Raw genomic sequence first — 576,716 nt, forward strand, 5'->3', positions numbered from 1 at the left:
CTGAGCCTGAGCCTGTTAGTGGGACCTGTTCCCAGTGACTGAGCCTGAGCATGTTAGTGGGGCCTGTTCCCAGTGACTGAGCCTGAGCCTGTTAGTGGGGCCTGCTCCCAGTGACTGAGCCTCAGGCTGTTAGTGGGGCCTGTTCCCAGTGACTGAGCCTGAGCATGTTAGTGGGGCCTGTTCCCAGTGACTGAGCCTCAGGCTGTTAGTGGGGTCTGTTCCCAGTGACACTGAGCCTCAGGCTGTTCGTGGGGCCTGTTCCCAGTGACACTGAGCCTGTTAGTGGGGCCTGTTCCCAGTGACATCTGAGCCTTAGGCTGTTAGTGGGGCCTGTTTCCAGTGACAGAGCCTCAGGCTGTTAGTGGGGCCTGTTCCCACTGACACTGAGCCTGAGCCAGTTTGTTACTGGTGTCCATTCCCAGTCCCAATACACTCAATGTCATGCATTCAAGGCAGCAGTCCCAACTGTACAAGTTTCTGAGAGGCAATGAGCTGTTTTTCTAAAGTTATTGAATCTACAGACCTTTATGTCCTAAACACTCTGATAATTAAACCTTGGTGTTTGCAGAATCCAGTTCCATTCTGAAGTTAATGTGCATGAAATAAAACTTTCAGAAACTTACTGGAACTTTATTGCTGAAAAGTGACAAAAGCGAAGAACACTAGCTAGGGCTAAAAATTCGCTGACCTTGCAATCGGTTTTTCGGCGATATTTTGCGTTTTTTGCCGAAAAACAGCGAACCAGGAAATTCAGAGAAGTCTTGAGCTTTTCAGATACCGCTGAAGAGAGGAGCACCGCTGTGCAAGATTCGAAATATCGCTTTCGTCAGAAATTTGGCTCTGACCGCACCCGCGTATTTAGTACGAAAAAAACGCCAAGGAATAAGCTGCATTGAAGGCCTTGGATCAATGGTAAGTATGAAGACCTGCAAAAAGGTAAGTTACATTTTTTATTTTTTTATTCTTTTGCAGTAATTTGCTAGTTAGTTGTCTTTTGAATGTTTTGTGATATTTTATTTTTTGATTTTTGCTATTTTTTTTTTAAGGTGTTTCCCCCCTCCCTGGTCCCAACTCGCAGCGGATTCGGCCTTGGAGTAAAGTTGCTCAAAATTCGCAGTTTGCGTCACAAATCCTCGTGCAACACTGATTTTTACTGCTGCGCAAATTGAAGTTCGAATTTACTGCCTCATAGCCATAGGTTGCCATAACGATAATTTGGCCGAAAAAATACATTTATAGCTGAGAACCGAATTTCTAGCCCAGCTGGTGTACAAGCTTCTTAGTTGGTAAATAATTCAATAACCTTTTAATTTCAAAACCGCTACATTAGAATAAAAATAATTATTTAAAACAGATCTCCTGTGTAAGTTGGTTGGTCTCAGGTTTCTTGGGCTGGGAGAGGGCTTGAAATTAGCCTAAATTCCTGCTCCTGATTGGATAGCGAATGCTTGTTGGAAAGTATGTGTGTGCTTGGACATAGAACAGAATAAGGCTCTACTGTGATGGCCCAGTAATCAAATAGCCTGCTAACGTTCACTGAGAGTTAAATTAGTCTTGGGCAGTAGCGCAGAATGGGCGAGAATGAATCAACGATTTTAAAGAAAAGAAAGACTTGCCTTTATATAGCGCCTTTTACAAACACTAGATGTTTCAAAGCACTTTACAGCCACTCAAGTACTTTTGAAGTGTAGTAATGGTTTAATGTGGGAAATGCAGCAGCCAATCTGCACACACCAAGCTCCCACAAACAGCAATGTGATAATGACCAGATAATTTTTGTGATGTTGATTGAGGAACAAATTTTGGCCAGGACACTGGGGCTAACTCCCCTGCTCTTCTTCGAAATAGTGCCATGGAATCTTTTACATCCACCTGAGATGGCAGACGTGACCTCGGTTTAATGTCTGATCCGAAAGACTGCACCTTCGACAGTGCAGCACTCCCTCAGCACTGCACTGGAGCGTCAGCCTAGATTTATGTGCTCAAGTCCCTCGAGTGGGACTTGAACCCACAACCATCTGACGCAGAGGCGAGTGTGCTACCCATTGAGCCACAGCTGACAGCTCCGGCTTTGCTGATTCGCCATTGCCCGTTTTGCGGTGTTGCCCAACACCGATATAACCCCCACTGCCCTAGATTATTACACAAACAAGATTAGCCACTTGGGTAAAATTTTGGATGATTGCCTGTGCAACAGTTGGGGTGAGGCAGGGGGAGGAGTGCTGAACAGCAGCTTGCAAGTGTTGAGATCGGGGTGTGTGTGGGTGGGTGGGGGAATTACAGGTAGAAATGCACATCTAACCAACCTGCGGTGTAGCAGCTAAAGCGTTTTCAATCAACGTTCAGGGAAAGACAACAAATGCAATTCATTACTCGAGTAAACATGACATCGTCTTCCGTAATTGCACATGAATAGAATTTTGGGACAAATAGCTTATTCACTTCCAGGAACTGACTGCATGAGCTCCCTTTGAATGAGAACAGTCGTGCATTTATGTGATTTATTTCTTCATACAGACACAACAGGAAATTTGTTCAAACTCTTGCCCGTGCCCTTTGTTGAGTGATTCTGCTGGAGGGAGAGATGGTGAATCTGTTGATGTCGCTTGTACACACTGGCCTCTCCTAGGGGTGAGGGCAGCGTCGGAATTAAGAGAAAGGAACAGAGCTCTTCCTTGTAAAATTGCTGAAAGGTTCTGAACTTTGCACAACATTATTGAGAAGGGCAAATTCCTTGCATACTTTCAAGACAGACAACAAAGCTCCCTCTGGGTTTCTCACTACTCTTGATGATCATCCACTCAAAAGGACAGTGCATTTCGTTCAATAGCATCACAAACACAGAGCAATCACAGAACTACTAAATGCCAGGATTCAGATGAGAAGAGATGGTTCATCAAACCCAGAATCCCTCAAAAAAAGTTTAAAGGTTAGATGCTGTAAATGTTGGTTCAGATTAATGCAACCCAATGTTCCCGAATTTGTAGAAGAAGGTTGCTAGGATTACAACGTGTATTTATATCAGAGTAACTATTTGTACTTACCGCTTCTGCACATGCGTCCTCTCGACTCTGCTACCCCTGATGCCTCATACCCGGAACCTGGGGCCCCGAACAAGTTCATTCCCAAGCCGCCGAGCCCCGAGCCTCTGACTGAGCCCCGGGCCCCAGTAGGGGGGAGGGAGAGCGGCGGCGATTGGAGAGAGAGAGAGCACGCCTGGTTGGGGGGAGGGAGGGGGGAAGAGGGAGCCTTGGGGGGAGGGATGGGAAGGGAAGAGAAAGAGCGAGCCTGGGGGTGGGGAGGGGAAGAGAGGGAACTCAGGGAAGACAGATCACGTTCTTTCAACCCCCTTTACACCCACAACCGATTTCTCGGAAAGCTTGGTGTGTGTGTTACGAGGAACATAGTTGGAGTGGATGAAATCCAGAAGTCACGACACTGTCACTATTCACTTCATAACCAATAAACCTGTTAACAATCGGCACACAATGCCCCATCTATGGTGGGGTGCGGGGGGGAGGGGGTGGTGGTAAGGTCATGCACACGCTGGGGTAAGGGACTTCAGCTGGGGGAGGGAGCAGTTGCACTGGGGTAAGGGACTTTGGCTGGCGGAGGCAGCACTTGCGCTGGGATAAGGAACTTTAGCTGGGGGATGTGTCCTCTCTGACTTCTGAAGTCAAATGGATCATGTTACAATGTGCAAAGTTAGGCTGGGCGGTTCCAGTTACACATTCCAGAGAAACTTCAGGGTGTGGCTTATCCTCCAAGGGGACCAATCAGCAATAGGTTATGTGATAATGGAGAGCCAATCGGAGAAACGGCTGCCATTCAGTTAGTACAAATAGTTGCATCCTATTTATATAGCACTTTCCCAAGGCACTTCACAAAGGCATAAGGAGAAGCTGAGCATTGGGAGAATTCAGGGAGGTGACCAATCACGCAAAGAGGTTTTCACGTGTAGAATCATAAAAGTTTACAGCATGGAAACAGGCCATTTCGGCCCATCGTGTCCAGACTGGTCAACAAGAAGTTATCCAGCCTAACCCCACTTTCCAGCTCTATGTCCGTAACCCTGCAGGTTACGGCACTTCACGTGCATATCCAAGTACATTTTAAATGTGGTGAGGGTTTCTGCCTCTACCACCTTTTCAGGCAGTGAGTTCCAGACCCCCCACAATCCTCTGCGTGAAGAAATTTCCCCTCAAATTCCCTCTAAACCTTCTACCAAATATTTTAAATTTATGCCCCCTGGTCGTTGACCCTCTGCTAAGGAAAATATACACTTTCTATTCACTGTACCCTCTCTAGTGCAATCACGTCCTTCCTGTAATGCGGTGACCAGAACTGCACGCAACACTCCAGCTGTGGCCGAACCAGTGTTTTATACAGTTTAAGCATAACCCTCCTGCTCTAGTATTCTATGCCTCGGCTAATAAAGGCAAGCATTCCATGTGCCTTCTTACCAACCTTATCCACTTGGCCTGCTACTTTGAGGGATCTGTGGACATGCACTCCAAGGTGCCTTTGTTCCTCTACACTTCTCAGTATCCTACCATTTAATGTGTATTCCCTTTCCTTGTTAGCCTTCATACTTCTCTGGATTAAATTTGATTTGCTACTATTCTGCCCACCTGACCAGTTGATTGATATCTTCCTGCAGTTCGCAGCTTTCTTCTTCATTATCAACCACAGCCGACTTTGGTATCATCTGCAAACTTCTTAATCATAACCCCTATAATCAAGTCTAGATCATTGATGTATATCACAAAAAGCAAGGGCATGCGGAACCCCACTGGAAACATCCTTCCAGTCGCAAAAACACCCATCAACCATTACCCTTTGCTTCCTGCCTCTGAGTCAATTTTAAGAACATAAAATATAGGAGCAGGAGGAGGCCATACGGCCCCTTGAGCCTGCTCCGCCATTTAATACGATCATGGCTGATCCGATCATGGACTCAGGTCCACTTCCCTGTCTGCTCCCCATAACCCCTTATTCCCTTATCGGTTAAGAAACTGTCTATCTCCGTCTTAAATTTATTCAATGTCCCAGCTTCAGCATCTCTCTGTGGCCGCGAATTCCACAGATTTACAACCCTCCGAGAGGAAAAATTCCTCATCAGTTTTAAATTTATTTTAAGATTATGCCCCCTATTTACAGTCTCCCATATCAGTGGAAACATCATCTCTGCATCCACCTTGTCAAACCCTCTCATAATCCTATATGTTTCGATAAGATCACCTCTCATTCTTCTGAAGTCCAATAAATAAAGGCACAACTTCCTCAACCTTTCCTCATAAGTCAACCCCCTCATCTCCAGAATCAACCGAGAGAACCTTATCTGAATTGCCTCCAAAGCATAAATATCCTTTCATAAATATGGAAACCAAAACTGCACGCAGTATTCCAGGTGTGGCCTCATCAATACCCTGTATAGCTGTAGCAAGACTGCCCTGCATTTATACTCCATCCCCTTTACAATAAAGGCCAAGATTCCTTTGGCCTTCCTGATCACTTGCTGAACCTGCATACTATCCTTTTGTGTTTCATGCACAAGTACCCCCAGGTCCCGCTGTACTGCAGCACTTTGCAATCTTTCTCCATTTAAATAATAACTTGCTCTTTGATTTTTTTCTGCCAAAGTGCATGATCTCACACTTTCCGACATTATACTCCATCTGCCAAATTTTTGCCCACTCACTTCGCCTATCTGTGTCCTTTTGCAGATTTTTTGTGTCTTCACACATTGCTTTTCCTCCCACCTTTGTATTGTCAGCAAACTTGGCTACGTTACACGCAATTCCTTCTTCCAAGTCGTTAATATAGATTGTAAGTAGTTGGGGTCCCAGCACTGATCCCTGCGGCACCCCACTAGTTACTGGTCGCCAACCAGAGAATGAACCATTTATCCCGACTCTCTGTTTTCTGTTAGTTAGCCAATCCTCTATCCATGCTAATATATTACCCCCAACCCAGTGAACTTTTATCTTGTGCAGTAACCTTTTATGTGGCACCTTCTCAAATGCCTTCTGGAAGTCCAAATACACATCCACTGGTTCCCCTTTATCCACCCTGTTCGTTACATCCTCAAAGAATTCCAGCAAATTTGTCAAACATGACTTCTCCTTCATAAATCCATGCCGATTCTGCCTGACCGAATTATGCTTTTCCAAATGTTTTGTTACTGCTTCTTTAATAATGGACTCCAACATTTTCCCAACCACAGATGTTAGGCTAACTGGTATATAGTTTCCCGGACCAACTTGCCACCTTACCCTGGATCCCATGGGCTTTTACTTTCGTGATCTGTCTGCCATGTGGGAATATAATGCTGAGGCTGTCACTGATGGTGGAACATTGTGGGGAGATACAAAAGGGGGCCAGTGTTGGAAGAGCGCACAGGTTGGAGGGGATTTGTTTTTATGGGATGGAGAGAGGGAATTATAAATAAGGACAAGGATTTTAAATTCAAACACTTTGGCGATTGGCAAGGTCAGGGCAATGGAGAAGGACGTAGTGCAGGATAGGATTCAGACAGAGGAGTTTTAGACAACTTGGAGTTTTTGTAGGGTGGAGTACGGGAGGCTGGCGAGGTGCACCTGGAGAAGCCAAGCCTCAAAGTGGCAAAGGCATTGATGAAAGTTCCAGTGGCAGTGCGGGTGTGGTAAGGGACATCTTGGTGATGGGTAGGATAGGAGGTTTGAAGCTCAGTTCAAACAGAAGCTAGGGAGGTGACCGGAATTGGGGAGGGAGAGATTTGTGGCATGGAGCCCAAGGATGGCATCAGTCTTTGTTACGTTGGGAGTCATCCAGGAAGCAATGTCAGAGATGCAGTCAGGCAGTATAATGGTGGTCATGGAATCAAGGGGATTGGTGGAGAGGTAGAGCTGAGTGCCAACAGTTGATGGATGATGCCACTGAGGAGGAATAAGACAGAATCTTGGAGAACCCCCGAGATGCTATGTGGCAACAGGAGAAGCTATTAGTTTGTGCGCTCTCTCTGTTGGGACAGGGAAGAATGAAACCAAGTGAGAGCCAACCATGGATAAGAGACAGTGGAGGAGGATGGAGTGGTAGACCATGACAAACACTAGAGTGGTGGAGTTAAACAAGAAGGGATAGTGCAGTGTTGAAGTCATGTTATTAGTGATTTTAGTCAGGGCGGTGTCAGTGAGCACAGGATAGAAGACAGGCTGAAGGAATGTCAACAAGGTATGTTGGGATGGGAGAGCAGGGAGCTAGGTAGCAACAATACTTGGAGAGAAAGGGGAGGTTAGAAACTGGAATGTAGTTGGAGAGGAAGGGTTGATAAAGATTGGTTTGAAGTGTGGAGGAAACAGAATTTTGGAAAAGGGAGCCATTGATGAGGACAGCTAGCACTTCAAAACACTTCTGGTGACTAAAATCTGAAAGCTACATTTATATTAGAGTTGCACAGAGTATTTGTTCAATGTTATTTGCCTACCTGAATTTTCAGCCGAGGGGTGGGGGAGAGAAGACAGGTGGGAACAATGTTCTGTTGAAATAACACAATGCTACATTTTACTTGTACAGTTGTGCCTCTTACTCTTCCTTCACTGGTGCCACAATTGGATCCTGGGTGTGATTAATGGGATGAACAGCTTCTCCCTATATTAGGCTTAAGTATATGAAGTGAGTCTGAGCAGTCTCAGTGAAGGTCCTGTGTGCAGGTTTAGAGTAAAACTATCTGTAATCAGATATTGAATAGCAATCTCACTCAGGGAGGCCAGAAGGATGGCTGGGGTGGGAAATGGGAATGTCACATTGGTGCGGTAGTGCGTGCACAAGTCTGGGGCAAAACACAGCTTTACGGATTATGGTACGAGTGCCTCTGGAGTATTTAAATTTTACATTGGATGACAAAAACAGAAAGTCTTTCCATTCCGCAGACAGCGACATATATTGGTAAAGTGAACGCAAATCATAAACAGTCCCTTGAAATCGAGGAAGACTTGCTTCCACTCTAAAAGTGAGTTCTTAGGTGACTGAACAGTCCAATACGGGAATTAGTCTCTGTCACAGGTGGGACAGACAGCCGTTGAGGGAAAGGGTGGGTGGGAAGACTGGTTTGCCGCATGTTCCTTCCGCTGCCTGCGCTTGCTTTCTGCATGCTCTCGGCGACGAGTCTTGAGGTTCTCAGTGTCCTCCCGGATGCTCTTCTTCTACTTAGGGCGATCTTTGGCCAGGGACTCCCAGGTGTTGGTGGGGAGTTGCATTTTATCAAGGAAGAGCTTTGAGAGTGTCCTTGAAATGTTTCCTCTGCCCACTTGGGCGCTTGCCGTGTACGAGTTCTGAGAAGAACGTTTGCTTTGGGAGTCTCGTGTCAGGCATGCGAACAATGTGGCCCGCCCAAAGGAGCTGGTTGAGTGTGGTCAGTGCTTCGATGCTGGGGATGTTGGACTGATCGAGGGCGCTAATGTTGGTGCATCTGTCCTCCCAAGGGATTTGCAGGATCTTGTGGAGACATCATTGGTGGTATTTCTCCAGCGATTTGAGGTGTCTGCTGTATATGGTCCACATCTCTGAGCCATACAGAAGGGCGGGTATCATTACAGCCCTATAGACCATGAGCTTGGTGCCAGATTTAAGGGCCTGATCTTCGAACACACTCTTCCTCAGGCGGCCGATGACTGCACTGCCGCACTGGAGACGGTATTGAACCTCGTCGTCGATACCTGCCCTTGCTGATAATAGGCTCCCGAGGTATGAAAAGTGGTCCACGTTGTCCAGGGCCGTGCCGTGGATCTTGATGATTGGGGGGCAGTGCTCTGTGGCAGGGTCAGGTTGGTGGAGGACCTTTGTCTTACGGATGTTTAGTGTAAGGCCCATGCTTTCGTACGCCTCAGTGAAGATGTTGACTATGACTTGGAGTTCAGTCTCTGAATGTGTGCAGACGCAAGCGTACTGTAGCTCGATGACAGAGGTTGTGATAGTCTTGGATCTGGCCTGGAGAGGACGAAGGTTGAAAAGGTTCCCACTGGTTCTGTAGTTTAGTTCCACTCCAGTGGGGAGCTTGTTGAGTGTGAGGTGGAGCATTGCAGCGAACAAGATCGAAAAGAGGGTTGGTGTGATAACGCAGCCCTGCTTGACCCTGGTCCGGACGTGGATTGGGTCTGTGATGGATCCGTTGGTCAGGATCACGGCCTGCATGTCGTCGTGGAGCAGGTGGAGGATGGCGACAAACTTTTGGGGGCAGCCAAGATGGAGGAGGGCGCTCCATAGTCCCTCGCGGTTGACAGTCTCAAAGGCCTTTGTAAGGTCAAAGAAGGCCAAGTACAAGGGTTGGTGCTGTTCCCTGCATTTCTCTTGCAGTTATCGCGCCATAAAGATCATGTCCATTGTACCCCATGGTGAACGAAATCCACACTGTGACTCCGGGAGGAGCTCCTCAGCCACAGGGAGAAGATGGTTGAGGAGGATTCCAATGATGACTTTCCCAGTGGACGACAATGAAGATTCATAGAAACATAGAAAATAGGTGCAGGAGTAGGCCATTCGGCCCTTCGAGCCTGCACCACCATTCAATAAGATCATGGCTGATCATTCACCTCAGTACCCCTTTCCTGCTTTCTCTCCATACCCCTTGATCCCCTTAACCGTAAGGGCCATATCTAACTCCCTCTTGAATATATCCAATGAACTGGCATCAACAACTCTGCGGCAGGGAATTCCACAGGTTAACAACTCTCTGAGTGAAGAAGTTTCTCCTCATCTCAGTCCTAAATGGCCTACCCCTTATCCTAAGACTGTGTCCCCTGGTTCTGGACTTCCCCAACATCGGGAACAATCTACCCGCATATAATCTGTCCCGTCCCGTTAGAATCTTGTATGTTTCTATGAGATCCACTCTCATCCTTCTAAACGCCAGTGTATAAAGGCTCATTTGATCCAGTCTCTCCTCATATGTCAGTCCAGCCATCCCGGGAATCAGTCTGGTGAACCTTCGCTGCACTTCCTCAATAGCAAGAGCGTCCTTCCTCAGATTAAGGAGACCAAAACTGAACACAATATTCCAGGTGAGGTCTCACCAAGGCCCTGTACAACCGCAGTAAGACCTCCCTGCTCCTATACTCAAATCCCCTAGCTGTGAAGGCCAACATACCATTTGCCTTCTTTACCGCCTGCTGTACCTGTATGCCAACTTTCAATGACTGATGAACCATGACACCCAGGTCTCGTTGCACTTCCCCTTTTCCTAATCTGCCACCATACAGATAATATTCTGTATTTGCGTTTTTTCCCTCAAAGTGGATAACCTGACATTTATCCACATTATACTGCATCTGCTATGCATTTGCCCACTTACCTAACCTGTCCAAGTCACCCTGCAGCCTCTTAGCGTTCCCCTCACAGCTCACACCGCCACCCAGTTTAGTGTCATCTGCAAATGTGAAGATATTACACTCAATTCCTTCATCCAAATCATTAATGTATATTGTAGAGAACTGGGGTCCCAGCACTGAGCCCTGCGGCACTCCACTAGTCACTGCCTGCCATTCTGAAAAGGACGCGACTCTCTGCTTCCTGTCTGCCAACCAGTTCTCTATCCACGTCAGTATATTACCCCCATTACCATGTGCTTTGATTTTGCACACCAATCTCTTGTGTGGGACCTTGTCAAAAGCCTATTGAAAGTCCAAATACACCACATCCACTGGTTCTCCCTTGTCCATTCTACTCATTACATTTTCAAAAAATTCCAGAAGATTTGTCAAGTATGATTTCCCCTTCATAAATTCATGCTGACTTGGACCGATCCTGTCACTGATTTCCAAATGCACTGCTATTTCATCCTTAATAATTGAATCCAACATTTTCCCCACCACTGATGTCAGGCTAACCGGTTTATAATTACCAGCTTTCTCTCTCCTTCCCTTTTTAAAAAATGGTGTTACATTAGCTACCCTCCAGTCCATAGGAACTGAACCCGAGTCGATAGACTGTTGGAAAATGATCACCAATGCATCCACTATTTCTAGGGCCACTTCCTTAAGTACTCTGGGATGCAGACCATCAGGCCCCGGGGATTTATCGGCCGTCAATCCCATCAATTTCCCTAACATAATTTCCCACCTAATAAGGAGATCCTCCTTCTCACGAGACCCTCGGCCCCCTAGTACTTCCAGAAGGTTACTTGCGTCTTCCTTCGTGAAGACAGAACCAAAGTATTTGTTCAATTGGTCTGCCATTTCTTTGTTCCATAGAAACATAGAAACATAGAAAATAGGTGCAGGAGTAGGCCATTCGGCCCTTCTAGCCTGCACCGCCATTCAATGAGTTCATGGCTGAACATGCAACTTCAGTACCCCATTCCTGCTTTCTCACCATACACCTTGATTCCCCTAGTAGTAAGGACTTCATCTAACTCCTTTTTGAATATATTTAGTGAATTGGCCTCAACAACTTTCTGTGGTAGAGAATTCCACAGGTTCACCACTCTCTGGGTGAAGAAATTCCTCCTCATCTCGGTCCTAAATGGCTTCCCCCTTATCCTTAGACTGTGTCCCCTGGTTCTGGACTTCCCCAACATTGGGAACATTCTTCCTGCATCTAACCTGTCTAAACCCATCAGAACTTTAAACGTTTCTATGAGGTCCCCTCTCATTCTTCTGAACTCCAGTGAATACAAGCCCAGTTGATCCAGTCTTTCTTGATAGGTCAGTCCCGCCATCCCGGGAATCAGTCTGGTGAACCTTCGCTGCACTCCCTGAATAGCAAGAATGTCCTTCCTCAGGTTAGGAGACCAAAACTGTACACAATACTCCAGGTGTGGCCTCACCAAGGCCCTGTACAATTGTAGCAACACCTCCCTGCCCTTGTACTCAAATCCCCTCGCTATGAAGGCCAACATGCCATTTGCTTTCTTAACCGCCTGCTGTACCTGCATGCCAACCTTCAATGACTGATGTACCATGACACCCAGGTCTCTTTGCACCTGCCCTTTTCCTAATCTGTCACCATTCAGATAATAGTCTGTCTCTCTGTTTTTACCACCAAAGTGGATAACCTCACATTTATCCACATTATACTTCATCTGCCATGCATTTGCCCAATCACCTAACCTATCCAAGTCGCTCTGCAGCCTCATAGAATCCTCCTTGCAGCTCACACTGCCACCCAACTTAGTGTCATCCGCAAATTTGGAGATACTACATTTAATCCCCTCGTCTAAATCGTTAATGTACAGTGTAAACAGCTGGGGCCCCAGCACAGAACCTTGCGGTACCCCACTAGTCACTGCCTGCCATTCTGAAAAGTCCCCATTTACTCCTACTCTTTGCTTCCTGTCTGACAACCAGTTCTCAATCCATGTCAGCACACTACCCCCAATCCCATGTGCTTTAACTTTGCACATTAATCTCTTGTGTGGGACCTTGTCGAAAGCCTTCTGAAAGTCCAAATATACCACATCAAATGGTTCTCCCTTGTCCACTCTACTGGAAACATCCTCAAAAAATTCCAGAAGATTTGTCAAGCATGATTTCCCTTTCACAAATCCATGCTGACTTGGACCTATCATATTACCTCTTTCCAAATGCACTGCGATGACATCCTTAATAATTGATTCCATCATTTTACCCACTACCGATGTCAGGCTGACCGGTCTGTAATTCCCTGTTTTCTCTCTCCCTCCTTTTTTAAAAAGTGGGGTTACATTGGCTACCCTCCACTCCATAGGAACTGATCCAGAGTCAATGGAATGTTGGAAAATGACTGTCAATGCATCCACTATTTCCAAGGCCACTTCCTTAAGTACTCTGGGATGCAGTCCATCAGGCCCTGGGGATTTATCGGCCTTCAATCCCATCAATTTCCCCAACACAATTTCCCGACTAATAAGGATTTCCCTCAGTTCCTCCTCCTTACTAGACCCTCCGACCCCTTTTATATCCGGAAGGTTGTTTGTGTCCTCCTCAGTGAATACCGAACCAAAGTACTTGTTCAATTGGTCCGCCATTTCTTTGTTCCCCGTTATGACTTCCCCTGATTCTGACTGCAGGGGACCTACGTTTGTCTTTACTAACCTTTTTCTCTTTACATATCTATAGAAACTTTTGCAATCCGTCTTAATGTTCCCTGCAAGCTTCATCTCATACTCCATTTTCCCTGCCCTAATCAAACCCTTTGTCCTCCTCTGCTGAGTTCTAAATTTCTCCCAGTCCCCGGGTTCTCTGCTATTTCTGGCCAATTTGTATGCCACTTCCTTGGCTTTAATGCTATCCCTGATTTCCCTTGATAGCCACGGTTGAGCCACCTTCCCTTTTTTATTTTTACGACATACAGGAATTTACAATTGTTGTAGTTCATCCATGCGGTCTCTAAATGTCTGCCATTGCCCATCCACAGTCAACCCCTTCAGTATCATTCGCCAATCTATCCTAGCCAATTCATGCCTCATACCTTCAAAGTTACCCTTCTTTAAGTTCTGGACCATGGTCTCTGAATTAACTGTTTCATTCTCCATCCTATTGCAGAATTCCACCATATTATGGTCACTCTTCCCCAAGGGGCCTCGCACAACGAGATTGCTAATTAATCCTCTCTCATTACACAACACCCAGTCTAAGATGGCCTCCCCCCTAGTTGGTTCCTCGACATATTGGTCTAAAAAACCATCCCTTATGCACTCCAGGAAATCCTCCTCTACCGTATTGGTTCCAGTTTGGTTAACCCAATCTATGTGCATATTAAAGTCACCCATTATAACTGCTGCACCTTTATTGCACGCACCCCTAATTTCATGTTTGATGCCCTCCCCAACATCACTACTACTGTTTGGAGGTCTGTACACAACTCCCACTAACGTTTTTTGTCCTTTGGTATTCTGCAGCTCTACCCATATAGATTCCACATCATCCAAGCTAATGTCCTTCCGAACTATTGCCTTAATTTGCTCCTTAACCAGCAATGCTACCCCACCTCCTTTTCCTTTTATTCTATCTTTCCTGAATGTTGAATACCCCTGGATGTTGAGTTCCCAGCCCTGATCATCCTGGAGCCACGTCTCCGTAATCCCAATCACATCATATTTGTTAACATCTATTTGCACAGTTAATTCATCCACTTTATTGCGGATACTCCTTGCATTAAGACACAAAGCCTTCAGGCTTGTTCTTTTAAAACCCTTTGTCCTTTTAGAATTTTGCTGTACAGTGCCCTTTTTGTTCTCTGCCCTCCACTTTTCCTCATCTCCTTTCTGTCTTTTGCTTTTGCCTCCTTTTTGTTTCCCTCTGTCTCCCTGCATTGGTTCCCATCCCCCTGCCATATCAGTTTAAATCCTCCCCAACAGCACTAGCAAACACTCCCCCTCGGACATTGGTTCTGGTCCTGCCCAGGTGCAGACCGTCCGGTTTGTACTGGTCCCACCTCCCCCAGAACCGGTTCCAATGCCCCAGGAATTTGAATCCCTCCCTGTTGCACCCCATTATAAATTCACCTGAATCCGACTGCAAGGGACCTACGTTTGTCTTCAGTAATCGTTTTCTCTTCACATAGCTATAGAAGCTTTTGCAGTCAGTTTTTATGTTCCCGGCAAGCTTCTTCTCGTACTTTATTTTCCCCCCTCTTAATTAAACCCTTTGTCCTCCTCTGCTGAATTTTAAATTACTCCCAGTCCTCATGTTTGCTGCTTTTTCTGGCCAATTTATATGCCTCTTCCTTGGATTTAACACTATCCTTAATTTCCCTTGTTAGCCACGGTTGAGCCACCTCCCCCCCTTTATTTTTTACTCCAGACAGGGATGTACAATTGCTGAAGTTCATCCATGTGATCTTTAAAGGTTTGTCATTGCCTATCCACCGTCAACCCTTTAAGTATCATTTGCCAGTAGTTGCTGCAGTCGGACTTGTCCCCTCTTTTAAAGATGGTCACGATTACTGCATCTCAGATCTCCCGGCATGCTCTTCTCCTGCCAGATGAGAGAGATGAGGTCATGCATTCGTGCCAACAGTGCCTCTCCACCATACTGCAGTGCCTCAGCGGGGATTCCATCCGCTCCCGTTGTCTTGTTGTTTTTGAGCTGGCGGATGGCCTTTTCTACCTCATGCAAAGCTGGGGTTTTGCTGAGATGGTAGTGGGTAGCATGCTGTAAGATGAAGTCGAGGACACTTGAGTCAAAGGCAGAGTCTCAGTTAAGGAGATCTTCGAAGTGCTCCTTCCAGCAGGTCCTGACTGCCTCGGTGTCCTTGACAAGTCACAAGGGAGGATTTTCAAAATATGGTGTACTGATGATACAGCCAAAGCCTACTATCGTCTCAAGTCTTCGCTGGAGATGAAGTCCACATGCGACTGATGGCAGAAATCTGTACAGAAAGTCTGCCACTCTGTAGCTGCTCACCAGCACTATGAAATCATGAGACATAGGAACAAAGACAAGGGGACAGCAGCAGTAATAGATGTAGCTCCTATTACAATGTAAGAGGTTCCGCACCCAGCTGATTCCACCGTGGTGGTGACGGATGCACTATGATTGGCTTTAATTCCCCTACTGGAAAGTGGCCCCTTTGTGGATGTTGGGTCAGACATGGCCATTGTCGAATAGCCTGCCGACGCTACAGTGCACGTCTCCTGGCTCTTAACGACTGGTTTATGTTGAGTACACCCATCTCTTCAGTGTCTGAGCTCTCACATGAAGAATTGCACATGGCCAAGGTATTAAGCAGATGGCAACATGGAACCCTAGAGGGGTCTGATTCAGTGCCTTCAGGTTACAATTAGAGGATTTAAAAAAATGCACAGGGCTGTGAGGCAACTCATCGTGTACAATTTCCCTTTAATAAACAGCAGAAAGCCAACAGGGTACACCATGGCTACACTGAAACTCCCACCCATTTCCTTAGATTGTGAGCAGATGGGAGGCACAACAGGCAACTGAGTGAATACACAGATGTTCATAAAAATTGAAACGTCTGATCGAGTGTCAGACCATTGTAGTATTAAAATATATTATTAATTACTCATCTGAAATTTCTGGCCACACCTTAAAGAAAAATACAGTGTGTTGCGCTGGGTTCCAACAGCTGAAGGGCATGTTTATGTTGAGTACACTCCTTCCTTCTGATCATTGCGAACTGTTATTTCTGTAGGGGGCTGAAATTTCCCCCTACATCTATTTCAGTAGCTGATAACGTGCAATTACATAAATAACCCTGTCAGCAGTCTATTCTTTGATCTGTTCACTGACTCGATCGATTGTACGGCCAACAAGGAAGGCTACATCCATTGGGAATGGAAAGCATGCCTCAGTCCACACCAATTGCCTGCTTGATTGCTGCATGAGTTCCTACGAGTGGAATGAATTTCTCTCGTCAGTACCCCAGGGAAGAAAGGATATTTTAAGTTATTTTTCTCCCTTTTTGATTCTTTTAATCTCTTCATGCCATTGCACCATTCCTGACTGAGGGGCAGCCAGGCCTGGTCCAGCCGCATAAATACTGTGGCTACAAGAGCAGGTCAGAGGCTGGGTATTCTGCGGTGAGTGTCTCATCTCCTGACTCCACAAAGCCTTTCCACCATCTACAAGGCACAAGTCAGGAGTGTGCTGGAATACTCTGCACTTGCCTGGATGAGTGCAGCTCCAACAACACTCAAGAAGCTCGACACCATCCAGGACAAAGCAGCCCGCTTGACTGGCACCCCATCCACCACCTTCAACATTCACTCCCTCCACCACCTGTGCACCATGGCTTCAGTGTGTACCATCTACAAGATGCACCGCAGCAATCGCCATGGTTTCTTCGGTATCACCTCCCAAACCCACGACCTCTACCACCTAGAAGGACAAGGGCAACAGGCGCATGGGAATACCACCACCTGCATGTTCCCCTCCAAGTCACACAGCATCTTGACTTTGAAATATATCGCCTTTCCTTCTTCGTCGCTGGATCAAAATCCTGGAACTCCTTCCCTAACAGCACTGTGGGAGTACCTTCACCGCAAGGACTGCAGCGGTTCAAGGCGGCGGCGGCTCACCACCACCTTCTCAAGGGCAATAAATGCTGGCCTTGCCAGCCAAGCCCACATCCCAGAACGATTAAAAAAAAACTATTGCCAGGCTTCACTCAGGAATGCTTGTAATGTATTTGCTTCATAGGTTCTTTGCTTATGAATTCATAGCAACACATTGCTATTAAGAACTAGTTGATTTATTAGCAAAAGGTTAACAATCACATTACCAGTTCATTCACCAGGCTCACAACCACCTGCCTCATTGTGGATCCACTGAACCCAACTGGCTGGGGTTTTATTGGGTCTTGTGAATATCACGTGACTGGCTAAGCCGCTCCCAACTCAACAGTTCTACAACTCTTTTGTTGCAAAAACAAGAAACAATTAATCCAAGTGCCCCCTTATTAAAGGGGGGGGGGCGGGGAAACACTCCAAACATTTTTCAAGTGCCCTTTTTTTGTTTTTTTCAACAGCTCGATTTAATTTTTGATTTAACAGCTCCACAACTCTTTTGATAGGAGACAAAATTAACCAGTCAAGTCAAGTGCCCCCCCCAATCTGGGGGACACTCCAAATATTTTTCGAGGCCCTATTTTGTGCTTTTTTTGGGGGGTTTTTTTGAATTTTTTTTTGTTTTGTTTTGTTTTTTTTGGGCATTAAATCATATTTTTTCAAGTGCCCCCTATAAAAGGGGAGAGGGACACTAAAACCCGGCAATTAAAACAAATTAAACTTTAAAAGAAATAAAATCAAATTAAAATTTGGTTGCCGGGGGTGATGATGCACTCCAGTCCCTCCGGCGCCCACCTCTCGCGGAAGGCCGCGAGCGTACCGGTGGACACCGCGTGCTCCATCTCTAAGGACACCCTGGCCCGGATGTAGGCGCAGAAGAGAGGCAGGCAGTCAGGCTGAATGACCCCCTCGACCACCCGCTGCCTGGACCGGCTGATGGCACCCTTGGCCGTGCCCAGGAGCAGTCCTACAAGGAGGCCCTCGGACCTACCCGCTCCCCTCCGCACAGGGTGCCCAAAGATCAGGACTGTGGGACTGAAGTGCAACCAGAATTTCAGGAGCAGCCCCTTTAAATAGTGGAACAGGGGCTCAACAGCTCTACAACTCTTTTGGGGGCAAACATAAACATTAAATCACGTGCCCCCCGATCTGGGGATCAGTCCAAACATTTCCCAAGGCCCTTTTTTTTTGTTTTTTGGGGGGTTTTTTGTATTTTTTTGTAGGTTTTTTTTTGTGTTTTTTTTTTAGGGCATTAAAATTCCATATTTTACAAGTGCCCCCTATAAAAGTGGAGGGGGACACTAAAACCCCGGCAACTAAAACAAATTAAACTTTAAATCATAAAATCAAATTAAAATTTGGTTGCCGAGGCTGATGATGCACTCCAGTCCCTCCGGCGCCCACCTCTCGCGGAAAGCCGCGAGCGTACCGGTGGACACCGCGTGCTCCATCTCTAGGGATACCCTGGCCCGGATGTAGGCACGGAAGAGAGGCAGGCAGTCAGGCCGAACGACTCCCTCGACCGCCCGCTGCCTGGACCGGCTGATGGCACCTTTGCCCGTGCCCAGGAGCAGTCCTACGAGGAGGCCCTCGGACCTACCCGCTCCCCTCCGCACAGTGTGCCCAAAGATCAGGAGTGTGGGACTGAAGTGCAGCCAGAAATTGAGGAGCAGCCCCTTTAAATAGTGGAACAGGGGCTCAACAGCTCTACAAACCTGTGAGTGTACTCACAGGTGCATACATTACAATGCTGTTCTATCTAGAGGAGATGCACTAGAGCAGCTCCGGGTGAGTCACCCTTTGACTAGCCCTCTCTCTCTCCACTGAAAAAGTGCCCTGCCTTTAGCAAGCAAAGATCATGAACCTACAATGCTGAGAGCAAATCTGTGTCCTACCACTTGGTGACAATGTGCTCCAGGTTTTTGGCTTCAGCGAAGAGGTGGTGAGAATATTTGGAAGCTGACTTCTCTGCAATGGGCAGACGGGACAAAGGGACATAGCACAGCCTCCAGGCCTGTTCTGAAGCAATCAACAATTTAGCAATTAGATAAAATAAACAGCAGATCCATCAATGAGAATCATCCAGAGTGAATGTCAGTTGCAGCTGGGATTCAGACTGGTCCCAATTCTATTGAGAACCCCAGGTGATTGGCCAATGTCCATAGTGTAGGGCATGATGAATGTTCAAAGAGAAGATAAGGCTAATCAAAAAGAGGTTGTTAGGGGACACCAAACTTGAGTTTAAAAAGATTACTACTTATTAAACGCAAAACCTACTCCACTGAACTGCCTCACAATCTTGACAGTCAAACTGAGGGAAGCTAAGTAGCTCCAGTGTTGTGAGAACCTGAAAGGGTGAAAGAATGCGGTGCAGTAGGAGATGGTGTGCTGAGTCTCAATTTCAACACCGAGGATACAAGGAGAAGGAAGTGTGTGCATGTCAATGTATTTGGAGCTTAAAAGGAACATGGAAGGACATTTGAAATGAACACTGATTGTAGTGGTACGTTGATAAAAAAAGTCAAAGCTGAAAATAGTTGAGAGGAAAAGAGACTCACACGGATTGGACAAAGGAAGCATTATTTTTGATTGTACCTTGTTCATTCTTATTCTGTAGAACTCAAATAAATAGAAGAGTGGGGAGGATAAAAAGGGCAGACGTGCTAGTCTATTAACAGAAGAACTGGTGGAACCATCAGGCATCTTGCAACAAAACATTTCGAGACCAACCTGCAAACATTGAAACAAGTTTTATTGTGAGATGTTTAGAATGTACCTTTTCTGATTAAATACAGGACACGATAAATCAGAAATCTTCTTAAGTACAATAAATAGGCAGGCTTTAGTTCCAACTCTTTACCAAGGGGGGAAAAAATTGAACAAGCAAATACCTCTTGAAACCTTATTGACGCCTGCCATAATTGCCATTTGTATTAACAATACACTACAAGGTATAATACATCTCCTTCATACAAGGCCATATTAAACTAAAAAAATCCAGAACTTTAAAACTTACCAGAACCTTACAAAATATTCCGAAAAGTTCAGTTCCAATTTATTTACAAAAGTATCAGTTATTTTCTACTATTTTGGAAAAAAAATGTCCATTTTGAAGGGGAATGGGGGGGTGGGGAGGCGGGGATGGGAATACAAAAAATGTACATGAACCTCTGCACTCAATGCAACTGCGACTGTCAGTGGGCAAACTGAAGTCACCCTCATGGGAACCATAACCAACAACGTCCCTACTGAACCAACATTGCATCCTAAGCAGGTCACGTTATCAATGCAATTCAAAACCCACCACTTTCTTTTGAATGAACCATCTTTAAACAAACAATGAGTTTCTCCACAATTCATGATCTGAAAATAGGTTAAAACATGAAATGAAATGAGTTTCTTAGTAACAAAATAATGATCTACATTTTAAGACTTTCTAGTTAGGATGCCAGAGGTTCCTTAATTTTATTTATTTTTTTTTGGTCACCATTTGTGCTGTAATCTGAACCTATACCACAAGGGAGGTGCAAAAAGCATTTCACATGCATTTTTAGAAGTGTTTCTGTGAAGAAGAAAGCCTTAGAGCACAGCATTCCTCAAACTGTACCTGCACGGTGATCTTTCCTTCTGTTTTTTTGTTAAATCAATTTCAAATAAAGATGCTCACACCGCATGTTATTTAAACTTTAAAAAAAATGAAGAATTTATTTTTTAATACCAAACAAAAACCCAAAGGATTCCCATGATTAAAGAAATACCACCTCCGATTATTAACGCACGAATCAAAACTTCTGAAATACAAAATCCTTTTTTGCTTTTAAGACTCTTGAAAGTTTCTGGCATGTAGCTGACTGACCTCTCCCTCTGAAACACATTATTTTAATATTAAATGAAGTAAATGGGAAAGCATCAAGTGTTTGTCATGGTAACAAAAATCTGAAAAATTAAAGCCACGGAAGTGGATCAAAATAGTAAAATGAGCTTTACAAACAAAAAATATATATATATACTGTGCAAAACCTGACTTTCACATTTTAACAATTCCAGATGCTAACGTAAGGCAAGCAAAAATGTATCTGGTGCGCATTGAGAACAATCATTCATTCAGCTTGTGATGAAAGTGCTCGGGTTTTTTGAAAGTGGAACTCCTCGCAAACGAGAGATCACATCAAGACTGTTTTCTTAACAAGAGTTTGTGTTTTGTTTTCCAGCAAAAGTCATTTCATGTCGATTGTGTTGAAGACCCATTCGGTGAATTTCTTCAGCTGTGCAGACGCAGTTTGGGACTCCTCCTGCAACCGCAAGTTATCCTCCCGTAGGTGCTGCACCTCTTCCTGCAGCACAGCTCTGTCCTCCTTTGCCTAACGGAGAAACGTACACGGGTAAATTGAGGCCACATATGGGATACAGAGCCGTGCCTGAGCAAGGAATTCAGGCAGAAAGCAGTCTCGGACAGTAATTACTGCACAGTAATCACATCAAGAGTTAAACAGAATGATACCCAGCGTTACTACTAAAACGTAGTAATCAGAATTGTACACAGAATTCTGCCTGGGAGTAATGTCACTGTAGTAATCTGAACCTCTCAAGCATACTTATACAGCGACGGATACCTGGCAGTGATTACAATACACTAATTTGACCAAGTCCAAAACATATAAAAGATGGTAGCTAGGAGTGATTTCAGTGTAGTAATCTGATTGAAGGGTTTTGATGGGTTGATACAGAGTACCTGGTCTGCCCTCTCAGGTGGATGTAAAAGATCCTATGGCAATATTTCAAATAAGAGCAGAGGGGAGTTCTCCCCCACGTCCTAGCCAATATTTATCCCTCAAAGAAACATCACTAAAAACAGGCTATCTGATCATTATTAAATTGCTGTTTGTGGGAGCTTGCTGTGTGCAAATTGGTTGCTGCGTTTCCCACATTACAGCAGTGACTACACTCCAAAAGTACTTCATTGATCGTAAAGCACTTTGGGACATCCTGAGGTCGTGAAAGCCGCTACATAAATGTAAGTCCTTCTTCTAATAGGTACCGGGGATGGTGATAAGGAGTCAGCTCATTTAAAATGCAAAATAATAAAACACTTGAAAGCAATCACAATTCACACGGAAAAGTGATGTTGGGAGTCACTACACTACAGTCATTTTATTGAGGAGTCCAGCGGGCAACTGACAATGAACATAAAACTCAAAGCTGTTTATAGTCCCGATGTGAGCTGTTCAGATTCCAGTACTGAAATCATTGTTTCCCCCTCTTCCCTCTGTAGCATTGACTCATGCAGGCATATCCTCTGGCAGCTTAATTAGGTGGGATTCTTATTGTGTGAGCTTCGACAGTGTCAACAGGCTACAGGACCATGCTGGGCATGGAAAACAAGCTCGTTGCTGTTCCTCTGCAAACAAACTTTTGGGGTCAGTAACGGTGGTTAACGCTGCTTAGCCAAGGAGCTGGGTACATTCAAAGAAGTGTGAAAAAAGTGAGTTAGGTTTCAGTTATTAAGTGCAAGGCATGTGCTTTGGATTTGACAGGCAAAGAAAGGCTAATTAAAGGCAAACCTTGCGCTATATATGTGGGCACTTCCTGTGTTCTGTTCATTAGGCACATCAGTGTTGTGTTGTGGTTGGATATGTTGACAAACCCATTATGAACAGGCAGATAACTGCACAGCTGCTTTCAAATCATCTCCGGTAGGTATTGTAAAATTGCAATCAGGTTATTTATATGTGAGTTCACGACTTCCCTATAAATAATTAGCAGCTAAATTCTTCCCCCAATGTGTCTCAGCCCCTACCTCAGAAGATGACCCTCACTGCACTGGTGTGACATTTTTCCATTTTGCTCACTGACCACATTTGGGTGATCTGAGTGTGATCAACAACTACTCTTGGATTTAGCAGCAGTTCTGTGCTGTGGACCCATTCTGGGAGTCAGCGTAAGAAGACTTTCATCCCATCAATCTGGGTTTGGTTTGAACTCAGGTTTCAGAGGTGAAAGGCCAGTGTAAAAAGAAAAGACTTGGATTTATATGGTATCTTTCACGCTATTCCAAAGCACTTCAGAGCCAATTAAGTACTTTTGAAGTGTAGTCACTGTTGTAATGTAGGAAACGCGGCAGCCAATTTGCGCTCAGCAAGGTCCCACAAACAGTAATGTAATAATGACCAGGTAATCTGTTTTTAGTGATGCTGGTTGAGGGATAAACATTTGCCAGGATATCAGGGAGAACAACCCTGCTCTTCTTCGAATGGTGCTGTGGATCTTCAACATCTACTTGAGGGGGCAGACAGGGTTTAACGCCTCATCCGAAAGACGGCATCTCCCTCAGCACTACACTGGTGTGTCAGTCTAGATATTGTGCTCAAGTCCCTGGAGTGGGAATGGTTTTCTTAAAATCCTCATATATAAAAAAAAAAGATTTATATTGTCAAGTTATTTCTAAAATGAAACAGCATTTTGCATCTGTGCTTTATTTAGGCCACCTTCCACCTCTAGCACCCATATCTCAGACTAACATGAGATAAAATGAAGGGTACAAGTGGTTTGTTCCAGACTGAGCAGTGAATCATGAGGCAACAAGAATGAGGTTTATTAATGATATGATTTTCACTTGGGCAGAGTTTCTTTATTTCCCAGTGTGAGAAGGATGCTGAGATTTTTAATACCAATTTGCTGGTTACACAGATGTGCACTTTAGCTCTTACCCTCCTCAAATCCTCCCGAAGCTCCTTCAGCAACATTTCCAGTTCAATCACCTTGTCAGACAGCGTGGTAGGAGATTCCTCTCTGAAAGGAAAAGTCCAACCAGTCAGAAGAGAATCCCGTCAAGCTAAAGCAAGTGGCTCTTTTTATGTTGTAAAACTCGGCCATGTCGCTGTTTCCACCCATTCTCATTGAGTGGGGGGGGGGCACATCAGGTGCTGACCGACGAGCAGGACTTATGTGATCGAGAATCCCACTAAATGAGGTGGTTCCACAAATGGTGAACGGGCAAGAGAAGGAACGAGTTATCCCCTGCCTCTCTTCCAATTTTCATCCTCCTGTCCTGCAGGTACCAACTCCTGATTTCCCTCTGGTACCTCACCCAGGAGGCTATTATTCAAGCGTGAGCCTGGACAGTGAATGTCGGCACAATTCCATCAGTTTTGCTGAATACCACTACCCAGAATTTTAACAGATTTTTTTATTTTCAGTTTATGATGGGCTACAGTGCATTTCCAGCATTTTCTGGTTTTATTTTGGATTTACAGTGTTAACAAAATCGTGAACCAGTTATAGTTTTGACCTGGAACTGAAATGCTACTGTGCTCCTGAACATTAAAAGGAGAGCTTTGGATGATGCATGTTAACAGTTATCCTGTTCACGGCCACTTGCAATAAATGACAATTCATCTTTTTCATTCTACTAGTGGATAGCCTGTGGCACAGCTTATAGCAGCAACAACAACAACTTGTATTTATATAGTGCCTTTAACGTGGTGAAACATCCTAAGGCGCTTCACAGGAGTGTTGATATATAAAAGATTTGACACCAAGCCACAGGAGGAGAAATTAAGGCAGGTGGTCAAAGAGTTGGGTTTAAGGAGCATCTTAAAGGAGTAAAGAGAGGTAGAGAGGTGCAGAGGTTTAGACAGGGAGTTCCAGAGCTTAGGGCCAAGGTAACAGAAGGCATGGCCACCAATGGTTAAGCGATTATATTCAGGGATGCTCAAGAGGGCAGAATTAGAGGAGCGCAGCCATCTCGGGGGTTGTTGGGGGGGATGTGGAACTGGAGTAGATTACAGAGATAGGGAGGGGCGAGGCCATGGAGGGATTTGAAAACAAGGATGAGAATTTTGAAATCGAGGCGTTGCTAAGCCGTTGGGCCAATGTAGGTCAGCGAGCACAGGGGTGATGGGTGAGCGGGACTTGGTGCGAATTAGGACATGGGCAGCCAAGTTTTGGATCACCTCTAGTTTACTGGATGTTGGACAAGCAATCTGACAATTTAGAGACCGAGGAGGGGTCGAGAGAAGTGGTAGTCAGGGAGAGCTGGGTGTCGTCAGCGCACAGATGGAAACTGACACTGTGTTTTCGGATGATGTCACCAAGGGGCAACATGTAGATGAGAAATAGGAAGGGGCCAAGGATAGATCCTTGGGGGACACCAGAGGTAACGGTGTGGGAGTGCAAAGAGAAACCGTTGCAAGTTGAAGGTTGCCTTGGAGAGTTATATCATGTAATGTACAATTTATTGGGCCGAATCTTGCTGGAAAAATAATGGCATGTTAACGATGCACGGCGTTATTAATGCACAAAATCGACCAGCAGGTTCAGAGGATAAAGGGATACACCCAGAGTTGCTCATCTCCAGAACTTGCTGGTTGATTTACGCTGTTCTGCCATTTGCTTTGCACAAACAGTATTTCACCCTTAGCGTCCCTATTATTTTTAAGAACTTGCTGGATTTGCACATGAATTGCCCATGTGTAATATATGTGTGTGCATTATAGTAGGGTGATTGAACCACGAGTAAGGGTATGGCCCTTTAAGAAACCTCACCATTAAGTGGAAGGGTGTGGCCCTTTAAGAGCCTCATCTTTAAAAGGTAATTGCAACTGGAGTGGGGGTAGACTTTCCCCAGCCAGCTGAGCATAAAAGGGTGAGGATCAAGAGAAGTAAGAAAATCTGAATGATGTACTGTGTGGTCTTGTTTTGTGTTGTGTGAATTATAAAAAGTGTTTGAAACTTGGCTTGTTCGAGGACCACTATTATAGGTGAAAGGAGGTTGCGAGATGGTAGGACTGTGTAACACCGTATATATATACACTGCTGGTGTGGTTTTATGGGCCAGTAGATAAATAAATACAAACACACAGACAAAGTACAGCTGAACAAAAAACCCAAACTGGGATATAATTTCATGGGCTGGCAAGACAGGATAACTCACCTTCTGGATACAGCCTGAGGTGATGGGTGTCTGTCTGCCTGATTGTTGCTGTCAAGGGATAAGCTGGCAGGCCTGTGGTCTGAGTCATGAACACTATATAAAGAAGCTGTTTGGACTGGAAAATGAAGAAAAACAGGTTAAGGTTACTCTTGTCCACATTTTTTGATATAAATGAATGGACATTTCTTGCCCATGTTGTTAAATGCTCTCTCCCAGTTGTGCAGATTGTATGGACTACTGGTTTGTCTGTAGCTATCGATGCCATGCTGTGATCAACTGTCAGGAGGCGTGAATGCGTGAGATCAATATACTCCCACCCACCCCCCCATCCCTTCTTTAACCATTACTGACAACTGATTTCCCTTCTCTAAGGCAATTGTACGTTTCTGAATTGGGTTGCTACATGAGACATCTTGCCTCTGACAATCGCATTCCACTGTGGAGACAAGGGACAGAGGATGGAGGAACAAGCAGCAACAGTTCGTATAAAAACGCAATACCTAGTGGTTTGGCACAGAATGAAAAGTTTGCAGCCCAGACCAATGTGGCCTCCCAGCTGAAGAATAAGGCAGAGAGTTGGGCAACAGCGGTCAGGGACTTTAAAAAAAAAGTCACACCAACCGTATTTTTAAAAGTACTTAAGTATGTTTTTAAATAGCAGTGTTAACTTCAGTAAAGTGTAATGGTGGGTGTAAGAATGTTTCTTCTGAATACCACCCGGCAGTACAATTATAAACATGATATATTTTTCCCCTCCAGGTTTGAGCTGTGTCTGGGGAGAACATTTTTGAGTTGCGTAACACAAGGGCGAAATACTGGTGGTTGGAATCAGTCATTAGAAGTGGGAGAAATTTGAGGGAACCAATTAAGGGAAGTATGCAACAACAAACTGGTTAGCACAATTATGATTTTTCATATGGCGTATTCACACGAAGACGCTGCAGAGCATACGTCAACCATGGCTCAGTGGTAGCACTCTTCCGAGTCTGCTGTATTTGTCCACGTCTCTGAGCCATATAGGAGAGCGGGTATCTGCCCTGTAGACCATAGCTATACAGCAGACAAAGCGCTGGATAAGTACCACCAGCGCTGCCTCCTCAAGATCCTGCAAATCCACTGGGAGGATGGATGCACCAATGTCAGTGTTCTTGCTCAGGCCAACATCCCCAGCATCGAATCACTGACCACGCTCGACCAGCTCCGTTGGGCGGGCCACATCATCTGCATGCCCGACACGAGACTCCGTAAGCAAACGCTCTACTTGGAGCTCCGACACAGCAAGCGAGCCCCAGGTGGGCAGGAGAAACGTTTCAAGGACACTCTCAAAGCCTCCTTGTAACAACCCCACCGGCACCTGGGAAGCCCTGGCCCAAGACCGCCCTAAGTGGAGGAAGAGCATCCGGGCGGGCGCTGAGCACCTTCAATATCATCGCCGAGAGCATACAGAAAACAAGCACAGGCAGCGGAAGGAGCGTGTGGCAAACCAAAGACTTCCCGCCCGCCCTTTCCTTCAACCACCTGTGACAGAGACAGTAATTCCCGCATTGGACTGTACAGCCGCCTGAGAACTCACTGAGTGGAAGCAAGTATTCCTCGATTTTGAGGGACTGCCTATGATGATGATGATGATCTTCCAAGTCAGAAAGTTGTAGGTTCAAGAGACTAGAGTACAAAGTCTAGGCTGACACTTCAGTGCAGTACTGAGGGAAAGACCCCAGACTGAGGGAAAGACCCCATACGGAGGCTTCAGTGCAGTACTGATGGGAAGACCCCATACTGAGGTTTCAGTGCAGTACTGATGGGAAGACCCCATACTGAGGCTTCAGTGCAGTACTGAGAGAAAGACCCCATACTAAGGTTTCAGTGCAGTACTGATGGAAAGACCCCATACTGAGGCTTCAGTGCAGTACTGAGCGAAAGACCCCATACTGAGGTTTCAGTGCAGTGCTGATGGGAAGACCCCATACTGAGGTTTCAGTGCAGTACTGATGGGAAGACCCCATACTGAGGCTTCAGTGCAGTACTGAGAGAAAGACCCCATACTGAGGCTTCAGTGCAGTACTGAGGGAAAGACCCCATACTAAGGCCTGGTGACACAGTGGTTGTAATAACATTAACTCCATGCCTTGAGGCAACAGGAAGAAATGTATTAACATTCCCCATGCTGCAAGAACCCCAGCCTAGGCAATTTATCAGGGAAGATTCTCTCCGGCAAGCATGGAGGGAAAAACTGTGCACACTCAACTGGGAAGCAATACAGAGAATTACCAACTCCCACCTCAAAGTTTGAGAAGTAAAGAAAAACAAAACACACCATTGCGTTTTGTATCTTTATATAATTAGCGCAAGTACCACTTTTGTTATGCTGCATTAGTTCTAGTAAAAACCACAGAACATAGGCATGCTTACAGTATGAAAGGGACGGCTTACTCCACTTGGATGAAATAATGGACCCAAGTTTCCACGTGATTCGCGCCTGATTTTTAGGAGCAACTGGTGGAGAACGGACTATTTTAGAAATCTCAATTCTCCACATTTTTTTTTCTGCAGTTCTAGTCAGGTAGAACAGTTCTAGTTTAGAACAGAATTTTTTTCTTCAAAAGGGGGCGTGTCCGGCCACTGACGCCTGATTTGAAAGTTTCCACAGTGAAAACGTACTCCAAACTAAAGTAGAATGGAGCCAGTGAAGATTTTTGTAGAACTGAAAAAACCTGTTCTACACATTAAAAAATCAGGCGCAGGTTACAAATTAGGCGTCCAGAACGAGGTGGGGGGGTGGGAACTCATTAAATTCGACAATAAATCCTTATTTATACTTCTACAAATATTATACAAATAAATCCAACCTGAATAAACATTTATAAGCCAAGAAAAGATTAAATAAACCATCTTCCTACCTGTGTGAAAGTGCTTCAGCCAAGGAGAATTCTGCAGCCGTTCGTGCCGCTGAGCGGGAGGGGGAGAGAGAGAGAGAGAGAGAGGGGGAGAGAGAGAGAGAGAGAGAGGGGGGGAGGGAGAGAGAGAGAGGGGGGGCGTCGGGTCGGGGAATAGGAGCACGGGTCGGGTCAGTCGGGGGGGGGGAGGAGCGGGTCGGGGTCGGGTCTCGGAGCGGGCGTCGGGTCGGGGGAGGGGAGCGGGTGTCGCGTCTCGGGTCGGTGCCGGGGGGGGGGGGGGGGAGCGGGTGTCGGGTCTGGTCGGCGGGGGGTGGGGGGGGAGAGCGAGTGTCGGGTCTGGTCGGGCGGGGAGCAGGAGCTGGCCGTGGGAGGAGCCTCATTCACGCAGCCCCAGTGAGGCCATTGGGCCAGGGCTAGAGGCTGCGTGCTTCGGGCCCCTCCCACACAGTTCGGCGCCTGGAGCTACTGCACTTGCGTGCCGACTGTAGCGCGCATGTGCAGAGGTCCCGGCACTTTTTTCAGCGCAGGGACCTGGCTCCGCCCCCCCCCCACAGCTCGTGCTGGCTGCGCCGAGGGCCACAGGATCTGTAAGTAGGTGGAGAATACCGAGGATTTTTTTAGGCGCCGTTTTAGGCGCGAAAAACGGGCGCCCAGCTCGGAGGGGCGCCCGTTTTTTTTCTTGTGGAAACTTGGGCCCATAGTGAGGGAGCACTGGGTTGCCAAAACACTGCTACAGATTAGTAAAATGTCAGGTGATGAATGCAATCCCTTTCATGGCCAGCTCCTGATCTCTACTGTGCTATTACGGGTGGGGGGGCAAACAACCAGCAGAGTTTGATATCGATCCCAATCACTACTTAGATCTATTGACCCACTGATGCTCGGTACGGTGGAACTTCTGGGCCCTCAAAAATTATGGGAAATGCTGCTGATTTCTGCACGTTTCCTGAGCGCAGACAGATTATCATATAATTTCTTATTATCGGGGTTTTACTATAAAAAGCGCATGTGGGTCCTATTAAACCATCAACAATGTAAGAATTGTAATGAAACCCATAAAAACTCCTAAGAAATATAAAGATTCTGACTCGTGCATCAGATGCCTTATTCATTGTGTAACACTCTCCCTCCATATGCTAAGCCTTCAAACTATATCCTGTTAATGAGTCTGCTTCGGTCATCTCTTGTGGCGGGTACAAAAGATTTTCAGAAGGCACTAATCCGCTGCACCGAGGGTTAGCCGAGATCAGATAAGCCTGTCAAATCACGGAATCACCACTAATCCAAGCTTTCACTATCTGAAAATGTGACCAGCTTCTAAATGACAGACCCAATTTCCCATAAGCCTCAGGCTCACAAACAAGATGCAAGCACAATCTCTCAAGATGTTGTGGTAACAGATCTACGATCGCTGAGGGCCTCGCGGAATTTAATACACCCAGGAGGATAAGGGAGAATTGTTTGAAATTCCAGTTCTCAGAGTTCTAAATATCAAGCCATGCCATAATAATTCAGTCTCTCTCTCAGTCTGTTGATAAAACATGAGACTACACAGTACAAATCTACAGAACTAACTTGTAGCACAATCAACTGGCAAACACACAGGTAATCAGATAGCACTCGGAAAAAAACTGCTGCTCTGAATCAGTCATGGCTGGTGTCATAATGTACCTGCACTGGATGTTAGTCGCCAAGTTCCCATCTGAGCTACACGATCGAAAACTGTAGGACCACAAGGCAACTTCACTATGGGGAGAAACAGCAACGAGACTGCCCTACGAAAGCACATCCCACATTGGTAATGGTGGGGAGTGATACTGGTAACAGTCTTGTTTGAGGGGGGGGGGAGGAGGGCACGGGGAAGTAGCAATGATGGGAGTAGATTGGAAAGGAAGATATTAAGAATGTGTGCATTGTGGTTGGGTGGGGGGCGGTGAAGAAAGAGACAAACATTAATTAATTTTTTTAACTAGGTTTTGGGTCATAAAGTTCTTGGTTTCTTCCACAGATTTGGGCTCATATGCAGGGCAGCTTGCGGAGGTGTTTTACACGAGAAGATTAAGCTCTGTCTGCTTGTTCAGATGGGCCGAGTGGATGATAAAGATCCCAAGAACCTGGTTTCCTGGTCAACATTTCTCCCTGAGCCAATATCCCCAAAACACAGTTTAACTGATCACCCATTTCATGGCTGTTTGTGGGATATTACTGATGCAGCACAGCTGCCTCATTTGCCTACATAATAAGTCAGTATGGAATACCCTGAGCTGATTAAATATGAAAGCATTAGACAAGTTCAAGTACAGCTGAGTAATTACCTTTCAATGTGCATGTACAAAGTATTCAAAAGAGGGGATTTATCTCGAAACACCAGTGTTTAATATAACTAAAATAGAGATACTGGAGAGGGTGCAGAGAAGATTTGCAAGGATTATACCAGAAATACGAGAGTTTACCCAGCAGGAAAGGATGAACAGGCTGGGTCTCTTTTCGCTTCAAAAGAGAAGGCTGAGGGGTGACCTAATACGGGTCTTTAAAATCATGAAATGTTTTGATAGAGTAGATACAGAGAGAGTGTTTCCACATGTGGGAAAGATCAAAACTAGAGGCCATTGATATAAGATAGTCACCAAGAAATTAAATAGGAAATTCAGAAGAAACTTCTTTACCCAGAGAGTGGTGAGAATGTGGAATCTGCTGCCACAGGGAGTGGTTGAAACGAATAGTATGGATGCATTTAAGGTGCGGTTGGATAAGCCTATGAGGGAGAAGGGAATAGAGGGTTATATTGATAGAGTTAGATGAGGAAAGACAGGAGAAGGCTCGAGTGGAGCATAAATGCTGGCATGGACTGGTTGGGCCTAGCGGCCTGTTTCTGTAATAGTGATTTCCAGCATCTGCAATATTTTGCTTTTATATTGGCCTGTTGAAATCCGATGTAAAATATTGACAGACGTACAAACATATAATTTATGGTTGATGCTACGTGCGTGTGTCGCACATCATCAACAATCCCAGTATCTTTACTGTAGCAGATGATTTCTGCATCAATGGTCAGATTTTCACCCGTCCCACTCCAGTTTGTCCGCTTGAAACTATGTCATTAAAAAAACAAAACCACACAGCAAGGTGGTATTTCTAACTCACATGGTTTATATATTCTTCGAATGATAAATGCCATTTTTGAAATCCTATGTAAAATATTGACAGACATATAAACGTGTAACTTATGGTTGATGCTAACTATCAGCATAACCCTCTATTCCCTTCTCCCTCATATGCTTATCTAACCACCCCTTAAATGCATCCATACTATTCGCTTCAACCACTCCCTGTGGCAGCGAGTTCCACATTCTCATCACTCACTGGGTGAAGTAGTTTCTTCTGAAGTGCCAATTTAGAACACTTGACATTTTCAGTTATTACATTTATCCGCAGTCTCTCGGAAAACTCGAAATCTGCTGGCCTTACAGAAGCTGGGCTCTGGCCATGGCTGATTCTTGGGTTGCAGCTGATAAGTTTCAGTGGCTCTCCTGGTCTACATGTCCTCCTTTACTATGGGGGTGGGAAAGGGAGAGAAGAAGGGGACCACAGGAATAGGATCTACACTGTGCTGTGTTGCTTACAACAGGAGGCTAATAAGCAGTGAAAAGGCTCTGACAAAACAGGGGGGGAAAGGGTGGGAAAGGCCATTTGCAATCAACTGGAGTATAAAACAAAGAAATAGAGGCATCTCGGTACTGAGATACCATCTTTACATATTGATCAGCTGTGACATTTATACAAAGAAGCTGTGCTTGAATGAGGGCTGGCAATTCATGTCATAGTTACTGACCTGAGTGAGACTGCTCATTCTACCTTGTAAACTCCACAACTGGCTTTTTCTTTCAGATTACCTTTTTGCCCAGATGCTGCAGCAAAACCTGCAGTCACCTACACTAATTGTTCAATTCGACTCCAGACAGAGAGTAATAGTTTGTGCCAGCTCCACAGTTCTGTCAATGTGTGGTGACAGTAACAGCACAAATCTACACAGTTTACACAGACTGCATGATGTGGTTTCTATAACCCATTTGCCTGAGGCTGCACCTTTACCTTCCATTTCATTAAACTCTGCTGGCTCTGCGTTATTTGTCGTCACGTGGCCACACGCAATTTCAGCAAAAGTCGAAGTTAGTGCATGTGGATCGCACTTGTTCCTGTAATCTAATTGTCAGCCTGGGAATCTGCATTGGAACTTGTATAGTGATGCACTTCAACTGATGCAAATAGGAATCTACTCTTGGAGGTGGCTTCCTTTACACCAGTACAGAGCAATGGATTCACAACGCACATTTGCACAGTGATCAGTTTCACAACAAGTGTGTAAACCTTGTGCAAGTGGCATTGACTAATGATGTGCGATTCTCCAGTCAGTTGCACACCTTAAACTAAACAACCCAAGCTCTGTATACTTTGTCAGTGCAAACATCCTGTGGCCTGTTAAAAGGGCTGAGCATCAGTGTGCTTGTGTTAGAATAACAGTGTCAATACTCACCATCATAGGCAGTCCCTCGGAATCGAGGAAGACTTGCTTCCACTCCTGAAGTGTGTTCTTTGGCGGCTGAACAGTCCAATACGAGAGCCACAGACTGTCACAGGTGGGACAGATAGTCGTTGAGGGAAGGGGTGGGTGGCACCGATTTGCCGCACGCTCTTTCTGCTGTCTGCGCTTGAATTCTGCATGCTCTCGCCGTTGAGACTCTGGGTGCTCAGCGCCCTCTCGGATGCACTTCATCCACTTAGGGTGGTCTTTGGCCAGGCACTCCCAGGTGTCAGTGGGGATGTTGCACTTTATCAGGGAGGGTTTGAGGGTGTCCTTGTAATGTTTCCACTGCCCACCTTTGGCTCGTTTGCCATGAAGGAGCTCCGAGTAGAGCACTTGCTTTGGGAGTCTCGTGTCTGGCATGCGGACTATGTAGCCTGCCCAGCAGAGCTGATCGAGTGTGATCAGTGCTTCAATGCTGGGGATGTTAGCCTGAATGAGGACGCTGATGTTGGTGCGCCTGTCCTCCCAGGGGATTTGTAGGATCTTGCGCAGACATCGTTGGTGATATTTCTCCAGCAACTTGAGGTGTCTACTGTACATGGTCCATGTCTTTGAGCCATACAGGAGGGCAGGTATTACTACAGCCCTGTAGACCATGAGCTTGGTGGCAGTTTGGAGAGCCTGGTCTTCAAACACTCTTTTCCTCAGGCGACCGAAGGCTGCACTGGCGCACTGGAAGCAGTGTTGGATCTGGTCGTCGATGCCTGCTCTTGTTGATAGGAGGCTCCCGAGATATGGGAAGTGGTCCACTGTGTCCAGGGCCGCGCCGTGGATCTTGATGATTGGGGGAACAGTGCTGTGTGGTGTGGACAGGCTGGTGGAGGACCTTTGTCTTACGGATGTTTAGCATAAGCGTGTCAATACACAAGCATGTTGACACACAGGATCTGTGTCAAAATCCCTAATCACCATTTTGAAAACAAAAACGCCGCCCTTTTACTTCTAGGCTTTGAAGAGTTGCATTGATTTAGCTACAATGAAATCTGCAAGGTGGCCATTTTGGAATCAGGCGGCCATTTTGGAAGTCGCTATCCCAGCATGCATTTGATATAGCACTAAAAAAGTTCCTGATTGGTAGAGCTACTGAAAACCAATCCTGTGGCTGATGAGTAGTAGGGCTGAGTATCCGCCATGACGCATTGGATTAAGAAGACCTATTTCTGTGGCGCGTAGTTGCATTCGAACGTTGATTATCGTCAACAAAAGCTGCTGTTCAAACAGTCCCACGTGAGACCAAACCAAAAAGCTATTTCTTCGTTGTCTACTTATTCTGCTGCTTCTTCCGCACAAAATGATCATTTGCACTTTATCTGATTCCCGCTCTCTCCGCTATGCCCACGGCGAGGGAACCAAATAGACAACCTGGAAGGCCTGACTGGGCTTAATTCATTTCCAAAACCAATTTTCAATGATTCCAACACACACAGACACACCGTGTCGCCATTGGCAACTGGCTGGACTGCTGGCAAAACAGTTATAAACTGAGAATAAACATAATTCCAATGGCAAGATATTGGTAAAATATAACATACATTCACTATACCATTGAAAACAATTCAAGGGTAAATTGAAGGGCACAGGCACGATGGGCCGAATAGTCTCCTCCTGGTGTGCCGAAAGGCCATCGACCTCAAACGTTAACTCTCTTTCTCTCTCCACAGATGCTGCCTGACTGGCTGAGTATTTGCAGCATTTTCTGTTTTTATTTCAGATTTCCAGCATCCGCAGTATTTTGCTTTTGTATTAGTATTCACTGCCACTACAGGTATTGGCAAGGTATTCAGTGTTCCTCGAACCACTGCCCTGCATCGCCACAGGCACAATCTCGACCTCTCTCTTCAGCAGCACCCACTCGCTCTATCTCTAAGCTGTCCTGGGTCCCCAGTTCCATTTCATCCTTCGCCTCATCCGGCTCTTTAACAGAACTTTTTTTTTCTTCCTTTCAGGTGTCAAGGATCGCAAGCTGCAACAACTCTTGGACACCAATGCCCCTCCGCAACCTTCTTCCCCACACTTCCCTCCGATCCCATCCCTTTTTCCAATCTCACCCCCTGCTGGGTTTTCATTAACCTCTCTGGCCTTCCCCTCTCTGACCCCGAACGATCAGTCCTTAGCAAAGGTCTGAGCTTCATCCCCTTACGCCCCCACCTCAATGAATTTCGAGCTCGGCACGATGCTGAGCTCTTTTTCCGCCGCCTTCGCCTCCATGCCCACTTCTTTGACCAGGAGTCTTCCTCCAGCACAGCGGACCCTTTCTCCCGTTTTCAGAATTCTCGTTGCACCTAGACCCCTCCCTCTGACCTCTTACCCTCTCTAGATATTATCATTGCGAACTGCCGGCGTGCCATTGGCCATGTTAATTTCTCTGCTCCCCTCACTCACTCCAACCTCCCTCCCTCGGAACTTGCAGCACTCCATACAGTCAGATCCAACCCCAACATTGTCACTAAGCCACGTGGCTCTTCTCTGCACTGCCTCCAGCACTTGAATGTCTCTTTGTTGTTTGCCGAAATGACCTCTACCTTGCGGAGGATGAACACCAACTCTCAGCACCTCTTCCTACCTCCTCCTGGATCATGACCCCACTACTGAACACCAAGCCATCATTTCCAAGACTGTCACTGACCTAACCTCCTCTGGAGATCTTCCCTCCAGGGCCATTAACCTCATATTCCCCAATCCCGCACAGTCCGCTTCCACCTCCTTCCCAAGATCCACAAACAGGCTTGTCCTGGTAGACCCATCGTTTCAGCCTGTTCTTGCCCCACGGAACGGATTTCTTCCTCTCTCCACTTGTCCAGTCTCTTCCTACCTACATCCGCGACTTTTCCGACACCCCCCGCACAGTTCTGAAGAAAGGTTATCAACCTGAAACATTAACTCTCTTTTTCTCTCCACAGATGCTGCCTGACCTGCTGAGTATTTCCAGCATTTTCTGTTTTTATTTCAGCCTCCTTCTGTACTGTATTATTCTATGAGTTTATGATATATCTAGATAACAGACGCCACCGAGGCCGTTTAACAATGCGACACACCACACAAATGAATCAGTCACCATGTATCCAATTGGAGTTGAAGAGACCAGTGGTAAGTTTCAAATATATAAATGGGAGTTCAATGCAAGGAGGCCATTTAGTATTGTTCTCCCAGGATTCAGACTGAGCTACAATGTGAAAGCGTGTTTAGATTGTCAATGTACCGTGGTAAATAGGATGGTGCGCATTGCTGGAGAACAAGGAATGAGATTCTGCACAGTTACACAAGGATTCAACTGTCACAAATACACACACATTGTTACCTTCATATGCCTTTGCAGCATCCACAAGGTTTGACCATTCCAAGCCCAAGGCAGTGTCTGGCAAGGGCATAAGACCTGGATCTGGTAGTGGCTGGCGTCTCCTTTCATGAATATCGGACAGGGAACCATCAGACGCAGAAAGTTCAACTGAGGAATAAAAAGTAAAATATCAACCAAACATTGCGAGTACACATTACCAGATAATTTAACTCCTGCAAACTCAGGAATTAATTTAAAATAGGATTGAGAAAAGTGGACCAATCCAAGGCAGAAGAATGATCTTCACACTCCATCATTTAGCAGAAAAATTGATTTTTTTTTTTGGTTTCATTATTTTTTTAATTGTCAATTTTCTCCCTCCATTCTCTGCAGGAATTGCTTGCAGTGTTCCTCATCAGAGAACGGCAGGTGAATTCTCCCATTCTTCCCCCTCTCCCACCACCAGCGGGTAAGGTAGAAGATACTTCCATGGAAGACACTTCTAGATGACCTCATATCCTGTCTGAGAACTGATGAAACTCACACCCCGGAGCTTGAACCCAGCAACCATCTTGTCATGAGGCAGGCAATCTACTGTCTGTGTGCTACTCATCCGCTCCTTCATTTCATTAGCTTATTTTATTAGAATTATGCAAGGTAACTGGTTTCTTTCCTCTCAAGCTCATCTCGCCCCAACCCGCCCCCCACTTTTGTGGCCAGATCTTGGGTAAGTGCGAGGCTCATGAGAAACAGTAGAGAATAAAGAGTTAGAGTCTGAGAGCAGATCAGGTGAAAAGCAAAATCAATGCTCATGCGTGTAGTCAGGACAAAATAAGATGTTATGCAGGGCGCGGAGATGGCCAATGCAGGAGCGAAAGCAGCAGTTATGACTGGCCTGGGACACTGCATAGCAGTGAGAAAATCAGTCATAGTTTCGATATATTGAGAGAACAGGACGGGACAGTAAACAATGTCAACTAAAAGCTTGACCCCACATGTCTGCACACTCACGTACTGACTCTATTATATATCAACACAAACACTCTGACTTCAGCAGATAGGTTATCCATTTTTACATCGTTTTTATTAAATCACTCTACTTTAACGAGCTGACGTAACAATGTAATTTAAAATGTCGTGAATTTCTTCCTGCTGATAGTGGATATCATTTTTCATCTTTAAACTACAGAAGGCTTAACTAGACAAACTGGTGACCAGTAAAAACGCGGAAGAATAACAAAAGTTTAAAAGATGGATTTTACTTTCCCTACATAAAAGTAAGACCTTAGTTGAAAGGTACTCGGGTCGGATTACTACCTTGATTTTAACAAAAGGGCCTCTACAGATGGTCTGCATCTTAAATCCAAGGTAGGTAAGCTTTCTCCTCCTGCCCCTTTAACCCAAAAGCTCAGGCTGCAAATCCCAGATTCAATCCTGGTCTGTTCTATAAACTACATTGCTCCCACTGTTTCCTGAACCTTCTCTTTGCATCCTCTTTATCCATCTCCCCACCGCCCCCCCCTCCACACACAATTCCATGTTCCCCCATCCTCTCTCCTCTTACACCCCGCCCCCTCCTCCTCCTGCTCCTCCCTTCAGTGTCTGCTGTGGCTCAGTTGGAACACTCTCACCTCTGAGTCAGAAGGTTGTGGGTTCAAGTCTCATTCCAGAGACTTCAGCACAAAAATCCAGGCTGACATGCCTGTGCAGTGCTGAGGAAGCGTTGCACTGTCTTTCGGATGAGATGTTAAACTGAGGCCCTAACAGCTCTCTCAGGTGGGTGCAAAAAATCCCATGGCACTATTTCGGAATTAACCCTGGTGTCCTGGCCAAATTTATCCCTCAACCAACATAACAAAAACAGATTATCTGGTCATTATCACATTGCTGTTTGTGGGAGTTTTCTGTGTGCAGATTGGCAGCCGTGTTTCCTACATTACAACAGTGACTACACTCCAGAAATACTTAATTGGCTGTAAAGCGCTTTGGGACGTCCAGTGGTCGTGAAAGGCACTATATAAATGTAAGTCTTTAAAAAAAAAATCTTTGCCAGGATGACAATATAGGAGCTATAAGAGCCTCTGGAGTTTTTGGGGGTAGGACAAAAATCAGCGAGGGTTCCTGCTCCTGATCAGAATGAGAGATGATCTTATCGAAGCGTATAAGATTATGAGGGGGCTTGACAAGGTGGATGCAGAGAGGATGTTTGCACTGATGGGGGAGACTAGAACTAGAGGGCACGATCTTTGAATAAGGGGCTGTCCATTTAAAACAGAGATGAGGAGAAATTTCTTCTCTCAGTGGGTTGCAAATCTGTGAAATTCGCTGCCTCAGAGAGCTGTTGAAGCCGGGACATTGACTAAATTTAAGACAGAAATAGACAGTTTCTTAAACGATAAAGGGACAAGGGGTTATGGGCAACGGGCGGGGAAATGGAGCTGAGTCCATGATCAGATCAGCTATGATCTTATTGAATGGCGGAGCAGGCTCGAGGGGCCGTATGACCTACTCCTGTTCCTATTTCTTATGTTCTTATGTAACTACTGCTGCAAAGTGTACGTGTGTAGATCTTGGGCATAGGCCTTGGTGGTTGAATGGTATCCTGACTTTCACTGCATAAGCTCAAACCTGGCAGCAACCATTTTGGAAAGGTACCAGAGGGTGTCTGGCTCCAATAGAACTGCACCCCAAAACATACCTGCGCTTTCAGGGGATGAGGGCAAAATCTGATTAAAAACCCGTTAGACCCAATAAAAGTAGCAAGTGAACCACTAGATTGCTTTACTCAGACAAAACAACAGAGGAGGGGGCCTGTGAGCACTACCCACCATGATGAGATTTTATCGACTTTCCATGCTTACGGCCTGGCAGTGTGTAGTGCAGGGAGGGATAGGTGCTGGAGAAGATGACATCATTAGGTAAGGCTTGGTCCAGGAGTGCTGCGTGAGAGTTGGAGAATGAAGGCTCTCTCTGGCCGCTGTAAATGCTCTCATCAGACAGGGTCCGGTGCAATGGCTTCCTCGCGGTTGGTGTGCCTGGGAGGGAAGGCTAAGGCAAGACAAAAAGAAAACAGGTCAAAATGCAGGTGGATCAGGTCAGAGATAAGGAACAGAAACTTAATCGGTGTGTGTGCCGTGCATCAATGACACAAACTTTGAACTGTCTGAGACATTTTATTTTTAAAAAGGGTTAATTTTTTTTTTCCAGAAGCATATTCTTGTTACATTACGATTTCCTTCACAAGTGTTACAACTTATACCGAACCAAGCTTTTAAAATGGAGTAATTATGTTGAGATGCAGTACTTGCTCTACTAATGCACCTTTTCTCCCTCTCCCTTTCTTGTTCTCATTTATATTTGAACTGTCTCTCGTAGTACAACACTAGACTTTTTACAGATCAAACCTGTTCATATAAAACAAATTATGTAGATGAGCTGGCTCTAGCATAGATGTGATGGGCCAAATGATTTATTTCTATGCTGTAATTTTTATGCAGGGCGAGAGAGAGACAGACATATAAGATAGTGATCGAGAGAAGGAAGCAAAAAAGCTTGCACTTATTTATGCTCCTTTTATGACCACAGGACGTTCCAAAGTGCTTTACAATCAAAGAAGTACTTTTTGAAGTGCAGTCACTGATGTGATGTAGGGAAATGCTAATTTGAGCTCAACAACGTCCCATGAACACTTTACTTGACATAGCTAAAAGTAGCAACACCAATCGATACGGCCATAAAGAGTGCAAACAAAGTAGTGGGGTTTATTTTTAGATGAACAGAATACAAATGCAGGGAGGCAATATTCAATTTATATGGAACCTTGGTTAGACCATACTTGGAGAAATGTGGGTAGTTCTGGCCTCCATACTACAAAATGAATGTTGAAACAGAAAAAGATCTATAAGGATGTTACAAGAATTGAGACGATGCAACTATCAGGGAAGAGAGAGCAGGCTGGGGCTCTTTACTCTAGAAAAGGAAAGACCTATAGAGTAGAATGTGGCAAAACCATTTCCATTTGTTGCCGAGTCCAGAACAAGGGAGTATAAATATAAGATAGCCACTAACACATCAAATAAAGAAATCACGAGGAATTTCTTTACACAAAGAGTGGTGAGAATGTAGAAGTGCCCGTCACATGGAGGGGCTGAAGCAGATAGCACTGATGTATTTAAGGAAGTTTAATGCATACATGAGGGAAGAGGAACTAGAGGGATAAAGGGGAAGGTTGGGAAGATATAATTAGAAGAAGAAAGGCTTGTGTGAAGTATAAACACTGGCATAGAGCAGTTGGGCTGATTAGCCTATTTCCATGCTGTAGATTCTATGTCATTCTATGACTGCATAGTCTGTTTCAGTGGTGTTGGTTGAGGGGATAGATGTTGGACAGGACACTGAAAGATCACCCTTGTCTTCTTCCATTAGTGATGTGGGATCTTTTATATCCACCTGAGAAGGTAGACAGGGCATTGGTTTAATGAAAAATGGCACCTCTAAAAGTGCAGCATTCCTTCAAGTACTGCACTGAAGTGTCAGCCTACATTATGTGCTTAAGTCTCTGTAGTGGCACTTGACCAAGATCACCTATCTGACTCTGAGGTGAAAATGGTACCACTGAGCCAAGGCTGACACAGAGACAGAGAGAAAATGAGAGAGACACAGACATATCTAAGTTGACAATTTAATGCATTACTAAAGCGAGTGCCAACCTTTAGCTGCCAAGTTAAACTGAGGCCAGGTCTGCCTGCGCAGGTGGATGTTAAAGATTCCTTGCACTATTTGAAATTGAACAGGGAGAGAATTCCTCCCTCAAACACCACCACCAAATTCTTCATTCATCTTACTTACCGTTTGTGGGACCTTGTTGTGCATAAATTTCTGCTGCGTTAACCAACATACCAACAATAGTAATTAATTGTTTGTAAAGCACCCTGGAATCTCCGGAGGATGTCTCAAGGTGTTGTCACAAAATTCAAATTCTTTCTTTTTACTCACATGGTCATTCACTGAGTCAGATGTGATGAAACCCACACTGGAAACATGATTGTAATGTTTCGTTTAACCTCGACACATTCCCAACTCTCATTTAATGTGAAGTCATTGAATGCACAATAAAAATATTTTATATACTTGCATACATACATTTACACACAGGGGAAGGATACATCCTTAATACAGGGGCTAATTCTAACATGGAAACCATTTATTCGATTTAAATCTTTGCACACCATTATGGTTATTTATTTTTTGAAGAAAACATCTATGGGTCTGTGTGACTCACTGGTTTAAGCACACAGCAGTTTTGACCTGTGGGATCCAAGTTCAAAATCAGCCCAGACTGAGGAGATCAAAATCTGTTGGCTACAAAGTTCCTGAGTGAATGGACTGTGGGCTGCGACCTTTGTAGGAACAAGCCCACAATACAAAACAAAAGCTAATGGAGCTAGTAATCTTCAATCTTGCTCAGAGAGACTAGCTATGGGGAGCTGGTATGGGGAATAGAAATATTCAAACGTGTGCTTTTCTGTGATAGGAGTTAAGGTACATTGTTGAAACAGTGAAAAGGGAGTTTTATTCTGCAGTCCACTGTGCTTTACCGAATCAGAGAGTGCTTCATGCTGGCACTGGGTGAGGTGTGGGGAAAATAAAACAATGGCTATCTTTCACCTCGAGAAAAATATTCACTAATTTTCTTTTGAATAGAAGTTTCTTGCTGCAAAGAAAATGAATTGTTCCATCAGTCAGGGATGCCTGAATGGAACACTGGCAGTGCGTGCACTGTGCTCTCGACAAAAATGCTTGTAAATGCTTCCTGCCACTTGAGAACTGCATACTCAAACTAGACGGGCATTCTGCGAAGGCAGACATCACCTCACACAGCCCTTCACAGAGAGGCTGTCAGCCCGGAGACGTGCAGTTTGTAGACCCATTGTCTAAATCCTTATTTTACAAGCTCCTTGGAAATGTTGGAAGCATTCACCAGATACTGTGTTTATGCAAATTTCAAAAGGAAGACTGCTAAGATAGGAAGCCTTTGCAACAAATTTCAAAGTCATCAGGTGAAGTTACACGTTGTAAAACCTGGTTCCAAAATAAAAACCTCTAAGTTACTACATTTAAAAGCCATCTCCACTCACATAGCAGGACCCCACTCACCCAATTAACTTCCCGAAGCATAAACTTCTTTCTCTCTCCTCTTGCAGGAAAATTGTAATCCCAGGTTAACAGTATTCTAATAGCACGCTCAGCTTTATAAGTGATGTATAATGAAGTTGGAAGCTATTCTAAATTAATGTTAAGTAAACTTAAAGAAGTTAGCAGCAAGCCGGAATATTTTAAAGGAAAAAAAGTAAGATTCTTAGCAAAGGAATGCAGCAATGACAACAGCTGGGAAGTTTTAACCAGGTCCACCATCCTCACAAACAGAGTATGAAAGCTTAGGATTTGCATACCTTCCCATCTTTTCTGGTGTCCGGGGGAGGGCTGTCAAGATTAATTAGCTTCTTCAAGTCTTCTTCAATTGTTGACTTTGATGACCTCTTAGGAGACCTCAAGTCTCGAACTGACGCTCGGAGCCTCGTCTGCGTGATTTCACAAACATCGCTGTGGTGACGCCTAGTAAACAGAATAAAGGATCAACTACAATCCTTTGTTAAACTTTAAAAATAAAGTTTAGGATTTATAACTTACTATGTTTTATGCAGACACCCACACACACAAAAATAAAATCACTAAGATATATTGTTTAAGGCACATTGGGGGTGATTTTTGACAGCTACTTTAGGGGCTAAAGAGCCTCCGAGGTGTCCAAGTTGGGGTCTTGAGCTGAAACGTCAGTTTACCCCATGTTAGCGCAAGACACCATCTTGGTATAGGAGTTGAAGCTTGGAGGGTCATTAAGATACTGATTGCCATTTAAATTGCCTGTTAGCATCATATTAAGAGGGTGCACGACATTTTGGCGGCTAGTGCTTGACCCAATGCCCTCGCTCAACAGCGACCAGCTGAATAGGAGTAAACAAGTCTTTGCTGAGGATTTCGAGCACCACTTAAATGCATCCTCACCTTTTACTGTTCAATTGCTGCTGGTGGTTTAAATAGAACTTTTGAAACACATCGGGAGACTTTCTGGGACTGTTTGTCAAGACTTCACCAACACTACCAACATTTATTCTGGAAATTCTGAGGACTTCACCTATAGGAGTCACCAGGAGGAAGAGTGTGCTTGGTTATGGACATTTGCTAGGGGTCCCTCTGGCTTTGCAGGAGGAATGGAAGGAAGACACAAGGCCAGGCAGGAGGGCGAGGTGGGCTCCTTCCCCGTGGGCACAGACATGTGCCTCCTCTAGAATTCGCCCACCAGCATCTCCAGTGCCGCGTCCGGGAATCTGTGCGCCCTCTCCCTCAGTCCCTGAGCTATCCCGAAATCTGCCATTGTATGTCAGCCGGTGCACTCCACACCTTCAGTGGAACTGGGTGCGTGGAGCCCACTTATACTTCTCCACAACAATTGCATCTGATCAGCACTTGAGTGCTAAACCTGCAGGTGTCTGTTTTAGTGCCTCTAAGCAAGTTCAAATTTTGGCTTTCAGCAATTAGGACCAAAATTGCATGCTAAACCAGGCTTTCAATCAAATGTGCCTTATTGGCACTGCACCCATTTAGCGCCTGTTTTCACCAAAATAACCCCCACTTACTTTTTCAAGATATGCTTTAAAATAGGCTAAAAGTTGTGGGTGAGCTGTAGTTGTACTGGCCATTCAATCAAAACAGTGTTGTTAAGAGAGGAATAAAAACAGAACATACTGGAAATACTCAGCAGGTCAGGCAGCATCTGTCGAGGGTGAAACAGAGTCAATGTTTCAGGTTGATGACCTTTTATCCGAACTCCCTCTCCACAGATGCTGCCTGATCTTCTGAGCAATTCCAGCATTTTCTGTTTTCATTTCAGATTTCCAGCATCCGCAGTATGTTGCTTTAGTTAGAGGTGCTGCTCTATCGAGGCTTGTCCCTGATGAAGTCAATGCAGTAGAAACTGAATAAGCTGCTGCCCAATGCATGCCAATTATTAAGACAGTCATGGTTGCCATTGAAGGTGGCTCTTCCACAATATACGGGTTTTACTTTCACCAGACAGACCAATTACAGGTATGTTCACAATTAGAAATAACCACAACAGGAATATCTGTTCATGATTCTTCTGTCGCACATTACCTTACAATTTTTTCTTGTAGCGATCATCTTGCTCTACCTGTGATGCCATCAGTGTGTCCAGTTGGGCTCATTAACACACAAGCAAAGCATTCAATATCTAGAGGTACACACGAGACAGATTGCCTGGGGAGAGTGCGGGTGATGAGGGGGTGTAGGCAGAGGTAATCTTAACCTATCTCGCAGAGCGGGAAACCAACGGGATCGGGTCGAACACCGGGTTTATATCCCGTCCCAATACTACTCTCCATTGTACTCAATTTCCTGACAGGCAGGTGAGGTTAAAATTGTCCCCCATTTGTCAGAAGATTTATTTGAGGAAAGACTGGAGAAACAATGACTCATCAGCTTTTATTACACAGGATTACATAGGGTATATGGCACAGAAACAGGCCAGTCAGCCCAATCAGTACATGGAGAAGAGATGACAGAGAGGGGACTTTATAGAAGAATTTATAAAACATTAAAAGACAAGGTAATTCTGGAGCACTACTTTGAAGTATGTTATGAAAGTAGAACAAGGGGAGAAATGTTTTAAAAGACTGAAGGCAAATTTAAGACTGATGGCAAGCAGTGCTTTACACAAAATAATGATCAGCACGAGGGCGATGTTAACCTGGGAATTATTAATCCGTTGTATTCTGTGGTGGAGATACAGTAGTTTGATGTAGATGGATGAACCACGGTGGGATGAATGATCTTCCCTATCTGTATCTATCTTAGGGTTGTGAAGGGAACAGGCTGGATTTCACTCTAGAATTATGTGCAAGACTGATTGTAACAGAATGTTTTACAGCGCAAGGGAAGCCCGCTTACCCGGTTTTCATTCATTTTTATAAGGCTTTCATTTTAGTGACTCATGCAGCCCTAATGAAGAAGTTATAGGAGTACATGACCAATTTTGGGATTTTATCTGGGATATGCGCTCCTGCTCCAAGAACCCTCTAAGATTGGAAGAGATTCTCACTGAGCCTATTTGCTTTCGAAAGAATTATGAAGAATTTTACAGCACAGAAACAGACCAATCGGCCCAACTGGTCTATACCGATGTTTATGCTGTACACGAACCTCCTCCCACCCTATTTCATTTAAACCCATCAACATAACCTTCTATTCCTTTCTCTCTCATGCATTTATCTAGCTTCCCCTTGCAAAGTGGTGCAAGATCAGGTTCTCTACTGCCATCGATCATATTTGACGTTGTCCACTGTGATATGTTTGACACATGGTAAACACAACATGCTTGGAGCAACAGGGGACTTTGGGCCTATGCTTCCAAAAGCTTTCTACCACGAGGGATTTTCTCGCCTCATGCCTAGGTCAGCTGTAGACTAATGGATAAGACTGATTTCCATGGTTAATCAACAGCTCCACTATTGCTCCATGCGAACACCAGGATGGTAGAAGTTGAACTAGCTAGACCATGGTCTTTTTTCATCTTGCAGTTCTGAGGTTCCTATTTGACAGCCTCAGATTGTCTTTTCCAGCTGGTTCAGAAAGAATTGTGGTGCTCATTTATTCAGGTGATACTGTGTTGTTGGTGAACTCACCCGAGAACCTAGTGTACTCATTGTGTTCATTGGGCTAGGCACTGCAATATGTCTCTTTCCTAAGTGCAGTACTGCTTTGTATGGATCAAGTGGGGACCTGTAACACATGGATTGGAAAATACATGGGGTACCTCCTCAAGTGTTGATTTATATTGGTAAGTGGCAGGGGGGGGGGCGGTCAGGACTATGGTGAAAAAGGGGTGAAGGACACTAGTCTTTTTTTTAACAAACAACAGCAAATTCCAAGTGCAGGTTAAGCTTGTGGCACAAAAGATGTGTATTCCAACAGCACTTCTTCGTGGTTGGGACTGCTTGGCATTAAATAAAAAGGCACTATTTATATAGCACCTTTCATGACCACCGGACGTCTCACAGTGCTTTACAGCCAATGAAGTACTTTTGGAGTGTAGTCACTGTTGTAATGTGGAAAAGGCGGCAGCCAATTTGAACACAGCAAGCTCCCACAAACAGCAATGTGATAATGACCAGATAATCTGTTTTTGTGATGTTGAATGAGGCATAAATCCCTCCCAGGACACTGGGGATAACTCCCCTGCTCTTCTTCGAAATAGTGCCATGAGATCTTTTAAATGCACCCGAGATACCAGACGGGGCCTTGGTTTAACGTCTCATCCAAAAGATGGCAGTGCAGCACTCCCTTAGTACTGTACTGGAGTGTCAGCCCAGATTATATGCTCAAATCCCTGGAGTAGGACTTGAACCCACAACCTTCTGACTGAGAGGCACTGAGTCACAGCTGGCACCCATGAGAAGTTCAGGACTAAGCTGTGAGCTTAATTTGGGGAATAAGGGCAGACAGTTGCAGTCCTATATGCCAACCTGTTCCTGATCACCTTGGAAGGACAATCAACCTCTCAGTAGCCATGTCTCTTTGCCAAAGTCCCTCACATGAAGACCTGGTCTAAATAGTTGCTGTAGGTAACATGGTATGCAGAACTGGATTTGGATATTTAAATCGAAGTAACTGGAACATCACAAGCTGCATAGGTTCTCCCATCATGCTGAAGTCAGATGTGCATTGTACAGCTGGTGAAGAAACCAGTGCCTTGGAAAGATAGCTACTAAAAGGTTTCGCTGCAGGTTGGCTATGATGCCATTCATTCATATATCAAGGATTTGGTGCTGACATCATCGGGTCCAGAAAGGCAAGCAGTTGTTGCTGAAGCTCCACAATTCCAACTAGTGGAACCACTGTTCAATAGGGTATGGTGTGTGTCCATGCTGTAATTCTGCTGCTCACTATGCAGTTTGTGAGGAGCTCCTGGTATCGGCTGTCCACTTAGCAAGGGCTCAAAATCTGCTCTCGTTAGTTGTCATGCTAAACTAGCGAACATCTTGATTGGTTGCGGGGGTAGGGGGGGACAGAATTTGGATCAGCAGTACCCCTTTAGGGTCGAGTTGATTCCAAGATGATACAACTAAACGATAGTGGATTGGATCTGAGTCATTGAGACCTACATTGGCTCCTGGTTAAGCAACGCCTCAGTTTCAAAATTCTCATCCTGGTTTACAAATATCTCCATGGCCTCAGCCCCTCCCTAGCTCTCTAATCTCTTTCAGCCTCACAACTCCACAAGATGTCTGTGCTCCTCAAATTCTACCCTCGAGGATTCCTGATTATAACTGCTCAACCATTGGTGGCCGTGCTTTCAAGTGTCTGGGCCCTTTCCTCCTTTAAGATGCTCCTTAAAATCTACCTTTTTAACCAAGCTTTTGGTCATCTGCCATCATTTCTTCTTATGTGGCTCGGTGTCAAATTTATCCGTTTTGTCTTATAACACTGCTGTGAAGCGCCTTGGGACATTTTACCATGTTAAAGGCACTATATAAATCATAGTTGTTGTTGTATGTATGGTTGCCAATCCTCTTGGATTGTCCTGGAGTCTCCTGGAATTGAGGATTGATCTCCTGGGCAGTGCTGTGAGCAACCTGAGGAAAGACCAGGAAGTACAATAGATGGGCAGTGTCAGTGAACCAATGAGGCGAGGTGGAACTTTGATGAGCAGGTGCAGAGGCCAGTCAGCAGCAGCTCTGATTCACTACACATGAATGGACCAGCGAGTTGCTCAAGGGTGGCAGATATCCAGCGATAATGGAATTTAACCTAATCAAGTAGAGCGGCCCCATTATTCACCATGTGGTGATGGATAGGGAGGAGGAGGCGGATACCTACCGACTGTGAAAGATCCGTGAAACTAGCTTTCTTCCATAAACGGCAGCTGATGCTAGTTTAATTGTTCATTTTAAATCGGAGATTGATAGGTTTTTGTTAACCAAAAGTATTAAAGGAGAGAGGGAGATGGGGCAAAGGCAGGCAACTAGATCAGCAATTAACTCATTGAATGATGGCCATTTAGCTCCTCGAGCCTGTTCCATCAACTGTTCCTATGCAGGTGGGTAATGGTGCCAGTACTGCAGCCTGGTTTGAAGGATTGCAACATGGTCGGATTATATGGATGTGTACAGGGGTTGGGGATAAGGCCTGGCTGGTTATTGGCTCAAGGATTTGCAGCGCACTGCGCAGGGGTGGGTTTACGATAGCGAGTTAGGCTGCGCTGGAGCACTTCCAAGCACTATAGGCAGCAACATTCCCAAATAATAGCTGTTTATATTTTGGCAGTTGCCAGTTTCCGCTTGCTTTTTTCCTCACCTTTGCTGCATCTTTTCCTGAATCTGTATCCTTCCGGTTAGGGAATTATCAGGTCAGCTTGGAAATTAAGTGTTTTAAAACAAGTGCTGGACTTTGTTTGCCGCTCGAAACAATTCACATCTCCCCGCTCCCCCCCCATCATTTTTCATTGAAGTGGAAGGTGAAATGGCATTTAAATTCTTATCCTTCAGCCCCCAGTGTCTGTACGTGTGGCATGCTTGCTAACCCTCCCAAATTAGCGATTCTACCATTTTTTGTGTGGGGGATGTCAGAGAGCACAACTCTCAGGGGTGGCGGGGGTAAGGGGGCAAAGCAACGTGATAGAGAACCATTCGTGGGGCACTTGGGAAATTTCCTGGTAATCTGTCTGCCCCTGCCAGTTTGCAAATACCTTTTTTCTTAAATAACTAGCTCACGGGGAGTTAAGATAGGCAACTAGACGGGACCAGAATGGGTGAATGTCATGTGATTGAGTGTCAGGTGATCAAACCTGCAGGAACATGTCTAACCAGAGTTGGCATTCCTAACTCAAGACGAACTCTAAACCAGCCAGCCCCACAGTGCTTCAGAGCACTGATGACTGATGAGCCAGTCTGCCTTATTAGTATGAGGTGGGATTCTTTTATTCAGCACCAGATAATGCTCCAAGGCAATGCCTGTATTGGTAGGCTGGTCCGACCTTGATAAGGAGTGGGAAGTTTTACAATGCTGTGTGCTGGTAAGCTGCAAGGTTTCAGCTGATAAATATCAGTAATGCCCTTAAGGACCATGGAATTGAGTAAATGAGGTGTGTCCCTACAGAGAGTGTCCATTACATATTGAGCCGACAAAGCACGACGTGTGAAATTTCTCAGTCGCCTACTTTAGAGACTCTTGTGCATGGTGAATGATTTCTGTATGTATCGACTGACCATGTCAAATACGACTTCTATTTCCACCTGTTACGAAAGGGTGTTAACATCTAAAAATTCCTGAACTGTTCACATGTATGGAGAAAAATGTCATTTGAGTTTGGAGTTTGTTGTTTAAAAAGAAACAAAATTCCAGAAATACACAACAGTTTAGTCAGCATGTATAATGTTACTGATTTATTTTGGATTTCCTACACATGCAGATTTTTTTTTTAAACTCCCTTTTATTATTCCAGTCACCGTCTTTTAAAAACATGTTCTTTTAATATCAAGATTAATATCAACATTTGTCAACTCCATTAAAACATTTTGAAGGCAACTTCAGTCCACATTGAAGGCAACTTCATTTCACAATGAAGGTTCCTACACAGCTCCCCACTCAGTAACTTATCTATCACGATCACAAAGGGAAATCACTACACTTTTATTGCACTTTCTCCAACCTTTTCTCTCCTGAAGGTGCTGACTCATCCAAAGAGACACCAACAGCCTTCCAGTAGCAACATAGGAAGAAAGATTGGAACAGTCATGGCTGATCTGTATCTTAACTCCATCTACCGGCCTTGGTTCCATGTCCCTGAATATTCTTGCCTGACAAAAATCTATCAATCTCAGACTCCAAATCTTAAATTGACCCCACAGCATCAACAGTTTTTTGGGGGAAGTGTGTTCCAGATTTCCAGTAGCCTTTGTGTTAGAAAGCACCTCCTGATATCACCCTGAATGGCCAAGCTCCAACTTTAAGGTCATGCTCCTTGTTCTGGACTCCCCAACCAGGGGAAATAGTTTCTTGCTATCTACCCTATTAAATCCTTCAATCATCTTAAGCACCTCAATTATATCGCCCCTTAGTCTTCTATACTCGAGGTAATACAAGCTGAGGCGATGGAACCATTCCTCATAATTTAACCCTTTTAGTCCCGGTATCATTCTGGTGAATCTGCACTGTACTCCCTTCTATATCCTTCCTGAATTGCAGTGCCAGAACTGAACAGAGTACTCTAAACGAGGTCTAACCAGAGTTTTATACAACTGTAACATGATTTTGTATGCCCACCCTCTTCAGATAAAGGTCAAATTCCATTAATCTTGTTTCATTATTTTTTGTAAGTGCCCACTAGCTTTTAGTGGTTTCTGTACTTGGACCCCAAATCTCTCTGCCCCTCCACAGTTCCTCGCTTCTCACCATTTAGAAAGTATTCTGATCTAACTTTCTTGGGTCCAAAGTGGATGACTTTACACTTTCCCACATTGAACTCCAGTGCATTGTCCAAAGTATCATTCTCCATGCGTGAGCCCAGACAGCAACTTTCAGCGGGTTATTCATGGTATCCTAACACACCCAAAAGGTGCACGTTCCAGGAGGAGATCCCTCTGTAAGTTTTCCAATTGCCATTTCCTCACCAAAAGAGAATGCAAATAGCTTGCCAGTGTGACATAGGGTGACACTCAATCTGACTTGCCTTCTCTGTGGAATACCATCAGTCCTCTGCTAGGCTGCACCTCTCACAGATAGGTGAAGGGAAAGAAGACACAAACTGGTATCCAACCACACAATGTGCAAGTAGGAGACCCTTCCTCTTAGGTAGTCCCTCGGAGTCCACACTAACATGAGTTCTAAGATGGCTGATGAGTCCAATGCAGGATCTACAGACTTTGTCACGGGGGGGGCAGGTGGTGTTTGAAGGGATGGGTGGGTGGGGTGCTTGGTTTGTTGTACACTCCTTCCACTATTTGTACTTGACTTCCGCGTGCTCCCGACGAAGAGACTCAAAATGTTCGGCGCCTTCCCAAATGCTTCTTCTCCACTTTGAATGGTCATGGGCCAGGGATTCCCATGAGTCGGTGGGGATGTTACATTTTTTCCCAGGAGGCTTTGAGGGTGTCCTTGAAGTGTTTTCTTTGCCCTCCTAGGGCTCACTTGCCATGACGGAACTCGAAGTAGAATGCCTGTTTCGGGAGTCTTGTATCAGGCATGCAGATTACGTGGCCTGTCCATCGGAGCTGATTGAGCATGATCAATGCTTACACAATGTGGCTGCATACACAGGTAATGCAAATTTTCAACAAAATGTATACAAAGAGGATGTATTTCAACCCAGTCATCTATCAGTGCGCACATTTACAAATGGGCAAATTCCCTATCTGACCTGCATCCACTACAAAAAAAAGGAGAAATATGTGAATGAGTGGAGACCAGTAAATGAAAATTTTGGTTTAAAAAAATACAAATGAACAATTGATCCCTTACTTGCTGGTGGGTACCTTCTTTCTCTGTATAAATGGAGCAAACTATGTATGGAACTCATTTCAAAATTTAAGATTGCATGCATACTTGCACAATGAGAGCATACACTAAGTCTGTATACCTGAACGTGTGGCTGCTATCCACACTCTTTTTGCAGTGATTTGATAGTGCATGTTTAGGAAGTTGGTTAGGCACTGTATTGCTAAATGTCTTTCGCACATTTTGGAAATGTGTGAGCAAAAACCAAACGTAAGCAAATTCCTGACAGTCTCATAAATTATGTAAATCTCATGCCTCATGTAATTAGCAGTCCTGATATGTTGCAACCTTCAAGTCTGTCCCCACCTATTGCCGAGAACAGGATTCCACTCAAATGAAGTGAACAGGAAACATTAAGGGGACACAGAATGTAGGAAATTTCTGAAATTTCTCTTACAAAACTTTAAAAAAAATGGATATCCAATTTTCTCTGCTCCACTCGTGAAGGTGCTGACTATTGCTAGAGTTTAAAACTCTTAATTAAAAACATAAAAAAAAACAAGAATTAGGATCTTAAATCTGATTTGTCAGTGTACCAGGCATTTAGATAATTCCATTTATTTTAGACTGGCAATGTCTAGGTATGGCAATAAGGGGGATTCCAACTGTAATCGAACAAATGAAGGGTGTATTTAACTTGTTTTTTTAGATTATGTTTCACATTCTTTCCTCTTGGACAATAACATTTTTAAGTATTTAGGTGGTGTGGATTGAACACTTACACATCGTGATACGGAAGACAAAAGTGCCACTATCCAAGTTATGAGCACTAAATATAGCTGCATATTTATGTATAGCGGTGAGGTTAGAATAATCCTTTGTTTCCATTCACCTTCCCTCTCAAAAAGTCCTCCAAGAAATAAACAGATTAAAGGGAATATTTAAAGTAACTGATTATCCTTCGATGGATGGACTGGTTGGGTTGTTTCCTTTGGGCACACTCATAACTGTGCAGTGCAATCCACGAAGCATAGGATTTCCCAGTGCGGGCATCAGAATATCATGATGGTTGATTGTGTTTCCGCAGCAACTGTTTTGCTTGCTGCAGTTGACCGCGCTCCATTTCCAAGTTGGTCCACTGCGTGTCATAGTGCTGAATGCCATTCTCGTCAAACTACCACAAGCATTCCCCAGTTCTTTGAGTCATTTTTTACCATATACAACTAGTAAAGGAATAAGTAGGAGTATCGAACCATCTCCCTCTCAACCAATGCTGAGAAAACACTTCCTGGGACATTTCTCAATCAAAAGTGTTGTGGACAGTATACTTCCAGTGATACAGAATGGCAAAGTGAAGAACAACCAACATGCCTTCTGCTGCATCTCAACTGCAAGAAAAATGTAGATAATAGAACATAATCCTCCAGTCTTTATTGACCCATTTGATACAGTTCAAGATCATATATCTGGAAAAGCGTGAAAAAAAAGTCACAACAATATCTGCACTTCCTTGCACAAGCCTTTCCGATTTCTTAGCAAATTGGGATCAGCCAATGATTCTGAATGTGTACGTTGCTTCTTGTGGCTCTGCATCAGTTCTGTCAACACAATCTCAGTACCTTTTCTTGACAAAATCCATGGTGTCGGCTGCAGCCTATACACAGTTTTATGTCAAATCATCCACTCAGTCTCAACATTAATGTTCTCATTAATGCATGGATCATGTTGCTATACATTTGGATCACGGAGTCAATACGTGATTTGTGTGTTACTTTGTGCTGTTGAAACTGAGCTGCAATTTGGACCTAATCATGCAATGAACAGTCCAATAACGTGAGCCCTAATGATTTTGACTTCTTGTTTAATTAGTTGCCAAACATGGCAGTCAACAAAATTTCAACACTTGAGCATGGATGCATTCAAGATGTCTGATACTTTCAAGTTGGTGAAAGGTTGTGTGTTTGATGGTATGTTTTCAATGAAGACTTTTTCTGAGCAAAATAAGTCCACTGCTATTTATATTTTTAAATATCATGGGCCCAAGTTTCCACATGATTTGCGCCTGATTTTTAGGAGCAACTGGTGGAGAACGGACTATTTTAGAAATCGCAATTCTCCACATTTTTTTTTCTGCCGTTCTACTCAGTTAGAACAGTTTCACTTTGGAACAGAATTTTTTCTTCAAAAGGGGGCGTGTCCGGCCACTGACGCCTGATTTCAAAGTTTCCACAGTGAAAACGTACTCCAAACTAACTTAGAATGGAGCAAGTGAAGATTTTTGTAGAACTGAAAAAACCTTGTCTACACATTAAAAAAATCAGGCACAGGTTACAAATTAGGCGTCCAGAACGAGGTGGGGGGGGGGGGGGGGGAAGGGAAGTCATTAAATTCTATAATAAATCCTTATTTATACTTATACAAATATTATACAAATAAATCCAACCTGAATAAAAATTTATAAGCAAAGAAAAGATTAAATAAACCATCTTCCTACCTGTGTGAAAGTGCTTCAGCCAGGGAGAATGCTGCAGGAAGCCTCACAAGTTGAGGCAGCCGTTCGTTCCTGCGGGGGGGGGGGGGGGAAAGGAGGCAGCCGTTCGTTCCCGCGAGGGGGGGGGGGGGAAAGGAGGCAGCCGTTCGTTCCCGCGGGGGGGGGGGGGGGGGGGAGGAGGAAGCCGTTCGTTCCCGCCAGGAGGGGGGGGGGGGGGGGGAAGAGGCAGCCGTTCGTTCCCGCGGGGGGGGGGGAAAAGGAGGAAGCCATTTCCCGACGGCGGGCGGGGGGGGGGGAGGGAAACGGCTGCCTCAACTTTGAGGCTTCCTGCAGCCTTCTCACTGCTGCAAGAAGCCTCAGTGCTGATAGCAATGTACTTTTATTAAAAAATGTTCAAAAATTAAACAGCTACAAAGAACTACAAAAATGGCCGAGTGCCAATGTTTCCTTCACACTGCGCGTGCGCGAACATTCCAACGCGCACGCGCAGGGTTGCCGGCAGGAAAAAAAACTAATTTAAATGGTACCCTCCCCCTCCCACTTACAAAATCGGCGCGAGTGGTAGGCTCCGCCCCCCTGGGCGCCACGCCAAGCAGACATGGAGCTGCAGGGCGCTCCAGAATCGCGCATTTTTTTTCCGGCTCCGTTTTCGGTGCGAAAAACGGGCGCCCAGCTCGGAGGGGCGCCCATTTTTTATCGTGTGGAAACTTGGGGCCCATGTGCCAGCACTAATTCATAAATTGAAGCTGCCATAAGTTTTGCTTGCAATATTTTAGCAATACAAGTTGTACCACTCCAGTCCGGGACTCTTTAGTCCAGAAACATCCCTGGTCCGGCATCATTCCCGGCAGAGATCGCGACCCGCGCTGTTCATGGAGGTTAGCGGGCCGGACAAGGAAAGGGAAGGGCAGGCTGACGCAGATACCGAGGATTGAAAAAAAAACGGTGATCCCGGCTTCTACGCAGCGCATGTGCAGAACATGCCGGGTCTTTGTCAGAAGCATTGTCAGCAGTACCCAATAAGTCTAGGGTTGGCATGACCTCCCGTGGTCCCGAAAATTCTCTGGTCCGGCACCGGTCAGGTCCCAAGGGTGCCGGACCAGAGAGGTCCAACTGTAGTAGCAAAATAGAACTGTTTCTTCTTCATATTGTCACCAGCCATAGTGGGTGCATAGGCTCGGTTATAGCAATCATATTTTCTTGAAGCTGATCAGGTCTATTAGCTTCAATAATTATGCAATATGTTGAATAGCACAAATTTATTATGGATCATAAAACCCACCCCTATGATGCAACATGTTTAGTAGATATTGCCAGATACATCCAGTTCCAACTTTTGTAACTTTGGCCCTACTGAGAAAACTGGTTTTCCTCAGTGCAATAATATCCACACCAATTATTTGGCAATCAACACTGTTCTTTGCTGAAGGCGATAGGAGTTGGATGTTTGCAGAACTTTCCAATTCTCCATGATGTAAAGGCCAAATATTGTTCCTTTTTACGCTGGCGAATGCTGTTAATTGTGGCCTAATGATCACGATAGACTGTTCAGGCTAATTCCATTAGCTGATATTGAAAATACTAATATAGCAGGTCGGTAGCAACAATGCTAAAGTGTTTTATGCCTGACCAGGGGAACCAGGTTTGAACCCCAGCCACAACTGTTAGCCAAACATTGGATGTCAATTGGAGATCCAGCCAGCAGTTTTTGAAGGGAAGGCAGGCAGAGACAAGGGGCGAAACCATGACTCGTGTTGGGCACATTATTGAATTGACACTTGCCCAATTTGTTTGTTTCTGAATATTAAATTAAGTCATTTTTTTTAAAAACTGGAATTTTAATTAATTACCTGTTAGTCACCAGTATTTTTTTTTAAAAAAGAGTAATTTTATCATAAAATTTGTAATATACGATCACATACATTGTAAAAGGCACTATTGGACATATATATATATATATAAAGATATATAAAGACTATTATACTGGAGTTTATGGTTTCTGTTTACAACTGTTGATATTTACTTATTTGTGTTTCATTCCCTACCCAGAATAGTGTGTGTGTACATGTATGTGTGCGTGTGCGTGTGCGTGTGCGTGTGGTGGGGGGGGAATCATGATAATAAAAATGGTTGAATACTTTTGAGTTGAGTACAGCTTGACGTTGGCATCTTTCCAAGGCACCCTATTTAGACCTAATGTGAGTAGCTCCCAGCCATATGTCAAATGCCTTCATGCCATTCACAATTCATACCATAAAATCCATGCACCAAACTTGTTACACTACAACCAACACATCAAAGAAAATCACACCCATGTCCCAAAGACCAGCAAACACTTTCTGGCACTGCAAAAGCTGGTTATTGTGAGAATATATTTCTTGAAAAAACACTCAACTACCTGACATTCCACCAGATGTAAAAGGTTGTGGGAAATTTCCTTTTAAAGAGAGGAAAAAAAGGGAAGAAAATAAAACACTGAAGCTTCAGGATTTCAAAAAAAAGATTTGATCTAAAGGTTAAGGCGATTTTCCAAACTAGCAATATTCATGCACCGCATGATAATCCTGGAATCCAGTAACTCAAAAGAATATTGCATAACAAAAAGAATAAAGGGTGGCAGATTTAGTCAGAACTCAGCAATTTTTTCTACTCCTCATCCATCAGGGCAACTGTAAACATGAAAAGACTGTGAGCTGGTATGTGGCTGTTTCAGTGCGACATTCTAGTATTGCCAACAAAAACAACGCAGGTGCAGGCAGAAATTCTGTTAATCTGTGATAACAGCAGCTTTAGTCTTTGGGTTGGATTTCAGTGCATTGGAGTGACAACACAGCAGGAAATTTAAAGGAGCAGGAAAGCACAAGAAACAGGCATCTTTTTTCTTATTGCGCATACTGGCGCCTTTTTTTTTTTAATTAAAAATTTATACTGCAAAAAAATGATTTGTCCCTGGATGCCGCCATTAAATTTGGTGACTTTACAACGATTTAGCCAATCACGATGGAGTGAACATGAAAGTTTCTTGCAACAAACTAAAATTGCAACAACAATCTGTTGCCTCTGCTACCACAGGGCAGAAACAGCTGGTTGTCTACATGATTTCAGCTTGTTGCAAGAAAGCATCACACTGGCTTTCCTACGGCAAGGTACACTAAACAAGGTACAACTTAAGGCACCAGGACCAGCAACAAAAGTGAAGCACTACTTCAAGGATTGACGTGAAAGATGACCAGGACAGCAAAGGGAGGAAGATAAATTTAGGACCAATACCAGAACGTTCTTCACACAAAGAGTAATCAATACTTGGAATGGACCTCGACAAAATTATTTCTTGAGAAAGCTGGATCATATGATTGATTGGGGCTAAGAATGAGAAGGGGAAGAAGGGTACGGAATAACTGTAGTCTTTTTTTTTTAAATACAAGGATAAGTGACGTTCATACAGCCAAGTATCCCATCCCTAGGCTTATTTCCCCTTTGAGCATCTTTGCTTCCCAGTATCGTATAGCCTGACCTGGGTTTCAAAATAAAAGGAAGAAAATCTTTCCACAAATAACATATGAAGTTGATTTGCTAACACTCTGGTGAAACAATTTGGTATCAAACTTTTGGTATATAATATTTTACAAGTACACAGTACATGGAGCTCTGTTTTCAGACATGTGTGACTGAATTTATATTGCAAGGTTTACTGAGTCATTGAGCATGACTGTAACAGTAATCCACACATATTATTAGTAATGATTGTTCCTTCTTGCTCTTGGAACAAGTGGGACACAGATGTTCTGAATTAGGTTTCAGAACACAGACACCTTGTGCAGGTGCACTCAAATGAACCAAATTCTCTGCCCATTTGTTGATGCCAGAATTCTTTTAGGAGAACATTAACGGAGAGGTGGATGTTGCCTGGCCTACTGTATTGGGAGAAGGGTGGGGAGAGGGATTCCAATGAGTGCTAGTCTTGCGGTTTATGCACAAAAATTCAACCTGGTTACATTGTATGGGTTAGGAGAAAGAAAATAACACTTCAGGGAGTTAGTGGAAGACTTAGAATCTTACTTTCTTGTATCCACAAATCCAACAGAGTTAATGGTAGTCCCTTCTGGCTTTTTCCAGCCTATAAGATATTTGCTGGTAGCTCCTTGACGAGGGTAAAACGTTCTGGGCCCAGATGCCGATGCTGAGTGGAATGAAGTCTGCGGTGAAGGAGTTGGCCGAATCTCGTCATGAGGTGAACTCCTACTGTGCGAGAAGACCACTGGACTTATGGAATGTCTTGAACTCAGAGTACTAGAGTAAAAATGAAATTAGTTGTTACATGAGTATGCAGCTTAAGGCCAATATTTCAGTCCATTAGTTTGGTCCAACAATACCCAAACTTTATACTATAATTTTCCCTTTGTTAAAATGAACAATTAATTTTCTTCAATTATGGAAAGTTAGCTGAATAAGGTAACTAATCATTTATTTTTGCTGGCTTGGCATTAATATAGAACTGAAAGGATTGGCATGATGTGCAGGCAAAGGTGGAAACTGCTGCAGAGCAGAAGAGAAAAAATTGCAGATGTGTCATCTTCAAATGTCCAATAACTCTTCCTAAAACAGTCTGGTTAAATACGGCAAGGCATGGGGAAGGATTCTTTTTGTTCAAAGGGCTAATCAGATCCTTGGATTTGTACGGATATAAAAAGGAAGATGATGGAAATTCTTTTCCACGTATAAATCTGTATAACATTAGTCGTACCACTAATAAATCACACCTAGTGAAAAGGTGATCAAAGAGGTGGGTTTTCAGGAAGGTCTTAAAAAGGAGAGATGGAGAGGATTCCATGATTTGGAACCCAGGTGCCTTAAGGCACGGCCGCATATGGTGGGGCAAGGAGAGAGGGGATCCACAAGAGACCCTTGGTCAGAGGACTGGAAAGTTCATGTCGGGGTTGTAGGGTTTGAGGAGATAGGGAGGGGCAAGGCTATGAAGGGATATAAACATGAGGATTTAAATTTGAGATGCTGGGGGATCAAGAGCAATGTAGGCCAGCATAGACAAAGGTGATGGGTAAGTGGAACTTCGTGTGGGACATATAGAGAACATCCCTTCTTGGGAACTGTTCCTGACAAAACTATCCTGAAGATTATTAATCTAGCTGCAAGGTTTTACATAAGAAAAGACAGATTTCTGGCAACGGTGCTAAATTTCTGATGCTGGGTTACTAATGAGAGCTTAGGCACATGTAACAATTTCCTCTTCAGGTTCAGACACTTAACACATACTAATCACACTGACATGCTCAAAGCAACATTTTTGCAAAGAATATATAAAAATTGTAATGCAAATCGTATACACACAGCTAAATATCACCAAAATATTCATGAAAAACATCCAACATTTAGGAAGATTGACATGAAAGTGGATGCTCGACTTATTCTGCAACATTATAATTGACAATTTAGGATTAGGATCTTAAACTACAGCCATCTGTTCACCAGCTAATCCGACTCATCAGGGCAGGATACCAGCTACAACAGAGCATCGGCAGTCAATGAGAAGCTTGTCTTCTGTTTCATTTAAAAGTTTTCAAGTATTTACTGTTCTAACTTCATGGGATATTTTCTCTTGGGGAAATAAATTGGTAACCTGTGAAGCTCTTGCGATGGTTTAGTGGACAACATGGCATGGCACAGAGTTATACAGATCAGACAGGCCATGCTTCCTCCTCGGCCCAATGGTGGGTTAGTTGCTCTCAGTCGGACTGGGAATGAGGTGATGCAATTAGCTTCACCATTCTTGGACTAAGGATGGAGGTAGTTTTTAAACGAATATCCCCATGGTTGTTGCTCCTGATTGATATCCATGACCTCAGATAGATGCTCAAGTACAACAGTTTGTAGAGCATCTGGTCAAATGCAAATTTCCGTATTTAAATATGTACGAGTAAATCTGCAATCCCACAATTGCAATAAGTGTGGGTCAGAGATGGGGCTACAATGTTGTATTTTCCAACTCAGCACAGCTCACTGCTGGAAGTACAAAATTACCACTATAAATGATCCGGTGGCAGCCCAATAGTGCTGAAATATACTAAGCCAGTGTGTGATGTATAGTCATTACCAGCTGCCTAGCTGCTGACCTCAGTAGCGCCTTTGAGTGGAGGTGCCAAGCAAAGGCCAGCACTTTCCCAAAAGGGAGCGAGGGAAGGAAAATCATTGGGAGTAAATTGGCAGCACCGCTGTGACTCCCAGCCTTCAAGCAGATTTCCCATTTTCACTTCTCTCACTATTACTCCCAGTCATTCAGGGAGCACGTAGGCAGCAGTCACCTATGGCTATTCTCGCTCACCTCCCAACTACAGTCTCAGCTGCACTTCACACTTTGTAATGGGCTGGGCTGGGTGCCCTCAGCCCAGGTTATGCTCATAAGAGGTTCTAATGGCTGACCAGCGAGTAAATTGACAGACCCCCACCTTAACTAGCGGAGACATTATTGAGACTATATGCACTGCTTTCTCACGCTGAAATGGGATGAGGAGGTGGGCAAATAAGGAAAAGAGAGAAGAAACACACACAAACACACACACACACACACACACAAACACACACACAAAAAAAAAACCCAGAGTTACCTGGACTGGGAGGAGGTATCACTGAGGCTGTATGCACTGCTTTCTCGAACTGGTAGATTGGATGTACTGTGCGCTAATCCTCCGTAAGACTTGCTTTGACTTTCTGTGCTCGGTGCTGGCGATAGTGCTCCCCTCCTTTCGTAACCATGAGCTGCCCGATCTCCTAATCGGCTGCAATGCATGCCCCCCTCACTGGAGCCAGGCCAAGGAGAAGCCGCCTTCTCCTTCAGTGGCACAGACCTCAAAGAACTTGTTGGACAAGCTGGAATTCCCAAAGACAACACGGTGCCATGACATGGCCCGTAAGAGGTTGTGTCAATGCCACTGTCTGCGGACGTGCCCTGAATGTAGTTATATCCGTTCAGTTCAGACTCCGTGCGGTCCCCTGTGTCATACCACTTCTCATCGCTGTGGGCACTTGAAGCATTGCTGGAAAGTGTGTTGCTGCTCGAGTGACTTGAATACTGAGCATCAGTCTGGGAAGAGAGTGGGGGAAGGAAACAGAGTTACATGGGGGGTCTATGCTCTAAACTATTTAACAGCTCCAGCTCTATTAATAAAACTCACAATTCAAAATATATAAATAGTTTACAGCAAAATTCTTGAAAGCAAAATCAGATAAGAAACCTATACATTAAAAAACTTCTAATTGGTTATTGCAAACATGATGTAAACGGATATTATAAATCATAAACCATTTCCATGCTTAGATACAACACCATGATGCCTTTGTCCTATCACAGTGGCATTGTGGACGGCAGCCCTCAACATCAATGGCAATTGAATCTACAGGGTTTAACTGCCTCCGGAAGATTTTAGATCTCTCCTCAGAGGTGGTGTTCCTGGACCCCTCCACAGGCAGAAACCCCAGTGAAGCAAATATAAACCCCCCCTCTCTTCAGACTCCATGTCTACGGCTGAAGGTTGGGAGGGCGTGTTGGTTGATATGGAAGTTGTAGATTGTGCATGCACACTGTTCTCTGTTACTGTTTCAGCTCCACTCTGTTCCTGGCATTTCACCAGCTCCTGGACTGACTATGGAAATCGCTAGTGCACAGGCAGCAAATCTCACTGTATAGTTTTGAAGAGCAGTAATTTGTTGAGAGATGTCGTGCTGCAACACATCTCCTGCCTCTCTTCTTAGACAGTCCCCCGGTGTCGAGGATGACTTGCTGCCACAATAAATGAGTTCTAAGGTGACTGATGCCAGGTCCTGAACTTCATTTTCAAGGGTGGAAGATGCCTGTGCGTGAATTCTTTTAACGCGGCGTGGCCATTGCACACCAGCTACCACACGGACTTAGTCCAATGGCAAGGGGATCCAAGATGATTGGAGACCAGACTCTGTTGCATGGGCCTAACACACACACATATATTCCTACTGACCTCCTTCCTCCCCCAGGTCCTCTCTCCCTGGTTTTCAGAGACTGCAATGTAGGTGAGCGCATTGATCTTGGAGCAGCTTGACCTAGTGTCAACCCTCTCCAGGTATCTGAAAGCCCCATGGTCCTAGTGTCAATCCTCTCCAGATATCTCAAACCCCATGGTCCTAGTGTCAATCCTCTCCAGATATCTCAAACCCCATGGTCCTAGTGTCAACCCTCTCCAGGTATCTTAGGTATCCTGCCATATGGACAGTGCATTGCATTAAGTGTATGTGCACCACAGCTGTAACCTAACTTCATCATTGTGACAAACTGCTCTCCAAAGCAAATGGACTTGTCTTGGTCCATGTGGAAGAGCTGTCAGAACAGAGATTTCAAGTTCATCGGTGCAAAGCAAAATCCAGATGACTAACAATTTGAAAAAGACGCCACAACGCTTCATCTGGAGCAAAAGATACAGTTCACGTGGGATAAGCTGTCATGGGAAACTATCAACAAGTTTGATCAGCAGAGAATGTGCTTCAGATGCTGATTGTAAACACTTCAGTGACCTAACTGGTATATTAATGTGTTCAGGGAATGTTGTAGCAGTATATAAAGCAGCACCTCTCCAGGTATTAGAGATTACACTTCAAGGGAATCTTGAAAACTGGCATTGGAAGATCCCTGATGCCTCAGTGAATCTGTGATGACACAAACCACCATTGCAACGGACCGATTGTGTAGTGACCAGACTCAGTAAAAAGTGCTGGCACAGTGACCATGTGTCACGTTCTACGTACGGAATATGTTCCTCACATTAAAGACGGAGCCGTAAGACGATTCTCTCGGGCCATACCACGTTTACCCTGTGGACAGCACAGGGCTGTGACTATGCAGCTACTAACTGGTTGATGTCAGTAGCACAAGCAAAAGCATTTAAACAATCGCCCCCACGGAAATATTTTAACGGCTGACTCATGCGGCCATGTGAAAACATCAATATTTCATAAACTATCAGTGATCAATGGAGCCTGACTGAGTACATGCCTTTGCTTGGTTTCTCAAATGCTTTTATTTGACATTTCCTGTTATTTAGGCTTAGGAATGGAAGTAGCTACCCAGGTCGTTTCATGGCTTGTATTTTATGGTGGGGTGTGGGGGGTGCGGGAAGAGAGGGAGGAAGAGACTACAATCAAAAACAAAAAATACATTTAATTTCAAAGTATTTATCCCTTTGAAGACTGCTCCACACCAAAATTAGGAGGGCAATTTTCATTTTACTCCCTGAAGATTATGTCTCATCATTCTATATATTCAGTTTTTTTCTTGAGCTCTGCCTTCTAAGTTCACTGAAATTCAATATAATCCCAGTTTGAAAATGCACACATCTTGAAAGATTTATTAGCACTCATGGATTTCATTCTTCCAACCGTGCACCCCGACCCACATCCTCCACTCCTTCGAGTTTGCTCATCTCCAACTGCCCGTGCTCCGTCTTTGATGACGGATCGCTACGCCCTCGCTCTTTAGAACTCTTTCCCAAGACCATTTTTGCCAGCCTCGCTCCTTTCTACCGAAAGGAAAACCATCTCCAAGACTGTGGGTTCAGGGTCACTTTTAATTTTATCCATCTGCTTCTCAGCATCCTCCTCTCCCCATTCGACATTATGCCATGTCAAAGGCTGTAGCAGGATCTGAGCTGAAGATTTTGATTCCCCGAGTTTCTCAATTGTAAATGAGTGCCAAGGACTAGGAGAAAAAACGCATCACCAGAATTTTACTCTTTTTGCAGAGTGATCTATAATTTATATAGTGCCTCAGGTTCAGTTTGAACAGGAGCTCCACTGACGCTGTTTAACAGGGCCGTTTCCTCCTAATATATAGCTCTACCTGTGAATTCCTGTGGCACTACAGCCAGTGCTGTTTATAATAAAGGGAACAGGTCACCTGACTCTGGTGAGTTCCGGTATGTTCTGCCATCTTAAGGCTGGGTGTGTTTCTATGAATTACTGAAAATATAACAATGGCAATGAAGATGGGTTTATCGGAAATAGAAAGCTGAAATTTTTGTTGGTGGAGGATTCAGCCAACCGAGAGACTTTGAGAGCTGCGCCTATGGGAATAATAGGGCGTTTGGGGGAGTTTCAACGCAACCGTGAAAATTTCTGAGCGTATGTGGAGCGGCTGGAAATGTTTTTCACTGCAAACAATATCATCGAAGTCCCCAATGATGAAAACCATAACTGGGTGGTGTTGGAACGACAAAGGGCTATTTTATTAACTGAAGCAGGGCCCAAGGTGTATGAAACCTTGAAAAATTTGCTTGTACCTGTCAAGCCAAAGGACACAACTCTTAAGCAGATTCAGCACTATAGCCCTGAGCCCCTGGAAATTGCTGAAAGTTATAGTTTCGGAATACGAGTTCAGTTAACCAAAGAAAATATCAATGAGTACATTGTAGCATTAAAAAAGCTATTAATTCACTTTCAGGACCGAGCATTGCGTGACCGCTTTGCTTGTGGGATGAAAAATGATGCGATCAGAAAAAAGTTATTGACAACTCCTAACTTGACTTTTGATTTAGCTTGTCAGACAGTTATGTCAATGAACATGGCCGACCAACATTCCCGAGAATTTCATACTATGTTTAGTCATCAGACAACTGAGGTGAATCACCTGCAGTTTAAAAGTAAAAGGCAGTTGGGCCCCAAAGTCTCAGAAACAGGCCATGGTAACAGAGCATTGAAGTCCTGCTATCGGTGCGTGGGACAACACATTGCCTTCACATATGGACAACTTTGAGCAGTGTTTCATCTGTAGGAAAACTGGGCATCTTGCGAAGGCATGCCGACTGAAGGATAAACCAGCTTTCAAAGCTATGAGCAGAAATCCCCAGAGACTACATAGCATGGAAGAAAAACAACAGGACAAGGAGATTTGAGAGTTAAACATTATCAGTAGCACGAGGTTAACGAACAGCGATTCAAAAAGTATCATAATCCATACAGATGTTGCAGGAACCAAGATACCCATGGAAATCGACACTGGTGCATCCGTGAGTGTAGTACCGGAGTCGCTATACCTCGACAAATTGTGTGATTTCCCATTGGAGAAATCCAAGATAGAGCTGCGAGGCTACTCAGGAGAAAACATTCCTGTGGTAGGTCGTATCACCATACCGGTGAAATACAAGGATCAATTTCAGAGCTTGCCTCTATTAGTAGTGGCTGGAGACAAGCCTGCCTTATTTGGAAGAAATTGGTTGGGATCACTGAAGCTGGATTGGAGTGAGATTTTTCGTGTTGAAACGAGATTTGCATCAAAGGATGATGTCATCAAGAATTATCTGAAGGTGTTCTGCGAGATAGGCAGTCCAATCCAAGGGTTCAAGGCAAATGTCAGGGTACAGAAGGATGCGAGATCGGTTTACTGCAAGCCACGTTCCATACCATATGCACTCAAGGAAAAAGTTGAGCAAGAACTCAAAAGACTAGAGACTGAGAACATTATTTCTAAAATAGATCTATGTAATTGGGCTACACCCATTGTTGATGTACCCAAGTCCGATGGTAAGGTAAGATTGTGCGGTGATTATAAAGTAACCGTAAACCAGGTTCTAGCGGGTAATGTCCCCAATACATTGCCAAATGTAGGAGTATTGTTCACAACACTGACAGGTGGTCAGATCTTCACAAAGTTGTATCTTACGAATGCCTACTTACAGCTTGAACTAGATGAAGAATCCAAGTCATGCTTGACTATAAATACTCATCTAGGCCTATATCAATTTAATAGGCTACCGTTTGGAGTGTCTTCCACCCCTGCCATATTCCAAGGGGTGATGAACCAGATTTTGCAAGGTATTGAAGGGGTATTATGTTATTTAGATGACATACTCATTTCAGCACCAAATAGGCAAATTCATAATAACATATTGAATGAAGTCCTCAAACGGCTAGAGAAGCAGAGTACAAGTGTCTGCTTGCAAGTGTGAGTTATTTCAAAACTCAGTGGAGTACTTAGGGCACAGAGTAGACAAAGATGATTTACATCCAACCAAGGAAAAGCTGGATGCAATCAGAAATACACCCACTCCCAAGAATGTCACTGAATTTCGATCATTTTTGGGTCTTTTGAACTATTATGGGAAGTTCCTACCAAATTTGGCTACAGTATTACATCCACTGAATGAACTATTGAAAAAACAGGTCATTGGAAGTGGTCAGAAGAATGTGATACAGCATTCAAGGAGTGTAAAAGCAAATTGGTGGAGAGCAACATTTTAGTTCACTATGACGTATCGAAGGAGATCAAGCTAGCATGTGATGCCTCTCCCTATGGAGTTGGGGCAGTGATCTCTCATGTATTACGTAGTGGGGAGGAGACACCAACTGCTTTTGCTTCACGCACTCTCAGTGCCAGTGAGCATAATTATGCGCAAATCAAAAGGGAAGCTTTGGCATTAATTTTCGGCGTCAAGAAGTTCCATAAATACTTGTATGGTCGTAAGTTTACCATCATTATGGACCATAAGCACCTGACAGCAATCCTCCATCCAAAGTCCCCAGCTCCAACATTAGTTGCAGCACGAATGCAGAGATGGGCTTTGATTTTGTCAGCATATACATATGATATTGAATACAGACAATCAGCTGATCACAGTAATGCTGATGCTATGTCTAGATTGCCTTCCCCATCACAAGTTACACCCGAACTGCCAGTCACAGCTGAAAAGATTGGTAGAGCAACCAAACGTGACGCAGTTATGTCAAAGGTGTATGATTATATTGCAAATGGTTGGCCAAACCAGGTAACGGACAAATATATTCATCCATTCTTCATTCGTAGGAATGAATTATCAGTCGATAAAGATTGTATCATGTGGGGTGCAAGAGCGGTTATACCAAATAAATTCAGGACCAAATTATTAGGAGACCTCCATGACCAGCACCTGGGAATGTGCTTGACCAAGAGTTTTGAACACAGTTACTTATGGTGGCCAGGTCTTGATAAAGATACAGAGTACAGCGTCAGTCAGTGTTCGACATCTCAATTGGTAAGCAAGAACCCACCATCAGTACCATTACAGCCATGGAAATGGCCTCCCAGGTGTGGCAAAGGCTACATATTGATTTTGCTGAGTTAGAAGGACAACAATTGTTCATTGTGATTGATAGCCATTCGAAATGGGTTGAGGTTTTTCCAATGTGGAAAATAAAAGTAAAACATTCGACATTTTACGAAGATTATTTTCTTTATTTGGCCTCCCAGAAGAAATTGTTTCTCATAAATGGACCACAATTTTGTTCAGAAGAATTTGCACAGTTCATGAGCAAAAATGGTGTGAAACATCCCAAGATTCCACCGTACCACCTTGCTTCAAATGGTGCAGCATAGCGCACTGTATAAATTGTAAAGCATGCCCTCATCAAACAGATGTTGGATCCAAATCCAAAGAAACGACAATTGTCATTGGACCACAAATTGGCTAATTTTCTAATTACATATCGTAACACTCCTCATACAACTACTGGTAGAACACCAGCAGAGTTGTTTCTCAAACGACAGCCACAAACCAGATTTTCGTTGTTAAAACCAAACTTGGTACAGTCCGTAGAAAAGAAACAGTTAAGACAGAAAGAGAATCATGATAGAGGTAGAGCAAAAAAGACAGAAGTGTAAAATGAAATCATAGGTGAGAGTGAAGAACCATCACCATAAATGGTTAAAGTGGTTACCAGGAAGAGTGGTGAAGATATGTGGTCCTCGCACATATTTGATCAAGATGTTTGATCATGGACAAGTTAGGTTTGTTCACATTGATCATATTTTACCTACAGACGTGAAAATAGTTGAACGTGGGAATGATTAAATTATTTCTGACTCATCAGATAGTTTTGATACACCAGTAGCATATCCTATATCCAATGTACTGGAAACAATCCAAGAGAAAGTCAGAATTTAAGACTGAGTCCGAGTCAGGCAGACGAACAGTTTGAAGTTAGAGAGAATTTAAATGGAAATCAAGGGCATTCCTTGGAGGAAAACTTTCCTCAGGATCAGCCTCGAATGAGTTTAAATTTGGCACCAAGTTTGGAAGGTTCTGATTGAGAGCGAAGGTATCATCTTCGAAACAGAAAACAAGTGATTAAGCTTGATTTGTAAATATGGCAAAATAAGTCCATATCTTTTGTTATGTATAACCATGCAAGTTATGTATGATGATTATTTTGTTATAATTACTTCTTCATTAAGGAGGGAGAAGTGTAACTCACCTGTGGACTCCTGTGGTACTGCAGCCAATGCTGTTTATAATAAAGGGAAGAAGTCACCTGATTCTGGTGAGTTCCGGTATAGAAGAACATAAGAATTAGGAACAGGAGTAGGCCATCTAGCCCCTCGAGCCTATTCACCCCATTCAATAAGATCATGGCTGATCTGGCCGTGGACTCAGCTCCACTTACCCGCCCGCTCCCCATAACCCATAATTCCCTTATTGGTTAAAAATCTATCTATCTGTGACTTGAATACATTCAATGAGCTAGCCTCAACTGCTTACTTGGGCAGAGAATTCCACAGATTCACAGCCTTCTGCGAGAAGAAATTCCTTCTCAACTCGGTTTTAAATTGGCTCCCCCATATTTTGAGGCTGTGCCCCCTAGTTCTGCCATCTTAAAGCTGGGTGTGTTTCTGTGAGTTACTGAAAATATAACAGCAACTCTGCATTTTTTTTTTAAAAAGGCACTTTTGCATGTCAACACGCCCAATTAAACACGTCACCTTGAAAACCAGTATAAGGCTTTCAATAATTCCCTATCTGCAGGTTAAATTTAGAACATGTTAAGCACACAAACATTGTTCTGGGTATCATGAACATTAAGAAGGAAGAAATAATTCATCGTATGTTGGAAGAGATGCAGAACAAGTATGCAATAGATTTTAACTCATTTACCTGTCCTTGTTTGTTGGGAGAAATGTGGTCTACGACTTCTTGTCTCATTAACCTTCCGTTGGGACTATCTCGAAGTGCAGATGTTACCTTTGATACAGATGGGATGTGCCAGGTTGGTTCTGAAATACATAATTACAATACTTTTTATATAAAATAAAGAGAGGAGGATTTCTCCTTCTGCAGTGCTTATTATTTACAAACAAGACAAATATTAATTACAGAGAGTTTCAACTGACTTCACACTGGCTTAAAATGAAACCTGGAAGAGCTGTAATGTCGACTTTGAAAGTTATACAATTCATTCTAAATTCATGTTGGAAACTGCTGACTGTTGTGGTCCCACGAAGAGCTGTAATTGTAATTTCAGATGTTCTAATTAATGGAATCTTTCGAAAATGCATACAGCACAGCTGTGTAGCATTTGTAAATCTTAGAATGGGAATTCAGGTCAAACTCTCATGTCTCAGAAAAGCACAACAAAGCAATTCTTCAAGCCTCCCGATGCCTACCTTTCCAAAAATATACACACAGTAGAATATTTCAGAATAAAAATGAATGCACATTCTACCCACGAGATTGCAAGATAAAATGTGAATAGATAATGAATGGGGAAAATATTTATTTTCCAACAACAAGGACACCTTTCTGACAGTCCATTCAACTCGTCAATTCCCTGCCAGACAAACCAGAGCAAGTAGACATCCTGCAGCCCAGCCATGCAGCACTAAGGATGAATTCTATGCCTATAGTGCCTGCAGTCAATGTGGGATATGGCTCCCCACCAGCTCAACTTTAGCCTGCCAACAACCAACAGGTGGTGCTGTTCAAATGACCAGACTGGTCAACATAGCTCAGCGTAAGTATCTGCACATATTCTGTGAACTGAAACATGCCCCAACTTCATTTCAAAAAGGAATTCTATTTTGTTTTAAACAGAGGCTTAATTTTCAAAAAAAATTAAAAGTGCTTGCAGCGTGTTACAGCCTTGTAATGCACATACGTCTCCAACCCAGCTTAGAATGACAACCTGATATAGATCAGTTTACTTACTGATATGAAATGCAAAAACTAAGGCAGAATAAAAGACTGCTTACTGCGACATTTAAAGAAAATTCAGTATGCGATGGAGTAATGTAACATACATACATTTTCTAACTTAGGATTCGATACAAGTAATTACAATGTACCAATCTCGTCTTAGCATTTTTTTATTCCAGATTTTTGTCTGTCCGTCAGGGTTGCACTGTCTTTTCCCCCCAGAATTCTGGATTAAAAACATTACTAAATTATTGAGAAAAAAATCTTTGGTTAAAATACTCAGCTGTTTTCATTGACCTCTTTCTTCATCTTTCGGATGAGACATTAAATCGAGGCCCCGTCTGCCCTCAGGTGAACATAAAAGATCCCATGGCACTATTTCAAAGAAGAGCAGGGGAGTTATCCCCAGTATCCTGGCCAATGTTTATCCCTCAATCAAAATAACAAAAACAGATTATATGGTCATTATCACATTGTTGTTTGTGGGAGCTTGCTGTGCGCAAGTTGGCTGCTGCGTTTCCCACATTACAGCCGTGACTACACTCCAAAAGTACTTAATTGGCTGTAAAGCGCTTTGAGACGTCCAGGGGCCGGGATAGGCACTATATAAATGCAAGTCTTTCTTTATTTTTCTTACACAAAAAACCTTAAATTAAAAATGCTTTCTAGTAATATTCCACATCCGTGGAGTTATAAAGCACCCAATTGCACCAACAGATAACAGATGAAATTCAATGTAGAGAATGCAAAGTGCTTCACATGTGAACAAAACATCATGGAAGGGACTATTACATCATGGAAAGAGAATAATGTGCATTGAAAATGAGAGCTCTGGTGGGATGCTGATTGACAATAAATCGAAGCTATCACAACAATGCTCGGTGACAGCGAGTAAAGCAAATCAGATGTTATGATGCATTAGGTGGGCAATATTGAGACAAAAAAGGTGAGGTGATTAGCATCAAGAACTCACAGACCACAATATGATGCAAGGAAAAGCTCTATCTAGTCGGGCCCGATGATGTGCCTTAATCCCAGCCTCAAAAAGACCGTCCTCTATTGGACCAGTGTGGCATTTCCACTTCCCACACGCCAGGAAAAATAGAAAAGCAGAGTATTTTTGAAATAGTGAGAGATTGGGAAGTGTTGATGATGAGAGGGACCAGGGTGTCCATGTACACAAATCACTGAATGTTAACATGCAGGTACAGCAAGCAATTATGACAGCAAATGGAATGTTGGCCTTTATTACAAGAGGATTTGAGTATAAGAGTAAGGCGTCTTACTGCAATTATATGGGACCCTGGGTGAGACCACACCTGTAGTATTGTGTACAGTTTGGTCTCCTTGCCGAAGGAAGGATATATTTGCCATTGAGGGAATGCACCGAAGGTTCACCAGTCTTATTCCTGGGATGGGGGGATTGTCCTATGAGGAGAGATTGAGTAGACTAGGCCTATATTCTCTGGAGTTTAGAAGAATAAGAGGTGATCTCATTGAAACATACAAAATTCTTACAGGGCTTGACAGGGTAGATGCAGGGAGGATGTTTCTTCTGGCTGAGGAGACTAGAACCAGGGATCACAGTCTCAGAATAAGGGGTTAGCCATTTAGGATTGAGATGAGGAGAAACTTCTTCACTCAGAGGGTGGTAAATCTTTGGAATTCTCTACCCCAGAGGGCTGTGGAGGCTCAGTCAGCGTATATTCAAGACAGAGATCAATAGATTTTTGGATATCAAAGGAATCAAAGGATATGGGGATAGTGCAGAAAGGTTGAGTTGAGGGAGACGATCCGCCATGATCTCATTGAGTGGCGGAGCAGGATCGAGGGGCCGAATGGCCTACTCCTACTCCTAATTCTTATGTTCTTTCCATGGCTCATCTGAAGGTGGTTGGTTTTCTTACTTGCAAAACAGCAAAGTTCCCATACCTGTGGGCAGATCTACCTGCCCAACACATTATAAAAATATCATCCAGTTCAACATTTTATTAAAAAAACCTTATGGCATGTCACCCCATCTCTTTAATCGCTCTGATTCCTATATCCCCAACAAGCTCTCTGTTAATGTGTGGAGCACCAAGCTACACTGATTAGTTCTAGCTTTGGAGGGAGGGAGGGAAGATAAACTTGATTTCCAAGCACAGCTTCTACACAGCACAAAACAATGACTAGAATGAGAACTTTCAAGAACGCACAAAAAGTCTGACCACCGTATACAACGCCGCACATCCTTTAACACATAAGAACATAAGAAATAGGAGCAGGAGTAGGCCATACGGCCCCTCGGGCCTGCTCCACCATTCAATAAGATCGTGACTGATCTAATCATGGACTCAGCTCCACTTCCCTGCCCGCTCCCCATGACCCCTTATCCCCTTATCATTTAATAAACTGTCTGTTTCTGTCTTAAATTTAGTCAATGTCCCGGCTTCCACAGCTCTCTGAGGCAGCGAATTCCACAGATTTACAACCCTCAGAGAAGAAATTTCTCCTCATCTCTGTTTTAAATGGGCAGCCCCTTATTCTAAGATCATGCCCTCTAGTTCTAGTCTCCCCCATCAGTGGAAACATCCTCTCTGCATTCACCTTGTCAAGCCCCCTCATAATCTTGTACGTTTCGATAAGATCACCTCTCATTCTTCTGAATTCCAATGAGTAGAGGTCCAACCTACTCAACCTTTCCTCATAAGTCAACCCCCTCATCCCCGGAATCAACCTAGTGAACCTTCTCTGAACTGCCTCCAAAGCAAGTATATCCTTTTGTAAATATGGAAACCAAAACTGCATGCAGTATTCCAGGTGTGGCCTCACCAATACCTTATATAGCTGTAGCAAGACTTCCCTGCTTTTATACTCCACCCCCTTTGCAATAAAGGCCAAGATACCATTGGCCTTCCTGATCACTTGCTGTACCTGCATACTATCCTTTTGTGTTTCATGCACAAGTACCCCCAGGTCCCGCTGTACTGCGGCACTTTGCAATCTTTCTCCATTTAAATAATAACTTGCTCTTCGATTTTTTTCTGCCAAAGTGCATGACCTCACACTTTGACATTATATTCCATCTGCCAAATTTTTGCCCAGTCACTTAGCCTGTCTATGTCCTTTTGCAGATTTTTTGTGTCCTCCTCACACACTGCTTTTCGTCCCATCTTTGTATCATCAGCAAACTTGGCTACGTTACACTCAGTCCCTTCTTCCAAGTTGTTAAAAAGATTGTAAATTATTGGGGTTCCAGCACTGATCCCTGCGGCATCCCACTAGTTACTGGTTGCCAACCAGAGAATGAACCATTTATCCCAACTCTCTGTTCTCGGTTAGTTAGCCAATCCTCTATTCATGCTAATATATTACCCCAACCCCGTGAACTTTTATCTTGTGCTTCCTTTCCCCAGTTTTCACTCTGTGATGAGCATTGCATGTACCAGTAGAAACTTCCAGGTGGGAAACAAAGTCAATATAAGATAATACAAGCTCTTTTTGCTGAAGTACTCTACATTTTGCTGTTGTGTACAAATACTGTGAAGGTGTCCACAGCAGCCATACTGCACCAGGCAAGAACGATTGGGCAATGCCATCTGATGGTGGTGGTGGACAGGTCACCACAGTGGAGCCCCTAGAAAGAGTACACTGAACGTTTGGTGGCTACCACAAGAATAATCTTGGGAGGAGCACCAACCCTAAACATGGAGTATAACAGGTTTATTAATTAAACCATGAGACTACAGAATGACTTGGCGTGTTCTCCAAACAAAGACCATCACTGAGTGTTGGGCTCGGTACAGGATGCATAAAGTTTTGGGATTAGTACATGATGTCCATGCTTTTTGCATTATTATTGTTAGAAAGTTATTCAACATGTTTAATGGTGAATTCTGTAACATTTAGTAATCTCAACACACAAAATTAAAAACAAATTATCAACCCAATGCTGAAAGCACCAGTTCTACTATGAGTCATAACATTATTGTACAATCGTAGTTCTCAAATATTAAAACACTACCAATTAATGAATTAATACAAGACCATGAGTTCTGTTGTACACGGGACACTATTTCCGCACTTTGGCAGAAAAAAAAAATCAAAGAGCAAGTTATTATTTAAATGCAGAAAGATTGAAAAGTGCCGCAATACAGCAGGACCTGGGGGCACTTGTGCATGAAACACAAAAGGATAGTATGCAGATACAGCAAGTGATCAGGAAGGCTAATGGTATCTTGGCCTTTATTGCAAAGGGGATGGAGTATAAAAGTAGGGAAGTCTTGCTACAGCTATATAAGGTATTGGTGAGGCCACACCTGGACTACTGCGTGCAGTTTTGGTTTCCATATTTACGAAAGGATATACTTGCTTTGGAGGCAGTTCAGAGAAGGTTCACGAGGTTGATTCCGGGGATGAGGGGGTTGACTTATGAGGAAAGGTTGAGTAGGTTGGGCCTCTACTCATTAGAATTCAGAAGAATGAGAGGTAATCTTATCAAAACGTATAAGATTATGGAGGGGCTTGACAAGGTGGATGCAGAGAGGTTGTTTCCACTGATGGGGGAGACTAGAACTAGAGGGCATGATCTTAGAATAAGGGGCCGCCCATTTAAAACAGAGATGAGGAGAAATTTCTTCTGAGGGTTGTAAATCTGTGGAATTCGCTGTCTCAGAGAGCTGTGGAAGCTGGGACATAGACAGTTTCTTAAATGATAAGGGGATAAGGGGTTATGGGGAGCAGGCGGGGAAGTGAAGCTGAGTCCATGATCAGATCAGCCATGATCTTGTTGAATGGCGGAGCAGGCTCGAGGGGCCGTATGGCCTACTCCTGTTCCTATTTCTTATGTTCTTATGATCGATTTCCAATTTGTACTATCACGGGGAAGTAGCAAGCAGCCCTTGCTTTCGCCTGGACCAGGTGTTAACCAATAGCTTACCCTAATGGCAAAGTTAGGGCATTTTTCTACTGGTACATGCAATGCTCATCACAAAGTGCAAACTGGAGGAAAGAATACACACCCCAAACACTCCTTTACTCTTTACATATTCTCAAGGGTCAGATTTTTAGAAAGCAAATATGAAACACCAGAAACATAAAGGAAACAAAACTGAAAATGCTGGATCCTTTGCCAGAACAGATCTGAAACATTACTTTCTTTCATAGAAAATGCTTCAGTGTGTCTTGGGTTCAAACCATTGGATCTCCGATAGGCATCTGATTTACCAACCATATTGATGCCCATTTAGCAACTACACTGCAAGGCTCATAATTCACAACTACAGACTGGACTTTGAAGATCAGAGCTAAGTCCAATATATTTAATTACAAAACACTGTTGCTCAGCACTAACGGGCATCAGATGGTTAAAACAGAAATGGCTTTTCTTTTAAAAAAGAAAGCGGATTATTGGATTTCAGTGTCATCAGTGCGAGCTAACCGATGACACTGTTGACTTTGCACAAGTTCACTGATGTTGAGCCCAGTTTAAATAATAAACTTGCGTCATTAGTTCCTGGGTGTTGCAGAGCCACTTATTGATGGCCATGGATATGCAGCAGGGGGATGGGCGGTTTCACATTCATTATTGTCATCACAATTACCATGAATCTTCAGGGCTAAACTATATCCTGTCGAACACACTGCAATTTGATGCACATGATAATGACAGGCTTTTGCAGACAGAGCAGATGGCTGGTCAGGGAAGAGAAAAGGGAAAGAGGAAAAAGAAAGAACACGAGAACGCTGCATGTAACCAGAAACTCATTTATTATGAAAATGAGGACAAGGCCATTTTGGCAACAACAGAGCTCTCTAAATATTTGGAATTAGTTCGGAGTGCTGGTGTGTTTTAGCACTCAGTGCTGTACTGCATTTTCATTTCAAATAAAAGCTCAACCAATGGCCTAACCTTCCATGCTTAGAAATCTCAAGAATCACTGCATAGACTGCGAGACGTTCATCAAAACGCTTCAACTTAAATATGAAGCTTGATGGCAAATAGTCTTTTCCAAAGAGGATCGTTTCATTATAGGTCATAGAAAAGTGAATCAATTAAAATTAATCTCGTCACTTGCAATTAGTTTCTAGATTTTTCTTCAACAAAAAAATTATATTGCTCAAAGATAATACAGACATACGACGAGTTGTGAGCACATTACATTCTTCCCATTTCTAGGACATCTACATTATCTCCTGTGCTTTTCAACCATGGAATTGCCTGGCCTTCAACTTGGGTTTCTCAGTAGCAATCGGCATCCTACAAATGTCAACAATGACAGCTTATAATATGATTGGTGCTTGAGCACTGCAATTTGTAAAAAGAAAAGTTCCCCACAGCCGTGTAAATGCCATTTTTTGGTCGCCCCCATAACAAATGGACAACTTATTCTGGTTAGGATGGGTACACAGCATCAAAACATCTTTAACCCAAATATTAATGACCAGATAAATACAGCGACAGAGTAATTGAACACTTAGGCAAGTATGCACTGTTGGGGAGAGTTGGCATGGATCTCTGATGGGTAGGTCATATCAGACTAACTTAAGTTGAATTTTTTGAGGAGGTCATTACCATGGTGGATAAGAGAGTGACTATGAAAGTTGTCTATGTAGACTTTCAGGTTCTACACAAGGGATTATTAATAAGTATGAAAGCACACGAAATTGGAGGTTATATTCTGACATGGGTTGGTAATTGGTTGGGAGTTAGAAAACGGAAAAGAATAGGGATTAAGAGAACATTCACTGATTGGTAGGATGAGACAAGTGGTGTTCCCAGGGATATGTACTGGAGCGTCAGAGCTTTTCACTAATGACTTGGATGAAGGAATAGAAGGCTGCAAAGCTAAGTTTGCAGACATCAAGTTAGGAGGCATTGTAAGACAGCCAAGAAAGACAAATCTGAATATTTTCTTAATAGTGAGAGACTGAGAGCTGTGGAGGAGCAAAGGGATTTATCCGTCCATGTACATAAATTACTAAAAGCGAGTTCACAGGTACAAAAATAATCAAAAAGGCAAATGGAATGTTAGCTTTTTCCTCAAGGGGGTTGGAATACAAGGTGATGAAGCAATGCTACAGTTGTATAGAGCATTAGGCACATCTAATCTGGTCATATTCAATCTATTTTCGGCATTGACTCTCAGGAAGGATATATTTGTCTTGGAGGGGGTGCATTGCAGATTCACCAGAATGAGACCAGGACTTAAAGGGTTACGTTATGAGGACAGGTTGCATGCATTTGGTTTGTATTCCCTGGAGTTCAGAAAGTTGAGGGTTGATCTAATCAAGGTATTTAAAATGATAAAGGGATTTAATAGGGTAGATATCGATAAACTCCTTCCCTGTGAAACTCCCCACGGAAAATCTAGAACAATGATGCACTAGGCCATTTAGAAGTCAAGTCAGGAAGCACTTCACACAAAGGGTAAGGGAAATTTGGAACTCTCTCCCTCAAAAGGCAGTAAATGCTGTGTCAATTGGAATATTAAAAACCGAGATTTATGTTTTTGGTGAGGGTATCAAAGAATATGGAGCAAAGGTGGATAAGTGGAGTTGAGGTACAGATTAGCCGTGATGGCGGAACAGGTTTGATAGTCCCTATTCACACTATTCAACAATAGCAACTTGCATTTCTATAGCGCCTTTAACACAGTAAAATGTCCCAATGGGAACGTTGAATAAAATTTGACACCGAACCACATGAAATATTAGGACAGATGACCAAAAGCATAGTGAAAGAGGCAGGTTTTAAGGAGTGCCTTAAAGGATAGAGTGGTCGAAAGGAGGAGAGGTTTAGGAAGGGAATTCCAGAGCTCAAGGCCTAGGCAGCTGAAGGCACAGCCACCAATGGTAGAGCAATTCAAATCGGGGATGCACCAAGAAGCCAGAATTGGAGGAGTGCAGAGATATTGAAGGCTTGAGGGCTGGAGGGGGTTACAGAGATAGGTAGGGGTGAGGCCATGAAGAGAAGTAAAACGAGGATAAGGATTTAAAATTGAGGCGTTGCCCGACTAGGAGCTAATGTAGGTCAGCGAGCACTGAGGTGATGGCTGAATGGGACATAATGCGAATTAGGAAACGGGCAACAGAGTTTTGGATGAGCTCAAGTTTATGTAGGGTGGAAGATGGGAAGCCGGCCAGGAGAGCATTGAACAGTCAAGTCTAAAGGTAACAAAGGCATGGATGAGGGTTTCAGCAACAGATGAGCTGAAGCAGGGGCAGAGACGGGCAATGTTATGGAAGTGGAAGTAGGTCGTCTTAGTGATGGAGCAGATATGCGGTCGGTGTAATGCATTTGCTTCATGGGTTCTTTGCTTAAGAATTCCTAGCAACACCTTGCTATTAAGAACTAGTTGGTTTATTAGCAAAGGTATAACAATCATACTAAAAATTGCCAGTTCATCCATCAAGCTCACAACCACCTGCCTCATCATGGACCCCCTGAACCTAACTGGCTGGGATTTTATTGAGTCTTGTGAACATCATGTGATTGGCTAAGTCACTCACAATTCAACCAATCTGAGAGCATACTCACAGGTGCATACATTACAGTCGGAAGTTCATCTTGGGGGTCAAATACGACACCAAGGTTGTGAACAGCCTGGTTCAGTCTCAAACAGTTGCCAGGGAGAGAGATGGAGTTGGTGGCTAGGGAAAGGAGTTTGTGGTGGGGACCAAAGACAATAGCTTCGGTCTTCCCAATATTTAATTGGAGGAAATTTCTGCACATCCACTACTGGATGTCAGATAAGCAGTCTGACAATTTAAAGATAGTGGAGAGATCGAGAGGTGGCAAGGTGTCGTCCACGTACATGTGGAACCTGACCCATGTGTTTTCGGATTCATTTGGTTGTATTCTCGTCAGAGCCTTGAAAATCTGACCCCCCATCAACCTTCACTAGTAAATTTCCCCGATAGAAAAAGTTTCACTGAATTCTAAGCCGAGCAGAAAACAAAGGAAACAAATCTTGTTTCTGTTTTAGGATTGATCTCCAAATGCTTCTGCATTTGCAGTTTTTGTAACCTCCTGTCTAGAAGTCATTGAACTTCAAGCTCCTCCTATTATCCAGTGGAACCATGGTAGATGTTGCTCAAAGTCTGCTTTATTTAACTTTTGAGAATTCAGTTGCCTAAAAAAAAAAACGTCCATTTGTACAGCACCTCGTTACATCGCAATGTCTCAAAGTATTTTATATAATGAAATGTCTTGTAGCCTAAAACCAATTCTAAAAATAGACATCCCAGCGAGGTTAGATGTAGGAACTTTTTCTGGCAATATAATATTAATTATTCACAAAAAGGTAAACACTGGCAATTTTATGTGCATCTCTGATTCAAAGATTTGAATAAAGTCAGCTACGCAAGTGGAGTACGTTGCATGGAAGTATGAATGAAGATGTCCAGTTTGGAGGGCAAACCATAGAAATGTGGTATGCCACATTGTGGGTTATAACATTTCTTTTTGGAAGTCACTGAGGTTGAATGTTATGATTACAGCTGGGACACTCACATACGTTGGGTGAAATTTGAAGGAAATAAATGGGGTTCAGAAAGAAACCAAAACTTGACAGAAATCAAAAAGTAAGGCAGCAGAGGGAGAAAGACTACAGGACAAAAAGCAAACTGAGATCAGGATAACAGGAGCACCAGTGAATTGTGTGGAATTAGGTCAGAAAATAAAAAGCAGAAAGAGATGCTTGATACAAAGGAAAAGGAAATGTGCCTATTCTACTTTTTATTTTCCCCTTCTTTTGGTGATGGTGATTTTTTTGGCAGGCTTTTGAATCCGTGGACTGTGATGCATGAGAACTTGCAGTATAAAAATTAGTGTGTGTGAGAAAGCATGCTCACGTTATATCAAACTTCTTTTACCCAAAAATCCGGTAGCTAAATTAGATGGAAAAGTCCTAACGAGGAACTAATGAATACACAACAAAGAGGCTCCTCACAAGCAGAATAAACTATTCCAACTGCAATTTTTTTTGTGTGTTAAAATACAGTATCTCAATTTTATTGCAGTACTATGACATACTGCAAACGAGCATAACATTTTGGCTGGATTTCACACTCATTGACTGGATCGCTTATCTAGATTTATATCACTTCTGTTGCTTCTAATGGAGCAATTCGCAAAAAGCAAAATGTGATGAAGCATTAAATTCACAGGGCAATTCAGAGCTGAAATATTATTCCCTGGTGGAAATTAGACATAGCTCTGTAACTTCCCCTTGTACTCACCTTTTAACCTACCAGCCTCCACGTTCAACGGATCATCCTCCGTCACTTCCAACGTGATCCCACCACTAAACCCATCTTCTCCTCCCCTCCAGCATCCCAAAGGGACCGTTCCCTCTGCGACACCCTGGCCATTCCTCAATCATCCCAACAGCCCCTCCCCTCAGCACCTTCCCGTGCAAGCTCAGGAGATGCAACACTTGCCCTTTTACCTCCTCCCTTCCCACTGTCCAGGGCCCCAAACACACCTTCCAGGTGAAACAGCGATTTACTTGTACTTTTTGCAATTTAGTATACTGTATTCGCTGCTCACTATGTGGTCTCCTCTACATTGGGGAGACCAAACGCAGATTGGGTGACCGCTTTGCAGAACACCTCCGTTCAGCTCACAAGCATGACCTCGAGCTTCCAGTTGCTGATCACTTTAATTCCCCGCTCACTCCCACTCTGAACTCTCCGTCCTTGGCCTCCTGCACTGTTCCAATAAAGCTCAACGTAAGCTCAAGGTACAGCATCTTATCTTTCGATTAGGCACTTTACAGCCTTCTGGACTCAACATTTTCAGACCAAAACTTCTGCCCCTCTTTTTTCAGGCGGCAGCGGTTTATGATTCTGTCATTCCCATTTGTAACATTTAATCATTGCTCCCCTTCCACCCCATCACAGATGCTCTCTTTTGTTCTTTCCTCCCCCCTCCCACCCACCCGCCCGCCCCTTCCACCCCATAACAGACCGTCCCTTTTGTTCTTTCCTCCCCCCTCCTCCTCCCCTTTCCCTGTCTTCTGTTATATCTCTTACTTTTCCATTTCTGACAAAGAGTCTCAGACCTGAAACGTTAACTGTTTCTCTCTCCACGGATGCTGCCTGGCCTGTTGAGTGTTTCCAGCAGTTCCTGTTTTTTTGTTTCGAATTCCAGCATCCACTGTATTTTGCTATTGCTCTCATTTCCCTATATTTTGGTATTGCACCATCTGGGAAACTCAGAGGCTTCATGTTCTTGCTTTCTGCCTGCACCTTTTCGTGACAGTGGGTGACAAATTAGAAATTGCTAAGAGCCTTTCTATTGCCTTTGCCACTGTAGTTGAACCAGAGAGATTGTGAGGCCAGCTATGCTAAGAATACAATGATGATTAAAGCAAGACTGGAGTGGAGTGTTTTGATTTGAACAAATGATGAACACCATTATAACCTTAAGATAATAATTACTTACATAATTTATGTAGCAATTTAATTTGGAATAATACAGTACAGGTACAAGTCTCAAATCCGACAACCTCGGGACCGAGACTGTGCCGGTTTTCGTATTTTGGAATGGTGGCGTGGGTCAGGTCGGGTCGGGTTGGGGCAAGCGGCATTTGGCAAGACTCAGACTGATCGCACGCCATTTAAAACATCGCAGCGAAGCCGATACCTAATCTGGCCAGTAGGTTTTTGGACGAAATTCCGGATTTTATTTTACTGAATATCAAATGGGATTTTCTCAAAAATGTCCAGTTTACGGACAATTCCGATTTTCGGACAGCCGGATTTGAGACGTTGTGCCTGTAATACAGCTGAATCAACGTGATCCACGTTTACACAAAGCCAGATATCTCAGCATGCCATACTAACCGGTTGTGGTTTTCTCCATGTTGCTTTCCTCACTTCTCTGCCAGATAGGTGTTGATTTACCACTGCCGCCACTCTCATTAAAGCTCAGACGATCAACTGACCCAGGAGAACGCCGATTAATACCAAATCTGACAATTGAAATCAAAAAAGACAAGATTATTACTTACTGAACAAAACAATTCCCTAAGGCTGCTGAGGAGTTCAATCAGTAAACCAATTCAGAGTAATGAAGCAGACTAGTTTTTAGACCAGTCGAAAAAGCTCAACTTCCATCATTGACGGGTGTTTTTTGAGAAGCGTATAAAATGTTTCATTTTTTTTTATTTACCAGATTAATTTATTTACGTTGATAGTTTAACAATAGAACTACCCTCTGGATGAAAAACATTCCCCTCAAATCCCCTCTAAACCTCCTAACCTAACCCTAACCCCCTCGAACCCTAACCCTAACTTTAAACATATGTCCCGTGTTTCTTGACCCCTCTGCTAAGGGAAATAGGTTTGTCGTTTCCACTCTATCTCAGCCCTTCATAATTTTATACTTTAATAAGGTCTCCTCTCAGCCCCCTCTGTTCCAAAGAAAACAAATCCAACCTAACCAATCTTTCCTCATAGCTAAAATTCTCCAGTCCTGGCAACATCCTCGTAAATCTCCTCTGTACCCTCTCTGTGCAATCACATCTTTCCTGTAATGTGGTGACCAGAACTGCATGCAGTACTCTAGCAGTGGCCTAACTAATGTTTTATACAGTTCAAGCATAACCTCCCTGCTCTTGTATTCTATGCCATGTATTCTACAATAAAGGCAAGTATTCCGTATGTCTTCTTAACCACCTTATTTACCTGGCCTGCTACCTTCAGGTATCTGTGGACATGCACTCCAAGGTCCCTTTATTCCCCTACACTTCTCGGTGTCCGACCAGTTAATGTGTATTCCCTTGCCTTGTTAGCCCTCCCCAAATGGTTATGATACTTTCTCCTCTTGTGATCAAATAGTTTGCAACACTCACCGTTAAGTCTCACACATGAAGCTTGGCCACATGGGCAAGGAACTAAAGGCTGCCAAACTTTCCACCTGTGGAACTGTATCCCACACAAGGCAACAATGCTGAAAATAGTGGGCTGGGGAGATGATTGGCGAGAAGACATTTTTTTTTCCACTTTTTGTCCCTGGTGTCGGCATTAAGCACTTCTACAGACAGGCGTTTGCCTATTTTTGCCATGGTCCCTGGAGAGTGACCCTTTCCTTTCATTTAGCTTGCACATCAAGATTTACTTGATTCAACAGAACATTTGAAGACTCAAAAGCAGATTTCTAGGCCCACATTTCAGCGGCTCCATGATGCCATTGGCTTTATGGCGGTTGGGCCGTTTATTCATAGGAGTGCATTTGGTAGAGAGAGAACTGTCTGCTGTCAGCTATACTTTTCTATGCAAAAGCACACAGCATCAGGTACAGCATGGATTAGATACCGAGAAAAGTTCTTTCTCCTCATCCAACAATATACATATTACCAACCCACAAACAGCAACTCTATCCTCTCCAAGCATGTGCCACCAAGTAGGAAGAAAAGTTTCCTGGAAAGCCGAATAATGGAGCCTGGTTCAACCACTACACTACTTACTGGCTAGAAATGCACAAATGCATTCCCCTCTTAAACCGTGGCTATCTTTATAACAAATGTGATCCAACTGATAACAAATGTGATCCAACTGATGAGAGGAAAGTAGGTTGACGGAGCTGGGTGGATCAATGGACTAGTACTCATTTTCTGGTACCTATTCAGCCCAGATATTGCCAAGATCCTTTTGGAAATTAGTCTGACCCAACCGAGACTCTAGTTGATGTCGGTCCCTAACTTGAGCATAAATTAGCAATGTCATTCAGAGGTCACGTTGAAGTCGATGATGGGAAATTGAAATGTCACATGGAGCAGTAGGTTAGTGACAATCCCATAAATTATGCAGCAATTATTGAGATGATAAATTACCATCAACAGTTCCCAGCATGTCCATTTGTACAAGGTCACCAGAGGCTAAAAAAACTGCAATCTTCTTGGATTTTCACCAAACTCGATAAGGTAAGCTACTCAGGCAAAACATTAACATCTACGCTAAAAAAATATGTAACTTTCAGCTGTTTGTGTTTTACCCCATTCCTCACTGGTTGACATTAGGTCAATTCTGATGAGTGCTTTATTTGAATGAAACATTTTGAAGTTATTGAAATAGCTTAACATACATGTTCCATCCAACCCTCCTTCCAAATGTAAAATACACATTTGAAACTGTAGATTGCTAGATGGTTTGCAATTCTCCTACTTGTTTGTGTTTGGTTGGGGCATGAAAAGAACTTAGAACAGCGACAGAGCTTTCTGCCAGCAGATAAAGACCTCACACACCTGATTCGTTGTGTTTTTTGAATGGCTCGTACCATCTAAATTTGAGTAATTTTGCATTGTTGAGGGGTTTCCACCCATTGATTTAGTTTTCAACGTGTCAAATCTGGTATTTATCAACACCTAGCCCAAGCTTTCAGATTGCCTAAACACTCCATTATTAATAGTTCATCTGGACATCATAACAGTTGTGTATCTGTAAAGCATGCGCTCCCATGTTCTGCCACCAGGGAGCGCATCCCCTGAAGTCCCAAGGGATCCCAGCATCCCTTGGGAGCACTGTATATAAGCCGGCCCCTAAGGCCTGTTCCTCACTCTGGGGTGTCTTAATAAAGACTGAGGTCATTGTTACTTCAATATCCCTGTGTGCAGTTTCATCTGTGTTAGGAACACAACAACTGGCGACAAGTATACGAATCCAACGCAAAGATGCAGCAAACTGTGGGCATCCTGGAGAAGTTCTCGGAGGGTGAGGACTGGGAAGCCTATGTCGAACGGCTAGACCAGTACTTTGTAGCCAACGAGCTGGACGGAGAAGGAAGCGCTGCAAAAAGGAGGGCGGTCCTCCTCACGGTCTGCGGGGCACCGACCTACAGCCTCATGAAGAATCTTCTGGCTCTGGTGAAACCCACAGATAAGTCATATGAGGAGCTGTGCGCACTGGTTCGGGAGCATCTTAATACGAGGGAGAGCGTGCTAATGGCGAGGTATCGGTTCTACACGTGCCAGCGATCTGAAGGTCAGGAAGTGGTGAGCTACGTCGCCGAGCGAAGGCAACTTGCAGGACAATGTGAGTTTGATGGCTACCTGGAGCAGATGCTCAGAGACTTTTTTGTACTGGGCATTGGCCACGAGACCATCCTAAGAAAACTTTTGACTGTAGAGACACCGACCCTCAGTAAGGCCATTGCGATAGCACAGGCGTTTATGTCCACCAGTGATAACACCAAACAAATCTCTCAGCACACAAGTGCACACAATGTTCATAAATTAACCGGAACAGTGTTTACAAGCAGAAATGTACAAGGCAGAAACAGCGAGTCTGCAACTGCCAGCAGGCCTCAGGTGACCCAGATGACTCAGAGTCCGCAACAAAGGATGAATGCAAGGCAATTCACACCTTGTTGGCGTTGTGGAGGCTTACATTCAGCCTATTCATGCCGCTTCAAAGGGTATGTTTGCAAGAGCTGTGGAACAATGGGGCACCTCCAACGAGCTTGCAAACGAGCTGCAAGCTCTGCAAAACCTGCTAACCACCACGTGGCAGAGGAAGATCGGTCCATGGTGGATCAAAGCAATTTCGAGCCTCAGAGAGAGGAGGCAGATGCTGAAGTACATGGGGTGTACACATTTTCGACGAAATGTCCACCAATAATGCTAAATGTAAAATTGAATGGCTTACTCGTAGGCATGGAACTGGACACTGGCGCTAGCCAATCCATCATGAGTAAAAAGATGTTTGAGAGACTGTGGTGCAACAAGGCACTCAGACCAGCCCAGAGCCCCATCCACACGAAACGGAGAATATACGCCAAAGAGCTTATCACTGTCCTGGGCAGCGCCATGGACAAGGTCACCTACGAGGGCACGGTGCACGAACTGCCTCTGGATTGTCCCGGGCGATGGCCCCACACTGCTTGGAAGGAGCTGGCTGGGCAATATCCGCTGGAACTGGGATGACATCCGAGCGCTATCACATGTCGATGAGGCTTCATGTATCCAGGTTCTCAAAAAATTTCCTTCCCTTTTTGAGCCAGGCGTTGGAAACTTTTCCGGGGCGAAGTTGCGGATCCACTTGGTGCCAGAGGCACGACCCATTCACCACAAGGCGTGAGCGGTACCTCACATGATGAGGGAGAGAGAGTGGAAATCGAGCTGGACAGGCTGCAATGCGAGGGCATCATCTCCCCAGTGGAATTCAACGCATGGGCCAGCCCGATTGTTCCAGTACTCAAAAGTAATGGCACGGTCAGGATTTGCAGCGATTATAAAGTAACTATTAATCGTTTCTCGCTACAGGACCAATACCCGCTACCTGAGGCAGACGACCTATTTGCGACGCTGGCAGGAGGCAAGATGTTCACCAAGCTCAACCTGACTTCGGCCTACATGACGCAGGAGCTGGAGGATTCTTCGAAGGGCCTCACCTGCATCAACACACACAAGGAACTGTTTATTTACAACAGATGCCCGTTTGGAATTCGGTCGGCTGCAGCGATCTTCCAGAGAAACATGGAGAGCCTACTCAAGTCGGTACCACGCATGGTGGTTTTTCAGGACGATATATTGGTCACGGGTCGGGATGCCGCCGAGCACCTACAAAACCTGGAGGAGGTCCTCCAGCGACTGGATCGCGTAGGCTGCGGCTGAAGAGGTCGAAATGCGTCTTCATGTCAACAGAAGTGGAGTTTTTGGGCAGAAAGATCGCGGCGGACGGCATTCGGCCCACAGACGCCAAGACAGAGGCTATCAGGAATGCGCCCAGGCCACAGAACGTCACGGAGCTGCGGTCGTTCCTGGGACTCAACTATTTTGGTAACTTCCTACCGGGGTTAAGCACCCTCTTAGAGCCCCTACATGTGTTATTGCGTAAAGGTGAGAACTGGGTATGGGGAAAAAACCAAGTAATTGCTTTTGAGAAAGCCAGAAACATTTTATGCTCCAACAAGCTGCTTGTATTGTATAAGCCGTGTAAAAGACTTGTGCTAGCATGTGATGTGTCGTCGTACGGAGTCGGGTGTGTATTACAACAAGCTAACATTGCGAGGAAGTTGCAATCTGTCGCCTATGCCTCCAGGAGTTTGTCTAAGGCCAAGAGGGCCTACAGCAAGATTGAGAAAGAGGCATTAGCGTGTGTGTTCGAGGTAAAGAAAATGCCTCAAATTTGAGCTGGAAACCGATCAGAAGCCCCTCATATTCCTGTTCGCTGAAAACAAGGGGATAAATACTAATGCCTCAGCCCGCATACAAAGGTGGGCACTCGCGCTATCAGTGTATAACTATACCATCCGCCACAGGCCAGGCACCGAGAACTGTGCGGATGCTCTCAGTCGGCTACCATTGCCCACCATGGGGGTGGAAATGGCGCAGCCTGCAAACTTGTTGATGGTGGCGCAGCCCGCAGACTTGTTGATGGTCATGGAAGCGTTTGAAAATGATAAATCACCTGTCATGGCCCACCAGATTAGGACTTGGACCAGCCAAGATCCTCTGCTGTCCCTAGTAAAAAACTGTGTACTGCATGGGAGCTGGGCCAACATCCCCGTTGAAATGCAAGAGCTAATCAAGCTGTTCCAACGGCGAAAGGACGAGCTGTCTATTCAGGCAGACTGCCTGTTGTGGGGTAACCACGTAGTGCTACCCAAAAAGGGCAGGGAGACGTTCATCTCGGATCTCCACAGCACACACCCGGGTATAGTAATGATGAAAGCGATAGCCAGATCCCACGTGTGGTGGCCCGGTATCGACTCTGACTTAAGAGTCCTGTGTACAGCAATGCAGCGTGTGCGCTTAGTTGAGCATCACGCCCAGAGAGGCACTACTAAGTTTGTGGTCCTGGTCCTCCAGACCATGGTCGAGGATATATGTTAACTATGCCGGCCCGTTTCTCAGTAAAATATTCCTGGTGGTGGTGGATGCTTTTTCAAAATGGATTGAATGTGAAATAATGTCGGGAAGCACCGCCACCGCCACCATTGAAAGCCTGAGGGCCATGTTTGCCACCCACGGCCTGCCTGACATACTGGTCAGTGACAACGGGCCATGTTTCACCAGTGCCGAATTTAAAGAATTCATGACCCGCAATGGGATCAAACATGTCACCTCGGCCCCGTTTAAACCAGCCTCCAATGGGCAGGCAGAGCGGGCAGTACAATCAAACAGAGCCTTAAACAAGTCACAGAAGGCTCACTCCAAACCCGCCTGTCCCGAGTACTGCTAAGCTACCGCACGAGACCCCACTTGCTCACAGGGGTGCCCCCGGCTTAACTACTCATGAAAAGGACACTTAAAACCAGACTCTTGCTGGTTCACCCCAACTTGCATGATCAGGTAGAGGGCAGGCGGCAGCAACAAAATGTAAACGATGGTCGCGCCACTGTGTCACGGGAAATTGATTTGAATGACCCTGTGTATGTGCTAAACTATGGACATGGTCCCAAGTGGATCGCGGGCACGGTGATAGCTAAAGAAGGGAGTAGAGTGTTTGTAGTCAAACAAGACAATGGACAAATTTGCAGAAAGCACCTGGACCAAACGAGGCTGCGGTTCACAGACTGCCCTGAACAACCCACAGCAGACACCACCTTTTTCGAGCCCACAACACACACCCAAAGGATAAATGACACCACCCCGGACCAGGAAATCGAACCCATCACTCCCAACAGCCCAGCAAGGCCAGGCTCACCTAGCAGCCCTGCAGGGCCAACACGCCAGCCCAGCGAGGGCACAGCCAACACACCAGAACAGACTTTTGTACCGAGGCGGTCCACCAGGGAAAAAAAGGCTCCCGACCGCCTCACCTTGTAAATAGTTTTCACTTTGGCTTTGGGGGGGGGGGGGCGGCAGGGAGTGATGTTGTGTATCTGTAAAGCATGCACTCCCATGTTCCGCCACCAGGGAGCGCATCCCCTGAAGTCCCAAGCGATCCCAGCATCCCTTGGGAGCACTGTATATAAGCCGGCCCCTAAGGCCTGTTCCTCACTCTGGAGTGTCTTAATAAAGACTGAGGTCACTGTTACTTTAACCTCCCTGTGTGCAGTCTCAACTGTGTTAGGAACACAACAATAACAATATAACCTCACCATACAAACAGAAAGAGAATTAAAGGGCATCTATTTTTCTTTAGAGTTTAAATGTGCTTGTATGGTGTGTTTGTGTGTGTTATTAGAATCGTGTATGTATCCTTTCGAAATGTAACTGTAAAAATAATCTGTAGGAGTAAAATTATTTCCAATGCCCCTGTATACCATGGGACCTGGGGGGATTCCAGGTTAATGTAAGGTTGTGAGACATCTGTATTTTTCTATATTTGTTGACTGACAAGTACACGATTTCTGTTGCTGTATTGTAATAAACATTTGCTGTAATGATAGCACACTTTTCCTTTCGGCAGCCAACACCATTTTTCTGAATTATCGACAGCCACGGACAGGGAATGACAAATCTTTGCAGAGGGTCTTTCACACAGAAAATCTGAAAAATACACTGAATTAACAATTTTGGGAGGAAGGGAGGGGAGGAGGAAATGATCATGAAAAATTGCAATTCCAAATGTTTCTTCCAATATTTTTTTCAAGTTTAATTTGCTTCGCTGTGAATGTATAAAAGTTCAAATTCAAATCATGACCATTAAAAATGTGCACGAAGCAATTACTCGAGTAATGGTATAATCATGTACAACATTCACCAGATTTATTTTAAAAATGGATGGAATTCTGTGTTGTGCAACATGTAGAGTACAACATCTGAACTGATCACTTTTGATTAGTTGAATAGACAAATGGGTTTGAGTATTTCCATTACTAAAATGCAAGACTTGTTTGCAGGACTAATGTGGCTGTTCATGTAAAGAACAAAAATAGCATACATTACATTCATTAGACTAGACTTTTCCCACAGGTTTATGCCTATGTAGCTCATTGACAAATTGCACAATGATCAGTAATGTTTAGACAGTGTTAGTCAACATAAATTTGTCTGATAATAGAAATGGGAGAGAGAATCACGGCTGCATTAGAAACAGAAGAATAATCATCAGAACGACTAGGTTGCTCTGTTACTTTCACCAATGTGCATCTGTCCATTAGACGATTGTGAGAACAGACTGTGTTTGTGTAGAGAGCTTGTTTCAACTAAATAGGCTAGGGAGGACCAGGGGGTCAGAATTTCAAAAATTGCAAGGTCAGAACTGGGTTAGATATCAGGAGGTGGTTCTTTTCCCATAGAACAGCAGGTCTGTGGAACAGGCTGCTGGCTCATGCTGTGAACACTGATTCGTTGAATTCCTTCAAACGAGAGTTGGACCTGTTTCTGGCTGGGATGGAGATCACCTTGTACCTGGTCACGTTAATCAGGACCAGAGTCGTGTCCTGGAGTAGATTTATTAATATTCATTCATGGACGTGGGTGTCGCTAACAAGGCCAGCATTTATTGCCCATCCATAATTGCCCTCGAGAACATAAGAACAAGAACTCCTGCTCAAGGCTACCCTGACCAATTTGATTTGTCCAATCAATATGGAGGTTAAAACCATCCATGATTATTGCTGTTCCCTTTTTACAAGCCCCCACTATTTCCTGGTTTATGCTCCGACCAACGGAGTTGTTATTGTTAGGGGGCCTATAAGCTACGTCCACCAGTGACTTTTTCCTCATTGTTCCTTATCTCCACCCAAACTGTTTCAACACCCTTATCAATTAAAGCCAATATCGTTTTACTATTGCAGTAATTCCATCCTTTATCAATAGAGCTACGCCACCTCCTTTTCCTTTGTCTGTCTGTCCTTCCGGATTGTCAAGTACCCCTGAATATTTAATTCCCAGTCCTGGTCACCTTGCAACCATGTCTCTGTAATGGCTATCAGATCAGACCCATTTGTCTCAATTTGTGCCGTCAACTCATCTATCTTGTTACAAATGCTATATGCATTTAGACAAAGTGCTTTTAAGTTTGTTTTTTTACCCTTTTTTCCTGCTTGTTTCCTCTCTCCTTCAAACTCACTTTCTTTATTTTTGCTTTCTAATTCCAGCTTTACTCCCCTCCCTACTGAATCTATTTTCAGGTTCCCATCTCCCTGCCAAGCTAGTTTAAACCCTCCCGAACAGCACTAGCACACCCCCCCCAACGAGGATATTGGTCCCGGCTCTGTTGAGGTGCAACCCATCTGGCTTGCACAGGTCCCACCTCCCCTACAAGTGGTCCCAATGACTCAGGAAACTAAAGCCCTCCCACCTGCACCATCTTTCCAGCCACGTATTCATCTGCTCTATCCTCCTATTTCTGTACTCACTAGCTCGTGGCACTGGGAGTAATCTGGAGATTACTACCTTTGAGGTCCTGCTTTTTAATCTCTTTCCTAGCTCCTTAAACTCTGCCTGCAGGACCTCATTCCTCTTCCTACCTATGTCATTGGTACCGATGTGGACCACGACCTCTGGCTGTTCACCCTCTCCCCCAGAATGCCCTGCAGCCGCTCAGTGACATCCTTGACCCTGGCACCAGGGAGGCAACATACCATCCTGGAGTCACGTCTGTGGCCACAGAAATGCCTGTCTGCTCCCCTGACTTTTGAATCCCCTACCACTATAGCTCTTCCATTCGTCTTCCTCCCCCCTCATGCAGCTGAGCCACCCGTGGTGCCGTGGACTTGGTTCTGGCTGCACTCCCCAGAGCCACCATCGCCCCCACCGGTACTCAGGACAGAGTACCGGTTGGAGAGCAAGATGGACTCAGTGGACTCCTGCACTACCTGCCTAGTCCTCCTCTTCTGTCTGGCAGTCACCCATTCCCTCTCTGCCTGCACAATCTTAAGCTGCGGGGTGACCGCCTCTAGAAACGTGCTATCCACGTTGCTTTCAGCCTCACGGATGCATCGCAGTGACCCCAGCTACCGCTCAAGCTTCAAAACACGGAGCTCGAGTTGATGCAGCCGGAGACACCTCCCGCACACGTGGTCGCCCCGGCTGCGCAAAGCACCCGGGACTTCCCACATGCCACAGGATGTGCAATCCACGGGACTGAGCTGCCCTGCCATCCCTCTAGTTACACTCGCAATTATCGAGTAGAACTAAATTCTAAACTTTAGCACAACACACCCAGCCACTACTCAGCAAACAGCCGGTTTAATTAACTGGCTCTCCTTAGATAATAAAGATCACATATTTACTGGCAGATGCTACTTACAACAATGCCAAAGGTCCCCTACTGAAAGGAAAAAGAAAAATACTCATCAATCCACCAGCCAATCATTTACCCGCTTGGCTGCGACATTACACTTCAATTTTGATTTTTTAAATACTTTTTGTCCCTGTACCAGCTGGCTCCTCCGACTCTCGGGCCGCTTTTATGGGTCTCTCGATCCTCCCACTCCAGCTCCTGCTCCTGTGGCTCCTCCCGACTCTCAGGCCCCTTTTATGGGTCTCTCGATCCTCCCGCTCCTGAGCTGGTGGTGAGTCGCCTACTTGAATCGCTGCAGTCCATGTGGTGAAGGTACTCCCAGAGTGCTGTTAAGGAGGGAGTTCCAGGATTTTGACCGAGTGACGATGAAGGAACAGCGATATATTTCCAAGTCAGGATGGTGTGTGACTTGGAGGGGAATTTGGAGGTGATGGTGTTCCCATGTGCCTGCTGCCCTTGTCCTTCTAGGTGGTAGAGGTCACAGGTTAGGGAGGTGCTGTCGAACAAGCCTTGGCAAGTTGCTGCAGTGTATCTTGTAGACGGTATACACTGCAGCCACAGTGCACTGATGGCGGAGGGAGTGAATAGTTAAGGTGGTAGATGGGGTGCCAATCAAGCGGGCTGCTTTGTCCTGGATGGTGTTAAGTTTCTTGAGTGTTGCTGGAGCTGCACTCATCCAGGCAAGTGGAGAGTATTGCATCACACTCTTGACTTGTGCCTTGTAGATGGTGGAAAGGCTTTGGGGAGTCAGGTGAGTCACTCGCTGCAAAATATCCAGCCTCTGACCTGCTCTTGTAGCCACAGTATTGATGTGGCTGGTCTAGTTAAGCTTCTGATCAATGGTGACTCCCTGGATGTTGATGGTGTGGGATTTGACGATGGTCATGCTATTGAATGTCAAGGGAAGGTGGTTAGACTCTTGGAGATGGTCATTGCCTGGCACTTGAGTAGCGCAAATGTTACTTGCCACGTATCAGCCTAAGCCTGAACGTTGTCCAGGTCTTGCTGCATGCGGGCATGGACTGCTTCATTATCTGAGGAGTTGCAAATGGAACGGAACACTGTGCAATGATCAGCGAACATCCCCATTTTTGCCCTTATGATGGAGGGAAGGTCATTGATGAAGCAGCTGAAGATGGTTGGGCCGAGGACACTGCCCTGAGGAATTCCTGCAGTGATGTACTTTAGCTGAGTTGACTGACCTCTATCAACCATAACCATCTTCCTTTGTGCTAGGTATGACTCCAGCCAATGCAGAGTTTTCCCCGACTCCCATTGATTTCAATTTTTTTAGGGCTCCTTGATACCACACTTGGTCAAATGCTGCCTTGATGTCAAGGGCAGTCACTCTCTTCTCACCTCACCTCTGGAATTCAGCTCTTTTGCCCATGTTTGGACCAGGGGTCTAGTGAGGCCTGGAGCAAATATGCCCTTAAGCTGCACAATCATGCTGTGGTCTGGAGGTCCCGTGCAGGCTGATCACTGGCTTTACAATGGTAATAACCGCGCATGTGCGAAAAATTGAATGAGCCGTGTTGCCAGCACTATCGACGACCCCTTCCATCACTTTGCTGATGATTCAGGGTATGCTGATGGCAAGGTAATTGGCTGGTTTGGATTTATCCTGCTTTTTATGGACAGGACATACCTGCGCAGTTTTCCACATTCTCAGGTAGATGCCAGTGCTGTAGCTCTACTGGAACAGCTTGGCTAGTTCTGGAGCACAAGTCTTCAGCACAACAGCCGGGATGTTGTCAGGGCCCATAGCCTTTGCTGTTTCTTGATATCTCATGGAACGAATTGACTTGGCTGAAGACTGACTACTGTAATGGTGGGGACCTCAGGAGCAGGCCGTAATGGATCATCCACTCAGTACTTCTGGCTGAAGATAGTTGCAAATGCTTCAGCCTTGTCTTTTGCACTCGCGTGCTGGACTCCAGCAACAATGAGGATGGGGATGTTCACGAAGCCTCCTCCTGCCTTTCAGGTGTTTAATTGTGCACCACCATTCATGACTGGAGAGTGTATATATTGTAATGCACAAGTCATTGCAGTTGTTTGGGACAGGTTGGATGGACCAGAGGGTATTTTGCTGCCTATCACCGTTTGCTTGTATGTATCTTAAAATGAGCAAGGAAATGGGCCTGATCAGTGCAGCAAGTTAGCAGGCTATATTCTGAATTTCTGCCTCTGGGATCTATGTGTAAATTCAGCTCAGGCTGACCAGGTCAAAGGTTTGGCTGTAATAGACTCAGGTGAAATTGACTCTTGGCAGCCCTGGGCCTAGTAGCTGCAGACATGTGTGTGCCGTAGCACAAAACTGCTTACAAGTCGGCACAAAATTGAGGATCTAATTTGGGGGGGGGGGTGGTGATAAACAAGGCCCCAATTTACAGTTTTAATAGAAACATTGACAGAATTTAATTCCAAAAACACCGATCTTTCACAGTGAAAGCACTTCCATCAATGAGTGCTCGTATGCACATGGCCTTTAATCACAGTTTACAAATTAAGCATCGAGTTGCAATTATAATCCAAATAGTTCAACAAGAATATAAAATAGTTTCCCATTAACCCATGTCAAAAGTGAAAGTCGGCTTATGAAGTCGCTGTAAATCAGTAGCTGTGGCCATAAGGATGGCTGGTGAAGATTCCCACTGGTGCAGTGACAAGGGGGTAGAAGAATATCAATACTTTTCTGAGATTGAGGCAAAGGTCTGCACGATATAAATTGATCCATGACTTGATACAGACACTAGGTTCCTACAGGGGAAGTGTGCCAAAGTAACTTAGAATCTCAGATAGACTTCGGGATAGATGTCCAACTTGCTGCCAGCTGTAAAACCAGCAGATTGGCCGCCCATTATAAAAATACACCCAATTTTCATTTCCATGGATGGGCGATCCACAACGCCAGCTTTCTGACTGGTGCAAGGCAGCTTTCATTCTTTCAGAGAAACTGACTGAGATTGGTAGGGCAATACACAGAGTTGTAACCCTCACACCATCATATAGCAAAGCAAGATATGTACATTTAATTAAATTGCAACTGTTTAACAGATTAGGTTCTTGTTAAAGAAAGAAGTAAAGAGAAAAAGGCTTGGATTTCTATAGCGCCTTTTACGACCACTGGACGTCTCAAAGCACTTTACAGCCAATGAAGTAGTTTGGCGTATAGTCACTGCTGTAATGTAGGAAACGCGGCAGCCAATTTGCACACAGCAAGCTCCCACAAACAGCAATGTGATAATGACCTGATCATTTGTTTTAGTGATGTTGATTGAGGGATAAATATTGGCCAGGACACCGGGGATAACTTCTCTGCTCTCCGTTTAAATATTGCCACGAGATCTTTTACATCCACCTGAGAGAGTAGATGGGACCTCGATTTAACGTCTCATTTGAAAGATGGCATCACCGACAATACAGCACTCCCCCCTCAGCACTGCACTGGAGGTGTCAGCCTAGATTTTGTTTTCTGCTCAAGTCCGTGGAGTGGAGCTTAAATCCAAAACCTTCTGACTCAGAGGCGAGTGTGCTATCCACTGAGCCACAGCTGACAATGTGCATTCAGTTTCCATATCACCCCAGAATCTCTGAAAATGCACATGGAATTCTCAAAGGAGATTGGCCTAATTTAATAATCTCAATAATTAAATGGAGCACTAAAACTAGATGATTACAAATATTGCATCAATTTTGCTAGTAGTTAATGGCAGTTACCAATAGAGTGCCAGACAGTTTTTAACACATAATTATGTTGTATTCTTCATATTGACTGTATTTTGACTATAACTGGGGCAAGGCTATCACTTGTTACATGTTGCCAGATATCAAAAGAATATTTGTATATTTATTTTCACTCTCTTCGGGTTCTTTGTAAAGGAAGGGTAAGGGGGGGAAAGAAAGGGGGAGAAAGAGAATACTTTAGATCGGAAAATTGCAAGTCACTCCACTATTTAAGAAAGGCAAGAGGGAGAAACCAGGGAATGATATACCAGTTAGCCTAACGTCTGTTGTCAGGATATTACTAGAGTCTATAATTAAGGATAGACTGAACAGTTTGAAAATTTTCAGCTGACCAGAGAGAGCCAGCATGGATTCTTGAAAGGTAGGTCATGCCAGAAGAACCTGATTGGATTTTGTGACAAGGTGACTAAAGTAACAGACAAGGGAATGTCTATGGATGTTATTTATTTGGACTTGCAGAAGGCATTCGATAAAGTCCCTCATAAGAAACTGTTAGCTAAAGTTGAAGCTTATGGATTTGAAGGCAAATTATTGACCTGGTTAGGAAATTGACTGAGCGGCAGGAGACAGAAAGTAGGGATAATGGGCAGGCACTTAAATTGGCAGGATGTGACTAGTGGTGTCCCACATGGATCTGTGTTGGGATCTCAATATTCACAATATTTGTTAACAAATTAAATGGGATTGAGAGCCACATATCTAAGTTTGCCGAAGATACGAAGATTGGCGGCATAGTAGGCAGTGTAGATGGAAGCATAAAATTACAAAGAGATATTAATAGATTAAGTGAATGAGCAAAACTATGGCAAATGGATTTCATTATAGGCAAATGTGAGGTCATCCACTTTGCACCTAAAAAGGATAGATTAGATAACTTTCTAAATGGTGAAAAGCTAGAAGCAGTGGAGGTCAAAGAGACTTTGGGATTCATGTATATAGATTATTAAAGAGCAATTAGGAAAGCAAATGATACATTAGCCTTAATTACAAAAGGATTGCAGGATAAGAGTGAAGAAATCTTACTGCAATTATATAGGGACTTGGTGAGATTACACCTGAAGTACTGTCACGCAGAGGGGTGAATCTTTGGAATTCTCTAATCCAGAGGGCTGTGGATGCTCAGTCATTGTGTATTCAAGACAAAGATCGATAGATTTTGGGATATTAGGGGATTCAAGGGATATAGGAAGGTGCCGTTGAGGTAGAAGATCAGCCATGATCTTATTGAATGGTGGAGCTGATTCAAGGGGCCGAATGGCCTACTCCTGCTCTTATTTTTTATATTCTTATGTCATGGGCAGGTACAAAAAATAATCAAAAAGGCTAATGGAATGCAGACTTTTATATCCAAAGGACTAGATTACAAGGGGTTAGAAGTCATGCTATAGCTGTACAAAACCCTGTTTAGATCACACCTGGAATACTGTGTTCAGTTCTGGGCACCACACATTAGAAAGGAAATATTGGTCTTGGAGGGAGTGCAACGTAGATTTACTAGAATGATACCTAGACTCCAAGGGTTAAATTATGAGGAGAGATTACACAAACTAAGGTTGTATTCCCTGGAATTTAGAAGATTAAGGGATGATTTGATCAAAGTTCTCAAGATAGTAAGGGGAACTAATAGGGTAGATAGAGGAACTATATCCGCTGGTTGGAGTACCTAGGACTAGGGAACATAGCCTAAAAATTAGAACCAAGCCTTTCAAGAGTGAAGTTAGGAAACACTTCTAGACACAAAGGGTAGAAGAAGTTTGGAACTCTCTTCCACAAACGGCAATTGATGGTGGGCCAATGGTTGATTTTAATCTGAAATTGATAGATTTCTGTTAACCAAAGGCATTAAGGGATATTGGGCAAAGGCGGGTAGTTGGAGTTAGGGCACCTAACAGCCATGATCTCAATGAATTGAGAAACAGGGTCGAGGGGCTAATGGCCTACTCCTGTTCTTATATAAGAAAGGGTAGAAAGTGAGAGTGAGGCAAGAAAGAGAGAGGGAGAGCGAGAGAGTGGGGCAAAAAAGAGAGGGAGAGCGAGAGAGTGGGGGAAAAAAGAGGAGAGAGAGAGTGGGAAGAGAGTGAGAGTGGGGGAAGAAAGAGAATGAGAGAGTGGGGGAAGAGAGAGCGAGAGAGTGGGGCAGAGAGAGAGAGCAAGAGCGAGGGAAAGATGTGGGGAAGAGGTGGTAAGAGAGAAGAGCGAGAACAAAAGAGAGAGGGGAAGAGAGCGAGAGTGAAAGAGCAGGCGAGAGAGAGAAAAGGTGAGAGAAAATGAGGAATGAGCGAGAATACATGCTCATGAGTGTGAGAGAGAAAATGAGAGATTGGATATGAAGAACTGTGCAAAAATTAAAGTTTTTTGAGCACATAGGCCTCTGGTACATGCCCAGCAGAAAACAGCTTGAGCATTGTATTACTTGATGGTAATTGATTTATTAAATTATAAGTGGATAATTACATGGACTAATGAAATATATAAGCACTAGGACGTTTGGAGAGCTCTCTGTAAGGATTTAATGTTTTAACCATTTTACAATAGAACCTGTGTGGGCCACCTCTTTGAAGAAGCCTTTAGCATGTAAACACGTTGCAAGTATCTTGTGCAAGAAGCACGTGGCTTCTTTCTGCCTCGTTTCATACTAATTTCAGAGCCGACAATTAACAGGACATGTTAGCAGATGTCTGTGATATCAGCCTCTCATTTAATTTGCTCAGCAGGACACAGACAGTTCAATTTGTACAAGCTGAACACAGCTCTTTTATCGTGCCCCAAATGGCTCTACCTACAGCAAGCGAACGGATGGGACTTACCCATCAGGGATGGACCTCTGCCTTCGATGGGTGCCACCACCAGATCCCGCGTCACTGGAGGAAGACAGATTGCTGGGTGAATTACGGCTATGCTGGTTTCTTCCGACAGAGACTGATGACACCGAGACATAAGGACTATCCATCGCAGAGATCAACCTGCAGGAGGAGGCAACAATTGCCACTGCTGTTTCTTTACTATGTTTAAATAATAGTAACATTTTCCTCTCTCCCCTGATGTTAATGTGGGATGTTTTCAAATGTTTTTCTGGAGCAAAAACTTTTTTTAAAAAAATGGATATGGGACACATGTACCTGAAAATAAATATTGGGGGGGAAATTGCAGTCGGAGGCTTCTGACCCGAAATTATTGAACGCACGTATGGAAATGCTAGTCACGGGGGCCTGGAGCACCAATCACTATGCAGTATTTTAATTGATAATAATGGGAACTCTGTTTTTATGAGTTCCTATTACTATCAATGCGAAAAACCTCCTAAAATAAGAAACACAGCATAATAAATTTAAAAAACACCTCACATATTTAAAATTAATTCAAATTAAATGTAATTAAATGTTTTAGAATGTATATATATATATTTTTTGGAATTTTTTTAATGTGTTTTAATAGGGTGAAAAATAAACTTACCTTAATGGACAGGGTTTTTAAATATAAAAATGAATGATTAAATTAAATTTTTTTATGTTTTAAAAATGTTATGCTGGTAAAAGTAAGTTATGCACCTGCTTTTACCAGGTGTAAAAGTTTGAAGGACATTCGCTGGGCAAATAGCCCAATCTCTCCTGCGTAGATTCTGTCAGAAGAAATCTTGACAGATCCGAAAAGCCGGTTATCAGCGCATGCGCACTGTGCCCCGAGAACAGGCTTTAGCGCGCACTTTGTACAGACCCGGCGAGGCCGCAATTTTCGGCCTATTGTAGCACAGTACCCTTGTGTTTTTAAAAGTCCTTTTGTCTTACCACCCTCTCCTTAAGGCTTGATTCCTTGCTGGTGTACGGTTCACTGGGCAGTGGGTGCCCTCTGGTACCTCATGCTCATGGGTGAGTGTTGGCAGGCTATTTGATTACAGGAGGCATCACAGATAAGTCTGATCCTGTCCTCCACCAATGCACACATACACACTTCCATCAGGGGTCACTGCTGGGAGGGTGGTGAAATGATAACTGTAACTGGCCATCTCTCTACCCCCGTCCCCCACCCCACCATCCCCTAACCCTCCCCCAGCTAACAGGCACTAAGGTTAGCTGCAGCATTCCGCAATGAGATCAGCTAACTCAGCAGTCAGCCTGGGACCTTTCTGTTGTGTATGGTCAGCTATCCACAGGCGTTGTGTTCACTCTGATCAGCAGCACGGTCAGCGGTTTATTGACCAAACAATTGATCTTTTCACAAAATCTAAAGGTCTTACTGCTCGAATAAATGTAAATGCATCTGACACCATGTTCAGATGTATCGGAACAATCTGAGTTTTGTACTCTCTCATATCTATAATCTAGTCTGACAGCATTACAACATAAGGACATCAAACTGCAGTTTTTTAAAATCCTCATACCCCAATAAGTCATCTCCCTCGGTCCAGTGGTTTGCTTTGGTTTTGACCTCAGAGCTGTGACACTGAAACAAATGTTATTACAATAATAAGGTTGCTCAGGATTTAGAAACGTCTTTATTATTGTTGGCGAACCTTAAAACCAATTCAATATATATTTATTTTGCTGTTAAAAGGGTAAGCTAAACATAACTGTGACGCTCAGCTGCTAAATGCACTGACTGGTGTGCGACTAACTTGGGAAAGTCTGAATTCCATCTATGCTAAGTCACTATGTTCAGTGATGTCACCTGTGGTATTAGTGATGTTACAATTGGCCGTGGCATATTGCGTAAGTGGTGGGGGAACCTGGGTTCTCAACCTCCAACTGTTACCTCGTGGTTGTTGATGGAAAAGGCCTTGTGGTGAGGGTTGGATTGGGAACAGCAGTGGTGCCCCTCAACCCCACCCCCAGCCTCATCCTATGGTTGAACACCACGTCTGGCTCACGAGAACATTAGGTGAGGTGTCAGGGTGTTCCTCGGACCCATGCAATCAATCATTCTCCAACAGGTCAACTTCAGAGAAAGGAGAAAAGAAAGAGACCACACCGGACCAAACCTATTCCTTGCAACAGTATTCAGTTCGAAGCAGATGATCTCATTAGGCAGATCGCAATGCACCAAGTTAGAGCAGAATATTTTTGCCTGATATCATTACAGTTTAATACAGCTTTGGCAGTACTTCCTGAAGTTTGCCAAAGCTGCTTTCCTTTTTTAAATTAAATATAAAGTGGTTTAAGTTTCTGCTTATTAGACGTCAGCGAGGACAAATTTTTTTGAAGTAAGCGAGCTGAGAAGTAAACAATTCTTTAATATCTACGAAAAGTGAGGCATCTAGTTTCTGATCTAAAGGATCAGGAAAAGGCAATGGGCTGCTCATGCTAATCCAAAAAAGTTGGTCTCAAATAGACCAGGCTGTTGTTAGGTTCCCATATTCAAGTTCCCCTTACTAGATAGTCAGCCCCTGTGAAAGATACTCGAACTAAATACAAATCATTCATAAAAACATAATATGCAATAGATTCACAACTACTGTTTTGGCAATGAGACAGCGAACACCTATGACGGACGGGCAACTTTGTATTCCAACCCAAATGTTTGAGTTGGAAACTTGGCCACCAACCTCCTGCACATTAGTTCAAGATGGAATCAGAGGACACAGGGGAGTTACTAGAAGAGGCACTGGCCTACACAAAGGAGGAGCAGAGCAAACCTACTGACCACAAGGCATATGATCAAACCTATTGACCACAGGGCATATGATGATGATGATGATGATGATGATAGGCAGTTCCTCAAAATCAAGGAAGACTTGCTTCCATTCCAAAAGTGAGTTCGCAGGTGACTGTACAGTCCAATACAGGAATTACAGTCTCTGTCACAGGTGGGACAGAAAGTCATTGGAGGAAAAGGTTGGAGGGAATCTGGTTTGCTGCACGCTCCTTCTGCTGCCTGCTCTTGTTTTCTGCATGCTCTCGGCAACGAGGCTCGAGGTGCTCAGCGCCCTCCCGGATGCTCTTCCGCCACCTTGGGCGGTCTTTGGCCAGAGACTCCCAGGTGTTGTTGGGGATATTGCACTTTTATCAAGGAGGCTTTGAGGGTGTCCTTGAAATGTTTCCTCTGCCCACCTGGGGCTCTCGCTTGCCATTAGGAGTTCCGAGTAGAGCGCTTGCTTTGGGAATCTTGTTTCGGGCATGCGGACAATGTGGCCTGCCCAACGGAACTGGTCGAGTGTGGTCAGTGCTTTGATGCTGCGGATGTTGGCCTGATCGAGAACACCAACGTTAGTGCGTCTGTCCTCCCAGGAGATTTGCAGGATCTTGCGGAGAAATCGTTGGTGGTAATGCTCCAATGATTTGAGGTGTCTACTGTATATGGTCCACGTCTCTGAGCCATACAGGAGGGCGGTATCACTACAGCCCTGTAGACCATAAGCTTCGTGCCAGATTTGTGGTCCTGGTCTTCGAACACTCTCTTCCTCAGGCGGCCGAAGGCTGCGCTGGCACACTGGAGGTGGTGTTGAACCTCGTCATCGATGTCTGCCCTTGCAGATAATACGCTCCCGAGGTATGGAAAGTAGTCCACGTTGCACAGGGCCGTGCCATGGATCTTGATGACTGGGGGGCAGTGCTGTGTGGCGGGGTCAGGTTGGTGGAGGACCTTTGTCTTATGGATGTTTAGCATAAGGCCCATGCTTTCGTACGCCTCGGTGAAGATGTTGACGATGACTTGGAATTCAGCCTCTGAATGTGCGCAGGCGCAAGCATTGTCTGCATACTGTAGCTCAACAGAGGATGAGATGGTCTTGGATCTGGCCTGGAGGTTGAACAGGTTCCCACTGGTCCTATAGTTTAGTTCCACTCCAGCATTGAGCATGAGGTGGAGCATTGCGGCGAGGAAGGTTGAGAAGAGGGTTGACACGATGACGCAGTCCCGCTTGACCCCGGTCCGGACGTGGTCACTACTGACCACAAGGCATATGGTCAGTATGGATCCACAGAGCATGCCATCCAACCTATGGATCCACAGGGCATTTCATCAAACCTATGAATCCATGAAAACAATTCAATTTCAACCACTTGAACTCCAGCAGTATCCCTACCACACTTGAACGTTTCCTAATCTATGGCTCTTGCCATCCTGCACCTGAATTTTCTGGGCTTAGGTGGTGAGGTGTGTGCCTTTGTATCAGACAGAGAGAACTCTGTTTACGTGGATTTCTCAGTAATCAGATTTTGAGTCTTAAACACAGTGACAAGTTTCTGTGTGATTAGGACAACCAGCAGCATTCAATGTTTGCCGATTTTAGGTTATCTAACCAGGTTATCCTGAGATAGTGAAGAATGACAAGTTGGTATTCAAGTACAGAGCAATTTACAGATTATTCCCAGTATATGGTTTTCAAAAAGATCCCAGGGAAGTGCAGTCCCAGCTTCTAACTGTGTCGGGGTGGATATTGGTATGCATTGCATCAATTTTTCAATGTAAATAATAAAAGAAGATTCAGAAATAATAAAATTGATTATTGGAGCAATGGCATGAAACAGGCGCGGAACATGCCAGTTTGGCGGTGGGACAGCCCGCTGTCTATGGAGGGGAGGCCAGCGCCGGCAGCTCGTGAGTGTGCAGGCAAGGTCCAAGGGCCAATTTCTAGCCATCCTCGGGCCCTTAGTCTCCACCACACCGAGTCTGGGCCTGCAAATAGGTCCAAATTCATTTCTGGTCTGCAATCCATTCAAAGCATACCCATTTTGATAAGCCAACATTTGATGAGAGAACGTATGAAGCTTAGTTACAATCAGGTGAAGCCTTTTTAAATTAGGTTATGAAGAGAACCGTCAAAACAAATCCCCTACTTCTTTGCTAGGTTATAAGCTTTTTCTATTTTCTATTTTGTTACCGAGGGGTTAAAGCTTTAAAACAGCAGATGGCTCCCATTAAACTCTGTGAAACACTACAGTAGTCCTCTGGGCTTTTGACCAAAAAAAAAAATCACACAGGTCAAGACCTTTTTTAAAAAAAAGCTAAAAAAAATGGTGTCCTCTCACAATAAAAGTCTTCATTGGACATCTTCAGAAAAACATTCCATGCTAGTTAACTAATGGAAAGTGCAGCAGATGATAAGAGTTTTTATACAATGCATAGCAAACAAAAAAGATTTATTTGATGGGATGTCCATTCATAGCAACTCAAGCCATGGCTATTAACGAGTGGCTAACATATCTTTTCCTTTTAAATACCCAAAAATACCTTTAGACTTCCAAATTTGCACAAAGAGTTTTTAGTTTGAACAAAACTAGTAATTAAAAATACTTGTGCAAATCCAATTAGGAAAGCAAATGGTATGTTAGCTTTTGTTATAATGGGATTAGAGTACAAGAGTAAAGAAGTCTTCCTACAATTATGCAGGGTATTAGTGAGGCTACACCTGTGTACAGTTCTGGTCTCCTTACCCAAAGAAACATAGAAACATAGAAAAGAGGTGCAGGAGTAGGCCATTCGGCCCTTCGAGCCTGCACCACCATTCAATATGATCATGGCTGATCATGCAACTTCAGTACCCCATTCCTGCTTTCTCTCTATACCCCTTGATCTCCTTAGCCGTAAGGGCCACATCTAACACCCTTTTGAATATATCTAACGAACTGGCCTCAACAACTTTCTGTGGTAGAGAATTCCACAGGTTCACAATTCTGAGTGAAGAAGTTTCTCTTCATCTCAGTCCTAAATGGCTAACTCCTTATCCTTAGACAGCGACCCCTGGTTCTGGATTTCCCCAACATCTGGAACATTCTTTCTGCATCTAACCTGTCCAATCCTGTCAGAATTTTATATGTTTCCATGAGATCCCCTCTCATTCTTCTAAATTCCAGTGAATATAAGCCTAGTCGATCCAGTCTTTCTTCATATGTCAGGAAATGTTAGGGAAATTGATGGGATTGAGGGCCGGTAAGTCCCCAGGGCCTGATAGTCTGAATCCCAGAGTACTTAAGGAAGTGGCCCTAGAAATAGTGGATGCATTGGTGATCATTTTCCAACATTCTATAGACTCTGGATCAGTTCCTATGGATTGGAGGGTAGTTAATGTAACCCCACTTTTTAAAAAAGGAGGGAGAGAGAAAACAGGGAATTATAGACCATTTAGGCTGACATCGGTGGTGGGGAAAATGTTGGAATCAATTATTAAAGATGAAATAGCAGCACATTTGGAAAGCAGTGATAGGATCGGCCCAAGTCAGCATGGATTTATGAAAGGGAAATCATGCTTGACAAATCTTCTAAAATTTTTTGAGGATGTAACTAGTAGAGTGGACAAGGGAGAACCAGTGGATGTGGTGTATTTGGACTTTCAAAAGGCTTTTGACAAGGTCCCACACAAGAGATTAGCATGCAAAATGAAAGCACATGGTATTGGGGATAATGTATTGATGTGGATAGAGAACTGGTTGGCAGACAGGAACCAAAGAGTAGGAATAAACGGGTCCTTTTCAGAATGGCAGGCAGTGACTAGTGGGGTACCACAAGGTTCAGTGCTGGGACCTTAGCTATTTACAATATACATTAATGATTTAGACAAAGGAATTAAATGTAATATCTCCAAATTCGCAGATGACACTAAGTTGGGTGGCAGTGTGAGCTGTGAGGAGGATGATAAGAGGCTGCAGGGTGACTTGGACAGGTTAGGTGAGTGGGCAAATGCATGGCAGATGCAGTATACTGTAGATAAATGTGAGGTTATCCACTTTGGTGGCAAAAACAGGAAGGCAGAATATTATCTGAATGGTGACAGATTAGGAAAAGGGGAGGTGCAACGAGACCTGGATGTCATGGTACATCAGTCATTGAAAGTTGGCATTCAGGTACAGCAGGCGGTGAAGAAGGCAAATGGCATATTGGTCTTCATAGCGAGAGGATTTGAGTATAGGAGCAGGGAGGTCTTGCTGGAGTTGTACAGGGCCTTGATGAGGCCACATCTTGAATATTGTGTACAGTTTTGGTCTCCTAACCTGAGGAAGGACATTCTTGCTATTGAGGGAGTGCAGCGAAGGTTCACTAGACTGATTCTTGGGGTGGCAGGACTGACATATGAAGAAAGACTGGATTGACTAGGCTTATATTCACTGGAATTTAGAAGAATGAGAGAGGATCTCATGGAAATATATAAAATTCTGACGGGATTGGACAAGTTAGATGCAGGAAGAATGCTCCTGATGTTGGGGAAGTCCAGAATCAGGGGTCAGAGTCTAAGGATAAGAGCTAAGCCATTTAGGACCGAGATGAGGGAAAACATTTTCACTCTGAGAATTGTGAACCCATGGAATTCTCTACCACAGAAAGTTGTTGAGGCTAGTTCATTAGATATATTCAAAAGGGAGTTAGATGTGGCCCTTGCGGCTAAGGGGATCAAGGGGTATGGAGAGAAAGCAGGAATGGGGTACTAAAGTTGCATGATCAGCCATGATCATATTGAATGGTGGTGCAGGCTCAAAGGGCCGAATAACCTACTCCTGCACCTATTTTCTAAGTTTCTATGTCAGTCCTGCCATCCGGGAATCAGTCTGGTGAACCTTCATATTCAAGCTGTGGCCTCACCAAGGCCCTGTACAACTGCAGCAAGACCTCTCTGCTCCTATACTTAAATCCTCTCGGTATGAAGGCCAACATGCCATTCGCCTTCTTCACCGCCTACTGTACCTACATGCCAACTTTCAATGACTGATGTACCATGACACCCAGATCTCGTTGCACCTCCCCTTTTTCTAATCTGTCACCATTCAGATAATATTCTGCCTTCCTGTTTTTGCCACCAAAGTGGATAATCTTACATTTATCTACATTATACTGCATCTGCCATGCATTTGCCCACTCACCAAACGTGTCCAAGTCACCCTGCAGCCTCTTAGCATCCTCCTCACAGCTCACACTGCCACCCAGCTTAGTGTCATCTGCAAACTTGGAGATATTACACTCAATTGCTTTGTCTAAATCATTAATGTATATTGTAAATAGCTGGGGTCCCAGCACTGAACCTTGTGGTACCCCACTAGTCACTGCCTGCCATTCTGAAAAGGACTCGGTTATTCCTACTCTTTGCTTCCTGTCTGCCAACCAGTTCTCGATCCACGTCAATACATTACCCCCAATACTATGTGCTTTAATTTTGCACACTAATCTCTTGTGTGGCACTTTGTCATACTTGCCTTAGAGGGAGTGCAACAAAGGTTCACTAGAGTGGTTCCCAGGATGAGGGGATTGCTCTATGAGGAGGGATTGAGTAGACAAGGCTATATTCCTTAGAATTGAGGAATTTCTTCACTCAAAGGGTTGTGAATCTTTGGAATTCTCTACCCAAGAAAGCTGTGGATGCTCAGTCATTGAGTAAATTCAAGGCAGAGGTCAGTCGATAATTCTTTGGAACTAAGGAATTTAAGGGATATGGGGATAGTATAGGGAGGTGGAATTGAGGTAGATCAGCCATGATCTTATTGAATGGCAGAACAGGCTCGAAGGGTCAAATGGTCTACTCCACCTCCTATTTCTTATGTAAAACAAAACGTGCTTCTAGTTTCATACAAACATTTAAAAGAGTCAAGATTTGAACTAAATAACCCCAAAGGCCATCTTACTGAAGTTGCTGAATAGAGCATTAACCACAGTAAATTCCAGCAAGTCGTGATTTACATCTACTTCAAAATATACCGTTTTTTAAAAAAAACGTTTTTATACTGTATACACTTCCCAGGCACTCCAATTCTAATATCTGTTTCACTGTGTTTTTGATACCTCGCAACAGCCTTTAACTGTACCTTTTCCCAGCCAGCTTTATTTATTAATAAATTCAGTGCGCTCACTTCAATTTGATTATACCAAAACTTCAAATAACCCATGTTAGCCTCATCGATTATACAACCATTTTCAGCATTTACTTCATGTTTTCAAGATTCAGAAATAAAATGATTATTTGAGTGTTCCTTGGAATACTTCTGATTTATTTTTCTGATCCAGTGAGGCAGGCCAACCAATTCAGTGACCACAATTTTGAAGCACTTTATGCTGCCTTTAGCTTTGCCCGACAGCCCAGTTAAGTACGTTTAATATCTACGATGAAATGGAGCTGTCCAGATCCAGAAGGTTCCAGTTTCAATCTTCAGTTTGTGCTGATTTAGCTGATCTCAGCCAGGGGAGAGGTAGTGGTCAGAGAGACTACCAATATCTTCAATGTTCTTGGGCTAGTTATGGAATGCAATAAAATCCGCCAGCGTTTCTGCTCATGATCGCTGTTAGAGAGTTTGTGGATGTTGGAAGAGAACAATATTGGGCTTGGCTTTGATGACCCTTTGTCCTAAAAGCCCATCAACACTTACTATCTAGCCTCACACGAACAGTGGCCACTTGGTTGAGTTAATGGATGAAGCCTGGGGCATTATATCCCAACATGGAGACTTTAGTGTTCCGCATTGCCAGGGTGCTTAACACAGATTAAAGAAATTTATCAGATGTCAAATCTGTACCGCGCCACTATCATAATGATCTTTCTGAAAGCACTAGAATTTCAAACTTCTGAAACCTCTCTGCCACGGTTCAGTATTTGAAAAGAGATGGATTTCTGAGAGAAGAGCCAAAAGACCATCCCAACCTAACCATGCATAAAGGTCCTGACAGCAACGCGCTTTCATTCACGCTTAGATGTCTGCAATTCCGCTGCAAATTACACTGCTACATCAGACTACAAAATAGGCACAAAGAACATTTTTTGAAGTTAATGTTGTGACCAATCTGAACAAATTTATTCAAGAATAATTATCCAGTACTGACCTGAGAATATCTTAGTAGTTTTGCCGGATTAGTATTAAACTTAAGGAAAAAAATGCACACTGCAAGGTGTGGTACCAAACTAATACTAATGTGAATGTTGAATTAAGTTTAGTTTTTGCAGAAAGCTTACATTTTAAGTCAATGAGGCATATTAAGGACAGGTTTCACTTGTAAATTACATTGAGCAATTCACTATGTCATGAGCTTCAGTGAAGGCTTGGTAATCAAAAGGAGGCATTTTCAATAATTCAAAAGTAAATAAAGAGTGTGCTTGCAGCTGACTCGATAATTTCATCTTACCCCACTTCTCTTCTGAAAGGGCCAACTCTTGCTGCAGTCTGATTTTGTGGCTTCTAGCAGAACCGCCCCTCCGCCCCCACCCTTCCCAAACCCAAGTATCATGTCCAAGTGGACATTCTTTATGTGTGTGCCTAACTCTTGAACCAGCAATCAGGAGTGAGAAGCCTGGTAATATTTTTTTTCTCTTCTCCCATACCAGAGGCCAATTGTTGCTTTTGCCAAGATCAGTTCTGACTAAAAATTGAACCAGACATCATCTGGTTTGTATGCCCCAGTTCCGAGGTGCATTTACCAACTAGGCTATCGGAGGAACTCCGCTAGAATGTTAATTAAAAAAAAAAATCTATTCTCTCCCCACAGCCCTATTATTTTAGTTCACTTTCTGCGTATTCCTCAGCTGGGGAAGATTACAGATATCTCTGGTGTCACTTCATGTTCAGACACTAGAGGGAAAACCTGCTTAAGATTGAAACACAAACAGAAAATGTTGGAAAGGCACAGCAGGTCAGCCAGCAACCGTGAAGAAAACAGGCTCAATGTTTCAAGCCATAACCCTGATGCAATTTGAAATGTTAGCCTGTCTGTTTTCTCCACAGTTGTCCATTGACCTGCTGTGTGCTTCTCCAGCAGTTTCTGTTTTGGTTTCAGATTTCCGACACTTGCAGTTTTACTTTTGCTTCACCCCCCCCCCCCCACCCCCCACCCCCTCACTTAAGAAAGATTTGAAGAATTGACAAAGTATCCCAATGTTGCACAGTGACCCTTACTGGCAGGGCAGATTGGGGTGAACATTACATTCAAGGATCTATCAGCATCGATAGACAGAACCATAAGGATATGGCAAGAGCACCTTCGCTTGGTTACGCATTAACACTACTTTATCTATGCAAAACTCTTGTTCAATGAGTGAGGCCTGCTGTAACACAGTCGTAGAGATTGAACCTGTGGCCTTCAATCTGTATGGCTCAGTGCCACAACACTGTGCACTTGCCACTGTCTCCAATGGAGCCTGTTTTACTGTTTAGGTCATCCTTACCTCCCTCAAACACATTACAGCTGTCATATTGGGAGGAATGATTTATTTTTATCCTCTATTACTACAAACTATTTTTTGCTTATTCCTGTTATCTTCTATGGAACTATAGAAACAATTCACCTTTCATGACCTCAGGAAGTCCCAAAGCGCTTCACAGCCAATGAATTAACTTTCTGAAGTGTAGTCATTGTTGCAATGTAGGAAAAGGTGGCACGATCCCATAAACAGGAATGAGCTAAATAACCAGATAGTCTGTTGTTTTTCTTTTAGTGATGTTGGTTGAGGGATAAATATTGGCTAGGACACCAGGGAGAACTTCCCTGCTCTTCTTCGAATAGTGCCACGTGATCTTTTATGGCTTGGTTTCATATCTCATACAAAAGACACGGTCTCCAGGATTGCAGCACTCCCTCAGTACTAAAGTGTCAGCCTACATTATGGGCTCCAGTCTCTGGAATTGGGCTTGAATCCATGACCGTCTGCCTTAGAGGTGACAGTGCTATTACTGAGCTAAGACTGACACCTAAACTCTCAACTTGATGCCTCTTGAACTTTGCTCACATGACCCACAGTACCAATGCTCTTGTAACTAGCCTAAAACGCTCCATTCTGTAAACCTTATTGTGATAAATACTGAAAAGATGCCTGGGTGGGAAGTGAATCAAGACCGTAGGCCTCCTTTCATGAAAAAGGCCCAGCTAGTTTTATCTATTAACTTTAATTCAGCAGCTGTGTGGCAAGTGTGGTGGATATGCCATGAAACTTAAGTGCAACAAACAGAAGGGATTGCAAATACTTTGCCACACATTTGCTGATTGTCCAATTTATCCAAGCCTTTTACCATGTGGTGGCTGAAGGCGCTAGAGTTATAATCGATGTTTCAGCAGGTTCCACACCAGAAGAGGGAACAACAGGTTGATATGATTGAAGCACCGGGTGCAGAGTGAGACTTAATTAACTCAATGTCAGTCTTGAATGAACCAGCATGTTTCTGATAACCACCAGGAAATGGAACATAACCCAATTCTGTTTGTAAAATTCATGGTGCATGGGGCCACTACAAACTCGAGCAACACTGCAGATACTGGATAAGATTACTGTAAAAATGCAGATCCATGGGACGTATGGCATAACTAGAGTCTTTTTTTTTTGTTCCATTTTAGTCCTTTACTCATACTGGGACATCATTCCAGAGGCAGCAGCCACCAACATTCTATACTTGCTTAAATGGCCATTCGTCATCTGTAAACCTAAACAGTGAAATGGTGATGGGCTATTCCACCGATGGGGTCATCACAGTTAGATACAATCCCACCTTCACCATGCACTCACACAAACGTGCTTACTAGCTAACGATCAACAGCAGGAACCCTTGGCTGCTTTTATCTTTTCAGGGCGCAGAAACTAGATTCAGCACCACTACTGTTGCCCTGGCTCAGGTTCCCAGTGCAGATCAAGCACTATTTGTGGGTCTTCATGAACTCTTTGCAAAACCTTTTGGTGATTCATTACCAACAGTGACCTACTTCTACTTAGCCTTACTAAATCTGGGCAAGCAGATTGCAAAGGTATGCAGGATGGAAAAGTACCTTTCCTTTCCTGCATACGCTGGCTAGAGTACATTCTGAGAAACACGCAACACCAGCGTTTCTTCTATTCCTATTGACTTCCTAATAAAACTACATAAAATTCTATAAACTCAACTGGGTATGGATGGCATCATAAACCATGGATCTAAAATTCAAGTGTCACATAGTAATCTGAACCGAGAATGTATGTTGCAGCCTTATTCAGAGCTGTTACTAAGATTTTACAATAGAGGACTAGTGGGCATCACCTAGATTTCAGTATAGAGTAATAGTGAGCATCATGTAAAGTGGTTGCTTTGTCTTGTTTTTTAATCTTGCTTTTAGATAGAAAGGAACATAGGAACAGGAGTAGGTCATTCAGCCCCTTGAGCCTGTTCCGCGATTCAATTATGAATCATGAATGATCTGAATCTTAATTCCATCGCAGCGCCTTGGTTCCGTAACCCCCAATACCCCTGCCTAACAAAAATGTATCTGTCTCAAGTTTTGACATTTTCAATTAGCCCTCAGCCTCAACAGCTCTTTGGGGGAGAGCATTCCAGATTTCCACTACCCTTTGTCTGAAGAAGTGCTTTGTGACATCACCCCTGAATGGCCTAGCTCTAATTTTAAAGTTATGCTCCTTTGTTCTGGACTCCCACACCAGAGAACATATTCTCTATTTACATCATCAACTTCTTTGATCAGCTTCAATACCGCAATTATATCACCCCTTAATCTTCTATATTCAAGGGAAGTCAAGCCTATTCTATGCAACCTGCCCTCATAACTTAAGCCTTAGCTCTGGTGAATCTGAGCTGCACCCCCTCCAAGGTCAATATATCCTCCCTGAGATGTGGTGGTCAAAAGAGCAGCAAAACCTTAGTGAAAATCATTTGAATTTTTTTTACTGCCGTGTGTTTTGGGTGGACACAAGACGATAATTTCAGGTGCCCATCAGTACGCATTTCTGGAAATCTCGTGACAATACTGAACAATGTACTCAAGACAGCCTTGTACACAATTTTAAACATACTGCTAAGTTGCCTCTGACGGGGAAAGAAAGAAAACACAAACCTCTTGGTGTCCAATGGCCGTCCGTCACTGGAAGCGCTGCGCGGCATAGCGGAGTTCCGCTCTTGTGGCTGAGCCCTGCTACCAGATGCGGAGATCATCCTGTTCGCAGGCTGGCTTTGTGCCTGGGGCTGAATGGTACTGTGGGATGGCGGAATTCCCCGCTGCCATTTATTGCTATTTCTGAATGGCAATTTGAACTCGTACGGAATTCCTTCATTGTTCACTTTGTATTCCATTACGGGCATGCGGTACATCTCAGAACAGCCCCTAAATAAAAAAAAAAGGAAAGATTCCTGGTGAAATATTACAAATTCCATAACTGACGCATAATCACTGTGGTACCCAATCTAAACAAAAATATAAAGAACATAATTTCATCTCCAGACTCATTACTGACAAAAAATTATCACAAACTCCCGAACTATTTGTTCAACTGTCTTTGCTCCTTTCCCCCTGTCCACTAATTAAATGTTGCCCCACGTCCTGTACCCACCCTAGTCCAGAGCTCTCCGGAGGTTCTCCAGAATCTCCCACCTCCCCTCCCAAAGCCTATCTCATCTTTGAGACCTAGATCCAGCTCATTTGAGCCCATTCCAACCAAACTTCTGACCATCCAACTTTCTTCTTCAAAAAAACACACCCTTGAACCTCTCTGAACTACCATCTCATCTCTGACCTCCCTTTCCTCTCCAAGATCCTTTTATGTGTTGTGACATGTCAGATACATGCCTACCTCTCCCTAAGCTCCCTGCTTGAACTCCTGCAATCAGATCTCTACTCTCTCCCACAGTACTGAAACAGCCTGAACCAACGTCACAAACTATATTTTCCGTGACAGTAACCATGGTATATTATCCCTCCTCGACTTCTCTGAAACCTTCGACAAGGTTCATCACATGATCCTCCTCCAATGTCTTTCTTCCACTGTCCACTGATTGGGACTGTATTTGTATGGCTTCATTCTTACCTATCCTATCATAGCCAGGGCATCCTTAATAATCGCTTCTCTTCCCACCCCACATCATCCTCTCCAAAGTCCACTGATGATCTATCCGTGGCCCCCTCCTCTTCCTTATCTATTTGGTAATACTATCTTCAAACATAAGGTCAGCTTCCACAAATTTGCTGATGACACACAGCTCTGCCTCTTCGCCAGCTCTCTTGATCTCTCACTGCACTCTGTGCTGTCAGGTGGCTTGTCCAATGGATGAGCCGCAACTTTCTCCAGCTGAACGTTGGGAAGACTAAAGCCGTCGTTTTCAGCCCCCACAATCAACACCATCTCCTCCGAGACACTGCCTGAGGCTGAAGCACTGTTTATAACTTCTTGTTTGAACCCGAGCTGAGGCTCTGTCCTGCACCATATCATAAGTTATTCTGTATTATATTCTCGATAGAATTTTTTTGAAAAGCCATTGGCTGATGTCACTAGAAGTTTTCTGTAATAGAAACTCTCTCCCGACTGTGCAAAATGGGTTGCACGCAAGTTTCCGAGCACCTGTTATTTCTAATTATTGAAAATAATTTTTCTTGTCCGAAAAAAGGCGTGGTGCACATTTAACAAGTCCTGGGAAACAAAGACAGCGAGTGTCAGTGCTCATTGAAATGGAGCGCAACAATCTCCCACCACTGTGCCTTTGATCTGGTTTGTCTGACAGTTCCCCATCCAGTGGCCTGGCGACGGGGCAATATATTTTACACATGATTGAGTGAACTGAAGAAACCAATTTGTTTTCCACATCATACTAAAAAGTGAGAACTCTGTGGGGATAAATACACTCCATGGTAAAGAATTAGTAAACAGTTCAAAAGGTTACTGAAAACGACTGAGAAACAGTTTAAATATCATATTTGCATTTTGCTTCTGGGCATATTTCATTCTTCACTGTGAAGTATGAAATGGATTCTGAAATCAAACTGTGGTGATGTTGTAAATTGCAGCAATTCAATCAATCATTAAACATTGCCACTAGGCAGTAAAGTTTATTTTTGCAGTGAGACTTCATTTCATAAAGCAAAGCTTTAAAATATATAATTAGCTGTGCCATCAATTCATCTGTTATCTGCACCACATCCTAATTCAATTGAATGTGTAGGACAGGTGAAAGAAAGAAGCAATTTGTTTCTACTGTTGATATGAAATCACAGTATCGCCAATGAGCCACGAATCACACCAGAATGGTTCAGTGCATTTACAAAAGTAAATCGAAAACGTGTTAGAACACCGCAACAACAGCTACTATGTACATGGATGCAGCGTCTGAGATTCACAACAATCTGTTGCTCGACCTCATTTGGTATTTAGAAGCACGACTAGTGATCGCCTCAAGCTTTAATCAACTCCTGGTTGCCTAATCCATCAGAGAGCCCATATGTAGAGATTTGTAAATAGTTCAGTAGAACTTAAAACTCTTATCTGCTGGGCAGCAATTACTGCTTCCTGGTGGAGATTTGGATTTGATAAATTCTTTATATTTTTTTAATCAGCAGCAAAGTAAATTTAAATTTCTGAAGAATAAATTCGGAATTCCTGGCAACAGGGAAAATAGCAGAAAATGTTAACCATAATAAATATAAAAAAGGTTAATTCCAAATCAGTACAGTACAGTATATTAAGTACCACTTTGGACTAAGGTGATTAAAGGTCCGAGTTGATTAAAACACACAAACTGCGGTATTTTGCTGGGAGCTGCAGTGCCCCGTAAGTACATTCTTATCTGTAGATACGGGAGAGTAAAGCAGTTTTATTCCAGAAAAAAAAGCACATAACTAACATGCTTAATGATTAAATTATTTAGCAGTCGGAGCTCTATCATAGGAAATGTGGCATTCCATGTATGATTGCTGATCTCTACAATTTGCCTCTGGTGCTGTAAATCATTTCCAAAATTCATGCACCAAAGAGCAGAGGTCAGTGATGCGTGTACACAAAAGCACATACCGCTGGATCCCAGGCATCATCGCAATTGTAATGAATATTTTCAAAATAATCAATATTTTTGGAAGTAAACTGCTCTATTCACCCACAAGAGTGATGCTCCTTTTAAATTGATTCTCTATCCCATGTTGCATTCGAGAGCCTGCTTGCAGATTTGAAAGTTCCTTTGCATGATTTAGTAATCTATCTGGACTTCAAAGTTAATCTTGTTACAATTATTTATTTGTCTCTTCCATATGCTTGCACATATAAAAGTCTAATTGAGAGTAGAGCATTTGAGCACATTTCACACTGGAACGGAACCACAGGGCAATAGCTAAGTGCTACGATAAGCTTCAAATGCCTTGTCTTTCGTAGTTACCAGTTATCGTTTTTAAAAGAAGCACTCCCCTAAAGCCATCTAACCATTATTTTGTGGGGGAGAGCAGGGTAAACAAGGAAAAGTAGATTTTTCATGGCTTTACATGCCAGCTCTTCCTCCCCTTCCGGTAATGTTTCAATAAGAAAATAGTTTCTCCATCTCCCTTCGTCTGTCTGATTTGTGTGTGATTACTCTGAATATTTTTGCAAATCCTGATTTATATTGCTTCCTTCAATGAATAACTGGAACAATTTCAGAAGGAAAATGATATTATTTGACTGCTAGCTAGTCCCGATTGTCTATCTTCTGTACAGTTCAGTACATCGATCATTACTTCGTCAAGGCAGGTCCAGAGGACGGTGGAAAAGCTGATGTGTAGAGAACTGTGTTTAAGGAACAAAGAATACTGCATTTCTTCAACCAACATCATTGTTTGAGGGGAAGGGGAAGTGGAAAGAATGGCAATCCAAAGTAATGTTGCTCAGCAGGATGGAGAATCCATCCATCTGCGAGTTATAGCAGTTCATGCATCCTTGACTGAACTGCAAGTCTTGGCTTGCAGCCAACTTAAAGGAGAAGTGGGGGATTATTCCACAAGACTGCTGAGCAAATATCCTCAAAGGCAAAATGATTTAAGATGAGCTCATATTGTGACTGAAGTTCTTGCGGAATGAGTCTCAACCTTGAGTGTTCATCACTTTTAGAATCGATAGCAATGCCAACTAGTTTCCCTGCGTGTTGTGCCAGGTGGACCGGTCTTGGCCACATAGGAGACAAACAGACGACTTTGGCTCTCAGATCACGCACATATGACCAAACCACCCTGTTTATACCAAACCATGAATGGTAAAAAATAAAATGGTTATATCGGATTAACACCTTCAACAGAAAGCTACATCAATCTATGAGCACTCCTCTACATGCCATGCCAGATAGGGACAGCCTCATAGAAAATTAAGTTCTCCTCCTCTTCTCCAAATTCAGACTAAACTAAAATTGTTATTGAGCTGTCTTTCATGGGAGGAACTTTAATACACAGGCATTGACCACCTTGAAGAGGAGATGCAGATGGTGATGTAACACCCAGTTTGCCATACAAATTACTACATAAATCACAATCTTACAACAGTTGTTATGACTCACACATTAGTGAAGCCATATATTTCCACTTGGTCACCGGCAGTGAAAACCTCAGTTGCAATTTTAATCATAGATACATGCAGCACCGCCCATCAAAGAGCTACCCAACTAGTCCCACTCCCCTGCTCTTTCCCCAGAACCTTGCAATATTTTCCTCTTCAAGTATTTATCCAATTACTTTTTGAAAGTATTGAATCCACCAGGTAGTGCATGCCAGATCATCATAACTTGCTGCATAAAATAAATTTTCATCTCACCTCAGGTTCTTTTGCCAATTATCTTAAATCTGTGTCCTCTGGTTACCAACCCTCCTGTGTGGGGAACACTTTCCCCTTAATTACTCTATCAAAACCTCTCATAATGTTGAGCACCTTGATTAAATCTCTCGTTAACTTTCTCTACTCTAAGGAGAGCAATCCCAGCTTCTTTAATTTCTCCACTCAACTGAAGTCCTTCATCCCTGGTACCATTCTGGTAAATCTCCACTGCACCCTCTCCAACACCTTGACATCCTTTCTAAGGTGTGGTGTCCAGAATTGGCAACAAAACTTCAGTTGAGGCCTAACCAATGATTTATAAAGGTTTAGAATAACTTCCTTGCTTTTGTACTCTATATCCTCAACCCTCCCCGTCCTCTATTTACAAAGCCAATGATCCCATATTTTTTTTTAAACACAGCATTAGCATTTACCACCATCAAAGATTTGTGTACGTAAACAGCAGCGCATTTGGAAAATGGTGACATGATAGGTCCAAGTCAGCATGGATTTGTGAAAGGGAGATCATGCTTGACAAATCTTCTGGAATTTTTTGAGGATGTTTCCAATAAAGTGGACAAAGGAGTACCAGTTGATGTGGTATAGTTGGACTTTCAGAAGGCTTTCGACAAGGTCCCACACAGGAGATTAATGTGCAAAGTTAAAGCACATGGGATTGGGGGTAGTGTGCTGACGTGGATTGAGAACTGGTTGTCAGACAGGAAGCAAAGAGTAGGAGTAAATGGGTAGTTTTCGGAATGGCAGGCAGTGACTAGTGGGGTACCGCAGGGTTCTGTGCTGGGGCCCCAGTTGTTTACATTGTACATTAATGATTTAGACGAGGGGATTAAATGTAGTATCTCCACATTTGCGGATGACACTAAGTTGGGTGGCAGTGTGAGCTGCGAGGAGGATGCTATGAGGCTGCAGAGTGACTTGGATAGGTTAGGTGAGTGGGCAAATGCGTGGCAGATTAAGTATAATGTGGTTAAATGTGAGGTTATCCACTTTGGTGGTAAAAACAGAGAGACAGACTATTATCTGAATGGTGACAGATTAGGAAAAGGGAAGGTGCAACGAGACCTGGGTGTCATGGTACATCAGTCATTGAAGGTTGGCATGCAGGTACAGCAGGCGGTTAAGAAAGCAAATGGCATGTTGGCCTTCATAGCGAGGGGATTTGAGTACAGGGGCAGGGAGGTGTTGCTACAGTTGTACAGGGCCTTGGTGAGGCCACACCTGGAGTATTGTGTACAGTTTTGGTCTCCTAACTTGAGGAAGGACATTCTTGCTATTGAGGGAGTGCAGCGAAGATTCACCAGACTGATTCCCGGGATGGTGGGACTGACCTATCAAGAAAGACTGGATCAACTGGGCTTGTATTCACTGGAGTTCAGAAGAGTGAGAGGGGACCTCATAGAAACGTTTAAAATTCTGACGGGTTTGGACAGGTTGGATGCAGGAAGAATGTTCCCAATGTTGGGGAAGTCCAAAACCAGGGGTCACAGTCTAAGGATAAGGGGTAAGCCATTTAGGACCGAGATAAGGAGAAACTTCTTCACCCAGAGAGTGGTGAACCTGTGGAATTCTCTACCACAGAAAGTAGTTGAGGCCAATTCACTAAATATATTCAAAAGGGAGTTAGATGAAGTCCTTACTACTCGGGGGATCAAGAGGTATGGCGTGAAAGCAGGAAGGGGGTACTGAAGTTTCATGTTCAGCCATGAACTCATTGAATGGCGGTGCAGGCTAGAAGGGCTGAATGGCCTGCTCCTGCACCTATTTTCTATGTTTTTTCTATGTTTCTAAACCTCTTGGTCTCTCAGGATATAAACCTCCAGGTTCCTGCACCCCCTTTAAAATTACTTTATATAATATATACATATAATATTTGCATTATTTTGACATTAGGGCCCCAAGTCTGTAAAGTGTATTTTTTTATCAGCGAGGAAAGCATTGGTAACAAGGTCAACAAAGTGGTAGTTGTTTGAACCGGACAATTTTAAGACCATTAATGCAACATAAGACTACACACTATGAGGCCGAAATTGTCCCGCTCGATAAGGCCTCTGGAAAATGGCGGCCACGGGGCAGCGCAGAATGGCTGCCGATTCTCCGTGGAGGGGCTGCCATTTTAGAAATTGCCCTTCCTCAGGAGCGGAGTGGTGCCTGGGACCGCTGTGCCAGTTTTCCCGTCACAACGTGCACGCGCCGACCCCTTTCTGTCTGGCAGGGACTGCCCTCGTGAAATTGCCCCGCGGGAGAGGCCCCGTCACCGGCCGGTGCCCCCGACAACTTCTGCTGTCGGTGCATTGTGAAATGGTGGCACACCACCTGAGGGCACATTGTTGCGACCGCCATGTTAATTTTTTTGTCGGCCGACTGCCAGGTCAGCCCGACAATTATGCCTCCGGGATCGGCCGGGCCATCAACAGGCAGCTCGGCACCCCCTCTTGGGTGCCAGGCCGTTGGCCCGGCTGAAACTCTTCCTCCTGGCCCAGTGGACCTAACTAAAATATCTGCAGAGTTCGCAGCGGCCCTCCCCTTTAACTGAAGGGGAGAGATTTTGTGACGCATCCGCGTCATGCTGAAAGCATCAATGCAATGCTGATGACTGATCGGGGCGGCAGACCCGCTGAGGTCACTTCCGCTCCGCACTCGACCGAAACACTGCACCACAGAGAAAAAAAACACAAAGTGCTTAATTTCTCCGGTATCTCTGTCCCATGGACTGGGGCAGAGAAAAACTTACAAAAATGGTAGGTGCGCCCCGTTTCAGATGGAAAGCAATTTCTACCCTTATGTCTTTCCTGAAAGGTGGAGGGGAAGATAGGATTGCCATCAACTCAGCTGGAGTGATCCCGCTGAAAGACTGAACTGAGTTACTACAAAATGGCAGTTAACATTAGATGCAAAACTAAAATCCTGTGATTTCCACAGTTTCTGAATTAACAGTAATCATTCCTTTGGTAAGCAGACAAATCCGCCAACAATCTGAAACTTACCCCTGTGAAGCAAAAGGTCGGCAGAAGATTCGGATTTGAGACTTTCCAGGTTTACGTATCCTTCTACATTGGAAAGCTGAGCAATGTTGGTTCCGCTCATCCAGAGAATATATTCTGATCTGTCCATTTTTCAGGCATGGACAGGTCATCCTATTGATACAGGTGGCGCCTCCACCTTTAGGTCATTTGGTAAGTGTTGTGTATCTGTAAAGCATGCACTCCCATGTTCCGTCACCAGGGAGTGTATCCCCTGAAGTCCCAAGGGGTCCCAGCATCCCTTGGGAGCACAGTATATAAGCCGGCCCCTCAGGCCTGTTACACACTTTGGAGTGTCTTAATAAAAACTGAGGTCACTGTTACTTTAACCTCCCTGTGTGCAGTCTCATCTGTGTCAGGAACACAATAACTGGCAACGAGTATACGAATCCAACGCAAAGATGCAGCAAACTGTGGGCATCCTGGAAAAGTTCTCAGAGGGTGAGGACTGGGAACGAATGGCTAGACCAGTACTTTGTAGCCAATGAGCTGGACGGAGAAGGAAGCGCTGCAAAAAGGAGAGCGGTCCTCCTCACGGTCTGTGGGGCACCGACCTACAGCCTCATGAAGAATCTTCTGGCTCCGGTGAAACCCAGAGATAAGTCGTATGAGGATCTGTGTACACTGGTTCGGGAGCATCTTAACCCGAGGGAGAGCGTGCTGATGGCAAGGTATCGGTTCCACACGTGCCGGCGATCTGAAGGTCAGGAAGTGGAGAGCTACGTCGCCGAGCGTAGGCGACTTGCAGGACAATGTGAGTTTGATGACTACCTCCAGCAGATGCTCAGAGACTTTTTTGTACTGGGCATTAGCCACAAGACCATCCTACGAAAACATTTGACTGTAGAAACACCGACCCTCAGTAAGGCCATTGCTATAGCACAGGCGTTTATGTTCACCAGTGACAATACCAAACAAATCTCTCAGCACACAAGTGCTAGCAATGTTCACAAATTGGAACTGTGTTTGCGAGCAGAAATGTACAGGGCAGAAACCACGAGTCTGCAATGGCCAGCAGGCCTCAGGTGAGCCATGTGACTCAGAGTCTGCAACAAAGAATGAATGCAAGGCAATTCACACCTTGTTGGTGTTGTGGAGGCTTCCATTCAGCCGATTCATGCCGCTTCAAAGGGTATGTTTGCAAGAGCTGTGGAACAATGGGGCACCTCCAACGAGCTTGCAGACAGGCTGCAAGCTCTGCAAAACCTGCTAACCACCACGTGGCAGAGGAAGATCGGTCCATGGTGGATCAAAGAAATTTTGAGCCTCAGAGAGGAGGCAGATGCTGAAGTACACGGGGTGCACACATTTTCAATGAAATGTCCACCTATAATGCTAAATGTAAAATTGAATGGCTTACCCGTAGGCATGGAGCCGGACACTGGCGCTAGCCAATCCATCATGAGTCAAAAGATGTTTGAGAGACTGGTGCAACAAGCCACTCAGGCTAGCCCTGAGCCCCATGCACACGAAACTGAGAACGTACACCAAAGAGCTCATCACTGTCCTGGGCAGCGCCATGGTCAAGGTCACCTACGAGGGCACGGTGCATGAACTGCCACTCTGGATTGTCCTGGGTGATGGCCCCACACTGCTTGGAAGGACTGGCTGGGCAAAATCCGCTGGAAGTGGGATGACATCAGAGCACTATCACATGTCGATGAGGCCTCATGTACCCAGGTTCTTAACAAATTTATTTCCCTTTTTGAGCCAGGCATTGGAAACTTTTCCGGGGCGAAGGTGCGGATCCACTTGGTCCCAGAGGCACGACCCATTCACCACAAAGCGCGAGCGGTACTTCACATGATGAGGGAGAGTGGAAATCAAGCTGGACAGGCTGCAATGCGAGGGCATCATCTCCCCAGTGGAATTCAGCGAGTGGGTCAGCCCGATTGTTCCAGTACACAAAAGTGATGGCACGGTCAGGATTTGCAGCGATTATAAAGTAGCTATTATTCGTTTATCCTTACAGGACCAATACCCGCTACCTGAGGCAGACGACCTATTTGCGACGCTGGCAGGAGGCAAGACGTTCACCAAGCTCGACCTGACTTCGGCCTACATGACGCAGAAGCTGGAGGAGTCTTCGAAGGGCCACACCTGCATCAACATGCACAAGGGACTGTTCATCTACATCAGATGCCCATTTGAAATTCGGTCGGCTGCAGCGATCTTCCAGAGAAACATGGAGAGCCTACTCAAGTCGGTACCACACACAGTGGTTTTTCAGGACGACATATTGGTCACGGGTCGGGACACCGTCGAACACCTACAAAACCTGGAGGAGGTCCTCCAGCGACTGGATCGCGCAGGGCTGCGGCTGAAGAGGTCGAAATGCGTCTTCATGTCAACAGAAGTGGAATTTTTGGGGAGAAAGATCGCAGCGGACGGCATTCGGCCCACAGACGCCAAGACAGAGGCTATCAGGAACGCACCCAAGCCACAGAACGTCACGGAGCTGCGGTCGTTCCTGGGACTCCTCAACTAATTTGGTAACTTCTACCGGGGTTAAGCACCTTCTTAGAGCCCCTACATGTGTTATCGCGTAAAGGTGAGAACTGGGTATGGGGAAAAAACCAAGTAATTGCTTTTGAGAAAGCCAGAAACATTATATGCTCCAACAAGCTGCTTGTATTGTATAAGCCGTGTAAAAGACTTGTGCTAGCATGTGATGCGTTGTCGTACGGAGTCGGGTGTGTATTACAACAAGCTAACGTAGCGGGGAAGTTGCAACCTGTCGCCTATGCCTCCAGGAGCTTGTCTAAGGCCGAGAGGGCCTACAGCATGATTGAGAAAGAGGCATTAGCGTGTGTGTTCGGGGTAAAGAAAATGCATCAGTACCTGTTTGGCCTCAAATTTAAGCTGGAAACCGATCACAAGCCCCTCATATCCCTGTTCGCTGAAAACAAGGGGATAAATACGAATATGCCTCAACCTGCATACAAAGGTGGACACTCGCACTATCAGCGTATAACTATACCATCCGCCACAGGCCAGGCACCGAGAAATGTGCGGATGCTGTCAGTCGGCTAACATTGCCCACCACGGGGGTGGAAATGGCGCAGCCTGCAAACTTGTTGATGGTGGCGCAGCCCGCAGACTTGTTGATGGTCATGGAAGCGTTTGAAAATGATAAATCACCTGTCACGGCCCGCCAGAATAGGACTTGGACCAGCCAAGATCCTCTGCTGTCCCTAGTAAAAAACTGTTTACTGCATGGGAGCTGGGCCAGCAGCCCCGTTGAAATGCAAGAGCTAATAAAACTGTTCCAGCGGCAAAAGAACGGGCTGTCCATCCAGGCAGACTGCCTGTCGTGGGGTAACCGTGTAGTGCTACCCAAAAAGGGCAGGGAGACGTTCATCTCGGATCTCCACAGCACACACACGGGTATAGTAATGATGAAAGCGATAGCCAGATCCCACGTGTGGTGGCCCGGTATCGACTCTGACTTAAAGTCCTATGTACGGCAATGCAGCGTCTATGCTCAGTTGAGCAGCGTGCCCAGAGAGGCACCACTAAGTTTGTGGTCCTGGCCCTTCAGACCATGGTTGAGGATTCATGTCGACTATGTGGGCCCGTTTCTCGGTAAAATGTTCCTGGTGGTGGTGGTGATGGATGCTTTTTCAAAATGGATTGAATGTGAAATAATGTCGGGAAGCACCGCCACCATTGAAAGCCTGAGGGCTATGTTTGCCACCCACGGCCTGCCTGACATACTGGCCAGTGACAACGGGCCATGTTTCACCAGTGCCGAATTTAAAGAATTCATGACCTGCAATGGGATCAAACATGTCACCTCGGCCCTGCTTAAACCAGCCTCCAATGGGCAGGCAGAGCGGGCAGTACAAACCATCAAACAGAGCCTTAAACGAGTCACAGAAGGCTCACTTCAAATCCGCCTGTCCAGAGTACTGCTCAGCTACCGCATGAGACCCCACTCACTCACAGGGTTGTCCTCAGCTGAGCTACTCATGAAAAGGACACTTAAAACCAGACTCTCGCTGGTTCACCCCAACCTGCATGATCAGGTAGAGAGCAGGCGGCAGCAACAAAATGTAAATGATGGTCGCACCGCTGCATCACGGGAAATTGATCTGAATGACCCTGTGTATGTGCTAAACTATGGGCGTGGTCCCAAGTGGATTGCAGGCACGGTGATAGCTAAAGAAGGGAGATGGGCGTTTGTAGTCAAACTAGACAATGGACAAATTTGCAGAAAGCACCTGGACCAAACGAGGCTGCAGTTCACAGACTGCCCTGAACAACCCACAGCAGACACCACCTTTTTCGAGCCAACACACACCCAAATGATCAACGACACCACCCCAGACCAGGAAATTGAACCCATCACGCCCAACAGCCCAGGCTCACCCAGCAGCCCTGCAGGGCCAACATTACGCCAGCCCAGCGAGGGCACAGCCAACACACCCAGAACAAACATTTGTGCCGAGGCTGTCCACCAGGGAAAGAAAGGCTCCCAACCGCCTCAACTTGTAAATACTTTTCACTTTGACTTTGTGGGGGGGGGGGGGGGGGGGGAAAGGGGAAGAGTGATGTGTATCTGTAAAGCATGCACTCCCATGTTCCGCCACCAGGGAGCACATCCCCTGAAGTCCCAAGGGATCCCAGCATCCCTTGGGAGCACTGTATATAAGCCGGCCCCTAAGGCCTGTTCCTCACTCTGGAGTGTCTTAATAAAGACTGAGGTCACTGTTACTTTAACCTCCCTGTGTGCAGTCTCATCTATGTTAGGAATACAATAGTAAGATCTTTTGTTGGCTTAAGTTAAGTCAAAGGGAAGCACCGTGAATTGCTAATTGATACATACTGATTTAATGTCTCCTAAAAACTATGAAAATAAGTATCTTTGATATCTGAAGCACAGAGGTAGTCTCCGAGATAGACCACGTGAATGGCATGAACAGCAACAATCTCAAAGAATCTTGTAGAAGTCCCTCGTGAAGCCGTACACTTCAGCCATTAGCTGGTGGTGCAGTGTAAACCATGTCATGCAAAGATTTGAACCAAGATTTTACCACTGGCAATATCATCAGATAAATGCTTAACATTTTTGTATAACATTCCTCGGTATGGGTTAATGCTTACATTAAAATAGTAGACAGGGAGTGCCATATGACCCCATTAACCATTCAGCCTCCATTATTGCCAGTAATTACAGTGATGTCTAGACTTTGGTATTTTGTTTCCTTTATTTAGTTTGCTTCTAGAATCATTAGTTTTAAAATTTAAAGTTAACTGTTTGATTCTAATCTTACGACATAGTAACCACCAGCTAGGCGCTGCACAGCACTGGTATCAGAGGTGACAGTGAGCTGAATTTAGCTTAGAGTGGTAGGGCTGGGCTCAGTGAACCTACCTGCGAGGAGTACTATCTTCATTGGGTGGAATGATGATAACTTTAACAGTTACAGATGTTCTCAGCAGATCAATCATTTGTTCATGGGTCAGAGTTGCCACAGCAACTTTGCAGATCTCCACCAATCGGCTGCCCTGTCGGAGTCCTGCTTGCCATGCATAGCCGTAGGGTTCAACGTCTGCGACAATTCCTTCATAGTTAACGTGGAAACCAAGCTGGCCGAGCCCATTTCTCCGCAATGTCATTTCAACTGTCTCGCAGCCCTTCGTGGTCACCTGAAAAGGATGTAGACAGCGTTAGGATTGTGTGGGGAATGCAGCAATTTATATAGAATGCAAACCGACACGAGGGGCCAAACTGGCCTACTCCTGCTCCTATTTCTTATGTTCTTATTAAAATAGGTACAGCTTCCATTGTCAACACACAGCTTACATTGAGACAGGCGTTTTACATAGTTTACACAGAGTTGATGATGGTGAGCAGCAAGAGCAGTTATGACAGCATGATCGAAAAGACTGGCTTTTAAAGCCAGTGACAGAAGTAGCAAGGTGCAAGGATTGAGGGAGGGAGTTTCAGAGTGTAGTGGCAAGGCAGCTGAAACCGATAGTGAAGCAAAGCAGAAGGCCAGAACTGAAGGACTAAAGAGTACATAGAGATGGATGAGATTGCTGCGGTAGGGTGGGGCAAGTCCATGGAGGGATTTCTAAACAAGAACTTTGAATTTGGTACAATGGGAGGAGGTGGGGGGGCAAGGAGGCAATCCAGATAGATAGATTTTTAACTAATAAGGGAATTAAGGGTTATGGGGAGCGGGCGGGTAAGTGGAGCTGAGTCCACGGCCAGATCAGCCATGATCTTGTTGAATGGCGGAGCAGGCTCGAGGGGCTAGATGGCCTACTCCTGTTCCTAATTCTTATGTTCTTATGTTCTTATGTAGTATTGTACACCAGTACTAAAGTTCATAGTGAACACATTCAACCATCTTCCGCTGAAATGTTATTTGCAGAGAACACACCTCTTGCTCACTTTCCATCTCATGCCATCGCTTGGTTCACCTCGTGAAACAGGCAATCTGCTCTGAAACCTCACATATTACAGAATGGTCATGATTGCCCTGATATTGTCATATGGAAACCAGAATAGCCTTTGCCAACTTCAATCTTTAAGGCAATGCTTTGGATTTATAAAGCACTGGTCAGATTGACGACGACAATTTTTTTTATTTAAAGCACGTTAAGATAGAAAAATGCCTCAAGGCACTCACAGAGGCGTAATTCGACAAAATTCTGCATTGAGCCAAAGGAGGAAATATTAGGCAGGATGACTAAAAGCTTGCTTAAAGAGTTAGGTTTTAAGGAAGGTGCAAAGGAAGAAAGGCGGGTGGAGAGGCAGAAGAGGTTATGGAGAGAATTCCAGGGCTTACGGCCTAGACGGTTAAGGCGCATCTACCAATCGTAGGGTGTAGGGACTTTGAGATGCACAAGAGACCAAGCTTGGAGGAACGCAGAGTTCTCGTGGGTTATAGGGTTAGAGGAGTTTACAGAGACAGGGACAGACGAGGATGAAAATTTAAAATGGAGGTATTAAGGGTCTAGGAGCCAATGTACGTTAGCAATGACAAGGGTGATGGGTGAGTGGGACTTGGTGTGGGTTAGGACACAGACAGCAGAGTTTTAGGTCAGCTGAGGTTTATGGAATGGAGGTTGGGAGGCTGGTCAGGAGAGCATTGAATAGTCAAGTTGAGAAGTGACAAAGGCATGAATGAGGCTTTCGGCAACGGATGGGCTGAGGCAGGGGCAGAGATGGGTCATGTAATGGAGGTGGAAGTATTTGTGACGAAGTTGGAATTGGAAACCCGGCTCAGGGTCAAAAAGGAAGTCAAGATTGTGAATAGTCTACTTCAACTTGAGACAATGGCTGAGGAGTTCGAGGGGTTTTAATAGACTCAGTGGTTCCAATTGCACTCCGCTATTTTGGCTCAGTTCAGTATTCTATTGGAATACTTGCGATGCTCAATTTTCCCCTATCTATAGCATTTTACGCATGTGTTAAATTTCATCTGCTATTGTTCTGCCCACTTGTATATTTTGCTCAACTTATTTTGCATTTCCTGAGCTGCTTCCTCACGTTTAACAAACTCATGCTTGGTGCTCTGCGAATATGACGGGTTTGCACTGAGCTTCCAAATAAATCTTTATCAATTGGAACAATAGACGGCCCAAAACAGATCCCTGGGGCACCAGTCAGCACTTGCCTTCCTCCTGATACAAATTCTCTAATAAGTATGTGCTGCTTCCTATCGTTCAGCGAATTTCTTCTGTATTCGCATGTTTTACCCTGAATCGCCACTGCTTTCAATGTTTATGTAGTAACCTTTGGTGTGAAACTTTGTGAAATGCACCTCATTGTTGCCTTTTCCAGGTCCATTTGGGATGCCGGTTCCTCAAAGGTCAAGAAGGTTGGTCAGATGGCATTTTACCCTTCTGAATCCATGTTAGCTGCTGTTGACTAGGTTATCTTAGAGGCTCTCCTCAACTTTACTCCTGTTAACTTATTCCATTACTTTGCACAGTATTGGTATAAGGCTAATATGCCTGTGGTTGGTTGGGTTGGTTTTGGTTCCCTTTTTAAAAATAGCTCAAAGTACTTCAGGAAAGTAGATCCAGAGGACACGAATGGAAATAAATTAAATTTTGTACTGGCATCAGGAAACTTTGTTTAAATAATGACAAGTGTTTGAAATAATCGGAAGAGTATGAGCCTCAATATATCAAAAAGACTTATTTCATCCCAGCCTTTGTTATGCTTTTATGATAGTATAAACATTAATGAATTGGCCTTTGATTTGTTTTCTTTGCTGCACCATAAAGCATTCCGAGATTTCTTTCCAACATGAGCAGCACTACATAAATGCAGGGAGCTGTTGTTCAATGTATGGACATGGTTAACAGAATGAATAAAATAGCTATTTGTTCTAGACTGCATGACTGCCACTAAAACCATCGGTGGACTCTCAAACTATGGTAAATAACCAAACTGGCAAGCAAATCCCTACCTGGGAAAAGGAGATAGGTGAGAGCAAGGAGACCGAATGAGAGCACTACAAATATGAGTTTATGAAAAACAATGTTTTACCAAAACAAAACAGTACTTTGAGGCATTTAACGTCTTATCTGATGTGATGCCACAACTGATGTTCAAATGTACATGAATTAATACTTTGCCGTTGAAACACACAACACATAATTAACACGAGCTTAATCTCCTGATAGGAAGCTTCACCCAACCATTAAGCAATTAATAAACATAGGGTACCTGGAAAACGATAAAACAGATAGTTTGTTTTGTGTTGAAGATGAAGCATGCTACATAACCATTGACTGTATACAGATTTAGAGGCTAGGTGCCACTCAGACGCAGGTACTTTTTATGCCTGTCTGGAGTAAAAATAAAACGGGGAAGGTGGCTCAAGCGTGGCGAACAAGGGAAATTAAGGATAGTGTTAAATCCATGGAAGAGGCATATAAATTGGCCAGAAAAAGCAGCAAACCTGAGGACTGGGAGAAATTTAGAATTCAGCAGAGGAGGACAAAAGGTTTAATTAGGAGGGAACATAAAAACTGATTGCAAAAGCTTCTATAGATATGTGAAGAGAAAAAGATTAGTGAAGACAAACATAGGTCCCTTGCAGTCAGATTCAGGTGAATTTATAATGGGGAACAAAGAAATGGCAGACCAATTGAACAAATACTTTGGTTCAGTCTTCAGGAAGGAAGACACAAATAACCTTCCGGAAATACTAGGGGACCGAGGATCTAGTGAGAAGAAGGAACTAAAGGAAATCCTTATTAGGCGGGAAATTGTGTTAGGGAAATTGATGGGATTGAAGGCCGATAAATCCCCAGGGCTTGATAGTCTGCATTCCAGAGTACTTAAGGAAGTGGCCCTAGAAATAGTGGATGCATTGGTGATCATTTTCCAATAGTCTATCAACTCTGGATCAGTTCCTATGGACTGGAGGGTAGCTAATGTAACACCACTTTTTTAAAAAGGGAGAGAGAAAATGGGTAATTATAGACCGGTTAGCCTGACATCAGTAGTGGGGTAAATGTTGGAATCAATTATTAAAGATGAAATAGCAGCGCATTTGGAAATCAGTGACAGGATCGGTCCAAGTCAGCATGGATTTATGAAAGGGAAATCAAGCTTGACAAATCTAGAATTTTTTGAGGATGTAACTAGTAGAGTGGACAAGGGAAAACCAGTGGATGTGGTGTATCTGGACTTTCAAAAGGCTTTTGACAAGGTCCCACACAAGAGATCGATGTGCAAAATCAAAGCACATAGCATTGAGGGTAATGTACTGACGTGGATAGGGAACTAGTTGGCAGACAGGAAGCAGAGAGTCGGGATTAACGGGTCCTTTTCAGAATGGCAGCCAGTGACTAGTGGAGTGCCGCAGGGCTGAGTGCTAGGACCCCAGCTATTTACAATATACATCAATGATTTAGATGAAGGAATTGAGTGTAATATCTCCAAATTTGTAGATGACACTAAGCTGGATAGCGCTGTGAGGAGGATGCAAAGAGACTGCAGGGTGACTTGGACAGGTTAGGTGAGTGGGCAAATGCATGGCAGATACAATATAATGTGGATAAATGTGAGGTTATCCACTTTGGTGGCAAAAACACGAAGGCGGCAGATTAGGAAAAGGGGAGGTGCAGCGAGGCCCGGGTGTCATGGTACATCAGTCATTGAAAGTTGGCATGCAGGTACAGCAGGCGGTGAAGGCGGCAAATGGCATGTTGGCCTTCATAGCTAGGGGATTTGAGTATAGGAGCAGGGAGGTCATACTGCAGTTGTACAGGGCCTTAGTGAGGCCTCACCTGGAATATTGTGTTCAGTTTTGGTCTCCTAATCTGAAGGAGGACATTCTTGCTTTTGAGGGAGTGCAGCAAAGGTTCACCAGACTGATTCCCAGGATGGCAGGACTGACATACGAGGAGAGACTGGATCGACTGGGCCTGTATTCACTGGAGTTTAGAATGATGAGAGGGGATCTCATAGAAACATATAAAATTCTGACGACTGGACAGGTTAGATGCAGGAAGAATGTTCCCGATGTTGGGGAAGTCCAGAACCAGGGGACACAGTCTAAAGAAAAGGGGTAAGCCATTTAGGACTTAGATGAGGAGAAAATTCTTCACTCAGAGTTGTTAATCTGTGGAATTCTCTACTGCAGAGAGTTGTTGATGCCAGTTCACTGGATATATTCAAGAGGGAATTAGATATGGCCCTTACAGCTAAAGGGATCAAGGGGTAATGGAGAGAAAGCAGGAAAGGGGTACTGAGGTGAATGATCAGCCATGATCTTATTGAATGGTGGTGCAGGCTCGAAGGGCTGAATGGCCTACTCCTGCACCTATTTTTCTATGTTTCTATGTTTCACTTTTTCATAAATGCAGATTTTTTAAAAAAGTAACTGGGGGAGAAATTGGCTAACCCCAGCAAACGGGTGTGGGCATCATAGTGCGTGATTGACCTGCGCCCGTTCATCGAGTTGCAGGCAGCACGGTAAATACATGGTTGCTGCGTGCAGCCGGCGCTACCCACGCTGATCATTGTCTGCACGCATCAGAAGGGGGCCCAATATCACGAGTGGCCAGCACTACTTAAAATTCAGCCTGCACCTCTTAAGGTGCATTGTGGCTACAAGAAATATAAGAGCATAAGAAATAGGAGCAAGAGTAGGCCATTTGGCCCCTCGAGCCTACTCCACCATTTAATAAGATCATGGCTGATCTGATCATGGACTCAGCTCCACTTCCCTGCCTACTCCCCATAACCCTTTACTCCCTTATCGCTCAAAAATCTGTCTATCTCTGTCTTAAATATATTCAATGACCCAGCCTTCACAGCTCTCTGGAGCAGAGAATTCCACAGATTTACAACCTGCAGAAGAAATTCCTCCTCATCTCAGTTTTAAATGGGCAGCCCCTTATTCTGAGACTATGCCCCCTAGTTTTAGTTTTGCCTATGAGTGGAAATATCCTCTCTGCATCCACCTTGTCAAGCTCCCTCATTATCTTATATGTTTCGATAAGATCACCTCTCATTCTTCTGAACTCCAATGAGTATAGGCCCAACCTGCTCAACCTATCTGCTGGGAGTCATTTGAAAATGGATTCTGTGCTCTGATACTTTGAAAAATTGTTGAACATGCAAGAGAGCATGCACTGGAGGTCTTGGTGGAAGAAGTGCAAAGGAGGAAAGACGTCCTGTATCCACAGGGGAGCAGGAGGCCTTCCAGATAGATGCGCCGGAGGCAGTAGGGAGAAGTAACGGCAGAGGTCAATGCCAGGAGTGTTGCTCCAAGTACATGGATGCCGTGCAGGAAGAAGTTTAATTATCTCATACAAGTTGTTACGGTCAACGAGTTCATCTTCAAATAGCATATCCTACCAACTGCACCACTAGCCTCATCCACAGCTCAATTCACAACACCCCCATCAACTTGTAAGCTCTGCCAATCAGTACTCAACCCTACAATTCATATGCTTTACCACACTTACACACTTAACACTGCTGCAAGCCTGACACTCACAGCTCGCACACACTGGCAGCTATTCAACCATGACAGCCACATCACCCAAACATATTGCAGGACACTCACTGACACACTTCGTGCTTTCTTGCAGGAGAAGGTGGCGCAGAAGAGCAGGCAGCAACAAAGAACTAAGGACAAGCGTGCCCGCATGTTTTAACCTCCATGGAGGAGACAGTGTTGGCCATCATGAGAACAGGCATCACTGAGGCAGTGGCTACTGGCAGGGCTGAAGTGATTGATGATGAGGGTCTTCTTAGAACATAAGAGTGGTAGTAGGCCCCTCGAGCCTGCTCCGCCATTCAATATCATGGCTGATCTGATCATGGGCTCAGCTCCACTTCTCTGCCTGCTCCCCATAACCCTTTACTCACTTATCACTCAAAAATCTGTCTATCTCCATCTTAAATATATTCGAAGATCCAGCCTCCACAGCTCTCCGGGGCAGAAAATTCCACAGATTTACAACCCTCAGAGAATAAATTCCTCCTCATCTCATTTTTAAATGGGCGGCTTCTTATTCTAAAACTATGCCCCCATGAGTGGAAACATCCTCTCTGTATCCACCTTGTCAAGCCCCCTCATAATCTTATATATCTCAATAAGATCACCTCGCATTATTCTGAACTCCAATGAGTACAGGCCTAACCTGCTCAACCCCCTCATCTCAGGAATCAACCTCGTGAACCTTCTCTGAATTGCTTCCAATGCAAGTATATCCCTCCTTAAATAAGGAAGCCAAAACTGTACGCAGTACTCTAGGTGTGGCCTCACCAATACCCTGTACACTTGTAGCAGGACTTCCCTGCTTTTATACTCCATCCCCCTTGCAATAAAGGCTAACATTCCATTTGCCTTCCTGATTACCTTTTGTACCTACATACTAACTTTTTGTGTTTCATGCACAAGGATCCCCAGGCCCCTCTGTATTGCAGCATTTTGTAATTTTTCTCCATTTAAAGGCAGTCCCCCGGAGTTGAGGATGGCTTGCTTTCACACGAAAATGAGTTCTAAGGTGACTGATGAGACCATTGTGGGATCCTGCTGGTCTCTGGTAAGAGGGAATGAGGTGAAGCCATCTCTCTTTGTATAGAGCACCTCAGTGACCTCCTTTTTGCAGCAGTGCACTGCAAACTGTGAGATGTTGCTTAGATCGCCAGCAACAGCCTGGAATGAGCTAGGCACATAAAAATTCAGAGCCACGGTCACCTTGACAGCTACAGGCAATGCATTCCTTGCCCTGCTCTGATATTGCAGTTGTGGCTGCAGCAGCGGCTGATTTCTGTCACAACCTCCTTAGTGAAGTGAAGATGTCTCAGGCATTGGCTATCGCTGAAGTGGAGGTGAGAGAATTGCTTTCTAAAGACCCATGGCAGATATGGCCTCCTGCTGAGAGTCCTTCTCGCCTTCCAGCAGCTTGACTTGCTCTGCATTGCCTCTCTTCATTCTCCCAGTCATGCTCAATCACAAGAGGAGGGCCTACCAGGCCACCCACGTCTGGAAGCAACTGGTTTGAGCACAAGTTTTTAAATCAACAAAGAAGTACTTCAGCACCAGCCAGGCCACTCCCTGTAGACTCTTGAAACTTTAGGCAAGTACTGGAAAGCTCCAAACGTGTGCAATTGCAGCAACAGCCAGAAGAAATAATCTCGCAGCTAACCTGCAAGTAGTTCATGATCCCTTTAAGTAGCGTTGATGGGATACTGATAGACATCATAATCTGCCTGCTCTGCATGCTGCTGGTGGACGTTGGGTGCACACATGCAAACCCCTTTACCAACATGGCATTCGGCGTACTTCCCATCGAAAGTATGCGCGTGTACCTCTGACGCTATTTTCAACCGGTAGGGGTCACGTAGCTGCTAAAAAAACAGGCGCTTCAGACCCAATTTCTCCCCTATTATATTGAGAAATAGAGTGATAGCACCAAATTCAAACACAGTAAAATAGAAGATGAGAAGCAGAAAGGTAGTACTTAGGTGATACAAAGCTTGGTTTTCAAAAAGCATGTCAATTTTATAAAAAGACTGAGGAATGAAGTTCCACATTTCTCAAGTTCATGGAAAGAAAGAGTTAAGAATAGAAGGTGCTGAGATGTATCGAGATTTCAACACTGAGGAATCAGGATGGAGAAAGTGGATATAGGAGAAAGTATTTGGAGTTTAGGAGGAACAAAGAAAAGGAATGACTCTCAGAATATTGTTGACAAAAGACAAGAAGGGTTGCAATAAAGAGAGGTGTTGCAGGCTGGAAGTTGGAATTGAGTGAAGATTCATCTATTTGAAGATGAGCTTTTTCTTGCAGCTTGTTCAGACTCCTTCCCAGATATGGGACCCCACATTACAACAGTGACTACACTCCAAAAGTACTTCATTGGCTTTAAAGCGCTTTGAGACATCTGGTGGTTGTGAAAGGGGCTATATAAATGCAAGTCTTTCTTTATAGAGAGTTTACAGTTGTTGAAGGTAAAAGATGTCGTTGGAATTTTTCAGCTGCTACCTGGCCTCCTAACAGTTGAAAGTGGCATCAGAGATGCACGCGCATACTTCCGATGGGAAGTGCACCGGATGCCATCTTGGTAAAGGAGTTTGCACGTGCACACCCAACAACCGGCAGCAGCATGCAGAGCAGGCAGATGATGATGTCAATCCCACCAGTGCTACTCAAAGGGATCATTTTTGTCTTATAACACTCCTGTGAAGCGCCTTGGGAAGTTTTACTGCGTTAAAGGCGCTATATAAATACAAGTTGTTGTTGTTGGAATGAAAGTGGAAGGGGAGCATCTTGGAGGCAACTTTAGCTATAGAGGAGATGCAGGAGTTTCACTGGTGCTGTGAGGACAAGACTGTTAAGAGGTGAAGGAAGACTAAAGATGGAGCTATGGGTGAGAGATGGCGATGGTTATATGGACAAGGGACACATGAAGAAATTGTCTGCCGTGCTCACAGGTAAACGTGACTAAAATAAATAACTGACACACACACACAGCAGAATCATTAGCTCTGCCACAGAGAGACCACTAAAGTACAATTAGGTAAAATGGAACAAAAAAACTCTACTGCATTACTCAGTTTATAACTGTAGAAAATAACCTCAGACCAGTAACTGAAATCCATGAACTATCAGATACAATAGATATAGGTTATCCTTGCTGAATGATCAATAGAGGAACAAGAAAAAGCACTTAGAAAAAAGCTATTAAAATACTCTCGAGAACAACTGAAAAGCCATAATTTATTGCCTACATTTCAAGAACAGAATTAGTGTCTAATGACTATAAATCTAAAATTCAAAGCTGTTTATATCTTGTTACTTTCTGGTAATCAACTTGTCTGTCACTCTGTACAGCAGCAGTAATTACATCACAACCATTAATCCTTTCGTGAATCATGCATCAATAATATCTGGCCTGGCCAATGTCTGTCACAACAGCCACCAACCGGGTGAGAGTTAGAAATAGCAACAGAACAAAATATATTACTAACTAGATTTCTCTGCAAAAAAAGGAGACTCAAAGCTTCCTAATTGAAGCTTACAAAACTCCAAAGCTAATTGAGACAAATTGTTTTCTATGACAAAGGGTTCCATTACCAGGGAATGCAAGGTGAAAATAAGGAACAAGAAGGGAAGCCAGGCAGACGTGCTCACCCAAAAACCTGTAAAGAACCACTTGGATAAATCGATTCAAGAGACAATTGGACAGGTTGTGGGAGAAAGAGACTGAGGGTGCGAATAACATGGTATTAATTTATAAAAAAAATAAATAGCCTTGTTGAGTCTAATTGGCTTGAACAAAGTCTCATCTGCGCTGATTGTAAAGATCAGCACATAAAAGCCGAGATTGGGGTTGAAGCACATTGCTGGACCACAGTAGCAGGAGCTTTACCTAAAATGAGATTCTCCCTGCTATCAGCCACAGGGAAAGTCGTCGTTAGAGTCCTTCTCAACCATCGCTGAGGTGTGAGTCCGGGGATCAGCAGAGGCCTATAAAAGGCCGCGAGAGGCAGCGGGAGTTCGTGGTCGCTGAGGCGTGAGTCCGGGGATCAGCAGAGGCCTATAAAAGGCCGCGAGAGGCAGCGGGAGTTCGTGGTCGCTGAGGCGTGAGTCCGGGGATCAGCAGAGGCCTATAAAAGGCCGCGAGAGGCAGCGGGAGTTCGTGGTCGCTGAGACGTGAGTCCGGGATCAGCAGAGGCCTATAAAAGGCCACGAGAGGCAGCGGGAGTTCGCGGTCGCTGAGGCGTGAGTCCGGGGATCAGCAGAGGCCTATAAAAGGCCGCGAGAGGCAGCGGGAGTTCGTGGTCGCTGAGGCGTGAGTCCGGGGATCAGCAGAGGCCTATAAAAGGCCGCGAGAGATCGTGGTCGTTGAGGCGTGAGTCCGGGGATCAGCAGAGGCCTATAAAAGGCAGCGGGAGTTCGTGGTCGCTGAGGCGTGAATCCGGGGATCAGCAGTGGCCTATAAAAGGCCGCGAGAGGCAGCAGGAGTTCGTGGTCGCTGAGGCGTGAGTCCGGGGATCAGCAGAGGCCTATGAAAGGCCACGAGAGGCAGCGGGAGTTCGTAGTCGCTGAGGCGCGAGTCCGGGGATCAGCAGAGGCCTATAAAAGGTGTACTTGTGCAGCAACAGGGAGGCAAAAAAGAAGTAGAAAGAAACAGAAAGGTGACGTCACAGCCTAGGGGGTAAGTGATTGGCTGGTGATTGGTGAGTAGTTTTTATTTTTATTTTTTATATTAGTCAGTAACTTTTAACATTGTTGTCACCAATTTAAGTGTATCTAAGGGTTAAGTCATGGCAGGAGAGCTCGGTCGGGTGTTATGCTCCTCCTGTACCATGTGGGAACTCGGACACTTCCGGTGTCCCGGACGACTACGTGTGCGGGAAGTGTATCCACCTCCAGCTCCTGACGGTCCGCGTTGCGGAGTTGGAGCTGAGGGTGGATTCACTCTGGAGCATCCACGATGCTGAGAATGATGTGAGTAGCACGTGTAGCGAGTTGGTCTTACCGCAGGAGAAGGGTCCACAGCCAGATAGGGAATGGAAGACCAGCAGGAAGAGTAGTGCAAGGAAGGTAGTTCAGGGGTCCCCTGTGGTCATCCCCCTGCAAAACAGATACACTGCTTTGAGTGCTGTTGGGGGGGGGATGACTCATCAGGGGAGGGCAGCAGCAGCCAAGTTCATGGCACCGTGGCTGGCTCTGTCGCACAGGAGGGCAGGAAAAAGAGTGGGAGAGCGATAGTGATAGGGGATTCAATGGTGAGGGGAATAGATAGGCGTTTCTGCGGCCGCAACCGAGACTCTAGGATGGTATGTTGCCTCCCTGGTGCAAGGGTCAAGGATGTCTCGGAGCGGGTGCAGGACATTCTAAAAAGGGAGGGAGAACAGCCAGTTGTCGAGGTGCATATTGGTACCAACGACATCGGTAAAAAAAGCGATGAGGTCCTACGAAACGAATTTAAGGAGCTAGGAGCTAAATTAAAAAGTAGGACCTCAAAAGTAGTAATCTCGGGATTGCTACCAGTGCCACGTGCTAGTCAGAGTAGGAATCACAGGATAGCACAGATGAATACGTGGCTTGAGCAGTGGTGCAGCAGGGAGGGATTCAAATTCCTGGGGCATTGGAACCGGTTCTGGGGGAGGTGGGACCAGTACAAACCGGACGGTCTGCACCTGGGCAGGACCGGAACCAATGTCCAAGGGGGAGTGTTTGCTAGTGCTGTTGGGGAGGAGTTAAACTAATATGGCAGGGGGATGGGAACCAATGCAGGGAGACAGAGGGAAACAAAAAGGAGGCAAAAGCAAAAGACAGAAAGGAGATGAGGAAAAGTGGAGGGCAGAGAAACCCAAGGCAAAGAACAAAAAGGGCCACTGTACAGCAAAATTCTAAAAGGACAAAGGGTGTTAAAAAAACAAGCCTAAAGGCTTTGTGTCTTAATGCAAGGAGTATCCGCAATAAGGTGGATGAATTAACTGTGCAAATAGATGTTAACAAATATGATGTGATTGGGATTACGGAGACGTGGCTCCAGGATGATCAGGGCTGGGAACTCAACATCCAGGGGTATTCAACATTCAGGAAGGATAGAATAAAATGAAAAGGAGGTGGGGTAGCATTGCTGGTTAAAGAGGAGATTAATGCACTAGCTAGGAAGGACATTAGCTTGGATGATGTGGAATCTATATGGGTAGAGCTGCAGAACACCAAAGGGCAAAAAACGTTAGTGGGAGTTGTGTACAGACCTCCAAACAGTAGTAGTGATGTTGGGGAGGGCATCAAACAGGAAATTAGGAGTGCATGCAATAAAGGTGCAGCAGTTATAATGGGTGACTTTAATATGCACATAGATTGGGCTAGCCAAACTGGAAGCAATATGGTGGAGGAGGATTTCCTGGAGTGCATAAGGGATGGTTTTCTAGACCAATATGTCGAGGAACCAACTAGGGGGGAGGCCATCATAGACTGGGTGTTGTGTAATGAGAGAGGATTAATTAGCAATCTCATTGTGCGAGGTCCCTTGGGGAAGAGTGACCATAATATGGTGGAATTCTGCGTTAGGATGGAGAATGAAACAGTTAATTCAGAGACCATGGTCCAGAACTTAAAGAAGGGTAACTTTGAAGGTATGAGGCATGAATTGGCTAGGATAGATTGGCGAATGATACTTAAGGAGTTGACTGTGGATGGGCAATGGCAGACATTTAGAGACCGCATGGATGAACTCCAACAATTGTACATTCCTGTCTGGCGTAAAAATAAAAAAGGGAAGGTGGCTCAACCGTGGCTATTAAGCGAAATCAGGGATAGTATTAAAGCCAAGGAAATGGCATACAAATTGGCCAGAAATAGCAGCGAACCCGGGGGCTGGGAGAAATTTAGAACTCAGCAGAGGAGGACAAAGGGTTTGATTAGGGCAGGAAAATGGAGTACGAGAGGAAGCTTGCAGGGAACATTAAGGCGGATTGCAAAAGTTTCGATAGATATGTAAAGAGAAAAAGGTTAGTAAAGACAAATATAGGTCCCCTGCAGTTAGAATCAGGGGAAGTCATAATGGGGAACAAAGAAATGGCAGACCAATTGAACAAGTACTTTGGTTCAGTATTCACTAAGGAGGACACAAACAACCTTCCGGATATAAAAGGGGTCAGAGGGTCTAGTAAGGAGGAGGAACTGAGGGAAATCTTTGTTAGTCGGGAAATTGTGTTGGGGAAATTGATGGGATTGAAGGCCGATAAATCCCCAGGGCCTGATGGACTGCATCCCAGAGTACTTAAGGAGGTGGCCTTGGAAATAGCGGATGCATTGACAGTCATTTTCCAACATTCCATTGACTCTGGATCAGTTCCTATGGAGTGGAGGGTAGCCAATGTCACCCCACTTTTTAAAAAAGGAGAGAGAAAACAGGGAATTATAGACCGGTCAGCCTGACCTCAGTAGTGGGTAAAATGATGGAATCAATTATTAAGGATGTCATAGCAGCGCATTTGGAAAAAGGTGACATGATAGGTCCAAGTCAGCATGGATTTGTGAAAGGGAAATCATGCTTGACAAATCTTCTAGAATTTTTTGACGATGTTTCCAGTAAAGTGGACAAGGGAGAACCAGTTGATGTGGTATATTTGGACTTTCAGAAGGCTTTCGACAAGGTCCCACACAAGAGATTAATGTGTAAAGTTAAAGCACATGGGATTGGGGGTAGTGTGCTGACGTGGATTGAGAACTGGTTGTCAGATAGGAAGCAAAGAGTAGGAGTAAATGGGTACTTTTCAGAATGGCAGGCAGTGACTAGTGGGGTACCGCAAGGTTCTGTGCTGGGGCCCCAGCTGTTTACATTGTACATTAATGATTTAGATAAGGGGATTAAATGTAGTATCTCCAAATTTGCGGATGACACTAAGTTGGGTGGCAGTGTGAGCTGCAAGGAGGATGCTATGAGGCTGCAGAGTGATTTGGATCGGTTAGGTGAGTGGGCAAATGCATGGCAGATGAAGTATAATGTGGATAAATGTGAGGTTATCCACTTTGGTGGTAAAAACAGAGAGACAGACTATTATCTGAATGGTGACAGATTAGGAAAAGGGGAGGTGCAACGAGACCTGGGTGTCATGGTACATCAGTCATTGAAGGTTGGCATGCAGGTACAGCAGGCGGTTAAGAAAGCAAATGGCATGTTGGCCTTCATAGCGAGGGGATTTGAGTACAGGGGCAGGGAGGTGTTGCTACAGTTGTACAGGGCCTTGGTGAGGCCACACCTGGAGTATTGTGTACAGTTTTGGTCTCCTAACTTGAGGAAGGACATTCAAGTTGAGGGAGTGCAGCGAAGACTCACCGGACTGATTCCCGGGATGGTGGGACTGACCTATCAAGAAAGACTGGATCAACTGGGCTTGTATTCACTGGAGTTCAGAAGAATGAGAGGGGACCTCATAGAAACGTTTAAAATTCTGACGGCTTTAGACAGGTTAGATGCAGGAAGAATGTTCCCAATGTTGGGGAAGTCCAGAACCAGGGGTCACAGTCTAAGGATAAGGGGTAAGCCATTTAGGACCGAGATGAGGAGAAACTTCTTCACCCAGAGAGTGGTGAACCTGTGGAATTCTCTACCACAGAAAGTAGTTGAGGCCAATTCGCTAAATATATTCAAAAGGGAGTTAGATGAAGTCCTTACTACTAGGGGGATCAAGGGGTATGGCGAGAAAGCAGGAAGTGGGTACTGAAGTTGCATGTTCAGCCATGAACTCATTGAATGGTGGTGCAGGCTAGAAGGGCTGAATGGCCTACTCCTGCATCTATTTTCTATATTTCTATGTTTCTATGTCTTTTTCCCATGGCCAAGGAACTCCTCTCGGAGTCACAATGCGGATTTCGTCCCCTACGGGGCACAAAGGACATGATTTTTCCAGCGCAACAGTTACAGAAAAAATGCAGGGAACAGCGCCAGCCCTTATACATGGCTTTCTTCGACCTTACAAAGGCCTTTGACACTGTCAACTGCGAGGGTCTATGGAGCGTCCTCCTCCATTTCGGATGCCCCCAAAAGTTCGTCACCATCCTCCGCCTGCTCCACGTCGACATGCAGGCCGTGATTCTTACCAACGGATCCATCACAGGCGCAATCCACGTCCGGACCACGGTCAAACAGGGCTGCGTCATCGCCCCAACCCTCTTCTCAATCTTTCTCGCTGCCATGCTCCACCTCATAATCAACAAACTCCCCGCTGAAGTGGAACTAAACTACAGAACCAGTGGGAACCTGTTCAACCTGCGCTGTCTCCGGGCCAGGTCCAAGACCACCCCAACCTTTGTCGTCGAGCTACAATACGCGGAAGATGCCTGCGTTTGCGCACATAAAAGGCTGATCTCCAGGATATAGTCGACGTATTTACTGAGGCGTACGAAAGCATGGACCTTACACTAAACTTTCGTAAGACAAAGGTCCTCCATCAGCTTGTCCTCCAGTCATCAAGATCCACAGCGTGGCCCTGAACACTGTGGACCACTTCCCATTTCTCGGGAGCCTCCTATCAACAAAAGCAGGCATCGACGACGAGATCCAACACCTGCACCAGTACAGCCTTCGGCTGCCTGAGGAAAAGAGTGTTGAAGACCAGGCTCTCAAAACTGCCACCAAGCTCATGGTCTACAAGGCTGTAGTAATACCCGCCCTCCTGTATGGCTCAGAGACATGGACCATATACAGTAGACATCTAAAGTCGCTGGAAAAATACCAACAATGTCTCTGCAAGATCCTACAAATCCCCTGGGAGGACAGATGCATCAACATCAGTGTCCTTGTCCAGGATAACATCCCCAGCATTGAAGCGTTTGACCACACTCGATCAGCTCTGCTGGGCAGGGCACATAGTTCGAATGCCAGACACGAGGCTCCCAAAGCAAATTCTCTACTCGGAGCTACTTCACGGCATACGAGCCAAAGGTGGGCAGCGGAAACATTACAAGGACAGCCTCAAAGCCTCCTTGGTGAAGTGCGACATCATCCCCACTGACACCTGGGAGTCCCTGGCCAAAGACCACCCTAAGTGGAGGAAGTGCATCCGGGAGGGCGCTGATTACCTCGTGTCTCAACGCCGAGAGTATACAGAAATCAAGTGCAAGCAGCGGAAAGAGCGTGCGGCAAACTAGTCCCACTACCCCTTCCCTCAACGACTATCTGTCCCACCCGTGACAAAGTCTGTGGCTCTTGTACTGGACTGTTCCGCCACCAAAGAATTCACTTCAGGAGTGGAAGCAAGTTTTCCTCGATTCCGAGGGATTGCCTATGATGACCTAAAATGAGAATGTCAGTGTTTACATTGGATATATATTGTGGAAAAATATAGCCATCCCCTAGCACCAATATTTCTCAACCCAAGTGCAAAAATCCACCAAAAAAGATACAACCTTCAATCGCAGCAAATTTGGAGAGTTATCGAAAGAAATCACAAATCGATAGATTTTCTCCTGACACCTAAGCATGGTGGGAAGTGCTGCCGGCTTTGGCTATTGATACCTGAATATCAAAAGCACCAAATACAATTAATCAGACTGCTGCACTTCACCCTGAACTAGAGTTCAGCTTGTAGCCAGATCCACAGAATGACATTATCGGATTTGTGCTGTACTTCGCAATTTATGCTTAAATAATACTTTATATGGGAAAGAATGAAGACAAAAAATAATTGTGGGAATCTCTTTTTCAAACAGGGTACATACTGAATTAATCTGGTTTAAGCCCCGATTCAAACATATTCCAGTTTAGGAAATGGATTTCACTACGGAACGCATTGATTTAAAAGTATTGAAACAATGGCTTACCTCCAGCCTTTTGATTATCTCTTTAATCTCCTCGACGTTATTATTAAAAGTCCTGACAAAAATGCACTCTCCTCGTTCATAGAAGATTTTAATGGTTGTGAGATTTGAAGTCCATCCTATAACATCCCTGCAGGAGCAATTGAACACGACCTGTTTGGAGCTCTCTTCAATGAGCACCACAAACTCATTGGAGATACCCAGTAAACAGTCAATTTCAGCAGCGCAGCTGTAGTCCTCTGCATGGACACTCCATATGATGGTTCCCAGACTGTACATCTCCGCATTGGAGTAAGGTTTCGATTTCTCTTTCTTTTTTGTTGCCAACGAAATAAAAGGAAACTTTCCAGAAGGATCGATTGGTGTGTTGGTAACACAGTTCTCTGCCAGATCTTTCAAATACTCCTGCCGTGTCCTTGTTGCCATGGCACGGAACTTTTCTGACTTGTGAGCTGCATTCTCGGCATTGATCACTTTAGCAAGTAAAAAGTCCCTGAAGACAGTTGACTTGGGGAAGGTGACTCCTTTCGGAATTGGTGGTCCAAACGCAGGCACATCTTTTGACCTTGCCACAGCGACACTACAAAAAAAATATCCGAGTTATTTTTATATGGCAAGACTGAAGAACTGTTCATTGATCAGGTGACAACATTCACGCACCCAATATTTTTGCTGTGAATGCTGGTACTCTTTCTATCTACCTTACTTTCAGAGAAAAGATGTGATTGCACTAAAAAGCGTGCAGAGGAGAGTTACAAGCTTGTTGCCTGGACTGGAGAATTTTGGTTATAAGGATGCTTGGTCTGTTTTCTTTGGAACAGAGGAGGCTGAGGGGAGACCTTACTGAGTTGTATAAAATTATGAGGGGCCTGGATAGAGTGGGTAGGAAGGACCTCTTTTCCTTGGCAGAGGGGTCAACAACCAGGGGGCATAGATTTAAAGTAATTGGGGGGAGATTTAGAGGAGATATGAGGGAAAATTTCTTCACCCAGAGGATGGTGGGGGTCTGGAACTCACTGCCTGAAAGGGTAGTAGAGGTAGAAACCCTCACCACATTTTAAAAATACTTGGATGTGCACCTGAAGTGCTGTAATCTACAGGGCTATGGACCAAGAGCTGGAAAGTGGGAATAGGCTGGATAGCTCTTAGTCAGCCGGCGCAGACATGATGGGTCAAAATGGCCTCCTTCCGTACTGTAAATTTCTATGATTCTATGAAAAGCATTTGGGGTGTGAAATTTCCCAAAGAAAACAAACTTGAGATGCATCAATCACTAATCTTCATACCAAACTGCACGACTTGACAGCCGAAAATGTCACTTTCAAAAATTGTTCTGTACACAAGTCAATAAAAATTGTATATTTAATAGGAACTGGTAACCTGGCATCAAGCCAGAGTGCCAGGAAACATAGGATGTACATTCCCGGCACCTCCCCCCCCCCCCCAACCAAGCTCTCCCCACCTCCTCCAGGTTGGGGATCGGAGCCACCCGCCCGCCGCCATTAGCAGCAGGTGACTTACCTGCGGCCACGGCTTCCTCCAGAGTGTGCTACCCCTGCCCCCCCAATACTCCACAGCATGCGGGGAAACCCGAACTTACGGGTTTCCTTAAAAACTCCATCCCTCCGCCACCCCCCCCAACCTTCCTCCCACCCTGTCAAAATTCAGCCTCATATCTCTGGTTGCAACTCACCGTGCAGAAGACTGCAGCCAATGAACGACACGTTATCACCCACTCATCCCTTTTATAACAACTACAGTACCAATGTAGTATTCCTTCCTCAGTACAAGCCTTATGCATTAATAGTATGTGTGCAGTCTCAGCCTTACTCACCTGTAACAGACACTCTCAGTGCAAGGGTTGTGCACTCTCACGATGACAAACACATGCTGAAAATGGGAGCGAATGTTCTTTGGGGTGAAGGGCATGGCTCCAGGCTCTTGCAATACTATAGTCACAATATCATTCCCAATGTGTCGTTTCCTAAGAAGCTGAAATCAAAAGGAAAAAATACCTCATGGGTTTCCTTTAAATCCAGGTGAAACATTTTGTAAACTCTCATGAATTAATGATTCTCTGTAGGAAAACAGAATTAAAAGAATACTATCCTGATTCGGATATTCTTAATAGAGAAGATCAAGAGGCTGCAGCATTTCCTGTGGAATCACTCTGATCAGCCTTACAGTTGATGTCAGCTGAGTGTCTTCCAATTGATGCGCACAGCCAAAGAATGGCAGCTCTGCAGTTAGGAAAACTAACTAATCTCCTGGGCAAAACTACGGCAGGTGGAGTTCAATGTGGGGAAGTGCGAGGTCATCTACTTTGGATCCGAGAAAGGCAATTCAGAATATATATATATATATATGTTTTTAAATGGTGAATGACGAGGAACTCTGGAGGTGCAAAGGGATATGAGTGTCCAGGCACACAAATCACTAAAAGCTAGTGCACAGGTAGAAAAATTAATCAAAATGTTTAATGGAATGTTGACTTTTATCACAGAAGGGGTTGGAATACAAAAGTGAGGAAGTGATGTTTAATTGTACAGAGCCTTGGTCAGATCCCATCTGATGGTGCCCAAAACTGAACACAAAACCGTAGGAAATATATACTGGCCATGGAATGGGGCGCAGTGCAGATTCACCAGAATGATACCGGGGTTTAAAAGGTTAAATTGGACAGGTTACAACACTTGGTTTGAATTCTGTTAAGTTTAGACAGTTGAGGGGTAATCTAATCAACATTTTTTTTTAATGATAAATGGATTTACTAGGGTAGAGAGAGAGAAACTATTTCTTCTGATGGGGGAAATCGAGAGTAAGGGGGTATAAAATTAGAGCTCAGCTGTTCAGGAGTGAAATCAGGAAGTTCTTTTTCACACAAAGGGTACTGGAAATCTGGAACTCTCTCCCCCAAAAGGCCGTGGATGCTGGGTTAATTGGAATTTTTAAGACTTGAGAGCGACACATTTGTTCGGATATCGAGGGATATGGATTAAAAGCGGCTAAACATAGTTGAGATACAGATCAGCCATGATCTGTTAGAATGGCAGGTGAAGCTATAGATGCTGAATGGGCTACTCCTGTTCTTATGTAAATAGTGACATTTTCTTTGCATTACCTTACTTAGAAGAGACTGTGCCTCAAAATTTAAAGTACTCTTCCCACTATCCATACTTCCCTTTGGTTTTAAAAACACAGCATCCCCAGGAATATCCCTCCACTGTACTGAGATTCTGAGAGCAATGATCACTGAGGGCTCTACATTATCGAGACTTGCTCACAGCTCCCTTATGCTAAAACTGCACACATTGATCAAAATTTATTTTTAAAATCAGCTTTTTGGCTGGTTTTCAATAAAGTCTATTCAATAAATATGTTTGAGGTGCCGAATTTGAGAGATCCACTGCATTTGATCTTGTGAAAATGAATGGAAATGTGACATGCAGAATGAAAGTGTGTCAAGTCCAACAGAAAGCCAACCACAAATTGGCAATTATTACTTCAAGAGGCAGTGAGTTTGTTGGCCTGAAGGGATAAGTTCATATTGGCACACTAAGGGATGCACTGCCAAGGCTGAAGTTAGGGCACACTGTTTGAGCAGAGTGGCCCACATTTAATCTGGTTTATGACTGCCACAAACACAAGTAGTAGCTGCAAAACATGAATTCCACAGAAATTCCCCCAAAAGTACTGATTGCAAAATAATCAAGGACCTTCTCAACCCCCATGTCTCCACTGTCTGCCGTGGAATTGAGGTATATGAACTGTGTAAAGGCATATCAAATGAACATTGCACAATTTCGGAAAACATTTTGGGATACAGTGCATGAGTAATTTAAGACATGACATGTGGCAAGTATAACTAGCATCCTTGCGACAAACAGGTGACTTTAGACCTATGGTTCCCAAAGCTCTCCATCACTGGGGGGTTTCCTTGCCTGTTGTCTGGGTCTGTTCTAGACTAATTGATAGAGATTGATTGCTTTGATTAGTTAACAACTCCATTGTCATATTGTATAACTACCAGGATGGTAGAAGGTGAACTGGCTGGACCTTGGTCCTCTTTTGTCTAGCAATTCGTATGTTTCTTTGTGTAATTTTCTAGTCAAAAATTTGTGTTAGCAACAACTGTAAAGTCACCTGTTTTAACTGGTGTTTTCCGGCTGGGTGTCAACTTGTTTGCAACATGTTGGATTTAACTTTATTCAATCTTCTATAACTGTAAACTTGTGGTATGCAAAAATGTTGGTGCATGATGAAAATATTGAGAATAAAGGACAGCGAATGGATGACAGAATGGGTGAATACACATCTAGAACCTGGGCTAGAATGCAGCCCGAACAGAAAGAATGAACATCTACTTTCTCTGAAGGATGTGACGGATCAGAGGCTTTGTAGGAAATAGAAAGCTCTCTCTTACTGCTGGATCTTAACCTACCTGCTGCTTGTTGTTTGGTGTGTAAGGAAGCAGGGTGGAGACGTGAAACATGATCTCATAATCTTTGTAGGTTGTGTAGAGGGAATGAGTGCCAGTTGAGTCAGCTGAAAACACAGCAATGCAGGATTAGCATAATCAGCGAGAAAAGAACTCGAAAAGTACATTTATGAGAATATATTGAAACCACCACCCAGCATATTGGAAGAATTTATTGACATTTGACTACACACATCACAATAATGGAATCTTCTGCACTGTGCCAACCAATGCTAATATTGCTTACACAATTGGCAGGAACGAATCAGATCCGAAACCATATTCGGTAACAAACACAAAAGGCAACCGTGAGAATTCCTCGTCAAAAGCTGAGCAATTAAGCACACCAGCTGAAATAACTATAACTATTTAATGGTTGAAACTTAAAGTTGAAGTTCTAAGGACAGCCTTCGGGAAGTCTGAAAGAGCTGAGATCTAGAGAGCTGATTAGCTTGGTGCAGCACCATGTAATTATCTCTGATTAATAGAGACTTAGATTGGTCAGAAGTCAGCAATATCAGCTATCAAATATGCAGTTCCAAATTCAATTTAATCAATTCAAATTCTATTTTGTCTGTAGTGCAATGTCAGAAGAGCTCAATTAGTATTCTATTAAAATCTTAGCTGTAACTCAATATCCCCAGGCCTACCAACTCTTGCATGTATGATCTACTATCTTCATGCCTAATGACACCAATCTCCTGTGCATATGGACAGCGCTGCTAATTCCAGGTATTTCTCTTGCCTTGCCTTGTTGGAGATGGAGCTATCACAGTGTGCGTAGCAATAATGAACGGTTTATATGGAACCTATAGGTGCACAACTGAAAAGCTCAAACCTAGGATATATCTATGATGATTTCTGAATATTAATCCTAAATGCAATATTCTAAATGGAATTGAGGGGGTGTGGGGCCAGGGAGGAGAAGATCCTTCTTAGAAACATTATCTAATCTGCCAGGAAGTAGTACAGGATAGTTGCTAGAAGAGAAGCTTTCATCCTTGATTAATAATGATTATCTAGCTAAAAAAGTTACACTCTTATTCATCCAACCTTTTCTTTACAAACATGTGAAAATCTTAAGCTTTCTGAGTGCTGTGATCTTGATTTGTGTACCATTTATTATCTGTTTTTCATTTTCTATCACTTGTTACCTTAAAATCACTCATTGAATTTCTTCTCAATTGGGAATTTCTCTCTCAATGCCAAGTCTACTCGATAGCGCATGTAGTTCACTGAAATGGCTTGGTTAGGCTAAATTTGGCTATCGATAATGAGATATTAATCACCAGCAAAAACTATTGCTTTTTCAAAGACCTTTTATGGACACTCAGATTTGAAAAGCTACTTCAAAAGAAAATCCATATCTACTGAATTTTTTTATTGCGCCGCTGATGTTTACTGTCCAGATGTATATTCTCTGTCTCTTTGGGCTAGCAATCAATAAATGGATACACCTTGGTTGATTACAGTAAGCAGGTGCTGCATTTTATAAGCTTAATGACCTGGCTTCTTACTGAAAAGAAGCATGGATTAAAATTATTAGAACACAAGCACATATTTTAAACTAATGCAAGTTTTACAATCTGTATCTAGTTAAGTATCAGCTCACACAGCTATGCATACCCCTGAATTTTAACAAAGTGGCACGAGTAGATCCCTTGGTCGCCCATTTGTTAAAAGTCACCAACCCGTGTAGAACTGTGCAGTGCAGACCAGGAATATGAAATTCACAGCCAGTATTGAACCAGCTAATCTCAGCTAGGGCAGCTCCTTCAGCACCCCTCCACAAGGGCAAGGCGGGGAGGAGAAGGAGGAGGAATCAGCCAGGGCTATCACTCCGATTTGTGTTCGGCAAGGGTATGGAGGTTTATGGGAAAAAGGGGGGAGATGGAGTTGAGCTGCAGATAAGCCACAACCTAATTGAATGGTATAACAGGCTCGAGGGGCTGAATGGCCAACGCCAGTTCCTATGTTCACTATCCCAGAAACCCATATAAACACACACTGGCGAGAATAGAATCAGGATCAGCTGTGATGCTCCCATGGTCGAAAAGCCAAACACTCAGGCTGAGGGCTGGATTTTCCAGTCCTTTGCGCTCCAGGTCTCGCCACAGAGTGGTGTGAAATGAGGCAGCGAGGTCTCCTGCATCAGGTCGGGAGCTTCGGGTCGGGTTTTGCGGCGGAAGAGCTGCGCCGGATGCGCAATGCCTGTCGTTGCGACACCGGCAGTAGTTTTGACTTGGACCCGACCCATACACCTGGAATCACAACCGCAATGATGGCTTGGGAAAACACAGCGGTCCAGTCATGCCGGCAGCAGTGAGGAAGGTAATGTGCTGTAAAGGTAAGTGCGAGTGTTTGTTCTTTTTAATTTTATTTAGCGATTTGTGTTGTGGTGGGTTGGGCAATGTTTTGCAAATGTTTTTTTTTCAGCTTTCTCTCCCTGCACCTCGCCCCCCCCCCGCCCCTGTCCCCTCAAGCCTTTCTCACACGGCCCGGCACTTTAGTTTGCGAAGTTCCCATTTTTGCACCTCGAAAGTGGTACAATGCCTCCCTTCGCGCTGCGCACCCTGGCGCAGGGCCCAGATGGTGAAAATTCCTTGCTATAGCACAACCTATTCCCGGCCGGTAACTTTCCCACCCCGCCTCTGAAAAGCCTAAAATCCAGTCTTTAGATTTTCAAATCAGAATACCAATAGTAACCAATTCATTTTAATGGGCTACAGTCAGCATTACAATCATAAAATGTCGACCCCACGATCTTGGCTCACACATGCTGGAATGTCCAGTTGGGCACTGGAAGCTACCTGGCATTGCGTAACTGCACTACACAATGATTTGTTTTGTTGCCTCCCAGGTGCTAGGAAAAGGGACATTTCAGAAAGACTGGAAGAGATTATGGAAGGGGAGGGTCAACGCCAGTCACAGTGGTCCACATGCGAGCCCACGATACAAGAAAAGAAAGGCGTGAAGTTCTGCAAAAGGAGTTTAGAAGATTAGGAAGCAAATTTAGCAGCAGGGCATTAAGGTTGGGATATCTGGATTACTGCCGCAGCCACGTGCTAGAATGGAGAAGGACAGGAAGAGTAGAGAGCACAACACATGACTAAAGGGGCGATATCAGGAAGAGGGTTTTCATTTCATCATTGGTATGATTTTTGGGGAACATGAAAGAGAGCTATTCCATAGAGCTGTGCTGCATGTCAACAAGAAAAGAGCTGATGAACTGGCAAAACAGATAACTAGGGAAGGGAAAGGGCATTTAAAGCAGAAAGGAAAGGATGGGGGGGGGGGGGGGGGTGTTATAGAAAATAAAAGCAATCAAAGATCAAATTGAGAAATAAATTAATATATACACAACTTAATTTACATCATGCTTTTAACGTAATAAAACATCCCAAGGCACTTCACAGGAGCATTATCAAAAATAAATAAACATTTACAACCAGAAACAATAGCGTGCAGATGGAATAAAGTGAAGAGGAAAATCAAACTAACTTGTTATTAGCAAGGATATAAAGAAATATGTTACCTTGAACAAAAAAAATAATCAAGTGAAAGGGCGTTGTTTTAATTACCCACTCATTGATTGGGCCAGGAAGGGAGAGAGGAGAATGGAATTCTAAAATGTCTGAATTCCTTCTTCAAGCAATATATTTGTTTTCCTACAAAGGGAGGGGCAATGCTAGATCTAGTTATGGATAATGAAATAAGTAGATGATGCTAAATATGGCTGAACATGTTGGGAGTAGCGCCCATAATATGCTAAGCTTTAAAGCCCAAATAGAGACGGATAAAGTTAGTACAGAAACAAGGGCATCGATTGGAATTGGGTCGATTTTAGAAAGATGAGAAATGAGCTAGGTGACGTGTAAAGCTAAATTGTTACAAAAGATTGTAGATCAACAATGGGATTTTTCTTTAAAAAGAGAATTTGCAAAAGTTGCAGAATATGTACCATTAAAAAAAGACTACTTCACATTTCAAAATGCCGTGGATAAGAAGTTAAAAACAAATTAAAATGTAACAAGTGTATAGCATCGATAAAAGTAAAGCAGAGGAGATTAGGAAAGCGGTTAAGAAAAGGATAAGAAATGCAAGAGGGGATATGAGGAGCGAATCTCAAAAATATTATAAGAGTAAAATATTCTACAAACATATTAGCAAAAAGTGAATTATTAAATGTGAGGTGGGACTAGGGTTGCCAATCCTCCAGGATTGTCCTGGAGTATCCAGGAATTAAATATTCATCTCCTCGACACTGCTGCAAGCAACCCAGGAGAAAAATCATAGGGGCACTAAAAAAGTTTTTTTTTTTCCATTTCTTTGAACACCTTCATTTATTAGTTAAACAAATATTGGAAGTGGGAAATTGACAGTCAAGAATCATCCAATTGGATAATGAAGAGTTTGTTAAAGTTTTGATTGGTGTGTGAAGGTAGTGTGTCGCGAGGATGGGTGTATCGAACAACTGATGGTGGAAGCATGGAGGCGGGGCAGTTGGAGGCAGGAGGTCATTTGATGAAACCCCCCCAGAATATAACCAACCAAACTTGGCAACCACAGATGGGGCTCGAGAGCAGAGGATTGTGAAGCAGTAGAGGATAGGAAATTGGCAGGGTTTTAAAAAAATGTATTTGTTCATGGAATGTGAGCGTCGCTGGCAAGGTCAGCATTTATTGCCCATTCCTAATTGCCCTTCAGAAGATGGTGGTGAGTTGCCTTCTTGAATCGCTGCAGTCCCTGTGGTGAAGGTACTGCAACAGTGCTGTTAGGGAGGGAATTCCAAGATTTTGACCCAGTGACAATGAAGGAACGGCAATATATTTCCAAGTCAGGATGGTATGTAACTTGGAGGGGAACTTGCAGGCGATGGTGCTCTCTTGTCCTTCTAAGTGGTAGAATTCATGGGTTTGGGAGGTGCCAATCAAGTGAGCTGCTTTGCCTTGGATGGTGTCAAGCTTTTTGCGTGTTGATGGAGCTGCACTCATCCAGGCAAGTGGAGAGTATTCCATCAGACTCCTGACTTGTGCCTTGTAGATGGTGGAAAGTCAGGAGGTGAGACACTCACCGCAGAATACCCAGCCTTTGACCTACTTAACAAGTACTTCACTTCAGTGTTTACATGAGTCACTATCTTCAACAGAGTAGAAAAGAAAAGGAAATAAAATTGAGAAAAAGACACAGAGGAGGCAGCACCTTGTGACCATCCCAGGTTGTCTAATCACATATTCTCACCAAACTCTTTAATTCTCTGAAGCCCTTACTTTTGGTGTCAAGCTGGGCTCGATACTTGTCGAAGCCCTTAAGGCGCACTTTGTCTCCCAGCAGTTGGAGAAACTCTTCAAATGCAGAGCCAGCTACTTCGTTGTTGTACATCTCTTCCTCCGTGCTCTGTCCAGCTTTACAATACATTACCCCCACTTTGTGCTGGAAACTAAGCTGTTAGAATAAAGACAAAAATGTGTTACAATTTCATCTGAGATAACAAAGCGCATCAACTGCACAGTAGAACGTATAATGAAATCTTGAGTATATACCACAATAAGCCCCTCTACCCCAGTGGTCATCACAATGAAAGAATACCTCAGTAGATTGGCAGACTCCTCTCTTGCTGTAACATCCATATCACATGATGATCCTTTGTTTGAAAGCAGCCTTAGATTCTCCAGTGAAATACTGGCAGCACAAACTCCAGTAGGCTTCAGTACCTAATGCACTGCATAGCGTTGTTTCCTAACTCAATTCAAGCCCCAATTCATCACATCTCCTGCAAAAATTCTTGCAGAACATTTTTTTTTTTAATTTGTTCTCGGGATCTTGGAACTGCTGGTATGGCCAGCATTTATTGTACATCCCTAGTTGTCCTGAGATGGTAGCGATACAACTGAGTGGCTTGCTAGTTCACTTCAAAGAGCAGTTAAGAGTCAACCACGTTAGTGTGGGGCTGGAGTCACAGAGGCCAGACTGGGTAAGGATGGCAGGTTTGCTTCCCTAAAGGACATTAGTGCATCAGTTGGGGTTTTACAATAATCCATTAGCTTAATTGTCAGTTTTCTTACAAATAAAAATTAAATGGAATTCAAATTCTCAAACGGCATGGTGGGGTTTGAACTCACGTTGCAGGGTGAGAGCAGATGGGTGATTGATGGAGTCAATGGTTTTCTGGAAACATGTGTGAACTGCAGCACTAAAGCAGGCAAATCAGAGACTTTTATATGTTGGAGACTGTTTCATATGCAAAAGCTTTGTTCTACTAAACTGTTTGCCTCATTGCTGGGTCATAACTTCATGTCTCATCATGCAACCAATGTAAACAATATTTACATACAAACATGGAACAGTTAATGGCACCCAATAATGTTCCATCACCTCCGAGCAATATCTACTCTGCAGTCCTTGCATAATAGGGATCTCCATCCTTGCTTGGAGAAGGGCAAGAGACCTTGACATAATTCTCATTAGCAGGATTTTTCTGTTGTTCTCACTTAATAGTAGAAGCTTTCACCATAGTGATCTTTATCAATGCATTCTGCCCATGGTAATTAAAAAACCTGCCTGACTTACACTAGTGCGCAATGGGAAAATGTTTCAATGCAGCAAAGACTCTCTTTCCAATAGTGTATCTGTTTCTCTCCCTTTCCCTGAATTTGGATCATCAGGTTTCTGCTTCAGTGTTTGTTTAGCATTCAAACAGCCCCCTTGGAAGCAGTCAACTTACCCATCAGAATTATTCTGACCATTTTCAGAATCCTAAAAGCTTGAGGCAAAGTACTGATCCAGGCTCACACCAATGGAGCATCATTTTAAGAAATGCACCGGGGATAATTGGCACTGTTCAAGCTGCCACAGAGGTTCCAGCAGGAAGTTGATCAAAGCTCATTAATGTGACTGAGCCCATCTTGCATGGAAGCAGTGCAGTATTTAGTCCAGCAGGCTGCCAAGTTTGGGTTTTACATTACTGACCAACCAGAGCAGTAAACTACTTAGAAAGTGCCTCAACATAAAAATATTTTACATGAACGGAGCTCCTCAATGCCAATTACCTGAATTACAGTTCTGTTGATGACATGATTTTATCAGTATATGCATCAATTCTCTAAGTAACCAGTTTTGTGAAATTGATGCTCTGCAGATCCTCTAATTTTTATTCTACATTAATGAACAAATATGACAGCCAATTCCTGACTTGATCCTTATCATCCTATATCAATCTCAACATGGCCACCAAGTCAGAGACTGAAACATCTGTACCAATCACTAACTTTTTACAGGAGAGTATATGTACAGCATACTAGAAAATAACGCATGCTCTAATTTCTTGGTGTTTCTGTATTTATTCAAACTTTCCCTTCTCTCTCCTACCACCAATAAAATAGTTAGCCAATTTTTTTTTTACCTTGGAAAATACAAAGTAGCTCAAATGCAGAAATAATTCTAGATTATTGAATTCAAACAACATAATCATAACATATATATATACTCTATTACTAAAAACAGACTGTACACTCTGAGCCTTGCCATTGTAGGTCTTTTGAAAATCGAACAAAGAATTATAACTAGCATTAACATTCCTCCACCTACCCCCCGCCCCCCTCCCCATTTATATTTGCTTAAACAGTGACTGTTATTCACGGCATTTGGGAAGATGGTAAAGGAAGCAAGCTGCTTTGAAGAATTGAATGAAAGACAAGACACGTTGTGAAACATGATTCCTCAAACATCTTTGAGCAGCCACCTTTACTGGTCATAATCAGCATATATTTGTCCAACTCATCTGAGCCAAAACCCACTCTTCCATATCATCGATTAAAAAAATAATATTCTAAAGAAAGCAGGATTGAGAAGAACACTCACCCCTTGTTCATCCAGTTTCATAAGCTGCTCTGTGACTTTGAGGGTATTCAGGCCCAGTCTGAGACAATTAACACTGAGCTCTGTTACGGCAAATTCAAGTACTTCTTTCGTGGGTATACCTCTGGCTGTGCCATGTTTAGCTGTTGAAGGAACTGCATCTTCCAATATAGAACCTCTTAAAGTAGTCAGCTGGAAAATATCATCAAAAAAGATTTAATCTTGCTGCCCCCCACAATTGATTCTCAGTCTGTGTTGAGTTGGATGAGCTCGGCCAGCGCCGTACTTGTGCACTATGGTGGGTCTCAGAGACTTATTTTAGGGATAGGAAAAATCAATCAGGGTTCCCACTTGTGATCATTACCGAATGGCTTGTTTTAAATTTCCAGCGTGGATGTCAGGCGAGAATTGGGCTGTGATGTCTCCTCGGTTAATTAACTTGCCAATACTCACTGTCAAGACTCATACAAAAATCCTAGCCACCCGAGTGAGGACCCACACACCACGTAGGAGCAAATGCTTTTGGGATGGGGGGTGGTGGGGGGGGCGGGGGGTGGGAAGAGAAAAGGGAGAAAGTTGGCAAATAAAAAAAATACAGAGATTTAGTGTCCTCACATGATATTATTCAAGATTTTAAAAGCAATGCTTCCACAGCATTGTCAGCTTTGGAGTCTCTGAATTGGAACCAGAGTCTTGCACAAAGGGCTGAGGGGAGTTCAGAATTTGGTTGGTTAGTAAACGAAACACATGGTAAACTTGGGAAAATTCCATTTCCATTTTTTGTAAATTAAGGCAAGGTGATAGGAATGCCTATGAATGGGTTTGAATCAAAACTGCAAATTCAAAACAATGCTTCACTATAAAGGAGCTAAAAGATGGCTTGCACTGGCAGAATAATTTGATCTCCGGACCAGACTGTCTAACTCCAGCGTTTGAGGATTTCAGACAGAACCTGCTGGTCTCAGGTTCCAAAGACAAAGGATGTGCAACACCAATTAACTACTCCTCAAGGGAATACATTAAAAGTACATTTAAAGGTTTAAAAAAAAACTAAACTGTTTAGTGAAGCACGAACCATGATGTCAGGACATCACCATTAAATGACTCACTACAAGGTCACATGAGGTTTTGGAGGTGCCTGTATGAATGGGACCGCGACAGCCAAAGGGAGCTTGTGTATGAATGCACCACACAACAAACGAGGTGAAACTATCTGCCCCAGTAGGTGCTAAGGGAGGGATGCTTTCAATTGTGGATCCTAATCAGTTCAACCAGGCAAAACGCAAGATAGTGTCCATGATAATATCTGCAGACTGAGCAGACATTCTGACTGTGGAGGACACGTGGGCGTAAGGCCATGAATTTATCAGAATCCAAATTCTTGACACTGCGTATGAACCCACTCTTAAACGGCCCAGCTGTTGAGGAACAACCAGCGTTCCCAGATATGTCTCATCGATTCACATCAAAGCAATTGTGTGGTTTTATGAAGAATTTGTTTGCCATTTCTTAAACTATAAACAAAATTCACCACTCAGAAGATTTGTCTCTTTTGCAGAGACTGTGTAAACACAGGTCACATCAACATTCTAAGATGTACCATAACCTTGAAATGTGTTATATTTCACTGGATATATAGGGGCCGAAATTCTGCACCACTCCGTAACCGTTGCAAGAGCTCCGTTGTGCTGATGGGAGCACAGGGCCCTCCCTTTCTGTTAAAGGGGAGGGCACACTCTCAATTCTGCATCAGGGAAAAGGGGCCACACCACTTGGCCACTGGGGAGCAGGGTGTCGTGGCAGCAGCCCAGCACAGAAGCAGAGTGCCAGGCTACAACATTGCGGCACGGACCCTGCAAATTGAACAAGGCAAGGCCGCGATTTGTAAGTCGACCATTTGAAATAAACCGCGCGCCGCACCTTCCCTTTAATTTTTGCCCAGTGAGCTGATTGCGGCTCGGTTTGCGACCCACAAAGCTGGTGCGGGCATTGATTGCAACGGCCGAATTTTAGCTCTGGGGTGAAAATGGGTCTCTGCTCGCGGCGATGGCATTGTCGTTGTCATCACTGGCAGGAGCAGGGTGCTACTGGTTAGAGCCTCCGCTAACTCCCACGGAATTCGGTAGCGGCCCCGCACCAGAAGTCTTTTGCTCCCGGTTAGCGCCCCCAACGGGAGACGCAAACAACGTAAATTTCTCCCCCATAGAAAATTTAATCGCTAATCCCGTTGGTGTCCCCTACCATGCACTGGCCACAGCACAGTGCTTCGAGAAATTATGCTCCCAGGTTTCCATTTATACTACAGCAAGTGCAGCCCGGAGACGGCTTTCCTGCAATTCCCCCTGTTGCTATCGGGATAACCTAAAATTCACCCGGCAACATGTTGATAATTGTAGGGAATCATCAGGTCCTTGGAATAGAACCTGTGGCACCTGCCGCTGGCACCTGAACAGACTGCACCATTACATCTCCTCAGGATCTGCTTTCAAAACTCCAGTATGAAACTAATAACAGATGCACACACTCCATCACGTCAGGTTTTAAACATATACAATCTTGTTTATGTCTTGTTGCTTAATGTTTAGTCTACAATTAAATTAATCCAACAAAAGCACATCTTTACTAAATCCCAACTTGCTCTTGACTTCGGATGTATAGGCAAAGTTTGTCAATGTGTAGTCACGAGAGAGTAACAGATTTAAATTGTTATATAAACCACAAATACCTAACTAAAGCACATAGTCTTATCCAATAGACCAGGTCAACAACTAGAAGGGCAGAATCAACAAAGATGTTGCCTGGAAATGGAGAATCTTAGCTATGAGGACAGATTGGATAGGCTGGGTTTGTTCTCATTGGAACAGAGGAGGTTGAGGACACCTCATTGAGGGGTCTGGACATAGTGGATAGCAAGAGCCTATTTCCATTAGTGGAGGGGTCAATTACAAGGGGGCATAGTTTTAAGGTGGTTGGTGGAAGGTTCAGAAGGGATTTGAGTGGGGGCTTCTTCACGCAGAGGGTTGTGGGGGCCTGGAACTCACTGCCTGGAAGGGTGGTGGATGCAGAAACCCTCACCACATTTAAAAGGTGCTTGGACGGGCACTTAAAGTGCTGTAACCTGCAGGGTTACGGACCTGGAGCTGATAATTGGGATTAGACTGAATAACCTCGGTTGGCGGGTGCAGATACGATGGTAAGTACTGCAGGGAATCGAATACGGCCAGGGTGATCTCCTGGACTAGTTTTGATCGCCTGGATGGGTCGGAGAGGAATTTTCCCAGGTTTTTTTTCCCCCAATTGGCCTGGGTTTTTAATCTGGTTTTTGCCTCTCCCAGGAGATCACATGGCTCCGCCTGGGGTGGAGTGTAGAATGTTTCAGTGGAAGGGGTGTTGCAGTTGTGTGGAGCGGACTGGTTGGGCTGGGTGCTCTTTATCTTTCTGCCATTGTTCATAGGTTTATATGCAACCTTCAGGGCTGCTGACCGAGGGCTGTGCGGCTCTTTGTCGGCCGGCGCGGACACGATGGGCGGAAATGGCCTCCTTCTGCGCTGTAAATTTCTATGTTTCTATGTTCTATGACTGTGTGTCCCCAGGACCACCCTTCAATGGAAATGGAAGCGCCTCTGTCTAAGTGCCAGTCTCCATATCTTGCTACGGTTCCATCTGCAAATTGCATCACTTCATTTTCTCCAACTCCCTAAACTAAAAAATGTCATTTACAAGAATATTTTTCTAGATTTTTGTGATATAGTGCATCATCCCAAATCTGGAATCCTCGGGACTGAGGCCGTTCCGGATTTTGCATTTTTCCGGATTTTGGAATGTCTTTCTGACGTCACGAATCTGGAAACACCCGAGCCCAACTTCGGATATTTCCGGATTTCGGAACGTCGGGGGGGGGGGGGGGGGGGGGGAAGGGGGGAGATTGCTCGCCGAGGAACTGTTCGGGTCGCCGGCCCCATCCAGGAGGTTGTCGGGCAGGGCCCAGCCTCTGTGGTGATGTTCAGGCGGGCCTCGCTGAGTTGGAGGCGTGTGGGCGGGCCCCACCACCAAGGAAGTGTTCGGACCGGCGGGCCCCATCGCAGAGGTGGTGTTGGGGCGGGCCGGTGAGGAGGCCCCGAGGTAAGGGCAGCGGCGGCGAGCGGGTCAAGGCGAGCGGTGGCAGGGTAAGGGCAGCGGCAGCAAGATAAGGCCCGAGGTCAGGCAGCGGTGGGGCCCCAAAGTAAGGGCAGCGGCGGTGAGGCGAGCGGGGCGGGGCGAGGCGAGCGGAGGCGAGGCCCGAGGTCAGTGGGTCCAGATTCCGGAACATTTTACAGATTCTGGACGACCCTGCCACCAATTGGTCTGGTGACCCGATTCCGGAACATTCCAGATTTTGGAGGCTGAACCTGTACACCAATCTTTCAGCCACATTTCAACACACTACAAATCATGGGTGTGCAGTTGTGTGCTAAAGGAAATGCCTGTCCCACCTGTTCTTAACTGTATCTGCAACAGCAATCAAAAGTAGCTTTTAAGACCTCACTTGTGGGAATGATACTTGAAGTGTTTAAATATTTAACAGAAATATTACAAAATGTCAACTTCAAACAATTCAGATTTCCACAAGTTCCCATTAAAACATTACAAACTGTCACACACTACACAAGCATTAACCCAGGATCCAGGGACACAGGGAGTTACCACAAGGACTGCAGCGGTTCAAGGCAGCGGCTCACCACCATCTTTTCAAGGGCAATTAGGGATGGACAATAAATGCTGACCTTTCCAGCAGTGCCCACATCCCATGAACGAATAAAAAAAAGTGAGGTGGTCATTGTTTACTTTGTGACATGTACCAAAGTATGCTAACAGCAAAAGTAAAAAACAATGAATTATAAATAGGAACACAGTGATTTGTCACTGTGCAACACATCATGCAATTTTTCACACTTACTATATGTGTGTAATGCAACTTGCTGCCCAAATATTGCCACTTCGCATGAAAAGTCCCAGAGGCAATGAAAATACTGGCTTCTGAGTGGCAAATAAAAAAATACTTGCCCTAATTATAAAACATCACTGGTTTAATAAATACAAATCAGCACTGGTTATAAAGCACGGGTCGTCTGTTTTAGTGGTAATGGGTTGGGCCCTGAAAAGGTCAGTGATATACTGACAATGCTGAGGAAGTAAGAGAATTTGAACCTTGTTTTCAGCCTCATTTTAAAGAATATCAAAGCCAACTTGTAATATTTGATGAGATCTTGCATTATCGTAGCAGTAGGCCTTTTAAAATGGGCAGTGCAGTGTGCTTCATCTAAATTACTGCATAACCCTAAATGTTATAACAGGAGACATCTGTACACTTACTGCTGTGATTCAAGTCTTCTTTTGTTCTTCTTCTTTGTTTATAATTATTGGTCAGAAGAAGCCTGTGAGAGAGTGTTTTATGTAGAACCGGTTAGCAATACTATGGAGTTGAGTTCCAGATGGATGCTGTCACTTGGAACAGGAGGCTAGTTGCAACATGCTAAAATCACATCACTGTCAGCCTGACTTAGTTGACAGCAGGTCGTAGGCTCAAGCTCCACTCAAGGACTTCAACACATCATCTAGGCCGAAACTGCAAGGATGTAACTGAGGGAATGTTGTATTGCTGAAGGTGCTGTCTTTTAGATGAGACATTATACCAAGTCCCTGTCTGCTTGTTTTGCTACTTTATGTCGACATTAAATATCCTGTAGCACTAACTGAACAAAGAGCAAGGAGGCCTCGGAGTATCTCAGCCAACAATTCTTCTTTCAACCAAAACTACCAACAGATTGATTGGCCACTTTGTTTGATCATGCTGGGAGGAAAATGGGTGCCTTTTATACCTACAGAATGGTTACTGCATGACCAAGACATGACATCCTTCAAGATGTTTGAGATACGCAAGTTGATGTTATATATAAAGATGGAAATCTTTCTTTTTAAAAACACAAAATTCAAGAACAAAGAAACCACCAGTTAAGAATGCAGATCTCTCTCTTTTTTAACATTTGGGATTGTGTTGACGAGTACTTTTAAAACCAATACAACTACATGTTTACTTGAATCAGATACAAGTAGATTCAATGCTCTCACCTCACTTGTTCTAAGGATGATTCGGTAGTTGTACTGAGGTCCATGCTCTTTACTGTCCTCCAGCTTTTCCCGTCTAATGCTCACCGCCACAGGACCCAGATTTTCATCCACCCCAAAGTAGTTTGAGTGTTCTGAGAAAATATAATTTAAAATGAAGGAAAAAAATCCATAAAATGTGAGTTTACTTGCATAGAAGTCATGATGCAGAAGTAGTATTGTCAAATGTCCATGGGGCTACAACTACAATTAAGATTGGAAGGAACTTCTGCACAACCTAATCACCGATCATACAAATATATAAACCAAATTCAGTGACGCAAAATTACATTATCTAAAAGATAATTGTGTTGTATTGATGAATAAAATCATTCGTCCATTCCTGTTTGATCAATTATAGGCACTGATTTATAACATCACAGATTAGAGATGAAGAGATAAATTGCTCCTTAATTATATGCATTTAAAAGAAGCCCTTTAAAATTAGCATTCCCCCCGCTCACGGAGGGGGGGGGGACACTCTCTATTCTCCCTTTCCAATCTCTGATAGTCTCCTTCTGTTGCATACTACTCATGATCAAACTGCTCCTTTCTTCACCAATGCCGTCCTGAAAGAAGCCACTTAGATGTGCACAAAAGTGGACGGAGATGGATTGCCAATCCACCTCCTCGTGAGGATAGAGGGGAGGGAAGGAGCTGAAGATGGAGAAAATGACAACAAAGAAAATGAATGGGGAAGAGTTTGTGACCAGGGACTGTTCCATACTGTGTCTAAGACTGGGAAATCCAACTGGAAACGCATGGAGTATCACCCCATAGCACAGTACGCTGATGCTCTGATGCTCATATGCGAGACTGGGATCTTAAACACAGCGATTCTTGAAATCTACAGCAAAATCTAACACTTCCTTTACCATCACAGTCTGTGCACTGAAGGAGAAGGAAATTATTACTAGCATCCCTCGCCCCTCTCCCATACTCACCTGATGACAATGAATAAAAAATGCTTTTGTTGGGGGGGGGGGGGGCGGGGGGCGAGGAGAGAAGTTGCTGGAAACTACCTTCAGTGGCTCTATAGATACATTTGCTACTACAACAATAACTTGCATTTATATAGTGCCTTTTTAATGTAAAAAACACAAGGCATATGACAAAAAATGAAAACCAGGCCAAAAGAGGAGCTGACCAAAAGTTTGGTCAAAAAGGTGGGTTTTAAGGAGGGTCTTGCACAAGTACTTTTACAACAGGATAACAAAGTTCCTAACCTCCTACTCAACCTTTCTGACATCTATCTCCCTCAAAATAAATTGCCCCCCCGATAGAACACAAAATATACTTAAAAAAATAAATTTGCAGGTGTATGGAGAAAGAGCTGGGGAGTGGGATTAATTGAATAGCTCTTTCAAAGAGCTGGCACTGACATGAGGGGCCGAATGACCTCCTTCTCTATGGTATGATTCTGATTCTAATTCACCTTTTCTTGTCCCCTCCCATCCCAAACATCGTAGAGGCAGTACCCAAGAAGCTAGATGTGAGAATAGTGCACTCTCCATCATAGGAGTGCAATTTATATCCATCAATCTAATTTCTCTGGATGATTTTTTAGATACACACACTTTGAATAATAAGGCAAAACTGAACTGAAGCTATAAATGATCTTAGTTACATTACGGAACTAGGTATGGTTACAGCACAGAAGGAGTCTATTCAGCTAACTGTGTCTCTGCGAGAGCAGAGATATCTCGTCACAGATATCGAGGCGAATTTGAAAATTGCCTTGTCACCTCTAACATCACTGTGTTGGATTCTCACTTAGAGGAATGCATTAGGTTCAAACAATTGTCCTCTACCTGGATCAACTTATCCGGTTGTTGACAGGGAACTAGAAAGAGACAGAATGCCTCAGATTTGTGGAGGAACCCCCCTCAGAGGGAGTGAAAAATAATAGGCTACAATTTTAGCTCCTTTTGGAGTGGCACTGTGGGGCTAATTTTGACTTTGTGCAATAGTGTAAAATAAACGATAGCGAATCGGCAGCCTGTTTTTTACCTGTCCTGATTGACTTCAATGGAAATAATGGCCCTGAAATTCCGGTTGACGTCTTCCTGCGGGCAAACGACCTAAAAACAGAAAAAAGATGCGCACTTACCTGCTGCTGCTGCGCCCGTCCAAACTTCCGAGCCTGAGGCCTCTGGTGACTGCGCGCACAGCGCATGCACTTGGGGACATGCACAGGCCGGGATCTGGAGACAGCAGCCAATCAGGTACAATATAGTTTCTCATTCATAGCAATAGGAGTTCCGTAAGTCCGGAACTCCCATTACTATGAATGAGAACCCCGCCCCCCCAAACACAATAAAAAATAGAATATAAAGTACACATTTAACATTCATTTAAATTAGAGATGTTATAAAGAAAAGTTTGATGACTTTTTAAAGTTTTTTTTAATTAAGCCTTAAAATAAACTTACCGTAGTGGGGATGGTTTTTAAAAATAAAATGTTTTTATAACTTTATTTTTAATGTGTGTGTGCATTTTTAAACACTTGCAAGATTTTAAAGGACACTTGCAGGGCAAGATATTCGTAAATATCGGAAATCTTGCCCTGCAAGTGTCCTCGCTCCCGATCTGCGGATGATCTGTCAAGCCAGAAACTTGACAGATCGGAAAAGCCGGTTTTCAGCACATGCGCATTGTCCGTTGAAAACTGGCTTTTCCTATGCCTTCTCAGGTCCGTAGAAACTTCTTACGGACCCGGGACATCGGAATTTCAGGGCCGATAATTAGGAGAGATGTAAAACAGGCTGCTAAATCAATGTAGCCCATTTTACACCATCGTGGAAGTTAAAATTACCCCGTATGTGTGATGCTGAAAAATATCAACCCTGCCCAGCTGGATGAATAATGGCAATGTGTGCAAGTAGAAAGATTAAAAGTTCAAACAGGAAACAGAACAAAAATTCAGAGTACAATGGGGGTTTGGAGGGGGGAGGGGGAAAGGAATTAACTCCAAAAATGGTACCCTCTGTTCATTCTCCTCATGCCTGGCAGTGGCAATAAAGCAGAATCATTTTTGACCATCAGTTCCCTCACACACAAATGGGACAAGCCGCCAGAAATCCGTATCTGAGGAAAGCTGGAGAACCCCTCATTCTGATGATAGGCCATCAACTGGAAAGGTTAACTCTGTTTCTCTCTCCACAGATGCTCCTTGACCTACTCAAGTGTTTCCAGCATTTTCTGTTTTTACCTAGAACAATGACTCTGCTTCACTGTCTCAGGCGAGAGAATGTGTTTATTATAGGGTACAAGATTGTTGGGTGACAAGAGGTGCATCTCACCAAGATATTAGGCCCTTAATTTTAAATAGCCTTCTTCCACAACATAATTCCTTAAATTATTTGTGGCATGGAAGGCTTTTGTTTTAAGGAGCAGGAGCAGAGAATTGAGACATGGTGATGTACGCTGGGGGTGCAGTTTGCATCCGAGTTGAACCCTTCTTTTGGCAGCAGAGCAAGGTTTTTGTTAATCTAACCTGGTCTTCTACCATAGGTAATAGAACAAGGGTGGGCAACTAACACTGACATTGAACAAATAAAGTGCAGGTGCCACAGAGAGTGCTAGCCTTGTAATATGGAGTCGCGGAGAGTGTGTGAGAGACAGGTAAAAATAGGTACAATTATCCTGTCAGCACAACTGCTCCTTAGACATGCTGTATTTACAATGTTGAAGGTTTACAAAGTTACCTGTTGGAAAAAGCCAATCATGGGAAACGTCTTAGAATGAGGAAGAGATCTGAAGTCAAGCATCTTTTGCGACATCAGGTCTCAAAGGTTAATTCCAGTAATTGTATCTGTGAGATGCTATATTAGTTTTAGAGCTCTTCAGCCGGATGTGTTGCCCATGGCCACGACTGCTCTTATCTGCAAAGTCAATTCACTAACTGCCTTGCAAGGTTTGATCTACATTTTCTTTTAGTTGGCTGAAACAGAAATTACATCTGAACAGTCGTGTTGGACCATGTAGTAGTGTGCCATGGAGTCACACAGACCCAAGTTCAACACCTGGTCAGTGCAGAGTTAGTTGATCTCAGTTAGCAGTAGAACACCAGCATTGGCTTCAGTGTCCCTGGGAAGGGGTTAAAAAAAAATTAGGTTTACCCACCCTTAATCACTCTTCAACAATCCCTGCAGGAAAACAGACGGACATTATGGGAGGGCAGATTGGACTCCAATCGATTGCCCCATAGTTGAATAGCTTGCTGTCACTCATGTACAATTGGATTATGTATCAAAGGGCCCCCTGTATTCTTAGATCTATTTTCCAGCAAACCAATTCCAAGAAAAGAGGAGGGTGGGGAGAAAACAAATTGGGGTGGGTGGGAAGTGAAACAGAATTCGCATTTCCTGCATAAAATATTCATTGAAGCAATTTAAAGTAGATACGATTGCAATATTTCATTCAGATTTAAAATAATCCAGCCTGAATTTGAGGTGATATGATCAAAGTGCTTAAATGAGTACTAAAGAAGGCTTGTTAAGTGAGTTGGCTTTTACCAGTATAAAGAATTAGGGCTGAAGTTTTACCCCCTTAAAAAAACGGCACATCTCACTGACTTTCTGGGAGGAAAAAATGCGCCGAAACGATAACCTGCAATTCTGGCCGATCCTCGGGGCGTCTTTAGCCTCAGCATGGTGTAGAAGAGTGAGGGGGACGGAGCTAGGGCCGTGCTGGCTAGAGAGAGCCTGCGGGGGGTGGGGGGAGGGCGGGTCTAGGGTCCAGCGTTGGTAGGATTGCGCATGCGCGATGGAGCGGCCGCGCATGTGCAATGGTCTATCAGATGCCAGCACCACAGCCACCCCCCACGCCCAGCCTGCCATGTTGAGCATTCTCCCCCCCCCCCCAACCCCCCCCCTTAGGATGCCGCGTTTTTCCTCCCCTATCCCAGGCCGAAGGGGCCCACAGTGCATCTCTTCTTCTCCCCCCCCTTAAAATTCCGCGTTGAACGTTCTCCCTCCGCCCCCTCCCCCCGCCTATTTCAGCCTTCTCCCTCCCTCCACTTCAGATGCCGCGTTCAGCACAGCACCCCACCAGTCCCCCTTCCCTCCCCTCGCCTGCCGATTTCAGCCTTCTCCCTTCCTCCACTTCAGATGCCAGCACCCACCACCCCCAGCCTGCCGCGTTGAACACTTTTCCCCCTCCCTTATGATGCGCGTTCTCCCTCCCCTATCCCAGGCCAAAGGGACTCCAGCACGGACAGCTGACTTTAATTCAAGGTAAGATTTACTTCAGTTCTTTACTTGTTAATTTAATTATTTACTTCAGTTCTTTATTTTTTATTGAATGCTTATTACTTTTTGTGCTTTATTTGGTGCTTGGTGGTGCTTTAAATGTAGTTACTTGCGCCGATTCCTTAACTCTAGGTAAGGTTTTTCTGTGCGGAAAGAGGCAACATACGTTGGTTTAGAGCAATTATTTGCTGGCCAAATGCCTAAAACAGGGGTAAGTGGCTGGGAACACCCCCTTTTGAAAAAAAAACTTTTAAAAAACTAACTCACTTACATTGGCGCAAATTAAATGGACAGAATTGCAACTAAAAAGATAGTCCAGAAAAATCCAAGTTGCTCCAAAAAAAAAGGAGCAACTCCTGGGGAAACTTGGGCCCTTAATCTGGGAGTCAGCTGTTTGGTGGTTAAGTAGATGGTTCAGAATCAGCCAGGGCTCCAGCATTTGATCAAGTGCAACAGCCTGTGCTAAAAATGTCTATAGACTACAGGTAGGCAGGATTGGATTCTGTGGTGTCATCCTCGACTGCTGAATAATCTGCTGACAGTTACTGTCCGTGCTCAGACATTGCGCCCGAGGTACCTGAGGTGGAGTTTTACCCCAGGACAAATTCAATGCTTCCAGAAGAGGAGCGGGGAATAAAGTGAAGCTATACTAGTACCCCAAAAGGTCTATTTGGTGAAGTGTAGGTACCATTACAGCAATATAATATAATAATTAAAAAGAACCTGCAAAAAAAATTGCTTGAAATACAATTTTCAGCTTTTTTTTTAAAACAATGAATATCACGTTGCTATTTTTTTTTAGAAACTCCATTTTACAAAACCCACCAGCCTGTCGTAAAGCAGAAGTGACATTTACTCAAAGAATTTATATTCTGAAATGGCACTGGATTTAAATGTCACAGAAGTTTGATATTTACATAGCAGACATTTTATTCGATTTAACAGAAGAGAGTTGTGGAAATCAACCAGAGTTGCTATTTCTGATCACTGTCCTGCTAGAAACGTGTAGGTGATCAGTAATGATTGGTTGCGAGTTGGGCTCCATAAAACTGAATTAATATATATATTTAATTTTTTTAACTTTCGAACCGTCTTTTCAAAAAGGTCAATGAAAATATAACGGTGGCAGAGACAAAATGTGATGAACTTGAACACATCAGTTTGGCTCAGTTGTAGCACTCTCACCTTTTCAAACCTCACTGTGCTGCATTGTTGGAGATGCTGTCTTTTAGATGAGGCTTGATCTGCTTGTTCAGGAGGATGTAAATGAATCCATGGCAGTCAGTGAAGTGCAGTGGAGCTTTCTCTCAGTATTCTGGGCAATATTTATTCCTCAAACACCGCCATCAAAACAGATTAACTGGTCATTTATCTCATTAAATTGGCTGCCACATTTTCTTACTCAAAGAAAAGTAATTCACCAGCCGCGTTGAGCTTTGGAGCATCCTGAGGACATGTATTTGCAAGTTCTATCTCTCCCTCTTATATATTTATTGGTTTACTCAGTCTATTTTAGACATCTCTTGTGTGAAGATTTTTGTTTAAGCAGTAAATGCTGATATCATTAGAGGAACTACAAAGCTGTGAAGAGCAGTGGGAAATGACAGGAGTGAGATTGATGGTGAAAGAGGAAGACAGATCGTAAATCCACTGAAATATAAAAAGGAGCTGTGTTTAAAATACGAGATGGGTACATAAAAACGGGTCAGATTTTTAAATCCAAGCAGCCATGAAACTAATTTGGTGAAGTTTCTAAGTCTATCATTGTGAATGCGCTCAATTATGCGGAGGGTTGAAGTGATGACAAATGGTCAGGGACCAACTCTATCACGAGTAGGTCAACTCCATCACAATGTTAGCAAGCAAGTGAGCCAAAATAGTTCTCCCAGGCGTGAACATTTCAAAAGAAAAATGTTCAATATAGATCAATGAAACAATAAAAAGATAACGTTATACAGTTGGCAGGAGACGATAAATGCCGAGGGAATAATTTCATTCAAGGGCTAAATGGCATCATAAGCTGCAAGAGCAAAATTTACGTCATTTATTGCGACCTGAACTCAAAAATTAGCTCATCAGTCATTTTAAAATCATATTCTTAAATCTATGTGGGCAATTTATAACTTACTTTCAGTTTATTTTCTCGACAGCAGATATCATGGTGCAGACGTACTAAACAGCTCATGTAATCATATTCTCTTTGAAGAATTAAGCTCATTGCTAAACTAATTACTGCAAGATTACTGAGAAACAATGGTTCAGCACATTAAAAAAAATTGCTGTAAATGATAGTCCCTCTATAACATTAATATGAGGCTGCTCTCCCAATACATATGAAATTGGGATCTATAGGACCCTTTGTTTGGGTGCGACGGGGGCCATTTGGGTACTAAAATGGCGCCCGATGCACGGGCGTAGACTTGTGGAGCGAATCGCGCCAGATGCTATATTGGTGAGAGTGTTAGCGCGCGCTCAGCTCATGTCCACCAGAAGCAGGCAGATCATGACGTCAATCAGCGTGCAACCTTGATTTGAACGCTCCAGCAACCCCCTTAAGCTCGCACAGTTGAACATGCGTTTAGCAGCAGGAAAGATCCCCCACCAGCACCGTTTAACAGCATCATCAACTACTTACATGTTAGTTGCTAGTTGATTTCTTCAGGCTGTTGCTATGTCCCTACAAGTGTTTGGTGTTTTCTCTAGTTATTTGCAGTTGAAAAGTCTACAGGGAATGATGTGGCAGGTGTTGAATTTTGCATGACTTCTGGATTCTGCACAGACCACTTGCTGTCAGACATGCGTGCATTAGTAGGTATTTCCCTTGGAATACAGCTTGGAATAGAGGCCATGCAGAGCAGGACAAGCTGCAGGAAGAGAGGAGGAGGAGGGAGAGGGGGAGAAAGGCTTTCAGCAGGAGGCTATATCCGCCCAGAGTGATCAGGGAGCAATTCTCCTCCCTGAACCTCAGCAATGAACAATGTGCGAGACGTCTGCGCTTCAGTGAGGACATCCTCACTGAAATTCACCACCTGCTGTAACCACAACTGCAAGTTCCGAGCAAGGAAAGGACTGCATTGCTAGTGGCTGTGAATGTGACCGTGTCGATTAACTATTGCGTGCCTGGCTCCTTCCAGGCTGGTTCTGGAGATATTTGCAATATCTCGCAGTTTGCCTTCCAATGTAGCGTAGGACAAGCAGGCGGAGCAAGCATGTGGCTTCGCTAGGAGTGCTGGGTTCCCCGTGGTGCGGGCTGCCATTGACTACACGCACATCACTTTGCGGGCTCCACATGTCAACTCTGTCCTATACCTGAACTGAAAGGTATTCCACTCCCTCAACTTGCAACTGGTGTGTGATCATAAGCTGCCAATCACGCAGGTCAATGCCCGGTATCCTGCCCACAGTCATGATGCCACCAGTCTGCAGCAACCACTGTGTCAGTTGCATTTCAGCAAACCAACAGACCCTCACCTTACCTTCCCTCTGTCACTGACCATTACAGCACCCACTTGCCCACAATGCAAAAATAAAAGCAACCACAAAATAAACATTCAAAATGAAATCATGCCATATTGCACACAAACATAAAGTAATCACCCTTGTGCAGTCCCTTAGTGGCTTAGTCTGTCCTAGTGCTCCTACGCAGTGCTACCCTAGTGGCTGCAGCATAGCTGATGGAAGGTTGCTGACCTTCAGTGATGGACACTGTAAATGGCCTTGGAGGGCGACCTCGAGCAGCACTGGGTCGAGAAGGCCTCTCTTCAGACTGCACCATCTCAGCATGGGCGGCAGCAGTCTGGGCTGGCTGGCTGCCGGGCAACAGCAAGGGCACTGGCGGAGTGGCAGTGAAGGGAGTACGAATGCGGTCATCCTGAGAGAGGACAGCAGGTTTATGTTCCATGGAACCACTGTCACTCCCCTGGGACGGCGCCTCAGCAATCCTAGTAATATATTGGAGGACAGATTGCTGGACAGCTGTGACACCGCACGCCCCTATGAACACTGGTATTTGCAGTCAAGAACGCAGCAGTCTGAGATTCCACTGCAGCATTCAGATGTTAGGCGGGCTGCTGCTTGTGCTGCAATGAAAGCTGTGACATCGGCCGTCAGACATTGCATCATGTTTGGGTCCACAAGTGTGCTCATGGATTTGTCCATCCCTTCCATACTGGGAAGGATGGGCTCCAAGCTCTGCGCAAAGCCCTTTGCAAGGTCGGTGCTGAACTTCTCCATGGTCCTCAACATTGACCACAGGCTTTCTGGAAGGTTTCCCAATGCACCAAGCATTTTGTTGTGCATACCATTAGCGTTCTTCTGTAGGCCATCCTATCAAAGTCCTCATCTGAGTTTTCTGCAGCGCAACCTGTCTACGACTTCACCCCTAAACAGCTGGTTCCTGTGCTATCCTTGCCCCCTGCCCTAAGTGAAGACCACTCGTGTCCAGTGTCTCACCATGTGCAAATTCCACCTCTAATCTAGCCTCTAAGATACGCACAGTGTCAGTATCTGAGCTGGTGCTGCAAGTGTAATCACGAGTATAAAAGTACGAGTCCTGATTATTGATAAGAGATTGGTGGTAGGTGAGTGATGGGGATGTGGTGATTTGATCAGTGGCTGAGACTACTGGTGTAGTTGGTAGGATATGGCATTTGAAGATGCGTTCTCTGACCGTGACCACTCGCGTGAGGTTATTGAACTTCTTGCAGCACTGTATCCAGGTCTTTGGGACTCGACTCCTGTCATTGATCTCCACGGCTATCTGCTCCCACTGCCTTTTGGCCTCCTCCCCCCCTGCAGATACAGGACATGTCTCCTGTTCAAGGAGGCGCGGCCCATAAAAGACGGCAGTCGGGGAGGCCACCGGGAGTTCGAGGAGAAGAGGCCCATAAAAGGGCATGGCAGTCGGGGAGGCCAGCGGGAGTTCGAGGAGGCGCGGCCCATAAAAGGCGGTAGTCGGGGAGGCCAGCGGGAGTTCGAGGAGGAGCGGCCCACAAAAGGATGCGACCGTTGGAGAGCAGCCAACCGGTGCAGGTGCATGGGCAGAAGGTAAACAAAGAAGTAGAAAGAAATCGAAGGGTGACGTCACAGCCAAGCGGGTAGGTGAGTGGCTGGTGGATTGGTGAGTATTTAATATTTTTTTTCTTCTTTTTATTTCCTTATCAGTGGGTAACCTTTGACATTGTTGCGAAATTAAGTTAATCTAAGGGTTAAGTCATGGCAGGAGAGCTCAGACACGTGTCATGCTCCTCCTGTGCTATGTGGGAAGTCAGGGACGCATTGCGGCACTGGAGCTGCGCATGGATTCACTCTGGAGCATTCGCGATGCTGAGGATGTCGTGAATAGCAGTTTAGTGAATTGGTCACAGCGCAGGCAAAGGTTACTCAGGCAGATAAGGAATGGGTGACCATCAGGCAGAGCAGTGGAAGGAAGGTAGTGCTGGGGTCCTGTGCGGTCATCCCCCTCCAAAACAGATACACCGTTTTGGGTACTGTTGGGGGGGATGACTCATCAGGGAAAGGCAGCAGCAGGCAAGTTCATGGCACCATGGATGGCTCTGCTGCACAGGAGGGCAGGAAAAAGAGTGGGAGAGCTACAGTGGTAGGGGATTCTATTGTAAGGGGAATAGATAGGCGTTTCTGCGACCACAATCGAGACTCCAGGATGGTATATTGCCTCCCTGGTGCAAGGGTCAAGGATGTCTCGGAGTGGCTGCAGTGCATTCTCAAGGGGGAGGGTGAACAGCCAGTTGTCGTGGTGCATATAGGTACCAACGATATAGGTAAAAAATGGGATGAGGTCCTACAAGCTGAATTTAGGGAACTAGGAGTTAAATTAAAAAGCAGAACCTCAAAAAGGTAGTAATCTCAGGATTGCTACCAATGCCACATACTAGTCAGAGTAGGAATTGCAGGATAGCTAAGATGAATACGTGTCTTGAGGAGTGGTGCAGGAGGGAGGGATTCAAATTCCTGGGACATTGGAACCAGTTCTGGGGGAGGTGGGACCAGTACAAACCGGACATTCTGCACCTGGGCAGGACCAGAACCAATGTCCGAGGGGGAGTGTTTGCTAGTGCTGTTGGGGAGGGTTTAAACTAAAATGGCAGGGGGATGGGAACCTATGGAGGGAGATAGAGGGAAGTAAAATGGGGGCAGAAGCAAAAGATAGAAAGAAGAAAAGTAAAAGTGGAGGGCAGAGAAACCCAAGGCAAAAGTCAAAAAGGGTCACATTACAGCACAAGTCTAAAGGGACAAAGTGTGTTAAAATGACAAGCTCTGAAGGCTCTGTGCCTCAATGCGAGGAGTACTCGTAATAAGGTGGACGAATTAACTGCGCAGGCAGCTATTAATGAATATGATATAATTGGGATTACGGAGACATGGCTCCAGGGTGACCAAGGCTGGGAACTGAACATCCATGGAAATTCAACATTCAGGAAGGATAGACAGAAAGGAAAAGGAGATGGGGTAGCATTGTTGGTTAGAGAAGAAATTAACGCAATAGTAACGAAGGACATTAGTTTGGATGATGTGGAATCGGTATGGGTGGAGCTGTGAAATACCAAAGGGCAGAAAACGCTAGTAGGAGTTGTGTATAGACCACCAAACAGTAGTAGTGAGGTTGGGGACAGCATCAAACAAGAAATTAGGGATGCATGCAATAAAGATTCAGCAGTTATCATGGGCGACTTTAATCTGCATTTAGATTGGGCTAACCAAACTGGTAGCAGTACGGTGAAGGAGGATTTCCTGAAGTGTATTAGGGATGGTTTCCTCGACCAATATGTCGAGGAACCAACTAGAGGGCTGGCCATCCTAGAGTGGGTGATGTGTAATGAGAAAGGACTAATTAGTAATCTTGCTGTGCGAGGCCCCTTGGGGAAGAGTGAACATAATATGGTAGCATTCTTTATTAAGATGGAGAGAGACGCAGTTAATTCAGAGACTAGGGTCCTGAACTTAAGGAAAGGTAACTTCGATGGTATGCGACGTGAATTGGCTAGAATAGACTGGCGAATGATACTTAAAGGGTTCATGGTGGATAGACAATGACAAACATTTAACGATCACATGGATGAACTTCAACAATTGTACATCCCTCTCTGGAGTAAAAATAAAACGGGGAAGGTGGCTCAACCGTAGCTAACAAGGGAAATTAAGGATAGTGTTAAATCCAAGGAAGAGGCATACAAATTGGCCAGAAAAAGCAGCAAACCTGAGGACTGGGAGAAATTTAGAATTCAGCAGAGGAGGACAAAGGGTTTAATTAGGAGGGGGGAAATAGAATATGAGAGGAAGCTTGCTGGGAACATAAAAACTGACTGCAAAAGCTTCTATAGTTTTGTGAAGAGAAAAAGATTAGTGAAGACAAATGTAGATCTCTTGCAGTCAGAATCAGGATTATTTATAATGGGGAACAAAGAAATGGCAGACCAATTGAACAAATACTTTGGTTCTGTCTTCACGAAGGAAGACACAAATAACCTTCCGGAAATACTAGAGGACCGAGAGTCTAGCGAGAAGGAGGAACTGAAGGAAATCCTTATTAGTCAGGAAATTGTGTTGGGGAAATTGATGGGATTGAAGGCCGATAAATCCCCAGGGCCTGATAGTCTGCATCCCAGAGTACTTAAGAAAGTGGCCCTAAAAATAGTGGATGCATTGGTGATCATGTTCCAACAGTCTATCGACTCTGGATCAGTACCTATGGACTGGAGGGTAGCTAATGTAACACCACCTTTTAAAAAAGGAGGGAGAGAGAAGAATTATAGACCGGTTAGCCTGACATCAGTAGTGGGGAAAATGTTGGAATCAATTATTAAAGATGAAATAGCAGCGCATTTGGAAAGCAGTAACAGGATTGGTCCAAGTCAGCATGGATTTATGAAAGGGAAATCATGCTTGACAAATCTAGAATTTTTTGAGGATGTAACTAGTAGAGTGGACAAGGGAGAACCAGTGGATGTGGTGTATTGGACTTTCAAAAGGCTTTTGACAAGGTCCCACACAACAGATCGGTGTGCAAAATTAAAGCATATGGTATTGGGGGTATTGTACTGACGTGGATAGAGAACTGGTTGGCAGACAGAAAGCAGAGAGTCGGGATAAACGGGTGCTTTTCAGAATGGCAGGCAGTGACTAGTGGGGTGCTGCAGGGCTCAGTGCTGGGACCAGAGTTATTTACAATATACATCAATGATTTAGATGAAGGAATTGAGAGTAATATCGCCAAGTTTGCAGATGAAACTAAGCTGGGTGGTGGTGTAAGCTGTGAGGTGGATGCCAAGAGGTTGCAGGGTGACTTGGACAGGTTAGGTGAGTGGGCAAATGCATGGCAGATGCAGTATAATGTGGATAAATGTGAGGTTATCCACTTTGGTGGCAAAAACATGAAGGCAGATTATTATCTGAATGGCGGAAGATTAGGAAAAGGGGAGGTGCAACGAGACCTGGGTGTCATGGTACATCAGTCACTGAAGGTTGGCATGCAGGTACAGCAGGCGGTGAAGGCGGCAAATGGTATGTTGGCCTTCATAGCTAGGGGATTTGAGTATCGGAGCAGGGAGGTCTTACTGCAGCTGTACAGGGCTTTGGTGAGGCCTCACCTGGAATATTGTGTTCAGTTTTGGTCTCCTAATCTGAGGAAGGACGTTCTTGCTATTGAGGGAGTGCAGCGAAGGTTCACCAGACTGATTCCCAGGATGGCAGTTCTGACATATATGAGGAGAGACTGGATCGATTGGGCCTGTATTCAATGGAGTTTAGAAGAATGAGAGGGGATCTCATAGAAACATATAAAATTCTGAAGGGACTGGACAGGTTAGATACAGGAAGAATGTTCCCGGTGTTGGGGGAGTCCAGAACCAGGGGTCACAGTCTAAGGATAAGTGGTAAGCCATTTAGGAGCGAGATGAGGAACAACTTCCTCACTCAGAGTTGTTAACCTGTGGAATTCTCTTCTGCAGAGAGTTGTTGATGCCAGTTCGTTGGATATATTCAAGAGGGAGTTGGATATGGCCCTTATGGCTAAAGGGATCAAGGGGTATGGAGAGAAAGCAGGAAAGGGGTACTGAGGTGAATGATCAGCCATGATCTTATTGAATGGTGGTGCAGGCTCGAAGGGCTGAATGGCCTACTCCTGCACCTATTTTTCTATGTTTCTATGTCACACTAATCAACATTTGAAAGGCAGAGAATGAACATTTCTTTGGTCACAAAGACAGAAATTGAGTGTTGAAATGGTGCAACATGGGAGGAAAAGCAAAATGAAAGAGGTAGCAAAAAATTATCAATCACACGCACTCCATTTAGAAACTGCAGAGGTTCTACTATTTAATTAAATGCGGAGATGGGGGAGGATATAAATAAGCTTTGAAAGTGTTCGCTGTGCTGATTTTCTTGTTTAAAAAAAAAGAGTTGTACTGATCATTTCCGGCAGCTGCCTCGCACTCCTGTGGCCCCCAATACAGACTAAATCAAATCAGATTAGCATTAAATTCCGTTAAATGTCCTTGCTGCTGTTTCTAAAAGTGAGCGGAATAGTTTCAGAATTGATAGGTCTCCTGTGGCTGTTCTGCAAGTTTTCCTACACGCAAGGCACTTTAAATAAATTTGCAGTGCTGCAATGGTTTCTTTGCCCTGCTGCCGGTTTGTGAAGTTAGCCAGAGGGAGTGGGGGCAATTCATCAGAATAAGTTCAAAGCTAAATGACCCAATGTTTTCATCATACTCAATTCTGAAAAAAAGTTGCAAACAAGGAGATTAATTTAGGGATGCTATTGATTATCTAGATGCTATAAAAATAAAACACAGACTTCCTATTATTTATGGAATAGACTAGTTCCTGGATAAAAGAGACAAGATACAACATCAGATCTGGTTTAAAAAAAAATGAAAGCGGTTTGTCGAGGCAAAACAGTTCCAAATAATCCTCACACATCCCAAAGCATTACGCAGAACAAGCATTTTAGGATAATGCAAAAAGCACAACAGATAAATAATTTGGATGATTACAAACAGTGCTATTTGCTTCTGAGGCTACACTCCATCAACGTTAAATCTTGCATTGAGTTAGTGGTACATCTAGGTTACAAGCTCGAGTCCCATGTTTGTGCAGAATGTCTCATAACTATTGTACATGATCAAGTGACTCAATAGGAGATAAAGGAGTCCAGGATGCCTCCACCCAACCACACAAGAGAAATTAGGGAGTTTGAGTGCAAATCCGTTTCTCACTTTACGCTATGTTGCAGCGAATTAGAATTTGACAATACATACTTTGGAGTTTGTCCAATGAGGCAATAAATAAATGGACTGGCATTGTGTGATACTCCACCATACAAAGCAGGAACATCCTCAATTCAATCCTTGCCCTGTACTGAGGTGATTCCCCATTCTTAATTGCTATTTATGGGCCCCTAATAAAAATGAAATTGTGTGCGAGTCGGCTGTGCTGCCCTCCTCCAATCACACTCACCATCTAGGATCAAGCATGAAGGACGGCCACTTGGGTGGGGTACCACAGGCTGTACCCCAACACAATTCAGTGTCATCAGGGGAGGAGTAGGGAGGAAACACCAATACCTGTATATAACACTTATTTTATGAAGAAATCATTTGTGTGTCATACTAATAATGGCATTGCTTACAATTAATGATGTCACACAGAAATCCCATTTCTGAACATTAGTTGCTGGTTCAGCAACTGTGAAAAGTTTGGCTTCTTGAGCGAGACTGAAAAAAAGACTTGCTTTTATGTAGTGCCTTTCACGACCACTGGACGTCTCAAAGTGCTTTACAGCCAATTAAGTACTTTTGGAGTGTAGTCATTGTTGTAATGTGGAAAATGCAGCAGCCAATTTGCACACAGCAAGCTCCCACAAACAGCAATGTGATAATGACCAGATAAACTGTTTTTGTTATGTTGATCGATGGCTAAATATTGGCCAGAAAATCGGGGAAACTCCCCTGCTCTTTTTCCAAATAGTGCCATGGGATCTTTTACGTCCATCTGAGAGGGCAGATGGGGCCTCGGTTTAATATCTCATCCAAAAGATGGCAGCTCTGACAGTGCAGCACACCCTCAGCACTGCACTGGATGTCAGCCCAGATTTATGTGTTCAAGTCCCTGGAGTGGGACTATGCAACTTCTAGAGTGCACAAGAAACATTTATCTCTGTACAGAAACATTTATAGAGATCCCACATTAAAGCAGAAAAGAGAACGTAATCCTGACGTCTTTGAGAAACAGAGGAAAAGACACAATCACTAACCTCAGTGCCACTGCAACCATAGCCTTATTATGAGTGTGGCACAAAATATAAACACATGGAGCTTAACTCACTAGGATCACACTCTGCACAGCTCAGCAACTATTTTTCCTTTTTAAATTTCTTTCAATATTTTGTCACTATTCCTTCTGCCACCCAAGGCAAAGGATGCCAATAGGCCATTGATAACTCCAAATTTATTGGGTGACGCCATTTATTTTACTAAAAGGAAAAATGAGCGTCAGGAGAGCGAGGAGCACCATAGGAGCGGCACCGAGTATTTAAACCGAAGCCTCGGGAGAGCAGAGAAAACAAACTGAGTAAATTTGCAAAAGTGACATCAGATTCGACAAGAGTGGAGGAGCTCATGAACAGCAAGCACGTAGAAAGACCTTTGAGGGTGAGTAAATCGGTTGAGCAAAAAAAAAAGTAACTAATTTGTTTTATATTATTATTTTTTTTTTTAAATACAAAAGTAAGCAAGCTACCTAATTTTAATTCAGGCTATCAATAAACAAATAAATAAAAAGACCAGAGATGGTAGGGCAGGCTGTGTGTCGGGACTGTAATATGTAGAAACAATGGGGTCAAGTTTCGGGTCGCGCCTAGAACGGCGCAGCCCCGCATGATTTCCGCGCTCAAAAGCGCGCCAAAAGCTTACCTCGGTATTCTCCACTCCCTCAGGTCGATCCAGGCACTCGGCATAGCGCAGCACAAGCTGTGGGGGGCGGAGCCAGGTCCCGGCGCTGAAAACAGTGCTGGGACCTCTGCACATGCGCTACAGCGTGTGCGCATGTGCAGTAGCTCCAGGCGTCCGAAACTGTGTGGGAGGGGCCCGAAGCACGCCGCCCCTAGCCCTGGCCGAATGGGCTCACTGGGGTGGCGAAGATCGGACTGCACCTCCCTCCTCGAGCTCCTGCTCTGGCTCTGGCTCTGGCTCTGGCTCCCCGCACCCCCACCCCCCCCAATTCAACTCCCACTCCCTCTGGCTCTCTCCTGCCTCCTATCCCCCCGCCCCCCCCATCCTCCAAGCTCCCCCCCCCCAACACCCGGCTCTCTCCCGCACCCTCCCGTTCAAATCCCACTCCGCTGCCTGCCGCTCCCCCCCCACTTCACTCCAGCGCCCTTCAGGTCCGGTCTGCTCCCTCTCCACATCTTCAGCGGGGCCCGCCCACCCAACATCTTGCTGGGGCGGACCCCGCCCGAAGTCTTCGGCCCGGCTTCTTCTCGTCGGCCGGGACCGTTCAGCCTCCCCCCTCCCCCCTCTCCCTTCCTCCCTCTTCTCCCTCTTCTCCCTCTTCTCCCTCTTCTCCCTCTTCTCCCTCCCTCCCTCCCACTGACAGAGACAGAGAGAGACACACTGGGGGGGCCCCGTCCCAGCACGCTGTTGGAGGGCTCCCGGTGTTGCAGCAGTTGGTGAGTAGAAACATAATTTTTTATTTCTTGATTTTTTAAATTATTTGTTTTATTTTTTAATTTTTTTTTGATTTATTGGTTGATTTATTGATTTATTTATCATTTATTATTAATGATGGCTCTTTATTTGTAAAAGTGATGTGTTTCATGTTTGTAAACTTCCCTCCCCCCCCCACTCTCCCCATCTCTCTTCCTTACGCCTGATTTATAAGGTTTTTCTGAGCGTACAAAAATCTACACTTACTCCATTCTAAGTTAGTTTGGAGTAAGTTTTCGCTGCCTAAACTTGCAAAACAGGCGTAAGTGGCCGGACACGCCCCCTTTTGGGAAAAAAAATCTGTTCTAAAATGAATGTTCTAACTCACTAGAACTGGAGCAAACTAAATGCCGAGAATTGCAATTTCTAAGATACTCCATTCTAAACTAGTTGCTCCAAAAAAAAATAGAAGCAACTCAGGCCGAAACTTGACCCCAATATTGGCAAACAAACCAATGGGAAACATTTAAAACAATGTTCAACAGAGTGCAGGAACAATATATTCTGCTAAAAACAAGAAGAAGATAAACACTAATGATACACCATGGATGAATAAAGACACAAGGGAAAAATTGAGGCTCCAGAAAAGGCATGCACCGAGTACATGGACTGCAGGGGAGAGCATGGCAAGGGAGAATACAAGAGATCAGGAGAGAAGTCAAAAAAGCAATTAGGAAGGCAAAGAGGAAATATGAAATTAAATTATCAAGGAACAAAAACAAAGCAGTAAAATAGTCTACAGGCACATAAATAAAAAAAAGGAAGGTCGGGATGGGAATAGGGACACTAATGGATGGATAGGATAAAATCACAGGCAGCGATGGTGAAATGGCAGATATATTAATTAATCACTTTGCTTCAGGATTGACCAGGGAGCCGGGTCAGATGGACATGACATCGGAAGATGAGATTAGAATTTATATAACCGCATTTAAAATAGAGGTGAATTATTAAATAAACTAGTCAAACTCAAAGAGGATAAAGCCCCTGGTCTGGATGGATTGGATCCACGCATTTTAAAAGAATCTAGGGAAGAAGATAGCAGAAGCACTACTATACACATTTAATAATTTATTAGAACAAGGTGCAGTGAGGATAGCTAATGGAATACCTATATTTAAGAACACTAACTATTTGTATTGGACTTTTTCCTGACAGACAAGCCCCCCCACCCCATGCAGCGTTTGTCAAGTTCCGCCCCCCTCCTCCCAGCCCCGAATCATTCCCTCCATGTGGTGCCGAGAAGCAGGACCTGAGGCCCGAGACTATCAACTTGAGGCCAGAGACTCTGCTCAGGCCCTGGCCCCAACTCACTCTGCTCACCCCTCCTGCCCCTGACCCCCCATCAACCGCTCAGGCCCCGGCTCTCTCCCCATCTCCCAACCGACTCTCTTCGCCCGCTCGAGCTCCGGCCTCGACTCTCTCTGCCCCCCCACCCCCCCTCAACCTGACTCTCGCCCACCCCGCTGACTCTCTCTTTCCCCCCACCCCCTGGCTCTCTTCGACCGCTCAGGCCCCAGTCAGCGGGCAGCCAAGAGCATCGGGCAGTTGTCCAAAAGTGGCAGTGGGGAGCCAGTTAGTTTGTGGCTTTGCTTGTGACTGCGCTGGAAGGGGGTTGAAGAGAGAGCGAGACACACTGGGGGAGAGAGAGGGGGTGAAGAGAGAGTGAGAGGCTGGGGGGGGAGGAGTGAGAGAGAGAGAGAGAGAGAGAGAGAGAGAGAGAGAGAGAGAGAGAGAGAGAGAGAGAGAGAGGCTGGGAGATACACTGGGGGAGAGAGAGACTGGAGGGGAGGGGGAGGAGGGAGAGAGAGACAGACAGACTCTGGGGAAGAGAGCAAGACAGGGAGAGAGACAGATTGGGGGAGAGAGAGAGAGAGAGAGATTGGGCGGGAGAGAGAGGGGCTGGGGGGAGAGAGAAAGACTGGGGGGGGAGAAGAGAAAGAGGGGAGCAGGGAGAGAGAGAGACTGGTGGGGGGAGGGGGGTGGGGAAGACAGGTCATGTTCTTCCAACCCCCTACAAGGGACACCGTTGGAGTGGATAGTATCCAGAAGTCACGACACTGTCACTATTCACTTCATATCCAATAAACCTGTTAACAATCCACTCACAATATCCCATCTATGGTGGAGGTGTGGGTGAGGCGGGGGGAGGATGCATTTTGGCTGGGGAAGGCATGCACTTTGACTGGGATAAGGCACTTCAGCTGGCCCTAGCTATCTTCTGGGGAGCTCTGTCCTCTGTCGCTTCAGGAAGTTAAAGTGGATCGTGTTACAATTTGCAAAGTCAGTGAGACCTTGGGATGGGCGGTTCCAGTTACATATTTCAGTGAAACTTCAGGGTGTGGCTTATCCTCCAAGGGGACCAATCATAGACAAAGGGTGGAGCATGGCAGCCATTTTTGCAGTACAAATAAGCACGTCCATTTAAGAAGGGAGATATAACATGTCCAGGAAATTATAGACCAATCAGCTTAACGTCAGTGATAGAAACAATAATGGAATCAACAATAGGAGAAAATAGAAAATCTGAAACCAAAAATATAATAATGAATAATCAGCATTGATTTCAAAAAGAGAATAAGTCTTACATGACCAAACTCATTGAATTCTTTGAAGAGGTAACAGAGAGATTAAACAAGGGTAATGCAGTAGATGTAATTTATCGAGATTTTCAAAAGGTCTTCAATAAGGTACCCCACAATAGACTGATGAACAAGGTCAGAGAATGTGGAGTCAGAGGACAAATAGCATAATGGATAGTTGGCTTCAAGACAGAAAGCAGAGAGTAGGGGTAAAGGGTAACTATTCAGAGCGGCAGGAGGTGGAAAGTGGGGTCCCACAAGGATCAGTGCTGGGCCCAATGTTGTTCACAATTTATATTAACGATTTGGACTTTGGAATCAAAATCACAATTTCTAAATTTGCGCAGGACACCATCATGAAATAGTCAATATTGAGGAAGACTGCAAAAAATTACAAGACGATATTAATAAACTGACAGAATAGGCATGCAATTGAATATCAACACAGATAAATATGAGGTATTACACTTTGGTAAGAAAAATAACAAAGTCACATATTACTTGGAAAATTAGAATATAAATGGCGCAGTAGAGCAAAGGGATATCGGAGCATAAATACACAAATCAGTAAAAGTAGCGATGCAGGTTAATAAGGCTATAAAAAAGCAAAGCAAATACTAGAGTTAATTCTAGAGGGATAGATTTGGAAAGTAGAGAGGCTATGCTAAACTTGTATCGATCTTGGTTAGACTTGGAGTACTGTGTACAATTCTTGTCGCCATATTATAAAAAGGATGTAAAGGCACTGGAGAGTGTTCAAAAAAGATTTACAAGGGTGATACTAGAAATGCGAGGAAAGGATGAACAGACTGGGTCTTTTTTCTCTTGAAAAGAGAAGGCTGAGGAGTGACCTAATAGAGGTCTATAAAATTAGGAAAGGTTTGGATAGAGTAGACACAGAGGCTGGGGCCAAAATTGCCCACCGCTGGAAATGCTGTGCACCTACCCTGTTTCAGCTGTTTTTACTGGCGCAGTTGATGTGGTGGCCGCTTGAGCAAAATTACGCTCTTTGGGTTTTTTTTTCCAGCGGCTCAGAAGTCGATCACAATGGGGGCGGAAGTGTGGTGGTGAGCAGAAGTTCGCACACTGGAGGGGCGGAAGTTGGGAGCAGGCGACTGTCCTTCGCTGTCATTCATCAGCGTAGCACTGATAACATCATCACGCTAGCACGTCACCACGTCTCTCCCCATCACTTAAAGGAGAGAGCCACTGCCATTATTTAAGTTAGGTCTACTGGGCCACCAGGGAGGGTTTCGGCCGGGCCAGCAGCATGGCATCCAAGAGGGGGTGCCAGGCTGCCAGTTGGCTGCCCGGCCGAACCCGGGACATGAAAAGATTACTGCACAAGATAAAAGTTCATGGGGTTGGGAGTAATATATCAGCATGGATAGAGGATTGGCTAACAGAAAACAGAGAGTCGGGATAAATGGTTCATTCCCGGGTTCGCAATTAGTAATTAGTGGGGGGCCGCAGAGATCGGTGCCGGGACCTTAACTATTTACAATCTATATTAACAACTTGGAAGAAGGGACTGAGTGTAATGTAGCCAAGTTTGCTGATGATACAAAGATGGGAGGAAAAGCACTGTGTGAGGAGGAGACACAAAAATCTGCAAAAGGACATAGACAGGCTAAGTGAGAGGGCAAACATTTGACAGATGGTCATGCACTTCGGCAGAAAAAAAATCAAAGAGCAAGTTATTATTGAAAGGGAGAAAGGTTGCAAAGTGCTGCAGTACAGCGGGACCTGGGGGTACTTGTGCATGAAACACAAAAGGATAGTATGCAGGTACAGCAAGTGATCAGGAAGGCCAATGGAATCTTGGCCTTTATTGCAAAGGGGATGGAGTATAAAAGCAGTGAAGTCTTGCTACAGCTATACAGGGTATTGGTGAGGCCACACCTGGAATACTGCAGTGCAGTTTTGGTTTCCATATTTAGGAAAGGATACAGTTGCTTCGGAGGCAGTTCAGAGAAAGTTCACTCGGCTGATTCCGGAGATGAGGGGATTGACTTATGAGGAAAGGTTAAGGAGGTTGGGCTTCTACTCATTGGAATTCAGAAGAATGAGAGGTGATCTTATCGAAACATATAAGATTATGAGGGGACTTGACAAGGTGAATGCAGAGAGGATGTTTCCACTGATGGGGAGTCTAGAACTAGAGGCATGATGTTGGAAAAAGGGGCCGTCCATTTAAAACAGAGATGAGGAGAAATTTCTTCTCTCAGAGGGTTGCAAATCTGTGGAATTCGCTGCCTCAGAGAGCTGTGGAAGCTGGGGCATTGAATAAATTTAAGACAGAAATAGCAGTTTCTTAAATGATAAAGGAATAAGGGGTTATGGGGAGCGGGCAGGGAAGTGGACCCGAGTCCATGATCGGATCAGCCATGATCGTATTAAATGGTGGAGCAGGCTCGAGGGGTCGTGTTATGCTCCTCCTGTACAATGTGGGAAGTCAGGGACGTTTCCGGTGTCCCTGACGACGACGTGTGTGGGAAGTGTACCCGGCTGCAGCTCCTGACAGACCGCATTGCGGCACTGGAGCTGTGGGTGGATTCACTCTGGAGCATGCACGATGCTGAGAATGACGTGAATAGCACGTTTAGTGAGTTGGTCTTACCGCAGGAAAAGGGTGCACAGCCAGATAGGGAATGAATGACCAGCAGGAAGAGCAGTGAAAGGAAGGTAGTGCAGGGGTCCCCTGTGGTCATCTCCCTACAAAACAGATACATCGCTTTGGGTACTGTTGAGGGGGATGACTCAGCAGGGGAGGACAGCAACAGCCAAGTTCATGGCACCATAGGTGGCTCTGCTGCACAGGATGGCAGGAAAAAGAGTGGTACAGCTATAGTGATAGGGGATTCAATTGCAAGGGGAACAGATAGACGTTTCTGGGGCCGCAACCGAGACTCCAGGATGGTATGTTGCCTCCCTGGTGCAAGGGTCAAGGATGTCTCGGAGCGACTGCAGGGCATTCTGAAAAGGGTGGGTGAACAGCCAGTTGTCGTGGTGCATATAGGTACCAACAATATAGGTAAAAAAAGGGATGAGGTCCTACAAGATGAATTTAGGCAGCTGGGAGCTAAATTAAAAAGTAGGACCTCAAAAGTAGTAATCTCAGGATTGCTACCAGTGTCACGTGCTAGTCAGAGTAAGAATCGAGGATAGCTCAGATGAATACGTGGCTTGAGGAGTGGTGCAGCAGGGAGGGTTTCAAATTCCTGGGACATCTGTCTGGGGGAGATGGGACTAGTACAAACCGGACAGTCTGCATCTGGGCAGGACTGGAACCAATGTCCTAGGGGGAGTGTTTGCTAGTGCTGTTGGAAAGGAGTTAAACTAATATGGCAGGGGGATGGGACCCTATGCAGGGAGACAGAGGGAAATAAAATGGGAGGGAGAGAGAAAGCGGCTAATTATAGACCGGTTAGCCTGACATCAGTGGTGGGGAAAATGTTGGAATCAATTATTAAGGATGAAATAGCAGCGCATTTGGACAGCAGTGACAGGATCGGTCCAAGTCAGCATGGATTTATGAAGGGGAAATCATGCTTGGCAAATCTTCTGGAGTTTTTTGAGGATGTAACTAGTAGAGTGGACAATGGAGAACCAGTGGATGTGGTGTATTTGGACTTTCAAAAGGCTTTTGATAAGGTCCCACACAAGAGATTGGTGTACAAAATCAAAGCACATGGTATTGGGGGTAATATACTGATGTGGATAGAGAACTGGTTGGCAGACAGGAAGCAGAGAGTCGGGATAAATGGGCCCTTTTCAGAATGGCAGGTAGTGACTAGTGAGTGCCGCAGGGCTGAGTGCTGGGACTCCAGCTCTTTACCATATACATCAATGATTTGGATGAAGGAATTGAATGTAATATCTCCAAGTTTGCAGATGACACTAAACTGGGTGGCGGTGTGAGCTGTGAGGGGGACGCTAGGAGGCTGCAGGGTGACTTCGACAGGTTCGGTGAGTGGGCAAATTGCATGGCAGATGCAGTATATTGTGAATAAATGTGAGGTTATCCACTTTGAGGGCAAAAACGCGAAGACAGAATATTATCTGAATGGTGGCAGATTAGGAAAAGGGGAGGTACAACGAGACCTGGGTGTCCTGGTTCATCAGTCATTGAAAGTTGGCATACAGGTACAGCAGGCGGTGAAGAAGGCAAATGGTATGTTGGCCTTCATAGCTAGGGGATTTGAGTATAGGAGCAGGGAGGTCTTACTGCAGTTGTGCAGGGCCTTGGTGAGGCCTCACCTGGAATATTGTGTTCAATTTTGGTCTCCTAATCTGAGGAAGGACGTTCTTGCTATTGAGGGAGTGCAGCGAAGGTTCACCAGACTGATTCCTGGGATGGCCGGACTGACATATGAGGAAAGACTGGATCAACTGGGCCTTTATATATTGGAGTCTAGAAGGATGAGAGGGGATCCTCATAGAAACATACACGATTCTGACGGGACGGGACAGGTTAGATGCGGGTAGATTGTTCCCGATGTTGGGGAAGTCCATAACCAAGGGACACAGTCTTAGGATAAGGGGTAGGCCATTAAGGACTGAGATGAGAGAAACTTCTTCACTCAGAGTTGTTAACCTGTGGAATTCCCTGCCACAGAGAGTTGTTGATGCCAGTTCATTGGATATATTCAAGAGAGAGTTAGATATGGCCCTTACGGTTAAAGGGATCAAGGGCTATGGAGAGAAAGCAGGAAAGGGGTACTGAGGGAATGATCAGCTATGATCTTATCGAAGGGTGGTGCAGGCTCGAAGGGCCGAATGGCCTACTCCTGCACCTATTTTCTATGTTCTATGGCCTACTCCTGCTCCTATTTCTTATGTTCTAATAACTGGCGGCCTGACATGACAATCGGCCGACAAAAAAAATAAGAATCCAGCCGCAGCCCCTTTTAATGGCAGCTGCATCGCCATTTTGAGCACACTCCAAGCACAGTGCACTGGCAGAAAAACCGGCGGGAGCAAGGTTTTCTTGGTAGAATTTTGCGATCGTGGGGCGGGGTGCGGGAAGAGGAACATCGGCAGTGCACTCTCTGATGGTGCACTTAGGATGGATCGGCAGCAGCGGATCCACGGAAAATCGGCGGCCATTCGACTCCGCAGCGTGGCCGCCGATTTCCAGCAGTAACTGGTCTTCAGGGAAGGGCCAATTTCAGCCCTACTGTTTCTTACTTGTGGGGAAGAGCAAAACTAGAAGCCATCAATACAAGCTAGTCACCAAGAAATCAAATAGGCAATTTAGAAAAAAACGTCTATATCCAGAGCGTGGTGAGAATGTGGAACTCGTTACCACAGGGAGTGGTTGAAGCGAATAGTATGGATGCATTTAAGGAAGGGTAGACAAGCATATGAGGGAGAAAGGAATAGAGAGTGATGCTGATAGATTTAGATGAGGAAAGACAAGAGGAGGCTTGAATGGAGCATAAAGACCGGCATGGACTGGCCTCGTTCTGTGCTGTATATCCTATGTAATCCTACATAATTTACAGTTTACAATCATTTTAGCAATGGGAATGAATATTTAAAGTTTTTCTTTTTAAAAACAGTTTCCTTTTAGAAAAAGCAAAGATTCTGTTGTTATTTCTACAGCCTGGTACACAGGAAAGAAATGGATGTAGTCACCTCATGGATGACATTATCATCAATCACCATTACAAGAAATCAACTTAACCTATCTCCACTCTCTTCATTCCCTTTCCTGGTACCTGAACTGTTTGTGGCTGCATCAAGATACTGCTCTGGGCATCAGCAACACTTTTCATCAGCTTGTATTGGGGCAAAAACCTAAGCAGTGATTTTCTGGAGAATCCCAGTCGTGATGTTCTAATATGCTGCACAGGATGCAAGTCTGTGCTTGTAATTTTTTCCGAAGGCAAGCTCCTTATTTGCAAAGTACCATCCTGAATAGATGCTAAGTTTGAAGCCAGGCACTTTGTGCAGGGGAAGTGGGAAACTTAAATGAAATACAATACAGTAGATTGAAAGCTTGGTAGTAGTTATTAGAATAGAGAGCTGCACATTCATGAGCAAAATATCAAACAAGTCCATGTTATCTATCCCATAGAACAAGCACTTTGCACCTTGCTCAATACATTCTCACAACCTTACCATGTAATCTTTTAAATTCCTGCAGAACCATATATAGATTTAAGAAACAACTATACTGTAGAAAAGGAAAGAGATAGACGACCAATCTATGACCTGACCAAGATATCAATGTTGCTCCAACAGCCACCAGTCAAAGTCTAGATTAGCTTCAAGCCCTTTTTGCTCCTCTCTCGTCCAGTTTTATGGACTGGACAGCGTTATTTAAAATTTGATGCAGCACTGGGATAAACAAAATATCTTAAATGTCAATGGAGAAAATTGAACAATTAAGCAATTGCTAAGTTTACAAGAGACTGTGCAAGTGTGCTTCACTTAGCCCTCACGCCTAAATAACGAAAAGAAGGAAAAGTGGGGAAAAATGGGATTGTAATAAGTAGTAGCAATTTAGCTCAATCAAATCCTGCTGTCCCTTCAATCCTGGAAAGTTATCCATGTCAACTTGAACTTATTTTATTCTAATTCTGATGTGCAGTTATTGTGTTCATGTCAAAAACAATTACCCCTTACATTTGTCGAATAAATATTTGTAAACGAAGCCCCGCTGATGGTGAAACATATGGAGTTACTGGGTATCAAGGGACAACAGTTACGTTAGTATGGAGTCTGTTGTCATATATGCTATTTTTGGTACTCGCACTGCACAGATTTTTCTGCACCTGGCTCAGCCGGTGCCTTTCAAAGTTAGTGTCTGTCACTGTATGTTTCACACTTGAAATGGAAGTTCCTTTCTTCAACGTTTTAATTTTTAAAGCACAGACAATGGCTAAGCACATCTTGATACGAGCTGTCATTTTAATTTTATCTTCATATCTTGACATCTGCTAGGAGGCAGAAGTCGACAGATTGCAGCAGCAAAGGTCCCAATCACTCCCCATGATGGCTCAGTGGGTAAATGTACTATTCAGTGTGGAACTGAGCCATACAGGCCAGCACAAGACAGATAAAAAGGTTGCTCTCAATTGGATACCTATTCACAGTCTCTGTCACAAGTTTGACTACAAGCTGAAGGACATAGCTGCCAGACTGAGCATGCGGCAGGTGGTGAGAGAACCAACATGAGGGAAAAACCGACTTGACCTCGTCCTCACTAATCTCTGTCGCAGATGATTCTGTCCATGACAGCATTGGTAGCAGTGACCACCGCACAGTCCTTGTGCAGATGAAGTCCCGTCTTCACACTGAGGACACCCTCCATTGTGTTGTGTGACATTACCACCGTGCTAAATGGGATAGATTCAGAACAGATCTAGCAGCTCAAAACTGGGCATCCATGAGCTCTATGGACCATCAGCAGCAGCAGAATTGTATTCCAACACAATCTGTAACCTTATGGCCCGGCATATCCCTCACTCTACTATTACCATCAAGCCAGGAGACCAACCCTGGTTCAATGAGGAGTGCAGAAGAGCATGCCAGGTGCAGCAGCAGGCATACCTATAAATGAGGTGCTAACCTGGGGAAGCTGCAACACAAGACACCATTTGCTCAATACATTCTCACAACCTTACCATTTAATCTTTTAAATTCATACAGAACCATATATAGATTTACGAGACAACTATACTGTAGAAAAGAAAAGAGACAGACGACCAATCTATGACCTGACCAAGATGTCAATGTTGCTCCAATAGTGGAAGCAGCATGCTATAGACAGAGCTAAGCGATCCCACAAGTAAAGGATCAGATTAAAGCTCTGTAGTCCTACCACATTCAATCATAGAAACATAGAAAATAGCTGCAAGAGTAGGCCATTCGGCCCTTCGAGCCTGCACCATCTTTCAATATGATCATGGCTGATCATGCACTTCAGTACCCCATTCCTGCTTTCTCTCCATACCTCTTCATCCCTTTAGCCGTAAGGGCCACATCTAACTCCCTTTTGAATATAGCTAACGAACTGGCCTCAACAACTTTCTGTGGTAGAGAATTCCACATGCTCACAACTCTGAGTGAAGAAGTTTCTCCTCATCTCGGTCCTAAATGGCTTAACCCTTATCCTAAGACTGTGACCACTGGTTCTGGACTTCCCAACATCGGGAACATTCTTCCTGCATCTAACCTGTCCAATCCCGTCAGAATTTTATATGTTTCTTTGAGATCACCTCTCATTCTTCTAAATTCCATTGACTATAATCCTAGTCGATCCAGTCTTTCTTCATATGTCAGTCTTGCCGTCCCAGGAATCAATCTGGTGAACCTTCGCTGCACTCCCTCAATAGCAAGAATGTCCTTCCTCAGATTAGGAGACCAAAACTGTACACAATATTCAAGGTGTGGCCTCACCAAGGCCCTGTACAACTGTAGTAAGACCTCCCTGCTCCTATACTCAAATCCTCTCGCTATGAAGGCCTACATGCCATTTGCCTTCTTCACCGCCTACTGTATCTGTATGCCAACTTTCAATGACTGATGTACCATGATGCCCAGGTCTTGTTGCACCTCCCCTTTTACTAATCTGTCATCATTCAGATAATAATCTGTCTTCCTGTTTCTAACCACCAAAGTGGATAACCTCACATTTATCTACATTATACAGCATCTGCCATGTGTTTTCCCACTCACCTAACCTGTCCAAGTCACCCTGCAGCCTCTTAGCATCCTCCTCACAGCTCACACTGCCACCCAGCTTAGTGTCATCTGCAAACTTGGAGATATTACATTCAATTCCTTCATCTAAATCATTAATGTATATTGTAAATAGCTGGAGTCCCAGCACTGAACCTTGCAGTACCCCACTAGTCACTATCCAGAAGGTTACTTGTATCTTCCTTAGTGAAGACAGAACCAAAGTATTTGTTCAATTGGTCTGCCATTTCTTTGTTCCCCATTATAAATACGCCTGATTCTGACTGTAAGGGACCCATAGTTGCCTTCACTAATCTTTTTCTCTTCACGTATCTGTAGAAGTTTTTGCAGTCAGTTTTTATGTTCCCAGCAAGCTTACTCTCATATTCTATTTTCCCCCTCCTAGTTAAACCCTTTGTCCTCCTCTGCTGAATTCTAAATTTCTCCCAGTCCTCAGGTTTGGCCACTTTATATGCCTCTTCCTTGGATTTAACACTATCCCTAATTTCACTTGTAAACCATGGTTGAGCCACCTTCCCCGTTTTATGTTTACGCCAGGCAGGGATGTACAATTGTTGAAGTTCATCCATGTGATCTTTAAATGTTTGCCATTGCCTATCCACCATCAACCCTATAAGTATCATTCGCCAGTCTATTCTAGCCAATTCACTTCTCATACCATCGAAGTTACCTTTAAGTTCAGGACCCTAGTCTCTGAATTAACTGCGTCTCTCTCCATCTTAATGAAGAATTCTACCATATTATGGTCACTCTTCCCCAAGAGGCCTCGCACAACAAGATTGCTAATTAATCCTCTCTCATTACACAACACCCAGTCTTGGATGGCCAGCTCTCTAGTCGGTTCCACGACATATTGGTCCAGAAAACCATCCCTTATACACTCCAGGAAATCCTCCTCCACCGTATTGCTACCAGTTTGTTTAGCCCAATTTATATGTAGATTAAAGTCGCCCATGATTACTGCTGTACCTTTATTGCACGCATCCCTAATTTCCTGTTTGACGCCATCCCCAACCTCACTATGACTGTTTGGTGGTCTGTACACAACTCCCACTAGCGTTTTCTGCCCTTTGGTGTTCCGCAGCTCTACCCATACAGATTCCACATCATCCAAGCTAATGTCCTTCCTTACTATTGCGTGAATCTCCTCTTTAACCAGCAACGCTACCCCACCTCCTTTTCCTTTCAGTCTATCTTTCCTGAATATTGAATACCCCTGGATGTTGAGTTTACAGCGTTGGTCACCCTGGAGCCATGTCTCCATAATCCCAATTACATCATATCCGTTAACAGCTATCTGCGCAATTAATTCATCCACCTTATTACGAATGCTCCTTGTATTGAGACACAGAGCCTTCAGGCTTGATTTAACACTCTTTGTCCTTTTATAATTATATTTTAATGTGGCCCTTTTTGATTCTTGCCTTTGATTTTTCTGCCCTCCACTTCTACTTTTCTCCTTTATACGTTTTGCTTCTGACCCCATTTTACTTCCCTCTGTCTCCCTGCATAGGTTCCCATCCCCCTGACATATTAGTTTAAATCCTCCAACAGCACTAGCAAACACTCCCCCTAGGACATCAGTTCCAGTCCTGCCCAGGTGCAGACTGTCTGGTTTGTACTGGTGCCACCTCCCCCAGAACTGGTTAAAATGTCCCAGGAATTTGAATCCCTCCCTCTTGCACCATTCCTCAAGCCACCTATTCATCCTTACTATCCTGCTATTTCTACTCTGACTAGTATTTGGCACTGGTAGCAATCCTGAGAGTACTACCTTTGAGGTCCTACATTTTAATTTAACTCCTAGCTCCCTAAATTCTGCTTGTCGGACCTCATGCCGCTTTTTACCTATATCGTTGGTACCTATATGCACCACGACAACTGGCTGTTCGCCCTCCCCCTCCAGAATGCCCTGCAACCGCTCAGAGACATCTTGACGCTTGCACCAGGGAGGCAACATACCATTCTGGAGTCTCGTTTACGGCCGCAGAAACATCTGTCTATTCCCCTTACAATCGAATCCCCTACCACTGTAACTCTCCCACTCTTTTTCCTGCCCTCCTGTGCAGCAGAGCCACCCATAGTGCCATGAACTTGGCTGCTGCTGTCCTCCCCTGATGAGCCATCTCCCCCAACAGTACCCAAGGTGGTATATCGGTTTTGGAGGGAGATGACCACAGGGGACCCCTGCACTACCTTCCTTTCACTGCTCTTCCTAATGGTCACCCATTCTCTATCTGCCTGTGTAACCTTCACCTGCGGTGTGACCAACTCACTAAACATGCTATTCACGACATCCTCAGCATAGCGGATGCTCCAGAGTGAATCCATGCGCAGCTCCTGTGCCGCAATGCGGTCTGTCAGGAGCTGCAACTGGACACACTTCCTGCACACATAGTAGTCAGGGACACTGGAAGCATCCCTGATTTCCCACATAGCACAGGAGGAGCATGACACGGGTCTGGGCTCTCCTGTCATGACTTAACCTTTAAATTACTTAATTTGGCAACAATGACAAGGTTTCTCACTGCTAAGAAAAGAAAAAAGATAAATAAAAAGAAAACTACTCACCACTCAACCAGCCAATCACTTACTCTCTTGGCTGCGATGTCACACTTCGATTACTTTTTACTTCTTTCTTACTTTTGACTCTGCTGCAACTGCAGCTAACTGCTCCTCCGACTGCCGCCAACCCCGGACTGCAGCTGGGCCTCCAACTGCTTCCCCCAGACTGCCGCCGAGCCTTTATAGGTCATCGCTGCTCCTCTGACTGCTCCTCCCCAACTGCCGTCGACCCCGGACTGCCGCTGGGCCTTTATATGGTGGTGGAGCATTAAACAACTAATGGGAGGAGGCGGCTCCATGAACATCCCCATCCTCAATGATGGTGGAGACCAGCACGCAAGTGCAAAAGACAAAGCTGAAGTGTTTACAACCATCTTCAGCTAGAACTGCCAAGTGGATGATCCATATCTGCTTCCTCCTGAGGTCCCACCATCACAGAAGCCAGTCTTCAGCCAATTTGATTCATGCCATCTAATAGCAAGAAACAGCCGAGCGCACTGGATACAGCAAAATCTATGAGCCCTGACAACATCCCAGCTGTCATGCTGAAGACTTGTGCTCCAGAACTAGCTGTGCCTCTAGCTAAGCTGTCCTAGTACAGCTACAACACTGGCATCTACCAGACAATGTGGAAAACTGCCCTGTTATGTCCTATCCACAAAAGCAGGACAAATTCAATCCAGCCAATTACCACCCTATCAGTCTACTCTCAATCATCAGCAAAGTAATGGAAGCTGTTGTTGACAATCCTATCAGTGGCACTTACTCACCAATAATCAGCCCAACGATGCTCAGCTTGGGTTCTGCTACGAGCACTCGGCCCCAGACCTTATTGCAGCCTTGGTCCAAACATGGACAAAGAACTGAAATTCAGAGGTGAGATGAGAGACTACCCTTGACATCAATGCAGCATTTGACCGAGAGTGGAATCAAGGAGCCCTTGTAAAATTGAAATCAATGGGAATCAGGTGGAAAACTCTCCATTGGCTGGAGTCATACCTAGCACAAAGGAAGATGGTTGAGGTGTTGGAGGTCAATCATCACAGCCCCAGGATATTGCTGTAGGAATTCCTCAGGGCAGTGTCCTCGGCCCAACTATCTTCAGCTGCTTCATCAATGACCTTCCCTCCATCATAAGCTCAGAAGTGGGGAGTTTACTGATGATTTGTGCACAGTATTCAGTTCCATTCATAACTCCTCAGATAATGAAGTAGCCCATGCTTGCATGCAGCAAGACCTGAACGACATTCAGGCTTGGGCTGATAAGTGGCAAGTAACATTCACCACACTGATTGCAGCGGTTCAAGCAGGCGGCTCACCATCACCATCTCGAGGGCAATTAGGGATGGGCAATAAATGCTGTGAAGCCCACATTCCTGAACAAATAAAAAAACATAAACAAACAAAGTATCAATGGATGGAAATAAGGACAAGGCTTGTACTTGGAGGGAGCCTGTACAGCCCGTGTCCTCTCAGATGGATGTAAAAGATCCCATAGTATATTTCAAATAAGAGCTGAGGAGTTCTTCCCGAGTTCTGGCCAATATTTATCCTTCAAATCAACATCACTAAAACAGATTTTCTGGTCATTATCTCATTGCTGCTTGTCAGACCCTGCTGCTTACAAATTGGCTGCCGTGTTTTCCGACATTACTCCAATACATACTCTTCAGAAAAGTACTTCATTGACTTGTAAGGTGCTTTGGGTTGACCCGAGGCCATGAAAGGCGCAATATAAATGCAAGTTCGTTTTTTGTATAACAGAGTCAGTGCTGTAACATGGAAAGCTCGTCGTGAGTGGCGTATACATAATAATACCTATAATTAACACCAAGATTACGTTAGGTTATACAGGTCAGATAATACTGGAATTCCAACTTCAAAATCAGTATTTTCAGACATGTTTGGCACATTTCAAACCAGTCCAGTGCGACTTACTCCTGTGTAACCAATGCAGAACTGCACAAAATATCAAAACCGCCATCACAAAAACACAGATATTAGGTTGTAAAGAAGCTTGTATTGGTTGATGTGCTGAATTTTAATGTGTATATAGAGTAATCAGCCAATAACCACCATGAGGGCGAGATGGTGACCCTGGGTTTCAGTCCCGAGAGAAATCACTAAAATTATCAAAATACTGCCGATGTGAATGTGCAAGACATGATTCTTTGAAACCTTAACCCAATTAATTTTGCCGCTAAATCAATCAATCATTCTGCTGAGTTAATTGTCACAATATAGTACCGAAATCCTGGGAACATATAATGCACCATTAACATAAGATGCCTAACAGGCACTATTTGAAGCATGAATCTATGAAATCACAAAGTCAAGATCACATGATAAGTATGGAAGATGGCCCCTTGCCCCATTTTAAATTCACTTATCTAGAAAATCTAACGGTTATCCCATCAAAGCATCCAACTGACTCTCAAATTACTATAATTTTTAGTTCACTACTCGTACCTGAAGTCCATTCCAAGAGTTAATTGCTTTGTGCGTGGTGATATTGGTCCTCCATTTTCCTTGATCAGATCAAACAGATGTCTCTTTATCTTAGTGTCACAGCTCATCTTTAAGTAGTGTGTTGAATGTATCTATTCTATACCATTTAATATCTTGTATATAAAGGAGACATCGGGCCATTTTTTTTTTACACAGAACTCCCTCCTTTTATGAATACCCTCCCAAAAGCAGTGCTAAAAGCTGTTAAAGAGAAGTGCTTTTAAAAGGGAAGTGAATAAATATTTGGGGGGAAAAATTGAAAGGGCACATAGCAATGGAACTAAAATGCATAGCTTTCAGAGAGCTGGCATGGGTGCGATGGCCAAATCTGTGCTAAGGCTGCTCTGACTTGGTTCTGTGTTGTAGACGAACACTGATTTGCTTTACTATATGTGAGAGTTTGCTTTTGCCATCCCAGTACCCTTCTTGCCGGCTTCCCACCCTCCATAAACTCCGGTTTATCTGCAAACAATTGCCTGTATCCCATCCCAAGTCTCGCTCATCTATCACTTCTAACCTCAATGACAACACTAGCTCCCTGTCCCCCAATGTATTACATTTAAACCCTAATTCTTCATCTTCCAGGTTCTTGCCCCACCCCAATTCAGCAACCTCCTCCAGGCTTATATTCACCCCTTAATCCTTCATCCTCTCATTCTGGCTTTGTATGTCCTGGTCCTTTCCATCACCTCAACCCACCATTTGCGCCAGGATATTCAGCTGCCTTAGCTTTACGCTCTGCAATTCCTTTATAAAATTCTTCTGCCTCCCCAAAACCCTTCCCAAGACTCATCTTTTTAACCAAGCCTTTGGCTAACTCTTCTGCTCCTCTTCCGTAGATTGGCATCCGCTTCTCTCTCCATTTCCATTGGCAAAGCACCTTGTGACTTATTTTTTTTACATTAAAGGTACCATATAAATGCAAGTTGTTTTTTTTTTAAATCACAGAAATTATAACCTGGTGAATGACAATGTTTGAAATAATCAACCCCACACCTTCAGAACTCCTGCTCTACACATCAATTATGAAAAGTGGTCTTGGAAAAAGTGAGGAACAATCAGAAAAATACAATCGGGATGGGGGAGAAGAGAAGGAGAAAGGATGAGTCACTGGAAGTACTTTTTTCAAAACAGAGATTAAGAAAGAGCATTCTGATAATGTGACTGCAGCCCTGGAAAATACCAATTGACTTTCTTAGTCATCAGCAGGATCAAGGCAGGTTAAGAACTGACATTAAGAAATGCCTTGTTATACAGTACTAGAATTTAACTCTCGTTAATAATCTTAATTCAAAAGAAACGTACTGGGCAATAGATTATTTTAATAATAAATTACATGCGTGTGCACGAGTACATACACATTGCTCAAGGCATTAAAAGCGACTGTGATTTACTGCTGCGAGTACGAACCGTGCTGGGCAATCTCAAAGACTCTGCAAAAGCTTGCTTAAAACCACTGCACATATTAAGGGTTGATCATTGAGTTATTCTTGCATAAAAACTTCTACAGGAAATCTTTTAAACACTTCATTGATAATTTATCGTACAGAACAGGTCTCGTGTAAGTCAAGACAAAATTGATTCTAGTTGCTCAGGGATAGAAAATTAATGAATGTGTTAATTTCTGTCACTGAATTTTTTCTGCAAACCTTAAAATAGCTCATCTGTATCTTGTCTGCAACAGAGAGAGACAAAAAGAAGATGAAGCAAGGGCTTATGGGGATCAAGTGGTGTTAAATGGAGAATCTCGTGAAGCAGGTTCCCTTGGTATTTAATTCAAGGGCTTTAAGGAGTCTTGAAATAAGTTTTAAATCCAGGGAGGTAAATGGCAGAGTTGACACTAGTGACCAACAGCATGCTGGCATTTAACTGTAACACTGCAGAGATAGATAAGTGTAGTCTGATGGCCAGGGTAATAAAAGTAGATGACTCAGAGATGTTAGGTAAGAGACATTCAATTCTAGTATCAGACATGTGATGTCAGTCATAGGATGGGCTGCTATGTGCCAATCCCCACCTTGAATAACCCAGAAAAACTGCCACTGGGAAGAGGTGCTGAGCAGAGAGAGGAAAAAACTGAAGTGAAAAAAAAACTTACATTTATATAGCGGCTTTCATGACCATTGGATATCTCAAAGCGCTTTACAGCCAATGAAGTACTTTTGAAGTGTAGTCACTGTTGTAATATGAGAAATGCGGCAGCCAATTTGCGCACAGCAAGCTCCCACAAACAGCGATGTGATAATGACCAGATAAATTGTTTTTGTAACGTTGATTGAGGGATAAATATTGGCCAGGACACGGAGATAATTCCCCTGCTCTTCTTCAAAATAGTGCCGTGGGATCTTTTACATCCACCTGAGAGAGCAGACGGGGCCTCAGTTTAACGTCTCATCATGGGAAAAATTGGTTGGAAAAAGCAGACAGAGATGTGAAAAAGATACCATTTTATCTGGAAACTTGTCAAACAAGCAGCTCAAAGCCCAATTCTACAATTCTCCCTTCACGCTAGTAACCTCGTCTAGACAGCCTACAGCTATTTTAGCCTTCAAACCATTGGATTTCTTTATCTTAGTCAATATGCTCCTCTCCACTTTTCTAAATCTGTTTCACTCGCCTACCAAAAAATATCTAGGTATTCATAAAACAATGCATGCTCAAGATAAACAGACCAAAAATAGCAAGGGACTTGGTGAAGGAAGTGTCTGAAGATATTCTGCCAGAAATGAAGGACGGATAGCTTGTAAAACAGTTTTTTCAAAAAAGGTTTCACATAATTTTCTTATATATACACGACAGCTCTAGTTGAGACTGAAGTAAATAAACGAAAAGGTAATAAAACAGTCACTCAATGGCATAGGATTCAAAGTAAACAGCATCTCACTGCTAGAATCTGTAATTACAGCAACTCTTTTCGAACAGTACATTTCTACTTTCTATGCTAAATGTCAATAGTGTTTATAATATGGCCTCGGGGCCATTTTCTGCCTCACTCCCTTCATTGTGACATGTAACAGCTCTGTGTAACTCGCGGCCTCCAATCATGATCCTCCTGGCTGTGGGATTTTGAATTGAAATTCAGTATTGTTTCCTCTCCTTTTTTGCTTTCAAGCAAAATAAACGCGAGGATGCTATTAGGAGGGGCGGTTATCTCAGTTTCCACAGAATAAGTGAGAGAGGCCAAAACAACGAGAGAACATTCACAATAAAAATACTTCAAAAAAGTCCCTGCCCCTGTGCCCCCGCCATGTGTTGTGTGAAGTGGTTATTGTGGAATTCCAACATTTATTGAGGGATTTTAGTGATAACAGACATGGAAAGTAAATAAGTATTAAGAAATGTTGTCTTTTAGCCAAGTTTCAGTGTAGCATTATAACGCAGCTAGGATGTCCCACAACATAGGAGCCAAGTTTTGGGCTGCGCTGCGAGCCACGCCTGATTTCTGCACTCAAAACCGCGCCGAAAACTTACCTCGGTATTCTCCACTTCCTCAGGTCGATCCAGGCTCGGCGCGGCACAGCATGAGCTGTGGGGGACGGAGCCAGGTCCCTGCGCTGAAATCAGTGCCAGGACCTCTGCACAAGCACGCAACAGTGGGCGCGCATGTGCAGTAGCTCCAGGCGCCCGAAGCATGCCGCCCCTAGCCCTGGCCGAATGGGCTCACTGGGGCGGCGAAGATCAGGCTGCACCTCCCTTGTCCAGCTCATGCTCTGGCTGTGGCTCCAGCTTCCTTCCCTGTTCAGCTGACGCTCCTCTGGCTCTCTCAACCAACCCCCCCCACATCTCCTGCTCCGCTGCCCGCCCCCCCCACCCCCCGCTGCCCCCCCCACCCCCAGCTCCCGCTCCGGTCCCCCCCTGCCCCCAGCTCCCGCTCCGCCCCTCCAGCTCCCGCTCCGCTCCACCCCCCAGCTCCCGCTCCGCTCTGCTCCGGCTCCCCCGGCCACCTACCTTCAACTCCGGTCCGCTCCCCGTCCGGCATCTTGCTGGGAGCGGGCCCCGCCCAAAGTCTTGGGCCCGGCTTCTTCACGTTGGCCGGGCCCGTTCAACCTCCCTCCCTCGCCTCTCCTCTCCCCCCTCCTCTCCCCCTCCCTCTCCTCTCCCCCTCCCTCCCCTCCCTCCCCTCCCTCCCCTCCCTCCCTCTCCTCTCCCTTCCCTTCCTCTCCCCTCCGTCTCCCTTCCCTCCCCTCTCTCCCCCCCGTCCCACCCCTCGCTGTCAGAAACACAGACACTGACACTGATAGAGACAGAGAGAGGCACACTGGGGGTCCCCGTCCCAGCACGCTGTTGGAGGGCTCCCAGTGCTGCAGTCGGTGAATAGAAACTTAATTTTGTATTTATTGATTTTTTTATTTTTTTATTAATTTTTTTTGGATTGATTTATTGGTTGATTTATTGATGTATTTATCATTTATTATTGATGATGGCTCGTTATTTGTAAAACTGAAGTGTTTAATGTTTGTAAACTTCCCTTTCCCCCCCCCCACCCCTCCTTCCCTACGCCTGATTTTCTAAGTGCAGGCAAGGTTTTTCTGAGCGTACAAAAATCTACACCTACTACATTCTAAGTTAGTTTGGAGTAAGTTTTTAGTGCCTAAACTTTCAAAACGGGTGTAAGTGGCCGGACACGCCCCCTTTTGAAAAAAAAAAATCTGTTCCAAACTGAAACTGTTCTAACTGACTAGAACTGGAGCAAACTAAATGCCGAGAACTGCAATTTCAAAGCTACTCCATTCTAAAACCAGTTGCTCCAAAAAAATAGGAGCAATTCAGGCCGAAACTTGACCCCATAGAATCTCATAGCACAGGAGGTGTCATTTGGCCCATTGTGCCTGTGCTGGCTCTTTGAAAGAGCTAGCCAATTAGTCCCACTTCTCTGCTCTTCCATCATAGTCCTGCAATTTTTTTCCTTTTCAAGTATATATCCAATTCTGTTTTTGAAAGTTGCTATTGAATCTGCTTCCACCACCCTTTCAGGCATCCTTCCATGTCTTAAAAACTCGTCGTTACGCAAAAGAAAATCTGCTCATCTCCCCTCTGGTTCTTTTGCCAATATCTTAAATATGCGTCCTCTGGTTAGCGACCCACCTGCCAATGGAATCCATTTCTCCCTGTCCACTCTATCAAAACCCCCCGTAATTTTGAGCCCTTCTATTAAATCTCCCCATAAACTTTTCTGCTCGGAGAATAATCCCAGCTTCTCTAGTCCCTCCACTTAACTGAAGTCCCTCATCCATGGTGTCAAATCTGGTAAATCTCCTCTGCACCCTCTCCAAGGCCATGCCATCCTGAGCAATATCCTACTGACACTCAGCTGGCTAACCTCACACAAGAACCACCACTTGAGTGAGAATTCAGAACAGCTGCTGCCTCTGAAAATGTGCCACAAACTGAGTGAATGCCTTCAGGAAGGGGGGGAATTAGAAGGGACAGATAAAAACAAGGAATAAAAAAAAGATTTAACAGAATTATTGGTGGTGTAGTTTATTACTTGCTCTTCCTTCACTTGGTTACTATCCATGGTGACATGACTGAATTCAAGAGCTCACCGTGTGGGAAATCACAGGCATAGAAGTGGGCATTTTTGTTCCCTCCCCTAACTCAATTTGGGGCACGGTTTCACAGGTCACGACTGCCCTCTAACACTTCACTCAAGTAGTCATTCTTCACAGCAAGACATTGGTTATAATGTGACCCTCATCAAAAAGATAGGTCCCAACAAACGGCCTGGGTCTCTGGAACTGGGCTCAGCGTATGTTGCCGCTTTCAGAAGAGAAGAATGGGAAGGTGGAGTGGGAAAAGTTAGGGGTATAGATCAGAACACAATCAGTTGAGTGCATCACATGACCAAGATGGCATAGCATTGTACGAGGCGCGCTCAAGGCAACAGTGTGCTCGGGTAACTCCCCCTTCTGTGGGATAATCACAATATTTATATGCACAGATTAAATTTAATTAGGAAGAAGTTATGTTGAAAATCGCTATGAAATCAAAATGAACTCTCAACAAAAATGCTTATTCAAATTGTCTCCAATATTCTGCAGGTTAGAAAAATGTGCAGCATTAATTTTCTAAATGTCACTCTAAACAACAACTTCTTCGGCAGTCTCTCGAATTGAGAATGACTTGCTTCCATGCCAAAAAGGGATGAGTTTGATGAGTTTCAATGAAGGACCTAATATTCCAGGCCCAAACTGCATACTGAAGGGTGGAAGATGCCTGTGCGTGGATACTTTTAACGTGTGGTGGCCGTTGCACACCAGCCACCACATGGGCTTGACAGAGCTTGGTCTTGGTCCAGTGGCAAGGATTAACCAAGGTAGCTGGAAACCAGCTCTGCTGCATGGACCTAGGGCGCACAATTATCGCAGTGTGGGCTGGTCCGTGCTGCCCCTGCCCCAAACTCACGCCTCTCCTGGACCCCAATCCCGTCACTCTGCAATCTCTCGCCGCATTTTAGCCCCGATCTTGCCACTCCTGTTGTACCTGCCCGCATTCCAATTAGTGACCTGGACCGCGGTGACATCCAATTCAGTCATCCTCTTCACTGCCGTCGCCCTCCTGCATCAGCTCACGCTGCTCCCTAGAATGGTATGCTCCTTTAAAGGCCCTGACCTGCCGCAGATGTTCCCTCGCAGGTCGGGGCCGCTACGCTGCTCCCAGGCCACCACTCGCCGCTCCGTTTAAGGCCTCGACCTGTGAGGGAACATCTGCGGCAGGTTGGGGCCTTAAAAGGAGCGGCAAGCGGCGGCTGGGAGCAGCGTGGGGGCCCCAACTCTAAATTAACGCAGCCATGACTCAGTACTTTGTAGCAAGGACAGAAAGGCGGGTGTGAACTGTGCAGATTGACTGCTTTGGGGAAAGATGTACACTCTGCAATTAGATACAAGTCCATCAGTGAGTGGGAGGAGGAAGGAAAGAGTTTACACCTTGGTTTTGAAAGAATGATGGGTACAATCTGGGTACAATTCATCCCCTTTTGATATTCCCAAGAATAATTGAACCATGAGTCAAACAACATCTGTGCTGATTAAAGAAAGGCCACAGGTTGGCCATTCGATCAGAATGATGAAGGGATCACTCCTTTCCAAGCACACTTCAGACAAATTGAAATCATCATTACTAATGCCAAAATTTAGGAGTTAACTTCATTGCTTGAAATATTTAGCAAGTTTGATTCTGACTCTAGAATACACCGCTTTCACTTCTGACCTAATTTATAAATCATGGTTGGGCAAAAGGATTATTTCTCAAATATTAAAAAACTTGGCAAGATACGTCAGGTTTGTGATACAATTAGCTGCCATGTAATGTAGAATAATGTGGAATTAATCCTCCCTCTGTGCTACTGATTGTTTAATTCACTGTCTCTCATGAATAATTGCATTAAATCTGATGCTTTCCTGTCACTATATCAGCAATAGATTTTGGCATATACAATCATAGATGTATTTTATTCCAAAAATGCACTAAACTAATAAAAAACAGTTCTTTGCCTTTGTTAATTTCTCCAGTTACTTCCTAGAAACATAGAAAATAGGTGGAGTAGGCCATTCGGCCCTTTGAGCCTCCACCACCATTCAATAAGATCATGGCTGATCATTCACCTCAGTACCCCTTTCCTGCTTTCTCTCCATACCCCTTGATCCCTTTCGCCGTAAGGGCCATATCTAACTCCCTCTTGAATATATCCAATGAACTGGCATCAACAACGCTCTGCGGTAGGGAATTCCACAGGTTAACAACTCTCTGAGTAAAGAAGTTTCTCCTCATCTCAGTCCTAAATGGCTTACCCCTTATCCTTAGACTATGTCCCCTGGTTCTGGACTTCCCCAACATCGGGAACATTCTTCCTGGATCTAACCTGTCCAGTCCCGTCAGAATTTTATATTTTTCTATGAGATCCCCTCTCATCCTTCTAAACTCCAGTGAATACAGGCCTAGTCGATCCAGTCTCTCCTCATATGTCAGTCCTGCCATCCCGGGAATCGGTCTGGTGAACCTTCGCTGCATTCCCTCAATAGCAAGAATGTCTTTCCTCAGATTAGGAGACCAAAACTGAACACTATATTCCAGGTGAGGCCTCACTAAGGCCCGATACAACTGCAGTAAGACGACCCTGCTCCTATACTCAAATCCCCTAGCTATGAAGGCCAACATAGCATTTGCCTTCTTCACCGCCTGCTGTACCTGCATGCCAACTTTCAATGACCGATGAACCATGACACCCAGGTCTCGTTGCACCTCCCCTTTTCCTAATCTGCCGCCATTCAGATAATATTCTGCCTTCGTGTTTTTGCCACCAAAGTGGATAACCTCACATTTATCCACATTATACTGCATCTGTCACGCGTTTGCCCACTCACCAAACCTGTCCAAGTCACCCTGCAGCCTCTTAGCGTCCTCCTCACAGCTCACACCGCCACCCAACTTAGTGTCATCTGCAAACTTGAAGATATTACTCTTAGTTCCCTCATACAAATCATTAATGTATATTGTAAATAGCTGGGGTCCCAGCACTGAGCTCTGCGGCATCCCATTAGTCACTGCCTGCCATTCTGAAAAGAACCCGTTTATCCCGACTCTCTGCTTCCTGTCTGCCAACCAATTCTCTATCCACGTCAGTGCATTACCCCCAATACCACGTGCTTTAATTTTGCACACCAATCTCTTGTGTGGGACCTTGACAAAAGCCTTTTGAAAGTCCAAATACACCACATCCACTGGTTCTCCCTTGTCCTCTCTACTAGTTACATCCTCAAAAAATTCTAGAAGATTTGTCAAGCAGGATTTCCCTTTCATAAATCCATGCTGGCTTGGACCAATCCCGCCACTGCTTTCCAAATGTGCTGCTATTTCATCTTTAATAATTGATTCCAACAGTTTCCCCACTATTGATGTCAGGCTAACCGTTCTATAGTTATCTGTTTTCTTTCTCCCTCCTTTCTTAAAGTGTAACATTAGCTACCCTCCAGTCCATAGGAACCGATCCAGAATCGATAGACTGTTGGAAAATGATCACCAATGCATCCACTATTTCTAGGGCTACTTCCTTAAGTACTCTGGGATGCAGACTATCAGGTCCTGGATTTATCGGCCTTCAATCCCATCAATTTCCCTAACAGAATTTCCTGACTAATAAGGATTTCCTTCAGTTCCTCCTTCTCACTAGACCCTCGGTCCCCTAGTATTTCAGAAAGGTTATTTGTGTCTTCCTTTGTGAAGACAGAACCAAAGTATTTGTTTAATTGGTCCGCCATTTCTTTGTTCCACATTATAGGTTCACTTGAATCTGACTGCAAGGGACCTACGTTTGTTTTCACTAATCTTTTTCTCTTCACATATCTATAGAAGCTTTTGCAGTCAGTTTTTATGTTCCCAGCAAGCTTCCTCTCATACTCTATTTTCCCCCTCCTAATTAAACCCTTTGTCCTCCTCTGCTGTATTACAAAATTCTCCCAGTCCTCAGGTTTGCTGCTTTTTCTGGCCAATTTATATCTTTCTTGGATTTAACACTATCCTTAATTTCCTTTGTTAGCCACGGTTGAGCCACCTTCCCCGTTTTGTTTTTACTCCAGGCAGGGATGTACAATTGTTGAAGTTCATCCATGTGATCTTTAAATGTTTGCCATTGCCTATCCCTTTAGTATCACTCACCAGTCTATTCTAGCCAATTCACGTCTCATACCATCGAAGTTACCTTTCCTTAAGTTCAGGACCCTGGTCTCTGTATTAATTGTGTCACTCTCCATCTTAATAAAGAATTCTACCATATTATGGTCACTCTTCCCCAAGAGGCCTCGCACAACAAGATTGTTAATTAGTCCTTTCTCATTACACATTACTCAGTCTAGGATGGCCAGCCCTCAAGTTGGTTCCTCGACATATTGGTCCAGAAAACCATCCCTAATACACTCCAGGAAATCCTCCTCTACCGCATTGCTACCAGTTTGGTTAGCCCAATCAATATGTAGACTAAAGTCACCCATGATGACTGCTGTACCTTTATTGCACGCATCCCTAATTTCTTGTTTGATGCTGTCCCCAACCTCACTACTACTAGAGCACCCCTTTGACGATGTACAATTTTTAGACAAAATGTAAAGTCTACATTAGCAAGCCAGAATTTCAATACATCACCTTTTTCTTACATATTGTCCTGCCATACAAATGATCTGATTTTGAACATCAATCATCCCCTAAACAGTAATGAATTAGAGCTTTACCTTTTTGATGGAAGTATTTCCGATAGTAGTAAGCTCCGAGGTCCACATGCTCCACAATGTATCTCTTCACTTTATCACAATGTACTGCCAAGTTTTCCTTTGATATCTCCAGCACGGCAACTCCTGCATTTGTGCAGTGGGAGCTCAGGGAAAATTCAAAAGAGGTGCTTTCAAATCCACCCAGTGATCCAGAATTTGACCGGGATAGGCTTATCTTGCGCTCTCCTTCTCCACCAATCTCGTTCCTGAAGTACGAGCAGCTCAGCACAAGCTCGTTGCTTTTCTCATCCCCATAGTCTACGTTGAGATTCTCTTTTGAGTTCAGGTCTTCTGTGCTGCCCGAGGGAGAGCTGAAGCTGATTGAGTGCGCGAGCGGACCAGCAGCCAATGAGGCGGCAGCGGCCGCAGATGCACCTGTTGTGGTGTTCCTCCTCTTAATAACACTGTGCCTGGTCATCACGGCTTCATTCAAGTCAAACAGCACACTCTGCACATCGTAATGAGCAAAGCATTTCTGGCACACCCAGCCCTTCAGGCTGTCCTCTGATTTGCTGTCCTCAAAATCTGCCGACTTGCCCAGCTCGCTTTCACCTTTGGCATTGCGCAGTTTGCGGAAAATGGAAGAGTCCCCCGTTTCAGATTTCGACCGCCTCTTAAGTGGTTTCTCCCTCTCTTTATGCAGTGGCCTGGGGCTCCCTCTGTGTGCAAAGAAACCATCCACAAAATCATGTTTGGTACTTTCAATATTTGAACCATAGGCTTTACTGGCTTCTGCCTTTAGTAGTTCACTGAGTTGTTCTGGGGCTGGGCTTCGCTGATCTGTTTGTTCATTTCTGTAACCCTTTAACAAATCAAAAAAACTGTCTCCTGACATTCCATGTTTGTCAATGGAGGAAGTGCTGCCATATTCGCGGTGAAGAGCAGTGCCCATTTTGTGATTCAGTGCCCCATACTCCTCGGCTCCATCCACATCCAGCTCGCTGATTGTGATGTCACTATTACTGCGCTGTCTTATTCTGCGAAGACTCTTTGCAGGGGACTGGAGATAACCATCCGGTGTAAGGAACCTAGAATCCAAGTTCTCCATTTCATGTGCCTTGTATTGCAAGTAGTCACTGTGCATCCTCCTCGACGCCAAAGATTCTAGAGAATTTTGATTACTTTGGCTTAACCGGCTGTTTGGGCTACTAGAATGGATAGACATGACTGTGCCATCTGGACTGCCTGCAGATTCTTGGTCACTTGTTCTACAAGACTCTTTTGCCATATCCTTTCTAGGAGGCCAGTCAGCAATCCTTGCTCGAACACCCATTTTAGGCACACTTGGCATTCCACCAACATGGTGGGCACTTTCACTTCGTGGAGGCCCCGTTGCACTAGATGAACCAAAGGTGCCATTCGGCGTTCGGAATCGACGAGCATAGAAGTCATCCGAACGTCCACCTATGGTCAGTTCAGGGCCAATAACTGAAGTGGCACCAATACCCACCCTTTCAGTCTGGGAGCGTTTTAAACTGGTCATACTCTACACTTGTTTCTCTCAATAGCTTCCAGTAAGCACACAACCATCTCTTTCGTAAGTAGGAATCTCCGAGAGCAACTTCCAAGCAAGACAAATTGAAGGATAAAGTTCTATTGCTCTGTAGTCTAGTTTTCACATATATGCATCTTCAACTGCCATGGCTCGAAGAAAACCTGAAAAAACAAAACAAAATGAATTGGTCATTCCGATCCGACTTAATGTTTTGTAAAGCACTTTGAAACACCTACCAAAAGGCAGAATACTGCAGATGCTGGAGATCTGAAATAAAAACAGAAAATGCTGGACACATTCAGCAGGTCAGTCGGCATCTGTGGAGCAAGAAACAGAGTTAACGTTTCAGGTCGATGACCTTTCGTCAGAACTGAAACTTCTTTCATACATGAGTTGTGGTGTAGAAAAACCAGTGGTTGTTGTTTGAATGGCCTGAAAATATGATTCACTTTTTCCAATGATGTCCCCAACATATGGCTAATTCTGCGGTAGGATAAGGAAGTACAGGTAATTTTTTTTGGAACGAGGAGGGCAACAGTGGACTACAAGAGGTTAGGAGTTGAAGATTGAGGTGAATGAACTCTATGAAATATAGAAAGATTGCAGCAAGTGATGAGGAAGAAACAAATTGGGTGCTGGGAAATCCAAATAAGAGGGAACCCTGGAGAGGATCTGCAAATAAAGACTGCAGAAGATATCATCCCTTCATTGCTACAAAATGTGGTATGCTGCACGCACGCTGCACAAACTGAAAGGAAAAGGTGAAAATCACTGGTCCTTTTTGACAGTAAAGGTCACCAATCTAATGTGAAATTGTCATGTTTTCATTATTTTTTTGTATTTTCAAAATCTCGGACATGTCAGGAGTAACCTTTCAGCCACTTTATAAAATCCTTTCAGCCACTTTATAAAATCCCCTTTCTACCAACAACACAAAATAATGAACAAGCACCCACTTAAAAATACAGGTATTGCAATGTCAGGACTCCACAAGTTTTCTCCTCTTGCCCTGGTGAGGAGGATTTACCCTAGGGAATCAACCCATGCACACTTAAAACCCTCTTGTTCAACCAAACCGATCAAATCCACCCATACACCTGCATTTTACAGCAGATACCACTAGATAGCGACTACGAATAAGAACTCTGGCCGAATGCATTTTCTCTCCCATACCCGAAGGACAAAGAGACCAATTGTGATAGTACCATCCTAGCTCAGACCAGAGATAAAACCCATGATGTTAATTCTCTGCCCGGCTCAGTAGAACATCGCATCTTTATTCACTTTTAGCAATATTCAAATGTAAATGCAGTGATGTGCAGTCTGTCACCACAAAAAGGTATACAAAATGGAAAGCAGAAAACGAAGAAATGACAATGTTGCAACTTGTTAATGTTGTAACTAATAAAATACTTTGATGAGCGTGTGAAATTTGCAGGCCATTTCCACTATGAAAGGCACCAGCAGCATACAAAGGACATTATTCTTCCAACCTTGGGTTAATTGCATCTGAAGTGAGCATTGGCGCAGTTTGACACCAGTGTTAAGTACTGGTCTGCCACTGATCGTGGTGAGAGCAATGTGAAGCGATGAAATAAGATCATAAAATATTGATTTGAGTAGGATTTTTCCTGTAGTAAATTGGTGCCAATATTTTAATTAAGCTGGCTGGCAATGATGACTGACTTTTCATATAGGATAAACAAACTAAGTCACAAATATCTTTCAGGGTTGGGAATGACAACAACTGTAATATCAACTGAACCAGCTGCTTTTAACACACTGCAGACGGCATTATTCTATAATTAGTACTGATTAGCTGCCAATACCTGCACTAAAGAATGGTCGCAGAACACATACAAAACAGAAAAACAGTTCCATTTTCCACTCGAAGCTCGACTGAACAATCTGAATGCAGATCAGCTGATAACTGTTGATTGATGTCAATCCAATGTATTATTTCCTGTTATGGGCCCCCAGTAAAATCAGCTGGTTTTGATTCTTTGAACCCATGTCCATGCCAAGTGCTGATTAAACTACAAGGCACAACTTCAATTACAAAGAATTTTTATAAAAGATCTCTGAAGACTTCTTTCGCTCCCTCCCTCTTCTACTGCAGCCCGTTTCCACTCATCCTTCTCCACCTTGGGAGGACAATTCTGTCCAAGTTAAACACAAATACTTAAGTGATGGGCATTCCCAGAATTCAAAGTCATGCCCCTCTGTTTAGGAATGGAGTGTTTAACGACTGTAAAATCTGCTATACAAGTAGTTCATTGATGCCGGTGATGTGATCCCCCAATGACAAAGATGTGACTTGTAGAGTGCTTCAAACAATCACCAATAAGATAAAGGAGCAATTTAAACGTCGGAATTTATGCCGTTAGGGCACTGGATTGTTTACAATTACAACACTATGGGCTCTATTTTCCCCAGTGATTTGCGCCGTCTTTTTGGCCAAAGTTAAAAAATACAAGTTTCCCCAATCAATATGTGCCAGTAAAATTGGCACAGGTAACTAAATCAGTGCAGCAGATGCCCGGACAGCAGCAGCAGAGAGGTGAGAGAGAGAGAGAGAGAGAGAGGGGGAGGCCTTTTGGGCATTGTTAGGTGTGGGGACCGGGAGGGAGAAGGCCGTTCGGCCTGGGATAGGTGCGGGGACCAAGGTGGGGGTTGGGGGGGAATGATAGACTTTTGTCATTACACTAATAATTTAATGGAGGTAAGTTGCTGCAATGTTTAATGTGCTTGTGCAGGTTGCTGTGAGCTGGCTGTATGTTTCACTTTCCAGCCTCAGCCCGCATTGAGTCCCTGGTTACCGTGGCAACCCGATCTTTTTGGCGCAGATCCTGGGTTCCACCCCCAAAACTAAACGGCAGGCTAGGCGGCTCCAAAATGAATAATTCAAATGGGGAAACATGGATGTTTTTGTTGGCGTACTTGGGCCCTCTTCAAGTACGCCAAAAAACAGCTTTAGGGAAAATTGAGCCCTGAGTTTTTTTAAATCAGCCCTTTTATCTTCAAATAGCTCCTCAGCCTTGATCAGAAAGAAAGTGATTGCCTTAATTCATCAACAAAATGGTGAAATGATTATTAAAGACAAACTAAAGCGATCGCAGAATATACAAAATATTCAGCGAGATGCAAAAGAATTCTAGCTTCTAGAAATCACCGAGAGCTCAGAATCTGTTAAATGAGTGGCAGTAAATGCACGGGTAGAGTTGTGTAGTGTTTATGGCACTATCTAGCAACCCAGAGGTCCTGGGTTCAAATCCCACCATGACAAGTTGTGAAATTGGGCTAGCATCAGAAACAATAACCACAGAAGTTGCCAGATTATTGTAAAAACAAATTGGTTCTGTCCTTCAGAGAAGGGTGCCTGCCATTCCACCTGGTCCAGCCTACAGGTGAGCCAAGTCTCACTCTAATTGTTTGATTCTTAATGCCGTCTTAAATCACTCAAACCCTATAAACCGATCATCACAAAGCGAGGCGACAACTCAGGTTCAGCAACAAATATGGCCTTGCCCATGTTGCAAAAATCCAGAACAAATTTAAAAACATGGGCTTGGAATTTGTGGTGGGTAATAACAGCAAACAAACAGCATTCACTGTTATTGCAACTGACCTCGACTTCAGGATTTAACGCATGCGCATTCTAACACGGAAATCCTAAAGTAGCAGTCAGTCATTCACTGCTCCCACACTGGCACTCTGTCTCGCCACCCCCAACCCAAATAGCTGGCAATCAGGGAAATCCGTGAAACAGACAAAAACCTTCCGTGATAATATCACTGTTAAATACCCAACTAAAAGTTAGACTTTGTTGGATCAGATGTAACTAGGGCTTTAACAGATATTGACTGTTAAAAAAAATGTTTTGGCCCTGAAAATTACAATAAAAATTAAAATTTTTAAGAAAATTTAAAAAAATTATATATTTGTTTTTAAAGTTATGTTTATCTTTACTTTGGGTTTATCTTTTCCCAGTGTGGGAGCCCCAATCTTTGTTTTGCTCTCAAACATTTTTAAAAAGTCAGAACAAAAGTACTACTCCACTTCCGGCTTTCCTGTCTTTGGGAATTCTGCATTGTGATTGGCTGCTTAGACAGCTTGCTGACCTCACAGCAGTTCACGCTATTGAAATCCCACTAAACTGCACTGATCTCAACTGAACGTCCAACAGCGAACTTTTCGCCAGAGATCGAAATAACTTTGTGGGAAGCTTTCTTCGGGGCCAACAGTGAGTGCCTTTGCTTAGCCGCTAACCACAAATTATCATAACATAAGAACATAAGAATTAGGAACAGGAGTAGGCCATCTTGCCCCTCGAGCCTGCTCCGCCATTCAACAAGATCATGGCTGATCTGGCCGTGGACTCAGCTCCACTTACCCGCCCACTTCCCATAACCCTTAATTCCCTTATTGATTAAAAATCTGTCTATCTGTGATTTGAATACATTCAATGAGCTAGCCTCAACTGCTTCCTTGGGCAGAGACTTTCACAGATTCACAACCCTCTGGGAGAAGAAATTCCTTCTCAACTCGGTTTTAAATTGGCTCCCCCATATTTTAAGGCTGTGCCCCCTAGTTCTAGTCTCCCCGACCAGTGGAAACAACCTCTCTGCCTCTATCTTGTCTATCCCTTTCATTATTTTAAATGTTTCTATAAGATCACCCCTCATCCTTCTGAACTCCAACGAGTAAAGACCCAGTCTACTCAATCTATCATCATAAGGTAACCGCCTCATCTCCGGAATCAGCCTAGTGAATCGTCTCTGTACCCCCTCCAAAGCTAGTATATCCTTCCTTAAGTAAGGTGACCAAAACTGCACGCAGTACTCCAGGTGCGGCCTCACCAATACCATGTACAGTTGCATCAGGACCTCCCTGCTTTTGTACTCCATCCCTCTCGCAATGAAGGCCAACATTCCATTCGCCTTCCTGATTACCTGCTACACCTGCAAACTAACTTTTTGGGATTCATGCACAAGGACCCCCAGGTCCCTCTGCACCGCAGCATGTTGTAAATTCTCCCCATTCAAATAATATTCCCGTTTTACTGTTTTTTTCCCCCCAGGGTAGATGACCGCACATTTTCCGACATTGTATTCCATCTGCCAAACCTTAGCCCATTCGCTTAACCAATCTAAATATCTTTGCAGCCTCTCGGTGTCCTCTACACAACCCATTTTCCCACTAATCTTTGTGTCATCTGCAAATTTTGTTACACTACACTCTGTCCCCTCTTCCAGGTCATTTATGTATATTGTAAACAGTTGTGGTCCCAGCACCGGTCCCTGTGGCATATTCTGCCTTCTTGTTTTTGCCACCAAAGTGGATAACGTCACATTTATCTACATTATACTGCATCTGCCATGAATTTGCCTACTCACCTAATGTGTCCAAGTCACCCTGCAGCCTCTTAGCATCCTCTTCACAGCTCACACTGCCAACCAGCTTAGTGTCATTTGCAAACTTGGAGATATTACTTTCATTTCCTTCGTCTAAATCATTAATGTATATTGTAAATAGCTGGGTCCCAGCACTGAACCTTGCGGTACCCCACTAGTCACTGCCTGCTATTCTGAAAAGGACCAATTTATTCCTACTCTTTGCTTCCTGTATGCCAACCAGTTTTCTATCCACGTCAATACATTACCCCCAATACCATGTGCTTTAACTTTGCACATTAATCTCGTGTGAGACCTTTTCAAAAGCCTTTTGAAAGTCCAAATACACCACATCCACTGGTTCTCCCTTGTCCACTCTACTAGTTACATCCTCAAAAAATTTTAGAAGAATTGTCAAGCATGATTTCCCTTTCATAAATCCATGCTGACTTGGACCGATCCTGTCATTGCTTTCCAAATGCGCTGCTATTACATCTTTAATAATTGATTCCAACATTTTCTCCACCACCGATGTCAGGCTGACCAGTCTATAATTCCCTGTTTTCTCTCTCTCTCTCCATTTTTAAAAAGTGGGGTTACATTAGCTACCCTCCAATCCAAAGGAACTGATCCAGAGTCTATAGAATATTGGAAAATGACCACCAATGCAACCATTATTTCGAGGGCCACTTCCTTAAGTACTCTGGGATGCAGACTATCCGGCCCTGGGGATTTATCGGCCTTCAATCCCATCAATTTCCCTAACACAATTTCCTGACTAATAAGGATTTCCTTCGGTTCCTCCTTCTCACTAGACCCTCAGTCCCCTAGTATTTCCGGAAGGTTATTTGTGTCTTCCTTAGTGAAGAAAGAACCAAAGTATTTGTTCAATTGGTCTGCCATTTTTTTGTTCCCCATTATAAATTCACCTGATTCTGACTGCAAGGGACCTACATTTGTCTTCACTAATCTTTTTCTCTTCACATATCTATAGAAGCTTTTGCAGTCAGTTTTTATGTTCCCTGCAAGCTTACTCTCATACTCTATATTCCCCCTCCTAATTAAACCCTTTGTCCTCCTCTGCTGAATTCTAAATTTCTCCCAATTTCTTCAGGTTTGCTGCTTTTTCTGGCCAATTTATATGCCTCTTCCTTGGATTTAACACAATCCTTAATTTCCTTTGTTAGCCACGGTTAAGCCACCTTCCCCATTTTATTTTTATGCCAGCCGGGGATGTACAATTGTTGAAGTTCATCCATGTGATCTTTTAAATGTTTGCCAGTGCCTATCCATCGTCAATCCTTTAAGTATCATTCGCCAGTCTATCCTAGCCAATCCATGTCTCATACTACTGAAGTTACCTTTCTTTAAGTTCAGGGCCCTAGTCTCTGAATTAACTGTGTCACTCTCCATTTTAATGAAGAATTCTACCATATTATGGTCACTCTTCCCCAAGGGGCCTCGCACAACAAGATTGCTAATTAATTCTCTTTCATTACACAACATCCAGTCTAGGATGGCCAGCTCTCTAGTTGGTTCCTCGACATATTGGTCTAGAAAACCATCCCTTATACATTCCAGGAAATCCTCCTCCACCATATTGCTACCAGTTTGGTTAGCCCAATCTATATGTAGACTAAAGTCACCCATGATAACTGCTGTATCTTTATTGCACACATCCCTAATTTCCTGCTTGATGCCATCCCCAACCTCACTACTACTGTTTGGTGGTCTGTACACAACTCCCATGAGCGTTTTCTGCCCTTTGGTGTTCCGCAGCTCCACCCATACCGATTCCACATCATCCAAGCTAATGTCCTTCCTTACTATTGCGTTAATCTCCTCTTTAACCAGCGACGCTACCCCACCTCCTTTTCCTTTCTGTCTATCCTTCCTGAATATTGAATACCCCTGGATGTTGAGTTCCCGGCCTTGGTCATCCTGGAGCCATGTCTCCGTAATCCCAATTACATCATATCCGTTCACAGCTATCTGCGCAGTTAATTCATCCACCTTATTATGAATGCTCCTCGCATTGAGACAGAGAGCCTTCAGTGTTGTTTTTTTAACACTCTTTGTCCTTTTAGAATTATGTTGTAATGTGGCCCTTTTTGATTTTTGCCACCTCCCACAAAATTTAGCGAACAAATTCTGATTGCCGCCAAGCGGTGCTGACAGCTTTTTCTGTCGGTGCACCTTGTATGCTCTCTCTCTCTGCCCTGGCTGTGCGGCAGTCATTAAAGGCAAGGGCCCAATGCCGCAGTTGCCATTTTATTTTTTTTGCCGGCCGACTTCCATGTTAGCTGGACTGTTGTTCCCCCGGGTTCGGCCAGGCCGCCAACAGTCAGCCTGGCAACCCCTCTTGGGTACCAAGTCGCTGGCCCGGCCGAAACCCTCCCTGATGGTCCAGTGTCCAATCGCGACTGATTGCCGATTCTCTCCCCTTTAACGAAGGCGAGATGTGTGGTGACGCAGATGCGCACTGATGTCACCACTGTTCCGCTGCTGAGTGACAGCGGCGGAGAATCCGTCCCACCTCCAATACCGCCCCTCACCAACACTTACTGCTGCACTTTCGCCCCCTTTATGGCCGACTTCCTGGCCGATTCAAAAAAAAGGCAAAGATCTGAATTTCGCTAAAGAGGGGATCTCTTCCGAAACGGCGGTAAAAACTCTTTTTTTAAAAAAAAAAAAGTAGGTGCCCCAGCTTTCCTGCGGGACTGAATTTCGGACCCCATAAGTTCAAATAACTCCATCGCAGTTTCAGAATTTGAAGTTAGTTTAAAAAAAACCTGGAAATTAATAATCAATGAAAGTGAGCATAAAGGTGTCATTGTAAATGCAATGCACCTCATTACGTCTTTCAGAAACTGCTTGCAAGAGTTCACAAACAAACAGAGATGTGATGAATGATCAGGTGATCTATTTTTGTTTGAGATTGGGCACCAGGATCCTGCTGTGATTCAAATAATGCCATGGTTCTTTCAACGTCCACCTTGGCCACCAGAACGGGCAAACAGGGCTTCAGTTTAATGTCTCAGTTGAAAGATTGCACCTCTGACAACACAGCATTCCTTTAATTCTGCACTGGAGCATCAGCTCTGATTATGACATCAAGTGCTGGTATGTGTCTTGAACCTACAATCTTCTGCCTCAATTTGTAGGAATGCTACCATTGGTGCCAAGCTGGCAGTAATGAATTCAGAAATGTTGCAATAATATTGGGGGGAGGGGCAACTGGTTCATCACATCATCAGACTATCACCAATCCAAGAACTGTGCTAAAGGGCACTGTTAATGCAGATGAGTAATCTAATAAATCATCCAATGGTCAAAGTAATGCAGATAGCTTTTCTGATAACTGGCAGGAAAGTTGACTCATTTGTTTTCATATTTAAAACACAGGATCGCACCGTACCACATTTTATTTTCAGGGTGTGCTGCCCTTCCATTTTCCACTTCCTGCTCTCACCAAGATACACATTTTCTGTGCCAAGCGGGGACACAGCCAGCCCATTCCTAGGGCACTTTTGAGTTGTGCATTTGAAGGTATGCACAGGATGGGCCAGATGACAACTTCCATGAGGTTGTGGCTCGCTCTGATTGCCCCGAGAGCCTAGTAGAGACTAGCATCTCAGTGGAGTGGCAGAGTCACACTTGCTTCCCAGTGAGGAATGTCATCAGCATTTCAATTTGCCACGTCATTAAATTTAATATTCTTGTTCTGCAGTATAATATGGAAAACAAAATTAAATAGGTGACATTATTCCCTCGCCTGAAGTTTGTACCCCACCTTGAGTGATACAAGCTTGGCTACTTAGAACTCTGAACAGTTGCTGGAGAAAAGAAAGACTTGGATTTATATAGCGCCTTTCACCACCACCGGATGTCCCAAAACGCTTTACAATGAAGTACTTTTCGAAGTGTAGTCACTGTTGCAATGTAGGAAACACGGCAGTCAATTTGTGCAAAACAAGCTCCCACAAATAGCAATGTGAAAATGACCAGATAATCTGTTTTAGTGATGTTGATTGAAGGATAAATATTGGCTAGGATGCTGGGGAGAACTCCCCTGCTTTTCTTTGAAATAGTACCATGGTATCTTTTACGTCAACCTGAGAGCGCAGACGGGGCCTTGTTTTAAAGTCTCATCCGAAAGACAGCACCTCTGACAGTGCAGCACTCGCTCAGCACTGCCTGAAGTGTTAGCCTAGATTTTATTGTCTCTGGAGTGGGACTTGAACCCACAACCTCTGATTCAAAAGGCGAGGATGCTATCCACTGAGCCATGGCTGACATGGAGTGCAAAGAATAGGTGGGATCCTTGTTCAGGGAATACTGTACGTACGACTTTATATGGGAAATGTAAAATGGATTCTCATTCAATTCTCCTGAGATTATATATTTTGCTTCTTTTAAAAGCAATGATGGTCAGTGATTAGGTTTTGCCATTTCCCTGCACATGGATATCAAAGAGCTGTCATAAACCACAGCCAATGGTCTACACAAGAGCTCATTGCAGGCAGAACAATGAAATGTATTTTTTAGGAACATGAAAAGCCATTAGGCCCTTTCCAGGCACTTTTCATATATTAGCCCTGGCCTTAATTCTCATCACATCCCTCAATTCTTACTGCTAGTCTCCAGAAACACATCCAATTTCCTCTTGAATCCACTTATTCAATGTGCTTTGGTGACCCAAGCCACACTACCTTTTGGGTGAAAAAGTTACACCTAACTTCCCTCACTGCTGTTTCCAAGTTTTGCATTTCTGTTTCCTGGTATTTAAAATTTTCCCCACAGCGAAAAATCATTTAATAGCTTGAGTATATCATAACACTACTTACTGCAGTTTTCAAGCTATAGGAAACCCATTAGGTTGGATAAGGATTCATGTATATTGCAACCGCCTATATGCCTTCAGCTTCAAGCATTCAAAACAATCAAGACAACAATGAACAAATAGTCCTCAAGTGCAATAAATATTTGCATGAATTAATAATCATACAAAATGAACTACAGTTAAGGACAACAGCAATCCACGAGTAGCCTGAAGGGAATGTGACTGTGGACTGCATGTCATAAGTCTAACTTGTAGGTGATCATTGCATGCTTATACTTGCTTCAACTACCAAAGAAACAATACGGAACTCAACCTAAAGCCAATATTTATTTTATTAGTCCGGGGACACAGTTGCATCATTTGACTACACTGAAGCTATAATGGGAGCTGTATTTGTGATATCAAGGATCAATAATCTTTATTTTTCTGCTTCTGTGTATGAATATTAGACAGCAGTAATTGTAATTGGAATCAACAAATATACAGTGATTTCACTGACAGAAGTCAAATATGATTTACATTACACTTTCTATGGTGTGTCATCGTTTCCACCCCACCCCGCTCAACTGAGGTAGCTCTTCGTACTCAAAAGACAGCATTATAAATGCAGTAACATAGGTAGATAGATAAATGCAACCAACCATAGGATAAAACCACTGAAAATCCTCAAGCCCATTTTTGTAGTAGCTCTCAATGTAGCCTGACAACACAGACTGATAAATGTATTTAAAAAATCCACAGAATCCTCGAGAAGAAAAGCTCATCATGAAGCTGAAATAATGCACTGAGTTCATTGCGGCAGTCACAACTAAAATGCATTACAATCAATTTTTAATATATAATAATGGAATGTAATAATCTATTAGTTATAGGTGTGATTAATCTTACTGAAAAAGATTTAAAATTTGTTTTGTTTCTAAAATCACTTTGAAATCTCAGTAGTTAATGCAGTATGTGACTTCTTATAATATTAGCGACGCTGGGCACATAGTGCGTACATAAAAAAAAAATCCATGTTACAGCAGGGTGGGAGGAAGAGAAATCCAAACATTTCTTTCACCTCGAGGCAGAAGTAAATGCGATATAAAAACTTATCTAAATCGCTGGGGCAATAATAGGCTCCAGAGAATTAAAGGATTCATAAGGAATCAGTAATCAGTTAAAGCTTTTGACTCCGATAGCCTGTTCATCAGTATGACAAATGCCCCACACATCCCCTTCAGAACATTAAAGCTGACCTACTTTTGGTACAGTTGCATTCTGCTGTGTTGAATTGGTTCAAAGCACGACCAATGTTCATTTTTCTTTTTTTTTTTGCAAGTATATCCAGCAGGAGCAGGAAGCTTTGGAACTGCAACGGCACAGTTCAGTATTAGCCAGATGCAGATCTAGAACACAAGCCCACTCAACCGTATACGTATCACCATGTACAGTACCATTATGCTGAAGAGCCCATCTCACGAAGTGTGGGAGCTCCTTCTTCCCTCCCACACCATGTCCAATTTGCATTTCATTCACGTCACTGAGGAGCTCTGTGAACCCAGACAATATTCAGGATGCTTTTTTCCAAGCTCCAAGACATTGAATACCTACTGGGCAGTGGCCCTACAGGACACAAATACTCTTGGACCAAAGCAAGGCTAACTTGAGTTGTATTCCGTTCATGTCCAGCACAGATCCTGCAGCATGTCCATTTTACACCATCTCTGCTCTTCACTTCACACAAAGTAACCTCTATGTAAAGTGTTAGGACTCTTGTGTTTTGCATGTCATCTTGCTACTTCCTGGCCTACAGAGCAGCCATTGATAAAAAACCTGGCGCAGGATACAACATATGTTGGCTTCTGAAAAGACTTAATCAAGCACTGGAAGAACCAGGCACCTGCTCCTCTCGCTGCTGCCAGCTGTTGAACTGGCTCAACTTTTCCAAGTGTAAGGTCATTTCCAAATGCAGCTCGAAGAAAACATATTATTTACAGTGAACGTTAGAATAAAACTACTAAAGACAGACAATTCTACTTAAAGTGTCAAAACAAATATCAACAGAAATTAGAAGCAAAATATACTAGTTCGTGGTGCCTTGCTGTACATCTATTTAGAGTGAGATCGTCTAATAAGAGTTGTCCAGTAAATTGCACATTATCATATTTACTTCACAATGGAACTGGTGGGAAAGGGGATTTGAAAGAAAAAAGCTCTAAAGTGACTGCTTGGTGGAGTACTGGTTAGGAAACTGGTAGTTCTATTTTTAAATTAATCTGAAGCCGTTAAATCTTATATTTTTGTTTTTATTAGGAGAGGCTGAAATGTGAACTTTGTGTAGACTCATTTGCAGAATTGAGCCTCCACTATTGGACTATTACTTTAAACAAATGCTAGTTATTGACTGAAATCAGAAAATATAAACATATAACTTTATTACGTATCGCCCTACCCAACTTTTCTTTACTTCCCTCTCTTTAGGTCATCTGGACCGCTCATTTAGCCAAGAATGTAGGTTGGAGACATGATCCGAATGAGGAGGTGCACAAAAGTAGTCTGGAGCGACTACACCCCAGATTTATTGCCTCTTTCCCTGTGAAAAAAGGTCTGCAACTCTCCTGAATGCATCTTCATGAATAGCAACTCTACACGCAATGAAGAATCATGGATGCAAAGCCACACCCTATACCGTTCTGTGACCAAACAGCTTTTTGAATCTAACTTATTAACCCTGAACCTACAGCTTTCTAACTGTTGCAGATTATTCCTATATATTACTTCAACTGAAAGCATGCCAGGTTCCTCATGTACACGGACGGCACACAGCTTTCCCTCACCACCATCCTCTCAACCACTCCTTTACCTTGGTGTTGTTCGACTGCTTGTACGAGATCCAGCCCTGGACGTGCCAAATTTGCTGCAATTAAATATTGGAAAACCGAAGCCATTTCTTTGCCCCCCGGCGACCCCCCCCCGCCCTCGCCCCCCTCCTGTCCCGCCCGCAGGCCACAAACTCCTTTCCCTAGTCACCGATTCCATCCTCCTCCCTAGTTGCAGGTTGAACCAAATTGTTCGAAACCTTGGCATCCTATTCGACCCGGAGCTGAGCTTCTGACCACATATCCACTCCATCACAAAGGTTGCCTACTTCCATCTCCGTAATATCACCCGTTTCCGTCCCTGCCTCAGCCCATCTACTGCTGTAACCCTCATCCATGTTTTTGTTACCTCCGTACACAACTATTTCAATGCTCCCCTGGCCAGCTTCGCATGTTCCACCCTCCATAAACTTGAGCTCATCCAAAACTCGGCAGCCCACATCCTAACTCGCACCAAATCCCGTTCATCCTTCACCCCGAGGTTGATTACTTCAACTGATGACCGCCACCTAAAGTCCATACAAACCTGCTCAAGATTCACTATTCTACAAATTTATCATTTTATCATTCACTAGTTTATGCAGTCCCCAAGAAATATTCAGTCATCAGTATCAGCACTTAAAATAGTTCAAACCCTCTCCAACGGAAATCACTCTTTCCAAAAAATTTGCAGCGGTTTTATTTTCTTAAAGTCCCACAACCACCATTTACAATATTCAGCCAAAAAAACTATAAAAATCTTGCAATCTCTTTTTTAAGACACATTTTTTTATTTGAAAGATTATTACAATCTCTTGACCTGCTGCACAATTACAGCATGAGGCAACAAGCGAGAGACTGAGGCACATCAAATAAAAAAGCAATGCCTTCAGGTTTAATTCAGTGAACCTTCCAATTTAATATTCAACATATGTAAGCCATGGTTTGACCAACTACTTTTCATTTTTGGTGACTGTTACTAATTGTAGCAACAAATATTGTGGGGAATGAAGTCTATCTTCCTTCACAATGTTTTCCTTTCTCTCCTAAAGATGCCAACTTTCAGTGTGGTGCTGTTCCACAGGCACTGACACTTTTCTTTCATTCTACCCAAGCTATTCTTCATGTGTGAGCATAGACAGAAGCACTGATTGATGAGCTTTTCAATGATGAACAGCATTTCAGCCAAAGTCCAATCCTGTCCTCATCTGGAGTCCACATACATGTACTTTGGGATCCCTGTCTAAACCCTTTATTGCCCACCCCAGCCCAGAGTTGCCAAAGCTAATAATAGAACAGTCACCGTGCACAGATGGTATTCGCTGAAGGACGCTGGGGGGGAGGGGGGATAGATAGCAGAAGCATGAACCACAATTATCCAAAAGAAAACTGAGAATGGGAAATGTGCCAGAGGACTGGAGGGTAGCATAAATCACATCCCTATTCAAGAAAGGGGAACAATGCAAGAAAGGAAATTATAGGCCAATTAGTCTTACCTTAGTTGTGGATAAATTTATAGCGAACACAGAGGAAATCTTGGGCCAATCAAGAACAGTCAGCTTGGATTTGTAAAGTGCAGGTCATGCTTCAACTTTTTTGAAGGTTTTATCCAAATAAACAATGAATATGAAAGCAAGAAAATGGTGTTGAATTTGTAAAACAAAAAATACTGGTTGTGCCGCAGTTTGAATGCTGCATGGAGTTCTGGAGTGCAAGCGATAGGGATCTTGCTTCAGACTTACATTTTCAGGTGATCTTTAGTGCTGGTTTCCTGTTGGTTTCGTCAGAGCAAACCAATAATGCAGTGGGGACTTGAAGCAGGTATGCTGCCCCTCGATTGTACATACAAGAGATCCAACACCTGCTTCAGACCTGGGTAAAGGATGCTTCCTTTGTTGTTACTCAATAAGGCAGGCTGGGGTGCACTTCCAGCCTGCCATTTTGAGGGCTTAGAAGACAGTGTTGTGCCACGAATGCTTTATTACATGACTATTGAGGCAAAGACTAAGGGGCCAAATTGTCCCTTTTTTGTGGCTCGTTAATGCCTCCGAGGGGCGCTAACTGGGTGCAATGGCCGTTTTGCCTGGGGAGAGAGCGGCACTCGCCCCTCCGGGGAAATTGCCCCAGAGATTTGGGGGGCGTTGTGCAGGCAGTGGCATGCCTGCCGATTAGCACCCCAGGCCGGCGCTCAACAGGCAATAACGTCATCGCTGTGCGCGCCGAACTCTCACTGCATCACCCTAACCCCTTTGCACCGTGCGGGGGAAATTGCCCCGCGGGCCGCGCGGCTGGATGTTAGCGCCAGCTTTAGGGCAGGGGAGTTGTAGCACATCAGCTGGCCTCTTCAGCACAGAGCTTGACTCAGTACAGCGCTGCCGCCCCGGGAGCGCCCCTCCAACGAGGGAGGGGGAGGGACTTTGGGACCAGGCGATAAAAGTCCCGGCCCCGGAAAGTTACCGCCCCCAATCGGGGTACGGGGCAATTTCAGCCCCTAAATTTTATTTAAAAGCGACTGGAAAGGTATTTGAAACGGATGAACATAAAAGGATAGGCAAAAAGGACAGGAAATGAGATGAGAGTAGACAGCTTCAGTAGAAAAGCCAAGTGGTTTTCTTATGCTCCAAATTCCACAACCAAAGGTAGAAAGTCAACTGAGATCAGCATAGACTAGGCAAAGAACAAAAGAGCTTCCCATCTGTACAGCATACAGTGGGCAATGCCTTGGATTGGTGGCAGCCTAATTTCCTTTACCCCGCCCCCTAAAGGATTACTGTAACATTCCTAATTTAATTCATGCCAACTTGGCTCCATTGCAGGAATGAAGATGAAAACTGGAGCAGAGGAAAGAGCTTTGCCGTGTTGTACACTTTCACTCTGTGCAAGTCGGCTGGTACGGTGTTCATTAATTGCCGATACGCCAGGGGAACATGGCGGGACCAAAATTCAGGCAGAAAGCTGGCGCACCTGCCTTTTTTTAAATGTTTTTACTGTCGGGTACGATGATGCGGGCTTCCGGTCGATTTTTTCCACTTTGACATTTTTTTCGGATCGGACCGGAAGCTCCGTGTTCCCCTGTACCCGGAAGTGCGGCAGTAAGTGCTGGTGAGGGGCGCAACGGAGTCTCCACCGTTGTCACTCAGCGACGGAGCGGTGGTGACGTCAGTGCGCGTGTACGTCACCACGTCTCTCCCCTCATTTAAAAGGGGAAAGAGACAGCGTTTCTTTAAGTTCGGGCACTGGGCCACCAGGGAGGGTTTCGACCGGGCCAGCGGCCTGGCACCCGAGAGGCTTTGCCAGCCTGCCTGTTGGTGGCCCAGCCGAACCTGGGGTCATAATTGTCCAGCCAATCGGGAAGTCGGCCGGCAACAAAAAAACATGGCAGCCGTGGCAGTACGCCCACCCCTTGAAAGGCCGCTGCGTTGCCGTGGCTCACACACAAAAAACCAGGTGCACCGACTTAAAAATCGATGATCCGCAAATATTTAGAAATAGAAACATAGAAAATAGGTGCAGGAGTAGGCTATTCGGCCCTTTGAGCCTGCACCGCCATTCAATGAGTTCATGGCTGAACATGCAACTTCAGTACCCCATTCCTGCTTTCTTGCCATACCCCTTGATGCCCCGAGTAGTAAGGACTACATCTAACTCCTTTTTGAATATATTTAGTGAAGTGGCCTCAACAACTTTCTGTGGTAGAGAATTCCACAGGTTCAGCACTCTCTGGGTGAAGAAGTTTCTCCTCATCTCGGTCCTAAATGGCTTACCCCTTATCCTTAGACTGTGACCCCTGGTTCTGGACTTCCCCAACATCGGGAACATTCTTCCTGCATCTAACCTGTCTAAACCCATCAGAATTTTAAATGTTTCTATGAGATCCCCTCTCATTCTTCTGAACTCCAGTGAATACAAGCCCAGTTGATCAAGTCTTTCTTGATATGTCAGTCCCGCCATCCCGGGAATCAGTCTGGTGAACCTTCGCTGCACTCCCTCAATAGCAAGAATGTCCTTCCTCAAGTTAGGAGACCAAAACTGTGCACAATACCCCAGGTGTGGCCTCATCAAGGCCCTGTACAACTGTAGTAACACATCCCTGCCCCTGTACTCATATCCCCTCGCTATGAAGGCCAACATGCCATTTGCCTTCTTAACTGCCTGCTGTACCTGCATGTCAACCTTCAATGACTGATGTACCATGACACCCAGGTCTCGTTGCACCTCCCCTTTTCCTAATCTGTCACCATTCAGATAATAATCTGTCTCTCTGTTTTTACCACCAAAGTGGATAACCTCATATTTATCCACATTATATTTCATCTGCCATGCATTTGCCCATTCACCTAACCTATCCAAGTCACTCTGCAGCCTCATAGCATCCTCCTCGCAGCTCACACTGCCACCCAACTTAGTGTCATCCGCAAATTTGGAGATACTACATTTAATCCCCTCGTCTAAATCATTAATGTACAGTGTAAACAGCTGGGGCCTCAGCACAGAACCTTGCGGTACCCCACTAGTCACTGCCTGCCATTCTGAAAAGTACCCATTTACTCCTACTCTCGGTAAATTTCGCGCGGAGTGGGATGGAGGTGAGGGAGAGCGGCGGTGTGCGCTTTGATCGACGCGTTTGCGGCGGTCGGCAGCAGTGGGGACCACCTGAAAAATCCCTGAGGTGAATTTGGATCGTGGCGGCCAATGGACTGCAACACGGCAGCCACTCGATTCCACCGCATGGCCGGAGCAAAACTGCGGTAACGGACCTTATCCGGATCCTGAATTTCGGCCCTGGCATTTCTTAACTCACACTTGTGTGCAACCAATACTCTACATTAAACAAAGTAGTCCATCTCTAAACTGGGAGAATAAAGAACATTTTGGGATGCAAACTCTTCCAACTACCTGCGGACTACGATACAGCATCAAAAAGTACAGTACTGTTTCTTCCAGTATAGATCACAGGTGAATTCAAGTTCTTATGACCTTTGTTCCCAAAGTACTTTTGGTGCACTAGTTCATGGAGTTATTGGTTTACTGGCCAACTGCCCAGCATAGACCAATAGATCAGATATTACAGCAGGTATTTTTTGTTGAGAATGGGATAGCTACAAAATACAAAAGACTGACACAAAAGTAGGGGGAGTGCAGCGGATTTCTGGATTACAGACAGGTTTGCAGAACGGTAGGCAAATGGCATATGCAATTTATTGTGGATAGCCAAGAGTGAAAAACTAGGGGTCGGAGCAGGGGGAGGGGTAACATAAGAAATAGGAGCAGGAGTAGGCCATTTGGCCCTTCGAGCCTGCTCTGCCATTCATTAAGATAATGGCTAATCTGATCTTGGCCTCAACTCCACGTTGCTGCCGCTCCCCATAACTTCACTCCCCTAGCGTTCAAACATCTATCTCCACCTTAAATATATTCAATGACCCAGCCTCCATAGCTCTCTGGGGTAGAGAATTCCAAAGATTCACAACCCTCAGAGAAGAAATTCCTCATCTCAGTTTTAAATGGGCGACCCTTTATTCTGAAACTATGCCCCCTAGTCCCAGATTCCCCCACGAGGAAGGGGAATTTAAAAAATCAAGTAGGTGGTTCTTATAAATCTACTCATGGAAAATCGTGCAGTGGTTGCACTAAAATCAAAAGTTGGACAAGAACAATGCTGTAAGGAATTAAAATACAATACCTTCTACCTGTAATCCTCAACTTTTGCCATTCGCTAAAAACGCCCTGGATTTACATATACCTAATTTTACCTGGCGTAAAAGTGAATCTGGCACAGTAATGAGGAACTGCTGGAGTTACATTTCCAGCGTGCTGCACTGCATTGCATCGGCTTTCATGCCGGGGGCTCTCCCTTTCCTCCCACGTCTTTTTTAAGACATCTGGATCGGCATTCACTGCTACTTCAGTGGCACGAATGAAGGAAAAAAAAACAGCATAAAACCAGGAACACTGACAAATATACAACAGTAACTGTACTCGAGAGAGAAGAAGAATTGTAATAAGAATCAGATGTACAGTGAGAGTTTCGAAGTATGTAATTTTAAATGATTTGGCTTTATTCGCACGGCTACTTTTTCAGTTCCTCTTCAATTTGATTACCAAAAAAAAAGCACGTCTGACTTCAATCACTTTTCCTTTAGACCCCTAACACTGATTTCCATTCCAGAAGGCTATGGCTTGCTGCCTTTTTGTGCAGCACTGCCCGTGTTTCAGCAGCAAGATCAGCTTCGCAACCCTTCACATGAATCCAGAGGAAACCTAATCCTTCAGAACAGTTGTTCTATGCAGTGCGCCATTTTGCTCAACATTAATTTACTATACAACCATAATATCGACCCCACCCCCACAAACACTATTGCTGCTTGGAGTCACAATTCACTTGCCCTCTGTTGCTCCCAGTACTTTTTTTCTACCTCAGAACTGCAGGAAAATAACAAGTCTCCAAATTGTGACATGACAGCGCTCACACCTTTATGCTCAATATGATTTTTCATCCAAAATGTATATACTTCCATGGCACACAGAAAAATGATGAATGGTGCTTATTACAGATTGGAAATTTCAACATATCAGACGATGATCAATTAAAATCAATGGCTCTGACGCTTATCAAGATGCCTGGAACGTTAAAAGCAGTAAACTATAGACCAGTTAGCCTAACACCTGTGGTTGGGAAAATGTTGGAGTTCATTATTAAAGAAGCAATAGCAGGACATATGGATAAGCAAAATTCGGTCAGGCAGAATCAGCATGGATTTATGAAGGGGAAGTCATGTTTGACAAACTTGCTGGAATTCTTTGAGGATGTAACTAACAGGGTGGATAAAGGGGAAACAGTGGATGAGGTGTATTTGGACTTCCAGAAGGCATTTGATAAGGTGCCACAAAAAAGGTACTGCACAAGATAAAAGTTCACAGGGTTGGGGGTAATATATTAGCATGGATAGAGGATTGGCTAACTAACAGAGAACAGAGAGTCGGGATAAATTGTTCATTCTCTGGTTGGCAACCAGTAACTAGTGGGGTGCTGCAGGGATCAGTGCTGGGACCCCAACTATTTACAATCTATATTAACGACTTGAAAGAAGGGACTGAGTGTAATGTAGCCAAGTTTGCTAACGATGCAAAGATGGGAGGAAAAGCAATGTGTGAGGAGGACACAAAAAATCTGCAAAAGGACACAGACAGGTTAAGTGAGTGGGCAAAGATTTGGCAGATGGAGTATAATGTTGGAAAGTGTGAGGTCATGCACTTTGGCAGAAAAAAAATCAAAGAACAAGTTATTATTTAAATGGAGAAAGATTGAAAAGTGCTGCAGTACAGCGGGACCTGGGGGTACTTGTGCATGAAACAAAAAAGGATAGTATGCAGGTACAGCAAGTGATCAGGAAGGCCAATGGTATCTTGACCTTTATTGCAAATGGGATGGAGTATAAAAGCAGGGAAGTCTTGCTACAGCTATACAAGTATTGATGAGGCCACACCTGGAATACTGCATGCAGTTTTGGTTTCCATATTTATGAAAGAATATACTTGCTTTGGAGGCAGTTCAGAGAAGGTTCACTAGGTTGATTCCGGGGATGAGGGGGTTGACTTATGAGGAAAGGTTGAGTAGGTTGGGCCTCTACTCATTGGAGCTCAGAAGAATGAGAGGTGATCTTATCGAAACGTATAAGATTATGAGGGGGCTTGACAAGGTGGATGCAGAGAGGATGTTTCCACGGATGTGGGAGACTAGAATTAGAGGGCATGATCTTAGAATAAGGGACCGCCCATTTAAAACAGAGATGAGGAGAAATTTCTTCTCTGAGGGTTGCAAATCTGTGGAATTCGCTGCCTCAGAGAGCTGTGAAAGCTGGGACATTGAATAAATTTAAGACAGAAATAGACAGTTTCTTAAATAATAAGGGAATAAGGGATTATGGGGAGCGGGTGGGGAAGTGGAGCTGAGTCCATGATCAAATCAGCCATCATCTTATTGAATGGCGGAACAGGTTCGAGGGGCCATATGGCCTACTCCTGTTCCTATTTCTTATGTTAATAATTTTTGATAGCTTTCCAGATTGACCTACAGTAAAATCTGCCACCTCTGTCCCACTGTATAAATAGCTTATGTTATTCAGTGGCTTGGATGGTGAAAGTTAATTCATAGTGATAGAAAACACAACATTTTGCAGTAAGAATGGTTCATTTGACATGTCAAAGCCATCCACAGGCTGTGTATAACACGCTCTATGATAGATTAAATCAGGGAGGACAGAGTCTATTTAACAGTCGATCACCGATTGCTTCCTCTCTCCCTCCTGCCTCAACCGCCCAACCTCACCCTGCCCCGGCCTCACCCTGCCCCACCTTGCACCGCCGCCATGACCACCTTACCAACCCCCCCACCCGACTTCACCCCGCCTCGGCTGCCCGACCTCACCCCACTGCCGTGGCCACCTTACCGACCCCCCCGCACCCCACCCCCTTGCCTCGGCCCAGGCATTTCCGGATTCGGGATGTCGAAAAGACGTTCCAAAATCTGGAAATACCCGAAATGTGGAACGGCCTCTGTCCCAAGGGTTCCGGATTTCAGACGCTCCACTTGTATTATGTTTTTTTTAAAAAACTGACTAAGGCAAGCTCTAATTTATCCCACCGAGAAAAGGTTTCGGAAACCTTCTGAGACAGAAAGTGGCTATGGAAAATCTGTCTGTTTGGAACAGATTTAAAATTGAGAAATTAAAAGTTAGGGTATTCGGAGGCTAGTATAGATGGCACAGCACTATTGCCAGAACACACGTAAAGTTCGAGATTCGGTGGGAAGTGAAAATGACGTCTCTACACGTACTCCACTATCAGAAGTAACAAAGTAGTCATACCAGTTTTCTTGAAATGTGTCCTGCCTACTTGTCTGTGCTCCCACCCTGTGTGTCACCAGATTTGGGTTAGAAAATATAGTCATTCTAATGTTTAAATAATTAGTTGAAATCCTGAGAAATAATGGGAGCCAGTTCAAAGGAATTATGGAATTGGCCATGATACAAGAGCAAAACATACATCATTATTATTAACCCAGTTCATTTCCAAAATAGTTTAATTTCAACACTTCACAGTTAATTTTCCTGCCACTGGCCCAGTTATCCCTGCAAGTTGGGTCCCCAATAACATACTCAGTACTTACTGATTTTTCATAACCTAATAAAAGACATGAATTCTCAGTTTTTCCTAGTTTCAATTTCCACCATACAAGAACCTAGTATGTGAGGGACCAGATATAAAAGACTTGCACTCAGGAATTTTCAGATAATAACAAATGGGGTTAGAGCTAATAACGTAGAGGACTGCACCAAAATAAAGACGACATAAATAGGCTTTCAGAGTGGGTGGAGAAATGGTAAATTAAATTCAATATAAAAGGGGGGGGGAGGTTAATTTTGGTCAGAGGAATCAGAAGTACTTATTTACCATATTATTTACACAGTGCCAGCTATGGTTCAGTTGGTTGCACTCCCGCCTCTGAATCTGAAGGTTGTGGATTCAAATTCCTCTCCAGAGGCTTGAGCACAAAATCTAGGCTGGCACTCCAGTGCAGTACTGAAGGAGTGCTGCAATAAAGAAAAAGGAAAGATTTGCATTTATATAGCACCTTTCATGACCACCGGACGACTCAAAAGTGCTTTCCAGCCAATGAAGTACTTTTGGAGTGTAGTCACTGTTGTAATGTAGGAAACGCAGCAGCCAACTTGCGCACAGCAAGCTCCCACAAACAGCAATGTGATAATGACCAGGTAATCTGTTTTTGTTATGTTGATGTTGGAGATGCCGTCTTTTGGATGAGACGTTAAACTGAGTTCCGTCTACCCTCTCAGGTGGATGCAAATGATCTCCTGTTGCTATTCGAAGAAGAGCAGCCGAGTTCTCTCCGATGTCCTGACTAATACTTATCTCTCGATCAACATCATTAAAACAGATTATCTGGTCATTATCGCTCTGCTGTTTGTGGGACTTTGTTGTGCACAAATTGGCTGCATTGTTTCCTACATCATCATCATCGGCAGTCCCGTGAATCGAGGATGGCTTGCTTCCACGTCAAAAAGTGCACAAGTGTTTCAATGAAGGACCTAAAATTCCAGGTCCCAAACTAAATCTTGAAGGGTAGAAGATGCTTGTGTGTGGATATTTTTTAACTTGTGGTGGCCGTTGCACACCAGCCACCACACGGGCTTGACAGAGCTAAGTCTTGGTCCAGTGGCAAGGGTTAACCAAGACGACTGGAGACCAGCTCTGCTGCACGGACCTAGTGCGCACACATATCGCAGTGTGCGCTGGCCCGTGCTGCCCTTGGGCCCTCGCCTCTTCTGAGCCCCGAACTCGCATTTCTCCTGGGTCCCGATCATACCCCTCTACAATCTCTTGCCGCTCCTTCGCCCTGACCTCGCCGCTCCTGCTGTGCCTCTCCACGCTCCAATCACCGACCTGGACCTTGGTGACATCCCTTTTCACTGCCGTTGCTCTCCTGCTCCAGCACGTGCTGCTCCCTGGAGTGGTACGCCGCCACGTTGCTCCTTCCGCTCCCCGGCCTGCTCCGATGGTGCTTGCAGGCCGGGGCCGCTCAGCCTGCTGAGCTACTACAACAGTGACTACACTTCAAAAGTACTTAATTGGTTATAAAGTGCTTCGGGACATCCTGAGGTCATGAAAGCCGCTATATAAATCCATTTGCTTTCTTTCTTTATTTCTTTATTCCTTGAAAGGCAAGAAATTAAATGGAGTCGAGCGGCAAAGAGATCTGGGAATACAAATACATGAATTACTAAAAGTAGCAACACTAGTTGATAAAGCCATAAATAAGTGTGAAACATTATTGAGATTCATTTCTCGAGGAATAGAACACATAAACATGAGGCAATGTTAAATATATATAGAATCACACTTGGAATACTGTGCATAGTTCTGGTCTCCATATTGCAAAAATGATATTGAAGCACTCATGCTTAATAAGATTTTGAGCTGGCTGGGAAAGGGAGTGTTAAATGCTCTCAGGACTTGACTAGTTCAGCTTGAAACAATCCAAAAGACAGTCTTTAAAAATGCTCAAATAGAGCTGAAGCCAACAATGCCCATACTCTTGCCATCCAGGACGTTACTACCCTCTCCCCAAACATATAGTAGACTCAATAATCATTAATGCTGGGGCTCTCCAGGAGGAGGCCAGAATGGTCATCCACCTGGCGCTTCTAGCTGAAGATGGTTGTAAATGCTTCAGCCTTGTCTTTTGCACTTGCGTGCTGGGCTTCTCCATCATTGAGCACGGGGATGTTCATGGAGCCTCCTCCTCTCATCAGTTGTTTAATTGTCCACCACCATTCGCGACTGGATGTGACAAGACTGCAGAGCCTTGATCTGATACGTTGGTTGTGGGATCACTTATCTCTGATGATAGCATGTTGCTTTTGCTGTTTAGCATGCATGTATGTAGTACTGTGGTAATGTATTATAGCTTCACCAGGTACGCAACTCATTTTTTGGTAAACCTGGTGCTGCTCCTGGCATGTTCTTCTACATTCCTCATTGAACCAGGGTGGTCCCCGGTTTGATGGTAATGGTACAGTAAGGGATATGCAGAGTCATGAGTTTACAGATTGTGGTGGAATACAATTCTGCTGCTGCTGATGGCCCATAGCACCTCATGGATACAGTTTTGAGCTGAGAGACCAGTTCTGAATCTATCCCATTTAGCATGGTGGTAGTGCCACACACCACGTTGGAAGGTGTTCTCAGTGTGAAGACAGGACTTCGTCTCCACAAGGACTGAGTCTTACCAATGTTGTCATGGACAGCTACATCTGTGACAGGTAGATTGGGGAGGATGAGGTCAAGTAGGTTTTTTCCTCGTGTTGGTTCTCTCACCACCTGCTACAGGCCCAGTCTGGCAGCTATGTCCTTCAGGACTCGGCCAGCTCGATGAGTAGTGGTACTACCGAGCCACTCTTGGTGATGGACATTGAAGTCCCGCACTCAGAGTACATTCTGTGCCCTTGCTACTCCCGGTGCTTCTTCCATGTGGTGTTCAACATGGAGGATTACTGATTCATCAGCTGAGGGAGGCCTGTAGGTGCTAATCAGCAGGAGGTGTCCTTGCCCATGCTTGACCTGAAGCCATGAAACTTCATGGGGTCCAGAGTCAATGTTGAGGACTCCCAGGGCCACTTCCTTCCGACTGCATACCTAATTGCCAGTGAGACAGGACATACCCAGGGATGGTGATGGAAGAGTCTGGGACATTGGCTGTGAGTGTGACTATGTCAGGCTGTTGCTTGACTAGTCTGTGGGACAGCTCTTCCAATTTTGGCACAAGTTCCCAAATGTTAGTGAGGAGGACTTTGCAGGTTTGACTAGCCTGGGTGTGCCTTTGTTGTGTCCGAATCCAGTGCCTAGGTCTATGCCGGGTGGTCCATCTGGTTTTATTCTTATTATAGTTTTTCGTAGCGGTTTTGATACAACTGAGTGGCTTGCTAGGTCATTTCACCGGGCAGTTAAGAGTCAACCACATTGCTGTAGGTCTGGAGTCACATGTAGGCTGGACTGGATAAGGACAGATTTCCTTCCCTAAAGGACATTAGTGAACCAGCTGTGTTTTTTTACAACAATCTGGTAGTTTCATGGTCACCATTACTTCCTCTCTCCCCACGTGTCTCTCTCTCTCCAGCACCCACTCCCCCACTCTTTTTTTCATTCTCGCCCAGTGGGAAAAGGGTGAGGGGGAAAGAGACTTGGACAGGGAGGAGAAAGAGACTTGGAGAGGGAGGAGAAAGAGACTGGGGTGGGCGGAGTGAAGTGAAAGAGACTGGGAGAGGGGAGAGGGGGGAGGGGGGAGAAAGAGACTGGGAGAGAGGGGAGAGAGAGAGTTTTTGATGAGGTTACAGAGAAGGTTGATGAGGGCAATGTGGTTGACGTGATGTACATGGACTTTCAAAAGATGTTTGATAAAGTGTCACATAATAGGCTTGCCAGAAAAGTTGAAACCTATAGAATAAAAGGGACAGTGACAGACTGGTGAAATGGGCAGACACGTGGCAGATGAACCTTAACGCAGAAAAATGTGAAATTATACATTTTGGTAGGAAAAACAAAGAGAGGACATATAAACTAAAGGGTACAATCCTAAAGGGGGTGCATGGAGAGAGAAACCTAGGGGTATATGTGCACAAATCATTGAAGATAGCAGGGCAGGTTAAGAAAGCGGTTCAAAAGGCATACGGGATCCTGGGCTTCATAAATAGAGGCACAGAGTACAAAAGCAAGGAAGTTATGATGAACCTTTATAAAACACTGGTTTGACCTCAACTGGAGTATTGGGTCCAATTCTGGGCACTGCACTTTAGGAAGGATATGAAGGCCTTAGAGAGGGTGCAGAAAAGATTTACAAGAATGATTCCAGGGATGAGGGACTTCAGTTACGTGGATAGACTGGAGAAGCTAGGATTGTTCTCCTTAGAGCAGAGAAGGTTGAGAGGAGATTTGATAGAGGTGTTCAAAATCATGAGGGGGCTAGACAGAGTAAAGAGTGAGAAACTGTTCCCATTGGCAGAAAGTTCGAGAACCAGAGGACACAGATTTAAGCTAATTGGCAGAAGAACCAATGGCGACACGAGGAAAAACTTTTTTTTTTAAAAAACACTGAGGGTTTAGGATCTGGAATGGGAAAGAAGACGGGGAGGGTGGGGGGGGGGAGAATGCGGGAGAAGGGGAGAGAGCGCGGGGGAGTGGGGGAGAGCGCGGGGGAGGGTGAAAGAGAGAGGGGGAGGGGGAAAGAGCACAGGGAAGAGAGAGTGGGAGGAGAAAAAAATGGCAAGAGCAAAAAGAGAGTAAAATCCTACGATTGAAATTACTATTTGTAAAACCTTAAACAGTTGAGCATCCCGAATCCGGCAACCTCGGGACCAAGGCCGAGCTGGTTTTCGTGTTTTTCCGGACTTCGGAACGTGTTTCTGATGTCCAAAATCTGGAAACAGGTTCGGGTATTTCCAGATTTCGGAACGTCAGAAAGGGGTGGGGTGGGGGCGGGGGGTTGCTCTCCGAGAAGCTATTCAGGTCACCGTCCCGTTCAGGAGATCGTTGGGGCGGGGCCCCGCCGCCGTGAAGCTGTTTGGGTGGAGTCCACCACCAAGGAGGTGCCTGGGCCAGTGGGCCCCGTCGCAGAGGAGGTGTTGGGGCGGGGCAGTGAGGAAGCCTCGAGGCAAGGGCAGCGGCGGCGAGGAGAGTGGAGGCGAGGCCCGAAGTCGGCAGGTCCGGATTCCGGAACATTCTACGGATTCCGGATGACCCTGCCACCAAATGGTCCGGATTCCGGAACTCCAGATTTTGGACGCTCAATCTGTACTTTTATGCCCTGGCCAATATTTATCTCTCAATCCACATCACTAAAACCGATTATATGGTCATTATCACATTGCTGGTGGTGGGAGTTTGCTGTGTGCAAATTGGCTGCCGCATTTCCCACATTACAACAGTGACCGCACTCCAAAAGTAGTTCATTGCTTTGGGATGTAACGCGCTTTGGGATGTCCTGAAGTTGTAAAAGATGCTATGTAAATGCAAGTTAATAGGTTTTCAAACTCGAATCTGCAAAGTTGGTATATGTTGAGCATATTATTTCTCTTGCCATCTGAAAGACACAGTTTAGAAGAGGAAAGAATAAAAGCTTCTCAACAGTTAAAATTGCTGGTTCCAATCCAATATTCTAAAATGTTAATACAGAGGAGAATTCCATTTGAAATATTCAGTCACTCAAACTAGAAGTAGTGAGAGCTAACGGTAAAACACCAACACAGCACAAGTAGCGAGAAGCAATCTCGCCTGCCAGGTAACGTCAAAAATCATTCCAGCTTTTTACTTTAAGTGAACTCTGTTGAAAGAGTGAACAAATACAAAGCAATTAAGTGACCTGCAGGCCTACATGGACTAAGCTTGTAATCAAGACCTGTTATTGCTAGGCAATGTAAAGGTTAATCGGCATTTGCCCCAAGGAATACTCTGCTGACAAAACACTGATTTCCGGCACCACAACACTGCTGGCTGATCTAATGAACTTGCCGCTTTACACTGTTAAATCCAGTAAGTGAATACTTTTAACTTTGTGCACGTGGGGATGGGGAGAAAAAGGAACACGAATGAGAGATCACGCCTACCTAATCAAAATGGTTTTTAGGTTACTGACACGTCATGTTGAAGGGGTCATAAACAGAAAATTAAAATCTCACACTTAATAGCTAATCGAATAGCTTAAACACAGTTAAGTGCTTAACATAAGAAATAGGAGCAGGAATCGGCCATTCGGCCCCTCAACCCTGCTGTGCCATTTAAAGAGAGCAAGGCTGATCATCTACCTCAACTCCACTTTCCTGCACTATCCCCATACCCCTCGATTACTTGAATATCCAAAAATCTATCAATCTCAGTCTTGAATATATTCAACGACTGAGCTTCCACAGCCCTCTGGGGTAGAGAATTCCAAAGATTCACAACCCTCCGAGTGAAGAAGTTTCTCCTCATCTCAGTCCTAAATGGTCTAACCCTTATTCTGAGACTGTGACCCCTGGAGCTAGACTGCCCAGCCAAGGGAAACATCCTCCTTGCATCTGCCCTTGCTTTTGGGTGAGGGGAGAGCACAAGCAAAAGAATGGAAATGAAATGAACCAGGAAAATCTCAGCTGCATCCCATCATTCTGTAAGCCAGTAGTGGACACTTTTCCCTCAAGAATCATGGTGCCTAGCAACATCTAGTTCAAGCAGTTGTCCTCAGGAACACTCCAACACACCATTCCACAAAGCGCCAGCTTGTTTTTTTTGCAGCTGTTGGTCAAGTAGCGGATCAAAGAAGGAATTGAGTTAGAATTTAGCCCAGGATAGGATTCCTGTTTCTGAACGCAATCCAGTGATTTCTATTGGACAGCTTATGTGAGGTCACAATGATGCACCAGAGTCGAACAGTTGGGGAAACTATTAAAGCGCAGGGAGTCAGCACAGCCGAGCATGATCTAGCCACACAAATGAAGTAGGGCCATGGTACTAGACCGCTCCTGCATCTGTGAAATTCGTATCTTGACAAGAGCCAAAGCCTTTAAGGGAGGTGAGCAGAAAAAGAGGGGTGGGGAAATAGGGTAAAGAAGAGAATGTGGACTGATCGGAGCATGATCCAAGGTTTTTTTTAAGGGAGGAGGGGGGATTTGAAGGATAACATTTCTGAAATTTTTAAAAAGCTACAGGTTTATGAATCAAATTATTGTGTCCAAGTATTCTCACTGTCAAATGTTAACATTGCTGTATCTCTGACAGAGAAGCTGTATTGAGATGTAACTGCTTACTACATCGCATGCGGCATAATTCCCACGACACACGATCTAACAAACAAATCTCCATTTGCTACCATAATCACGCAATCTTGCATGAAAGAGTTCCTGAGGTGGAGAAATACTGGTTCCTGAGCAGATCCAAGCGACAATCAATCATTTGCCTCGAGTATATCACTGGCACTTTCTTTGATACATGGATCAACAACAGTTTAAAGTGATCAAAGAAGCACTGCAATAAATCATCACAAAGCATAATCCAACTGTGGTTCAAAACCCACAACACATGGATACAAAATCTGCACTACCTGTGGGACTTTTAACTGTTTTCATATTCAGTCGAGCCAACATTGTAATCTCCAACACAACTCAGAAGTATGTGTTTATTGTGGTTCCTGAGCATCGATGTCGGCACTCAACTTCCTTTAGTGTGGTAAGACCACAAAACAGAAGTAGTTTGCTAGTGTGGTCTCATTTTTAAGTCAGCGCATACATAGACAATACAAGGGGTAGCTTGTTAGACACAAGGCAAGTTTGTTTGAACATGGTACCACAATTAACGATTTCCACAGCATATGCACCCGTTTTTCTTGAAGAAACGATCTCTGCACCAATAGCTGCACACAGACAACAGACCTACGACTCTCCAACTCGTGGTGCAGACGGCTCACCTGGAGATCTTGGCTAAAGATTGTCTGCAAGGAGATGTACTCATGTTTCATTGATACTCAGCCAACTGATGAAAGGTCATTGACTAGAAACGTTTCTCTCTCCGCAGATGCTGCCCGACCTGCTGAGTATTTCCAGCATTTTCTGGTTTTATTTCAGATTTCCAGCTACTAAAATAAATTAGGCAAAATAAATGAAACTGTTCCACTTTAATCAGCCCAGTAAAATATTTATTTTAAATTAACTTTCAAAGGACTTGTACTGGATTAAAATGAGATCAGTAACTCCAGCTTATGATGTGTTTGCAAGACACTGACACAGTTTGACAAAATTGATTAGTCAATTCGGCAGCATAGATCGCCAACGAGGGATCACCACAGAAAATATCTCTGCATGTACTTTGAAAAACGTTTTATGCAACAAAGCAGCAAACATTTAGGGGAGCGGGTAGATGCATTTTCATGAACAGCAAGCCCCTTTAAAAATAAATATGCAGAGTGGAGTAGTTTCTCATTGTTCTTTTAAAATTACACAGCTGCCATTTAAATGAGAAAGTGCTGCTGTTTGAAGAGACACCAAGAACCACCTAAACAGATGGAGTGAACTCGTCCCCTCCCTCCACGAGGGGTGCTAACGAACAGAGCCTCCCGGGAACTTCAGTGGAGGTTTACCAGTGGCGCTGACGGTTAGCACTGCGCACTCTAGCGCTACCCACTTGGTGACGTAAATGGGTGTGTAACGACATTAGCGCCGCGGTCGGGAACTTCAATGGGTATGCATGGCGCTAATCGCGACAGAGAACGCAGGCATTCCCGAACCTCCCGGGGCGAAAATGAAACGGATCAGCAGGTGGGTGGTTATAAGTTGAGATTTTTTAAATTTACATTCACTTAATTTACATTTGTCTAAGTTTGTCCGATGTTTAACTGTGTTCAAATAACCTTCCTTGCATTTATTTGTACTCTTCAGGTGGTCCAGCTGACCTCCCCTTGAGGCACTAGGATGCCGGTTTCCTCGCGCCACAACTTCATTAGCGCTTTGGCGCGAGTGCCCCGCGATTGAACTTTAGCGCCATAACAGGAGTGTGAAACTCTTCCCTTAGCACTCCCCTCCCCTCGGGATGCTAAAATCAATATCCCAATTAGAGGCGGTAAACGTTGCCCGCCGCTAAAGTTAGCGACCAGGTGGTGTTACCACCTCAAACTGGGCTATAATCAATTTTTAGCCCGTGGTCTTCCCTGGCATCTCCAGGGAAGTGGTGCTGTCAGTGACTGGCCGGTGATGCAGTATTACTAGAACTGGTTTTTACAAACCTTCCACAGCTCAAAATGAAATTGCCAACCATGGGCTTTCAAGCAATTTTGCATGTGCCCTTATTTGCCGCCAGTGCTATGGAATCCATCCGTAAGTGGGGTCTCTTTAGGATTAAATTAGCTCCAAGATGATATTCTTGCGGATGAAAGACTGAAACCTAGACTGTGCTCCACACGAGGCTCTAATGTGGAGCCAGCCACGTCTGTAGTACTCCAAGGCACAGTTGACGATTGACCAGCTAACTTGGCCCATTAATAGGACCTGAAGGAGTAGAACTGTCAACTGGGGCTGCGATTGTTCCCACTCAGATAAACCTACAAAACAATGCCCTGATGAGTGGATAGTCCTAACTAGACAAGCACTGGTGTTCCATGCAGATAAGCTGCATGAACTCCAGCAGTATCGATGTGCATGTTTGGGGTCCCCAAGCCGTAGATCTACCAACCAGCAGCTAATGGATTTAGGTAAGTGAGACATGCCTGTATGGAGATAGTGCGAGCCCTGTAGATCTGTCGAACAGAAACTCGTTTTTGTGTGAATCTCAGTACTTGGTCATGGTGATGGTCTTTACTCAGCTGACCAAATCCTCCCCCCTCCCCCCCCCCGTAAATTGGGCACACTCTACAGAACTTTAACCTGACTGCTTCCACTGGAAGGGCTGTAAATATTGCCTCTTGCTGGCCATTGTTTGTTGGTTTCTGAATGCTGCTGTTTGTGTTACACACCACAGATCTGGCTCGCCTTCCTCTGTGCAGCAACAAAACGAAAAACACATCTGGTAAAACAACTGACCTGAAAAGAACCAAAATCAAATCATCTCTGCTGCAACACATCCTGCTCCTGACAATATAAACATTCTCTTTCTAACTCGGCAACAGTGCAAGTACGAATGCTCAAGAAATACACCTGCTGGTGCCACCAATTCGAGGAAAGCAAATGACCATGTCCATTGGTTCTGCTACCATGGGCTGGGCTGCAGGCTGCATCGGGTGATGACTACCAGATGCAATAAAGTCCCCTGACAAGAACAGAAGATGGGGGTCAGATACCTGCGCCAGAAAGCATAACTACTAGCAAAATACAACAGATAGGCAACAATACATTTTTATAAAGGAGTTGCAGAAGAATGAGGAACCCAATTCACAGTGTAATGCAAACCTCCCAGAGCTTTAACAAGACCTTTTTTCCCTGAACTGTGACATTTCCCACTGTTTAGGTATAGCACTCACAGAGAGATGATGTGAAGTCGCAGCTGTGTTAGCTTCCTGTTACTACCACCTCCACTACAGGTTCAACCTGGCTGTCCCACTGCATCGCAGCTAACGACATAACTAATTGCTGCCTTGCTCATTCAGAAACAAGGTGTTTGCAGTACTGTATAGAGCACTTCAAGTAACGCTAGTTTTCAAAGCAATTAACTGCATCGTTTCCTTCCAAGTTACCATAGTAACGGGCCGAGATAATTTTAAAAATATGCAGTTTAGAATTTCACTCACTGAAGCTGTAAAAGGGAATGAATCATTTGCCAAAATAGTACAGTAAAAAAATAAGTGGAAACTACTGTATTTTGTTCTCCTTTTCCGCCGTACTTTTCCTGATACCACCTCAGCCTTTGCAACACTTAATGAAGAAGCTAAATACAAACAGGATAAGGGATTTTAAAAACAATAAATACTGGAAATCTCAAATAAACACAGGAAAACAGTCATCACAAGCAGGCCAAATAGCAGCTTAGAGGTGCAACATATTGCTTCAGCTGTAATTTCCATTTTTTTCTATTTCTACAAACAATGGCCAAACCATCCTTTCTCTAACTAGCAGAATCCTTGTTCCATCATAGAGGTCCACCTGGGATCCCAGTGGAAAACCACCTATACGCACTCAAGCAACAAGGCAGTCCTGACACGAGCTTGAAGTCCTGCCTTTGATCTTCCACCTTATTACCTCCCTTTCCCACATTTTCAAAGATTTCCTCAAAACCCTTCCAATAGTCAGTACCTTCGCCCCCCCACTACCACCCCAGTTTTCCCTTTTATCCTCCTGTTCAACATCTGTAGTTTCCCCTCCTAGATATAAAGTGCTTTTAGGTGCCTGCTGTACACGAGAAGTGGCAGAGATATTAGCTGTTGCTGTTCTTGGTGTTCAGAATGCACATCAGTTCTGAAAGAAATGTTCTCCTTTACACACTGCACATTTCCAGCCTTTCTGCTTTTTTATTACAAGCAAGGCAAGCCCTTCAATAGCCATTCCGTCTTTTACTTTCACCTCACTTCAAAAAAGAACGTACTTCTCTCTCCGACATAGACCCCAAATATGCTGAAACAAACAGGTAGCCTTGGGACTAAAAAAATTTGTGACCTCTTGGCAACTGGTTGCCATAACCTAGGCAGTACGTACATTTTAATCCTAGAAGAGGATGCTATCAAGGAAAGCAACAAAATAATTGCTATCTGCAACACAATTAGTTGCAAGTTACCAAATTGGTAGTGTGTTGATCCAATATATCCTGTACCTGTCACTATATATCTGTCAGCAAGATTCAATGCTTATGACACACCTCCCAGGCTCTGGAACAGACAGGTTTAATCAGAGATGATATATTTATTGCTAGATTATGCTCCCGGATACACCTGCAGATTGGATAGAGGCAAGAGATCAAAGGAAATTAAATAAAAATAGTAAATGGGAAAGTTTATGATTAACAATAAAAAAATCAGATCCCTCTAAATTTTGAGAGTTGTAAATAATGCTGACTGAACTCCTTGCGCAAGAGGTACGGGTATCAAAATTGGTGGGAATACTTTAAACAATCAAATGCCATTGAAGTAGAAAGGCTTTCCAAAACCTTTTGTTTGCATACGTGAATTTACTTGTAGTTTCTACGATATCATTTAAGATGAATTTTGCACTAGTATATGTGAACATTAATTTATTTTAAAGCTCTCATTACATTAATGATTATGCATCAAAAATAAGCAAAGTCACATAAAATGTCATTCAAACATAATACCATCCAAGGTATGCATACGGTCAGTGTTTATGTAGGACACATAAATGAGTGTGTGTGTGTGTGTGTGTGAGGGGGGGCTGTTTTTCTGGGCACTAAAATTTTAGAGTGCTAGTTAACACATACCAACTAAGTTCTTCTCAATGCAGCTGGTAACCCATTTGAAATAGACTTGTAAATGTGTATAAATAACACAAGGTGAATGTGTTAATCACTTAATCCACAGACAAAACCACACCCAATTCCCTGGGACATCAAATAGAGCCAAGAACTTGGACAAAATCCAGGCACATGACTGCATGCATCATTGACGTCTGGTTATGAAAGAAATGTTAAAAGTGACAGAAGAAACCACTCATCAAGTCTGGTGAGAATCCAAAGAGGTGAAGCTATCCAAGTGACACATCACTTTCCAAACCAATGAACAAAACCAGTGGCCACACCCAATAAACTGAGGAGCCGACGACTTGTGAAAGGTGTGTGACACAGAATGAAACTTAAATTGCTGCAATGTTACATTGCCTTTTACAAACATATAAACAAAAGGCTCACAAGAAAGTCTAGCCTCTGTTGATGGAAGGACAAATAGGATGTTTGGTTAAAGCATTTGAGTTGACAAGTGTGCAACAATTAAATATCCATCTCTCTTTCCCCCCGGATACGGCAAGCTGAATTTTTTTGGTGGGGCAGTGGGACAAGGAGTTGAAAAATGTACTCAAAACTTGTCCAAAGACAATAAAATCTACAACCTAACTGTTTAGGCTGATGGGTTTTAATCTGCTACTTAGAATTCTGTTTCTACTGGTGCATTGCCAAAACTTAAGTGGAGTACAATAGATCCAGTAACACATAGTCGCACAATATATGCCACACTATCAATGGTATGGTAACACAGGCGATTTTTGTTGGGGTGGTGGTCATTCCAGGCTTCAGTTAGTAATATAGATCTACTTCTATGTTACTTGTTACATTTTTCAATCTGTTGCAGTACTTTTCATGAACACTGAATGTGGATATCACTCTCTCTCTCGACAATAAATCCCTGCAATACTGGGTGGGGGAGAAAGAGAGAAGAATCTTTAATATTGGAGGAGGTGGGGTGGTTTGAGCGCCCCCAAACTGCTCATTGGGTAAATGCATCATGTAGGGTGATACTGAAACTGTAGAGATCACAAAGATCTACGTAGAATTTTACAGCACAGAAACAGGCCATTTGGCCCAACGGGTCTATGTCGGTTGGTGTTTATGCTCCACACGATCCTCCTCCCACTTTTATTTCATCTCACCCTCACATAAGTCTCACCCTATCAACATATCAAAGGCTCCAACTTCAATCCTGGTCTGTGCGGTTTTCTGTTCTCAGCTGGGAGGGTGCTGCATTTGGTCATAATCTTGGGATTAGGAATGAGAGTGGAGGCTGAAGGAAGTAGAACAAGCATCCATTAATCACAGTCTGGACATAGATAGACATGCATATGCACACAGCTTGCTAACTCAGGGCAGAAGCAGGCTGGGTATGATGGTCGCCACCGATGACCAGCCCATCACTCACTATCTAGGCTCTCGCATGAAGGGCCACATAGACGAGGTACTAGAGGAGCCCCTGACCAGAAAACTTTACCCTCACATGATGAGATAAAAGGATGAAGCAAGGATGAAAAAATAATTATAAAAAGGAGAGAAGGGAAGTGCTAATATATTATACAGCCACCTCCGCTCATTTGGAGAAAATAACTATTCAAGTCTGTAACACATTTAGAGCATTCATGAGGCGCATTTAGGCACTGACTTGATTTATCCACTTTATGATCACATTTCGAGAGAGGAATTTAGTGTACACTTCAAAATGAATCTTCCTTTACCAGAGGTTCAGCATTTAAAATATCACTGTATCAGCTGTGGCTCAGTGGGTAGCACTCTTGCCTCTGAGTCAGAAGGTTATGGGTTCAAGTCCCACTCCAGAGACTTGAGCACAAAAATCTAGGCTGACATTCCAGTGCAGTACTGAGGGAGTCCTGTCTTTTGAATGAGACGTTAACCGAGGCCCCGTCTGCTCTCTCAAGTGGACGTAAAAGATCCCACGGCACAATTTCAAAGAAGAGCAGGAGAGTTATCCCTGTTGTCCTGGCCAATATTTATCCCTCAACCAACATAACGAAAACAGATTATCTGGTCATTATCACATTGCTGTTTGTGGGGCCATGTTGCGCGCAAGTTGGCTGCTGCGTTTCCCACATTACAAGTGTGACCACATTCCAAAAGTACTTCATTGGCTGTAAAGCGCTTTGAGATGTCTGGTGGCTGTGAATGCCGCAATAGAAATCCAATCCAAGTCTTTCTATATTTTACAGAAAATCTTATGAAAACGAAACATCTTGCCCTAAAAATGATCCAAGCATTTTCTGTTGACATTTTAAAAATGTATTTAATAGATGTACTTCACATTATTTTGGCACATTCCTTCCTGGTTTCTACAAAAATAACTTGTTTATTTACTGCCATCCACCCCCGCCTTTCAACGCCTCCCCCCAATATGTCCATTGGACCTTGTAAATGAAGTATTGCTGAGGAATGTGTGTGTAGGTGTGAATAGGATTGCTTGCCAAATTTACAACACTGAAGACACGTCAAATTCATTGATTTAAAAAAAAAACACACGCGTGTATTTCACTGACTAATTAAAACAGAGAAAGCTACAAGTGCACATCAAATCGCAGCACCTGGAAGGGTTGTCATGCTTTTCCGATGAAGGCTCCCACCTTTCTCTTCGAGATGCTGACTTTCCTGTTGTGCATATCTAGCATTTATATTTTATGTGTGGGGGGGTGGACGATAAGAGAAAAAGGGGACAAACTGAAGCAAAGAAATACAAAGCAATCTAAAGCAGGGACACCATAAACTGAAAGAAATGATTTTAAAGTGAGTTATCAACCTCATCCAAACCCCGAGATTGGATTACTGCTTTGCAATCACTAAACTCACTTTATGGGATGGTTCAGTTTAGTTTTGTGTCTGTTATTGTGCTGAGATTAGCTGGTAATGTGGATAAGAACAATGCGTTACATATTTATGCAGGATGACAGCCACACTGAAGGATGAATAACTGATGTTCCAACTGCAAGTTTATCAGCAATTTGCAGTCAACTGTAAGATTTATTTAAAAGTTCCATAAAATATGCAGGTTATCCAATGATTCCGTACCTCTAGCATTTTCTTCAGAAGGAAGTGCAGAGAGGATTATACACCCACAGAAGTAAACAGCCCACACATGCTATCCTGATGCAGTGAAATCTGCTTATAGCGAACTTGCATACTGAGTTACAGCAGCAACATTCTAATATGGTAACTCTCTGTCCACTACATTAATAACATAACTTTTATGTAACAGAAGACACTACTGCCTACTTAGTTTAACTGAGTGCTAATCTTCCATTGTTTATCACATAAAGAGCAGAGAAATATGCCCACAGATCAATGGAGCCAGTGCTTTCAGTCATAAAGCACTCACTCTCGCTGTATGCTGACTGAATTAATTACTCTTCTTAATAGCATCCATTCAGTTCCAAGTTCAACTACAGGAAACCCCTAGGGCCCAAGTTTCCACATGATAAAAAACGGGCGCCCCTCCTAGCTAGGCGCCCGTTTTTCGCGCCTAAAACGGCGCCGGAAAAAAAACTAGTGATTCTGGAGCGCTTTGCAGCTCCTTGTCTGCTTGGCGCGGTGCCCAGGAGGGCGGAGCCTATACTCGCGCCGATTTTGTACGTGGGAGGGGGCGGGTACTATTTAAATTAGTTTTTTTCCTGCCGGCAACACTGCACGTGCGCGTTGGAGCGTTTGCGCATGCTCAGTGTGAAAAAAACATTGGCACTCGGCCATTTTTGTAGTTCTTTGTAGTTGTTTAGTTTTTGAACATTTTTTAATAAAAGTACATTGACATCAGCACAGAGGCTTCTTGTAGCAGTGAGAAAGGTGCAGGGAGCCTCAGAAAGTTGAGGCAGCCGTTTCCCGACAACCTCCCCCTTTTGCCGTCGGGAAATGGCTCCTCAATTTCTGAGGCTTCCTGCAGCCTTCTCTTTCCCGCCGCCTTCTCTCTTTCCCGCCAGCCGTCTGGAACGGCTCCATTCCCTCCACCACCCCCCCGCGTTCGTCGGCTCCCTCCCTCCCGCCCGCGCTCGGTCGGCTCCCTTCCCTCCTCCCCCCCCCAACCCCCGCGTTCGTCGGCTCCCTCCTCCCCCGCCCGTGTTCGGTCGGCTCCCTCCTCCCCACCGCCCCCCCCGCGTTCGGTCGGCTCCCTCGTTTTGTGAGCCTTGCTGCACCATTCTCCCTGGCTGAAGCACTTTCACACAGGTAGGAAGATGGTTTATTTAATCTTTTCTTTGCTTATAAATGTTTATTCAGGTTGGATTTATTTGCATAATATTTGTATAAGTATAAATAAGGATTGATTGTAGAATTTAATGAGTTCCCTTCCCCCCCCCCCCCACCTCGTTCTGGACGCCTGATTTGTAACCTGCGCCTGATTTTTTTTAATGTGTAGAACAGGTTTTTTCAGTTCGACAAAAATCTTTACTCCATTCTACTTTAGTTTGGAGTACATTTTCACTGTGGAAACTTTCAAATCAGGCGTCAGTGGCCGGACACGCCCCCTTTTGAAGAAAAAATTCTGTTCCAAAGTAGAACTGTTCTACCTGACTAGAACTGCAGAAAAAAAATGTACGTTCTCCACCAGTTGCTCCTAAAAATCAGGCGCAAATCATGTGGAAACTTGGGCCCCTAGTCTCTGGACTGTGATCTTTTTGGGAATCGGTCATTTCCAGGTCAGACTCAATACCCCAAATGAGCAATGCATCACATTCTCCAAATCTGACCTTATTTTTTGTCTTCTAAATATCAATTTAAAGGCATTTTTACACTGAATGACTCAGTCGCTCTTTGTGGACTGCACTCCACAGCATGAACAAGTCCGCTCTCATCTTAGACCCATGAAATTGGGGGCATCTTACAATTCTGGTTAGGACACGGGAGCTAATTTTAGTAATGTAAACAAGTTTACTTTCTGTGGGACACTGTACACAACCAAAGACATGTTCCCCAGTCTGATGGCAAAAGCAAAACAGCAACTTGCGGGAGGTGGATGACGTACTTTGTTTGAATAAAAAATATCTGAAGAAAACTAAATTATCGCTTTTCTCTGTAATTGAACTTGATGCTTTCTGCCTCACGAAAACATTTATCAATAATGGTCAACCAAGGCACAATGAAACTCCGGGCAACCAGTCCCAGACTGGTAACTGTATATGATGCTGTGCAGGCAAATTCAAGCTACACTGCAAGCTTCCACATCCCACAGTGTCTCGGAAAAATGAAGCTCTGCATATGTGCCAACAAACACACACACACGCACATCTGATCACCAGTTCAAGACAGATGACAGGCTATCAGATCTGCAATATGAAGAATGAAGTTTACAAAACTGCTGCCAGGAAAACTTTTAAACTTGGTTTGCCATTAAATCAATCGAGAAAACAATAGAAAGTTGACCTATGTTATTGCTAAATCAGTAGAGTACAAGTTGCAGGAAGCAATGCTAAAACTATGCAAGTGCTTGGACCTTGACTACTGTGTTTGCTTTTGGTCACTGGGACACAGAATCCTCATGCTGTACAGAGAAGAATGTTGAGGCTGAGTAAACTAGAGAAAATTGGTTCTTTAGCCTTGAAACAAGATAGCCGAGAGTTAGGCAAACCTCAGGGATATACAGAACATTAAAAATGACATAGGAAAATCTGGAGCACGATTTAAAATTAAATCAGAGCAGTATTACAAGAGGAAACAGGTTCAACTAGCAAGAGGCAAATGTCAAGAAGCTCGTCATGTGGAATGAACTTCAAGGTAAGGTAGTGGAGACAAAATTGGAGTAATTTAAAAGCTGGTTGGTGCTGTGATTCTGGGGGGGGGGGCGGGGCGGGGGGAAGGAAAGAAGAGAACTGTAGAATGATTTTGGTGAATTAACTGTCATGGGCTGTATGGCTCTCTTCCCTATCTATTAGGGCTCAAATTTCCCCAGGAGTTGCTCCATTTTTTTTGGAGCAACTTGATTTTTCTGGAGTATCTTTTTAGTTGCAACTCTGGCCATTTAATTTGCGCCAGTGTAAGTGAGTTAGTTAGGTTTATTTTAAGTATAGTTTTTATTTCCAAACGGGGGCGTTACCAGCCACTTATGCCTGTTTTGGCCATTTAAGCAAATTTAGTCAGCTAAAAGTTACTCCAAACTAACTTAGGCCAGTGTAAGTGGTCACTCTTGTACGTTCAGAAAAACCTTGTGGTGACTTAAGAAATCAATCCACTGGGCCACGCTACACCACCACCGAGGAGAGCCTGGGGAACGGCCAGAATTGGGAGGAAGATTTTCGGCGCTCTTGGAGGCGGACAAAAGCAGCGCACCTCAGGTGAGGGCGCCAGAAAAAGGGGTTGGGGAAATTTGAGCCCTATATACTTAAGCAGGTCCAAAACCATCATGGTCTGATTCTATGCCCTCAACATAGAAACATAGAAAATAGGTGCAGGAATAGACCATTTGGCCCTTCGAGCCTGCACCACCATTCAATAAGATCATGGCTGATCATTCACCTCAGTACCCCTTTTCTGCTTTCTCTCCATACCCCTTGTTCCCTTTAGCCGTAAGGGCCATATATGACTCCCTCTTGAATATATCCAATTAACTAGCATCAACAACTTTCTGTGGTAGGGAATTCCACAGGTTAACAACTCTGTGAGTGAAGAAGTTTCTCCTCATCCCAGTCCTAAATGGCTTACTTCTTATCCTTAGACTATGTCCCCTGGTTCTGGACTTCCCCAACATCAGGAACATTCTTCCTGCATCTAACCTGTCCAGTCCCGTCAGAATGTTATATGTTTCTATGAGATCCCCCCTCATTCTTCTAAACTCCAATGAATACAGGCCCAGTCGATCCAGTCTCTCCTCATATGTCAGTCCTGCCATCCCGGGAATCAGTCTGGTGAACCTTCGCTGCACTCCCTCAATAGCAAGAACATCCTTCCTCAGATTAGGAGACCAAAACTGAACACAATATTCCAGGTGAGGCCTCACTAAGGCCCTGTACAACTGCAGTAAGAACTCCCTGCTCCTATACTCAAATCCCCTAGCTATGAAGGCCAACATACCATTTACCGCCTTCACCGCCTGCTGTACCTGCATGCCAACTTTCAATGATTGATGTACCATGACACCCAGGTCTCGTTGCACCTCCACCATTCAGATAATATTCACGGGAAGGGAGGACCTGGAGACAATCACTATCACTAGGGGGGTAGTGCTGGACAGGCTAATGGGACTCAAGGTTGACAAGTCCCCTAGTCCTGATGAAATGCATCCTAGGGTATTAAAAGAGATGGCGGAAGTTATAGCAGATGCATTCGTTATAATCTACCAAAATTCTCTGGACTCTGGGGAGGTACCAGCGGAATGGAAAGCAGCTAATGTAACGCCTCTGTTTAAAAAAGGGGGCAGACAAAAGGCAGGTAACTATAGGCCGGTTAGTTTAACATCTGTAGTGGGGAAAATGCTTGAAGCTATCATTAAGGAAGAAATAGCGGGACATCTAGATAGAAATAGTGCAATCAAGCAGACGCAGCATGGATTCATGAAGGGGAAATCATGTTTAACTAATTTACTGGAATTCTTTGAGGATATAACGAGCATGGTGGATAGAGGTGTACCGATGGATGTGGTGTATTTAGATTTTCAAAAGGCATTCGATAAGGTGCCACACAAAAGGTTACTGCAAAAGATAAAGGTACATGGGGTCAGTGGAAATATATTAGCATGGATAGAGAATTGGCTGGCTAACAGAAAGCAGAGAGTCGGGATAAATGGGTCCTTTTCGGGTTGGAAATCGGTGGTTAGTGGTGTGCCACAGGGATCGGTGCTGGGACCACAACTGTTTACAATATACATAGATGACCTGGAAGATTAGTGGGAAAGCGGGTTGTGTAGAGGACACAGAGAGACTGCAAAGAGATTTAGATAGGTTAAGCGAATGGGCTAAGGTTTGGCAGATGGAATACAATGTCGGAAAGTGTGAGGTCATCCACCTTGGAAAAAAAACAAAAAAAGGGAATACTATTTGAATGGGGAGAAATTACAACATGCTGCGGTGCAGAGGGACCTGGGGGTCCTTGTGCATGAATCCCAAAAAGTTAGTTTGCAGGTGCAGCAGGTAATCAGGAAGGCGAATGGAATGTTGGCCTTCATTGCAAGAGGGATGGAGTAAAAAGCAGGGAGGTCCTTCTGCAACTATATAGGGTATTGGTGAGGCCGCACATGGAGTACTGCATGCAGTTTTGGTCGCCTTACTTAAGGAAGGATATACTGGCTTTGGAGGGGGTACAGAGACGATTCACTAGGCTGACTCCGGAGATGAGGGGGTTACCTTATGATGATAGATTGAGTAGACTGGGTCTTTACTCATTGGAGTTCAGAGGGTGAGGGGTGATCTTATAGAAACATTTAAAATAATGAAGGGGATGGACAAGATAGAGGCAGAGAGGTTGTTTCCACTGGTTGTGGAGACTAGACTCGGGGGCACAGCTTCAAAATACGGTGGAGCCAATTTAAAACCGAGTTGAGAAGGAATTTCTTCTCCCAGAGGGTTGTGAATCTTTGGAATTCTCTGCCCAAGGAAGCAGTTGAGGCTAGCTCATTGAATGTATTCAAGTCACAGATAGATAGATTTTTAACCAATAAGGGAATTAAGGGTTATGGGGAGCGGGCGGGTAAGTGGAGCTGAGTCCACGGCCAGATCAGCCATGATCTTGTTGAATGGCGGAGCAGGCTCGAGGGGCTAGATGGCCTACTCCTGTTCCTAATTCTTATGTTCTTATGTTCTTATGTGTTATACTCGTTACTCAAGTGTGTTTTAAATTGCACAACAAAAGTTTGTGTCAATGCAAATGATGTAATATTTCTGACCTGGTACACACACACACACACACAGACAAGAATTCCTGGTAATACCCAGCATCATCTCAATGATGCAGTTTTATGCAACCTGTTTCTATCCCAACCTGTCGCACATTAACGGGTGCCAATGTGCATCAATCATAGCAAAAAATCTCCTGCACATACTGCACCTCCCATATGGAGGATGTCACTTCAGCCGCACCCTTATATTTCAAGGCACGAAAAGATGCAGGTAGATAGGTACAAATAACGCACCAGATTTTACTGTGCAACTTATTCGGAGAAAACTGCAACACAGTAAAATGGTCAGTAAATATAGTAAATCCATGATTTTTATCCAAATGTGTAGGATTTGATCAAGATTAAATGCTCATATTTTACACACCCTGCAATACTACAGCGTCAGAGCAGCCGAACATCTCTACAATGCAAGCTTTAAATACCAGATTCAGGTTTGCTGCTCCAACCATGAAAACAGTAAACTTGGTGTTTCCGCTCTTTCATCTTTGTGAATAACACAGGATGCTGACTAAATTGAATGTGCAAACTAATTACAGCTTCCACTTGCTCGCATGGCGGCATTTCAAAATAATGACTTCAATTTTCCTCTGGGATAATACAAAGCACTAAAACATTCTTGCAGCATTACAGGAAGGAAGGAGTGCTCATTGCTCCCTGTGGCTTTGACATACCCTGCTCTACGCCACAGTATTAAAGTGTTAAAACAGGCTTGAATAAATAGCATTTGGCCAAGGGGAAAAAAAGGAAAAAAAGGAGAACCAGAATACCCTCTGCCCCCTGTGCTCCCCTTAAGATTCCGTTGGCAGATGCACTTGCCAGAGTGTGGAACGGAGCCATCCCAAACAGGAAGGTCCCACATTTGATGCCTGCTCTGTGTTCAGTTAGCTCGTGGCAGCCTGGGTGTCTGACCAGCCTGGGACACAATCGTCCTCAGATGCCCCTGGGGAACAGAGAGTTTTAAAAAAAACCACAGGGCTCCAATTTCTGAATATTCAGTGGCTTTTACTGGAAAGAGCATGTGTGGGGATGTTGGGCAAGAACTATGAGGTAACGGTGTGAGCTGAGCTAGATAGATCTATATCCCAACACAAGCCAATGCAATCAGGAGAGCTTGATACAAAATTCAGGGAAGGAGGATGTGGTGTATCGAGCTCACAAATCACTGACTCCACATGGTCTGGTGTTAATCTAACTGCTGTGACCTTCGTCCTTTATTGAACAGCCTCAGAGTGCCTCTCAGGTGTGGTGGTCAGCCTTTTATATTGCCTGTTGCAGGTACTTTCAGGTTTCCCACCACAGCGCCCTCTGTGGTGTACCATTGTGCTTATACTACATTTAAGGTACCAGGACGATACACACATCAATACATAACAGAGGAGAAAGTGAAAAAACACACACTTTATCACGTATCTTTTCAAAAGACAGCAAAAATTTCAAATGACATTATTTGGCAGTACCTGTCCAGCATTCTTATTTCAAAATATACTCACCAAAGTCTATTGCAAGAGAAAATTCATCAAAGTGCATCTTCCATTATGTTCAGTTTTATTTTATCCCCCCAAGTTACTGCCTCTCTAAAAACAGCCAAAGATTGGGCCAGTCATGGTAATTTGACTGAACGATAACATTCAACATATTAATCTCCATTGAAATAAAGTTCATCAACTCTACACTACAGCCAACCTATTCTCACCCTAGTGGTTAGTCTTCATGTGTAATCTGACTGCTGGGACACTTGCACTTCCAGCAAGAGTTCCTGGATAACCATCAGGAGCAGGAACCCGAGTTAAGTTGCACTCCACCCTCGCTCTGTAGTCCAGGGTGTTGAGGCCAATTCTAGTCTACCTACTGCCACTTGCAATTAACAGCACAGAGCAGGAATCAAACCTCCGACATTTCTAATTATAACGCAAAACACTCAAAAATTTGCACAGTGGAAAATGCTTTAAACTGCCTTCCAAGCACACTGCAAGCATGTTTATTAAACCAAAGAGAAAAACAAATTAAAATGGGAAGCATTCATTTCAGTTTGAAGATAAATAATTTTTCCCCCTCAAAGAAAATCTCAAATTACAGTTCTCCCACAAAATGCCCAAGCCCAACCATCACATCATCAACAACAATTTGCATTTATATAACACCTTGAACATGGTAAAAGGTCCCAAGACGCTTCACATGAGCATTATCAGACAAAGTTTGACACCGAACCACACAAGGAGATAATGGCCCAGAAATTCCTGCCTCCCGGGTCTATTCTGAGTGTGTACGGACGAGGGAAGGCATTGCAAAAGCCAGTTTTCAGCGCACAATGTGCATGCGCTGAAAACGGGCTATTCCGATCTGTCAAGCTGGAGTTTGACAGATCGCATGCATCTCGGGAGCGAGGACAAATGCATGGGCAAGATTGGGCTATTTACCTATATCTTGCCCAGCAAATGTCTTCAAAGCTCTTGCGCCTGATAAAAGCAGGCGCATAGCCTACTTTTACAGGCGTAAGAGTTTTAAAACACACAAAAATATTTTACAATAAAATTATAAACATTTTGTTAAAAACCTTCCCCACTACGGTAAGTTTATTTTAAACCATAATTAAAAGCACATATAAAAAAAATTCCGATTTTTTTTCCCTAAAATACATAAATAACTAATTTAAATTAATAAAAATGTTGTGTATTTTGTCTATTTTTTTATTAGTGTTTTGGATGTTTGGGGGGGGGGGGGGTGTTCTCATTCATAATAATGAGAACTCCAATATGGCTGCCCAGAGCCATGTGACTGCAGCTCTAGCCCTGCGCATGTCCTGACGTGCACGCGCTCCGATGCGCAGTCAGAGGAGGCCTCAGGACCGGGAACCCGCGTGGGCGCAGCAGCTTCAGGTAAGTGTGCATTTTAAGTTTTTCCCTTGATCGCCCGCGGGAAGCAGCTGACCGGGATTTCTGGGTCATTAGGACAGGTGACCAAAAGTTTAAGGAAGGAGACCAGAACAGAGGGGTTTCGGGAGGGAATTCCAAAGATTAGGGCTGAGACAGCTGAAGGCGGGGCTGTCAATGGAGGGGCGAAGGAAATCGGGGATGCACAAGAGACCAGAATAGCAGAGTTCTCGGAGGGTTATAGGACTGGAGGAGATTACAAAGATAGGGAGAGACAAGGCCATGGAGGGATTTGAGCACCAGGATAAAAATGAAAAAAAATGGGACATTGCCAGACTGGGAGCCAATGTAGGTCAGCGAGCATAGGGGTGATCGGTGAACCGGACCTGGTGCGAGCCAGGAAACGGGCAGCAGAGTTTTGGATGAAGGGTCAAAGATGGGAGGCCAGCCAGGTGAGCATTGGAATAGTCGAATCTAGAGGTAAAAGGGTGGATGAGGGTTTCAACAGCAGATGTGCTGAGACAGGGGCAGAGATGGGTGATATTACAGAGATGGAAGTAGGTAGCCTTGGTGATGGAGAAGATATGGGGTTGGAAGCTCAGCTCGGGGTCAAATAGGATGCCAAGGTGGCTAACAGTCTGGTTCAGCCTGGGAGACTGGCCAGGGAGAGCGATGGAGTCAGTGGAGGGAACCGAAGACAATGGCTTCGGTCTTCCCAATATTTAATTGGAGGAAATCTCTGCTCATCCAATACTAGATATAGGACAAGCACCGTGATAAATCAGAGGCGTCGAGAGAGATGGTGGTGAGATAGCACTGGGTGCTGTCAGCACGTGTGGAATTGTACATTGTGTTTTCGGATGATGAAGATCACAAAAAGCATTTACTATCATTTGAATCACAACTGTGTTTGACTATACATTTCAAAAACAGACAATAGCATGTCATTTAGCTAGTCATTCCTTATTGGCATTTATATTAAGATTCCTTGAAGCATTAATATTCACATTTACAACTAAAAAGGCTGCTCACTTTTAATAAAGACTTTTTATTTTTATTCACAGCATTGCAGATTTTGGAAATAAGGCGAGAACATGATGCAAGATTTGAGGTAATACTGAAAGAGAAAGATAGTGATGAGGGAGTAATTGCAGCAAGATAGTGAAATAAAGTTTGCTTTTATGAATCACTGCAGGATCAGCTCTTAACAATACTAAGATTATAACATACTTGTCTACATGTCTGAAGAGGAATCTGAGTCACTCTATAGATACCGGCATCAATGGGCCTCTTCCTAATTGTAGCGGTGATGCAGACAGATGTCTGGGTCAATGGTTGTACACACCTTTCCCATCACTGAGCAGTGACATAAGACAGTTGTTTGTGTCAATGGACATACATACCTCTCCTGTAACTAACAGTGAGAGACAGCTGTTACGGCACTAGCAGTGTTAAACTGCGAGGATTTAACAGTGATTCACCCATTAATTCTAAGGCCCAGTGATCACAAATGCAAGATAAAGGGAAATACTCTTACCAAACCAGATTGTCAATTTAAATGTAATCTCATCATTTCTGATGATTTTAATTATTTTTGTTCAATGAAGTTACAAAGATGTGGCAACAAGAAATCAGCAATTGTGTGTGTGTGAGAATGTAATTATCGCTTATCTAACAGGTCACCCAGTTCAAGAAGCAAAACACTATCCCATGGCTCACAGCAAGGCCTCCAATTACACTTCAATTATAACTGATTTCAATGCTGAAAATCCTGCCCAAGGCATTTAAAACAGCAAACTCTAACAACAGTTTTAAGAAATTGAGTACATTCTGAGCAGTCACGAGTTGGGGAGGGAGTCGCACTGTCAGAATCTGTTTAAAAAAAAATGAACAGTTGGAAATTATCAATATTCCTCTGGGTGTTTTCCTAACAGATTTAACTTTTCCTGTTGAAGTAGTTGAGCGTCTTCGACAAGAGAAAAGCAAACTTGGGAGCAATTACAGATCCTCACAGTGGGCGTGCACTCATCAGCAAAGATGCACCCATGGTGCTTGGAACAGGCATTGTTTAGACTTCAATGTAACGCAGCTCAGTAAGTCCCTCAGCCAATTCACCCTGATAAGGTCACCAACTTTCTTATTTTGATAGCCACAGGCTTGTTGGACACACCTCTGACAATACTGGAAACCACACTGCCCGATTATCAGCCATCCCGAATACCTGCCAGAATTTTTCCAGAATAAAGTCTTACGCAAAACATCACCTTATTCCACAGCCCACTTTCGCTTCCTATCTTATATGTACTCGATCTCCTTATTTTGGTGAATAAAACAACAAAAAGAGAAAGTTCTCCATTGCTTGAAACTCCCTTTATACATTGTGTTTATGATTTTGTTATATATAACACACAGAAGAAATATTCTCCCAAAATATTTCTTCAGTTATTTGTATCCTACTTGCTTTCGTTGCAGTGCTTTGGATAGCGTTGTTCCAGAAGTAATTATCCAATTTCACTGGGGGGTCACCTCCATTATAGCAAATAATATTGGAGCCACTGTAGATACATTTGAATAATTGGACAACAAAATCTTCAGCCCTGATATTTACTCAGGGAAGGAAAGTGAGTGGGAGGGGGAGGATTTTTGGACGAGATATCTGGAAGTATAGATTTCTCAGACATCCTGCAGAAATTAACCACAGAACATCTTTTACATTTTCTCAACAGGTTTCCTGCCAGACAGCCAGTAAGATTGACTGGCTGGCTACCTGCTGGGCGAGGAAGCAGCTGGGGAGCATATGTCGGTTAAGTCCAACATCACGACGGGTGGGTGTCTTCTGATCATGGGGGTCCAACTGCAATGAGATAAGCTTCTTGGACCTGGAGGAAACACTCCTGCTCCTTCTGGGCCACAAGCAATGTTGTAAAGGCCCTTACCTCGAGGATCCAGCTTCCTTCATCTCCTTTTGCCTGCCGGGATTCCCGAGGTCCAATACAAGTAAAAATACCCCATGAGTAAAAAATACAAATCCTGCTCAAATGGAAGCATGCAGCCTCCTTAAAAGATTTCAGTGACCAACTCGTTTCCCGAGACCGGATTGGTTGCCCGACCTGCCTCCATTCAAACCAGAAACAGGCAGGTTGGAGGCGGGATTGAGAATTTTAAAATTCCCCCTTTATCTTCTTCCAGACAAAGTTCCAAACATGTTTATGTATATAGTACTTAATAATAACTGGCTACAAAGATACAAATTATCAACCGCAGAAGCACTTGGTCGGTCACCTCTTTCGCTCCACAGAACCTTCTGACTTTTGCCTCAGACACCCACCTGCCCAACCCTTTGCCAAGACTGAGATGAGCCATGTCTCCACCTTTCCACAGTCCAGACAAAGGAGGTACCAATTCAAAAGTTACATCAGTTTAAGGCCTTTATTTTTTTTTAAATCTAGTCCAGCACCAGAACACCATTTGAATTTTTCCCCAGAGGGGCACTCGTGGAATTTAAGATAGACCACTGAATATTTTGGGATATGATCTTTTCCTCACAGACATAAAGTTGACAGTATTTCAATTTGCCTGTATTTATTGCAGTACCACTGTGTATAAGCGCTCTGAAGAAAAGGAAATTATTCATGGATTATTTTAGAGAAGCAATGCCAATTCCAAAGTAAATAAATCCCCAACTCGCAGAAACTGCCAGAATAGCTGTCAGGCTGCCACTCCACACCCGTGGAAGTGTCGAGTACTTTCCAACACTGAACCATGCCGAAGCTCACACACCATTGTTCCACGCAGCAATCTCGGATCCAGAAGACAGTAACTTTCAGCCTCCGTGCTCCAACAGTTTCTGGACAACGCTGGGAATTAAAACGTACAATTATCTTCCAAGGCTGCATTCCACTTTCCAGAATCGGATTCAAGATAAAATGGCAGCTTACGTCAAACTGAATTTCTTTCAGGATGAAATCAATCTAGTAATGAACTGTTACCATCTCCCTGCCCCATCCATCCTCACAATCAGTGCTCTAGGCTCATTTTTTCCCCAGACTAGGCAAAGATTAGATCAGGCAGACTTGTCCAGTCTATACATTGCACTGACTTGTTTACTTATTAAAAAAAGGCAGCCATTTTTTGGGCATCATTGCAAAAAGCATATTTTTAAAAACACAGAGCTTCATTCAATGTTTGAAAGATTCTCTCATTCCACCTCCCTTATATAACATCTCAGTGATAGAAATGAACACTTATTCACAAGAGGGAAAAAGAACTGGGGGGCTGGAAGGGGGGGTTGGGGGCACAGGGGAATCTGTATATTTTATTAATGGTTGAGTTTGGCAGCAGTAGTGCTATCTAGTTCTCCGCTCACGCTGGAGTCAACTAGTCTCCTTATATCTTTTGAGAGAAAATGCATAATATTTACTGTTCACATATATGTGGCTTTCTTGCTTTCATTTCACATAATTCCCCGTTGACACAAATTTTCTTCACTCCTTTCCTGAGGTCACGGATTCATGCTGAGCTACGGCTCCACAGGCAGTGCACATGTTTTCACACCCCGGCCAAAAAGGCTATTTTTTCCTCAGGGTGAGACCAGGCAGAGGGGTGCTAGTCACCTCTTCTTCTTCTTAGGCAGTCCCTCGGAGTCGAGGATGACTTGCTTCCACACTAAAAATGAGTTCTCAGGTGACTGACGAGTCCAACGCGGGATCTACAGTCTCTGTCACAGGTGGGGCAGACGGTGGTTGGAGGAACGGGTGGGTGGGTGGGGTGCTTGGGTTGATGTGCACTCCTTCTGCTGTTTACGCTTGGCTTCAGCTTGCTCCCAGTGAAGAGACTCGAGGTGTTCGGTGCCTTCCTGGATGCTTTTCCTCCGATTTGAGCAGTCTTGGGGATGTTGCATTTTTTCCAAGGAAACTTTCAGGGTGTCCTTGAAGTGTTTCCTCTGCCCACCTGGGGCTCACTTGTTGTATCGAAATTCTGAGTAGAGCACTTGTTTTGGGAGTCTCGTGTCGGGCATGCGGATGTTGTGGCCCGTCCAACGGAGCTGATCGAGTTTGAAGCTGGGGATGTTGGCCTGAGTAAGAACACAAACATTGGTGCACCTATCTTGCCAATGGATTTGCAGGATCTTGTAGAGGCAATGTTGCTGGTATTTCTCCTGTGTTTTGTGGTGCCTGCTGTACATAGCCAATGTCTCAAACATACAGGAGGGCGGGTATCACGACTGTTTTGTAGTCCATGAGCTTGGTGCCAGGTTTGAGGTCCTAGTCTTCGAACAATCTCTTCCTCAGGCGACTGAAGGCTGCGCTGGCATGCTGGAGGTGGTGTTGGACCTCGTCGTCAATGTCTGCTCTTGCTGACAGTAGGCTCCCGAGGTATGGAAAATGATCCATGTTGTCAAAGGTCTCGTCGTGAATTTTGATAATCGTGGGACAGTGCTGTGTGACGGGAGCAGGTTGGTAGAGGACCTTTGTCTTGCGGATGTTTAGTGTAAGGCCCATGTTCTCGTACGCTTCGGTGAAGGTGTTGACGATGGCTTGGAGTTCGGCCTCAGAGTATGCGCAGATGCAAGCGTCATCTGCGTACTGTAATTTAATGATGGAGGATGGGACGACCTTGGATCTGCCCTAGAGGCGGTGGAGATTGAACAGATTCCCGTTTGTTCTGTAATTTAGCTCCACTCCAGCCGGGAGCTTAATGAGGGTGAGGTGGAGCATTGCAGCAAGGAAGATCAAGAAGAGCATTGGTGCGATGAAACAACCTTGCTTGACCCCGGTCCAAACGTGAATTGGGACTGTGGTGGATCCATTGGTCAGGATCACGGCTTGCATGTCATCGTGAAGCAGGCGAAGGACGGTGATAAACTTTTGAGGAGGACGCTCCATAATCCCTCACGGTCGACAGTGTCGAAGGCCTTTGTGAGATCAAAGGCGGCATGTACAGGGGTTGGTGCTGTTCCCTGCATTTCTCTTGGATTTGCCGCGCGGTGAAGATCATGTCCATTGTGCCCCTTAGTGGGCAGAATCCGAATTGCAACTCTGGGAGGAGCCCTTTCAGCCAGAGAGAGAAGGCGACTATTCTAGCGATGACATTGCCCGTGGCAGACAGCAGGGAAACTCCTCTGTAATTACTGCAATTGGACCGGTCGCCTTTCTTGAAGATGGTCACGATTACGGTGATCTCCGGCATGCTCTCCTCTTTCCAAGTAAGAGAAATTCGATCATGTATCATAATCACTGGCATCTGCTAGACTACGTCATCGTCTGAGCAAGGAACTGCAAGGACGTGCGCATTAATGCAATAGTAAGGAAGAAGATTAGCTTGGATGATGTGGAATCGGTATGGGTGGAGCAATGGAATTCCAAAAGGGCAGAAAACGCTAGTGGGAGTTGTGTACAGACCACCAAACAGTAGTAGTGAGGTTGGGGACAGCATCAAACAAGAAATTAGGGATGCGTGCAATAAAGGTACAACAGTTATCATGGGCGACTTTAATCTACATATTGATTGGGCTAACCAAAATGGTAGCAATGCAGTGGAGGAGGATTTCCTGGAGTGTATTAGGGATGGTTTTCTGGACCAATATGTCGAGGAACCAACTAGAGGGCTGGCCATCCTAGACTGGGTGATGTGCAATGAGAAAGGACTAATTAGCAATCTTGTTGTGCGAGGCTCCTTGGGGAAGAGTGACCATAATATGGTAGAATTCTTTATTAAGATGGAGAGTGACACAGTTAATTCAGAGACGAGGGTCCTGAAATTAAGGAAAAGTAACTTCAATGGTATGAGATGTGAATTGGCTAGAATAGACTGGCGAGTGATACTTAAAGGGTTGACGGCAATGGCAAACATTTAAAGATCACATGGATGAACTTCAACAATTGTGCATCCCTGTCTGGAGTAAAAATAAAATGGGAAAAGTGGCTCAACCGTGGCTAACAAGGGAAATTAAGGATAATGTTAAATCCAAGGAAGAGGCATATAAATTGGCCAAAAAAAAGCAGCAAACCTAAGGACTGGGAGAATTTTGTAATACAGCAGAGGAGGACAAAGGGTTTAATTAGGATGGGGAAAATAGAGTACGAGAGGAAGCTTGCTGGGAACATAAAAACTGACTGCAAAAGCTTCTATAGATATGTGAAAAGAAAAAGATTAGTGAAAACAAACGTAGGTCCCTTGCAGTCAGATTCAGGTGAATTTGTAATGGGGAACAAAGAAATGGTGGACCAGTTAAAACATGTACTTTGGTTCTGTCTTCACGAAGAAAGACACAAATAACCTTCCGGAAATACTAGGGGACCAAGGGTCTAGCGAGAAGGAGGAACTGAAGGATATCCTTATTAGTCAGGAAATTGTATTCGGGAAATTGATGGGATTGAAGGCCGATAAATCCCCCGGGCCTGATAGTCTGCATCCCAGAGTACTTAAGGAAGTAGCCCTAGAAATAGTGGATGCATTGTGATCATTTTTCAACAGTCTATCGACTCTGGATTGGTACCTATGGACTGGAGGGTAGCTAATGTAACACCACTTTTTAAAAGAAAGGAGGGAGAGAGAAAACGGGTAATTATAGACCGGTTAGTCTGACATCAGTTGGAAAAATGTTGGAATCAATTATTGAAGATGAAATAGCAGCACATTTGGAAAGCAGTGACGGGATCGGCCCAAGTCAGCATGGATTTATGAAAGGGAAATCCTGCTTGACAAATCTTCTCGAATTTTGTGAGGATGTAACTGGTAGAGTGGACAAGGGAGAACCAGTGGATGTGGTGTATTTGGGCTTTCAAAATGTTTTTGACAAGGTCCCACACAAAAGAGATTGGTGTGCAAAATTAAAGCACATTGTATTGGTGGTAATGTACTGACGTGGACAGAGAACTGGTTGGCAGACAGGAAGCAGAAAGTCGGGATAAACAGGTCCTTTTCAGAATGGCAGGCAGTGACTAGTGGGGTACCGCAGTGCTCAGTGCTGGGACCCCAGCTATTTACAATATACATTAATGATTTGGGTGAGGGAATTGAGTCTAATATCTCCAAGTTTGCAGATGACACTAAGCTGGGTGGCAGTGAGAGCTGTGAGGAGGACGCTAAAAGGCTTCAGGGTGACTTGGACAGGTTAGGTGAGTGGGCAAACGTGTGGCAGATGCAGTATAATGTGGATAAATGTGAGGTTATCCACTTTGGTGACAAAAACACGAAGGCAGAATATTATCTGAATGGCGGCAGATTAGGAAAAGGGAAGGTGCAGTGAGACCTGGGTGTCATGGCACATCAGTCATTGAAAGTTGGCATGCAGGTACAGCAGGCGGTGAAGGCGGCAAATGGTTTGTTGGCCTTCATAGCTAGGAGATTTGAGTATAGGAGCAGGGAGGTCTTACTGCAGTTGTACAGGGCCTTAGTGAGGCCTCACCTGGAATATTGTGTTCAGTTTTAGACTCCTAATCTGAGGAAGGACGTTCTTGCTATTGAGGGAGTGCAGCGCAAGTTCACCAGACTGATTCCCGGGATAGTAGGACTGACATATGAAGAGAGACTGGATCGACTGGGCCTGTATTCACTGGAGTTTAGAAGGATGAGAAGGGATCTCATAGAAACATATAAAATTCTGACGGGACTGGACAGGTTAGATGCAGGAAGAATGTTCCCGATGTTGGGGAAGTCCAGAACCAGGGGACATAGTCTAAGGATAAGAGGTCAGCCATTTAGGACTGAGATGAGGAGAAACTTCTTCATTCAGAGTTGTTAGCCTGCGGAATTCCGTACCGCAGAGAGTTGTTGATGCCAGTTCATTGGCTATATTCAAGGGGGAGTTAGATATGGCCCTTACGGCTAAAGGGATCAAGGGATAAGGAGAGAAAGCAGGAAAGGGGACAGAGGTGAATGATTAGCCATGATCTTATTGAATGGTGGTGCAGGCTCGAAAGGCCGAATGGCCTACTTCTGCACCTATTTTCTATGTTTCTATGTATCACCTACGCCATGACATGAGCTGACGACTGCTGGATGAACCACTGCCTAATCTGCTCTGTCTATCACCATCAATGTTGCCCCAAAACAGCGATGGCAACAGAATCAATGCTGCAGGAAAATCAACACTGGAGCACTCAAAGATCCTGTTAAGAAAGCCCTATTCAGCCAGTGCCTCACTGCCAATCTGATGACTCCCAGTGACCCAGAGACGCAGAGTGTCCACAGCGCCTTGTCTGCCCTCAAGGCTTCCATAATTAGCACCTGTGAAGAGACGCTCGGTCCTCGACCAGAAAACACCAAGACTGATTCGATGAAAACGACCAGGATATCCAGGAGCTAATAAGCCGCAAGCGCAAGGCATTCTTGAACTGGAAACAGCATCACAACTCGAGAGCAAGAAAGCAGCTCTACAGACATCCAAAGGCCGCGGTCCAACAAAAAAAACGCAACCTAAAGAACAGATGGTGGGTGGAAAAAGCGCAGGAACTTTCGTGGTGGATTCTTTAGCGTAGTGAAACCACCTACGGCCAAAGCACCCAAGGTTCTATCCCACTGCTGGCCAAGAACGGAGTTACTCATCAACGACAGAGAGGCAGTCAGTGCCTGCTGGAAGGAGCACTTCAAGTATCTCCTTAACCGAGACTCTGTCTTCGGTGCGAGTGATCTCAACTGCGTCCCGCAGCATGCTACCCGCCACCATCTCAGCACAACCCCAGGCCGGCATGAGGTAGAAAAGGCTATCCGACAACAGAAGAACAACAATGCCTCAGGAGCAGATGGAATACCCGCTGAGGCACTAAAACATTGGTATGAATACAGGACCTCATTTCTATGAGTTGGTCACCTACTGAATCATGGAAGATACAGAAGCTAAACCTAATCTTGTCCTCACCCCAGGACAGGAAAGACCACGTGGACGACCAGTAAGAATACGCATGATACATATGAAACATTTTGTATTCAAGATAACTTTTTGAATGTCATTATTAGTGACGGTATATACAAGGTTACGGTCAACCATTGCCAACAGTTTAAACTGGAACAAAGTTACATCATTGTCTGGCGAATATTCTCACTTCAGGGCAGGGCAGAGATGTGCCTAGCTCTAGAAGACCTTGGTATAAATGTTGCCATTGTGCATGGATGGTAACCCAGACAGGTTGCCTGATTAAGTATCGATAAGCAAGTGTTTCTGTATCAGTAAGTCTGAATTTTGATTTGAGTCAAATGATCAATTAATATGCTAATGTAGACTGAATGCAGAGGCATCGGGCTACTGAATTATGATGACTAGATGGACAAAGTTCCAACTACCACAGATTTTAAACTGGTGTGTGGGTGGGGGGAGGGGAAGAAATATCTTATTTCATTGGGGGAAAAATGGTAATTGTAATTTTAAAAAGCTCGTTTGTTGATGTATTTTGTTCTCCATGACTTCACACGTTCTCTAACTGGGTTTCAGATCACCTGACACACAATCCGGATATCCAGGCATGCTGATTTTTGATTGACAACTGTGTTTAGGACAAGACAGCATTTCGTCCATTTATCTGTACTTTGCTAAATAAGTTGCCTCAGTCTCTGAGTCTATGGGGCTAAGTTTCGGCCTGAGTTGCTCCTGTTTTTTTGGAGCAACTGGTTTAGAATGGAGTATCTTAGAAATTACAATTCTCGGCATTTAGTTTACTCCGGTTCTAGTCAGTTCGAACAGTTTCAGTTTGGAACAGATTTTTATTTTCAAAAGTGGGCGTGTCCGGCCACTTACGCCCATTTTGAAAGTTTAGACAGTGAAAACTACTCCAAACTAACTTAGAATGGAGTAAGTGTAGATTTTTGTATGCTCAGAAAAACCTTGTCTACACTTAGAAAATCAGGCGTAGGTTACAAATCAGGCGTAGGGAATGGGGGGGGGGGGGGTTTAAAGGGAAGTTTACAAACATTAAACACTTCAATTTTACAAAAAGAGTCATCATCAATAATAAATGCTAAATAAATCAACCAATAAATCAATCAAAAAAATTAATAAAAAATAAAAAATTTTTAAAAATCAATAAATAAAACATTTTCTACTTACTGACTGCAGCACCGGGAGTCCTCCAACAGCGTTCTGGGACGCCCCCCCCCCACCCCCGTGTGTGTCTGTTAGTGTCTCTATCTCTCGGTCTGTCTGTGTGTGTCTCTCTCACTCTCTGTCTGTCAGTGTCTGTGTTTCTGACAGCGAGGGGTGGAGGGGAGGGGGAGGATGGGTGGAGGGGAGGGGGAGGATGGGTGGAGGGGATGGGGAGGAGGGGTGGTGGAATGGGGGAGTGGGGGTGGGAGGGGGGTGAGAAGGGAGGGAGGGGAGGGGGTTGTGAAGGGAGGGAGGGAGAGAAGGGAGGGGCGGGTGAGAAGGGAGGGAGGGGAGGGGGTTGTGAAGGGAGGGAGGGAGAGAAGGGAGGGGCGGGTGAGAAGGGAGGGAGGGGAGGGTGGGTGAGAAGGGAGGGGGGGATGAGAAGGGAGGGGGGGGTGAGAATGGAGGGAGGGGGGTGAGAAAGGAGGGAGGGGAGGGGGAAGGAAGGAGGGAGGGGAGGGGGGGAGAATGGCGGGAGGTGGGGGGGGGAGAAGGGTTGGGGGGAGAAGGGGGGGAAGAGAGAGAGAGAGAGAGAGAGAGAGAGAGAGAGAGAGAGAGAGAGAGAGAGAGAGAGAGAGAGAGAGAAAGAAAGGAGAGGGAGGCTGAACGGGCCGGGCTCGGCCGGGCCCAAGACTTCGAGCTTAGACTTACCGGATTGACAGGGAGGTGGTGTCGGGGCCGGGGTCCGGGGGGGGTCGGGAGCGCGGGTCGGGGCGGAGGGGAGGGGAGTCGGTCGGTCGGAGATCGGTTGGGGGGGGGCGGATATCGGTTCGGGGGGGGGGGGGGGCGGAGATCGTTTGGGGGGGGTGCGGAGATCGGTCGGGGGGGGGCGCGGAGATCGGTCGGGAGCGGAGGTTGGTTGGGGGGAGCGGTGGGAAGGTCGGGAGCAGAGGTCGGTCGGGGGAAGGTCGTGAGTGAAGGTCGGGGGGGGGGGGCGGCGGTCAAGTCGGTTCGGGTCCGGTCGGGAGGAAGCAGGAGCTGGGCGTGGGAGGCAGCCTGATCGATACAGCCCCAGTGAGGCCATTCGGCCAGGGCAAGGGGCTGCGTGCTTCGGGCCCCTCCTACACAGTTTTGGGCGCCTGGAGCTACTGCACATGCGCGCCCACTGTAGCGTGCCTGTGCAGAGGTCCCAGCACTGTTTTCAGCGCAGGGACCTGGCTCCGCCCCCTACAGCTCGTGCTGCGCTGCGCCCAACTCCAGAGGACCTGCAGGGTGGCGGAGAATAGGTAAGTTTTTTTTAAGGCGCACTTTGTGGCGCGAAAAACGGGCGTACAGGTCGGGGCTGCGCCGTTCTAGGCGCGGCCTGAAACTTGGGCCCTATATTACTACTGAAGACAAAGGGAATCACATGGCAGGACATGATTACCACTGAACTTCAGGCAGCTGCAATGCAAGATGTTCTATGTTTGATCCCTGGGTCTTGCTATCGTTTACCTAGAAACTGGTCAGGTAAAGATGCACTCCAGTTCGTTGGGGATGATGCTACTAGTTAGATTGGAATATCAAACATAAAATCCAAAAATGTAACAACATTGATTGGGCTCAACTGTGACGGATCCCACGGTGCAATAATCTGGCAACACTCACCATCGAGGGTCACACATCAAGAATGCCACTTGGGGAGCAAAGAAAATGAGAGAGAGAAAATGCATCTGATGAGCAATCCCTCTACATCTACTTCATCGCAGTTTCAGTATGTAAACATTTACTCATTATTTGCCACCACTTGTCACTGTTGAAAAAACTAGTTACTTGCATGTCAAGTTATTTGTTTCACTGCTGTTCACTGAATTTATAAAGAGATATGAATAAGATGTGATCTATTATTTCAGAAGTACCATGCTTGTTTGGTTGTGGTAAACGGAATATTAATTTACCAATAAAATCTTTGTATGAGGCAAAATATCTTCATTACACCCTAGGTTCAGAGCTATATTGTTTCATTTACAAACCACCAAACCCTGTCAACATGACATACTGGGTGTGTCTGACACATTGCACACCCTGGAAAACAGTCAGCGGCGAAGCAAAAGTGTTTGCTGCTGGCCCCGAAGTAAGCTTTGTACAAAGATCTTGCAATCTCTGTGTCGAGAAGTTTGGATTTTCCCACGTGTAACTGAAATCAACGGAGTTTAGTGGGGCTCTCCTCGTGTGAGCTGCTGTCTAAGCAGTCAATCAAAATGCAGAATTCGCACAGTGAACAAGGAAGTGAGTGAGCTCTTAAAATTCTAACTTTTGAAAAGATGTTACAGAGAGCAAAACAAAGATTGGGGCTCTCACATGGGAAAAAGGCAAAACCAAAATTAAGGTGAACAAACATTTTTTTTTAAACTTCGAAAAGAAAAGTTAGCGCCAGGCGCAAACGATTGTGAACTATAGCTAAATTGGGCATTAGCACCCCCTAGATGGAAAGAGACGATAAATGAGGCGCTAATTGCAGAGCGCTACTCAATTTATGAAAGGGAATTCATGTTTGACAAATTTGCTGGCGTTCTTTGAGGATGTAACGAACAGGGTGGATAAGGAGGAACCAGTGGAATGTGGTGTATTTAGATTTCCAGAAGACATTCGATAAGGTGCCAATAAAAGGTTACTGCACAAGATAAAAGCTCACGGAATTGGGGGTAATATATTAGCATGGATAGCAGATTGGCTAACTAATAGAGAACAGAGAGTTGGGATAAATGGGTCATTTTCCGGTTGGCAAATGGTAATTAGTGGGATGCCACAGAGATCGGTGCTGGAGCCTCAACTATTTACAATCTATATTAATGACTTGGATAAAGGGATCAAGTGTAATATAGCCGAGTTTGCTGATGATACAAAGATGGATGGGAAAGCAAATTGTGAGGGAGACACAAAAAATCTTCAAAGGGATATAGTCAGGCTAAGTGAGTGGGCAAACATTTGGCAAATGGAATATAATGTGGGAAAGTGTGAGGTTATCCACTTTGGCAGAAAAAATAAAAAAGCAAATTATTATTTAAATGGAGAGTTGACAAAATGCTGCAGTACAGAAGGACATGGGGATCCTTGTGCATAAAACACAAAGTTAGTATGCAGGTACAGTCAGTAATCAGGAAGGCAAATGGAATGTTGGCCTTTTGCAAGGGGGATGGAATATAAAAGCAGGCAAGTCTTGATACAACTGTACAGGGTATTGGTGAGGCCACACCTAGAGTACTGCATACAGTTTTGGTCTCCATGAAGGACGTCATTGCCAGGCACAGTATGCGGCACGCTACCTGTTAGCACCTCCGCAAAACCCCCGCCGAATTTAGCGAGAGGCGCTGTTCTCGCCGCGCCCGGGAGAAAACTCATTTGTGCCCAGTTAGCACCCCCACGGGTGTTAACGGGAAGTACTAAGTACCCGAATTTCAGCTCCAAAGTTTCTTAAAAATTTTACTTTTTATTGAAATGGATAAATTTGGCACTGCACAAAATTAAAATTAGATTTCGGGGCCATGACCTTTGTTTAGCAGTCAATATGCTGTTATAACCCCAGTTACACCAATCCCTTTGGGTCTAACTTTTAGTGGGGGAATTGAAAAATGTTATTCCTGTAGAAGAGCCAAAGTTTTTGTCAGTTTCCCTCATTTGCGAGATTTCACCGATTGTCAGCTTTGGCGGGGGGAGCACAGCCCGTGTTACAAAATGAATGACTGCAACTTCAGAATTTCCGCTTGCGCCAAATCCCAAAGTTGCAGTTAGTTTCAACTGTGGAATGACGGCAAACGCTGCCAGTTCAACGTCATCCAGACTGCAAATTCCAGGCCAACAATCTTTTCCACAACCAGCGGTGGGTATCACACATGAAACTAAAGAGGGGTGTTGCTAGGAACATACACTGTGCATTTAAAAATACGCTATATTGTGGGTTCACACAAATAAGCTTAAACTTCCAGTGGCTGCCCAGTGGATTGGAACATTGCAACCAATAACCTTCAGCTTTCAAAATTCACTCCAGATGTCAGAGAATCGCTGGACACCTAAATTCAATCCTGAGCTAATGTAGAATATGCCCGAGTTCAGATGTGCAACACAAATCTAACTAATAAAATACAACATCACAATTCTCAAATGTACACAGGAAACATTGAGGGATGGAGCTTTATAAATCCATCAGAACTGACCTTTACAAAGACAAATATAATTCTTTGGATCTACTTCCAAGAGATTGTACTCTTTGTTTCTACGATGTGCTGAAGTCAGAGGTAAATCCTCCCACACATACTTCAAGATGTCCTGTGCCCAACTGCTGGGAACGGACACCATAATTCAAGTCCATGATCACATCACTGTTTTTCTAAATCTGGCTTCCACTACTACTTTCTTTTAAATAGTTCCTTCAGAAGACTTATAGATGCAACTACTTCATAATAAAATGTTGCACTGTGACTCACTTTTCCCCCTCTTTCCTCGGAGCATTTTTTACTAAAGACAACAGCAAAGAAAAATTGGCACAATCAGACTTCCTGTGGGCTCAAAATTGGCCCATTCCCTTTTTTCGGAGCTCACTGGAGATGCGCCACTTTTTTGCGATGAAAAGTGCTCCGAAAAAAATCATTCCCCACTTTGGACGCTGTCCGGCCTCTCCCAGGTTTTCGTGCAGCGTGACCAGTTGGGTCGGGGGCGCAGCGAGCATCCTGCGCTGAAAACAGTTCCGGGACATCTGCACATGTACGTTGGAGTGTGCACGCATGCGCAGTAGCTCCTGCCCCCAGCCTCTCAGTGTGTTGCTGCAGCGTGGGACCAAATCATCATCATCATCATCATCATCATACCGGCTGCTGGTGCGTCCCGTCCCTATCCCAGGCCGAGTGGCCTACCGCACAGGCTGGCCCATTGCCTTCCCGGGCTGAAGATGAAGGTAGGGTAGGACTTACTTACTTCTATTTTGTATTTTGATATTTTGAAAAAATTATGTAAATATGTTTTGTCTCGTGTGAATAGTGGTGACCATTTGTCAAGCCTATTGACCTGGTGCTATTGTGAAAGAAGAACATAAGTGACAGAGAATATCTTATTTATTGAAGTAGACTTTATTTAGATAATATGGGCTCAATTTTGGCCCAGTATAATCATTGCAAACAAATAGTTGTTGAAATTAGTTGTGAGATTAGAGCAATTTAATTCAACTATTTTTTACTTCTTTTATTGTTGTAGTTTAAGCTTCCATGAATGTTTCTGTTGTATAGTAAATTAACTTAGCGAAGTTTGTCATATGATGTCCTGTATAGCTGTTTGATCCTATTCACATTCTTGAGTCAAGTCATTAAGTTCTACTGGCCTCCGATGTACCTACCTTCGCTGATTTCTTAACTCTCCGCAAGGGTTTTCACAAGTGGCCACATACGCTGGCCTAAATAGATTTGGAGTAACTATTAGCTGGCCAAAGTGGCCTAAATGGCCAAAACTGGCTTGAGTGGCTGGTAATACCCTCTTTTGAGAAAAACTAAACTAAACTAAACAAATCCTAACTAACTCACTTACAATGGCGCAAATTGAATGTGCAAAAAAAACAGAGCAACTCCTGGCCAATTTTGAGCCCATAATAACTGTCTCAATTTCACTAGAGCAGGGTTAAAAATTTATAGCAGTCACCACTGTAGTGTTGCAATAAAACACAGTGATTGTATCACAGTGATACACTCACTGTGAGGGAGAACTTGCGAACGGCACAAACTTGTGCTTTAATTGAGAGGTAATTAAAATACATGTGGAATAATTTAAGCATCGTATGAGATGATTAAATAATTACCTCCAATTCTTCTATCCCAAACAAGTAGGGAAGGACAATATCTATAGTTGTGCTGTTGAGTGTTCAAGTAAACCCAATATGAAAGTTACACAATCATCACTGCAATTTACTGAGGTCTGAATAACAAAGGAATAACAGAGGAAAAACACACACATACAAACACTGGAAGTGCGTCATGGAATTCATCGGCGAGGACATGAATACTGTTCAAAATAAACTATTGTGCCTTGTGAATTAATCCAACTATTGATTACACTTTGCACAGTGACATCGGGTTTTATTTCACAGCATGTCACAGGGCAGACACACAAACACACACACGGATACAGTGGAGACCATTACAGGACAATAACACTGAGGGTTGCAGATAACAGAAAGTACCAAACAGAAGCTTGAACTATATCAGGATCATGCAAATTTGATTAAAATGTGCTTAATTTTCTTTACAAAAATGAAAAGGCCGAGATTGCCCCGCGCTGGATTTGCAGCACATAATTCGAATCATTTTGCACTGGCGCAGGAGACACCGGAGTCGGCGCGGATTTGTCCTCTTTCTGGAAAAAAATGGTGGGAGAATTAACCGTGTGTTCTTTCGGCACTCCTGGGGCGCTCGCGTCAGCTGCCGCTTCGCAAAGATCTGAGCAGCACCTTCAGTGCCACTCACTGGGCCACCAGAGAGGGTGTTGGCCTGACCAAGAGGGGGTGCCGGACTTGCCCACTGGTGGCCTGGCAGAACCAGCGAGCGCCATTGTTAGCACTTCCCCTTCAGGAGCAGCTGGGGTGCCACAGCCACCACAGCTTCTCGCACCGAGAAACAGTCGATGACATCGCCCCACGCAGACCTCACCCTGGCGGGGCACAAAGGGGTCGGCGTGGAGTGATTTGGAGTTGGCAGGCACGCGATGACGTTAGCGCTGTGGCACAGTGCAAATCCCTCTAGACCGGCAAAGTCCTGGGGGCAATTCCGGGGGGGGGGAGCCCTGTGCACGCAGTGCCCGGGCGAAAACCTTTTAGTGCAACCCGGCCCTGTGCAAAGGGGCAATTTCGGCCCCTAAAACTCCAGTTCACATTATATGGAGAATGATGGCTACATGGGGAAGATTGCAAATCCGTACTATAATCAATGGTCTCAAAAAGAATCAGTTCAAGCTATGTCATCCACCACAATGAAGACTCAACAATTACAAAATAATCACTGCAAGTTCCTGGGTGACACACTACCATTGATTTCCAGAAAATAACAGAAACAGTACATGTATGTGTACATGCAATGCGGCCAAATAGAGAATGGATTCGCTGTGGGGTGATGTCATTGCTCAATTTGTCCTCTGGATGATGTGCACCCTGTTAATATCAAATTTCCTGTGTTCCAGGGCCATTTTCAGCCGTGTTGGAAATCAGAAAGTCATGTGTAAATCTTAGTTAAAAACAGGTGATGTACGCCTAGAAGCTTCATTGTGGAATGTCTACAAAACAGCGCGAGACCCAACTCCAGCAGCCAATCGGAGCAGAGGTAAAGAGAGCAGCTTAAACAATACCAACTCACCTGAAGACAAGTAGTAAGAAGAACCAAACTCAACATTGTAGTGGTAGGGGACAGTATCATAAGGGGGATAGATAAGGTTCTCTGCAGCCGAGCGCGTGAGTCCCGAAGGCTGTGTTGCCTGCCCAGTGCCAGGGTTAAGGACATCTCCTCAGGGCTGGAGAGGAACTTGGAGTGAGAGGGGGAAGATCCAGTTGTCGTGGTCCACGACATGGGTAGGACAAAGAAAGAGGTTCTGCTGAGAGAGTATGAGCAGCTAGGGGCCAAATTAAAAAGCAGAACCACAAAGGTAATAATCTCTGGATTACTACCTGAGCCACGGGCACATTTGCATATGGTATGATCAGAGAGTTAAACACGTGTCTCAAAGACTGGTGTTGGAGAAATGGGGTTTGGTCTGTAGAGAGGGCTTTAAACTAATTAGGCGGGGGGGGGGGGGCGGTTTCAGGTGAGCGACAATTTAAAAAGTCAAAGAATAAGGAGAAGGCAATAGAGCAGGGTAGCACGGGGGGGGGGGGAGGGGAGATGAAAACCAGAGCCCGACAGGGACAGAATGTATAAACATAAAAGTGAATCAGAAAGTGGGGTCAAAACAGGAAAAAATGATTAAAAAAAACAGATTTAAAAGCATGCAGCATTCATAACAAAATAGATGAGTTGACGGCATCAATAGATACAAATGGGTATGATCTGATAGCCATTACAGAAGTGTGGTTGCAAGGCGACCAAGGCTGGGAACTAAATATTCAGGGGTATTTGACAATTCGGAAGGACAGATAGAAAGGAAAAAGAGGTGGGGTAGCTCTCTTAATAAAGGATGAGATCAGTGCATTAGTGAGAAACGATATTGGCTCAGAAGACCAAGATGTTGAATCAGTTTGGGTGGAGGTAAGGAATAATAAAGGGGAAAAAGTCACTGGTGGGGATAGTCAAGAGGCCCACTAACAGTAACTACGCTGTTGGACGGAATAAAAATCAAGAAATAATGGAGGCTTGTAAAAAAGAAACGGCATTAATCATGAGCGATTTTAACCTTCATATTGATTGGACAAAACTAGGGAGCATAGTCTCAGAATAAGGGGCCGCCATTTAAAACTGAGATGAGGAGGAATTTCTTCTCTCAGAGGGTTGTAAATCTTTGGAATTCTCTGCCCTAGAGAGCTGTGGAGGTCATTGAATATATTTAAGACAGATTTTTGAGCAATAAGGGAACAAAGGGTTATGGGGAGTGGGCAGGGAAGTGGAACTGAGTCCATGACCAGATCAGCCATGATCTTATTAAATGGCGGAGCAGACTCGAGGGGCCAAATGGCCTTCTCCTGCTTCTATTTCTTGGGTGTTCTTGTGTATTCCCATTTTTCCTGCATCAAACATAGTGCATTAAGTTAAGTTACAGTTAAGGAAAGGATGGAGCCTTCCACGGTTCAATCTACATTAAGCAGCAGGCCAGTTATTCCAATCGGAAAGTCATTTTACGGTTAGCTCCTTGTTGCTTCTTATCCGATGGTGCGTGTAAAACTAATTCTAGCTCACTTGCCCAGTTGCTTGAAGCTGCTTGGATTTTGCAGTAAGTCTGTTTAATGCATAGAAGGATTCCCGACAGCTTTCAGTGTCTCTCGACTAAAGTTTTTTAAACTAATATTTGTATGCGTGTCTGTATAATATTTCTCTCTAATTATTTCTCTGTTTTTAAGCTGGGAGTAATTGTTTAAATTCATTGGATGTTGTTACATGTCAGCGACTTGGGGGGCACATTCCCACATTACAACAGTGACTACAATCCAAAAGGTACTTAAATGGTTGTAAAGCGCTTTCAGACGTCCGGTGGTTGTGAAAGGCGCTATATAAATCCAAGTCTTTCTTTTCACATTGGTGCTCAATGCCACTAGGGATAAGTAACTCAAAATTAAATGCCATGGACCTAGAGTTTCCCATGATTTTTATAACGCTCATTCGCTGAAACCGGGCTCTGTCCTCAAAACCGGATCGAAATGATGAGCATGCCGAGTTTCCGCCAACTGCGCCTGTTCGAGGAGACTTTTTTTTAAGACTTTTTTTTAGGCGCAAAGGCACTAGTAGGCATGTTTTAAATATTTAATATTTTAAAACTTTAAATTATTAGGCCCAGGAATAAGAAAGACAGGATAATACCGCAGGTAAAAATAGAGAGATGGCAGAAATATTAAATCATTACTTTGCTTCAGTATTTACCAGGGAGATAGAACAGGTGGATATGATGATGAGATTAGTAATACGATAAGTACATTTAAAATAAAAAAAGAGGGGATATATTAAATAAACTAATGAAACTCAGGAGGATAAAACCCCTGGTCCAGATGGATTGGATCCACGCATTTTAAAAGAATCTAGGGAAGAAGATAGCAGAAATGCAGTGCCAGAGGACCAGCCGGTAGCTAACATAATATCCATATTTAACAAAGGGGATAGAACATGTCCAGGGAATTATAGACCAGTCAGCTTAACATCGGTGGTAGGGAAAGTAATGGAATCCCTACTAAAGGAGAAAATAGAATATCTACAAACCCAAAATATAATAATGAATAGTCAGCATGGATTTCAAAAGGGAAAATCTTGCTTGACCCTCATTGAATTTTTTGAATTAATAGAGAGAGTTGACAATCATAATGCAGTAGATGTAATATATTTAGATTTTGAAAAGGCCTTCGATAAGGTACCTCTTAATAGACGGATGAACAAGGTCAGAGAATGCAGAGTCAGGGGACAAGTAGCAGAATGGATAACTAGCTGGCTCCAAGATAGAAAGCAGAGAGTGGGGTTAAAAGTAGCTATTCAGAGTGGCAGAAGGTGGGTAGTGGTGTTCCACAAGGATCAGTGCTGGGACCACTGTTGTTCACAATTTACATTAACGATTTTGAATTTGGAATCAAAAAAACACAATTTCTAAATTTGCGATAACACCAAATTGGGGAAACAGTCAATACTGAGGAGGACTGCAACAAATTACAGGAGGACATTAATAAACTTGCAGAATGGGTATAAAATTGGCAAATGAAGTTCAACACTGATAAATGTGAGGTATTATATTTTGATAGGAAGAATAGGGAAGTCACGTATTCCTTGGAGGGTATGAGTCTAGGTGGGATAGAGGAACAAAGGGATCTTGGAGTACAAATACACAAATCACTAAAAGTTGCGACACAAGGCCATAAAAAAGCAAACCAAGCACTAGGGTTTATTTCTAGAGGTATAGAATTGAAAAGTAAGGAAGTTATGCTAAACCTGTTTCGAACCTTGGTTAGACCACACGGAGTACTGCATACAGTTCTGGTCGCCATATTATAAAAAGGATATAGAGGCACTGGAGAGGGTGCAGAGAAGATTTATGAGGATGGTACCAGAAATGCGAGGGTATACAGGAAAGGATCCATGGGCTGAGTCTCTTTTCTCTTGAAAAATGAAGGCTGAGGGGCGACCTAATTGAGGTTTTTAAAATTATGAAAGTTTTTGATAGAGTGAATACAGAGAGAATATTTCCACTTGTGGGAAAGAGCATAACTAGAGGCCATCAATAGAATATAGTCACCAAGTAATCCAATAGGGAATTCAGAAGAAAATTCTTTACCCAAAGAGTGGTGAGAATATGGAACTTGCTACACAGGGAGTGGTTGAAGCGAATAGTATAGATACATTTAAGGGGAGGCTAGACAAGCATATGAGGGAGAAGGGAATAGAGGATTCTGCTGATAGATTTAGATGAGGAAAGACAGGAGGAGGCTCAAGTGGAGCATAAACTCCGGCATGGACTGGTTGGGCCGAATGGCCTGTTTCTGTGTCGTATATCCTATGTAATCCTATGTAATGAGGATTTGTGCTATGTTCCAGGATACTATAATTGGGGGTACAGGTTCCCGTAACATTAAAGACAGCACAGGTTAACAAGATTGTAAAATAAAAAGCTAATTGTATTCTCGGTTTTATTTCAAGAGCCATAGAATATAAAAGCCAAGAAGTCATGATGAGCCTCTATAAAACCTTAATAAGACCTCAGTTTGAGTAGTGTGTGCAGTACTGGACTCCACACTATAGGAAGGATATTGCACCTTTCATGAGAGTTCAATGCAATTCCTAGGATGCTGTCTGTTATGAGGAAATATAAATACAAAGGAAGATTTGAAAAGTTGGGTCTTTTATTGTTGGAACAACGCCGATTACGGGGCGATATGAAAGAGCTGTTTAAAAGTATGGGACATGGTAAATAGATGCAGATTGTTTCCATAGTTGAGGGGTCAAGAACGAGGGGCCATAGATAGAAGATTAAATGCAAGAGATTTAGAAGAGAGGGCAGGAGAAACTTTTTCATGAGATTTATGGATGTGGAATTCGCTTCCAGGATTAGTGATTGAAGCAGAAACTATGTCAACATTCAAGATTTGTATGGATAGGTGATTGAAGGAAAATAGGTAGAAGAGACAATGGGAATAGGATGGATACATTTGATTACAAATGCTTGCTCATGTGGGGGGTAAATGCTGACACAAACTGATTACGCTGAATAGTCTGTACACGTACGGTAGCTTAGTGGTCATGGCGCTTGGACCCATAGGTCGTGAATTCAAAACTTACCATGAGAAATTGAAATCAATAAATCTGGTAATTTGCTACCAGATTAAATCATGAAAACTACTGAGTTATTATTATTTTAATTGTCATTAAAAAAACTTCTAGAAAGGGACTACAAGGCAACTAGGGATGGGCAATAAAGACTGTCTCGCCAGTGTTGTCATATCCCAAGAACAAAAATACAGTAAAACTGCCAGAGACGTGAGAGCTTTTTCAGTCAGTAACATGTGGATGACTGCACAACAGGCCGCCAGAGGTTGTTTGTGCATTAAAACTGAAAAAAAATGTTGAAGATGGTTTTATACCATCAGTTTGTGTACGGTGGTCTTGTTACCAGTGCACCAATTTGAATTTGACCATTTTAAAACTGCACCTTTCCTTCAAGATATTGGAAGGAAGAAATGAGATAGAAATCAGAAATGTGGTCAGTTTCCAAAACATTCAGTTCAGTCAGTTTGGCAGTTTGTGTGTGTGTGTGTGTGTGTGTGTGTGTGTGTGTGTGTGAGAGAGAGAGAGAGAGAGAGAGAGAGAGAGAGAGAGAGTGTGTGGGGGGTGGGGGATGGGGGGGAAAATGAAGAAACAACAGGAAGGGGAACAAAGCTGAGTTTCTATACAATTCAGTCATAACAAATACAGTACTGTACTAATGCTCTCAATGCCATTGACAGAGACATAACCCAGAAGCGGATTATAGGAAAAAACAATGTCCTTTTGTGTCCCTGCGCTTCTGCTGAACAGCAGATGTTTCATGTACTGTCACTTATTAAGTGGAGTACTTTGAAGGCAGTTTGACAGCCCATAAAACTTGTCTTTTTCCACAAGCTTGATCATTAGAACTTCATTTTTCCCCAGATTAAAAAAAAATATTGTCTTCCAACATATCGCACAACAACAGCTGTCACACAGACAAGTACCATTAAAGCCAAGACGGGGGCGGGGGCTAGAAAAAGGAAAGGAGAGAGAATGAGTATGTGCAACAGATATCTTGTGTTGAAAATATCTGGGTAGAAACCCCTAAAAAAAAGCTCCTCTATGGGACCCATTGCATGTGTGGGCATGTGGGTGTCTGGAACAATAAAACTATTTTGGTGCTTGATCAGAGTTGTATTTGTACAGTAGTGCAGACGCAGGGAATTGCTGAAATCTTGGGAAGGATGAAGGGCTTGGACTTGTTGGGAGGGACGATGTCTGAAGATTAATTCTGCCCCAATTAGTTACAGCTGTGTGTCTAGTTTTGCAATACTTTGTAGCAGTGTTCATGAACACAAGACAAACAGTCCGATTTTATAGTTTAGATTCCAGCTTCTATCTCCCTCCCCCCATGACTGTCAGTGTTTAGTTTTGCTCAAAGTGGGCCTTTTCCATTTTTATTGATTTTCCTTTGCAGACTGAACCAATGCTTGACGCCAACATTAACACTCAAAATTATACTGAATCTTTGCAGCTTCTTTTGTTTAAAATATTTCAAATAATGTCGCAAGAATATAAGGCTATAGTTTGAGCAAAAAAACATTGGAAATATTCATTGCGTGGGCTATCGTTATCATAGGAAGCTGAAATTTGTCTGAAAGGAACATTCTGTTATTTAAAAGGATTGTTTTTGTAGTACTTTACAATTTTATATTACATAAAATTCAGTTGAAAATGACTATTCTCTTTTATATAATGGATTGTGGTAAATAACAAAATCACTGTAGAACAGGTTTCACACCTCCGAATGACAGCCTTGTGTTGTTCAGATATTATATCCAAAGCTATTCTGGCACAGAGACCTCATCTTTAGATGATAGGTATTGACAGATGATAAGGAGACAGCTGTTAGGAGGACAAAATAGCTTCATTAGGACCCTGGAAAACCTTCAATGTTATCAGAGCAATATGATTGATACTTTTAACCTTTCACTTACAGTACGGTGTCACAGTCCCACTAAAAGAGGCCCATATATAGAAGCTTTGCCAGTAGCATTTGCCTCACCGCAGTGGTAGCGCTCTCATCTCGGAGTCAGAAAGTTGTGAGTTCAAGTCCCAACCACGGACAAACAAAAATCTAAGCTGACACTTGACACTCCTGTGCGGTGCTGAGGGAGTGCTGCACTGTCAGAGGTGCTGTCTGAATGTAAAATATCCCATGGCACTACTTCTTAGAAAAGCAGAGGTGCCGGTGTCCTGGACAATATTTGTCCCTCAGCCAACATCATTAAAACAGATTATCTGGTCACTGTCACTTTGCTGTTTGCGGGACCTTGCTGTGTCAAAACTGGCTGCCACGGTACCTACATTACAACAGTGACTACACTTCAAAAAGTACTTCATTGGCTGTAAAGCGTTTTGGGACATCCTGAGGACATAAAAGGCACTATATAAATGCAAGTTCTTTCTTTTATTTCTTGGGTCACTTCATTAATCGAAGGTTGGAGAGTCTAGTGGCCAGGTCTGAAAAGTATTTTCAATCTTCTAGGTCAAGTAGCAGAGTAGAAAAGAGTGGGGGACAGGGGAGGAGAAAGTGAGTTCAGGAGATGCTTTTTATAGTACTAATTATTTTCAAAATTATTAAAAGTTTTAGTATTAAATGAGATGGAATTCCAAGTAGCTGATATTTGTCACTCTGTTCTACTTTAGTTTTCAGCTGTTCATTTCAATTTATTGCACTGGAAGGCACTGGTGCATCTATCTATAATAATACTGTACATTAAGTTCTTCCTTCTGCTCAAACTTCCTGTCAAGACCACTTAGCTTCCTGTTGTTACGTTGTGTATGAGCTTTTCCCACAGTATAATTTCCGTGTCCACATTTATATTGAGATTTTCCTATGTCAACTTGTTAAACTGCAAGAACATAATCTGGCTGGTTGGTGACATTGTGCCAAATCTGTGAATATCTCAAATAGCAACTCTGGGGGGAAACAATCAGACTGTTCCACTACCAACGTGTTTTACCTCAGGTTTCATGTCTCTTTTATTAAAAAAAATAAAATTCTGTTATTTCCATCATTTAATCTAGTCTTTCAGCCTTCCTCTGACTTTAAAATTACTGAAATCAGCAATTTTTCCCCTGCTCACTTTTTATTCAGCCCATTGCTAAACTATTCCTCGGTATGTCTGCTGTCAACAGTTCTTTCAGAATTGATCATTTTAAAGAACTAGCATAGATAACGTTGTAATACATCGAGTTGAAGCTATCTAAATGTAAGTGAATTTACTTTACAGCCCTCTGCTCTAATCGCCTGAGCACTCGTCTTCCTACGTGCAGTCTTCCCTTGAAACGCGTCCTCCCATGTGCACAGTCTGCCATATGAAGCGCCGCCCCCCCCCCCCTCCTCTGCCACGGTCCTCTGGATAAGCAGCCCCTTTTCATTACCAATTTAAACTGGTAGAGGAAAGTGTCAATAAGGCGCTGTATAACAAGACGATCGTATTTTTCCATGGCGGTCAAACATTTAGTGGGCATTCAGGTTTGGACACTGACATTGGAAAATGTGGTCATAAACTAGATGATCACAGCCCATCCCAATTGACTAGCCTGCCTTGAATCATCCCAGTAACATGTTCCCCAACTGAACTTCCCTCATGATTGAGCAGCATGCCCCCCTTACCCCAAATAGTCTAAACCAACTCTCCCATATAACTTCTCTTTCGCTTGACTGAGCAACTTCAAAAATGGCATATGTGCGGCCTCCCAAGCTGCTGAACGTTGTTTAACATGAAGGCCAAACCCCATCCTCACCCCACAAGTTATCCCCTCCTCCTCCTCCTCACCCTGAATGAGTAGCATGTCCACAACCCTGACGCAACCTCCTGCCCCCAACCTGCAAACAGCGGATCCGCTCCCCGCCGAGGAAGCTTTGCCATCACCCTCGGGTCATCAATATTATTCCTTGGGAAAAGTGGTGGATACAGAGATGATGGGAATGGGGAGGAAGGGAAGATAAAAACACTGAGTGGTTACAAGAAACTACAAGAAGGTTCTCACAATTAAATCATGATGTTACACCACATGACTTGAATTGAACTGACATTGGGTTTTGTTGCACAGGAATAAGTACCCTGCACACAAAATCAATATGTTGCAGATGCTCAGATTATGGTTGGTTGTAAATGGGTAGTGGTGTCCCACAGGGTTGTGTTCTCGGACCACTTCCGTTCAACTGTGTACATCAGTAATTTGAATATAGGATTAGAGGGAGTAGTGTTCAAATTTTCAGATGGTACTAATGTAGAAAGCGGAGTCAATAATGCCAAGGACCAAACGGAATCTTCAAGGGGATTTTGATAAAATGACAGAATGGCAAAAATGTGGCAGATGTAATTCAGTGTGAAGTTTTATATTTAGGTTCAATTTAAAAATATACATATTTACATAAATATACATAGACTTTGAATGGGGGATAGCTGGGAGATGGAAGAGCAGAGGGATTTTTGCTATATTAAAGATGATTCTAATGCCTCTAAAATTCCCCCATTTGGTGTACATGTGACATGCCATCAGCACCATACAGGTTTTCATGACATCAGATTGGGTTTTCAGATAGCAGGGAGGGGTGGGGTGGCGTGGAGATGGAGATGGCCAGCGGTGGGGGTGGGGGGGAAAGACACCTCTGACTTTTTCCATATACAATAGCAAATAATGATACACAAGAAGTGATTTCAAGCTGTATGTACCATTCTGCTTGATCCTTCCTGTGGTCGTGTAAATGTAATATACAAACAGATTTATTTCTTTATATAATACATTAAAAAGTTAGAAATGAAAACGGAAAATGCTGGAAATACTGTGGAGAGAAAAACAAACTTAACGTTCTGACGAAAGGTCATTGACCTGAAACATTAACTCTGCATTATTCTAAACCTTGCTACTCAATCCCCATCCCAAAGAACCAGGGATTGCAGGCAGGCTAGGTTGATGAATTTAAGGTTTCACTTGCAAAACATTTAGTTCACATTAGAGAAGCAGAAGATCGCCCAAGTGAGTAATGAACAGGATTTGCCCTACTAGCTGTTCCGAGTCAAATAGGTTCCTTTTACAGGAAACAATGACTACAAAATGAAAGTGGGTTGAAAACATTTCCCCCAATGTATGTACATGTAAATGAAAAGTCTACATTTCAGCAAACAACCTACTGTAAAATGCAGTTTGAGCTGTACTGGTCGAGCCCATCAAGTACCTCTGACAAAAATTAAGCATTTTTGCTTAAGGTGCAGCTTGGTACTGGCTTTGTTAACTCTCTCAGGCACAGTTAAAATACAGATTGGCTCACTCATATTCAGTGTTCCTTGTAAGCTGTGCTTTGTTCTGCACACCTGGTTTCTTTTAGTGCGTAGTCCCTTTAAATTTCCGTACCTGCACGGTATTTACAATGGAGAAGCTCGTGAGCTGCCTTAGCGGAAACTTTCTCAGTACTGTGCAGCGTAAAAGGAACTTTGCTGATATTATGTCCTAGAGAGAAAGAGAGAGAGAGAGAGAGAGAGGGGGAGAGGAAAATAAAGAAATGACTTTACATTTATATAACAGCTTTTATGATTTCACAAAGTGCTTCACACCTAATAATGTGCTTTTTGAAGTGTGAGCACTGTTGCAACAGATAATTTGCAGCAAGTTTCCAGAAACAACAGTGAAGCTGAATGGCAAGCTACTCTGTTTTAGTGATGTTGTTTGAAGGATAAATGTTGGCCATATACCTCCTTCTTCATATCGTGCCATGGGATATTTTATGTCTACCTGAAACAGTTTAATACTTTGTCCAAAAGATGGCACCTCTCGACAGTGCAGCACTCCCTCAGTACTGCACTAGGGTGTCAGCCTAGATTATGTGCTCAAGTCTCTGGACTGGGGCTTGAACCCACAACCTTCTGACTCAGAAGTGAGAGTGCTATCACTGAGCCAAGGCTTAAACCTCAAATAGTGAGAAAAGGAAAAGAGCTGATACATGAGAACATTACTTACCATTGTTTAGGACAAGAGTTGTGAGCTATTTCTTATTTTCTACTACACGAGTAGTTAGGTAAGTGGTACTATTAGCTTGTTGTTCCACTGTTTAATAGAAAAGAGAAGACTGAGGAACAACCTGATAGAGGTCTTTAAAAAAAATAAAATAAATTCATGAGATGTGGGAGTCGCTGGCACGGTCAGCATTTATTGCCCATCCCTCAAGATTATGAAAGTGTTTTATAGGGTAAATGTAGAGAAGATGTTTCCACTTGTGGGCGAGACCAGAACTAGGGGCCATAAATCTAAGATAGTCACTTGGTAGGAAGAACGAGGAGAGGCAATAGGCAATACAAAGTAAAGGGTACAATTGCAAAGCGGGTGCATGAACAGAGAGACCTGGGGTATATGTGCACAAATCATTGAAGGTGGCAGAGAAGTTTGAGAAAACGGTGAAAAAAAGCATACAGGGTCCTGGGCTTCATAGACAGAGGCATAGAGTACAAGAGCCAGGAAGTTATGATTCACCTTTATAAAACACTGGTTCAGCCTTAACTGAAGTTTTGTATCCAATTCTGGTCATCGCAATTTATGAAGGATGTGAAGGCCTTAGAGAGGGTGCAGAAAAGATTTACAAGAACGGTTCCAGAGGTGAGGACATCAGTTGCATGGATAGACTGGAGAAGCTGGGGTTGTTCTCCTTCGAGCAGAGATGGTTGAGAGGAGATTTGAAAGAGGTGTTCAAAATCATGACGGGTCTAGACAGAGTAGATAGAGAGAAACTGTTCCCATTGGCAGAAGGGTCAAGAGTCAGAGGACGCAGAATTATGATTGGCAGAAGAACCAAAGGCGACATGAGGAAAAACTTATTTTATGCAGCAAGTGGTTAGGATCTGAAATGCACTGAGAAAGGGTGGTGGAGGCAGACTCAATCGTGGCTTTCAAAAGGGAATTTGATAAGAACCTGAAAAAAATTGTGCAGATCTACGAGGAAAGGGCGGGGGAGTGGGACTAGTTGAAGTGTTCTTGCAGAGAGCCAGCATGGGCTCGACAGGCCAAATGGCCTCCTTCTGTGCTGTTATGATTCTAATAAATCCAGTAGGAAATTCAGGAGAAACTTTTTTTAGCCAGAGAGTGGTTAGACTGTGGAGCTCCTTACCACAAGGAGTAGTTGAGGTGACTAGCATAGATGCATTTAAGGGAAAGTTAGATAAGCAAATGGGGGGCGAAGTAATAGAAGGACCTACCGATAGGGTTAGATGAAGAGGGGTAGGAGGAGACTTGTTGAGAGCATGAACAGCCGCATAGACCTGTTGGGCCAAATGATCTGTTAGTGTGCTGTAAACACGTGTAATACTTTGTCATAAATTTGTTTGGCAATTAAAGCTTAAGTAAAAATCTAGTGTAATATTATTACTCTGCCTTTCATAGACAAGGAGGATCACAAGACCACGTCGTGAAACTAGTAGCTAAAATAAACTGAAGAGGGCTCTCTGTTCATTCCCTAGGCATACTACAAATTTATCTAAATAACTGGGCAAGTAAAAATAATATCTGTGATGTAGGGTACTAGTGTTTACCTATGAGAGTTATCTGAAATTTCTGAAACCCTATTTCTTACATTTTTGTTTATGGGGAGCGGGCAGGGAAGAGGAGCTGAGGCCAAGATCAGATCAGCCATGATCTTACTGAAGGCGAAGCAGACTCGAGGGGCTAAATGGCCCGCTCCTATTTCTTATGTTCTTATGAAATGTGGAAGCCAAAAATATCAGTAGTTTAAAAAAAGAGAAAGAAATCCCTCAAAAATACAATATCTACTCTAGAAGTTGCACTTAAAACAGATGTTGGTTCGAGTCAGATTTCTGATTGCTTTATCATGCAGGAATGCACTCGCTGGCATTCTTCAAACATTCAGTTTATTGATAGCATCACCTCAACATCGGAGCAGAGTACCAACAGAGCCCATTTACATTTTCTTGGGTCCACAGCATTTAGCTCAGCCCCACCTCCCTTCGCGTGACAAGTTTTCATTTTTGTGTTGTAAATTTCACAACCTTGCAGATATTTTGCTGGTGATGTGCATGCAACTGAGCAAGAATTTAAGCAAAGTGGGAGAAACACAATTACACAAGTAACACTCCAGGATCATTTCTGCAGAACCAGCACTCGGTACAGTTCAGAACAAATCCATATGCTCAGAATGGAGTGGGAGGAGTTAAATCATAAAGCTCATTAACCAAACACTGCGATTCCCATTTCAGCAGCATCCATTCTCACCTCTGCAAACACTAGTTTGCTCACTGTACATTTACATACTTTCACTTAACATCTCAATTGGGGAGGGGTGGGAGAAATACAAATAGTTGGGTACAGAGATATCCAACAACCAGATATATTTACTCTGCCTGCTGGATAAATAGAGCAGCCACAGAGGTATCAGTGAAAGGGTTAAACAAACCGCTCTCACGAGAGGGTTTCAGCTGTCTGAACAGTCTGTACTAAAAATATTTTATCTATATGTCGGGGTAAGCATTGGCTCCTTGTAAAGATTCAACTATACACTTTAACAGGGTGCATCAAAACCCTGCAACGTGCTGGGAGATGAGCCAACACCCATGAATGAATATTTTTACAGAAGTATTTTATTCCATTTATGGCCATAACAGAAGCTGCTCCCTGTTTATATGCTCAACAGCTGTCTTTCTCCCCACTGCACCCCCCCACCCCCATGTGCTGCAGAATACGCCATGTTGAACAAGAGAACATTCCCTGAGCAACCACACTGTCACCAATCAATGGGGTATCCAAGCTAACCAATCAAAATGGTCCTGCAGTCACAGCCATAGCCATAGCAACAGCATTTATTTCAATGCTTTAAGAATGTACTTCTCGAGTACAGGATGATATGCTGCATCATTTAGTCTGTGCAACATCCACCTTAAATTTCCATATTCCAATTTACTCTAAACTTTAAAACAATAGTTAAAAATTCTCTTGACGGATTACCGGGTAAATGCACTGTGGTACTAAGCTGCAAGACCAAAAGATGGCAGGTTTCTACTCCAGCTCGTTAAACTGAACCAGGGAAGCACGTAAACATTGCAATTGGCCTCACTGCCCTGGGTTAGGGAGGGGGTGGAAGTTCAGGGCTATTCCACATCATTATCCAGTGACCACTGCTGGAAAAATATCAGGCAAGTACAGGCTCAGCCTGGGCTCTGATGCCTTCCAAAGTTGAACACCGTGCCAAAACCCTCCCAGGAATAAGCACCAACTGAGTAAAGCAGTAGAGGGCGGCTGCTGCTGGAGGAACTGTAAATGACAACCAACGCCTTCGGGAGATGAGGGAAGAAAATTGGAGGGGACAAAAGAGGTAAATAAATGGATATAAAGATACCCAACTATCTCTACACTGGGGAGACCAAACGCAGATTGGGTGACCGCTCTCACAAGAGGGTTTCAGCTGTCTGAACAGTCTGTACTGAAAATATTTTATCTGTATGTCAGGATAAGCATTGGCTCCTTGTAAAGATTCAACTATACGCTTCTCGGCCTTTTGGCTAAGATCTGCATAACTAACCTGACCAGCCACCATGACTTCCGGGTGGTTCCTCCCTGGTCAGGAAGGTATATGCTTACATTTTTGTAAACAGGAGGTGGGTGGGATGGCTTGACCCATCCACCTCCACGGAGGTGTGTGGGGGACCTGACCCATCCACCTCCATGGCACGAACCTGGTATTGCAGTACTTCCAGGAACGGTGCAGTGGCTCTAGGCCTTTTGGCTAAGAGCATTGGCGCAGAGTGATCCTTGACTGGTGCAGGGTGACCTCTGGCGTTTGTGACTTGACAAAGAATTGGAAACGATTGGCTACGAATTTATAAAAAAAAAACTATACACTTTAACAGGGTGCATCAAAACCCTGCAACGTGCTGGGAGATGAGCCAACACCCATGAATGAATATTTTTACAGAAGTATTTTATTCCATTTATGGGCATAACAGAAGCTGCTCCCTGTTTATATGCTCAACAGCGTGACCTCGAACTTCTAGGGGCCTGTCACTTTAATTCTCCGCTCCACTCCCACTCTGACCTTGGCTTCCTACACTGTTCCAATTAAGCTCAACGCAAGATCGAGAAACAGCATCTCATCTTTCCATTCAGCACTATATAGCCTTCTGGACTCAACATCGAGTTCAACAATTTCAGACCATAACCCCATATCTATCAGACTGTAGCTGTTGGTGATGATTCTGCTATTGCCATTTATATCACCTGTAGACCCATCTTTTGTTTTTTTACTTGTCCCATTACCGCCCCTTTTGCCTTGCACCATCATCCCTTTTGTCATTCAATCTCTCCTGACTTCCACCCTATCACAAATCTTCCTTTCTGTTCTTTCCTCCCCTACCCGCCTTTCCCTGCCCCTGCACTTGCTTAAAACCGGTTACATTTCTAATGTTTTCCAGTTCTGGTGTAAGGTCACCAACCTGAAATGTTAGCCAGTCTGTGGAGAAAGAATCAGAGTTGAGTATTTCTGGCATTTTCTGTTTTTATACCAAATATATTTACTCAAACAAATGGCAACTCAATCGAGCCTTTGTGCTGGATAAAGAGGGAAGCCCTCGCATTCGAATAGTACGATATGCTTCACATATCCAGCTGAAATTTAATTATGTAGTACCAGTGAAAGGATTAAATTAAACAGCCCTCACTTAGCATTTCCTCTGTCTTAACTTGCTCTGGCAGATGGGAAGCCTGTCCCTTACCTCACACTAACGTTCTCAAAATACTAACCAACGGCAAGTATTTAACCTTTAAACTATTAAAAAGTGAGTGTATACTTGACGCCCACAGCAACACAAATATTTCAAAGCTGAGGAACAAGGGTCATTAATACCGTAGATCAAATAGTCACCCTTTATGAAGCATGGTACAACATGTGAAATACTATTATTTTTAGTAATGAGTCAAATTTCCTTTAAGAAAAAGATATTAAATTAAAAAAAGACTTGAATTTATATAGCGCCTTTCACGACCACCGGATGTCTCAAAGCGCTTTACAGCCAATGAAGTACTTTTGGAGTGTAGTCACGGTTGTAAAGTGGGAAATGCGGTCGCAAATTTTTACACAGCAAGCTCCCACAAACAGCAATGTGATGATGACCAGATAATCTATTTTTGTTATGCTGATTGAGGGATAAATGTTGGCATGACTTAGAGGATAACTCCCCTGCTCTTCTTCAAAATAGAGCCAAGGGATTTTTTATGCCCACCTGACAGCAGACGGGGCCTCGGTTTACCATCTCACCCAAAAGATGGCACCTCCGACAGTACAGTGCTCCCTCTGCACTGCACTGAAGTGTCAGCCTAGATTTATGTGCTCTGCCAATTAACATGACAGTAAGAGAGGAGCTGGATCAGGGGCATGCCCCGTCCACTCCATGCACCGACCTGGTATTGCAATATTTTCAGGAATGGTGCAACTTCACCTCTCGGCCTTTTGGCCTAAGATCAAACACATTGGCGCAAAGTGATCTTTGGCGTTAGAGTTGATCTGGAACGAAATTGGATTTAAAAAAAAAAATAAATACATTTAAAAAAAAGACAGTAAGAGAGCTAATTCTAAAGGAGCTATTAACCTTGATGTTTAAGAAATGGTACACAAGGTTTTGTCAAACGATCTTAACTTCTAGAACAAGAAGATTCAACAATATTCAAATAAAAGTAGTAAAACACTTCAGAGTGAGAGGGGAGAGTGAGCACAAGTGGAAAAGTAAAGAGAGTGAGAGTGGAGAGTGGAGAGTGGAGAGAGAGAGGAGGTGGAGAGGGAAAGAGGGGGAGGCTGTGGAGAGGGGGAGGTGGTGGAGAGGGGGAGGGAGCGAGGGAGAGAGCGAGCGAGGGAGGAAGAGGGAGCGAGGGAGGGAGAGCGAGGGAGGGAGGGAGAGGGAGGGAGGAAGGGAGACGGAGCGAGGGAGGGAGAGGGAGGGGGAGGGCAGGAAGCGAGAGAGAGAGAGAGAGAGGGCGGGAAGAGAGAGAGAGAGGACGGGAAGAGAGAGAGAGAGGACGGGAAGAGAGAGAGCGGAAAGAGGGAGAGAGGGCAGGAAGAGGGAGAGAGGGCGGGAAGAGGGAGAGAGGGAGAGAGAGTGAGAGCGGGGGAAGAAAGAGAGAGACGGGGAAGATAGAGAGAGAGGGGGGGAAATAGAAAAGGGGGAAAGATAAAGAGAGAAAGGAGGAAGATGGAGAGGGAGGTGGAAGAAAGTGAGAAACAGAGGGGAAAAAAACAAGCTTTACTGGAAGGTCATGTGATGGCAACGTGTTGAAGTGCATGGTGGCAGGCTGTCAAATGATCACGTATTGACAGGTAAACCAATGCGTCTAAGACCAGGTTTCCATAGGTACTGAATGTGGACAGTATGATCACTAGTGGAATACCTGAACCAAATCTATTCTGGTGAATGAAAACTTTTAAACTGATGTATTGCACTTTGAGACTATGGTTTGGGTACATTGTTGGGGAAGAGGAGGAGGAGCTTATCTTTGCATCTATCCAGGTATACCTGGCACTCCAAAGCATTCAGTTCTGACACATGACACAAAAGTGGCATGTGTTCTACCCCAACTTCAACACCTTTTACCCAATTGAGAATAATGAGACACAGATAGAGAACTGACCTGTTTTAGCACATCCCCAGGAGGAGCTCAAACCACAGTACACCAGAAACACCTGTCAAAGAAATGGAGACCAATTAGACCGAAAGATCAGAACATTAAATGGTCACAACATGCATAGAAAAGTGACAAAAAAGCACCACTGAACAGTTGTTTTTCCAACAAAAAAAACTTGACTGAAATTAACGTCTGACGTAAATCATAAGATTTACAATGGCTGGCGTGCCACATACGGAAAGAACACATTCCAAAACAGCTGGAAGTATCCAACATGAACTATAGCTTAGAAAGTCATCAGGAAAAAATAAAATAAAATAGCATCCCTATCTGGTGCAAAGGAGGAGAAGTGACAGGTCTGAGCCAATTGCGATAAATTGGTCATTTCCGTTTTAATTTCCGACCTAAGTGTTGTCCATCTCAGAAAACCAACACTAAAGGAGATGCAGAGACACAAATTCATCTCAATGGAAAACCTTCGCACAAAGAGCAAGTGATGAATAGGAAGGGTGCATTGGAATGTTCTGGAATTCCACGGCTATTTTTCTGACCCAGTCAGGCTTGCCTGAGTGGTGAAGCTACTAACATCTTTCAATGCCATGTCTAATTAGGATCACAACACTGGACTTCAAACATCTAGGGACCGAGTCCACGTAAACATTCATTACAGACCCATTTTTTGTAACTATTCCTCTAAAATTCAGAAATACCCAAGTCACACTTAAAGACCACCTGAAGTTTTTTTCTTAAAAATGTCAAATATACTGCACACATCTTTCCAATTTTTTTTATTTAAGCGGCATAGTTTGAAATTATTCTGGTGTGAATGAAGACAGAGGAGACAGAACAATCACTAGCCAACAGCAAGTTTCAAGGCTATCATTCAATCAAGGGATTCTGAAGACATCACAAAGCAAGAGGGAGCAAAGCAGAAGCAGTTCAGGAGAACCCGAGATTCGATCACTGCTTTAATCTCATTCCAAGTCATCACTGTTTGCACTTTTATGTGGCACTGAGCAATAGCAGCACAATGGATGTGGCATAATTCAGGAGGAAAGGCAAGATCCCCATGACCTTCAACCTAAACCATCACAGATGGCGCCTGTAAATGAAATAGTCAGTGTATGTACCTTGCAGTGATACTTCAACATTCAAACATTTATTAATATGGTCCTTTACTGTGCACCACCCACATGCACACAATAAATGCCACTCTGCTCCAGGTATAGCAGCATCAATATCTGTTCACAAAGTGTGCATTACAAATAAATATAATGAAGATAAATAGTTTACAGGTTACTTTGACTTTCCAAGCCCATCAATCTTGCCATCAATGGTCAACAACAGGGGCAGTTGATTTAATCCTAGCACTCCGCCTATGTTGCTCTACAGACATAAAGACATAGCACAGAGCATACCAGGTTGTAAACCTCTCTTGCCAACCCCATAACCTCAAAGCTGCTTCTCTTCTTGGGGAGTTGCCATTAGCCTCTGTTGATGCAACAGCTCCTAAGTGCTGTACCACCACCAAATAGATTTTAGAAAGATTATCTAAAACATTAGGATGAAAAAATTAGCAGCAGAGATTCTAATTTATTGAAAATCAAAACTAAATTGAAGAGAAAAAAAAAAATCAGACCAACTCTTGCTGATATTGAAAGTCAAGCGCATTCTGTAAAACAGCCGGGATCAGAAACACTGAGACATATGGTGCAAGGCTTAAAAATCAGAATGGGTTTAGAACATAGCTAAACATTTTATATTAAAAAAGTTAACCGCATGATGCCTTACAGCAGCATTTTCTTTTAATGTAGTGACTCAATAGGCTGTGCAAACACAAACTTTATTGCATTTTTTGTAACATTGTTCCCACACAATTTTAAGATTTATAATTGCACCAAAGGAACAAAACATTGCTCTTCTTGGCTAGTCTAATCAGGTACAATACTAACTTTTTCACGACCAACTCTATTGAAAGTCAACTCTAAAACGACCGCCACCGCCAGTACGATCACTACCTCTGATAAAATTTGCATAACTTGAGGATTAAACCCCACATTCCACCATTCTTCAATATCACCTCTTTCCACCTCCACCATATCTGTGCTTAAATCACCCCTACTAGAACCCGCATCCATGCAGGCTCAACATCTGCAACTTTCTCTTTGATGGCCTCTTGACATCCACACTTGATAAATCACAACCTGTCCAAAGCTTTGTTATCCGCACTCTATTCCACACTAAGTTCTGCCCCCCATCACCCGTGTCTCTGCCAATTTCCATTCAAATTCTTCTTTGGTCTCACCCCGCCCTACCTTTCCAACCCTATGGGTTAGTGCTCTTTGGACTCTGGCTGCCTTTGCATCTCAATCTTCCTCCCTCCTTTCCACCATTAGTGACAAAGCTTTTATCCACTTAGGCCCGACACACTAACTCTCACCTTGCTACCTTGCTTCCCATCTTCAAAAACCTCCTCCAAACCTAACCGCTTTGATCATGATTTAGTCCCCTTTCCTAACTCTTTTACTTTGCTCAAATTCCATTTTCACCTTTGTGAAGTGCTTTCGAATGCTGAACTAGGTTAGCATTCGAAAGCACTTCGTCATAACGCCTTTGAAATGGACCGTAAGCTCAGGATTTCCGCATGCACTTGCACCTGCGCTAAATTCTGAACTTGTGATCTGTCAAGTTACTTACGAAAATGTTACAGCTGAAAAATTTTGAAAATTGAACAGTTTAATTTTCTATGATCGGAGTGTGCCGTTTGAGGTGTTTGAATTGATCGCCACCCTCATTCATAACTCAACTTCGTTAATTAAACATGCACAAGGTATAATCTGCTCCTCTGTTCTTACCTACTGCTATATATCAAATATCAAATTATTTTTTCTAGCTTCTGTAAAGATTGAAGTTTACCATCAAATTTAACTTAAAATTTTTAATAACAGAACGAAGATGTAATGAAGTTGGTGGAATGAAATTCCAATCCTGTAAAGTAATTGTAATTGATCTGATTACGGGATTAGATTCTGAAATGATCTAAAATCTAATTCTGTTTGATGATTGGAGCACCAGGCCCACGTGATCCGAGGTACGCTTCTGCACACGCTGCACATGCCCGACACTAGACTCCCTAAGCAAGTGCTCTACTCGGAGTCCGACATGGCAAGTAAGTCCCAGGTGGGCAGAGGAACCCTCAAAGCCTCCTTGATAAAGTGCAACATCCCCACCGGCACCTGGGAATCCCTGGCCCAAGACCACCCAAAGTGGAGGAAGAGCATCTGGGAGGGTGCTGAGCACCTTGAGTCTCGTTGCTGAGAGCATGCAGAAATCAAACGCAGACAGCGGAAAGAGCGTGCAGAAAACCAGACTCCCCACCCACCCTTTCCTTCAACCACTGTCTGCCCCCACCTGTGACAGAGACTGTAATTCCCGCATTGGACTGTACAGCCACCTGAGAACTCACTTTTAGAGTGGAAGCAAGTCTTCCCAGATTCCGAGGAACTGCCGATGATGATGAGGATCCTGGGATTCATGGACCATGATGCTGCCCTCGAGTACACAGCGTCAGACAAGTTCAGGAAGGTGGATCCCCATCAGGTAAGTTCGTAATTCTATTCGGATGCTGGTGGCATACTTCGTAGGTATGCCACCGACCGAAAAATCTGCCCTGCAAATGCAAGTGGTTATTCCTTTTAAAATAGCACAAGATACTGCAATTATTTTCACATATCAAAATTACATGGGTAACCTATAGTCAGCGATTGCTTTGAGTATCAATGAAGCACTGAATCTTCCCAGGTACACTGGTAACAGCAAACATGGCCTACCCCAATTAATAGAATTCTACTATGATACAAATGGAACAAGAAAAGGTGAAACTTTTAAGTAAGCTTGCAGACATCACTTTGTTACAGATGTAAAACAGTCTTTCAAAAATGTAAAGCCAAGTTATTTGATGCTGATTTGCTTCTGACCTGGGGCCAGAGCTGATGAGTACTTGACAATTTGTAAAGTTACATCACAAAACAATTAAACTCCAAGTGACCTAATCCTGTCCAACTGTTAACTAAACAAGAAAAGGAAAAGAGCTTCACCTCAGCAGGCTGTGTTATATATTACTTGATATAAAGTTCCCAACCTTATAAACAGTGCAGCAGCTGACTAAATGTGATAAACATCACTGAAAACGGATGCATTATAGCCCCACTGCAACCAAGAATGGGCAAATCACAAATGGTGAAGTAATTGCTCACTTGGGGGCAAAAGCTGTGGAAGAGCAGTTTTAAAAGAGCACAAAACCAACAGTGCAACTGAACCGATCACAAAAAAATTACAGGCCCGGAAATTGCGGACCCGATGACAGCGAACTGGCAGCGTTTGTCCTCATTTCGCCTTTGAAACTGACCGCAACTGCAGGAGTTAGCGCATGTGCAGCCTAATGCGGAAATCCTGAAGTTGCAGTCTCTTATTCACTGCTCCGACTGCTGTGTTGTGCCCCTCCACCACCCCATCCACGAGCCGGCAATCAGTGTAATCTCTCAAATCAGGGAAACTGACAAAAACGCCGCCTTTCCAGCAGTAGTTATGCTGTTAAATACCTCATTAAAAGTAAAACCCAAAGAGGATTAGGTGTAACTGGGGTTTTAACAGCATATTGAGTGCTAAAAGATTATGACCCTGAAAAACTAATTTTAATTTTGTGCTATCTCAAATTTATCCACTTTAATAAAAATTAAACATTTCAGAAATGTTAAAATATATTTTTTTTTAAGTTTGTTCATCTTTATTTCAGGTTTGCCTTGGGACACCATGTGAGTGCCCCAATCTTTGTTTTTCTCTCCCTAACATTGTTAGAAAGTTGGAATTTTAGGAACTTGCCCACTTCCTGGTTTGCCGTCTGTGAGAATTCTTCATTGTGATTGACTGCTTAGACAGCTTGTTGACATCACAACAGCTCTTTGCTGGGAATCCCCATTAACTTCCGCTGATTTCAATTACACGTCGATAAATCCCAAATTCTCGACATGATGGCGAGATCTTTGTGTGAAGCTTACTTCGTCGCCAGCACTGAGCACCTTTGCTTCGCTGCTGACTGCAAATTCTGGGCCATTAATTCAAATCTCTCGGAACGGGGTTGGAGGAGACATTGTAGCAGAATATTAGGTAGGTGCTCTGAACTTCAGATTTATTATATTTCCTTTTAATTTTTGCTCACCCAGTACCAGCAAACAAAACATGCTTCCAATTATGGGGAAGAGCATAACTAGAGGCTATCAACATAAGATAGTCACCAAGAAATCCAATAAAGAATTCAGAAGAAAATTCTTTACCCAAAGAATGGTGAGAATGTGGAATTTGCTATCAAAGGGAGTGGTTGAAGTGAGTAGTATAGACGCATTTAAGAGGAGGCTAGACAAGCATGTGAGGGAGAAGGGAATAGAGGGTTATGCCAATAGATTTAGATGAGGAAATACGGGAGGAGGTTCGAGTGGAGCATAAACGCCGGTATGGACTGGTTGGGCCGAATGGCCTAATGCTGTGCCATATATCCTATGTAATCCCATGTAGAACATCTTTCCCACTGAGCATGACGATCAAGCAAGCACTCCCAAATTCAGGTGTAGCATAGCTAAATGCAGAATGAAGCTCCCTCTACTGTGCTCCTGTAATGCGCCTTACTCCCACTTTTAGTAAAATGTGACATTTCCATTTCTCATGCTGGCTGTCCTTATAGGCTCTCTGAATTTAAACCCAACTGTGTGTCAAATTTTGAGTAGCTTTGAGCTGTCGACTTGCATGAATTAAGAACTGGGTCAATCGAGACTGACAAACATTTCAAGTAGGACTCTTACAGTAGGCAACAGAGGAAGTTTTCATCTCAGCAGTCTAATCTCGACTAAAAATCAGGTCCCACGAGATGAAAGGCTAGTGTGCCAACCAGTCCACTCAATTCACTGAAACGTCAGAATGTGCAATCTGAACTTGGCAGTTTTGAAGTCAAAACTTAAAAAAAAATATTAGATATTTGCAGTACCCCCAATATATTAGAGCATTAATTCCACCAATTAAGTGGTTGGGCTCAGGCTCTTATTTAAATTATCAACATTTACATACAAACGCCTATAGAAAACTTACACCCTTGGCTGATTTCAAGTCATTTCAAAAAGAAATTTGTATTTATATAGCACCTTTCATGACCACCAGACATCCCAAAGCGCTTTACAGCCAATACAGTATTTTTGAAGTGCAGTCACTGTTGTAATGTAGGAAACGCAGTAGCTGATTTGTGCTCAGCAAGCTCCCACAAACAGCAATGTGATAATCTGTTTTAATGATGTTGATTGAGGAATAAATATTGTCCAGGACACCAGGGATAACTCCCCTGCTCTTCTTTTAAATAGTGCCGTGGAATCTTTTACATCGACACCTCATCCGAAAGACAGCACCTCCAACAGTGCAGCATTCCCTCAGCATTGCACTGGAGTGTCAGCCTGGATTTATGAGCTCTGGAGTGGGACTTGAACCCACAACCTTGTGACGCAGAGGTGGGGGTGCTACCCACTGAGCCACTGGCTGACACAAATGCGTTATATATTGCATTTCTACATTGTCATCCATTCACAAACTTTTCGTCCAGTCAACAAACCGGTGGAAGCCTCCCCATTTTTGTCTTCTTGAGAGGTGAGATTCTCCCAAATATTTTAAAGAATAGATTTGTGTCACCAGCAGGTATCGTATGATTCACATGTATCCAGTTGCAGCTCAAATTCTGTTGTCCCAAGCTAGGTACCGTTACATGAAACAAGTTTTACCGCCCTCCTTGATTCTTATTCTTTACCTCTCCTGAAAGTGTCAACTCTTGCTGCGGTACAGTTTTGCCATCACTTATCCAAAGTGCCTGTTCTCCATTATGAGCCTAGATGGTGATTATTGGAAGATTTTTAAACCATGGTGGGGAGTGCGATGGAATATACAAGTCAAAATCATGAGGGGTCTGGACAGAGTAGATCGAGAGAAACTGTTGCCATTGGCAGAAGGGTCGAAAACCAGAGGACACAGATTTAAGGTGACTGGCAAAAGAACCAAAGGTGACACAAAAAACTTTTTTACACAGCGAGTGGTTAGGATTTGGTATGCACTTCCTGAAAGGTGCTGCAGGCAGACTCAATCATTGCTTTCAAATGGGAGTTGGAGAACTACCTGAAATGTAAAAAATTTGCAGGGCTACAGGAAAGGGTAGGGGAATGGGTCTAGATGAGGTGCTCTTGCAGAGAGCCAGTCGAGCTCATAGGAACATAGCAAATAGGATCAGGAGTAGGCCATTCGGCCCGTTGAGCCTGCTCCGCCATTCTATAAGATCATGGCTGATCTGATCTTGGTCTGATCTGATCCTCTCTGCATCTACCTTGTTGAGCCCCCTCTTGTATCTTGTATGTTTCAATAAGATCCCCTCTCATTCTTCTAAACTCCAATGAGTATAGGCCCAAGCTTCCTTCATAAGTCAACCCCTTCATTTCGGGAATCAACCTACTGAACCTTCTCTAAACTGCCTCCAATGTAAGTATATCCCTTCTTAAATAAGGAGATCAAAACTGTACACAGTACTCTAGGTGTGGTCTCACCAATACCCAGTATAGTTGCAGCAGTACTTCCCTGCTTTTATACTCCATCTGCCTTGCAATAAAGGCCAACATTCCATTTACCTTCCTGATTACTTGCTGTACCTGCATACTTACTTTTTGTGTTTCATGCACAAGGACCCCCAGGTCCCTCTGTACTGCAGCATTTTGTAATTTCTCTCCATTTAGATTATAATTTGCTTTTTTATTTTTACTACCAAAGTGGATAATCTCATACTTTTCCACATTATACTCCATCTGCCAAATGTTTGCCCTCCTATCTATATTCCTTTGCAGATTCTTTGTGTCCTCCTTGCAACTTGCTTTCCCACCCATTTTTTATCAGCAGCAAACTTGGCTATATTACACTCGGCCCCTTCATCCAAGTCATTAATATAGATTGTAAATAGTTGAGGCCCCAGTGGCACCCCACTAGTTACCATTTGCCAACCAGAAAATGAACAATTTATTCCGATTTCGGTTTTCTGTTAGTTAGCCAGTCCGTTATCCCTGCTAATATATTACCCTCAATCCCGTGAGCTTTTATATCTTGTGCAGTAACCTTTTATGTGGCACCTTATCGAATGTCTTCTGGAAATCCAAATACACCACATCCACTGGTTCCCCCTTATCCACCTTGCTCGTTACATCCTCAAAGAACTCCAGCAAATCTGTCAAACATGATTTCCCTTTCATAAAACCATGCTGACTCTGCTTGATTGAATCATGCTTTTCCAAATATCCTGCTACTGCTTCCTCAATAATGGACTCCAGCATTTTCCCAACGACAGATGTTAGGCTAACCAGTCTATAGTTTCCTGCTTTCTGCCTGCCTCCTTTTTTTAAATAGGGGTGTTACATTTGAGGTTTTCCAATCCACTGGAACCTCCCCAGAATTCAGGGAATTTTGGTAGATTACAACCAATGCATCCACTATCTCTGCAGCCACTTCTTTTAGGATGCAAGCCATCAGGTCCAGGGGACTTGTCCGCCTTTAGTCCCATTATTTTACCGAGTACTACTTCTTTAGTGATAGTGATTGTATTAAGTTCCTCCCTCCCTATAGCCTTTTGATTATCCACTATTGGGATATTTTCGGTGTCTTCTACCATGAAGACCGATACAAAATATTTGTTCAACGTCTCTGCCATTTTCCTGTTCTCCATTATTAATTCCCCAGTCTCATCCTCTAGGGGACCAACATTTACTTTAGCCACTCTTTTCCTTTTTATGTACCTGTAGAAACTCTTACTATCTATCTTTATATTTCATGCTAGTTTACTTTCATAATCTATCTTCCCTCTCTATGCTGGCTTTAATAGTTTCCCAATCCTCTGACCTCCCACTAGTCTTGGCCACTTTGTATGCCATTGTTTTCAATTTGATACCTTCCTTTACTTCCTTAGTTAGCCACGGATGGTATTCTCTTCTCTTAAAGTCTTTCCTTCTCACTGGAATACATTTTTGTTGAAAGTTATGAAATATCTCCTTAAACGTCTGCCACTGCTTATCAACCGTCTTACACCTTAATCTATTTTCGCAGTCCACGTTAGCCAACTATGCCTTCATAAATCGTTTTTATTTAAGATCAGGACACTGGCTTGAGATCCAACTTTCTCACCCTCCGTCTGAATTTGAAATCCAAACATGCTATGGTCATTCTTTCCTAGAGGATCCTTTACTATGAGATCATTTATCAATCCTGTCTCATTGCAGAGTACCAGATCCAGGATAGCCTGCTCCCTAGTTGGTTCCGCAATGGGCTGAATGGCCTCCTTCTGTGCTGTAACCATTCTATGATAAGATTGCAGAGACCAAGGCTTCCTCATTCAATGTGTCTCAGCACAACACAGACCAAGACAGGGCCCTACTGGCCTGCATGGTTCAGTCCTACATTGACATTAATGTTCCCTGTAAGCTGCACACAATCTGCAGACTTCCCGGCTTTTACACCTGAAATACCGCGCATGTGCAGAAGTTTAAAGGGACCACGAACGAAACAGGCCGCGCAGAACAAAGCGCAGTTTACAGGACCATTAATTTGTATCCATCTATAATAGACTTCTAATGTCAGAACAGTTGCTCAGCATCAGAAGTTCATTGCAACACCAAAAAAAAATCACAGGTAAATTGTACATTTGTTACATACAGAACAAAGGAAATTGGTGCAAAGCCATGCCAAAAAAAGTTATTTCTTTTTAAATAATTACAAACAATCTCTGGGGTCCGCGGTTGCCCAATTTTCAAGCTGGGATAGTAATACAGATAGCTAGTCACTAGTGATAATTGACATGTATTACAGATTTACTGAGAGAGAGAGAGAGAGAGAGAGAGAGAGAGAGAGAGGCGGGAGGAGAGGAGAGGAGAGGCGGGAGGAGAGGAGAGACGGGAGGAGAGAGGCGGGAGGAGAGGAGGGGAGAGGCGAGAGGAGAGGAGAGGAGAGGTGGGAGGAGAGGAGAGGAGAGGCGGGAGGAGAGAAGAGGAGAGGCGGAAGGAGAGAAGAGGAGAGGAGAGGAGAGGCGGGAGGAGAGGAGAGGCGGGAGGAGAGGAGGGGAGAGGCGGGAGGAGAGGCGGGAGGAGAGGAGGGGAGAGGCGGGAGGAAAGGAGGGGAGAGGCGGGAGGAGAGGAGAGGAGAGGCGGGAGGAGAGGAGGGGAGAGGTGGGAGGAGAGGAGAGGCGGGAAGAAAGGAGGGGAGAGGCGGGAGGAGAGGAGAGGAGAGGTGGGAGGAGAGGAGAGGCGGGAGGAGAGGAGGGGAGAGGCGGGAGGAGAGGAGAGGCGGGAGGAGAGGAGGGGAGAGGCGGGAGGAGAGGAGAGGCGGGAGGAGAGGAGAGGAGAGGCGGGAGGAGAGGAGAGGAGAGGCGGGAGGAGGAGAGGAGAGGTGGGAGGAGAGGAGAGGTGGGAGGAGAGGAGAGACGGGAGGAGAGGAGGGGAGAGGCGGGAGGAGAGGAGAGGCGGGAGGAGAGGAGAGGAGAGGCGGGAGGAGGGGAGGAGAGGCGGGAGGAGAGGAGAGGAGAGGCGGGAGGAGAGGAGAGGAGAGGAGAGGAGAGGAGAGGCGGGAGGAGAGGAGAGGAGAGGCGGGAGGAGAGGAGAGGAGAGGCGGGAGGAGAGGAGAGGCGGGAGGAGAGGAGAGAAGAGGCGGGAGGAGAGGAGAGGAGAGGCGGGAGGAGAGGCGGGAGGAGAGGAGAGAAGAGGCGGGAGGAGAGGAGAGGAGAGGCGGGAGGAGAGGAGAGGCGGGAGGAGAGGAGAGAAGAGGCGGGAGGAGAGGAGAGGCGGGAGGAGAGGAGAGGCGGGAGGAGAGAGGAGAGGCGGGAGGAGAGAGGAGAGGCGGGAGAAGAGGAGAGGAGAGGCGGGAGGAGAGGAGAGGAGAGGCGGGAGGAGAGAAGAGGCGGGAGGAGAGGAGAGGAGAGGCGGGAGGAGAGGAGAGGCGGGAGGAGAGAGGAGAGGCAGGAGGAGAGGAGAGGCGTAAGGAGAGGAGACAGAGGCAGGGGAGGTGGGGAAAAGGAGAGAGAGAGCGAGGGAGAGACAGACAGACAGACAGACAGACGGGGGGGTGGGGCAGAGAGAGAGCGAGACGGGGGGGGGGCAGAGTGAGAGAGATGGGGGGCGTAGAGAGAGAGAGAGACGGGGGCGCAGAGAGAGAGACGGGGGGGCAGAGAGAGAAAGACAGGGGAGGGCAGAGTGAGAGAGAGACGGGGTGGGGGTGTAGAGAGAGAGACGGGGGGGAGAGAAAGAGACGGGGGGGGCAGAGAAAGAGACGGGGGGGGCAGAGAAAGAGACGGGGGGGGCAGAGAAAGAGTCGGGGGGGCAGAGAAAGAGAAACGTGGGGGGCAGAGAAAGAGACGGTGGGGGGCAGAGAAAGAGACGGTGGGGGCAGAGAAAGAGACGGGGGGGCACAGAAAGAGACGGGGGGGGCACAGAAAGAGACGGGGGGGGCACAGAAAGAGACGGGGGGGGCACAGAAAGAGACGGGGGGGGCACAGAAAGAGACGGGGGGGGCACAGAAAGAGACGGGGGGGACACAGAAAGAGACGGGGGGGGCAGAGAAAGAGACGAGGGGTAATATGTCCTTACTATACAGTATAAATGTACACGAGGCCCATACTTGAGAGAAGGTCACTCTGTGACCAGTTACCTCTATTACCAAGACTCAAGTGATGAAGGTGGATGGAGCTTCCCCTTTTATACCTGAAAGTCCAGGTTAGGAGTGTCTCCCACAAGTTCACCCCTTGTGGTCAATGTTCTCAAGGTGTACAACTTGGGTCAGCTTATACATGGGTTACAATGATAGTTGAAGACAAGACATCACCTCCCCCCAAAGTCTTATTGGGATCACAGGTTAAGTCTCTCTGGTGGTTTACGCTCCCTTGCAGAGCACCTGAGTTGGGGCTCCGGTTGTTGGGTGCTGACTTGAGTGTCTGCTGTTTGTGGTGCCTCAGGCCTGTCCGTATTGCACACAGTGACTGGGCTCTCCTCCACTTGGTTCCGGTAACATAGAAACATAGAAACATAGAAAATAGGTGCAGGAGTAGGCCATTCGGCCCTTCTAGCCTGCACCGCCATTCAATGAGTTCATGGCTGAACATTCACTTCAGTACCCCATTCCTGCTTTCTCGCCATACCCCTTGATCCCCCTAGCAGTAAGGACCTCATCTAACTCCTTTTTGAATATATTTAGTGAATTGGCCTCAACAACTTTCTGTGGTAGAGAATTCCACAGGTTCACCACTCTCTGGGTGAAGAAGTTCCTCCGCATCTCGGTCCTAAATGGCTTACCCCTTATCCTTAGACTGTGACCCCTGGTTCTGGACTTCCCCAACATTGGAAACATTCTTCCTGCATCTAACCTGTCTAACCCCGTCAGAATTTTATATGTTTCTATGAGGTCCCCTCTCATTCTTCTGAACTCCAGTGAATACAAGCCCAGTTGATCCAGTCTTTCTTGATAGGTCAGTCCCGCCATCCCGGGAATCAGTCTGGTGAACCTTCGCTGCACTCCCTCAATAGCAAGAATGTCCTTCCTCAGGTTAGGAGACCAAAACTGTACACAATACTCCAGGTGTGGCCTCACCAATGCCCTGTACAACTGTAGCAACACCTCCCTGCCCCTGTACTCAAATCCCCTTGCTATGGAGTAAACTCTACGTCGTGTTCTTCCTCTGCTTCTTCTATGGGGTTGCTGAACCTAATTTTAGTTTGATCCACGTGTTTGCGGCAGATTTGACCATGGGTAAGTTTAACTACCAAAACCCTATTCCCCTCTTTGGCAATCACAGTGCCTGCAAGCCATTTGGGCCCTGCAGCGTAATTAAGGACAAAAACAGGGTCATTGACAGAAAGACATCGCGCCCTCGCATTCCTGTCATGGTAGTCACATTGTGACTGACGCCTGCTCTCAACAATTTCTTTCATAGCAGGGTGTATAAGGGATAACCTGGTTTTGAGCGTCCTTTTCATTAGCAACTCTGCGAGTGGAACCTGTGAGCGAATGTGGTCAGGATCTATTGGCCAACAGTAGGCGTGATAAGCGGCTTTGTAGGGAACCCCCTTGGATTCTGAGCATCCCCTGTTTGATTATCTGCACTGCTCGTTCCGCCTGACTGTTTGAGGCCGGCTTGAACGGTGCCGTTCTGACATGGTTGATTCCATTGCCTGTCATGAAGTCCTGGAATTCAGTGCTCATGAAGCACGGGCCATTGTCGCTGACCAAGATGTCCGGTAGACCATGGGCAGCGAACATTGCCCGTAGACTTTCTACCATGGCAGAGGATGTGCTTGAATTGAGAATGTCACACTCAATCCATTTGGAGTAGGCGTCTACGACAACCAAAAACATTTTTCCCATGAAAGGACCTGCGTACATGGATGCGTGACCATGGCTTGGCAGGCCAGGATCAGGGGCTAAGGGGGGCTTCCCTGGGTGCGTTGCCCAGCTGAGCACACGTGTTGCACCTGCGAACACAAAGTTCCAGGTCTGCATCGATCCCTGGCCACCAAACGTGTGACTTGGCAATTGCCTTCATCATGACAATGCCCGGGTCCTCATTGTGAAGTTCTCTGATAAACACCTCTCTGTCCTTCTGGGGCATGACTACTCGGTTTCCCCACAGTCGGCAATCGGCCTGAATCGAGAGTTCATCCTTGCGCCTATGAAATGGTTTAAACTCCTCGGGGCATGCCCCGTATGTGGCTGCCCAGTCCCCATTCAGGACACATTTCTTAACTAGAGACAGTAGCAGGTCTTTATTTGTCCAGACTTTAATAATCTGACGGGCTGTCACAGGTGAGCCTTCGCTTTCGAAAGCTTCAACAGCCATGACCATCTCAGCAGCATGCTCGGTAGCCCCCTCAGTGGTGGCTAGTGGGAGCCTGCTGAGTGCATCGGCACAGTTTTTAGTGCCCGGTCTGTGCCGAATGTGTCGTCATAGGCGGCTGACGTAAGTGGCCACCTCTGTATGTGGGCCGATGCATTCGCATTTATGGCCTTGTTGTCAGCCAAAAGGGACATTAAGGGTTTGTGATCTGTCTCCAGCTCAAATTTCCTGCCAAACAGGTACTGGTGCTTTTTTTTTTTACTGCATATACACATGCTAGCGCTTCCTTTTCTACCATCCCATAGCCCTTTTATGCCCGGGACAGACTTCTGGAGGCATAAGCTATCGGCTGTAACTGACCATTGGCATTCACATGTTGCAACACACACCCGACCCCATAGGACGATGCATCACACGTTAAAACTAGTTTCTTACATGGTTCATATAACGTTAACACTTTGCTGGAGCATAACAAATTACGTGCTCTATCAAAAGCCCTTTCCTGGCTGTCCCCCCAGACCCAATCGCGACCTTTGCATCGGAGCACGTGTAGCGGCTCTAGCAGCGTGCTCAATTTGGGAAGAAAGTTGCCAAAATAGTTCAGGAGCCCCAGGAACGAATGCAGCTCCATTGTGTTACGGGGTCTGGGTGCTTTCTGGATCGCTTCCGTTTTGGACGCAGTAGGTCTGATCCCGTCTGCTGCTACCCTCCTCCCCAGGAATTCTACCTCTGGAGCTAAGAAGACGCACTTCTCCTTTTTCAGTCGCAGCCCTACTCGGTCCAGTCTGCGTAGCACCTCTTTCACATTGTGGAGGTGTTCTTCAGTATCGCGACCCGTGATGAGGATGTCGTCTTGAAAATCCACCGTCCTAGGAATCGACTTGAGGAGGCTTTCCATATTTCGCTGAAAGATTGCGGTGGCCGAACGAATTCCGAACGGACATCTGTTATACTCAAACAACCCCTTGTGTGCCGTGATGGTGGTCAGCTTCTTCGACTCACTCGCCAGCTCCTGGGACATGTAAGCTGAGGTCATCTCCAATTTTGAAAAAAGCTTGCCACCGGATAGTGTCGCAAACAGGTCCTCCGCTCTCGGTAGCGGGTACTGGTCTTGGAGTGACACCCGATTGATGGTGGCCTTGTAATCACCACATATCCTGACCGACCCATCCGCCTTGAGCACTGGCACAATCGGGCTCGCCCAGTCACTGAATTCGACTGGTGAGATGATGCCTTCCCTCAGCAGGCGGTCCAATTCACATTCTATCTTTACCCGCATCACGTACGGCACTGCTCTGGCCTTGTGGTGTACTGGCCTGGCATCCGGGTTTATGTGAATCACTACCTTGGTCCACATGAAAATGCCGATGCCGGGTTGAAATAATGAGTCAAATTTGTCCAGGACCTGTGAGCATGATACTCGCTCCACAGAAGAAAGTGCATTGACATCGCCCCATTTCCAGTTCATGACAGCAAGTCAACTCCTCCCCAGTAGAGCGGGACCGTCCCCCGAGACAATCCAGAGTAGCAACCTGTTCTCCGAATCTTTGTGGGTCACGGCTACCGTGGCGCTGCCTAGCACCGGAATTATCTCCTTTGTATATGTCCGCAGCAGTGCGTCAATCAACAATAATTTTGGCCTCCTGGCATTGGACACCCACAACCTTTCGAACTGTTTGATACTCATCAGGGACTGGTTGGCCCCCGTGTCTAGCTCCATTAACACTGGGATGCCATTGAGGAGCACTTTCATCATTATCGGTGGCGTTCTGGTGTATGAACTGTATATGTGCTCCACATGAACTCGCTGAACTTCAGCTTCCAGCGATTTTCCCCAGTATTCATTTGATCTTGTAAGGCTTACATCGGGCCCGTCCTCCTCGTACATCGACCTGGCTGCAGGCTTCCTTCACATATGCGCCAAGTGACCGCTGACGTTGCAGTTTCTGCAGGTATATTGCTGATAACTGCAAGCTCTGGCTGGGTTTTTGCCTCCACACCTCCAGCATGAGCTGGAGGCCCCGTTGTTGGAAACAAAAGGTCCATTACCAGTCGATCGTCTCTGAAACTGTCCTTAAGCGCACCATTAACAGGTGTTGATGGCCCCATTACTGGCCACATTGTCCATTGTGATGGCATCAATCACCGTTTAGCTAGCCATTGTCTCTGTTGAATTCCCCCTTTGGGTTCGACTGCATGCTGGGGCATGTCCGATTGCCCTTGTCTGCCTAGAGAACTGTGTGCCGCGTTAACAACGTTGACTCCCTGGTCGTTTGTCGCATTTGAGCCAAGAATTTTGCCATAAATCATTCTGGTCTCTTCCTCCCCTGAGATAATTGTCTGGGCTATCATAGCTGCCGCTTCCAAGATCAAGTCTTTGGTCTCAATCAGTTTCCTGAAAACCCCAGCGTGCCCGATGCCCTCAATAAAAAAGTCTCGCAGCATCTCCGCTCTGCATGCATCTGGGAACTTACATAGGCTCGCCAGTCGCCGGAGATCTGCCACGATGTCTGGAACGCTTTGCCCTTCTCGCCGCCAGTGCATGTAAAACCGGTGTCTCGCCATGTGCATGCTGTTCACCGGTTTAAGGTGATCCCCAATCAACTTACTGAGCTCTTCAAACGCCTTGTCCGCCGGCTTCTCTGGCGCAAGAAGGTCCTTCATCAGGAAGTACATTCTGGATCCACAAACCGTCAGGAGATGAGCCCTGCGTTTGTCGGCCGAATCCTGTCCCAACCATTCCTTAGTGGCAAAACTTTGCTGTAGTCTCTGAATAAAGTTGTCCCAATCATCATCAACACAGTACCTCTCTTCTGTGCTGCTAGTGGCCATGCTCGCGTGGTTTAAATCCCAGTTTCTCGTCGCCAATAATATGTCCTTACGAGGCCCATACTTGAGAAAAGGTCACTCTGTGACCAGTTACCTTTATTACCAAGACCTCAAGTAATGAAGGAGGGTGGAGCTTCCCCTTTTATACCTGAAAGTCCAGGTTAGGAGTGTCTCCCACAAGTTCACCCCCTTGTGGTCAATGTTCTCAAGGTGTACAACTTAGGTCAGCTTATACATGGGTTACAATGATCGTTGAATACATGGCGGGGGGGCGCAGAGAGAAAGACGGGGGGGGGAGGGGGCGGTGGGCAGCAGAGAGGCGGGGGGGCAGCAGAGAGGCGGGGGGGCAGCAGAGAGGCGGGAGGGTGGGCAGCAGAGAGGCAGGGGAGGCAGCAGAGAGGCGGGGAGGGGCAGCAGAGAGGCGGGGAGGGGCAGCAGAGAGGCGGGGAGGGGCAGCAGAGAGTCTGGGGGGGGGGAAGCAGAGAGACTGGGGGGGAGCAGAGAGACTGGGGGGGGAGCAGAGAAACTGGGGGGGGAGCAGAGAAACTGGGGGGGGAGCAGAGAGACTGGGGGGGAGCAGAGAGACTGGGGGGGGGGCAGGAGAGAGAGAGATAGACAAGAAAGCCGACTGTCCACAGGCTTTTTTCATTCAATTAATAATCTTGCCAGCAGTCAGAGGTTAGCGAGCAGCATTCCATACACGCATTGAAGTATACTCTCAGAACACACACAAAGCTATGTCTTGCCAACAATGCAAGCTGACTCCTCCACCACAAAACAAAAATAGAATAGATATTGCACACTTCAGTGTAGTGCAAAAGCTGCATTTAATACAGGTTTTTGGTTAATCCAGCAGGGATGTTCCACACCGGCAATTCACATTATCAGCTTTTGAAGGAAAAATTACCTTTCTGCAATCTAAATGTTTTTTCGCTGGTTAAGAAGCTTATTTCTTTTCATGAAACTGAGATAAGATGACATTAAGCAAATTGTGGTTATGAACCAACATTATCTTTATGCTTTCTTAGCAGTGCATAGAAACCAGCCATGTTGTTTACTGTTTGTTGACCCCCATCCCCGCAGCCAATCAGGAAAGCTGACTGTTGCCTTCCTCAGCTCAGGGTCAAAGAGGACCCCAAGATTGCAAACAGCCTGGTTCAGCTGTAGACAGTGGCCAGGGAGGGGGATGAAATCGGTGGCCAGAGAAGAGAGTTTGTGGCGGGGATGAAGACAATGGCTTTCATCTTGCATAATGCAATACCTTGTTGGAAAAAAATAAATTCCCCTTATTAAATCCACTTTATACAGTAATATTATTGGGTTCAATGTGCGAATAATAGTATGTTTGTTCCATTTTTGGACCAGACTTATTTAAAATACTGGGTATTATTTACATTTTAAGCAAAGGATAGGAATATGTAGACTTGGATTTAAAAATGTGGAAACTTCACAGCAGAGGCAAACAAGTGTGCTATTATCTTGCTAAAACAAAATGTCCGCTGGGATAGTCGGGATCCAAGAGAAACTTGACAACGTTTCCACTGGGCAGTTAAATTTGTGGACAAAACATGATGTTAGTTTAATGCTCTAACAACACAGATTTTCCTCACAAAGTAGATAACAACTTTAGATTTTATTTTTCTGGAGTATCAAATTGATCTACAAATGAATAAGTAAATAAATAAAGTGACAGCTGAACAGAATATTAAAAAATAGTAAAAGGGTGAGAAAGAGAAGAAAAATAATATTTCCAATGAACAGAATTTCTATTTCTGCAACACCAAAAACAGATTTTTCACATCAACCAGTTGGACTTCCCCGCTTCCTCACCAATAGCATTCCTTGTGGACTGGGAAGCAGTCACATGATAATTACCTCAAAGCTTGGTAGTAGCTGGGTTTTTTTTCTTGCCTATACAGACTGACTGCTTTCGTCAAGAGAAAGAGACTGGGAATGCTTGATCGAACACGCCAGGATCAGTTTGGCTGGTGCAGTTACCTGGGTAACAACAAAAGCGCGCGTCCTGGGATCATGGCAGCTCACAATTTAAAATACCAGATCCCTGGTCTACATCACCAAGCAAAAACTACTGATGTCACAAATTATCATCATTATAGGCAGTCCCTCGGAATCGAGGAAGACTTGCTTCCACTCTGAGTCCTTAGGTGGCTGAACAGTCCAATACGAGAACCACAGTCCCTGTCACAGGTGGGACAGATAGTCATTGAGGGAAAGGGTGGGTGGGACAGGTTTGCCGCATGCTCTTTCCGCTGCCTGCGCTTGAGTCTCATCGCCGAGAGCATGCAGAAATCGAGGTGCTCAGCGGCCTCCCGGATGCACTTCCTCCACTTAGGGCGGTCTTTGGCCAGGGACTCCCAGGTGTCAGTGGGGATGTTGCACTTTATCAGGGAGGCTTTGAGGGTGTCCCTGTAACAGTTCCTCTACCCACCTTTGGCTCGTTTGTCGTGAAGGATTACCTACAGAATCATCCAGAACCCAGTGTGAAAACAGTGAAACATGCCAAAATATAATTTTTTTAAAATTCTTCCCCCAAAATTGTTTTCACAGCCCTCGACTTCAAATTACAGACTCCACTCTTTAGGATTTAAGGATTTCCTGACGGTGGGAATTGAAATTTAAGATGAAAAAGAATCACTATGATCCCACCAGGGAAACCGCAAAAGTAGTTTCCTAACAGGAATTCTGCACGTACTCACATACAGCAGCACAGATTGTTAAGCTTTTGACGGAAGCCAATACTGTAGCAGAGGATGACTAATCTACCTGTGAAGGATAGCTTGTACCTTAAATGCACATCAAATAAATAAGGATCATTGAAGTATTTTTGTTTTAAAAAGATTCCCCGCCATAAATGTCCTGTTTTTGAAGGCAGGGTATGCGAGAGATTTTTTTTGAGACTATTTATTCAGGTTGAGCTGGTTTCTGTACAACAGATTCACCACAGTTGCACCTGTTTTCCAATCAACAGCTCGGGGGAATACGGGGTATGGAGGGGAAGCATACAACGCACTGACCAAAATACTACTTGGAGCATTGTGTAATACAAGATATTAGGACCAGAGGTCTGATCGATGAACTGGTGAAAAATAAGGTTACAAAAGATATCAGAAGCAATATCTTCACATGCAGGGATTTGCAGAAACAGTCTTATCAAAACAAAAAGCTGGGGTAATTCACACAAGCTACCTGGTTTTAACCAACCAATTTGGTTCAAATGTCATTCAAGTCTACCACGTAAACTGCTACCAGACCCCCTCCACAGTGGAAAGAGTAAAACTGACATTTTAGGCAATTGGCCTATTTTGCACATGTAGAATGGAACATGTGGGGCGGGGGGGGGGGGGGGGGGGAACACCAGTTGTTTATGGGACCACCTACATAATTCCTGGGACTGGAAATATCCATAATATGGAATTTGTTTCACTTCAAGCTTCAGCACAATTTACAGTGGTCATCGTGTTGTTTATTTCAGACAGAACCCTCCTTTCTCATCCTCTCCCTCCCACCCAGCAGAATGCTAGGATATGTAGCCAGAAAAGTGGAATATTCGAGTTTTAGCTGAGGTTTTACAACGCACTGATGAAAATACTACTTGGAGCACTGTGTAATACAAGTTATTAGGACCAGAGGTCTGATTGATGAACTGGTGAAAAATAAGGTTACAAAAGATACCAGAAGCAACATCTTCACATAATCTGCCAGGCACAGTACTGGATTTGATTTTGAGGCAGTGAGGGTATCATTGGATGCTTACTATTTGAGTTCAAATACTGATGGGGCAAGCTTGGTGGCCCCAATTACTTCTAATTCTTGAGATTTCTTGTATTCTTCAGTCTTTTTTAGATGAATAGGGATGGAGGACACAGGAGTAAAAGAGAAGAAAGTCAGGAGAAGGCACCTAACTTCACTCTACACCACCCTATGAAGACACATCCAAGATAGGGAAAAAGACATATAGAGGATCAAAGAAGCAAACAGAGTTTATATCAGCCCGGTGAAGCACCAATCCATCTGCAGTTTACGAAGATTACACTCAATTGTTTATGGACAACCAAACTGGACAAACGTACATTTTCAGTCTTCCTCTCAGCACCTTTATCCTCCTCAATTATAAACTATGTCACATTCCAAGTTCCCCCAATGGCAGTGAATTCATACAAGTATCTGTTATTCTAGGCAAACGTGCCCCAGATTTCACACCTTGCCTATGGTATGGTAGCTGGTCTAGACAGTGATAGGGTTGTTACAATTAGCCTCAGTGCTCCTGGGTTTGAGAAGGTGGAAAAAGAGAAAGTCAGCCGAGGCTCTCACTCCCAATCGGCTTGGTTGGAAATCGCGTGTGTGTGTGGATGTTGGGCGAGGACTGGAACAGGCTTGGCTGTGATTGCCCCTCCTTTCAAACAGTTAAATATCTTGACACTTGATGTAAAGATTTTATATTTCTAGTTAAGTGGATAGGAAACCTCCTTATGGGGCTAAACCAACTCTTCTTCACCTTGGATCAGGATCATATGCCTTGCAAATGAACAATTATATTAAAAGGTTCTAGCAATTTTACTGCTTCACATTTGTGCACTATTCAAATCCGACCTACAAGCATTGAGAATCTTATTCTGCAAAAGGCTGTTAGTTACGAGGCAAAATCAATTAAAATTAAAGTACATTATATTATTTTGCGGTGTAATGTTCTGGGAAATTATTTCTAATTAAAAAGTGCTTTCCAAAGTTCAGTAAAAATAAACTGTATTTGTAAGGCATATACTACATTAACCATGCCCCTCCTCTCCATCCACCACATAAACTGCTTTAAACAAAGCTTGTCCATTTAAGATTCTCTTCTATTGAGCTACCTGGTGTAATGTATGCACCTGTGAGAATGTTCACAGGTTTGTAACAAGGGGGCACTTGTTTGAAAGTATTTGGTGTGTCCCCCGTTCCCCCCCCCTTTTTTTAATCAGGGGGCACTTGATTTGATTGTTCACAACAAAATATTTGTCGAGCTGTTGCATTGTGGGTGGCTTAGCCAGTCACGCGATGTTCACAAGACTCAATAAAACCCCAGTCAGTTGGGTCGAGGTTGTGAGCCTGGTGGATGAACTGGTAATGTGTAGTGTGATTGTTAAATCTTTGTTAATAAATCAACTAGTTCTTAATATCAATGTGTTGCTATGAATGCTTCAGCAAAGGACCCATGAAGCAAATATCTCCAAGTTTGCAGATGACACTAAGCTGGGTGGCAGTGTGAGCTGTGAGGAGGATGCGAAGAGGCTGCAGGGTGACTTGGACAGTAGGCAAATGCATGGCAGATGCGGTATAATGTAGATAAATGTGAGGTTATCCACTTTGGTGGCAAAAACAGGAAGGCGGAATATTATCTGAATGGTGACAGATTAGGAAAAGGGGAAGTGTAACAAGACCTGGGTGTCATGGTACATCAGTCATTGAAAGTTGCCATGCAGGTACAGCAGGCTGTGATGGCAGCAAATGGCTTGTTGGCCTTCATAGCAAGCGGAATTGAGTATAGGAGCAGGGAGGTCTTACGCAGTTGTACAGGGCCAAGGCCACACCTTGAATATTGTGTACAGTTTTGGTCTCCTAATCTGAGGAAGAACATTCTTGCTATTGAGGGAGTGCAGCGAAGGTTCACCAGACTGATTCCCAGGATGGCAGGACTGACATATGAAGAAAGACTGGATCGACTAGGCTTATATTCACTGGAATTTAGATGAATGAGAAGGGATCTCACAGAGATTCTGACGGGATTAGACATGTTAGATTCAGGAAGAATGTTCCCGGTGTTGGGGAAGTCCAGAACCAGGGGTTACAGTCTAAGGATAAGGGGTAAGCCATTTAGGATCGAGATGAGGTGAAACTTCTTCACTCAGAGAATTGTGAACCTGTGGAATTCTCTACCACAGAACGTTGTTGAGGCCAGTTCGTTAGATATATTCAAAAGGAGTTAGATGTGGCCCTTACGGTTAAAGGGATCAAGGGGTATGGAGAGAAAGCAGGAATGGGATACTGAAGTTGCATGATCATATTGAATGGTGGTACAGGCTCAAAGGGCCTACTCCTGCACCTATTTTCTATGTTTCTATGATACCTGGAAAAGCCACAAGTATGCACAAGATCACAGCATAGCACTCAAGATACAGGAAATGAGCTCTTTGCTGGCCTGAACTGAAGAGTTCCACAGCAGTTGGGCAAAAGTACCCCAACTGGGTCCATCTGGAGGCCTGCGTTCCCAAGCCTTTGCACTGGCTTTACTCAGATCTGCCAACAGGCAGAGTCAGCCAATATCAAAACATTTTGTTACCTCAACCACTCGTGGACAGGCAGATTTTGACAAGCAGCTGTTTAAACACACAGGAAACAAAAACTAGCAAATCTCGACAATTACTTGGAGGCGATCCAATCAAAATGCCTTTGTTTTTCACAGCTGAGCTACAGATTGTACAAATACAATTCTATTCATAAAGTTGAATGCAACTGGCTTTTAACAATCTCTCAACACATCTTAATTTGTTAAATCATAACATAGCGGTCACATTTTCAAAAGATAAACATATTTGAATATTCAGATTTTTTTTTCCTTTTTCCCTCTGGTCTGTAGTAGAGTTCCAACAGGACCGATCACCCTTTGGTGCCCCATACAAGTGGCCACTCTCACATGCAAGCTCAGGCATGCAGTGCCAACTGTTTTGAGAACTGGAACAACATCACAGCCAACTCTAATCCTCCAGTATCGCCCACAGCAATGGGTCACTAGATGGCCACCAACACAGCTGCTGCCCCGATTGAGATTCGCTAACTCAGCACTCAGATCAGAAATCAAACCTGGGACCCTCTAATCTGTAGTATTGACTGGTCTTGACCAGCCTTTTAAAATCTTTCAAAGTGGCAGGACAAGTTGATGTGGCCATTAAAAAAGCAAATGGGATCCTTGGCTCTATAAATAGAGGCAGAGAGTAATAAAAGCCAGGAAGTTACACTAAACTGTTGTAAAATCACTGGTTAGGCCTCAGCTCGAGTACTGTGTCTAATTCTGGGTACGACACACAATGCTGTCAAGGCCTTGGAGAGGGTGCAGAGGAGATTTACCAGAATGGCACCCGGAATGACGGACTTCAGTTACGTGGAGAATAGAGAAGCGGAAATTATTCTCCTTAGAGTAGCGAAGGTTAAGGGAAGATTTAATAGAGGTATTCAAAATCGTGAGGATTTAAAAACATTTTTTAAAATAGAGTAGATAGGCAGAAACTGCTCGAAATTGTGGCTCAGGTGGTGGTAGGAGAGGGTGTGGGGCAGATTCCGCACAGAAAGAAGCTATTTAGCCCATCGAGTCTTTGAACCCATTCCCCCACTCTTTCCCCATTTCCCTGAATTTTTTCTCCTTCAAGTATTTATCTAATTCTCTTTTGAAAGCTACTATTGTATCTGTATCCACCACCCTATCAGGCATTGCATTCCAAATTCTAACCATTGCGTAAAAAGTTTTTCCTCATGTCACCTTCTGGATCTTATGCCAAGCACCTTAAATCTGTGCCCGCTGGTTATCAAACCTTCAGCCACTGCAAACTGTTTCTCTTTATTTACTCTATCTAAACCCTTTATGATTTTAAATACATCAATCAAATCTCCTCTTAGCCTTCTCTGCTCGAATAACAACCCTAGCTTCTCCAGTCTATCCACGTAACTGAAGTCCCTCATCGCTGGAACCATTCTAGTAAATCTCTTCGGCACCCACTCCAGATCCTTCACGTCCTTCCTAAGTGTGGTGCCTAGAATTGAAGACAATACTCGAGGTGGGCCAAACTAGCGTTTTATATTGGTTTAGCATAACTTCCTGGCTTTTTTTACTCTATGCCTCTATTTATATAGCCCAGGATGCCATAAGCCCCATTTGCTTTGTTAACCTGTCCCGCCATCTTTAAAGATTTGTGCACAAGCGCCTCCAGGTCTCTTTCTTCTTGCATCCATTTTAAAATTGTACCATTTAGCATGTATTGTCTCTCATGTCAGCTGTGGCTCAGTGGGTAGCACTCTCGCCTCTGAGTCAGAAGGTTATGAGTTCAAGTCCCACTCAGAGACTTGTGCATAAAAATCTAGGCCAACACTCCAATGCAGTGCTGAGAGAGTGCTGCACTGTCAGAGGTGACGTTAGACCGAGGCCCCGTCTGCTCTCTCAGGTAGACATAAAAGATCCCTTGGCACTATTTCGAAGAAAAGCAGGGGAGTTATCCACGGTGTCCTGGTCAATCATAACAATCCCCAATCATAACAAAAAAAATTAGCCAGTCATTATCACATTTCTGTTTCTGTGCGAATTGGCAGCCCCGGTTCCTATATTACAACAGTGACTACACTTCAAAAGTATTTCATTGGCTGTAAAGTGCTTTGAGACATCCTGAGGTAGTGAAAGGTGCCATATAAATGCAAATCTTTCTTTCTTCCTTCTTTCTACCGAAAGGTATCACCTCACACTTTTCTGCCTTGAATTTCATGCGCCTCCCTTTAGCTGTCGGTTTTCCTGAGGCCTGGGAAACCCAGCCGGCCAGGGTTAAACCTAAAATAGGGAAAAAAAGGTGGAGGCTAGAAAATATTATAATGAGCCGCCTGCCTCCTAGAAGCAGGTTGGTCGCATGCCCCTCATCCCACTTCCATTAAAACCGGAAGTGGACGGGTTCAAGTTTGGGTTTGAGATTTTTAACATTTTACCTGACCCAAAGCCATCTATTTTTGGAAGGTTAAAATTTCCCATGATTCTAAAAGCAAAATTCCTAAATTCTTGTAGCATAACTCTTCTTCAGCAGATCTGTTAAAACTCTTTAAAACCAGTATAGCTATTTCCATAATAAAAATAGAAAATGCTGGAAATGCTCAGCATGTCAGGCAGCATCTGTGGAGAGGGGGTGAAGGTCAATGGCCTTTTATCAGCCTGTATCATTTCAGATTTCCAGCATCGGCAGCATTTTGCTTTTATATTAATGTCTATTTCCATGGCGTTTACACATTATTGAAAAAGTTTTTCCTCATGTCTATAGGCAACACGAGGAAAAACGTTTTAACGCAGCGAGTGGTTAGGATCTGGAATTCAATGCCTGGAAGGGTGGTGGAGGCAGATTCAATTATGGCTTTCAAAAAAGAATTGGATAAGTATCTGAAGGAAAAAAAATTGCCACGCTACGGGGAAAAGGTGGGGGAGTAGGACTAGCTGAAGTGCTGTTGCAGAGAGCCGGCACGGACTCAATGGGCCATATGGCCTCCTTCTGTGCTGTAACCATGAAATAAAAACATTACATACCATACTGATGCTGAAAGATACTAGCCTTACAGATAGATTATCCACAATAGTATTTGGCTACTTTATTCTTTCTTCCTTGCTTTACACAATTATAAAAGATTATTTTGCCCTTTTCCCACTTTACTTGTTGTTGGTTTAGCACAACTAAGGGATTTAAAAAATATAGTGGACCCTTTTATGACTAAATCCTGATTGCCACGACACAGTTCCATTGTATCAGGAATGTTTAGTTGTATTTTACATGTGCAACTACTATTTTGCCACCTTTGAATATGCAATAGTTGACCATTTATCTGGGCCTGAAGCGCTAATTCCAACACAAACATCAAACCTCTCATGACAAAAACAAAGCACACTAACTCAGAATTTTAAATTAATGGTTTAGACTAGGAATGTCCAGGCTTTTTGGCTTTGTGGGCCACTTCGTTGCATTCCAAGGAAGTTTAAAGCAATGTTCTGATTAATTTGCAAAGAACTTGAGCTGCTGATGGCAATAGAACTTAGTGGTCTGATTTAAAAGGTACATTTAAGATAGATATACACTACCCGAAGTGAAAAAGAGAATAGCAAATTGAAGCAATTTGAAAAAGATTGAGTGATTTCATTGGTTTGATTTGTGACAGCCCTGGTTCTTACTGGCAGCTTTTTAAAAATGATTCAATGGATTGATTAGGTTTTTGTGAGTTCCTTATTCATGATTGGTAGGGGTTCAGATACCTGAAGCCAATCAGCATGGACAACTGAACACAAAATGGTTACTTAAGCCAATCAGAAAAGTGGGTCGGATGATTTTTCATGCATGAGACAATTGAGTGTTACCTAGCAATTTGGTGGGACTTGCACTATATCGGTAAGACTTTTAATTACATTAATACGATAAATAGCCATCTGGCCACTCAAACTCACCATCAGAAGAAGCTTTTTCTTTCTAAGATTCTCTAATAATTCAAATTAAACATAAAAGAATGGCCTAAATAACCTATACTTTAAAAGCAATACATTATACAATCATTGTACCCCCAACAGAAACATTAATATTGCTGTAGTCATAAAAAGTTAGATGAATATATTTTACAACGAAGCCTTGTATGTTTAGAAATGCTTTCCAGTTTACTTAGGGCTATTTTCTGTTGGTTTTTCCAGGAGCAATCACATGATTCCAGGATATTGCAGCAACAAATCAAACTCCTGCTGTAGCACAGCTTCACTCAAAGGTAATTCCAAAAGCACTGACTGTTGTTTGAACCTTCTCTGTCACACACAGACGATATTTGACTGAACAAAGGCCAAGAGGTCTGTTTACTTACTTGGATTTGTGGTCAGCAGTACAACTCTGGTGCAATTTATACACTGTCGTTACTTGTTGCTTCAGCATTGGGAAGCCGTAATTTCCCAAGCTACTGCACTGGTTGAAACATGTAGACATTTTGGGTTTGTTTTAAATCCCCAATGAGAAATTAAAAATGCAGTCCACGAACACAGCTCCATTATACACAATAACATTTCCCACCCCTCCGATTTTCTCCCTTTAACATTCCATACCTTTGCTGAAGGTGCTGACTCAGGTTGATATTTGTACCCTTGGCCACCAGTATTTCAACCAAGTGGACCATTCCTAGAGTGCGAGTTTAGATGGTGAGTGCTGGAAGACTCTTCGATCTTGTGTGGGACAACATAGTCGAGCCTGGACTTGTCCTCTCCCAATGCACTATATATTCACCTTACAGGGGAGCGCAGAAGATGGCAGGGGAAGAAAATACTGCTAATTTTTTTCCCCTCCCTACCAGTGGAATGACAAAGCCACTTGTTGTACCTGGCTGAGGCCAGCTAACTCAGTGCGGACTAGGGATGGAATTGGGATTTTCCTGGTGTGCCTCAGTGCCGCAACAAGCGAGAACGGGAAGTGTTCAATCCAGTACCAACTTCCAATGAGACACGCCCTGGTGCCTTGACCTATGGCTCAGTGGGTAGCACTCTCACCTCTGTCAAAAGGTTGTGGGTTCAAGTCCCACTCCAGAGACTCGAGCACAAAGATCTAGACTGGGGCTGTTGCACTGTCGGAGGTGCCGTCTTCCGGATGGGACGTTGAGAGACAGCAGACGGGGCCTCGGTTTAAGTGAATGTAAAAGGTCCTTGGCACTATTTCGAAGAGCAGGGGAGTTAGCCCCGGTGTTCTGGCCAATATTTATCCCTCAAACATAACAAAAACAGATTATCTGGTCAATATCACATTGCTGTTTGTGGGAGCTTGCTATGTGCAAATTGGCTGCCCCGTCTCCCACATTACAGCTGTGACACTTCAAAAGTGCTTCGGTGGTTGTGAAGCGCTTTGGGACAGCCAGTCGTCATAAAGGCGCTATATAAATGCAAGTCTTTCTTTTTCTGAACCACAGAATTTCAAAACATATATTGAATTTTACAAACACAATCTATTTTAACTTTGGATCAATTCAACATGAAGGATAATTCAGAAAATGCAGGCACAGTTGGGACCTTGGATATGCAGGGCACAGCTATTTGACATAACTGGATCCTGACGAGGATCACTGCGGTCAATTTTCTTAGGCACAAAATTATTTTAACAAGCTTTTTCAGCTTGTAACCAGACATACTAGGTGAACTGGTTTTAACCCCCACCACCTTCACCCCAGATTTTGCGTTTCATGTTACGGTGTGGCTTGATATTACGTTGCGTGCTAGATTAGCTGGTTTGTTTGTTTGGGAATGGAGACTCATTTATTCAAAGTGCAAGACTGCCCTGCTGAAACATCTGGGTGCCCAGTCTGCCTTTGAAATATGCTAAATGCTGAACAGTGCGGCGCTTTGAGATGTTTGAGACGCATGGCACTTTTTAAATGGAAGTTCTGTTTCACTGATTACAAAAACAGAATCATTTCCTTTCTTCTTAAAATATAGACAAAATAACTACATTTCTCTACCTATGCAAATCACCATGCGAATTTGCCAAATTATTAACTAATCCCAGAAAAAAAAGGATCAGAAAAAAAAAAAATCTGGGACCCCTTCGCTTCCTAGAAATATTTCCAAGCACAAGACTGCTAACTGGATAAAGAACAGAACAACATAGCTGAAATTCAACCCACAAGCTCATTTGTCAAAGTGAATATGGGAAAGCTAGCTAAACCAGGACAATAAAACTAGTGTATTTTACACATGCACATATTTTCAAGAATTTAATCTTTCAACTTTATTATTTTTCAATAAGGGTATTCCTTTGCAGAATTGAAAATGTTACTGATTGTAATTTAGGAATTATTTATGCGATGGGGAAGATGTCCGCTGCTTCGCCAAGACCCGGGCTTGTGGTGGCAGTCACAGACGTGCAGGTTCTGTTCAGACCCAGTTTTACCAGGACTTCCCACTGTCGCCTGTAGAAAATCCTGGCAAGTTTACTTTCAGGTTGCTGCTGGCTGCGTGGGACCAGCCTGTTGGAAACTGGTGTCATGAGCACTGTTCTTGCATAAGATAAAAAGCAGCTTTAATTTAATGTCAACACTTTTCCTGGAAGACCTTAATTTCTATAAGTATTTCCAGTGCAAAGTTAAAGCACATGGGATTGGGGGTAGTGTGCTGACATGGATTGAGAACTGGTTGTCAGACAGGAAGCAAAGAGTAGGAGTAAATGGGGACTTTTCAGAATGGCAGGCAGTGACTAGTGGGGTACCGCAAGGTTCTGTGCTGGGGCCCCAGCTGTTTACACTGTACATTAATGATTTAGACGAGGGGATTAAATGTAGTATCTCCAAATTTGCGGATGACACTAAGTTGGGTGGCAGTGTGAGCTGCAAGGAGGATTCTATGAGGCTGCAGAGCGACTTGGATAGGTTAGGTGAGTGGGCAAATGCATGGCAGATGAAGTATAATGTGGATAAATGTGAGGTTATCCACTTTGGTGGTAAAAACAGAGAGACAGACTATTATCTGAAGGATGACAGATTAGGAAAAGGAGAGGTGCAACGAGACCTGGGTGTCATGGTACATCAGTCATTGAAGGTTGGCATGCAGGTACAGCAGGCGGTTAAGAAAGCAAATGGCATGTTGGCCTTCATAGCGAGGGGATTTGAGTACAAGGGCAGGGAGGTGTTGCTACAATTGTACAGGGCCTTGGTGAGGCCACACCTGGAGTATTGTGTACAGTTTTGGTCTCCTAACCTGAGGAAGGACATTCTTGCTATTGAGGGAGTGCAGCGAAGGTTCACCAGACTGATTCCCGGGATGGCGGGACTGACCTATCAAGAAAGACTGGATCAACTGGGCTTGTATTCACTGGAGTTCAGAAGAATGAGAGGGGACCTCATAGAAACGTTTAAAATTCTGACGGGGTTAGACAGGTTAGATGCAGGAAGAATGTTCCCAATGTTGGGGAAGTCCAGAACCAGGGGACACAGTCTAAGGTTAAGGGGGAAGCCATTTAGGACTGAGATGAGGAGGAATTTCTTCACCCAGAGAGTGGTGAACCTGTGGAATTCTCTACCACAGAAAGTTGTTGAGGCCAATTCACTAAATATATTCAAAAAGGAGTTAGATGAAGTCCTTACTACTAGGGGAATCAAGGGGTATGGTGAGAAAGCAGGAATGGCGTACTGAAGTTGCATGTTCAGCCATGAACTCATTGAATGGCGGTGCAGGCTAGAAGGGCCGAATGGCCTACTTCTGCACCTATTTTCTATGTTTCTATGTTTCTATACTGAAACAGTACCCTTGCACAACTCCCAACCACCAATCACAATGCAACAGAAGCAACGCAACAGGCGGGAAGAGAAAGAGAGAAAATCACACGCACTGATGAATGGTCGGTACTCTTCTACGGTTTGGCTATTAAAGCACATTGTTGGAGCAAAGCAGTGGGATCTACTCAGCATTAAGCACGAATAAATAAGATAAGACCACAGAATAGGAAGATACACAGGACACTACAAGCATTTCATTCTCCAGCTCAGCGATTCATTCCTAGCAGATGATCATAATTCAACAGCATGGCACAACATCCAACCAGTGTCCACCATTACCATGTTGTATCATTTCCTGTCTAGATACCACGGTTTTTCGTAAAAGGTCCCAAAGGCAGTGAAAATAAGCTGATCTGATCGGTTAATAAATCATTTGCCCAAATACAGGTTATACCTCTCCAATCCGGGACTCTTTAGTCTGGAAACATGCCTGGTCCGGCATCATTCCCAGTGGGGTTGGCGTCATGCACTGTTCATGGAGGTTCCCCGGCTGTTCATGGAGGTAAGCAGACTGGGCAAGGGAGGCCAAAGTGCCAAGGATTGAAAAAAAACTGAAATTCTGAGCGATGAAGTGTTGCGCAGTAGGCTTCTGCACAGCGCATACGCAGAACGCGGCCGGGTCGTTGTCAGCAGCGTTGGCAGCAGTTTGCCTCCAGAAAGAGAGCGCCAAACCAGCACCGCCGAGATTTCAGCTTGGTGTAAGGCTGCTCCTTTTATCCCCGCTGCCTCCAATGTTCCCTCCTTGATCGGGTCGGTGCGCTGCGTCCTGGGGCTGGCTGCTCCTCTTCTCCCCGCTGCCTCCAGTGTTCCCTCCTAGGTCGGGTCGGCACGGAGAGGGAGTGATGCCTGAGTCTTGCAGCTGGTGCGTGGCAGAGGCGTTCAGGTGCCCGAGCGCTGTCATCAGGACCCGGTAAGTCTAGGGTCAGCGTGACCTCCTGTGATCAGGAAAATTCTCTGGTCCGGCACCAGTCAGGTCCCAAAGGTGCCGGACTGGAGAGGTACAACCTGTACTAACAAAGTTTCTTCAGGAAAGTAACTTTTTACTGTTAAAAGTTTTCATTCAAAATTGCCCAAATTTGATTTAAAGCTATAAATGCAGCAAGTACACCAAACACACTTGTTATTTTAGTACATGAATATAAATCATTGATTCCAAGTCTAACCAGGAACATTTGCCATCCAGAACACGGTTCTGGTGAAATGCGGGATATAGATGAAACAAAATCAGAAAATGCGGGAAGCATTCAGCAAACCAGGCACAGTATATGTCAAGAGAAGCGACAATTCAACCTTTCTGGCATTGCCCTTTATCAAACGGCAGGGTTATGAGAAAGGGCAGTGCCTGAAAGATTGATATGTCGCTTCTCATTACAGTTACTGTTTGTGACATGCTGAGTGTTTCCATCATTTTTGAGTTCTCTCTGTGCCAGTCCTTGGCTGGTCCATAAACATCATTTGAGTGCGCCACTTTGTTTAGATTTTTATGGTTCAAGGTCCTATAGCATACACTAAACCTCTGCCAAGAGGACAGCAGACTTGTTTTTTGGGTCTCTGCCTTTTCTGCTCGGACCTTGGCATCAAGATATAAATTAGAACGCATTGTGGTTGAATTTCTCTCGAATTGATCTTCCCTTTCCAGACCACCCTCCCTCTCCTCCACCATTCGCTGCAAAAGGTTAGAAGTGATGACCCAATATTATTACTGGGTGGTGTTTTCACCTTCTTCCTCCGCCTGCTTCCCCCACCCCCCCCAACAATTTTATCCTACCCTTTCCTTGAGGTCTTGGTTCTTGCTGGGGTAGCATTTCACTGAATCCAGCTGCTCGCCAATACCTCATCCAACAGGCTATTCAACTGACAGCATCACAACTGAAACTGGCCCCATCTGTCCCACAGTTTTCAGCAATGGGTCACTGGATAGTGACTGGAAGCCCTGGCTGATATGCTTTCCAAACCCAAGGGCAGTGATGCCAATGGCAACTAGAAATCTTCCTGGTCTGAAACATTTAGTACCATACTGGTCAGTGCCTTTACCAAGTGACCTAGCTCGAAGAGGGTGGGATGGTTTTCTTTTTAATTAAAAAAAAGTGGTTTGCTTACACAGGGTTTGGGTTTTTTCCAGATTTCAGACAAGAAAATCAACAGTCTGAAATCTGGAATCCTCATCTGAATCCGTGCCGGGTTTTGAGCAGTGAGATCCAAAATCCGGCACGGATTCAGTCGAGGATTCTGGATTTCAGACTATTGATTTTTTTGTCCTAAATCCTTGACTGAATCCGTGCCGGATTTTGGGTTTTGCCAGATTTTGGACCTCACCGCTCGCCAATTCACACAGGTACTCTGCTCCTCGCCGCTCACCGATCCTCGCCACCTGCCAATTCCCGCCACCCGTGGCCCCCCCAGCACTGCACTTTTTACTGGTTTCCTCCTCCCTCGCTACCCGATTTCGCCATCTTGGCCGCCTCAAAAATGTCCGGTTTTCGGACAATAGTTCCGGATTCCGGACGACTCCATCAGCTATGTGCAAAATGTCCAGTTTTCAGAGTTCCAGATTCAGGACGTTGCGTCTGTACAGAATCCCAATGGATTCTCGCTACAGAACACATCTTCACTTATGCACACCTTATTCCAAAATAGTCCATCAGTAAATCATTATCCTATAGCAAGGTTTCACAGCAAAACAGCATGAGGTTTTCCAATGTACTTTATCATTGGACTGTCTGGATGTGTGCTTCTGTACACTGTTTCCCCACACATCAGGTTCCCAATCTCAGTTATCAGGGAAAGGGGAGAAATGGTGACAGAAAACAAAATATCACAAATGCTGGAAATCGGAAACATAAAGAGAAAATGCTGGAAAACACTCAGCAAATCAAGCAGCATCTGTAAAGAAAGGAAATATGTTGATGTTTCAGGAACAGCCCTTCACCACAACTGATTGATATATCTTCCAGTTCTGATAGAGGGTTACGCTGGAAATGGAGGTGAGTAACTTGCTGAGGGACAGAAAAAGAAAAAACCGAACAGGCCAATAGGTCCAGGCCACTCCCATACGACTAGCAACTAATTCAAGAGCACCATTGGAAGAGATCCCAGATCATGGTCAAGTGCATACTATTATATAATGAAAATGTCACACTGTACATAATTTAAAAAAGAACTTACATCTACATGTACTTCCTTTACAAATTCTTGTATACAAACTGCCTATATGAACTTGTCACACAGTAGTTATACCCTCCTGCCAGTGGCTGCACTGTAGTGCCTCAATTTTACATTTCCCGGTTCCTCATCATGTATTGGAGATAAACTCCTAAGTTGCAACTAAATCTAATTCTGAAGTTTCTGCAAGTATCATAAAAATAACAGAGCGTTCGACTTTATAATGGGGATTGGATTATGTTTTCACAGCTTGGTTGAAGTATCCCCTGCGCTGTGTAATGTATGCACCTGTGAGTCTGCTCACAGGTTTAACAAAATAGTTGTAAAGCTGTTGAGTTGGGAGTGGCTTAGCCAGTCACGTGATGTTCACAAGACTCAATAAAACCCCAGCTAGTTGGGTTAAGGGGATCCACGATGAGGCAGTTGGTTGTGAGCCTGGTGGATGAACTGGTAATGTGTAGTGTGATTATTAAACTTTTTGCTAATAAACCTACTAGTTCTTAATAGCAATGTGTTGCTATGCATTCTTAAGCAAAGAACCCATGAAGCAAATACATTACACCCTCGAACCCTTTTCATCTGAAGGAGTCCGCTTGTCCTATACCTCCGACGTGCAACACTGTGGGAGATGGGCTTGTCTTTTGCCCGTGTCCACATGTAATTTTTCTGCATCAGGAAAGAAGATATCGATATTCCCAGAGTTTGATTCTTGTCATTCTACCAGGTTTTACTAGTGAGGCCCGTTCACTTGCATTGCTCATTACACCTGCGGAATGCTTGTAGAACACTTATGCTTTACCTTTAATAAACAAAAAGGCGTTATTTTTTATACTCCCATTGTTAAATACTAACCACAAATGTCAAAACAACACTTCAGAACCAGAAGCCTGTAGGAACAGAGGCTTTTAAAAAAAAGGATCCCTGCGATTTCTTATTATTGGAGCCCTGTAGATTTCACAGACTACTAAGCAATTAACTTGTACATACTTCACTCCATGCACTATACAGGTTCAAAATAAAACCATATGCTTGCTTTCCATCTTCTGTGGGCAGACGCGCCGTAAGTGGTAAAATCCGCACATCTGTTGTCACCCAAATCAAGGTAGTAATAAATTCACACACACAAAAAGGGTTCAAAAGAGTAATCTGTGACACAACTACTCTGTACTAAAAACTTTGTCACACTCCAGTGGTGCTAGTTTCTGGTACATTAACTCAGTTACAGCATTCAGGACAAGCGACTAATGGAAAATACAGTTTGCTTCCCTGGAATAGCTGGACATAGAAACATAGAAAATAGGTGCAGGAGTAGGCCATTCAGTCCTTCAAGCCTGCACCACCATTCAATAAGATCATGGCTGATCATTCACCTCAGTACCCCTTTCATGCTTTCTCTCCATACCCCTTGATCCCTTTAGCCGTAAGGGCCATATCTAACTCCTTCTTGAATATATCCAATGAACTGGCATCAACAACTCTCTGCGGCAGGGAATTCCACAGGTTAACAACTCTCTGAGTGAAGAAGTTTCTCCTCATCTCAGTCCTAAATGGCTTACCCCTTATCCTTAGACTGTGTCCCCTGGTTCTGGACTTCCCCAACATCAGAAACATCCTTCCTGCATCTAACTTGTCCACTCCAGTCAGAATTTTATATGTTGCTATGAGATCCCCTCTCATTCTTCTAAATTTCAGTGAATACAGGCCCAGTCGATCCAGTCTCTCCTCATATGTTAGTCCTGCCATCCCGGGAATCAGTCTGGTGAACCCTCGCTGCACTCCCTCAATAGCAAGAACGTCCTTCCTCAGATTAGGAGACCAAATCTGAACACAATATTCCAGGTGAGGCCTCACCAAGGCCCTGTACAACTGCAGTAGGACCTCCCTGCTCCTATACTCAAATCCCCTAGCTACGAAGGCCAACATACCATTTGCCTTCTTCACCACCTGCTGTAACTGCATGCCAACTTTCAATGACTGATATACCATGACACCCAGGTCTCGTTGCACCTCCCCTTTTCCTAATCTGCCACCATTCAGATAATATTCTGCCTGCGTGTTTCTGCCCCCAAAGTGAATACCCTCACATTTATCCACACTATACTGCATCTGCCATACATTTGCCCACTCACCTAACCTGTCCAAGTCACCCTGCAGCCTCTTAGCGTTCTCCTCACAGCTCACACCACCACCCAGTCTAGTGTCATCTGCAAACCTAGAGCTGTTCAAAATCAGGAGGGGCCTGGACAGAGTAGATAGAGAGAAACTGTTCCCAGTGGCAGAGGGTCGCGAACCAGAGGACACAGATTTAAGGTAATTAGCAGAAGAACCAAAGGCGACATGAGGAAAACCTTTTTTATGCAGTGAATGGTTAGGATCTGAAATGCACTGCCTGAAAGGGTGCTGGAGGCAGATTCAATCGTGGTTTTCAAAAGGGAATTGGATAAGTTGCCGAAGGAAAAAAAGTTGCAGTGCTACGGGGAAAGAGTGGGGGCGTGGGACTAGTTGAAGTGCTCTTTCAGAGAGCCAGCACAAGCTTGACGAGCCAAATGGCCTCCTGTGTTGTAACCATTCTATGATTCTATGTCCGATGGTACAGCCTCTTCTCCGGCAAGGATTGCGCGCGACACGGAGAGACTCCAAAAATAAGAGCAATGAGAGAGAATTTTTGAAAATAACTTACTGATCAGCCTTGGTTCGGTGGGTAGCACTCTCGCCGCTGAGTCAGAAGGTTGTGGGTTCAAGCCCCACTCTGGAAGTTAAAAACATTCAGATTTCCAAATTGCCAATTAAATATCAATGTTGACTTTATGTTTCAAAAGAAGTGAAACATGGACTGCTTTTTGCATTTAAGTCCCTGGAAATCATAGAGTGATGTTAGAATACAAAAATTATCCTGCCTCAGCTCATCTGCTGCTGAAACCCTCATCCATGCCTGTGTTACCTTACGACTGGACTATTCTAACACTCTCCTGGTCATTCTCCCATCCTTTACCTTCAGTAAACATTAGCTCTGCTGTCTTTGCTGATCTACATTGACTTCAGTTCCCCAAACACCTCTAATTTAAAACTCACATCATCTTGTTTAAATTCCTTCATGGCCTCACTCTCAGTAACCTGCTCCAGCCCTACAAGACCCACACTTCGAATTCTTCATTGCTCTGACTCTGGCCTCCTGTGCATGAAACTTTGAGTCCACTCTTGCATAAATAAATCCAGAAGACAAGATTACATTTTGCCATGTCGTAGCTCAGACAATAAGAATATCAGAGACCACTTATATTGGCTATTCGACAAAATTAGGCATCTGAACTGAACCTGACCCAGTTCTCACCGGATAGCCAATAAATGCACACTTTTCAGCAAGAAACTCTTGGATTACATCAGGAACGGGATCCTGGGCTGCTTCTTCCCTTCTCATGGGAACACGAGTAGACCCTTGAGCCTGTTCTGCCTTTCGGTGAGATCATGGCTGATCTGTGACCTTACTCCATATACCCACCTTTGCCCCATATCTCTTAATACCTTTGGTTAACGGAAATCTAGCAATCTCAGCTTAAAATTAATGATTGACCTAGCATGAACTGCCGTTTGACGAAAGAGAGTTCCAAATTTCTACCACCCTCTGCGTGTAAAAGTATTTCCTAACTTCACTCTTGAAAGGCCCCAGTGTCATTTTAGGGCTATGTTTTTTAGTCCTAGATTCTCCAACCTGTGGAAATACTCCATGGGGTACTGATACCAACTGGAGAAACCCTACAGCAAAGCAGACTGAGACCAGAATACTCAGGGAGAGCAATCAATGGCTTAATCAAAAATTACACACTGATTGTCCTGCTGATGTTTGCCCATGTAATACTTTGAGAGTGTAATTCCCCTCACCCCACCCCCCCCGCCCACCAAAAAAATCAACATTACAGGGCAACACTGTTGCTCAGATTACAGCTGATTGTACAGACTTTGTTTCGGGGGGAGTAGGGTGGGGGTGGGGGGGTGCTTATCACTGATCAAGCTGAAGAGCATCAGTATTGGTGTAGGACTGTTTACATAGCTGGATTTACACCAAAACTCTCTACACTGACTCAACAGGTCAATATGACTCAACTCCCAGTGACATGCTACAGCTGGGTCTACTAATCGGACAGGTTCCGAGATAGGTCCTATGCAGCAAGATGGGTGCTCAGTCCCAAAACTGACTGGCTCTTAATGGGTCATATCAAAAACTAGTGCCCTTTAAAGCACTCAGCCTCCAGTACCTTCTCTGAATTTCTAATACAAAATGATAGAGCACGAGATATTTCAAAGCAGACGCAACTTGAACCTGCCTTCTCTGCCTTTCTCCATCTATAATATCTTCAGATCCTTGACCTTCACGAAGTTCAATGTAAAACATGTTCGTATGTACCGGCTCATTCTATACATCAAAGAAACAAAGCTTCTAAATGTTGACTCTATGTGCGCATTTAGGAAATTCCTGCAAGAGTAATACATCCAGGTGCATTCAAAGAACCAACAAGCCCATCAAAATCGTGTTTTTGGTTCACTATTAAAAGACCAGCACATTTCTCAACTACTGTCATGTAGTCAAAATGTATTAAATATTATGTCCTAATCTTGTGCCATTTCATTTCTATTCAGGTCGAAGCTCCTGAAAATAAACATTTTCCTGCCTCAGACTCACATAGCTCGAACCGTGCAGATATTAGGGCTCGCTAATGTTTGACTGGGTAGATGCACCAGGTGATGTGGCACACATACCAGGAACAATCACTACTTCAACACTTGAGTTGTGCCAGCTGGGGTATCGGTGCACTACAATTGGTTCCAATGTACCCCAGTAAGGGAAAGATGCAAAAAAAAACAATTCAAGTCACTCTCTTCGAAACATGGGGTATAAGAAGAAACTAGGAGGGAAAATGCAAACACTTAACTTGCAACATTTTGGCATAAACTATATATTCTGCTTGGCACAATCCACCCTCCACATTGTCCCTTAATGCACCTCTTCTCAGTCATAATGGCTGCACAACAATGACCACCCATCAAGCACACAAGTTATTGATATGTTTCCCAATGATCAGATATAGCAGTAAGAGGTCTGATTCAAGGTCACAATGTTACTAATATTTTAAGATTGAATCACATTTATTCTGAAAAAACAGCAAGGCTAGAGTATTACAAAGTAAATCTTCACACCATACCATCAACTTTTTAAAGCTGTTGTTCCTGAATCTGAGTTTTATCCATGGAAAAGGAAATAAATAAAATGCATTTGCAGAAAGATTTGCATTTATATAGCACCTTTCACAACCACCGGGCCTCTCAAAGCGCTTTACAGCCAACGAAGTACTTTTTGAAGTGTAGTCACTGTTGCAATGTAGGAAATGTAGCAGCCAATTTGCAAACAGCAAGCTCCCACAAATAGCAATGTGATAATGACCAGCTAATCTGTCTTTTTAGTGATGTTAATTGAGGGATAAATATTGGCCAGGACACTGGGATTAATTCCCCTGCTCTTCTTCAAAATAGTACAATGGGATCTTTTACGTCCACCTGAGAGAGCAGGCGGGGCCTCAGTTTGACTTATCATTCAAAAGGTGGCACCTCAGACAGTGCAGCATTCCCTCAGTACTGCACTGGAACGTCAGCTTAGATTTTTGAGGTGAGGGTGCTACCAACTGAGCCACGGTTGACAAGTGGTAAACCTATGGCAGATGCAAGTCAATACAAGCAGATGCAAGGTCTTGCACACTAAAGAAAACATTGATGTCATAATCTGGTTTTCCGCCTCTCCCAAGAGATTGCTTTGGGTGAGTGTGCATCACAAGTGTATGGGACAGGCTAGATGGATCAGTAAGTCCTACCTTGCATGTCATTTTTTGTATGTTCTATATGTACAAAAGAATGATGCCAAACGAGTTAGAGGATAGGATAAAAGATCTGGGAGCGATTGCAGATGCAACACTGACAATGACCATGATTGTAGAGCAATAAAAGGAATGTTGAGCTATATTGCTAAATCAGTAGCGTTTAAATGTGATGCAGTCATGCTAAAGCCGTGCAGTTCTCTGGTCAGGCAAAAGTTCAAGATGATGTCAAGAAGCACTTCTTTACTGAAGAAGATTTTTAAACTTGGAATGGTTTGCAGTAGGTTCGTGGAGCAAAATGCTGGTTTAAGAGTCATTTAGCTGCTGTGATTTGGGGCAGCGGGGGGGGGGGGGGAAGGGGAGGTATATGCAAGTGCTTTTCTACAGAGGAGTAATTAGATGGGTAAAATAACCTGCCTCATCTGCACTGATCTTTTTAATACAATGCACAGTGATAATCCAGTGCCCCCCCGCCCCCCCCCACAACTGTAATCAGAGCAGCTGCAGACACAAATGTCAGCCAAAGAATCTGCCACTCAACCAATCACGGATTCGGAATTATGTTCTGTCTGCGTGTGAGGAGAATTCAAAAATTGTAGGCTGCTCTGCCTGGCCACATTCAAAATGTCAGTCTTGCGGGGCTGCTACTCTACTTTACATTTTAAAACAGAAGAAAATTGAAACAAAAAATGATTGGTTGAATTGCAGTACCTGTATTAATGATTTTGTCAACAACAAAGCCATGACATTTTGTTGAACCATTGATTTGGGGGGAAAAACTAATACCTTCAAAGCTGAATATCAGGGATCAGTGGTGCCCTCAGTGTAGACTTTGAACAATTACAGCAAACCTAGATTAAGCAACATTTTATTTAAACGTTTCCAATTGTACTAAAATGGAGCTTTGCCGAGTGTTGAGAAAAACAATTACATTTTGTTCAGAGAGACACCACAGCTTTGTCAAAAAGCACAAAAAAAATCACTTAATCTTATAATTGTCCTCTAGTATACCTAGCTTTAATTAGACTAAGACATTTAACGTACATCATGCTGCTTGAGACAACAAAAGAATCTCACTTGTGTTTGGGATATGCTGCCCGCAGAAATTATTCTCCACTAGATACAAACCTCACTATATCGTAAGAAGTCGTCATTAATTATTAGCACATGGACTAAAGTCAACATTTTTTAAAACATCAAAAAAATGGAGAAGCAAATCGCAACTTAACACAAAGCTGCAAATCAGTCTGCCGTGATTCTGAAGGAGCATGACACAAGTTACTACCCCTCTTATCAGTAAAGTTCCAGCTCAGAACAATGAACATTTTAACCATTGGTTCCCCAAACTGGCACCTTTGAGCAGAATGCACACAATGCGCTGATTTTGGGGGGGGAGGGGGGAAGGGTGGAAGGGGAAGGGTGGAAGAGATAGTATTGCCCCTTTCCCACGACACTATTCCACAATTTCAACAAGTTAAAAATGGGAACTACCTGCTCTCTGGAATACAAAACTGCCCAAGAATTAAAACACACTTTTTAAGATGTTTACACAATGGAGTCACAAGTTTGCAATTGCAACCGTTAATGGACTATCGGGGAATGGCTATAAATCTTGAAATTCTACTGTGGTTCATTATCTCTCCTCATCCTCCCTGCAGTCTTTGACGTGGTTGGCCAAACTATGCTCCTCAAGCACTGCCCTTGCTGGATTCCATTCTTACCTATCCAATTGTAGTCAGAGCACTTATAGCAATGGCATCTCTCTCCCATGCCATTACTTCCGGAAATCCATCTCCACCCCCCACCAGAGATCCATCTTTGACGCCTTCATCTACATGCTGTCCCTTAATGACAAATCATCATCATCTACTGACATGGTGTCAGTTCCACACGTACACCAAAAATATCCAACTCTACCTCTGCAGTGCCTTTATAAACTCTACTGCTCTTGTGCTGCCAGACTGCTTGAACAGCATTCTGTTTTGGATGAGCCTTAATTTCCTCCAGCTAAACAGTGGTAGGGAAAAGCCATATCCTTTAGCCTCCATCACAAACCCAGCTTGCTTACCACAGACTCCATCCAGCTTCACCCCACCATTGACAGTCCTGACTTCAGCTGCCTAAATTCCCCTCTTGTTCCATATAACCTCTCTTCCTTCAAGACCTTCCTTAAAAGCCACCCCTTCAATCAATCGTTTTGTCACCTCTCCCAACTACATTTTCTCTGGTAAGGTGCCCATTATTCTCTCAATTCTGTGAAGCACATCGGGATGTTTTCTACACTAAAGTAACTGGCCAGGAGTTTGCCGAGTGCTTGCAGTATAATAATAGCACATCTATGGGGTACATCATTATTCTAGCACAGAGGTTCCAGGAAATAATGGTGTCAGAGGCTTGTACCATTACTTACGCCACTCCATAATTTCCTGGGAACTTTGCTCCACTCCTCCACTGCCGTTTGCCAAAAACAGCTAGCAGATAATGATAGCTCCGCCCCATTGAAATCAATGGCAATTGCGAATTTTGCTGCATTTAAGCTTCACACTGCCGCCACTTAGACTGAAGAATAATGGTGCTGACGACCTGGCAGCTGCGTGATTTATGCAGTTATTCAAGATGATTGCTTCTACTGCCAAAATATCCACACTTAGAACATACAAGATCAATACGAAGAGAATGCCCAGACCTATTTTCAAATCAAATCATCGTTACCACTTCTGTCTGCAGGAACAAAGGTCAACTTAGCAGCCGATAAGTCAGTCATCGGTCAAAGCACTCTCATTGAGGTACATCAGTTGGCCTCTCTACCTCTCTTTCCTGTTTAAGACGCTCCTTAACACTTACCTCTCTGAACAAGCTTTTGGTCATCTGCCCTAATATCTCCTTATGTGGCTCAGTGTCAAAATGTTGTTTGATAGTGCGCCTGTGAATCGCCTCGGGACGTTTTGCTACATTAAAGGCACATATATACAAAAAAAAATTGTTGTTATAATCATTCCCATTGTAATAAGCATTAGGGTAATTAAATATTTCCTATTGAGTTCAGAGCTTGACTGTTACCCCATAACAAATAAATTGCACTGTTCGATGACCTCCTATGTATGCATTAAATTCTTAATACAGGGTAGTCCCATAATGATATCCCGATGATAATGACTTGTGGAAACATAAATCGAAGTGGACCACAGCATTTAGTTATATTGCTGATCTTTATAATACAGTATTGTACAGGCAACTAAAGAGATAATAATCTGGCTCACATTGCGTAGAACAGTGTCTCCCTCAGGAAGCTAAATTGTGGCCTCAATAAAGTTTAACAGAATAATGAATAATGGTAAGTGCTTACATATCCCCTTAACTTTCTCCATTCCATTTATTAAGTGAGGTAGTGAAATCTGCCTATAATGTTCAAATGGCTCTTAAATACACATTGAAAAATGAAGCGATTTATTATAAATCACATTAGGCTATATCTACAGGTTTTGTTACAGATGATCCTCGAAATGGGTTTTATCCTAAGATTTGAATATATCTCAAAACGCGTGATAATTTAGACAACTAAACTTAAGAGGGTGTAAATATTACATTCTGCCACTTAGTAATTGTTACACCATCTTAATAACCATAATCTATTGGTATATTTATCGATATGAATTTATGGAAACTCGATGGCAATCAGAATTATTTCAGAAAGTAAAGAAATGGCAGGATCAATACGTTGCCCGTTGGCTGTGCAGCTCCTAAATCATCGCTAGCTTACTGCAACGTATTCCAATAGATTCTCCACAAATGTTGATGTAAATTCGCCACTGGAGCATCGGGGAGCGAAATGGTCTAACATATGGTCATTGTCACCAATATCCCCCATTGCAGCAAATTCTAGGCCACTGGAAAAATGCAAGGTGTCGTTGCTGTTACTTTCATCACCTACCATTCCATTTTGAGCTTTCCCCCCCACACTCCCAAATAGATAACAGATTTGCTGATAAGACTGTGAAACCAAAAATTGCACGTTCAAATCAATACTGCATTAAATATAAAAGAGCCAGAAGGAATACAAGGCTAATAAATGAATGAGAACTGAAGATGGGCATTTAGGATTGTGCACACAATCATACGGTCACCTATCTTCATAAATTTTCGGGAACAATTTTTAGATTCTGCAAATACTGACAGTATGTTGCTACCCAAAGCCAGAGAAGGCATACATGTTGGGAGCTTCCAAGTGATCTACTGCCAGAAAATGACTGAGTTTTGGGATTTGGCCACAATCTAAAAGCAACGCAGCCAATAGAAAAGCTGCAACACTTCCAAAATAAAAACTGGAACCAGCCTAACCCTCAGCGATAGACATTTAATGAAGTGTACAAATACTTCATGTGGTTCCAAGATTAACATACAGGAAATTTCATTTTCATAAAGATATGTGGGTAGAAGCCGTGCTGCACATGCAGAAAATTGCACCACGTACAAGCTTTATTGACTTTTGTCTTAAAGATATGAAGATAAAATTGTGTTTGCACTGGAACAAACAAGATGAAATCTGTTCAATTAGTCACTGTTGCAAGTTGTCCCCTTGAGAACAGCAGACTCGAGGCAAGGTTTCCAGTGGGCATGGCCATTCGAAGCAGGCACTCTTGATTTCCTCCACTCTGGGTTGCTAATGTGGGTGGGCAGGTTGGACATTGTGAAATTTAGAACTTTGGGGATGTCGGATTGAAGGGGGCGTTGTTTAATGTCGCTTGGCCCGCACAGATGGAATGTTAAGAGTGGTGCTGTAACACTGATTATAATGTGGCAATTAGGAAACAACATCCAAAAGTCACTGGTCGATGCCATTCATTTCTATGCATCTAAGTCATAACTAAGATTTCAGCAAAATCTGTTCCGTAATGCAGCTTGTGAAATTTTCATACACTGTCCATCTGAACTGTGAAAAACACTTAGTGCACACATCATGGCCTTCCCCAAGCCCAAATGAAGGGGACATTTTAAATTATAGAAGCACATAAACCCCTATAAATTGGAGCTAGGCCATTCAGGGGTGATATCAGCAACTATTTCTTTACACAAAAGGTAGTGGAAATCAGGAACTCTCCCTTCACCACCACCACCCCCTCCTTCTCTCCCCCCTCCCCCCCAAACAAAAGCTGTTGAGGCTGGGGGTCAACTGAAAATTTCAACAACGGAGATTAAGAGTTTTGCTAGACAAGGGTTTTAATGGTTATGGGACCAAGGCGGGTAGATAGAGTTAAGATACACATCAGCCGCGATTTATTGAATGGCGGAACAGGCTCAAGGAAATGAATGGCCTAATCCTATTCCTATGTAGACAACAAAAGCCTGAGTGCAAATCTTCCACCATTTAGCCCACTAGAAGCAATGGAATGTGCTTCACAAATCAATAGAAACAAGAGCCTCCAGCTTTAAAGCACTTAATCTGCGTCTAGGCACTGACCATTTTTTTCTCTAACAGCACTCACTGGATTTCAGCTGCTGGAAACAGTCAGTTCCAGCAGCACAACCCTTCCTGCAAAGTAGTCATTCCATTTACAGGTCAGGTTGACACTCTGAAGTACTGCAACAGGCCACAACAATTTCCTTACGTTCGAGAAATCTTATCAACGTCAGTGACGCAGTAGCTATAAATTGAGCCGACCCTTCACCAGCTCCAGTAGCTGAAGTTGAAGCTCTTCATTTCATCTGGCTCCCTTAGGATCCAGAGAAAACTCGCCACGACCAAGTTTTAAAACATTACAGTGCCACAACAAGATTGTTGTATAAAAACCTATTCACCCGCAAGACTTGAAACTAGATATAGATCATTATGGGAGGCTGGTCATGTGAAGCCATGCACAAGTAAAGATCTGTTTAGTCCACATTAACTTTTTTTTCTCCAATATTTGAACATTGCACAGTGCGCATCTTGAAAGAGTAATATCCCTCAAGTGTGATGGGGCTGAATTTACCTCAGTAGAGATACTGGCCAAGTTTCGGCCTGAGATGCTCCTGTTTTTTTGGGATCTTAGAAATTGCAATTCTCGGCATTTAGTTTGCTCCAGTTCTAGTCAGTTAGAACAGTTTCAGTTTGGAATAGATTTTTTTTTCAAAAGGGGGCGTGTCCGGCCACTTACGCCCGTTTTGAAAGTTTAGGCAGTGAAAACTTACTCCAAACTAACTTAGAATGGAGTAAGTGTAGATTTTTGTACGCTCAGAAAAACCTTGCTTACACTTAGAAAATCAGGCGTAGGTTACAAATCAGGCGTAGGGAATGGGGGGGGGGTTTAAAGGGAAGTTTACAAACATTGAACACTTCAATTTTACAAATAAAGAGCCATCATCAATAATAAATGAGAAACACATCAATAAATCAGCCAATAAATCAATCAAAAAAAATTAATAAAAAATGTAAAAAATTTTAAAAATCAATAAATAAAACATTTTCTACTTACCGACTGCAGCACCGGGAGCCCTCCAACAGCGTGCTGGGACGGCCCCCCCCCCCCCAAATGTGTCTCTGTCAGTGTCTCTATCTCTGTCTGTGTGTGTGTCTCTCTCACTCTCTGTCTGTCAGTGTCTGTGTTTCTGACAGCGAGGGGAGAGGGAGAGGGAGACAGGGGAAGAGGGAGAAGGGGGGAAGAGAGAGAGGAGGGGGGGAAGAGGGAGAGGGGGGCGGGGAGAGAGAGGGAGGGAGGGAGGGGGGAGAGAGGGAGGGAGGGAGGGAGAGGGAGAGAGGGAGTGGGAGAGAGAGGGGGAGAGAAGGGAGGGGAGGAAGAGAGGGTGGGGGGAGGGAGGGAGGCTGAACGGGCCGGGCCCAAGACTTCGGGCCCAGCACCGGATTTAGGGTAGGTGGCCGGGGGTCGGGTCGGGGGGGTGGGTCGGGTCCGGGGGGGGGTCTGTTGGGGTCAGGTCTGGTCCGGAGGTGGGGGGGGGGGGTGGGGGGAGTCGGGTCCGGTCGGGAGGAAGCAGGAGCTGGGCGTGGGAGGTGCAGCCTGATCCACGCAGCCCCAGTGAGGGCATTTGGCCAGGGCTCGGGGCTGCATGCTTCGGGCCCCTCCCACACAGTTTTGAGCGCCTGGAGCTACTGCACATGCGCGCCCACTGTAGCGCGCATGTGCAGAGATCCCGGCACTGTTTTCAGCGCAGGGACCTGGCTCCGCCCCCCCACAGCTCGTGCTGCGCCGCGCCCAGCTCCAGAGGACCTGCAGGGAGCCGGAGAATCGGTAAGTATTTTTTAGGCGCACTTTGTGGCGTGAAAAACGGGCATCCAGGTCGGGGCTGCGCCGTTCTAGGCACGGCCCGAAACTTGGGCCCACTGTCACTAACCTGTGGGGTTCTGGCCACTATCTCATTTCAAGTTACTTGCATTGATTCTGCCCACTTCATCCTGATCAGGTTTATAACACATCATGATCATTCAGTTTATCTTTCTCCAATCATCTTGGATCCCCTTGCCATTGGACCAAGAAGACCTTGCTCTGTAAAGTCCGTGTGGTAGCTGGTGTGCAACGGCCACCCCACGTTAAAAAGAATTCATGTACAGGCACCTCCCACCCTTTAAAATGAGGGTCACCATTGACCAGAAACTTAACTAGACTAGCCACATAAATACTGTGGCAGGTCAGAAGCTGGGTATTCTGCGGCGGGTGTCTCAACTCCCGACTCCCCAAAGCCTTTCCACCATCTACAAGGCACAAGTCAGGAGTGTGATGGGATACTCTGCACCTGCCTGGATGAGTGCAGCTCCAACAACACTCAAGAAGCTCGATACCATCGAGGACAAAGCAGCCTGCTTGATTGACAGCCCAACCACCACCTTAAACATTCACTCCACCGTGGCTGCAGTGTGTACCATCTACTAGATGCACTACAGCAACTCACCAAGGCTTCTTCAGCAGCATCTCCAAAACCCATAACCTATACCACCTAGAAGGACAGGAGCAGCAAACACATGGGAACACTACCATCTCCAAGTACCCCTCCGAGTCACACACCATCCTGATTTGGATGTTTCTCGCCGTTCCTGAGTCAAAATCCAGGAACTCCCTCCCTAACAGCACTGTGGGAGTACCTTCACCACAATTTCAAGAAGGTGGCTCACCACCACCCTCTCAAGGGCAATCAGGGATGGACAATAAATGCTGGCCTTGCCAGCGACACTCACATCCCAGGAACAAATTTTTTTTCAAATACCATCAGTAGTGGGGACTGTGGCCAATTTTCCCCTTTCTATCCAAGAATCACCAATATTAATTGTAGCACTCCTGCTGGCAGGCACCCTGACCGAGATCAACTAATTGAGCACAGACCAGGGTTTAAAGCTAGAACCTCTTTTCTGGTCTGCATAACACCACTTTCTACAATGCCTTTTTAAAAAAAATAAAGTTGTATTAAGCAGACACTACAAATCTTAACAGAACTTAGCCATATCTAGTACCAATGCAACAGAAAGTCTAGTACCAGTGGTATCAGGTTAAAGTGGACGGCAAACAGACGGTTGTTGCAAACAGACTTTTGAGGCAACAAAAACCAAAAATGCTGGAAACACACAGAAGGCCAGTTAGCATCTGCGGAGAGAACAGACATTACATTTCGGGAGCGGGCCCTGGCCCTGCTTCAGAACTTAAACCTTTTAAGGGCTGTACTCTACGGTTAATGAAACCTTCTTTCAGCCTTGTGATCAGAGCATTGGAACTTCTACAATTTCTCCGTACTATAATGATTGCCTTTGGCAGTCATTAGTCCATGCAGGAATATTGGCCAAAGAGATTATATGCAACGAGGTGGCGTGCTTTTGATGTTGATAACACAGAATGCAATGCCAATCACGGTTACTTGCAATCAAAGGTCTCATTCTTATCACCATTTGAAACAGAATTATAGATCGAGAAAAGCATATGATTATTTTGCTTGAACTGCAATCCATTCACCATTTCCCACATGCAGCTGAAGATGAGCAACATACTGCAGCAAGTTATGTAGCGGGATTTTGTTTTAAATTCTCAATAAAGACACTATTCCCTTTGTTTAATTTTTTTAAAACTCTTATGCACTGAACACCCTCCCCGCCCCCACCCAAAGTTCACTGGAATATAGAATATAAAAGAAAACTTACTTTAGGACACAACACATGTCAATGAAACTTTTTTGCACCCGAATAAATTCACCAGAGAACAGGTGGTGTTGAGAATGAGACAACACTGTTCATTCCATCTGGCTGGCTTATTCAGGCTCAATGTTCTGGACCATCACTGATCATTTTGAATTGTTCCCCCAGCTTCACTGCCAAGCCCATATTCCATCCAGTCGTGTACAACAACTTTCAAAACATAAAAGGAAACATGGATAATCCCATGGACACATTTTGCATTTTTATTCACTGCATTGGTCTGACTTCTCTCAAGTATGTCATCACAATTACTATATTTGGCTATAACTGCAAAGTCCTTCTCATATTGGCATACAACCACGCTATAAAAGGTGCAGTTACACATTGGTGCCAAAATATACTGAGTGCTTTTACTCAACCTTTTTGATTAAGTATAACTAATTGCTGCATTCAGGTCATCACACATCGATATATACTGGGGCCTACAAACACATTGGGAGTTCAAAGGCTTCCTCCCAAGTCAGCCAAGCCCAGATTTACCATGTGTGCCTGCAAACAGTACAGAATCCGTAGTTAGAATAATTTCTATTACTGGGCAGGATTCAAAATAAAAAGCAAATCTGAACCCTTTTTGGGTAACTGCGAATTGCAGCACATTCAGATTCATTGCACAATCTTTGCACGGCAAACAAGGTTTGTTTCAGTATCAATTTATAAAGCATTGGCAAGCTGGAGTCATACGTAAAGTTTGCATTACACATTTACTACACAGGAACATAAGAAATAGGAGTATGGCTGATCTTCGACCTCAACTCCACTTTTCCCCCCCGATCTCCATATCCCTAGATTCCCCTAGACTCTAAGGCCCCAAGTTTCGACATGATTTGCTCCTGATTTTTAGGAGCAACTGGTGTAGAACGGAGTATCTTAGAAATCGGAATTCTCGCCATTTAGTTTGCTCCAGTTCTAGTCAGTTAGAACAGTTTCACTTTGGAACAGAATTTTCTTTTCAAAACGGGGCGTGTCCGCCACTTACACCTGTTTTCAAAGTTTCGTCAGTGAAAACTTACTCCAAACTAACTTAGAATGCAGTAAGTGAAGATTTTTGTACGCTCGAAAAAACCTTGTCTACACTTTAGAAAATCAGGCGTAGGTTACAAATCAGGCTACAAATCAGGCGTAGGGAATGGTGGGGGGTTTAAAGGGAAGTTTACAAACATTAAACACTTCAGTTTTACAAATAAAGAGCCATCATCAATAATAAATGATAAAAACATCAGTAAATCAACCAATAAATCAATCAAAAAAAATTAATAAGAAATAATTTTTTAAAAAATCAATAAATAAAACATTTTCTACTTACCGACTGCAGCACCGGGAGCCCTCCAACAACGTGCTGGGATGCCCCCCCCCCCCCCAGTGTGTCTCTGTCAGTGTCTCTATCTCTCTGTCAGTCTGTCTGTGTGTGTCTCTCATTCTCTGTCAGTGTCTGTGTTTCTGACAGCGAGGGGAGGGGGAGGAGGGGTGTAGAGGGGGGGAGCAGAGAGAGGGAAGGGGGAGGGATGGGGGAGAAGGGGGGAGGGGGGAGGGGGGGAGAAGGAGAAGGGGGAGGGGGGGAGAAGGAGAAGGAGGGGGGGGGAGAAGGAGAAGGAGGGAGGGGGAGGAGGAGGGGGAGGGGGGGAGGAGGAGGGAGGGGGGGAAAGGAGATGGGGTGGCGGGGGGAAGGAGAAGGGGGAGGGAGGCTGAATTGGCCGTGCCCGGCTGGGCCCAAGACTTTGGGCAGGGCCCGTCCCCAGCACCAGATTTACAGGTAGGTGGCGTTGGGTCGGGTCGGGGTGGTGGTGGGAGGGAGGTCGGTTCGGGTCGGGGGCGGGGGGGGGGGGGTGGCGGGGAGAAGCGGGAGTCGGGTCCGTGTCGGTGTCGGGTCCGGTCCGGAGGCGGAGAGAAGCGGGAGTCGGGTCGGGTCCAGTCCGGGGGGTCGGGGTCGGGTCCGGTCCGGGGGCGGGGGGCGGGAAGCGGGAGTCGGGTCGGGTCGGGAGGAAGCAGGAGCTGATCGTGGGAGGAGCCTTATTCACGCAGCCCCAGTGAGGCCATTCGGCCAAGGGTAGGGGCTGCGTGCTTCGGGCCCCTCCCACACAGTTTTGGGCGCCTGGAGCTACTGCACATGTGCGCCCACTGTAGCGCGCATGTGCAGAGGTCCCGGCACTGTTTTCAGCGCAGGGACCTGGCTCCGAAACCCCTACAGCTCGTGCAGCGCCGCGCCGAGCTGCAGGGAGCTGGAGAAACTTGAAGTTTTTTTTAGGCGCACTTTGTGGCGCGAAAAACGGGCGTCCAGGTCGGGACTGCGCCGTTCTTGGGCTCCATAAATCTATCTATCTCAGCCCTGAATATATTCCAAGACTCAGCTTCCACAGCCCTCTGGGGCAGAGAATTCCAAAGATACACAATTTAGTGAAGAAATTCCTCCTCATCTCTGTCTTAAATGGCCTACCCCTTATACCGAGACTGTGCCCCCTAGTTCTAGACACTCAGCCAGGGGAAACAACCTCTCAGCTTGTCAATCCCCTTCAGAATCTTGTATGTTTCAATGAGGTCACCCCTCATTCTTCTAAACTCCAGAGAGTATACATTCTACACAATCCCTCATCATAAGACAACCCTCTCATCCCAGGAATCAATCTAATGAACCTCCGTTGCACTGCCTCCAAGGCAAGTATAACCTTCCTTAGATAAGGAGACCAAAAATGTGCACAGTACTCCAGCTGCGCTCTCACCAGGGCCTTGTACAATTGTAGCAAGTCTTCCTTACTCTTGTACTCCAACCCCCTTGCAATAAAGGACAACATGCCATTTGCCTTCCTTATTGCTTGCTGTGCCTGCATGCTAGCTTTCTGTGTTTCTTGCTATCGATGGATACTTTTTGCTTATTGTAAAAGACTACACACATTCATCAGCGCAAGAGACAATCAATCACCCTCATTTTGAACCAAATCACATCCAAGTCCATTCTCAGCTGAAATTGATGGGAACCGAACCACAAGAGGAAGGAATCGTGCCCGAATCCACTAGAGACTAGAAAACATTTTCTAGATGTGGAGCACCTGCTGATATAACACATTGCATAGCACAAGTGGGCTCTGCATACAATAACTGGCAGCATGTAACATTTTGGAACTTTTACCTATACAGTCTGCAAGAAAATAGGCTAGAAATTCGGCGATCTTGCGACCGGGTTTGTGTGTTATTTCACCTTTTTTGGTGAAAACCCAGAAGGCGGAAAATTCGGAGACGTTTTGCGGCACGCTTTTCAAATACCGCTGGAGAGAGGGACACCGGTGTGCAAGACTCGAAATATCGCTTTCGCCAAAAATTTGGCTCTGTGCACACCCGTATTTGGCGCGAAAAAGACCGCCAGGGAAAAATCTGTGTTGCAGCCCTTGGAGCAGCGGTAAGTATGAAGACCTGCAAAAAAGATAAGTTAAAAATTTTTATTCTTTTGCAGCGATTTGCTAGATAAGTGTCTTGCAAATGTTTGTGAATTTATTTTTCTTTTTTTCCCCCAATTTATTTTCAGACTTTTGTCCGCCCTCCTTAGCCCCAACTCGCAGTGATATCAGCCTCGGACTAAAGTCGGCGAGGATCGCAGTTTGTGCAGTGAATTCTCCTGCAACAGCGATTTTTACCACTGTGCAAATTAAACCTTGAATTTGCGGCCTCATAGCGATAGCGTTGCAATAACGGTGATTTTGGCGGAAAAATACAGTTATCGCTAAGAAATGAATTTCTAGCCCATTATCTTTTAAGTTTATTACGATATTGCTATAGAAACATAGAAAATAGGTGCAGGAGTAGCCATTCGGCCCTTCGGGCCTGCACCACCATTCAATATGATCATGGCTGATCATCGCCTCAGTACCACTTTCCTGCTTTCTCTCCACACCCCTTGATCCCTTTAGCCATAAGGGCCATATCTAACTCCTTCTTGAATATATCCAATGAACTGGCATCAACAACTCTCTGCGGTAGGGAATTCCACAGGTTAACAACTCTGAGTGAAGAAGTTTCTCCTCATCTCAGTCCTAAATGGCTTACCCCTTATCCTTAGACTTAGACTGTGAGATGCTACATGAAGTTACATTGACTGTACAAAAAAATACTTAATTCCCAAGGATCCAACAGTCTTCTTGACTTAACTTTAAAGGCATTTAGAATGTTAATTGGGAATAAATGGGAAATTGTTGAGTTCATCCATACCGTATGTACCCTGATGCTAGAATGCTCATCATTCAAATGCATCCAGTAGAGACTTTAGCCGAACATACAGGTGCTGCAAGCTTTCACACAAAGGTACGGCTTTTCATTCAAAGTTGCAACTTTGATGGGCAGCTTGGCTGACCAATCCTCAACACAGTACAGTTGAAGAAAGGGTCAAAGGATCATGTTTGCTTTACTGTCTCTCGGCACAGCCTGAAGAAAGCTCTCTCGCCAGTCGGTTTGTGACACAGAGAGACACACACAGAAGCTCTGCTAAAACAAACAGAGTCCATACTGCTTGTCATCTGAAATCAGCATCAGTTAACTTGGGGACACTATCAGACAACTGGAGTTCGGTCTAAAATAGTGGTAACGGTACATATTTATCATTATTTTTTTTAGCGGTACAAGGAGTGTTAAGAAATAGGTGCATCTCATGGAAAGGAGGTCATAGAGCGTGTAAATACCAACAGTCTGGTGCTCAGCAAGTGGCTGTAAAGCTGGAAAAAAAATTCAATTCCCTCACTAGAGTTATCACAGTAAGAATCGCTTGCATCAACTCAGATACTGCTACCACACACTTTAGAGGCCAGGTTAGTGTTGAGGTCTGCACATGGTGACTCATTGTGAACAAATATGAAGGAGCTATGGAAGGCCGATAGCATGCCACAGGTCCCTGCTCATCGGAGGGCGAGATTGAATTCGAGCTCTGTGGTAGAGGACTCGGATGCTGACTTCAAAGCCTCAGCCTACCAAAGATGCCTCATGTGCATATACCAGGAAATGCCAGTCAGTGAGCTCGCACACAATGTCATAGAGCATGAGGCCATTGTGTCCAACATGAACCAAGCGGTCTGCTCCGTCAACACCAGAGTGGTGGCGACACCACCCACCCACTCCCCCCCCACCCCACATCATAAAGTTTCTCCTACCATGAAAGATCAGACCACTGCCATCTTGGCTTTGGTGGCCACTGTTGACAGGGGCGGGGCCAAGAGCGTCAACTCACTCCTGCACTCAGAGCTACAGCAGTGCTGAGGCCTAGTCCATGGAGAGTAACCTTGGCACTAGCTGTTGTCTCTCAGGACAACAGCATGTCTGTTCCCGTCAGCCAAACTGCCAGTATTCTCATTAGTCCCACACAGCCATTTGAAATGTCCACAATTGAAGCTTTCATCTTCCAAGCTACAGCCTCTTTTGGGGGGGGGGGGGGGGGGGGGGGGGGAGAAACAACTTATGAGCACTAGGATAGGAAAACAAGCACACAAGACAGTCACTAAGCTATTTGCACAAGGGTGGTGATTTAGTTTGTCAATGCCAAAATACTATGAGAATATTTGTTTAATAATTTTTTTTTGTTCTGGATTTGGTATTAGTGTTTATCTTTGTATTGTTTCGGTGCTGTAATTTCTATGATTCAGAGATAACTCACTATCAACCAGTCACTATTACTCTCATCCTTTTCTCAAAGACTTAGTGGCCTTTAAAATTATGAATGGGTTGGATGAGGTAAATGTGGAGAGAATGTTTCCACTTGTGGGAGAATCCAAAACCAGGGGCCATAAATACAAGATAGTTATTAATAAATCCAACAATGAGTAAGGAGAAATGTCTTTACTCAGAGTGGTTAGAATGTGAAACTTGCTACCACAGGAAGTGGTTGAGGGAACTAGCAGAGATACTTTCAAAAGAGCACATGAGAGAAAAGGGAATAGAAAGAAACACAAAGGCTGAGACGAGGCAGAGGGAATGGGAGGAGGCTCATGTGGAGCATGAACACCAGCACAGACTAGTTAGCCCGAATGGCCTGTTTCTGTGCTGTATATTCTATGCAATTCTATGAAAACAGTATCCCGTTCATTCATATAGTCCGTGTAAAATGAACTTATTTCTTGACTTATAATGGTCTCCTCTCACAAGTGCTTTACTGTTTGCCTTCCATGAAGACCAGAGAATTCGCAAGGCAACATGTGAGAGCACAGTACCCAGAATAAGCGGTCTATTTACAATCCCCCAAGTCATGGCAGCACTGAATTTGACATTGGGCAGTAAAGATCCATGCCTGGTTGTAGAAGATACCAGAAGCTAAAAATTTGGCGACTTTGCAACCGGGTTTTTGGCGATATTTCACCCTTCGCGGCAAAAAACCAGTCGGCGAGAACTTTGGTGACCTTTTGTGGCAGCGCTTTCCACATACCGCCGGGGAAAGGAGCACCACCACACAACACTCGAAACAGCATTATCGCTCGAAATTTAGCTCTCTCCGCATCCATATTCTACGCCCAAAATACCGACAGAGAAAAACCTATGTTGCAGCCCTGCCAGCAGCGGTAAATATGAAGACCTGCAAAAAAGATAAGTTAAAGTTTTTATTTTTTAATTCTTTTTCAGCGATTTAGTAGGTAAGGGTTTTGTGAATTTTTAAAAATCTTTTCCTTTTTTTTTGTGTTTTCCCTCCTCCCAAAGCCTCTCTCGCAGCACTATTGGCCCCTGACTAAATTTGCCGAAATTCGTGGTTTGCGCCTCATGCAACATCGATTTTTACTGCTGCACAAATTAAAGGCTGAAAATTGGGCTTAGTAAACGGTAGCCAAGCGAAAATGGTAATTTTGGCGTAAAAATACAATTTTTCACTGAAAAACGAATTTCTAGCCCGAGGACTCCTCACCAGAGTGACAAGTGACAGTGAGCCCAAGAGAAGGTCTACTGCAGGCTATGAACTTTGTACTAGTGGGAAAACAACCATCCTGGTCCTGAACCCGACCTAACCATTTTATCCATTCTTAACAGAAATCTAGTTTCTTGGTTAGACATTTTAAAATCAGACTGGGAAGTGGAGGCAGAGACAGGGAAAATGTGTCAAGAAGCATTACTAGTTAAGTATAGTTAAAATTGCTTAGTACATGCATAAGAAGTGAAAATGAGCCCTGGGGCCATTTCTTCCTGCTAGGTGGTGAACACACCCACACGGTATAACCAAGAGGCAACACATTCAATGTAGATCTAAAGATAAAGACAAGTTTTTAAAGAAGTTACAAGAGCTCCAAAATTGTGCTGCCAGCAGGTTTAGATTACTCCAATTATTTGAATTACTGTTCTCAATTTGTCAAGAAAGGACTTAAATGAGCATCTTAAAAGTAATATTGAAAACAAATCAGCCTTGTATTATTATATTCTACAGTACATGCTGTTTAAATTAAGTAAAATTCGGAGCATGCATTTGAATGAAGTGCCAAACATCATTTTACTTTACTGGTTGAAACTGGAATATGCTCTCCTCTTTTCTATGCCCCACATCCTCACCACTCCAAAAGACGCACCCCCCCTTGCATTATACTGCAGTGACAACATTTATTTTTTAAATTCACGACACACATCACTGCTCCTCTCATCAGCAAAGTTCCGGGAGGAATCTGTATGGATATACAGCTGGAGACAAGGTTGCTTACAGGAGGTGAAACCACGGAGTGATTAAAAAAAAACAAGGACAAGAAGACACGGTTTGGTTGTAAATGCACAGCCGCAACAACAGTATTGTGAACTGTGTGGTGTGACTTGCATTTGAAGAAACACACGATTACATCAAATATTCTAAAAATGCCTTTATATATCTAGATATACTTTGCACAACCCATTGTTCAAAGAATATATTTTTTTAAACAGGTAGCTATCATTACTTTCCATTTTAACATACTGAAAGGAGTATATTAATACGATATTATTAATTTTTATTTTCAGTTGTATATACCCAGTGATTTAGTGGCTTAACTGCAAAGTTTACATGGTTCTATCTTCCTGAAGGCAGAGCACAGAGAGCTTACAAGAACATCCGATTAAAAACGATATATCTTTTGAAATTCTAATCTTTCACCTTTACCGGTTTATACCAACAGTGATCAGGAAGGCAAATGGTATCTTGGCCTTTATAGCAAAGGGGATGGAGTATAAAAGCAGGGAAGTCTTGCTACAGCTATACAGGGTATTGGTGAGGCCATACCTGGAATACTGCGTGCAGTTTTGGTTTCCATATTTACGAAAGGATATACTTGCTTTGGAGGCAATTCAGAGAAGGTTCACAAGGTTGATTCTGGGGATGAGGGGGTTGACTTATGAGGAAAGGTTGAGTAGGTTGGAATTCAGAAGAATGAGAGGTGATCTTATCAAAATGTATAAGGTTATGAGGGGGCTTGCAAGGTGGCTGCAGAGAGGATGTTTCCACTGGTGGGGGAGACTAGAACTAGAGGGCATGATCTTAGAATAAGGGGCCGCCCATTTAAAACAGAGATGAGGAGGAATTTCTTCTCTGAGCGTTATAAATCTGCGGAATTTGCTGTCTTGAAGAGCTGTGGAAGCTGGGACATGGAATAAATTTAAAACAGAAATAGACAGTTTCTTGAGCGTTAAGGGGATAAGGGTTTATGGGGAGTGGGCGGGGAAGTGGAGGTGAGTCCATGATCAGACTAGCCATGATCTTATTGAATGGCGGAGCAGGCTTGTGGGGCCGTATGGCCTACTCCTGCTGCTATTTATGTTCTTATGGGCAAGAAAATCCTTTAAGTCTTAAAAGTGAAACTGTTGTTGATAAATATCCGTTTCAACCTTGTACAAAACTGAATAAAAACAAGGTCTTGAGATCCTCCATTTTCGTGCCTGCAACAATTGTGTTTGAGGGTGCATACAAACAGGCAAGCAACCTCATTGTTGTCACTATGATTTTAATTAAAAAAATGTTATTACTGGGTATGCAAAATGTTCACACACTTCACTTGAACCGTGGAAAAAAATTGCAGCAGTTCAATTATTGGTTTTGTCCGTGTCTGGAGACAGCATTTTGAGCTTAGCAACATTAAGGTGAAGTATCGGTGGTTTACAAGTGGGCCATTGCAGGTGCTGTTGATGGGAGCAATACGAAGAGTAGCTCACAAAAAGCAAATAGATACCAATATCAAGAATGAATACTGCTGGGTCAGGTTGAGGCTCAGCTGAGTCACTCCCTTCAGGTGAGGAAGAGAGGACACTACATGATACCGAGGTTCAATTCACAACATTTATACAAAGCAATCATCTACCAATTAAAAGTAACAATTACCGCACTTAACATACAATTCTGATATCCATAAGAAATTGTACTGAGGCAGATAAGCAATGGCGCAATATGCAACCTTCTAATGTAGCTCATTGAGAGAAATGAAACATCAATTGAAATTGTATTTAATGTTTCCATTTAGTTATTTGAAACCTGATTGCAATTTGCTGCCAGGTGGTGCAGAGGAAGATATGAGCTTGTGAGTCACTTAAAAAAGTCAAGTGGAAGACTTAAGTGATGGCTCAGGGAGTTTTATGCAGTGAGTAGCTGAGCCATAGAGATCAGGCATTACCCAGATTCAATCCCCAGTCCATGCTGGGGTTATCTAATCCGAGCTGAAGTAACAGAACTGGCCTCAGCAGGGGGGGGGGAATCCAATAACCTCCATTGGAAATACACATGTAAGACAGGACGAGGGTGAGCTGTGATGTCCCTGTGGTCAAGTAATTTCAATATCCTGCTGATACTTACAGTAATGCTAATTGAATGAGGTATGAAAGGACAAAGTCCATGCAACCACAGCAAGAAAGCAACATCTTTAGTGAAGGGGAGGAGAAAATTGGTAAGTGTGTGAAATAAAAATGGTCATGAGAATGGTTTTCCAGTACAGTTTTTGCAAGTGCACCAATAGTGTATAGAAGTTTTATATAACACAGCACACATCTTAGACTGCATTAAAGATTCACCATATTCTGATCAGTCAATGTATTTTATTATAGGTTACATTAAGTTTCTGGATCAGTGAATTCAGTCAAATTCCAATCATCACTCGGGTTAACCGCACTGTTAAACAAGAGACGTGATGTAAAAACCATCAAATACGACACACAACTCACGTATAGACACAAACACATATCTCACTGGTATAGGCACAATGCTCCAATCCTCCTCTGCTATGATTTCTATAACACCATGATCTTCGAGAGAGGCAGACAATAGCATAAAGAAGAATCATTTTAAAATAAAACATAAAATAGCTTACTCAATTCACATTTTTGAAAGCAGTCACCTTCCATCATGGTGAGCATTCCTTGGAAGGCCTTCCATACTGGTAACCAATGTTACCCCTAAGGTGCGCGGCCATGCAGTCATCTGCAAGGTCCGCAAGGATGCGCGCATCACCCGCGCCATGACAGGAGCCGACGACTGCTGGATGGCCCACCGCCTAACCCGCTCCGTTATTAACATAAATGTAGCCCCGAAACGGCAGCGGCAACAGAAACAATGCTGCAGGAAAATCAATGTAGAGGCACTCAAAGACCCTGTTAAGAAAGTCCTGTTCAGTCAGCGCCTCACTGTCAATCTGGCGACTCTCGAGAACGCAGACACAGAGTGCCCAGAGCGTCTGGTCTGCCTTCAAGGCCTCCATAATCAGCATCTGCGGAGAGTCACTCGGACCAGGAAACACCAAGACTGGTTCGACGAGAACGACCAGGAGATCCAGGAGCTAATTAGCCATAAGCGTAAGGCATTTCTGAACTTGAAACTGCAACCCAACACGAGAGAAAGAAAGCAGCTCTACAGATTGCTGAAGGCTGAGGTCCAACAAAAAACATGCAACCTAAAAAACAGATGATGGGTGGAGAAAGCACAGGAAATACAGCAGTTAGCCGACAACCACGACGTGCGAGGATTCTTCAGCGCAGTCAAGACCCATCTAAGGCCCAAGCACCCAAGGCCCTACCTCACTGCTGACCAAGAATGGTGAGGTACTCATCAAGGACAGAGAGGCAGTCAGTGCTCATTGGAAGGAGCATTTCGAAGATCTCCTTAACCGAGACTCTGTCCTCGACGTGAATGTCCTCAACAGCATCCCACAGCATGCCACCCACCACCATCTCAGCAAAACCCCAGCCCTGCATGAGGTAGAAAAGGCCATCCATCAGCTGAAGAATAACAAGGCAACAGGAGCAGATGGAATTCCCGCCAAGGCACTAAAACATGGCAGAGAAGCACTTTTGGCATTGAATACATGATCTAATTTCTCTTATCTGGAAGGAGGAGAGCACACCAGGAGATCTCAGGGATGCCGTAATCCTGACCATCTTCAAAAAAGGAGACAAGTCCGACTGCGGTAACTACAGAGGAATCTCCCTGCTGTCTGCCACAGGGAAAATCATTGCAAGAATCCTCCTCAATCGCCTTCTCCCTGTGGCTGAAGAGCTCCTCCCAAAGTCACAATGCGGATTCCGTCCACTGACGGGTACAACGGACATGATCATCACCGCGCGACAACTACAAGAGAAATGCAGGGAACAGCACCTGCCCTTGTAATTGGCCTTCTTTGACCTCACAAAGGCCTTTGACACGGTCAACCGTGAGGGATTATGGAGCATCCTCCTCCATTTCAGCTGCCCTCAAAAGTTTGTCACCATCCTCTGTCTGCTCCATGATGACATGCAAGCCGTGATTCTGTCCAATGGATCCACCACAGACCCAATTAACTTCCGGACCAGGGTCAAGCAGGGCTGCATCATCGCACCAACGCTCTTTTCGATCTTCCTTGCTGCAATGCTACATCTCACCCTTAGCAAGCTCCTCGCTGGACTGGAGCTAAGTTATAGAACAGATGGGAATCTGTTCAAACTCCGCCGCCTCCAGGCCTAATCCAAGGTCGTCCCATCCTGTGTCATTGAATTACAGTAAGCAGCTGACGCTTGCATCTGCCCACACTCGGAGGTCGAACTCCACGCCATCGTCAACACCTTCACCAGGCATACGAGAGCATAGACCTTACACTAACATCCATAAGACAACGGTCCTCTACCAACTTGCTCCGTCACACAGCACTGCCTCCCAACTATCGAAATCCACGACGAGGACTTGGACAACGTGGACTATTTTCCATACCTCTGGAAGCTACTGTCAGCAAGAGGAGACATTGACGATGAGGTCCAACACCTCCTTCAGTGCACCAATGCAGCCTTCGGTCACCTGAGGAAGAGTGTGTTTGAAGACCGTGACCTCAAACCCGGTACCAAGCTCATGGTCTACAGGGCAGTAGTAATACCCGCCCTCCTATATGGCTCAGAGACATGGACTATATACAGCAGACACCTCAAAGCGCTGGAGAAGTACCACCAGGGTTGTCTCCACAAGATCCTGCAAATCCATTAACAGGACAGACGCACCAACGTCAGTGTTCTCGCTCAGGCCAATATCCCTAACATCGAAGCATTGACCCCACTCGATCAGCTCGGTTGGGCGGGCCACATCGTCCGCATGCTCGACACAATGCTCCCAAAGCAAGCACTCTATGCGGAGTTTCGACACGGCAAGCGAGCCCCAGGTCAGCAGAGAAAACGCTTCAAGGACACCCTCAAAGCCTCCTTAAAGTGCAATATTCCCACCGACTCCTGAGAATCCCTGGCCCATGACTGCCCAAAGTGGAGGAAGAGCATCCGGGAGGGCGCTGAGCACCTCGAGTCCCATCGCCGAGGGCAAGCAGAAACAGTCAACCCAGGCTGCCCATCCACCTTTTCCTTCAACCACTGTCTGCCCCACCTGTGACAGAGATTGTAGGTCCCGCATTGGACTCCTCAGTCACCTGTGAACTCACTTTTAGAGTGGAAGCAAGTCATCCTCGACTCCGATGTCACTGTAAAGACCACACATTCGTAGAAATTTAAAGGGACCGTACATTGAAAAAATTAGGCCATAAGAACATAAGAACATAAGAATTAGGAACAGGTGTAGGCCATCTAGCCCCTCGAGCCTGCTCCGCCATTCAACAAGATCATGGCTGATCTGGCCGTGGACTCAGCTCCACATACCCGCCCGCTCCCCATAACCCTTAATTCCCTTATTAGTTAAAAATCTATCTATCCGTGACTTGAATACATTCAATGTGCTAGCCTCAACTGCTTCCTTGGGCAAAGAATTCCACAGATTCACAACCCTCTCTGGAGAAGAAATTCCTTCTCAACTCGGTTTTAAATTGGCTCCCCCGTATTTTGAGGCTGTGCCCCCTCGTTCTAGTCTCCCCGACCAATGGAAACAACCTCTCTGCCTCTATCTTGCCTATCCCTTTCATTATTTTAAATGTTTCTATAAGATCACCCCTCATCCTTCTGTACTCCAACGAGTAAAGACCCAGTGTACTCAATCTATCATCATAAGGTAACCCCCTCATCTCCGGAATCAACCTACTGAATCGTCTCTGTACCCCCTCCAAAGCCAGTATATCTTTCCTTAAGTAAGGCGACCAAAACTGCACGCAGTACTCCAGGTGCGGCCTCACCAATACCCTATACAGTTGCAGAAGGACCTCCCTGCCTTTGTACGCCATCCCTCTCGCAATGAAGGCCAACATTCCATTCGCCTTCCTGATTACCTGGCGGGATATGTGGTCGTAAACTCATCTCGGGATCAAATATATGATACTAAGGTTGTGAATAGTCTGGTTCAGGCTCAAACAGTTGCCAGGGAGAGGGAACGTAGTTTGTGGTGGGGACCGAAGACAATGGCTTCGATCTGTTCAATATTTAGTTGGAGGAAATTCCTGCTCATCCAGTACTGGAGATAGTAGAAGGATCGAGAGAAGTGGTTATGAGATAGAGCTGGGTGTCGTCAGCGTACATGTGGAAACAGATGCTGTGTTTTCAGATGATGTCACCGAGGGGCAGCATTTAGATCAGAAATAGGAGGGGGCCAAGGATAGATCCTTGAGGAACTCCAGATGTAAAAGTGTGAGACTGGAAAGAGAAGCCATTGCAGGTGATTCTCTGGGCTAAAACTGGATAGATAAGAATGGAACCAAGCGAGTGTAATCCCACCCAGCTGGATGATGGTGGAGAGGCATTGGAGGAGGATTGTGTGGACAACCATGTCAAAGGCTACAGACAGGTCGAGAAGGATAAGGAGGGCTAGCTTACCTTTGTCAATCACAGAGGATGTCATTTGGGACTTTGGTAAGAACAGTTTCGGTACTGTGGTGGGGCAGAAACCTGATAGGAGCAAGTCAAACATGGAGTTCCAGGAAAGATGAGCACGGATTTGGGAGGTGACAGCATGTTCAAGGAGTTTGGAGAGGGAGAGGAAAGAAGGTTGGAGATGGGGCGGTTGTTTACAAGGACAAAAGGGTCAAGGGTTGATGTTTTTTTTTGAGGAGAGTGGTGATGATCTATGTTCCCTCTTAGTTGTGCAGCCGCATGTCTGCGCAGCTTTCTGCCAGTCCCGATCGGTCAAGATTGGCTTCTTCCATGTTATAGGCCATACAGTCCCTTAAAAGGGGCTGTGCACCCCGCCAAAAAATTATGAGGAACAGTAGTGATGACGGCAGATTTGAAGGAGAAGGGGGCAGTACCTGAGAGGAGAGGCCATTAACAATATCAGCTAACATGGGAGCCAGGATTGGAAGTTGAGTGGGAATAGGTTCGAGGGAACAGGAGGTAGGTCTCATGGACAAGATGAGCTCGGAGAGGGCATGAGCAGAGTTTGGAGAGAAACTAGAGAAAGATGAGAATTTAGTGTTAGGGCAAGGGGAACATTAGAGGAAGTTTGACTCGGTGGGCTAGAGGAAGGGAGGGAAGCAGCAGAGGCAGCCGATCGGATGGTCTCAATTTTAGTGACAAATAAGTCCATGAGCTCCTTGCAGATTGTTAGAGATGAGGGTGGAGGAGAAAGGGGAGAGGGGTTTAAGAAGATGGTTTTCAGTAGAGATAGGGGGTTATCTTTGCATTCCAGGATGATCATGGAATAGTAAGCAGTTTTGGCAGATGAGAGCGGGACCCGATAGTGCTTTGTGTGGTCCAGCCAGATCTGGCGGTGAATGGCTAAACCAGTTATCGGCCATATCCGTTCAAGTTTGCATTGCTTGGACTTAAGGAAGCGGTGATGAGGACCGTAACAGGGAATGGCCAGGGTGATAGAGAGTAATGGTTTTAATGGGGACTAGGTCATCAAAGGTGGAGGTGAAGATGTGGTTTTGCAGATCGGTAGTTGCAGAAATGTCAGTATGAAAGGAGGCCAAAGTTGGGATTTGAATGGCAGTTGAAAGTGAATTGGAAGAATGTTTTTTCCAGTGGTGGACACAGAAGGAAGTAGCGTTGGGAGGGGGAAGGGGAAATGTGGGTGGAGAGCAATACAAGGAAGTGATCAGAGATGTCCTTATCCATGACTGACACGATAGGGGCAGCAAGGCCATGTGAGATGACAAGGTCAAGGGTGTGAAGGAATTCTACTTTATAACTTCTTTAAAAATAAGACACTACCCTTACAACTTCTTTAAAAATTCTACCTTATAACTTCTTTAAAAATAAGATAAGCTGAATTTGGAAATGAAAGAATTCTAGTCTTCAAGGGCTGACCCTCGACAAGTAACTTTATTAACTTCTTAAAACAGGACAATTGTTGAAATAATCCATTCAGAACAAAGGACAGCTTACTCTCCAGTTAGCTCCTGAAGGAGCTAATACTCTATGCTCTCAATAGGATTTTACTAAAGCATTATGTTGGGCAACAGAAATTTTTGTGCCACAGCACAATTATTTATTCTATAGATCCAATCCTGGCTTGTAACTAGAGAGGGCATTTGAGTTCTAGAACACTCGAATGGGTCGAGACAGAGCAGATAGAAACAGCTTCCATTGGCAGAAGGGTCAAGAACCAGAGAACACAGATCCTTCATGGCAAATGAGCCAACGGTGAACAGAGGAAACGTTACAAGGACAACCTCAAAGCCTCCCTGGTAAAGTGCAGCATCCCCACCGACTCCGGAGAGTCCCTGGCTGAAGACCGCCCTGGGTGGAGGAGGTGGATCTGGGAGGGTGCTAAGCGCCTCGAGGCTCATCGGCGAGTGCAGGCAGAAGACAAGCGCAGGTTGCGGAAGGAACGTACGGCAAACCTGTCCCACCCTCTCTTGCTCTCAACGACTGTCTATCCCACCTGTGGCAGGGACTGTGGCTCTCGCATTGGACTGTTCGGCCACCTAAGGACTCATTCTAAGAGTGGAAGCAAGTCTTCCTCGATTCCGAGGGACTGCCTATGATGATGATGCCAGATTTAAGGTGATTGGCAAAAGAACCAAAGGCAACACGAGGAAAAACTTTTTTTTTTAAACGCAGCGAGTGGTTAGGATCTGGAATGCACTGCCTGAAAGGGTGGTGGAGGCAGATTCAATTGTGGTTTTCAAAAGGGAATTGGATAAGTACCTGAAGGAAAAAAAAATGCAGGGCTACAGGGAAAAGATGGGGGAGTGGGACTAGCTGAAATGCTCTTAGAGAGAGCCACACGGGCTCGACGGGCCGAATAGCCTCCATCTGTGCTGTAACCATTCTATGATTCTATGAAGTACCAGTGATTACAGATTTGAGAGTGGTGGTGGGAGTAATTTATCATCAGTTAGGTGCAGCACACAAGAAGCACAACATTAAAGCCAATTATTTTTAGTACATTAAATATTTATAAGTACGACATCATGGTATTATAACAAATATAAGTATGCAGCAGCAGCCTTCCACCCAAATGAATACTTTTCACATGTGAATCTTCATGGCTTTGCCCCTCACTATCGCTGTAATATCCTCCAGCCCTACAACCACCATTCCACCTCTGCACACCGCCAACCACCCCGCACCCCCACCCCCCCCAACAACCGCCTACCTCCAAACACTCTGTTGCTCTCACTGGCCTGTGTCTACTCCTCTGTCTATCACTGGTGGCTAGGCCTTCAGCCATATAGATCTCACGCTCTGGAATTCCTTCCCTCCAATGCTCCACCTCCCTCTCCTCCTTAAAACTCACCTTTTTTACTAAGCTTGTAGTTACCCCTCCTAATATCTCCTCCTTCGTATTTTTTGTGTCTGATTATGCCTTTGTTAAGTGCCTTGGGTTGCTTTTCTACGTTAAAGGCGCTACATGAATGCAAATTGTTACTGAACCGAGACAGTGTTACGGCAAGTTATTTGACTGGTGAGGAATGGGGAGAGCAATTGAACCCAATCATGTTAGAATTGGAATTTCACACGAGGGGTCAGGAGGTTCACAAAACTGCAATTGGAACAGAATCCTGACTGATTTTTCTCCCCTTTAACTAAACAGTACCAAAGCCAATTGCAGTCTGTTACTGTTACTGTGCCCAAGATCAACTAATACAGGAGAAACCAGGGATGAACCAGAGCTTTCCTGTTTTGGGGGTGTGAGGGAAGAGAATTCATTTGGTCAGCAAGCATGAGCAACAACGCCAATGCATTCAAAAAGAACAGGTTTACAATTCTGCTACACAAATAGCAAGCAAAACAACTGTTTCCTAAGTCTGTGTGGTGCAACGTGTTTACCCACAAGCAATGGGGAGGAGAAGAAAAAGAGCTGGTAAGTTCTTGAAGGACAGTTATTACACAATAAAAAGATACTGGTTCCTTTATTCAACATTGCCAGCATGATTCCAGCGTATCCCATTTAATACAGCCCCATTGTCTCTCATTACATTTTAGACAGCTGGTCACAGTTAGCAACTATTTCTTTTGTTCAAGTGTTTCCAAACTATTTTTTTTTTTAAATGAACTTCAGAACACTTCCATCTTACTGAAAATATTACATCCAAGAAAAACATTGAGAACTGAATTAATTTCAAAAAAATAGACCACACAGCAAAAATAACATTACTAATTCTTCAGCCCTTCCTATTGCTGGGATATTGGCTTGTAAAAATAAAATTCCAAAGCACATCCCAAGAGCCAGGACCTTAGTGACCGTTCCTCGTTTGTGTCATGTCAGCACAAACATAACCTTTTGTATTTTAGCTGTAATGATGAATTAATTGCACTGCAGGAATACTGTACAGTAGACACATTTTTGCAATATTGATCACTCACTCCTCAGTCACAGTCTACAGATTTCCCCCTTTCTTTCCTGTCCTTTTTCACTGAAATTCAATTTCATTAGTTCACGTCCCAAGTTCCTTCAGCCTTGGCACTGGCATCACAGTTTACTCCTGCTGTCTCTCAACAACAACAACTGGTATTTATATAGCGCCTTTAATGTAGTAAAACGTCCCAAGGCGCTTCACCGGAGTGTTATAAGACAAAAATAAATTCTCAAAACATTCCTTCCAATCAAGTGCTGGGTTTCACTTGCAGCTTTGTAAAGAAAACACATTCTTTACATTAACGGGTAACATTTAAATTAAAAAGACATTTTTGCAATTTTCTCATTCTAAATTATAAAAGATAGATTATTTTATTAAAAAAAACTAGAATCACAACAAACATTCTGAAAAAGAACATCTTACAGCTGTGGGGTCGGGATCCCACAGTGTACAGGCCCGCATGAATACTGGCTCAAAATATTTTTGTTGCGTGCATCCTTTTATGTCTCCCACACAATGGCTCGCACCAGTTAACAGTTTAATTGCCAAGCAATGGGTCCTTGAAAGAGGGAAGGTAAGCAAATTCTTGTACGCATGATATAGAGGACTCCTTTGGTAAAAAGTAACCACTGTGCCTCAATACGCATGTCAGCGCGTATACAAGTAGATATTCCGCCAAAGCCAAGTGTAGATTTCATCCACCAGTATGAACATGTCTCTATAAAATGGTAAACCAGTCCTGGGGAAAGGGAGAGTGGGAGAAGGTGGCAGGAGAAACAGGACCTATTTGGTGTTAAGGTTGCTTCAAGATGAAACCCTGGTGATGGAACATCAGAAAAGCTCCTGCTTTAAAACTGTTGGCTGTGCCTTGGGACAGTGAGCCAACTGTACCTTTCTCCAGAGCAGCCCCCCATCTCCCTGTAAGCCAGCTACACCGTGGGCCTTATTATTCCATGTACACACAGACTGGTTTTGACTTGCCTGCATGCAAAAAATAGAGACTTCACGTTATGATATTACTATGCTATCCTTGTGTATGCATGATGATATCACGACCAAAATGCATTACTACTGTTGGAGCTGCACATGCACTGTTCCTAAGACCAGAGGCGGTCGAGGAGACATTTCTTAATGTTGGTATTGAAATAACCAGCAAATTCCTATTGATGATGCTACCAGCAGCATGAAACCTGTAGCACAGGAACCAACAGCTGAAGGTCAGCATAAAAACGCCTAGAAACAACCCTCTGTGACACATTCAGAAATCTGACAGGGCATTGTGAGGAGCCAGCCTGATCCATTAATGAGACCTGGAGTGGTAAACCCCTCATTGGAAGCTGATACTTTTCCTTCTGGATTCCAGATTATACTGCAAGCCAACGTTCAAACGGGCAGGGTGATTTTAGGTGGAAAAGCAGCTGAAGATTTGCCGGGGTTCTTTGCTAGTAAACTGCACGGCTTTAAGTAGTTAAATTCCAAAGCTACTTCTGCAATATTCTTGGCTCTTGCCAACAGGCTAAATTTCTGCGTGGATGTCCCGACGAGAAGTGTGTGCGCACTTCATATCATGCAAAAAAAATTCTTCGTTTGATAACTTCGCGGTAGATTGGTTTCGGAGTCACTTGTGCATATTTCACACCTGGCTGACCAGAACGAATAATGGGTAGTAGTTACAGCGAGGTACATTTTAAACCACTGGAGCTACCACTGGCAGCACTCACTCTATATAGTAAAGCACAACGGGCTCAATTTTCCCCAATGCCATTTTTTGGCGTACTGCAAGTTACGCCCATTTTTTTGGGCCCCGGCTACTCAAAAAATATAACTAGCAAGTTTCTCCATTCTACTTTTTGAATTTGGCGCCATGCAACCTGTCCTTTAGCTTTGGGGCGGGGGGGGGGGCGGGTGAAGCCTAATGTCTGCGCCGAAAAAACGATGCCACCACCCACCCCACCCCCCTGCCCCGCACATGCGCGGGGAAAAAAGGATGGTTTTGACGTGATTGCTATGGGCGCACATGCCCAGTACAGCTCCTAGTCTGCATTTGGCTATTTTTGAAGAGCCAGTCGTGTGTGAGAACTTTAATTCTCATTGGAAAAATCGGAGCTGCAATACAAGATGCAACGCGGCTCAAGGACAAAAAATTTCTTGCAGGATGAAGTGGAGGCACTGGTTACTGTAATTGAAGCCTGATAGCACAAGCTGGACACCAGCAGAGGTCACATAAATGTTTCACCAAAAGAAGTGAAGAAAGGCTGGAACCAACTTGCAGAAGATTACTGTGCAATGGTGACCACCCCGAGGTCTGGAGAAGTGATAGGACCTTAGTCAAGTAGTTAGTATAAGTAATATTTTCATTTATTCAATGGAATTATAATTGTAAATGTGACCATCTGTATATGTCCCACCCAGCAGAAAAACACCCTCTCTAAAAAGTTATATTTTCATCTTTGCAGAGGAAGGTAGCACACAACAAAAGGGAAAGAACTCGAACAGGAGGAGGCCCGGCAAATCTGCACCCACTGACACCCTTGGAAGAGAGGGCCGCTGCTTGGATGGGTCCTGCCTGGAAAAAAGCAACCACCACTGCACAAACGGGGCCCACACTCGAGGTGTTTAGTCCTGCAAATTCCACAGTCTGGCTTTGCTAAATGTTAAGTACTGCGTGGGCTAGTCACGCTTCGGTGCATGGGGGTGTCTCCATCAGCTACACTTCGGTTGATGCAATGTGCTATCATTCATCGTGGTCCTTCAAATGAGCCTGCTGCCTGCGCTGTGTGAGCCTACTCATGCCACCCTTCCCCCTCCTCTGCTACTAACCATTGTCTATTCTGTTATATTTTGCAGAACTTGAGGCCAACCCTGAAGAGGCTGAAGCCAATGCAGAAGATTCAGAAGCGGACAAGCCTGAAGAGGAGAACATTTTCCAATCCCACCTTCCAGACCAAGGGCATGGGGGAAAGGGGGAGGGGCAGTTGGAGGGGGAGGATGGTGCCCCACTCTGGAGGAGGTGCAGGTGCCTTGCGTTGAGGTGCCAGACCCTTTCCTGAGTGGTACGAGTGCTGTTGGGACATTCCATGGTTTCCCACAGTCAGAGGCTGTGCCTTCCAGTGGAGTGCAGCGAGGCACACCCAGGGCCACACCGTCCGAGGCTGTGGGTCCCAGTGGGGTGCAGTATGCCACACCCAAGGCACCATCGTCTGAGGCTGCGGGTCCCATTGGGATGCAGCGAGCCACATCCAGGGTGAGGAGGGGAAGGAGAGCTCAACAGCACTCTCCTGAGGTGCAGAATCTAACAGATGTGGTTCATATGATGGCAATGGGTGCGGAGAGCATTGACCTTAAGTGATCACTCCTGGACACCATCAGTGGGGTGGGTGATGAGGTATCGGGACTGTTGCGAGAAGTAACAACACTCTCACAAGAAATGGGAACACTGTCCGGGCACATGAGGAAGGGAATGTCGCAGGTAGTTGAGACACGGTCGGGGCACATGAGGGAGGGAATACCAGTGTTAGCTGCTCAAAAAGGGAACATGCCCAGATATCGCGGCCATTGACAGAATCAACTGCCACTCCAACTCCAATCCCCAGACTAGCCTCTGAAAAGGACCAAGCCGGGCCTTCCACATTATTGCCTGCCCACACCCCCATCAAGATGTGCGCATTACCCGAGATGCTCGAAAGAATAAGCTTGGTACCACCCCGAGAAACGCTACGCCACCGCCTGCGGACAGTCTTAGAGTAAGATGGAGGAGAGATGGGTGCAGCCTTTCTTTGCTGCTGTTGTTGTTACTGTTCTCAACTTAAAAGTTGTTTGTAAGTGATGTAAATTTACAAGTTTAAAAGTTTGTAAGTGATCTTAACTGAAAACATTAAAGTTTAATACTAGAATATTTTTATTAAATTTAAGTTAAGTACAAACAAGTGTTAAACTTTTGAATAAAAGAAATTTTAAATTATAACTGAATCATTTCCATTATTTGTTCCATTATTAACACAACTTTTTGAACTAAAGAAGAATAATTTCCATTATTTGTTCCATTAACACAACATAACATTACGGAACAGATGCACACAGTAAACATGGTCCATTTGGAATAGTTGCCGCTGAGCCTTCAGGCAAAAAGCGTTCACGGATGAGCTGCTGGGGTAAGGCTCGAGCAATCGTTAAAGGGGCACGACGGCCCACCCTCCTCCGACGTCGTGCTCCTGTAGTTGCATGGCTTCCTCCTCCTCGTCATCTGCATCTTCCTCCTCATCATCAGCTACTCTCACCTCAGGTGGGTCTTCTACGACCAGTTGCTGCTGCCTCATGATGGCCAAGTTACGCAGCATGCAGCACACAACAGTGAACTGACCGACAATCTCAGGGAAGTATTGCAATTAGCCTCCGGAATGGTCCAAGCATCGGAAACGCCGCTTCAAGATGCCAATGGTCCTCTCTATTATGCTGCGCGTCGCAATATGCGACATGCTGTATTCCCAGTCAGCTTCCATCCGGGTTACGCGTAGGGACATCATGAGCCAGGTGGCGAGGCCATACCCTTTGTCTCAGAGCAGCCAGCTCTGCCCTTCTGGCTGCTGCTGAAACAGGACTCTCATGTAGGATGAACGCATCATGGGTGCTCGCAGGGTGTATTTCGCTTCAACTGCCATGATGCGATGCACGTTGTCACAGACGAGCTGCTCATTAATGGAGCGGAAGCCTTTTCTGTTCCTGTACATCTCAGAATCCTCCAAAGGTGCTCGCAAGGCAATGTGGGTACAATCAATGCAGCCCTGTACCTTTGGGAAGCCAGCAATCCTGGAGAAGCCCAAAGCCCTATCACACATTGCCTGTGCGGTCATGGGGAACTTTGTGTAGTCATTCCTCCGGGCATAGAATGCAGCAGTCACCTGCCGAATGCAGACATGTGTTGCATGTTGAGAAATGGCACACACATCCCCAGTTGTGGCCTGGAATGATCCAGATTCATAAAATGAAAGTGCAGCTGCAACCTTCACTTCAATTGACAATGCAGTCCTCCTGACGCTTCGAGGTTGCAGGTCGGCTTTTACTAACTCACAGATCTCGGTTACAACTTCTTTGCAGAAACGCAGCCTTCTAACACAGTCTGCATCACTCAGGTGCAGGTATGAACGCCTGTCTTGATATACCCGATGTGGGTAAGGCCTCCTGCCCATCATCCTATGAGCTCGGAGGTTCCTCATGCAATAATGATGTCCAATCAATCTTCTCCTCCGCAGAACCATCATGCAGAAAGCTTGCACAAGGTATGGCATTGTCAATATTGCCCCCATAATTAAATTGTAGCTTTGCAAGAAGTTCAAAACAGGACAAAGCACTCAAACCTTCTTTCCTCTCTCTCTCTCCCCCCACCCCCAAGGTCGATGCCCTAGTATGGCTTGCTTAGAATGGGAAGCTAGGCATTCAATGAAGATATTTGGGGCAACGAAGTCTAATGCAATTGTTAAATTTTTGATTTTTTTCCCCAAAGTACCACCCCACCACCGACCAAACGTCTCCTCACCGGACTTGCGGGTCGGCCGGAGAATGTCCAGGTGAGGAAGCGATTCTGCCGGCTGACACTCCAACCCTCGAGCCCGGTGAGGAGACTTTCGGTGGTGGCGTGGTACTTTGGGGAAAAAAAATCAAAAATTAAAAAATTGCTTTAGATTTCCATTTTCTCCCTTTTGACTTTGAAAAAATTAAATTTCATGATGCATATTCTTTGTCTTCTTGCCGAAAAACGTCTTTCTGCACCGATTTTTTAATGTGCGCTGGTTTTAAGTGCCCAGAAGGTTTATTTTGGGAGTGGTCACATATGCCGTCCTTGAAAAAATGTAAGTTGGTCAAACTTGCATAAATGTGAAAAACTGGCGCAGACATCAGGTTATACACCCCCGATGATCAAAAAAAATACTAACCTAAAAAATTGTAACTGGCGTGGAAACTTGGATATTTAAATATATGCCAAAAAAAATGCCACAGATAACTGGGAAAATTGAGCCCAATGTTCTGGTCAGACCACACCTTGAGTACTGCATTCAGCTGTGGTCATCAAGACACTAGAGGGACTTTCAAGTGCTGGTGGTAGTGCAGAAATGAGCCAAGAGGTGGATCCTGGGATCTGAGATACAAGAAAAGACGAGAGAGTGTGAGACTTTTCAGCCTGGAAAGGAGATACCTGAAAGGTGATCTTAGAGGTATATAGTAAATGGTATGGAACAGATAAATTAGGAATATTACTTTAAATCAAAATTGAGAGAGTAGGTTCAAATACGCCAACTAACAAGTCATATGACCTCCACAAAGTCAGTCAATTCTTTCTGAACATACTAGTCAAAACAGAAAACAACATCTGCTGAACTGGAGCTGACTAAGCTAACAATCCTTTGAAATTCTCTCCAAACAAAATCCATGCTGACGTGCAACATTCTACAACGCTTCGTCGAAAAAATATTTTGTTCCAAAGAACAAAAATGTGCTCGTCTTTTGAATATTCATGTTGACCTTTTTCCTCAAGCTGTAGTCAAACACAATGGCAATTTTCATTCGGTTGTAGATTTCCAAACAAGATACCATTATATTCATTTTAATAAGACCAGAGAGATTCAGGAACTTTTAATGAATCACTGAACTGCAATATTTAAATTAAGTCTCAGTCAAAACTTCACCATCTTCCTCTCGGAAAATCAATGTGTGCTGCCTCTCAGCAGTTTATAACTGAACACAGAGTGTTTCAATTGTGTTGACAAATGGTTGCATGTTTGTCTTTGAGGCTACTGAATGCTTGAACTCTTCTTGGTCCTCGTTAATTAACAGTAATTAAATTTTTCTTCAACATACAAGCCTGGATATTCCTAGCATCCAGTTAGTCAGAAGCTAATATTTTCAAATGTTTTCAACATGGAGATGCGGAGAGTATGTGAATTACCGAACCAAACCTTTTGGTGTAGCATTGAGTTAGGTCCAAAACGAAACCTCATTCTTACTTTAAAAGGATCAGATTTACAGATCTCTTGGAGCATTTACTTTGAAAATCTGCCACCAACAAGCTGCAGCACCACTATAAAGCTAAGCACGGCAACAGTGCAGCTTCAGGAGAAGCTGTGGCCCATCTGTGAGGGCAATTCTTTGCTGGTATCACTATAGCCAGAAACAATACAGATATAAACAATCTCATCAGCGTGTTAGCGTACAGGGGAGTGGGGTTAGGGTTGCCAACTCTGGTTGGAAGTATCCCTGGAGGTTTGCTCGCATGACATTCTGACCACGTGACATGTGATCACGTGACATGATGTCTGATCATGTGACATCTACAAATGTTACTGCATTTACTTTATATAAGTTGGTTTCCAGGAGGCCACCTGTAGGATGGGGAAGGGGTGGAAACCCAGGAATTCCCTCCCACCCCATTTCAGAGAACCACCCTCCCCCGTTTGCGGAGACTCCCCAAATACTGACATCCACAATTCCTAACTCTCCAGCCCTTCACCATTATAATATTGCAAAGTATCCAAATAGCAAAACTCCATTCATCAATTGCACTCCTCGGAACTTCACAGCATTATAATCCTCATCACAAAGGGGGTTTTACAACGTTAAATTCCAGAAAATTTCTGTTCCTTCTCTTACTGAGCTTGTACCTATTGAACTGCCAATCATTTACTGCTATCGGGAAATAAGTACTGTAAAGTGACCTTACGTGTTATTGGGGAGTGCCGCAGGGCTTTTACTGTCCACTTCACCGTCACGACTTAGCCTTCATCAGCCAGGACATCTGGAGCTGTGGAAAGTACATATACTTTTAACATGTGTTCACAGAACAAAGGTTTGAGTCGAGTAGAGAAATCTGTGATAGACCCATATGAAAAAGGCTCTGCATCCCAAACTTTACATTGTTGGCAGATTTAAATTTGTTTTTTTTATAAATAGGTTGCAGAGTTTTTTTAAAAAAGCACATCAAACTCCAACTAACCACAAACTCCCTTTGTAGTATGCCTGAAACAAGCTGCTGCTGAACAGGTTAAAAACAGACTGGGATGCCTATGGACTGCTTTTAAGCAACAATCAAATGAAGTAAAGCAGTCAGTTCCAAAGCTACCCTCTGGACTTTGGTCAGTTCCATCAGACAGTACACAGTAAACTGCAGACAGCTCAGATATTGAATACTTGGGAGAAAACCCAGGTCTAGAAACAAGTAGTAAATTTACCGGGAGCAAAGCCACTTGTATTCTATGTGGTCATGACAGATGGAGTCTTGGGGAATACCTGGCACTGAAACCTATAAAATACTAACACTAACGAACCAGATGGCAAGCAGGAGCTTTCATTAGCAGTGATGTGAATAATTCCAAGTTAATTTCAATACATTTATAACATATCAAATTCCACTCCCATCAAATGAAGTTCCCCTCTCTTCACAACATCCCTCAAACACGAGGGAAGGCAAATCAACGGTTACCAACCAACCCTCTGTTGTTCTTGATCTGGCAACTGCAAGGTAGCGAACACTGGTACAATTTGACAGCATCCAAAACGTCATTCCTCCTAGGAATTGCTATATCTTCACAAGAAGTTTCACCCTTACAACCAGCTTCTTGGCAAAAAAAACTCATCCCCTTCCCCTTCAGGATTTAGGGGAAACCAACGTTCAATGCTGTTATAGTCTTCAGTGGGCCACTGTTCTGTACCAGTTAATCTTTATCACTGGAATTACTTCCTGCAGAATAATTGAAACGTTTCAAAAGCAGAACAATGCAAAGCAGCACTCAGCACATTTATATTCTCACTGAGGCATCACAGCACAATATCAAAGGAATGAACAGTGTATTTACATTCTCTGTGGAACATCACAAAACAGTGGCATATGATATTACAGGTACTGGAATCAATCCACAACAAAAAACATAGCCAGGGCCACTCGTTTATGTCGACTGAATGAATGCAAGTCTTTCTCGGAGACCAGCTTCAAATCTAACTGAGGGAATGAGAAATCTCCTGTCTGGTGGTTCCAATGACCCTTCACAAAATGAGATTGAGCAGTTTCAATCCAGTTCCTACAAAACTACCCGTACTTCAGTAGAAAACTGGCAATTTGTTACAGGATGGCGGTTGACAGAAATTGTAAAAAGTCATAAATGGTGCAGCAGGATGGCGATGCCGAGGTACTTTGTTAGGACACAGTAAATGCTTTGCTCTGAATATAAGTTGTTAGTGCCCATCATTGAAAGTGAAAACATTAAATATGCATCAATTCCAGTTCTGAGCACCAACATCCCTCACCTCGAGTATAAAACTTACATTAAAAAAAACTATTAATCCATTTCAAACATTCTGTTGCTGCAAATAAAAAGATCCTTGAAACTACAACAGGTTGAACCTTCCTTATCCAGATCAGGCCAGATCCCGATGGTTCCGGATTAGGGAGGTTCAACCTGCAGTATCTTAATCACCCGCCATTAACATCTTGTTAAATGGAGGATTGGTGCAAAAGATTATCGAGAAATCCCACCTTCACCATGTAACCAGCAGGTTTAAAACTTCCTTTCCAACTCCTTTTACAGTATTTGGCAATTCAGTCAAATAGGATAATTTAAACAAAAGTTTAATCTTTGATGGATTATTTTGCCTAAACCGAGTGCATTTCAGGACCCATAGGACACTCGCTGCTGATCATAGCTATCTCACAGGGTAGGGAGGGAAGAAAGAAAAAAGATGATTCACTGAAATGTAAATCCACCAAAAGCAGAATGTGCAGAATATCAGCAATTTAGAAAAAAAGTGATATTATTTGTTGGTGGCCCATCGGAATTTTACATTTTTTGGAATTCCTAGTTTGCCACTTAAAATTGCATGGACTATTCAGTGGTGTAAAGTTATTCCGTTTAAAAATTGCGACCAAATCAAAAACAAAGCAGGAATATACAATGAATACGATATGGGGAGTCCCTTTCATTTTCACTGCTCACAATGACTTTGCAACAAAGCCTTGATGGAGCTGCTCTGAGTAATTCATAATGGGAAACTATCAAATGATAGCAAGCCCTCACCACAAAATATATCCTCCAGTAGAGGATGCATCCGAGCATACAGTATTACTGAGGAAAAAGTTTGTTTACATGGTATTTAACGATAAAATACACTTTTGCGTATGGAATAAAAGGAACCTGGGTACAATTACAAGAAACTAATATAATTGACAGGACCAACGACACCCTGTAACTCTCGAGTAGTTTATCACAAGATTAAGTTGCTGCTTTGAAGAATTGTGACAATCTAATTTATGATGTATGCACTGTTAATTTACGGGGGTAGAGTTCCTGCTTTAGGTGCAATCAGCAATCTGGGCACAAATTGCACTGGTTTTACGGTAGAAGTTTCCGCTCAAACTTATGTGCATAATCACAACCAAGCAATCTTCCATGAACCAGTGTAATCGGGCACATTAATAGAACACAATTGTTTTCTTTCTTGCATTAAAAAATATTGCATGCAAGAGTGGTAACCTGGTGCCATTTTATTACTGTAATGAGATATTGTATCGCTCCCTCTAGCTAGGAGGTATCGATATAATGTATAGCGCCCTCTAGCTAGGAGGTGTAGGGAGATATATTGAGAGAGAGAGTCTGTGAAAGAACGCCATCTTAAGCTCCACATGGCTGTCTGAGATCACCCAAATAAATAGAGTTAAGTTGAACTAAGAGTGTTCAAGAGTCTATAAAATACATGGTGTCAGAAGCAGAGACTTCCGATCTTTCGTTGAACGCATCTGTGACCGAAATATTGGAACTGTAAGACTTTTTCAAGCCGATCGAAATCGACGTCAAGCAGTGCAAAGCGTACTTTTCGGGTTGGAAATCGGTGGTTAGTGGTGTGCCACAAGGATCGGTGCTGGGACCACAACTGTTTACAATATACATAGATGACCTGGAAGAGGGGACAGAATGTAGTGCAACAAAATTTGCAGATGACACAAAGATTAGTGGGAAAGCGGGTTGTGTAGAAGACATAGAGAGGCTGCAAAGCGATTTAGATAGGTTAAGCAAATGGGCTAAGGTTTGGCAGATGGAATACAATGTCGGAAAATGTGAGGTCATCCACCTTGGGGAAAAAAAACAGTAAAAGGGAATATTATTTGAATGGGGAGAAATTACAACATGCTGAGGTGCAGAGGGACCTAGGGGTCCTTAGCATGAATCCCAAAAAGTTAAGTTTGCAGGTGCAGCAGGTAATCAGGAAGGCGAATGGAATGATGGCCTTCATTGCGAGAGGGATGGAGTACAAAAGCAGGGAGGTCCTGCTGCAACTTTACAGGGTATTGGTGAGGCCACACCTTGAGTACTGTGTGCAGTTTTGGTCACCTTACTTAAGGAAGGATATACTAGCTTTGGAGGGGTACAGAGACGATTCACTAGGCTGATTCCGGAGATGAGGGGGTTACCTTATGATGATAGACTGAGTAGACTGGGTCTTTATTCGTTGGAGTTCAGAAGGATGAGGGGTGATCTTATAGAAACATTTAAAATAATGAAAGAGATAGACAAGATAGAGGCAGAGAGGTTGTTTCCACTGGTCGGGGTGACTAGAACTAGGGGGCACAGCCTCAAAATACGGGGGAGCCAATTTAAAACCGAGTTGAAAAGGAATTTCTTCTCCCAGAGGGTTGTGAATCTGTGGAATTCTCTGCCCAAGGAAGCAGTTGAGGCTAGCTCATTGAATGTATTCAAATCACAGATAGATAGATTTTTAACCAATAAGGGAATTAAGGGTTATGGGGAGCGGGCGGGTAAGTGGAGCTGAGTCCACGACCAGATCAGCCATGATCTTGTTGAATGGCGGAGCAGGCTCGAGGGGCTAGATGGCCTACTCCTGTTCCTAATTCTTATGTTCTTATGTACTTCCTACACATCTCGCGTGGATCTGTGAAGAGCGATAGTCATAAGCTTGTAAAATGATCTAGAGGCATTAGTAAAGTAAATTTAAAGTGGCACAAGTTATTGTAGAGCCACGATTGAAAATATATTTCTATAAATACATGGCCACGATATTTTACTATTAGACTTGTTCTAGTCCTCTGGGTATTTGAACTGTATACATGTATGTAACAAACTCAAAGTCCTAAACTGTAGCGAGCTATCATGACCACCACGGTGCCAACTCCCGCGCACATTCCTCTCCCACCTCCACTGCAGGTGACTGGCGCCGAAAAAAATTCAAACAGCTGTGGGACAGCTATGAAATTATCATGAATATTGTGGAAAAACCAGATAAATGTTAGGGCTGCAATGTTTATCACTGTCATTGGCAATGATTCTTTAGATATCCACAATAATCTTACCTATAAATCAGAGGAAGACGAGCAGGAAATTGAAATTATTTTGAAGCTCTAGCAAGAGCACTGTAAAGGTAAAACTAACATCTATGAACGGTATCAGTTTAACAACTGTGTACAAGGGGACGAGTGGTTTGACAGATATCTCATGAAAGTGAGAGAGCTAGCCTCGTCACGTGATTTTGGCAATTTGAGGGATGATTTCATCAGAGACCGCAGAGTCTGCGGAATATCTGATAACACTCTGCGTAAGAGGCTGTTGCAAGAATCAAGCATAACACTCGATAAATGTGTGATGTTCTGTAAAACTACAGAGGCCACAGTTGCGCAAATGAAATCCATGAAGCTCACTAAAACAGACTCAGATGATGTCAAAGCTGTCAGACAGAGACCCCGACCCACAAAGAAAGAATTTACAAAGAGTTCACGAACAATTGCAGATATTGTGGCAAAAGACATGAGCTGTCAAAAACTAAGGGGTCAAGTTTCGGCCGCCTGCTAGAACGGCGCACATCGGAGAGGCCCGCCTAATTTATAGAACACAAATTGCGTCGAATACTTACCTCGCGATTCTCAGATAGCTGTAGGCCCAATTCCACCTCGGCGCTGCACAGCAGGAGCTGATGGGGGCGGAGCTACAGCCCTGCGCCGAAAACAGTTCCGGCAGCTGCGCGCGCGCGCAGTGGAGGCTGTGCGCATGCGCAGTAGCTGCCGGCGTCCTGTCTCCGGGGCGACGACCCTATCCGAGGCCGAAGGGACGTTGCCCCGAGTGGCCTGCGCATCTTACATCGGCGGCCACCTGGCCTCTCGCTGGGGGCGGGCCCTGCCCGAAGAGACGTCGGGAGCCCGGCATCGGCTGCATGTGGGCCCCGCTCGAAGTCCTCGGCAGGGCCCGGCTTCATCAACGTCAGTGGGGCCCACCCGCCCACATCTCACTGGGGCGGGCTCTGCCCGAAGAGTCGGCGGCGGCAGCCCGGCATCGGCTGCGTGCGGGGCTTCTTCTTCGTCTTCTCTCTCCCCCCCTCCCCATCTTCCTCTCTTCTCTCTTCCCCCCCCACCCCATCTTCTTCTCTTCCCCCCGCCCCCAATCTTCTTCTCTTCCCCTCCCCCCCAATCTTCTTCTCTTCCCCTCCCCCCCAATCTTTTATTATTGAGGATGGCTCTTTATTTGTAAAAGTGAAGTGTTTAATGTTTGTAAACCCCCTTCCCCACACCCCCCCGATTTCCAAGTGTAGGCAAGGTTTTTCTGAGCGTACAAAAATCTACACTTATTCCATTCTAAGTTAGTTTGGAGTAAGTTTTTGCTGCCTAAACTTGGAAAACAGGCGTAAGTGGCTGGACACGCCCCCTTTTGAAAAAAAAAATCTGTTCTAAAATGAAACTATTCTAACTCACTGCAATTGGAGCAAACTAAAGGCTGAGAATTGCAATTTCTAAGATACTCCATTCTAAACTAGTTGCTCCAAAAAAAAGGAGCAACTCAGGTCGAAACTTGACCCCTAAATGCCCAACATATGGGAAGACCTGCACAAGTTGCGGCAAACTAAATCACTTTTCTCAAAAATGCAGACAGAGTGGATCGAGGCAGAAGTCTACATATAACCCTAAAAATAAGGGCAAGCCAAAAGTTCATGCACTATATGAAGAGAGTTATGATTCTGATTTTGAAGTCATGACTGTAAACATGCAATGGTGCAGCAGGGAGGGATTCAAATTCCTGGGCATTGGAACCGGTTATGGGGGAGGTGGGACCAGTACAATCCGGACGGTCTGCACCTGGGCAGAATCGGAACCAATGTCCAAGGGGGAGTGTTTGCTAGTGCTGTTGGGGAGGAGTTAAACTAATATGGCAGGGGGATGGGAACCAATGCAGGGAGATAGAGGGAAACAAAAAGGAGGCAAAAACAAAAGACAGAAAGGAGATGAGGAAAAGTGGAGGGCAGAGAAACCCAAGGCAAAGAACAAAAAGGGCCATTGTACAGCAAAATTCTAAAAGGACAGAGGTTGTTAAAAAAACAAGCCTAAAGGCTTTGTGTCTTAATGCAAGGAGTATCCGCAATAAGGTGGATGAATTAACTGTGCAAATAGATGTTAACAAATATGATGTGATTGGGATTACGGAGACGTGGCTCCAGGATGATCAGGGCTGGGAACTCAACATCCAGGGGTATTCAACATTCAGGAAGGATAGAATAAAAGGAAAAGGAGGTGGGGTAGCATTGCTGGTTAAGGAGGAGATTAAGGCAATAGTTAGGAAGGACATTAGCTTGGATGATGTGGAATCTATATGGGTAGAGCTGCAGAACACCAAAGGGCAAAAAACGTTAGTGGGAGTTGTGTACAGACCTCCAAACAGTAGTAGTGATGTTGGGGAGGGCATCAAACAGGAAATTAGGGGTGCGTGCAATAAAGGTGCAGCAGTTATAATGGGTGACTTTAATATGCACATAGATTGGGCTAACCAAACTGGAAGCAATACGGTGGAGGAGGATTTTCTGGAGTGCATAAGGGATGGTTTTTTAGACCAATATGTCGAGGAACCAACTAGGGGGGAGGCCATCTTAGACTAGGTGTTATGTAATGAGAGAGGATTAATTAGCAATCTCGTTGTGCAAGGCCCCTTGGGGAAGAGTGACCATAATATGGTGGAATTCTGCATTGGAATGGAGAATGAAACAGTTAACTCAGAGACCATGGTCCAGAAGTTAAAGAAGGCTAACTTTGAAGGTATGAGGCGTGAATTGGCTGGGATGGATTGGCGAATGATACTTAAGGGGTTGACTGTGGATGGGCAATGGCAGACATTTAGAGACCGCATGGATGAACTACAACAATTGTACATTCCTGTCTAGCATAAAAATAAAAAAGGGAAGGTGGCTCAACCGTGGCTATCAAGGGAAATCAGGGATAGTATTAAAGCCAAGGAAGTGGCATACAAATTGGCCAGAAATAGCAGCGAACCTGGGGACTGGGAGAAATTTAGAACTCAGCAGAGGAGGACAAAGGGTTTGATTAGGGCAGGGAAAATGGAATATGAGAAGAAGCTTGCAGGGAACATTAAGACAGATTGCAAAAGTTTCTATAGATATGTAAAGAGAAAAAAGTTAGTAAAGACAAACGTAGGTCCGCTGCAGTCAGAATCAGGGGAAGTCATAACGGGGAACAAAGAAATGGCGGACCAATTGAACAAGTACTTTGGTTCGGTATTCACGAAGGAGGACACGAACAACCTTCCGGTTATAAAAGGGGTCAGAGGGTCTAGTAAGGAGGAGGAACTGAGGGAAATCCTTATTAGCCGGGAAATTGTGTTGGGGAAATTGATGGGATTGAAGGCCGATAAATCCCCAGGGCCTGATGGACTGCATCCCAGAGTACTTAAGGAGGTGGCCTTGGAAATAGTGGATGCGTTGACAGTCATTTTCCAACATTCCATTGACTCTGGATCAGTTCCTATGGCGTGGAGGGTAGCCAATGTAACCCCACTTTTTAAAAAAGGAGGGAGAGAGAAAACAGGGAATTATAGACCGGTCAGCCTGACATCGGTAGTGGGTAAAATGATGGAATCAATTATTAAGGATGTCATAGCAGTGCATTTGGAAAGAGGTGACATGATAGGTCCAAGTCAGCATGGATTTGTGAAAGGGAAATCATGCTTGACAAATCTTCTGGAATTTTTTGAGGATGTTTCCAGTAGAGTGGATATGGGAGAACCAGTTGATGTGGTATATTTGGACTTTCAGAAGGCGTTCGACAAGGTCCCACACAAGAGATTGATGTGCAAAGTTAGAGCACATGGGATTGGGGGTAGTGTACTGACATGGATTGAGAACTGGTTGTCAGACAGGAAGCAAAGAGTAGGAGTAAATGGGTACTTTTCAGAATGGCAGGCAGTGACTAGTGGGGTACCGCAAGGTTCTGTGCTGGGGCCCCAGCTGTTTACACTGTACATTAATGATTTAGATGAGGGGATTAAATGTAGTATCTCCAAATTTGCGGATGACACTAAGTTGGGTGGCAGTGAGCTGCGAGGAGGATGCTGTGAGGCTGCAGAGCGACTTGGATAGGTTAGGTGAGTGGGCAAATGCATGGCAGATGAAGTATAATGTGGATAAATGTGAGGTTATCCACTTTGGTGGTAAAAACAGAGAGACAGACTATTATCTGAATGGTGACAGATTAGGAAAAGGGGAGGTGCAAAGAGACCTGGGTGTCATGGTACATCAGTCATTGAAGGTTGGCATGCAGGTGCAGCAGGCGGTTAAGAAAGCAAATGGCATGTTGGCCTTCATAGCAAGGGGATTTGAGTACAGGGGCAGGGAGGTGTTGCTACAGTTGTACAGGGCATTGGTGAGGCCACACCTGGGGTATTGTGTACAGTTTTGGTCTCCTAACCTGAGGAAGGACATTCTTGCTATTGAGGGAGTGCAACGAAGGTTCACCAGACTGATTCCCGGGATGGCGGGATTGACCTATCAAGAAAGACTGGATCAACTGGGCTTGTATTCACTGGAGTTCAGAAGAATGAGAGGGGACCTCATAGAAACATTTAAAATTCTGACGGGGTTAGACAGGTTAGATGCAGGAAGAATGTTCCCAATGTTGGGGAAGTCCAGAACCAAAGGTCACAGTCTAAGGGTAAGGGGGAAGCCATTTAGGACCGAGATGCGGAGGAACTTCTTCACCCAGAGAGTGGTGAACCTGTGGAATTCTCTACCACAGAAAGTTGTTGAGGCCAATTCACTAAATATATTCAAAAAGGAGTTAGATGAGGTCCTTACTACTAGGGGGATCAAGGGGTATGGCGAGAAAGCAGGAATGGGGTACTGAAGTTGAATGTTCAGCCATGAACTCATTGAATGGCGGTGCAGGCTAGAAGGGCCAAATGGCCTACTCCTGCACCTATTTTCTATGTTTCTATGTTTCTATGCTTGGTAAAGTTGATCACACAATCAAGCACAAAGTTAACAGAAAGTATCCTAACAAGATTATGGCTACCTTTTCCATTGAAGGTCAAATGGTAAAAATGCAAATAGATTGTGGAGCCACATGCAATGTGCTACCTCTTAGATACTTACCGAAAGGCTTAAAGATAAAAGAATCTGAGACATTCCAGTGGTAGGGACTTGTAATGTGGCACTGGAAGATACAAAGAACAAGCAAAAGTATGTTGTGCCCTTTCTGATCATTGAGGGCCAAAGTGCACCACTGATTGGCTCACGCACTGCTCAACAACTACAACTGATAAAAGCGCAGCATCAGAATATCGCGGTGGTAAATGAACCACGCGATTCGCAAACTACGAACAAGGCAAACGTCTCGCTAGCATCAAAAACCGATGTCAACAATGAGTATCCGGATGTATTTAAGGGACTTGGACACATGCCAGGGACATTTCACCTTGAACTTAATGAATCAGCGACACCAGCTGTAATGCCACCCAAACAGGTGCCAATAACGATCAAACAAATGCTAAAAGAGGAGCTCGATCGTTTGGAAAAACGAAAAATCATCACGAAAGTGGTTGAACCGATGGACTGGGTATCCAGTCTAGTGACTGTACAAAAACCAAATGGAAAGATACGAGTATGCACCAACCCTCAACATCTGAACAATGCCCTGAAACGTGGACACCATCCACTTTCTGTGATCGATGACATCTTGCCACAGATGTCAAATGTAAAGGTCGTCACTGAAGCAGACTGCAAAGAAGGTTTCTTGCAATGTGAACTAGACAAAGAGTCCTCCTGCCTCATGACCGTTCAGATGCCATGGGGATGATATCGATATAATAGAATGCCATTTGGCATCAGTCCTGCCCCGGAAACCTTCCAGCAGAAGCTAGACCAGAACCTAGTGGGTCTGGATGGAGTCTATAAGATTGCAGATGATATCTTGATCACTGGATGGGTTGAGACACTTAAAGAGGCCAATCATGATCACGGCGCAAACTTACGCAAATTCATGCAGAGACGCAGAGAGCGAAACATCAAACTAAACTTCGATAAGTTCGAATACAGGAGCTCCCGAGTGAAATACATGGGACACGTACTGTCTAGTAATGGACTCAAAGCCGACCCAAGCAAAGTGGTTGAAATCAACGAAATGTAGAAACCGCAGGATGTCGCACGGTATACAACGATTTGTCGGCATGACAAAGTACCTCGCAAAATTCTTGACAGATCTTTCAGACCTCAGTGATCCTCTGCGACGGCTTACTCATAAAGAACGGTCTGGAAATGGACTGAAGAACATGACAAAGCGTTTGAAGCTATCAAACAACGCGTGACAGATTCTCCGGTGCTCAGGTACTTTGACCACAAACTTGTAACCGAAGGTCAAGGAGATGCTTCGAGCAAGGGTCTTGGATTCATCCTTCTGCAACAGGGACTACCAATTGCATATTCGAGCTGAACGCTCACTCCAGCAGAAACATGATACACTCAAATCGAAAAGGAGCTGCTCGCTCAAGTCTTCGGAATGGAACAAAACCATCAATATGTATACGGTCGCAAGATCATGCTATGGACAGACCAAAAGCCTTTGGTTGCTATACGCGCAAGAAATTATCTGCAGCACCCAAACGACTACAACATCTGCTCACTCGGCTCAACGAATATGATTTTGAAATAAAGTATCAACCAGGAAAAGAAATGTACCTGGCAGACACCCTCTCGTGTGCATACCTCGAAAATGTGGAGAGGTCACTGACAGAAATTGCAGTGGAATGCATCCATATGGTGGACTTTCGCCCACTCTCCAAACAAGGACTGACTACCATACAACGCACAACTGGTCATACAACAATTCAACAGGATGGCCAGAAACGACACATGAATGCCCGCCTGAAACGCATGCATACTTCAAAGTTCATGACGAACTCACAACACAGGATGGCATAGTCTTCAAAAGCTATCGCTGCATCATACCAAAATCCCTGAGATCCGACATTCGTCAGCGACTTCATGCTGCTCACACTGGTGTCGAGAGCACTCTTCGACTTGCCAGAGAATCTGTTTACTGGCCAGGATTGAACAGTGACATAAAAGACTATGTTTCAAAGTATGAAACATGTAACACCTATCAATCGGGCCAACCAAAAGAACCATTGATAAATCACAACCTCCCTCACAAACCATGGGAAAAAATTGATTGTGACATGATGGCAAAGATGACTTATGCACAGTGGACTACTACTTGAACTATTTCGAGATAGACAATCTCCATGGAAAGAAAGATGCCACTGTCATCATCAAACACCTCAAGAAAAACTTCTGTAATAAACAGTGTTCCGGACAAGGTTCAATCCGACAATGTACCTCCCTTCAACTCGCAACAGTTCACAAACTTTGCCACAGAATATGGATTTGATCACGCAACAAGCTCACCAGAATATCCACAAAGCAACGGAAAGGTTGAGAACGTGGTTAAGTTCGCAAAGTGGTTAATCAAGAAGACAAAGAAAGGCTGTGGTGACTTCTACATGAAGCTTCTCATCTGGCGAAACACACCAACTGAAGGCCTTGATAGTTTGCCAGCACAACGCTTACTCGGTCGCCGCACAAAGACAATCATCTCAATCGCAAATGAACTACTCAAACCAAGAATCATACATGACAGTAGCGCCAACAAAGAAAGGAACCATGCCAAACAAGCATACTACTACAACAGAGGTGCTACAGCACTTTCTACACTGCAGGAAGGCGAAACAGTGAGACTCAAACAAACGCGAGAAAGCAAAGAGTGGCAAAAAGCTTAGGTTCAGAAGCAAGTCGACATTCGATCATATCAGGTCATCACAGAAGATGGTTGTATCGCAGAAACAGGAAACATCTGAGAAAGAGCGCTGAGACATTCATTGAAACTCCAGAGATCTCAGTGACACCCACACACGATCCGTTGACTACACAGCCAACTAACATGCGAAAAAGCACTTCAATGACAGCAAGCGAAAACAGGGATATGTTGCCTGATATTTCCCCTCAGAGCACAGATAAAGGGATTAAAGCGATCAGTGCACAGAACACTTCAGCATAATTAAACCTGCTGACAAGTTTGGCGCTATTGTTGTTTGGCAAACCAACCTCTACCTTGCAGAGGCTGATCGCCAACTCTGACACCTCCTCCTACCTCCCCCTGGACCATGACCCCACCACTCAACATCAAGCCATCATTTCCCAGACCGTCAATTACCTCCTCTCCTCTGGAGATCTTCCCTCCACAGACAATCACCTCATAATTCCCCAACCCCGCACAGCCCGCTTCTACCTCCTTTCCAAAATCCACAAACAGGACTTCCCTGGTAGACCCATCGTTTCAGCCTGTTCTTGCCCCACAGAACTTATTTCTTCCTATCTCGACTCTTTTTTTCTCCCCTAGTCCACTCTCTTCCCACCTACATCCGCGACTCCTCGGACTCCCTCCGTCACTTTAACAGTTTCCAGTTTCCTGGCCTCCTTTTCACCGTGGACGTCCAAACCCTCTACACTTCTATCCCTCACCAGGATGGCCTGAGGGTGCTCCGCTCCTTCCTCGAGCAGAGGCCCAACCAGTCCCCATCCACCATCACCCTCCTGCCTGGCTGAACTTGTTCTCACATTGAACAACTTCTCCTTTGACTCCACTCATTTCCTCCAAATTAAAGGTGTTACTATGGAAAACCGCACGGGTCCTAACTTTGCCTGCCTTTTCGTGGGATATGTGGAACATGCTTTGTTCCAGTCCTATTCGGGTCCCCTCCCTCACCTCTTTTTCCAGTACATTGATGACTGTATCGGTGCCATTTCCTGTTCTCGCCCTGAACTTGAAAATTACATTCACTTTGCATCCAATTTCCACCCTTCCCTCACCTTCACATGGTCCATCTCCGACTCTTCCCTTCCCTTCCTTGACTTCTCTATCTCCATTTCTGGGGATAGGCTTTCAACCAGTGTCCATTATAAGCCCAGACTCCCACAGTTACCTGGACTACACTTCCTCCCACCCCACATCCTGTAAGGACTCCATTCCATTCTCCCAGTTTCTCAGTCTCCATCGCATCTGCTCTGACGACGCCATCTTGCACACTAGTGCCTCTGACATGTTTTCCTTTTTCCTCAACTGAGGATTCCCCTCCACCATGGTTAACATGGCCCTCGACCGTGTCCGTTCTATTTCCCGCACTTCTGCTCTCACCCCTTTCCCTCGCTCCCAGAACCACGACAGGGTTCCCCTTGTCCTCACCTTTCACCCCTCCAGCCTCCATGTTCAACGGATCATCCTCTGCCATTTCTGCCACCTCCAGCGTGATCCCACCACCAATCACATCTTCCCCTCCCCTCCCCTCTCAGCATTCTGAAGGGACCGCTCCCTCCGTGACACCCTGGTCCACTCCTCAATCACACTCAGCAACCCCTCCCCTTCCCATGGCACCTTCCCGTGCAAGCGCAGGAGATGCAACACCTGCCCTTTTACCGTCTCCCTCCCCACTATCCAGGGCCCCAAATACTCCTTCCAGGTGAAACAGCGATGTATTTGTACTTCTTTCAACTTAGTATACTGTATTCGCTGCTCACGGTGTGGTCTCCTCTACATTGGGGAGACCAAACGTAGATTGGGTGACTGCTTTGTTGAGCACCTCAGTTTAGTCCATAAGTGTGACCCTGAGCTTCCGGTCGCCTGTCACTTTAATTCCCTGCTCCACTCACACTCTGATCTCTCCGTCCTTGGATTCCTCCATGTTTCCAATGAAACTCAATGCAAGCTCGAGGAACAGCACCTCATCTTTTGTTTAGGTACTTTACAGCCTTCTGGACTCAACATCGAGTTCAACAATTTCAGAGCATAATCTCTGGCCACCTTTCCTTCTCCTCTCTCCCCTGCCCTCTGCCCCCTCCCCCCCCCCCAATGTCATCATCTTATGTTTTTTTTCTTTCTTCTCTTTTTTTTCTCTTTGTCTATAATGTCATTACCCCGCCATTCACACCCTATCCAGATTAACCTTTTTCTGACTTGTCATTACCATTTCAATTCGGCCATCATCCCTTTTGTCTCTCTAATCTCTCCTGCCTTCCACCCTATCACAGACCTTCCCTTTTGCTTTTTTCTTCCCCTCCCCTTTCAGTACTTAAGAATGTGCTCTTTTCAAACATTCGCCAGTTCTGACAAAGGGTCGTTGACCAGAAACGTTAACTCTGTTTTTCTCTCCACAGATGCTGCCCGACCCGCTAAGATTTCCAGCATTCTCGGTTTTTATTTCAGATTCCAACATCCGCAGTATTTTGCTTTTGTATTAGTGCACAGAACACCACTAAAACAACCAGTTTGAGGTGAAGCAACAAAATCCGCACAACACCAAAATACCTGGAACACTATGTACAGAAATAAGAAATCATGGACACTGGACACTTGGATAAAGAAATAAGTCGAGTTTTTTTGCTGTTTGTTAAACTTGTAGTTGTTTAATACATGTATTCATAAGACGTTAACTACCCGTTTATATTAAAGCTAACTTTAATTCATTTTTGTTTCTTATGAAATGAAAGGTGTAACGAGATAATGTATAGCACCCTCTAGCTAGGAGATATAGGGAGCTGTATTGAAAGGGTCTGTGAAGGAACGCCATCTTAAGCTTCACATGGCTGTCTGCGATCTCCCAAATAAATAGTTAAGTTGAACGAAGAGTGTTCAAGAGATATGCATTTTTAATAAGTGTCTAGTCCACCACCTGTGAGTAACTGAATTTTAAAATCACTGAAAATTACTAAAGAAAAACTATGCTGAACCATTTTCTAGTTTAATTGGTGTGCAGTAGTTGACTGCTTAGTAAATTAAATATTTAATATTTTAGAACTTTTAAAATCATGTCTTTGCGCATTAAAAAAAAGTTTCTTTTGAAGAGTTTCCTCGGCTGGGCACAATTGGCGGAAACTCGACATGCTCATCATTTTGATCTGGGGATACGGCTGGTTTGGAGGGAAGAGCCCACTTTCAGCGTGATGTATTTTTTTTAAACTCTAGGTCCATGGCGTTTATTTTTGGTTTACTTATGCATAGTATCATTGAGCACCAATGTGCCCCCAAGTTGCTGACAATGAATTTAAATTACTATCAGCTTTAAAACCGAGAAATAATGAGAGAAATATTTTAAGAGACATACATACAAATATTAGTTCAAAATACTTTAGTCGAGAGACACTGAAAGCTGTGGGGAATCCTTCTATGTATTAAACAGACTTACTGCAAAGTCCAAGCAGCTTCAAGCAACGGGGCAAGCGAGCTGGTATTCTCTCACATAACAACTCTCTTTTTTTTGTGTTCATATTAACTACTCCCTTGCTTTTAAAATTGGACTTTGTAATTCAGATCCCATTAGGTTCAATGACAGCTCCGTTTCGGTAAACCTCCCTAATCTATCCTACAGTGCGGCACAGCAAACATTATTGCCTATGGCCCAATTACAACTAGCAGCTTTCAAGCAATCAAAGCTGTTTAAAAAGGCTACCCACCACAATTTGGGTTACAGTATTTGAGCATTAATCTGGGGGTCCTCGTGCAGGAAATAGGAGGTGGGTGGGGTGGATTGACCCATCCACCTCCACGGAGGTGTGTGGGGGGCCTGACCCATCCACCTCCATGGCACGAGCCTGGTATTGCAGTACTTCCAGGAACGGTGCAGTGGCTCTCGGCCTTTTGGCTAAGAGCATTGGCGCAGAGTGATCCTTGATGTGTGCAAGGTGACCTCTGGCGTTTGTGATTTGACAAAGAATTGGAAAGATTGGCTACGAATAAAAAAAATGAATCCCAAAAAGTTAGTTTGCAGGTGCAGCAGGTAATCAGGAAGGTGAATGGAATGTTGGCCTTCATTGCGAGAGGGATGGAGTACAAAAGCAGGGAGGTCCTGCTGCAACTGTACAGGGTATTGGTGAGGCCGCACCTGGAGTACTGCGTGCAGTTTTGGTCACCTTACTTAAGGAAGAATATATTAGCCTTGGAGGGGGTACAGAGACGATTCACAAGGCTGATTCCGGAGATGAGGGGGTTACCTTATGATGATAGATTGAGCAGACTGGATCTTTACTCGTTGGAGTTCAGAAGGATGAGGAGTGATCTTATAGAAATATTTAAAATAATGAAAGGGATAGACAAGATAGAGGCAGAGAGGTTGTTTCCACTGGTCGGGGAGACTAGAACTAGGGGGCACAGCCTCAAAATACAGGGGAGGCTATTTAAAACCGGGTTGAGAAGGAATTTCTTCTCCCAGAGGGTTGTGAATCTGTGGAATTTTCTGCCCAAGGAAGCAGTTGAGGCTGGCTCATTGAATGTATTCAAATCACAGATAGATAGATTTTTAACCAATAAGGGAATTAAGGGTTACGGGGAGCGGGCGGGTAAGTGGAGCTGAGTCCACGGCCAGATCAGCCATTATCTTTTTTAATGGCGGAGCAGGCTCGAGGGGCTAGATGGCCTACTACTGTTCCTAATTCTTATGTTCTTATGTTCTTATGTAATCCAAGTAGCCCACTTAGAGTTAACCCATTTCTTTCTCTTCAGGTTAAAGCTGAGCTGGTTACATATATGTGTGAAAAACAATCAACAGAACAGAATACAGAACAATAGCTGGATCCCAACAAAAAACTCGTAGTTTGAAAGCTATAGGAATGTTTTCAAAATGGCAATTACTCTTACTGAACTAAAGAGTCAGCCATTGTTAGATAGAAAATGATATGCCAAAACACTTTGCACAAAGAGAAGGAATATAGCTAGGGTACATCACAGCATAATTTTTTTATTGCTAACCTCTTATATGAGAGTACAGTGCATGTTCAGGAGCTTCCTTTGTAGACTGTCTTCAGGTGGTCTCCTACTGCTGTTTCATTTTGGACCCATCAGCTGGCAGAATTGGACAAGAGTCAGAATAGATGTAACTCTCCAGACAGGTGGATCAAACCAGTTATTAAAAAGCATACAGAACTGTACATCCACAGTCACACCCATTCAATGGCACTGGCTCCAATACAGCAATTACTTTCAGCCTGTGCAAGTCACGTTTGTGACTCTCGGACCGGAAATGCACGTGTGCTCTTTAAATACAATAATTACAATTTATAAAATTTAAGTACAAATGTCACCCACACAAGGTACAAAAATCATCCTCCTTATTTTGCCTATACATTTGGAACGTAGGAGGGAAAAGGGAAAATGGTATAAAATTATCTCAAACCAATTCACCTGGTGGCTAAGTAGGTAAATGCACAATTTACTGTTGTATTAAGCCACAGACACCAGGGAAATCTTAGGCTCCATCCCTGATGTCTGCAGCTTTAGCTAACCTCAGCCAGCTAGCAGCAGAAATGCCACAGTTGACTTCAGTCGGCAGAATTTGGGATGAGGTGAAAATAAAAGTTACATTTTTAAAAATCAGAAGAGAAAATGGCAATTGGCTGGCTGCAGCTTATGATTCTTGTATCCTAATTCCCCCATTTTAACACCAATTGTATTTTGAACATACTCAAAAGATTTCGCCTTTATTCCCCTGCTGGAAAATTATTGCAAACATTTATCACCGAGTGAAGATAGTTTTTCTGACAGCAGTTTTAAATTCATTTTTATTACATTCATTTATTTATCTCTTCTGAGCAACTTTGATATACAGGGTAATACTCGAGACTTACTTATCTATGCCATTTAATAGTTCAGTGGTAGCACTCTTTTCCAAGTCAGAGGTCGTGGGTTCATGCCCTACGCGATACTTGAGCACATAATTTAGGCTGACAGTCCAGTGCAGTACTGAGGGAGTGCTGCACTTTTGGAGGTGGCATCTTTCGGATGAGACGTTAAACGGAGGAGGATGTTCCATAGTCCCTTGCGGTTGACCGTGTCAAAGGCCTTTGGGAGGTCAAAGGCGGCCATGTACAAGGGTTGATGCTGTTCCCTGCATTTCTCTGTAATTGTCGCGCGGTGAAGATCACGTCCGTTGTAACCCTTAGTGGACAGAATCCGCATTGTGACTCTGGGAGGTGCTCTTCAGCCACAGGGAGATGACGGTTGAGGAGGATTCTAGCGATGACCTTCCCTGTTCTTGAGCTGACGGATGACCTTTTCTACCTCGTGCAGGGCTGGGGTTTTGCCGAGATGGTAGCATGCTGCAGGATGGAGTCAAGGACACTCGTGTCAAAGGCAGTGTCTAGATTAAGGAGATCTTCGAAGTGCTCCTTCCAGCTGGCCCTTAATGATTTCCCTACATTACAAGTGACTACACTTCAAAAGTACTTCATTGGCTGTAAAGCCCTCATGTTGTGAAAGGTGCTATATAAACGCAGGTTTTTAAAAAATATTTCAGTTTTCCGCTTAACTAAATTCTTTCAGCTTTTCTAACACATCCTCATAGATATTGTCTTTACATTTGGGATAACTCTCATTGCTCATCTCTTCACCCTTTCCAATCCACATACATTTTCTATGTAGCATGGTGACCAGAAGTGAACAGTGTCCTCCAAGTGCAGTCTGAGGAATGAATCATCAGCATAATCCCTGGGCTTGTTTTCCACATTTATGGATATCTCCGCTTCTTTTAAATTCCTTTGCCATGTTGTTTGGATGTTGAAAGTGACGTGTCCACAGACACTCACAGACCCCTTTATAAATCTGTTTGGGCTAATTCAATTCCATGTATTGCACACTTATGATGTACATTCTGTCAACCCGTATCAGTATTAGAAAAGACAAAAGAGCCCAGGGCTTCCACTCCTGTTTGAGAACTCAAACCTGATTTTAAGCCAACCCGCTCGGCGAGAATGGGGCGGGTTCAGGTCAGACACCTGATTTACACCCCGTCCAATTTTAAATGGGTGGGATTTACAATCAATAATAAACTGTTTTTAATATTGGACCAGTGCACAAGATCCAGGTCAGTGGCACTTTCATAATAGGAGTGCAACCCTGGCTCTTTCAATTACCAACTTTAGCAAAAGCAGGCAAGTTTACCTTTGATGTTGCCACTAGCTGGCATGTAATGTTTGCATCAGCTCCAGGTAATATGAAAACTGCTATACTGTAGGGTGTAGATGGTCTGCGGAATAAACAGGATTGATGGGATGAATTACCTTTGCTCAGCAGGGCAGATCCTCATGGGGCACTTGGAAAGTGGCAGAATCTTCACTCATGTACTTTCAGTTTGTCAGAGGCAATGTAGAGTTTTCCACAACCACTGGAAGTTATGGAAGCTCTAATGTGGACTTTGCTTGTGCTGAACTGGAGCAATAAAGGCTAAATGACCAAGTAGCTGCTACTTAGTATTTTCAATTCCCTAGTACTTAGCTCAACACGACTCAGCTCAACAATATGCATCAACAGTAACTTGCACTTGCACTGTGCTACCATGCGGATTCATTTCTACAATTCATAGGGAGTGAAAACCAGGTCTAGTGTTCAAACACAAGCTTAAACAAGTGTACTCGTACCCATCCAAAAGCTGAAAGATACGCGTTGCTACCGTTACCAACTGCTCAACATCCAGCCAACTTATATGCTTGTTTTTAATGCAGTAAAATGATTTGTGTAACAGACTGAGGAAGAGGAAATACTGTTCTCTTTACACAAGCCAATAAACCCCAGATATAGACAGCAGCAGTTTCCAAACATCAGTGCACTATTAAAAGATTCTGTCACATGGGAAATGTCAAATCTTCCCAATGCCACTGTTCTCTGCCACACTCAGTCATGTTTCCTCTTGTATTGCAGGGGGTTAAAAATATCAACACTGTTTCTAATTGCTACATATGACCTACATACCTAGAGTAAATGTTCTGCTGAATAAGGTTTCAACAAATTAAACAGCCATTCAATTGCAATTGTAATCTTTATTGCATTATGTTTAAAAAGTCAGAGAGTACATAAGAAATATATAATTTCACAGAGCTGTTAATGGATGCATTTATTCTGATTCAGTAACTACTGTAAAAGGAGAAAAGGAGGGGATAGTGCATCTCACATTCTTAGCTGCCTTCAAAGTAGATTATATCAAAGTAGATATATAGCTGGATTATACTCTGCAATTTTTTGATGTTAGTACAGGACTTTAAGTGGGTGAAGAATGAGCAAAAGAGACAACCACTGGCTGAAAATGTAATCACATTGGAATAGATTAACATGGCAACATGCTTATAGAAGTTTTGCCATCTGAGTACATGAACATAAGCAATCCAAGCAAATGACAAATACCATCAGCTGTATAATGGAAAATTTCAATTGTAGGCATCCTGATAAAAGTGCCAGCTGATCAGCAACGTGCAAGGAAAGTTCCAGATTTAACCAATGGTTTGTGCCGAGATGGGTGTCATCCAGACTGGCCTTAGCTTTGACATGTTCAAGATGCCCACTAAGGCACATCCAAATGTTGCACCATTCTCTGGTTATTATTGAGAAAGAGAAAGTATTGTGTCACTTCAAAATGTTGCAGTTGATGTTAACAGCAAACATATTAGCTAGCTACACGAGTTTAATATTAAAATTGCTATCCTTCAGCCTTCTCCCTCCAGAAAGATAGACAGTACCGGCTTAAAAACATAATTATGCAATTGCAGGCTCTGGTCACTCGGTGGTACAGGTACTCTACAGGTACAAATCGCTCAAAATACTTGAGGAATTGGAGGACCGGGTTTGCCGGGCCGACTCGCTTGCCCAAGCAGGAAACCACCAACCGCAGGCCCGGTAAGGCGGCCGAATCCGACCTCATCGGACATCCAGAAATCGGGATTTTTGACTTTCCCGGCCTCGGGTGGCCTCCACCCGGCCTCAACCTTCAGCCCTGCCTGCTCGCCTCTGTCTGTCTCCAGCCCCCTTCAGGTTATCCAGCCTGGCACTTAGGTTTCACCAGCGAGACCAAGTCTCGACTTTGGTTAATGGTTTGACCCGCCACCAACCTCCACGAGGGACGAAATCGGGCGGCGGGAGCCAACGTAGGACTGCAATGACAGGTGAGTGGGATACAATGCTTTCTAAAATCTCATGTGTATTTTTTTGCCCCCTGTCAGTAATTAAAAATTCTAATGTCCAGCATAAGGATTTAAACAAAATTCAAAAAGTTAAATATTTCTCAATATTATAACCTTTATTCATCAGATTGTCTTGTGATTTTAATGCCTGCATTCAAGTTTTTAGTTGAAGACCTCAGTCTCTTGCAAAAGCCTGGACTTGGATTTGATATTTTCACCCAAAGCTGCAATAAAAGTCTAAATGTGTGCAATGTACCTAATTTCCCAGAATGCACAAGTGCTATTGTCAGCTGCACAGATGGAATATTTTCCGTTAGTTTCTAACAGTCTCTGCTCAGTTGTTTTCCAAAATTATTTTAAGAAATGCCAAGAGTCAAATTTTTAATGTTTGATTCAGATCATTTTCATTTTAAGTGTTTTCTAAAATAGTGAGGATGAATGTGTGTGAGCACGTGAAAATAGTGGATAGCTTTTGTTTTTTGTTTTATAAACTTCAAACAAAGCATTAAGAGCGAGGAGGAAAGACAGACTTCATTCATCCTAAAATTTGCATTAAAAAAAATTAAAGGTTTCAAAATTCAGTGAACACATGTGTTATTGTTAGCATTGGTAGCTGTGAGACAGGTGAAATTGCAATCGCAAAATACCAAATTCAGTGTTTACAGAGTTCCCTTAGAAAATCATAAAATACGGCCAGACATGTGATTCTTCCCTCATTCCTCACCACTCTGTGCTATCAGACCCATGCCCCGCCATCCCTTCCCTGCTGACAGGCATCAAGAACCCACTAGTGAACCAAACCTTACATTCCACCCCTAGTTCTGCCAAACTTCAGGTTTCCATTCCACAGTGATGTCAGATCAAAAGGTCATTCTGCTGCTGCCAAATTCCAGAAACCTACCACAGAACTGCCAAGCTCTAGGACACCCATCTCAATACCACCAAGGCCCAAGAACATCCCCCAGTGCTACCAAACCATCCCGCAAGTGCAGATAAACCCCCAATTTATCCTACCCAATACTGATAAGCATGCTGTATATTCTCAGCTTTAAATATGATAAAGAATAGTAAATACATAGGTAAGAATATATACAAAATAAAGGCCACTGATAGTTTCACAGAATTGTTGATGGAGTTGTAGAACTCAATCCAAAAACACCAGAATACCATAAATGAAAATGGAATTTGACTTATTTAGTCAATGTAAATCAGTGGCCCTGATGCAAAGCTCTGCAAGGCATAAAAGACCCTATTGTTATAAAACAGAAAATTCTCTGGCTCACCATCAGCAATGACATAACCGATCTACTGGTAAAACATGAACAGAAAGAAAGACTTGCACTTTTCACGACCACCGGACATCTCAAAGTGCTTTACAACCAATGAAGTACTTTTGGAGACACTAGTAATGTGGGAAATGCAGCAGCTAATTTGCGCACAAGAAAACTCTCACAAACAGTAATGTGATGAGAATCATTTTGCTTCGACTCTGAAAGGGAAATACTCCGAATAACGTCAAATTATTTTCTAAATCAACGTAGAAACGACAAAAGGTACTGCACAAGACAGTTCTCCGATTCTGTAGATTTTCTTAACAAAATGTTAAAGATTGAACTAAAGATAGTCGCTTCCAATCATAAATATCCTCCAGCATTCAATGAACGACAAGGCATCAGCCTCCTTCGAAATCACAGGAGAGAAACCCATGCTGAATTACAATCTTCAATCAAACAAAAAATAGCAGCACTTCCACCAATTTTGACAGGCAACATGGAATTCTTCAACCCCTTGCAACACATCACAATAAAGGGTAAAAGATCACCACAGAACCCTTTCACTTACTACCAGCATATTGTTTGATTCTCAGTTGCTCCCCATGAATCACAGCGTGGAAAAGAGAAAAGCACATTTTCATTATTAAGCAAAATAATCACCAACTTCTGACCTTGGCAGAGGCCATGTGCAAAGGCTCAAGTAGCAGGAAAATTACTCCATAGGGATGCACGAAGACGAATGATACAGGACTGCATCCGTACTTGTTTTTAAAACAAAAGAGTCATCAAATCTGCTCTAGTTACTCTGTAAAATATAACAAATCCCCCCAGACACAGATGTGCGAAATGACAATGGCATATGTATTCAAAGTAATCCTGTGAAAGACATTACAACCATCAAAATTTAAACTAATTAGTTAAACAAATACAGAAGAGACATCACGATAAATTGTCAATTCCCCCACTGTACCTTCTGTCATGTTACCAATATTTCCGCAAGAAGTGCCGCAGCTTTTTTGGCACCCCACCAAATCTTTGCTCCGGTGCCAAGAGTTCCACTAAGGCACATCAGGATATCCACATTGCCTTCTTGTGTTTATACACACAGATTCAATTATTATTCAAAAACAATGAAAGCTGTGTACTTCAGAAATATGCATTTGATATTAACAAATAAACCAGCAATTGTTTATATTTCCTGTTTTTAAAAAAAAACAGTCATCCACTGGCCTTCTCCTGTCTGAAATACTGGCAAAACATCACCATGCAATCAACAAACATCCATGGATTCAGCACATCTTGAAATGTGGTGTTGTGGCAGCCTCCTGTACTCGGACATGCTTTGTCGTAAAAAGAGCAAGTAAAGTGTTTTCTCCCAACCTTGACTATGCTACTGGGAAGCATGCAGACTGTAGGGTAGACGACAGGCACCAGTGGTGGAGCGAGGGGAAAGGAGAGAGAGAATAAGCAAGCACATCGTCCCAGGCACATTTCCCGGCATACATTTACTGGCAGTGCTAGTATCTTGGGAATACATCACTTTTTTATCTTCACAGTACAGATAATGGCCGTGTTTGGCACAGAGAGGCCTAAAGTTTTCAAGAGAATAAAGTATCTTTAATATGTTGGGAATAACTCTCCTGATGGCCCGACTGGGTAAAGCACCGAGTCAGACAGATCAGGTCCTATTACCCAATAGTCAAAGCTTGACATTGAAATCAGGGATTAATCCACACTAGATCCCTTTCCTGGGAGGCTAGGTCTATTTCGATTTGCCTTTTAAAAAACAATTGCTGTTTTTTTTTTAAAAAGGTGTTTTGTTTGAATTAAAATGGGTGTAAATGTGACCTATTTTCCACTAGAATCTTTTTAGTACATTACTGTATTTTTTTCCCACGCTTTATAAAAAGGATTTAATTACTGTTTTTCCAATTTTGCTGCATTTATGGCCACCACCCTCCCCACTAGAATTGTTTACAAGTAGTGTCAGGTCCAGCTCTCAGTGCAAACGTCATCGAGCACCAGCAGTAAAGGTTTGTATTTTCAACTTTGTACTCATTTTTGCAGTTTTCTTGCAATTACTTGATGTTGTTTGGCATTTATGTTTACACTTACACTTCACATGTGTATAATCATATGAAGTCTGACCCAACCTCCCCAGGGACATGTACATTTATTTGAAACAGAAATTTACTTTCATTTCACACTCCTGATATCTGTTCATGAGGTAAATTTTAGCATTTTACAAGTCTAATTGTTAATGCATTGCAACTTTTTAAATACCAATTAAATTTTGCAACTTGGCTTTTTACCTAGTGACTACTTTGTAGATGATTATTTTAAAGTTTTAATGAACTTAAAGCTCTTATCTAAGCTTTTTATAGCATGACTGTTCAAAAAATGGCTGGTATCCTTCAACACATCTTGGACAACACCAGAGGAGATCCACTTTTTGGAACTTCAATCTCTTGAAATGAAAATTACTCAATATTTGGTTAAAATTGCAAATGAGGTCCAAGAATAATCCAGTCCACAGAGCCTGAAATTTGCAGATCCAACATACAAAGCTAACATAGGAATAGAAGTAGGCCATTTAGCCTCTCGAGCCTGTTCCGTCATTCAATGAGATCATGGCTAAACTGTGACCTAACTCCATATACCCACCTTTTCCCTACATCCTTTAATAGCTTTGCTTAACAAAAATCTATCCATCTCAGATTTAAAATTAATTGATCTAGCATCAACTGCCATTTACAGAAGAGAGTTCCAATTTTCTATCACCCTTTGTGTGTAGTCTATCCTAACTTCACTCCTGAAAGGCCTAGCTCTAATTTTTAGACTATGCTCCCTAGTCCGAGACTCCTCAACCAGAGGAAATAGTTTCTCTCTATGTACCTGATCAGTTCCCCTTAATTTATTGAGAACTTCGATCAAATCAAGTCTTAACCTTGTAAATTCCAGAGAATACCACCCCCTTGATTGTGTAATCTCTCCTCGCAATTTAACCCTTGGAGTCCAGGTATCATTCTGGTAAATCCATGCTGCACTCCCTCCGAAGGTGTGATGCCCAGAACTGCTCACAGAATTCCAGGTGTGGTCTAACCAGGGATCTATATAGTTCTAGCATAACTTCTACCCCCTTTTATTCCAGTCCTGTAGGTATAAAGGCCAGAATTCCATTAGCCTTTTGATTATTTTCTGTACCCGTTCATGACATTTTGATGATCGATGTACCTGGACCACCGAGTCTCTTTGGATCTCCTGTTTTTAACCTTTCACCATTTAGAAAGTACCCTGTTCTATCCTTTTTAGATCCAAAGTGAATGACCTCACATTTGCCGACATTGAAATCCACTTGCCACAGTTTTGCCCATTTGCTTAATCTATTAATATCACTGTAATTTTATGCTTGTATCTACACTGCCTACAATGCTGCTCATCTTAGGGTCATCTGGCCTTCTATCCCATCATTCAAGTTGTTAATAAATATCAATAGTTGAGGCCCCAACACAGATCCTTGTGGGACACCACTAGTCATATCCTGCCAATTAGAGTGCCTGCCCATTATCTCTACTGCCTGTCTCCTGTGCTCAGCCAATTTCCTAACCAGGTCAATAATTTGCCTTCAATTCCATGAGCTTCAACTTTAGTCAACAGTCTTTTATGGAGTGACTTTATCGAATGCCTTCTGGAAGTCCATGTAAATAACATCCATAGACATTCTCCTGTCCACTACTTTAGATACCTCTTCAAAAAATTCAACCAGGTTCGTCAAGCATGACCTACTTTTCACAAATCCATGGTGGCTCTCTCTGATCAGCTGAAAATTTTCAAGGTGTTCAGTCACTCTATCCTTAATTATAGATTCTAGTAATTATAGACCCTAGTAATTTCCCGACAACAATCGTGAGGCTAACTGGTTTATAATTCCCTGGTTTCCCTCACGCATATTTCTTAAATAGCAGAGTGATATGTGCAATAAGCCCTAAACAAACAAATAAAAGCTAGATTTAAGGTTCCAATCAAGCAAGTACTATGTATAAAGCAAGACGGTTATACCACCACAATTCTCAGTTGCATACCTCAATAAAAAAAACATTATTTTTCCATTTAGTGTTATATACCTTCAAAATCAAAAATTGGCAGAATGCAAAAAGCATATCCATGCTCACCGATCTGCTACATTCAGGACAGCCAAATGAAACTTGAAATGACTGTGCTGGAATGAAGTAGGACATGGGGCATGACATGTAGGGGGCATGGCATGCGAGAAAGAACTCCTAATTAAAGAAGCACCAAGATCACAAGACTAGAAATGTACGCTGTGTTCGGGGCTAAAACCGGACAGAGGATCATCTTATCCAAAAAGGTCACATTTTACCTCAGCTTCCCTCTTAGCAGGACAACTTCTCCAAAGGCATTAGCAGGAGTGCCATCACCACACCAGTACGTGTTTAAGTGTTATACTCCTCTAGCTTTGCCTGCCATCTTACATACAGGCTTCTATTACAAAATTGGAGCTAGCCCAGCAGAACAGGTACAGAACAACTTGCATTTCTATAGTTAAGACTTCCCAAGGTGCTTCACAGGAGCATTATCGGACAACAATTGAGACTGAACCACATAAAGAGATGTGGACAGGTGACTAAAAGCTTGGTCAAAGAGGTAGGTTTTAAGGAGCAACTTAAAAGGAGGAGTGAGAGAGAGAGATGGAGAGGTTTGGAAAAGAATTCTAGAGCTTAGGGTCTAGGCAGCGCCGCCAATGATGGAGCAAAGGAAATCAGGGATGTACAAGAGGCCAGAACTTGAGGAACAGAGAGATCTCGAAGGGTTGTAGGACTGGAGGAGGTTACTGAAATAGGGAGGGGCGAGGCAATAGAGAATTTTGAAATCGATTAATATACAAAAGGTGGTCCTGAGACAATAGGTGTTCAAGGCGAGTTATAAATACTAGGGGACGCAAAGGCCTTTTAACATTTCTGATACAGTGCGTTATGCTCTGATTTAATAAATTAGAGAAACAATCTTTCAACCAATAAAAGCCTCTGATAAAACTCCAATTAATCTCAAATAAATTATTCCTTTGAAATATTTGCACTCATTCTTATCTCTAAGTCTTGGGCCCATATGGTTCCTCAATCCTCGTGGAGAAAACCTGTATAAACTTGCTTTCTCCTTTCAATGAGCTGGCTGTGTGGGGGTGCTACCACATACTAATGGCAAAGTAATCGCCTGGTACGGAATCTTGGTCGATCCAAAGTCCAATACACCTCCTAACATTCCCAAAAGGTCATTAAGTTTGCCAACGCAAAGTGAGCTTATGTGCTATTGATGGAACATATTTTTGCAGATGTGTGCGAAAGGGCAGAGTGTCTCGGGTGTTCCTACTTTTGAAGAGGGATCAATTGAAAGAGTATTTTCTGAAATAGATAATTTGTTGAGCATATTTTCTATTTATTATGCTGTCAAGTTGGGCAAACAACAACCATAACTCGACCCATCTTGTTTTCTCATGCTTCTATCTAAAGTGAAGGGAAGGACTTTGAAACTTGTACTGCAGGACTGCTGTATGTACAATAGTAAATGTTTTGATGCAATCTTGGATTCCACACTTTCTATATCTTCCAGCAGGGAAGTAGGGAGCAAGCAATTTTTTTTTCAACCGTTGCCATCAAAAGATATTTTTAAGTCAAGGAATAAGGCATCAAGGGCTGGATTTGCGAGAGTTTTGCGACTGGGTTTTTTTTCCCCCTCCCAAGGCCTTTCGCAAACGACCCCGCACTAAAGTTGGCGAAACTCGTGTTTTGCGCCGCGAATAATTGTGCAACGCCTCCCTTTGCGATGCACCAAAGGCCAAAAGTTCAGCCTAAAATCGGAAGCACAGCGAAAACGGTAATTTTCAAGTATCGCTACCGTTTTCACCCAAAAAACCCAAAACCCGAAAATCCAGCCCGTTGTGTAGCGGAGATCTTCAGCCTTGGTACAGTACTGTAGGTCATAATCAGGTAAAGCAGATACCCATAAGTAAAACAAAATTACAGACCCATGAACTATCCGTTGCATATAAAGCTATCAACAGTCCTCCCCCCATTAAAAAGTAGAAACTGCATGTAGCCTGCATTATTTGGAAATTTACTGGGGAGTCCACTGGGAGTATTTGTTACGTCAGCTATCAGTATGTTCCATTAACATGAAAGAAGTATCACACATGGCTTGTCATGAACTATGGGCACACAGAATCTGCCAAACCAGTTTCCTCTCCGTTCTTTAATACATTATGGAGACAGATAGAAAGCTAACATAGAGCAGAACCTTTTCCAGACACCTTCCTCCTCCTGAGCGTACAACCTAACCTGCCCTAACACACAAATCATACCCGAGTCCCTCCCTTTAAGCTATTATTTACGTAACAGAGATTGAAGCCGTTTCTCCCACATTGTTCTCGCCTACTTGGAAGGGAAGTAGTGACTTGCCAAAAGATTTGGAGTATTGATGAATCACGCAAAAGGGAATTGAGATACAAGAGCAGTCTAGGACAAGTACGGGGCAGTGAGCCAATCAAAGCTCACCTCTCTAGTTCACTAATTCAGCAAGCCCAGGATCTATATCATTGACTCTACCATCTTCCTTGGTGGAATATTTTAAAAATGTTCAACCTTTGAGTAAATGTTCCAAGATATCAGTTTGATATTTACTTTTTAAACCAATTTAAAATCTATGCCATCCAGTTGTGCCCCTTGAAATAAGATTTGGCCTTCTACTTCTGTCTTATCTAGATACTATTGAATACTTCATATGCCTTTGATAAGTTTCTTCCCTAATCTCCTCTTTTCCTGATTGTAGAGGTTAACCTTTTCCCCCATCACAGCTTATTCCAATTACACGTAGGATGAGTCTTATTGTTTCCAGACCCTCAGCAAAACATGTACATTCCTTCTGGAAAAAATAACTGAACACTGTACTTCCAAGTATGAGCTGATTCGCGCATTATAAAACTTGAGCCTTTGGCTCAATACAATATTCCATGTGGTTTTTTAAAAATTGCTCCAACACATCAAAAACACCGAGTTCACTATTACCCCCAAGCCACTTAAATAATCTACCCACTTCTAATTCTATTCCATTCATTGTATATGTAAGTTACAATTCTTATTTCATCCAATATGTAATCATTTACATTTTTCTGTATTAAATTTTACTTACATTTTTCTGAACAGCTAATCTAAATCCTTCCACAAATTGTTAGCTGCATACTCTGCACAGACTGTTCTCTCTATTTTAGTGTCTACAGATTTAACAAGGGTACCATTGGTTTCAGCAGCAGATTACTTATATATGTAAAATAAAAATGTAGATTATGTCCTCTGCAGTCCCCAAAGGATCTGTCCTGAGCCCCATCCTCATCTACATGCTGCCCCTTGGCGATATCATCCACAGACATAGGGTTAGCTTTCACATGTTAAATGACGATACCCAGCTCTACCTCTCCTTCACTTCTCTCAACCCTTCCACTGCCTGTGTTGTCAGACTATTTGCACAACATCCAGTCTTAGAGGAGCTTCAATTTGTTCCAGCTAAGCATTATGAAGATCAAAGCTATTGCCCTTCCCCTCCCCCCAACACTACAAATTCCATTACTTTGCCACTTATTCCATCTCCCTCCCCGGCCACTCTCTCAGGCTCCATAATATTTCCCGCCTCAGCTCATCTGCTGCTGAAACCCTCATCCATGTCTTTGTCATTTCAAGACTCAACTATTCCAACGCTCTTCTGGCTGGCCTCCCATCTTTATAAATTTCAGCTCACCCAAAACTCTGCGACCCGTATCCTGTCCCATTCCCCATCATCCCGTCTTTGCTGACCTACATTGGCTTCTAGTTCCCCACCCCCCTCCAAACTTAAAACGATCAGTGTGTTTAAAACCCAACCATGGCCTTGCCAGCTCTGTAGCCTCCAACCTTCTCTTTGACCAAGCTTTTGCTCCTCCTAATATTTCTTTGACTCGGCATCCATTGTTGTCTGATTATATAAATGCAAGCTGGTGTTGTAGTGGGAAGGAGCCGACTCCACTCAACGTTCTCCTAATTCAACAATAGTTGCCACAAAAATCACTGCTGTGGGTCATAGGAAATGTAAAAACTGGTGCAATAGGGGTGCTTTTCTGAGCTTGGCTAAAGTAGAAGGAACTTTGCATCTAAAAGATCTGGGCTTGACCGACGGGTGTTCCATTTCCAAGCACCAGCACAGGAAATGGATAATATGCAGCACTGGATGTGTTTTATCAGATAGCGAGTGAAGTCACTGCAGTAAATCAAATCAACAAAATATTTTGGTATTGGCTACTCCTAAATCTCTATTACAATGAAGGGGATCCACCTCTTCTACAAACAGAAACTGGAGGATAATCACTGTGCCCCCAATGTTCTTTTTAAAGCATATGAATACAGAAAATGCTTGGCTTTGGGAGGGGGACATGATACAAATAAGTTTAATATACTTTTGGGCTCTGAGGTCCATTTATATCATACGGGGAAAGATTGGGGTTAGCGAGCTGTGCGACAAGGCACGGTCTCACACAAAGCTCTGTCCTGTAAATATCCTGACACATACCTGGAGTGCACAGAATGGAAGTAACTGGAAACGGGTCTTTTGATTTTATCAAAAAGCAAAATACTGCAGATGCTGGAAATCTGAAGTAAGAACAGAACATGCTGGAAATATTCAGCAGGTCTGTGGAGAGAGAAACGGAGTTAACGTTACAGGTCACCGACCCTTCATCACGAGTTCTGACAAAGGGTCATCAACCTGAAAGGTTAACTCTGTTTCTCTCTCCGTCGATGCTATCTGACCTGCTGAGTATTTCCAGCATTTTGTGTTTTTACTTTTGATTTTATCTCTATCTTTCAACTTAACAGCTTGACGGAGAACTGGTTAAAATGAACGACAATTATGTCAAGTCATGATGGCACTTCAGCTCGTAGAACCGCAATACTCTATTCTATACTGGCAGGCTCATTATCCACCATTCAACAGAAACATTTTTCTTCTGCTACCAGGGATCTACCATTCAACAGAAAAAAAAAATTATTCTGCTACCAGGGATACAACAGAGGTGGAGGATTAACCCCAATCCCCCCAAAAGACCGATGATGGACTTTAATCTCTGGAATTGGCCGCTGTTGCTGGTATTTTGGTGCATCCCATTGGACAGGAAAGTGGTTTGGTGCTTGCTCCAGGAGTTTATGGATTCAATTTTATGTGGTACTTTCATGTTTGAACTCTGTTTAAGAAGTCGTCTTCATTGCAAACGTTAAGTCCTTTACAAGCCATGGAATGTAACAAGCCTGTTTGGCAGATGATAATTAATTGTCTTCAGTTCGCTATATCATGGTTAGCTCAATAAAATGTACAGTAGAGTGACTATTAAACATGTGGAAAGATTGCACATTTTCAACAACTGTACCAGAAAAAGAAAAAGATCACAGCTCAGACAAATCCTATCCTTTCCCTCCTTCTTGTGCACTATGCAATCCCGTCAATTTTACTCTCATGAATTTTTTGGTAAGGATTCCCTTGTACAGTTGAGCAAATAAACAGCAATCATTGTGAAATGACACAGACCAGGAATGACCTCCGCAAGTTTGTATCATGCGCACAATCATAGAAATACACCACACAGGCCACTGGTTTCAGATGCAGTGTGTTGTGCGTCAGACTTCTGTACGTCCTCAATTCCCCTCCCTCTAAAAAAAAAGCAATATCCTGATCCTACTTGCACTGCTTGGCAGCGTAGAGAATAGTTATTCATCCAGAGCTCTTGGAGACTCAACGTGGTGTATGACCTGAGCTCTGTACCTGAACAAAGCCATACTACAGAAACTCAGTGCAATTTGGAGAACAAAACACTATTGATATTCACTGTAGCTAACAGCATGTGATAAAACCTTAAATCAAATTGGTTACAGTAGGTAAACTGAAGCAGCCAAACATTAATACAGCTGTAGAAGGCTAATCTTTACAGTCCAGGCCCTAAGCTCTGCAACTCCCTCCCTAAACCTCTTTGCCTATCTACCACTTTTTCCTCCTTCGAGACGCTCCTTAAAACCTATCACTTCGATCATGCTTTTGATCATCTGCTGTAATTTCCTTTTATCTGGCTCAGTGTCAAATTTACTTTTTTATCGTACAGGTGCAGCATTGAAAATCTGGAGTTCTGGAATCCGGACTGATTGGTGGCAGGGTCGTTCGGAATCCGTAAAATGTTCCGGAATCCGGACCCGCCGACCTCAGGGCGCCGCCGCTGCCCGACCTCGGGGGCCTCGTTCCGCTGCCGCTGCCCTCACCGGCCCGTCCCAACACCTCCTTTGTGACAGGGCCCATTGGCCTGAACACTTCCTTGGCGGCAGGGCCCGCCTGGACACCTTCTCCATGGCGGGACCGGCTCAAACAGCCCCTCCTCGGCGGGACCCCGCCCGAACAGCCCCTCCTCGGCGGGACCCCGCCCGAACAGCTCCTCCTCGGCGGGACCCCGCCCGAACAGCCCCTCCTCGGCGGGACCCCGCCCGAACAGCCCCTCCTCGGCGGGACCCCGCCCGAACAGCCCCTCCTCGGCGGGACCCCGCCCGAACAGCTCCTCCTCGGCGGGACCCCGCCCGAACAGCCCCTTCTCGGCAGGACCCCGCCCGAACAGCTCCTCCTCGGCGGGACCCCGCCCGAACAGCACCTCCTCGGCGGGACCCCGCCCGAACCCCACCCGAACAGCCCCTCCTCGGCGGGACCCCGCCCGAACAGCCCCTCCTCGGCGGGACCCCACCCGAACAGCCCCTCCTCAGCGGGACCCCACCCGAACAGCTCCTCCTCGGCGGGACCCCACCCGAACAGCTCCTCCTCGGCGGGACCCCGCCCGAACAGCTCCTCCTCGGCGGGACCCCACCCGAACAGCCCCTCCTCGGCGGGACCCCGCCCGAACAGCTCCTCCTCGGCGGGACCCCGCCCGAACAGCCCCTCCTCGGCGGGACCCCGCCCGAACAGCCTTTCCATGTCGGGGACCCACCCAAACACCTCCCTGGCGGGGCCAGCAGCCCGGACAGTTCCTCGCCGCCCCCTTTCTGACGTTCCAAAATCCAGAAATATCCGAACCTGGGCTCGGGTGTTTCTGGATTTATGACATCAGAAATACGATTGAAAGTCCGGAAAAGCCCGAAATCCGGAACGGCTTCGATCCCGAATTTCGACGCTGCACCTGTATAACTGAAGTGCCTCGAGACGTTTTACAATGTTAAAGGCGGTATATAAATACATGATGTTGTTGTCAGAGCTGCTCTGAAACTTGATCATTGAACAGTGCCAAGTTGGATGATATTAGCCTCCAGCATTTGGGGTCCTTGAATCCGCCTCAGCACTTGTGGGGCTGGGAGTGGATGAGGCAGTGAAAAGGGAGCAGTAAAGAGCTTTCATCTCCCAACTGCGCTCCAGTAACCCATTGGATAGCGCGAGTTATGCTTAAACTGTATAAAACACCAGTTACGCCACAGCTCGAGTACTGCATACAGCTCTGGTCACCATATTACAGGAAAGATGTGATTGCATTAGAGAGGGTACAGAGGAGATTTACAAGGATGTTGCCTGGACTGGAGCAGTTTAGCTATGAGGAAAGATTGGATAGGCTGGGTTTGTTTTCTTTGGAACAGGGGAGTCTGAGGGGAGACCTTATTGAGGTGTATAAAATTATGAGGAGTCTAGATAGAGTGGATAGGAATGACCTATTTCCTTTAGCAGAGGGGTCAACAACTAGGGGGGCATAGATTTAAAGTAAGTGGTTGGAGGTTTAGAGGGAATTTGAGGAGAAATTTCTTCATCCTGAGGATGGTGGGGGTCTGGAACTCACTGCCTGAAAGGGTGGTAGAGGCAGAAACCCTCACACATTTAAAAAGTGTTTGGATGGGCACTTGACGTGCTGTAACCTACAGGGCTATGGACCTGGAGCTGGAAAATGGGATGAGACTGGATAGCTCTTTGTCGGCCAGCGCGCACATGATGGGCCGAAATGGCTTCTTTCCGTGCTGTAAATTTCTATGATTCTATGAGTGTGTGTGGACAGTCAGTAAGGATACCAGCCACGCTCAGTGGGGTTGCCTTCCATGATCAACTAGTTGAGTAACACTCACACATGAAGATGACACACCAGAGGGCTGCCAGCAACTATACACAAGCCTGTGCCTTCAGAAGGATTTAGAGAAGCACACAAACTGAATTCAATCTAACTAACTGAATCATCATATACACTATGCAATAATCACTTCATTGTTACTTTCAGCACTAGTTTCAATAAGGCCTGAATGTAGTAACTGTGCTTGTACACAGGTTATTACATCAAGATAGTTTACTAAAATAAACAACTGTCTGGTTACTTGCAGGATAATGCAGATCTTAATGCCAGATGAATTACTACCAAAACCTTATTTTAAAATGGACAAATATCTCATAATCGAAGATCTTTGCTCCACTCAACAGACAGAAACCATGCAGCACTGCAATGCTCTTTCAAACGGTGGCTTGGAGAGGATTGTGCCACAAACCTCTTCACAGATGTAATCAAGACCATGCACATCAGCTCACCAGTTAATTCCCCACCCCTCTCTCTTCACCTGACTCTTTCCCTTCACCAGCACCACCACTCGAACTATAGCCAAGGGTTGTCCACCAAGGACTGGTTACCTACCCCTCATTTCAGTTGGATGATGACGATGCAGTGAAAAAGAAAAACAAAGAACCAGTTTGTCAGAAATAAATCATTTGGCAAGTTCTAGTAAAGAGCTTAAAATTCAGAGATCCAAGTAGAAGCTTTCAAATCCCCATGCTGCATTTGAGCCATTTATTGACCATTGTTACCACATTATGGAGGCAGTTTATGTAGGGTGTGTGCCTGCACTATCTATGGCCATGTTAGAGGAGTTTGTTCTATTTGGTTGGAATAGGGTTAGGTGCTAAATAATGGAGGTGGAAGGGGTCCAGCTAATCAGAACCTCTCTTTAAAAGCCACCCAGCAGAGCGCTTCTATATTTGTACTGGTTTTGAGAGAGTGGTGCTATACCAGCCACCCAGTGCCACTCTCCCTAATTTATCTTCCACCTTAAAATGGTGCCATGTAAACATGCAGCTAGTGGCAGCTTGTAGAATCCATGAAAAAAGTGAGTCTTTGCTGCTGCCAGAGTGAAGGAAACTGACACGTTTATCTCACTAACTGTAGCTCCAGCTAGATGCAGAGAGAACCTCACCTTGACTGCCAGCTGTAAATTTTATAATGAAAAAGGTATCTTAAGTCAGTCACGCAGGTAGTAATATTTGAAAAAGAGAATTAATAAAAAGGCAGGACAACAAGCCAGCAACACAAAACAGCAAAATTATATGGTAGTCCTCGACTCTACAGGCACTTAAACTGTCACAGCTCTCAGGGGGCAGGAAGAAGTGGAGATAGGGATAGGACCCGTGGAAATTTGTCGCAAGAGTTCATTATCTCAACCCACTGGAGACACATTTATAAATGACAAACAGGCCTCCATTTACCAGTTTGGCAGAATAATGAGGAAAGCCAAAATTCACCAGTTACAACAGAAAGAGGCCACAATAAAGAGGCCATGTTCCCATTAGACAGTTATGAAGAGCCATAACCCAATGCCAGCTCTGTGACTGGCAACACGGGTTGTTTTAGTCTTTTGACCACAGATGCTTTAAGCATGTGTTTTTTTTCTCAAAATGCTGCTGTCCCAGCAATTTGCTGAGTGTTTTCACTAATCAGCGCAGAATGACTCTGGTTATGACCAATTCCCAGCTCTGGCAATGCTCCTGAAAATTGCAAAATGGAGTTATTTCCCAAATGATCCAAAGTCTCCTATTAAAATGAATACAGTACATTACAGGCCTTCATCAATTATTGACCAATATTCACACTGTCCCCTCTGGCACAATTCACCATCAATAATAATTAGCTCAAGGCACAACCAATCATGTTCAAATTTAATGAATTCTGCTCAAGAATACTGCCGGCAAAAAAATAATGCAATAATTCTGTCAAACAGGAAAGCCCATTCTCACAAACCAATTTAAAAAAGAAAATGATTTAACTTTTATTCGGCTGCCTTCCATTGAATTCAGTGGTCAATTCAAAAGGTGATCAATACGGTTTCATACATAAAATCGATTCGCAGACTGAAACAATACAAAAGTAGGCTTTGCTTGACATGCTCCAGATTTGAATGGTGAAAGAAGGACTTGGATTTATATAGTGCCTTTCATGACCACCGGACATCTCAAAGCACTTTGCAGCCAATGAAGTACTTTTGGAGCGTAGCCACTGTTGTAATGTAGGAAATTCGGCAGCCAATTTGCACACAAGCAAGCTCCCACAAATAGCAAATTGATAATGACTAGATAATCTGTTTTTTTTGTTATTTTGATTGAGGGATAAATATTGGCCAGAACCACCGGGATAACTCCCCTGTGCTTCTTCGAGGTAGTGCCAAGGGATCTTTTATGTCCACTTGAGAGAGCCTTGGTTTAACGTCTCATCCGACAGACGGTCCCTCCAACAGTGCAGCACTACAATGGAGTGTCAGCCTAGATTTGTGTGCTCAAGTCTCCAGAGTGGGACTTGAACCCACAAACTTCTGACTCAGAGGCGAGTGTGCTACCCACTGAGCCACAGCTGACACAGTGAACACAAGCCATTAATGGTCAGGAGGTTGGTAATAACAATTCTGGTACGCCTCCCTTCTCAGACAGACCAGTCAGTTCCTACTCCACAGCCACAACTCTTTCCGTGCTCTTTTCTAGACCGCACAGACAACTTTGGGAATCAGTCATTTTATGCAAAACACATACAACCCAAGTAAAGTCTGCTGACTAGTGTGTAACTGTACTTAAAAGAAAATGCTGCAAGTGCACAGCCGGTGCATCTGCTGGCTCCTCGGCACCTGGGCTCATTTCCCCAGTTCCCAAAGCACAGGTCTCATGCAACCAGCTCTGCGAAGAACGTAAAACTGCTGAGACTCACAAAAAGAAGCCCGTCGGGAAGATTTGCTTTCGCTGCCTCTAGCAAACTGCTGATTTTAGCGAGTCCTGGTAGCTTCTACAATTTGACGTGCAGCCAACTGCACATGACCCCGGCCCGCAGGAACAGGCAGCACCAGCACCAGCACAGGTTTCACACAATGGAAAAACAACTTGTATACTCGCTCCCGCAACAGGCAGCCCAGCAAATCCTGGAACTTCACATCTTGCAGGAACATAAATGAAATGAATGCATTAACTTTGCCCAATTTTCTCGTCTTCAACATCCTTTTGTGGTGAGGTGGTTACATATTAAGAGCGAAAGTACAAATTTTTCAGAAAACCCCCACTAGCCTTTTAAGTATTAAATCCTACTCTATTATAGTCCACATTGCTGGATTCCCCCTCCCCCCACCAACACAAAGAAAACACAAGTCAGGATTTTTAAACAATACCCATGGACATTGTGCCAAGTTAAACACTTTGGCATTGGTTCTATTCTTAGATACCGCAAAAAGAATTAAATTGCAGGAAAACCCAGTGTTATCCAGCACTAAAAATACACATTAGCAGCTAAGTGAGAATATAGTCATTTGCTTTTCAAGCATTTAGGGGAGACCAAGAGTCACAGGGCATTATCGTGTCCATGTACTGATTTTATTGCCACACACATTTTATGGTGTGTTAAACCCCACAGGAGAATCTCTCCAGGTTACAAGAACTCCTGAGAATATAAATAATTACGAGGGTGGGGAAAAATAAACCAGAAAAATTAAAATGTTGTGACAAAATAAACTGCATTCAAGTGCAGTCTTGTTTTAAATCAGTTTCCGGGCCTAATGTTCTCATGACAATTTTTCTTAAATGTAGTACCCTGTACTCTATTTTACCTCTGCAATTAAAGCAGTCTGGACAGAATGACAGCACACAGGCTTAAGCCAAAATACCACACATATTCTCTATGTACAGGGATTACTCTTTATCACCAAAACAGAAGTGCACCTTCGAGTAACTCGGATATATCTATAGCCGCTTTTTTAACGTGGCCACATTAACATACACCTGCAAGAAATATTTTTAGACTGCTATCAAGGATGACTGGTTTTCCTCTTCATCTCCCTGGCTGGCAACAGCCTAATTAGGGAAATGGCAACGGCAACAATGTCCTTCTTGGAGAAGAGCTCAGATAGCTGATTCTCTCAAGACAGAGGGCTAAATTGCTACTTGCCCCGATCGGGGGTGGTAACCTTCCAAGGGCAGGGCCTTTTTATCAACCAGCCCGGAAGTCCTGCCAACAACGCAGAATTGGGCCGTGCGCCCCTCAAAGGAAGCAGTCTCTGGTGCTCCACTACCTTGGAGGGGCACTCCCGGGCGGCAGCAAGGCGCTGAGTCTAGCACCGCACTGAGGAGGCCAGCACTGTGCAGTGCATCCGCGTAGTGCTAGCGCGTTACAACGCCCCTCCCCTTCAATTAAATGGGAGGGTCGCTGCGCACTCTGCAGGCCCTTTATTGGACAGCCATTGGGCAACCAGGGACACGACTGACCAGGCCAGCAGCCCAGCACCCAAAACGGGGTGGCGGGCTGCATGATGGTGGCTCGGTTGACATGATTGTTGGGCCAACGCAAGAGGCAGCCGAAAAAATAAAATGGCGGCCCAGGATGCTGAAGGCCTCCCCTTTAAGGGGCGTCCCGGCGGTGGATATCCGCCAGCTTGACATCCGCCCATGCCAGCCTCACGGCCCATGGGGCAATTTCCCACGCGGGATCAGAGTGGTGAGGGATCAGTGCGCATGGCGCCGAAGTCATCACCGGTTGTGCGCTGGCCTGGGGTGCTAATCGCAGGGCACAGCACTTCCGACATCGTGCCCCCCAAATCTCCAAGGCAATTTCCCCCGGAGGTGCTAGCTCCTCCCACGGACGAAACTGCCATTACGCCTCGTTAGCACCCATCTCCCTCCCCCCCGCTCCCGAGGCACTAACGCGGCTATAAAAAGGGGCAATTCCGGCCTGATAAACTATAATGTCAAAGCAGTTAATTTGTGTCACAAGCTGATGGTTTCAAGCTTCAGCACTGTAAAAATTCTGCTGTGCCTGGTTTCTGGGACAACACAGGATAGATCCTTATATAATATGTTATGCAGCTCCTAGTTACTGGCCTGGCAATGCTGAGGTATCAGTTAAACACTCATCGTTATCATCATAGGCAGTCCCTCGGAATCGAGGAAAACTTGCTTCCACTCAAAGTGAGTTCTTGGTGGCTGAACAGTCCAATACGAGAGCCACACACTCTGTCACAGGTGGGACAGAGAGTCGTTGAGGGAAGGGGTGGGTGGGACTGGTTTGCCGCACGCTCTTTCCGTTGTCTGCGCTTGATTTCTGCACAATCTCGGCGATGAAACTCGAGGAGCTCAGCGCCCTCCCGGATGCACTTCCTCCACTTAGGGCGGTCTTTGGCCAGGGACTCCCAGGTGTCAGTTGGGATGTCGCACTTTATCAGGGAGGCTTTGAGGGTGCCCTTGTAACGTTTCCGCTACTCACCTTTAGCTTGTTTGCCGTGAAGGAGTTCTGAGTAGAGCGCTTGCTTTAGGAGTCTCGTGTCTGGCATGCAAACTATGTGGCCTGCCCAGCGGAGCTGATCAGGTGTGGTCAGTGCTTCAATGCTGGGGATGTTGGCCTGGACGAGCAAGCTAATTTTAATACGCCTGTCCTCCCAGAGGATTTGTAGGATCTTGCAGAGACATCGTTGGTGGTATTTCTCCAGCGACTTGAGGTGTCTACTGTACATGGTGTCAGTTAAACACAAGGTACATGTGACACACAAGGAGGGGCAGGGAATAATATGGATGGAGGAAAAAAGGTTGAGGGACAAGATGAGAGAATTGTTTTATACAGTTCTAGATGATGATTCAGCTATCTTGGTTTCATCTTAATACTGGCTATACACACACCCCCAGTTACTGTCCTTGGATATTCGAGAGGTCTGCATTAGCATGACAACAATGCCAGTTAAATGAATGAGCGGAATTTAAAAAAATCTTCTTCTCCCAACCCCATTTTGATATCAATATATTCTAGAGCAGTGAAGTGAACCCAGCTCAACAAGAAAACAACTTCCGCTCAATGGAAAGTCAGTTTTGCCCATTAGAGATCATACATACACACATTTCAAAATAGTCTGGGTTGTGTTGCTCGAGGCTCCTCCATGGGCAGAATTCTACGCCTTACCATAAAAGGTGTGCACGGCATTCTAGAGAGTCAATAAATCATTGCTCTTCAATTTATTTAAGGCAAGCTTCTGTGCCTGACTAATAAAATGATTAGTCACTTATGACTGATGAGCTACTGAATATCAAAATCAGCAGATTAGATCCGTATCCCAGTACAAACCCAGACATGTTTATAGGGCTTCCATTTACCAATACACGCCATAGCATATATTCGTATGACAAGATATTTTGGGTATCCAGCTGGAAGGCAAGTGATAAAATGTGTGCCTAATTTACAGGACTGAGCTACTTTTGAAAGTAGGTCCACAAATTAAGTTTTCAGCTCCTTACTGATAAGATTGTTTTTCTTGTCTCACCTTCCCTTCCCCAAGGGCTGTGCACTGATACTGAAGTATAGCCCCATAAACACTGATGGTCCCCTAATGGCAGTTTTGTGCAAGGTTGGAGCAGTCAATGGGCTATTGAACCTTGGGCATCTCTCTGAAGAGTGCAATCCCACCTTCACTTAAATGTCCACATCCATATATTTCCAGATACCAATCGGGACATTGAAGCCAACTGTCGTGCCGCAGCAGAAAGTGCCTAACTCGCCAACACCCAGCACACCACCATGCAGTGCATTTGCCTAGTAACCAATTAGGGAGTCTTCAGCATTCTTATTTATAGACTCATGGGCTGTTTCAGCCACAGAAAGAAAATGCAATTCTGAACAATAAATCTGGTGCCAGTGTGGGGATTGTTGTTTTTCTGGTGAGAATGGGGTGGGGGTTGGATGTGTCGAACAGACTAGGTGAAGAAGCAGTGGCAGTAGACAGTATATGGGCGAATTGGACAGAGATTTGAGGGAGGGAACAATTGAGATGTATTGTATTTGTTTTTGAGACCAGACTGATGGATGACCGAGCCTTCCATCCTATACTTTTATGATCTTGCCAAGTCCTACATGTATGCTCTAAAAAGCAAATTGGTGCATGCACCAATCTGCAATAAATTCACTTTCAATGGATGCACACAATTCACAAATGTTGATAAAACCACTGCATTACCAGGAGCAGCAGGACTGGGGCAATGACTGCACGTTTTGGCCAACACTGACTGTTTTTGTGACCAGCAGCGGAAAGCGAGGAGGGGGTGAAAGGTGGAAGGAGCGAGAGAGTCCAGGAGATTCTGGGTAAATGCTCATGTTACCATAATGAACCATGCAAATCATGTGGGAGCAGAAGAATAATCAGCCATGTTCATGCTCGTGATCACAGGCCAGCATTATGGGCTCACACATAAAGAATGACCACTTGGGTGAAATACATTAGGGCTGTTGACACACCTGTGGAGCTGCACCCCTGAAAGAGAGGACAGAGAAAAACATTGGGCTTATGGTAAGTGATTTCTGAAAACCTGGCCACCATCCTTTCTGCAAAAAGAAAAGTTCACTTTAAGTCTTTATGTTTGGTCTCACCATTTATAGTAAAAAGCAGGAGCTGAATCACATGCTCTGTACTATTTATGACATGAGTATCAGCTGCCGTTTAGCAAGACAGAAACTCAACTTTCAGCCTTAATTAATTATGGAACAGATGAGTTACCTTTTAAATTCACTGAAAATTGAGCAATGTTTTTTCTTATAGCCACACCTATTCTGTCGAGGCAAACCAACATAGGTTGCAAGTGAAGCAACCTTCCACAACTTGTCTTCCTCTCTCGAAAAAGCCCACTCAACTCAGACATCCTCTAATTACAGTACATAATCATTTATTTCATTGTTGTTTGTGGGATCTTGCTGTGCATATCATGGCTGCTGTGCTGTCCTGTTTTACAACCGTGTCTACTCTTTCAAAAAGTAATTCATTCCTGTGAAGCACTTCGAAATGTTTTGCGAGTGTGAAAGACTCCACATAAACGCAAGTTCTTTTTCTATCTTTGCAACTCTCCTAACTCTCCCACCATGGCTTAGCATAGTTCATTTATTCTTTTTCACTATTTCTTCTCAATTCTCAAAAGCACCTCAAGTTATTTTCTACATTAAAAAGGTATTTGTGGCTCAATGTGGCCAAGTGTGAGGTCATTCACTTTGGACCCAAGGGAAATAGACCAGTGCATTTTCTAAATGGTGAGCAGCTTGGAACTGTGGAGGAGCAGACAGATTTAGGAGTCCAAGTACAGACATCACTGAAAGCTGGTGGGCAGGTACAAAAGCATAATTTAAAAAGCTAATGGAATGTTGACCTTTATCTCAAGGGGGCTAGATTATAAAAGGAGTGAATATTACATTATAGTTATATAAAGCTCTGGTCACCTACTGCGCTCAGTTCCGGACACAGCACCTCAGGAAGGCTATATTGGCCTTGGAGGGAATTCAGCAGATTCACCAGAATGATACCGGGGCTAAAAGGGTTAAATTAGGAAGGACAGGTTGCACAGACAAGGCTTGTATTTACTTGAGTGTAAATGATTGAGGGGTGATTAACTGAGGTGGTTAAGATGATTAAAGGATTTAATAGGGTGGATAGAGAATAACTATTTGCTCTGGTGGCGGAGTCCAGAACAAAGGGGCATAACCATAACATTTAGAGCCAGGCTGTTCAGCAGTGATGTCAGAAAACACTTCACACAAAAGGTAGTAGAAATCTGGAACTCTCTCTCCCCCACCCCACCCAAAAAAACCTGTAGATTTTTGTCATTGAAGGGTATTCAGGGTTATGAAACCAAGGCAGGTAGATGGAATTGAGATACAGATCAGCCATGATCTCATCATCATCATTATAGGCAGTCCCTTGAAATCGAGGAAGACTTGCTTCCACTCTAAATGCTCTTCCTCCACTTAGGGCGGTCTTAGGTCAGGGAATCCCAGGTGTCGGTGGGAATGTTGCACTTTATCAAGGAGGCTTTGAGGGTGTCCTTGAAACGTTTCCTCTGCCCACCTGGGGCTCGCTTGCCATGTAGGAGTTCCGAGTAGAGCGCTTGCTTTGGGAGTTTCGTGTTGGGCATGCAGACGATGTGACCCGCCCAACGGAGCTGGTCGAGGGTGGTCAGTGCTTCGATGCTGGGGATTTTGGCCTGATCGAGAACACTGACATTGATGCGCCTATCCTCCCAGTGGATTTGCAGGATCTTGCAGAGGCAGCGCTGGTGGTATTTCTCCAGCGCTTTGAGGTGTCTACTGTATATGGTCTATGTCTCTGAGTCATACAGGGTATCACTACTGCCCTCGAGACCAAAAGCTTGGTGGCAAATTTGAGGCCCTGGTCTTCAAACACTCTCTTCCTCAGGCGACCGAAGGCTGCGCTGGCACACTGGAGGCGGTGTTGGACCTAGTCATCGATGTCTACCCTTGCTAATAGTAGGCTCCCGAGGTATGGAAAATGGTCCACGTTGTCCAAGGACGCGTCTTGGATTCTGATGACTGGGGGGCAGTGCTGTGTGGCGGGGTCAGGTTGGTGGAGGATATTTGTCTTACTGATGTTTAGTGTAAGGCCCACACTTTCGTACGCCTTGCTGAAGATGTCGACGATGGCTTGGAGTTCAGCCTCTAAATGTGCGCAGACGCAAGCGTCCGCGTACTGCAGTTCAATGACAGAGGATGGGACGACCTTGGATCTGGCGTGGAGGCGACGATGGATGAACAGGTTTCCATTGGTTCTATAGTTTAGTTCCACTCCAGCGGGGAGCTTGTTGAAAGTGAGATGGAGCACTGCAACAAGAAAGATCGAGAAGAGCATTGGCGCGATGACGCAGCCCTGCTTGACCCCGGTCCGGACGTGATATAGCTGAATGGCAGAACAGGCTCAAGAGGCCGATTGGCCGACTCCTGTTCCTATCTAAACGCAAATTGTTACACGCATGCTCAAAAGCACATCCAGTGCTTCACAGCCGCTCCCCAACTCAGTCCAGCAGATAGACAGGAGCTGGTTGAGGGCTGCATGCTTTATGAAAGACGTGTTCCACTTAAAATTTTAAAAGTTAATACGGAGCTCCGAGCTGGGCGCCTGTTTTTCGCGCCTAAAACGGCGCCAGAAAAATAACGCGCTATTCTCGAGCGCTTTGCAGCTCCTTGTCTGTTTGGCGCGGCACCCAGGGGGGCGGAGCCTACACTCGCGCCGATTTTGTAAATGGGAGGGGCGGGTACTATTTAAATTATTTTTTTTCCTGCCGGCAACGCTGTGCGTGCGCGTTGGAGCGTTCGCGCATGCTCAGTGTGAAGGAAACATTGGCACTCGGCCATTTTTGTAGTTCTTTGTAGCTGTTTAATTTTTGAACATTTTTTAATAAATGCACATTGCCATCAGCACTGAGGCTTCTTGCAGCCTTCTCACTGTCTCTTTCCCCTCCCCACCCTCCACAGCAACAAACGGCGGTTTCCTTCCCCTCCCTCCCCTCCACGGCGGCAACAAACCGCTGTCTCCTTCCCCTCCGCGGCAACAAACCGCTGTCTCCTTCCCCTCCCTCCCCTCCGTGGCAACAAACCGTTGTCTCCTTCTCCTCCCTCCCCTCCGCGGCAACAAACCGCTGTCTCCTCCCCCTCCCTTCCCTCCGCAGCAAGAAACCGCTGTCTCCTTCCCCTCCCTCCCCTCCGCGGCGGCAACAAACCGCTGTCTCCTTCCCCTCCCTCCCCTCCGCGGCAACAAACGGCGGTTTCCTTCCCCACCCCCCGCAGGAACGAACGATGGCTGAAGCACTTTCACACAGGTAGGAAGATGGTTTATTTAATCTTTTCTTTGCTTATAAATGTTTATTCAGGTTGGATTTATTTGTATAATATTTGTAGAAGTATAAATAAGGATTGATTGTAGAATTTAATGACTTCCCTTCCCCCCCCCCCCCCTCCCCCCCACCTCGTTCTGGACGCCAAATTTGGAACCTGTGCCAGATTTTTTAATGTGTAGAACAGGTTTTTTCAGTTCTACAAAAATCTTCACTTGCTCCATTCTACTTTAGTTTGGAGTACGTTTTCACTGTGGAAACTTTGAAATCAGGCGTCAGTGGCCGGACACGCCCCCTTTTGAAGAAAAAATTCTGTTCCAAAGTAGAACTGTTCTACCTCACTGGAACTGCAGAAAAAAAAAAATGTGGAGAATTGCGATTTCTAAGATAGTCTGTTCTCCACCAGTTGCTCCTAAAAATCAGGCGCAAATCATGTGGAAACTTGGGCCCTCAAATTCTATGTATTATTACTGCAGGTCCAAAGTCCAAATCTACCTTCTCTAAAATAGTCTCCTTACAAGGGTAATTTTACTGGTTAGTAACAGGAATAAGACTTTCAGATGAGATATTAATTCCATCGCACTGTTTTTAAAAAAAATGTCCTCCCAGTGCCCACTACCATAAAAAACAGAATAACTGGTCATACATATACTGATTCAAAATCTTCCTGTGCACAATTGGCCGACACCTTTGCCTACATAATGGCGACTAATGTTCAAAATCAATTTCTTGACTGGAAAGTACTAGATATCCTGGGGATGTGATGCATTTTGTAAATGCAAGCTCTTGGTTTCTAAAGATGCCATTAGGATTGGAACACCTTACTTCCCATGAATGTCCTCTTGATAATCTCATTTTATCTCAGTGATACATGGGAGAATGTTATGGAAGAATGGAATTCTAACCGTTTCCTCTGCCCATTTGTTTTTTTGTTTGCAGCACTGTCACTTTGGCATTGAGTGGGCACCAACTCTTCTGCTCGAGTTTGCATCAAATGCAGTATAAAAGCCAACCTTCAGTCACTTTACTCCTCCAAGTATTCAAAAAAAGTTTACATTGCTGTATTTGGTATTAGCACACAATGTAATCTGGGATGTCATTGGGTTAAATGTCCGAGATGATAATTGGTCGACAGTGGATTACGAAACAATATTCCAGTTCAGCAGTTCTGGCACCACCGAGAAAGACCGTTAACTAATGTCTGACGCTTAGCTGTTTATTATATATGCATGGTATGCAAGCACTACGCAACAGGCACGCCAAGTGTAGCAGAGCCATTGAAAAATTAGTGAAAGGGTAGTAAAGAGGACAGAAGCATAGTCGGTACAAGTCCAGTTACAAACGCAGGAGTGCTGTAAAGTGGATTATGTGGGACATAAACCTTAGTTGGATCCATCACTATGGTAATGAGGTCACTCACAAGAGAGATGTAATGGGTATACATTTTCCCATCAGAGATGATGCATGGTATTTAATACAGTAATTGTAGTTTATTACAAAGTGTGTCATTTGGCAGGACACACTTAGAGCCAGTAGAGTCTATCAAACCAGTACTTGTGATCCATAAAAGCAACCTCGTAAAGACAGACTTATTTTTAAAGACAAAATTCTACAATTCTTAGTCCATAAACACCAACATATTCTGCAGTAAATAAAATCAAAATGAAATCAAAAATAAATAAAGGGTTATCACCAGAGTAAAAATTTAACATTTGGCTCGCTCAGTAATGTGCTCAGGGCTGTGACATACCAAAAAAACACAATCACCATACCACATGATGCCAAGCCTAAAAAAGTTAATAGGTTTGAAAGTTCTGCAGTCAAAATAATTTTTACAAAATTATAAAAATCCTGTAAAGACTTGGATTTATACAACACCTTTTATGACCACCGGACGTCTCAAAGCAGTTTACAGCCAATTAAGTACTTTTGGAGTGTAGTCACTGTTGTAATGTAGGAAATGCGGCAGCCAATTTGCGCACAAGCAAGCTCCCACAAACAGTAATGTGATAATGACCAGACAATCTGTTTTAGTTATGTTGATTGAGGGATAAATATTGGCCCAGGACACCAGGAATAACTCCCTTACTCTTCTTCAAAATAGTGCCAGGGGATCTTTTACGTCCACTTGAGAGAGCAGACGGGACCACGGTTTAATGTCTCATCCGAAAGACGGCACCTCCGACAGTGCAGCGCTCTCTTAGCACTGCACTGGAGTGTCGGCCTAGAATTTTTGTGCTAAAGTCCCTGGAGTGGGACTTGAACCCATAACCTTCCGAGGCAAGAGTGCAACCCACTGAACTGCAGTTGACACTATACATAAATGAAAGGAGAGAAGAGAAGCATGCTCTATAAATTCTCCCGCCTCCCCCGGAGACACTTGACCGAAAACCTCCAGCCCACCCTCCGCAGGTGCAATCAGTGGCATCTCAAATCGAGACCGTTACCTTCTGTGCGCTGCTGTCCTGTTGAATTTTGCATGTGTTGCTGATGATCCCGTAAATAGATCTCTGAAATAAAATGCATTGTTTGGGGTATTTTCATATTTCAAGACAGAAAAGTGGAGCGTACACTACCTTGCTTCAAACTTAAACAATGGCAAACTTCTGCCTTTTACTTGATGTTTATTAATTATTCCTGATTGAGAATGGTTTCCATTATGGTTTATGATAAAACAATCAAATCAGTTGGAGAACACCGCAACAGAATGCTCAAAAGAAACATCCAAAGCTCCTATAACAGCAGAGATAATTGCTCTTTGACATTGGGAAATTTACAGCTCATTTAACAAGGTTACTTTACAAAAAGTCATTCAAAAGTTAACATTCAATGAGGATTCACAACTACTTTGCGGAACTCAGCAGAGTGGATTTCATTGATTTATTTCCGACAGGGATCAGGCAGAATTAAAAAGTCACCACACCCCTCACCTCGATACCACAACTGATGCATAGCCTCAATTAGTGGGAGATTCTCTTTCAGATAGCCTCACAAATATAGAATTGATTTCTTTGTGAAAGAGGTAGTTACATTGATCATTTGGCATCAGTCTGATTGAAAACATCACACCTAACTGCACAGTGTAGCTGAACACCACCTCACCAACTTCTGCACGGATTTTACTTTAAACTATTGTATTACTGGGTATATGAGCAAGCAAGGACAATAGACTAAATGTTGACAGAACTGAACGTGTTTGGGAAAAAAATAAATTGGATTGGGCTCTTCTCTCAAGTCACTAAGAATAACTGGAGTACTGAGCTGCTGCAAAGGCTGGTTTATCTAGATGAAAACCATATAGTAAATTAATAGTGATAAAAAATTACCCTTTAAAATCTGTCAATATCCCAAATCTTACATACATGAACAACTAGTTGCTCTAATGTTGGAAGCTCAAAATACGAGACTGTACACATCACAAATCCGTATCAATAAAGGCTGAAAAAGATATGTATTTAAAAAAAAAATGGTTTCCTACAAATCTGGAAAACATTGCATAGCCTGGAGAATATCAAACTGTGAAAATAAATATATAAGTGTTAGATTGCTTTTTCCACTAACCTGGGGAAAAGTTTGGAAAAGAAGTACCTTTGAAGTCTTTTCCAACAGTTATATAGTCAACCCTTGTTAATGACCTCAGATTTTACCTTCCATCATCTGAAGGATGAGCTAATTTCTCTAGCGCAGGTTACACCAATAGCAACTAGAACCGCATTCTGTTTTCTTTACGGCACTTTCTCCTTCTTTGAGCATGTTGCCCTATTCCGGCCCTCTCACCTCTCATTTAAAATTCTCGTTCTCTACCACCCACCCAAGTAGCATAAAAATCTCTACTGATATTTCTTGACTACTTACCTCCCTCTATCTCCACACCAAATGACTTCTCGTCCTCAGTGATTTCAACCTCCATCTCAAGTCATCATGCTCTCTCTCCTCGGAGTTCACTAGCCTCCTGTCCTCCCTTAATCTCTCCCTCCATGTAAACTCCCCAACCCATATTCATGGCAACCACCTTGACTTTGCTATCTCTCGTGGCCTCATTACTCCCATTGTGTCAATCGCAGATAAGGCCATCTCTGACCACTTCCTCATATCGCTCTGTGCCCACATCCCCTTTCCACCGCCCCATCCATCAACCCACCTACTTCTGTGTCCGCCCCTCGAAAAAAACTCTCTCACAACTGCTCTTATGAACTCCCAACTGTCCAGTCTTTGGCCCTCCATTCACCACGACATTTCAGCAGCTACCGATCTGCTCAATCACACTCTCACCACTACCTTTGCTGCCCTAGTCCCTGATAAAACAATTACTCTCTCTCTCACTCTGACCGTTCTCCCGGGTACAGCCCTGATCTTCTCTCCCTTAAGTCCAAGGGATGTGGACTTAAGCAGACATGGCGGACAACTGGTTTGGCCATTCACGGCCAGATCTGGCTGGACCACATAAAGCACTATCGGGTTCTACTCTCATCTGCCAAAATCGCTCACTGTTCCAGAATCATTTTGGAATGTAAAGATAAACCCCGGCTTCTATTCTCCGCTGCTAACCATCTTCTTAAACCCCTCTCCCCAGTCTCCACCCTCACCTCCAACAAAAGTGCGAGGAGTTCATGGACTTCTTTGTCTCTAAGATTGAGAACATCCGTTCGGCTGCCTCTGCCTCCTCCCTTCCTTCCCATGGCTCACTGAGCCAAACTTCCTGTAAAGATCCCCCCTGCCCTAGCCCTGACTTCACATCTCTCTCCAGCTTCTCTATGATCCCCATCATGACGTTTGAGCTCATCTTGTCCATGTGACCCACTTCCTGCTCCCTTGACCCTATTCCCACAAAACTGCTGGCCACCCAACTTCCTTTTCTGGCTCCCATTTTAACTGACATTTTTAGCAGTTCTCACTCCTCGGGTACTGTCCCCCTCTCCCTCAAATCTGCTGTCAGCACACCTCTCCTCAAAAAAACCTCGATCCCTCCATCTTTGCAAACTACCGTCCCATCTCCAACCTCCCTTTCCTCTCCAAAGTCCTTGAATGTGTTATCGCCTCCCAAATCCATGCCTATCTTTCCAGCAATTCCATGTTTGAATCCCTCCAATCCGGATTCCCCACCTGCCACAGTACCGAAACGGTTCTCATCAAAGTCACAAAAAACATAATTTGTGACTGACAAAGGCAAACTATCCCTCCTCACCCTTCTTTACTTGTCTGCAACCTTGGACATGGTTGATCACTTTATCCTTCTCCAACGCCTCTCCAGTGTCATCCAGCTGGGTGGGACTGTACTCGCCTAGTTCCATTCTTATCTATCTAATCGTAGCCAGAGAATCACCTGCAATGGCTTCTCTTCCCACCCCTGCATCGTTACCTCTGGTGTCCCCCAAGGATCTATTCTTGGTCCCCTCCTATTTCTCATCTACATGTTGCCCCTTGGCGACATCATCCGAAAACACCGTCAGTTTCCACATGTACACTGATGACACCCAGCTCTACCTCAATATCACTTCTCTTGACCCCTCCACAGTCTCTAAATTGTCAGACTGCTTGTCCGACAACCAGTTCTGGATGAGCAGAAATTTTCTCCAATTGAATATTGGGAACACCGAGCCATTGTTTTCGGTCCCCGGCAGAAACGCCGTTCCCTAGCCACTGACTCCATCCCTCTCCCCAACTTCCGTCTGAGGCTGAACCAGACTGTTCGCAACCTTGGTGTCATTTTTGATCCTGAAATGAGCTCTCGACCACATATCCGCAGCATAACTAAGACCGTCTATTTCCACCTCTAACATCACCTGTCTCTGCCCTTGCCTTAGCTCATCCGCTGCTGAAGCCCTCCTAGCTGTCCTCCCACATTCTACCCTACGTAAACTAGAGGTGATCCCAACTCGCACCAAGTCCCGCTCACCCATCACTCCTGCGCTCGCTGACTTACATTGGCTTCCGGTTAAGCAATACCTCGATTTCAAAATTATCATCCTTGTTTTCAAATCTCTGCATGGCCTCGCCTCTCCCCATCTCTGTAATCTCCTTCAGCTGGTCTATGCTCCTCTAATTCTGCCCTCTTGAGCATCCCTGATTATAATCACTCAACCATTGGTGTCCGTACCTTCTGTTGTGTAGGCCTCAAGCTCTGGAACTCCATGTCTAAACTTTTCCGCCTCTCTACCTCTCTTTCCTCCTTCAAGACACTCCTTAAAATCTACCTCTTTGACCAAGCCTTTGGTCATCTGCCCTGATTTCTACTTGTGCGGATCGGTGTCAAATTGTTTTATCTCATAATACTCCTGTGAAGCACCATGGGACGTTTCACTATGTTAAAGGTGCTTTTTAAATAAAAGTTGTTGTTGTTGTTGAAAATCCAGGAGAAACATGTTAACCAAATTGCTACAGAACATAGGAACAGCAGTAGGCCATTCAGCTCCGCGGGCTTGCTCCACCATTCAATTAGATCATGGCTGATCTGCATCCCAACTCCATTTGTCCACTTCCAGCTGACCTACATTGGCTTCCGGTTAAGCAACGCCTCGATTTCAATATTATCATCCTTGTTTTCAAATCCCTCCATGGCCTCGCCTCTCCCTATCTTTGTAATCTCTTCCAGCCATCGCCCCCACACCCCCACCAGATATCTACACTCCTTTAATATCCAACAGCTGACCAAAGAATCAAAAGACCAGCCTCTTGCTGAAAATTACCTGTTGTACTGATCAATATATTTCCTATATGAATATAGATTGCATGCAAGTTATTAATAAAGGACAGTTGCCTAGAACTTCAGCCCTGCCAAGTATTGGTCATTCGGAGAAGATCACTCACTTTGGTTTTAACAACTTGTATTTTAAAATGTGACATTGATAACTCAAAACATAAATTTAGCTCTAACATGGCCAGCAGTGGGATTGGTCTCAGTCACCCCACGCTTGGGGGAGAAAAGAATGAGATTGGTCATGGGTCCCATTCTTGATCCCTATTAAGTGCAAAGACATTGGATAAGGACTGGAGGAAGCGGAGTAATGAGTGCCCCAGGATAAGCTGACTTCTTTTTTCCCCATTCATGGGATGTGGACATCACTGGCAAAGCCAGCATTTATTGGCCATCCCTAATTTCCCCTCGCGAAGATGCTGGTGAGCCGCCTTCTTGACATCTAGGTGACTTGCGAGGCCATTTCAGAGGGGGAGAAAAGTCAACCATATTGCTATGGGTCTGGAGTCATATATAGACCAGATTGGGCAAGGATGGCAGGTTTCCTTCACATTCATGAACCAGATGGATTTTTACAATAATCCGGTAGTTTCATGGTCACCGATACTGACACGAGCTTTTTATTGCAGATTTAATTAACTGAATTTAAATTCTCTAGCTGCCATGGTGGGATTCGAACTCGTGTCTCCAGATCATTACTCCAAATCTCTGGATTATTAGTCCAGTAACAAAAACACTATGCCACCATTCCCGTGTGTGGCAGGCTTGCAATGGGCACCTGGCTGAATTACAAGAGGACTTTCAGCATTTGTGCAATTGCACCTCCACACAAGTCAGCAACTTTAGGAAGTAGGACAAAAAGCCAAGGAAAAAAACACTGCTCCATAGATAAAAGTAGAATTGTGATCTGTGTCACTTTTGCTAACATTTTCTTGAAGTTGATTAGAATTTCTTCAGTCAATAGATAGATTATGCCAGCAACTCCAACACTGCAGCATACAACAGTGAAACACTGACACACCTTCAGAATGCAAAGGTACAACTGAAACAGAGAAGATTAAGGGGATCTTATCAATGTTTTTTTTTTAATCATGAAAGGCTTTGCAAGGATAAATAGTGAAAGATTGCTCTTTTAAATTTAATCCAGTTTGTGCCCTCTTGTTACTGATTTGGAAACCAGTTGAAACAAAGGGAGAATTCGAGGAATGTTTTTTCTCCACACAGATGGTTATTAGAAACGCTTTACCACAAGTGGCTATTAAGGCAGAGGTTATAACATAATTTAAAAGAGAATTAAATAAATATTTGAAAAGGAAGGATATAAAAGGATTATGGTAGGCTGTTTCAACTAAAGACCTAACCCCAGCACAATGATAGACCTACCCCTCCTCCACCCAGTGCACTAAAAATCTTGAATTCATCAAATTATAGTTTGCTAATGCTGAGGTTTTATTCTCCTGCGGTGTGGAGCAGAAGATGCTGCTTTTTAAGAGATGAAGCTTCTCATAAACCATCTTATTTGTGGTTTGGAAATGACATTTGGTTAAAATAAAGAAAAGCCAGACTTAAAGGCTACCCATGTCTTGAAGATGTAACAGAATGATGAACAGCATATTCTCTATAATGCATGGTAACAATCACTGACAAAATTGAGAACATCATACCCTTCATGGGTTAACTACACCATGCACAGGGGACATCCCGATCCTTTTTTCAGATTATGAAAATGATACACCAAGAAATGGACAACATTTCTGTATAATTGCGACGAACTTTCAAAAAAAAATCCGCTATAATTTTAGGATAACACAAGAAACAGGATCTGGGTATTAATTCAAACTCAACAAGAGCATGGCAAAATCACTGAAACACCACTAAGGGGCAATACAGTCGTCTTTCAACGGAACACTTTCCAGAGCTGCATCTCGCCTTACCAATAAAGAAGCTATTTCAAAACAGAGCTCGCACTGGAAGGGACCAACCTAATTCTGAACATACACAGAAGGAGGTTTTTATTAACTATGCAAAAATATTTAGTATTGAAAGGTAATTTGAATGTGTGTATGCAATATGAACCTCAACAATATCAAGGATAATCTAACATCACAACAGTGATTACACTTGAAATGTACTTCATTGGCTGTAAAGCACTTTGGGAAGTCCCGAGATCATGAAAGGCACTATACAAGTGCAAGTCCTTTCTTTTACGTGCTTGTTTGAGCCCCTGGCTTTCATTAAGCCCATAATCATACGTTTGGTATATGGAGATTAGAAATACCTAAAAAGGATTAGAAACTAGTAATCGAACCTCAAAACGTGGTCAATACTCTTCTCGTTTCTTTCTCCTTTATTCCTAAACTTGCAAAATTCCATCTATATGCTCGTCTTCCTCACTATACCTTCACAGTGTCAAGTCCTTTACTCTGGAAACTCATTCTTTTCTAAGACTTCTGAAAAAAGTAGAACTCTTATTGTCTCAATCTTCCCTTCCTGTCTACATACTTTTGAGAAACACCCTAGTCACTACTTGCTGATTAACCTCACCTGCACTCTTTCCAGCGTTGGTGCTATCCAGCACGACAGGCCTTTGTTCCTGCAACCGAGCTTCCAGATTCCAGAGCGGTCCCAGCGGAGTGGAAGGTAGCAAATGTAACCCTGCTGTTCAAGAAAGGAGGGAGAGAGAAAACAGGGAACTACAGGCCAGTTATCCTGACTATCAGTTGTCGGGAAAATGCTGGAATCCATTATTAAGGAAGTGGTAACAGGGCATTTAGAAAATCATAATATGATTAGGTTTTATGAAAGAGAAATCGTGTTTAACAAAGTCATTAAAGTTTTTTTTGAGGATGTAACTAGCAGATAGATAAAGGGGAACCAGTGGATGTAGTATATTTGGATTTCCAAAAGGCATTCAATAAGGTGCCACATAAAAGATTGATACGCAAGACAAGGGCTTATGGGGTTTGGGGTAATATATTAGCATGGAGAGGGGCTTGATTAATGGAAAGAAAACAGAGCATAGAGATTTACGGGTCATTTTCCAGTTGACAAGCTGTAATAAATGGGGTACCGCAAAGATCAGTGCTTGAGCCGCAGTTATTTACAATTTATATTAAGGATTTAGATGAAGGGACCAAGTGCAATGTATCCAAGTTTGCTGATGATGCAAAGTTAGGTGGGAAAGTAATGTGGCAGAAGGAGTATAATGTGGGGAAATGTGAGGACGAATAGAAAAAAAACAGGATATTTTTTAAATGGTAAGAAACTATTAAATGTTGGTGTTCAGAGAGATTTAGGTGTCCTCGAATAGGATATACAGAAAGTTAGCATGCAGGTGCAGATAGCAATTAGGAAGACAAGTGGCATGATGGCTTTTTATTGCAAGAGGGTTGGAGTAAAATAGTAAGGCAGTCTTACTACAATTGTACAGGGCTTTGGTGAGACCACACCTGAAGTACTTGACCACAGTTTTGGTCCCTTTATCTGAGGACGGATATACTTGGCTTCGAGGAAGTGGATTGAAGGTTCACTGGGATGAGCGGGTTGTCCTATGAGGAGAGATTGTGTAGAATGGGCCTATATTCTCTGGAAGTTAGAAGAATGAAAGGTGATCTAATTGAAACATACAAGATTCTGAGAGGGATTGACAGGGTAGATGCTGAGAGGTTGTTTCCCCTGACTGGAGAGTCTAGAACTAGGGAACATAATCTCAGGCTAAATGGTAGGCCATTTAAGGCCGAAATGAAGAGGAATTTCTTCACTCAGAGGGTTGTGAATCTTTGGAGTACTGTACCCCAAAGGGCTGTGGATGCTGAATCGTCGAGTATATTCAAGGCAGAGATAGATACATTTTTGGACTCTAGGGAAATCACGGGATAAGGGGATAGTGCGGGAAAGTGTTGAGTTTGAAGATCAGCCATGATCTTATTGAATGACAGAACAGGCTTGATGGGCCATATGGCCTACTCCCCTGCTCCTAATTCTTATGTTCTTAACAATTCAAAAAAAATCAAAACTACAAGAGAAACACTTCAGCTGTTTACATTAGTTATTAGCGCTTTTAGACCATGCCCATACTGTTGCTGGCAGCCAACATGTCTTGCCTACAATCGTTCATGTTTGGGTGTAAGGGGGTTACGGTATATTCCTGAACCCCTCCCCTCTTTTTGGAGGGGTTAAAGGATATTTCCACCACCAATTCCCCCCTCTTGTCCATGTGGAGAGAATGAAGAGAAACCTACTTCTTAGAATGAAACAGCACAGAAGGAGGTCATTCATCCCATCGTGCCGGCTCTTTGAAAGAGCTATCCAATTAGTCACACTCCCCTGCCTTTTCCCCATGGCAATGCAAATTTCAGGCACTCTACCAGCTGCTCAGAGGTGCATTAGACCATTCCAAGATAAAATCGTTCCAATTAGTGTTCTTTTCACCCTCCGAGAGCAGAGAAGAGACCTGGAACTTGCAATGTACAGCAACAAGCCACAGCCTACTTCACTGGAGGCTAGATACTTTGCAACAGCAGGATTTTAAAACAAGGTTTATTGCACAATGATTTACCGGGGTTTACCTATACAGAGTACATTACTCTGGTGCTAGAATATCCAGCTTCGAACATCATGAACCCACAGACCCTTCACAATTTTCCTTTTGTCATTTTTTAAGCTCTTATTCACTTGAATAATCAAACTGGTATCCCACTGGCAAGCACCACACATTTTCTCTCTCTATCTGCACTGCTGAGGGTTTATTCAATTTCGTCTTTCCATTGTAGTTCTTTCAACTCTGCAACTATTTTGTAAATATACTGCTTGGTTGCAGTAGTTGTGCGTTAATAGTTTGCAAATCATTGTGCACACCAATTATTCTGAAGAATTTAAATGGCTTCTGAGAATTGGTGCTGAAGCCTCAACCATGTGTTACACAACTCATAGTGTGTGATGCATTTCCCAATCGAAACTGCAAGATAATTACCCAGCAAGTCAACAATACTCCAATCTTCAGACAGCAGGAAGTGCAGGGTTACACCAGATTGGTTCTTGCCCCCCCTCCCCACCCCCCCTCTTTGATTCATCTCAGTGCCACCTACCCACCAATTCGCATTCATTCTCTCACTCTTCAACTTTCTGTGCCACTAGGCTACCAGCTGATCGTACAAGTCACAAACAAATCCCTCCACTTAGCTTAATTTTCCTTTGCTTCTGGTTCAAACTCACTGTTACCATGTGGCAAATATGGGAGCATTTCAGCTGTAAAACAGTAACCAGAGGATATATGTTCTCCCTTTTATTGAAGCAGATTCAAACATCATCTCACTTTGCTATGGATGTTAAATATCACAATAATGTATTGATGGCATTCACCCATTCACCCTCAAGATGGTTATTATCAGCTGATACATTTAAAAACCAGGTAACTAAGTGTTAGCTCCAGTGATGTCAGGAGGCTCCTGAGGAATGGCAACTCATTTACCATGTGGACCACTTTAGCATAGCCAGTGTCAGCTCAGTTGGGTTCAAGTCCCACTCCAGAGACTGGAGCACAAAAATCTAGGCTGACACTCCAGGGCTGGACTGCTGGAAATGCCGTCTTTTGGATGAGATGTTAAACTGAGGCCTCGTCTGCCCTCTCAGGTGGACGTAAAAGATCCCATGGAACTATTTCAAAGAGAAGGGGAGCTTTCCAGTGTTCTGGCCAAAATGTATCCCTCAATCAACATCACTAAAACAGATTATCTGGTCATTACCGCATTGCCGTTTGTGGGAGCTTGCTGTGCGAAAATTGGCTGCCATGTTTCCTACATTACAACAGTGACCACACTTTAAAAGTACTTCATTGACTGTAAAGCGCTTTGGGACGGTCCTGAGGGCGTGACAGGTGCTAGAGAAATGCAAGTCTTTCTTTTCAAATATTGGTCAATAAAAAAAATATTTAACCAAGAGGATAGGGAATATCTTGAGAAATATATTTTTTTTAAACCAATCACAAGACCACACACACACACACACAAAGACAGACACACATACAAAAATCTGAACGGCGTGGTAAATAAATGTAACAAGTGTAAAAGGCATTAAACCAGTAACAGAATTAATTTAGAAAAAAAACTTCAAAGCTGGGCATCTGAAACCAGAAAACAGTGGAAACACACAGCAGGTCCATCATCTGAACGAGGAAAGCCAGCTTAACAATTTGGGTAGAGATTGTTTGTTCAAACATTAACCCTCCCTCTCTTTTTCAGACGCTCATACAGGCCTGCTATGGACATCCAGCAGTTCCCATCTTTAAAGCAGCAGGAATTATACTTGAAACGAGGGAAAAGCAGCTCATTAACCATCCCTCCCCAAGGAAAGGGAATACCCAAATGTTGCAGGCTCAAAAAGACAAATCACTGAAATTTTCCCTAAGGACGTTGAAACGTTTTAAGCCACTCAAGCTGAACAGCAAGTGTTTGTCATCGGATGGCTTCTTTGTGTTACAACCTTCTAACACACTCCCAGACAGCTTTAATCCCAGTACAGCCCATTAGTGAACACAACCCTAGACAGCACATCAGACTAAAATCATTTCTGCTTGGAGACGTTCACACCACAATGCTGGTTATGATTAACACAAACTGGTAATCATAAATCACAAAGTATGATTGTGGGAAATTAAAATTTCAAATTGAGATACACAACATTCAAGCGTCTAAACAGGTCAGTCTGGCTCAATTGGTCACTGTAACCAAAGAAAAGGTTGTTGCTTCAAGCCTCACTGCAGCACACAATCTTGCCTGACATTCCAACGTGGGAGCATTGCATGGTCAGAGATGCCGCCTTTCAGCTCAGGCGTTAAACCAAGGCTGCGTCTTTCTATTCAATGGTTCAGGTGGGCGTAAAGGACCCGGTAGCACTATTCAAAAAAGAGTGAGAAGTTCTTCCAATGCCCTGGCCAACATTGCTCCATCAACCTCCACCACCTTGGATTATCTGGTCATTCATCTCACTTACTCTTTGTGGGACCTTGCTGTGCACAACAATGGCTACATTCCAAAAGCAAATTCATTGGTTGTGAAGTACTTGGAGCATTCTGCTAAGGTGAAGGCTGCTAGGTAAATGCTGCTAGGTAAATGCAAGTTCTTGCTTTCCTTTTGGTTAGAGTAAAGAAAGCTTCAATCTGTACCTGGCCTCATAACTGCTCAATGCTGACATCAGGTAAACAAAGTGGGAAAGCTTTCATATCAGCAATACTGACTTTCGTATCAAAAAACTACAAATAAGTTTTGTGTGAAACCCTTTTTGTATTAACTGCCTTGTCAAAGACAAATTCCACAAATGCTGCTGCAACATTAACAAAAAACATTTTAATTTCATTTGTTTTTCCTGTTTTTTTTTTGAGGGGGGGGGGGTGTTGGAAATTTTGAGAAATCTCTACATCATAACACTTCAACGTGCTTCAAACAGAGAATTACGATTGACGTGCAGTAGCCTGTTATGCAGGCACTGTAGTACTTTCTGGCGATACTCACGTTTTCTGCAAGTTAATCCCAGGCCAGACTTCAGATCAACACAGTGCGATTGTGCAAGATCGAAAGCCAGATATGAATATATAGGGATAAGGGAGACAGAAGGAAAAACAAAACTACATGGAAACATCAACTTGTTGCACTGAGCAAAGAGTTCCTGTATGACCAGAATTACATCATCATTATCACCATATGACTCATTCATGCAACAAGTCAAGACAGAATTGTTGCAGGTATTACAAACACAGGAAACACCTTAGTTGCTCCACTCCACAGCAAAACCACAGAGCAAGTCATTCAAATTCAGCTCTTTCCTGGAAAATGTTGAGTTTCTACAGTTGATGTAAAAAAAATTCACCTTTTACTTCCATCTCTGCCACTAGTAAAAAAAAATGGTAACAAAATAGTTATGGGGGATTTTAACCTACATATCGATTGGTCAAATCAAATCGCAGGGGGTAGCCTGGAGGAGAAATTCATAGAATGCATACGGGATTGTTTCTTAGAACAGTATGTAACAGAGCCTACAAGGGAGCAAGCCATTTTGGATCTGGTCCTGTGTAACGAGACAGGAAAAATAAACGATCTCCTCGTAAAAGATCCTCTCGGAATGAGTGATCACAATATGGTTGAATTTGTAATACAGATTGAGGATGAGGAAGTTGTGTCAGAAACGAGCGTACTATGCTTAAACAAAGGGGACTGCAGTGGGATGAGGGCAAAGTTGGCGAAAGTAGACTGGAAACAAGGACTAAATGGTGGCACAATTGAGGAACAGTGGAGGACTTTTAAGGAGCTCTTTCATAATGCGCAACAAAAATATATTCCAGTGAAAAAGAAGGGCGGCAAGAGAAGAGATAACCAGCCGTGGATAACCAAGGAAATAAAGGAAAGTATCAAATCAAAGACCAATGCATATAAGGTGGCCAAGGTTAGTGGGAAACTAGAGGATTGGGAAGATTTTAAGCAACAGCAAAGAATGACTAAAAAAGCAATAAAGGGAAGACAGATTACGAAGGTAAACTTGCGCAAAACATGAAAACAGATAGTAAAAGCTTTTATAGATATATAAAACGGAAAAGAGTGACTAAAGTAAATGTTGGTCCCTTAGAAGATGAAAAGGGGGATTTAATAATGGGAAATGTGGAAATGGCTGAGACCTTAAACAATTATTTTGCTTCGGTCTTCACAGTGGAAGACACAAAAACCATGCCAAAAATTGCTGGTCATAGGAATGTGGGAAGGGAGGACCTTGAGATGATCACTATCACTAGGGAGGTAGTGCTGGACAGACTAATGGGACTGAAGGTAGACAAGTCCCCTGGTCCTGATGAAATGCATCCCAGGATATTAAAAGAGATGGCGGAAGTTATAGCAGATGCATTTGTTATAATCTACCAAAATTCTCTGGACTCTGGGGAGGTACCAGCGGATTGGAGAGCAGCTAATGTAACGCCTCTGTTTAAAAAAGGGGGGCAGGCAAAAGGCAGGTAACTATAGGCCGGTTAGTTTCACATCTGTAGTGGGGAAAATGCTTGAAACTATCATTAAGGAAGAAATAGCGGGACATCTGGATAGGAATAGTGCAATCAAGCAGACGCAGCATGGATTCATGAAAGGGAAATCATGTTTAACTAACTTACTGGAATTCTTTGAGGATATAACGAGCATGGTGGATAGAGGTGTACCGATGGATGTGGTGTATTTAGATTTCCAAAAGGCATTCGATAAGGTGCCACACAAAAGGTTACTGCAGAAGATAAAGGTACGCGGAGTCAGAGGAAATGTATTAGCATGGATAGAGAATTGGCTGGCGAACAGAAAGCAGAGAGTCGGGATAAATGGGTCCTTTTCCGGTTGGAAATCAGTGGTTAGTGGTGTGCCACAGGGATCAGTACTGGGACCACATCTGTTTACAATATACATAGATGACCTAGAAGAGGGGACAGAGTGTAGTGCAACAAAATTTGCAGATGACACTAAGATTAGTGGGAAAGCGGGTTGTGTCGAGGACTCAGAGAGGCTGCAAGGAGATTTGGATAGGTTAAGCGAATGGGCTAAGGTTTGGCAGATGGAATACAATGTCGGAAAGTGTGAGGTCATCCACCTTGGGAAAGAAAACAGTAAAAGGGAATATTATTTGAATGGGGAGAAATTACAACATGCTGTGGTGCAGAGGGACCTCGGGGTCCTTGTGCATGAATCCCAAAAGTTTAGTTTGCAGGTGCATCAGGTAATCAGGAAGGCAAATGGAATGTTGGCCTTCATTGCGAAAGGGATGGAGTACAAAAGCAGGGAGGTGTTGCTGCAACTGTATAAGGTATTGGTAAGGCCGCACCTGGAGTACTGCGTACAGTTTTGGTCACCTTACTTAAGGAAGGATATACTAGCTTTGGAAGGGGTACAGAGACGATTCACTAGGCTGATTCGAGAAATGAGGGGGTTACCTTATGATGATAGATTGAGTAGACTGGGTCTTTACTCCTTGGAGTTCAGAAGGATGAGGGGTGATCTTATAGAAACATTTAAAATCATGAAAGGGATAGACAAGATAGAGGCAGAGAGGTTGTTTCCATTGGTGGGGGAGACTAGAACTAGGGGGCACAGCCTCAAAATACGGAGGAGCCAATTTAAAACCGAGTTGAGAAAGAATTTCTTCTGCCAGAGGGTTGTGAATCTGTGGAATTCTCTGCCCAAGGAAGCAGTTGAGGCTGGCTCATTGAATGTTTTCAAGTCAAAGATAGATAGATTTTTAAGCAATAAGGGAATTAAGAGTTACGGGGAGAGGGCGGGTAAGTGGAGCTGAGTCCACGACCAGATCAGCCATGATCTTATTGAATGGCGGAGCAGGCTCGAGGGGCTAGATGGCCTACTCCTGTTCCTAATTCTTATGTTCTTATGTTCTTAAAATACTGACAGCACCCAACACTTGGCTTATGGTTTCCACCCAAAGTAGCCATGAAATTGTACCACACAAGATAAAAACATTACTTGGCCCTCCCCAACCCAAGTGGCTCAGTGGCGAAATGTAACATACTGCATACTGTGGTTACTAAGCCACACAAGTCAAGTCTGTTTGGAGTTAGTCAGCCTCAGCCTGACAAGTGACAAGGGTGCTACAATTAGTCTCAGCATATTCAGCAGGTTACACAACTACCATTTCAAAATATCTGACTGGCAAATGGAAAATACAAAAGCAAATGCCAATGTTCTTCCACTAAATTATGCCAACATTTTTTCCTCATATGCAGCCTTGACTGCAGTGGCTCATCAGAATTTATCACACAGCAGGAATGCTACAAGCCACATTATAACTGAACCAAACGCTGTATGCAAGAGATAGGTGTTTTGCAACTTCGCGATAGAACTCTAATTAGTCAATAAAACATAAAATTTGGCCTAAATCGTCAAGAAGTCTCCTCCACCCCACCCCATGAAATGATTACATTTATCTCACTATTATGCTGCCAAGGGCCAATCTATTTAAAGATTTAAGGTCCTGTATACAGTGCTGCCTGATAACTGCAAATCTTTAAATGGACAATTTCAATCACTGCAACTCATTTTAATGTCCTTTCCTATTTTGGAACCAGCAAGTGCCTGAAGCCCAAGATCAAAAATGTTTGCACACTCACAACTCCAAATTAAAAGCTAGAAGTTCAATTTGATTTTAATGTTTTGCAGACCATAAAAAACAAGGTACTAAAGGAATCCAAAGAAAAAGATTACTCCAAAGAAAAATAGTACAGCAATCCAGCCTGCAGTAGTTTGGAAAAAGCATAGTTATGTACAATAATGAGTTTAAAAAAAAAATTAATTCTTGGGATGTGGTCGGCATTGGCAAGTACTGCATTTATTGCCCATCCCTAATTGCCCTGAGAATGAGGTAGTGAGCCACCTTCTTCAACCCTGCAGTCCATGTGGTGAAGGTACTCCCACAGTGCTGTTAGGTGGGGGGAGTTTCAAGATTTTGACCCAGAGGAACAGTGATATATTTCAAAGTTCGGATTGTGTCTGACTTGGAGGTGATGGTGTTCCCATGCGCCTGCTGCCCTTGTCCTTCTTGGAGGTAGATGCCGCGGGTTTGGGAAGGGCTGTCGAAGAAGCCTTGGCGAGTTGCTGCAGTGCATCTTATAGATAGTACACATTGCAGCCATGGTGTGCCGGTGGTGGAGGGAGTGAATGTTGAAGGAAGTGAATGGGGTGCCAATCAATCGGGCTGCTTTGTTCTGGTGTCGAGCGTTGTTGGAACTGCACTCATTTAAGGCAAATGAACATTATTCCATCACACTCATGACTCGTGCCTTGTAGTTGGTGGAAAGGCATTCGGGAGTCAGGAGGTGAGTCACTCACCACAAAATACCTAGCCTCTGACCTGCTCTTGTAGCCACAGTATTTATGTGGCTGGTCCAGTTAAGTTTCTGTTCAATGGTGACCCACAGAATGTTGATGGTGGGGGATTTGATGATGGTAACATCATTGAATGTCATGGGGAGGTGGTTAGACTCTCTCTTCTTGGAGGTAATCATTGCCTGGCACTTGTGTGGTGCAACTGTTACTTGACACTTAGCGGATCAAAATTGAATGTTGTCCAGGTGTTGCTGTATATGGGCAGACTGTTTCATTATTGAATAGAGTTACAAATGGAACTGAACATTGTGCAACATCCCCACTTCTGATCTTATGTGGGAGGGATGGTCATTGACGAAGCAGCTAAAGATGGTTGGGCCGAGGACACTGCCCTGAGGAACTTCTGCAGCAACATCCTGGGCTGAGAAGATTGGCCTCGAACAACCACATCCACCTTCCTTTGTACTAGCTAGGACTACAGCCAGTGGAGAGTTTTCCCCTGATTGCCATTGATTTCAATTTTACTAGGGCTTCTTGATGCCACACTCGGTCAAATGCTGCCTTGATGTCAAAGGCAGTCACTCTCACTTCACCTCTGGAATTCAGCTCTTTTGTCCATGTTTGGACAAAGGCTGTAATGAGGTCTGGAGCTGAATGGTCCTGGCAGAACCCAAACGGAGCATCGGTGAGCAAGTTATTGGTGAGTAAGTGCCATTTGATAGCACTGTCGACAACCCCTTCAATCACTTTACTGATGATTGAGAGTAGGCTGATGGGGTGGTAATTAGCTGGATTGAATTTGTCCTGCTTTTTGGAGACAGGGCATAACAAGGCAATTCACCACTTCATCGGGTAGATACCAGTGTTGTCATCATCATAGGCAGTCCCTCGAAATCAAGGAAGACTTGCTTACACTCTAAAAATGAGTCTTTAGGTGGCTGAACAGTCCAATACGAGAACCACAGTCCCTGTTACAGATGGAACAGATAGTCGTTGAGGGAAAGGGTGGGTGGGACTGGTTTGCTGCACGCTCTTTCCACTGCCTGTGCTTGATTTCTGCATGCTCTTGGCGATGAGAGTCGAGATGCTCAGCACCCTCCCGGATGCACTTCCGCCACTTAGGACGGTCTTTGGCCAGGGTCCCCCAGGCATCAGTGGTGATGTTGCACTTTATCAGGGAGGCTTTGAGGGTGTCCTTGTAATGTTTCCTCTGCTCACCTTTGGCTCGTTTGCCGTGTTGTGGCACTTCAGTGTTGTAGCAGTACTGGAACAGCTTGGCTCGAGGCACAGCTAGTTCTAGTGCACAACTCTTCAACATTACAGCCAGGATTTGGTCGGGGTCTACAGCCTTTGCTGTATCTAGTGCACTCAGCCAATTCTTGATATCACAAAACACTGCATTTGAACAATGTCAATATCAATGATGGGAGGAAAAGCAATTTGTGAGGAGGACACAAAAAATCTGCAAAAGGACATAGACAGGCTAAGTGAGTGGGCAAAAATTTGGCAGATGTGGTATAATGTTGGAAAGTGTGAGGTCATGCACTTTGGCAGAAAAAAAATCAAAGAGCAAGTTATTATTTAAATGGAGAAAGATTGAAAAGTGCCGCAGTACAGCGGGACCTGGGGGTAGTTGTGCATGAAACACAAAAGGATAGTATGCAGGTACAGCAAGTGATCAGGAAGGCCAATGGTATCTTGGCCTTTATTGCAAAGGGGATGGAGTAGAAAAGCAGGGAAGTCTTACTACAGCTATATAAGGTATTGGTGAGGCCACACTTGGAATACTATGTGCAGTTTTGGTTTCCATATTTACAAAAGGATAAACTTGTTTTGGAGGCAGTTCAGAGAAGGTTCACTTGGTTGATTCCGGGGATGAGGGGGTTGACTGATGAGGAAAGGTCGAGTAGGTTGGGCCTTTACTCATTGGAATTCAGAAGAATTGAGAGGTGATTTTATCGAAACGTATAAGATTATGAGGGGGCTTGACAAGGTGGATGCAGAGAGGATGTTTCCACTGATGGGAGAGACTAGAACTAGAGGGCACGATATTAGAATAAGGGGCCGCCCATTTAAAACAGAGATGAGGAGAAATTGCTTCTCTCAGAGGGTTGTAAATCTGTGGAATTAGCTGCCTCCGTGAGCTGTGGAAGCTGGGACATTGAATAAATTTAAGACAGAAATAGACAGTTTCTTAAACGCTAAGGAGATAAGGGGTTATGGGGAGCGGGCAGGGAAGTGGAGCTAAGTCCATGATCAGATCAGCCATGATCTTATTGAATGGTGGAGCAGGCTTGAGGGGCCTTATGGCTACTCCTGTTCCTATTTCTTATGTTCTTATGTTATATTTATCAGAACATAAATACGTTAACAGCTCATGTCTTCCCTCATATTTTATTTATAACAACATAATTTGTACAAGCAGCACAATTAAAGTAAAAAAAATGACAGACTTGCATTTATATAGTACCTTTCACGACTACCAGACGCTTTACAGTAAGTGGAGTACTTTTAGAGTGTAGACACTGTTGTAATTTAGGAAACGCAGCAGTCAATTCACACATAAGCAAGCTCCCACAAACAGCAATGTGATAATGACCAGATAATTTGTTTTAGTTATGTTGATTGAGGGATAAATATTAGCCAGGACACCGGGGATAGCTCCCCTGCTCTTCGTCGAAATAGTGCCATGGGTTCTTTTACGTCGACTTGAGAGAGCAGACGGGGCCTCGGTTGAATGTCTCATCCGAAAGACAACACCTCAGACAGTGCAGCGCTCCCTCAGCATGCACTGGAGTTGTCAACCAAGATTTTGTGTGATCAAATCCCTGAAGTGAGACCTGGAGTTGTCAACCTAGATTTTGTGTGATCAAATCCCTGAAGTGAGACTTGAACCCACAACCTACAGATTCAGAGGGGGGTGTGCTACCCACTGAGCCACAGCTGACACTCAACATCATTTTACTGACCTGGCAATACAGGTACAACATACGAAATCCGGAATCCTCGGGACCAAATCTGTGCTGGTTTTGTTTTTTTCTGGATTTCAGACAAGAAAATCAATGGTCTGAAATCCGGAATCCTCGACCTAATCCGTGCTGGATTTTGGGTTTTGCCTCAAAAATGTCCAGATTTCAGACAATAATTCTGGATTCCGGATGACTCCATCAGCTTTGCGCAAAATGTCCAGTTTTCGGACAATTCCGGTTTTTGGCATTCCGGATTCGTGACGTTGCGCTTGTACGTGCAATCAGTTAAAACGCAAACTTATCTCTGCCCATTATGTGGGAGTAAGGTTTCCCTGCAGATAGTAAGCTGCAAAACTGAATATATTGTCAAGTTATTGTTGTTATTGCAGATTTTGTTATTGTCAAGTTATTGCAGTTTAGGAAAAGGGGAGGTGCAACGAGACCTGGGTGTCATGGTTCATCAGTCACTGAAAGTTGGCATGCAGGTACAGCAGGCGGTGAAGAAGGAAAATGCTATGTTGGCCTTCATAGCTAGGGGATTTGAGTTTAGGAGCAGGGAGGTCTTACTGCAGTTGTACAGGCCTTGGTGAGGCCTCACCTGGAATATTGTGTTCAGTTTTGGTCTCCTAATCTGAGGAAGGACATTCTTGCTATTGAGGGGCTGCAGCGAAGGTTCACCTGCATTAACTGATTCCCGGGATGGCTGGACTGACATATGAGGGGAGTCTGGATCAACTGGGCATTTATACACTGGAGTTTAGAAGGATGAGAGGGGATCTCATAGAAACATATAAGATGCTGATGGGACTGGACAGGTTAGATGCGGGAAGAATGTTCCCGATGTTGGGGGAGTCCAGAACCAGGGGTCACAGTCTAAGGATAAGGGGTAAGCCATTTAGGACCAAGATGAGGAGAAACTTCCTCACTCAGAGAGTTGTTAACCTGTGGAATTCTCTTCCGCAGAGAGTTGTTGATGCCAGTTCATTGGATATATTCAAGAGGGAGTTAGATAGGGCCCTTACGGCTAAAGGTATCAAGGGGTATGGAGAGAAAGCAGGAAAGGGGTACTGAGGGAATGATCAGCCATGATCTTATTGAATGGTGTTGCAGGCTCGAAGGGCCGAATGGCCTACTCCTGCACCTATTTTCTATGTTTTTATTTGAAATCTGTTGAGCAGCATTGATAGTTGAATTATCTGTGGCTCAACAAACGGCTACCAATTCAAATTAAGGCTTCTCGGTCACCAGTGGAACATTATTCTGAAAACTAAGTGACATTGTTCCAATTTTTATGCAGTTCATTTCTGTGATTTGTTTATCATCATCTCATTGGTGATCCAAGATCTTTTGGTTTGAAAATTATTATTTTTTACATTTGATATTGATAGAGGGAAAGATTGTCGGGTATTCATATTGTCAAAACAAGTTAATGCAGGTCCAAAGAACAGTATTTTAAATCTCTAGTAACATTTAAAATTTATCATAAACTGTCCTAAAACAACATAGGAACAGGAATAAGCCATTCAAGGAAGCACGGGAAGAAACATAGATATTAACCGTGGTCTAGGTTTTATTTTGAAAGCACGAGACTATACACTTATCTGCCTCAGCCACCTCCCCCAATCTTTATCTCTGACTGACTGAATGGCCCTGAAATTCCGGTTGGAGGTTTCATTCGGACGAACGCCTCTGACCCGAAATGTTTCTACGAAAGTACCTGGTGGTCCTGGAGGCACCTTGGATTCTGGTATTCCGGTCGGAGTCCTTCTTTCCACACGTTTCGCAGCGCATCCACGTCATGGAGGCATCTTGGATTCTGGTATTCCGGTCAGAGTCCTTCTTTCCACATGCTTCGCAGCGCATCCACGTCCTGGAGGCATCTTGGATTCTGGTATTCCGGTCGGAGTCTTTCTTTCCACACGCTTCGCAGTGCATCCACGTCCTGGAGGCATCTTGGATTCTGGTATTCCGGTCGGAGTCCTTCTTTCCACACGCTTTGCAGCGCATCCACGTCATGGACATACGGACGCAGAAGATGGAGTCACGTGGGCCCGGACAACCAATCACAGTACAGTATTCTCATTGATAGTAATGGGAACTCCGATTTTACGAGTTCCCATTAATATCAATGAGAATAAACCCCTAAAACACCCAAACACATTATACATTAAAAAACACCTCACATATTTAAAATTAATTGAAATTAAAGTTAATTAAATGTTTTAGAAAAAAAATATTTTTAGGATTTATTTTTTAATGTGTTTTAATCGGGTTTAAAATAAACTCACCTTAGTGGACAGGGTTTTTATTATAAAACTTTGTATTTAAATGTTATTTTTATATGTTTTAAAACTCTTACACTGATAAAAGTAAGCTACACGCCTGCTTTTACCAAGTGCAAGAGTTTGAAGGACATTCGCTGGGAAGGAGTTGGGCAAATAGCCCAATCTCGCCCGCGCGGATGTCCTTCCTGCGGGGATATGGAAGATCGATCAAGAAATATCTTGACAGATTGGAAAAGCCGGTTTTCTGCGCATACGCATTGCGCGCCAAAAAAAGCTTGTGAGGCCTCGCCGGGTCCGCACGTATTCCGTAGTACTGGCAAGGCTTGGATTTCAGGACCAATATCACTAACTTCTTTCTACATCTCCCCTGGCCCTGATGATCATTTCCACTATAAAATAAGCCACCTTAGGGAATGTGCTGGCCATGTACAGACTGGTAGAAGTGAAATGAAGCAAGGGATGCCAAGGATATGAACCTTAATCACCTCCAGATCTAACTATTTGTACACAACTCTTTCCCAATATTCCCCAACACTGGAAAATCTCCCATTCAATCCTTCAAAACTCTGACTTCAAACTTCCACCCAATCAATAATTTCCCTTTCCTCTCTAAAGGTCCCCAAACAGGTTATATCCACCTAGCTCCATGCCAACCACTCCTAGTTCAAAAGACTTCAGTCTGCTCTCTGCCTTTCCCACAGCACCAAGATGACCCTGGTCAAAGCAAAGTCATTGACAATATATCTTGAGACTGCAACCATGATGCAATATCGATCGCTCCTTGATTTCTTAAAAGAAGTAAATTCCAGATTTCTACTATCCTATGCATGGAAACGTGCTTCCTGATTCCCCTCGAAACTGGCTTGGCTTTAATTTTTTTCTACATTTCATGACATTTCTACACCACCACCTTTGATGGTCTAATCCCCATTAACACCATTACTCTCTCTCGCCCTAACCATTCCCCCGGTACTACCCCCATCAACTTTCCCTTAAGTCCAAGGGATGCAGATTTGAGTGGATATGGCGGACAACTGGTTTAGTCATTCACCACCAGATCTGGCTGGACCACAAAGCTTCATCGGATCCTGCTCTCGTCTGCCAATACTAAAGCAACGATAACCCCCGGCTTCTTTTCTCTACTGCAAACCATCTTCATAAACCCCTCCCCACCGCTGTTTCCTCCACCCTCACCTCCAGCAAGTATGAGTAGCTCATGGATTCTTTGTCACTAAGATTGAGACCATGTGATCAACTGTCTCTTCCCTTCCTTCTCACAGCCCACTGGGCCAAACTTCCTCTAGGTTTCCCCCTGCCTGAGCCCTGAGCTCTCATCTTTCTCTACTATCTCTCCTCATGCCCTCTTCGATCTCCTGTTGTCCACGAGACTTACCTCCTGCTCCCTCAACCCTATTCCCACTAAACTGCTGGCAACCCAACTTCCCTTCCTGGCTCCCACGTTTGCTGATATTGTTAACGGTTCTCTCTTATCAGGTACTGTCCCCCCTCTCCTTCAAATCTTCCAAATCACCTGCAATTGCTTCTCTTCCCACTCCTCTGGTGTCCCCCAAGGATCTATCTTTGGTCCCCTCCTATTTCTCATCTACATGTGTTAGCCAGCGGCTCAATGGGTAACACACTCGCCTCTGAGTCAGAAGGTTATGGGTTCAAGTCCCACTCCAGAGACTTGAGCACAAAAATCTAAGCTGACACTCCAGTGCAGTGCTGAGGGAGATGCAGTCTTTCAAATGAGATGTTAAACTGAGGCCCCATCTACTCTCTCAGGTGCACGTAAAAGATCTCATGTCACAATTTTGAAGAGCAGGGGGAGTTATCCCCGGTGTCCTGGCCAATATTTATCACCCAATCAACATTACTAAAACACAGATTATCTGGTCATTATCAAATTGCTGTTTGTGGGAGCTTGCTGAGCGCAAATTGGCTACCACGTTTCCTACATCACAACAGTGACTATAATTCAAAGAGTACTTCATTGGCTGTAAAACGCTTAGGGATGTCCGGTGATCGTGAAAGACGCTATATAAATGCAAGTCTTTCTTTCTTTCTACATATTGCCCCTTGGCAATATCATCCAAAAACACAGCATCAGTTTCCACATGTACGCTCATGACTCCTAGCTCTACCTTACCACCACCTCTCTCGATCCCCCCAGTCTCTAAATTATCAAACTGCTTGTCCGACATCCAGTACTGGATGAGCCAAAATTTTGTCAACCTAAATATTAGGAAGACCGAAGCCATCGTCTTCAGTCCCCAAACTCCATTCCCTCGCCACCGACTCCTTTTCTCTCCCTGGCAGATTGTTTGAAATCTTGGTGTCGTATTTGGCCCAGAGATGAGCTTACAGCCACATATCCACACCATTGCTAAGACCGCCTACTTCCACCTCCACAACATTGCCCGACTCCGTCTCTGCCTCAGCTCATCTGCTGCTGAAACCCTCGTCCATGCCTTTGTTACCTCTCGATTTAACTATTCCAATGCCCTCCTGGCCGGCCTCCCGCATTGTACCCTCCGTAAACTTGAGGGATGGGGAGTCTGGTTTGCTGCATGCTCCTTCTGCTGTCTGCTGCCCATGTCCTAGCTTGCACTATGTCCTGCTCACCCATCACCCGTGCTCGTGAAGCAACGCCTCGATTTTAAAATTCTCATCCTGGTTCTCAATTCCCTCCATGCCTCGTCCCTCCCCATCTCTAATCTCCTCCAGCTCTACAACCCGAAGAGATACCTGCACTCCTCCAATTCTGACACTTTGAGCATCTCCAATTTCAATCATTCCACCATTGGTGGCCGTGCCTTCAACTGCCATGGCCCTAAGCTCTGGAATTTTCTCCCTAAACCTCTCTTTCCTCCTTTAAGACGCTCCTTAAAACCTCTCTCTTTGACCTCATCTGCCCCAATATCTCATGTGGCTCGGTGTCAATTTTTTTTTAATATAATGATCCTGTGAAGCACCTTGGGACTTTTTACTAAGTTAAAAGATGCTATATAAATACAAGATGATATAATAAGATTATGTCCCCTCAGTCTTGATCCCCAAACCTGAGAAAATAGTTTCTCCGTATTTACCCTGTTAAAATGATTCAACATTTTAAGTACCTTGATCAGATCATCCCTCAGTCTTCTGTACTCAAAAGGAATACATGCCAAGGCAAGGGAATGCCTATAAAATGCTATAAGCATCCCAACGCTCAAAACCAGACTGTTACCCAGCCATTATAGTAAGCACCATTGTTCTGAAAGATGGTTGGTTTCTAATGATAACAATGCTACTTAAGACTAAATCATCATCGGCAGTCCCACAAAATTGAGGAAGACTTGCTTCCACTCTAAAAGTGAGTTCTCAGGTGACTGTACAGTCCAATGCGGGAATTACAGTCTCTGTAACAAGTGGTTGAAGGAAAGGGTGAATGGGGAGTCTGGTTTGCCGCACGCTTCTTCTGCTGTCTTCGCTTGCTTTCTGCATGCTCTCGGCGACGAGACTAGAGGTGCTCTTCCTCCACTTTGGACGGTCTTGGGCCAGGAATTCCCAGGTGCCGGTGGGGACGTTGCACTTTATCAAGGAGGCTTTTAGGGTGTCCTTGAAATGTTTCCTCTGCCCACCTGGGGCTCGCTTGCCATGTAGGAGTTCAGAGTAGAGCGCTTGCTTAGGAAATCTCATGTCGGGCATGCGGACGATGTGGCCCGCCCAAAAGGTGCTGGTTGAGTGTGGTCAGTGCTTCGATGCTGGGGATGTTGGCCTGAGCGAGAACACTGATGTTAGTGCGTCTATCAGCAAGGGCAGACATTTGTGACGAGGTTCAACACTGCCTTCAGCGTGCCAGTGTAGCCTTCGGTTGGTCGCCTGAGGAAGAGCGTGTTTGAAGACCAGGACCTCAAATCTGGCACCAAGCTTATGGTCTACAGGGCAGTCATGATAGCCGCCCTCCTATATAGCCGAGATGTAGACTATATACAGTAGACACCTCAAAGCGCTGGAGAAGTAACACCAGCGCTGCCTCCACAAAATCCTGCAAATCCAATGGGAGGTTTAAGACTAAATATGCAGCCATTAGCTGCACATTCACAGTAGAGCTGCATCCAGTAAACAATGGCGCATAAAACTGCAAACAATAGGAGTGGGCGGGCAATGGGGGGAGGGAAAGGGAAGAGAAAAAATTAGGGCTGCCACATAATGTAATATGAAATTTTGCAGACAAGAAAGTTGAAGGTTTAATTCCTGGCTCCAAGCTCAGAAGATGGTCTCAGCCGAGGCACTGTTTAGCATAGCTAGGTTAAAATATGGCCTTGGGGGCGGGGAAACTCAGGGTCTTACACATGAATGCTTTGCAGTGCCCAGAACTGGAACAAAAAGGGAGGGAATGACATCTATGGCTGCGTTATAAAATGGATGGGACGTACTGTATAAAACACCCTGCCAAGAACAGATGAACACGTCAAGGGCAGGAACCTTTATTTGGCAGTTTTCTGATGAGCAGACCTCCAAATTCAAGACTGAGCCAGGCCAAAGACATCATGCAATAATTATAAGGAAAAGTTCTGCCACACAAGTTTGGGACTGGCAGCCTGAAACAGTTAGCTGAAGTACGGAAGAAGTTCAAGCTTACCAAGTCGTTAAATCTGTGCACACAAACAAGTAAACCAAGGCATGAATTAAAAGAACGTATCACAGCGCTTTTTCAGTTTTGCCTCCAGGATTTAAATTCCTTTAGTTACTATTGCCATGAGAAGTTCTGAAAACGTAATTTTTTTTGCACTGCAACTAATTTTGGAGCAAGGTATAAAATATGAAACTAGGACTGTTATTAAGTTCCAACAAAAGACAGAAAACAAATTGTGTAGTTGAAAATGCAAAATAATTTAAATTGCTCTGTATTTTAATAATAAATTCTGCACAAATAAATATTACTTGGTTTTGCTTTAGGGAACAACGCAACAAAACTTCCAATATTTGTTCCAACACCTGCTCTTTTACCTCCTCCCTTCCCACCATGCAGGGCCCCAAACACTCCTTCCAGGTGAAACAGAGATTTATTTGTACAGGTACTTCTTTCAAATTCTTTCACTTTAGTATGTTGTATTCGCTACTCATGATGGTCTCTCCTCTACATTGGGGAGACCAACGCAGATTGGGTGACCTCATTGTGGAACACCTCCGTTCAGTCTGTAAACAGGACCCTGAGCTTTTAGTCGCCTGTCATTTTAATTCTGCACACGACTCCCGCTCAAACCTCTCTTACTTTGGCTTCCTACATGGTTCTAATGAAGCTCAACATATGCTCGAGGAACAACACCTGCAATGCTCCATCTCACCCTCAGTAAGCACCAATACAAACATCAATGTATTAGAAAAAGATGTGAGGGAGAGGACCCGAGTAGGACTGGAACAAAGAATGCCCCACATATCTCAGGAAAAGGCAGGCATAGTTAGGACCCATATAGGTTTCCATATCAACATCTTTTATTTGGAGGAAGTGAGTGGAGTCAAAGGAGAAGGTGTTCAATGTAAGAAAAGTTCAGCCAGGCAGGAGGGTGGTGGTGGATGGGGACTGGTTGGGCCTCTCTGCCCGAGGAAGAAGCAGAGCGCCCTCAGGCCATCCTGATGGGGGATGGAACTGTAGAGGGATTGGACGTCCATGGTGAAAAGGAGACGGTTGCAACCAGGAAACTGTTGAAGTAACGGAGGGCGTCGGAAGAGTCGCGGATGAAGGTGGGAAAAGACTGGACAAGGGGAGAAAGAATAGAGTCAAGAGAGGAAGAAATCAGTTCCCTGGGGCAAGAACAGGTTGAAACAATGGGTCGACCAGGGCAGTCCTGTTTGTGGATATTGGGAAGGAGGTAGAAGCAGGCTGTGTGGGGTTGGGGAATTATGAGGATGGATGCCATGGAGGGAAGATCTCCAGAGATGATGAGGTCAGTAACAGTCTGGAAACGATGGCTTGATTTTTGGTGGTGGGATCATGGTCCAGGTGGAGGTAGGAGGAGGTGTCAGAGAGTAGGCATTCAGCCTCCACAAGGTTGGGATCAGTTTACCAAACATCAACAGCGTCATCCTTGTCAGCAGGTTTAAAGACAGTGTTGGAGTTGGACCTGAGTTAATGGAGTGCTGCAACCTCAGAGGGAAGTAGGTTATAGAATGAGTGAGCAGAGTAGAAAAATTGACAGCTGATGTCACACCGGCAGTGCCCAATGAAATGATCTAGAGAGGGTAATAGGGAGAGGTCCAGGTGAAATGAGAATTCTGAAGACAGGAGAGACACTCCTGGCCAAAGAAGCGGACACGGAGGCGAAGACAACAGAAGAGGAGCTCAGTGCCCTGCCGAGCTCAAAATTCATAGAGATGGAGATGCAAGGGGATGAAGCGGAGACTTTTGCAAAGAACTGCGTCTGGGGTCATAGAGGGGAAGGTCAGAGGGATAGTGAAAACACAGCTAAGGGTGAGATTGGAACGAGGGGTGGGATCCGAGGAAAGTGATGGGGAAGTTTGCAATCTTGGACACCTGAAAGGAAGAAAATAAAACGTTTTTTGTTGAAGCGCAGATGAGACGAAGGATGAAATGGAATTGCGGTCTGGGCAGGACCGGAACCAATGTCCTAGGGGGAGTGTTTGCTAGTGCTGTTGGGGAGGATTTAAACTAATATGGCAGGGGGATGGGAACCAATGCAGGGAGACAGAGGGAAACAAAAAAGAGACAAAAGCAAAAGACAGAAGGGAGATGAGGAAAAATGGAGGGCAGAGAAACCCAAGGCAAAGAACAAAAAGGGCCACTGTACAGCAAAATTCTAAAAGGACAAAGGGTGTTAATAAAACAAGCCTGAAGGCTTTGTGTCTTAATGCAAGGAGTATCTGCAATAAGGTGGATGAATTAACTGTGCAAATAGATGTTAACAAATATGATGTGATTGGGATTACGGAGACGTGGCTCCAGGATGATCAGGGCTGGGAACTCAACATTTAGGGGTATTCAACATTCAGGAAGGATAGAATAAAAGGAAAAGGAGGTGGGGTAGCATTGCTGGTTAAAGAGGAGATTAATGCAATAGTTAGGAAAGACATTAGCTTGGATGATGTGGAATCTATATGGGTAGAGCTGCAGAACACCAAAGGGCAAAAAACGTTAGGAGGAGTTGTGTACAGACCTGCAAACAGTAATAGGGATTTTGGGGAGGGCATCAAACAGGAAATTAGGGGTGCATGCAATAAAGGTGTAGCAGTTATAATGGGTGACTTTACTATGCACATAGATTGGGCTAGCCAAACTGGAAGCAATACGGTGGAGGAGGATTTCCTGGAGTGCATAAGGGATGGTTTTCTAGACCAATATGTTGAGGAACCAACTAGGGAGGAGGCCATCTTAGACTGGGTGTTGTGCAATGAGAGAGGATTAATTAGCAATCTCATTGTGCGAGGCCCCTTGGGGAAGAGTGACCATAATATGGTGGAATTCTGCATTAGGATGGAGAATGAAACAGTAATTTCAGAGACCATGGTCCAGAACTTAAAGAAGGGTAACTTTGAAGGTATGAGGCGTGAATTGGCTAGGATAGATTGGCGAATGATACTTAAGGGGTTGACTGTGGATGGGCAATGGCAGACATTTAGAGACCGCATGGATGAATTACAACAATTGTACATTCCTGTCTGGCGTAGAAATAAAAAAGGGAAGGTGGCTCAACCGTGGCTATCTAGGGAAATCAGGGATAGTATTAAAGCAAAGGAAGTGGCATACAAATTGGCCAGAAATAGCAGCGAACCTGGGGACTGGGAGAAATTTAGAACTCAGCAGAGGAGGACAAAGGGTTTGATTAGGGCAGGGAAAATGGAGTACGAGAAGAAGCTTGCAGGGAACATTAAGGCGGATTGCAAAAGTTTCTATTAGGTATGTAAAGAGAAAAAGGTTGGTGAAGACAAACGTAGGTCCCCTGCAGTCAGAATCAGGGGAAGTCATAACGGGGAACAAAGAAATGGCAGACCAATTGAACAAGTACTTTGGTTCGGTATTCACTAAGGAGGATACAAACAACCTTCCGGATATAAAAGGGGTCAGAGGGTCTAGTAAGGAGGGGGAACTGAGGGAAATCTTTATTAGTCGGGAAATTGTGTTGGGGAAATTGATGGGATTGAAGGCCGATAAATCCCCAGGGCCTGATGGACTGCATCCTAGAGTACTTAAGGAGGTGGCCTTGGAAATAGCGGATGCATTGACAGTCATTTTCCAACATTCCATTGACTCTGGATCAGTTCCTATGGAGTGGAGGGTAGCCAATGTAACCCCACTTTTTAAAAAAGGAGGGAGAGAGAAAACAGGGAATTATAGACCGGTCAGCCTGACCTCAGTAGTGGGTAAAATGATGGAATCAATTATTAAGGATGTCATAGCAGTGCATCTGGAAAATGGTGACATGATAGGTCCAAGTCAGCATGGATTTGTGAAAGGGAAATCATGCTTGACAAATCTTCTGGAATTTTTTGAGGATGTTTCCAGTAAAGTGGACAAAGGAGAACCAGTTGATGTGGTATATTTGGACTTTCAGAAGGCTTTCGACAAGGTCCCACACAAGAGATTAATGTGCAAAGTTAAAGCACATGGGATTGGGGGTAGTGTGCTGACGTGGATTGAGAACTGGTTGTCAGACAGGAAGCAAAGAGTAAACGGGTACTTTTCAGAATGGCAGGCAGTGACTAGTGGAGTGCCGCAAGGTTCTGTGCTGGGGCCCCAGCTGTTTACATTGTACATTAATGATTTAGACGAGGGGATTAAATGCAGTATCTCCAAATTTGCGGATGATACTAAGTTGGGTGGCAGTGTGAGCTGCGAGGAGGATGCTATTAGGCTGCAGAGTGACTTGGATAGGTTAGGTGAGTGGGCAAATGCATGGCAGATGAAGTATAATGTGGATAAATGTGAGGTTATCCACTTTGGTGGTAAAAACAGAGAGACAGACTATTATCTGAATGGTGACAGATTAGGAAAAGGGAAGGTGCAACAAGACCTGGGTGTCATGGTACATCAGTCATTGAAGGTTAGCATGCAGGTACAGCAGGCGGTTAAGAAAGCAAATGGCATGTTGGCCTTCATAGCGAGGGGATTTGAATACAGGGGCAGGGAGGTGTTGCTACAGTTGTACAGGGCCTTGGTGAGGCCACACCTGGAGTATTGTGTACAGTTTTGGTCTCCTAACTTGAGGAAGGACATTCTTGCTATTGAGGGAGTGCAGCGAAGGTTCACCAGACTGATTCCCGGGATGACGGGACTGACCTATCAAGAAAGATTGGATCAACTGGGCTTGTATTCACTGGAGTTCAGAAGAATGAGAGGGGACCTCATAGAAACGTTTAAAATTCTGACGGGTTTAGACAGGTTAGATGCAGAAAGAATGTTCCCAATGTTGGGGAAGTCCAGAACCAGGGGTCACAGTCTGAGGATAAGGGGTAAGCCATTTAGGACCGAGATGAGGAGAAACTTCTTCACCCAGAGAGTGGTGAACCTGTGGAATTCTCTACCACAGAAAGTAGTTGAGGCCAATTCACTAAATATATTCAAAAGGGAGTTAGATGAAGTCCTTACTACTCGGGGGATCAAGGGTTATGGCGAGAAAGCAGGAAGGGGGTACTGAAGTTTCATGTTCAGCCATGAACTCATTGAATGGCGGTGCAGGCTAGAAGGGCTGAATGGCCTGCTCCTGCACCTATTTTCTATGTTTCTAGGAGAGCTGTGAGATAGAGTGAGTCGGCGCTGCTGAAGAGAGAAGTCCAGATATTCATGTGTTGGCACATGGCATTGTGGGTGGATCTCAGAAAGCAGCGGTTCGAGAAAGGCTGAATAACATGCAGATATCTGTAATTGTAGGTGGATCCGAAACATGGAAGGGTGGAATTTCAGTTGGAATCCACGTAGAATAAGTCGCAGCTGGAGACAGTTGTTGAAGAAATGTGCCTGTGAAAACGCGTTTTCGAAGATCCCTGAACAAACATCAGAAGAGAAAAATTAAACAATGAAGGTGAACAAGGTAAAAGAGACAAACGGAAATCCTGTGGGAGAGAAGGAACTTCTTCAAGGTGGGCATTACTGGAAGAGAAGTGGCAGTTAAATAAACACTAATACAGCAATAGCCTGTGTTCAGGAATTTAGTCAAATATAATACAAATGACAAAAACATTCAGCAATTTTATTCACAGATGTAATACAAGATACATTTATATTTATATAGCAATTTACCATTTATCAAATAAATCAAATTAATTACTTTGAAGTAGTGACTTCTGATGTAGGCAAGAAGAATTACTTGATTTGTTGGTGTTGTTTGAGGGAGGAATTTTGGATGGGTAAGCTGGAGGACTCCAAGCTCTTCTTCAAATATTGCCAGGGGATCTTTAAGGTTTACCTAAACCAAGAGAACGGACAGATGGAATCCCAGTAAAAAAAAAATATTTACACAGTCAAGAAAAATGTATTTAGGCAGCACTACTTCAATTGTGCTTAGTTTATACAATCAAGTCCCGGAGTGGTGCTTGATCCCACATCCTTGACTCAAAGGCATCGACTAGCTGAACCAAACTGACACTTAAAAATACAGACAAAAAGAAACTGCCTGTGCAACATCATGCAAATATTTCGCTGTTTTTATACTGCTGCTGTTTGAGTTCTGAATCCGGGACAGTGACACTGAGTCACCAGCTCTTGGCATTTACACTGTTAATTCTGGCTCTCTTAGCCCAGCCACAAACTCGTTAGGCCCAGATTTTTGTTTTTTGTGTGAGTTTGCTACCAGAATAAGGAGCCAGAACCAGCAGTGTAAAGGTGGGTAGCCAGCGCCCCCTGACTGGACTCCTGGACTCCAAATGTCAGCCTAAAAATGGTATTTGCTAACAAAAATTCTGGCAAATAACCAGGTAGGCAGATAATACAGGCTCCACCGTACTTTATTTTCAGTGTCACTTATTGCTACTTACAAAAGTACGTCTGTTGGTTACCACACAAGCTGGTTTGGTTAGAATGGGTACTGAGGCAAGAGTGCAAGAGACGGTGGTTTGTTGTCAAATTGTGTCTGGTAACGCTGATGTGGAGCGCCTTGGGACATAAAAAAAACTACTTTAAAGGCTCTAGGGCCAAAATTCAAGTGTGCACCTATGAGTTTTTAAACTGGTATTCACCGCTGGAACTCTTGGTGCGGTGAGTAGATCCATTTTTAGGACTTTGAATTTTTTCAGAGTCCTACATGAAATGGATCATAATGGGGGCGGGCAGGCTGAAAATGGGTCAGTGGGGCCGTCCGCCGCTGTCAATCAACGTGGTGACGTCACAGCTCGTGTGCACAACCACGCTCTCTCCCCTCCATTAAAGGGGAGAGATTCGATCATTTTTTTAAACTTTGGCCACTGGGCCACCATGGAAGGTTTTGGCCGGGCCAGCGGCCTGGCACCCAAGAGGGAATACCAGGCTGCCGGTTGGTGGCCCAGCCGAACCCGTGGGCAGTATTTTTCCGGCCCATCAGCAAGTCGGCCGGCAAAAATGTCCATATTGCGGCCGCGGGCCCTCCCCTTTAAAGGCGGCCACACTGCCGGGCTGCACACAGTATTCAGAGGGTGGACCGGCAGAAAAACCTGCCGGGGGCACCGTACGTGAGGGGATCGACAGATGGAGCTGAAAATGAACAGGTAACTATTTATTTTATTTTAATTTGGCGGTGCATCTACTTGGACGGGATGGGTCCAGGCTGAAAAATCCCCCACCTGAATTTAGATCGGATCGGCCTGTTGCCCCCAGAGCGGCGGCCATTCGATTTTTAGGAATGGCCGCCACAAACAGGCATTAACTGGTCTCTTTGAGACCCTGAATTTTGACCCTTCTATATAAATGCAAGTTGTTATTATCAACACAGATGCAAACTCAAATCAGGGTTTAAATGCAGCAGCATGTTGGATAGCTTCACTGTTGCTGCATTCCCTTTAAATTAGATAGATCTGTGACTGCAGTATACAGACAGTGAATGGAGAATGTAATGATCCTGACCCCCTACCCAGTTTGCTTCATTTTCAGAACCGCTTACTTAATATAGCTTTACTAAAATATATAGACATCTCATCTTGGAAGAAAAACACGGATTTCCCTTGTGTTGGACCAGAGTCTATGCTAGTATGGTTCTCTTCTTATCGATCTAATCACAGGCAGAGAATCACCTGCAATGGCTTTTCATCCCCCTCCCACATCGTGCATTTCTCATCTACATGTTGCCCCGTGGCGACATCATCCGAAAACACAGCGTCAGTTTCCACGTGTACGCTGACGACACCCAGCTCTACCTCACCACCACTTCTCTGAACCCCTCCACGGTCTTTAAATTGTCAGATTGCTTGTCCCTACACTCTGTAATGGATGAACAGAAATTTTCTCCAATTAAATATTGGGAAGACCGAAGCCATTGTCTTTGTTCCCTTGCCATCAACTCCATCCCTCTCCCTGGCAACTGTCTGAGGCTCAACAAGACTGTTCACAACCTTGGTGTCATATTTGACCTTGAAGTGAGCTTCCGGCCACATAACCGCGGCATAACTAAGACTGCCAATTTCCACTTGCGTAGCATTGCCTGTCTCCACCCCTGACTCAGCTCATCTGCTGCTGAAACCCTCATTCTTGCCTTTGTTACTTCCAGACTTCACTATTCCAAAGTACACCTAGCTGGCCTCCCACATTCTACCCTATGTAAACTTGAGGTCATCCAAAGCTCTCACTTTACATCGTCCATATATTTGAGCTCATCTAAAAATCTGGTGTCCGTGTCCTAACTCGCACCAAGTCCCATTCACCTAACACCCCATGTGCTCACTGACCTACAGTGGCTCCCGGTTAAGCAATGACTCAATTTCAAAATTCTCATCCTTGTTTTCAAATCCCTCCATGGCTTCACCCCTCTCTATCTCTGTAATCTCCTTGAGCCCCACAACCCCTTTCCGAGCTCCTCAAATTCTGCCCTCGAGCATACCTGATTATAATCGCTCAACCATCGGTGGCCATGCCTTCAGCTGCCTAGGCCTCAAGACTAAAACTCCCTCCTTAAAGCTTTCCACTTTCTTTCCTGCGTTAAGATACTCCTTAAAACCTACCTCTCTGCCCTAATTTCTTCTTATGTGGCTCAGTGTCAAATGTTTGTCTTGTAACACTCCTGTGAAGTAACTTGGTATGTTTTACTACGATAAAGGCGCTATATAAATACAAGTACAGGTTGAACCTCTCCAGTCCTGCACCCTCGGGACCTGACCGGTGCCGGACCAGGGAATTTTCTGGACCACGGGAGGTCAAGCCGACCCCAGACCTAAAAATCCCACTGTCATCAAAGTTTCCAGACAGGTTTCTGCTCCATTCACTGGAATCCACAGCAGAGTCCAGTTGACACAAAGTGCCGTGCAACTGTTGCACAGCGTTCTTGGTTTAAAAAATAGCAAAACTAAACAACACGTTCAGGCCCAGCTTCGGCGCCTCAGTCGGTCGCGCCAACCCGACTGGGGAGGGGGCGCCGGGGAGAGCTGTCAGCCCCAGGACGCAGTGCGCTGAACCGACCTCGGAGGGAACACCGGAGGCAGTGGATAGAGGAGCAGCAGCCAGCCCCAGGACACAGCGCGGGTCGCAACACCCCGCCGGGAATGATGCCAGATCAGGGATGTTGCCGGATCAAAGAGTCCGGACTGGAGAGATACAATCTGTAGTTGTTGTTGTTGTCGTCATCCAATATGTTAGCTACTAGCCATGTGTGGTTAATTGGGAATCTATATGTGATTCATTGCATTTTTCATTAGTAAATAAAAAATGAGTCATAGACACAGTTATTGGGCATGTGATCTCAGTTATTGGGCACAGTACGTGCAGATGCACTTTAACCTTTTTGTGCGTTTGTTGATAAAATGGAAAGCAGAGTGCGCAATTTTTTTTGATCATTGTGTGCTCCACTTGCTTGGTTACTGTTTATGGTTATCTGCTAAAATGGTGTGTAATATGGATGGAAACCCTCGACTTCAGCACCATGGAAACACCAGAAAAATTGTACGGCGAGGGGAGCTATCACATGGTCAGCTCGACCAATCATAATAATCGCTCTGGTCCATCAGAAGAAAGCACAACCAATAATGAGCAGCTTAAGCAGGGCGTTTCATGGCAAAGGTCAAGCAGGCACCAACAGTATTCTGGGTGGAAAGCAGGGACATGTCTAGCGGGTCTGGTTGTGCGAGTCAATATTCTCAGCAAACACTCGTGAGCAGTACTTTGACTTCTTCAAATTGCTTGACAAAACCCCAGAACTTGCACTAAGATGACTTGTGCTTGGCGATCATTAGCAGGAATCCTGGCTGATTTCTTCATTTCCTAGCCCGGAGTGTGAAGGATAATTACAGCATTCCTGCCATCAACATCACGGACATCTGATTATCCTGCACAGACCCACAAACACCCTAATCTGAATATCTGGTCTGTATGACTCAACACACCACTACATTCAGCAATCATATCATCGGATATCTAAACTTAATCAAGAGACTTCAGTTTGTCCATCCATGAAAACGCTGGAGAGTCCACCTATATGCATCATTAAACAATGCAAGTTTTCTGGTGATTGAATCCTAAACATATTCTCAATGCATTAAAATTGATTTATTTCAACTGGGAGAAAGAAAAAGACTTGCATTTATATAGCAACTTTCATGACCTCAGGATGTCCATAAGCGTTTTACAGCAAATGAAGTACTTTTGAACTGTAGTCACTGTTTTGATGTATGAAATGCAGCAGCCAATTTGCACACAGCAAGCTCCCACAAACAGCAATGATAATGACCAGATAATCTGTTTTAATGATGTTAATTGAGGGATAAATATTGACCAAGGCACTGCGGCCAACTCCCCTACTCTAATTTAAAATATTGCCATAGGATATTTTACTTCAACCAAAGAGCCTAGACGGGGCCTTGCTACAATATGCAACTTTTAAAATATTCCACCCATGCACCAAAACTTAATACAACCAATGTCAGCTGTCAGAATAGCCAATGGCATGTGAAGAGGCACTAAAACCTGCTATGGAATTACCCACATCCACAGGTATTCATTTCCATTACCCTTATCATCATATCTGAATCCAAACTGCACAGTGATCTCTTATCATGTCTCTCTTCAGGAGGACTTCACGCTAAATGTTGCTGCTTTGAAAACAACAGATCCCAGCCCTGGCTGAACAGTGGGAAAAGGGCGGGGAGGGAAAGAGAAAATTAGATTATAGCTTGAAGTTGCAAAAGCTTATCCAAGTGGCCCAGCAATCAGAGAGACAGTAACAAAGAAAGAGGGTAGAGGGGAAAGAACCGGTTGGTAGTTGAAGTGCTGGGAATGTATGAATAGCTTTGCTACACATTAGAACATAAGAAATAGGAGCAGGAGAAGGCCATTTGGCCCCTCGAGCCTGCTCCGCCATTCATGGCTGATCTGATCTACACGCCTTACAATTGATCATAAACCCTTCAGATGAAATAAGTTATCAAGAGTGCTCCAAATATTAAACATTCTTTTTAATGTACTTTTTTCATAAAACACAATTTTACAAAGGAATGCTCAGCACAAGATCAGCCTGCAGTCTTGGCTTTATCAGGTTTATCCAGATCTAGGTTGACATCTGGTGCAAACAGCTGGCAGTGTCTCAAATCCAAGCTGGAGTGCCAGAAATTCAGTTCCCAACTTTGTTTTTGTCAACTAACCTTATTTTAACAAGTTTCACTAGTGCACAGTCTAGTTGTTAAATCATAGAAGTTTCAGCGCACACAAAAAAGCCATTTCAGCTCATAGTAAAAGGCAAAATATTACAGATACTGCAAACCTGAAACAGAAATAGAAAACACACAGCAGGGTTGGGAGAATTAAATCTACTTTTCAGGTAGGCATCCTTAAACGTAGAATTATCGGTTCTCTCTCTCGATGCTGATCGGCCCCCAGTGTTTCCAGCGATGTGTTTTATTTCAACCCATAGTACTTGCACTAGCTCTCCTATCACAGCTATCTAGGCAACATTTCTTGTCTTTCCCCTTCCCTTTAATACAAAGGTCTTTGACACAGTCAACCGCGAGGGTCTATGGAGCGTCCTCCTCCATTTCAGATGCCCCCAAAAGTACGTCACCATCCTCCGCCTGCTCCACGACGACATGCAGGCCGTGATCCTTACCAACGGATCCATCACAGACCCAATCCACATCCAGACCAGGGTCAAGCAGGGCTGTGTCATCGCCCCAACCCTTTTCTCAATCTTCCTCGCTGCCATGCTCCACCTCACAATTGACAAGCTCCCCGCTGGAGTGGAACTAAACTACAGAACCAGTGGGAAGCTGTTCAACCTTTACTGTCTTCAGGCCAGGTCCAAGACCACACCAACCTCTGTCGTCGAGCTACAGTACGCGGACGACGCCTGCGTCTGTGCACACACATAGGCTGAACTCCAGGACATAATCGACGTATTTACCGAGGCGTATGAAAGCATGGGCCTTACGCTAAACATCAGTAAGACAAAGGTCCTCCACCAGCCTGTCCTCGCCGCACAGCACTGCCCCCCAGTCATCAAGATCCATGGCCTGGTCCTGGACAACGTGGACCACTTCCCTTACCTCGAGAGCCTCCTATCAACAAGAGCAGGTATTGACGACGAGATCCAACACCGCCTCCTGTGCGCCAATGTAGCTTTCGGCCGCCTGAGGACTAGTGTTTGAAGACCAGGCCCTCAAAACTGTCACCAAATTCATGCTCTAAAGGGCGGTATTAATACCCGCCCTCCTGTATGGCTCAGAGACGTGGACCATGTACAGTAAACACCTCAAGTCGCTGGAGAAATACCACCAATGATGTCTCCGCAAGATCCTGCAAATCCCCTGGGAGGACAGACGCACAAACATTAGCGTCCTCATCCAGGCCAACATCCCCAGCATTGAAGCACTGACCACACTTGATCAACTCCACTAGGCAGGCCACATAGTTTGCATGCCAGACACGAGACTCCCAAAGCAAGCGCTCTACTCGGAACTCGTCCACGGCAAACGAGCCAAAGGCGGGCAGAGGAAACGTTACAAGGACACCCTCAAAGCCTCCCTGATAAAGTGCAACATCCCCACTGGCACCTGGGAGTTTCTGGCCAAAGATAACCCTAAGTGGAGGAAGTGCATCCGGGAGGGCGCTGAGCTCCTTGAGTATCGTTGCCGAGAGCATGCAGAAATCAAGCGCAGGCAGCGGAAAGAGCGTGCAGCAAACAAAGCTCCCTGCCCATCCTTCCTCTCAACCACTGTCTGTCCTACCTATGACAGAGACTGTGGGTCTCGTATTGGACTGTACAGCCACCTAAGAACTCATTCTAAGAGTTGAAGCAAGTCTTCCTCGATTCCAAGGGACTGCCTATGATGATGAATATTTTTCTTCATGATTGACACGCTCTTACTGTGATTGACAGTTTCAGGAGCTATTGATATTCCATATTCTAATAAAGCTTTTATGTGAAAAAGTCTTCTAAATCTTATTCTTCTAGTAGTAAATTCAAAATTCACATCTTCTTGTTACTAATTCTCCAACCAACTGAAATATTCTGTTTACTCTCTCAAATTCTTAGAACTTTGTACACATCCCTTCTATTAAATCTTCTGTAGCCATCTGCTCCAATGAATGAATGCAGTCCCTAGTTTTACAAGTCTCTCATAACTATATCCTTTCATCTCTGGTATCATCCCAGTAAATCTACATTTCACCTTTTTCATGGCTCCTTTCATGGCTCCAATATCCTTTCTACTATGCACACAGCATTTCAACTATGGCCTAACCTTGTACTGATCCATCAGTATATCCTTGCTTTTGTATTCAATGCCCATATAACAGCCAAATCCATTTAACATTTTCATGGCTTATCCACTTTCAAGCCTGCTTTTTAAAGATATGTATCTGCACCTATAGATCTTTTTATTCCTCTTCTCCACTGAGATTATTACCATCTAGGTTACATTATCAGTATTCTTTTCCCCCAAATATACAGCTTCACATTTATTTGCATTAACTTGTCGCACCCCTACCTACTTGCCCACGTTGTCTATATTCCCCCGCAGTCATACACATCTTTGCTCAGTTTGCCATGTTTCCGATTTGGTATTGCCAACAAATGTTGCTATATGCACAGAGCCAGTGTCCAAATCATTGTAGGAGAGATCCTAGTACCAAATAAATATGGGGTACAGGATTAGCTACATCTTGCCAATCCCAGAAGCATCCATTTACTCCGAAGCCCCACTCTCTATCCTTTAAGTAACCTTCTATCCATTGCCGTCGCTTTACATTTAATATCATGGGTCCTAATCTTTGCAACAAAATTTTGTTAAATGCTTTTTGAAAGTCCAAATATATCACATCCACCAAATTCCCTTCTCCATATGCTTGGTTAATTTCCATGACTAATTTCATCAAGTTCTTCAAGCAGGACCTGCTCAGCATAAATTCTTGTTGTCTGTTGCTGATTAGCCCACAAGTTTTCAAGTGTTCACTGAAAGCAATCAATTATTACAGTCCCAATAGTTTTCCTCTTACCAAAATAAAGCTAATCTGTCAATTATTAACATCTGTTTTTTTTTTTAAATTAGAGTTCAGTACATTCCAACTTTGGTTAATTCCTACTTACAAAGGATTTTGCTAAATTGTGGTTAGTATTTCTGCATTTCCATCGTTAACCTTATTCTGTATCCCAGAATGTAGACCCTCCACACCTGGTGACTTAACTTAAAATCTCATTAACTGTTTATTTTTTTCAAATATGTATTTAAAAGTCTTCCTCGAATCGGTTGCTTCATCTTTGGTGCGACAAGAACGAGGGCCCAAGTTTCGGCCTCAGTTGCTCCTGATTTTTTGGAGCAACTGGTGTAGAACGGAGTATCTTAGAAATTCAAATTCTCGGCATTTAGTTTGCTCCAGTTCTACTCAGTTAGAACAGTTTCACTTTGGAACAGAATTTTTTTTTCCAAAAGGGGGCGTGTCCGGCCACTTACGCCTGTTTTCAAAGTTTCGGCAGTGAAAACTTACTCCAAACTAACTTAGAATGGAGTAAGTGAAGATTTTTGCACGCTCGAAAAAACCTTGTCTACACTTTAGAAAATCAGGCGTAGGTTACAAATCAGGCGTAGGGAATGGGGGGGGGGGTTTAAAGGGAAGTTTACAAACATTAAACACTTCAGTTTTACAAATAAAGAGCCATCATCAATAATAAATGATAAAAACATCAATAAATCAACCAATAAATCAAAAAAAATTAAGAAATAATTTTTTTTTTAAATCAATAAATAAAACATTTTCTACTTACCGACTACAGCACCGGGAGCCCTCCAACAGCGTGCTGGGATCCACCCCCACCCCCCAGTGTGTCTCTGTCAGTGTCTCTATCTCTCTGTCTGTCTGGATGTGTCTCTCACTCTCTGTCTGTCAGTGTCTGTGTTTCTGGCAGTGAGGGGAGGAGCGGGGTAGAGGGAGAGACGAGGGGGCAGGGGGAGGGGAGGGGAGGGAGGGAGGCAGAGGGGGAGGAATGGGGGAGAAGGGGGAGGGATGGGAGAGAAGGGGGAGGGAAGAGGGAGAAGGGGGAGGGAAGAGGGAGAGGAGAAGGGGAAAGGGGGGGGGAGAGGAGAAGGGGAAAGGGGGGGGGAGAAGAGAAGGGGAAAGGGGGGGGAGAGGAGAAGGGGAAAGGGGGGGGGGGAGAGGAGAAGTGGAAAGGGGGGGGGGGGAGAGGAGAAGTGGAAAGGGGGGGGGAGAGGAGAAGGGGAAAGGGGGGAGAAGGGGAAAGAGAAGGGAGGGAGAAGGGGAAAGAGAAGGGGAAAGAGAAGGGGAAAGAGAAGGGGAAAGAGAAGGGGAAAGAGAAGGGGAAAGAGAAGGGGGGAGAGAAAGGGAAGTAGAAGGGGGGGGAAGTAGAAGGGGGGGGAAGTAGAAGGGGGGGGAAGTAGAAGGGGGGGGAAGTAGAAGGGGGGGAAGTAGAAGGGGGGGGAAGTAGAAGGGGGGGGAAGTAGAAGGGGGGGGAAGTAGAAGGGGGGGGAAGTAGAAGGGGGGGGAAGTAGAAGGGGGGGGAAGTAGAAGGGGGGGGAAGTAGAAGGGGGGGAAGTAGAAGGGGGGGAAGTAGAAGGGGGGGGAAGTAGAAGGGGGGGGAAGTAGAAGGGGGGGGAAGTAGAAGGGGGGGGAAGTAGAAGGGGGGGGAAGTAGAAGGGGGGGAAGTAGAAGGGGGGGAAGTAGAAGGGGGGGAAGTAGAAGGGGGGGAAGTAGAAGGGGGGGGAAGTAGAAGGGGGGGAAGTAGAAGGGGGGGAAGTAGAAGGGGGGGGGAAGTAGAAGGGGGGGGGAAGTAGAAGGGGGGGGGAAGTAGAAGGGGGGGGGAAGTAGAAGGGGGGGGGAAGTAGAAGGGGGGGGGAAGTAGAAGGGGGGGGAAGTAGAAGGGGGGGGAAGTAGAAGGGGGGGGAAGTAGAAGGGGGGGGGAAGTAGAAGGGGGGGGAAGTAGAAGGGGGGGGGAAGTAGAAGGGGGGGGGAAGTAGAAGGGGGGGGGAAGTAGAAGGGGGGGAAGTAGAAGGGGGGGAAGTAGAAGGGGGGGGGAAGTAGAAGGGAGGGGGGGAAGGAGAAGGGAGGGGGGGAAGGAGAAGGGAGGGGGGGAAGGAGAAGGGAGGGGGGGAAGGAGAAGGGAGGGGGGGAAGGAGAAGGGAGGGGGGGAAGGAGAAGGGAGGGGGGGAAGGAGAAGGGAGGCTGAACGGGCCGGGCCCAGCCGGGCCCAAGACTTCAGGCAGAGCCCGTTCCCAGGTAGGTGGCGTTGGGTCAGGTCGGGTCCGGAAGCGCGGGTCGGGTCGGGGGGAGCGCGGGTCGGGTCAGGTCCGGTTCGGAGGGGGCGGGGCGCGGTCGGGAGCACGGGTCGGGTCGGATCGGGGAGGGGGGGACGGGGGCAGAGGGAGGTCTGGTCGGTTCGTGTCAGGTCGGGGGGAAGGAGGTCAGGTTGGGTCGGGTCCAGGGGAGGGAGGTCAGGTCGGGTAGGGGAGCGTGGGTCTGGTCCAGTCCGGGAGCGGGGGGGGGGGGGGGAGCGGCAGTCGGGTCGGGAGGAAGCAGGAGCTGGCCGTGGGAGGCAGCCTTATGCAAGCAGCCCCAGTGAGGCCATTCGGCCAGGGCTAGGGGCTGCGTGCTTGGGCCCCTCCCACACAGTTTTGGACGCCTGGAGCTACTGCACATGCGCGCCCACTGTAGCGCGCATGTGCAGAGGTCTCGGCACTGTTTTCAGTGCAGGGACCTAGCTCCGCCCCCTACAGCTCGTGCTGCGCCGCGCCCGGCTACAGAGGGAGCCGGAGAATCTGTAATTTTTTTTAGGCGCACTTTGTGGCGCGAAAAATGGGCGTCCAGGTCGGGGCTGCGCCATTCTAGGCACGGCCCGAAACTTGGGCCCCAGGAATAACTGTCATACATGCACCTATGCTCATAAATCAGGAACCGACTGCCGACTCTCCTGATTCAGAAAGTCAGAGAATTTTACAGGCTCTCAAGTGCATGTTCTCATTCCCCATCTTTTCCCCAGACCCTTTTAAATTTGGCTGTACAGGTATATACAGACACCACATGTCCCAGCGGACACGAGACTCCCAAAACAAGTGCTCTACTCGGAGCTCCGATATGACAAGCGAGCCCAAGGTGGGCAGAGGAAACGCTTCAAGGACACCCTCAAAGCCTCCTTGAAAAAGTGCAACATCTCCACTAACACCTGGGAATCCCTCGTCCAAGACTGCACAAAGAGGAGGAAAAGCATCCGGGAAGGCGCCAACACCTCCAGTCTTTACGCTGAGAACAAGCTGATGCCAAGCACAAACAGCGGAAGGAGCGCACGGCAACTCAAGCACCCCACCCACCCGTTCCTTCAACCACCGTCTTCCCCATCTGTGACTGTAGGTCCCACATAGAACTCATCAGTCACATGAGAACTCACTTTTAGTGTGGAAGCAAGTCAGCCTTGACTCCAAGGGACTGCCCAAGGAGATGTCCCAGCCAGAATGGAGATGATTGGGTAATTCCATCATCAATCAAGCCTGGAGTGAGTGACTGGGATTGATTTTATGCTCAATTTACATTATGTAACTATTCTCCACTCTGCCTTTTGCTGGAGAAATATTCTTGCTATTATCAGGAGACTTTGCATTGTTTAGATCACGAGTTCGGTTTTCTGTAGTTTGTAGAAATTCCGTTGAAATAGTCAGTTTACTGTAAACCCTGCCACAAGACCAACTCATTGTGTATTGACAACACTGTCAGCCATTGTGTTTATATTTTTCTTTTTCAAATATTTTCTCACATATTAATTGAGGGCAGAAATTTCTGTGGTTCTATATTTAGTCTAGGTTCGATTGATATTACCTGTACCATATTAATGGAGAAAAAAAATACTCTGCTAAAAGATATGTTTCATTTTTTTTTAAAGCCTGAAGACAGATTTTTTGACTGACAGTCTTCCTCAATCCAATAACAAATTGTCTAGAAACTCTCAGCATGTGTGTGTTGCAAAAGCATGACAATTTATCAACAAAAACTGCTGAAATTTGCTAATGGGTCAAGGAGAAACCATGAAAACTCATAATCCTTCAAGTTTAAATACTACAATCGAATGATCATAATTGGAGCAAGGAGGAAGAGAACCAAGACAAGAACAGAAGGTTGCACAACAGTAATCTTAACAATGGACACATCAGCGGGAGATAGCACATGCATTTAAAGTCATTCTTATTAGGGACTGCTAGACCAGGGGAATGAGAATAATTTAGCAATTATTTATCTGATTGGTGGCTCACAGGAAACTGCTGGAGCCTAATAGATTTTGTGGATTTATAGGTCTCATTGCGTGTGTCCTGGATTTAATCAGCCTTTGTGTACAACTTCAATTAGTTTATTACAAGGCTGCAATTAGCCACCTTATTGCCCATTTTTATAGATAATAATTTCTTAATTTACCTGGCTTGTAACTTACCAGAAGATGGCAGCTTTAAAAAAAATGTTCTACATTTAACCTTTCTTCTTGCATAGAAATATATAAACGTTGCAACATGGAAATAGGCAATTCGGCCCAACCAGTCCGTGTTGGTGTTCAGCCTCTATCCAGCAAATCGTTCTAATCACGTTTACTAACCCCGTTACCTATCCCTTCATTCACCTACCCAATCTAAATTCTGAATGTTGACAGTTTCTGCCTCAAATCATTAAACCTCTGCTCTAAATCTCTTGCATTGAATCTTGTATCTATGTCCCTTGTTTTTGACCTCCAAACTACTGGAAAAGTCTGCCTCAATCTACCCAGTCTCATCATTTCACAATTTTAAAGCACATATCATAGCACCCCATAATCTGTTTTAATGTAAAAAGATCAACTTTTTCAAGCCTTTCTTCATAGTTGTATTTCCTTGTACCAGGCAGCATCGTAGTGAATCTGTATTGTACAATCTCTAAAGCCTCAATATCCTTCCTATCTTTTGCAGCCCAATAAAGCACACAGTACTCAAATATTTTGGTTTTATATAGGATCATCATTTATCTTGGCCTTTATATTCTATAACCTCATGATAAAACCTAAAATTATATTGTCTTCTCTCACCATAGCCATATCAATCTGAAGTGGTGTCTTTAAAGTACTGTGAAATTACTCCCAAACTCCTCTGCTCTCCATAGCATCAAGCCTACTTCCATTCCGAGTTTAATTACTGCTGTTATTGTTACCAAAATGCATCACTTCATGCTTACCGACATCGGATTCCATCTACCATTTTTTAAGCCCATTGCCCCTTCTTGCAGCTTGCTTTGGTTTTAACTAATGTAAGAATTAACTACATCTCCTATATCTTCAAACTTTGATACCACTACTTCTGGGCCTATATCCAAATAATTGATGTACACAGTAAACAGAAGTGGTCCCAGAACTGAACCTTGTGAGACACCACTACCCACTTCCAATCATTCTGAAACAATGTCCTTTACTCTCCATTTTGTCCCTTTAAACCAATTTTTAATCCAGTTTGCTATTTTTCCCCAATTCCAGACCCCTCTAGTTATCTTCCCATGTGGTACCTTGTCAAAGGTTTCCTAAAGTCCCTGTACACTGCATTTCCATCATCTACCATGCCCGATACCTCCTGAAAGAATTCTGAGGTTTATCAAGCACAGTTGTTCCATTTGAAATCCATGCCTGCTACTTATTTCTCTTTATCTAGTTATATTGTAATTTTATCGTTAGACTGAAAGTTTAACTAGAACCAGTGTTTAGTTGGTCAGTCTATAATTCCCCAGATTATCTCTTTTATGATATATTGGGACGTTTCACTACGTTAAAGGCGCTATATAAATATAAGTTGCTGTTGTTGTTAAACTTGTATATGACCCTGGTCAGGCTGCATTTAGAATACTGTGCACGGTTCATAGAAACATAGAAACATAGAAAATAGGTGCAGGAGTAGGCCATTCGGCCCTTCGAGCCTGCACCACCATTCAATAAGACCATGGCTCTGGTTTCCTACCGCTGTATAAAAAAGACATAGAAGCACTGAAGAAAAGTGAAAGATTTACAAGTATGGTACCTGAATTAAGATATTACAACTATTGTAAAAGACAGGTTGGGGCTTTTTTCTTTAGAAAAAAGAAGACTGAGATGACCCAATAGGTCTTTAAAATTATAAATGGGTTAGACAGGATAGATGTGAAGACAATGATTCCACTTGTGAGAAAATCCAACATTAGGGGCCGTGAATACAAGATAGGATTACATAGGATATATGGTACAGAAACAGGACATTCGGCCCAACCAGTTCATGCCAGCGTTTATGCTCCACTCGAGCATCCTCGCGTCTTTCCGCATCTGTCAGCATAACCCTCCATTCCCTTCTCCCTCATAGGCTTATCTTGCCTCACCTTAAATGCACCTATACTATTCACTTCAACCACTCCCTGTGGTTGCGAGTTCCACATTCTCACCAGTTTCTGGGTAAAGAAGTTCCTTCTGAATTCCCCATTTGATTTCTTTTATATTGATGGCCTCTAGTTTTGCTCTTCCTTACAAGTGGAAACACTCTCTGTGAGTCTACTCTATCAAAAACTTTCATAATTTTAATGATCTCTATTAGGTCACCCCTCAGCCTGCTCTTTTCAAAAAGAAAAAAGTGACCCAACATGTTCATCCTTTACTGATACGTATACCCTCACATTTCTGGTATCATCCTTGTAAAAAAAATGTCGTGCTCTCTTCAGTGCTTTTATATTCTTTTTATAATATAGCAACCAGAACTCCAAGTGTGGTCTAACCAAGGTTTGATACAAGTTTAGCACAACTTCTCTACTTTTCAATTGTATAATAATCCAATAGGGAAACAAGGAGAAATGTCTTCACATGGAGAATGGTTACAATGTGGAACTCGCTACCACAGGAAATGGTTGAGGCAAATAACTTAGATGTTTTCAAAAGGAAACTAGACGAGTACACAGACAGGGACTGTGGTTCCCGTATTGGTCCGTTCATCCACCCAAGAACTCATTTTAAGAGTGGAAGCAAGTCTTCCTCTATTTCGAGGGACTGCCTATGATGATGAGACGAGTATATGAGAGAAAAGGGAATTAGAAAGATATGCTGAAAGGTTGACTTGAGGCAGAGGGAATGGGAGGAGACTCGTGTGGAGTATAAACACCAGCACAGACTAGTTGGCTCAAATGGCCTGTCTCTATGCTGTATATTTTATGTAATTTTACTAGATTGGCGCCTTTGCTATACCATGGAATGATCATAGAAAAGTAGCTTGAATGGCATGCACAGAATTCATCAATCAATCACCCACCCTCCAACAAACATGCCTCCAGCTTAGACCATGGCCTTCAGAGAAATACCTCTTTCTCTCCTCTATGCCCTTCCCTTCCTCCCCAAAGACTCTGACTTATACTGGAGTACAGTTCCATAATGACCAGCTAACCTTTGGTATATCACCCAAATGGCCATTGTGCTTATGAGAAGAGAATGAGCAAGTGCAGTGAGCTACATGTCCATGCAGTGCATCACCTGATACAGTCTTCAGTGAATTTCTGCACACTGACATGTCCCTATAGGAATCACTGGAAAGCAATCGGAAAGAGAATTATATCTTTCCCCTCTCCAGCCTACCACTGGGACCAATTGTAGATGTCCAACCTCTTCCCAAGATGAAATCAGCAAAGACGGAGGATCAATATGGGATCCTTCTCGTCTCTATCACTCAGTGCCTCACCAGTTGATAGCCAAATGGCTCAGATAGTAAAGATATCAATGCTTTTTTAAAAAGTTATTCTTTTCATTGTCCAATGTTTAGATAAAATTCCTATTAAAGTTATTAATTTTAATATTTAATTAAAGACAAATCATAATTACTCAATCCTTCAGGATTGTGTCTCCTATATTGCCCCAAGGGTCAAATTTCAGCCTGTTGTATTGCAATAAGAGTCTATTGCTTCGTTATGTTGTAAATATTTAAATACCTGTTAATGTGCAGGAAAATCATTGCTGATGTATTTGTGGATTGGATGTACAAGGAATAAGATGGTACAGCAGACTGAAGCACCACGAGTGCTGGGAATTACGCTCCATTTCCTCATGTTTTTAAGTTTCCAATCTCAGCTGCTCCACTGTGTGGAGATGCCACGTGGAAACCCCACATTACTCTGTAGGGAGGAGAAAAATCTGAGGCACGTCATTCCTGGCCCATGCCGGCAGAGGCCGACAAGAAGCTCACCCATCCACCCTTCGGAGTCTCAAATGGTGCACAACTTCGGACAATAAAAAAGCTTCATGTTTTTAAAAACAAATGAAGGAAAATTATATTCATGTTAGTGAAAGTGCACTGTATCTTCAATTATTATTTGAGAAATTGGCCCGTTTTTGTTGGAACAGAGGAAAAAAATGAGATGAAGTGCTAAAAAAATGAAGAGGGAATAGGACAGAGTAGATTGAAACAAACTGCTTCCAGTAACTGAGGGGTCTAGAAGGAGGAGCCAGACAAGATTAAACCAAGAGATTTGGGACAGACAGCAAAACCTTTCTTTAAATACAGAGGGTCGTGAGGCTGTGAAATGCTCTACCAGAGGTAGTGATTGAAGCAGAGACCATGTCAATAATTAAGAGTAGGTTAAATGGGTGGTTGAAAGAAAAGGGAATACAAAGATGTGGGAACATGTGATGAGGCTGAAGGCTCATGTGGAGGGTGAACAGCACCACAGATTGCTTGGGCCAAATGGCTTGTTTCTGTATTGTAATTCTATGTCATGGTCCACCAGTGAAAGCAGTCTGGGAGACAATAACTAACCATAAATCTAGCCATTTATACAAACAGTTAAGAAGAGAGAATATACCACAGAAAGGATCAAGAGTTGTTCAAATTGTCAACATAATAAAATATTGACATTGTATTAATGTTCTGCCACCTGTCCCGAGTACATAATTGGAAATGTTGTTATTTACGGAGGATGGTAAATCTGATTTATATACAGAGCACGAAAAAGTTAACTGGGAGCAGATCGTTATTTGAGCACTCCTGAAAATTGGACTTGATCGCAACTGGACTCAAAGTAAGCTGTAGGATTCTGAACACATCAGAAACCTTTTGCAGTACCTGTAATACAAAATCTTAGTACCATTATTTTTCCTGGTCATGTTGGCTGACCCCTGTCTCAACCACACTTCCAGTTGAGTGATTTAATGCTGTACAAAAAATGGTACTTAAATAGCCATAAAGACAAGAGAAAATACAAAGTGATCTAAATGCACAATGGGTCCAAGATAGTGGAATATTTGTACATTTTATTTCATGGGGGGGAGCAAAAGTGGGCTTTAGAATATTGCATCAATAGCAACACTCTAAAAGGAGACCTCAATAGAGGTAAATAAACCCCCACAAATTTCCAATCTGGCGATCCCATCGAGTGCATTACATGCCCAGCCAGTGTTTCAGTTTGCATTTATAATCATGCTTTTCTTAAATACAAAAAGTATAGTCTATTTGTTCAACAATATTATTCCACACCACATGCCAAGAATGGGAGGCACCCAAGACCTGAGCACATGGTCTCCCGATAGTATAAAATCCACCAGGTTTTCTTCTTTTGTGTCTGCCTTGGCTTAGTGGTATCACTCTCACCCGAGTCAGAAGGTTGTGGATTCAAGTCCCACTCTAGAGACTTGAGCCCATAAATCGAAGCAGATACTTCTGTGCAACACTGAGGGACAATTCCACTCTCTTTTAGATGAGATTTTAAAACCAAGGTTCGATCGGATATCTATGCTCGACATAAAAGATCCCATGGCACAATTTAAAGCACTGGAGTATTCGTCCCGTGTCCTGGCCAACATCTATCCCTCAATCATCATCACCAAAAACATTATTTGGTCATTTACCTCATTACTGTTTGTGGGGCCTTGCCATTAGTAAATTGCTGCATTTCCTTAATTTGCAATATTGACTACATTTTATGAAAAAAAAAATTTGATTCCTTGGTTGCGAAGCGCTTTGGGACATCCTGAAGTCATGAGAGGCGCCACAAAAAATGTTTTGTCAGAATGCACAATCAAGGTCGACTAACGGTTGTGTGTGGTATGTTGCATGTGTGGTATGTTGCTCCATGACGACATGCAGGCCGTGATCCTTACCAACGGATCCATCACAGACCCAATCCACGTCCGGACCAGGGTCAAACAGGGCTGCTTCATCGTCCCAACCCTCTTCTCAATCTTTCTCGCTGCCATGCTCCACCTCACAATCAACAAGCTCCCGCTGGAGTGGAACTAAACTACAGAACCAGTAGGAACCTGTTCAACCTGCACCGTCTCCAGGCCAGATCCAAGACCACCCCAACCTCTGTCGTCGAGCTACAGTACGCGAACAACGCCTGCGTCTGCGCAAATACAGAGCCTGCACTCCAGGACATAGTCGACGTATTTACTGAGGCGTACGAAAGCATGGGCCTTACGCAAAGCATCTGTAAGACAAAGGTCCTCTACCAGCCGGTCTTCACAGCACTACCCCCCAGTCATCAAGATCCACGGTGCGTCCCTGGACACCGTGGACCACTTCCCATATCTCGGGAGCCTCCTATCAATAAGAGCAAGCATCAACGACGAGATCCAACATCGCCTCCAGTGCACCAGTGCAGCCTTCGGCTGCCTGAGGAAAAGAGTGTTGAAGACCAGGCCCTCAAAACTGCCACCAAGCTCATGGTCTACAGGGCTGTAGTAATACCTGCCCTCCTGTATGGCTCAGAGACATGGACCATGTACAGTAGACACCTCAAGTTGCTGGAGAAATATCACCAACAATGTCTCCGCAAGATCCTACAAATCCCCTGGGAGGACAGGCACACCAACATCAGCGTCCTCATTCAGGCTAACATCCCCAGCATTGATGCACTGACCACACTCGATCAGCTCCGCTGGGCAGGCCACATAGTTCGCATGCCAGACTCAAGACTCCCAAAGCAAGTGCTCTACTTGGAGCTCCTTCACGGCAAACGAGCCAAAGGTGGGCAGCGGAAACGCTACAAGGACACTCTCAAAGCCTCCCTGATAAAGTGCGACATCCCCACTGACACCAGGGAGTCCCTTGCCCAAGACGACCCTAAGTGGAGGAAATGCATCCGAGATGGCGCTGAGTACCTCAAGTCTCAATGCCGAGAGCATGCAGAAATCAAGTGCAGCCAGCGGAAAGAGCGTGCAGCCAACCAGTCCCACCCACCCCTTCCCACCTGTGACAGAATCTGTGGCTCTCATATTGGACTGTTGAGCCAGGAGTGGAAGCAAGTCTTCCTCGATTACAAGGGACTGCCGATGATGATGATGATGATGATGATGATGGAGGTATATTGCATGTGTGGTATGTTGCATGTGTGGTAGGTCGAAGAGATTTAAAGGAAACAAGATCAGTTCAACAAATTGATTAAACACGTGTGAAACATTCAACTAAATCCTTTTATTTTTTATTATTCAAGGTTGCAGAGAGACCTTCTAATTGGAGAAAGTACAGGGATATCAGGCAGGCTGTTAGTTTCTGTATTTAAATAGCTTTGGTCAAGTGGGTCTCAATTCCTTTGTACTGTGTGAACACAACAAGTACAGGAATCAGTTGTCAAATATAAACCTTCTTGTATATAGTACTTGTAATTCCCGAGACAGAGGTGTAAAAGGAAAACGAGAGGTTTATATACCTTGGAGCACCTGATAGGACCGGTTTATATAAAGTAATGGGACATGGGGCCCAATTTTCCCTAAGCCCGTTTTCTGGCGTATTGCCAGAGTTACGCCCGTTTTTCTAGGCCAGAAATGCGGCAGAAATATTTTGCCAAAGTTTCCCCGATGTATAATTCGAATTTGGCGCCATGCAGCGTGTCCAGTCACCTCGGGGGGTGGAGCCTGCTGTCTGCGCCGAAAAATGAAGCCGCACCTTCTGCGCGTGCACAGGAAAAGAAAAAGTTGCATTTTTGACGTCGTTCCAATGGACACATATTTGGCAATCGGCCATTTTTAAAGAGCCAGTTGTGTGAGAGGAGTGCTGAGAGAGCATTTGAAAAATTTCAGCAGCAGCAATACAAGATGCAACGCAGTGCAAGGACCAAGAATTTCTTTCGGGAAGAAGTGGAGGCACTAGTTACTGTGTTTGAGAACAGATGGCAGGAGCTGCACACCAGCAGAGGTCACATAAAAGTTCCACCAAAAGAAATGAAGAAACGCTGGAACCAAGTTGCAGAAGATTACTGCGCAGTGGTGACCACCACGAGATCTGGAGGCCAGTGTAAAAAATGGCAGGACCTTGGTCAAGTAGTTAGTGTAAGTAATATTTTCATTTATTCAATGCAATTGTAAATGTGACCATCTGTATATGTCCCACCTAGCAGAAAGACACCCTTTCTAAAAAGTTGCATTTTCATCTTTGCAGAGGAAGGTGGCATATAATAAAAGGGAAAGAACTCGAACAGAAGGAGGCCTGGCAAATCTGCACCCACTGGCACCCTTGGAAGAGAGGATCGCTGCTTTGATGGGTCCTGCCTGGAAAAAAGCAACCACCACTGCACAAGCTGGGCCCACACTCGAGGGAGAGGGCAAGTCCTGCAAATTCATCGTGGTCCTTCAAATCAACCTGCTGCCTGGCCTGCGCTGTGTGAGCCTACTCATGCTACCCACCCTGCCCTTTCCTCTGCTGCTAACCATTTGACTGTTCTGTTATATTTTGCAGAACTTGAGGCCAACCCTGACGATGCAGAAGATGATTCAGAAGCGGACGAGTCCAAAGAGAACATCTTCCAATCCATCCATGGGGGCGAGGGTGAGGGGAGGGAATGCAGCTGGAATAAGCTCCCACTGTTGTACTCACTTTGGACTGGAAGGCATCATCACCCCCGGCAACCAAATTTTAATTTGATTTTATAGGTTTTAAAGTTTAATTTGTTTTATTGCCGGGTTTTAGTGTCCCCCCTCCCCTTTTATAGGCGGCACTTGTATAATGTATGGTTTTAGTGCCCAAAACAAAACCCCACAAAAAAAAAGGGCTTTGACAATTGTTTGAAGTGTCCCCTAGATCAGGGGGCACTTGATTTAACTATTTAATTTTGTTCCCAATCAAAAGAGTTGTACTGACTTTGGAGGAGGTGCCACTCATGGAGGCAACAGCCCCTTCTGTGACTAGTGGTTTGAGTGTTGGTGGGACATTCCATGCTTTCACACCTTCCGAGGTTGCGGATCCCAGTGGGGGGGGGGGGGGCATGCAGCGAGGTACACCCAGGGCCCCACCGTCCCAGGCTGTGGGTCCCAGTGGTGGGGTGCGAGCCACACCCATGGGGAGGAGGGGAAGGAGAGCTCGACCACGCTCTCATGAGGTGCGGGATCTAACAGATGTGGTTCAGATGATGTCATTGAGTGCGAAGAGCACTGATCTTACCCGATCACTCCTGGACGCCATCAGTGGGCTGAGTGATGAGGTAGCTGGACTGTCGGGAGAAGTAACAGCAATGACACAAGAAATGGGAACAATATCCAGGACCATCAGTGAGGGAATAGTGGCCATGAGGGAGGGAATGTCAGAGGTAGTGCAAACCACATCATTGACCATGAGGGAGGGGATGTTGCAGGTCATTGAGACACTAAGAACATAAGAAATAAGAGCAGGAGTAGGCCATATGGCCCCTCGAGCCTGCTCCGCCAATTAATACGATCATGGCTGATCCGATCATGGACTCGGGTCCACTTCCCTGCCCGCTCCCCATAACCCCTTAATCCCTTGTCAGTTAAGAAACTGTCTATCTCTGTCTTAAATTTATTCAATATCCCGGCTTCCACGGCTCTCTGAGGCAGCAAATTGCAGAGACTTACAATCCTTACGAGAAGAAATTCCTCCTCATCTCAGTTTTAAATGGCACAAAGGACAGCATATTGGAGTTAGCTGCTGCAATAAGGGAACAACGCCCAGACCCCGCGTCCATTGACAGAATCAACTGTCACTCTCACTCCAATCCCCACACCAGTCTCTGAAGAGCCCAAAGCCGGGCCTTCCAGCTTGCCTCCTGGGCCCCCCATCTTGTCAACTGACGCTGACGCCCCCCACCCTCAAGAGGTGCACAGTACCCGAGATGTTAGAAAGAATAAGCTTGGTACCAAGCCTAGAAACACTGTGCCACTGCCTGCAGGCAAGGGTGGTGGAGCGTCCAAGATCAGGCGCAGTGAGCGGTCTTCGAATAAGGGGGATGAGAGATGGGTGCAGCATGTTGTTGTTGGTTATTGTTATTATTATTATTATTGTTGTTCCCCCCTCCCCCCCCCCCTCCCCCCGGCTTGTTTTGGCACCAGGCCGATTCTGCCGGCCAAACCTACGACCCTCCAGCCCTGCTTCAAGACATTAGCTGGTAGCGTGTGAGTGAGTAAAAAAAAGAGAAAACTTCTGAAATCCAACAAATTTACACTTCTACGTTGACAGGTTAAAAAAAAGTTGAACTTTATTATTGATTTTGACAGTGTTCTTGACTTCCTCCAAAATCTTTGATTTAAAAACAATGGCATCTTTCAGCGCCGATTTCTCAATGTGCGCTGGTTTCCTTAACTCACAGAAGGTTTTTCGGGAGTGCCCAGATACGCCGACCTAAGAGAAAAAAAATGTTGGCCAAACTGCGAACAATTGAAAAAACTGGCGCAGACATGAGGGAATGTGACATGACATGACATCAAAAATAACTGGCCTAGAAAAATCGTAACTAAGTCAGTTATGCCGCCGCAGATCGCAGGGGGAAGCTAGGGAAAAAAAATACGCCAGAAAAAACGGTACACCAAAAAAACAGCCCGGGAAAATTGAGGCCATGGTACTTCTTCTTAGGCAGTCCCCCGGTGTCGAGAATGACTTGCTTCCATACTAAAATGAATTATAAGGTGACTGATGCCAGGTGCTGAACTTCATTTTAAAGGGTGGAAGATGCCTGTGCGTGAATTCTTTTAACATGGGGTGGCTGTTGCACACCAGCTATCACACAGACTTGACAGAACAAGTTCCAATGCCAAGGGGATCCAAGACGATTGGAGACCAGGCTCTGCTGCATGGGCCGAACACACACACACACACACACACACACACTCCCACGGACCCCCACCCTCCCTCAGGTCCTCTTCCTGGTTTTCAGAGATCGTCGTGTAGATGAGCGCGTTGATCTTGGAGCAGTTTATGCCAGTGTCAATCCGCCCCAGATATCTCAAAGCCCCAAGGTCCGTGTGCCAACCCTCTCCAGGTATCCTGCCATAGGGACAGTGCATTGCATCAAGTGTACATGCACCACAGCTGTAACCTAACTTCACCATTGTGACGAACTGCTCTCCAAAGCAAGTGGACTTGTCTTGGCCCATGTGGAAGAGCTGTCAGAACAGAGATTTCAAGTTCATCGGTGCAGAGCAAAATCCAGATGACTAACAATTTGAAAAAGACACCTCAAAGCTTCATGTGGAACAACAGATCCAACAAAGGTCAGACTCACATGAGGAAAACCAAATAAATATTCAAACCTATACAGTGCAGAGGTTTTTGACAAGTCACTGAATCTGACATTCTGTGTCATAAAATCAACACTTCCAGAATATATCACAATTTTATATTTTTATAAATATTAATGCATTCGCATTCAAGACTTGGACTTGATGCAACTCGTGGCCTGTGTACAAAGACTAAAGTTACATTTTTTTTTTAAAAAGGCCCCTGGGAGGCCTGCAAAGATTCAGAACTCTGAGGTGCCACCGAACATGACACACAACCCCAACAGGAGTTGTCCTCCTTGTTTTAGTCAGTCAGGTATTTGTTAAGCGTATAGTTTCAGTGCCAATTTCAGTTAAATATGTAGTGAGAAGAGATTGTGCAAGCATGCAAAGTGGTTGCCATGGGGACAGGTAGCGTACTCATTGATGCTGACGCCAAGCAGGAGAGCATTTAGGTTTATAACCATACGTCAGTAGGGTAGGGTGAGCAAGTTTTGTTTGCAGGGACAAGAAGAGTAGTTTTACTGGAAAATGGTTGCGTTTTTACTAGGACATTCGCTGATATAAATATCCAATATATAAATAGATACTTTGCCCTGGGGTTAATTTATTTGCTAACACTTAAAGTCACTGAAACGGCCAGAAACTATTGCGCTGTCTGAGGCACTGTGTGCCATTGTCCCATAAATAGAAAGGAGTCGCAGGGATAATGCAAAAGAACCTCAGGAAAAAAAAAAATCAATGACAGGATGATGCACAGCAATGTCCCCAATGTGTCCACAATATAATGCCTGGCACCTATACAAATGTCCATCAAATCCCCATTGGTTCTACGAATCTTTACAACCTGCAACACAACCATTTATTTCATTAATCCACTGGGTGTGCTCTGTGTCATAATGCACAATGGAAAATATGCTTTCTCCCCAGCAACAGCTGCAGTATTCAAGCCCTGTGTCATGTGAACAGACATTTTCACGCACACCGCAAATAAAACTCTTTACTGGTCCTAGAGTAGGCTACTAAAATACAGGATTTAAGAAAAAAAAAGTAATGCTGATTAGGTAACACTACTCATGATCACAAGGAGCATTTGGGGTGACTAGCATAGATGCATTTAAGGGGAAACTAGATAAACACATGAGGGAGAAAGGAATAGGATATGTTGATGGGGGTTAGACAAAGTAGGGTGGGAGGAGGCTTGTGTGGAGCATAAACACCAACACGGAGCTGTTGGGCCAAATGGCCTGTTTCTGTGCTGTAAATTCTATGCAATATAATTCAATAGATTGGCCGGTTTCTATGGTGTAAATACGATGTACTATCCAGTTTAAACCAGGAATGAGGAAGACCTTCAGTCAAACCACAAATATCACAGGATCCTTCTCAAAAGCAAATTGAATTCATGGCACACCATGAAATATTAACAAGCATTAAAAATTTTCAATTCACGGCAGGGGCACAGAAGGGACATACTTGCAACCAAAATGGAGCAGGATGGAAGGGGAATGACATGGAATTTACAGCACTGAAACAAACTATTCAGCCTAACTATGCTGGTGTTTCTACAAAAGCAAAATACTGCGGATGCTGGAAATCTGAAACAAACATAGAAAATGCTGGAAATACTCAGCAGGTCAGGCGGCATCTGTGGAGAGAGAAATAAAGTTAACGTTTCAGTCTGTGACCTTTTGTCAGAACTGGTGTTCATGTTCCATATGAGATTCCTCGCACCCTTATAAACATATCCTTCTATTACTTACCCGCTCACGCACTTCTCTAGCTTCCTCTTAAAAGGCATTCGCCTCAACCAGTCCATCTGGTAGCAAGTTTCACATTCTCAAAACTCTGGGTAAAGAAGTTTCTCCTGAATTCCTGATTGGATTTCTCAGTGACTATTTTATATTTATGCTCCATAGTTTCAGATTCTACCCCCCCGCCGCCATAAGCGGGAATATTTTTATCTACACCTACCCTTTTAAACCCTTTCAGAATTTTAAAAGACCTCTATTTGGTCACCCTTCAACCTTCTCTTTAGCAGAGAAAAGAGAAGTCTGTTCAGTCTTTCCTGGTTGTACTCTCAGTTCTGGTATCATCCTCGTAAAGCTTTTTTGCACCTTTCCCAGTGCTTCTATATCCTTTTTATAATGGACACCAGAACTGTACACAATATTTTAAGTGCAGTCTAACCAAGGTTCTATACAAGATTAACATAACGTCTCTGCTTTTGAAATTCTATTCCTCTAGAAATGAATCCAAGTGCTTTGTTTGAACTTTTCATGGCCTTGTTAACCTACATTGCTACTTTTAATGATTTGTGCCCCTATTCTCTTATTTTCCAAGGAGTACATGGATTCCTTATTCCTCTTACCAAAATGCACCACATCATAATTATTTATATTGAAATGCATTTGCCATTTACAGCCCAATTCTGCAAGTTTGTTAATGCCTCCTTGTATTTTGTCATAGTCTTCTTCAGTATTAACCATACCCCCCAATTTGTTGTAATTATCTGTAAATTTTGATATTGTACTTCCAATTCCCTAGTCCAAATCATTTATGCAAGTGGTAAAGCACAGTGGTCCCAGCACCAATCCCGGTGGAACACCACTTCTCACAATCCGCCAGTCTGAGTAATTCCCTTTATCCCCTGCTCTCGGTTTATCTGTTTTACAGCCAGTTTGCTTTCCATTCTGCAACTTGCCTTCTGACTCCATATGCTCTTGACATTACATCACGGGTTTATTATGGGGAACAGTAGCATAGTGGGTATGTTACAGAATTCGCAATCCAGAGGCCTGGACTAATGATCGGCGACAGGAGTTCAAATTCACCTGGGCAGCTTTAAAAGTTCAATTATATAAATCTGGAAAAAAAGCTAACATCAGTAATGGTGACCACAAAACTATCGGACTGTCATAAAAACCTATCCGGTTCACTAATGTCCTTCAAGGAAGGAAATCTGCCGTCCTTACCCGGTGTGGTCTATTATGTGACTCCAGACCCACAGCAATGTGGTTGACTCTTAACTGCCCACTGAAATGGCCTAACAAGCCATTCAGATGTATATCACCACCTTCTCAAGGGCAATTCGGGATGGGCACATCCCGTGAATTAATATATTTTTTTAACTAATCAAAGGCCATTTCAAAGTCCATGTATATCAAATCTACTGCATTACCCCATCCACTCTGTTACTTCTTCAAAGAATTCAATGGTTGGTCAAGCATCGCCCCGCCGCCCCCCCCCCCGCTCTTGAAATCCGGGAGGCTGACTATTTCCAGATGTTTTTCAATTACATCTTTGAATAAAGGTTCCGATTTCTTTCCTACCATTGACATTAAGCTAACTGGTTTATAGTTCCCTGGGATTTGCTTGAACTCCCTTTTTGAATATAGGAATAACTTAATTTATCAATTATCTTCCTCCTTTCTTGACATCTTTTGCACTCCCCTGATTTTAATCACTCCACCATTGGCAGCCGTGCTTTCAGCTGTCGAGGGCCTAAGCTCTGGAATTGCCTCCCTAAACCAATTCACCTTTAAGATGCTGCTAAAAACCTACCTCTTTGTCGAAGCTTTTGGTCATCTGATCCGATATCTCCTTCTGTGGCTCGGTGCCAAAATGTTTATTGACAATGCTCTGGTTAAGCGCCTTGGGATGTTTTGCTACATTAAAGGCGCTACATTAATGCAACTTGTTATATCTTAGCAAGTGAAGTATGTGAACAATGATTCACATGTAGAGGGGCAATGAGTTCCCAACGAGATTCTTTTCAAAAAAATAAACAAGATGCTGTAATGAGAAGATGGTAGAGTAGATAATCTTGAAGGACGAGGTCAAATGAACTCTCTTGTAAACTTTAGGTTACTATAAAGAAGACCCCTTTAATTTCCCAATCCAGCTGAAACCGGAGCTGCGAAGAACAAATTGCTCCAATCCATGAACATGCACTGCTCCCAGTACAAGTGCAACCTGCAAGAAACTTTAGAGAGAAAGACTCGCATTTCTATAGCGTCTTTCATGACCTCAGGATGTCCCAAAGCGCTTTACAGCCAATGAAGTACTTTTGAAGTGTAGTCACAGTTGTAATGTAGGAAACACGACAGCCAATTTGCACACAGCAAGCTCCCACAAACAACAATGTGATAATGGCCAGATAATGTTTCCTTTTGTGATGTTGATTGTGAGATAAATATTGGCCAGGACACTGGGGAGAACTCCCTTGCTCTTCTTCGAAATAGTACCATGGGATCTTTGACGTCCACCCAAGAGAGCAGACAGGGCTTCGGTTTAACATCTCATCCGAAAATGCAGCACTCGCTCAGTACTGGCACTGGAGGGTGAGCCTTGATTTTTGTGCACAAGTCTCTGGAGTGGGACTTGAACCCACAACCTTCTGACTCAGAGGCATGAGTGCTACACACTGAGCCACGGCTGACACTGCATATATCAACTTAATATACTTACATGTTCCTCCACAAGCACCATTCATCAACTGCGCAACAGCTTGATAACATATATATGCAAATTAAAACTCCTGTAATCAAATCCAGCAAAATCTCTCCACACTTTTCTTCCTTCTTACCAACTCGACTACAAACTTGGCCTAAACTTGACTATGGCTACATTTATAGAGCTCAACAAAATCAAGTTGCATTTGCTCCAGATACCAGAGATAAGAATCTGATCTGACCCACTTAAATTAAACCTCCACAGTGGGGAGTTCATAATGAACAGTTTCTAGGCCACACAAGCACAATGAAGAGCACAGAATTTAAAATATGCTCCAAGAATTCTATTGTGCTGCCTATCTACCATTTCCAAACAAATGTAAGCACTTGCAGTTCATTCAGGTGATGCTCTGGGCAAGGATATAGAATGAATTTTACAATGAGCTTATTCTCTTGCAAAACTGGTATTTACTAAACTTGGAATGAGCTTTTTTCCCCTCCCTTCTTCAAGATCCTAACTTATGCTGAGGCCAGGTTCCACAGGATCTGATTCGTGCTGAAGTATGGATCAGCAGTGGCCAACTACCTGCTATGTCTTGCCCAAGTTACTAGTCCACCTCTCCTAAATGACCATTCTTTGTGTGCAATCCTAACCAGAGTACCAATGTGCTATTCAACTATGAAGGGACCCATGATGAAGCCCAAACACATTCTCGCCTTACATACACTTTTCATCGGGATTAACTGGATAGAATCAGAGTATAACAGCACCAAAACGGGCCAATCAAGTCTTCACATGAAAAACCTAGTAATAGAATCATAGAAAGCACAGAAGGAGGCCATTTCGGCTCATCATGTCCGCGCCAGCCAACAAAGAGCTATCCAGCCTATTCCCACTTTCCAGCTCTTGGTCTGTAACCCTGCAGGTTACGGCACTTCAAGTGCACATCCAAGTACTTTTTAAATGTGGTGAGAGTTTCTGTTTCTACCACCCTTTCAGGCAGAGTTCCAGACCTCCACCACCCTCTGGGTGAAGAAATTTCCCCTCAAATCCCCTCTAAACTTGCAACCAATTACGTTAAATCTATGCCTTTTAGTCCAATCCCACTCTCCATACCCTTAAATCTACCTTTTTTTTAAAAAAAGCAATAATGACTGGGATCCCTAGCTGATTTTTCCCATCTTTAACCCAGGAATGTTGAAGCAAACTGCAGCATTCACCCGAGATCAGTAACCTCAGCACACACTGGCGATTGAACCTGGGATCTTTATTGGTAAAGGCAGTTTAGAACTGAGCCTTTGCAGAACTCTGCAGTCAGTTTCTTAATTGATAGTAGACCAGAACAAAGCATTTAGCAGAGCTACACTGGGAACCTTAATAAATCTCTACGGGATTTATTCTCGCGTAAAACACAGCGCATCACCTCACAACACTGAGGTGGAGGAAGGAGCTCAATGCACTGGGGAGTCACGCTTAAGGATAGCAGTCATTTTCAACACATCAGTGGCCAATTTCAAACCCAAGAATGGAAAGTTACATGCATAAATACATAGCAATGTTAAGCCTATTGGTCCATCCAATTATTCCTTCCCCCAGGTTCCATATGCTGATTATGGAACTAATAGCCTTGAATCCTAACAGTAATTCAACTGTACTTTTTTTTTTAAAAGCCATGGTTTTTTGTTCCACCACTCCCATTGATAATCTAGTCCAACAACACTCACGAAGCTCGACACCATCCAGGACAAAGCAGCCGGCTTAATAGGCACCCCATCCACCACCTTCAACATTCACTCCCTCCATTGCCAGCATACCGTGCCTGCAGTGTGTACCATCTACAAGATGCACTGCAACAATTCGCCAAGGCTTCTTCGACAAAACCTCCCAAACCCGCGACCTCCACCACCTAGAAGGACTAGGTCAGCAGCCACGTGGGAACACCAGCACCTGCAAGTTCGCCACCAAGGTCACACACCATCCTGACTTGGAAGTATATCGCCATTCCTTCATTGCTGGGTCAAAATCCTGGAACTCCCTCCCTAACAGCACTGTGAAAGTACCTGCACCACACGGGCTGCAGCGGTTTAAGAAGGTGGCTCACCACCATCTTCTCATGGGCAGTTAGGGATGGGCATAAATGCTGGCCTTGCCAGCGACACCTACATCCCATGAACAAAATTTATTTAAATCCTTTCACTAATGATATATTTCCTAAATCTCTTATTTTCCTTTGATAGCTTAAAACTTTTAAAATTGTGTCCCTGGCCATCAAGATTACCTCTATTGGTTAGCCAATTTAGTAGTGAGGAACAGAGACTGACACTAGGAGGTACACAAGAGATTCACACATTTGACCGTCCAATATTCCAATTACTCCCAAGTTCCAAACAAATGAGCCGTGTAGTATAACCTTCCTTCTTTTCCCCCACCCATATATACAGTTATGGAAAGCTCATCCATGTTACAGAGATTCACATTTTGGGATACTGGCAGTTGACTGGCCAGCCTGACCACAAGAACCAATCTTTCACTTTCCCTGTACTCACGTGACTTCAGGGGGGAAAAAAACTAAGAGAATTATTTGATGCTTGCTAGCTATGTCTGCATAATCAGATTACAAAGGTCTAAGGTCCTCAGCTGTGTAATGGAGAATGCAGGATTGCTTGCCTCCGCCCCAAACCACAGTGGCTCAGGACAATGGGCAGGCCATGGAAGTCACAGGCAATCTGAAGTAGCCATGATTAGACGCTCAGCTCCCATGCACATTTGTGCAGCGACTGTGGCATTCGCTGACATTACTTACAGCACCAGAAAGTATGGTAAAAAGGTTATTACGTCAAACAGTAAGGATTTAAAGCTTATTAAAAGCATGCGGTAACATAATAGGAAGCACAAATGAAAATGATCACAGACTAGAAGTAAAACAATTAAATGAAATACTCATTTTTAACTACTCAAACGTGATCACCCTATTTGAATTTACAATCCTGAAAAGCACATCATTTGGACTATTTTGAGAAAATATGACATTGTATTCTAATGATGACAGTGTCTGAGAATGACAATGTAATTGAACAGAACGCCAGACTGACTCATCAACGAAACATCACATCTGACAGACTGCAACACCTCTGAACTCGTCGTTATTTTAAACCTCCACACAAGTTTTCAGGACACAAAATTACAATGCTGCAGTCAGCCTTTCGGAAGGGAAAGAACCAGAATCCCAGTGCACAATTTGCAAAACCGCTACACGAAAACAGTAATGATGTAATTAGCATCAGAATGCATCATTAGGTTGCATGTTTACCAATAACAGCCAACACAACAAAAGCTTGCCCAACAACTTTTTTTTAAAGTACGCCACGATCAACCCTTTAAAAAGATGCTGTCTTTTTTTAACCCACCTGTATCCAGTTTGCAGTCATTTCAGTGAGTAAGTGGTGGATTGAGGAGGAGGGGAAGGGAGCTTGTTACGTTTTGCCCTGATTTGGGGCCACAAACTCCAAACAGATAGATACGTTTACAGTGCCTTCATTTTTTTTTTATTAAAAATGCTATCGATGAGGTGAAGCTGCAGGCCAATGCCTACTGCAGGCTGCTGATAATGTTCCTGCGCCTCTTACCTTGCTGCTATTTGCACACCAGGGCTCGCGCTCCCAGCCCTGCTGCGCTGTGCAGCCGCGCGCCGGGCTCGCTCTTCTTCCTTGACGACAGTCAGAGCCTGGAGACAGGCGTGATTGACGTGCGGCGCTGGCCAATCAGACCCGGCAGCGGCGGGCGCCGGCACCCGCTGCAAGCGGAGGAGGCGGGGCGCCAGCCGCCAGGTTGACGCCGAAAGGTGTTACATCGCATGACTCAGGTGGCGCCTCGCAAACTGGGCAGTGACAAACGCAAACCATGCAACAAAGCTGCTCGCTCAGGCAATCCACCGCTCGTCAGTGTTTCTTTTGCCATTCTATACATATATACACAAACGTAGCAATTTGTATTTTGCCATTCTATGCATATATACAAACTTAGCAATTGTCTTTTGCCATTTTATACATATATACAAACTTAGCAATTTGTCTTTTGCCATTCTATGCATATATACAAACTTCGAAATTTCTATTTTGCCATTCTATGCATATATACTTCGCAATTTGTTTCCTGCTATGAATACTTTGTAACGATTTTGCTTACAGAGTGCAGCACATGAATGAACTTTGCAAACTGCTGGAGTAAGTCAATGGATTGCACCGATTGATTGAATGAATGAATGAATGGGATAAGTCTCCATGATCCTCGTTCACTAACCATCACGTCCTGGTGATTACTTCACCGATTCTCGTTCAATCGTTACTATATTGTAAGCATCGTCGCCAGGGCGATTGCGAAAGCAATTGCAAAAAAGACCCTCCTAACTTTACAAATGGACCTCTGATCAACAACAGGATTTCACAGTACCTTACCAACGGGAATTCAATAGGAATATCGTAACACATTTCACGTAATACACCGAAACCAACCCACCAGCAACACGCCAATCTCACTGAACATACTGTATATGTTTTGACGAAAGGTCAGCGACCTGAAACGTTAAATCAGTTTCTCCCCACAGATGCTGCCTGACCTGCTGAGTATTTCCAGCATTTTCTGGTTTTACACCATATATGTACCAAGTAGGGGGAAAAGTAACGAGAATACATTGAGACGGAGAAACAGTAAAGGTTTATTTGCAGCAAAAATTAAAATAAACCTCTGTTTATTATGTGGATTCCTTTTTCCAAGGGTCAGTTTCTGATCTTTTTAAGCCTGGGGAGCACAGACTCTCGTCTACGATCTCTACATTTGAAACCCTGCATTTTTAATCCGGCGCTGAAGCGGGACAGCGATTCGAGGAGTTCTCACTTGTACTCCAAATGTCTGCAGTGAATGTTGAACCATGTTGAGAGGATCGCAACACAGTTACACACTCGACCACTGACAGGTGAATGTAGACCAAAGCTGCCACCTCCTCCAGAAAACATTTGCTTGCTACCAAAAGAAATTTGCATCTGAAAAAAGGCGTTGAACATTTTACTCGGGTGAAATGAGATTATGAACGAAATCCAGAAGAGGACTCCCGACCTTTCCCATTCATAGTGGGAATTAAATTAAAGCGCTCGCCCTGGGACACGTCGTTGTAAATTATCATTTTACAGTCATTTACAAGAAACATACAAATGGAAACATTGTGTTTCAAAACACAATAAAGACCATTAAAGAGAAACAGGCTTAAGCGACACCTTTGTTTATTTCCATTACACAACCCGCGATTTGGCCAACAATCGGTGTCTCTGTCTTGTGTAGCGAGCCAGTCCTTGTTCAACAAAACGGCCTCCAAATCCACATATCATGGACATTTAGCTTCTGCAGCTTGATGGACTGAATAAAGTGGCCTTACCTCCACCCCCCCCCCATCCCCCCATCATCCGATGTGTAACTAGTGACCGTACAGCTACAAGATGTGTGATGTAAATGTTTTAATACAGAGCCGTCAATGCTTTTATTCAAATGCTGGATGCCGAATCATAATTTTCTTTAAAAAAAAAATAACCGGGATCTGACTAAAAATAAACGATGACTACCATCTGGTACTTCTCTTGACAACCTACAACTAGAGACAAGGATCCTTCCAAAGAAAGGCTGGAGCACAAAGTTGCACGCACCACGTAGCCGCAAGCGGGTGATTTTTACATTCTCAAATCCTCCTGAACGCTAAAAGCAAATCCGGGCTGTAAGTGTGTGAAGTGCGAGACTCTGCAACCACCGAGGGCAGCGCAGTTAACAAAAGAGGGGGCGACAGCTGCTTTTCACATCAGGCGCTCTCCCTTCCCATTAATTTTTTTAAAAGCTTATCGTCCTTACCCAGCTTTGTTTCGGTAGTGCAGGAATTCCCGGATCCGGGATTGAGGGGAGGTGTCGAAGCTCTTATTTCCCAGACTGCGAGATAGATTGTTGTCCCAGAGTTGTCAAGGCAGTGGTTTGCCGTTTGCCGTTCACTGGTGTGTGTGTGTATGTGTGTGCTTGCTTCCCTCAAACCCCCCCCCCCCCCCCCCCCGATTGCAGCCCGTTGTTGGAAGTTGTTGAAAAAGTTCAGTACAATCCACCTCCAAACGTCTGAGGTCACTGCGGCAAACCGTCGCGATACTCTTGTGCAGAAGAGGCAAGGGAGACTGGCTGTGCTGTTACCTAGGAACAGCACGCTTATTGGGGGAAAAGAAGAACTACTTTAACTCTTTCAACTTTCTCAGCAAATGCTCGAGGAACTGACGGCGGAGAGCAAACGATTAATCTCGGTTTCTGTAAGCAGGAAAACGAAACATTTTGGGAGGAAGCATGTTACATTTTTTTTAAATTATAATAAGTACATAAGCATAGAGAGTTCCAGGGACTTGAGCACATTTTTCTAGGCTGACACTCCAGTGCAGTACTGAGGGAGTCCTTGAAGCACTGACCACACTCGATCAGCTCTTCTGGGCAGGCCACATTGTCGCATGCCAGACACGAGACTCCCAAAGCAAGCGCTCTACTCGGAACTCCTCCATTGCAAACAAGCCAAAGGTGGGCAGAGGACACCTTACAAGGGCACTCTCAAAGCCTCCCTGATAAAGTGCGGCATCCCCACTGACCTGGCCAAAGACCGTCCTAAGTGGAGGAAGTGCATCCGGGAGGGCGCTGAGCACCTTGAGTCTCATCGCTGAGAGCATGCAGAAATCAAGCGCAAGCAGCGGAAAGAACGTGCGGCAAACCTGTCCCACCCTTTCCCTCAACGACTATCTGTCCCACCTGTGACAGGAACTGTGGTTCTCGTTGTCTCATTGGACTGTTCACCCACCTAAGGACTCATTTTAAGAGTGGAAGCAAGTCTTCCTCGATTCCTAGGGACTACCTATGATGATGATGACTGAGGGAGTGCTGCACTGTCGGAGCTGCCGTCTTTCGGATGAGACGTTAAACCGAGTGGTGGTCAGGTGGTCGTAAAACATCCCATGGCACTATTTCGAAGAAGAGTAGGGGAGTTATCCCTGGTGTCCTGGGCAATATTTATCCCTCAATCAACATAACAAAAATAAGATTATCTGGTCATTATCATATTGCTGTTTGTGGGAGTTTGCTGTGCGCAAGTTGGCTGCCGCGTTTCCCACATTACAACAGTGACTGCTAAGTATTTCATTGGCTGTAAAGTGCTTTGAGACGTCCGGTGGTCATGAAAGGCTCTATATAAATGCAAGTCTTTCTGACGAAAGGTCATCAACCTGACACATTAACTCTGCTTCTTTCTCCACAGATGAACATAAGAACATCAGAATTAGGAGCAAGAGTAGGCCATCGGCCCCTCGAGCCTGCTCTGCCATTCAATAACTGACCTTCTACCTCAACTCCATTGCACGAGCCCCATATCCCTTGGTTCTCTTAATATTCAAAAATCTATCAATCTCTGTCTTGAATATACTTAATGACTGAGCTTCCACAGCCCTCTGGGGTAGAGAATTCCAAAGATTCATCGCCCTCTGAGTGAAGAAATTTCTCCTAATCTCAGTCCTAAATGGCCAACCCATAATTCTGAGATTGGGATCCCTGATTCTAGATGCTGCCTGACTCGCAGAGTATTTCCAGCAATTTCTGTTTTTATTATAGCAGAAAGAGAGTAATGGTTATCAGGCAAATAATCTGATCAACGAGTCCAGGTATTGCCATAAACCAAGAGAGAGAGGGAACCTTAAGCAATGTTCTGAATCCCAGATAAATACAGAAAATGCTGGAAACACTAAGCAGGTCAGGCAGTGTCTGTGGAGAGAGAAACAGAGTTAACGTTTCAGGTCACAAGGTCATTGATCTGAAGCGTTAACTCTGTTTCTCTCTCCACAGATGCTACCTGACTGGTTGAGTATTTCCAGCATTTTCTGTTTTTATTTCAGATTTCCAGCATCTGCATTATTATGCTTTTTTTCTGAATCCCAGGCCTTTTTTGATGGACCAATAAGGGTGGCACTGGGTTGCCCCAGGGTCACCAAACAAAAATCAGCAAGTACCCCTTTTAGGGCACCACTGATAAAAGAGAGAAACCTATGCTCCAACCAAACTAAAAGATGCCAAAATAAGCAACACAGTCTCAGCAAAAGCAAAGGGATACCTTCCCAACTAAATCAAAATGTTATTATTAGTGGCTATAAGACACTATACCATGTGGTGCCCACCAGTCGCGGAAGGCATCAAGTATACCAGACACCGCCTGCAGAGCCTCCAGAGTCTCCTCTGAATCCTAGTGCTACCTATTCAAAGGAACGAGGTTTATTTTCAAGGGGCACTGCCTATGGAGAAAGTAACTGGGAAATTATTGCTTTTGTTTCTAAATATGGCATTAGAACATACCAAGTTGCTTAGCGTGAGGAAAATGACACAGCTTTTCAGGCTCGAATGCTCTTAAAACAATGAAAGTTTTTTCTCAGGAAGACTGTGGCCCTCATATAGGTGGCCTTACCACCCATTGCCGCCTGCTGCCGCCGGGTTTTCCTGCTGTTTTCCTCTCGCTCCTAGTTTCCACTTGGCATGGAGCGGGCAGGAGGGGAGCCTTTGGGCGGCAAATGGGCGGGCCTTGCAGCTCATGAAAATCGGGGCCCCTGTCTTTAATATTATTGCTGTAAGTTTTAAGGGTGGCCTTTATATGAGAACATAAGAAACAGGAACAGGAGAAGGCCATACGGCCCCTTGCGCCGGCTCTGCCATTCAATAAGATCATGGCTGATCATTGACCTCAACTCCATTTTCCCGCCAGATTTCCATATCCCTTGATTTCCCTAGACTCCAAAAATCTATCCATCTCAGCCTTGAATATATTCAGAGACTCAGCAGCCACAGTCCTCTCGGCAGAGAATTCCAAAGATTCACCACCCTCTGAGTGAAGAAATTCCTCCTCATCTCTGTCTTAAATGACCTACCCCTTATCCTCAGACTGTGCCCCCTAGTTCTAGACACTCCAGCCAGGGGAAACAACCTCTCAGCATCTACCCTGTCAATCCCCTTCAGAATCTTGTATGTTTCAATGAGATCACCTCTCATTCTTCTAAACTCCAGAGAGTATAGGCCCATTCTACATAATCTCTCATCATAAGACATCCCTCTAATCCCAGGAATCAATCTAGTGAACCGTCGTTGCACCACCTCCAAGGCAAGTATATCCTTTCTCAGATAAGGAGACCAAAACTGTGCACAGTACTCCAGATGCGGCCTCACCAAGGCCCTGTACAATTGTAGCAAGACTTCCTTACTCTTATACTCCAACCCCCTTGAAATAAAGGACAACACGCCATTTGCCTTCCCTATTGCTTGCTGTACCTGCATGCTAGCTTTCTATGGGCTAGACTTTTGGCTTCATTGTCGGCGATTTTCTCGGCGGTACAGCTGTTTTTTTGCCTGGCGAAAGTTTCCACTTAAGTTTCTTCATGGTATCGCCTACATCTGAAGACGCCCGCCGGGACCAAACCGCCCACGTGCAACGCCGAGAACAACCGCCAGGACGTAAATTTGGCCTCAACTGCTGAAGTCCAGATCGCCGAGAGACCCGCCCTGCAAAAGCTGCTTAACAGGGCGATAGGTGAGTGCCCTGCAAAGAAAGGTAAATTAAAGGTTCTTTATTTAGTTATTTTTAATTTTAAAATAGCGAGTAGTTTAAAACTGTCTTGGGAATGCTTTGTTTATTTTTTTTTTATGAAAATTTTTTTTTAATTTTCTCCCCTCCCTAGGCCCAACCGTACTAAATTTTGGTACTTACCATCCATTCCAATACGACCGTCCATGTTGCTAACTTTACACTTACCCGCCAAGAAAACTGCCGACAGAGTGTGCAATGCCCATTTTCTCGCCAAACGTTTGCGGTTCTTCTCAGCAGGCAATCAGGCGTTGAGGGCCTTTAGGGAAAGTCTAGTCCTAAGTTTCTTGTACAAGGACACCCAAATCTCTCTGAACACCAAAAGCTTTTCACCATTTAAAAAATATTCTGTTTTTCTATTCTTCCGACCAACGTGAATAACCTCACATTTCTGTACATTATACTCATCTGTCACCTTACCACCCACTCACTTGGTCTAACTATATCCCTTTGCAGATGCTTTGTGTTCTCCTGACAGCTTACTGTCCCATTTAGCTTTGTATCATCAGCAAACTTGGATACTTTACAATCAGTCCCTTCATCTAGGTCATTAATATAGATTGTAAATAGCTGAGGCCTCAGCACTGATCCTTGCGGCACCCCACTAGTTACAGCCTGCCAACCTGAAAAAGACCCATTTATCCCTACTCTCTGTTCTCTGTCCGTTAACCTTCCTCTATCCATGCTAATACATTAACTCCAATCCCATGAGCCCTTATCTTGTGTAATAATCTTTTATGTGGCACCTTATCGAATACCTTTTGGAAATCCAGATATACTATATCCATTGGTTCCCCTTTATCTACCCTGCTAGTTACATCCTCAGAAAACTCAAATAAATTTGTCAAACACGATTTCACTTTCATAAAACAATGTTAACTCTGCCTAATCATGTTATGATTTTCTAAGTGCCTGATACGACTTCCTTAACAATGGATTCCAGCATTTTCCCGACAACTGGTGTCAGGCTAACTGGCCTGTAGTCTCCCTCCTTTCTTGAATAGTGATGTTACATTTGTTACTTTCCAATCTAGGGAATTTTGGATGATCAAAACCAGTGCATCCACTATCTCTGCAGCCATCTCTTTTAGGACCCTAGAATGTAAGCCATTAGGTCCCATTAGTTTCTCTCGTGGTTTAGTAATATCTAATTATCTTCTCCCCAGCCCAGTTAACCCCTCTCTGCTGAAGAGTGTGACTTATACTGTGGGATGGTTTCCACAGCACTGTCAGTTCTCTGAAACCTCATTCAAGTGGTCATTTTTCATGTACCCTAGACAGCCATTGATGTCGTCTCTCGAAACCATCCATATGGACTTGACACACAATTAATTACTTTGAAATACAATTACTTATTGAGTAGGCAAATGCAGCAGCCATTTTATGTACAAACAGCAATTAGGCTTTTGATAGTATTGGTTAAGTAAGGAATATTGTTCAGGACAACAGCCTAACTCATTACTCTTCTTCAAATATCCCCATGACTATCCAAACCATTGAAATAGGCAACTTGGGCCTCAGTTTGACATCCGGTGATGCAGCATTCACTCCTCCCACCCCGCTTCTTGTAAGGACTCTATTCCATTCTCCCAGTTTCTCCATCTCTATCACATTTTCTCTGGCAATGCCACCTTCCACACCAGTGCTTCCGATATGTCTTCCTTTTTCCTCAACCGAGGTTTCCCCTCTACCTTGGTTGACATGGCCCTCGACCGTGTCTGTTCTATTTCTCACACTTCTGCTCTCACCCCTTCCCCTCCCTCCCAGGATTCCCTGTCCTCACCTTGCATCCCACCAGCCTACACATTCAATGTATCCAAACCATTGAAATAGCCAACTAGGGCCTCAGTTTGACATCTGGCGATGCAGCATTCACTCCTCCCACTCCGCTTCCTGTAAGGACTCTATTCCATTCTCTCTGCCATTTCCGCCATCTCCAGCATGATTCCACCACCAAACACATCTTCCCCTCCCCTCCCCTTTCAGAATTCCAAAGGGACCGCACCCTCCGCGACACCCTGGTTCACTCCTCAATCACCTCAAACAACCCCTCCCCTTCCCACAGCACCTTCCCATCCAAGTGCAGGAGATGCAACACCTGCCCTTTTACCCTCTCCCTTCCCACTGTCCAGGGCCCCAAACACTCCTTTCAGGTGAAACAGCAATTTATTTGTACTTCTTGCAATTTAGTATACTGTATTCACTGCTCATGATGTGGTCTCCTCTTCACTGGGGAGACCATACACAGATTGAGTGACTGCTTTGCGGAACACCTCCGTTCAGTCCATAAGCGTGACCCTAAAACTTCCGGTCGCCTGTCGCTTTAATTTTCCTCTCCACTCTGAACTCTCTATCTTCGGCCTCTTACACTGTTCCAATCAAGCTCAATGTAAGCTCCAAGAACAATATCTCATCTTTTGATTAGATACTTTACAGTCTTCAGGACTCAACATCGAGTTATGATTTCAGACCATGATCTCTGCCCCTATTTTTTCACAAGGCAGCTGTGAATGAGTCTGCCATTCCCATTTACATCTGTAATAGACTCATCTTTTGTTTCGTTACTTGTCCTATTAACTTCTCCTTTTGCCTTGCACCATCATCCCTTGTGTCTTTTAATCTCTCCTGCCTTCCATCGTATCACAGACCTTCCCTTTTGTTCTTCAATCCCCTCCCCCCTTTCCCTGCCTCTGTACTTGCTTAAATACTGGTACATCTCTAACTTTTTACAGTTCTGACGAACATTAACTGCTTCTCTCTCCACAGATGTTGCCTAACCTGGTGAGTATTTCCAGCATTTTCTGGTTTTTTCCCTATATTTCCAGCCTCCGCAGTATTTTGCTTTTGTTTTCATTTAATGCTGCACTGGAGTGTCTGCCGAGATTATGTGATGCAGTTGTGTTTGCCATTCAGTGATGTACCAAAGTTTTGTTGACTAAATTATCAACTGAATTAATCTGATACTTGGTGGGCTATTCAACTGTGGACCGCATCACTGCCAAACCCAATCTGTTCTTACCTGACATCCACACAGATGCACTTTCTACATTCACTAGCCCACGAACACAGAGGTAAATTGTAGTAACCCCAACTGAGAGTGGTTAAATCAACATAGGCCAGGGATTGCACTTTCCTTTACTGCAATCTTCCATACCAGACAGGGGAACAAATACAGGACAATTTTATTCAATGTTTAGTACATTTGCCATTTGTTAGTGTGCTCTGTGTTACTGATGTTTAATGTTCACACAGAAGGATTAGAAAATATAATGCCATGAAACATATCGATAGATAATTTGCACTTAATTATCAGGAAATTCTCGGGCTGGTATGTGTTTATATAATTATAAAATCAACATATTATGCATACACTGTACCTAGGAATAACAAACAGCCAGCATTAGTACCCATCTGTCAGGATGTGGAGTAGCAGCTTAGAATTAGATATGGTTAGGCAGAAAACAAATGCCTGTTTATACTTGTAACTTTTTGCTTCTATGAAAGCTGCATTGAGTCAGTAGATGGACCAAAGTAAAGTTCATGTACCATAATTTCTCACATAAAACACTCACATATAACAGCCACTTTTTTTGTATAAGTAAAAATTCTGCACATGGACTCACATACAACATATATACCTGGGTTTGACCGCCCCCCCACAACATTTCCTTACTTAAAATGGTATATGTTAGATGCAATATTTTTCCAAATGGCAAATCGTCTTTCCACCGTAATGCAAAAGAATATCATATAGTTATTCTTAAATAATGCCTTTGACTAACACAAGATGGAGTTGTGTAGACTTGGTAAGGCTCCAAGAAATTACAGCTACTGATGTAAATTATCGCAAATTTATAAAACAGTAATGAAATTAAGGCGACAGACAAACTTACCATTCAGGAGTACCACGAGCATTTGCTGGCATGCATGTTCCAACTTTGAATTGTAATAGAAAAGCACTTTTATATCAACAAGGTCACAAGATAAATAGAGAGAGAGAGAAGCTATTTGCCCTACTGTAGTACATCCTCATCACGGCATCAAGTTGTTTGTCAAATCAGGGATGTTGAACCTTTCAGAACTAGGGCAAGCACCCGTGCCAAAACTATTGAGTGGGCTGCATATGATTACGCATAAATGTAAGCCCCTAAACACACAAAAATCAAAACCCCAACATAAAACCAAAATCTTCTTGCACAGATAGTTTAAGGCTTTCCCCATCCTCTTTCCCCTTCCTTCCTCATCCTCTTCCTTTCCTCTCCTCCAACCTCACGCCTTCTCTGTTCTCTCCACCCATCCTTCCATTCCTCAAAGCTTGAACATAAGAACATAAGAAATAGGAGCATGAGCAGGCCATTTGGCCCCTCAAACCTGCTCCGCCATTCAATAAGATCATGGCTGATCTTCTACCATAACTCCACTTTCCTGCACAATCCCCATATCCCTTGATTCTCTTAATATCCAAAAATCTATCGATCTCTGTCTTGAATATACTCGAAGACTCAAAGACTGAGCCTCCACAGCCCTGTAGGGTAGAGAATTCCAAAGATTCACCATCCTCTGAGTGAAGAAATTTCTCCTCATCTCAGACCTAAATGGCCGAGCCCTTGTTCTGAACTGTGCCCGCTGGTTCTAGACTCCCCAGCCAGGGGAAACATCCTCCCTGCATCTACCCTGTCAAGCCATGTAAGAATTTTGTATGTTTCAATGAGGTCACCTCTTATTCTTCTAAACTCTAGAGAATATAGGCCTAATCTACTCACTCTCTCCTCATCGGACAATCCCCCCATTCCAGGAATCAGTCTGGTGAACCTTTGTTGTACTCCCTCTACGGCAAGTATATCTTTCCTTGGGTAAGGAGACCAACACTGTATGCAATACACCAGGGGCTGAATTTTGGGTTTTTTGAGTTTTCACCCGTTTCGGAGTGAAAAATTTAGCGTCGGGTTAACGTTAGTGCCAGAACAAGGACCTTTCACGGAATGAAAGTTCACGAGGAGCGTTAGCATTAACTCTGGCGTTGCACCACAGACTTTGTGCGCCGAAAGTTCTGGCGCTGAAAAAAATCATCTGTTGGTGGCTATCTGTGTGTGCTGCAAGAGCTGATGGACCCTCTTGTAACCATTCCCATTTTCATCTTTGCAGGCAAAGAAGTCTCATAATCGACGCAAGCAGGTGTGTACAGGCGGCGGTCTGCCTCGGACCCTGCCATTCACCGACATCGAGGACAGAGTGGCAGGCCTCATCGGCGTCTCAGGTCAGGTAACTGCCATTGGGGCTGCTGCCGCCCGCTTGGATACCGAGGGTAAGTCCTGCACACTCCTTGGCCTGGGTTGGGGCAATGTCCTGCAGTGCCTCTGGACTAGGGTTGGGGCAATGTCCTGCACACTCCCTGGGGTAGGTTGGGGCAATGTCATGCAGTGTCTCTGGACTAGGGTTGGGGCAATGTCCTGCAGTGTCTCTGGGCTAGGGTTGGTACAATGTCCTGCAGTGTCTCTGGGCTAGGGTTGGTACAATGTACTGCAGTGTCTCTGGACTAGATATAATGGAGTAGCGGACTTCCTTCAAATGAGCCTGTGCTATGCGACCTTTCTCATGTCACCCTGTCCCCCCCCCGCTGCTGCTAACCACTCATCTGTTGCTTTCTACTTCCAGATGACCAGTCCCAGGCGCAGCATCCCTCAATGGACCACTCCACGTCAGGCCATCGTCTGGAGGAGGAGGATACTGATGTGCTGACTCCGACACAGCATCCTCCGACCTCTGTTCCACCATTGGCACTCAGCTCCTCTGGGGATGACATGACGTTCTCGGGGTTCGAGGAATACGAGGCTCCTGGGACCAGTGGCGTGCAGCAACGCAGTGCTGGGGTTGAATCCCGCAGGCCATCTCTCCGCAGGGTGAGTCGGCAAAGTTGGTCTGCTGACAGCCAGGCAGACGTGGAACTGGACATGGTTGGAATTTCCAGAGAGAGCATCCAGATCCTTGATGATTGGGTAGGATTCCCGCGAGCATTGACAGTCTGAAAGCGACCATAACAGAGGTAGGATCGCAGATTGTCAGTGCGAGCCGTGATACTAGCGAGATCATCAATGCCCACTCGAGGCTGGTGGCCTCCAGCAGTGACAGTGGAGTCCCAGAGAGTGTGGCGTGAACCCTTGCGGAATATGGCACATCACAGGCACAAGCTCTGCTTCAGCTTGGGCAGGTGATGCAGTCCACGCATGCCTCCATACTCTCTGCGTTCCCCACTGTCACACGGGGAAGTGACGGTTCCGAAGCGGGCCAGCAAGGTGCTCCGGTTGCTAGGGACCAGCCCCGTCGGCAACTGAGTGGCTCCAAGGATATGGGAAGTGATGTAATTCCTCCGGATGACAGAATTCCGTCTCCCCCCACAGTCGCCAACCAAGCATCAGCGACGGTTGTCACCCAAACCACCTGTGACTGGCGACACCGATGAAGAGGTTCGTCAGTCAGAAGCCGGGCCTTCCACTCCACGAGCTGGTCCAGTGCATCCCCAGATGCCATCTCTCCCCGCACACAGCAGCCTTGGTGTCACTTTGGATAGGAGCAGCAGGCAATGGAGGGTGATAAGGGGTAGGGGAGCAAAAGACGGTGGGAAAAAATAGTGGGGCAGGATATGATGTTGCTGCATTATGTTGTTGATGCTGGATGCATCATATGTTTTATGTTACAGTATCATGTGTTACAGTATCACACTGGACTATGTTCTGATGATGTTGAATTATTACACTGCTAGATGCAGCTCATTTTATTTAAGTCTCACAATGAAGGTTACAAAGCTTACAATGTTGCAATGTTCAATAAATGTTTTCTTTACCTTAACCATTTCTGTGCAGTGTCTCATTTGCAGAATAAAAGGGGGAATAGTCAACATACTGGGATAGAGTGGGCAGGCAACGGCCAAACGTGCTGTGCCGATCATTCTTCAAGCAAAGCGTTCAATTATGAACTGCCGACGTAAGGCTTTTGCAGCGGCGAAATCTTCATGATGCCTTCCCTGTGGTTGTAGTGAGGGGAGGTGATGATGTTGGCATGCGTACCTTGCCTGGCTCCTTTTCCTTCTCCTCCTCCCCGCCTTTCTCCTGCAATCCCCATTAGCAATTCCTGTCCCCTCATGATGGCTAAGTTGTGTAGCATGCAGCACACCACAATGAACTCAGAGACCTGCTGAGGGGAGTATTGCAGGCAGCCTCCAGAGTGGTCCAGGCATTGGAAGCGCTGCTTGAGCACTCCAGTTGTCTGTTCGACGACATTGCGTGTGGCTGCATGGCTCTCATGCTCAGCTTCCGTCTGAGGGTTCCGGAGGGGCTCATGAGCCAGGTGGCGAGGCCGTAACCTTTGTCCCCGAGCATCCAGCTCTGGCCTTGTGACTGATGCTGGAACATGCGTGAGACACTGCTCTCACCTTCATGGAGTCCCTTTCGGTTTCGGTAAACCTCTGGATTGTGTAAAGGTGCTCACAGGGCGATGTGCACAGAGTCAAGGGCATCCTGAACCTTGGGGAAGCCAGAAAATTGTCCAAAACCTATAGCCCTCTCATTTTGGGTCTCCCTGGTCATTAGGAAGTTCATGAAGTCCATCCTGCGTGCGTACAGTGCAGCAGTCACCTAGCGAATGCAGCAATGTGTAGCTTGCTGCGAGATGGAGCATATGTCCTCCGCTGATGTTTGAAAGGAGCCAGAGGCATAGAAGGCAAGTGCAGCAGTCACCTTCACCTTGACAGGCAATGCAGTCCTGTTGCCGCAGGTAAGCTGTAGGTCTGCCTTTATGAGCTGGCATCTGTGATCACCTCTTTTCGGAAGAGCAGCCTTCTAATGCACTGTGCCTCAGAGAGCTGGAGGTATGAGCGATGTCCCCTCATGGGAGGGGGGGAGGGCGGGGTAAGGACTCCTCCCCATACTTCTGCAACTTCTTTGATTACGTTGCAAATGATCAACAATAAGCCTTCTTCCAGCTTGAAGCCATATAAATATAGCAGCCAGTCTTACTGGCTCCTGACCTAGAATGGCCCCCATCTTTTAAAATGTCCTTAAAGGTCCTTTATAAAACAAACTAGAACCTCACATAAAAATTCACAATCAAAAGTATGCACTAACGCAGTGTTCTTCTCCAAATTCTTTTAATCACTGACAACTGAGACTTTCTCCTTCGCAGACAGGAAGCAAAGAGTAGGAGTAAATGGGTACTTTTCAGAATGGCAAGCAGTGACTAGTGGGGTACCGCAAGGTTCTGTGCTGGGGCCCCAGCTGTTTACATTGTACATTAATGATTTAGACGAGGGGATTAAATGTAGTATCTCCAAATTTGCGGATGACACTAAGTTGGGTGGCAGTGTGAGCTGCGAGGAGGATGCTATGAGGCTGCAGAGTGACTTGGATAGGTTAGGTGAGTGGGCAAATGCGTGGCAGATGAAGTATAATGTGGATAAATGTGAGGTTATCCACTTTGGTGGTAAAAACAGAGAGACAGATTATTATCTGAATGGTGACAGATTAGGAAAAGGGGAGGTGCAATGAGACCTGGATGTCGTGGTACATCAGTCATTGAAGGTTGGCATGCAGGTACAGCAGGCGGTTAAGAAAGCAAATGGCATGTTGGCCTTCATAGCGAGGGGATTTGAGTACAGGGGCAGGGAGGTGTTACTTCAGTTGTACAGGGCCTTGGAGAGGCCATACCTAGAGTATTGTGTACAGTTTTGGTCTCCTAACTTGAGGAAGGACATTCTTGCTATTGAGAGAGTGCAACGAAGGTTCACCTGACTGATTCCCGGGATGGTGGGACTGACATATCAAGAAAGACTGGATCAACTGGGCTTGTATTCACTGGAGTTCAGAAGAATGAGAGGGGATCTCATAGAAATGTTTAAAATTCTGACGGGTTTAGACAGGTTAGATGCAGGAAGAATGTTCCCAATGTTGGGGAAGTCCAGAACCAGGGGTAAGGGGTAAGCCATTTAGGATCGAGATGAGGAGAAACTTCTTCACCCAGAGAGTGGTGAACCTGTGGAATTCTCTACCACAGGAAGTTGTTGAGGCGAATTCACTAAATATATTCAAAAAGGAGTTAGATGTAGTCCTTACTACTAGGGGGATCAAGGGGTATGGCGAGAAAGCAGGAATGGGGTACTGAAGTTGCATGTTCAGCCATGAACTCATTGAATGGCGGTGCAGGCTCGAAGGGCCGAATGGCCTACTCCTGCACCTATTTTCTATGTTTTTATGCTTCCAACATGGCGCTGTTAGCGCCTGGTGCGCCCTGGGTCCGTCTGGTTTTTCTGGGCAGTTTCTCGGGCGGACGCTAAATCGGGTGACATGATCGAATGTTCCGCCCGGGGCGCTAGCGCAGCAATGCACGACGAGTCACTTCATCATAATGGTCAAAACAACGGCGGGGCATTAAGCTTTAGCGCCGCCGCTAAACCATTGGCGAAAGTTCCGCCTGGGTGCAAAATCTTGTGCACCTTGTTTCACACCCAAAACATAATTTTTCGGCCTCGCCGAGATGCTAAATGGGGCGTAAATCAGCTGAAAATCCAGCCCCAGGTGTGGTCTCACTGGGATCCTAAATAATTGGAGTAAGACGTCTTTACCCTTATACTCAAATCTTCTTGCTTTCTTAATTGCTTGCTGTACCTGTATGTTAACTTTCAGTGATTTGTGTACAAGGACACCCAGGTCCTTTTGAACACCAACATTTCCCAATCTCTCACCATTTTAAAAATACGCTGTTTTTTTATTTTTCCTACCAAAGTGGATAACTTCACAATTCTCCACATTATATTCGATTTGCCACATTCTTGCCCACTCACTTAGCTTGCCTATATCTCCTTGAAGCCTCTTTGCATCCTCCTCACAACTTACATTCCCACCTAAACATGGAAGCTTCAGCTCTTTAAATAGCCCAGGCCTGGAGCATTGACAAAGACCCAAGAGCGTAAGGAAAGAACTAGTGGGGCATTGCAGTATGGTTCAAAGGTGTTTCAGGCCACATTTCATCCATGTGCCACATCTTGGACATCTCCATTTGAACTGATTCACACAACCCTATGTGGAAGTCCATTTAACATGTTGGTCATGTTATGCCTTCAGATGCTCTGATAATGACTTCACGAGGCAAAGTATTGCACTTGAACTGTAGTGACCTTAGTCCATTTAATACAACTCCAGAGTGAGGATACCACATGGTGGACTCCCTTTTATACCTGGGCACCTGTGGTGTACAGGTGACCTCTGGGCCTCCACCAGTTGCGCCCTCTGGTGGTGCCAGCATAGTGTATACAGTGTGAACCTTGTTGATGGTACCTCTGGTAAACAAGTCTCCATCTTATGCAACTATACAGTGACTGCACAGAGAGTATATCTATAATATGCATATATAACATCCCCCATATCTATGTGCTCTGGCTTGACTCTCCCCAGACTGAAGTGCTAATAGCCCTTGCACCTTGGCTGTGCTTTGGTTTGGCTCTCTCCCTGTTAACCCCCAAGTCCTTATTGCCACAACGTTGGGTAGTGGTTACCAGTTTGGATGGTTCGATGATGCAGTGGGACTTCAGTGGGTTCTGGGTGTGATCCATGCGTGTGTCCATGGCTACATGCATCCATTCCCCCCCCCCCCCACCCCCCACATGTAGATCATGCCGGTGGCTCATCACATTCATATACATTCAGATACATTCAAGTCCAGAAAAGGAAATTTGCATTTACATCATTGCATTTGTGGTACAGTTGTGAGGCAAGTACATTTGACTGGTGAGATAAATAGATGGTACATCTTTGGGATCAGTGCTGTGGTCAGCACCGGTGCGTGAGGACAAACTAGTACCAGAACTGCTGGATGGTGTCCAGGTAGCCTGGTGGCGGCGCGTTGCCCGGTGCTGGCAGTGGGAACCCGGTTGGCTCGAGTTGCCCGCTCTCGGGGCCTTTGTCGTTTCTCCTAGCGTCGGGCAGGTTCACAGATGCCTGTGACCTCCCTGTCCGCTCCTTGCGCCCCGGGTCGCTGCTGCTCTGGGAGCAGTCGTTTAGCAGTGCATAGGGAACTGCTAACTTGCTTACCTGGGCGTTATTTGGTTTGGCATACTGGCTGGTCCTGGTCCCAATTGGGAGAATCGCCGCTGGTGACCCCTTGCTCCCGGGTGTAGCCTTGGCGGCAATGGGGTCTGGGGGCTGTGCAGTTTGCTATTTCAGGCTCGTGGCGGTTAGTGCCATCGGATGCCTGAGAGGTGGAGCTGATCAGGGGCAGGGTATCGATACCAGTGCCGTTGCCCTGCTGAGATCGCTTGCTCTGCAGGTTGTGGCCACACTCCGTGGTGCATCACCCTGGTCCCAGGGGCGCAGGCTACATCATCGGGTAGGCTGCTGGACCTGTGGGTTTCCGATGGGTGTTTGCCCGCTACATAATCAGAAAACAACTGAAATCCTGCTTCACACAACGTTTCATTGCTTATTGTAGATAAACTGTAGCTCCGATCGCAATCACCCGACTTTTCTTTGCTTATTACATGTATAAAACTCTGATCATCAATTACAAGTTTTACATTTAGCTCACAGTTGTTAGTATATTGTGTGAGAATGTGGGACTGTCCCTTTAAGTGTGGTGGGTGGCTGTCCTCCTTTAAGAGAGCCTTGCTATCTTTACCCCACTCTTCTTCGCTTGGTACCACGTGTTGCTCCATCAGCACTGCACCTCGTGGTCTGGCCACCACCATCTTTTCCTTCAGCGCTTCACCTCGTGGTTTGGGCGCCATCTTTCTTCCATCCACGATGTCGGCTGCTGTGATCCTCTTCTTCCTGGGTTCTGCCACCGAAGCTGGGAAGTCGCCTTTGGATCTGATTTTCTTCCTCCAGAGTCCTGTCACTGGAGCTTGGAAGGTGCGTTTGGGTTGTCTCAGCTGGATCATTTCCGCAAAGTCGTGCTGAGCGGTCTGTGCCTTGGGTGCTGTGCTGGTCTGCTCTCTGGTGCCGGATTCAACCTCAGGTGGGGGCTTGCTTTGCCTCTGAGCAAGGGGGACGTCGATCGCTGGAGGGATGAAATCTTCCCAGCTCCAATGGATCTTCTCCATCCACCTTCTTCCGAGTAGCATTGGTCCATTATCTGCAACAATCCACAGTGGTAACTTGTGTACCGCGCCATCATGGAGTACCTTAATATTCGCACTGCCAATGACTGGGATGAGTTCATTGGTGTAGGTACGCAGCTTTGCTTGAACCGGGACCAACTTGGGTCGTTCAGTTTGATTGTCCCACAGTCTTTCAAAGGCTTCTTGATTCATTACTGACTGGCTCGCCCCTGTGTCCACCTCCATGAAGACTGGAGCGCCGTTTATTTCGACTTCCATTCTCAACGGGGAACATTCTGTGGTGCAGGTGAACATTCCGTACACCTCAGCTGAGCTGCCTCTCTGACCACCTCTTCATAATCCGCGCTGGTTTCCTGGCCCTCTGCAGACTCTTCACCAACATGGTGAGTCTTATTTTTTTTACACATTCGCTGGAGGTGGCCCTTTGTGTTGCATCCTTTGCACACATAGTCCTTAAAATGGCACTGGTAAGCCCGGTGATTTCCTCTGCAACGCCAGCATGGTGCTAACTGATTAGCCCCCCTCGGCGGACTCAGAGTTAAGGGACTCGGGAGCTTGTTCTCTCTCCCCGAGGAGATTCACATTCTGCGGTCCAGCCTTTAAAAGGCGCCAGTCTGTGTACAGTACTTGCCGGGTTTGAGTCCTGAGGATGAGTCATCCGCCTAGAGCCGCAGGTCGAGGTCATGAATGCCTGGCTCATGGTGATGGCCTTCTGCAGTGTGACTGTGGTATCCGAGATAGTAGCCTGTGAAGAAGGCCCCCGTGGCTGATTCCGATGACAAAGATATCCCGCAGTGCTTCGGTGAGGTGTTCGCCGAAATCACACGGTGCCACCAGCCTCCTGAGGTCTGCAGCATATTTCGCAATTTCCTGACCTTCGGGCCGTCGGTGGGTATAAAACCAGTGTCTGGCTGTGAGGATGTTCTCTTTGGGCTTGAGTTGTTCTTGGATCAGCGTTACAAGCTCCTCGTACGTCTTGGGTCGTTGTCTTCGCTGGTGCCAGCAAGTCCCTGACGAGGCCATAGACCGTGGGCCCACAACTGGTGAGCAGGATAGCTCTGCGTTTATCAGCCAGTGTGACCGGATTAGCGCCTGCCAGGTCGTTTGCTGTGAAGAAATGGTTGAGCCTCTCCACAAAGGTATCCCAATCACCCCATCGGTAAACTGCAGTAACGTACCAAAGTTAGCCATTTTCGTGTTAAAGTCCGTAACCTTGTCGCCAATTATGTCTTTAGATGCTCTTATAATGACTCCATGAGGCAAAGTATTACACTTGAACTGTGGTAACCTTAGTTTGTTTAATATAACTCCAGAGTGAGGATACCACATGGTGGACTCCCTTTTGTACCTGGGTACCTGTGGTGCACTGGTGACCCCTGGGCCTCCACCAGTTGCGCCCTCTGGTGGTGCCAGCATTGTGTATACAGTGTGAACCTTGTTGATGGAACCTCCAGTAAACAAGTCTCCATCTTATGCAACTATACAGTGACTACACAGAGAGCATATCTATAGTATGCATATATAACAGGTCACTCTGAAGAAGAACTTCCTGGTTCATCCATTGTGTTCTGCACCAGGGCAAGTCCTAACTCAAGATTCATACATGGGGTTATTGAGCCATTTACTAGGGAAGAGTAGCTGAAGTGGTTTCCCGTTAACTTCCTTACAGTTTTTATCTTCCGAGTGCCTTCTCCTAGAAGGGCTACAACTAAAGCTAAAGAGCCCATCTACCCTTGTGATCTTGAGTGGGATGGCGGGGGCTGGGGGGTGTGGTGGGGGTTGGTGGGGTTGGCGGGATACCCTTAACCCCAATGGACGTCAACTCAGTATTCACCGCTCGCCAGGCCCTTCTGACACAGAGGTGGGAATGCTGACACTGAGCCAGTGGTCATTCTGTCCAGATACTGGATGTCAACCCAATATTTAGAGACCATATTCTAGCCTCCACTTACCAGGGCTGTCTGGAGCATAATTCAAGCCCTTCATCTTCTGACTCAGAGGTGGAAATGCTACCACTAAGCAAAAGCCTCACTCCAAACTTACTAACAGCACTCCTAAATTTGCCTTTTATTAGTTTGAGCCCGTATTTTCTCTCACCCAATTTAGTTTGAAGTAATTTAGTTCATCTATCTTTTCTAGACAATTGACTGTCTTATATGCCTTTATAAGATCACCTCTCTGTTTCCTCCTTTCAAGGCTGAAAAACCCAAGTTTCTCCAATATTTCCCCATAACTCAGACCCCCAACACTAAGGATCAGCCTTGTGATACTTGATTATTCTATGAACTGCCTCCAAGACCTGTTTGTCTCCATTGTGTCTCAGTGACCAGAATTCAAGGTGTGATCTGACCAGAGTACCATAAGGTTTGAGCATGATTCCCTCCAACTTGGCCCCTACTTCTATTCTGGTTGCTGCCAAGCTATGTTGAGTGTCACGTTTACTGAAACCCCTAAATTTCTTCTGGCTTCATCCTAAGTTATTTCATCACAATTCATGGATGACTTACCTTGCCAATTTCTTTTGTTTTGTCCACCTCATTTTGCAGTTCCCGAGCTGTCTCCTCAGACTCAATTGCTGCCTCCCCCCCTGCGCCACCCCCCCCCCCCCCCCCAGTTTGATATCTTCTGCAAATTAGATGCATTTGCATTGCTCACTTTTTCTCCTTTTGTCTAGGGAGAAATCTAAAAGTAGATATAAATAGCCTGAAAGACTATACACACTACAGATTTTATTTGCCTTATCTTGTACCTAATCAGTTGGGACTTGGAGAGTGACACTCCATGCACTGCTCTTTCCAATTTATTCCTGACGTAGTGTCTATAGCTCTTCAATCAGTCTCTCCCTTCACACCTGTAGCATGCCCCAGGACTCCTTCTTTGGTCTTCTCCTATTTTTTGTGAATACATTATTCCTTGGTGACAGGTTTGCAGTCAGATTTTATATATATGCTAACAACACCCGATTTTACCTCTCTATCAACTATTACCGTTCTATTCAAAGCCAAACTCCAGTTCCTGCCTCTGGTTCCAGCTTCATAACTGTCCCAGGATGCTCACTAAGCCTAAACCAGGTTGTGCTCAACCTTGGTGTTCTGCTTAGCCCTTAGATTACCTTTCTTCTACACATCCAATCAATCACTATTTTTTCAACTGCAGAATATTGTGCTCAATTTTTCCCGGTCATTTGCGCTGTTTTTTTGGCATTCGACTCTTTTTTTGGCGTAAATTTTTGAATTAAAGTTTCCCCAAGGATTCTGCGGCAATGTAACTGAGTTAGTTCCGATTTTTTTAGGTTCGTTTTTTTTAACATCATAGGGGGCATTCCCTCATGTCTGTGCCAATTTTGATCATTTTTCAAAGTTTGCCTCCCAAAAATTTATCCTAAGTCGCGTATCTGGTCACTCCCGAAAAACCTTCTGGTGAATTAAGAGAAAGCAGCGCAAATTGAAAAATCGGAGCAGAAAGACGCCATTGTTTTTCATCGAAGTTTTGGATGGAGTAAAAGAAAACACTTTAAATATGCATAATAAAGATTAAATTTTTTTTACCTTACAATGAACTAGATGGAAGTTTGATGGAATTCTGAACTTTTCATTTTTTTTTAACTCACACAACACCACTGAACGTCTTCAAACAGGGCTGGAGGGTCGGAGCGTTGGCCAGCAGAATCGGCCCTGCGCCCGGACACAAGGGCTCGGGGCTCCGCCGGCTGCATAACAAGCTTGGGGGGGGCGAGGTGGCAATTGGAAGACTGCACTAGGCATCAAATGAGTCCGGGGGGTGGGGGCGGGGGGAGGGTGGAAGGTGCTGTTGAATGCAATCGGAAGAAGTCACAAGACTGCAATGAGCCCGGGAGGTTGCGGGGGGGGTTCCCAATCACTGCCTTTGCTCGGACCTGGGTGTGGTCCATGCAGACCTTGTGGGGAGAGAGAACAGAGAACCTGTCCTGCCTTCCTGCCATTTTGAGCTTCTTGCAAAGGTAACATTTAAGCATGGGGGCAATACTGACAATGCCATACCTTGTGCGAGCCTTCTGCATCATGGTGCAGCAGAGGAGACAATTGATTCGATGTCATCACATGAGGAATCTCAGAGCCTGTAGGAGGCCTTACCCACCTCGGGTATATCAAAACAGACGTGTTCGTACCTGAACCTGAGTGATGCAGACTGTGTCAGAAGGCTGTGTTTCCGCAAAGAAGTTGTAACTGAGATCTGTGAGTTGGTCAAAGCAAACCTTCAACCTAGAAGCATCAGGAGGACTTCTTTCTCAGATGAAGTGAAGGTTACAGCTGCACTTTCATTCTATGCATCCAGATCCTTCCAAGCTACAACTGGGGATACGTGCGTCATTTCTCAAAATGCAATACATGTCTGCATTCGGCAGGTGACAGCTGCACTATAAGCCTGGAAGAATGACTACATGAAGTTCCCTATGACCACCCAGGCAATGTGTGACAGGGCTGTGGGCTTCTCCAGGATTGCTGGCTTCCCAAAGGTACAAGGCTGCATTGATTATACCCACATCACCTTGCGAGCACCTTTGGAGGATTCTGAGATGTACAGGAACAGAAAAGGCTTCCACTCCATTAATGTGCAGCTCGTGTGTGACGACATGCATTGCATCATGTCAGTTGATGCAAGATACCCTGGGAGCACCCATGCTGCATTCATCCTATGCGAGAGCGTTATATCTGCCATATTTAAGCAGCAGCCAGAAGGGCAGAGCTGGCCATTGGGAGACAAAGGGTATGGCCTCGCCACCTGGCTCATGACGCCCCTACTCGTAACCCGGGCGGAAGCTGACCGGGAATACAACATGTCGCACATTGCGACGTGCAGTATAATAGAGAGGACCATTGGCATCTTGAAACAGCGTTTCCGATGCCTGGACCATTCCGGAGGTTACTTGCAATACTCCCCTGAGATTGTCGGTCAGTTCACTGTTGGGTGCTACACGTTGCATAACTTAGCCATCATGAGGCAGCAGCAGCTGGTCGTAGAAGACCAACCTGAGGTGAGAGTGGCTGATGATAATGATGTGGAAGATGCAGATGACGAGGAGCAGGAGGAGGACGAGGAAGCCATGCAACTACCTGAACCCAGAGCACGACAGCGGAGGAGGGCGGGCCATCGTGCCCCTTTATCGATTGCTCGAGCCTTGCGCCAGCACCTCATCCGTGAACGTTTTGCTGCCTGAAGGCTCAGTGGCAACTATTCCAAATGGACCATGTTTACTGTTTGGCCTGTTCTGTAATGTTGTGTTGTGTTAATGGAACAAATGATGGAAATTATTCTTGTTTACTTCAAAAAGTTGTCTTAATAATCGAACAAATAATGGAAATGATTCTTCTTGAGTTCCAAAAGTTGTGTTAATAATGGAACATATAATGTAAATGATTCAATTATAATTTAACATATATTTTATTCAAAAGCTTAACAAACATTTGTTTGTACTTAACTTTAATAAACATATTCTTGTAACAAACTTTAAAGTTTTCACTTAAGATCACTTACAAACTTTAAGATCACTTACAAACTCTAAGATCACTTACAAACTCTAAGATCACTTACTAACTTTTACTAACTTGTAAATTATATAACTTACAAAAAACTTTTAATTTGAGAACAGTTACAACAGTAACAACAACAATAATAACAATAACAGCAGCAAAGAAAGGCTGCACCCATCTCTCCTCCACCTTATTCTAAGACCGCCCGCTGTGCTTGGTCTTGGTGACTTCACCACCCCTGCCCGCAGGCGGTGGTGCAGCGTTTCTTGTGTTGGTACCAAGCTTATTCTTTCGAAAATCTCGGATACTGCGCACTTCTTGATGAGGGGGGCGGGGTCAGCCGGTAATGTGGAAGGCCTGGCCTTGGGCCTCTTCAGACATTGGTCTGGGGATTGGAGTGGGAGTGACAGTTGATTCTGTCAATGGGCGTGAGGTCTGGGCGTGTTCCCTTATTGCAGCAGCTAACTCCAACATTCCCTCCCTCATGTGCCCTGACAGTGTCTCAACTACCTCCAACATTCCCTCCTTCATGTTTGCCGACAGTGTCTCATCGACCTGTGACATGCTTTCCCTCATGTTGAGCAAAGGTGTGTCAACTACCTGCAAAATTCCCTCCCTCATGTTCACTGAAGCGCATCAGCTACCTGCGATATTCCCTTCCTCATGTTCTCGGACAGCTTTCCCATTTCTCGTGAGAGTGTTGTTACTTCTCCCAACAATCCCGATACATCATCACTCACTCCATTGACAGTGTCCAGGAGTGATTGTGTAAGGTCAATGCTCTCCTCACTCATTGCCATCATGTGAACCACATCTGTTAGATCCTGCAGTTCAGGAGAGCATAGTCTAGCTCACCTTCCCCTCCTCACCCTGGGTGTGGTCCGCTGCATCCCACTGGGATCCGCAGCCTCGGACGGTGGGGCCCTGGGTGTGCCTTGCTGCATCCCACTGGGATCTGCAGCCTCGGACGGTGGGGCCCTGGGTGTGCCTTGCTGCATCCCACTGGGACCCGCAACCTCAGACGGTGAGAAACCATGGAATGTCCCACCAACACTCAAACCACTACTCAGGGAAGGGGCTAACACCTCAATGAGTGGTACCTGCACCTCCTCTAAAGTGAGTGCAACAGTGGGGACTTCATCCATCTCCTCCCCCTCACTCCCAAGCTCTTGGTCTGGAAGGTGTGATTGGAAGATGTCCTCCTCTTCAGGCTCATCCTCATCTGAATCTTCTTCTGCATCGTCAGGGTTGGCCTCAAGTTCTGCAAAATATAACAGAACAGACAAATGGTTAGCAGCAGAGGAGGAAGCAGGGCGGGTGACATGAGTAGGCTCACACAGCGCTGGCAGCAGGCTGATTTGAAAGACCATGATAAATGATAGCACATTGCATCAACCGAAGCGTAGCTGAGGGAGATATCCCATGAATCGAATTGTGGCTAGCCCGTGCAGCACTTAACATTTAGGAAAGCCAGACTGTGGAATTTGCAGGACTTACCCTCTCCCTCGAGTGTGGGTCCAGCTTGTGCAGTGGTGGTTGCTTTTCTCCAAGCAGTACTCATCAAAGCAGCGACCCGCTCTTCCAAGGGTGTCAGTGGGTGCAAATTTGCCGGGCCTCCTCCTGTTCAAGTTCTTTCTTGTTTGCTGTGTGCCACTTTCCTCTGCAAAGATGAAAATATAACGTTTTGGAGAGGGTGTCTTTCTGCTGGGTAGGACGTATACAGATGGTCACGCTTACAATTGCAATTCTATTAAAAAATGAAAATATTACTTATACTAACTACTTGACCAAGGTCCTGCCACCTCTTTTTGCACTGGCCTCCAGACCTTGGGGTGGTCACCATTGCACAGAAATCTTGTGCAAGTTGGTTCCAGCATTTCTTCATTTCTTTGGGTGGAACTTTTATGTGACCTCTGGTGTCGAGCTCCTGCCATCTGCTCTCAATCACAGTAACTAGTGCCTCCACTTCATCCTGTAAGAAATTCTCGATCCTTGCGTCATGTTGCATCTTGTTTTGCCGCTGTAAGAGCACTCAAAGTCCTCACACACAGAACTGGCTCTTTAAAAATGGCCGATTGCAGACCGGAGCTGTACTGCACACACGCGCCCATAGGAATCATGCCAAAAACGCAGAAGGGCAGCATCGTTTTTTAGATGCAGACATTTGGCTCCAACCCCCGAGGCTACAGGACAGGCTGTGCGGCGTCAATTTTAAAAAATAGAACGGGGAAACTTGGCACATTTATTTTTGGAGCAGTTGTGGTCTAGAAAAACGGGCGTAACTCTGGCAATATGCCAAAAAACGGCTTTGGGCAAAATTGAGCTGAAAATCACTACTTTTCCCATTTTTTTGGACAGCAGGTGCTGCCAACCATTCTGCTGTTGCCAGTTACAGCTCCTCTAGACCCATCTTTTGTTTCTTTACTTGTCCCATTGCTACCTTTTGCCTTGCATCATCATGTCTTTAGTCGTTTAATCACTCCTGCCTTCTACCCTATCACAGACCTTCCCATTTGTTCTTTCCTCCTCTCTTCCCCTCCCTCCCCCCTTTTGTCTGGCTTCGTACTTGCTTATTAACTGTTAAATCTCTAATTTCTTCCAGTTTTGATGAAAGGTTATTGACTTGGAACGTGAATTCTGTTTCTCTCCACAGATGCTGGGTGTTTCCAGCATTTTCTATTTTTATTTCAGATTTCCAGCATCTGCAGTATTTTATTTTTGCCCTCTCTTCCACTGTTCTTGTACAAAGTCCCACACAACCATCACCCATTAAGGTCTTCTTTCTTGTTCCACCACGGTCTGGTCTATCTCACCTGAGTAATTGTCTTCAGACTTACCTCTGTTGCACTCTTTGCCCTGAGCTACTTGTCATTCCCTCTCTCTCCCTCCACCAACTGAAATTGATCGCTTCAACAATGTTTTCAGCCGCGCCCCCACACCAATCCTTCCCAACTCTTGCATGGTATCTCCTTTCCACGTCCCCTCACCCACCCCCACAGAAACCATTCATATCAATAACGTGCTCGGAGATGTTTTTCCACATGCGGGGCAAGATAGAAATGCATCTGATCTGCTGTCTCTCTTCCAGGTGCCTTGCAAACTGATTTGTAAGGCAGAGTGCTGTTGTCTAATGCCTGTGCAAGTTTGCCAATGCCATGGTGTACAACTGCAGACTGCAATGGCCTTGGTGTACTATTAAGCCTCACAGAAAAAAATAAAGGTGGCTATCATTCAAACCATTTAGACATGCTGACACATGAAATTATTGGAAAATAGTCAAATAAGGCCATGATATTAGTACGTTGCGGGATATATACTGTATTGTTGTTCAGAGCCATGTATTCAGTGGCAGGTAGGAATCAGATTTTTGCTCTTAACCTTGCTCAGTTTTTGTATATTCCCCTCTCTTGCAAGCCTGATCCACTAAGAGATTTGTAATCTCTTCTGAAATGTTATTCTCTGCTTTCAGGGTGGACTGAAATTCCTCAACTCTTCCAAAATACATTTACTGGATTTGTTATAACGTGACCTGAATATGGAATGGCAGCCAATCAGCACAGCACACATGAAATGAAGGATTGGATGTATTCTTGTAGTGGACAAAGGATGTTCTCTCGATGGTGAAATGACTTTCGATACACTTCACTACAAGCTACAAAGGATTTCCTTAATAATTAAGGCTACCCTAAGAGTAACAAACATTTTCAGAGTATGAATTGACTAGAAATCTTGCTCCTGAGCTGCGTTTGAGAGAAGCAAGCCAGAAATAAATAAATAAATTGTTAGCCACGCTGATACTGCAAGAAACTATAGCTTTAGTTGTAAAAGAAAATTAAACCAAAACTTGACCTTTTAGCATAGAAAATATCCCAGGATACTTTACAGAGGAGAAAAGGAGCTGGCAGAAAATGATTGCCGGAGGATCAGGAATGGTGAGTGAAAGCTTGATCAAAGAAATATATTTTGAGAAGGTTTTGAAAGGTGGGAGGGGAGCTAGAAATGTGCAGGGGAGAGTTCCAAAGTATAGGGCTGAGACAGCTGAATGCTTTGCCACAAAAGGTGGAGCAGAGAGAAGAGGGGATACACAGGAGGCCAGTCAGAGGATCAGAGGATTCAGTAAGCGTTGTAAGACTGCAGCTGGTTGTAGATATAGGGTGGGACAAGACCATGGAGTCATTTTCAAATGAGCACAAGAAGCCTAAATTTAATCCATTGTAGGACGGGAGCCAGTGTAGATCAACAAGGATTGGGGTAAGTGGTTCTTAGTGTGGGATAGGAGGCTGATGGCAAAGCTTTGGAGTTTATGGAGGGTATAGTTGAAGGGGCAGCAAAAAGAGTATTGTAGAATTCTTGAGGTGGCAAAGGAATGGATACAGTTTTCAGTGGCAGTGTGAAAAATAGGTTTTGAGGCAGGCAATGCTGTGGAGGTGAAAGAAAGTAAATGGTCTTGGTGATGGATAGGATATGGGGTTTGAAACTCAGCTCTGGACCAAACAGAATGTTAAGCCGACGGATGCAGTCAATGGTGCAGAACTTTTGGTAGGGCCAAAAATGATCGTTTTGATCTTCCCTTTTGGTCTTTGGTTTTATTGTAGGATATTCTGGCTCATCTATGGCTGAATGTCAGACAGAGATGTTCATGGGCAAAAGGAAATGGTGGAAAGGTAGGGCTGGGTGTCACCAGCAAACCCGCGGAAAATGGCTCTGTTTAGACTTCCCAGATGATGTAATAGAGGGCGACATGTCGGGTTGCTAGCCATACTTCTGGAGGTTTCATCACATTACCTCCCAGCTCCATCTGCCCCGCTCAGTCAAACAGCCTCTTCCTCATCTCCAATATTTTTATTAATTAACTAAAGTCTTCAAAGAAAATGAAAAAAAACATTGTTTTTGATGCCCCTGTTATTTTTCTCCTGCGCTGCTCGTAACGGTGTCCAGGAATTTAAATTGTTTACTTCCTGGAGACTCCAGAAAGGTTGGCAACCCTAGCAGCATTTGGATGAGGATGAGGAGGGGGACCAAGAGTGGCAAACTCTGGAGAGATCATGCACAAGGTGGAAGAAAAGCCATTCCTGGAGCTTGATGGTGAGTGCGTTGGAACTGGGAGAACTAGGCCCATACAAAGATAGTTCTACTGAGGTGGACCATGGAGCAGAGTCACTGGAAGAGATTGGTGTGATCAATCAAGCCAAATGTTACATAAACAGAATTACATAGAATTTACAGTACAAAAACAGGCCATTCGGCCCAACTGGTCTCCCACGCTACTTCATCTAACCCGATCTGCATATCCTTCTGTTACTTTCTCCCTCATGTACTTATCTAGATCCCTGGAAGCCATCTATTCTATTCACCTCAACCACTCCATGTGATAACAAGTTCCACATTCTAACCACTCTCTCAGTAAATCATTGCCCGCTAAATTCTTTATTAAATTTATTCGTGAGGATCTTATATTTATGGCCCCTAGTTTTGAACTCCCCACAGATGCTGTAGAATGGTCAGGGAGTACAAGAACAATAATGCGGCAAGTTTACAGCCACAGAGGTTATCAGTGGTGAATTTGACCAGAGTGGTCTCAGTGCAGGGTGGGCAACGCAGAAACCAGACTAAAGGGTTTTGAACAGGAATTGTGATAGAGGTGAGCATGCAGCTGGGAGGCAATAACACATTCAAGGACCTTGACATAAAGGACAGGGTAGTGATTAGACAGTGATTGGAGGGGACAGGTCTTGACTTTGGCTTTTGAGAAAGGGGTGATGATGGCAGTTTTAAAAGGAAGAGGGACAGAGCCTGAACAGAGAGAGCCATTGCAGACACTGAATAGTATCTATGGGCGGGAAACTTCACCCACACAACTTAATGCATTCTTGGATTTCTTCAGTCTGTTACCCAGCAGCTCATGGAAAATGAAGCACATTGTTGCAATAAATTTTTAAAAGCAACCATTTAAAACAGTGTGCCAAAGAAAAAATAGCTAAACATAGTACACAACATTACATAGTACATGCAATATTAACATTTCCATCGGGTTCGAACTCAGTGGAAAGATAGGCTTGTAAACGTCGTTTACTTCAGGTGCATTCAGTTTTAACCTGAAAGTGACAAAGATATAATCCTAGTCTGTAGGTGATGAGAAGTTACAAAAGGACAGAGGTAGACAAAGAATATTTAAACAATCACTGCTCATCCACTCCAGCGCTGCATTATCGGAGGTGCCGTCTTTCTGATGAACCGAGGCCCCCTCTGCCCTCTCAGGTGGACATAAAAGATCCCAGTGCATTATTTTGAAGAGGAGTTAGAAACATAGAAACATAGAAAATAGGTGCAGGAGCAGGCCATTCAGCCCTTCTAGCCTGCACCGCCATTCAATGAGTTCATGGCTGAACATGCAACTTCAGTACCCCCTTCCTGCTTTCACGCCATACCCCTTGATCCCCCGAGTAGTAAGGACTTCATCTAACTCCCTTTTGAATATATTTAGTGAATTGGCCTCAACTACTTTCTGTGGTAGAGAATTCCACAGGTTCACCACTCTCTGGGTGAAGAAGTTTCTCCTTATCTCGGTCCTAAATGGCTTACCCCTTATCCTTAGACTGTGACCTCTGGTTCTGGACTTCCCCAACATTGGGAACATTCTTCCTGCATCCAACCTGTCCAAACCCGTCAGAATTTTAAACGTTTCTATGAGGTCCCCTCTCACTCATCTGAACACGAGTGAATACAAGCCCAGTTGATCCAGTCTTTCTTGATAGGTCAGTCCCACCATCCCGGGAATCAGTCTGGTGAATCTTCGCTGCACTCCCTCAATAGCAAGAATGTCCTTCCTCAAGTTAGGAGACCAAAACTGTACACAATACTCCAGGTCTGGCCTCACCAAGGCCCTGTACAACTGTAGCAACACCTCCCTGCCCCTGTACTCAAATCCCCTCGCTATGAAGGCCAACATGCCATTTGCTTTCTTAACCGCCTGCTGTACCTGCATGCCAACCTTCAATGACTGATGTACCATGACACCCAGGTCTCGTTGCACCTTCCCTTTTCCTAATCTGTCACCATTCAGATAATAGTCTGTCTCTCTGTTTTTACCACCAAAGTGGATAACCTCACATTTATCCACATTATACTTCATCTGCCACGCATTTGCCCACTCACCTAACCTATCCAAGTCACTCTGCAGCCTCATAGCATCCTCCTCGCAGCTCACACTGCCACCCAACTTAGTGTCATCCGCAAATTTGGAGATACTACATTTAATCCCCTCGTCTAAATCATTAATGTACAATGTAAACAACTGGGGCCCCAGCACAGAACCCTGCGGTACCCCACTAGTCACTGCCTGCCATTCCGAAAAGTACCCATTTACTCCTACTCTTTGCTTCCTGTCTGACAACCAGTTCTCAATCCACGTCAGCACACTACCCCCAATCCCATGTGCTTTAACTTTGCACATTAATCTCCTGTGTGGGACCTTGTCGAAAGCCTTCTGAAAGTCCAAATATACCACATCAACTGGTACTCCTTTGTCCACTTTATTGGAAACATCCTCAAAAAATTCCAGAAGATTTGTCAAGCATGATCTCCCTTTCACAAATCCATGCTGACTTGGACCTATCATGTCACCATTTTCCAAATGCGCTGCTATGACATCCTTAATAATTGATTCCATCATTTTACCCACTACTGAGGTCAGGCTGACCGGTCTATAATTCCCTGCTTTCTCTCTCCCTCCTTTTTTAAAAAGTGGGGTTACATTGGCTACCCTCCACTCGATAGGAACTGATCCAGAGTCAATGGAATGTTGGAAAATGACTGTCAATGCATCCGCTATTTCCAAGGCCACCTCCTTAAGTACTCTGGGATGCAGTCCATCAGGCCCTGGGGATTTATCGGCCTTCAATCCCATCAATTTCCCCAACACAATTTCCCGACTAATAAAGATTTCCCTCAGTTCCTCCTCCTTACTAGACCCTCTGACCACTTTTATATCCGGAAGGTTGTTTGTGTCCTCCTTAGTGAATACTGAACCAAAGTACTTGTTCAATTGGTCTGCCATTTCTTTGTTCCCCGTTATGACTTCCCCTGATTCTGACTGCAGGGGACCTACGTTTGTCTTTACTAACCTTTTTCTCTTTACATACCTGTAGAAACTTTTGCAATCTGCCTTAATGTTCCCTGCAAGCTTCTTCTCGTACTCCATTTTCCCTGCCCTAATCAAACCCTTTGTCCTCCTCTGCTGAGTTCTAAATTTCTCCCAGTCCCCAGGTTCGCTGCTATTTCTGGCCAATTTGTATGCCATTTCCTTGGCTTTAATACTATCCCTGATTTCCCTAGATAGCCATGGTTGAGCCACCTTCCCTTTTTTATTTTTACGCCAGACAGGAATGTACAATTGTTGTAATTCATCCATGCGGTCTTTAAATGTCTGCCATTGCCCATCCACAGTCAACACCTTAAGTATCATTAGCCAATCTATCTTAGCGAATTCATGCCTCATACCTTCAAAGTTACCCTTCTTTAAGTTCTGGACCATGGTCTCTGAATTAACTGTTTCATTCTCCATCCTAATGCAGAATTCCACCATATTATGGTCACTCTTCCCCAAGGGGCCTCGCACAATGAGATTGCTAATTAATCCTCTCTCATTACACAACACCCAGTCTAAGATGGCCTCCCCCCTAGCTGGTTCCTCGACATATTGGTCTAGAAAACCATCCCTTATGCACTCCAGGAAATCCTCCTCCATCGTATTGCTTCCAGTTTGGCTGGCCCAATCTATGTGCATATTAAAGTCACCCATTATAACTGCTGCACCTTTATTGCATGCACTCCTAATTTCCTGTTTGATGCCCTCCCCAACATCACTACTACTGTTTGGAGGTCTGTACACAACTCCCACTAACGATTTTTGCCCTTTAGTGTTCTGCAGCTCTACCCATATAGATTCCACATCATCCAAGCTAATGTCTTTCCTAACTATTGCATTAATCTCCTCTTTAACCAGCAATGCTACCCCACCTCCTTTTCCTTTTATTCTATCCTTCCTGAATGTAGAATACCCCTGGATGTTGAGTTCCCAGCCCTGATCATCCTGGAGCCACGTCTCCGTAATCCCAATCACATCATATTTGTTAACATCTATTTGCACAGTTAATTCATCCACCTTATTGCGGATACTCCTTGCATTAAGACACAAAGCCTTCAGGCTTGCTTTTTTAACACCCTTTGTCCTTTTAGAATTTTGCTGTACAGTGGCCCTTTTTGTTCTTTGCCTTGGGTTTCTCTGCCCTCCACTTTTCCTCATCTCCTTTCTGTCTTTTGCTTTTGCCTCATTTTTGTCTCCCTCTGTCTTCCTGCATAGGTTCCCATCCCCCTGCAATATTAGTTTAACTCCTCCCCAACAGCACTAGCAAACACTCCCCCTAGGACATTGGTTCCGGTCCTGCCCAGGTGCAGACCGTCCGGTTTGTACTGGTCCCACCTCCCCCAGAACCAGTTCCAATGTCCCAAGAATTTGAATCCCTCCCTGCTGCACCACTGCTCAAGCCATGTATTCATCTGCGCTATCCTGCGATTCCTACTCTGACTAGCACGTGGCACTGGTAGCAATCCCGAGATTACTACTTTTGAGGTCCTACTTTTTAATTTAGCTCCTAGCTCCTTAAATTCTTTTCGTAGGACCTCATCCCTTTTTTTTTACCTATGTCGTTGGTACCAATGTGCACCACGACAACTGGCTGTTCTCCCTCCCATTTCAGAATGTCCTGCACCCGCTCCGAGACATCCTTGACCCTTGCACCAGAGAGGCAACATACCATCCTGGAGTCTCGGTTGCGTCCGCAGAAACGCCTATCTATTCCCCTCACCATCGAATCCCCTATCATTATCGCTCTCCCACTCTTTTTCCTGCCCTCCTGTGCAGCAGAGCCACCTACGGTGCCATGAACTTGGCTGCTGCTGCCCTCCCCTGATGAGTCATCCTCCCCAACAGTACCCAAAGCGGTGTATCTGTTTTGCAGGGGGATGACCACAGGGGACCCTTGCACTATCTTTCTTGCACTGCTCTTCCTGCTGGTCTTCCATTCCCTATCTGGCTGTGGACCCTTCTCCTGCGGTAAGACCAACTCACTACACGTGATACTCACGTCATTCTCAGCATCGTGGATGCTCCAGAGTAAATCCACCCTCAGCTCCAATTCTGCAACGTTGGGGTGTCATCCCCGGTGTCCTGGCCAATATTCATTTCTCAATCAACATAACAAAAATCAGATTATTATTGTATCTGTAAGCACTCTAGTAATGACTCCACAAGGTAAGGTGTTGTACTTGAACTGTTGTGACCTTAGTCCATTTATTGCAGCTCCTGAGTGAGGGGACAGTATGGTGAGCTCCCTTTTATACTCGGTTACCTGTCGTGTACAGGTGACCCCTAGGCCTCCACCAGTTGCACCCTCTGGTGGTACAGGCATTGTGTATACATTGTGAAGATAAGTCCAGTGGTCTTATGTAACTGTACATTTAGTGTACTGGGTATATACTTATGTTATACATACACAACAATTATCTGGTCATTCCATCATCATCATCATCATCATAGGCATTCATCATCATCATCTCCCTCGGAATCGAGGAAGACTTGCTTCCACTCCTGAAGTAAGTTCTTTGGTGGCTGAACAGTTCAATACGAGAGCCACAGACTCAGTCACAGGTGGGACAGATAGTTGTTGAGGGAAGGGGTGGGTGGGACTGGTTTGCCGCACGCTCTTTCCGCTGTCTGTGCTTGATTTCTGCATGCTCTCGGCATTGAGACCCGAGGTGCTCAGTGCCCTCTCGGATGCACTTCATCCACTTAGGGCGGTCTTGGGTCAGAGACTCCCAGGTGTCAGTGGGGATGTTGCACTTTATTAGGGAAGCTTTGAGGATGTCCTTGTAGTGTTTCCGCTGCCCACCTTTGGCTCATTTGCTGTGAAGGAGCTTCGAGTAGAGCACTTGCTTTGGGGGTCTTGTGTCTGGCATGTGGACTATGTGGCCTGCCCAGTGGAGCTGATCGAGTGTGGTCAGTGTTTCAATGTTGGGGATGTTAGTCTGAAAGAGGACGCTGATATTGGTGCGCCTGTCCTCCCAGGGGATTTGTAGGATCTTGCGGAGACATCGTTGGTGATATTTCTCCAGCAACTTGAGGTATCTACTGTACATGGTCCATTGCTGTTTGCAAATTGCCTGCCACGTTTCCTATATTACAACAGTGACGACACTCCAAAAGTACTTCATTGGCTGTAAACTGCTTTGAGACGTCCGGTGGTCATGAAAGGCGCTGTATTAATCCAAGTTTTTCTTTCTTTCTTTAGTACATTAACTTTCCCATCATGGCTCCTTATCATATTTTGAATATCTCAACTATTTTTGGCTCTATGGCCAGGTTTAGTAGATTATTCCAAACATTTATTACTCCTTGAGTAAAGAGGTTTCTCTTGATGTGTGTTCATAATCTTCACTGATTTCCACGGGATGAAACAATCATGAGGAAAGGGTTGCAAAATTCGTGGGAACCACCCCCCCTCCCCCTCCCCCGCCCCCCGCAGTGTTTGGACTCATTGGAAAATAAATTTAATTTGGAACTATCTACCAGAAAGTTTGAGATCCTAAAGTGCACATGGAAAAAATTACAAACTTTAATCGAATTTGGGATTTTACAAGGCAGATTGGGTCTGTGTGGGCAGGGCTAAGAACTAAAGGAACTATCCTTCAAAGAAGCCAGTTTGAGTATTGAAGCTGTCTGGGGTATTGAAGCTAAAGCAAATTGTTTGGAGAATTGTGGATACTCGAAAACCCTTCTCCCCAGAGACATTAACAAAGCAACAATTAACCCAGAGATAGCTAACCATCATCCTGAACTGGAAACCATTCCAGCACATATATAATAACAATGGCACAACCAGCCTGCATGGAAAACCCAAGCACAGACAGACATTGCAAATACCAAAGCTAATATTTCCATCAAGAAAACAGATTTAAAAGATCGACACATCCGAGACAGGTTAACATTTAATGGACCGGCCAAAATTTGACAAAGAAATATCAAGCCCGCCAAAATTAAACAAAGAATCCGGGCTGATTTGGCACGAAGATTAGAACAGCTCCAAAAGTATAACTGGGGCCCGGTTTTAAACGAGATATTAGCATCGGATGCATAGCATCATAGAGCATCAAGAAGGGAGGAGAGAGCGATCACTGCAGCAGTTTTAACAAGCCTCTTCAGCCTCGATGTCCTGCAACCGAAAAGGAAGGAAGAACATCACCATCGTGGCAGCAACCGACCACAGCCAACGTGGTACCACCAACTTCGAAATAAAACTCCGTAAGGAAGAAACAGAAGAATTGAAAGTTTCCACTCTACAACCTAGGCCTGACTACCAACAGGTGAAAACATTACCTAAAGAGACTTTGAACCTATTTCTAACAAAAGAAAGTGGGTACTTACCCCATAAATCCAAAATGCGCCCTACCGCATCAGCGGAAACCACCCAACTGATGATTGTGCAGTAAGAAGTCTTCTACGACGTTCGGGGTACGGGGTCAGAACATACAGAATTCAGTGAACCCCGAAATCGTGAACCACCGCCAACTACCAGTAAAGGATCAGTGAGCATAATCCCTGTTTGCCCTGGAGTTTAACATCGTCAAAGTTAGGCATTGGGAGTTGGGAGGTGTATTATTTCTGTAACCCCTTTTGAATGTGTGATATAGTATTCTTTATCGAGTGCAGGACATTCTGAAAAGGGAGGGAGAACAGCCAGTTGTCGTGGTGCACATTGGTACCAACGACATAGGTAAAAAAAGGGATAAGGTCTTACGAGACGAATTTAAGGAGCTAGGAGTTAAATTAAAAAGTAGGACCTCAAAAGTAGTAATCTCGGGATTGCTACCAGTGCCACGTGCTAGTCAGAGTAGGAATCGCAGGAGAGCACAGAAGAATACGTGGCTTGAGCAGTGGTGCAGCAGGGAGGGATTCAAATTCGTGGGGCATTGGAACAGGTTCTGGGGGAGGTGGGACCAGTACAAACCGGACGGTCTGCACCTGGGCAGGACCGGAACCAATGTCCTAGGGGGAGTGTTTGCTAGTGCTGTTGGTGAGGAGTTAAACTAATATGGCAGGGGGATGGGAACCAATACAGGGAGACAGAGGGAAACAAAAAGGAGACAAAAACAAAAGACAGAAAAGAGATGAGTAAAAGTGGAGGGCAGAGAAACCAAAGGCAAGAAACAAAAAGGGCCACTGAATATAAAAGGGCTGCAGGAGGGGTAAAAATCATGGTTTAAAAACTAGGATGAAAACACACTACCTAAATGCACGCAGCATTAGAAATAAAGTAAATGAGTTGACGGCACAAATCATTACAAATGGGTATGATTTGGTGGCCATTACAGAAACATGGTTGCAAGGTGGCCAAGACTGGGAATTAAACATACAGGGGTATCTGACGATTCAGAAAGATAGGCAAGAAGGGAAAGGAGGTGGGGTAACTCTATTAATAAAGGATGATATCAGGGCAGTTGTGAGGGATGATATTGGCTCCAATGAACAAAATGTTGAATCATTGTGGGTGGAGATTAGAGATAGTAAGGGGAAAAAGTCACTGGTCGGCGTAGTTTATAGGCCCTCAAATAATAATTTCATGGTGGGGCGGGCAATAATCAAGGGAATAATGGAGGCATGTGAAAAAGGAACGGCAGTAGTTATGGGGGATTTTAATCTATATATCGATTGGTCAAATCAAATCGCAGGGGGTAGCCTGGAGGAGGAATTCATAGAATGCATACGGGATTGTTTCTTAGAACAGTATGTAACAGAGCCTACAAGGGAGCAAGCCATTTTGGATCTGGTCCTGTGTAACGAGACAGGAAAAATAAACGATCTCCTCGTAAAAGATCCTCTCGGAATGAGTGATCACAATATGGTTGAATTTGTAATACAGATTGAGGATGAGGAAGTTGTGGCAGAAACGAGCGTACTATGCTTAAACAAAGGGGACTACAGTGGGATGAGGGCAGAGTTGGCTAAAGTAGACTGGAAACAAGGACTAAACGGTGGCACAATTGACGAACAGTGGAGGACTTTTAAGGAGCTCTTTCACAATGCGCAACAAAAATATATTCCAGTGAAAAAGAAGGGCGGCAAGAGACGAGATAACCAGCTGTGGATAACCAAGGAAATAAAGGAAAGTATCAAATCAAAGACCAATGTGTATAAGGTGGCCAAGGTTAGTGGGAAACTGGAGGATTGGGAAAATTTTAAGCAACAGCAAAGAATGACTAAAAAAGCAATAAAGAAAGGGAAGATAGATTACGAAGGTAAACTTGCGCAAAACATAAAAGCAGATAGTAAAAGCTTTTACAGATATATAAAACGGAAAAGAGTGACTAAAGTAAATGTTGGTCCCTTAGAAGATGAAAAGGGGGATTTAATAATGGGAAATGTGGAAATGGCTGAGACCTTAAACAATTATTTTGCTTCGGTCTTCACAGTGGAAGACACAAAAACCATGCCAAAAATTGCTGGTCATAGGAATGTGGGAAGGGAGGACCTTGAGATGATCACGATCACTAGGGAGGTAGTGCTGGACAGACTAATGGGACTGAAGGTAGACAAGTCCCCTGGTCCTGATGAAATGCATCCCAGGGTACTAAAAGAGATGACGGAAGTTATAGCAGATGCATTTGTTATAATCTACCAAAATTCTCTGGACTCTGGGGAGGTACCAGCGGATTGGAGAGCAGCTAATGTAACGCCTCTGTTTAAAAAAGGGGGCAGGCAAAAGGCAGGTAACTATAGGCCGGTTAGTTTAACATCTGTAGTGGGGAAAATGCTTGAAACTATCATTAAGGAAGAAATAGCGGGACATCTGGATAGGAATAGTGCAATCAAGCAGACGCAGCATGGATTCATGAAAGGGAAATCATGTTTAACTAACTTACTGGAATTCTTTGAGGATATAACGAGCATGGTGGATAGAGGTGTACCGATGGATGTGGTGTATTTAGATTTCCAAAAGGCATTCGATAAGGTGCCACACAAAAGGTTACTGCAGAAGATAAAGGTACGCGGAGTCAGAGGAAATGTATTAGCATGGATAGAGAATTGGCTGGCGAACAGAAAGCAGAGAGTCGGGATAAATGGGTCCTTTTCCGGTTGGAAATCAGTGGTTAGTGGTGTGCCACAGGGATCAGTACTGGGACCACAACTGTTTACAATATACATAGATGACCTAGAAGAGGGGACAGAGTGTAGTGCAACAAAATTTGCAGATGACACTAAGATTAGTGGGAAAGCGGGTTGTGTAGAGGACTCAGAGAATCTGCAAGGAGATTTGGATAGGTTAAGCGAATGGGCTAAGGTTTGGCAGATGGAATACAATGTCGGAAAGTGTGAGGTCATCCACCTTGGGGAAAAAAACAGTGAAAGGGAATATTATTTGAATGGGGAGAAATTACAACATGCTGTGGTGCAGAGGAACCTGGGGGTCCTTGTGCATGAATCCCAAAAGGTTAGTTTGCAGGTGCAGCAGGTAATCAGGAAGGCAAATGGAATGTTGGCCTTCATTGCGAAAGGGATGGAGTACAAAAGCAGGGAGGTGTTGCTGCAACTGTATAAGGTATTGGTAAGGCCGCACCTGGAGTACTGCGTGCAGTTTTGGTCACCTTACTTAAGGAAGGATATACTAGCTTTGGAAGGGGTACAGAGACGATTCACTAGGCTGATTCGAGAAATGAGGGGGTTACCTTATGATGATAGATTGAGTAGACTGGGTCTTTACTCCTTGGAGTTCAGAAGGATGAGGGGTGATCTTATAGAAACATTTAAAATCATGAAAGGGATAGACAAGATAGAGGCAGAGAGGTTGTTTCCATTGGTGGGGGAGACTAGAACTAGGGGGCACAGCCTCAAAATACGGAGGAGCCAATTTAAAACCGAGTTGAGAAAGAATTTCTTCTGCCAGATGGTTGTGAATCTGTGGAATTCTCTGCCCAAGGAAGCAGTTGAGGCTGACTCATTGAATGTTTTCAAGTCAAAGATAGATAGATTTTTAAGCAATAAGGGAATTAAGGGTTACGGGGAGAGGGCGGGTAAGTGGAGCTGAGTCCACGACCAGATCAGCCATGATCTTATTGAATGGCGGAGCAGGCTCGAGGGGCTAGATGGCCTATCCTGTTCCTAATTCTTATGTTCTTATGTTCTTATGTTCTTATTTGAGTGATTATAAGTTTGACATTGTATTTTCTTGTCCTTAATAAAATTGAAGCTCTTTGCACCAAACCAGTTGTCTCTTGCACTTTATCACATCCCCAAATAAATCCAGAGTCCAGAACCCAGCGAGTGGGAGCGATTCGAAGATCAGAGGTGAACCTGACCCCACATACCACCCCCTACATGAGGCAGGCATGCAAATGTGCTGAACTGGCCCCATGGGTTTTGTGGACCAAAGCAGGAAGGCTCTGAAATTCCTGCGCTGAGAAGGGGTGTTTTTCAGGCAGCAAGGGACCAGAATTGAAAGCAGGCCCCAGATCCACCAGTGCCCTGCCCATTTCCAACCCCATCAGAATTTCCAGCACTTTCAAGGGGCTGACTCACAAAACAGGGCCCATAGATGGGTGAATTTATCGTGCAAAGTATTTTCCTTTTTAAGTGATGCTGAGCACCTGGGCTCCCTTTACATCCTTGGTGCCCAGCACTGGCAGAGGAGCGCTGGGCTTTAAACAATTCAAAGTTTCAGCTATGCAATCAATCACAGTGTGAGAGGAAATTTGAAAGTTTCCTTCTGCCTCGCCAAGCCCCATGGGTCTGCAACGTGGCAACGTGTCGGCAGTGGAATTCCTCCCCCTCGCTGGTATGAGTGTCCCAGTTGTCCCACAATGGTGCAAGCACCTGCCTAAAATGTTCTGCCTGGCCCCAGATCTGCACCCTACCCCACCCCTCACCCCAGTCTCCTGAGGAATTGCTCGACTGAGATGTTTAGTCGAAAGCAGGTCACAAGACCTATGACAGAGTGGGTCTGTGGTGCATTAAGAACTATATTCAAAAAGGAGTTAGATGAAGTCCTTACTATTAGGGGAATCAAGGGGTATGGTGAGAAAGCAGGAATGGGGTACTGAAGTTGCATGTTCAGCCATGAACTCATTGAATGGCGGTGCAGGCTAGAAGGGCCGAATGGCCTACTCCTGCACCTATTTTCTATGTTTCTATGTTTATAGAGGGCACAAGGCACATTTATACTTGACTAACTGCATGTCCATCATTGATGACACTCCCACAGGATTAAAGTACCTTTATCTATTTTCTTGCTCTCGACTTGACTATTCCAATGCACTCCTGTCTAGCCTCCCATCTTCCACCCTCTATAAACGCAAGCTCATTCAAAACTCTACTGCCCAAGTCCTAACTCGCATCAAATCCCATTCACATATCATCCCTGTGCTCGCTGACCTACGCTGACTCCTGGTTGAGCAACGCCTCAATTTTAAAATTCTCATCCTTGTTTTCAAATCCCTCCATGACCTCGCCCCTTCCTATCTCTGTAACCTCCATGGCCTTGCCCCTCCCTAGCTCTGTAACCTCCATGGCCTCACTCCTCCCTATCTCTGTAACCTCCATGGCCTTGCCCCTCCCTATCGCTGTAACTACCTCCAGCCCTGCAAGATATTTGCGCTCTTGTGCATACCTGATTTTAATCGTTCCATCATTGGCGGCCGTGCCTTGGCCCTAAACTCTGCAATTCCCTGCCTAAACCTCTCCACCTCTCTACCTCTCTTTCTTCCTTTAAGACGCGCCTTAAAACCTACCTCTTTCATCCGCCCTGATATATCCTTTTTGGCTCAGTGTCAAATTTTGTTTGATAACGCTCCTGTGAAGCACCTTGGGAAGTTTCACTACGTTAAAGGCGCTATATGAATGCAAGTTGTTGTTATTGCTTGCAGTATGTAAAAGTGGAACTAAACATGACTGTTTAGTTTCTTGGCACTGAGATTGTCACTAAGCGTTAATATGAATATATGAATGCCTTGTAGTTCTGGCATAATTCAAATGCAAACTGTTTCTAATAATGGAAACATGCCCCAGGACAACATGAACTGTAATGTCCTCACTGTATCAAACCTATAAAAACTTTATACTGGTCATTATGTTTGTTAAAGCTTTATTTGTCAAGTTCTTTTCTGTCTTCTCTTCGGGCTTCCGTCGGCCACGCAATGTTCCCTGGCCAGTCCATGGTTCTGTTACTGCTACTTTATAAAGAAAGAACTTGCATTTATATAGAACATTCACATCACGTCTTGAAGCACTTTAAAGTCAATTAAATATTTTTGAAGTGCTGCCACTGTTGTAGTGTCGGAAAATGTGGCAGCCTATTTGCGCACAGCAAGGTCCCACAAACAGCAGTGAGTTAAATGACCAAATAATCTGTTTTGGTTCGATTGGTTGAGGTAGGTGTTGGCTGAGTCACCGGAATAACTCCCCTGTTTTTTTTTCAATCGTACCATGGGATCTTTTATGCCCACCTGAGCAAGCAGCCAGGGTTTCAGTTCAACATCTCATCCAAAAGATAGCAATCTGACATTGCAGCACTTCCTTGAAGTGTCAACTTAGATTACAGCAGAGGAGTCGGCTCAGCCTAATTCAAAGGTCAGCGCAAAGCTGACACTGCTAAACAGCCACTAGGGGTTCCAATAGAGAGTTCTGGAACAATGCAATACCCATTTTCCTTTGCTCACTCCTATTAGGAAGTACTTCTGCCGAAAAGCCATGGTGTTACCAGATATCGCAATTCCCATCAGCCTGCTCTGCCAGTGGAAGTGCAGTAGAATGGGCCAGGAATCTGCCCAAGTGAGGGGGCTTAGGCCCTTCCTAGGGGCTGGCAGTAAGGTTACGTCAGCGATCCTTGCCCCGAGCTGCCAGCAACAAAGTTGGAGCTGTACCATGTCATTCGATGGAGGACAAGGGGCCTGGAAAAGACCCAGCTAAAATTGACCTCTTCAAGGCTTCAGCTCCTCAGGGAGATATTTCTAAATGAAATCAGTTTGCTCTGGAATCGATTACTTTTGGCAGGATACACTTTGGTGCCTTTCCTGGGGTCTCAGCAGAACTCACATCAGTTTTCCATTGGCATGAGTTCTGCGAAGTACTGTTGAAGGCGTATTGGGTGGAATTCTCAGGATACCCTGGAGATGAAAGGTCTTTTAATAGCATAAATGGGGTGGAGTCCTGATAGAGCTGGGTTTCACTGTCTTTTCCAGTCCTCTGATCAGAGATGTGTCCCACTTATTTTGAGGTCTCTGTCAGAATTTAGGATCCAATTATTCTGTTTTATGTATATAAGCCCGAGTTCTACCAGGTTTGCCAACTAATTCATCAGTGAATCACCCAAAACATCAGTGTTAACAGATTTACTAGCTGCAAAGTCATATAACCATAGTCATTAATGCTGGCTAGATACCATACAAGCATTCAAGATCCTACACTTGCAATTAATTTATTGCTTGCAAGAGCGAAACTATGAATAAGTCTGAGCTTTTAATTATTTCAATACTGGAAACCAACAAATACTAATAAGGTAAGCCTGCCCTAGATACCTCCGGATTACTAATGGGTGAAATACATCGCTTGCTTATCAACTGTCTTTAGATTTTCAATGATTACTTCACTGGAAGAAATAAATAAAAGGAAATAGTTCTGGGCTCGGGAGGGGGAGAATTAGTTCTGGTTCCTAAATGCCAGTTCCTTATTCACTGACCTCTGCTGGAATGTGTGCAGGATTGGACACTGGGTGACGGCATGATCAGGAATGGCTGTGATGCCCTCCAGAGTCAAATAACCCATCAACACTCACAGCCTGCGGTAACCCATGACGGACAATGGAGATAGCCGTGCAACTGTAAGCCAACAGCTTCAGGAGCAGAGTGGAGAATATCGAAAAAAAGATGAGAGGCAGACATCAGTACTGCTCCACATGAAAGGAGTGAAAATCAGAGGGGTCGGTCTGACTCCTGAGCAACTGAATCAAGGACAGCTTTGGCAGGGGCCTGGCTGTTCACCTACACAGCAGGCCTAAAGGGAGAGGGGAAAAAAAAACATTCACAAAAAGAAATTCATGGATAGCACCTTAGTTTAAGATGTGCTTTAATCCAATGTGCTTTGATTGGAGGCTTGTGGAAAGCTTACTCGCGCTCTGTGCACAGGGGGAGATATAAGGGAGCTCCCCGTTTGGGGTGCTAACCTTTGAAAGCTGGGAATCATTAGTGCCAGGCGCTAATGATTCCCAGCTTTTGAAAAATTCGGCCTTTGCGCTCCAGGAGGAAGTGGAGCGTTAAATGAAGCGCACTGGAGCGCGACAGGACGCAGGCGGGGCGGTAGGTGTGCAGCACACTGGTCCATGCAGCGCTGCCGCATTCCGAGGCTCTTTCCCTCCCTTAAAGGGGAGGGCCATCGCTGCAGGCTCTGCATTGGGACCAGTGAGCCGTCAGCCGCGATCTGGCCTGATCAGCCCCATGCACCGCAGCAGAGTACTGGCCCGACCAGACCCATGTACTGCAGCAGAGTGCTGGCCTAATGAACCCCATGTACTGCAGCAGCGTACTGGCCCGACCAGCCCCATGCACTGCACCAGAGTGCCGGGCTGATCGAGCGCGGCCGAAGAGGAATGAAAAAATTGAAAACCAGCATCGCAGAAAGTTTTGTACTTACCTCGGCCACCTCGCCTTTAACTTTCTCCCCCAAAGTGCCCGGCCTCCCGATCAATGCCTCCTGCCGGTGTTTTCGCCTGGTAATGCTGCAGGAGACGGAACCGAAGTTCGGGTTTGGGGCGCTACCGGGGCGATGCGCACGGTGATGATGTCACAATCTCCGGGTGAAGGAGATCATGGTGCAGCGTCTTACTGCCGCTGCAAACCTCCCACCGAAGTTAACGGGAGTCGTTCATCTCGCCACGCCCGCTCAGTAAGTGGTTAGCGCCCTGTTATCACCCCCTGGAGGCATTAACAGGCGGCACTAAGGAGGCCAATTTCTAGGCCCTGCAGTTTGATTTGTCACTTGGCTTAAATTATAGTTTTGCCATGGGGGGTGATGGGGAGCACCATGAGGCAAGATAGTAATTTAAGTAAATGAATTAGACATTTTACACATCCATTCAACTGGAGATATTAATGAGATATTAATTTAAAACAATAGTGTTAATTAAAAACAACAGAGGGATTGCGTTAATGTGACCCAACAGGGCAGATACTGGTTTGTAGTTTTTAAGAGCCAGAATGGGCCCTGTCTTGGTAATATATCCACAAGGCTGCAGTATTCCACTGACAGCAGTTTTCTTAATAATGCTGTGTAGGGATGATTCATTTCAGGAGACATAAGGAACGTAGGTGGACTCAAAGTCTCTCAGCTGTTTTTCTAATTATGTTTTAGTATTCTAAATATGATTTGGCAATATCGTATACATTACTGAAGAATAAATGCAGTGCTGATTTTTAATTTAAGAAATATTGAGATGGAAATTTGATGATGTTTAGACAGGGAGGATATGATTTCATATTTCACTCATAATGGCAACACTTGTGCTATTGATATGAAGTATGAATCAAATCTCATCATGAATCCACGGGTACAAATGTGGTCATTTTAGCCAAGGGATGCAAAACCTTGACATAGATTTTGCTCCCAAAGTCAAAGAAAATGGTCTGGATTTTCATTTTTTGCTGCCTCTGTTTTCGCCCCAGAGGGATGGTAATGGCAGCGGAAAGCATTTCCTGGCGGGGCAGCCAGTTACCAGCACCCTGCAGAGATATTCGGTGCTGGGTTTGTGGGGGCATGGAGCAGTACCGCCCGGGAGAGGCGAGCCGGTGTGCAACACCCCTGGTTGCGACACCGGCTCGCTATTTGATACTCGCCTGATCCGTAACGCCCCGCAGCGCCCTAGTGGGAACACCTGTGAAAGCTGGTGGCTGCAACTGTAATGGCTGCAGTGACGGAAGGAATGTCTACCTAAGGTAAGTGTGATTGCTTTATTTTTTTAATTTTCGCAATTCATGTGGATGTGGTGTGAGGGAAGTATTGGGAATGTTTTTGGTGGGTTTTCATGGAAGCCTCTCGCAGGCCGCTCCGAGGCCGGTTGCTTAGCTCGGGATTTTTGTTTGCTCAGCCGGCCTAGCGCCCTACAAGAGGTGTGGAACGCCTCCCTTAGCGCTCCGTTCCACACTCAGGGCCCAGCTGGTGAATTTTGCTGCTCGAGATCATTTCCCGGTAAAAAATTTACCGCTCCGCCCGGGTTAACGCTGCAACAGTGGCTCATCTTTGTTTATCCACCCAGAAAGATCCTGAAGTCCACCTATTTCAGTATCCAGTTATTTCTTAAAAGTTTCCCGCACACCCCTAGGATGGAACAATACTTGCAAATTGGTTGGGGTGCCTCATTGTAATTCAACTGGGCGCTGCCAGCGTTGGTCTTAATGTTGATTAACAGCTCGCCTAATCAAGGCTTTCAACTTCCGACCTTTCTGCCTCAATTTTTGAAGGCCGCCTGCACCGTTTAAAGGGAAGATTTATGTAATGTATTTGCTTCATGGGTTCTTTGATTAAGAATTCCCAGCAACACATTGCCATTAAGAACTAGTTGGTTTAACAAAGGTTTAGCAATCACACTGCACTTTACCAATTCATCTACCAGGCTCACAACCGCATAGCTCATCGTCGATGACCTAGACCCAACTGACTGGGGTTTTATTGAGTCTTGTGACTGTCACGTGACTGGCTAAGCCACTCACAATGCAACAGTTCTACAAACCTGTGAGCATACTCACAGGAGCATACATTACAGTATGTTTTGGCTGCAGGTAACCTGAAGGCACCTTCGGAGAAGGCAGGAGAAGCAGATGCTTCATGGCTCCCTCACGTTTCCAATACTGCAATGGAGGTCCTGGTGGTGAAGGTTGGCAGGAGGAGAGAGGTCCTTTTCCACACCAAGTGACAGGAAGATATCCCGTCCAGCGGTTCAGCAGCAGTGGGCACAGCTTCACCCCATGGAACTGGCTCCAGTATAGGAAGAAATGTAATTGCCTGACAAGAGTTGCTAAGTTAAGTCTCCTAACTCCAATCTCACATTACTTTTTGCAAAAGCACTGCACTCCCAGCACTCAACCGACCTTCTCGCCCTCGTGAATCAGCACTCTCCTCCATTCACTGCAGCGCACTTCACTCCACCTCCTTCTGCACCTAATGCCACACACTGCACCTCATATTTCTTCATTAGTACAGCCTTCTCTCCTCACATCTCTGCCACCCTTCACACAGCAGTAACACTATTTGACATTGATGTGCACATCCTCAAACCTTCACACCAGGGTGACCACTAAACTCTCCTTTTCTTGCAAGCAACGTTGGCAAACAATAGTGGAGAGGTGGCGAGGACTAGAGGATGGAGGGTATCTATTCAGGTCCTGTCCCCACTCGAGGAGCATGGAGAACGTGGGGATGGGTCCAGTGTTCCCTGTAAGCTGCGTGGGTACACAGTCGAGCCGCAATCTTTGGAGGTACCGCATAGGCCGCTCACAAGCTGTCCTGTTGACGGTATTGCACATGCATGGCTGCGCACTTAAATGAATGGCCGCGCACCCACAATAACTTTAGAGGGAGCACTGGTCGTGTCAGGGGTGTTGCGAGTGGTGAGGCTGAAGGACGCATTCTGCAGGATACTTGGCTATATTTCCCTCTGTTTCTTTTAGCTGAAATCTCACCCCGTCACAGGATGCATAACAAAGTGCAGCTGCTTCCAGTAGCACATTTGTCTCTGTTTATCCTTCACACTAAAACCTAATCCACATCCCTCTCTTCTCTCTCAGGCCAAAAACATGTTGAGCGCCCAGAGGATGGGCAAATGACAGAAAACATCACAGAAGATGATCCAGCATCACTTGACCTTACTTTAGCAGGCACCAGCTCAGATACTGGTACTGCACGTGTATTAGTGGATAGGCTAGAAGGGTCTGGACTGGGAGGCACAGTGAACATTCGTGCGTAGAAGGAAGGGCAGGGGGATGGGACGGTTCAGGCAGCAGATTGCCTGAGGGGGCAACTCACATCCTAGCCCTGCTGCAGAAAAAGAAGAAAGATGTGCATTTATATAGCGCCTTTCACAACCACCAGACGTCCCAAAGTGCTTTACAGTACTTTTGAAGTGTTGTCACTGTTGTCATGTAGGAAATGCAGAGGGTGGAGATGGGCACATTCAGCATTCAAAAACTGATCCCTATACACCAGGACAGGGCAGTCTGCCAGACAGCTTGTGTGCAATGGCACAGAGCATGGAGGAGTCCAGCAGTAGCTCATGTAGGGTCATCCAGCACGGTATGGTGAGTGGTCACCTCTATGAATGCTCCAGTGTAATCCCTCTCTCTTCTTAGGCAGTCCCTTGAAGCGAGGATGACTTGTTTCCACGCTAAAAAGGGATGAGTTCACAGGTGTTTTAATGAAGGACCCAATATTCCATGTCCCGAACTACATGTTGAAGGGTGGAAGTTGCCTCTGCGTGGATTTTTTTTAACTTGTGGTGGCCGTTGCACACCAGCCACCACACGGGCTTGACAGAGCTAGATCTTGGTCCAGTGGCAAGGATTAACCAAGACGATTGGAGACCAGCTCTGCTGCACGGACCTAGTGCACAGACATATTGCAGTGTGGGTTGGCCCGTGCTGCCCCTGGGCCCTCGCCTCTTCTGGGCCCTGAACTCACGCCTCTCCTGGGCCCTGATCATGTCCCTCGACGAACTCTCGCCACTCCTTCGCACCGACCTCGCTGCTCCTGCTGTAACTGCCCACGTTCCCTGGTGATAGGTCTAACAGCTTCACTGGGAACTCAGGCTGCTGCCATACTGCTCTCCTTCACTCTGTTTTCACGCAGAGCAGAGGGAGTGTGGTGACGCAGCCTCATGATTGTGGCACTGGCTCCATGATGGAGGCCCGTGCTGTCCTTTCTCAGGATGATAGGATGCCTGCGCCCCTGCCACCATCTCACCTGGTGCCTTTATTGGTCCCCACTAAAGCCAGCTGGGCCAGACCGCCCTAGCCCACATCCAGACACAGCAGTCTGCAGCTGGACTCTCAGGGCCCAGAGCTGCTCAAGGTCACCCTCCATGGCCATCTCAAGTCTCCCACCTCCCAGGCTCCGACAAAACTTTGTAGGGTCACTCGACTATGTTAACGAGCACAGAAACCAGGGAACAAAGGGATTGCACGAGGGTGATTCATTTCAATATGAAGAGGAGGGAAAAAGTTGTAAAATACACAATATGCATAATCTGAAGTTAAGAGGTTTTAGTTGGTTGGCTTTGCTGTTGGTCTTCATACTCATATTAAGAGGTAGTTAAGTTGGAGTGCATTCCGAAGGTGGGTGGATGGAGTGGATCAAATAGTTGCTGTGCTGGGGGAGGTTTGCTTAGGAGAATCTCTCCTCAATAATGTGTTGCCTTACAGCTCTGACAGCTGGCAGAACAGCTCGGCTTTGGTCTTCCTCACCTTCAACTTCCTCATCACCTTCTTCATCTTGCTCCTGCACTTTCCCTCTGTGGTGGTTGCAAGGCTTGGCCCCACCTGAATGCCATTAATGTGCAGCATGCAGCCAACCATTGCTAACCTGGAGCCTTGCTCAAGGCTACATTGCAGGGCTCCACTGCAGGCTCTACTCTGGTCCAGGCACCGGAACCTTTGTTTGAGGACACCAATGGTTTGCTCAATGAGAGCTCTTTCGCTTGTGTGGCTTTCATTGTATTGGTGCACAGCATCTGTGTACGGGCTCCTGACAGGAGTCATGTGTCAGGTGTAGATGGGATACCCCTTGTCTCCAAGGAGCCAGCCTCACACCTGCTGATCTGGGTGGAAAGTACGGGGGGTAGCAATTGAGAATGGCCACGGTATGAAGGCATCATGACGACTACCAGTACTGGCCACAGACATGCATTACTCGATGCCTGTGCTCACGCACCAGATAAACATTCATGGAGTGGAACCCTTTCTGGTTGTAAATCATGGTTGGTTCATGATGGTACAGAACACAGGGAAACATATGTGCAATGAGGCCTTGCACCTGGGGAAACCCAGGGATACGGGCAAATCTGCGAGCTCTCTCATCCTGATCAGGATCCTCCATTGGGAAGGTGATATATTGTTATCCCCACCTGATCAGGAGCCTCCATTGGGAAACATAGAAACATAGAAACATAGAAAATACGTGCAGGCGTAGGCCATTAGGCCCTTCGAGCCTGCACCACCATTCAATAAGATCATGGCTGATCATTCACCTCAGTACCCCTTTCCTGCTTTCTCTCCATACCCCTTGATCCCTTTAGCTGCAAGGGCCATATCTAACTCCCTCTTGAATATATCCAATGAACTGGCATCAACAACTTTCTGTGGTAGGGAATTCCACAGGTTAATAACTCTCTGAGTGAAGAAGTTTCTCCTCATCTCAGTCCTAAATGGCTTACCCCTTATCCTTAGACAATGTCCCCTGGTTCTGGACTGCATTGGGAAGGTGATGTATTGCTGTCTCATTGCAGAGCATCTGTCGCCTGCTTGATGGCCTTTTGGACAGCAAACTGACTGATGTTGCTGATGTCACCTGTTGCAGTCTGGATTGAGCCTGTGGCAAAGATGTTGAGAGTCACAGTTACATTCACAGCAACAGACAGTGCTCTGTGTGCTGTGATGTTTGGCTCCATTTCCTGCTCCAACAGGTGACATAGGCCAGCGACTTGCCTGCCTTCTGATGCCCGGTCTTCTCACACTCTGCTTCTCTGACACATTGAGATACGACATTCTGTGACAAGACCCGCAAGCTGTAATGCCTCAATGGCTCTTACCTCCTCCGCCATCTTCTTCGATCCTCCAGAATCTTTGCTGCCTTGCCTGCTGCTGCAGTTGCCGTGACAGCCTCAATGGTAATCTCAGCAACATTCCCTTTCTTTTCCAGGCCTCTTGCAGCTAATGGAATCAAACAGTGCAGCTGCAGTCAGGAGTCCGCAGCCCAACTGCTTCGTACTCTGAAGTATACCAAAACTCAGCCCAATCAAAGCAAATGGCGTCAAAAATTCCTAGTAGCCCAAAACGACTTTCCAGTGACTTACCTTAATAGAGGTGGTGACCTCTTTAAATAGCTCTGCTTCAGCTAGCTTCCCGAGATTTGGCACCATGTTTTTTTCTGGCCGAGTATAAGAAAGTGAGAATGGAAGGCTCCCAGCCACCAATTTCATAATGCGATCCTAATTACCGCTATTAACATCTTTTTATGAGGTCAACGTTCATTTCAGGCGACATCCAGTGACACCTAATGACACCTTTACCAATATGGCAACAGCCACGTTTTGTGCGCATTTCTGGCAAGGGATGTCTGACTGCGAAATTTATATTACTGAATTCACAATCTAAACATCAGTGGGGCTTGAAAAAATTTCTACCCCTTTGTGTAAAGCAACAATTCCTAATATCAGTTATAAATTTACTTTTTACTCGTTTGAATCTATAGCCCCTCATCCTACTCTCACTATTAAACTTAAAGTAATACGACAGGTTTATTTTTTCTATTCCCTAACTATCTTAAGAATCTTCTATAAGATCACCCTTCAGGTGCTTCCAGTCCAGGTTGAAAAGCCCAGTTTCTCCAGTCTTTATTCATAATTCAAATCTTTTACAAGAGGGATTAGTTTTGTGGCTCCTTTCTCCAGCACTTCAATATCTCCCTTGTTTCTTAGCAACCAGAACTGTGCACAATACTCAAGGCTCAGTCTGATCAGAGCTCTGTACATTTGATCACAACTTCCTTCACCTGTATTCTACTGTTTTTTGCGATGTAGTTCAACATTTTGTTGACTTTGTTGATTGCATTGGTTGGATATGTTGAGTCGAGTAAGATTATTAGGTCCCTTTCAGCTTGATCAGTAGCTATTTCAACACCATTCATTGAGTACATGTCTTGCCTATTTCCATAAGATGTAAGAACATAAGAAATAGGAGCAGGAGTAGGCCACCTGGCCCCTCGAGCCTGCTCCACCATTTAATAAGATCATGGCTGATCTGATCATGGACTCAGCTCCACTTCCCTGCCCGCTCCCCATAACCCTTTATTCCCTTATCGTTCACAAATCTGTCTATCTCCGCCTTAAATATATTCAATGACCCAGACTCCACAGCTCTCTGGGGCAGAGAATTCCATAGATTTACAACCCTCTGAGAGAAGAAATTCCTCCTCATCTCAGTTTAAATGGCCGGCCCCTTATTCTGAGACTATGTCCCCTTGTTTTCGTTTCCCCTATAGGTGGAAATATCCTCTCTGCAGCCACCTTGTCAAGCCCCCTCATTATCTTATATGTTTTGATAAGATCACCTCTCATTCTTCTGAACTCCAATGAGTATAGGCCCAACCTACTCAACCTATCTTCATAAGTCAACCCCATCATCTCCGGAATCAACCAAGTGAACCTTCTTCTTTAGTGATAGTGATTATATTAAGTTCCCCGCCCCTTGATTATCCACTATTAGAATGTTTTTAGTGCCTTTTACCGTGAAGACTGATACAGCATATTTGTTTAAAGTCTCTGCCATTTCTCTGTTCTCCGTTATTAATTCCCCAGTCTCATTCTCTAGGCGACCAACATTTACTTTAGCCAATCTTTTCCTTTTTCTGTACCTGTAGAAACTCTTACTGTTTTTATGTTTCATGCTAGTTTACTTTCAAAATCTATCTTCCCTCTCTTTATCATTTTTTCAGTTATTCTTTGCTGGCTTTTAAAAGTTTCCTAATCCTCTGGCCTCCCACTAGTCATGCCAACTTTCTTACCCTCCAACGGAATTTGAAATTCAACCATGTTATGGTCACTCATTCCTAGAGGATCCTTTACTCGGAGATCATTTATTAATCCTGTCTTATTACACAGTACCAGATCTAAGATAGCCTGCTCCCTGGTTGGTTCCGCAATATACTGTTCAAGGAAACGATCCTGGATACTATCTATGAACTCTTCCTTGTAAGCATCGGCTCCCCAAGGATTGTTGGATATCTGGACATTGCGTTTTAATATTTCTCACTGCAGAAAAAAGCTGGCAGCCTGTTGTCGGAGGGGCCCAGGTACTTTTCCATGTTGTACACGAAAAATCCACATCTGATGGGCGGGGGTGGTCTGGGACATGTTACAATGGCCAAGAGAAGGCAACTCATCACAGGTAATGGGCAAAGATGGATGGTCCATTGTTAAGCAATGTGAACTGATCAGTGATCAAGCCATTACCTGGAATGAGATAACCTTGAGAGGTGGGAAACCAGAACGATAGAAAGCCATTAAGCCCCAGACCAGTTGGAAGCGAAACCACATCACCAGCCATCACTGGAATACACATGGGCCACTCAGATGGAAGCCTCGAAACAAGGAAAACTTTATTGGGCCAGAAGAAGCAAACAAACAGGATCCTCGAAACAAGGAAAAACTTTATTTGGTCAGAAAAGGCAAATAGACTTTGGATATAAAAGGTGGTCGCATGGCCATAGCTCTCTCTCTTTTGCTCTCGCTTGCTTCACCTCTATAAGGACCGAGAATTCCGTCTGGGATGGAGAGAAGAAACCATAGACAGTATAGAACTAGAAGAGACACATTTTCACCAGGAGAAGCAGCGAGTAAGCCAACAAATTGGTGAGCATCATCCCAGCCCATACATCTTTAAGATCACAGCCACTGTGTGGGGAGGTGTCGTGTGTTCTCCCAACCAAGCCTTAGAAGGGTTTTAGTGGGGAGGTTTTGCTGCAAGGACCATAGGGGTACGCCCAGCCAGTCGGTACACATTCGGGGGTACACTGTGGATCCGAGTAGAGGGTTTAGACGTTGGCTACTTCACGATAGGGGCAGTTTAGACATGCCAGGTTATTGGACTGTACTACATCCTCACTGTGTTTACTTGTAGTTTTGCTGTGTTGAGGTAGCTTTAATAAAGCATTGACGGTTGAGGCCGTGGTATTTGTCCGTGACTCATTCATCTGTTCAGTACAGTACTCACTCCCAGGTCTAGAACTATTGTAACACCTAAGGGAAACCACTTACATCCTCAAGGCTACCCTGGCCAATTTGCTTTGTCCAATCAATATGAAGGTTAAAATTGCCCATGATTATTGCCGTTCCTTTTTTACAAATCTCCATTATTTCTTGATTTATACTCCGTCCAACAGTGTAGCTACTGTTAGGGGGCCTATGGACGACACCGAGTAGCGACTTTTTCCCCTTCTTATTCCTTATCTCCCCCCAAACTGATTCAACATCTTGATCTTCTGAGCCAATATCGTTTCTCACTAACTCACTGATCTCATCCTTTATTTACAGTGCTACCCCACCTCCTTTTCCTTTCTGTCTGTCCTTTCGAATTGTCAAATACCCCTGTATATTTAGTTCCCAGTCCAGGTCACCTTGCAACCATGGCTCTGTAATGGCTATCAGATCATACCCATTTGTAGCTATTTGTGTCATCAACTCATCTATTTTGTTACAAATGGTACGTGCATTCAGATAAAGAGCTTTTAAATTTGTTTTTTTACCATTTTTTCCTTGCTTTGATCCCACTTTCTGATTCACTGTTATGTTTATACATTCTGTCCCTTCCTGGCACGCTCTGGTTTTCATTTCCCCCAGTGCTACCCTGCTCTATTGCCTTCTCCTTATTCTTTGACTTTTAAAATTTTCGCTCACATGAATCCTTCCCCCAATAATTAGTTTAAAGCCCTCTCTACAGTCCCACTTATTTGATTCGCCAGGACCCTAGTCCCAGCACGGTTTAAGTGGAGCCCATCCCCACGTTAACAGCTCCCTCGTACCCCAGTACTAGTGCCAGTGTCCCACGAACCAAAACCCATTTCTCCTACACCAGTGTTTGAGCCACGTAATTAACTCTCTGATCTTGTTTGCCCGATGGCAAATTTGCTCGTGGCTCAGGTAGTAATCCAGAGATTATTACCTTTGTGGTCCTGCTTTTTAATTTGGCCCCTAGCTGCTCATACTCCCTCAGCAGAACCTCTTTCTTTGTGCTATTTATATCATTGGTACCCACATGGACCATGACAACTGGATCTTCCCCTCCCCATTCCAAGTTTCTCTCCAGCCCTGAGGAGATGTCTTTAACCCTGGCACCGGGCAGGCAACACAGACTTCGGAACTCATAAACCGTATCTATCCCCCTAATGATACTGTCCCCTACCACTACAACATTTCTTTTCACTCCCGACTTGAATGGCCCTCTGTATTACAGTGTTGTGGTCAGTTTGCTCATCCTCCCTGCAGCCCATGCTCTCGTCCACACAGGGATTAAGAGCCTCGAACCTGTTGGACAAAAACAAGGGTCGAGGCTCCTCCATCACTACCTCCTGACTCACTTGTAGTCACACTTTCCTGTCCCTGACCACAGATCAAATTTGAATTAATTAACCTAAGGGGTGTGACTGCCTCCTGGAACACAGCGTCCAGTTAACTCTCCCCCTCCCCGATGTGTCACAATGTCTGCAGCTCGGACTCCAGCTCATCAACATGGAGCCGAAGTTCCTTGAGCTGCAGATACTTGCTGCAGATGTGGCCGCCGTTGACCTCAATGGAGTCAACCAGCTCCCACATGCAACAGCAGAAACTTCGTCTGAAATGCAGTACTTCACATTTGCCTGCATTAAATTTCATCTGCAGTTGTTCTCCCCAATTAAATATTTTATCCAATTCATTCAGTAATTCATGAACTGCCTCCACTGTCCCTCCCAGTTTGATATCATCTAAAAATGTGACCGCTCTGCAGTGAGTTTCTGAATCCAGGTCATTTATGTAAATTAGAAATAGTATAGATCCCAGGCCTGGTACACCACCCAATAGTCCCCCCATTTGGAGATAACTCCTCTAACCCGTGCTCATTGTTTTTGACCCGACTGCTAATTTCTTATCCATTCCCAGGATTTACCCTGAATCACTTTGATTTTACATAATAGCCTTTTGTGTATAATTTTAAACAACGGCTCTAAGCAATTTGCTCTCTGGAGATTCGGTATGGATGTGTTTGTTGGACAAACTCAGTTTGTTGAACTGACTTTGTTGAACTCTGAGGTTACTGTTATGTATGGAGAAAGAGTCAGACTGAACACTGTGAGCTCAAAGTAAAGTGTGACTTTAGTCTTTTATTGCAGGTCTCCAGAGTGCCTCTCCAACCTGTGAGGGCCTCCTTAAATACCTATGCTCCCAAGGAATTATGGGATCCCTTGGGACTCCAGGGGATGAGCCCTCTGGTGGTTGTACAGAGTAAATACAAGTTTACACATATAACAACACTCCCCCCCACTCCCAAAGTCAATAGTGGAACTATTTACAGTGTGAGTCGATCTGGGGACCTTCTTGCCCTGGTTGATCATCTCGGCGTGAAAGCTGGTATTATTGAATCGTTTGTTGGGCCCTCGCTGGGCTGCTGTGCAGCTGGCCTTGCTGAGCTGCCTGGTGTGTTGGCTCCTGCTGGGCTGCTGTGGATGATGGGTTCTGCTTTGTGGTCAACCGTGGTGCTGGTTGCCACTGGTGTGTATGTTGGGGGATCAAAAAAGGTGGGGTCCAAGGTGGGTTGCTCAAGATAGTACGTGAATCTGAGTTTGATTTGGTCCAAATGTTTCCGGTGAATGAGTCCATTTGAAAGTTTGATCCGAAACACCCTGCTCCTCTCTTTGGCCACGATAGTGCTGGGAAGCCACTTGGGACCTTGTCCATAATTCAATACAAATACAGGATCATTGCTTTCAATCTCGTGTGACATATTTGCACTATCATGGTATGTGCTTTGTTGAAGCCGCCTGCTCTCTACCTGCTCATGTAGATCAGGGTGAACCAACGAGAGCCATGTCTTAAGTGCTCCTTTAATAAGCAGTTCAGCAGGTGAGATCCCAGTGAGCGAGTGGGGTCTCGTGCGATAGCTAAGCAGGACTCGGGATAGGCGAGTCTGCAGTGAGCCATCAGTTACCCTCTTCAAGCCTTGCTTGATGGTTTGCACTGCTCTCTCTTCCTCACCATTGGACGCTGGTTTAAACAGGGCAGATGTGACATGTTTGATACCATTACGGGTCATGAATTCTTTGAACTCAGCACTGGTAAAACATGGCTCGTTGTGGCTCACCACGATATCGGGTAGGCCGTAAGTGGCAAACATGGCCCGCAGGCTTTCAATAGTGGCAGCGGACGTGCTAGCCGACATGATCTCACATTCAATCCACTTGGAGTACGCGTCTACAACCAAAAGGAACATTTTACGCAAGAATGGGCCTGCATAGTCGACATGTACCCTAGACCACGGTTTGGAGGGCCAAGACCATAAACTTAGTGACGCCTCCCTGGGTATATTGCTTAATTGCGAGCATGTATTACATCTGTGAACGCAGGACTCTAAGTCCGCATCGATACCGGGCCACCACACATGGGATCTGGCTATCACTTTCATCATTACGATGCCTGGGTGGGTATTGTGGAGGTCATTGATGAAGGTGTCTCTTCCTTCTTGGGAACCCACAGAAGGCAGTATGCCTGTATAGACATTTTATCTTTGCGCTGCTGGAATGGCTTTATCTCTTCCTGCATTTCCACTGGGACACTGGACCAGCTCCCATGAAGCACATAGTTTTTGACTAGGGACAATAAGGGGTCCTGGCTCGTCCAGGCTTTGATCTGCCGGGCAGTGACGGATGATTGCTCACTCTCAAATGCTTCCATAACCATGGCTAAATCTGCAGGCTGCGCTATTTCCACCACCGTGGTGGGCAATGGCAGCCTACTGAGAGCATCAGCGCAGTTTTCTGTGCCTGGCCTGTGGTGGATGGCGTAGTTGTATGCAGACAACGTGAGCACCCATCTCTGGATGTGGGCCGATGTGTTGGTATTTATCCCTTTACTCTCGGAAAACAGGGATATGAATGGCTTATGGTCAGTTTCCAATTTGAATTTTAGCCCAAACAGGTATTGATGCATTTTCTTATCCCCATAGACACACGCTAATGCTTCTTTCTCAATCATGCTGTAGGCTCTCTCAGCTTTAGACAGACTCCTGGATGCATAAGCAACCAGTTGCAGTTTCCCAAAATCATTAGCTTGTTGGAATACACACCCGACGCCATATAATGACGCATCACATGCTAGTACCAAACATGTACATGGATCATACAACACAAGCAATTTCTTTAAGCATAACAATTTTCTCGCTTTTACAAAGACATTTTCTTGGCTTTTGCCCCAAACCCATTTGTCCCCTTTTCGTAGTAAGACATGCAGTGGTTCTAACAGTGTGCTGAGACCCGGTAAGAAGTTACCAAAGTAGTTTAGGAGTCCAAGAAATGACCTCAGCTCCATCACGTTCTGTGGTCTTGGTGCGCTCTTGATTGCCTCCGTCTTCGAATCGGTGGGCCTGATGCCGTCCGCCGCGATCCTCCTCCCCAAGAACTCCACTTCAGGTGCCAGGAAAATGCACTTCGAGCATTTTAACCTGAGCCCCATGTGGTTGAGTCGACTAAGAACCTCCTCCAGGTTCTGCAGATGCTCGACTGTGTTCCGACCTGTGACCAAGATGTCGTCCTGGAAAACCACGCTGCGCGGGACCGACTTCAGTAACCTTTCCATGTTTCTCTGGAATATCGCCAACGCTGATCGAATTTCAAATGGCACCTGTTATAAATGAAAAGACCTTTGCGCATGTTGATGCAGGTGAGGCCCTTCAATGATTCCTCCAGTTCCTGCGTCATGTAGGCTGAAGTCAAATCCAGCTTTGTGAATGTCTTTCCTCCCGTCATCGTTGCAATGAGGTCATCGGCCTTTGGTAGTGTGTATTGGTCCTGCAGGGAGAAATGATTGATAGTTACTTTGTAATTGCCACAGATTCTGATGGTGCCGTCTCCCTTGAGGACAGGAACGATCGGGCTGGCCCATTCATTGAACTCGATCGGTGAAATGATGTCCTCTTGTTGCAGCCGGTCTAGCTCGATCTCTACCCTTTCTCTCATCATGTACGGTACTGCTCTCGCCTTGTGATGGATGGGTCGCGCCCCCGGAATTAGGTGGATCTGCACTTTTGCTCCTTGGAATTTCCCGATGCATGGTTCGAATAGTGAAGAGAACCTGTTTAAGATCTGGGCACACGAAGTGTCGTCAGCGGGCGATAGCGCTCGGACATCATCCCAGTTCCAGCGTATCTTTCCCAGCCAGCTCTTGCTGAGCAGCGTGGGACCATCACCTGGTACCACCCAGAGTGGTAGCTTGTGCACCGCTCCATTGTCAGAGACCTTTATGTTAGCACTGCCAATTACGGGAATCAGTTCTTTTGTGTAAGTTCTTAGTTTCATACGAATTGGAGTTAAGACTGGCCTTGAGGCCTTGTTGCACCACAATCTTTCGAAAGTCTTTTTGCCCACGATGGACTGGCTCGCGCCCGTGTCCAGCTCCATTGACACTGGGAGTCCATTTAGTTTAACATTCAGCATTATCGGGGGATAATTCGTAGTGACTGTGTACCTCTGCCTCCTCGGTCTGAGGCTCTGGTTCATCGTGATCCTCCATGGATCTGTCCTCCTCTGCAACATGGTGGTTTGAGGTTTAACAGGATTTGCAGTTCGCCTGCACATATGTTGGAGGTGTCTCATTGTTCCACAGCCCTTGCAAACGTACCCTTTGAATTGGCATGAATGGAAATGATGACCATCCCCACAGCACCAACAAGGTGTTAATGGTCTTGCATTCATTACCCTTGATGGTGGACTCTGAGACATCTGCGGACATGCAGCTGCAGGTATGTGTGACCTGCCCTGTACGTTACGATTTGAAAACAACATCACTTTGTTCACAGTACTTGTAGCAGCACTTGTGTGCTGAGAGATTTGCTTCGTATTGTCACTGGTGGCAATGAACGCCTGGGCCATCGCTATGGCCTTACTCAAGGTTGGGGCCTCTACAGTCAAAAGTTTGCAAAGTATGGTTTCGTGGCCAATGCCAAATACGAAAAAGTCTCTGAGCATGTGCTCCAAATGTTCTTCAAATTCGCAATGTCCTGCAAGGCGTCTTAGCTTGGCGACATAACTCGCCACTTCCTGGCCTTCAGACCTTTTGTCGGTGTAGAACTGGTACCTCGCCATCAGAACGCTTTCCTTTGGGTTCAAATGCTCTCGGACCAGTGTGCACAAATCATCGTATGATTTCTCCGTGGGTTTCGCTGGAGTGAGCAGATTCTTCATGAGGCCATACGTTGGTTCCCCACAGACGGTGAGGAGAATCACCCTTCGTTTGGCAGCGTTCTCTCCCCCATCTAGCTCGTTGGCTACGAAGTATGGTCGAGTCACTCCACAAAAGTTTCCCAATCATAAATTTCTCCAGGATGTCCACTGTTCTCTGCATCTTTGGGTTGGCTATCTGTATCTATATCGCCAGTTGATATGTATGAAGAAAGAGTCAGACTGAACAGTGTGAGCTCAAAGTAAAGTGTGATCTTAGTCTTTTATTGCAGGTCTCCAGAGTGCCTCTCCAACCTGTGAGGCCTCCTTAAATACCTGTGCTCCCAAGGGATTATGGGATCCCTTGGGATTCCAGGGGATGAGCCCTCTGGTGGCTGTACAAAGTAAATACAAGTTTACATATATAACAGTTACAACTATCAGGAAAGGCTGAACAGGCTGAGACACTTTTCTCTAGAAAAGAGAAGGCTGTGAGGTGACTTAATAGAGGTGACCACGGGACGAAGGTGCAGGAGCAAGATGAAAATTTTGAAGGAGTTTGACAGGGTAGATGTGGAGAAGATGTTTCCACTTATGGGGGAGACCAAAACTAGGGCAATAAATATAAGATAAATCCACCAATAAATCCAACAGTAAATTCAAGAGAAATTTATTTACCCAAAGAGTGGTAAGAGTATGCAACTCACTACCACAGGGAGTAGTTGAGGTGAATAGCATAGGTGGATTCAAGGGGTAGCTTGATAAGAACATAAGGGAGAAAGGAATAAAAGCATATGCTGATGAGGCGAGATGAAGAATGGTGGAAGGCGGCTCGTGTGGAGCGTAGATGCTGGCTTAGACCACTTGGGCCAAATGGCCAATTTCTGTGCTGTAAATTCGATGCAATATCATTCTGCAGATTTAAAGTAATTAATAGAAGGATTAGAGTGGAGTTGAGGAGAACTTCTTTTCACCCAGAGGGTGGTGGGGGTCTGGAACTCACTGCCTGACAGGATGGTAGAGGCAGAAACCATCATCACATTTAAAAAGTATTTGGATATGTACTTGAAGTGCCGAAACCTACAGAGCTACGGACCAAGAGCTAGAAAGTGGGAATACTGGATAGATCTTTCTCGGACGGTACAGACACGATGGGTCAAATTACCTCCTTCTGTTCCCTAAATTTCTATGATTCTATGTAATATCCTTTTATCTCTGAGATCTGGGGCTGTGTTCAGCCTGATGGGATGGGAGTGTTCGGCAGTTTGGTGCACGTGTAGAAGCTTCTTTAAAAGCACAAAATTGAAACTAAATACAAAAGAGGCCAAAAGAAAGGCTAGGATGGGAAATGGATACACCACACTGGTTCAATCATTAAGGCATGTTATTGGAGAAGAGTAAATGGAACCTTACTCTGAAGGCAATCCACACAATATCTGACCTGGGAGTTTTCAATTTTGACAATGGATGCAAAAGTAGAAAAGTGTTCCCTTCACCATTTTGAATATCTAACACCATGATGAGCTCAGAGATATGAACAATAAGTAAGAAAAGAGTTCTACGGGGTATTTGGAGATTGAAATAACACTGTGTGAGATCAGTAACAAGTGCATGAATGGGCTTGTATGAAATTCCTCTGTCCATTATTTGAACAAAGTCATTAACCCATTTAAAAATAACAGGGTAGACACAGGATGGAGCCCAGTTCATGGCCTGATGCTGGTGTTACGCACACTGTGCATGCCGAATGTGGTCAGTGGCAGGACAACGGAAAATTGGGTTGCCGGCCTCATTTGTTTATTACCAGAGACCAGTCACAGCCCCAGAGCCAGCCCATAACACAACTGCTCTTCCTGGCTCCACGATAACGTAAGTAAAAAAAACATGTAAACTCATTTTTCCAGGGCATCGCTTTAAGGATGGCTGGTTTGGCTGTGAAACGCCTGAGAACACTGACCGCAGCAAGAAAAGAATACAGGTTGAGCGTCCGAAACCCGGAGTTCCAAAATTCTCAATGTTCCGGAATTCGGACACTGGGCCGATCAGTGGTGAGGTTGTCCGGAATTCGGAAAATGTTCCGGAATCTGGTCATTTTTTTGGACAGGTTTTTCCCGGCAACTGACCCCCAACCCGCAGCTGATGCTGCCGAACCCAGAACCATAGACACCCCCCGCCCCCCAGGCCACGCCACCTGCCATACTCTCCAGGTCCTGCCGCCCGCCATACCCTTCAGGCCCCGCCGTACTCTCCAGATCCAGCCGCCCGCCATACTCTGCAGGCCCCGCCATACTCTTCAGGCCCCGCCATACTCTCCAGGCCCCGCCATACTCTCCAGGCCTCGCCATACTCTGCAGGCCCCGCCATACTCTGCAGGCCCCGCCATACTCTCCAGGCCTCGCCATACTCTCCAGGCCCCGCCATACTCTGCAGGCCCCGCCATACTCTCCAGGCCCCGCCATACTCTGCAGGCCCCGCTATACTCTCCAGGCCCCGCCATACTCTGCAGGCCCCGCCATACTCTCCAGGCCCCGCCATACTCTGCAGGCCCCGCCATACTCTCCAGGCCCCGCCATACTCTCCAGGCCTCGCCATACTCTCCAGGCCCCGCCATACTCTCCAGGCCCCGCCATACTCTCCAGGCCCCGCCATACTCTCCAGGCCCCGCTATACTCTCCAGGCCTCGCCATACTCTGCAGGCCTCGCCATACTCTGCAGGCCCCGCCATACTCTCCAGGCCCTGCCATACTCTGCAGGCCTCGCCATACTCTCCAGGCCCCGCCATACTCTCCAGGCCTCGCCATACTTTCCAGGCCTCGCCATACTTTCCAGGCCTCGCCATACTCTCCAGGCCTCGCCATACTCTCCAGGCCTCGCCATACTCTCCAGGCCTCGCCATACTCTGCAGGCCCCGCCATACTCTCCAGGCCCCGCCATACTCTCCAGGCCTCGCCATACTCTGCAGGCCCCGCCATACTCTCCAGGCCCCGCCATACTCTCCAGGCCTCGCCATACTCTGCAGGCCCCGCCATACTCTCCAGGTTCCACCATACTCTCCAGGCCCCGCCATACTCTCCAGACCCCGCCAGACTCTCCAGGCCTCGCCATACTCTCCAGGCCTCGCCATACTCTCCAGGCCCCGCCATACTCTCCAGGCCCCGCCATACTCTGCAGGCCTCGCCATACTCTCCAGGTCCCACCATACTCTCCAGGCCCCGCCATACTCTCCAGGCCCCGCCATACTCTCCAGACCCCGCCGGACTCTCCAGGCCCCGCCATACTCTCCAGGCCTCGCCATACTCTGCAGGCCCCGCCATACTCTGCAGGCCCCGCCATACTCTCCAGGCCCCGCCATATTCTGCAGGCCCCGCCATACTCTCCAGGCCCCGCCGGACTCTCCAGGCCCCGCCATACTCTCCAGGCCTCGCCATACTCTGCAGGCCCCGCCATACTCTGCAGGCCCCGCCATACTCTCTAGGCCCCGCCATACTCTCCAGACCCCGCCGGACTCTCCAGGCCCCGCCATTCTCTCCAGGCCCCGCCATACTCTTCAGGCCTCACCATACTCTGCAGGCCTTGCCATACTCTGCAGGCCCTGCCATACTCTCCAGGCCCCACCATACTCTCCAGGCCTCGCCATACTCTCCAGGCCTCGCCATACTCTGCAGGCCCCGCCATACTCTCCAGGCCCCGCCATACTCTCCAGGCCTCGCCATACTCTGTAGGCCTCGCCATACTCTCCAGGCCCCATCATACTCTCCAGGCCCCGCCATACTCTCCAGGCCCCGCCGAACTCTCCAGGCCCTGCCATACTCTCCAGGCCTCACCATACTGTCTAGGCCCCGCCGGACTCTTCAGGCCTCGCTACCCGCCGGGCCCCCTCTCCTTACCTCATCTTCCACCCCGCAGCACTCGCTCCTTACCTCGGCCCGCCGCTCCTTACCTCGCCCCCACCCTCCCCCTCCGTTACCTCGGTCCTGCCGTTTCCGGTTTCGGGATGTCGGAAAGACATTCTGAGATCTGGAAATACCCGGAATCCGGAATGGCCTTGGTCCCGAGGTTTACGGATTTCGGACGTCACACCTGTAATATATTGAATCATAGAATGATACAGCACAGAAGGTGTCTGTTCAGCTCACATGTTTGTGCCGGCTCTTTGAAAGAGCTATCTAATTAATCCCACTCTGCTGCTCTTCCCCATAGCCCTGCACATTTTTTCACTTCATGTACTTATTCAATTCCCTTTTGAAAGTTACGATTGAATCTGTTTCCACTGCCCTTTCAGGCAGTGCATTCCAGATCATAACAACTCGCATAATTTTTTTTGCCATGTTCCCTCTGCTTCTTTTGCCAATCACCTTCAATATGTGTCCTCTGGTTACCGACCGTTCAGCCAGCGGAAACTGTTTCTCCTTATTTACTCTACTTGAACCTTTCTTGATTTTGAACACCTCTATCAAGTCTCCCTTAACCTTCCCTGTTCTAAGGAGAACAATCCCAACTTCTCTAGTCTCTCAACGTAACTGAAGTCTTTCTTCCCTAGCACCATTCTTGTAAATCTCCTCCGCACCCTCTCTATGGCCTTGATAGCTTTCCTAAAGTATGAGCCCAGAATTGAACACAATTCTTAATCTAGAGCCTAACCAATGTTTTATAAAGGTTTAGCATTACTTCCTTGCTTTTGTATTCTATGGGCTGGATTTAGGGCTTTTGCAGTTTCAGGGCATTAATTGCGACGGAGCGTTAAAGATAGCGCTTGAATACAGTTTGCGCCCTCGACTGCAAGTTTTGGCAAAAATGTAAGTTGGAGGAGCGTTGGTGTAACTCAGGCGTTACACTAAGAACTTTGTGCGCCCGAGCCGAAACTTGCGGCAGTAAAGAAGTTTCATTGTTGTTTAGTGCCCTGCAACATAACGTTGTATATTGAATGGTTTCATTTTGGTTGGGGGAGTTTTTGTGACTTTGTTGCAGTAAACTATATGAAGCATCATTTGCCATTGGTGTCTTGTGCATCATTCCAACGTTCACCGGAGATGTACCATTATGGGGGCACAAATTGTGTCCAGTAATAGCTCCTCCATTTAGGAGAGCCAGTCCATTACGAGCTGGCGACGTGTGACTCTTGGTCCGGCAGCATCTCCACGCTGTTTCCCCCGTGGATGGGGTGGCTATCCAATGGGGGCCTCACCAGGCTCCTCTTCATCCTCCTCCTCCTCCTGCAGTGGGCCTGCAATCCCCACTGGCAATGCCTGGTCCCTCATGATGGCCAAGTTGTGCAACATGCAACACATCACAATGAATTTGGATACCTGTTGAGGGGAGTATTGAAGGCTGCCGCCAGAACGGTCCAGGCATCGGTCTACCTGTAGGAGATGGCATATCTCTGTCAGCACATCCTTTTTATGCAGCCTTCTCATGCACTGTTCCTCAGAGAGGTATGAGCGTTGGTGCCTGTAAACCCTCGGACGTCTTTGGCCTCTCCTCATCCGTGGGCCGACATGGCCAAGAGCCCTTCTTCTAGCTTGACGCCGCCTGGCAGTAGCATGGAGCATGATACGCTGTCAAACTAGTAATGCCCCCAATAAATTTCCTCACTGAAGTTGTAAGGGCACTGTAATGACAGATAAAAGTGACGTTTGCAAGTCGGAGCTTCACGCAGCGTGATGTGTGCAACCGCTGTAGTCAATATGACCTGTGATGTAGGATCCTCATTGCTCCATTTAGAAATGCTGCCAATACCACCTGCTGTACCCTGGGACCGCCTGTTTTTCCCAGGCATTTCCTGGGGCGGGAGTTAAATGAGACGTAAGGGCCGAATGTTCCATCCGGGGTGCTAGCGCAGCCTTGCACAACGAGTGACATCATGATCTCAGTCAAAATGGACAGTGGAGCAGGAAGTTTTTGCACCGACGCTAACTAGTTGCCGAATATACCGGCAAGGCAGTTAATCCTGGACGCCCGGCATTACGCCCAAAAACAGCATTTAACATCCCGCCGGGGCAGTAAACGAGGCGCAAATGAGCCGAAAATCCAGCCCAATGCCTGTGTTTATACAGCCAAGGATCCCTGCACCCCTTTTAAAGTTATGCCATTTTGTTTATATTGCCTCTCCTCATTCTTGATACCAAACTGAATCAATCCACACTTCTCTCTGTTAAATTTCATCTGCATGTGTCTCCCCATTTCACATATTTCAACCATATGGTTTGCAGCATGAGGAATTCATAAACGTAATTTCTGTTGAGTTATGGTTTGTGTAGGCCGATACAAATAGATGCAGCTTCTTGTTTCAAGCAGAAGCATTTTTCTTCACTGTAATCGAATTGCTATGGCATGACTAACAATCACAACTCCCTAGTTAAACAAAGGTAGCCAAAGAACTACATCAGCTCTGATACCTCACAGGGCATTTAAAAATAAAGAATGATACAACATAATTACTGAATGCTAGCTTTCCTTTGGGTAATCAATGTTTCAAACTAAGATTTAAGTTCTTATCATATCAAATAGAAACAGCTGAGAAGTGGCTGTGAAACCCATTATGATGCAATCTGAACAGAAGAAAAACTCTCCCCTCTGCTAGTCGCTCAGCAGCCACCTGTTTATTCTCCTCGGACAAATTATGAGGGCACCGTGTACTACTGCATAATGAAAGCATCGTAGCTGCTCCCTGGATAATAGACATTAAAGCGCGGGATCACATTTCTGTGCTCTGAAACCACCTGTACATTTATGGAGAGACATCCCTTCATGCGATGTCTGCTTTCAGGTCGATAAGAAAGACTGACCTTTATATAGCGCCTTTCACGGCCACCGGATGTCTCAAAGAGCTTTACAGCCAATGAAGTACTTCTGGAGTGCAGACACTGCTGTAATGTAGGAATCACAGCAGCCAATTTGCGCACAGCAAGCTCCCACAAACAGCAATGTGATAATGACCAGATAATCTGTTTTTGTTATGTTGATTAACGGATAAATATTGTCCCCAGGACACTGGTGATAACTCCCCTACTCTTCTTCGAAATAGTGCCATGGGATCTTTTAGAAACATAGAAACATAGAAAATAGGTGCAGGAGTAGGCCATTCGGCCCTTCCAGCCCGCACCGCCATTCAATGCGTTCATGGCTGAACATGCAACTTCAGTACCCCATTCCTGCTTTCTCGGCATACCCCTTGATCCCCCTAGTAGTAAGGACTTCATCTAACTCCTTTTTGAATATATTTAGTGAATTGGCCTCAACAACTTTCTGTGGTAGAGAATTCCACAGGTTCACCACTCTCTGGGTGAAGAAGTTTCTTCTCATCTCGGTTCTAAATGGCTTACCCCTTATCCTTAGACTGTGACCCCTGGTTCTGGACTTCCCCAACATTGGGAACATTCTTCCTGCATCTAACCTGTCTGAACCCATCAGAATTTTAAACGTTTCTATGAGGTCCCCTCTCATTCTTCTGAACTCAGTGAATACAAGCCCAGTTGATCCAGTCTTTCTTGATAGGCCAGTCCCGCCATCCCGGGAATCAGTCTGGTGAATCTTCGCTGCACTCCCTCAATAGCAAGAATGTCCTTCCTCAAGTTAGGAGACCAAAACTGTACACAATACTCCAGGTGTGGCCTCACCAAGGTCCTGTACAACTGTAGCAACACCTCCCTGCCCCTGTACTCAAATCCCCTCGCTATGAAGGCCAACATGCCATTTGCTTTCTGAACCGCCTGCTGTACCTGCATGACAACCTTCAATGACTGATGTACCATGACACCCAGGTCTCGTTGCACCTCCCCTTTTCCTAATCTGTCACCATTCAGATAATAGTCTGTCTCTCTGTTTTTACCACCAAAGTGGATAACCTCACATTTATCCACATTATACTTCATCTGCCATGCATTTGCCCACTCACCTAACCTATCCAAGTCACTCTGCAGCCTCATAGCATCCTCCTCGCAGCTCACACTGCCACCCAACTTAGTGTCATCCGCAAATTTGGAGATACTACATTTAATCCCCTCGTCTAAATCATTAATGTACAGTGTAAACAGCTAGGGCCCCAGCACAGAACCTTGCGTTTCCCCACTAGTCACTGCCTGCCATTCTGAAAAGTACCCATTTACTCCTACTCTTTGCTTCCTGTCTGACAACCATTTCTCAATCCATGTCAGCACACTACCCCCAATTCCATGTGCTTTAACTTTGCACATTAATCTCTTCTGTGTGACCTTGTTGAAAGCCTTCTGAAAGTCTTTTACACCCACCTGAGAGAGCAGATGGGTCTGCGGTTTAACGTCTCATCCGAAAGACGGCACCTTCCACAGCGCAGCACTCCCTCAGCACTGCACTGGAATGTCAGCTTAGATTTACGTGCTCAAGTCCCTGGAGTGGGATTTGAACCCACTCCATGAATGGAGCCCGAATGGCCACATGGATTCCATCTATAACACTGGACTTTTCTGAGGTTTGCCAGGTGCTAAGAGGCCCTTTTCACTGAGAAAATGAGAAAGGTGTTTCCCTGACAAATGTGGAGTTAGTCACTTGCTTTATACAGGAAATGAACTACAGACTGGCTCATTTGGCAGATTTCCCCTTGCAGTTACTGGGAAGGATCCTGCTGCATAAAAGATTAAATGCTGCAATCACCTTCGCAGCTATGGGAAGAGACATCCCTGTAAAGTCCTGTCCCCTCAGTACAGATTCACACGAGGCATGTAGTGAAGTCAAGGTCACTCTGGACCTGCACCTTTTATTTCACAGCTCTGGAATGCTGCACTTGCCTGAGACCTGTCCTATATACCTGTCTCTTGCAAGTGCACCCCTGGTGGCAAGGTATGCTGGTGGTTACAGGTCATATCTTATTACAGTCATGTATAGCATGTTAGAATACAGTTATATATAATAATGTAAGATACATGACATCACCCTCCCCCAAGGTCTTATTGTCTTTATAGGTTCAGTCTCTCAGGTGGTCTACGCTCTCGCGTGGAGCGTCTTAGTTGTGGTTCAGTTGTTTGCCTTGGTGTCTGTTTTTCTTTGGGTGTGGTTGCAGGTATCTCACCTGGGCTGTCTGTTTCGATTGATGTGATTGTTGTTGACTCGCCTGGGCTGTCTGTTGGGATTGCCCTTTCCTCAGGTTGTTCCCTCTGTCTGTCCACCAGGTGTGGTGCGAGTTCCACATTGTAGTCTGCCTCTGGTTCCGCAGTGTTGTTGGTAAATCTGCTTTTGACTTGGTCTACATGCCTACGGCAGGTTTTGCCATTGTCCATTTGTACTACCAGTAGCCTGTTTCCTTCCTTGCCCGTTACTGTCCCAGCAAGCCATTTGGGACCCCTGCCATAGTTTAGTACAAACACTTTGTCCACTATCTCATTCCATCTCCCCCTCGAATTTCTGTCATGGTACTCAGTCAGCTGACAGCGCTTTGCCTCAACGATTTCGTGCATGTCTGGGAGGATTAATGAGAGCCTTGTTTTTAAAGTCCTTTTCATCAACAGTTGCGCGGGGGGGATCCCAGTCAGTGAGTGCGGACGAGATCTATATGCCAGCAGCAGTCGCGACAGGCGACCCTGCAGCTTGGGACCTTAGATTTTAAGCATGCCTTGTTTAATGATTTGCACTGCTCTCTCCGCCTGGCCGTTGGAGGCCGGCTTGAACGGTGTCGTTTTGACGTGATTTATGCTGTGGTCAATTATAAAGTCTTGGAATTCTACGCTGGTGAAGCACGGACCATTGTCACTGACCAATGTGTCAGGGATTCCGTGCGTTGCAAACATGGTTGCGAGACTCTCCACAGTGGTGGAGGTTGTGCTCGAGTTTAAAATGGTGCATTCGATCTACTTTGAAAATGCATCTACAACTACGACGAACATTTTGCCCATGAATGGTCCCGCATAGTCTACGTGCACCCGCGACCACGGTTTGGTAGGCCAGGGCGAGGGGCTCAGTGGAGCCTCCCTAGGAGCATTGCTGAGTTGGGCACAAATGGTGCGCCTTCGGACGCAGAGCTCCAAGTCCGTGTCAATACCAGGCCACCAGACGTGGGATCTGGCTATGGCCTTCATGAGAACGATCCCCGGGTGCTTGCGGTGGAGCTCCCGGACAAATGCCTCTCTGCCTCGCAGAGGCATGACTACTCGGCTGCCCCACATCAGGCAGTCTGCTTGTAGTGATAGCTCATGCATGCGCCTGTGAAAGGGTTTTAATTCTCGGGGCAGGCATCGCGAGCCTCTGCCCAGTCACCGGTTAGGACACATCTTTTTACTAAGGATAACGTGGGGTCGCTGGCCGTCCAGGCTCTGATTTGGCGAGCCGTCATGGGCGAACCTGTGGACTCAAAGGCATTGATTGCCATGACTATCTCACAGTCCTGTTCGTCAGACCCTTCCATGGTCGCCAGGAGTAGCCTGCTGAGCACGTCGGCACAGCTGTCTGTGCCTGGTCTGTGCCTTATTGTATAGTCGTAGGACGCCAGCATGAGTGCCCACCGTTGAATTCACGCCAAGGTGTTGGCGTTTATTGCCTTGCACTCGGATAGGAGGGACGTGAGGGGCTTGTGGTCAGTTTCTAACGCGAACTTGGCCCCGAAAAGATATTGGTGCATCTTTTTGACACCGCACACGCACACGAGCACCTCCTTCTCCACCATTCCGTACCCGCGCTCCGCCCGCGAAAGTGACCTGGAGGCATAAGCGATGGGTTGTAATTTGCCCGCACTATTGACATGTTACAAAACGCACCCGACCCCATACGCTGACGCATCGCATGTGAGAACTAGCTTTTTACCTGGGTCAAAGAAAGTCAAAACACTGTTGGAACACAGAAGGTTGCATGCCTTATTGAAGGCGCGTTCCTGGGCGTCCCCCCAAAACCAATCGCACCCCTTCCTGAGTAGCACGTGGAGAGGTTCCAGCAGCGTGCTTAAGTTCTGCATAAAGTTCCCAAAGTAATAAAGTAATTGAGTAGCCCGAAAAAGGCGTGCAGTTCTGAGACATTCCGGGGCCTGGGTGCCAGGCGAATTGCTTCTGTTTTGGACTCTGTTTGGCAGATTCCATCAGCGGCAATCCTTCTGCCCAAAAATTCAACCTCGGGTGCGAGAAACAGGCACTTGGATTTCTTGACTTGTAGGCCTACCCGATCCAACCGCTTTAGTACTTCCTCCAAATTACGGAGATGGGAGTCGGTGTTCCTGCCCGTGATAAGTATGTCGTCTTGAAATACAACCGTCCCCGGGATGGACTTGAGCAGACTCTCCATGTTGTGCTGGAATATGGCAACTGCCGACCTGATGCCGAATGGGCATCGATTGTACATGAAAAGGCCTCGATGTGTGTTGATGGTGGCGAGTAGCTTGGATTCCTCGGTCAATTCTTGCATCATATACGCAGATGTGAGGTCTAATTTTGAGAAAAGTTTACCTCCAGCCAATGTGGCAAATAAGTCCTCCACTCTGGGCAGCGGGTACTGGTCCTGTGGGGAGACTCTGTTTATGGTAGATTTGTAGTCTCCACAGATTCGTATGGATCCATCAGGCTTCATGACTGGGACGATGGGACTTGCCCAGTCGCTAAATTCCACAAGTGATATAATGCCTTCCCGCAGCGGCCATTGTTCATGTTCAATCTTTTCCCTCATCACATAAGGTACAGCTCTGGCCTTGTGATGGACCGGTCTAGCATCCTGTGTGATGTAGATTTTGACTTTGGCCCCTTTGAAAGTGCCCACACCTGGCTGAAAGAGATGTTCAAATCGCTTTATAACTGTTGAGCAGGAGGTCCGTTCCTCTAATGACATGGCATGAACATCATCCCATTTCGAGTTTAGTTTTGCCAGCCAGCTTCTCCCCAGCAGTGCTGGGGGGTCTCCGGGGACAATCCACAGGGCAAGTCGGTTCACTGTCCCTTTGTGTGTGACAGAGAGCATGGCGCTGCCAAAGACTGGTACGATTTCTTTGGTATAGGTCCTTAGTGTGGTGTCGACCCTTGTGAGTTTTGGTCTGTCTCTTTTATGCAGCCACAGTTGTTCAAATTGTTGAGCACCCATGAGAGATTGACTCGCTCCCGTATCCAGCTCCATGTTGACAGATATCCCGTTGAGTAGGACCTTCATCATTATAGGAGTCATACTGTTGTAGGAGCAGCGGCCATTGATCGTGTTGACCCGGGTACTGTCCCCACCATCTTCTGGTCCGCTTTCCGACCCATCTGATTCGTATACCAGCCGAGCTGCCGTTTTTTTGCACATGCGGGCCAAATGCCCTGTATATTCACAATTTCTGCAAACAGCCTGCTGAAATCGACATCCCCTTGACGAGTGCCCACCCCCACACCTCCAGTACAGACCTGTTCCATTGTTCAAAGAGTTCCCAAAGAATGAGCTGCGTCTGGCTGATCTCTCTTGAGCTTCTCTCAGTTTATAGTTGATTGCTTGCATTGTGGGTTAATGAGGTGTGAACGGCCGTTCCTGTGGCCCTTGATGGCTTCTGCCTGCTGTCGGGAGACTGTTCTCCCGGTTTTGTCTGTGTGTGGGGGTAGCAGCTTGTTTAGTGCTGTGAACTTCTTCTTCCAATATTTCGTTAGTTGTCGTACCTGCATTATAAATCAACCTCATTTCTTCTTCCCCTACCAAGAATGTCTGTGCAACCAGTGCTGCTGCCTCTAAGGTCAGGTTCTTGGTCTCTATGAGCTTTCGGAATATGCCTGCGTGGCCTATTCCTTCAATGAAAAAGTCTCTCAGCATTTCTCTCCTCAGTTCATCGGAGAACTCACATAAACTAGCCAACCTCCGAAGCTCCGCCACGAAGTCGGGTATGCTCTGGCCCACACAGCGTCTGTAGTTGTAAAACCTGTGTCTGGCCATGTACAGGTTGCTCGCTGGCTTCAGGTGGTCTCTTACCAGTGTGCTCAATTCTTCAAACGACTTGCTTGCTGGTTTCTCGGGTGCCAACAGATCCTTCATTAAAGCGTATGTTTTCGAGCCACAGCTGGTCAAGAGATGGGCTCTTCTCTTGTCTGCCTTATCGTCGCCTCACCAGTCTTTGGTTACAAAGCTTTGCTGCAGCCTTTCTATAAAGTCCTCCCAATTGTCTCCCGCATTGTACTTTTCATCTATTCCGTTGTTCGTCATTCTGTGGATTCTGTAATCCCGTAACTCGTCGCCACTGTAAAGTCCTGTCCCCTCAGTACAGATTCACACGAGGCGTTACAGGTAATATTTTATTACAGTAATGTATAGCATGTTAGGATACAGTTATATATAATAATGTAAGATACATGACAATCCCAGTCCCTGATGCTGTCTGTAAATCAGTCTGTAGCAAATGGCGAAGCTCGGATATTGCTTCCGTGGTGAAATGGAGGCACCAAAGACCAATCTCCTCTGAATCACCAAGTTAGGAGTGTTGTAGTCTTTAAACATGGATCCTGGGGTATTGACAGGACCGAGGTGTTAGACCTAAAATGCAAGCAGCCATTTTATGACATTGAACCTCCAGCAGGGAACCTGTCTGGATCTGCACAATATTGGAAAAGAATCAGAAAATAACACACAACACTCACTTGGAATTCTGTTATCTGCGACCGACAGGCGAGACACTCCACCAGCAATGCAAAGTCAGAAAGTTACCCCAGTTCTGCCCTCATGGTGTCAGCTGTGGCTCAGTGGGTAGCACTCTGGCCTCTGAGTCAGAGGTTGTGCAAGGACTTGAGCACAAAAATATAGGCTGACACTCCAGTGCAGTGCTGAGGGACTGCTGCATTGTTGGCGGTGACGTCTTTCGGATGAGACGTTAATCCGAGGCCCCGTCTGCCCTCTCAGGTGGACGTAAAAGATCCCCTGGCACTATTTCAAAGAAGAGTAGGGAAGTTATCCCTGTTGTCCTGGCCAATATTTATCCCTCAATCAACTTTAAAAAAAAAATTATCTGGTCATTATCAAATTGCTGTTTATGGGAGCTTACTGTGCTCAAATTGACTGCCGCATTTCCCACATTACAACAGTGACTACACTTCAAAAGTACTTCATTGGCTGTAAAGTGCTTTGAGCCATTTGGTGGTCATGAAAGGCGCTAAAGTCTTTCTTTCTCATAAATTGCTTATCCTTATTCAATTTATGCAGCATTATGGGAACAAAGGTGATTTCCATCCACTTACCTTTGTTAGCTACAATTTGCTCTACAGCAGAAATTGCCAAGGCCCCAGGAAAATATACCTTAACAAGTTGACAGTCTCAACAGAAGAGCTCTGATGCTTCCATCCACCCAAAATAGCAAATCGCAAATCTGGGTGCACTGCAAAGCAGTCAAGTGAGTTTGGGGGGCCTGAGTATTAGATCCATACCCATCGGTAGCGAGGTTCCACATCACCGATTAAGCCTTTAAAAAGCAAGGCATTGGACTCATAGAACATAAGAACATAAGAATTAGGAACAGGAGTAGGTCATCTAGCCCCTCGAGCCTGCTCTGCCATTCAACAAGATCATGGCTGATCTGGCCGTGGACTCAGCTCCACTTACCCGCCCGCTCCCCGTAACCCTTAATTCCCTTATTGGTTAAAAATCTATTTATCTGTGATTTGAATACATTCAATGAGCTAGCCTCAACTGCTTCCTTGGGCAGCAAATTCCACAGATTCACAACCCTCTGGGAGAAGAAATTCCTTCTCAACTCGGTTTTAAATTGGCTCCCCCGTATTTTGAGGCTGTGCCCCCTAGTTCTAGTCTCCCCGACCAGTGGAAACAACCTCTTTGCCTCTATCTTGTCTATCCCTTTCATTATTTTAAATGTTTCTATAAGATCACCCCTCATCCTTCTGAACTCCAACGAGTAAAGACCCAGTCTGCTCAATCTATCATCATAAGGTAACCCTCTCATCTCCGGAATCAGCCTCGTGAATCGTCTCTGTACCCCCTCCAAAGCTAGTATATCCTCCCTTAAGTAAGGTGACCAAAACTGCATGCAATACTCCAGGTGCGGCCTCACTAATACCCTATACAGTTGCAGCAGGACCTCCCTGCTTTTGTACTCCATCCCTTTCGCAATGAAGGCCAACATTCCATTCACCTTCCTGATTACCTGCTGCACATGCAAACTAACTTTTTGGGATTCATGCACAAGGACCCCCAGGTCTCTCTGCACCGCAGCATGTTGTAATTTTTCCCCATTCAAATAATATTCCCTTTTACTGTTTTTTTTTCCAAGGTGGATGACCTCACATTTTCTGACATTGTATTCCATCTGCCAAACATTAGCCCATTCGCTTAACCTATCTAAATCTCTTTGCAGCCTCTCTGTGTCCTCTACACAACCCGCTTTCCCACTAATCTTTGTGTCATCTGCAAATTTTGTTACACTACACTCGGTTCCCTCTTCCAGGTCATCTATGTATATTGTAAACAGTTGTGGTCCCAGCACCGATCCCTGTGGCACACCACTAACCACCGATTTCCAATCCGAAAAGGACCCATTTATCCCGACTCTCTGCTTTCTGTTAGCCAGCCAATTCTCGATCCATGCTAATACATTTCCTCTGACTCCGCGTACCTTTATCTTCTGCAGTAACCTTTTGTGTAGCACCTTATCGAATGCCTTTTGGAAATCTAAATACACCACATCCATCGGTACACCTCTATCCATCATGCTCGTTATATCCTCAAAGAATTCCAGTAAATTAATTAAACATGATTTCCCCTTCATGAATGCATGTTGCGTCTGCTTGATTGCACTAGTCCTATCTAGATGTCCCGCTATTTCTTCCTTAATGATAGTTTCAAGCATTTCCCCACTACAGATGTTAAACGAACCGGCCTATAGTTACCTGCCTTTTGTCTGCCCCCTTTTTTAAACAGAGGCGTTACATTAGCTGCTTTCCAATCCGCTGGTACCTCCCCAGAGTCCAGAGAATTTTGGTAGATTATAACGAATGCATCTGCTATAACTTCCGCCATCTCTTTTAATACCCTAGGATGCATTTCATCAGGACCAGAGGACTTGTCTACCTTGAGTCCCATTAGCCTATCCAGCACTGCCCCGCTAGTGATAGTGATTGTCTCAAGGTCCTCCCTTCCCACATTCCTGTGACCAGCAATTTTTGGCATGGTTTTTGTGTCTTCCACTGTGAAGACCGAAGCAAAATAATTGTTTAAGGTCTCAGCCATTTCCACATTTCCCATTATTAAATCCCCCTTCTCATCTTCTAAGGGACCAACATTTACTTTAGTCACTCTTTTCCGTTTTATATATCGGTAAAAGCTTTTACTATCTGTTTTTATGTTTTGCGCAAGTTTACTTTCGCAATCTATCTTTCCTTTCTTTATTGCTTTCTTCGTCATTCTTTGCTGTCGTTTAAAATTTTCCCAATCTTCTAGTTTCCCACTAACCTTTGCCACCTTATACGCATTGGTTTTTAATTTGATACTCTCCTTTATTTCCTTGGTTATCCACGGCTGGTTATCCCTTCTCTTACCGCCCTTCTTTTTCATGGGAATATATTTTTGTTGAGCACTATGAAAGAGCTCCTTAAAAGTCCTCCACTGTTCCTCAATTGTGCCACTGTTTAGATTGTGTTTCCAGTCTACTTTAGCCAACTCTGCCCTCATCCCACTGTAGTCCCCTTTGTTTAAGCATAGTACGCTCGTTTGAGACACTACTTCCTCACCCTCAATCTGTATTACAAATTCAACCATATTGTGATCACTCATTCTGAGAGGATCTTTTACTAGGAGATCGTTTATTATTCCTGTCTCATTACACAGCACCAGATCTAAGATAGCTTGCTCCCTTTTAGGTTCTGTAACATACTGTTCTAAGAAATTCTCCTCAAGGCTACCCCATGCGATTTGATTTGACCAATCGATATGTAGGTTAAAATCCCCTATGATTACTGCCGTTCCTTTTTCACATGCCTCCATTATTCCCTTGATTATTGCCCGCCCCACCATGAAGTTATTATTTGGGGGCTCCACCCCACCGTGTAATCTCCTGAGGCTGTGTTCTACATAAAAACTTACAGATCCCAATGATTATCAAGAAGAACACCGGAATTGTAATCCACCATCACATCTCCACCCTTCATCCCCGACCTGCTCCCACCCTACCCTAGCTCACATTGTGTCCTGTGAGTATTTGATTTTCTCGGTCTGTAACTATGCCTATAACCACAAGTCACCTTGTTCAAACAATAATTTACCCAACTCCGTTTTTGGAAGCTATTCAGCTGCTATGAGGAAGATATTGCATTGCTATTTGTGGGACCTTGATGTTCGCAAATTGATTGCCACATTTTCTAAATTCAACAGTGTCAGTACTTCATTGGCTGTAAAGCACTTGGGACATTCTGAGCCTTTCAAAATCGTTATACAAATGAAGGTTTGTTCCTTCTTTTGATTGTGGCCAGGTTTCTGAATCAGACAGGAGGAAAGTAATGATCTTCGAAGTGTAGGGTCTTATTTTGGCCAGCAGAGCAGTAAAACTTAATATAAAAATAAATACACCACTTACGAGCCTAGATGAAGGTCCGTGAGGCAAATGTAACATTCCATTTTATTGCTAAAATATGACTTTTGAGGCACTCCATCGAGATCTTGGGGCTGAAATCTTCCAGCCTGGCATCTCGGCGTAAGTGGCAGCAACCTCTGCTCCAGAGTATATTGGGTTGGAGGAAGTTCACCTTATTTTAGTATTGCCAGCAGGAACCCAGGCTCCCGGAGCACAGCTTGGGTGACTAGGAAGGCTGGCAGCTCCAGAAGGTGCATAGCCGGGCATCTCACCCCACGGAGGCACAGGTAATAAAAATTAACATAGGACAAACATTTCTTTTGGAGGTCAAGCAACGACCCACGACCAGGGGCTGGATCCCCTCGGTGGGCCCCATCTCCACCCCTGCAGTGGCAAGTAGGCCACTGGGCTTACTGGCCCCTGCTGTTCTGCCAGGTGGGGGACAGGGACATGTCTGAGAATCCCTTCCCTGAGCCATGCCCCTTCTGACATGGTCGTCATTCTTTGGAGCTCCAGAGGTTCCGTGGCCAAAAAAAAAGAAGCCCTGCAGAAACTGGTGAAAAAAGCTGGGCCCTAGGGTATCCAAGTGCAAGCTTCATTCCTGGCTCTTCCATTGCACGGTGGCAGTGGGCTAGTAAGGCCACAGATTTTTGGGCCCATTGCATCTGCTTCATCTGAACTGCTTGGCACACCAACTCTGGTGACATGCCAGTATCTTGCAATTACTTCCCCGGCAATGGGAGGGACAGAGAGCAATTGCAAAGACCTAGCATATAATTGAAAAGCTATTTGCGGAAAATAATTTGGGTGAGACATACGTAAAGGGACACTACCTTCTTAAAGTATTCAGAAATCCTTTCCGTTTTATTTGAGATGTGGGGAGGAGGGATTTTTTTCTTGACTGATTTCCCAGCTATGTAATTGTGAGTATTTCTACATGCCATTTATGTGGAAGTAAAACGTTTTGAAGTGCCTGTGTAAAATCTGTTAATGTACAATAGTTGGGCGGATGCAAAAAATGAACTGTGATTCTGGAATAAGATGTCATGACCATTCAGTTCATGTCTAGCAGGATTTAGTTCCAATAGTAATAGAAGTGAATAAGATTAGAGCTGGCTCCTGTGCTAATTGGGCACCGAGATGTCATATTTTGTGAGTTAACAGGGCAGAAATTCTGGCCTCCCTGGGTCCGTAAGGAATGTGTACGGACTCAGGAAGGCATCGCAAAAGCTGGTTATCAGCACACAATGCGCTTATGCTGAAAACCGGCTTTTTCAATCTGTCGAGCTGGAGCTTGACAGATCTTCTGTGTCTCGGCAGCGAGGACATTTGCAAGGGCAAGATTGCGAGATTTCCCCATATCTTGCCCAGCAAATGTCCTCAAAACTCTTGCGCCTGATAAAAGAAGGTACATAGCCTACTTTTACAGGCGTAAGAGTTTTAAAACACACAAAAACATTTTAAAAATAAAATTATAAAAACACATTTTATTGTTAAAAACTCTCCCCACTATGGTAAGCTTATTTTAAACCATAGTTAAAAAAACTTTTTTAAAAAATCAGAAAAAAATATTTTTTTAATAATACGTAAACTTTAATTTAAATTAATAAAAATCTGTGCTGTATATTTTCTATTTTGTATTAATGTTTTGTGTGTTTGGGGGGGGTTCCCAATCATACTAATGGGACCTCCAACTTACGGAGTTCCCATTATGATGAATGAAAATGTACTTTACCTGATTGGCTGCCCAGAGCCATGTGACTGCAGCCCCAGCCCTGCGCACGTCCTGACGTGCACGCGCTCCAACCCGCAGTGAGTGGAGACCTCAGGACTGGGAACTCGCATGGGCGCAGCAGGAACAGGTAAGTGCACATCTTTTTAAAGTTTTTTTACCCAATCGCCCGCGGGAAGCAGCCGACAGGGATTTCTGGGCCAATATCAATATAGCAGACACTAACCATTTCCCCATTCCTTAAACTCACCCTGAAACAGGTTTAACGAATATTAATACACTTTATTTTTTGCTTATAAGTGCTTGTTAAACAGCCATTAATGGGGAATGTGCAAACTTTGGATTTATTTGATTCACATGCGGATTTCATTCCAGACAACTGAAGCTAGCGAAGGCACTGAAGGGAGCTGGCAGAGTTTGAAGAGATGAGCACAGTTGATGATTATCTGTGTACAAGCCAGGAGGAGCATTGCTGCCTCTTCAAGTTCAGCAACACCCAGGCCCTGAATCTCTGGCATAGCGCCCTCTTAGTGGGTGAGGAGATGCGCTTGCCACATACGACCATCAATCCTCTCCTGGGGACATCTGTTGGAGGCCATTTTATTCATTGTATGAGATGCAGTTTTGCAGAGAAAAAGGAAGGTTGCACAACAATATATATATATAAAAGCAAAAGCGAAATACTGCGGATGCTGGAATCTGAAATAAAACCAGAGAATGCTGGAAATTTCAGTGGGTCAGGCAGCATCTGTGGAGAGAAAAACAGAGTTAACGTTTCAGGTCGAGGACCCTTCATCAATTTATATATATTGCTCGGCCAAGCAGAATAAAATGTCAAATATTTTGCTAGCAGCAGTTAGAAAAGCAGGGTAACTATTTGAAGATTTCCGGTTCTATGCATGCATAAGGACCTTAGTGAACAATCATCTGCCAATCTGCATGTCTGACTGTTGCAATACTTCTTTATATTCCATCTTGTTGTGGATGAATTTGAATTAGCTTTACTCTTTTGGGAAATTGGTCAGACAGACATCTGTCACCTGCAACATATTTGGTTATCCATATGTAATAGTGGAAGATAATTAACACACGGACATGTATAAACCATTAAAGTGTCAGCCATGGCTCACTGATGGCACTCTTGCCTCTGAGCCAGGAGGTCATTGTTGAGTATGGAGAAAGAGTCAGACTGAACACTGTGAGCTCAAAGTAATGTGTGACCTTAGTCTCTTATTGCAGGTCTCCAGAGTGCCTCTCCAACCTGTGAAGCCTCCTTAAATACCTGTGCTCCCAAGGGATTATGGGATCCCTTGGGACTCCAAAGGATGAGCCCTCTGGTGGCTGTACAGAGTAAATACAAGTCCACACATATAACAACACTTGCCCGCTCCCAAAGTCAAGAGTGTAACTATTTACAATGTGAGTCGATCTGGGGCCCTTCTTGCCCTGGTTGATCGTCTCGGTGTGAAAGCTGGTGTTGTTGAATCATTTGTTGGGCCCTCGCTGGGCTGCTGTGCAGCTGGCCTTGCTGGGCTGCCTGGTGTGTTGGGCCCTGCTGGGCTGCTGTGGATGATGGGTTCTGCTTCGTGGTCAACAGTGGTGCCGGTTGCCACTGGTGTGTATGTTGGGGGATCAAAAAAGGTAGGGTCCAAGGTGGGTTGCTCAGGGTAGTTCGTGAATCTGAGTTTGATTTGCTCCCCTCTTTGGCCACGACAGTGCTGGGAAGCCACTTGGGACCTTGTCCATAATTTAATACAAACACGAGATTGATTTCAATCTCGCGTGACACATTTGCGCTATCATGGTATGCACTTTGTTGAAGCCGCCAGCTCTCTTCCTGTTCATGTAGATCAGGGTGAACTAACAAGAGCCTTGTTCTTAAGTGCTCTTTTTATGAGCAGTTCAGCAGGTGGAATCCCAGTGAGTGAGTGGGGTCTCGTGCAGTAGCTAAGCAGGACTCGGGATAAGCGAGTCTGCAATGAGCCTTCAGTTACCCTCTTCAAGCTTGCTTGATGGTTTGCACTGTTCTCTCTGCCTGCCGTTGGGCGCTTGTTTAAACGGGGCAGATATGATATGTTTTATCCCGTTACGGGTCATGAATTCTTTGAACTCAGCACTGGTAAAACATAGCCCGTTGGTGCTCACGAGGACATCGGGTAAGCCGTGTGTGGCAAACATGGCCCGCAGGCTTTCAGTGGTGGCAGCGGATGTGCCAGCCGACATTATCTCACATTCAATCCACTTGGAGTACGCGTCTACAACCACAAGGAACATTTTACCCAAGAACGGGCCTGCATAGTCGAGGTGTACCCTATACCATGGTTTGGAGGGCCATGACCATAAACGTGGCGGCGCCTCCCTGGGTATATTGCTTAACCGCGAGCATGTATTACATCTGTGAACGCAGGACTCTAAGTCCGCATCGATATCGGGCCACCACACGTGGGATCTGGCTATCGTTTTCATCATTACGATGCCTGGGTGGGTACTGTGGAGGTCATTGATGAAGGTGTCTCTGCCCTTCTTGGGGACCACTGCTCGATTGCCCCACAGAAGGCAGTCTGCCTGGATGGACATTTCATCTTAGCGTCGCTGGAACGGCTTTATCTCTTCCTGCATTTCCACTGGGACACTGGACCAGCTCCCATGAAGCACACAGCTTTTGACTAGAGATAATAAGGGGTCCTGGCTTGTCCAGGTTTTGATCTGCCAGGCAGTGATGGGTGATTGCTCACTCTTAAATGCTTCCCCAACCCCCGTGGTGGGCAATGGCAGCCTACTGAGATCATTGGCGCAGTTTTCTGTGCCTGGCCTGTGGCGGATGGCGTAGTTGTATGCGGACAATGTGAGCACCCATCTCTGGATGCGGGCCGATGCGTTGGTATTTATCCCTTACATTTCAGAAAACAGGGATAGAAGTGGCTTATAGTCGGTTTCCAACTTGAAATTTAGCCTAAACAGGTATTGATGCATTTTCTTTACCCCATAGACACATGCTAACGCTTCTTTTTCAATCAAGCTGTCGGCTCTCTCAGCCTTAGACAGACTCCTGGATGCATAAGCAACCGGTTGCAGTTTCCCAAAATCATTAGCTTGTTGGAATACACACCCGACGCCATATGACGACGCATCACATGCTAGTACCAAACGCTTACATGGATCATACAACACAAGCAATTTGTTTGAGCATAACAATTTTCTCACTTTTACAAAGGCATTTTCTTGGCTTTTGCCCCAAACCCATTCGTCCCCTTTTCGTAGTAAGACATGCAGTGGTTCCAACAGTGTGTTGAGATCTGATAAGAAGTTACCAAAGTAGTTCAAGAGTCCAAGAAACGACCGCAGCTCCGCCACGTTCTGTGGCCTCGGTGCGTTCTCGATTGCCTCCGTCTTTGCGTTGGTGGGCCTGATGCTGTCTGCTGCAATTCTCCTTCCCAAGAACTCCACTTCAGGTGCCAGGAAAACGCAATTCGAGCATTTTAACCTGAGCCCCACGCGGTTGAGTCGATTAAGAACCTCCTCCAAGTTCTGCAGGTACTCGACTGTGTTCCGACCTGTGACCATGGTGTCATCCTGGAAGACCACGGTGTGCGGGACCGACTTCAGTAAACTTTGCATGTTTCTCTGGAATATCGTTGCCGCTGATCGGATTGCAAATGTGCATCTGTTTTAAACAAAGAGACCTTTGTGCGTGTTGATGCAGGTGAGGGCCTTCAATGATTCCTCCAGTTCCTGCATCATGTAGGCTGAAGTCAGATCCAGCTTCGTGAACGTTTTTCCTCCCGTCAGCGTTACAAAGAGGTCGTCGGCTTTTGGTAGTGAGTATTGGTCCTGCAGGGAGAAGTGATTGATAGTTACTTTATAATCACCACAGGTTCTGACGGTGCTGTCTCCCTTGAGGACTGGGACAATAGGACTGGCCCACTCGCTTAACTCGATCGGTGAAATGATGCCCTCTCATTGCAGCCGGTCTAGCTCGATCTCTACCCTTTCTCTCATCATGTATGGTACTGCTCTCGCCTTTTGATGGATAGGTTGCGCTCCCGGAATTAGGTGGATCTGCACTTTTGCTCCTTGGAATTTCCCAATGCCTGGTTCAAACAGCGAAGGAAATTTGTTTATGACCTGGGCACACGAAGTGTCGTCAGCGGGTGATAGCGCTCGGATGTCGCCCCAGTTCCCGTGTCATTTTCCCAGCCAGCTCCTGCTGAGCAGTGTGGGACCATCGCCCGGTACCACCCAGAGTGGTAGCTTGTGCACCGCTCCATCGTAGGAGACCTTTACGGGAGCAATGCCGATTACAGCAATCAGTTCTTTAGTGCAAGTTCGTAGTTTCGTGCGAACTGGAGTTAAGACTGGCCTTGAGGCCTTGTTGCACCACAACCTTTCGAAAGTCTTTTTGCCCATGATGGACTGGCTTGCTCCTGTATCCAGCTCCATTGACACCGGGAGTCCATTTAGTTCAACATTCAGCATTATTGGGGATAATTCGTGGTGAATGTGTGCACCCCATGTACCTCTGCCTCCTCGGTCTGAGGCTCTGGTTCATCGTGATCCTTCATGGATCTGTCCTCCTCTGGTTTGCAGGTTTAACAGGCTTTGCCTGCACACTCGTTGGACGTGTCCCATTGTTCCACAGCTCTTGCAAATGTACTCTTTGAATCGGTATCAATAGAAACGATGATCACCCCCGCAGCGCCAACAAGGTGTTAATGGCCTTGCATTCATCACCCTTGATGGTGGACTCTGAGTCATCTGCGGATGTGCAGCTGCAGGTATGCGTGACCTGCCCTGTATGTTACGATTTGAAAACAACATCACTTTGTTCACAGTACTTGTAGCAGCACTTGTGTGCTGAGAGATTTGCTTCGTATTGTCACTGGTAGCAATGAATGCCTGGACTATCGCTATGGCCTTACTCAAGGTTGGGGTCTATACAGTCAAAAGTTTGCGAAGTATGGTTTCGTGGCCAATACCAAGTACGAAAAAGTTTCCGAGCATGTGCTCCAAATGTCCTTCGAATTCGCAATGTCCTGCAAGGCGTCTTAGCTCAGTGACATAACTCACCACTTCCTGGCCTTCAGACCTTTTGTAGGTGTAGAACTGGTACCTCGCCATCAGAATGCTTTCCTTCAGGTTCAAATGCTCTCAGACCTGTGTGCACAAATCGTCGTACGATTTCTCCATGGGTTTTGCTAGAGTGAGCAGATTCTTCATGAGGCCATACGTTGGTGCCCCACAGACGGTGAGGAGGATCGCCCTTCGTTTGGCAGCGCTCTCTTCCCCATCTAACTCGTTGGCCATGAAGTATTGGTCGAGTCGCTCCACAAAAGTTTCCCAATCATCTCCCTCCAAGAATTTCTCCAGGATGCCCACTGTTCTCTGCATCTTTGGGTTCGCTATCTGTATCTTCTCGCCAGTTGTTGTGTATGGAGAAAGAGTCAGACTGAACTCTGTGAGCTCAAAGTAAAGTGTGACCTTAGTCTTTTATTGCAGGTCTCCAGAGTGCCTCTCCAACCTGTGAAGCCTCCTTAAATACCTGTGCTCCCAAGGGATTATGGGATCCCATGGGACTCCAGGGAATGAGCCCTTTGGTGGCTGTACAGAGTAAATACAATTCCACATATATAACAGTCATGGGTTCAGCTCCCACTCCAAAGACGTGAGCATGTAATCCAGGCTGCCATTTCAGTGTGGTATTGAGGGAGTGCTGCACTGTCAGAGGTGCCTTCTTTCAGATGAGATGTTAAAATGAGTCTGCCCTCTCAGGTGGACGTGAAAGATCCCATGGCACTATTTGATGAACAGGGGCGTTCTCCCAGTGTCCTGACCAATATTTATCCCTCAACCAAGATCAGTAACAGAGATTATCTTGTCAAGTATCTCATTGCTGTTTGTGGGACCCTTGGTGTGTGCAAATTGGCTGCACTTTTCTCCATATAGTGACTACACTTCAAATGTACTTAATTGGCTGTAAAACGCTTTGGGATGTCCTGTGGTTGTGAAAGGTGTTATAGAAATGTAAGTCTTTTTCTTTAAGATAATTGAAAATCTTCTTCATTGCTTGCCTCAGCACTTTTCTTCAAATTGTATAGCTCTTCCATGCATCCTTCCAGGTGCAATAGGTGACAGATATAACTCCCTCTCCACCTTGTCATTTCCTCTTATGCCTGCTGGTTGCTCATGGGGTTCCCCTCAGAATTGTACAGAGCATTTTGCTGTTCCCATCATGCATCACGTGACGGGCCCTCATCAGCAAAGCAGGCCTTTCTCGGCCTTGCACCATACATCGCCACTCTGCTTCACAGCTGAATTGACGCAGTGCTGATTAGGAAGGATTACAGGGGATTCAGCAACATTAAGGCAGGTACAAATAAAAGGAATAAGAAAAAAATGGAAATGTTGGAAATCTAAAATAGAAACAGAAAATGCTGAAATTACACAGCAGGTCCGTTGACATGTGTAAAGATTACTGTTTCATGTGTACACCCTCCTCAGAACTAAACACATATAAGTTTGGTAAATAAGATTGGTAAGCCCCTTTGTAGGATGAACGAGGGAAAAAAAGGAATTAGATAATCTAAACAGTTAGAGGTTCATGGGTTAAATGACGTGGTAAGTTCTGTTGTATGTCAGTTACAACACATCCAACCGCCTCCCAAAAATTGTACATTTACGAGAGCAAATTAAACCCAGTAATTGACAGACCCAATTGAACACCACCTTTTAAAACCACCCTTTTCTTTTTCTAAACTGCTAAAATTGGAAAGTTACCCTCATGTAATTCTAAAGGCCTGCATGTGTGTGTTAAATGGCCCGGTCTAATCAGCTGTCATGAAACATAAAGGAAAATCAATAAGTTTCTACATGGAAGGAATACATGATTTGATGGAGGAGATGAAAGCTGGAATTTGTATAGGTGTTCTGTAAAATTCTGATCTCTATCATTTCTAGAAAACATTCTTTCTGATTTCAAAAAACATTTATGCAGTGTTTGTCGACCCACACAGAAAAATCTGCCATCTGCTTTATCCAATGCAACCCATCAGGAGTTTAATTTAATCTTTAGTGTGCTGATGTCTTGGCCAATCAACCAACATTCCTCAACCAACATCACTAAAACATATTGGGGGGAAAATTGCGGTCGGAGGCTTCCTTCGGACGAATGCCTCCGACCCGAAAAAAATCCATGAAAATACCTGGTGGTCCCGGAGGAACATAAGATTCCGGTCGGAGGCCTTCATTCACTGTGCAGTGTATGGGAACATGTCTTTCAGATGCGTACGCATATGCTGGAATCAAGTGGGCCTGGACCACCAATCACTATCTAGTATTGATAATAATGGGAGCTCTGTTTGTACAGGCTCCCCTGACTATCAATGAGAATACCCCCCGAAAACAAGAAACACAACACAATAAATAAAATTAATTGAAATTGAATGTAATTAAATGTTTTCGAATTAAACATTTTTTTAAATTTATTTTTTAATGTGCTTTAATAAGGTTAAAAATGAACTTACCTTAATGCACAGGGTTTTTAATATAAAATGCATGATTAAATTTAATTGTTATATGTTTTAAAACTCTTACGCTGGTAAAAGTAAGCCGTACACCTGCATTTACCAGGCTTAAGAGTTTGAAGGACATTCGCTGGGCATGAGTTGGGCAAATAGCTCAATCTCTGCCTTGTGGATGTTCTTCCTACGGGAATGAGTAGGATCTGTCAAAATAAATGTTGACAGTTTGGATAAGCTGGTTCTCGGTGTATGCGCATTGCGTGCCGTGAACCGGCATTTGTGAGGTCTCTTTGGGTCCGTGCGCACATCATCTGCACCCGGCGAGGCTGCAATTTACGGCCCAATATCTGGTCATTATTACATTCCTGTTTGTGGGAGGTAGCTGTGCTCAAACTGGTTGCCTTGTTTCCTACATAACACCAGTGACCACACGTCAAAAAAGTACTTCTTTGGCTGTAAAGGCAAGTCATTCTTTTAGCCGTTCGTACCATAACAGTCATTAGTCCGTAACAGGTTAAAATAGCACAGTGGAAATTTAGGCCAATGTGTAAACCAGTGCAATTCCATGGAAATTACAACCCGCTGTGTGTAAAGGAGAATGAGACATTTCTTACAAAATTATCCAAGGCACATTACAATCTGGGATCAGTTTGAGTGAAGCATGTGGTCCATGAACTTTATCTGTAAATGCACTCCTGAAGATAAACTATGCCGTATTTACGTCACTTCTGCCAAAGTACTTTTCTGAAGCCTGACAATGACTTAAGTCATATTATTGTACAAATATACTGTATGACAATGAGAAAAATCAATTGACCAATTTAGCAAAGGTTCTTAAAAACATCTTGCTGAGTTTGGAATGGCGATGAAAAGACAAATGAAAGAAAATATGCAAAGGACTTTAGTAACTATGGAGCTGAAAATGTGTTCTGTTGAATTCCAGGAAGATTCTTTCTGGTTTCATGAGTAAGTTATTGACCTGTCATGCAAGAAACAGTTTTACCAAGATTAGAAGGATTACAAGTCCATTGCTGACTGTGCTGTGTCGGGGACAGATCAGCAGAATTATGAGTGGAATATTTCACCAGCTCATCCCTTCGAAATGCAAAAGGAACTTTACTGCCTGAAAATCACTTGCAACATTTTCCCAAATATATTCCATTACAGATACAACAGATTTTCCTCCCCCATCCAATCATGCCATTACCCAAGGCCCAATGTACCCCCATGTGCAAGCTTGGCCCTTGGTAGGGCCACATGCCTATAAACCGGGGCAGAAATCCAACCACTGCTAGAGGTCTGAGTGTCTGCAGTAGTAGTAATGGCAGCTGACTGTGAGGCCTTCTGCGTGTTGTCCAAAAACTACAGCCAGAAGGTCTCCAGCCTTGAAGATTTAATGGGAGTCCTGAAAACAGGGCATTTATCTTTTGGATATAAAAGTAAAATACTGCGGATGCTGGAATCTGAAATAAGAACAGAGAATACTGGAAATCTCAGTGGGTCAGGCAGCATCTGTGCAGAGAAAAACAGAGTTAACGTTTCGGGTCGGCGATCCTTCGTCGGAACATTTATCTTTTGGGTTCTTTGTGGCCTTGGTGCCTGCCCCTCTCAGCGTTTTCACTGTAAGCGAAGTCAGATGCAAGGCCTAAGACTTATTCTGGATACTTTTAAAATAACTCCTTGCCCAGTGATGCAGCAGGAAAATGAGGGGGATGCGGGCACCCTTACATCACTCCCAACTCACTTGTCTGGGATTTGAATAGTCAGTGCCTGGGAGCAAAGCAGAGGAAGGAGGAGTGGAGACAAAAACAACAACTTGTATTTATATAGCGCCTTTAAGGTAGTAAAAGGTCCCAAGGCGCTTCACAGCAGTGTTATAAGACAAAACAAATAAATTTGACACCGAGCCACATAATAAAAAATTACAGCAGGTGATCAAAACGTTGGTCAAAGAGGTAGATTTTAAGGAGCGTCTTAAAGGAGGAAAGAGAGGTAGAAAGGGGTAGAGGTTTAGGGAGGGAATTCCAAAGCTTAGGGCTCAGGCAGCTGAAGGCACGGCTAACATAGAAACATAGAAACATAGGGCCCAAGTTTCGAGCCGCGCCTAGAACGGCGCAGTCCCGACCTAGACGCCCGTTTTTCGCGCCACAAAGTGCGCCTAAAAAAACCCTCCAGATTCTCCACCTCCCTGTAGGTCTTCTGGCCCTCGACGCAGCGCAGCAGGAGCTGTAGGGGGCGGAGCCAGGTCCCTGCGCCGAAAACAGTGCTGGGACCTCTGCACATGCGCGCTACAGTGGGCGCGCAAGTGCAGTAGCTCCAGGCGCCCGAAACTGTGTGGGAGGGGCCCGAAGCACGCAGCCCCTAGCCCTGGCCAATGGTCTCACTGGGGCTGCGTGAATAAGGCTCCTCCCACAGCCAGCTCCTGCTTCCTCCCGACCCGACTCGACTCCCGCTTCCCGCCTCTGGACCGGACCCGACACCGACCTGACTCCCGCTCCCCCCCACTGCCTCCGGACCTGACACCGACTTGACTTCCGCTCCCCTCCCCCCCCCGACTGGACCCGACCCGACTCCCGCTCCCCCCGCCACCCCCCAGACTGGACCCGACCCGACTCCTGCTCCCCCCCCCCCCGACTGGACCCGACCCGACTCCCGCTCCCCCCCCGCCCCCCGACTGGACCCGACCCGACTCCCGCTCCACCCCCCCTCTCCCCCGACTGGACCCGACCCGACTCCCGCTCCCCCCCCTGACCTGACCTCCCTCCCCCCGACCTGACCTCCCTCCCCCCGACCTGACCTCCCTCTCCCTCCCTCCCCCCGACTCGAACCGAACCGACCTCCCTCCCACCACCCGCCCCGACCCGACCCAACGCCACCTACCTGTAAATCTGGTGCTGGAGACGAGCCCTGCCCGAAGTCTCGGGCCCGCCCATTCAGCCTCCCTCCCCCTTCTCCTTTCCCCCCCACTAATCTCCTCCCTCCCCCAATCTCCTTCCCCCCCATCTCCTTCGCCCCCCCATCTCCATCCCCCCCATCTTCTCCCCCCCAATCTCCTTCCCCCCCATCTCCTTCCCCCCCAATCTCCTTCCCCCCCATCTCCTTTATCCCCTTCTTCCCCCCTCCCCCTTCTCCCCCCCTCCCCCCTTCTCCCCCCTCCCCTTCTCCCCCATCCCTCCCCCATCCCTCCCCCTTCCCTCCCTCTGCTCCCACCCTCTCTCCCTCTACCCACCTCCTCCCCCTCCCTTCACTGTCAGAAACACTGACAGACAGAGAATGAGAGACACAGACAGACAGACAGAGAGATAGAGACACTGACAGAGACACACTGGGGGTGGGGGGGGGAGGGGGCATCCCAGCACGCTGTTGGAGGGCTCCCGGTGCTGCAGTCGGTAAGTAGAAAATGTTTTATTTATTGATTTAAAAAAAATATATTTCTTATTAATTTTTTGGGATTGATTTATTGGTTGATTTATTGATGTATTTATCATTTATTATTGATGATGGCTCTTTATTTGTAAAACTGAAGTGTTTAATGTTTGTAAACTTCCCTTTAACCACCCCCCCCCAGTCCCTACGCCTGATTTGTAACCTACGCCTGATTTTCTAAAGTGTCGACAAGGTTTTTTCGAGCGTACAAAAATCTTCACTTACTCCATTCTAAGTTAGTTTGGAGTAAGTTTTCACTGACTAAACTTTGAAATCAGGCGTAAGTGGCCGGACACGCCCCCTTTTGAAAAAAAATTCTGTTCCAAAGTGAAACTGTTCTAACTGACTAGAACTGGAGCAAACTAAATGACGAGAATTTCGATTTCTAAGATACTCCGTTCTACACCAGTTGCTCCTAAAAATCAGGAGCAAATCATGTGGAAACTTGGGGTAATAGAAAGTAGGTGCAGGAATAGGTCATTCGGCCCTTCGGCCCTGCACCACCATTCAATATGATCATGGCTGATCATTCACCTCAGTACCCCATTCCTGCTTTCTCTCCATACTCCTTGATCCCTTTAGCCGCAAGGGCCACATCTAGCCCCCTTTTGAATATATCTAACGAACTGGCCTCAACAACTTTCTGTGGTAGAGAATTCCACAGGTTCACAATTCTCTGAGTGAAGAAGTTTTACCTCATCTCGGTCCTAAATGGCTTACCCTTTATCCTTAGACTGTGATCCTGGTTCTGGACTTCCCCAACATTGGGAACATTCTTCCTGCATCCAACCTGTCCAATCCCATCAGAATTTTATATGTTTCTATGAGATCCCCTCTCATTCTTCTAAATTCCAGTGATTATAAGCCTAGTCGATCCAGTCTTTCTTCATATGTCAGTCCTGCCATCCCGGGAACCAATTTGGTGAACCTTCGCTGCACTCCCTCAATAGCAAGAATGCCCTTCCTCAGATTAGGAGACCAAAACTGCACACAATACTCAAGGTGTGATCTCACCAAAGCCCTGTACTACTGCAGTAAGACATCCCTGCTCCTATACTCAAATCCCCTCATTATGAAGACCAACATGCCATTTACCTTCTTTACCGCCTGTTATACCTGCATGTTTACCTTCAATGACTGATGTACCATGACACCCAGGTCTCATTGCACCTACCCTTTTACTAATCTGTCACCATTCAGATAATAATCTGCCTCCCTGTTTTTGCAACCAAAGTGGATAACCTCACATTTATCCACATTTTACTGCATCTGCCATGCATTTGCCCCTTCACCTAACCTGTCCAAGTCCCCCTGCAGCCTACTAGCATCCTCCTCGCAGCTCTCACTGCCACCCAGCTTAGTGTCATCTGCAAACTTGGAGATATTACATTCAATGGCTACCAATGGCAACTGAGCAGTTATAGTCAGGGATGCTCAAGAGGGCAGAATTTGAGGAGCGCAGACATCTCGGGGGGTTGTGAGGCTGAAGATGATGGAAATAGGGAAGGGGAATGCCATGGAGGGATTTGTAAACAAGGATGAAAATTTTCAAATCCAGGCGTTGCTTAACCGGGAGCTGATGTGGGTCGGCGAGCACAGGGGTGATGGGTGAGCGGGACTTGGTGTGAGTTAGGATATGGGCTGCCGAGATCTGTGATGGGTGAGCGGGACTTGGTGTGAGTAAGGGCATGGTCTGCCGAGACCTGTGATGGGTGAGTGGGACTTGGTGTGAGTTAGGGCATGGTCTGCCGAGACCTGTGATGGGTGAGCAGGACTTGGTGTGAGTTAGGATATGGTCTGCCGAGATCTGTGATGGGTGAGCAGGACTTGGTGTGAGTTAGGGCATGGTCTGCCGAGATCTGTGATGGGTGAGCGGGACTTGGTGTGAGTTAGGGCATGGTCTGCCGAGATCTGTGATGGGTGAGCGGGACTTGGTGTGAGTTAGGGCATGGTCTGCCGAGATCTGTGATGGGTGAGCGGGACTTGGTGTGAGTTAGGGCATGGTCTGCCGAGATCTGTGATGGGTGAGCGGGACTTGGTGTGAGTTAGGGCATGGTCTGCCGAGATCTGTGATGGGTGAGCGGGACTTGGTGTGAGTTAGGGCATGGTCTGCCGAGATCTGTGATGGGTGAGCAGGACTTGGTGTGAGTTAGGATATGGTCTGCCGAGACCTGTGATGGGTGAGTAGGACTTGGTGTGAGTTAGGGCATGGTCTGCCGAGATCTGTGATGGGTGAGCGGGACTTGGTGTGAGTTAGGACACGGGCTGCCGAGATCTGTGATGGGTGAGTGGGACTTGGTGTGAGTTAGGGCATGGTCTGCCGAGATCTGTGATGGGTGAGCGGGACTTGGTGTGAGTTAGGACACGGGCTGCCGAGATCTGTGATGGGTGAGTGGGACTTGGTGTGAGTTAGGATATGGTCTGCCGAGACCTGTGATGGGTGAGCGGGACTTGGTGTGAGTTAGGGCATGGTCTGCCGAGATCTGTGATGGGTGAGTGGGACTTGGTGTGAGTTAGGACATGGTCTGCCGAGACCTGTGATGGGTGAGCGGGACTTGGTGTGAGTTAGGGCATGGTCTGCCGAGACCTGTGATGGGTGAGTGGGACTTGGTGTGAGTTAGGGCATGGTCGGCCGAGATCTGTGATGGGTGAGCGGGACTTGGTGTGAGTTAAGGCATGGTCTGCCGAGATCTGTGATGGGTGAGTGGGACTTGGTGTGAGTTAGGGCATGGTCTGCCGAGATCTGTGATGGGTGAGTGGGACTTGGTGTGAGTTAGGGCATGGTCTGCCGAGACCTGTGATGGGTGAGCGGGACTTGGTGTGAGTTAGGATATGGTCTGCCGAGATCTGTGATGGGTGAGTGGGACTTGGTGTGAGTTAGGACATGGTCTGCCGAGATCTGTGATGGGTGAGTGGGACTTGGTGTGAGTTAGGACATGGTCTGCCGAGACCTGTGATGGGTGAGCGGGACTTGGTGTGAGTTAGGGCATGGTCTGCCGAGATCTGTGATGGGTGAGTGGGACTTGGTGTGAGTTAGGACATGGTCTGCCGAGATCTGTGATGGGTGAGTGGGACTTGGTGTGAGTTAGGACATGGTCTGCCGAGACTTGTGATGGGTGAGCGGGACTTGGTGTGAGTTAGGGCATGGTCTGCCGAGATCTGTGATGGGTGAGTGGGACTTGGTGTGAGTTAGGACATGGTCTGCCGAGACCTGTGATGGGTGAGCGGGACTTGGTGTGAGTTAGGGCATGGTCTGCCGAGATCTGTGATGGGTGAGTGGGACTTGGTGTGAGTTAGGGCATGGTCTGCCGAGACCTGTGATGGGTGAGTGGGACTTGGTGTGAGTTAGGACATGGTCTGCCGAGACCTGTGATGGGTGAGCGGGACTTGGTGTGAGTTAGGACATGGTCTGCCGAGACCTGTGATGGGTGAGCGGGACTTGGTGTGAGTTAGGGCATGGTCTGCCGAGACCTGTGATGGGTGAGTGGGACTTGGTGTGAGTTAGGGCATGGTCTGCCGAGACCTGTGATGGGTGAGCGGGACTTGGTGTGAGTTAGGGCATGGTCTGCCGAGACCTGTGATGGGTGAGCGGGACTTGGTGTGAGTTAGGGCATGGTCTGCCGAGATCTGTGATGGGTGAGTGGGACTTGGTGTGAGTTAGGGCATGGTCTGCCGAGACCTGTGATGGGTGAGTGGGACTTGGTGTGAGTTAGGGCATGGTCTGCCGAGATCTGTGATGGGTGAGTGGGACTTGGTGTGAGTTAGGACATGGTCTGCCGAGATCTGTGATGGGTGAGTGGGACTTGGTGTGAGTTAGGACATGGTCTGCCGAGACCTGTGATGGGTGAGCGGGACTTGGTGTGAGTTAGGACATGGTCTGCCGAGATCTGTGATGGGTGAGTGGGACTTGGTGTGAGTTAGGACATGGTCTGCCGAGACCTGTGATGGGTGAGCGGGACTTGGTGTGAGTTAGGACATGGTCTGCCGAGACCTGTGATGGGTGAGCGGGACTTGGTGTGAGTTAGGGCATGGTCTGCCGAGATCTGTGATGGGTGAGTGGGACTTGGTGTGAGTTAGGGCATGGTCTGCCGAGACCTGTGATGGGTGAGCGGGACTTGGTGTGAGTTAGGGCATGGTCTGCCGAGACCTGTGATGGGTGAGCGGGACTTGGTGTGAGTTAGGGCATGGTCTGCCGAGACCTGTGATGGGTGAGTGGGACTTGGTGTGAGTTAGGGCATGGTCTGCCGAGATCTGTGATGGGTGAGCGGGACTTGGTGTGAGTTAGGGCATGGTCTGCCGAGACCTGTGATGGGTGAGCGGGACTTGGTGTGAGTTAGGGCATGGTCTGCCGAGATCTGTGATGGGTGAGTGGGACTTGGTGTGAGTTAGGGCATGGTCTGCCGAGACCTGTGATGGGTGAGTGGGACTTGGTGTGAGTTAGGGCATGGTCTGCCGAGACCTGTGATGGGTGAGTGGGACTTGGTGTGAGTTAGGGCATGGTCTGCCGAGACCTGTGATGGGTGAGTGGGACTTGGTGTGAGTTAGGGCATGGTCTGCCGAGACCTGTGATGGGTGAGTGGGACTTGGTGTGAGTTAGGACACGGGCTGCCGAGATCTGTGATGGGTGAGCGGGACTTGGTGTGAGTTAGGACATGGTCTGCCGAGACCTGTGATGGGTGAGTGGGACTTGGTGTGAGTTAGGACATGGTCTGCCGAGATCTGTGATGGGTGAGTGGGACTTGGTGTGAGTTAGGACATGGTCTGCCGAGACCTGTGATGGGTGAGTGGGACTTGGTGTGAGTTAGGGCATGGTCTGCCGAGATCTGTGATGGGTGAGTGGGACTTGGTGTGAGTTAGGGCATGGTCTGCCGAGACCTGTGATGGGTGAGTGGGACTTGGTGTGAGTTAGGGCATGGTCTGCCGAGACCTGTGATGGGTGAGTGGGACTTGGTGTGAGTTAGGACACGGTCTGCCGAGACCTGTGATGGGTGAGTGGGACTTGGTGTGAGTTAGGGCATGGTCTGCCGAGACCTGTGATGGGTGAGTGGGACTTGGTGTGAGTTAGGACATGGTCTGCCGAGACCTGTGATGGGTGAGTGGGACTTGGTGTGAGTTAGGACATGGTCTGCCGAGACCTGTGATGGTTGAGCGGGACTTGGTGTGAGTTAGGGCATGGTCTGCCGAGACCTGTGATGGGTGAGTGGGACTTGGTGTGAGTTAGGACATGGTCTGCCGAGACCTGTGATGGGTGAGTGGGACTTGGTGCACGAAGTGGGATTTTTAGAAACTCACCGTAGTAATATAGAGTTGCAGTCTGGGAAATGTGTTCAGAAAGTATGTCAAGCTGCATTTGCCCAGCAACAACTAGCTGGACTAATCAGATGGTAGGCCACCTGCAAGAGGATGAGGTGGCAAGCTTAAAAAAGATAGACATGCTGACTTGTGGTTAGGCTAGGTGTTGAATAACAGGAAACCTGGCTTTTTGCTTCGTAAAGTCCCCAATGTAAAGTCCCCAGTGTAATGGAACAGGTGACGTACATGCACTGCAGTTTTTGGCTTTAAATACTGTACGCTGGTAATCAAGGGTTGAGTCGGCTGGTGCAGCGTTGAGGAACTCTAAGCTGTACTCCCTTGGCCAAGCTGTAGGTATTTGCAAAATAAACATTATTTTTATTCTTTATCAAACTCTTGTGTTGAGCCTTTATTTTGGGTTCCACAACAAATTTGGTGAAGAGGATGGGATATCCGGGAGATGGACAGACGACCATTGACAGAACATGTTGGAGTGAGTAAGTTTAAAGTACCAGTCCAAAATGATATGATCTTTGTGACAAGACTGTCTGTCAACCGGGTATTCCGAACTGTGAGAGTCTGTTGAGGAACAAATTTTTGTTGCCGCGTGATTATGATAAGTTAATTTAAAGTCATTGATTTAGTTTAAAGTCATTGATAAGAACTGTGTGGCGCAGAAATTATACCGGTGAAATAAGGCTCAGAGTTAACATAAAGCTTGGATTAAACAACCGATTGGAGAGACGTCAAGTCATCGGACAGGTGATTTAGATCGTCAGACCATATAATGGCATCGGGAAAAGGTTTAGACGGGGGTTCGGACAGTTCCCTTACTAAATTCTATGGAGATGACTGGAAGGGGTTAATCAACAAAATGTTAAAAGACGGATGGGACCCGTCACAAGAACCAGCCGAACAAAAGGCTTGGTGGGAAAAACAGAAAATTAAGAGAGGCCAGAAAGCCGGTAGTATTATAGTGTAACACTTTTTACAATTTAGTGACAAGATGAAACCCAAAATTGATGAATTAAGGCAATCAAGGGAAGAAGTAAAGAAACAAAGAGGAGAAAGTCTTTTATTCCAACCTCGAGACATCCTTGTTCTGCGTCCCCACGGGTGGCAAATTGATCCTTCTGGGTGATTTTAATGCCAGGTTCGGCAAACACACAGCCCTCTGGGGAGGCGTGATTGGCAGAGAGGGGGCAGGGAAAGCCAACTCCAGTGGTACCCTAGTCCTGACAAAATGTCTAGAACATGAACTCCTCATCACCAACACCCTGTTCTGCCAGAGGGACAAATACAAGGCACCGTGACAACACCCTCGCTCCAAACACTGGCACCTGCTCGACTAGGTCATCGTCCGAGCCAGGGATCGCAAGGATGTGAGCATCACCCGCGCTATGACAGGAGCTGACGACTGCTGGACGGACCACCGCCTAATCCGATCCATCATCAACATTAACATTGCCCCAAAGCAGAGGGGACAGCAGAAGCAGTTCCGCAAAAAAGTTAATGCCGGGGCACCTAGAGACCCAGCTAAGAGAGCCCGATACAGCGAGCGCCTCACAGCCAACCTGGCGTGTCTTGATGACCCTGAGATGCTGAATGCCCACAGCACTTGGTCTACCCTTCAGGCCTCCATAACCAGTGCCTGTGAAGAGACACTTGGTCACTCAACCAGAAAACATCAGGACTGGTTTGATCAGGAGATCGAAGAACTAATAGATCGCAAGCGCAAAGCATTTCTGAGCCTCAAGCAACAACCCAATTTGGGAGCTGCAAAACAACATTACAGATGGCTCAAGGCTCAGGTTCAACAAAAAACCCAGGACCTAAAGAACAGGTGGTGGATGGAGAAAGCACAGGAGATACAACAACTGGCCGACAGCCACGATATGTGAGGATTCTTCACTGCAGTCAAGGCCACCTACGGTCCAAACTCCCAAGACCCCACCCCAAGAACGGGGAAACACTCATCAAGGACACTGAGACTGTCAGGGCCCGATGGAAGGAGCACTTTGAAGATCTCCTCAATCGGGACTCTGCCTTTGACTCGAGTGTTCTCGACTCCATCCTGCAGCATGCGACCCGCCACCAACTCAGTGAAACTCCAACGTTGCACGAGGTAGGCAAAGCCATAAAACAGCTGAAGAATAACAAGGCTACGGGTGCGGATGGAATCCCTGCTGAGGTGCTAAAGTATGGCGGAGAGGCGCTGTTGGTGCGGATACATGACCTCATCTCTCTCATCTGGAGGGAGGAGAGCATGCTGGGAGATCTCAGAGACGCAGTGATTGTGGGCCATTTTTTAAAAAGGGGACAAGTCCGACTGCGGCAACTACAGGGGAATCTCCCTGCTATCAACCACTGGGAAAGTTGTTTCGAGAGTTCTCCTCAATCAACTTCTCCCTGTGGCCGAGGAGCTCCTCCCAGAATCACAATGCGGATTTCGTCCCCTACGGGGTACAACAGATGATCTTTGCAGTGTGACAGGTGCAGGAAAAATGCAGGGAGCAGCGCCAGCCCTTATACATGGCCTTTTTCGATCTTACAAAGGCCTTTGACACTGTCAACCGTGAGGGTCTATGGAGCGTCCTCCTCCATTTCGGATGCCCCCAAAAGTTTGTCAACATCCTTCGCCTGCTTCATGATGACATGCAGGCCGTGATCCTTATCAACGGATCTATTACAGACTCAATTTAAGTCCGGACCGGGGTCAAACAGAGCTGCGTCATCGCTCCAACCCTTTTTTCAATCTTCCTCGCCGCCATACTCCACCTCACAATCAACAAGCTCTCCGTTGGATTGGAACTAAACTACAGAACCAGTGGGAAGCTGTTAACCAACGCCGCCTCCAGGCCAGGTCCAAGATCACCCCAACCTCTGTGGTTGAGCTGCAGTATGAGGACAATGCCTGCATCTGCGCACATTCAGAGGTTGAACTCCAGGATATAGTCAATGTACTCACTGAGGCATATGAAAGCATGGGCCTTACGCTTAACATCCATAAGACAAAGGTCCTCCACCAGCCTGTCACCGCTGCACAGCACTGCCCTCCAATCATCAAGATTCACGGCGCGGCCCTTGACAACGTGAACCATTTCCCACTTCTCGGGAGCCTCTTATCAACAAAGGCAGACATTGATGCGGAGATTCAACATCGCCTCCAGTGCACCAGTGCAGCCTTCGGCCAACTTAGGAAAAGAGTGTTCAAAGACCAGGCCCTCAAATCTACCACCAAGCTCATGGTCTACAGGGCTGTAGAAATACCTGCCCTCCTGTATGGATCTGAGGCATGGACGATGTATAGAAGGCACCTCAAGTCGCTGGAGATATATCACCAACGAAGTCTCCGCAAGATCCTGCAAATCCCCTGGGAGGACAGGCGCACCAACATCGGTGTCCTCGACCAGGTTAACATCCCCAGTATTGAAGCACTGACTACACTCTATCAGCTTCGCTGGGCAGGCCACAAAGTTCGCATGCCAGATACGAGACTCCCTCAGCAAATGCTTTATGCGGAGCTCCTTTGTGGTAAACGAGCCAAAGAAGGACAGTAGAAAGGTTATAAGGACACCCTCAAAGCCTCCCTGGTAAAGTGCGACATCACCACTGACACCTGTGAGACTCTGGCCGAAGACCGCCCAAGGTGGAGCGTTGAGCTCTTCGAGTCTCAATGCAAAGAGCGTGAAGAGGCCAAGCGCAGGCAGTGGAAGGAGCGCACGGCAAACCAACCCCACCGATCCCTTCCCTCGACGAATGTCTGTCCCACCTGTAACAGGGTCTGTGGCTCTCATATCGGATTGTTCAGCCATCAAAGAAATCACTCAGGGAGTGGAAGCAAATCTTCCTCGATTCCGAGGGACTGCCTATGATGTTCATTGTGATGTCTGTAAGTGCTGTAAGCTTGTAATGCTTGTAGCTCCATACTGTGGATGTGGACGTATTGTGCACTGCAGCTGCAGAGTTATAATAAACAGAACCAGTTCTTTCCGGTAGCTTCCGGACAGAGCAGACTGCCATCTTAAGAAGCTGCGTATGTGTGCTCTGTGAAGATATTACAGTTGGCGACTGAGAATGGGATTTTTCGGATGTTTAAAGCTTAAATTTTGTTGGTGAAGGATTCAGCCAGCCGGCAGAAGACTTTGGAAGTTTGTCTTTGAAAAAAAAAGCTACAAAATCCAAGGTAAACTACAGCACACGGTGAGAACAGATAGAGATTAAACATGGCAGGTGTAATCGGATATTTGGGTGAATATAGACACGACCAGGAATGTTTTAGAGCGTATGTGGATCGGCTAGAAATGTATTTCACTGCAAATAACATCATTGAAGTTCTGGACAATGCAGTCCAAAACCAGGCTGTATTGGAACGGAAGAAAGCGATCGTCTTAACAGTGGCGGGTCCGGCATTATACAAAACCCTTGTAAATCTGCTTGTGCCTGACGAGCCAAAGGACACAACGCTTAAAGAGATTTT

General features: G+C 44.8%; 1 protein-coding gene and 1 pseudogene across 13 annotated transcripts; one reads left to right on the top strand and one right to left on the bottom strand.

Moving 5' to 3' along the window:
- Window positions 1–19,735: 19,735 nt before the first annotated feature.
- On the bottom strand, window positions 19,736–479,294 carry sipa1l1 (signal-induced proliferation-associated 1 like 1). 13 transcript variants are annotated; one of them, XM_070878858.1, is made up of 25 exons: window positions 479,135–479,294; window positions 365,083–365,163; window positions 290,259–290,310; window positions 282,999–283,094; window positions 244,105–244,218; window positions 206,862–208,556; window positions 162,262–162,392; window positions 156,157–156,345; window positions 153,567–153,741; window positions 148,261–148,364; window positions 145,654–145,811; window positions 143,823–144,399; window positions 126,413–126,687; window positions 113,299–113,565; window positions 99,393–99,548; window positions 82,540–82,667; window positions 69,670–69,788; window positions 61,351–61,826; window positions 58,790–59,020; window positions 43,122–43,284; window positions 39,498–39,717; window positions 36,691–36,837; window positions 25,914–26,028; window positions 23,689–23,770; window positions 19,736–21,342 (listed from the first exon to the last, which is right to left on the bottom strand). In XM_070878858.1, the coding sequence occupies exons 6-25, from the start codon at window positions 208,381–208,383 to the stop codon at window positions 21,199–21,201; spliced, it is 5,379 nt and encodes a 1,792-aa protein (XP_070734959.1). In that variant the 5' UTR covers window positions 208,384–208,556; window positions 244,105–244,218; window positions 282,999–283,094; window positions 290,259–290,310; window positions 365,083–365,163; window positions 479,135–479,294; the 3' UTR covers window positions 19,736–21,198. The 13 variants fall into 13 exon arrangements, with proteins under 13 accessions (XP_070734959.1, XP_070734961.1, XP_070734966.1 ...); XM_070878860.1 differs by lacking the exon at window positions 282,999–283,094 and adding an exon at window positions 445,001–445,138; XM_070878865.1 differs by lacking the exon at window positions 365,083–365,163.
- LOC139263642 (U2 spliceosomal RNA) lies at window positions 287,124–287,354 on the top strand (annotated as a pseudogene).
- Window positions 479,295–576,716: the final 97,422 nt, after the last annotated feature.

The sequence above is a fragment of the Pristiophorus japonicus genome, chromosome 4 (genome assembly GCF_044704955.1).
Source record: "Pristiophorus japonicus isolate sPriJap1 chromosome 4, sPriJap1.hap1, whole genome shotgun sequence".
Lineage (NCBI taxonomy): Eukaryota > Metazoa > Chordata > Chondrichthyes > Pristiophoridae > Pristiophorus > Pristiophorus japonicus.

What these genes read in the sequence shown, in the direction of transcription:
- sipa1l1 (XM_070878865.1), bottom strand. Translation starts at nt 208,383, where the DNA reads ATGACCAGTTTAAAACGCTCCCAGACTGAAAGGGTGGGTATTGGTGCC. An exon ending in ACACCAGAAAAGATGGGAAG is followed by an intron (nt 39,718 to 43,121) that starts GTATGCAAATCC and finishes GTCTTGCCTTAG; the next exon opens with CCTTCCCTCCCAGGCACACC. An exon ending in TTCGGGAGGATTTGAGGAGG is followed by an intron (nt 21,343 to 23,688) that starts GTAAGAGCTAAA and finishes TTTCTCCGTTAG; the next exon opens with GCAAAGGAGGACAGAGCTGT.